The 539250-nt window shown below is 46.3% G+C and overlaps 1 protein-coding gene across 4 annotated transcripts; it reads right to left on the bottom strand.

Annotated features, from left to right (window-relative positions):
- Window positions 1-71078: 71078 nt before the first annotated feature.
- On the bottom strand, window positions 71079-485048 carry LOC137366082 (cullin-9). Of its 4 annotated transcripts, none has more exons than XM_068028163.1 (40): window positions 484853-485048; window positions 467458-468099; window positions 405455-405609; window positions 400917-401435; window positions 351562-351703; window positions 330103-330293; window positions 322905-323295; window positions 301233-301633; window positions 299441-299631; window positions 283198-283421; window positions 266075-266312; window positions 253420-253525; window positions 249334-249561; window positions 248046-248175; window positions 238495-238666; window positions 235017-235122; window positions 224392-224487; window positions 216494-216669; window positions 214100-214233; window positions 213256-213447; window positions 201805-201926; window positions 200446-200628; window positions 179585-179742; window positions 178508-178709; window positions 175393-175564; window positions 162580-162725; window positions 158426-158555; window positions 131569-131771; window positions 129255-129523; window positions 124223-124601; window positions 118786-118926; window positions 102853-103017; window positions 101617-101780; window positions 98966-99059; window positions 97794-97868; window positions 96991-97101; window positions 91346-91463; window positions 78564-78697; window positions 77409-77506; window positions 71079-71717 (listed from the first exon to the last, which is right to left on the bottom strand). In XM_068028163.1, the coding sequence occupies exons 2-40, from the start codon at window positions 468086-468088 to the stop codon at window positions 71534-71536; spliced, it is 7671 nt and encodes a 2556-aa protein (XP_067884264.1). In that variant the 5' UTR covers window positions 468089-468099; window positions 484853-485048; the 3' UTR covers window positions 71079-71533. The 4 variants fall into 4 exon arrangements, with proteins under 4 accessions (XP_067884264.1, XP_067884263.1, XP_067884265.1 ...); XM_068028162.1 differs by having other exon boundaries at window positions 484888-485048; XM_068028164.1 differs by lacking the exon at window positions 484853-485048 and adding an exon at window positions 473243-473374 and having other exon boundaries at window positions 248085-248175.
- Window positions 485049-539250: the final 54202 nt, after the last annotated feature.

Raw genomic sequence — 539250 nt, 5'->3', positions numbered from 1 at the left:
GGGAGTAAATGTTGAAGGTGGTGGATGGGGTGCCAATCAAGTGGGCTTCTTTGTCCTGGATGGTGTCGAGCTTCTTGAGTGCTGTTGGAGCTGCACTCATCCAGGCAAGTGGAGAGTATTCCATCACACTCCCGACTTGTGCCTTGTAGATGGTGGACAGGCTTTGGGGAGACAGGAGGTGAGTTACTCGCTGCAGAATTCCCAGCCTCTGACCTGCTCTTGTAACCACAATATTTATGTGGCTGGTCCAGTTCAGTTTCTGAGCAATGGTAACCGCCAGGATGTTGATAATGGGGGATTCAGTGATGGTAATGCCATTGAATGTCAAGGGGAGTAGGTTAGATTCTCTCTGGTTTGAGATGGTCATTGCCTGGCACTTGGGTGGCGTGAATGTTATTTGCCACTTATCAGCCCAAGCCTGAATGCTTGACTAATCTGTGGGACAGCTCTCCCAATTTAGGCACAAATGTTAGTAAGGGGGACTTGGCAGGAGCAACAAGGCTGAGTTTGCCGTTGATGTGCTGGGCTCCCCCATGGTGGATGGGGATGTTTGTGGAGCCTCCTCTTCTAGATGTGGTGGGACTGCAGAGCTTTGATCTGATGCGTTGATTGTGAGATAGAATCATAGAATGGTAACTGCACAGAAGGAGACCATTTGGCCCACTGAGCCTAAACCAGCTCTCTGCAAGAGCAACTTAGCTAGTCCCATTCCTGTGCCCTTTCCTTGTAGCCCTGTATTTCTTTCCCTTAGGTGCTCATCCAATTCCTTTTTGAAAGCCACGATTGTATATACCATCACCACACTCTCAGGCAGTGTATTCCAGTTTGTAAGCACTTTCAGCATTAAAAAAAAGTTTCTCCTCATGTCGCCTTTGGTTCTTTTGACAACCAGTTTCAACCCGTGTCCTCTTGACCCATCCATCAATAGGAACAGTGGCTCTTTCTATTCCATTTAGACCTCTCATGATTTTGTATAATTCTGTCTACCTTCTCTCAACCTTCTCTTCGCTAAGGAAAACAACCCTGTCTTCTCCAATCTATCCACGTATCTGAAGTCCTGCATCCCTGGCACCACTCTCGTGAATTTTGTTTATACCCACTTGAAAGTCTTCACATCCTTCCTAAAGTGTGGTGCTCAAAATTGGACACAATAGTCTAGTTCAGGCCGAACCAGTGTGATAAAAAGATTCATCATAACTCCCTTGCTTTTGTACTCAATCCCTCTATTTATAAACCTAGGGTCCCTTATGCCATTTTAACCACCTACAATGATTTGTACACATGTACCCCTGGGTCTCTCTATTCCTGCACCCCCTTTAGAATTGTACACTTTATTATATCTTCCTACCAATGTGTATCACTTTGCACTTCTCTGCATTAAATTCTATTTGCCACCTATGCAGTTGCACCAGCCTATGTCCTCTTAAAGTATCTCGCTATCCTTCTCACTGTTCACAATACTTCCAAGTTTTATGTCATCTGTACATTTTGAAATTGTGCCCTTTACACCCTTGTCTAGGTCATAAATACATATGAAAAAAGCAGTGGTCCTGATACAACCTTTGGGGAACACCACTGTATACTTTCCTCCAGTGTGAAAGGCTGAGGCATTTGCATCCTTCTTCAGCCAGAAGTGCCGATTGGATGATCCATCTCAACCACCTCCTGAGGTCCCCAGCATCACAGATGCCAGTCTTCAAGAAGCTCGACACCATCCAGGATAAAACAGCCTGCTTGATTGGCACCCCATTCACCACCTTCAACATTCACTCCCTTCACCACTGACACACAATGGCAGCAGTTGTATCATCAGAACAGATGTGTCGGTGACGGAGAAACTGGGTGAATGGAATGGAGTCCTTACAGGAGGCAGGGTGTGAAGAAGTGTAGTCGAGGTAGCTGTGGCAGTCGGTGGGCTTATAATGGATATTAGTAGACAGCCTATCCCCAGAGATGGAGACAGAAAAGTCAGGAAGGGAAGGGAAGTGTCAGAGATGGACCATGTAAAGGCGAGAGAAGGGTGGAAATTAGAAGCAAAATTGATAAAGTTTTCCAGTTCCGGGCGGAAGCAGGAAACGGCACCGATACAGTCATCAGTATACTGGAAAAAGTTGGGGGAAGGGCCTGAGTAGGACTGGAACAAGGAATGTTTGATATACCCCACAAAAAGACAGGCATAACTAAAGTCATCGAGTTTTCCAGCACAGAAACAGGCCCTTCAGCCCAACGCGCCTGCGCTGACCATCAAGCACCCGTCCAAAACTAATCCCACTTCCTCGTACATGGCCCATAGCCTTGTATGTTATGGCGTTTCAAGTGCTCATCTAAATACTTCTTAAATGTTGTGAGTGTTCCTGCCTCTACCACTCCTTCAGGCAGTGTGTTCCAGATTCCAACCACCCTCTGGGTGAAAAATTGTTTCCTCAACTCCCCTCTAAACTTCCTGTCCCTTACCTTAAATCTATGCCCCCTGGTTATTGACACCTCCGCTAAGGGAAAAGTTTCTTCCTATCTATCCTATCAATGCCCCTCATAATTTTATATACCTCAATCAGGCCACCCCCCCCCCCCCCCCCCCGCCCCCTCAGCCTTCTCTGCTCCAAGGAAAACAACCCCAGCCTATCCAGTCTCTCTTCATAACTGAAATGCTCCAGCCCAGGCAACATCCTGGTGAATCTCCTCTGCACCCTCTCCAGTGCAATCACATCCTTCCTATAGTGTGGTGCCCAGAACTGTACACAGTACTCCAGCTGTGGCCTAACTAGCATTTTATACAGCTCCATCATAACCTCCCTACTCTTATATTCTATTCCACGGCTAATAAAGGCAAGTATCCCATATGCCTTCCTAACCACCTTATCTACCTGTGCTGCTGCCTTCAGTGATCTATGGACAAGCACTCCAAGGTCCCTCCGACCCCCTGTCCTCCCCAAGGTCCTACCATCCATTGTATATTCCCTTGCCTTGTTAGTCCTCCCAAATTGCATCACCTCACACTTCTCAGGATTAAATTCTATTTGCCACTGCTCTACCCATTTTACCAGCCCATCTATATCGTCCTGAAATCTAAGGCTTTCCTCCTCACTATTTACAACACCACCAATTTTCGTGTCGTCTGCGAACTTACTGATCATACCTCCAAGATACACGTCTAAATTATTAATGTACACTACAAACAGTAAGGGTCTCGGCACCGATCCCTCCAGTACTCCACTGGTCACAGTCCTCCATTTGCAAAAACAGCCCTCGACCATCACCCTCTGCCTCCTGCCACTAAGCCAATTTTGAATCCAATTTGCCAAATTGCCCTGGATCCCATGGGCTCTTACCTTCTTAACCAATCTCCCATGCGGGATCTTATCAAAAGCCTTACTGAAGTCCATGTAGATTACATCAACTGCTTTACCCTCATCTACTCCTCCAGTCACCTCCTCGAAAAATTCAATCAAATTTGTTGGACACTATCTCCCTGACAAAGCCATGTTGACTATCCCTGATTAATTCCTACCTCTCCAAGTGGAGATTAATCCTGTCCCTCAGAATTTTTTCCAATAGTTTCCCTACCATCACAGGCCTATAATTACCTGGTTTATTCCTGCTACCCTTCTTGAATAATGGTACCACATTCGGGTACCCATAGCAACACGTTTTACTTGAAGGAAGTGAGTGGATTTGAAGGAGAAGTTGTTCAATGTGAGAACCAGTTCAGCCAGGCGGAGGAGGGTGGTGGTGGATGGGGACTGGCTGGGTCTCTGTTCAAGGAAGAGGAGAAGAACCCTTAAACCGTCCTGGTGGGGGATGGAGTTGTAGAGAGATTGGACGTCCATCGTGAAGAAGTGTCCGTTGGGGCCAGGAAACTGGAAATTGTCAAAATGACGTAGGGCGTCAGAAGAGTCGCGGATGTAGGTGGGAAGAGACTGGACCAGCGAAGAAAAGACAAGAGTCAAGATAGGAAGAAATAAGTGCAGTGGGACAGGAACAGGCTGAAATGATGGGTCTGCCAGTACAGTCCTGTTTGTGGATTTTAGAAAGGAGGTAGAAAGTCACAGATATGTACAAGAACTATAGAGTGCTGATATTGGGGGACTTTAATGAACCAAATATTGATTGGGATAATTTTAGAGAAAGGGGTAAGGAGTGGGAGGAATTTCTGAAATCTGTTCAGGAGACCTTCCTTGATCAGTATGTTCTCAGCCTAACGAAGAAGGAGGCATTGCTGGATCTGATGCTGGGAAATGCAGTGGACCAAGTGTCTGTGGGGGAGATAGTGGCATAGCGGTAATGTCACTGAACTAATAATGCAGAGGCCCAGACTAATGCCCTGGCGACATGGGTTCAAATCCCATCATGGCAGTGGGTGGAATTTAAATTCAGTTAATTAATAAAATTCAATTAGTGAACTAAAAAAATCTGAAATTGAAAGCTAGTCTCAGTAAAGGTGCCTTGAAACTATCAATTGTTGTAAAAAAAAAACATCTGGATCACTAATGCCCTTTAGGGAATGAAATCTGCCGTCCTAACCTGATCTGGCCTACATGTGACTCCAGATCCACAGCAATGTGGTTGACTCTTCACTGCCTTCTGAAGTGGCCTAGCAAGCCACTCAGTTGTCAAGTGCAATTAGGGATGAACAATAAATGCTGGCCTTGCCAATGATGAAAGAATGAGTAAGAGTGATCATTGTATCATTACTAATGGAGAAGAACAAGGAACAATCTAAAGTAGAACTGCTAAATTGGAAGAGGGCTAACTTCAGTGGGATGAAAAGGGATTTTGCCAGGGTAAAATGGAACCAAAGACTGACAGGAAAAGTATTAACGGAACAGTAGATGATCTTTAAGGAGGAGATATTTCATGTACAGGCTAGGTGCATTCCAACAAGGGTGAAAGGTAGAGGAACCAAAGCCAGGGCCTCCTTGTGTTTCGAGAGATATAGAAAATATGATGAAACAAAAAAAAGAGGGTATATGATGTACGTCAGGTGAAGCGAGAAACAGACCAAATACATGAAGTTGAGAGGGAGTGAAGAGGAAAACAAGACTGAAAAAGAGAGAATATGAGAATAGAATAGCAGTTAAAGTAAAAGGGAATCCAAAAATCTACCGCATGTAAATAGTAAGCGGGTAGTAACAGGCAGGATGGGTCTTATTAAGGGCAAAGAGGGTGATATTAAATAAATAAAAATAAATAGATGTGCAGGGGAAGGGTAGAATACTGAATGAGTACTTTGTGTTGGTGTTTACTGAGAAAGAGGATGATGACAAATATCAGCAGAAGTGGAGGTAGTAGGGGTAATGGGTAAGGTGAAAATTGATAGGCAGGATGTACTGGATAAGTCGCCTAGTCCAGATTAAAGGCCTACTCAGGTTAGGGAAAAGAACCCAACCGAACCACAGTGGACCTGAGCCCAACCCGGCCCAAGTCCCTCCGATTTTGCCAAAGCCGACCCGAACCTCCAGGAAGCTGCAGCACATGCATGATGATGTCATGGTGACGTCACTCGCTCACTGCGCAGACTCAGTTTCGTCCCAGACTCCCAGCTCAGGTAAGTTTTTTAATTTCAGTACTTACCAGCAGAGCACTTCCCGTGTGTGTCTGGCCCGACCCCAGCCCAGCCCAGCCCGACCCAACCCAAGCCCGATAGCCGGACCCAGAAGAGGGGCCCGGCCCGACCCAAGCCTAACACATGTCGTCGGGTTCGGGTCGGTTAGCAGGCCTTTAGTCCAGATATCTTGTATCCCATGTTCCTAAAAGAATTGGGGTGGAGATATTGGAAGGGCTTGCCATAATCTTCCAATCTCCCCTAGCTACAGGGAAGGTGCAGAGAGTATTGGCAAGTGACAAATGTGACACTCCTATTCAAGAAAGGTTGGAAGGAAATTCCCAGTAACTACAGGTTGATCAGTTTATCATTGGTGGTTAAGGTTTTAGAAACAATAATCAGGGGAAAAAAATCAACAGTCACTTGGAGTGGTTTGAGTTAGTTAAGGAGAGCCAGTATGGATTTGTAAAAGGCAGATCGTGCTTGACTAATGTATTTGAATTTTATGATGAAGTAACAGAGAAGGTTGATTTAGGGAATGCAGTGTCTTTGTAAATTTTAAAAAAGTGTTTGACAAAGTACCACAAAAAAGGCAGTTAATAAAATTGAGGCTCATGGAATGGGACGGTCAATGTCAGCTTGGATAAAACATTGGTTTGTGGACAGAAAACAGCGAGTTGTGCGAAATGAAAACAAAGTGCTGGAAACACTCAGCAGGTTTGGCAGCATCTGTGGAGAGAGAAACAGAGTTAACATTTTAGGTCTGTGACCTTTCATCAAAACTAATTGTGGTAAATGGTTCTTTTTCAGACTGGAGGATGGTACATATGAATGTACGAATTAGGAACAGGAGTAGGCTACTCGTCCCCTCAAGCTTGCGCCGCCATTCAATAAGTTAATTGCTGAACTGATTACTCCACATTCCCACCTATCCCCAATAACCTTACATCCCCCTGCGAGGCAAGAATCTATCGACCTCTGTCCTAAAAATATTCAAAGACTCTGCTTCCACCGCCTTTTGAGGAAGAGAGTTCCAAAGGCAAATGTAGAGGTTAAAGCAGGCAAGTCCAGTAGGCAGGCCGGACAGGGGCAGGACAGGGAGCGTGGAAGGTCTGATAAGCTAAACTGCATTTACTTTAATGCAAGAAACCTTACAGGTAAGGCAAATGAACTCAGAGCATGGATCGGTACATGGGATTGTGATATTATAGCTATTACGGAAACATGGTTGAGGGATGGGCAGGACTGGCAGCTCAATGTTCTGGGGTACCAATCCTTCCGGCGTGACAGAGGTGGAGGGAAGAGAGGAGGTGGAGTTGCACTATTGATTAGGGAGGATATCCCGGGGGGAATGTCCAGCGAGGCCATACGGGTAGAACTTAGAAATAAGAAAGGGGTGATCACTTTGGGATTATACTATAGGCCCCCCAATAGTCAGAGGGAATTGGAGGAGCATATATGTCGGGAAATCACAGACAGGTGGAGGAATTATAGGGTTGTCACAGTAGGTGATTGTAACTTCCCTAATATTGACTGGTGCTAAGGGATCAGATGGGGAAGAATTTGTTAAGTGTGTCCAGGATAGTTTTCTGAAGCAGTATGTGGATGGCCCTACTAGAGAAGGGGCTACACTCGACCTCCTCTTAGGAAATGAGGATGGGCAGGTGTTTGATGTGTCAGTGGGGGAGCAGTTTGGATCCAGTGACCATAACTCTATTAGCTTCAAGATAGTTATCGAAAAGGATAGGTCTGGTCCTCAGGTTGAAGTCCTAAATTGGGGGAAGGCTAATTTCGATGGCATCAGACAGGAACTCTCAAAAGTTGAATGGGAGAGGCTGTTTACAGGTAAAGGGACGTCTGGCAAGTGGGAGGCTTTTAAAAGTGAGATAAGAAGAGTTCAGGGCCGGCATGTTCCTGGAAGATGGAAGGGCAAGGCTGGCAAGTTTAGTGAACCCTGGTTGACGAGGGATATTGAGGGTCTGGTCAGGACAAAGAAGAAGGCATATGTCAGGTATAGACAGCAAGTCCCTTGAGGAGTATAGGGGATGTAGGAGTACACTTAAGAAGGAAATTAGGAGGGCGAAAAGGGGCCATGAGATTTCCCTGGCAGATAAGATAAAGGAGAATCCTAAAAGATTCTATAAGTAGATTAAGAGTAAAAAGGTAGCTAGGGAGAGAGTAGATCCCCTTAAGGATCAGTGGTAATCTATGTGTGGAGTCACGGTAAATGGGCAAGGTCTTAAATGAATACTTCTCATCTGTATTTACCGTGGAGAAGGTCATGGAAGCTAATGAGTTCAAGGGAGGGAACAGCAATATCCTAGAGCATATCAACATTACAAAGGAGGAGATGTTGGAGGTTTTGAAGCACATTAAGGTGGATAAATCCCCAGGGCCTGACCAGGTGTATCCGAGGATGCTATGAGAAGAAAGGGAGGGATTTCCAGGGCCCCAGCAGAGCCTCTCGTACCACTGTTAGCCATGGGTGAGGTACCGGAAGACTGGAATATAGCTAATGTTGCGCCTTTATTTAAGAAGGGCAGCAGGGATAAGCCGGGGAACTACAGGCCGATGAGCCTTACATCAGTGGTGGGAAAGTTATTGGAAGGGATTCTGAGAGACAGTTGATAGTAAGGAGATAGTTGATGCTTAGTTTAGTTTAGAGATACAGCACTGAAACAGGCCCTTCGGCCCACCGAGTCTGTGCCGACCATCAACCACCCATTTATACTAATCCTACACTAATCCCATATTCCTACCACATCCCCACCTGTCCCTATATATTTCCCTACCACCTACCTATACTAGGGGCAATTTATAATGGCCAATTAACCTATCAACCTGCAAGTCTTTGGCATGTGGGAGGAAACAGGAGCACCCGGAGGAAACACACGCAGATACACGGAGAACCTGCAAACTCCACACAGGCAGTACCCAGAATCGAACCCGGGTCCCTGGAGCTGTGAGGCTGTGGTGCTAACCACTGCGCCACTGTGCCGCAGTTTTTTATTTTAATTTTTGAAAATTCCCTAGATTTGGGGAAGGTTCCGTTAGATTGGAAAATAGTGAATGTAACTCCTTTATTCAAAAAGGGAGGGAGACAGAAAGCAAGAAACTACAGGCCAGTTAGCTTAACATCTGTCTTAGGGAAAATGTTAGAAGCTATTAAAAATGTTGCAACAGGGCATTTAGTAAAAAATTAAAGTAATCAGGCAAATTCAACATGGCTTTGTGAAAGGAAATTCATGTTTAACCAATTTATTGGAGTTCTTTGAGGGAGTTACATGTGCTGTGAATGAAGGGGAACCAGTGGATGTATTGTACTTAGATTTCCAGAAGGCATTTGATAATGTAAACCGTGGCGCGGAGTCAACTCCCCCTTGTCCCCTTTATTCCCTATACCCAGTTGATCCTGGCCGTCACGCGGGATTGAAGTCCTCTTAATTCAGGCTCAGGCTGAGTGTTTGAGATATCAGGTTTCAAGAGAGCCACCCTCCAGCTTAATCCACAGCCACAGTTAATGACTTAGTACAAAGAGGAGGAAACTCAGTCCTTTCTTTAACTATCAATTTACTTTATTCACATTGTTGTACAATGTAAGAATAAGGCTTATGCACTTAGTTCGACAAAAGCATACAACTCCCACTGAGTTATAGAGTTAATAACAAAACTAGCTAGAATTCGTAAGCACACCCACTATGTTCCTCTGACCTTTCCCTGACCTAGTCACAGAATACAAAGGATATTACCCGAAAAAGGGAGAGTTAACGCTGGCCAGGCGTTCCGTTCTCTCTCTCTCTTCTACGTCGTCGCCGCGTCGCTCACGCAGGGTCTTCTGCTTCTACGATGGTTGATCTCCGGAGTTTTCACTGGCTCTGTGCCCAAAAAGCTCTATTCTTATCCTCACTCTTATCTCTCCAAATCTGAGCTGTCTCTTTCCGGTTGGCTTAAGCTTGCTCACCTCGTTCACATCTTCTCTTAATTGGCTCAGGCCCAAAGACCCCGGTATCAAACCGTGTCCAAATAAGGCCCTTTTCCTGTGATCGATCCTTTGTCTTGTCTCAAAGTAATTAGTTCAAACTGGTTTTTACCAGCACAGGCCAGTGTCCGAGCTCCAGGTTACTACAGGTCAAACAATCCCAGCAGTTTGTAACTGATTCTGTGTTTCTTACAGTCCCTGGCCAACAATAAGGTGCAACATCAAAGGTTATTGCAGAAAATAAAAGCTCATGGTGTAGGCGGGAACACATTGGCATGGATAGAAGATTGGCTAGCTAATAGGAAATAGTGTCATTTTCTGGTTGGCAAGATGTAATGAGTGGTGTGCCACAGGGATCAGTGCTGGGGCCTCAACTTTTTACAATTTATATAAATGACTTGGATGAAGGGAACGAAGGTATGGTTGTTAAATTTGCTGATGATACAAAGATAGGTAGGAAAGTAACTTGTGAAGAGGACATAAGGGGACTACTAAGGAATACATAGATAGGTTAAGTGAGTGGGCAAAGACCTGGCAAATGGAGCATAATGTGGGAAAATGGGAAATTGTCCACTTTGGCAGAAAGAATAAAAAAACAGCATATTATCTAAATGATGAGAAATTGCAGAGCTCTGAGATGCAGAGGGATCTGGTTGTTCTTGTGCATGAATTGCAAAAGGTTAGTCTGCAGGTACAGCACGTAATTAGGAAAGCTAATAGAATGTTCTTGTTTATCGCTAGGGGAATTGATTACAAAAGTAGTGAGGTTTTGCTTCAGCTAAACAGGGCATTGGTGAGACCACATCTGGAGTACTGTGTTCAGTACTGGTCTCCTTATTTTGAGGAAGGATGTAAATGCGTTGGAGGCAGGACAAAGAAGGTTAACTAGACTAATAACTGGAATTGGGTGGGTTGTCCTACGAGGAAAGATTGGAGAAGCTAGGTTTGTATCCGCTGGAATTTCGAAGAGTAAGAGGTGACTTGATTGAAACATACAAGATCCTGAGTGGTCTTGACAGGGTGGATGTGGAAAGGATGTTTCCCCTTGTGAAAGAATCTAGAACTAGGGGTCACTGTTTAAAAATAAGGGGTCGCTCATTTAAGACAGAGATGAGGAGAAATTTATTTTCTCAGAGGGTCGTGAGTCTTTGGAATTCAAAGAACAAAGAAAAGAACAAAGAAAATTACAGCACAGGAACAGGCCCTTCGGCCCTCCAAGCCTGCGCCGATCCAGATCCTCTATCTAAACATGTCGCCTATTTTCTAAGGGTCTGTATCTCTTTGCTTCCTGCCCATTCATGTATCTGTCTAGATACATCTTAAAAGACGCTATCGTGCTCGCGTCTACCACCTCCGCTGGCAACGCGTTCCAGGCACCCACCACCCTCTGCGTAAAGAAATTTCCACGCATATCCCCCCTAAACTTTTCCCCTCTCACTTTGAACTCGTGACCCCTAGTATTTGAATCCCCCACTCTGGGAAAAAGCTTCTTGCTATCCACCCTGTCGATACCTCTTATGATTTTGTACACCTCAATCAGGTCCCCCCTCAACCTACGCCTTTCTAATGAAAATAATCCTAATCTACTCAACCTCTCTTCATAGCTAGCGCCCTCCATACCAGGCAACATCCTGGTGAACCTCCTCTGCACCCTCTCCAAAGCATCCACATCCTTTTGGTAATGTGGCGACCAGAACTGCACGCAGTATTCCAAATGTGGCCGAACCAAAGTCCTATACAACTGTAACATGACCTGCCAACTCTTGTACTCAATACCCCGTCCGATGAAGGAAAGCATGCCGTATGCCTTCTTGAGCACTCTATTGACCTGCGTTGCCACCTTCAGGGAACAATGGACCTGAACACCCAAATCTCTCTGTACATCAATTTTCCCCAGGACTTTTCCATTTACTGTATACTTCACTCTTGAATTGGATCTTCCAAAATGCATCACCTCGCATTTGCCCTGATTGAACTCCATCTGCCATTTCTCTGCCCAACTCTCCAATCTATCTATATTCTGCTGTATTCTCTGACAGTCCCCTTCACTATCTGCTACTCCACCAATCTTAGTGCCGTCTGCAAACTTGCTAATCAGACCACCTATACTTTCCTCCAAATCATTAATGTATATCACAAACAACAGTGGTCCCAGCACGGATCCCTGTGGAACACCACTGGTCACACGTCTCCATTTTGAGAAACTCCCTTCCACTGCTACTCTCTGTCTCCTGTTGCCCAGCCAGTTCTTTATCCATCTAGCTAGTACACCCTGGACCCCATGCGACTTCACTTTCTCCATCAGCCTACCATGGGGAACCTTATCAAATGCCTTACTGAAGTCCATGTATATGACATCTACAACCCTTCCCTCATCAATCAACTTTGTCACTTCCTCAAAAAATTCTATTAAGTTGGTAAGACATGACCTTCCCTGCACAAAACCATATTGCCTATCACTGATAAGCCCATTTTCTTCCAAATGGGAATAGATCCTATCCCTCAGTATCTTCTCCAGCAACTTCCCTACCACTGACGTCAGGCTCACCGGTCTATAATTACCTGGATTATCCCTGCTACCCTTCTTAAACAAGGGGACAACATTAGCAATTCTCCAGTCCTCCGGGACCTCACTCGTGTTTAAGGATGCTGCAAAGATATCTGTTAAGGCCCCAGCTATTTCCTCTCTCGCTTCCCTCAGTAACCTGGGATAGATCCCATCCGGACCTGGGGACTTGTCCACCTTAATGCCTTTTAGAATACCCAACACTTCCTCCCTCCTTATGCCGACTTGACCTAGAGTAATCAAACATCTGTCCCTAACCTCAACATCCGTCATGTCCCTCTCCTCGTTTAGAATCTCACCCATTTTCTCTGACTCCACGCATAACTTTCCTCCTTTGTCCTTGAGTGGGCCAATCCTTTCTGTAGTTACCCTCTTGCTCCTTATATATGAATAAAAGGCTTTGGGATTTTCCTTAACCCTGTTTGCTAAAGATATTTCATGACCCCTTTTAGCCCTCTTAATTCCTCGTTTCAGATTGCGCCTACAATCCCGATATTCTTTCAAAGCTTCGTCTTTCTTCAGCCGCCGAGACCTTATGTGTGCTTCCTTTTTCCTCTTAGCTAGTCTCACAATTTCACCTGTCATCCATGGTTCCCTAATCTTGCCATTTCTACCCCTCATTTTCACAGGAACATGTCTCTCCTGCACGCTAATCAACCTCTCTTTAAAAGCCTCCCACATATCAAATGTGGATTTACCTTCAAACAGCTGCTCCCAATCTACATTCCCCAGCTCCTGCCGAATTTTGGTATAGTTGGCCTTCCCCCAATTTAGCACTCTTCCTTTAGGACCACTCTCGTCTTTGTCCATGAGTATTCTAAAACTTACGGAATTGTGATCACTATTCCCAAAGTAGTCCCCAACTGAAACTTCAACCACCTGGCCGGGCTCATTCCCCAACACCAGGTCCAGTATGGCCCCTTCCCGAGTTGGACTATTTACATACTGCTCTAGAAAACCCTCCTCGATGCTCCTTACAAATTCTGCTCCATCTAGACCTCTAACACTAAGTGAATCCCAGTCAATGTTGGGAAAATTAAAATCTCCTATCACCACCACCCTGTTGCTCCTACATCTTTCCATAATCTGTTTACATATTTGTACCTCTATCTCACGCTCGCTGTTGGGAGGCCTGTAGTTCAGCCCCAACATTGTTACCGCATCCTTCCTATTTCTGAGTTCTGCCCATATTGCCTCACAGCTCGAGTCCTCCATAGTGCCTTCCTTCAGCACAGCTGTGATATCCTCTTTGACCAGTAATGCAACTCCTCCACCCCTTTTACCTCCCTCTCTATCCCGCCTGAAGCATCGGTATCCTGGGATATTTAGTTGCCAATCATGCCCTTCCCTTAACCAAGTCTCAGTTATAGCAATAACATCATACTCCCAGGTACTAATCCAAGCCCTAAGTTCATCTGCCTTACCTACTACACTTCTCTTCATAATTCTCTTCATAAGGCAGTAGAAGCAGTCTTTGAATATTTTTAAGGCAGAGGTAGATAGATTCTTGATAAGCATGAGGGTGGAAGGTTATCAGGGGTAGGTGGAAATGTGGAGTAATCAGTTCAGCCATGAACTTATTGAATGGCGGAGCAGGCTCGAAGGGCCGAATGGCCTACTCCTGCTCCTAATTCATATGTTTGTATATCTGAGACTTTCTTTGGAAAGTTAGGAGACCCAGGGAATGAATTAAATGGATTTTCCCTAGCTGAGGTTCAGCGAGCTGACCCAGTATTGTGAGAGTTAGCACAGGCTGCCCAGTCTGAAAGTGAAGCAGAGGGAGTCCCTGATTGCTAATATTTAAAGAATGAGGCACTGATGAGGAAATGGAGTTCTCCTCACAGACCTGAGGGCAAGGAGTGGACAGTGGTTCACCAGTTAGTGGTGCCACAGAGGTATCGGGGAGAAATATTAAGGGCCCACGAGACTACAGTAGTTGTACATGCCAGTATACAAAAGACCAAAGCCTGCAGAAGCCAGCAGTTTGAGTGGCCAAAACTCCACAAAGACGTGGTGGAGAACTGCAGGAGTTGCCACATGTGCCAGGTTGAGGGAAAACTCCAACCTGCAGTGAAACCTGCACTCCTGTGTCCTGTACCAGTGTTAGGAGGACCCTCCAGCAGAGGGCTGGGGAACCATAGAAAAGTTACAGCACGGAAGGAGGCCATTCAGCCTGTCGTGTCTGCACCGGCCAGAGAAACTAGACGCCCAATCTAATCTCACTTTCCAGCACCTGGTCCGTAGCCTTGCAGGTTACAGCACTCCAGGTACCTTTTAAAAGAATTGAGGGTTTCTGTCTCCACCACCCATTCCTGGCAGTGAATTCCAGACACCCACCACCCTCTGGGTGAAAAAGTTTTCTTCATGTCCCCTCTAATCCTTCTACCAATCACCTTAAATCTGTGCCCCCTGGTAATTGACCTCTCTGCTAGGGGAAACAGGTTCCTGTCTACTCTATCTAGGCCCCTCATAATTTTGTACACCTCTATTAAGTCACCCCTCAGCCTCCTCTGTTCTAAGGAAAACAACCCTAGCCTATCCAATCTTTCTTCATAACTGCAAATTGAGCCCTGGCAACATTCTTGTAAATCTCCTCTGTATTCTCTCCAGAGCAATTATGTCCTTTCTGACCAGAACTGTATGCAAATACTCCAACTGTGGCTGAACCAGTGTTTTATACAGTTCCAGCATTACATCCCTGCTTCTGAATTCTATACCTCGGCCAATAAAGGAAAACATTCCTTCTTCACCACTCTATCTCCCTGTCCTGCCACCTTCAGGGACCTGTGGACATGCACTCCAAGGTGTCTCACTTCTTCTACCCCTCTCAATATCCTCCTGTTTATTGTGTATTCCCTCGCTTTATTTGCCCTCCCCAAATGCAACACCTCACACTTCTCCAGGTTGAATTCCATTTGCCACTTTTCCTCCCACTCAACCAAAACATTGATATCATTCTGCAGTCTACAGCCATCTTCTTCACTATCAACTACACTGCCAATTTTTGTGTCATCAGCAAATTTCTCAATCATGCCTCCCACATTTATGTCCAAATCATTAATATATACCAGAAACAGCAAGGGACCCAACACTGAGCCCTGTGGAATGCCACTGGAAACAGCTTTCCATTCACAAAAACCTCCGTCGACTACTACCCTTTGTTTTCTGGCCCTGAGCCAATTCTGGATCCAACCTGCCACATTCTCTTGTATCCCATGGGCTTTCATTTTACTGACCAGTCTGCCATGCGGGACCTTGTCAAATGCCTTACTGAAGTCCATGTAGACCACATCAACTGCTTTACCCTCATCTACACATCTCGTCACCTCCTCAAAAAATTCAATCAAGTTTATGAGACACAATCTCCCCCTGACAAAGCTGTGCTTACTATCCTTGATTAATCCCTGCCTCTCCAAATGGAGATTAATCCTCTCCCTCAGAATTTTTTCCAATAGTTACCCTATCACTGATGTTATACTCACTGGCCTGTAATTACCTGGTTTATCACTGCTACCCTTCTTGAATAATGGTATCACATTCGCTGTCCTCCAGTCCTCTGGTACCTCTCCTGTGGCCAGAGAGGATTTGAAAATTTGTGTCAGAGCCCCTGAAATCTCCTCCCTTGCCTCACTTAACAGCCTGGGATCCATCTCATCTGGGCCTGTGGATTCATCCACTTTTAAGCCCACTAAAACCTTCTCCCTTTCAATGCTAATATGTTCAAGGATATCACAATCCCCCTCCCTGATCTCTACACCTACATCGTCCTTTCTCCATAGTGAACACCGATGAAAAGTAATCATTTAAAACCTCACCTACGTCCTCTGGCTCCACACACAGTTGGCACTTTGGTCCCTAATGGACCCTGCTTTTTCCCTGGTTATCCTTGGGATTTTCCTTTATCTTGTCTGCCAGTGTTTTTTCATGTCCCCTCTTAGCTCTCCTAATTTTTTTTTTAAGTACCCCCCCTACACTTTTTATACTCCACAAGGGCTTCTGCTGTTTTCAGCTCTCTGAATCTGCCATAACCCTCCTTTTTTTTTTCTTATCTAATCCTCTATATCCCTTGATATCCAGGGTTCCCTGGACTTGTTGGTCCTACCCTTCATCTTTACGGGAACATGTTGGCCCTGAACTCTCACTATTTCCTTTTTGAATGACTCAAAGAACAAAGAGAACAAAGAACAAAGATAATTACAGCACAGGAACAGGCCCTTCGGCCCTCCAAGCCTGCGCCGATCCAGATCCTCTCTCTAAACATGTCGCCTATTTTCTAAGGTTCTGTATCTCTTTTCTTCCTGCCCATTCATGTATCTGTCTAGATACATCTTAAAAGACTCCATCGTGCCCGCATCTACCACCTCCGCTGGCAATGCGTTCCAGGTGCCCACCACCCTCTGCGTAAAGAACTTTCCACGCATATCCCCCCTAAACTTTTCCCCTTTCACTTTGAACTCGTGTCCTCTAGTAATTGAAACCCCCACTCTGGGAAAAAGCCTCTTGCTATCCACCCTGTCTATACCTCTCATGATTTTGTACACCTCAATCAGGTCCCCCCTCAACCTCCGTCTTTCTAATGAAAATAATCCTAATCTGCTCAACCTCTCTTCATAGCTAGCGCCCTCCATACCAGGCAACAGCCTGGTGAACCTCCTCTGCACCCTCTCCAAAGCATCCACATCCTTTTGATAATGTGGCGACCAGAACTGTACGCAGTATTCCAAATGTGGCCGAACCAAAGTCCTATACAACTGTAACATGACCTGCCAACTCTTGTACTCAATGCCCCGTCCGATGAAGGAAAGCATGCCGTATGCCTTCTTGACCACTCTATTTACCTGCGTTGCCACCTTCAGGGAACAGTGGACCTGAACACCCAAATCTCTCTGGACATCAATTTTCCCCAGGACTTTTCCATTTACTGTATAGTTCACCCTTGAATTGGATCTTCCAAAATGCATCACCTCGCATTTGCCCTGATTGAACTCCATCTGCCATTTCTCTGCCCAACTCTCCAATCTATCTATATTCTGCTGTATTCTCTGACAGTCCCCTTCACTATCTGCTACTCCACCAATCTTAGTGTCGTCTGCAAACTTGCTAATCAGTCCACCTATACTTTCCTCCAAATCATTAATGTATATCACAAACAACAGTGGTCCCAGCACGGATCCCTGTGGAACACCACTGGTCACACGTCTCCATTTTGAGAAACTCCCTTCTACTGCTACTCTCTGTCTCCTGTTGCCCAGCCAGTTCTTTATCCATCTAGCTGGACTCCCGCTGGTCTGATGTAGACTTTCTTACAAGTAGCTGCTCCCAGTCCACTTTGGCCAGATTGTGTTTTATCATATTGAAATCAGCCTTCCCTCAATTCAGTACTTTTATTTCTGGTCCATCTTTGTCTGTTTCCTATACTACCTTAAATCTTACAGAGTTATGGTCACCATGCCCGAAATACTCCCCCACTGACACTTCTCCCACTTGTCTGGCTTCATTCCCTAAGATTAGGTCCAGTACCACCCCTTCTCTTGTCGGACATTTTACGTGCTGGCTCAAAAAGCTCTCCTTTATGCACTTTAAGAATTCCACCCCTTTTAAGCCTTTTGCACTAAGACTATCCCAGTTGATATTGGGGAAGTTGAAATCCCCTACTATTATTAACCTATTATTTTTACACCCCTCTGAGATTTGCCTTCATATCTGCTCCTTTGTCTCTCCTTGACTGTTTGGAAGCCTGTAGTACACTCCCAGCAAAGTTATTGCCCCCTTTTTGTTTTTAAGTTCTACCCATTTGGCCTCATTAGAGGAACCTTCTAAGATATCATCCCTCCTTACTGCAGTAATTGACTCCTTGATCAACAGTGCAATGCCATCTCCTCTTTTACACCCCCATGTCAAAGGATTCTTTTCAATCTTCTTATTCTTCCTGATCCTCATGCACACATGCATACATTAAGAAAAAAAAACGGTTAACCGGTTTTGAAGAGAATGTTTTGGATTACAACTGTTTCTTAGGAATAATAAAATCGTTAGGTTGTCACGTTCTGGTACAATCTTTCGGGTCGGTGAGGTGTTCCAGAGTCGAATGGTCAGATGCCACTCGCAGTCTCTTCAGGCGAGGTTGATAAACAGTCTGTGATGGGTAGGCATTCACAGCACTTCATCTGCAGCAGGAATCACACAGATCTTTCTGCAAATGGCATAGCAATGGGTCTCCCTGGGTTTTGAAACAGCAGTCTAACAATAGAAGTTTTCTTATGTTTAGGGAGATCCTGAAAGCTCAAGAGGCAACAGGGATCACTCCTGAGGCAGAGGTTTTTTCAGAGACTGGAGGCAATAGGAATTTGCTACCTTTTTCTCAGTTTTCAAAATACAAAGCACTCAAAGCTTTCAAATAAAAAAAAACTCTTGACAGCTATCAGTTCATCTATTGTGTGCTACGTGCATTTAGATAGAGCCTTAGTTTTGTCCTTTTCTTATTTTTGTAATCTCTAGCCTTATCTGTTCATTTACTCTTAGATTTGTACCCTCTGTCCCTTCCTGTCATGGTCTGTTATCATTTCCCATATTAATACCTTTCTCTCTTGCCTTTTCTCCACTCTTTGATTTACTATATCTATCCAAATTCGATCCCTTGCTCCCACTATTTAGTTTAAAACCCTCTCCACTTCCCTAGTTATGCAGCTCGCTAGAACACCGGCCGCAGCACGGTTCAGGTGTCGACCATCCCAAAGGTACAGTCGCCAATTTCCCCAGTACTGGTACCAGTGCCCCACGAACCAGAACCCACTTATACCACACCAGTCTTTGAGCCACGCATTACTTCTCTAATCTTATTTGCCCTATGCCAATTTGCACATGGCTCAGGTTATAATCCATTGATTATTGACTTTGAGCTAATGGTAGACAGTGGTGTTTCCCAAGGGTCAGTGCTAGGATTAGTGTCTCTTTGATATTTATAAATGTATTCCAAAACCCAAGTCAAAGTAAACTTTCACAATTTGCTGATGATACCAAACTTGGGTGTGGCAAACAGTGAGGATGATACAAATCGATTGCAAAAGGACATAGATAGGCTTAGAGAATGGGCAGACAGGCTAGCAGAATGGGCAGATAAGTGGCAAATGGAATTTATTACAGAAAACTGTGAGGTGATGCATTTTGGCAGCAGAGATCGGGTATGGTAATATAGACTAAATGGCGCAGCTCTAAAGAGCGTGTAGGGACAGAGGGACGTGGGATTCATGCACATTGATCTTTGAAGGTGGTAGGGCATATTGAGCGAGTAATTAGCACAGCATATGGGATCTTGGGCTTCATAAATAGAGGCATTGAGTACAAAAACAGGGAGGTTATGCTGAACCTTTATAAAGCTCTGGTTTGGCCCCAACTAGAGTATTGCGTCCAGTTCTGGTCACCACACTTTAGAATGGATGTGACGGTGCAAACGAGATATGGCAGAGTCATATATAGAATTATAGAATGGTTGTAACACAGAAGGAGGCCATTCGGCTCATCGTGATCATGCCAGCTCTCTGAGCGCAACACAGCTACTCTCACTCTCCAACCTTTACCCTGTTGCCCTGCAAATCTATCCTCTTCTGGTGCTTATCCAATTCCCTTTTGAAAGCCACTATTGAATCTGCTCCACCACACCCTCAGGCAGTGCATTCCAGATCCTGTGTGGAGTTTGCAAGTTCTCCCTGTGTCTGCGTGGGTTTTCTCCGGGTGCTCTGGTTTCCTCCCACAAGCCAAAAGACTTGCAGGTTGGTAGGTAATTGGCCATTATAAATTGCCCCTAGTATAGGTAGGTGGTAGGGAAATATAGGGACAGGTGGGGATGTGGTAGGAATATGGGATTAGTGTAGGATTAGTATAAATGGGTGGTTGATGGTCGGTGCAGACTTGGTGGGCTGAAGGGCCTGTTTCAGTGCTGTATCTCTAAACTAAACTAAAACACTCGTTTTTCCTCATGTCGCCTCTGGTTCTTTTGCCAATCACTTTAAATCAGCGTCCTCTGGTTCTTAACCCTGCCACCAATGAGAACAGTTTCTCCCTATCTACCCTGTTCAGTCCCCTCGAGTTTCAACAAGTCCATCAAATCTCCTCTCAACCTTCTCTCCTCGAAGGAAAGTAACTTCAGCTTCTCCAATCTATCCTCATAACTAAAGTTCCTCATTCCTGGAACCATTCTCATAAATCTTTTCTGCACCCTCTCCAAAGCCTTCACATCCTTCTTAAAGTGAGGTGCCCAGAAATGGACACAATTCACCAAATGAGGCCAAACCAGTGTTTGAAAGCTTGACCAGAACTTTCTTGCTTTTTACTCTATACCCCTATTTATAAAGCCCAGGATCCTGCTTTCTCAACCTGCACTGCCACCTTCAACACTTTGTGCACATATACTCTCAGGTCCCTCTGCTCCTGCACCCACTTCAGAATTGTATCCTTTATTTTATCATTTTTTCTACCAAAATGTATCACTTCACACTTCTCTGTATTAAATTTCATCTGCCACATGTCTGCCCATTCCAGCAACCTGTGTCCTTGTGAAGTGCATCATTATTATCCTCACAGTTCACAATAATTCCATGTTTTGTGTCATCTGCAAATTTGAAATCGTGCCCTGTACACCTATCAAGAAAAGCAGTGGTCCCAATAATGACCCCTGGAGAACCCCACTATATACTGTCCTCCAGTCTGGAAAACAACCAAACATCACTACACTCTGTTTCCTGTCACTAAGCCAAGATTGTATCCACGCTGTTACTGTCCCTTTTATTCTATGGGCTTCAACTTTGCAGCCAAGCCTGTTAGCTGGCACTTTATCAAACACCTTTTGGAAGTCTATGTACACCATGTCAACCACATTACCCTCATCAACTCTTTCTTACCTCATGAAACGGTTCCATCCAATTAGTTAAACATGATTTTCCCTGAACAAATCCGTGCTGCCTTTCCTTAATTAATGCACATTTGAACAAGTGACAATTTTGTCCTGAATTACGATTTCGAAAAGCTTTCCAACCACTGAGGTTAAACTGACTGGCCAGTAGTTGCTGGGCTTGTCCTTACACACTTTTTGTACACGAGTGTGTGTAACATTTGCAATTCTCCAGTCCTCTGGCATCACCCCTGTATACAAGGAAGATTGGAAGATCATGGCCAGTGCCTCAGTAATTTCCTCCCTTACTTCCCTCAGTATTCTCGAATGCAGCCAGTCTGGGTCTGCTGACTTATCAAGTTCAAGTACCCCCCGCCTTTCTAATAACCTCCTCTATCAATTTTTAGCCCATCCAGCATCTCAATTACCTCCTCTTTCACTATGACTTTGGCAGCATCTTCTTCCTTGGTAAAGACAGATGCAAAGTATTTATATGGTATCTCAACTATGCTCTCTGTCTCCATGTGTAAATCTCCCTTTTGGTCCTACTCCTGCTTTTACCACCCTTTTACGAGTTATTGCCTACAGAAGAATTCAGGATCCCCTTTAATGTAAGCTGCCAGTCTCTTACACTCTATCTTTGCTGCTCTTAATTCTTTTTCATTTCCCCTCTGAACTTTCTATATTTAGTCTATTTTGCTTTAAGGAGAACAAGTGCAGTTTTTCCAACCTAACCTTGTAACTAAAATCCTTCATCCCTGGAACCATCCTGATAAATCTCCTCTGCACTTTCTCAAGGACCCTCACATCCTTCCTGAAGTGTGGTGACCAGAACTAGATGCAATACTCCAGCTGGGGGCTGAACCAGAGCTTTATAAAGGTTCAGCATAACTTCCTTGCTTTTGTACTCAATACTGCTTTTTATGAAGCCCAAGATCCCATAAGCTTTGCTCACTACTGTGTCCTGCCACCTTCAAAGATCAATGCACATCAACTGCTAGGTCCTTCTGTTCCTGCACACTCTTTACAACTGTGCCATTAACTCCCTCTCCCTGTTCCTTCTGCCAAAATGAATCACCTCACATTTGTCAGTATTAAATTCCATCTATCACCTGTCTGCCCATTCTCTTAGCCTATTTATGTTCTTTTGCAGGCGGTTCATATCATTCTCACTGTTGGCCGTACCTCCAAGTTTGGTGTAATTGGCAAATTTTGAGACAATACTCTGTATTCCAAGATCCAAGTCATTTATATATATATCACAAAAAGCAGGGGTCCCAGCACTGACACTTGAGGAACATCACTGTTTACCATCCTCCAGTCTGAAAAGCAAACATTTATTGCGACTTGCTGTTTTCTGACCTTGAGCCAATTTTTTATACAATTGGACACTGATCCTCCTATTCCATGAGCCTCAATTTTGCTAACCAGCCTTTTATATGGTACTTTATCAAACAATTGTTTAAAATGCATATAAACAACATCCACCGCATTCCCTCCATCAACCTTATCTGTTACTTCATCAAAAATACAGTTAGATTAGTCAAGCATGATATACCTTTTACAAATCTGTGCTGCCTATCTTTAATCAACTCAAACCTTTCCAAGTGCCTGTTGATTTTTTTCCTTGATTATTGTTTCTAAAACCTTACCCACCATTTGCCACTCTCCAATCCATTGGCACCTCCCCCATATCTAGGAAAGATTGGAAGATTATAGCAAGCCCTTCCACTATCTGCATCCACTTCCTTTAGCAACCTGGAATGCAAACCATCCAGACCAGGTGACTCATCGACCCGAAGCAAAACCAGCCTTTTCAGTACCTACCCCCTCTCAATTTGTACCCTATCCATTGCCTCTACACTCTCCTCTTCCACCGCTATTTTTTTTATTCATTCCTGGGATGTGGGCGACGCTGGCCAAGACAGCATTTATTGCCCATCCCTAATTGCCCTTGAGAAGGTGGTGGTGAGCTGCCTTCTTGAACCGCTGCAGTCCATGTGGGGTAGGTACACCCACAGTGCTGTTAGGAAGGGAGTTCCAGGACTTTGACCCAGCGACAGTGAAGGAACGGAGATATAGTTCCAAGTTAGGATGGTGTGTGACTTGGAGGGGAACTTGCAGGTGGTGGTGTTCCCAAATACCTGCTGCCCTTGTCCTTCCAGTTAGTAGAGGTCACAGGTTTGGAAGGTGCTGTCTAAGGAGCCTTGGTGCATTGCTGCAGTGCATCTTGTAGATGGTACACACTGCTGCCACTGTGCGTCGGTGGTGAAGGGAGTGAATGTTTGTAGATGGGGTGCCAATCGAGCGGGCTGCTTTGTCCTGGATGGTGTCGAGCTTCTTGAGTGTTGTTGGAGCTGCACCCATCCAGGCAACTGGAGAGTATTCCATCACACTCCTGACTTGTGCCTTGTAGATGGTGGACAGGCTTTGGGGAGTCAGGAGGTGAGTTACTCGCCTCAGGATTCCTAGCCTCTGACCTGCTCTTGTAGCCACGGTATTTATATGGCTACTCCAGTTCAGTTTCTGGTCAATGGTAACCCCCAGGATGTTGATAGTGGGGGATTCAGCGATGGTAATGCCGTTGAATGTCAAGGGGAGATGGTTAGATTCTCTCTTGTTGGAGATGGCCATTGAATAGGATTTGTGTGGCACAAATGTTACTTGCCACTTATCAGCCCAAGCCTGGGTGTTATCCAGGTCTTGCTGCATTTCTACACGGACTGCTTCAGTATCTGAGGAGTCCCGAATGGTGCTGAACATTGTGCAATCATCAGCGAACATCCCCACTTCTGACCTTATGATTGAAGGTAGGTCATTGATGAAGCAGCTGAAGATGGTTGGGCCTAGGACACTATCCTGAGGAACTCCTGCAGTGATGTCCTGGAGCTCAGATGATTGATCTCCAACAACCACAGCCATCTTCCTTTGCGCTAGGTATGACTCCAGCCAGCGGAGGATTTTCCCCCTGATTCCCATTGGCCTCAGTTTCGCTAGGGCTCCTTGATGCCATACTCGGTCAAATGCTGCCTTGATGTCAAGGGCAGTCACTCTCACCTCACCTCTTGAATTCAGCTCTTTTGTCCATGTTTGAACTAAAGCTGTAATGAGGTCAGGAGCTGAGTGGCCCTGGCAGAACCCAAACTGAGCGTCACTGAGCAGGTTATTGCTAAGTGCCGCTTGATGGCACTGTTGATGACACCTTCCATCAATTTACTGATGATTGAGAGTAGGCTGATGGGGCTGTAATTGGCCGGGTTGGACCTGTCCTGCTTTTTGTGTACAGGACATACCTGGGCAATTTTCCACATTGCAGGGTAGATGCCAGTGTTGTAGCAGTACTGGAACAGCTTGGCTAGGGGCGCAGCAAGTTCTGGAGCACAGGTCGTCAGTACTATTGCCGGAATATTGTCAGGGCCCATAGCTTTTGCAGTATCCAGTGCCTTCAGTTGTTTCTTGATATCACGCGGAGTGAATCAAATTGGCTGAAGTCTGGCATCTGCGATGCTGGGGACTTCAGGAGGAGGCCGAGATGGATCATCAACTCGGCACTTCTGGCTGAAGATTGTTGCAAATGCTTCAGCCTTATCTTTCGCACTGATGCGCCGGGCTCCCCCATCATTGAGGATGGGGATATTTGTGGAGCCACCTCCTCCAGTTAGTTGTTTACTTGTCCACCACCATTCACGGATGGATGTGGCAGGACTGCAGAGCTTAGATCTGATCCGTTGGTTATGTGATTGCTTAGCTCTGTCTATCGCATGCTGCTTACGCAGCTTGGCACGCAGATAGTCCTATGTTGTATCTTCACCAGGTTGACACCTCATTTTGAGGTATGCCTGGTGCTGCTCCTGGCATGCCCTCCTGCACTCTTCATTGAACCAGGCTTGGTCTCCTGGCTTGATGGTAATGGGAGAGTGGGAGATATGCCGGGCCATGAGTTTACAGATTGTGGTTGAGTACAATTCTGCTGCTGCTGATGGCCCACAGCGCCTCATGGATGCCCAGTTTTGCATTGCTAGATCTGTTCGAAATCTATCCCATTCAGCACGGTGATAGCACCACACAACACGAAGGACGGTATCCTCAATGTGAAGGTGGGACTTCGTCTCCACAAGGACTGTGCGGTGGTCACTCCTAACAATACTGTCATGGACAGAAGCATCTGCGGCAGGTGGGGGGGGGGGAACCAACACGAGGGAAAAACATACTTGACCTCGTCCTCACCAATCTGCCTGCCGCAGACCCAGTTTAGCAGCTATGTCCTTTAGGACTCGGCCGCTCGGTCAGTACTGGTGCTACCGAGCCACTCTTGGTGATGGACATTGAAGTCCCCCACCCAGAGTACATTTTGTGCCCTTGCCATCCTCAGTGCTTCCTCCAAGTGGTGCTTAACGTGGTGGAGTACTGAATCATCAGCTGAGGGAGGGTGGTAGGTGGTAATCAGTAGGAGGTAACCTTGCCCATGTTTGACCTGATGCCATGAGACTTCATGGGGTCCAGAGTCGATGTTGAGGACTCCCAGGGCAACTCCCTCCCTACTGTATACCACTGTGCCACCACCTCTGCTGGGTCTGTCCTGCCGGTGGGACAGGACATACCCAGGGATAGTGATTGCAGTGTCTGGGACATAGTCTGTTAGGTATGATTCCGTGAGTATGACTATGTTAGGCTGTTGCTTGACTAGTCTGTGGGACAGCTCTCCCAACTTTGGCACAAACCCCCAGAGGTTAGTAAGGAGGACTTTGCAAGGTCGACAGGGCTGGGTTTGCTGTTGTCGTTTCCGGTGCCTGGGTCGATGCCGGGTGGTCCGTCCGGTTTCATTCCTTTTTATTGACTTTGTAGCAGTTAGGTACAACTGAGTGGCTTGCTCGGCCATTTCAGAGGGCATGTAAGAGTTAACCACATTGCTGTGGGTCTGTAGTCACATGTAGGCCAGACCAGGTAAGGACAGCAGATTTCCTTCCCTAAAGGACATTAGTGAACCAGATGGGTTTTTACAACAATCGACAATGGTTTCATGGCCATCATTAGACTAGCTTTTAATTCCAGATTTATTAATTAAATTCAAATTCCACCTTCTGCTGTGAAATACCCTGGGTCTCTGGGTTACTAGTCCAGTGATAATACCACTGTGCCACCACCTACCCGTGGTGTCAGATTCCTCTTCCGAAGTAAACACTGACATAAAGTAGGAGGAGGAAGGGAGGAGCAGCCGACAGATACACATTCCAGATGAGCTGTCCATGAGTGCCTAATACAACTCCAGTTCACCTGAGTGTAACCCCAGATGCCATTGGACAACAGTTGCATACCTATCACTCAATTACAGAGTATCACAGCATCCTCTCAGCAAATAAAAGCCACCATAGAACAACCATTCCAGACCAACTTTATCCAACAAAACATCCAATATTCCATGCAAAACTCAACGAATCAACCTTGTGCATTCCCTTAGCATTTATCTTGTGGCTGCCTTTGCCTGGCCTAGTGCTGCAGTATGACTGGTGGAAGGCTGCTGCTCTCCAGTGGGGAGACTGCAGTTGGCTTTGCAGAGCACCCTTGAGCAGCTCTGGCCGAGAAGACTTCAGACTGGACCTCCTTGGAACAGGTTGCAGCAGTCTGGCTAGCTGGCTGGCAGGCAACTGCAAGCGCACTGGCAGAGTGCAGTGACGCAGCAGTCTGGCTAGCTGGCTGGCAGGCAACTGCAAGCGCACTGGCAGAATGCAGTGACGCAGCAGTCTGGCTAGCTGGCTGGCAGGCAACTGCAAGCGCACTGGCAGAGTGCAGTGACGCAGCAGTCTGGCTAGCTGGCTGGCAGGCAACTGCAAGCGCACTGGCAGAGTGCAGTGACGCAGCAGTCTGGCTAGCTGGCTGGCAGGCAACTGCAAGCACACTGGCAGAGTGCAGTGACAGGCAGATGAATGTTATTAACCTGAAAGAGGACAGCAGTATCATGCTCCATGGTGCCACTGCAACCTCCATTGTGTTGAGAACAGACTGGTGTGGGTCTGAGATGCCCTACAATGCCTCTATTTACTAGCAAGCTGCAAAACATTTGCAGTGAAATAAAGAATCAGCTGCTTTCCTTGTGCTGATGTCACTATATTTCACAGGGAGTGAACGTAAATGTTTTTACTTAACTATTATCTGCATATCTCAGATTTCAACATACAGGACAATTCAGAACACTTGAGTGTGACTATTCAGTTATATAATTTAACTTAATTCCCAAGATCTGATCAATTAATTGGACACATATTATAATGATAAATTAACAAAATGGCATTTTAATACTAATTAATCTAGACCTACTTTATAGTTGATTAATTTAAATTAAATTAAAAACTTATCAGTATACACACCCACATGACATCTTGTCCTGTGATGTCACTTTGCAATCTTTTCTTCCTGCCCAGTTCAAAAAGTCAGTCTGATCACAGTGCTGTTCCTCTCCCGGGTCTCCCTCCGTGTGCTGTTCCTCTCCCGGGTCTCTCTCGGTGTGCTGTTTCTCTCCCGGGTCTCCCTCCGTGTGCTGTTCCTCGCCCGGGTCTCTCTCCGTGTGCTGTTCCTCGCCCGGGTCTCCCACCGTGTGCTGTTCCTCTCCCGGGTCTCCCTCCGTGTGCTGTTACTCTCCCGGGTCTCCCTCCGTGTGCTGTTTCTCTCCCGGGTCTCCCTCCGTGTGCTGTTTCTCTCCCGGGTCTCCCTCCGTGTGCTGTTTCTCTCCCGGGTCTCCCTCCGTGTGCTGTTTCTCTCCCGGGTCTCCCTCCGTGTGCTGTTTCTCTCCCGGGTCTCCCTCCGTGTGCTGTTTCTCTCCCGGGTCTCCCTCCGTGTGCTGTTTCTCTCCCGGGTCTCCCTCCGTGTGCTGTTTCTCTCCCGGGTCTCCCTCCGTGTGCTGTTTCTCTCCCGGGTCTCCCTCCGTGTGCTGTTTCTCTCCCGGGTCTCCCTCCGTGTGCTGTTTCTCTCCCGGGTCTCCCTCCGTGTGCTGTTTCTCTCCCGGGTCTCCCTCCGTGTGCTGTTTCTCTCCCGGGTCTCCCTCCGTGTGCTGTTTCTCTCCCGGGTCTCCCTCCGTGTGCTGTTTCTCTCCCGGGTCTCCCTCCGTGTGCTGTTTCTCTCCCGGGTCTCCCTCCGTGTGCTGTTTCTCTCCCGGGTCTCCCTCCGTGGGCTGTTTCTCTCCCGGGTCTCCCTCCGTGGGCTGTTTCTCTCCCGGGTCTCCCTCCGTGGGCTGTTTCTCTCCCGGGTCTCCCTCCGTGGGCTGTTTCTCTCCCGGGTCTCCCTCCGTGTGCTGTTTCTCTCCCGGGTCTCCCTCCGTGGGCTGTTTCTCTCCCGGGTCTCCCTCCGTGGGCTGTTTCTCTCCCGGGTCTCTCTCCGTGTGCTGTTCCTCGCCCGGGTCTCCCTCCGTGTGCTGCTTCTCTCCCGGGTCTCTCTCCGTGTGCTGCTTCTCTCCCGGGTCTCTCTCCGTGTGCTGCTTCTCTCCCGGGTCTCTCTCCGTGTGCTGTTTCTCTCCCGGGTCTCTCTCCGTGTGCTGTTTCTCTCCCGGGTCTCTCTCCGTGTGCTGTTTCTCTCCCGGGTCTCCTTCCGTGTGCTGTTTCGCTCCCGGGTCTCCTTCCGTGTGCTGTTCCTCTCCCGGGTCTCCTTCCGTGTGCTGTTCCTCTCCCGGGTCTCTCAATGTGCAAATCCTCTCCCGGGTCTCTCAATGTGCAAATCCTCTCCCGGGTCTCTCAATGTGCAAATCCTCTCCCGGGTCTCTCAATGTGCAAATCCTCTCCCGGGTCTCTCCATGTGCAGTTTCTCTCCCGGGTCTCTCTCCGTGTGCTGTTCCTCGCCCGGGTCTCCCTCCGTGTGCTGTTCCTCGCCCGGGTCTCTCTCCGTGTGCTGTTCCTCGCCCGGGTCTCTCTCCGTGTGCTGTTCCTCGCCCGGGTCTCCCTCCGTGTGCTGTTTCTCTCCCGGGTCTCCCTCCGTGTGCTGTTTCGCTCCCGGGTCTCCTTCCGTGTGCTGTTTCTCTCCCGGGTCTCTCTCCGTGTGCTGTTTCTCTCCCGGGTCTCTCTCCGTGTGCTGTTTCTCTCCCGGGTCTCTCTCCGTGTGCTGTTTCTCTCCCGGGTCTCTCTCCGTGTGCTGTTTCTCTCCCGGGTCTCTCTCCGTGTGCTGTTTCTCTCCCGGGTCTCTCTCCGTGTGCTGTTCCTCTCCCGGGTCTCCTTCCGTGTGCTGTTCCTCTCCCGGGTCTCCTTCCGTGTGCTGTTCCTCTCCCGGGTCTCCTTCCGTGTGCTGTTCCTCTCCCGGGTCTCCTTCCGTGTGCTGTTCCTCTCCCGGGTCTCCTTCCGTGTGCTGTTCCTCTCCCGGGTCTCTCTCCGTGTGCTGTTTCTCTCCCGGGTCTCTCTCCGTGTGCTGTTTCTCTCCCGGGTCTCTCTCCGTGTGCTGTTTCTCTCCCGGGTCTCTCTCCGTGTGCTGTTTCTCTCCCGGGTCTCTCTCCGTGTGCTGTTTCTCTCCCGGGTCTCTCTCCGTGTGCTGTTTCTCTCCCGGGTCTCTCTCCGTGTGCTGTTCCTCGCCCGGGTCTCTCTCCGTGTGCTGTTCCTCGCCCGGGTCTCCCTCCGTGTGCTGTTCCTCGCCCGGGTCTCTCTCCGTGTGCTGTTCCTCGCCCGGGTCTCTCTCCGTGTGCTGTTCCTCGCCCGGGTCTCCCTCCGTGTGCTGTTTCTCTCCCGGGTCTCCCTCCGTGTGCTGTTTCGCTCCCGGGTCTCCTTCCGTGTGCTGTTTCTCTCCCGGGTCTCCCTCCGTGTGCTGTTTCGCTCCCGGGTCTCCCTCCGTGTGCTGTTTCTCTCCCGGGTCTCCCTCCGTGTGCTGTTTCTCTCCCGGGTCTCCCTCCGTGTGCTGTTTCGCTCCCGGGTCTCCTTCCGTGTGCTGTTTCGCTCCCGGGTCTCCTTCCGTGTGCTGTTTCGCTCCCGGGTCTCCTTCCGTGTGCTGTTTCGCTCCCGGGTCTCCTTCCGTGTGCTGTTTCGCTCCCGGGTCTCCCTCCGTGTGCTGTTTCGCTCCCGGGTCTCCCTCCGTGTGCTGTTTCTCTCCCGGGTCTCCCTCCGTGTGCTGTTTCGCTCCCGGGTCTCCTTCCGTGTGCTGTTTCTCTCCCGGGTCTCCCTCCGTGTGCTGTTTCTCTCCCGGGTCTCCCTCCGTGTGCTGTTTCGCTCCCGGGTCTCCTTCCGTGTGCTGTTTCTCTCCCGGGTCTCCCTCCGTGTGCTGTTTCGCTCCCGGGTCTCCCTCCGTGTGCTGTTTCTCTCCCGGGTCTCCCTCCGTGTGCTGTTCCTCTCCCGGGTCTCTCTCCGTGTGCTGTTTCGCTCCCGGGTCTCCTTCCGTGTGCTGTTTCGCTCCCGGGTCTCCTTCCGTGTGCTGTTTCGCTCCCGGGTCTCCTTCCGTGTGCTGTTTCGCTCCCGGGTCTCCTTCCGTGTGCTGTTTCGCTCCCGGGTCTCCTTCCGTGTGCTGTTTCGCTCCCGGGTCTCCTTCCGTGTGCTGTTTCGCTCCCGGGTCTCCTTCCGTGTGCTGTTTCGCTCCCGGGTCTCCTTCCGTGTGCTGTTTCGCTCCCGGGTCTCCTTCCGTGTGCTGTTTCGCTCCCGGGTCTCCTTCCGTGTGCTGTTTCGCTCCCGGGTCTCCTTCCGTGTGCTGTTTCGCTCCCGGGTCTCCTTCCGTGTGCTGTTTCGCTCCCGGGTCTCCTTCCGTGTGCTGTTTCGCTCCCGGGTCTCCTTCCGTGTGCTGTTTCGCTCCCGGGTCTCCTTCCGTGTGCTGTTTCGCTCCCGGGTCTCCTTCCGTGTGCTGTTTCGCTCCCGGGTCTCCTTCCGTGTGCTGTTTCGCTCCCGGGTCTCCTTCCGTGTGCTGTTTCGCTCCCGGTTCTCCTTCCGTGTGCTGTTTCGCTCCCGGGTCTCCTTCCGTGTGCTGTTTCGCTCCCGGGTCTCCTTCCGTGTGCTGTTTCGCTCCCGGGTCTCCTTCCGTGTGCTGTTTCGCTCCCGGATCTCCTTCCGTGTGCTGTTTCGCTCCCGGGTCTCCTTCCGTGTGCTGTTTCGCTCCCGGTTCTCCTTCCGTGTGCTGTTCCTCTCCCGGGTCTCTCTCCGTGTGCTGTTTCTCTCCCGGGTCTCTCTCCGTGTGCTGTTTCTCTCCCGGGTCTCTCTCCGTGTGCTGTTTCTCTCCCGGGTCTCTCTCCGTGTGTTGTTCCTCTCCCGGGTCTCCTTCCGTGTGCTGTTCCTCTCCCGGGTCTCCTTCCGTGTGCTGTTCCTCTCCCGGGTCTCCTTCCGTGTGCTGTTCCTCTCCCGGGTCTCCTTCCGTGTGCTGTTCCTCTCCCGGGTCTCTCTCCGTGTGCTGTTTCTCTCCCGGGTCTCTCTCCGTGTGCTGTTTCTCTCCCGGGTCTCTCTCCGTGTGCTGTTTCTCTCCCGGGTCTCTCTCCGTGTGCTGTTTCTCTCCCGGGTCTCTCTCCGTGTGCTGTTTCTCTCCCGGGTCTCTCTCCGTGTGCTGTTTCTCTCCCGGGTCTCTCTCCGTGTGCTGTTTCTCTCCCGGGTCTCTCTCCGTGTGCTGTTTCTCTCCCGGGTCTCTCTCCGTGTGCTGTTTCTCTCCCGGGTCTCTCTCCGTGTGCTGTTTCTCTCCCGGGTCTCTCTCCGTGTGCTGTTTCTCTCCCGGGTCTCCCTCCGTGTGCTGCTTCTCTCCCGGGTCTCTCTCCATGTGCAGTTTCTCTCCCGGGTCTCTCTCCATGTGCAGTTTCTCTCTCCATGTGCTGTTTCTCTTCCGGGTCTCTCTCCATCTGCTGTTTCTCTCTCTATGTGCTGTTTCTCTCCCGGGTCTCTCTCCGTGTGCTGTTTCTCTCCCGGGTCTCCCTCCGTGTGCTGCTTCTCTCCCGGGTCTCTCTCCATGTGCAGTTTCTCTCCCGGGTCTCTCTCCATGTGCAGTTTCTCTCTCCATGTGCTGTTTCTCTTCCGGGTCTCTCTCCATCTGCTGTTTCTCTCTCTATGTGCTGTTTCGCTCCCGGGTCTCCCTCCGTGTGCTGTTCCTCTCCCGGGTCTCTCTCCGTGTGCTGTTTCTCTCCCGGGTCTCCCTCCGTGTGCTGTTTCTCTCCCGGGTCTCTCTCTATGTGCTGTTTCTCTCCCGGGTCTCTCTCCGTGTGCTGTTTCTCTCCCGGGTCTCTCTCCGTGTGCTGTTTCTCTCCCGGGTCTCCCTCCGTGTGCTGCTTCTCTCCCGGGTCTCTCTCCATGTGCAGTTTCTCTCCCGGGTCTCTCTCCATGTGCAGTTTCTCTCTCCATGTGCTGTTTCTCTTCCGGGTCTCTCTCCATCTGCTGTTTCTCTCTCTATGTGCTGTTTCTCTCCCGGGTCTCTCTCCGTGTGCTGTTTCTCTCCCGGGTCTCCCTCCGTGTGCTGCTTCTCTCCCGGGTCTCTCTCCATGTGCAGTTTCTCTCCCGGGTCTCTCTCCATGTGCAGTTTCTCTCTCCATGTGCTGTTTCTCTTCCGGGTCTCTCTCCATCTGCTGTTTCTCTCTCTATGTGCTGTTTCGCTCCCGGGTCTCCCTCCGTGTGCTGTTCCTCTCCCGGGTCTCTCTCCGTGTGCTGTTTCTCTCCCGGGTCTCCCTCCGTGTGCTGCTTCTCTCCCGGGTCTCTCTCCGTGTGCAGTTTCTCTCCCGGGTCTCTCTCCGTGTGCTGTTCCTCGCCCGGGTCTCCCTCCGTGTGCTGTTCCTCGCCCGGGTCTCTCTCCGTGTGCTGTTCCTCACCCGGGTCTCCCTCCGTGTGCTGTTTCTCTCCCGGGTCTCCCTCCGTGTGCTGTTTAGCTCCCGGGTCTCCTTCCGTGTGCTGTTCCTCTCCCGGGTCTCTCTCCGTGTGCTGTTTCTCTCCCGGGTCTCTCTCCGTGTGCTGTTTCTCTCCCGGGTCTCTCTCCGTGTGCTGTTTCTCTCCCGGGTCTCCCTCCGTGTGCTGTTTCTCTCCCGGGTCTCCCTCCGTGTGCAGTTTCTCTCCCGGGTCTCTCTCCGTGTGCAGTTTCTCTCCCGGGTCTCTCTCCGTGTGCTGTTCCTCGCCCGGGTCTCCCTCCGTGTGCTGTTCCTCGCCCGGGTCTCTCTCCGTGTGCTGTTCCTCGCCCGGGTCTCCCTCCGTGTGCTGTTTCTCTCCCGGGTCTCCCTCCGTGTGCTGTTTCTCTCCCGGGTCTCCCTCCGTGTGCTGTTCCTCTCCCGGGTCTCCCTCCGTGTGCTGTTTCTCTCCCGGGTCTCCCTCCGTGTGCTGTTCCTCTCCCGGGTCTCTCTCCGTGTGCTGTTTCTCTCCCGGGTCTCCCTCCGTGTGCTGTTTCGCTCCCGGGTCTCCCTCCGTGTGCTGTTCCTCTCCCGGGTCTCCCTCCGTGTGCTGTTTCTCTCCCGGGTCTCTCTCCGTGTGCTGTTTCTCTCCCGGGTCTCCCTCCGTGTGCTGTTTCGCTCCCGGGTCTCCCTCCGTGTGCTGTTCCTCTCCCGGGTCTCTCTCCGTGTGCTGTTTCTCTCCCGGGTCTCTCTCCGTGTGCTGTTTCTCTCCCGGGTCTCCCTCCGTGTGCTGTTTCTCTCCCGGGTCTCCCTCCGTGTGCTGTTCCTCGCCCGGGTCTCCCTCCGTGTGCTGTTCCTCTCCCGGGTCTCCCTCCGTGTGCTGTTCCGCTCCCGGGTCTCCTTCCGTGTGCTGTTTCGCTCCCGGGTCTCCTTCCGTGTGCTGTTTCGCTCCCGGGTCTCCTTCCGTGTGCTGTTTCGCTCCCGGGTCTCCTTCCGTGTGCTGTTTCTCTCCCGGGTCTCCTTCCGTGTGCTGTTCCTCTCCCGGGTCTCTCTCCGTGTGCTGTTTCTCTCCCGGGTCTCTCTCCGTGTGCTGTTTCTCTCCCGGGTCTCTCTCCGTGTGCTGTTTCTCTCCCGGGTCTCTCTCCGTGTGCTGTTTCTCTCCCGGGTCTCTCTCCGTGTGCTGTTTCTCTCCCGGGTCTCTCTCCGTGTGCTGTTTCTCTCCCGGGTCTCTCTCCGTGTGCTGTTTCTCTCCCGGGTCTCCCTCCGTGTGCTGCTTCTCTCCCGGGTCTCTCTCCGTGTGCTGTTCCTCTCCCGGGTCTCCTTCCGTGTGCTGTTCCTCTCCCGGGTCTCCCTCCGTGTGCTGTTTCTCTCCCGGGTCTCTCTCCGTGTGCTGTTTCTCTCCCGGGTCTCTCTCCGTGTGCTGTTTCTCTCCCGGGTCTCTCTCCGTGTGCTGTTTCTCTCCCGGGTCTCCCTCCGTGTGCTGCTTCTCTCCCGGGTCTCTCTCCATGTGCAGTTTCTCTCCCGGGTCTCTCTCCATGTGCAGTTTCTCTCTCCATGTGCTGTTTCTCTCCCGGGTCTCTCTCCGTGTGCTGTTTCTCTCCCGGGTCTCCCTCCGTGTGCTGCTTCTCTCCCGGGTCTCTCTCCGTGTGCTGTTTCTCTCCCGGGTCTCTCTCCATCTGCTGTTTCTCTCTCTATGTGCTGCTTCTCTCCCGGGTCTTTCTCCATGTGCTGTTTCTCTTCCGGGTCTCTCTCCATCTGCTGTTTCTCTCTCTATGTGCTGCTTCTCTCCCTGGTCTCTCTCCATGTGCTGTTTCTCTCCCGGGTCTCTCCCCATGTGCTGTTTCTCTCTCAATGTGCTGCTTCTCTCCCGGGTCTCTCTCCATGTGCTGCTTCTCTCCCGGGTCTCTCTCCATGTGCTGCTTCTCTCCCGGGTCTCTCTCCATGTGCTGTTTCTCTCCCGGGTCTCTCAATGTGCTGTTTCTCTCCCGGGTCTCTCAATGTGCTGTTTCTCTCCCGGGTCTCTCAATGTGCTGTTTCTCTCCCGGGTCTCTCAATGTGCTGTTTCTCTCCCGGGTCTCTCAATGTGCTGTTTCTCTCCCGGGTCTCTCAATGTGCTGTTTCTCTCCCGGGTCTCTCAATGTGCTGTTCCTCTCCCGGGTCTCTCAATGTGCTGTTCCTCTCCCGGGTCTCTCAATGTGCTGTTCCTCTCCCGGGTCTCTCAATGTGCTGTTCCTCTCCCGGGTCTCTCAATGTGCTGTTCCTCTCCCGGGTCTCTCAATGTGCTGTTCCTCTCCCGGGTCTCTCAATGTGCTGTTCCTCTCCCGGGTCTCTCAATGTGCTGTTCCTCTCCCGGGTCTCTCAATGTGCTGTTCCTCTCCCGGGTCTCTCTCAATGTGCTGTTCCTCTCCCGGATCTCTCTCCATGTGCTGTTCCTCTCCCGGATCTCTCTCCATGTGCTGTTCCTCTCCCGGGTCTCTCTCCATGTGCTGTTTCTCACCCGGGTCTCTCTCCATGTGCTGTTTCTCACCCGGGTCTCTCTCCATGTGCTGTTTCTCACCCGGGTCTCTCTCCGTGTGCTGTTTCTCACCCGGGTCTCTCTCCGTGTGCTGTTTCTCACCCGGGTCTCTCTCCGTGTGCTGTTTCTCACCCGGGTCTCTCTCCGTGTGCTGTTTCTCACCCGGGTCTCCCTCCGTGTGCTGTTTCTCTCCCGGGTCTCCCTCCGTGTGCTGTTTCGCTCCCGGGTCTCTCTCCGTGTGCTGTTTCTCTCCCGGGTCTCTCTCCGTGTGCTGTTTCTCTCCCGGGTCTCTCTCCGTGTGCTGTTTCTCTCCCGGGTCTCTCTCCGTGTGCTGTTTCGCTCCCGGGTCTCCCTCCGTGTGCTGTTCCTCTCCCGGGTCTCTCTCCGTGTGCTGTTCCTCTCCCGGGTCTCTCAATGTGCTGTTTCTCACCCGGGTCTCTCTCCATGTGCTGTTTCTCACCCGGGTCTCTCTCCGTGTGCTGTTTCTCACCCGGGTCTCCCTCCGTGTGCTGTTTCTCTCCCGGGTCTCCCTCCGTGTGCTGTTTCGCTCCCGGGTCTCCTTCCGTGTGCTGTTTCTCTCCCGGGTCTCCCTCCGTGTGCTGTTTCGCTCCCGGGTCTCCCTCCGTGTGCTGTTCCTCTCCCGGGTCTCTCTCCGTGTGCTGTTCCTCTCCCGGGTCTCTCTCAATGTGCTGTTCCTCTCCCGGATCTCTCTCCAGGTGCTGTTTCTCTCCCGGGTCTCTCTCCGTGTGCTGTTTCGCTCCCGGGTCTCCTTCCGTGTGCTGTTTCGCTCCCGGGTCTCCTTCCGTGTGCTGTTTCGCTCCCGGGTCTCCTTCCGTGTGCTGTTTCGCTCCCGGGTCTCCTTCCGTGTGCTGTTTCGCTCCCGGGTCTCCTTCCGTGTGCTGTTTCGCTCCCGGGTCTCCTTCCGTGTGCTGTTTCGCTCCCGGGTCTCCTTCCGTGTGCTGTTTCGCTCCCGGGTCTCCTTCCGTGTGCTGTTTCGCTCCCGGGTCTCCTTCCGTGTGCTGTTTCGCTCCCGGGTCTCCTTCCGTGTGCTGTTTCGCTCCCGGGTCTCCTTCCGTGTGCTGTTTCGCTCCCGGGTCTCCTTCCGTGTGCTGTTTCGCTCCCGGTTCTCCTTCCGTGTGCTGTTTCGCTCCCGGGTCTCCTTCCGTGTGCTGTTTCGCTCCCGGGTCTCCTTCCGTGTGCTGTTTCGCTCCCGGGTCTCCTTCCGTGTGCTGTTTCGCTCCCGGATCTCCTTCCGTGTGCTGTTTCTCTCCCGGGTCTCCTTCCGTGTGCTGTTTCGCTCCCGGTTCTCCTTCCGTGTGCTGTTCCTCTCCCGGGTCTCTCTCCGTGTGCTGTTTCTCTCCCGGGTCTCTCTCCGTGTGCTGTTTCTCTCCCGGGTCTCTCTCCGTGTGCTGTTTCTCTCCCGGGTCTCTCTCCGTGTGTTGTTCCTCTCCCGGGTCTCCTTCCGTGTGCTGTTCCTCTCCCGGGTCTCCTTCCGTGTGCTGTTCCTCTCCCGGGTCTCCTTCCGTGTGCTGTTCCTCTCCCGGGTCTCCTTCCGTGTGCTGTTCCTCTCCCGGGTCTCTCTCCGTGTGCTGTTTCTCTCCCGGGTCTCTCTCCGTGTGCTGTTTCTCTCCCGGGTCTCTCTCCGTGTGCTGTTTCTCTCCCGGGTCTCTCTCCGTGTGCTGTTTCTCTCCCGGGTCTCTCTCCGTGTGCTGTTTCTCTCCCGGGTCTCTCTCCGTGTGCTGTTTCTCTCCCGGGTCTCTCTCCGTGTGCTGTTTCTCTCCCGGGTCTCTCTCCGTGTGCTGTTTCTCTCCCGGGTCTCTCTCCGTGTGCTGTTTCTCTCCCGGGTCTCTCTCCGTGTGCTGTTTCTCTCCCGGGTCTCTCTCCGTGTGCTGTTTCTCTCCCGGGTCTCCCTCCGTGTGCTGCTTCTCTCCCGGGTCTCTCTCCATGTGCAGTTTCTCTCCCGGGTCTCTCTCCATGTGCAGTTTCTCTCTCCATGTGCTGTTTCTCTTCCGGGTCTCTCTCCATCTGCTGTTTCTCTCTCTATGTGCTGTTTCTCTCCCGGGTCTCTCTCCGTGTGCTGTTTCTCTCCCGGGTCTCCCTCCGTGTGCTGCTTCTCTCCCGGGTCTCTCTCCATGTGCAGTTTCTCTCCCGGGTCTCTCTCCATGTGCAGTTTCTCTCTCCATGTGCTGTTTCTCTTCCGGGTCTCTCTCCATCTGCTGTTTCTCTCTCTATGTGCTGTTTCGCTCCCGGGTCTCCCTCCGTGTGCTGTTCCTCTCCCGGGTCTCTCTCCGTGTGCTGTTTCTCTCCCGGGTCTCCCTCCGTGTGCTGCTTCTCTCCCGGGTCTCTCTCCGTGTGCAGTTTCTCTCCCGGGTCTCTCTCCGTGTGCTGTTCCTCGCCCGGGTCTCCCTCCGTGTGCTGTTCCTCGCCCGGGTCTCTCTCCGTGTGCTGTTCCTCACCCGGGTCTCCCTCCGTGTGCTGTTTCTCTCCCGGGTCTCCCTCCGTGTGCTGTTTAGCTCCCGGGTCTCCTTCCGTGTGCTGTTCCTCTCCCGGGTCTCTCTCCGTGTGCTGTTTCTCTCCCGGGTCTCTCTCCGTGTGCTGTTTCTCTCCCGGGTCTCTCTCCGTGTGCTGTTTCTCTCCCGGGTCTCCCTCCGTGTGCTGTTTCTCTCCCGGGTCTCCCTCCGTGTGCAGTTTCTCTCCCGGGTCTCTCTCCGTGTGCAGTTTCTCTCCCGGGTCTCTCTCCGTGTGCTGTTCCTCGCCCGGGTCTCCCTCCGTGTGCTGTTCCTCGCCCGGGTCTCTCTCCGTGTGCTGTTCCTCGCCCGGGTCTCCCTCCGTGTGCTGTTTCTCTCCCGGGTCTCCCTCCGTGTGCTGTTTCTCTCCCGGGTCTCCCTCCGTGTGCTGTTCCTCTCCCGGGTCTCCCTCCGTGTGCTGTTTCTCTCCCGGGTCTCCCTCCGTGTGCTGTTCCTCTCCCGGGTCTCTCTCCGTGTGCTGTTTCTCTCCCGGGTCTCCCTCCGTGTGCTGTTTCGCTCCCGGGTCTCCCTCCGTGTGCTGTTCCTCTCCCGGGTCTCCCTCCGTGTGCTGTTTCTCTCCCGGGTCTCCCTCCGTGTGCTGTTCCTCTCCCGGGTCTCTCTCCGTGTGCTGTTTCTCTCCCGGGTCTCCCTCCGTGTGCTGTTTCGCTCCCGGGTCTCCCTCCGTGTGCTGTTCCTCTCCCGGGTCTCTCTCCGTGTGCTGTTTCTCTCCCGGGTCTCTCTCCGTGTGCTGTTTCTCTCCCGGGTCTCCCTCCGTGTGCTGTTTCTCTCCCGGGTCTCCCTCCGTGTGCTGTTCCTCGCCCGGGTCTCCCTCCGTGTGCTGTTCCTCTCCCGGGTCTCCCTCCGTGTGCTGTTCCGCTCCCGGGTCTCCTTCCGTGTGCTGTTTCGCTCCCGGGTCTCCTTCCGTGTGCTGTTTCGCTCCCGGGTCTCCTTCCGTGTGCTGTTTCGCTCCCGGGTCTCCTTCCGTGTGCTGTTTCTCTCCCGGGTCTCCTTCCGTGTGCTGTTCCTCTCCCGGGTCTCTCTCCGTGTGCTGTTTCTCTCCCGGGTCTCTCTCCGTGTGCTGTTTCTCTCCCGGGTCTCTCTCCGTGTGCTGTTTCTCTCCCGGGTCTCTCTCCGTGTGCTGTTTCTCTCCCGGGTCTCTCTCCGTGTGCTGTTTCTCTCCCGGGTCTCTCTCCGTGTGCTGTTTCTCTCCCGGGTCTCTCTCCGTGTGCTGTTTCTCTCCCGGGTCTCCCTCCGTGTGCTGCTTCTCTCCCGGGTCTCTCTCCGTGTGCTGTTCCTCTCCCGGGTCTCCTTCCGTGTGCTGTTCCTCTCCCGGGTCTCCCTCCGTGTGCTGTTTCTCTCCCGGGTCTCTCTCCGTGTGCTGTTTCTCTCCCGGGTCTCTCTCCGTGTGCTGTTTCTCTCCCGGGTCTCTCTCCGTGTGCTGTTTCTCTCCCGGGTCTCCCTCCGTGTGCTGCTTCTCTCCCGGGTCTCTCTCCATGTGCAGTTTCTCTCCCGGGTCTCTCTCCATGTGCAGTTTCTCTCTCCATGTGCTGTTTCTCTCCCGGGTCTCTCTCCGTGTGCTGTTTCTCTCCCGGGTCTCCCTCCGTGTGCTGCTTCTCTCCCGGGTCTCTCTCCGTGTGCTGTTTCTCTCCCGGGTCTCTCTCCATCTGCTGTTTCTCTCTCTATGTGCTGCTTCTCTCCCGGGTCTTTCTCCATGTGCTGTTTCTCTTCCGGGTCTCTCTCCATCTGCTGTTTCTCTCTCTATGTGCTGCTTCTCTCCCTGGTCTCTCTCCATGTGCTGTTTCTCTCCCGGGTCTCTCCCCATGTGCTGTTTCTCTCTCAATGTGCTGCTTCTCTCCCGGGTCTCTCTCCATGTGCTGCTTCTCTCCCGGGTCTCTCTCCATGTGCTGTTTCTCTCCCGGGTCTCTCAATGTGCTGTTTCTCTCCCGGGTCTCTCAATGTGCTGTTTCTCTCCCGGGTCTCTCAATGTGCTGTTTCTCTCCCGGGTCTCTCAATGTGCTGTTCCTCTCCCGGGTCTCTCAATGTGCTGTTCCTCTCCCGGGTCTCTCAATGTGCTGTTCCTCTCCCGGGTCTCTCAATGTGCTGTTTCTCACCCGGGTCTCTCTCCGTGTGCTGTTTCTCACCCGGGTCTCTCTCCGTGTGCTGTTTCTCACCCGGGTCTCCCTCCGTGTGCTGTTTCTCTCCCGGGTCTCCCTCCGTGTGCTGTTTCGCTCCCGGGTCTCTCTCCGTGTGCTGTTTCTCTCCCGGGTCTCTCTCCGTGTGCTGTTTCGCTCCCGGGTCTCCCTCCGTGTGCTGTTTCGCTCCCGGGTCTCCCTCCGTGTGCTGTTCCTCTCCCGGGTCTCTCTCCGTGTGCTGTTCCTCTCCCGGGTCTCTCAATGTGCTGTTTCTCACCCGGGTCTCTCTCCATGTGCTGTTTCTCACCCGGGTCTCTCTCCATGTGCTGTTTCTCACCCGGGTCTCTCTCCGTGTGCTGTTTCTCACCCGGGTCTCCCTCCGTGTGCTGTTTCTCTCCCGGGTCTCCCTCCGTGTGCTGTTTCGCTCCCGGGTCTCCTTCCGTGTGCTGTTTCTCTCCCGGGTCTCCCTCCGTGTGCTGTTTCGCTCCCGGGTCTCCCTCCGTGTGCTGTTCCTCTCCCGGGTCTCTCTCCGTGTGCTGTTCCTCTCCCGGGTCTCTCTCAATGTGCTGTTCCTCTCCCGGATCTCTCTCCAGGTGCTGTTTCTCTCCCGGGTCTCTCAATGTGCTGTTTCTCTCCCGGGTCTCTCAATGTGCTGTTCCTCTCCCGGGTCTCTCAATGTGCTGTTCCTCTCCCGGGTCTCTCAATGTGCTGTTCCTCTCCCGGGTCTCTCAATGTGCTGTTCCTCTCCCGGGTCTCTCAATGTGCTGTTCCTCTCCCGGGTCTCTCAATGTGCTGTTCCTCTCCCGGGTCTCTCAATGTGCTGTTCCTCTCCCGGGTCTCTCAATGTGCTGTTCCTCTCCCGGGTCTCTCAATGTGCTGTTCCTCTCCCGGGTCTCTCAATGTGCTGTTCCTCTCCCGGGTCTCTCAATGTGCTGTTCCTCTCCCGGATCTCTCTCCATGTGCTGTTTCTCTCCCGGATCTCTCTCCATGTGCTGTTCCTCTCCCGGGTCTCTCTCCATGTGCTGTTTCTCACCCGGGTCTCTCTCCATGTGCTGTTTCTCTCCCGGGTCTCTCTCCATGTGCTGTTTCTCTCCCAGGTCTCTCTCCATGTGCTGTTTCTCTCCCGGGTCTCTCTCCGTGTGCTGTTTCTCTCCCGGGTCTCCCTCCGTGTGCTGCTTCTCTCCCGGGTCTCCCTCCGTGTGCTGCTTCTCTCCCGGGTCTCTCTCCGTGTGCAGTTTTTCTCCCGGGTCTCTCTCCGTGTGCTGTTCCTCGCCCGGGTCTCCCTCCGTGTGCTGTTCCTCGCCCGGGTCTCTCTCCGTGTGCTGTTCCTCGCCCGGGTCTCCCTCCGTGTGCTGTTTCTCTCCCGGGTCTCCCTCCGTGTGCTGTTTCGCTCCCGGGTCTCCTTCCGTGTGCTGTTTCTCTCCCGGGTCTCCCTCCGTGTGCTGTTTCGCTCCCGGGTCTCCCTCCGTGTGCTGTTCCTCTCCCGGGTCTCTCTCCGTGTGCTGTTTCTCTCCCGGGTCTCTCTCCGTGTGCTGCTTCTCTCCCGGGTCTCCCTCCGTGTGCTGCTTCTCTCCCGGGTCTCCCTCCGTGTGCTGCTTCTCTCCCGGGTCTCCCTCCGTGTGCTGTTTCGCTCCCGGGTCTCCCTCCGTGTGCTGTTTCGCTCCCGGGTCTCCCTCCGTGTGCTGTTCCTCTCCCTGGTCTCTCTCCATGTGCTGTTTCTCTTCCGGGTCTCTCTCCATCTGCTGTTTCTCTCTCTATGTGCTGCTTCTCTCCCGGGTCTCTCCCCATGTGCTGTTTCTCTCCCGGGTCTCTCCCCATGTGCTGTTTCTCTCCCGGGTCTCTCCCCATGTGCTGTTTCTCTCCCGGGTCTCTCTCCATGTGCAGTTTCTCTCCCGGGTCTCTCTCCATGTGCTGTTCCTCGCCCGGGTCTCTCTCCGTGTGCTGTTCCTCGCCCGGGTCTCCCTCCGTGTGCTGTTCCTCACCCGGGTCTCCCTCCGTGTGCTGTTCCTCACCCGGGTCTCCCTCCGTGTGCTGTTTCTCTCCCGGGTCTCCCTCCGTGTGCTGTTTCTCTCCCAGGTCTCTCTCCATGTGCTGTTTCTCTCCCGGGTCTCTCTCCGTGTGCTGTTTCTCTCCCGGGTCTCCCTCCGTGTGCTGCTTCTCTCCCGGGTCTCCCTCCGTGTGCTGCTTCTCTCCCGGGTCTCTCTCCGTGTGCAGTTTTTCTCCCGGGTCTCTCTCCGTGTGCTGTTCCTCGCCCGGGTCTCCCTCCGTGTGCTGTTCCTCGCCCGGGTCTCTCTCCGTGTGCTGTTCCTCGCCCGGGTCTCCCTCCGTGTGCTGTTTCTCTCCCGGGTCTCCCTCCGTGTGCTGTTTCGCTCCCGGGTCTCCTTCCGTGTGCTGTTTCTCTCCCGGGTCTCCCTCCGTGTGCTGTTTCGCTCCCGGGTCTCCCTCCGTGTGCTGTTCCTCTCCCGGGTCTCTCTCCGTGTGCTGTTTCTCTCCCGGGTCTCTCTCCGTGTGCTGCTTCTCTCCCGGGTCTCCCTCCGTGTGCTGCTTCTCTCCCGGGTCTCCCTCCGTGTGCTGCTTCTCTCCCGGGTCTCCCTCCGTGTGCTGTTTCGCTCCCGGGTCTCCCTCCGTGTGCTGTTTCGCTCCCGGGTCTCCCTCCGTGTGCTGTTCCTCTCCCTGGTCTCTCTCCATGTGCTGTTTCTCTTCCGGGTCTCTCTCCATCTGCTGTTTCTCTCTCTATGTGCTGCTTCTCTCCCGGGTCTCTCCCCATGTGCTGTTTCTCTCCCGGGTCTCTCCCCATGTGCTGTTTCTCTCCCGGGTCTCTCCCCATGTGCTGTTTCTCTCCCGGGTCTCTCTCCATGTGCAGTTTCTCTCCCGGGTCTCTCTCCATGTGCTGTTCCTCGCCCGGGTCTCTCTCCGTGTGCTGTTCCTCGCCCGGGTCTCCCTCCGTGTGCTGTTCCTCACCCGGGTCTCCCTCCGTGTGCTGTTTCTCTCCCGGGTCTCCCTCCGTGTGCTGTTTCGCTCCCGGGTCTCTCTCCGTGTGCTGTTTCTCTCCCGGGTCTCTCTCCGTGTGCTGTTTCTCTCCCGGGTCTCTCTCCGTGTGCTGTTTCTCTCCCGGGTCTCTCTCCGTGTGCTGTTTCTCTCCCGGGTCTCTCTCCGTGTGCTGTTTCTCTCCCGGGTCTCTCTCCGTGTGCTGTTTCTCTCCCGGGTCTCTCTCCGTGTGCTGTTTCTCTCCCGGGTCTCTCTCCGTGTGCTGTTTCTCTCCCGGGTCTCTCTCCGTGTGCTGTTTCTCTCCCGGGTCTCTCTCCGTGTGCTGCTTCTCTCCCGGGTCTCCCTCCGTGTGCTGCTTCTCTCCCGGGTCTCTCTCCATGTGCAGTTTCTCTCCCGGGTCTCTCTCCATGTGCAGTTTCTCTCTCCATGTGCTGTTTCTCTTCCGGGTCTCTCTCCATCTGCTGTTTCTCTCTCTATGTGCTGCTTCTCTCCCGGGTCTTTCTCCATGTGCTGTTTCCCTCCCGGGTCTCTCCCCATGTGCTGTTTCTCTCTCAATGTGCTGCTTCTCTCCCGGGTCTCTCTCCGTGTGCTGTTTTTCTCCCGGGTCTCTCTCCGTGTGCTGTTCCTCGCCCGGGTCTCCCTCCGTGTGCTGTTCCTCGCCCGGGTCTCCCTCCGTGTGCTGTTTCTCTCCCGGGTCTCCCTCCGTGTGCTGTTTCTCTCCCGGGTCTCTCTCCGTGTGCCGTTCCTCTCCCGGGTCTCTCTCCATGTGCCGTTCCTCTCCCGGGTCTCTCTCCATGTGCCGTTCCTCTCCCGGGTCTCTCTCCATGTGCCGTTCCTCTCCCGGGTCTCTCTCCATGTGCCGTTCCTCTCCCGGGTCTCTCTCCATGTGCCGTTCCTCTCCCGGGTCTCTCTCCATGTGCCGTTCCTCTCCCGGGTCTCTCTCCATGTGCCGTTACTCTCCCGGGTCTCTCTCCATGTGCCGTTACTCTCCCGGGTCTCTCTCCATGTGCCGTTACTCTCCCGGGTCTCTCTCCATGTGCCGTTTCTCTCCCGGGTCTCTCTCCATGTGCCGTTTCTCTCCCGGGTCTCTCTCCATGTGCCGTTTCTCTCCCGGGTCTCTCTCCATGTGCCGTTTCTCTCCCGGGTCTCTCTCCATGTGCCGTTTCTCTCCCGGGTCTCTCTCCATGTGCCGTTTCTCTCCCGGGTCTCTCTCCATGTGCCGTTTCTCTCCCGGGTCTCTCTCCATGTGCCGTTTCTCTCCCGGGTCTCTCTCCATGTGCCGTTTCTCTCCCGGGTCTCTCTCCATGTGCCGTTTCTCTCCCGGGTCTCTCTCCATGTGCCGTTTCTCTCCCGGGTCTCTCTCCATGTGCCGTTTCTCTCCCGGGTCTCTCTCCATGTGCCGTTTCTCTCCCGGGTCTCTCTCCATGTGCCGTTTCTCTCCCGGGTCTCTCTCCATGTGCCGTTTCTCTCCCGGGTCTCTCTCCATGTGCCGTTTCTCTCCCGGGTCTCTCTCCATGTGCCGTTTCTCTCCCGGGTCTCTCTCCATGTGCCGTTTCTCTCCCGGGTCTCTCTCCATGTGCCGTTTCTCTCCCGGGTCTCTCTCCATGTGCCGTTTCTCTCCCGGGTCTCTCTCCATGTGCCGTTTCTCTCCCGGGTCTCTCTCCATGTGCCGTTTCTCTCCCGGGTCTCTCTCCATGTGCCGTTTCTCTCCCGGGTCTCTCTCCATGTGCCGTTTCTCTCCCGGGTCTCTCTCCATGTGCCGTTTCTCTCCCGGGTCTCTCTCCATGTGCCGTTTCTCTCCCGGGTCTCTCTCCATGTGCCGTTTCTCTCCCGGGTCTCTCTCCATGTGCCGTTTCTCTCCCGGGTCTCTCGCCATGTGCCGTTTCTCTCCCGGGTCTCTCTCCATGTGCCGTTTCTCTCCCGGGTCTCTCTCCATGTGCCGTTTCTCTCCCGGGTCTCTCTCCATGTGCCGTTTCTCTCCCGGGTCTCTCTCCATGTGCCGTTTCTCTCCCGGGTCTCTCTCCATGTGCCGTTTCTCTCCCGGGTCTCTCTCCATGTGCCGTTTCTCTCCCGGGTCTCTCTCCATGTGCCGTTTCTCTCCCGGGTCTCTCTCCATGTGCCGTTTCTCTCCCGGGTCTCTCTCCATGTGCCGTTTCTCTCCCGGGTCTCTCTCCATGTGCCGTTTCTCTCCCGGGTCTCTCTCCATGTGCCGTTTCTCTCCCGGGTCTCTCTCCATGTGCCGTTTCTCTCCCGGGTCTCTCTCCATGTGCCGTTTCTCTCCCGGGTCTCTCTCCATGTGCCGTTTCTCTCCCGGGTCTCTCTCCATGTGCCGTTTCTCTCCCGGGTCTCTCTCCATGTGCCGTTTCTCTCCCGGGTCTCTCTCCATGTGCCGTTTCTCTCCCGGGTCTCTCTCCATGTGCCGTTTCTCTCCCGGGTCTCTCTCCATGTGCCGTTTCTCTCCCGGGTCTCTCTCCATGTGCCGTTTCTCTCCCGGGTCTCTCTCCATGTGCCGTTTCTCTCCCGGGTCTCTCTCCATGTGCCGTTTCTCTCCCGGGTCTCTCTCCATGTGCCGTTTCTCTCCCGGGTCTCTCTCCATGTGCCGTTTCTCTCCCGGGTCTCTCTCCATGTGCCGTTTCTCTCCCGGGTCTCTCTCCATGTGCCGTTTCTCTCCCGGGTCTCTCTCCATGTGCCGTTTCTCTCCCGGGTCTCTCTCCATGTGCCGTTTCTCTCCCGGGTCTCTCTCCATGTGCCGTTTCTCTCCCGGGTCTCTCTCCATGTGCCGTTTCTCTCCCGGGTCTCTCTCCATGTGCCGTTTCTCTCCCGGGTCTCTCTCCATGTGCCGTTTCTCTCCCGGGTCTCTCTCCATGTGCCGTTTCTCTCCCGGGTCTCTCTCCATGTGCCGTTTCTCTCCCGGGTCTCTCTCCATGTGCCGTTTCTCTCCCGGGTCTCTCTCCATGTGCCGTTTCTCTCCCGGGTCTCTCTCCATGTGCCGTTTCTCTCCCGGGTCTCTCTCCATGTGCCGTTTCTCTCCGGGTCTCTCTCCATGTGCCGTTTCTCTCCCGGGTCTCTCTCCATGTGCCGTTTATCTCCCGGGTCTCTCTCCATGTGCCGTTTATCTCCCGGGTCTCTCTCCATGTGCCGTTTCTCCCCCGGGTCTCTCTCCATGTGCCGTTTCTCTCCCGGGTCACTCTCCATGTGCCGTTTCTCTCCCGGGTCTCTCTCCATGTGCCGTTTCTCTCCCGGGTCTCTCTCCATGTGCCGTTTCTCTCCCGGGTCTCTCTCCATGTGCCGTTTCTCTCACGGGTCTGTCTCCATGTGCTGTTTCTCTCCCGGGTCTCTCTCCATGTGCTGCTCCGCTCCCGGGTCTCTCTCCATGTGCTGCTCCGCTCCCGGGTCTCTCTCCATGTGCTGCTCCGCTCCCGGGTCTCTCTCCATGTGCTGCTCCGCTCCCGGGTCTCTCTCCATGTGATTTCCTCTCCCGGGTCTCTCTCAATGTGCAAATCCTCTCCCGGGTCTCTCTCCATGTGCTGTTCCTCTCCCAGGTCTCTCTCCATGTGCTGCTCCGCTCCCGGGTCTCTCTCCATGTGCTGCTCCGCTCCCGGGTCTCTCTCCATGTGCTGCTCCGCTCCCGGGTCTCTCTCCATGTGCTGCTCCGCTCCCGGGTCTCTCGCCATGTGCTGCTCCGCTCCCGGGTCTCTCTCCATGTGCTGCTCCGCTCCCGGGTCTCTCTCCATGTGCTGCTCCGCTCCCGGGTCTCTCTCCATGTGCTGCTCCGCTCCCGGGTCTCTCTCCATGTGCTGCTCCGCTCCCGGGTCTCTCTCCATGTGCTGCTCCGCTCCCGGGTCTCTCTCCATGTGATTTCCCTCCCGGGTCTCTCTCCATGTGCAAATCCTCTCCCGGGTCTCTCTCAATGTGCAAATCCTCTCCCGGGTCTCTCTCCATGTGCAGTTCCTCTCCCGGGTCTCTCTCCATGTGCAGTTCCTCTCCCGGGTCTCTCTCCATGTGCAGTTCCTCTCCCGGGTCTCTCTCCATGTGCTGCTCCGCTCCCGGGTCTCTCTCCATGTGCTGCTCCGCTCCCGGGTCTCTCTCCATGTGCTGCTCCGCTCCCGGGTCTCTCTCCATGTGCTGCTCCGCTCCCGGGTCTCTCTCCATGTGCTGCTCCGCTCCCGGGTCTCTCTCCATGTGCTGCTCCGCTCCCGGGTCTCTCTCCATGTGCTGCTCCGCTCCCGGGTCTCTCTCCATGTGATTTCCTCTCCCGGGGCTCTCTCCATGTGCTGTTCCTCTCCTGGGTTTCTCTCTATGTGCTGTTCCTCTCCTGGGTCTCTCTCTACGTGCTTTTTCTCCCCTGGTTCTCTCTCTATGTGCTGTTCCTCTCGCGATGTGCTGTCCCTCTCCTCACAGAGATGAGATATTTTAGTTACAAGGGTTAGATTTGGGAAGCTGTGGTTGGTGTTCTTGGAGGAATGGAGATTTAGGGGAGATTTTACAGGATAAAAGAAAAGGTTTTCCCATTAGCTGATTGTACAAGCACTAGAGGACCTAGATTGAAGGTTTTGAGCAAGAGATACAGCAGGGGTTTGAGAGGAAGAACCTTTTTTCAACACAGTGAGTGGTCATGGATTTTGTTGCCTAAGAGGGAGGTGGAAGTGGAGCCGCCAAATGATTTCAACAGGAAATTGGGTGGATATGTGAGGGAAATAAAGCTGCAGCATTATGAGGACAGAGCGAATGGGACAAATTGGATTTCTCTCGAAAGCCAGCATGGAATCGATGGGCCAAATAGCCTCCTTCTGTGCCGTAATAACACTATGGCTTCAGTATTTCTGGTAAGTCTATTATATGGCACTTTATCTAATGCCTTTTTCAAGTCCATATACACCAGAATAACCAAATGACCCTTATCAACCCTCTCTGTGACCTTATCAAAACACTCAAGCAAGTTAGTTAAACATGAAACAAAAACAAGAAATGCTGGATTCACTCAGCAGGTCTGGCAGCATCTGTGGAAAGAGAAGCAGAGTTAACGTTTCGGGTCAGTGACCCTTCTTCGGTTCCGAAGAAGGGTCACTGACCCGAAACGTTAACTCTGCTTCTCTTTCCACAGATGCTGCCAGACCTGCTGAGTGAATCCAGCATTTCTTGTTTTTGTTTCAGATTTCCAGCATCCGCAGTATTTTGCTTTTATTTTAGTAGTTAAACATGATTTGCCTTTGACAAATCTCAGGTGGCTTTCCTTAATTCATCTGCACTTGTCCATGCAACTTATTTTTGTCTTGTTTCTAAAAGCTATATCACCACTGAAGGTAAACTGACTGGCCTGTAGATGCTGAGTTTATCCCTAGCACCTTTTTCTGAACAAGGGTGTAATATTTGCAATTCCCCAGTCCTCTGGCACCACACCTGTATCTAGGGAGGATTGGAAGATTATGACCAGTGCCTCTGCAATTTCCACCCTTACTTCCCAGTATCCTTGGATGCATCCCATTCAGTCCTGGTGTCAACCTTCGTGTCAACAGTATCTCAACTACCTCCTCTTTTATTATGATTTTGGCAGAATTTTGGTCACCATCTTTCACATGAACAAATGCAAGTTAATTAAGGAAAGCCAGCATGGATTTCTTAAGGGAAAATCATGTTTAACTAACTTGCTGGAGCTTTTGAGGAGGTGACAGAGGGTTGATGAGGGCAATACTGTTGATGTGGTGTACATGGACTTTCAAAAGGCGTTTGATACAGTGCCAAACAGACTTGTGAGTCAAGTTATAGCTCATGGAATAAAAGGGACGGTAGCAACATGGATACGAAATTGGCTGAGTGACAGGAAACAAAGAGTAGTGATTAATGGATGTTTTTCAAGCTGGAGGAGGGTTTGTAACAGAGTTCCCCTGGGGGACCCTTGCTTTTCCTGATATATATTAATGACCTAGACCTTGGTGTACAGGACACAAATTCAAAGTTTGCAGATGATACGAAACTTGGAAGCATTGTGAACTGTGAGGAGGATGGTGTAGAACTTCAAAAGGACATAGACAGGTTGGTGGAATGGGCAGACAGGTGGCAGATATAGTTCAATGCAGAGAAATGTGAAGTGATTCATTTTGATAGGAAGAATATGGAGAGACAATATAGAATAAAGGGCACAATTCTAAAGGGGAGCAGGAGCAGAGGGACCTGGGTGTACATGTCCATAAGTCATTAAAGGTGGCAGGACAGGTTGAGAGAGCAGTTAATACCCTGGGCTTTATTAATCGGGGCGTAACGTACAAGAGCAAGGAAGTTATGTTAAACTTGTATAAGACACTAGTTCAGCCTCAGCTGGAGTATTGTGTCCAGTTCTGGGCACTGCACTTGAGGAAAGACGTGAAGGCCATTGGAGAAAGTACAGAAAAGATTCACAAACACGGTTCCAGGGATGAGGAAATTCAGTTATGAAGATAGATTGGAGAAGTTAGGACTGTTTTCCTTGGAGAAGAGCAGGCTGAGAAGTGATTTGATGGAGGGATTCAAACTTATGAGGGGTCTGGACAGAGGAGATAGAGAGAAACTGTTCTCACTAGTAAAAGGATCGAGAATGAGAAGGCACAGATTTAAAGTATTTGGTAAGAGAAGCAAAAGTGACATGAGGATAAACTTTTTCACGCAGCGAGTGGTTAAGGTCTGGAATGCGCTGCCTGAGAGTGTGGTGGAGGCAGGTTCAATTGAAGCATTAGACAGTGATATGAAAAGGAAGAATGTGCAGGAATACGGGAAGAAGACAGGGGAATGGAACTAAATGAATTGCTCTTTCGGAGAGCCGGTGTAACATGATGGGCTGAATGGCCTCCTTCTGCACTGTAACAATTCTGTGATCTTCTTCCTTGGTTAAAGACAAATGCAAAGTACTCATTTAGCAGCTCAGCCACACCCTCTGACTCCACCTGTAGATCCTTTTTTTGGTCCCTAATCGGCATCACCCCTCCTCTTACCTTTTTACTATTTATATGCCAATAGAAGACGTTTGGATTCCCTATTAAGTTAGCTCTCAGTCTTTTTTCATACTCTCTCTTTGCCTCTCTCATTTTCTTTTCTACTCTGAACTTTCTATATTCAGCCTGGTTTGCACTTATATTATCATCCTGACATCTGTCATATGCACCCCTTTTCTGCTTCATCTTACTCTCCATCTCCTTCATCATCCAGAAAGTTCTAGCTTTGCTTACCCGACCATGGGGAGGTGGCAGCATTTTGGTAATGTCACTAGGCTAGTAACCCAGAGCCCCAGGCTAATGCTCTGGGGACCTGAGATTGAATTCCAATTCAATTAATAAATCTGGAATTAAAAGGTTAGTCTAGTGGTGATCATGAAACCATTAGCGATTGTTCTCCATGTTGAACACCAACTAAAAGAAGCACTGAGGGTAGCAAGGACACAGAATGTACTCTGGGTGGGAGACTTGAATGCCCATCACCAAGAGTGGCTCGGTAGCACCACTACTGACCGAGCTGAACTGGATCTGTGGCAGGTAGTGAGGGAACAAACAAGAGGGAAAACCGACTTGACACTGTCCTCACCAATCTACCTGTCGCAGATGCATCTGTCCATGACAGTATTGGTAGGAGTGACCACCGCACAGTCCTTGTTGAGACAAAGTCCCGCCTTCACATTGAGGATACCCTCCATCGTGTTGCATGGCACCACCACCGTGCTAAATGGGATAGATTTTGAACAGATCTAGAAATGCAAAACTGGGCATTCATGAGGCGCTGTGGGTCATCATTAGCAGCAGAAATGTATTCAAACACAATCTGTACCCGCATGGCCCGGCATATCCCCCACTTTACCATTACCATCAAGCTGGGGGACAAACCCTGGTTCAATGAAGAGTGCAGGAGGGCATGCCAGGAGCAGCACCAGGCATACCTCAAAATGAGGTGTCAACTTGGTAAGCTACAACACAGGACTACTTGCATGCCAAACCGCAGAAGCAGCATGCGACAGACAGGGCTAAGCAATCCCACGACCAACAGATCATAGAAACATAGAAAATAGGAGCAGGAGTAGGCCATTCGGCCCTTCGAGCCTGCTCCGCCATTCATTATGATCATGGCTGATCATCCAACTCAGTAACCTGTTCCCGCTTTCCCCCCATATCCTTTGATCCCTTTCGCCCCAAGAGCTATATCTAACTCCTTCTTGAAAACATGTTTTGGCCTCAACTGCTTTCTGTGGTAACGAATTCCACAGGCTCATCACTCTCTGGGTGAAGAAATCTCTCCTCATCTCAGTCCTGAAAGGTTTACCTTGTATCCTTAGACTATGACCCTTGGTTCTGGACTCCCCACACCATCGGGAACATCTTTCCTGCATCTACCCTGTCAAGTCCTGTTGGGATCAGATCTAAGTTTTGCAGTCCTGCCACATCCAGTCGTGAATGGTGGTGGACAATTAAACAATCGACAGACGGAGGAGGCTCCACAAATATCCACATCCTCAATGATGGGGGAGTCCAGCACATCAGTTTTTTTTTTATTCATTCATGGGATTTGGGCGTTGCTGGCCAGGCCAACATTTATTTCCCATCCCTAATTGCCCTTGAGAAGGTGGTGGTGAGCTGCCTTCTTGAACCGCTGCAGCCCATTTCGGGTAGGGAGATCCACAGTGCTGTTAGGAAGGGAGTTCCAGGATTTTGACCCAGCGACAGTGAAGCAACGGCGATATAGTTCCAAGTCAGGATGGTGTGTGACTTGGACGGGAACTTGCAGGTGGTGGTGTTCCCATGTATTTGCTGCCCTTGTCCTTCTAGTTGGCAGAGGTCGCGGGTTTGGAAGGTGCTGTCTAAGGAGCCTTAGTGCGTTGCTGCAGTGCATCTTGTAGATGGTACACACTGCTGCCACTGTGCGTCGGTGGTGGAGGGAGTGAATGTTTGTAGATGGGGTGCCAATCAAGCGGGCTGCTTTGTCCTGGATGTTGTCGAGCTTCTTGAGTGTTGTTGGAGCTGCACCCATCCAGACAAGTGGAGAGTATTCCATCACACTCCTGACTTGTGCCTTGTAGATGGTGGACAGGCTTTAGGGAGTCAGGAGGTGAGTTACTCGCCTCAGGATTCCTAGCATCTGACCTGCTCTTGTAGCCACGGTATTTATATGGCCACTCCAGTTCAGTTTCTGGTCAATGGTAGCCCCGAGGATGTTGATAGTGGGGGATTCAGCGATGGTAATGCTGTTGAATGTCAAGGGGAGATGATTAGATTCTCTCTTGTTGGAGGTGGTCATTGCCTGGCACTTGTGTGGCTCGAATGTTACTTGCCACTTATCAGCCCAAGCCTGGATATTGTCCAGGTCTTGCTGCATCTGGACAATGGCTGCTTCAGTATCTGAGGAGTCGTGAATTGTGCAATCATCAGCGAATAGTGCCAAAGACAAAGCTGAAGCATTTTCATCCATCTTCAGCCAGAAGTGCCAAGTGGATGATCCATCTTGGCTTCCTCCTGAGGTCCTCAGCATCACAGATGCCAGTCTTCAGCCAATCCGATTCACTCAACGGGATATCAAGAAATGACTGAAGGGATTGGATACTGAAAAAGCTATGGGCCCTGACAACATTCTGGCAATCGTACTGAGGAACTAGCTGCACCCCTAGCCAAGCTGTTCCAGTAGAGCTACAACACTGGCAACTACCCAGCAATGTGGAAAATTGCCCAGGTATGTCCAGTGCACATAAAGCAGGACAAATGCAACTCGATCAATTACCGCCCTATCAGTCCACTCCCGATCATCAGCAAAGTGATGGAAGGGGTCATCGACAGTGCTAGCAAGTGCCACTTGCTCACAGACTCTCACTTTAGGTTCTGCCAGGGCCACTCAGCTCCTGACCCTGGTTCAAACATGGACAAAAGAGCTGAACGCAAAAGAGGTAATGTGAGAATGACTGCCCTTGACATCATTTGACTTCCTGAGCATCAAGGAGCCCTAGTAAAACTGGAGTCAATGGGAATCGGGGGGAAACTCTCCATTGGTTGGAGTCATTCCGAGCACAAAGGAAGATGTTTGTGTTTGTTGGAGGTCAATTATCTCAGCTCCAGGACATCATTGAGGAGTTCTTCAGGGTAGTGTCCTAGGTCGTACCATCATCAGTTGCTGCATCAATGACCGTCCCTCCATCATAAGGTCAGAAGTGGGGATGTTTGCTGATGATTGCACAATGTTCAGCACCATTCACGACTCCTCAGATACTGAAGCAGCCCGTGTCCAGATGCAGCAAGACCTGGACAATATCCAGGCTTGGGCTGATAAGTGGCAAGTAACATTCGCACCACACAAGTGCCAGGCAATGACTACCTCAATCAAGATAGAATCTAACCATCTCCCCTTGACATTCAATGGCATTACCATCGCTGAATCCCCCACTATCAACATCCTCGGGGCTACCATTGAGCAGAAACTGAACTGGACCATCCACAGAAATACCGTGGCTACAAGAACAGGTAACAGGCTAGGAATTCTGTTGTGAGTAATTCACCTCCTGACTCCCCAAAGCCTGTCCACCATCTACAAGGCACAAGTCAGGAGTGTGATGGAATACTCTCCACTTGCCTGGATGGGTGCAGCTCCAACAACACTCAAGAAGCTCGACAACATCCAGGACAAAGCAGCCCGCTTGATTGGCACCCCATCTCCAAACATTCACTCCCTCCACCTCCGACGCACAATGGCAGCAGTGTGTACCCTCTACAAGATGCACTGCAGCAATGCACCAAGGCCCCTTCGACAGCACCTTCCAAACCCGCGACCTCTACCAACTAGAAGGACAAGGGTAGCAAATACATGGGAACACCATCACCTGCAAGTTCCCCTCCAAGTCACACACCACCCTGACTTGGAACTATATCGCCGTTCCTTCACTGTCGCTGGGTCAAAATCCTGGAACTCCCTTCCTAACAGCACTGTGGGTGTACCTAACTCACATGGGCTGCAGCGGTTCAAAAAGGCAGCTCACCACCACCTTCTCAAGGACAATTAGGGATGGGCAATAAATGCTGACCTTGCCAGCAACACCCACAACCTCCAAACGAATAAAAAAAAACCCTTCCTCTTGTGGGAACGTACCTCAACTGTACATGAAACATTTCCTGTTTAAAGGTAGCCCACTGATCCTTTACAGTTTTACCTCCCAATCTTAGATTCCAATTTACTGGGACAGATCCGTTCCCACCCCACTGAAATGGACCTCCTTCAATGAAGTATTTTTACTCCGGATTGCTCTTTGTCCTCTTCCATTGCTCACCTATACTATATGATACTTTGATCATCATTCCTTAAATTTTCCCCAACTGACACTTGATCCACCTCATTTCCCAAAACCAGATTCCAGCAATGCCTCCATCCTCATTGGGTCAAAAACATACTGCTCAAGAAAGTTCAACTGTAGCAGCCTGTAGCCCATGCAGCAAGACCCCTGGACAACATTCAGACTTGCGCTTAAAAGTGGTAAGAAACATTCGTGCCGCAAAAGTGCCCGGCAATGACCATCTCCAACAAGAGAGAAGCTAACCATTTCTGCTTGACATTCAGCTGCATTACCATTGCTGGATTCTCCCACCATCACCATCCTGGGGGCTACTATTGACCAGAAACTGAAATGGACCAGCCACATAAATACTATCGCTACAGGAACAGGTACAAGGTTGGTCATTCTGTGGTGAGTAACTCACCTCCTGACTCCCCAATGCTTGTCCACCATCTACAAGGCACAAGTCGGGGGTGTGATGGAATACTCTCCACTTGCCTGGATGGGTGCAGCTCCAACATCACTCAAGAAGCTCGACAACATCCAGGACAAAGCAGCCCATTTGATTGGCACCCCATCCACCACCTTCAACATTCACTCCCTTCACCACCACAGTGGCAGCAGTTTGCTAAGGCTTCTTTGACAGCACCTTCCAAACCCATGACCTCTACCACCTAGAAGGACAAGGGCAGCAGGCGAATGGGAACACCAGCACCTACAAGCTCCCTTCCAAGCCACACAGCATTCTGACTTGGAACTATATCACTATTCCTTCACTGTCACTGGATCAAACTCCTGGAACTCCCTTCCTGACACTATTGTGGGTGTACCTTCACCACATGAACTGTAGCTGTTCAGGAAGACAGCTCACTACCACCTTCTCAAGGGCAATTAGGAATGGGCAACAAATGCTGGCCTTGCCAGTGCTACCCACATCCCAGGAAAAAGGGAGAATAGAATATGAATGTAAACTTGCAAAAACATAAAAATGGACTGTAAAAGCTTCTATAGCTACGTAAAAAGGAAACGTTTGGCTAAGACAAATGTGGGACCATTACAGGCAGAGTCAGGAGATTTTATAATGGAGAATAGAGAAATGACAAATGGCAGAGAAGCTCAATGATGACTTTGTGTCTGTCTTCACTCAGGAAGATCCAAGAAATCTCCCAGAATTAGAGATCCAAGGGATTAGGGAGAATGAGGAATTGAAGGAAATTAGTATTAGTAAGAAGGTTGTATTGGAGAAATTAATGGGACTGAAGGTTGATAAGTCCCCAGGACCTGATATTCTACATCCCAGAGTGTTGAAAGAGGTAGCTATGGAGATATTGGTTGCGTTGGTGATCATCGTCCAAAATTCTATCGATTCTGGAACGGTTCCTGCAGATTGGAAGGTGTAAATGTCACCCCACTATTTAAGAAGGGAGGGAGAGGGAAAACAGGGAACTACAGACCTGTTAGCCTTACATCAGTAGTAGGGAAAATGCTAGAATCTATTCTAAAGAATGTGATAAATGGACACATGCATGGTAATAATCTGATTGGGCACAGTCAACATGGATTTATGAATGGGAAATCATGTTTAACGAACCTGTTGGAGTTTTTTTGAGGATATTACGAACAGAATTGATAAAGGGGAGTCAGTGGACATGGTATACTTGGATTTTCAGAAGGAACAAAGAAATTTACAGCACAGGAACAGGCCCTTCGGCCCTCCAAGCCTGCGCCGATCCAGATCCTCTATCTAAACATGACGCCTATTTTCTAAGGGTCTGTATCTCTTTACTTCCTGCCCATTCATGTATCTGTCTAGATACGTCTTAAAAGACGCTATCGTGCCCGCATCTACCACCTCCGCTGGCAACGCGTTCCAGGCACCCACCACCCTCTGCGTAAAGAACTTTCCACACATATCCCCCCTAAACTTTTCCCCTCTCACTTTGAACTCGTGACCCCTAGTAATTGAATCCCCCACTCTGGGAAAAAGCTTCTTGCTATCCACCCTGTCTATACCTCTCATGATTTTGTACACCTCAATCAGGTCCCCCCTCAACCTCCGTCTTTCTAATGAAAATAATCCTAATCTACTCAACCTCTCTTCATAGCTAGCGCCCTCCATACCAGGCAACATCCTGGTGAACCTCCTCTGCATCCTCTCCAAAGCATCCACATCCTTTTGGTAATGTGGCGACCAGAACTGCACGCAGTATTCCAAATGTGGCCGAACCAAAGTCCTATACAACTGTTAACATGACCTGCCAACTCTTGTACTCAATACCCCGTCCGATGAAGGAAAGCATGCCGTATGCCTTCTTGACCACTCTATTGACCTGCGTTGCCACCTTCAGGGAACAATGGACCTGAACACCCAAATCTCTCTGTACATCAATTTTCCCCAGGACTTTTCCACTTACTGTATAGTTCATTCTTGAATTGGATCTTCCAAAATGTATCACCTCGCATTTGCCCTGATTGAACTCCATCTGCCATTTCTCTGCCCAACTCTCCAGTCTATCTATATTCTGCTGTATTCTCTGACAGTCCCCTTCACTATCTGCTACTCCACCAATCTTAGTGTCGTCTGCAAACTTGCTAATCAGTCCACCTATACTTTCCTCCAAATCATTAATGTATATCACAAACAGCAGTGGTCCCAGCACGGATCCCTGTGGAACACCACTGGTCACACGTCTCCATTTTGAGAAACTCCCTTCCACTGCTACTCTCTGTCTCCTGTTGCCCAGCCAGTTCTTTATCCATCTAGCTAGTACACCCTGGACCCCATGCGCCTTCACTTTCTCCATCAGCCTACCATGGGGAACCTTATCAAACGCCTTACTGAAGTCCATGTATATGACATCTACAGCCCTTCCCTCATCAATCAACTTTGTCACTTCTTATATTTCTATATGGCTTATATAAGGCTTTTGATAAAGTCCCCCACAGGAGGTTAGAGCACATGGGATAGGAGGTAATATACTGGCATGGATTAAGGATTGGCTAACAGGCAGAAAACAGAGAGTAGGAATAAATGGGTCATTCTCGCATTGGCAGGCTGTGACAAGTGGGGTATTGCAAGGATCAGTTCTTGGGCCCCGGCTGTTCGCAATATATATCATTGATTTGCAGATGACACTAAACTAGGTGTATGTGCGTTGTGAGGAAGATGCAAAGCAGCTTCAAGGGGATTTTGATAGACTTAGTGAGTGGGCAAGAACATGGCAGATGGAATATAATGTGGAAAAATGTGAAGTTCTCCACTTTGGTAGGAGGAATAGATGTGCAGAGTATTTCTTAAATGGTAAGAGGTTAGAAAGTGTAGGTGTACAAAGAGACCTGGGTGTCCTCGTCAATAAGCCACTGAAAGCTAACATGCAGGTTCAGCAAGCAATTAAGGCGGCAAATGGTATGTTAGCCTTTATCGCAAGAAGATTTGAGTACCAGAGTATCAAAGTCTTGGTTCAATTGTATAGAACCTTGGTTAGACTGCACCTGGAGTATTGTGCGCAGTTTTGGTCCCCAATCAAGGTTCACCAGACTTGTTCCCAGGATGGTGGGATCGTCCTGTGAAGAGAGATTGGGGAAACTGGGCTTGTATTCTCTAGAGTTTCAAAGAATGAGGGGTGATCTCATTGAAATATAAGAACATAAGAAATAGGAGCAGGAGTAGGCCATTCAGCCCCTCAAGCCTGCCCCACCATTCAATAAGATCATGGCTGATCTGTCCCAGGCCTCAACTTCCCTTTCGGGCCTGCTCCACATGACCCTCGATTCCCCGAGATTTCAAAAATCTATCTACCTCCTCCCTAAAGACATTTAGTGGCCTAGCCTCCACAACTCTCTGAGGCAGAGAATTCCAGAGATTCACCACCATCTGAGAGAAGAAATTCCTTCGCATCTCAGTTTTAAATGTGTGTCCCTTTATTCTGTAACTATGTCCCCTAGTTTGAGATTCCCCCACTAGTGGAAACATCTTCTCAACATCTACCCTGTCGAACCCCCTTAGAATCTTATATGTTTCGATAAGATCACCCCTCATTTTTCTAAACTCTAATGAATAAAGGCCTAACCTGTTCAGCCGTTACTGATAAGACAACCCCTTCATCCCAGGAATCAGCCTAGTAAACCTTTTCTGAACAGCCTCCAATGCGAGTATATCCTTTCTTAAATACGGGGACCAAAACTGTACACAGTACTCCAGGTGTGGCCTCACCAACACCCTGTACAGTTGAAACAAGACTTCCCTATTTGTAAACTTTAACCCCCCAGCAATAAAGGCCAAAATTCCATTTGCCTTCCTAATTACTTGCTGCACCTAGAATCACAGAGTCATACAGCACAGAAACAGCCCCTGCGGCCCATCGTGTCTGTGCCGGCCATCAAGCACCTAACTACTCTAATCCCATTTTCCAGCACTTGGCCTGTAGCCTTTGTATGCTGTGGCATTTCAAGTGCTCATCTAAATACTTGTTAAATTTTGTGAGGGTTCCTGCCTCTACCACCTCTTCAGGCAGTGCATTCCAGATTCCAACCACCCTCTGGGTGAAAACATTTCCCCTCAAATCCCCTCTAAACCTCCTGCACCTTTCCTTAAATCTATGTCCCCTGGAGATGGACCCTTCTGCTAAGAACAAAGAACAGTACAGCACAGGAACAGGTCATTCGGCCCTCCAAGCCTGCGCCGATCTTGATGCCTGCCGAAACTAACACCTTCTGCACTTCCGGGGCCCATATCCCTCTATTCCCTTCCTATTCATATATTTGTCAAGATGTCTCTTAAACGTCGCTATCGTATCTGCTTCCACCACCTCCCCTGGCAGCAAGTTCCAGGCACTCACCACCCTCTGTGTAAAAAAACTTGCCTCGCACATCCCCTCTAAACTTTGCACCTCGCACCTTAAACCTATGTCCCCTAGTAACTGACTCTTCCACCCTGGGAAAAGCTTCTGACTATCCACTCTGTCCACGCCGCTCATAACTTTGTAAACCTCTATCATGTCGCCCCTCCACCTCCGTCGTTCCAGTGAAAAAAAGCCGAGTTTTCCCAACCTCTCCTCATAGCTAATGCCCTCCAGACCAGGCAACATCCTGGTAAACCTCCTCTGTACCCTCCTCTCCAAAGCCTCCACGTCCTTCTGGTAGTGTGGCGACCAGAATTGCACGCAATATTCTAAGTGTGGCCTAACTAAGGTTCTGTACAGCTGCAACATGACAATTTTTATACTCTATACCCCGACCGATGAAGGCAAGCATGCCGAATGTCTTCTTGACTACCTTATCCACCTGCGTTGCCACTTTCAGTGACCTGTGGACCTGGACGCCCAGATCTCTCTGCCTGTCAATACTCCTAAGGGTTCTGCCATTTACTGTATACCTCCCACCTGCATTAGACCTTCCAAAATGCATTACCTCACATTTGTCCGGATTAAACTCCATCTGCCATTTCTCCACCCAAGTCTCCAACCGATCTATATCCTGCTGTATTCTCTGACAATCCTCATCATTATCCGCAACTCCACCAACCTTTGTGTCGTCCGCAAACTTACTAATCAGACCAGCTACATTTTCCTCCAAATCATTTATATATACTACAAACAGCAAAGATCCCAGCACTGATCCCTGCGGAACACCACTAGTCACATCCCTCCATTCAGAAAAACACCCATCCACTGTTACCCTCTGTCTTCTGTGACCGAGCCAGTTCTGTATCCATCTTGCCAGCTCACCTCTGATCCCATGTGACTTCACCTTTTGCACCAGTCTGCCATGCGGGACCTTGTCAAAGGCTTTACTAAAGTCCATATAGACAACATCCACCGCCCTTCCCTCATCAATCATCTTCGTCACTTCCTCAAAAAACTCAATCAAATTAGTAAGACATGACCTCCCCTTCACAAAACCATGCTGTCTCTTGCTAATAAGTTCGTTTGTTTCCAAATGGGAGTAAATCCTGTCCCGAAGAATCCTCTCTAATTGCTTACCTACCACTGACGTAAGGCTCACCGGCCTATAATTTCCTGGATTATCCTTGCCACCCTTCTTAAACAAAGGAACAACATTGGCTATTCTCCAGTCCTCTGGGACCTCACCTGTAGCCAATGAGGATGCAAAGATTTCTGTCAAGGCCCCAGCAATTTCTTCCCTTGCCTCCCTCAGTATTCTAGGGTAGATCCCATCAGGCCCTGGGGACTTATCTCCCTTAATGCTTTGCAAGACACTCAACACCTCCTCCATTTTGATAATGAGATGACTGAGACTATCTACACTCCCTTCCCTAGGCTCATCATCCATTAAGTCCTTCTCCTTGGTGAATACGGATGCTCAGTACTCACTTAGCACCTCACCCATTTCCTCTGGCTCCACACATAGATTCCCATTTCTGTCCTTGAGTGGGCCAACCCTTTCCCTGGTTACCCTCTTGCTCTTTATATATGTATAAAAAGCCTTGGGATTTTCCTTAATCCTGTTTGCCAATGACTTTTCATGACCCCTTTTAGCCCTCCTAACTCCTTGCTTAAGTTCCTTCCTACTGTCTTTATATTTCTCAAGTGCTTCATCTGTTCCTAGCCTTCCAGCCCTTACAAATGCTTCCTTTTTCTTTTTGACTAGGCTCACAATATCCTGTGTTATCCAAGCTTCCCGAAAATTGCCAAACTTGTCTTTCTTCCTCACAGGAACATGCTGGTCCTGGATTCTAATCAGCTGACGTTTGAAAGACTCCCACATGTCAGATGTTGATTTACCCTCAAACAGCCGCCCCCAATCTAAATTCTTCAGTTCCTGCCTAATATTGTTATAATTAGCCTTCCCCCAATTTAGCACCTTCACCCGAGGACTACTCTTATCCTTATCCACAAGTACCTTAAAACTTACGGAATTATGGTCACTGCTCCCGAAATGCCCCCCCACTGAAACTTCAACCACCTGGCCGGGCTCATTCCCCAATACCAGGTCCAGAATGGCCCCATCCCTGGTTGGACTATCTACATACTGTTTCAGGAAGCCCTCCTGGATGCTCCTTACAAATTCTGCCCCATCTAAGCCCCTAGCACTAAGTGAGTCCCAGTCAATATCGGGGAAGTTAAAATCACCCACCACTACAACCCTGTTACCTTTACATCTTTCCAAAATCTGTCTACATATCTGCTCCTCTACCCCCTGCTGGCTGTTGGGAGGCCTGTAGTAAACCCCCAACATCGTGACTGCACCCTTCCTATTCCTGGGCTCCACCCATATTGCCTCGCTGCATGACCCCTCTGAGGTGTCCTCCCGCAGTACAGCTGTGATATTCTCCTTAACCAGTAATGCAACTCCCCCACCCCTTTTACATCCCCCTCTATCCCGCCAGAAGCTTCTGAAGCCTGGAACATTTAGCTGCCAATCCTGCCCTTCCCTCAACCAAGTCTCTGTAATAGCAACATCATATTTCTAAGGGAAAAAGTTTCTTCCTATCTAACCTATCAATGCCCCTCATAATTTTGTATCCCTCAATCATGTCCCCCCTCAGCCTTCTCTGCTCTAAGGAAAACAACCCTAGCCTTTTCAGTCTCTCTTCATAGCTGAAATGCTCCAGCTCAGGCAACATCCTGGTGAATCTCCTCTGCATCCTCTCCAGTGCAATCACATCCTTCCGATCGGGTGGTGTCCAGAACTCCAGCTGTGGCCTAACTAGCGTTTTATACAGCTCCAACACAACATCCCTGCTCTTTTATCCTATGCCTCGGCTAATAAAGCAAGTGTCCCATATGCTTTCCTAACCACCTTATCTGCCTGTGCTGCTGGCTTCAGTGATCTATGGACAAATACACCAAGGTCCCTCTGACACTCTGTACTTCCTAGGGTCCTACCATTCACTGTATGTTCCCTTGCCTTGTTAGTCCTCCCAAAATGCATCACTTCACACTTCTCAGGATTAAATTCCATTTGCCACTGTTCCGCCCATCTTACCAGTCCATCTATATCATCCTGTAATCTAAGGCTTTCCTCCTCACTATTTACAATACCACCTTATTTTCCTGTCATCTGCGAACTTACTGATCATACTTCCTATATTCACGTCTAAATCATTAATGTAACCGATCCTGTGGTACACCACTGGTCACAGGCTTCCACTCGCAAAAACAATTCTCAACCATCACCCTCTACCTCCTGCCACTTGGCCAATTTTGGATCCAACTTGCCCTGGATCCCATAGGCTCTTACCTTCTTAACCAATCTCCCATGCGGGACCTTATCAAAAGCCTTACTGAAGTCCATGTAGACACCATCAACTGCTTTACCCTCATCTACACATTTCGCCACAACTTCAAAATTCAATCAAGTTAGTCAGACACAATCGCCCCCTGACAAAGCCGTGCTGACTATCCCTGCCTCTCCAAGTGGAGATTAATCCTGTCCCTCAGAATTTTTTCCAATATTTTTCCTACCACTGACGTTAGACTCACTGGCCTGTAATTACCTGGTTTATCCCTGCTACCCTTCTTGAATAATGATACCACATTCGCTGTCCTCCAATCCTCTGGCACCTCTCCTGTGGCCAGAGAGGATTTGAAAATTTCTGTCAGAGCCCTTGCAATCTCCTCCCTTGACTCACATATCAGCCTGGGATACATCTCATCTGGACCTGGGGATTTATCCACTTTTAAGCCTGCTAAAACAGCTAATACTTCCTCCCTTTCAATGCTAATTTGATCAAGTATATCACAATCCCCTTCCCTGATCACTAAACCTACATCGTCCTTCTCCATAGTGAACACTGATGAAAAGTAATCATTTCAAAACCTCACCTATGTCCTCCGGCTCCACACACACATTGCCACTTTGATCCCTAATGGGCCCCACTTTTTCCCCGGTTCTCCTCTTGCCCCTAACATCTTATAAAATGCCTTGGGATTTTCCTTTATCTTGTCTGCCAGTGATTTTTCATGCCCCCTCTTCGCTCTCCTAATTACTTTCTATACTCCTCTCGGGCCTCCGCTGTTTTCAGCACTCTGAATCTGCCCTACGCCTCCTTTTTTTTCATTATCTAATCCTCAACATTCCATGACATCCAGGGTTCCCTTGACCTGTTGGTCCTACTCTTCACCTTTATGGGAACATGCTGCACCTGAACCCTCACTATTTCCTTTCTGAATGACTCCCACCGGTCTGATGTAGACTTTCCTGCAAGTAGCTGCTCCCAGTTCACTTTGGCCAGATCCTGTTTAATCATATTGAAATCTGCCTTCCCCCTATTCAGTACTTTTATTTCCAGTCCCTCTATGTCCTTTTCCATAACTACCTTAAATCTTACAGAGTTATGGTCACTATCCCCGAAATGCTCCTCCGCTGACACTTCTACCACTTGTCCGGCTTCATTCCCTTGGATTAAGTCCAGTACTGCTCCTCCTCTTGGAGGACTCTCTACATGCTGGCTCAAAAAACTCTCCTGAATGCACTTGAAGAATTCCGTCCCCTTTAAGCCCTTTGCACTAATACTATCCCTTCTAATATAGGGGAAGTTGAAATCCCGACTATTATTACCCTATTATTTTTGCACCTCTCTGAGATTTTCCTACATACCTGCTCCTCTATCACTGCCTGTCTGTTTGGAGGCCTGTAGTACACTCCCAGCCAAGTAATAGCCCCCTTTTTGTTTTTAAGTTCTCCCCATATGGCCTCATTTGAGGAACCTTCTCGGATATCATCCCTCCTTACTGCAGTAATTAACTCCTTGATCAACAATGCAATGCTACCTCCTCTTTTACCCCCTCCCTTATCACATCTGAAGATTCTATACCCTGGAATATTGAGCTGCCAGTCCTGTCCTTTCCTCAACCATGTCTCCATGTGAGAGCAACAATATCATATTCCCATGTGTTAATCAATGCCCTCAATTCATCTGCCTTACTATTAAGACTCATTGCATTAAAATAGATACAATCCAGTCTTGCCTAAGCCTTAACAGGTCTACATTTACTCTGTCCTCCGGACTGACTTAGCTTCTCTTCTATATTTGATTGTACATCACCCCCTACTGTACCTCCACACTGTATCCCATCCCACTGCCAAATTAGTTTAAACCACCCCAAACAGCACTAGCAAACCTCCCAGCAAGGATGCTGGTCCCGTTCTGCTTCAGGTGCAACCCGTCCATCTTGTACAGTTCCCACCTTCGCCAGAAACAGGCCCAGTGATTCAAGAATCTGAAGCTCTCCCTCTTGCACCATCTCCCCAACCATGCATTCATCTGCTTTAACCTCCTATTCCTATACTCACCAGCCCATGGCACTGGAAGAAACCTAGAGATTACAACCTTTGAGGTCCTACTTTTTAATCTGCTGCCTGGTTCCCTAAATTCTTTTGCAGGACCTCATCCTTTTTTCTCCTATGTCATTGGCACCAACGTGGACCATAACCTCCGGCTGTGCACCCTCACCCTCCAGAATACAATGATGTCACATCTTTTTTTACTAAATCCAAACAGAGCGCGCGCAGAAACAGTCAGAGAGCCTGCCACCGCCCCGGACGTCAGGTAGGTGAAGGGCCTCGAGCCCCGCTCTTTATAGGTTTTCAGCCCTGTTCTTTTCAGGTCCGCCGCTAACTTTGCGTGTTTCATGTACAAGAACACCCAGATCCCTCTGTACTGCAGTATTTAGTCTTTCTCCATCTAAATAATAATCTGCCTTTTTATTCTTCCTACCAAAGTAGATGACCTCGTTGAACTCCAATTGCCAAGTTTTTTTTCCCACTCACTTATCTATATCCCTTTGCAGATTCTTTTTGTCCTCATCACAACATACCTTCCCACCTATTTTCGTATCAGCAGCAAATTTGGATACACTACACTTTGTCCCTTCCTCCAAGTTTATTAATATCGATTGTAAATAGTTGAGGCCCTAGGACCGATCCTTGTGGCACCCCACTAGTTACGACTTTCCAACCTGAAAAAGACCCATTGATCCCGACTCTGTCTTCTGTGTGTTAGCCAATCCTCAATCCATGCCAACACATTAGCCCCAATACCCTGAGCTCTTATTTTGTGCAATAACCTTTTATGTGGCACCTTATCAAATGCCATCTGAAAATCCAAATACGCATCATCTACCGGTTCCCCTTTATCCACGCTGCTTGTTATATCCTCAAAGAACTTTAACAAATTTGTCAAACATGATTTCCCTTTCATAAAACCATGTTGACCCTGTTTGATTGCTTTATGTTTTTCTAAATGTCCTGCTATTTCTTCCTTAATAATGAACTCTAGCATTTTCCCAATGACAGATGTTAACTGGTCTATAGTTTCCTGCTTTCTGTCTCCCTCCTTTCTTGAATAGGGGTGTCACATTAGCGGTTCTCCAATCCGCTGATACCCTACCGGAATCCAGTGAGTTTTGGTGTATTATGACCAATCCGTCCACTATCTCTGCAGCCACCTCTTTTAAAACCCTTGGATGCAGGCCATCAGGTCCTGGAGACTTGTCTGCCTTTAGTCCCATCAGTTTGTCTAGCACCTTTTCCCTCATGATGGAGATTGTTACAAGTTCCTCCCTCCCATTTACACCTTGCTCATCTATTATTGTTGGGATGTTTATAGTGTCCTCCACCGTGAAGACTGATGCAAAATATTGGTTTAAGTTATCTGCCATTTCCCTGTTATTAATTCCCCAGTCTCATCCTCTAAGGGTCCCACATTTACTTTAGCTACTCTCTTCCTTTTTATATACCCGTAGAAGCTCTTACTGTTTGTTTTTATATTTCTTGCCAATTTATTCTCAATCTATTTTCTCCCTCTATTAGTTTTTTAGTCATCCGCTGCTGGTTTCTAAAAAATTCCCAATCCTCTGGCCCACCACTCGTTTTCGCTGCATTGTATGCCTTTGTTTTTGATTTGATACACTCCCTAACTTCTTTTGTTCTCCATGGGTGGTTCACAGTTCTCATCGAGTCCTTCCTTCTGACTGGAATAAATGTTTGCTGAGTGTTATGAAATATCTGCTTAAAAATCTGTCACTGCTCATCTACTAACTTCCCCTGTAGTCTATCTTCCCAGCTGCTTTAGACAACTCTTTCTTCATACTTCTGTAATTGCCCTTGTTTAAGTTGAAGACACTGGTTTGAGACCAGAGTTGCTCCCCATCAAACTGAATTTGAAATTCTACTATGTTATGATCGCTTCTCCCTAAAGGATCCTTAACTACGAGATCTCTTATTAATCCTACCTCATTACACAATACCAAATCTGAAATAGCCTGTTCCCAGGTAGGTTCTGCAACGTATTGTTCTAAGAAACAATCCCTGATGTACTGTACAAATTTATCTTCCAAGTTACCCTTGCCAATTTGGTTTGTCCAGTCTGTATGATAATTGCAGTGCCCTTCTTACACACCTCTGTTATTTCCTGATTAATACTTTGTCCGACAGAGAGGCAACTCCTCGGGGGCCTATGGACCACTCACACCCATGATTTCTTCCCCTTGCTATTCCTTATTTCCACCCAAACTGATTCTACTTCACCATCTATTACACCTATATCATTACTCACAACTGCACTGATCCCTTCCTTTAATAACAAAGCTAACCCCACCTCCTTTTCCTTTCTGCCTATTCTTCTGGAACGTCGAATATCCTTGTACATCGAGATTCCAGTCCTGGTCATCCTGCAACCACGTCTCTGTGATAGCTATCAAATCATATTCATTTATTTCTATTTGTGCCGTCAGCTCATCTATCTTGTTACAAATGCTAAGTGCATTCAGATAAAGAGCCTTAAGCTTTGACTTTTTACCATTTTTACTTACTCTGGTTCTGGTTTCTGCTGTACTCTTATACTTGTATTCTCTATCCCTCCTTGTCACACTCTGATTAACGTATGCCCCTTCACTATCCTGCACCTCTGCTCCCTCATTACTTTTTGACTTTTTAAACTTCCCGTTAATTGAACCCCCGTCCCCCCACTATTTAGTTTAAAGCCTTATCTACAACCTACCAAATACTTAAAAGGGATAAACAGGGTAGATGCAGATAAGATGTTTCCCCTGGTTAGGGAGTCTAGAACCAGGGGATACAATTTCAAAATAATGGGGAAGCCACTTAGACCGAAATAAGGAGCAATCTCTTTACTCAGAGGCTTGTGAATCTTTCGAATTCTCTGCCACAGAGGGCTGTAGAAGTCATCTTTTAAGCAAATATTGACAGATTTCTAAATGCCAATTTCATAAAGGGATATGGGGATTGTGAGAGAAAAAGGGATTGAAGTGAATGATCAGCCGCAATCGTACTGAATATCGGAGCAGGCTGGATGGGCTGAATGTCCTACTCCTGCTCCTACCTTCCTAAAAATAGTAAAAAAAAAAACTTCAGAAATTCTCCTCCCTCTGCCCTTTACACTTTTATCACAGTCTGTAATATCACAAGAGTTTTATTTTAAAAAACTGAGATCTGTCTGCCTTTAAGACTGAAAAAAAGGACTTCCTCAGTCCTTTCAGCCCAGGACCCAGTGAAAAGCTGCCTAAAATTTATACAAGCTCTCCCTAAGTTTGAGGAAAGGGACGTAGAGACATTTTTCATTTCTTTTGGAAAAAAAAAGCCAAACAAATCAAATGGCCAAAGGAAAGCTGGACACTGCTTATGCAAAGCAGGTTGATGGGCAGAGCTTATGAAATTTATGCCATGATTTCTGAGGAGGCTTCTGCAGATTATGAGATGGCAAAAATAGCTATTCTCGCTGCATATGATTTAGTCCCTGAAGCTTACTGACAGAAGTTTCAGAGTGTACAAAGATTAGCTGGGCTGACTTATGTAGAATTTGAGAGGGTATAGCAAATTAATTTTGATTGTTGGATACGGGCATTAAAGATGGAAGCTATGTATGAGAACCTTAGAGAACTGATTCTTTCGGAAGAGTTTAAAAATTCAATCCCTCCAGTAGTGAGAACGCATGTAGATAACCTGTAAATTTTAAAAGCCAGGCAAGCAGTGGAAATCGCTGATGATTTTGAGCTTGTGAATAAGACAAACCCTTTTGTCTGTCATCACCGTAAGCCCAAGAAGGATAGAAGGTGGGAGTGTGAAAGGAAGACAAGTAGCCGGGGACAAGAACAAACAGCTGGGAATACCCCAGGATCCTCTCCTCAGGCCAGAAAGGAAGGTGCTGAGGGAAAATTCTTTTCTATAACCTTTGCCAGTTCTGATGAAAGGTCACAGACCTGAAAAGTTAACTTTGCTTCTCTCTCTACAGATGCTGCCAGACCTGCTGAGTTTTTCCAGCAGTTTCTGTTTTCGATTTCCAGCATCGAAGAGCACAAAAATGAGGATAAAATGATTGGGGTACAGCAGCATGGTGATGAAGATATTGGTTCACCAGTCCAGAGATCATGATTAACTCCAACATGTTAAGTCAGGAAATTAAATTCAATGTAAGTCATAGAGAGTCGTACAGCATAGAAACAGGCCCTTCGGCCCACCGTGTCCATGTCGACCATAATGCCTATCTATACTAATCCCACCTGCCTGCATTAATTCCATATCCCTCTATGCCTTGCTCATTCAAGTACCTGTCCAGATGCCTCTTAAATGTCGCTACTGTCCCTGCCTCCACCTCCTCAGGCAGCTCATTCCAGATACCCACTATTCTTGGTGGGAAAAAATTACCCCTTTGATCCCCTTTAAACCTCCTCCCTCTCACCTTAAATCTATGCCCTCTAGTTTTAGTCACCCCTACCATGGGAAACAGACTCTGGCTATCTACCCTATCTATGCCTCTCATAATTTTATATACCTCTATCATGTCCCCTCTCAGCCTCCTTCACTCCAGGGAAAACAGACCCAGCCTGTCCAATCTCTCTTTATAACTCAAGCCCTCCATACCAGGCAACATCCTTGTGAATCTTTTCTGCACCCTCTCTAGCTTAATCACATCTTTCCTGTAGTGCAGCGACCAGAACTGCACACAGTACTCCAAATGCGGCCTAACCAATGTTATGTACAACTGTAACATGACGTCCCAACTCTTGTATTCAATGCCTCGGCCGATGAAGGCAAGCATGCCATATGCCTTCTTCACCACCCTGTCTACCTGTGTTGCCACTTTCAGGGAACTATGTACTTGCACCCCAAGGTCTCTCTGCTCAACAACACTCCCCAGGACCCTGCCATTCACTGTATATGTCCTGCCCTGGTTTAACTTCCTAAAATGCATCACTTCACATTTGTCTGCGTTAAATTCCATTTGCCAATCCCTTGCCCACTTTCCCAGTTTATCTATATCCTGTTGTAACCTTAGACAACCTTCTTCACTGTCCACTATACCACCAATTTTGGTGTCATCTGCAAACTTATGTAAGGGTCTCAAAAATAAAAGGACTTGCATTTATATAGTGCTATTCAGACCAACTGTCATCTCAAAATGCTTTACAGCAAATGAAGCACCTTTGAAGTATTGTAACTGTTGTAATGCAAGAAACATGGTAGTATGTGCACAGCAAGATCCCACAAACAGCAATGTGATAATGACTAGACAATCTGCTCTTTTGTGATGATGACTGAGGGATAAATATTGGGCAGGATGCAGGGGATAAATCCGCTGCTCTTCAAAATAGCACCACGGGACTTTCTACATCCACCCGAGCAGGCAGATGGAGCCTCTGTTTAACAACTCAGTGGAGAGACGGCACCTTCAACAATGCAGCACTCCCTCAGTACTGGAATAAAAAACAGGAAGTGCTGGAATTACTCAGCAAGTCTGGCAGCATCTGTGGAGAGAGAAGCAGAGTTAATGTTTCAGGTCTGTGGTTTCCCATCAGAACTGAACTCTCCCTCAGTACTGTACTGGAGTGTCAGCCTTGATTTGCTCTGGTGCTGTAGTCGAACCCAGACCCTGGTGACTCAGAGGTGAGAGTGCTACCCACTGAGAGCCACAGCTGACAGTAACAACTACCAAAGCTGCTAGATTGTGGTGAATAGCAATAGGCCAAACAGTCAAGATAAAGAGATGATACCTTTCGTTGCTGGCTACATGTTTTCTACTAGTTCACTATACTCACATCTTGCTAACAATGTCCTGTTGGTCTAGAATCACTCAACAAATTAATACTTCACCATTGCGAAACCTCACTGAAACCTTCGAGATAAGAGGAGAAAACCAATACTGAAAAGTTAAAGTTGTAAAAAAGAGATTCAGTGAATCCATCAGCATCTGAAAGTTAACATTTCAGATGGGATCCTTCATCAGTAACGTCATCTTTCTCCTTCAGATATATTCTTCCAGTAACACAATTTGTACTTTACAGAGCAGCCATAATAGAGTTAAATAGCCAAACTGCTTCACAAGGGAATGGATCAGACAGTGCGCAGGATGTGGTATGGCGAGGTGATTGAAGGCCTGACAAAGAAGTTGAGGAGAGAGATTGCAAGGCAAAGGGACTTAGGAAGAGAATTCCAATATGTGGAGACAGTAGGAACGCACTGATACCAAGGATGGAGTAAAGAGATGGTGGTGGTACAGTAATCTGGATTCAGAAGAGTGAGTTGGCATCTAAGGCTAGAGGTGGTTGCAGAGGTAAGTGGAGTCAGGGCTTGGAGGAATTTTAAACAAATTACAAGGATTTTGAAATGAATATACTGTGGGTGGGGAGAACATGGAGGTTTGAGGATAGAGAAGTGGGATTTAATTTGGGGTAGGATGCGGGCAGAAATTCCTAGATGAGTTGGAGCTTGCGTAGGTTAGAACTTGGGAAAGAGTGTTGAAAATGCTAAAATGGAGAAGATAAAGATAGAGTGGCAATGGAGGTGAGGTAGGGACAGTGGTATTTCAAGAGGAGACAGACTGACTGTCAGACTTTGAATGGCGAAAGTTGGGTTAGGATTAAACAGGTTTCTAAACACAGTCTCTTAGATTTTTTGTAAAATTCTGATTTCCCCTGATTTTTCTTTGTTTAAAAACCCCACTGGAAGGGGGAGGAAAAACAAGCCCAATTCTATACATTAGAAGAAAGTGTTTTATTTTCATAACTTGCATAACTGGAATTTGTCAGAAAGATAGAACATTATATATGAACTATATCAGCTTTCAGCTAAGTAGAGGCTTCACTGCTTTTGTTCTTTTTGCTGAATACAGCGACCATTTCCCAGAAGCAGCTCAGTAGCAGTTCATCAACGACTCTCTCCAAGGGGTGAGATGTTAACAAAATAAAAGAAAAAGATGATGTCCTCAGAATTTCTCCTTCGTTGTTTTTTTAAAAACCTGAACACCAAAAAAAAACTTCTTTAAATCAAAAAGAGAAGCCAGTTAACCAGAAGTGGCACAACAAAAAAAAAGTGTTCTGCGATCCGCGCGCACTAAGATATTTTCATCTGACTATTGAGAGTTACATTTCATTTTTTTAAATCGTCCACTTATTCAGAATATATATATATATCTATAAAAAACTCAACTCTCTTTAGTCATAAACATCGTCTTCTAGGTAAAAGAAATCTCTCTCCAGGTTCTCTGATTCATCATCTGAAAAATCATCTTCATCAATATCTTCATCCTCATCATATGTGTCATGCCACTCTGGGACATATTCATCATCATCATCATATTCTCCATCCTCTTCCTCAGTTTGACTGCCTGACTTCACTCTGTACAATAAACAGAAAGAGTTACTATTTTATATATAGCAATAGCATGCCCTGCACTGTAATGATAAGATTACTAATGAGGATCAAGGACACATTCCTCAGTTCCCATTAGATACTTTTTTCTTATTTCAAGGATATAATCTCAGTCCAATTAACTGCACAATATTTCGTTGAAGTGAATGTTTAATGCACAATAATTCAAAAGCCATCACAGTCAAAACTTGTTCTGCCTGCAGCTGTACTGGGACCAATTAATACAATCACAGAAAGTTTATAGCACAGAAAGAGGAAAAATATTCTTTGAGCATAGAAAATACAACACAAGATGAATATCAAACATTGGGCAAAGACGTTGGAAGAAACGTTTTTAAGGAATGAATACAAAGACCAATGGAACATGATTCGTATTCCACCAGTTAAGCTGATATATATTAATTTTTTTTTTATTATTCGTCTCCTGGGATGTGGGTGTCACTGGCTAGGCCAGCATTTATTTTCCATCCCTAATTGCCCTTGAGAAGGTGGTGGTGAGCTGCCTTCTTGAACCACTGCAGTCCCTGTGGGGTTGGTACACCAACAGCGCTATTAGGAAGGAAGTTCCAGGATTTTGACCCAGCGACAGTGAAGGAATGGCGATATAGTTCCAAGTCAGGATGGTGTGTGACTTGGAGGGGAACTTGCAGGTGGTGATGTTCCCATGTATTTGCTGTCATTGTCCTTTTAGTTGGTAGAGGTCGCGGGTTTGGAAGGTGCTGTCTAAGGAGCCTTGGTGCATTGCTGCAGTGCATCTTGTAGATGGTACACACTGCTGCCACTGTGCATCGGTGGTGGAGGGAGTGAATGTTTGTAGATGGGGTGCCAATCAAGCGGGCTGCTTTGTTCTGGATGTTGTCGAGCTTCTTGGATGTTGGAGCTGCACCCATCCAGGCAAGTGGAGAGTATTCCATCACACTCCTGACTTGTGCCTTGTCGATGGTGGACAGGCACTGGGGAGTCAGGAGTTGAGTTACTTGCCTCAGGATTCCTAGCCTCTGACCTGCTCTTGTAGCCACGGTATTTATATCAATGATATAATGATAACCCCCAGGATGTTGATAGTGGGGGATTCAGGAATGGTAATGCTGTTGAATGTCATGGGGAGATGGTTAGATTCTCTCTTGTTGGAGATGGTCATTGCCTGGCACTTGTGTGGTGCGAATGTTACTTGCCACTTATCAGCCTAAGCCTGGATATTGTCCAGGTCTTGCTGCATTTCTACACGGACAGCTTCCTGGACTGGGTATACAGGGCATAGTTTCAAAGTTTGCAGAAGATATTGAAAATCAAATGTAGTAAACAACAAGCAGAATGCCGACAGACTTCAGGAAGAACATAAGAACGGGAGTAGACCATTTAGCCTCTCGAAGTTGTTCTACCATTCAATGAGGTCATGGCTGATCTGCAACCTAACTCCATGTACCCGCCTGTGCACCATATCCCTTCATACCTTTGGTTAACAAAAATCCATCAATCTCAGTTTGAAAATTAACAATTGATCTGGCATCAATAGCCATTTGTGGAAGAGAGTTCCAAACTTCTACCACATTTTGTGTTTAGAAATGTTTCTTAATTTCACTCCTGAAATGTCTAGCTCTAATTTTTAGAATATGCACCCTGGTTCTAGACTCCCCGACCAGAGGAAATGGTTTCTCCCAATCTACCTTATCTGCTTCCCTTAATATCTTGAAAACTTTGATCAAAACATCCCTTAACATTCTAAATTCCAATGAATATACAACCCTAGTTTGTTTACTCCCTCCTAATTTAACCTTTGGAGTCCAGGGATCATTCTGGTAAATCTACACTGCAGTCCCAAGGCCAATATACCCTTCCTAAGGCGTGGTGTCCACAATGCAGATAAGGACATGGATTGGTGAAATGGGCAGACACACGGTCGGCACAATTTAACAGAGAAGTATGAAGAGATTCATTTCAATAGGAACAACGAGGAGAGAGAATACATATTAAATAATACAATTTCAAAGGGGTTGCAGAAACAGAGAGAACTGGGGTGTGTATAAGTCTTTGACGGTGGCAACAACTTATAGTTATGTCGCGCCTTTAACGTAATAAAACATCCCAGGGGCATTATAAAACAAAGTCTGCCACCGAGCCACATAAGGAGATATTAGGTCAGATAACCAAAAGCTTGGTCAAAGAGATAGTTTTTAAAGGAGGGTCTTAAAAAGAGAAAAGAGAGGTGGAAAGACAGAAAGGAGTAGGGAGGGTAGTGCAGGCAACTGAAGGTACAGTCACCAATGGTGGAGCGAATAAAATCAAGGATGCACAAGAGGTCAGAAATAGAGGAGTGCAGATATCTTGCAGATTTATGGGATTGAAGGAGATTAGAGAGATAGGGAGGGGCCAGACCATGGAGGGATTTGATAACAAGGATGAGAATTTTAAAATCAAGATGTTGCTTGACTGGGAGCCAATGCAGGTCAGTGAGCACAGGGGTGATAGGGGTATGGGACTTGGTGTGAGTTAAGACACAGGGAGCAGAGTGATGCCCTCAGGATAACCGACAGTAAAATGTAGGAGACAAGCCAGTGCAAGAATAGTCAAGTTGAGAGGTAATTTTTAAAAAATTCTTTCATGTGATGGGGGCGTCACAGGCCAGGCCAGCATTTATTGCCCGTCCCTAATTGCCCTTGAACTGAGTGGCTTGCTATGCCATTTCGAGGGCATGGAAGAGTTAACCACATTGCTGTGGATCTGGAGTCACATGTAGGCCAGACCAGGTAAAGACAGCAGATTTCCTTCCCTAAAGGACATTAGTGAACCAGATGGGTTTTTACAACAATCGACAATGGTTTCATGGCCATCATTAGACTAGCTTTTAATTCCAGATTTATTAATTGAATTCAAATTCCACCTTCTGCTGTGGTGGGATTCGAACTAATGTCCCCAGAGCAATACCTGGGTTTCTGGGTTACTAGTCCAGTGACAATACCCAGTACGCCACCGCCTCCCCCATTGAGGCCTGAAGAAGGGTTTCAGCAGATGAGCTGAGACAGGGACGAAGTTGGGTGATATTAGAGAGGTGGAAATAGGTGGTCTTAGTAATTGCATGAATACGAGGTCAGAAGCTCATCTCGGGGTCAAATATGACACCAAGGATATGAACAGACTGGTTCAATCTCAGACTGTTGCCAGGGAGAGGGATGGAATTAGTAGCTAGGGAATGGAGTTTGGAGTGGAGACCAAATACAATGGCTTCGGTCTTTCCAATACTTAATTGAAGAAAATGTCTGCTCATCAGTACTGGATGTCGGATAAACCTGATAATTTAGCAACAGTGGAGGAGTCGAGAGAGATGGTGGTGAAGTAGAGCTGAGCATCGTCAGCATATGTGTGAAAATGCTGTGCTTTCACATGATATCGCCGAGGGGCAATATGTAGGCGAGAAATAGGAGGGGGCCAAGGATAGACCCTTGGGGAACACCAGAGCTAACGGTGCAGGAGCAGGAAGAGAAATTATTTCAAGTGATTCTCTGGTTACGACTAGTAGATAAGACTAGAGTCAGGTGAGAGCAGTCCCACCCAGCTGGATGAAAGTGGAAAGGCGTTGGAGGAGGATGGCGTGGTCAACTGTGTCAAAGACTGCAGACAGGTCAAGAAGGACAAGCAGGGAAAGTTTACTTTTGTCACAGTTACACAGGATGTCATTTGTGATTTTGATAAGAGCTACTTCGGTATTGTGGCAGAGATGGAAACCCGATTGGAGGGATTCAAACATGGAGTTCTGCGAAAGATGGGAATGGATTTGGAAGGTGTCAACACATTCAAGGCTGGGCAAGTGGAGAAGGCTGTTAAAAAAGCATTCAAGATCTTTGGCTTTATAAAAAGAGGGAGAGAGGACAAAAGCAAGGAAGATAAGCTCAACCTTTATAAAACACTGGCGAGTCCCCATGTTGGAGGGCTGTGTTCAATTCTGGGCACCACACTTTAGAAAGGGTGCAGAAGATATTTACTAATGGTATCAGTGATGAGGAACTTCAATGAGGTGGGGAAGCTGAGGATATTCTCCTTGAAGCAGAAATTGTGAAGGGAGATTTGAGAGAGATGTTCAAAATCATGAATGGTGTCAGAGTAATTAAGAAAAAACGCATTCCAGTGGCAGAAGAGTCAGCAACCAGAGGGCATAGATTTAAAGTGAATGGCAAAGACAAGGGGTGACACATGGGGAAAAAAATAAGTTGCACAGCAAGTTGTTGTGACCTTGAATGTATTGCCTGAAAGGATGGTGGAAACAGATTCATTTTAAATCATGTCTATTTATTCAGTTACATGCCTTTCACATCTCCCATTTAAAAGCAAAAGAAAAGCCCCAGATGTGGTCACTCAAAAAGCAACTACTCTGAGAAGCAACTGACATTCCCACTAAGCCGCATGGCCGTGCATAATAGTTGAAAGGGGTCGTGCAATTAAACAGATTGCCCATGCACTCCCAAAAAATTAGAGTTTTTTTTTTAAAACTCGCTCATGGGATGTGGGCGTCACTGGCCAGGCCAGCATTTATTGCCCATCCCCAATTGCCCTTGAACTGAGTGGCTTGCTAGGCCATTTAAAAGTCAACCACATTGCTGTAGGTCTGGAGTCACATGGAGTCCAGACCAGGTAAGGACAGCAGATTTCCTTGCCTAAAGGACATTAGTGAACCAGATGAGTTTTTGCAACAATTGACAATGTTTCGTGGTCACCATCAGACTAGCTTTTTACTTATTCCAGATTTATAAACTGAATTCAAATTTCACCATCTGCCGTGGTGGGATTCGAACTCATGTCCTCAGAGCATTAGCCTGGGCTCTGGATTACTAGTCCAGTGACATGACAACGAGGCCATCACTTCTAGCAATAGCACGCAGGCAAGGGAGAAAGAAGTAAAGGTAGGTTATACTATTGCTAGTGGCTTTTATTTTGTTTAGTGTATATAGGTTTGCTTTTTAATCTTGTAGTGGGTAACATGAAAATATTATTTTTATATTTTAGAACAAATGTCTCTATCCGAGATGAAGAACAGCTGAAGTTGCAAAGGTAAGTTAATTATACTGTTATTTCTTAACCTTTCTCCCTTCAGGCATAAAGGTCTCTATATTGGTAAAATACAAAACATTTCGTACAAACCCAGCCACTCTATCAAAGATTACTTCATTCTCCATGGATTCCGCAACGAACCACAATTCAAATGTCTGCCCCTAAACACCAGAGTCTATTTCTCACTGTCTGCCTCATAACACCAGTGTCTCTTTCTCACTCAATAACACCAGGGACTATTTCTCACTCACTGTCTGCCCCTAAACACCAGAGTCTATTTCTCACTCAATCTCTGCTCCATAACACCAGGGTCTATTTCTCACTCACTCTCTGCTCTAAAACACCAGGGTCTATTTCTCACTCAATCTCTGCTACATAACACCAGTGTCTATTTCTCACTCACTGTCTGCCCCTTAACACCAGTGTCTATTTCTCACTGTCTGCCTCATAACATCAGTGTCTATTTCTCACTCAATCTCTGCTCCATAACACCAGGGTCTATTTCTCACTGTCTGCCTCATAACACCAGTGTCTATTTCTCACTCAGTGTCTGCTCCATAACACCAGGGTCTATTTCTCACTCTGTGCATTACTCCACATTACTCCTGGACTTACTCTTTGGTGGAATCAGATGGCCCCGTGTTTGAATGGTCTGTGGACTGAACTTCATTTTGGTCGACTCCCTGCTTTGGCTGAAATCCCACTCTGAAATCCTGAAATAGCAGATTTAACATCAATTATTTTGTGCATATATCTTGTGAAACTAGCAGCACATTATCTGTCAAAACGGTATTACAACCTGAGCTCTTTAGATTTTCAGACTGCAAACATCTCAGCCTTTACTGATCACTCCCTCATCTAAGTGAATCAAGTTCCATTCTAATGGCATGCTGATTTGGAACTGCTCTCCTCTGCTTCCATTCTGGTCACTGGTGTAGATCATGTCATCTGGGAGAAGTCCCTGTTTCTCAGCCTTTACCTTTTATTTTCCATGATGATTATGATGTAACTCTTTTGAGGAAAATGGGGAAATAAACCATTTTATCGGTTTCCTCATCTACCTTTCTATCATTTGAATTATCCTCATTAAAAGTTATCCATTCCTCCTCCTTTGAACATGTTGATTTGTGCCAGGGAAGAGCCCCTTCGACACATTGGATCTCAAGTGCCACACCTTCATTTGTTGCGAGTGATCTTCGGCAGGTGCCTACTGGCAGAATATTCTTCATCCATCGGAAACATCACCTCACCATATGCACAGTTTCCAGAAGATCATTGGACAGTGATAGGAGTGGAAACACTGGGGGTGGTTTATTCCCCTGCATAGCTGGGGGTTGCACAGGCCTTGGGACATGACCCTGACTGACTGCATCTGCTTGGAAGCAGCCTATTTAGTGCATACAGAACTTGGAGCACAGTGGTTTGTGGGACTACAGCAGGCAATGGCACTGGATACAACAACTCACTGAGCTAAGTACAGAACTCAACCGCAGCATCACGGGAAGGATCCCAGGAGAGGCCATGCACTTTCCCCAGGAAGCATTGGTTAAATCCAAGGGCGAGTTAGCGCTTCCATATTGAAATGCTAGCTGAATACAGAGTGGCATTGGTAGTTGCTTTAAGACATCTCCTTTCTTTTCCTGTGTAGCTTGGGAAAACCAACAAGAGCAGGGAAAAAAGTTCCTCTCCAAAAGAGAATCTTCACATTTGTAATTTCACTTGCTGCTGCAAACCGATTTTGCTCTGGTGTTTTATTGCAGTATGAATTACCTGTGTTGAGTGCTGGAGGATGGCGAGCAGCCTCTCTTGTATCCTGCGGATCAGTTCCAGTCCCGTGTTCAAGTGTTCTGGTTTCAAAAGGCGAATACAGGAAGCCAGGTCCGTGCACTGCAGCAGTGTCTCCTCTGAGAAAGGTCAGATAATGTTTCAGATACAGACACCCTCTCACTATAATAATAGCACCTTTAACACAGTACAACATTCCAAGGTGCTTCACAGGAGTGCTATCAGACAAAACTGGATAACAGTCACATTTGGTGATATTAGGACAAAAGCCTGGTAAAAGAGGTACGTTATAAGCGTCTTAAAGCACGAGAGGGATAGAGAAATGGAGATATATTCCAGAGCTTAGAGCGTAGGCAATGAAGACTCAGCCACCAATGGTGGAATATTCAAAATCGAGATCAAGCAGAGGCTAGAATTAGAAAAAGGCAGAGATAAGAAGCTATGAACTAGGAGCAGGAGTATGCTGCTATATGGCCCATTGAGCCTGCTCTACCATTCAATAAGATCATGGCTGAACCTCTACATTAACTCCACTTTCTCACCCTATCCTCTATCTCAGATGGTTCTCGGGCTGGAGGAGGTAGAAAGGGTCGAGGCCAAGGATTTGAACACAGGGACAAGAATTATCTGCTGAATGTAGGGGACCCCAATGTGGAAGAAAACCCATGTGCTTGGTCTGAGTGAGTTTTGAAGTTTCTGAATGGTTTATTTAAATTCTCTAAACAAGTTCCCAACATGTGCAGAGAAAACCCATAATTTTCCATTTTAAAAAGAATATATTTTTGAGAAAACGATGGCAACCCAACCCTTGCTGGTCTCTCAGACCTGAAGCCGCAACTCTTACTGCAGCTGAACTGATAGGAAATTCCATCATGTATGACTATTTATCCTACAGTTCAAGAACCTCAGAGCCTTTTGAAAACAAGTTAAAAACACTATTTTTCAGATGGTAAATGAAAACGTAAGCCACAGGCCTGGAAAAGCCTTGCAGATAATTGAGAGGTGCAGATAGAAAACATGTAAAGGATCAAGATTCCATGAAAAGAATAATGTTCAAGATCAGATACACATTGCCTTTAACCAGCCTAGTTGCAACACACCAAGCATGGAAAGATTTGGAATTTTAGGGAATTTGCCAATATACAGGAAGTATATTGTGAATTGTGAATCAATGAGAAACCTTGCATTAATTTAGTGCCTCATCACATCTCAAACATCCCAAAGCACTTCTTGTACAATTATTTCACAGTCTATGTTTTTATGTAGGTGAGCTTTTCTGTGCACAGCAAGATTCCACATACAGCAGCAGTGAGATCAATGCTCACTCAATCTTTGGTGCTGGTAGCTGAGGAATAAATATTAGCCAGGATACCAAGAGAACTTGTTGCTTTTCCAAATCTTGCCATAGAATCATTTCCATCCACCTCAACAGGCACTCAGGGCCCTTGGTTTGACAGCTCATCCAAAATATGGTGCATTTGACAATGTTGCAACTCCCTCAGCATTGCACGGTCACCAACCTAGACCGTGCACTCGAATCCTGTAGCTCAGCAAAAGCAACCTGAAGTGGGAGGTTAATGTGGAAATTGTACCAAAGGTCGAAAGAGTGAGCTGACTTCAATATGCTGGGCTACAAAAGGAATTCAAGTTAGCCATTAATCCTGTTGGAAAATGCCCCTGTGAGTACATAATCAGGCTCAGATGTAAAGCTATCTAGATCTAAATAGCTTCACATATCATTTAGTCCCACAGATGTGTATGCAACTTCTCAGGATGTGGGCCACACTGGCAATGCTGAATTTAATGCCCATCACTAGTCCTCCTGAGAGGTGGTAAGAGGCCTACTTGTGGAAAATATTAACTTTTAATACAGAGTGGGCACTTGACAATACTGGTCAGTTAGGAATCAAGCAGGGGAGGTGGTGGCATAGTGGTATTGTCACTGGACTAGTAACCCAGAGTATTCCCCAGGGGACACGGGTTCGAAGGTGGAATTTGAATTCAATTATGAAAAAAAATCTGGAATTAAAAGCCATGAAACCATTGTTGATTGTTGTAAAAACCCATCTGGTTCACTAATGTCCTTTAGGGAAGGAAATCTGCTGTTCTTACCTGGTCTGGCCTACATGTGACTCCAGATCCACAGTAATGTGGTTTAAAGGTCTGCTTGGGTCTGCAAATGAAACCTGACCCGAGCCTGACAGAATTACATCCGATCCGAGCCCGACCCGGCCCGAGTGCTTTCATTTTTTCCCGCGCCCGACCCGACCATCTGTTAACCTAGCTTCCGTTCTTCACTTTGTTGCTTATCTGCACAAGCTTAATAAAACTGTAACTAAACAACCTTTCAAGTCCAAAAAGTACATTAACATTGGAGCCAAGTACTGGAGGTGGTGAAAGAGTGTGTCCAACCTGGCCCGAGCCAGAGTGCCGGACCCGGAAGAGCAACCCGACCCGAACCCGACACATGTCGTTGGGTGCCATCGGGTTTGGGTTGGACAGTCATGCTCTAATGCCTGATATAGTCATACTCACGGAATCATACTTCACAGACAATGTCCCAGACACTGCCATCACCATCCCTGGGTATGCCCTGTCCCACCGGCAGGACAGACCCAGTAGAGGTGGTGGCACAGTGGTATACAGTCGTGAAGGAGTTGCTCTGGGAGTCCTCAACATTGGCTCCAGACCCCATGAAGTCTCATGGCATCAGGTCAAACATGGGCAAGGTAACCTCCTGTTGATTACCACCTACCGCCCTCCCTCAGCTGATGAGTCAGTACTCCACCATATTGAACACCACTTGGAGGAAGCACTGAGGGTGGCAAGGGCACAGAATGTACTCTGGGTCGGGACTTCAACGTCCATCACCAAGAGTGGCTCGGTCGCACCACTACTGACCGAGCTGGCGAGTCCTAACGGACATAGCTGCTAGACTGGGTCTGCAGCAGGTGGTGGGGGAACAACATACTTGATCTCATCCTCACCTATCTGCCTGCCGCAGATGCATCTGTCCATGACAGTATTTTTGGGAGTGACCAACGCACAGTCCTTGTGGAGACAAAGTCCCGTCTTCACACTGAGGGTATCCACGATCGTGTTGTGTGGCATTACCACCGTGCTAAATGGGATAGATTTCGAACAGATTTAGAAATGCAAAACTGGGCAGCCATGAGGCGCTGTGGAGTATCAGCAGCAGCAGAATTGTATTCAACCACAATCTGTAACCTCATGGCCCGGCATATCCCCCACTCTACCATTACCATCAAGCCAGGAGACCAACCCTGGTTCAATGAATAGTGCAGGAGGGCATGCCAGGAGCAGCAGCAGGCATACCTCAAAATGAGGTGTCAACCTGGTGAAGCTACATCACAGGACTACTTGCTTTCCAAACTGCGTAAGCAGCATGCGATAGACAGAGCTAAGCGATGCCACAATCAACGAATCAGATCTAAGCTCTGCAGTCCTGCCACATCCAGCTGTGAATGGTGGTGGACAATTAAACAATTAACAGGAGGTGACTCCACAAACATCCCCATCCTCTACAATGGTGGTGCCCAGCACATCAGTGCGAAAGATAAGGCTGAAGCATTTGCAACAATCTTCAGCCAGAAGTGCCGAGTTGATGATCCATCTCAGCCTCCTCCTGAAGTCACCAGCATCACAGATACCAGATTTCATCCAATTCGATTCACTCCGCGTGATATCAAGAAACGACTGAAGGCACTTGCTACTGCAAAGGCTATGGGTCCTGACAACATTCCGGCAATAGTACTGAAGACCTGTGCTCCAGAACTTGCCGCGCTCCTAGCCAAGCTGTTCCAGTACCGCTACAACACTGGCATCTACCCTGCAATGTGGAAATTTTCCCAGGTATGTCCTGTACACAAAAAGCAGGACATGTTCAACCGGGCCAATTACCGCCCCATCAGCCTACTCTCAATCATCAGTAAAGTGATGGAAGGTGTCATCCACAGTGCTATCAAGCTGCACTTGCTTAGCAATAACCTGCTCAGTGACGCCCAGTTTGGGTTCCGCCAGGGCCACTCAGCTCCTGACCTCATTACAGCCTTGGTTCAAACATGGACAAAAGAGCTGAACTCAAGAGGTGAGGTGAGAGTGACTGCCCATGACACCAAGGCAGCATTTAACCAAGTATGGCATCAAGGAGCCCTAGCAAAACTGGAGTCAATGGGAATCAGAAGAAAAATTCTCCGCTGGCTGGAATTGTAACAAACGTAAAGGAAGATGGTTGTGGTTGTTGGAGGTCAATCATCTCAGTCCCAGGACATCACTGCAGGAGTTCATCAGGGTAGTGTCCTAGGCCCAACCATCTTCAGCTGCTTCATCAATCACCTTCCTTCAATCATAAGGTCAGAAGTGGGGATGTTCGCTGATGATTGCACAATGTTCAGCACCATTTGTGACTCCTCAGATACTGAAGCAGTCCGTGTAGAAATGCAGCAAGACCTGGACAATATCCTGGCTTAAGCCGATAAGTGGCAAATAACATTTGTGCCACACAAGTGCCAGGCAATGACCATCTCCAACGAGAGAATCTAACCATCTCCCCTTGACATTCAATGGCATTACCATCGCTGAATCTCCCACTATCAACATCTTGGGGGGTTACCATTGACCAGAAACTGAACTGGAGTAGCCATATCAATACTGTGGCTACAAGAGGTCAGAGGCTAGGAATCCTGAGGCGAGTAACTCACCTCCTGACTCCCCAAAGCCTGTCCACCATCTACAAGGCCCAAGTCAGGGGTGTGATGGAATACTCTCCACTTGCCTGGATGGGTGCAGCTCCAACAACACTCAAGAAGCTCGACACCATCCTGCACAAAGCAGCCTGCTTGATTGGCACCCCATCCACAAACACTCACTCCCTCCACCACCGATGCACAGTGGCAGCAGTGTGTACCATCTGCAAGATGCACTGCAGCAACGCACCAGGGCTCCTAGACAGCACCTTCCAATCCCGCGACCTCTACCAGCTAGAAGGGCAAGGGCAGCAAATGCATGGAAACACCACCACCTGCAAGTTCCCCTCCAAGTCACACACCATCCTGACTTGGAACTATATCACCGTTCCTTCACAGTTGCTGGGTCAAAATCCTAGAACTCCCTTCCTAACAGCACTGTGGGTATACCAACACCCACATGGACTGCAGCGGTTCACGAAGGCAGCTCACCACCACCTTCTCAAGAGAAAATTAGGGATGGGAAATAAATGCTGATCTGGCCAGCGACACCCACATCCCATCAAACGAATAATAAAAAAAATGTCAGACTGGAGTCACCTGTGGATCAGAATGAATATGGGTGATAGGTTCCCTTCCCTAAGGACGACCAAGGATCAAATTGGATTTTTGTAACATTCAGTTTTCATTGTTTTTTTCAAATTACTCGAGTAATTCTAATAAATGCACTCCTGGCCGGCCTCGCATTATCCACTCTTCATAAACTTGAGCTCATCCAAAACTCTGCTTCTCGTATTCTAGCTCGCGTCAAGTACCTCTCACCCTGTGCTCTCTCACCTTCATTGGTTCCTGACATTTTTTTTTTTTATTTGTTTGTGGGATGTGGGTGTTGCTGGCAAGGTCAGCATTTGTTGCCCATCCCTAATTGCTCCTGACAACTGAATGGCTTGCTAGGCTATTTCAGAGGGCATTTTAAGAGTCAACCACATTGCTGTGGGTCTGGAGTCACATGTAGGCCAGACCAGGTAAGGACAGCAGATTTCCTTCTCTAAAGGACATTAGTGAAGCAGATGGGTTTTTATAACAATTGACAATGGTTTCATGGTCACCATTAGACTAGCTTTTAATTCCAGATTTATTAATTGAATTCAAATTTCACCATCTGCCATGGCGGGATTCAAACCCATGTCCCCAGAGCATTAGCCTGGGCTCTGGATTAAGTCCATGACATTACCACTAAGCCACCAGGTAAAATCTCACTCTCAGGTTCAAATCCCTCCATAGCCTCGCCCCTTCCTATTTGGGAACAGCCTCCAACCCAACAACTCTGTGCTCCTCCGCCTTTGGCCTACTGTGTATCTCCGACTTCCTTCATTGGTCACAGGCTTCCGGTCGCAAAAACAACCCTCGACCATCACCCTCTGCCTCCTGCCACTAAGCCAATTTTGGATCCAATTTGCCAAATTGCCCTGGATCCCATGGGCTCTTAACTTCTTGACCCATCTCCCATGCGGGACCTTATCAAAAGCCTTACTGAAGTCCATGTGGACTACATCAACTGCTTTACCCTCATCTACACCCCTTGTCACCTTCTCGAAAAATTCAAACAAATTTGTTAGACACGATCTCCCCCTGACAAAGCCATGCTGACTATCCTTGATCAATCCCTGCCTCTCCAAGTGGAGATTAATCCTGTCACTCAGAATTTTTTCCAATAGTTTTCCTACCACTGATGTTGTACTCACTGGCCTGTAATTACCTGGTTTATCCCGACTACCACAGTCGGTCCAGTTCAGTTTCTGGTCAATGGTAACCCCCAGGATGTTGATGGTGGGGGAATTCAGTAATGGTAATGCCACTGAATGTCGAGGAGAGATGGTTAGATTCTCTCTTGTTGGAGATGGTCATTGCCTGACACTTGTGTGGTGCAAATGTTACTTGCCACTTATCAGCCCAAGCCTGGATATTGTCCAGGTCTTGCTGCATTTCTGCACAGACTGCTTCAGTATCGGAGGAGTCACGAATGGTGAACATTGTGCAATCATCAGTGAACATCCCCACTTCTGACCTTATGATTAAAGGAAGGTCATTGATGAAGCAGCGGAAGATGGTTGGGCCTTGGACACTACCCTGAGGAACTCCTGCAGTGATGTCCTGGAGCTCAGATGATTGACCTCCAACAACCACAACCATCTTCCTTTGTGCTAGGTATGACTCCAGCCAGTGGAGAGCTTTCCCCCTAATTCCCATTGACTTCAATTTTGCTAGGGCTCCTTGATGCCATACTCGGTCAAATGCTGCCTTGATGTCAAGGACAGTCACTCTCACCTCATCTCTGGAATTCAGTTCTGGAATCTTTTGTCTATGTTTGGACCAAGGCTGTCAAGGTCTAGAGCCAAGTGGCCCTGGCAGAACCCAAAATGAGCGTCAGAGAGCAGGTTCTTGCTGAGTGACAGTGCTATCAAACGTCACTGAATGACACCTTCCATCACTTGGCTGCTGATGGAGTGGACTGACAGGGCAATAATTGGCCAAATTGTATTTGTCCTGCTTTTTGTGTACAGGACATATCTGGGGAAATTTCCACATTGTCGAGTAGATGCCAGAGTTGCAGCTGTACTGGAACAGCTTGGCTAGGGGCGCGGCTAGTTCTGGAGCATAAGTCTTCAGTACTACTACCGGGCTGCTGCCAGGGCCCATAGTCTTTACTGTATCCTTCACAAAAGAGGGGGATGATGCAGTCATTGTAGTTAAGGAGGAGGAGTGTGAAGTATTGGACATGATAAAAATAGGGAGAGAGGAAGTATTAAGGGGATTACCATCCTTGAAAGTAGATAAATAACCAGGGCCGGATGAAATATACCCTAGGCTGTTAAAGAAGCCAGGGAGGAAATAGCGGGTGATCTGGCCATCATTTTCCAATCCTCACTGGATACAGGTGTAATGCCAGAGGATTGGAGGACTGCTAACATTGTACCTTTGTTTAAAAGGGGAGTGAGGGATAGACTGAATAACTACAGACCAATCAGTCTAACCTTGGTAGTGGGCAAATTATTGGAATCAATTCTGACAGACAGGATAAACGGTCTCTTAGAACGGCATTGATTAATCAAGGATAGTTGTCAGCATGGTGTTGTCAAAGGAAGGTAGTGTGTGACGAACTTGATTGAATTTTTTGAAGAAGTAACAAGGAAGATAGATGAGGGTAGTGCGGTTGATGCGGTCTACGTGGATTTTAGCAAGGCTTTTGACATGGTCCCACATGGCAGACTGGTTAAATAAAAGCCCATGGGAACAAGGGGAATACAAAATTGGCTCAGTGGCAGGAAACAAAGGGTAATTGTCAACAGGTGTTTTAGCGACTGGAGGGCTGTTTCCAGTGGCGTTCCGCAGGGCTCAGTACTGGGTCCCCTGCTTTTTGTGGTATATATTAACGATGTGGACATAAATGTAGGGGGCATGATCAAGAAGTTTGCAAACAACGCAAAAATTGTGGTTGATTGTGAAGAAGATAACTGTAGACTGCAGGAAGATATCAATGACTGGTCAGCTGGGCAGAAAAGTGGCAAATGCAATTCAACCCAGAGAAGTGTGAGGTGACGCATTTGGGGAGGTCAAACAAGGCAAAGGAATACACGATTAATGGGAGGACACTGGGAGGTGTAGAGGCAGTGAGGGACCTTGGAGTATATGCCCACAGATCCCTGAAAGTAGCAGGGCAGATCGATAAGGTAGTTAAGAAGGCATATGGAATCCTTTCCTTTACTAGCCAAGGCATAGAATATGAGTCGGGAGATTATGCTGGAACTGTATAAAACACTGGTTAGGCCACAACTTGAGTATTGTGTGCAGTTCTGGTCGCCTGCTTACAGAAAGGATTGCACTAGAAAGGATAGAGAGCAGATTTACGAGGATGTTGCCAGGACTGGAAAATTGCAGCTATGAGGAAAGATTGGATAGGCTGGGGTTGTCCTCCTTGGAACAAAGAAGGCTGAGGGGAGATTTGATTGAGATGTACAAAATGGCCTGGATAGAGTGGATGGGGAGGGCCTATTTATCTTAGCAAAGGGACCAGTGACTAGGGGGCATAGATTTGAAGTGATTGGTAGAAGGATTAGAGGGGAGAGGAGGAAAAACGTTTTCACCCAGAGGATGGTGCGGATCTGGAACTCACTGCCTGCAAGGGTGGTACAGACAGAAACCCTCAACTCCTTTAAAAGGTGCCTGGAAGTGCACCTGAAGTGCCGTAACCTGCAGGACCAGAGACCAATTGCTGGAAAGTGGGATTACAAATCAGGAGCAGGAGTAGGCTACTCGGCCCTTCGAGCCTGCTCTGCCATTCAACAAGATCATGGCTGATCTGATTGTAACCTCAACTCCACATTCCCGCCTACCCCCGATAACCTTCCACCCCCTTGTTTATCAAGAATCTCTCTACCTCTGCCTTAAAAATATTCAAAGACTCTGCTTCCACTGCCTTTTGAGGAAGAGAATTCCAAAGATTCATGACCCTCAGAGAAAAAATTCTCATCTGTCTGAAATGGGTGATCCATTATTTTAAAACAGTGATCCCTAGTTCCAGATTCAGATTTTGGGCCGGCATTGACATGTGGCTTCTTTGTATACTGTAGCGTTCTATGATTCTATCCAGTGCTTTCTACTATTTCTTGATATCATGTGGAGAAAATCGAATTGGCTGAAGACTGACATGTGTGATGCTGGCGACCTCAGGAGGAAGTCTGAAAATGTTTGCAAATGCATCAACCTTGATTTGCACTGATGTGCTAGGCTCCCCACATCATTGAGGGTTAGTTGTTTTAATTGTTCACCACCATTCATGACTGGATGTGGCAGGACTGCAGGGCTTTGATTTGATCCATTCCTGTTAAATGCCTTAGGATGTTTTATGACATTAAATGTGCTGTATAAATGCAAGTTATTGTTGTAAGTGGTAGCACTTTCTTTTTAACTAGTCAACTTTTTTCTCCCTTCCTCTCGAACCAGCTATCTTATGCTGCAAACTGGTTCCTTAGATGTCAGCCATCTTCCAAGTCACGCTCTACTGGTTATTCTTTACAGGCAATCATACACAGTTTATGTCGACAAGCTATTTGACTTTGGTGGGGGTGTGAGGGGGTGGGGGGGGGGTCAGGGGAGGGGGAGCGTTGGAAGGGGGCAGAAGGAGTTAATTTCAATTTCATACTGCAGCTCTTGGCTAAATGCTAAATTTCTAATTGACACTGAGTCACAAAACAGGGAACAAAGAGCAGAGATTAATGATGTACATCAGCTCACAATTGTTGCCATTTGAAGACTAAAGGAGTTGGGGTTTCAGCTGCTTTCCTTGAGGGAGGAAAGAAAGTAACTGCAAGGAAATGAGGCTTCAAATAGTTTATTAAGAACTATGTCTTCCTCAAATTACAGTGTGCTTTTCACCATGTGGGCACACAGAATAGGACTAAAGGACAGAAGTACAAAAAGCAGTCACAGGAAAGGCCAGAACAAAAACCGATCTTCCCACAGACACCCGGTGAAGGTAGTTAATCCAGTCAATTGATAAAATTGAAAGAGTACTCTATCCTACCGTCATTTCAGAGATGTGCTTCCTGTAAGTGCCAGATCCTGCTGTCACTAACTTCCAGAGGGATTGAGTTAGACTTTTTTATATTTATATTTATTTTTATATTGAGATACAGCACTGACACAGGCCCTTCGGCCCACCGAGTCTGTGCCGACCAAGAGCCACCCATTTATACTAATCCTACACTAATTCCATATTCCTACCACATCTCCACCTGTCCCTATATTTCCCTACCACCTACCTATACTAGGGGCAATTTTATAATGGCCAATTTACCGATCAACCTGCAAGTCTTTGGCATGTGGGAGGAAACCGGAGCACCCGGAGGAAACCCACACAGACAAAGGGAGAACTTGCAAACTCCACACAGGCAGTACCCAGAATCGAACCCGGGTCCCTGGAGCTGTGAGGCTGCAGTGCTAACCACTGCACCGCCCTATTGAATGCATTATTTTAGTATAATTTTCAGAGGTAGGAGAAAGAACTGGGTATTCCTTAAAGTAGGAATCAATACATGATGGGAAATAAGAAAGAGACTAGATCCCTACACCTCCCTCAGTTTTCCCTTCTTTCTATAATTACCATATTAGTAAAGCCTAAGTTTGCTGTTACCCAATCATTATTTTTTGACCAGATAGTCAACCTTCACTCTTAACTTAGGTTGTGTCAGGCACAAGGGGCTTTGCCCCTCCATGTGGATATCAATTAACAATCTGGATTTAAGAAGTTAGACTTGGAGACATTACATTAGCACTTAGATCAGGAAAGGTTTACAAGAAATAATGATGAATTTGTACAAAACATTGTTTAGGTCACTGTTAGAGTACAGTGTGCAATTTTGGGCACCTCATTATAGAAAGGGCATTAAAGTCAGACAGTCTTGAGTGTAGATTCACTAGGATGATGCTAGGAGAGACCTGAGGTACAGGAACTATTCCCACAATAGCAGAGAAGGCTCAGAGGAGATTTGAGAAAGGTTTTTGAAAATCATCCTGTAAAAGTGTGAAAAGGGAAAGACTATTTCCTTGACAGAGTCAGTGACAAGCGATTATCAAATTAAAATTATCACAGAGAATAAGGATAGTTGGGAGACATTTCAATTTACAGGTTTCTGAAGGATGGGATGCTTTGCCAAAGGGAATGGTTGTTTTAAGGGGAAATCAGATAAATATTTAATGTAGACGAAGATACAAAGCTCTGAGCAGAAAACAGAACAGTCGGATCAATTTTGGGTTACTTTTACAAGGAGCCAGCAGAGACATGATGGAGCCCATGTCCGTATGCAGCAAGACCTGGACAACATAAGTGGCAAATAACATTCATGCCACACAAATGGCGAGTAATGACCATCTCAAACAAGAGAGAATCTAACCAGATGTTCAATGGCTGAAACCCCATGATCAACATCCTGGGGGGTTACCATTGATCAGAAACTGATCTGGACCAGCCACATAAATGCCATGGCTAAAAGAGCAGGTCAGAGGCTGGGAATTCTGTAATGAGTAACTCACCACCTGTCTCCCCAAAACCTGTCCACCATCTACAAGGCACAAGTCAGGAGTGTGATGGAATACTCTCCACTTGCATGGATGAGTGCAGTTCCAACAACACTCAAGAAGCTCAACACCATCCAGGCCAAAGCAGCCTGCTTGATTCGCACCCCATCTACCACCTTCAATATTCACTCCCCCCCAATCACTGACGCACAATGGCAGCAGTGTGCATCATCTACAAGATGCACTGCAGCGACTCACCAAGGCTCCGATAACAGCACATTCCAAACCTGCAACCTCTACCACCCAGAAGGACAAGGGCAACAGATGCATGGAAACACCACCACCTGCAAGTTCCCCCCCCGCCCCACCCAAGCCACACACCTGATTTGGAATTATATCGCCGTTCCTTTGTTGGTGGGTCATCGGAATAGTCTGGCATGCTAAATTTAGAATTTTTGGCAACATTTATTACCAAACCAGCCAACTGTAATTTTCTAAACAAAGCTTCTAATTGTTCCAAGTGGTCCTTCCAAGTGTCTCTGTATACCAACACATCGTCAAGGTAAAAAACACAGTCTCTGAAAAGTGGCTGGGGCATTTATTAGCACGAATGGTATCACTCGGCATTGGAAAAGACTCTAGTGTGACAAAGGTCGATATTTCTTTCGCTCGGGGTGTTAAAGGAACCTGCCAGTATCCCTTTAACAAAACTCCCTTCCTAACAGCACTGTTGGTATACCTACACCCCATAGACTGCAGCTGTTCAAGAAGGCAGCTCACCACCACCTTCTGGAGGGCAATTAGAGATGGGAAGTAAATGCTGGCCTAGCCAGCGATGCCCACATCCCCTAAAAGAATAAAATAACCTGCTCTGTTCTGAAAACATCTATAGTTCCCAAAGAAACGAGAAGCCCAAATGCAAATTATTTTTACCTTTTTAAATTTAAACAAATTTTACACCTTAATTCATGTATTGGGACTCACCCAGAAGGATCTGGAGGGCATTGGTGTGCAGCTCCAGGTTCTCTGTCTGTTGTTCCATTATATCCATCTTTTCAGTGTCCTGATTATAGTAACTGTACACACAAGAATAGGCCAATACCTGTTAAAAAACAGACACAAGCAGTGTTGAAGAAAGACAGCTACAGGGAGGCAACAGAAGTGCAAAGAGCCTGACAAACAATTCACAGACCCATTATTGCACTCACTATATGGTCTCATGCAACCCTTTTCCTGCAGCTCGTAACTGGGTAAAAATCCATCCACTCCTGAACTAAGCCAGATTGATGAAAGTCAAAGCATTATGAAAAGATAACGTCTCAAACCTCTTGTGGCCAGGCAGCCCCAACCGCCAGAGAGTAGGGGCGGGGGGCACAGGTTGGTCCAAAAGCCCCCAACAGAGCTCCAATCTTCATTGGATCACAGGCCAGAACACAGGGATCTCCTCTTAACAAAGGTAGCAGTACTCATAAGGAATCATTCTGAAGACTGTCCCAGGAGTGTTCAAGTATCTCTTTCTCTCAGATGCTGATTTACTAGCATATTTTGAGCACCTTTCCAGTTTTATGACTGAGTTTTGAATCTTAGTGGTGCTGCTGTGCTGACTGGAGGCAGAATGAGAGAATCTTCACAGACTGCTCTCATCAGCAAGCAGCTTGTTTCAGGTCATGGACAGACACTGTTTTGACCGAGGTGGGAAGAGTGCACTGTCTTTTCTAGTTCCACTTCTCCACAGGTCACAACATCTATTTAAATGTTTACCCAGTTACCGATACAACCAATCATATACTTTTTTTAAATCCCAAAATAAAATACACCAACCAGGTTTCTTAAATAAAAACAAAATTATCAGTTTATTATAAAACAAGACTCAACCAGTAACGGGGCAAAGCATTAACACACCAATTAAGTTCCCTTTTTAAAAATTCCCCAATTACGCTCACACACACTGGAAAAAACACAAATTCACTCTGCAGAGATCTGTTATGAAAAAAAAAAACAACTTTGTCAAATACTTGTTAATTCTTGATGAAAAAAACAAAAGATATGGAAGGAAGGCAGTAGTCCCGTTTTTGGTCTGGCATCCTGGTATAAGGAGATGGGTCACTAGGATCGTTTCAGAAGCAGTCCGTTCTGGAGATGTTGAGAATTATTTTAGTAGGTTTCTAGGAGAAAGGTTTTTCCGCCAGCACACACTTGAATCGCAGGATATTTTTTTCAGCTCCTCAGGAGCTATACGGCACCAGGGATTTTTTTTTCCACACTGGATTGTGACAGGATTTCTTCAAAAAGGTAGAGGTGGTGGTGAGCTGGGTGCTTTCTTTTCTCCTTGGCAGGAAAACACCAACGGTCTTCAAACAGTTCACAGCACAACTAAAACTGAAAACAATGTTCAAAACCCCCAGTGACTCGGCCTCCTGACCTCCATAAACCTTGACGTGTGGCTTCTCTGTAACCATTTCCCCAGGTCACCAAGGCTTCTGCTGTTTTCTGAGCCCAAATCACAGGTGAGCTCCAGCACAGGTGGCTTCCAAACAACATCTTGTCCTGTCAGTGAACTTGGATTAAAAAACACATCCATGGAATCTTTTCAGCTTTAACACAAGTTCTAAAAAAAAAATTAATAATGAAAGCACTTTCGTAACAATATCCTCAATCAGGGACATGTGGAATGGCACAGAATACACTGAACCGAAACATAAACATTGAAATCTAGAAAATAGGAACAGGAGGCCATTCGGCCCTTCCAGCCTGCTCCGCCATTCATCATCATGGCTGATCATCCAACTCAGTAACTTGTTCCCGCTTTCCCCATATCCTTAAATCCAAGAGCTATATCTAACTCCTTCTTGAAAACATACAATGTTTTGGCCTCAACTGCTTTCTGTGGTAGTGAATTCCACAGGCTCACCACTCTCTGGGTGAAGTAATTTCTCCTCATCTCAGTCCTGAAAGGTTTACCCAGTACCCTTAGACTATGACCCCTGGTTGTGGACTCCCCCACCATCGGGAACATCCTTCCTGCATCTATCCTGTCAAGTCCTGTTAGAATTTTATAGGTTTCTATGAGATTCCCCTCACTCTTCTGAACTCCAGCGAATATAATCATAACTGACTCAATCTCTCCTCATACGTCAGTCCCGCCATCCCAGGAATCAGTCTGGTAAACCTTCGCTGCACTCCCTCTATAGCAAGAACATCCTTACTCAGATAAAGAAACCAAAACTGCACACAATATTCCAGGTGTGGCCTCACCAAGGCCCTGTATAATTGCAGCAAGACATCCCTGCTCCTGTACTCGAATCCTCTCACTATGAAGGCCAACATACCACTTGCCTTGTTTACCGCCTGTTGCACATGCATGCTTACCTTCAGCGACTGGTGTACGAGAACACCCAGGTCTCGCTGCATATTCCCCTCTCTCAGTTTATAGCCAGCCATTCAGATAATAATCTGCCTTCCTGTTTTTACTACCAAAGTGGATAACCTCACATTTATCCACATTTTACTGCATCTGCCATGCATTTGCCCACTCTCTCAACTGATCCAAATCACCCTGAAGCCTCTCTGCATCCTCCTCACAACTCACCCTCCCACCCAGTTTTGTCTCATCTGCAAATCTGGAGATATTACATTTAGTTCCCTCATCTAAATCATTAATGTATATTGTGAATAGCTGGGGTCCTAGCACCGATCCCTGCGGTACCCCACTAGTTACTGCCTGCCATTTGGAAAAAGACCTATTTATTCCTACTCTTTGTTTCCTGTCTGCTAACCAATTTTCTATCCATTGCAATACACTACCCTCAATCCCATGCGCTTTAATTTTACACGCTAATCTCTTATGTGGGACTTTGTCGAAAGCCTTCTGAAAGTCCAAATAAACCACATCCAGCCGCTCCCCCTCATCAACTCTACTAGTTACATCCTGGAAGAATTCTAGTAGATTTGTCAAGCATGATTTCCCCTTTTGTAAATCCAAGCTGACTCTGCCCGATTCTACCACTGTTCTCTAAGTGCTCTGCTATAAAATCTTTAATAATGGTTTCCAGAATTTTCCCCACTACTGACGTCAGGCTGACTGGTCTATAATTTCCTGCTTTCTCTCTACCTCCCTTTTTAAATAGTGAGGTTACATTAGCTACCCTCCAATCTGTAGGAACTGTTCCAGAGTCTATAGAATCTTGGAAGATGACCACCAATGCATCCACTATTTCTAGGGCCACTTCCTTAAGTACTCTGGGATGCATACCATCAGGCCCTGGGGATTTATCGGCCTTCAATCCCATCAATTTCCCCAACACCATTTCTCTACTAATACTGATTTCCTTCAGTTCCTCCCTCTCACTAAACCCTGTGTTCCCCAATATTTCTGGTATGATATTTGTGTCCTCCTTAGTGAAGACAGAACCAAAGTATGCATTTAGTTGGTCAGCCATTTCTTTGTTCCCCATAATAAATTCCCCTGTTTCTGACAGTAAGGGACCTACATCTGTCTTCACATACCTATAGAAACTTTTACAGCCAGTTTTTATGTTCTCCGCAAGCTTGCTCTTGTTCTCTATTTTTCTCCTTCTTAATCAATCCCTTGGTCCTCTTTTGCTGAATTCTAAACTGCTCCCAATCCTCAGGTCTGTTGTTCTTTCTGGTGAATTTGTATGCCTCTTCCTTGGATCTAATGCTATCTCTAATTTCCCTTGTAAGCCATGGTTTGCCTACCTTTCCCGTTTTACTTTTGCGCCAGACAGGAATAAACAATTGTTGCAGTTCATCCATGCGCTCTTTGAATGTTTGCCATTGCCTTTCCATCGTCGTCCCTTGAAGTAATATTTCCCAATCTATCATAACCAACTCGCGCCTCATACCTTCGTAGTTTCTTTTACTAAGATTCAGGACCCTAGTCTCAGAATCAACTACGTCACTCTCCATCTTGATGAAGAATTCTATCGCATTACGGTTGCTCATCCCCAAAAGGTCCTGCCTGCAACAAAACCTTCATTGACTTCTCAATTGTAACTTTTCTCCCTACCCCTGGGGGGGTGGACAGCTCCAGGCGTCGGCCCTGGGGGGGGGGGGGTGGACGGCTCCAGGCGTCGGCCCTGGGGGGGGGGGGGGGGGTGGACGGCTCCAGGCGTCGGCCCTGGGGGGGGTGGACGGCTCCAGGCGTCGGCCCTGGGGGGGGTGGACGGCTCCAGGCGTCGGCCCTGGGGGGGGTGGACGGCTCCAGGCGTCGGCCCTGGGGGGGGTGGACGGCTCCAGGCGTCGGCCCTGGGGGGGGTGGACGGCTCCAGGCGTCGGCCCTGGGGGGGGTGGACGGCTCCAGGCGTCGGCCCTGGGGGGGGTGGACGGCTCCAGGCGTCGGCCCTGGGGGGGGTGGACGGCTCCAGGCGTCGGCCCTGGGGGGGGTGGACGGCTCCAGGCGTCGGCCCTGGGGGGGGTGGACGGCTCCAGGCGTCGGTCCTGGGGGGGGTGGACGGCTCCAGGCGTCGGTCCTGGGGGGGGTGGACGGCTCCAGGCGTCGGTCCTGGGGGGGGTGGACGGCTCCAGGCGTCGGTCCTGGGGGGGGTGGACGGCTCCAGGCGTCGGTCCTGGGGGGGGTGGACGGCTCCAGGCGTCGGTCCTGGGGGGGGTGGACGGCTCCAGGCGTCGGTCCTGGGGGGGGTGGACGGCTCCAGGCGTCGGTCCTGGGGGGGGTGGACGGCTCCAGGCGTCGGTCCTGGGGGGGGTGGACGGCTCCAGGCGTCGGTCCTGGGGGGGGTGGACGGCTCCAGGCGTCGGTCCTGGGGGGGGTGGACGGCTCCAGGCGTCGGTCCTGGGGGGGGTGGACGGCTCCAGGCGTCGGTCCTGGGGGGGGTGGACGGCTCCAGGCGTCGGTCCTGGGGGGGGTGGACGGCTCCAGGCGTCGGTCCTGGGGGGGGTGGACGGCTCCAGGCGTCGGTCCTGGGGGGGGTGGACGGCTCCAGGCGTCGGTCCTGGGGGGGGTGGACGGCTCCAGGCGTCGGTCCTGGGGGGGGTGGACGGCTCCAGGCGTCGGTCCTGGGGGGGGTGGACGGCTCCAGGCGTCGGTCCTGGGGGGGGGTGGACGGCTCCAGGCGTCGGTCCTGGGGGGGGGTGGACGGCTCCAGGCGTCGGTCCTGGGGGGGGTGGACGGCTCCAGGCGTCGGTCCTGGGGGGGGTGGACGGCTCCAGGCGTCGGCCCTGGGGGGAGAAACGGTCCACAGCTGACCACAGTCCCCTCATCAGCTTTCCTTCCACTTCTGACTTCCAGAAGGGCTCAGTGGATAGCAATAAGAAACAAGAACCCTGGCTGCTTTTAGCACCCTTAGCTCGGGAATACAGGGCTAAATGTCAGGTTCCCAGCACTGCCCTGTGAGAGATTAGCAAAGTCAGCTAAAATCATCAATCTCAAAAATAATCACCAATTGATCACATATTGGGTAATACCTGGTTGTTACAGGTAGTCACAGTGAAAGGCATGCTTAATGAGAAAGGCTGAGATCAATATTCACCACTCTATTGTTTCAAGTTACGAAGGTCACTGACCGTGCACTGACTGTAGAACAACAATTCACCAAGTTGTGGGACAAGAGGAGGCAGTTAGTTTAAAGAGCTGTCCACTGGACTCTCACCTTCCTCGCTTGAGCAAGCATCTTACAGGCATCGATAACAAATGTTAGTGACTTCATTTGCAAGGCTTCATTAATCGCAGAGACTTTTGCTTCTAAATTAATGGCAAAGTCCTGTAACAAATAAAAATACAATTTTAAAATTGTTGACTGGACAGAGTCTCCTACTAACCAGCTGTAGATTTCTCAATAATCAGTGATCACACTGTCAGAATAATTCACTGCCTCTCCCAAGCTCCCCCCACAGCTTGGCCCCCTCCTCCCCAAAACCCAACATCGAGCGAGCCCTGACCCCCCAACCCTGCACTGACCCCCACCCTCCACTACTTTATCAAAATATTTGAAGTACCTTGTTTGTATCATTTCTAAACTTTCCAAGCCCCTAGAAATGGAACATAAGTTTTAGGTAAACCAGCCTCAGATCTTAACTCTTTCAGATCTGCTATCACACTATACCATCTCCAGGGCCAATGTACATTTCTTGTGCAGCAGTGCCCAGTACTGAACACAGCTACTTTAGATGGAGTCTGACCAAGGTTCTATAGTGAACCATCACTTCCTCACTTTTGTATATCAACCCCCAGTGATAAAAGACCAATTGCATTCGCCAACCAGACCAGATTCATTAAATGAGTGCAATCAAGACAAAGTTTCATCAGAATCATATCAGAAATCAATCTTCCACTGTACAGGTCACTTAACCTCCTCTATTGCAGTTTCCCATTTCAACTGAGAACTTTAATGTAAAGTTAGTGACATCAGAAGTTTCTTCAATCAGGACATGTGCAGGAACTCTGTGCACTCACCCTTGCCTGATGGTGAAAAGTGCATCTCTCGTTATAATCGTGAAAGCGCTTCTCTTGCCTTGCTGCTTTACTGACCTGTGCAAAGACACAATAACTTAATACTTCATTTAAAAATACTTCAAATTGAAAAGTAGCCGACAAGCTGGAGGATACAGCAGGGAACTGTAACTCCTCTGTTAGCTAACCAATCTTTTACCCATGCTAATATGTTACCCCCTACACCAGGAGCCGAGCCTTGTGTCACCTGGTCACCTCTTCATTTACCTCATCTTCCCTTTTACTTGTACCATGGGACCTTGGTCTTGGTTCCTCAATGATCAAAGGAAAAAAAGGGAGATGCCTACACAAGTTAAACATACACAGCCTGGGAAATCACTGAGTAGAATTCACACTTTGGTTCCCATGAAGTGAGGGGAGGAAAAGCAGAAATAAATTTGGCTGTTGGGGGAGCCCTCAGAAACTCCAATATAAATAAGAATTTACCAGCTGAAGAATTAAATGCAAACATTATCACTAAACAGCGATAAAGCACATTGGTGGAACACAATGCCACTAAAGGATAACCTGTTTTCTCCTATAAACAATTGGCAGCTTCCCAATAGCTCAGTTGGTAAGTGTACCATGTAGCATGGATCCATATTAAGTAATGTATACGAGGAGGGCACCAGATTCAATCACTGACTTCTGGGAAGTTAGTTGATCTAAGGCAAATGTTGTTGGGGAGCTATGGTGGGCTTAGTTATCCTGGGCTTTGGACTATGGAAGCAGAGACACCAGCCAGCATCCCAATCCCGAGTATTAGCCAGATGAGGAGAGTCAGACTCTGCTGTGATGCCTTCTACAGTTAAACATTCACTGAAGAATAGCCACTTGGGCCAGGTAGCAGAATGACAGCATTACTGGAGCTGTTCTGTAGTATGAAAGAGCATCTTCCAAAGGGGGAAGGGGGTAACAGGGAGAAGTACAGGTAAGGGAATAAATAAAAAGTAAATAAATTAAATATGTACATTACATTAGGAACAGAATCATTTTGACAGCATTCAGTCATTACAAAGCCCAAAATTCAGTGCCACGCACAACATTTAAAAATGCGCAGTACAGTCACAGCACACACATATGTCTAAAAACAATTTGTGTTATTGCGACTTTCTGGTGACGCAGTTTGATCTCACCATAGCTGAGCAGTTGTAGTAATCTTTGTGTGTTGGCTTCCATGGCTTTAAGCACCGCCAGCAAAATCCATGATTACACTTGGCACATGTCATGCTGTAAAAGATACAAAACAGAGTCCTTAATCAGAGGTACAAGAGCTCAACTTACTGAACAACTCATCCCTTTTATTATTGCACCACTCTTTACTGAACTCCTCACAAACGTGCACAAAATCCTGAACATTGTGGCCTTCTTCTTGAAGTAGCACAAATTTGCCAGCTGATGTACTCTGGTCTGAATGAATGTTAATATGATAGAGTCCCCAGTAACCGTGAAGTTATAATTCCACCTCACACAGCCAAACAGCAGATTGTTTCAAAGGATAGTCATTTGATCGCCCAACCATGTAGAGGTGGGTCAGATCAGTTCCACTAGTTTTCCCAAAGCTGTTAAACACCTCACAATAAGGAAGTGCTGCAGTGCACCTGCTGAAAAGAGCAGTCTGGAATGCACTTCCTGAAGTGGTGGTAGAGGCAGGAACCCTCAACATTTCAGAAGTATTTAGATGAGCACTTGAAATGCCATAGCATACAAGGCTACAGACCAAGTGCTGGAAAATGGGATTAGACTAGTTAGGTGCTTGATGGCCGGCACATACACAATGGGCCTGTTTCTGTGCTGTATAACTATGACTCTAGTCTGTTCCACTATAATGGCACAAGGTCTGTGGGCCAGATTGCACATCACTACAGAAGCAGGCTGCTATAAGGCAAGGGGACTTCAGAATAGACTATAGGGTAAGGCCTGAATACAGAAAAAATTATTCAATTTTAAAAGAACTTGGCACTGCACACCAGATCTATTAATGTCCAGGTAGTCCGATTCAGATTAAAGGATTAGCATTATTGGCTGGCATTATCCCATTGTCTATGCTCCTTTGACACTGCTGCCTTAGTGCTGCTGGCAATGGACAGTAAAGGTGCTGCTTTCACTTAGGCTGCTGACTGGCAAGTCTCTGGGAGTAACTGGGAATAATGGCCATTTGGCCAAGGTACCAGAGGGCAGTTGTCTATTATAAACCCAACATCTTCATCAGGGCAAGCGAAGGAGGCAACAGGCCACAAATACTACGAAAGAAAAAAACTAAACGTTGACAAAACAAAGCAGGACAGTCAGTGTAAGACAGGCTAACACTCCAGGGGTAACCCTTCATCAGAAATGTCTGACTTTTTCTTTTCACATGATGGATCTGCCAGTTACTTCTAACATTTCCTGTCTATTTTTATTACATTAAAAGCATGGCAGGTTGTTCAACCTTGCCCGTCTAAAAGCAAAGACCAAAGTACGGAAAGTCCTCATCAGGGAACGCCTCTTTGCAGACGATGCTGCATTAACATCTCACACTGAAGAGTGTCTGCAGAGTCTCATCGACAGGTTTGCGGCTGCCTGCAACGAATTTGGCCTAACCATCAGCCTCAAGGAAACGAACATCATGGGACAGGACGTCAGAAATGCTCCATCCATCAATATCGGCGACCACACTCTGGAAGTGGTTCAAGAGTTCACCTACTTAGGCTCAACTATCACCAGTAACTTGTCTCTCGATGCAGAAATCAACAAGCACATGGGAAAGGCTTCCGCTGCTATGTCCAGACTGGCCAAGAGAGTGTGGGAAAATGGCGCACTGACACAGAACACAAAAGTCCGAGTGTATCAAGCCTGTGTCCTCAGTACCTTGCTCTATGGCAGTGAGCCCCGGACAACGTACGTCAGCCAAGAGCGATGTCTCAATTCATTCCATCTTCGCTGTCTCTGGAGAATCCTTGGCATCAGGTGGCAGGACCGTACCTCCAACACAGAAGTCCTCGAGGCAGCCAACATCCCCAGTATATACACACTACTGAGTCAGCGGCGCTTGAGATGGCTTGGCCATGTGAGCCGCATGAAAGATGGCAGGATCCCCAAAGACACATTGTACAGCGAGCTCGCCACTGGTATCAGACCCACCGGCCGTCCATGTCTCCGCTTTAAAGACGTCTGCAAACGCGACATGAAGTCCTGTGACATTGATCACAAGTCGTGGGAGTCAGTTGCCAGTGATCGCCAGAGCTGGCGGGCAGCCATAAAGGCGGGGCTAAAGTGTGGCGAGTCGAAGAGACTTAGCAGTTGGCAGGAAAAAAGACAGAAGCGCAAAGGGAGAGCCAACTGTGTAACAGCCCCAACAACCAATTTTATCTGCAGCGCCTGTGGAAGAGTCTGTCACTCTAGAATTGGCCTTCATAACCACTCCAGGTGCTGCTCCACAAACCACTGACCACCTCCAGGCGCTTATCCATTGTCTCTCGATACAAGGAGGCCAAAGAAAGAAGAAAAGCAAGGCAAATCAGGAAGCACTTTTACACACAAAGGTAGAAATATAGAACTCTCTCCCACAACAGGATGTGGTGCTGGGGTCAGTTGGAGCTTTCAAGGCAGAGATGGATAGATTTTTGTTGGGAAAGGGCATCACAGGATTTGGAGCAAATGGAGTTGATGTGTCGATCAGCCGTAAACCACCTGAACGGCATAGCAGGCCCGAGGCTTTGTCTGGCCTCCTCCTGTTCCTAATGTTCTTTGTGAAGATCAAAGAGCTTATATTTAAAAAGAGATATTTATGTATAAATTGACTCACTGAAGACAGCCCTCGTTCTTCTCAATCTGGGCATGGCAGCTTGGGCAGCGTTTGGAGATAAGTTTTGCCAGGTGTTTACTTTGTGCTTCCATTGTCATTCCCTCGTAGTAACCACCGTCATCTATCCACTGGGACATGTGGCTGCAGCTGGCAGGGTAGTGTGCCTAGAATAAACACCAGAGAAGGCAGGCAGGTCAGAGAATGCTGCAGGATTTAAATATGAAAAGCACACACTTGCGAGCTTGGTGTGGCCTCTGATTGTGACACATCAGCTGAGAATTGACCAATGCAATTTCAGAAGATAAAATTCCAGGAAAATGCTCTAAACTTCACCAAAAAAGCTGCTCTCAACACTACACCACCTCCTTCCCTCCATTACTTACACAAACCTTCCACTCAACCTCCATGATACCCCTCCCCATTACAAACTCCCTAACCTTGCCCTCCCCACTACCATCTCAGTAGATTGTGCCAGTGGCCTCAGGACTAAGGGAGGATCAGCCAGGCTTTGCAGTCTTCATCACCATCCAGTGACCTGCTGGAACTAGGCCAAGGAGTGATGCCCACTGCGTTGAGGTACTGGATGATGATCAGTCTGCTGTACAACCACAATCTGATACAAGTTAGTGACTTCAGGGAGCTGAGAAAATGCGAGATTTAAGGAGGAAAAACATTTTAAAGCCACAGGTTAACTACATTCAAAATGATCAGAGCACAAGGAAAGAAAGCTCGATTTTGATTGACTCTTGGGGGAAGACACTGCAGTCTTGAGACTACAGTGTGCTAGGTGGTGGGACTCACCAACACCCTTCATGGCTTGATCAAAACTGCAGCCTTACTCTCAGAGTCACCAGGCCAACAGCAGGCATCTCCCCAGAGAGGGGAGAAAAGAAGCACTCACAACTCACACTCATACAGCTGTTTGTGTCCAGATCAAAGGCAGAATTGCAAGAATGTACTTCTCAGCACCTTTGACATGGAAGACCCAATAAAGGGAGAATTTACCAGGGGGGAAAAAAGCACAACTTTATTTTGCTCCTTTCACAACAGCAGGAGATCCCAAAGCACTTCACAAAGCACCTGAGGAGGCAGATGGGGCCTCAGTTTAATGTCTCATCCGATAGATGGAATCTCCAACAATGCAACACTCCTTCATTGTTGCACTGGAGAGTAAGCCTAGATTTCAGAGAAGGAGAGCGCTTTTGGATTACATACTCTTTTGGATTACATATTTACCTCTGGGAAATTACAGGAGAAGCAGGAGGACCAACAGCACTTGGAACAAGTGCCGACACTGCCAATCCCCTCCTTACAGAGAATCTGATCACATCCCTGGGGATTGGTGCACCAAGTCAGATTTGAACAGCATTCCACATACCCTCGCAGCAGTGTTTTAGAATACTGTAGGAAAAGAAGAAGCATCATCAAGTCACTACCTCAGGTCCAGCACCTCCAAAGAACAAAACAAAGAACAGTACAGCACAGGAACAGGCCATTCGGCCCTCCAAGCCTGCACCGATCTTGATGCCTGCCGAAACTAACACCTTCTGCACTTCCGGGGACCGTATCCCTCTATTCCCATCCTATTCATGTATTTGTCAAGATGCCTCTTAAACGTCGCTATCGTACCTGCTTCCACCACCTCCCCCGACAGCAAGTTCCAGGCACTCACTACCCTCTGTGTAAAGAACTTGCCTCGCACATCCCCTCTAAACTTTGCCCCTCGCACCTTAAACCTATGCCCCCTAGTAACTGACTCTTACACCCTGGGAAAAAGCTTCTGACTGACTATCCACCCTGTCCATGCCGCTCATAACTTTGTAAACCTCTATCATGTCGCCCCTCCACCTCCGTCATTCCAGTGAAAACAATCCGAATTTTTCCAGCCTCTCCTCATAGCTAATGCCCTCCAGACCAGGCAACATCCTAGTAAACCTCTTCTGTACCCTCTCCAAGGCCTCCACGTCTTTCTGGTAGTGTGGCGACCAGAATTGCATGCAATATTCTAAGTGTGACCTAACTAAGGTTCTGTACAGCTGCAGCATGACTTGCCCCGACTGATGAAGGAAAGCATGCCGTATGCCTTCTTGACTACCTTATCCACCTGCGTTGCCACTTTCAGTGACCTGTGGACCTGTACGCCCAGATCTCTCTGCCTGTCAATACTCCTACGGGTTCTGCCATTTACTGTATACTTCCCACCTGCATTAGACCTTCCAAAATGCATTACCTCACATTTGTCCGGATTAAACTCCAACTGCCATTTCTCCGCCCAAGTCTCCAACCGATCTATATCCTGCTGTATCCTCTGACAATCCTCGTCATTATCCGCAATTCCACCAACCTTTGTGTCGTCTGCAAACTTACGAATCAGACCAGCTACATTTTCCTCCAAATCATTTATATATACTACAACGAGCAAAGGTCCCAGCACTGATCCCTGCGGAACACCACTAGTCACATCCCTCCATTCAGAAAAACACCCTTCCACTGCTACCCTCTGTCTTCTATGACCGAGCCAGTTCTGTATCCATCTTGCCAGCTCACCTCTGATCCCATGTGACTTCACCTTTTGAACCAGTCTGCCATGAGGGACCTTGTCAAAGGCTTTACTGAAGTCCGTATAGATAACATCCACTGCCCTTCCTTCATCAATCATCTCTGTCACTTCCTCAAAAAACTCCATCAAATTAGTGAGACATGACCTCCCCTTCACAAAACCATGCTGTCTCTCGCTAATAAATCCATTTGTTACCAAATGGGAGTAAATCCTGTCCCGAAGAATCCTCTCTAATAATTTCCCTACCACTGACGTAAGGCTCACCGGCCTATAATTTCCTGGATTATCCTTGCTACCCTTCTTAAACAAAGGAACAATATTGGCTATTCTCCAGTCCTCTGGGACCTCACCTGTAGCCAATGAGGATACAAAGATTTCTGTCAAGGCCCCAGCAATTTCTTCCCTTGCCTCCCTCAGTATTTGGGGGTCGATCCCATCAGGCCCTGGGGAGTTATCTACCTTAATGCTTTGCAAGACGCCCAACACCACCTCCTTTTTGATAATGAGATGACTGAGACTATCTACACTCCCTTCCCTTGGCTCATCATCCACCAAGTCCTTCTCCTTGGTGAATACTGATGCAAAGTACTCATTTAGTACCTCGCCCATTTCCTCTGGCTCCACACATAGATTCCCTTCTCTGTCCTTGAGCGGGCCAGCCCTTTCCCCAGTTACCCTCTTGCTCTTTATATACGTATAAAAAGCCTTGGGAGTTTCCTTAATCCTGTTTGCCAATGACTTTTCATGACCCCTTTTAGCCCTCCTGACTCCTTGCTTAAGTTCCTTCCCACTGTCTTTATATTCCTCAAGGGATTCGTCTGTTCCTAGCGTTCCAGCCCTGACAATTGCTTCCGTTTTCTTTTTGACGAGGCTCACAATATCCTGTGTTATCCAAGCTTCCCAAAACTTGCCAAACTTATCCTTCTTCCTCACAGGAACATGCTGGTCCTGGATTCTAATCAACTGACGTTTGAAAGACTCCCACATGTCAGATGTTGATTTACCCTCAAACAGCCGCCCCCAATCTAAATTCTTCAGTTCCTGCCTAATATTGTTATAATTAGCCTTCCACCAATTTAGCACCTTCACCCGAGGACTACTCTTATCCTTATCCACAAGTACCTTAAAACTTATGGATTTATGGTCACTGTTCCCAAAATGCTCCCCGACTGAAACTTCGACCACCTGGCCGGGCTCATTCCCCAACACCAGGTTCAGTACGGCCCCATCCCTAGTTGGACTATCTACGTATTGTTTCAAGAAGCCCTCCTGGATGCTCCTTACAAATTCTGCCCCATCCAAGCCCCTAGCACTAAGTGAGTCCCAGTCAATATCGGGGAAGTTAAAATCACCCACCACTACAACCCTGTTACCTTTCCATCTTTCCAAAATCTGTCTACATATCTGCTCCTCTACCACCCGCTGGCTGTTGGGTGGCCTATAGTAAACCCCCAAGATCGTGACTGTACCCTTCCTATTCCTGAGCTCCACCCATATTGCCTCGCTGCATGACCCCTCTGAGGTGTCCTCCCGCAGTACAGTTGTGATATTCTCCTTAACCAGTAATGCAACTCCCCCACCCCTTCTACATCCCCCTCTATCCCGCCTGAAACTTCTAAATCCTGGAATATTTAGCTGCCAATCCTGTTCATCCCTCAACCAAGTCTCTGTAATAGCAACAACATCATAGCTCCAAGTACTAATCCAAGCTCTAAGTTCATCTGCTTTACCTGATATACTTCTCGCATTGAAACAAATGCACTTCAGACCACCTGTCCCGCTGTGCTCCGCAACATCTCCCTGCCTGCTCTTCCTCTTCGTCTTACTGGCCTTATTTACTAGTTCCCCCTCATTTATTTCACCTGCTGTCCTACTGCTCTGGTTCCCACTCCCCTGCCACACTAGTTTAAACCCTCCCGAGTGACGCTAGCAAACCTCACAGCCAGGATATTTGTGCCCCTCCAGTTTAGATGCAACCCGTCCTTCTTGCACAGGCCCCATCTGTCCCTGAAGAGATCCCAATGGTCCGGATATCTGAAACCTCCCTTCTACACCAGCTGTTCAGCCACGTGTGTGGCTGCACTACCTTCCTATTTCTAGCCTCACTGGCACGTGGCACAGGGAGTAATCCTGAGATTACAACCCAAGAGGTCCTGTCTTTTAACTTACTACCTAACTCCCTAAATTCCCCCTGCAGGACCTCGTCACTCTTCCTGCCTATGTCGTTGGTACCGATGTGTACCACAACCTCTGGCTGTTCACACTCCCCCTTCAGAATGCCCCCTTGTCCGTTCAGAGACATCCTTGACCCTGGCACCAGGGAGGCAACATACCATCCTGGAGTCTCTTTCACGTCCACAGAAGCGCCTATCTGTGCCCCTGACTATAGAGTCCCCGATAACTATTGCTCTTCTGCGCTTTGTCCTTCTCTGCTGAACAACAGTGCCAGCCGTGGTGCCACTGCTCTGGCTGCTGCTGTTTTCCCCTGATAGGCCAGCCCCCCAATCGTATCCAAAACGGTATACTTGTTAGAGAGGGGGATAGCCACAGGGGATTCCTGCACTGACTGCCGGCCCCTTCTAGCGGTCACCCATCTATCTGCCTGCACCTTGGGTGTAACCACTTCTCTAAAACTCCTGTCTGTGACGCTTTCCACCACCTGCATGCTCCTAAGTGCATCCAGTTGCTGCTCCAACCGATCCATGCAGTCTGTGAGGAGCTGCAACTGGGTACACTTCCTGCAGATGTAGTCGCCCGGAACGCTGGAAGCATCACGGACTTCCCACATCTCACAGGTGAAGCACTTCACCCCTCTAACTGACATTTCTATCACTAATTAATCAATTAATTTAAAATACTTATTAAATACTTACTAAATTGTTATAATTAACTATATGGTCCCCAGTGCTAGATTCCTAATATAAATACCATACCAGTTCACCAAAACATAAACAAATCACCTTCCTTTTCACTACCTCAGGGTCAGCACCTCCATACCACAGTATACCAAAACAAAAACAAATCACCTTCCTTTTCACTACCTCAGGGTCAGTACCTCCATACCACAGTATACCAAAACAAAAACAAATCACCTTCCTTTTCACTACCTCAGGGTCAGCACCTCCATACCACAGTATACCAAAACAAAAACAAATCACCTTCCTTTTCACTACCTCAGGGTCAGTACCTCCACACCACAGTATACCAAAACATGAACAAATCACCTTCCTTTTCACTACCTCAGGGTCAGTACCTCCACACCACAGTATACCAAAACAAAAACAAATCACCTTCCTTTTCACTACCTCAGGGTCAGTACCTCCACACCACAGTATACCAAAACATGAACAAATCACCTTCCTTTTCACTACCTCAGGGTCAGTACCTCCATACCACAGTACACCAAAACAAAAACAAATCACCTTCCTTTTCACTACCTCAGGGTCAGTACCTCCACACCACAGTATACCAAAACAAAAACAAATCACCTTCCTTTTCACTACCTCAGGGTCAGTACCTCCATACCACAGTATACCAAAACATGAACAAATCACCTTCCTTTTCACTACCTCAGGGTCAGTACCTCCATACCACAGTACACCAAAACAAAAACAAATCACCTTCCTTTTCACTACCTCAGGGTCAGTACCTCCACACCACAGTATACCAAAACATGAACAAATCACCTTCCTTTTCACTACCTCAGGGTCAGTACCTCCATACCACAGTACACCAAAACAAAAACAAATCACCTTCCTTTTCACTACCTCAGGGTCAGTACCTCCACACCACAGTATACCAAAACATGAACAAATCACCTTCCTTTTCACTACCTCAGGGTCAGCACCTCCATACCACAGTATACCAAAACAAAAACAAATCACCTTCCTTTTCACTACCTCAGGGTCAGTACCTCCATACCACAGTATACCAAAACAAAAACAAATCACCTTCCTTTTCACTACCTCAAGGTCAGTACCTCCATACCACAGTATACCAAAACAAAAACAAATCACCTTCCTTTTCACTACCTCAAGGTCAGCACCTCCATACCACAGTATACCAAAACAAAAACAAATCACCTTCCTTTTCACTACTTCAGGGTCAGCACCTCCACACCACAGTCTCCCAAAACAAAAACAAATCACCTTCCTTTTCACTACCTCAGGGTCAGCACCTCCATACCACAGTATACCAAAACAAAAACAAATCACCTTCCTTTTCACTACCTCAGGGTCAGTACCTCCACACCACAGTATACCAAAACAAAAACAAATCACCTTCCTTTTCACTACTTCAGGGTCAGCACCTCCATACCACAGTATACCAAAACATAAACAAATCAGCTTCCTTTTCACTACTTCAGGGTCAGCACCTCCATACCACAGTATACCAAAACATAAACAAATCACCTTCCTTTTCACTACTTCAGGGTCAGCACCTCCATACCACAGTATACCAAAACAAAAACAAATCACCTTCCTTTTCACTACCTCAGGGTCAGCACCTCCACACCACACGATACCAAAACATAAACAAATCACCTTCCTTTTCACTACCTCAGGGTCAGTACCTCCACACCACAGTATACCAAAACAAAAACAAATCACCTTCCTTTTCACTACCTCAAGGTCAGTACCTCCATACCACAGTATACCAAAACATAAACAAATCACCTTCCTTTTCACTACCTCAGGGTCAGCACCTCCAGACCACAGTATACCAAAACATAAACAAATCACCTTCCTTTTCACTACCTCAGGGTCAGCACCTCCATACCACAGTATACCAAAACAAAAACAAATCACCTACCTTTTCACTACCTCAGGGTCAGTACCTCCACACCACAGTATACCAAAACAAAAACAAATCACCTTCCTTTTCACTACTTCAGGGTCAGCACCTCCATACCACAGTATACCAAAACAAAAACAAATCACCTTCCTTTTCACTACTTCAGGGTCAGCACCTCCATACCACAGTATACCAAAACATAAACAAATCACCTTCCTTTTCACTACTTCAGGGTCAGCACCTCCATACCACAGTATACCAAAACAAAAACAAATCACCTTCCTTTTCACTACCTCAGGGTCAGCACCTCCAGACCACAGTATACCAAAACATAAACAAATCACCTTCCTTTTCACTACTTCAGGGTCAGCACCTCCATACCACAGTATACCAAAACATAAACAAATCACCTTCCTTTTCACTACTTCAGGGTCAGCACCTCCATACCACAGTATACCAAAACAAAAACAAATCACCTTCCTTTTCACTACCTCAGGGTCAGCACCTCCAGACCACAGTATACCAAAACATAAACAAATCACCTTTCTTTTCACTACTTCAGGGTCAGCACCTCCATACCACAGTATACCAAAACAAAAACAAATCACCTTCCTTTTCACTACCTCAGGGTCAGTACCTCCATACCACAGTATACCAAAACAAAAACAAATCACCTTCCTTTTCACTACCTCAGGGTCAGCACCTCCATACCACAGTATACCAAAACAAAAACAAATCACCTTCCTTTTCACTACCTCAGGGTCAGTACCTCCACACCACAGTATACCAAAACATGAACAAATCACCTTCCTTTTCACTACCTCAGGGTCAGTACCTCCACACCACAGTATACCAAAACAAAAACAAATCACCTTCCTTTTCACTACCTCAGGGTCAGTACCTCCACACCACAGTATACCAAAACATGAACAAATCACCTTCCTTTTCACTACCTCAGGGTCAGTACCTCCATACCACAGTACACCAAAACAAAAACAAATCACCTTCCTTTTCACTACCTCAGGGTCAGTACCTCCACACCACAGTATACCAAAACAAAAACAAATCACCTTCCTTTTCACTACCTCAGGGTCAGTACCTCCACACCACAGTATACCAAAACATGAACAAATCACCTTCCTTTTCACTACCTCAGGGTCAGTACCTCCATACCACAGTACACCAAAACAAAAACAAATCACCTTCCTTTTCACTACCTCAGGGTCAGTACCTCCATACCACAGTATACCAAAACATGAACAAATCACCTTCCTTTTCACTACCTCAGGGTCAGTACCTCCATACCACAGTACACCAAAACAAAAACAAATCACCTTCCTTTTCACTACCTCAGGGTCAGTACCTCCACACCACAGTATACCAAAACATGAACAAATCACCTTCCTTTTCACTACCTCAGGGTCAGTACCTCCATACCACAGTAAACCAAAACAAAAACAAATCACCTTCCTTTTCACTACCTCAGGGTCAGTACCTCCACACCACAGTATACCAAAACATGAACAAATCACCTTCCTTTTCACTACCTCAGGGTCAGCACCTCCATACCACAGTATACCAAAACAAAAACAAATCACCTTCCTTTTCACTACCTCAGGGTCAGTACCTCCATACCACAGTATACCAAAACAAAAACAAATCACCTTCCTTTTCACTACCTCAAGGTCAGTACCTCCATACCACAGTATACCAAAACAAAAACAAATCACCTTCCTTTTCACTACCTCAAGGTCAGCACCTCCATACCACAGTATACCAAAACAAAAACAAATCACCTTCCTTTTCACTACTTCAGGGTCAGCACCTCCACACCACAGTCTCCCAAAACAAAAACAAATCACCTTCCTTTTCACTACCTCAGGGTCAGCACCTCCATACCACAGTATACCAAAACAAAAACAAATCACCTTCCTTTTCACTACCTCAGGGTCAGTACCTCCACACCACAGTATACCAAAACAAAAACGAATCACCTTCCTTTTCACTACTTCAGGGTCAGCACCTCCATACCACAGTATACCAAAACATAAACAAATCACCTTCCTTTTCACTACTTCAGGGTCAGCACCTCCATACCACAGTATACCAAAACATAAACAAATCACCTTCCTTTTCACTACTTCAGGGTCAGCACCTCCATACCACAGTATACCAAAACAAAAACAAATCACCTTCCTTTTCACTACCTCAGGGTCAGCACCTCCACACCACACGATACCAAAACATAAACAAATCACCTTCCTTTTCACTACCTCAGGGTCAGTACCTCCACACCACAGTATACCAAAACAAAAACAAATCACCTTCCTTTTCACTACCTCAAGGTCAGTACCTCCATACCACAGTATACCAAAACATAAACAAATCACCTTCCTTTTCACTACCTCAGGGTCAGCACCTCCATACCACAGTATACCAAAACATAAACAAATCACCTTCCTTTTCACTACCTCAGGGTCAGCACCTCCATACCACAGTATACCAAAACATAAACAAATCACCTTCCTTTTCACTACCTCAAGGTCAGTACCTCCATACCACAGTATACCAAAACAAAAACAAATCACCTTCCTTTTCACTACCTCAAGGTCAGTACCTCCATACCACAGTATACCAAAACATAAACAAATCACCTTCCTTTTCACTACCTCAGGGTCAGCACCTCCATACCACAGTATACCAAAACAAAAACAAATCACCTACCTTTTCACTACCTCAGGGTCAGTACCTCCACACCACAGTATACCAAAACAAAAACAAATCACCTTCCTTTTCACTACTTCAGGGTCAGCACCTCCATACCACAGTATACCAAAACAAAAACAAATCACCTTCCTTTTCACTACTTCAGGGTCAGCACCTCCATACCACAGTATACCAAAACATAAACAAATCACCTTCCTTTTCACTACTTCAGGGTCAGCACCTCCATACCACAGTATACCAAAACAAAAACAAATCACCTTCCTTTTCACTACCTCAGGGTCAGCACCTCCAGACCACAGTATACCAAAACATAAACAAATCACCTTCCTTTTCACTACTTCAGGGTCAGCACCTCCATACCACAGTATACCAAAACATAAACAAATCACCTTCCTTTTCACTACTTCAGGGTCAGCACCTCCATACCACAGTATACCAAAACAAAAACAAATCACCTTCCTTTTCACTACCTCAGGGTCAGCACCTCCAGACCACAGTATACCAAAACATAAACAAATCACCTTCCTTTTCACTACTTCAGGGTCAGCACCTCCATACCACAGTATACCAAAACAAAAACAAATCACCTTCCTTTTCACTACCTCAGGGTCAGCACCTCCATACCACAGTTTACCAAAACATAAACAAATCACCTTCCTTTTCACTACCTCAGATACCACAGTATACCAAAACATAAACAAATCACCTTCCTTTTCACTACTTCAGGGTCAGCACCTCCATACCACAGTATACCAAAACAAATCACCTTCCTTTTCACTACCAAAGGGTCAGCACCTCCACACCACACGATACCAAAACAAAAACAAATCACCTTCCTTTTCACTAGCTGAGGGTCAGTACCTCCATACCACAGTATACCAAAACAAAAACAAATCACCTTCCTTTTCACTACCTCAAGGTCAGTACCTCCATACCACAGTATACCAAAACTAAAACAAATCACCTTCCTTTTCACTACTTCAGGGTCAGCACCTCCACACCACACGATACCAAAACAAAAACAAATCACCTTCCTTTTCACTAGCTGAGGGTCAGTACCTCCACACCACACGATACCAAAACAAAAACAAATCACCTTCCTTTTCACTAGCTGAGGGTCAGTACCTCCATACCACAGTATACCAAAACAAAAACAAATCACCTTCCTTTTCACTACCTCAAGGTCAGTACCTCCATACCACAGTATACCAAAACAAAAACAAATCACCTTCCTTTTCACTACTTCAGGGTCAGCACCTCCATACCACAGTATACCAAAACAAAAACAAATCACCTTCCTTTTCACTACCTCAAGGTCAGTACCTCCATACCACAGTATACCAAAACAAAAACAAATCACCTTCCTTTTCACTACCTCAGGGTCAGCACCTCCACACCACAGTATACCAAAACAAAAACAAATCACCTTCCTTTTCACTAGCTGAGCGTCAGTACCTCCATACCACAGTATACCAAAACAAAAACAAATCACCTTCCTTTTCACTACCTCAAGGTCAGTACCTCCATACCACAGTATACCAAAACAAAAACAAATCACCTTCCTTTTCACTACCTCAAGGTCAGTACCTCCATACCACAGTATACCAAAACAAAAACAAATCACCTTCCTTTTCACTACCTCAGGGTCAGCACCTCCACACCACAGTATACCAAAACAAAAACAAATCACCTTCCTTTTCACTAGCTGAGGGTCAGTACCTCCATACCACACGATACCAAAACAAAAACAAATCACCTTCCTTTTCACTACCTCAAGGTCAGTACCTCCATACCACAGTATACCAAAACAAAAACAAATCACCTTCCTTTTCACTACCTCAAGGTCAGTACCTCCATACCACAGTATACCAAAACAAAAACAAATCACCTTCCTTTTCACTACTTCAGGGTCAGCACCTCCATACCACAGTATACCAAAACAAAAACAAATCACCTTCCTTTTCACTACCTCAAGGTCAGTACCTCCATACCACAGTATACCAAAACAAAAACAAATCACCTTCCTTTTCACTACCTCAGGGTCAGCACCTCCATACCACAGTATACCAAAACAAAAACAAATCACCTTCCTTTTCACTACCTCAGGGTCAGCACCTCCACACCACAGTATACCAAAACAAAAACAAATCACCTTCCTTTTCACTACCTCAAGGTCAGTACCTCCATACCACAGTATACCAAAACAAAAACAAATCACCTTCCTTTTCACTACCTCAGGGTCAGCACCTCCACACCACAGTATACCAAAACAAAAACAAATCACCTTCCTTTTCACTACCTCAGGGTCAGCACCTCCATACCACAGTGTACCAAAACATGAACAAATCACCTTCCTTTTCACTACCTCAAGGTCAGTACCTCCATACCACAGTATACCAAAACAAAAACAAATCACCTTCCTTTTCACTACCTCAGGGTCAGTACCTCCACACCACAGTATACCAAAACAAAAACAAATCACCTTCCTTTTCACTACTTCAGGGTCAGCACCTCCATACCACAGTATACCAAAACAAAAACAAATCACCTTCCTTTTCACTACCTCAAGGTCAGTACCTCCATACCACAGTATACCAAAACAAAAACAAATCACCTTCCTTTTCACTACCTCAGGGTCAGCACCTCCACACCACAGTATACCAAAACAAAAACAAATCACCTTCCTTTTCACTACCTCAGGGTCAGCACCTCCATACCACAGTATACCAAAACAAAAACAAATCACCTTCCTTTTCATTTACCCTTCTTCGAGCACGCACCTCCTCCATCTTTTCGATGATGCTTCACCTTTCTGATATCTGCAGATATTGGTGCATCGGTTCATACTTTCAAACTAAGATCTCTATTTGTTACAAATCTGCAAGAATGGCAGAACCCAAATATTGTCCATCAGGATGTTTCTGAAACTACTTTAAACTTGCTTGTATGATCAGGGTGTGCAAAAACATGCTGCTAAGTCTCAATAATTTCATGTATAAATAAATATTAAATAAACTAAAACTATATTCCATTATTTCTATTTATCAAACACCAAGGGATGCAAGTTCAAATTTGGGGTGTTCGTCTCCAAGAAGTTGTTAAGTGCCACTTCATCAAGAAGTACAAGTCAGGAAAGACAACTCAAGTGGATGTTATACTTTGAAAAAAAGATCACTCTCAGGATGTGGATGTCATTGAGAAGGCCAGCATTTATTGCCCATCAGAAGGTGGTGGTGAGCTGCATTCTTGAACCCCTGCAGTCCATGTAGGTACACCCACAGTGCTGTTAGCGACACAATTCCAGGTGTTTGACCCAGCAACAGTGAAGGAACGGTGATATATTTCCAAGTCAGGATGGTGTGTAGCTTGGAGGGGAACTTGCAGCTGGTGGTGTTCCCATGCGTATGCTGTCCTGTTCTTCCAGGTAGTAAAATGACAGTGAAGGTGGATGGGCTGCAGGTCAAATGAGCTCGTTTGTCCTGGATGCTGCCAAGCTTCGCGAGTCTTGTTGGAATACTCTCTGATTGTCTGGATGCGTGCAGCTCCATCACACTCCTAACTTGTGTCTCGCAGATGGTGGACAGGCTTTGGGGAGTCAGGTGGTGAGCCACTCCCTGCAAAATTACCAGCCTCTGACCTGCTCATGGAACCACAGTACTGTTGTGGCTGGCTCAGTTCAGCTTCTGGTCAATGGTAAACATAGACTTGAGTGAGAATTGGGCACATGAACAGAGAGTAAAGTATTGGATGAAATTGAGACAAGTTCCTCGGTCCGGTTGATGCATTCTGGACGCAACCCTTTCCTGCTAAAATTTCTCCAGGGATGGTGAATGCAAAGCACCGGTATGTCAGAGTATTCACAGTGTTTACGTATAACTGGAGTGAATGGCAGGTGATTCTACACCATCAACACTGACAAGGATTCACTACAGACAGCGTTGCTGCTCCCAGGATTCACGACAAATAAAGAGTCTCCACTCCCGGCATTACACTCCACTACAGTGTCACTGCTCCCGGGATTCACTCCAGACAGCGTCTCCTTTCCCGGGATTCACTACAAACAGTGTCTCCATTCCCGATATTCACTATAGACAGCGTCTCCATTCCTGGATTCACTACAAACAGTCTCCGCTTCCGGGATTCACTACAAACAGTGTCACTGCTCCCGGGATTCACTACAGACAGCGAGTCCATTCATGGATTCACTGCAAACAGTCTCCGCTTCCGGGATTCACTACAAACAGTGTCACTGCTCCCGGGATTCACTACAGACGGTGTCTCCATTCCCGATATTCACTACAGACAGCGTCTCCATTCATGGATTCACTACAAACAGTCTCCGCTTCCGGGATTCACTACAAACAGTGTCACTGCTCCCGGGATTCACTACAGACAGTGTCTCCATTCCCGGGATTCACTACAGTGTCACTGCTCCCGATATTCACTACAGACAGTGTCTCCATTCCCGGGATTCACTACAGTGTCTCTGCTCCCGGGATTCACTACAGACAGTGTCCCCATTCCCGATATTCACTACAGACAGCGTCTCCATTCCCGATATTCACTACAGACAGCGTCTCCATTCCCGATATTCACTACAGACAGCGTCTCCATTCCCGATATTCACTACAGACAGCGTCTCCATTCCCGATATTCACTACAGACAGCGTCTCCATTCCCGATATTCACTACAGACAGCGTCTCCATTCCTGGATTCACTACAAACAGTGTCACTGCTCCTGGGATTCACGACACACATCAACGCTGCTCCTGGGATTCACTACAGACATCAACGCTGTTCCCGGGATTAACTACAGACATCAACATTGCTCCCGGAATTCACTACACACATCAACATTGCTCCCGGGATTCACTACACACATCAACATTGCTCCCGGGATTCACTACACACATCAACATTGCTCCCGGGATTCACTACACACATCAACATTGCTCCCGGGATTCACTACACACATCAACATTGCTCCCGGAATTCACTACACACATCAACATTGCTCCCGGAATTCACTACACACATCAACATTGCTCCCGGGATTCACTACACACATCAACATTGCTCCCGGGATTCACCACAGACATCAACGCTGTTCCCAGGATTCACTACAGACATCAACATTGCTCCCGGAATTCACTACACACATCAACGCTGTTCCCGGGATTCACTACACACATCAACGCTGTTCCCGGAATTCACTACACACATCAACATTGCTCCCGGAATTCACTACACACATCAACATTGCTCCCGGAATTCACTACACACATCAACGCTGTTCCCGGGATTCACTACACACATCAACGCTGTTCCCGGGATTCACTACACACATCAACGCTGTTCCCGGGATTCACTACACACATCAACGCTGCTCCCGGGATTCACTACAGACATCAACGCTGCTCCTGGGATTCACTACAGACATCAACGCTGCTCCTGGGATTCACTACAGACATCAACGCTGCTCCTGGGATTCACTACAGACATCAACGCTGTTCCCGGGATTCACTACAGACATCAACGCTGTTCCCGGGATTCACTACAGACATCAACGCTGCTCTCGGGATTCACTACAGACGTCAACGCTGCTCCCGGGATTCACTACAGACGTCAACGCTGCTCCTGGGATTCACTACAGACATCAACGCTGTTCCCGGGATTCACTACAGACATCAACGCTGCTCCCGGGATTCACTACAGACATTAACACTACTCCCGGGATTCACTACAGACAGCGTCTCCATTCCTGGGATTCACTACCAAGAGTCTCCGCTTTTGGGATTCACTACAAACAGTGTGACTGTTCCCGGGATTTACTGCAAACAATGTCACTGCTCCCGGGATTCACTATCCACAGCAACGCTGCTCCCGGGATTCACTACACACATCAACGCTGCTCCCGGGATTCACTACAGACATCAACATTGCTCCCGGGATTCACTACAGACATCAACATTGCTCCCAGGATTCACTACACACATCAACGCTGCTCCCGGGATTCACTACAGACATCAACATTGCTCCCAGGATTCACTACACACATCAACATTGCTCCCGGGATTCACTACACACATCAACGCTGCTCCCGGGATTCACTACAGACATCAACATTGCTCCCAGGATTCACTACACACATCAACATTGCTCCCGGGATTCACTACAGACATCAACGCTGCTCCCGGGATTCACTACAGACATCAACATTGCTCCCGGGATTCACTACACACATCAACGCTGCTCCCGGGATTCACTACAGACATCAACATTGCTCCCAGGATTCACTACACACATCAACATTGCTCCCGGGATTCACTACACACATCAACGCTGCTCCCGGGATTCACTACACACATCAACGCTGCTCCCGGGATTCACTACAGATAAAGAGTCTACGCTCCCGGGATTCACTACAGATAAAGAGTCTACGCTCCCGGGATTCACTATAAACAGGGTCGCTGTTTCCGGGATTCACTACAGACAGCGTCTCCATTCCTGGGATTCACTACAAACAAAGAGTCTCCGCTCCCGGGATTCACTACAAACAGCGTCGCTGCTCCTGGGATTCACTGCAAACTGTGTCACTGCTCCAGGGATTCACTACAAACAGCGTCTCCATTCCTGGGATTCACTACAAACAGTGTCACTGCTCCCGGGATTCATTAATAGTGTCGTCACTACTGGGATTCACTACTAATAGCTTCACCACTTTCATGGCCCAGTCATATATAACTTTCAAATGATAATGTTAACCAAAGGAAAAAACTGCTATTTATTGCAGAAAGTTTACAGTTTTAATACTTCTCATAAGGCAGTTAATCAGTACAGAACAAAATAGCCTGCAAGCTGTGGAACCCCAAACCCTAGACAGACAGGAATCTGATGACCTGTCAGACTCCTGAAATCCCCTTACACACCTTCATTGCTGAATACCCATTAAAAACACCTTGCCTTCATTCAAAAAAAAAGCTAGGTCCTTCACCTTGCCTAGAAGAAAGCATGGATTCTAAGTCAACCATGGGAAAGTCCTATTTATTACATTTATACTTCAATTACCAATGAACTAACATCTTACCTTGGCTGCAATCTCACCATCACTTATAATAGAGGAGATAAACTCATCGGTTGGCTGAGCGGGGCAGTCAGAGATTGGGCACGTACAATTCTGCACCAGGTTCTGTTCAATTCTCGTCATTAAATACTCTTTCCAGCAGGACTAAGGACAAAAAGATCAAGACCACATCAAAATACAACCAGTAACCCAGATTAGAATCATTGCTCTGCTCCATTCAAGTCCTACAGCCAGTACTGAGGAGAGCAACACTGATCTCTTCAAGTCAGAAGGGCTGTGAAAAACAACTGGATAAAGTAAGGTTCTTCAGACCAAGAGACAACTCAGAAGGAACCTTTATAGAGGCGAACGAAGTATTTAACAGGACAGGATGCCAACTTGAAACAATACTTTTAGATCCACCACAGGACCAGGGCAGTTTCAAGCTTGAAGGTCAAACTCAGAACAGGCACCAGGAAGCATAATTTTATATGGCTGTAATATGCTGCCAACTAATTGAGGCCAGGACACTGGATTTATTTAACAGCTGGATGCTACAATGGAAGGGTTGGCATTCTGAAATCAAGTGGGCCAAATGGAATCTTCATCTAAACTGATCTTGTGACCTCAGTATTACATAGAAAATAGGAGCAAGAGTAGGCCATTCAGCCCTTTGGGCTTGTTCTGCTATTCAAAAAAGATCACGGCTGATCGTCTAATTCAGTACCCTGTTTCTGCTTTCTTCCCATATCCCTTGATCCCTTTGGCATTAATATATCTATCTCATTCTTGAATATATTTAATGACTTGGCCTCCACTGTCTTCTGTGTTAGAGAATTCCACAGATCCACCAATCTCTGAGTGAAGAAATTTCTCCTCATCTCAGTTCTAAATGGCACACCCCTGAGACTGTGACCCCTGGTTCTGGACTCCCCAGCCATCGGGAACATCCTCCCTGCATCTAGCCTGTCTAGGCCTGTTAGAATTTTATAGGTTTCTATGAGATCCCCTCTCATTCTTCTAAACTCTAGTGAATATAGGCCTAGTCGACCCAATCTCTCCTCATACATCAATCCTGCCATTCCAGGAATCAGCCTAGCAAATCTTCTTTGCACTCCCTCCATGGCAAGAACGTCCTTCCTCAGATAAGGAGACCAAAACTGCACACAATACTCCAGATGTGGTCTCACCAAGGCCCTGTATAACTACAGTAAGACATCCTTGCTCCTGTACTCAAATCCTCTTGCAACGAAGCCAACATACCATTCACCTTCCTAACTGTTTGCTGCACCTGAATGCTTGCTTTCAGCAACTGGTGTACAAGGACACCCAGGTCTCGTTGCACCTCCCCCTTTCCCAATCTAACACCATTCAGATAATAATCTGCCTATCTGTTTTTACAACCAAAGTGGATAACCTCACATTTATCCACGTTATACTGCATCTGCCATGCATTTGCCCACTCACCCAACTTGTCCAAATCACATTTGAACCTCTTGGCATCCTCCTCACAGCTCACATTCCCCACCCCCCCAGCTTTGTGTCATCTGCAAACTTGGAAATGTTACATTTAGTTCCCTCACCCAAGTCATTAATATATATTGTGAATAGCTGGGGCCCAAGCACTGATCCCTGCGGTACCTCACTAGTCACTGCCTGCCATTCGGAAAAAGACCAGTTTATTCCTACTCTCTGCTTCCTGTTTGTCAACCAATTCTCAATCCATGTCAGTATATTACCCCCAATCCCATGTGCTTTAATTTTGCACACTAACCTTTTATGTGGGACCTTATCAAAAGCCTTCTGAAAATCCAAATACACCAAATCCGCTGGTTCTCCCTTATCTACTCTACTAGTTACATCCTCAAAAACTCCAGTAGTTTGTGAAGCATTATTCCCTTTTGTAAACCCATGCTGACTTTGTCCAATCCCGTTTATGCTTTCCAGGTGTTCTGCTATCACATCCTTTATAATAGACTCCAGCATTTTCCCCAGTACTGATGTAAGGCTCACTGGTCTGTAATTCCCTGTTTTTTTCTCTCCCTCCTTTTTTAAATAGTGGGGTTACATTTGCCGCCCTCCAATCTGTAGGAACTGCTCCAGAGTCTATAGAATTTTGGAAATGACCACCAATCCATCCACTATTTCCAGGGCCACTTCCTTTAGTACTCTGGGATGTAGATTATCAGGCCCTGGGGATTTGTCAGCTTTTAACCCCATTAATTTCCGAACACTTTTTTTTTTACTAATACTGAATTCCTTCAGTTCTTCCCTCTCATTAGACCCTTGTTTCCCTAACATTTCCTGGGAGGTTATTTGTGTCCTCCTTTGTGAAGACAGAATCAAAGTATGTGATTAATTGTTCTGCTATTTCTTTGTTCCCCATTATAATTTCCCCCGTTTCTGACTGTAAGGGACCCACATTTGTCTTCACTAATCTTTTCCTCTTCACATATTTATAGAAGCTTTTACAGTCAGTTTTTATGTTCCCTCCAAGTTTGCTCTCAATCTATTTTCTCCTGCTTAATCAACCTCTTTGTCCTCCTTTGCTGAATTCTAAACTGCTCCCAATCCTCAGACTTGCTACTTTTTCTGGCAATTTTATATGCCTCCTCTTTGGATCTAATATTATCCCTAATTTCTTTTGTAAGCCACGGTTGAGCCACCTTTCCGGTTTTATTTTTGCACCAGACAGGAATGAATAATTGTTCTAACTCATGAACACATTCTTTAAATATTATCCGTTGCCTATCCACCGTCAACCCTTTTAATAAAGTTCCCCAATCTAACATCGTCAACTCGTGCCTCATACCTTCGTAGTTTCCCTTATTTAGATTCAGGACTCTAGTTTTGGATTCAACTACTTCACTCTCCGTCTTCATGAAGAATTCTATCATGTTATGGTCGCTCCTCCCCAAGGCACCCCGCACAAGAGGACTGTTAATTAATCCTTTCTCATTGCACAATACCCAGCCTAGGATAGCCTGTTCTCTAGTTGGTTCCTCAACGTATTGGTCTCAAAAACTGTCACGTACACACTCCAGGAAATCCTCCTCCACAGTATTATTGCTCATTTGGGATTAGGTAGACAGGTCAGGTGTCTTCAATGCATTGGTGCAGACTCGATGGGCCGAAAGGCCTCTTCTGCACTGTATTATTCTGTGATTCGGTTTGACCAATCTATATGTAGATTAAAGTCACTCATGATTACAGTTGTACCCTTATTGCATACATCTCTAATTTCCTGTTTAATGCAATCCCTTACATCTCTACTACTATTTGGGAGCCTTTAGACAACCCCCACCAGAGTTTCTGCCCCTTGGTGTTTCTTAGCTCCACACATACAGATTCCACATCATAATTTTCCAAGAATATCCTTCCTCACTATTGCATTGATTTCCTCCTTTACTAACAACGCTACCCCACATCCTTTCATTTTTGCCTGTCCTTCCTAAGTATTGAATACCCCTGGATGTTCAGTTCCCGTCCTTGGTCACCCTGCAGCCATGTCTCCGTAATCACTACTATATCATAACCGTTTATATCTATTTGCGCTGTTAATTCATCCACCTTATTGCGAATGCTCCGCACATTAAGACACAATGCCTTTAGACTTGTCTTTTTAACACTGTTAGTCATCTTAGCTTTATTTTGCACTATGGCCCCATTTGTTTCTCACCCTTTTTTTCTCTGCCTTCCACTTTTGCTTCTTGCTTTTCTGTCTTTCATTTCTGTCCTTGTTTCCCTCTCCTCTGTCTCCCTGCTCAGATTCCCATCCCCCTTCCATTCTAGTTTAAACCCTTCCCGACAGCACTAGCAAACGCCCCCCCCCCCCCACTCCCCCGCCGAGGAAATTGGTCCCGGTCCTGCCCAGATGCAACCCGTCCAGTTTATACTGGTCCCACCTTCCCCAGAACTGGTCCCAATGTCCCAGGAATCTGAATCTCTCCCCCCTACACCATTTCTCCAGCCACGTATTCATCTGATATATCCTGCTATTTCTGCTCTCAGTAGCATGTGGCACTGGTAGCAATTCTGAGATTACTACCTTTGGGTTCCTACTTTTTAATTTACGTCCTAACTCCCTATATTCAGCTTGTAGGACCTCATCCTTTTTTTTTTTTACCTATGTCGTTGGTACCGATATGTACAGCGACAACTGGCTGCTCACCGCCTCACCCCCCACCCTCAGAACGCCCTGCAGCCGCTTAAAGACATCTTTGAACCTAGCACCAGGGAGGCAACATACCATCCTGGAGTCTCTTTTGCAGCTGCAGTATTATTGCAGATCTTCTGGTTGAGTGATATCAGGCTTTAAAGTTTCCTTTCTTGTTAAACAGAGTTTATCTATCACATATGCAGCTCCTGCCATAATTAGTGTACAGACAGGATAAACAGCAACAGTCTTCACTGTAGTGTGTTCTCACACTACTTGTGAAACAATTTCCTGGTTCAGGTGAGCTGAAGGACAAGCCTATGTTACGGACTAGGAATACAAACATCTTCAATCTTAGCACACTGGGGCTTTATCGAGGCACCCTATTTACACTGAACAGGTATACATCAAGATCCCAGTTTCAAGCCAAATTAGTTAATTTCAACCAGCACTCAAATACAACGGGCCTCAACACTTCTGGGCTTGGGAAGGTGGTGAGAGGGGGAAACCAGGTTTTGTGCTCTTGGTCACTTATCCAACAACTCCTACATGTCAAGTGAGGATAAGATACGTTTACTATGACCCCATTCCCCTTGAATTGCTCACTGCCATGCACCATTTTGACTCTCAGATGAAGAATGACCACTTGAATATGGTACCTTTACGTAGTTGTGGAAGTGTAACCAAGCATGAATCAATATCATTTGCGAAAGATGAACACAAAATTAGGGGTCAAATAAAAAACCTAATTCTCATTTATTAATTGATCTACATTGCTGATGGATAAAACAGTTCTAATTGTCTAAGAAACATTCTGTATATTAACTGATTGCAGCACTGCAGTTTCACCCACCCCTTTTCTCCTTGTCCTCACAATGCACTCTGAAATCAGTAAGAAAGTCTCCTCAATCTTTTCAATCTATGATCAGCTGTTGAATGTCTGCTGGTGGGCAGGGCCATTCTCAGCTTCTCTCAGCCACCACAGACAATCTTGTTTCTGAATAGCATTCCATACAGCTGACAGAGCAGCAAGTGTGAATTTTGGTTAAGGCTAGGATTCAAACTCTCAACCTTCCAATTAGGATTCTAATAATAGCAACAAGAGCTGAAATGTCCTGGCTAAGCTGAAAACACACTGCCCCTATAATTTTCTCTCTCCTCTCCTATTCTCACGGTCATCTGAGCACTACCATATCTTCCCATCTAACCCTTCAATCTTGATGGTGCACTGTGTAGGTCTTGGGTTTTCACCCAGCTTTCTGACAGAGCAATAAAAACCTTGCAACCGAGTGTAACTGGACTCACCTTACAGCAGTAGTGCATGCAGCAAAGAGTAGGAGCAGCTTCACTTTCATTTGTAAGCAGGTTTAGACAAACGGGGCACTGGGTGACAGGGCTGCTGGGAGTTTGTGGGTTCCGGACCTGAAGCCCCGCCACCAAAAAGAGGACCTCACGATCTTCAGCATATCGCTGTAGCAGCAAGTCAACGTTCCACTTGCTATGCATAAGTAAGTGCTGTGCCACATCGGTGGTGATGCTGAGCGTGTCTGCAACCTGCAGGACAGTCTGGCTCATCAGTTGCTGCACCTCCTCTTGGCTCATGGTCCGTCCCATCGACATGAGCACTGTCTCCAGCACTCCTTCTTCCGAACTCTGTGACCCAGCCTCAAAACCGCCGTCAAAGCTTAGGACAAACCAGAAAGAAAACAATTTAACCCTATAAGCACTGAAGGATCAGTGCAGATTCCAAACCAGCCACCACACATTCCAAGACCTTAAACAGAATGGATTTTTAACGCTGGATTTAAATGCTTGAGGTGTTGTAGGATGAAGTTTAGCTGGGGCCCTGTCTACCTAATCAAATGGATGTAAAACAGGAGAGTTCTTCCATTGGTCTGGCCATCATCCATCCCTTAACCACCACTAAAACTGAATAACTGGTCATATATCTCAATGCTGCTCGCAGGTTCTTGCTATGCACAATATAGTCGTCGTGCTGGCCCATAATACAGTGACTAGATCTTTTAAACTGATTGGCTGTGAATTACACTGGAGAATGAAGACACGAAAGGCACTCTATAAATGCAAGTTCAAATGTTGGTTCTTTGCGGTCTTTGTGGAAAACAGCCAATTTTACCACCTTTCATCAACCTCAAATGTTAACTTTGTTTCTCTCTCCAATGATGCTGCCTAACATGAATATTTCCAAAATATTTTGTTTTTATTAAGGATTTTATTAAAAATAAGTCAAAGGAAGCAACTTAATGAATTTGATACAAGCATTTTTAAAATGGTAATGGAGAAAATAATGGGACTTGAGAGACAAATCTTGAAGACTTGAGAGACAAATCTTGAAGACTTGAGAGACAAATCTTGAAGACTTGATGGTTTCCATCCCATGTTATTAAAAAGAAATAGTCATAACTTTCTAATGTTCTCTAGATTTAGGAGTTGTGCCTTTGGACTGGAAAATTGAAAATGTCACTCCCTTATTTAAGGGAGAGAGAAGCAAGGTAACTGTCAGAGTCAGTGGAGATGCTACTGGAATCTTTTAACAAAGTGTGGCTGAACACTTAGACAAGTATCAGCTGATCAGTGGGTCATGTGGATTTGTGAAGGTTAAGTCATGTCTGACTAATCTAGTTAAATGCTTAGGTCACTAGTTTAGTGGATAAGGGAGCGTCTATGGATGTTGTCTATAAAGACCTCCAAAAAGCATTTGATATCGTTCCGCACATGATACTAGCAACAAAAAAGAAAGCACACAGAATCTGAGGTGGCCTTGTGACATGTGTTGGTAACTGGTTGAAATGTAGGAGACAGTGAATAGGAAAAAGGGTCCGTTCTTTCATTGGCAAGATGTGACAAGTGGTGTTCCTCACTGATCTGTACTGGTTTTCAGCTTTTTAACCATATATATCTTAATGACTGCATGGAGCAAGAGGCAGATGAAGTTCAATTCGGAGAAATGCAAAGTGATTCATTTTGATAGGAAGAACATGCAGAGTCAATATAAAATAAAGGGTACAACTCTAAAGGAGATGCAGGAGCAGAGAGACCTGGGGGTATATGTACATTAGGCATTGAAGGTGGTAGGACAGGTTGAGAGAACAGTTAATAAAGCATACAGTATCCTACACTTTATTCATAGGGGTGTAGAGTACAAGAGCGAGGAGGTTATGTTAAACTTGTATAAAATACAGAGTCGGCCTCAACTGGAAAGATGTGAAGGCATTAGAAAGGGTGCAGAAAAGATTCACGAGAATGGTTTCAGGAATGTGGAACTTCAGTTAAGAAGAAAAATTAGAGAAGTTGGGACTTTTTTTCCTGAAGAGAAAGCCAAGAAGGGATTTGATAGAGGTATTCAAAACCATGAGGGGTCTGGACAGAGAAAATGGGTTCCCACTCGTGAAAGGATCAAGAACGAGAGGGCACAGATTTAAGGTAATTGACAAAAGCAATGGTGACATGAGGAAAAACGTTTTCACGCAGTGAGTGGTTAAGGTCTGGAATACACTGCCTGAGAACGTGGTGGAGGCAGGTTCAATCGAGGCATTCAAAAGGGAATTAGACAGTTATCTGAAAAGGAAGAATGTGCAGGGTTATGGGGAGAAGGCTGGGAAATGGCTCAATCGGAGAGCCAGTGTGGACACGATGGGCCGAATGGCCTCCTTCTGTGCTATAACAATTCTGTGATTCTGAGAGATGACACTAAGCTAGGAAGTACAGTAAATTGTACAGATGCGAGTAGGAGGTTACAATGAGGGGGCTAAGAGTGGGCAAAACCATGACAGATGGAGTGCAATGTGAGGAAGTGAGAAGTCATCAACTTTGAATGAGAAATGAGAATAAAGCAAATTCTCTGAATGGTGATAGACTAGGAACTGATTCTAAGTAAAGCGATTTGGGTGCCTAGGTATTACCTTTATCTCAAAATGTTGGAACACAAAAGTGATTCAATTATACAGAACCTTAATCAGATCCGATCTGGAGGACTGCATCCAGTTTTGGGCATCACACCCCTGAAAAGATACATTAGCCCTGGAAGAGGTACAATGCAGATTCAGCAGTTTGATACCAGACTACAACTGGTTAAATTCTGAATACAGGTTGCATGAATGTGCATTGCGTTCCCTCGAGTTTAGAAGATTGAAGGGGTGATCTAATTAAGATCTTTAGAATGATCATTAAGTTTAATAGGATTTATTCAGAAAAAAAGATTTCCTCTGGTGGGCGGCACAGTGGCACAGTGGTTAGCACCGCAGCCTCACAGCTCTAGCGACCCGGGTTCAATTCCAGGTACTGCCTGCGTGGAGTTTGCAAGTTCTCCCTGTGTCTGCGTGGGTTTCCTCCGGGTGCTCCGGTTTCCTCCCACATGCCAAAAGACTTGCAGGTTGATAGGTAAATTGGCCATTATAAATTGCCCCTAGTATAGGTAGGTGGTAGGGAAATATAGGGACAGGTGAGGATGTGGTAGGAATAGGGAATTAGTGTAGGATTAGTATAAATGGGTGGTTGATGGTCGGCACAGACTCGGTGGGCCAAAGGGCCTGTTTCAGTGCTGTATCTCTAAATCTAAATCTAAAAAAATCTAAATCTAAAAGTTCAGAATGAGAGGATATAATTTAAAATTAGAACTTGGGTATTTATGAGTGAAATCAGCAAACACATTCTCACACAAAGGGTAGTGTAAATCTGGAACACTATCTCTCTCTCTGGATGTGTGGGCAATTGAAATTTAAGATTGATAAGATTTTTGTTCGCTTAAGGGCATCTAGGGCATAGCCATGGTGAACAGGCTCAAGGGGGAGAATGGTCTGCTTACATTCCTCTGATGCCCCTAGACATTTGAATAGCCTAATGACCCTCACTGTTATATCTCACATGAAGAATGGCCACTTAGATGAGATACTGGGAGAATCTGCAGAATTATACTCAACCAGAAGGGGAGGAAATTGATGAAGAAACAACTTGCCTGAGCTCATTTCACATAGCTCCAGGGAAGAGGGTCAGTCTGGGCTTGGTTTGAAAGCAGATCCAGAGGTGAAAGGCCAATGTCTGGCCTACAATACCAGCGATCTCTCTCCCAAACCCCACACGAGCATGTATATAACCACTTCACTTTTGGTTACATGGGAGAGGATCTTTGAGGTTGAGGAATGTTGGAAAGGGACTTAATATACTATCTGCCATAGACACCATCAAAATAAAATCAAAACAAAAGAGAGGGCAATTAGATGATCAAAAATTTGTAAAGAACATTTTATTATAACATTAGTTGAAATGAAACAATCTAATCCCAGACATTAGTACAAACATCTGTTTCTGCATCAGTGCAGGAAACGTAAGCTGACACACGATGCTGTTTTTGTGATTCGATCCAATAAAGCAGTTACAGTGTTCCTGTACTATTTGGTTGGTTCCCCAATAGCATGAATCCAGACCTGACAAATGCAAATTTTCCAAGATCCAATTTTTTCCCTAACACTTCTGCGTGACTCTCTGCCAGGTCCAACTTATTGCATGCAGAATTCCAACTGTGTGCGCTACATAGAGGCTGCAGTTAATTGTTATATCTGCAAACTGGTGATCTGAGAGCCGTAGAAGCAACAGAGATTATTGTACATAATATTACCAAATGTTTTTCTCATATATAAACTGAGCCCTGGAAACCAGACTGCCCCAATGGCTCTGTTGAGTTTACTTAGCGAGTAGCTTGAGTCATCAGGTCCGTGCTGAGTTACTCGATTTCAGCTAGAATACAGTGAAGGGCACATTTGCTCTCAGCAACCCTGGGTTACAGAGGGGACCAGGAGGAAAAACCAAACACCTTGTTTTCTCACTCATGCATGACGAATGACTTGCTCAAGGTACCACAGGGCTGCTTGTGCTTCTCAATTTATGTGCAAGGATACCACCTTCTGAAGAGGAGAAATGGAAAACCTTTCACCTCCATGTTGCACAGGTGGCATTTGTGCTTTGGGCTGTTAAGTTGGAGATAGACTATTCTATTCTGCCTCTTACTGCAGGCTGTCTACCTTAACTGTCTGGTTAAAAACACTGAAAACTATTTTCTTATGGTTGACAGCAACTGGCCAATTGGTCCAAAAGTAGAGGATTCGCATCTCAATTGACAAACTATAAGCTGGACAGTATTCGCCCCAAACAGCTTCAAACCCACAAAAATGCAGAAGTTAAAGCAGTCTCTCCCTTACTGAAGATTTGTTATAGCTTCATGCTTAAGGCACAATCTGATTGAAAAAGCAAGCAGTCAAAGCAAGTCACACAGATGAAGTTAATCGATATATGGACGTAGACCGCTGTTTTTTGGCGTTACCTAAATACTGACAGATTCTCTTTGCCGTTGCTGTTTGACCCTGTGGCTTTTCCTCCAAGTTTTCGGAATAGCGTGTGTGCTTGTCCCTTCCGTGGAGTTGTTGGGTCCTCAAGCACGTATTCCAGAATGTGAGGGTTGTCTTCATTGCGCCTGATATAACCCTTGTTGATAAGGTGCATGATGCAGGACAGAACATCCATATTGCTGCAGTTAAAGTGAAGGAACTTAGGTGCTAAATTCGACTCCTGGTTCTGACACCTGTCAATCACCTGCAAATGGTTCAATGACACAAGATGAGAAGTTCTTTAAAACTATAGTGCAATCTGCAGGTCCACTCACTTATCCAAAGCAACCTATTTGTTATGATAAAACAGCTTTGTCAATTAATCTGGACATGCTCTTACTGGCCTAATAACCACAATCTCAATTGTTAAACAAGATCTAACTTGTCTGTTGAGCTCCCCTGATAGTTCAGTTGGTAAGTGAAGCCATACAGTCAGAAAGGTTCCAGATTAAATCTCTGTTTTCCACTGAGTGAACTGCTTTCAAACAGGGCAGCAGTTGGAGACCCAAAAGTGCCCTCCATGCCCTTGGTTTGGAATTTGGGGAGAATTTGCCAGAATTCCCACTCTGTTCGGGAAGTGTATAGTTGTAGATAGACTGTGCTACTCTGCTGACACTCACTAGGGAAAGCACAATGAGTGGTTAGCTGAGTGAGATGTTTAAAAGCATTTGGTACCTGTGGAGCTGTACTTCAGTGTCTCAAACACCAAGTCATTCATTGAAATGGTCATTACAGTTCATGAAAAATTCTCAGCCTTCTTACACCAGCCAGTACCTGGAGACAAGGTGGACAACCTGTGTTCAAACCTTTACCACTACCACTCAAACTGCAGAATGCCAAGTAGCACTCAAGTCTTCCTCCAATGGGGCATGTACTGCTCTCCATTTGTTCCACGTGGTACAGCAACTGATACTGGAACACAGCATGTTATGGGGCCATATGCTGAAACCTGTGCCTCTCAACTCCATTGCAAAACCCAACAAGTGCTGTGCAATCCACTTTCAAGTTGTATAGACTATCGATAGCAGTAATATACAGCATTTCCTATTAATTATTACAGTGCATTTGTCAGACAAAATGTAAAACTTTCCTCGTGAACCCGAGTATTGCTGCTGTTTCCCACTAATTCACTTCTCAAGGGCAATTAGGGATGGGAAATAAATGCTGGCCTTGCCAGTGACACTCACATCCCATGAACACATAATAAAAACTAGGTAAATATACTTTTCCTTGTCACATTAAGCAGCTGCAGGGACTGGAGTGCATTGTCGACGCCGAGAATGGAATTTTAATTTGAGTTTTTTTGCTTATTTATCTGTTTTTAATAAAGTTATTTTAAAAATACGTATATAAAGGGGGCCTGAGGAATAAAGGCCCCCTCGACATAAGATATATAAAAGGGGCCTGGGTATAAAGTCCACCTTAAATTTTAAAAAAAAAGAGAAGAGAAAGGCCCAGGTTCGAGTCAGCTGATTTTAGCTGGAATAGTACTGGGGTCTTCTGCAACTCCCTCAGCTCTCTGAACTAGTAAACTATTGATGAGACTGGGGACTGTTGCTTGCTATTTTCTGACCTCTTCTGGAAAAGAAGAAAACCAGTAATGTTTTTATTCATTCCCAGGATGTGGGTGTTACTGGCATAGTCAGCATTTATTGGCCATCCCAAGTTTCCCTGAGAAACTGGTGGTGGGCTTTCCCCTTTGGAATGGCTTGCTAGGTCACTGCAGATGGCAGTCATGAAGCATCAACCACGTTGGTGAATAACTGGTTACAACTAGGCAGGACAGACTGGGTAAGGACTACAATTTTCCATCTCTGAAGAACATTGGTGAACCAGTTGGGTGTTTACAACAATCAGACAGCTTCATGGTTACTTTTACTGATGCAAGTTTATTTCCAGGTTTCTAAACTGAATTCAATTTCTCGAACAGCCACAGTGAAATTTGAACTAACTTTCTCTAAATTATTAGTTCAGGCCTTTGGATTACTAATTCAGTAACATAACCACTGCACTAAAGTATCCTCAAGTTTACACCCTAGGTGGTCATCACTTTCAGGAGAGGGGGAGGGGAAAAAAAGGGGAAAAAACATTGGCGGGGGAGTTTTGGGGGAGAAGAGAAGGGGAAAATATTGGCTACTGGGACTGATCTTGAGGGTTAAGGTGATGGTTATAAACCACCTTTTACACTTCATGGCATCATCATAGCCCTTAGTACGATTACAAACTGACTGTCACTCCCAGGTTAATTACCTTGAAAACAAGATTATCGATGTGAAGCTCCTTTTCTGATTTCATGATCTGTACGATCATACAATAGATAATGTTCCTCTTGCGTTCCAATGTGCTGGCAGCATCTTCATCCACATTTAAATAGGTTTGTTTTGGCAGCAATGAGCAGTACTGGTTATTTGTCGATCCTCTGGACAACACCATTTCATTCAGCCTCAGGATTCCTACATGAATAGAGGTTGAGAACGAGAAGCACAACTGGGGCAACATGTGTTCAGCTGCTCAGGTGCACAATGCAAGGAATATAATGCAAAACGCTTGCTAACACAATGAGTCTGAAAGCTAATACTTCCAGGTCAAGTCTAGTACATTACCTGTGCAGAATAATGCTTTACTTCAATATACCTCAGACTCAACTGTGACATTTTTCCATTTCCTCCACTAACTCTCCTATGCAGTAGCCAACTTAGTATAAAACTAGGAGTGGTTGTGCACTGTGTACACATGACTATGATTGAGACTGCCCAAACTCAGATCAGATCACCCATATTGGCAGTTTCATGTGATGATTTGGCACCACCAGATACTTGTTCAGAGCTGAATTAAAGGATTGGGTGTGTAAACACACATCAGGATAATATCTTAACAGTCAACTTTAGTCACTTCACATCAGTGTACACATGGCACAAGATAAAGTGCATGATCATATTTCATTTTGTACAAAGGACCAAGTATAAATTGTCAAGATAGTCAAAAGTAGTATCTAAAAACACCTTGCGCTGCACAACAGCGTGCAAATGATAGAAGTACTAAAATAACTACACTAACCACAGACTATAGCCAAGGGGACACACTATGAGCTCCTTGGCACAGCAGTGATTTGTCCCACAGTGATCCTGTGTAAATTCCACTACTTAAGAGTTCAGGAGAAATTAATCGGTTTTGAAGTAGAAATGTAGTAGTGTGGTGAGACACTCTGGGCAATTTGACTTGATGCCTATATTTCATAATGCCCTCAGCTGGCACATATGCCTTGCATAAATAGACTGTTACAAATAAATTATAGGAAATCCTTTTATCAGCAGAAATCAGACTATACAAAACACTAGAAGAGACAAAAGGAGAAAATAGCTTTAAAATAGCTCTGTTTTTCAGTTCCTTTTCATTCAGTGACACCATTTGGTTGGTACAGGAAACAGGCATCTGAAAGTCAGCAAAGCCCAGAAAAGCTGTGCTGCTTGACAAAGTCCAATGCTCACATCCCAACAGGAAATGTACAAGCGGGAACAGGTTACTGAGTTGGATGATCAGCCTTGATCATAATGAATGGCGGAGCAGGCTCAAAGGCTTGAATGGCCTACTCCTGCTCCTATTTTCTATGTTTCTAACCTGTAAGTAGCTGATAATCCTTTTAAATAGCACTGGTGTAGGATCCTTCCTGCTGGTAAATGGTACTTTTAGGGAGGGAATTCCAGGATTTTGGCCCAACTGTGAAGAAATGATGATATAGTTCCAAATCAGTATGGTGAGTCGCTTGTAGGAGAACTTGGGCGGCACAGTGGCGCAGTGGTTAGCACCGCAGCCTCACAGCTCCAGCGACCCGGGTTCAACTCTGGGTACTGCCTGTGTGGAGTTTGCAAGTTCTCCGTGTCTACGTGGGTTTCCTCCGGGTGCTCCGGTTTCCTCCCACATGCCAAAAGACTTGCGGGTTGATAGGTAAATTGGCCATTATAAATTTCCCCTAGTATAGGTAGGTGGTCGGGAAATATAGGGACAGGTGGGGATGTGGTAGGAATATGGAATTAGTGTAGGATTAGTATAAATGGGTGGTTGATGGTCGGCACAGACTCGGTGGGCCGAAGGGCCTGTTTTAGTGCTGTCTCTCTAACTAACTAACTAACTCCTTGGGATATCTGAAATCTGGATCTACACAGAAGGCAGCAGATTGGATGCAGTGGGCTGTGCTCCTCAGCTGAAAGAACTGAAGTGGATGGCAATGTTTCTACATTACAATAGTGGCTACACCGCAAAGTACTTCACTGGCATATATAGTTGCAAGTCGTTTTTCCAAAGTCTCTTCTCCGTCATCTAGCTGGGTGCAACTGCATTCGCATGGTTCCATTATCATCTACGCAGTCATAGCCAGAGAATCACCTGCAATGGCTTCTCTAGCTACTCCCACACTGTTACCTCTAGTGTCCTCCAAGGATCTATCCTTGGCCGCCTCAGAGTTCACATCTACGTGCTGCCCCTCAGCATTAGCCGAAAATACATCAGTTTCCACATGTACGCTCATGATCCCCAATTCGTCATCACCACCTTTCTCAACTCCTTCATGTCACTAAACTATCAGACTGGATGAGCAGAAATTCCCTTCAACTAAATATGAGGAAGATTGAAACCTTTGTCTTTGGTTCTGGCCATAAACTCCATTCCACAGCCACTGACTCCATCCCTCTCCATGGCAACTGGCAGAACTAGGCTGTGACTTTGGTATCATATCTGACCCCAAGATCAGCTTCCAACCACATATCCAAGCCACCACTAAGACCATCTACTTCCACCTCCTCGTCACCCAACTCTGCTCCTACTTCAACTCATCTGCAGCTAAAACCCTCATCCAAGCCTCTCTTACCTCTAACACTTGACTAGTCTAATACACTCCAGACCAGACTCCCAACTTCCACCCTCCATAAACTTAAGCCCATCCAGTACTCTGCTGTCTGTATTGTCATGCAGACTCCCCCTACCTGCCAAGAATGAGGCATATTAATTTTGTCTATGAGCATTGATTTTAAACTGTTGCTGGAGTGAAGGAATGACTTGTTTTGACGATCACCAGACACTGGGCTGGAAGGGTATTCGCATATCAAGAGATGCTGCTTGTGAAGACAAAAGGCTATTCCCTGCTCCAATTAACCCAAATGGATTTTGATCAACAGATATTGAAGGTGTAAGGAAGCGCATTCCAGGGAATTATAAGATAATACAATCCACAAAGCCAGGACTGGTTAAACCAGCTGGTCACATGACTAACTGGCTGGTCCAGGTTTTTTGAACTCGCCACAGGACAGTTTGAATTCAGAAGACAGTTGGCAACTGAAGCCGGAACAAGGAAGCTGCTCTCGCTCTCTTGCCTTCTCCCAAGCCACCAGACCCATAGAAGACACGCACACCTCAAGAGAGAAAAGACTCTGACGTCGAAACAAGTTGAAGCGTGAACTGGGCCCCAATGAATAGCAGGATTTACCGGCAACCAAAGACTCCGCATTGAACTCAAAGGACAGTAACTAACTAACAGATATTGCCTCAAACTTCTCGCCTTTATTCTTTCCACTTCTTTTGTCTCTAACTACATGTGTGTTTAGCGCGTATGCATGCTAGCATGGTCATGTCGCATATTCGTAGTCGTTGACCGGATTAGAGTTTAAGATTAATAAACTTCTACCTTTCTTGTTTAAATCTAAGGAAACCTGTCTGATTTCTTTGCCTTACAATCGGAAAGCGGTGAACAAGGATACACTAAAGGGGGAGCTAAAACATGGTGTTTCTAAAATTAAACCCTATTATGGTTAAACTAGGCAAAGGCTGAGGGAACCCTGAGACGATCATACCAGAAATTCGGGGGCTAGCGTCCTGGATTTGACCAACAGACAAACGAGAAATTGGAATTGATCCTGAACAAAAGGGAAAAGATTTCATAAGAACTTTAGAAATAGGAGCAGGAGTAGGCCATTCAGCTCCTCAAGCCTGCCCCACCATTCAATAAGATCATGGCTGATCTGTCCCAGGCTTCAACTCCTCTTTCGAGCCTGCTCCGCCTAACCCTCGACGCCCCGAGATTTCAAAAATCTATCTACCTCCTCCTTAAATACATTTAGTGACCTAGCCTCCACAACGCTCTAAGGTAGAGAATTCCAGAGATTCACCACCCTCTGAAAGAAATTCCTTCGCATCTCAGTTTTAAATGAGTGTCCCCTTATTCTATAACTATGTCCCCTAGTTCGAGATTCCCCCACTAGTAGAAACATCTTCTCAACATCTACCCTGTCAAGCCCACTTAAGATCTTATATGTTTCTATAAGATCACCTCTCATTCTTCTAAACTCCAATGAATAAAGGCCTAACCTGTTTAGCCGTTCTTGATAAGACAACCCCTTCATCCAAGGAATCAGCCGTGAACCTTTTCTTAACTGCCTCCAATGCTAGTACATCCTTCTTTAAATATGGGGACCAAAACTGTCAGCAGTACTCCAGGTGTGGCCTCACCAACACCCTGTACAGTTGTAATAAGACTTCCCTATTTTTAAACTCTAACCCCCTAGCAATAAAGGCCAAAATTCCATTTGCTTTCCTAATTACTTGCTGCACCTGCATGCTAACTTTTTGTGTTTCATGCACAAGAACACCCAGATCCCTCTGTACTGCAGCATTTTGTAGTCTTTCTCCATCTAAATAATAATCTGCATTTTTATTCTTCCGACAAAAGTGGATTACCTCACGCTTTCCCACATTGAACACCATCTGCCAAGTTTTTACCCACTCACTCAACCTATCTATATCCCTTTGCAGATTCTTTGCGTCCTCATCACAACATACCTTCCCACCTATTTTTGTATCGTCAGCAAATTTGGATACACTGCACTCTGTCCCTTCCTCCGAGTCATTAATATAGATAGTAAATAGTTGAGACCCTAGGACCGATCCTTGTGGCACCCCACTAGTTATGGCTCCCCACTAGTTATGGCTTTCCAACCTGAAAAAGACCCATTGATCCCGACTCTTTGCCTTCTGTGTGTTAGCCAGTCCTCAATCCATGCCAACACATTAGCCCCAATATCCTGAGATCCTAGAACAAACAAAGAACAAAGATAATTACAGCACAGGAACAGGCCCTTCGGCCCTCCAAGCCTGCACCGATCCAGATCCTCTCTCTAAACATGTCGCCTATTTTCTAAGGTTCTGTATCTCTTTTCTTCCTGCCCATTCATGCATCTGTCTAGATACATCTTAAAAGACTCCATCGTGCCCGCATCTACCACCTCCGCTGGCAATGCGTTCCAGGTGCCCACCACCCTCTGCGTAAAGAACTTTCCACGCATATCCCCCCTAAACTTTTCCCCTTTCACTTTGAACTCGTGTCCTCTAGTAATTGAAACCCCCACTCTGGGAAAAAGCCTCTTGCTATCCACCCTGTCTATACCTCTCATGATTTTGTACACCTCAATCAGGTCCCCCCTCAACCTCCGTCTTTCTAATGAAAATAATCCTAATCTGCTCAACCTCTCTTCATAGCTAGCGCCCTCCATACCAGGCAACAGCCTGGTGAACCTCCTCTGCACCCTCTCCAAAGCATCCACATCCTTTTGATAATGTGGCGACCAGAACTGTACGCAGTATTCCAAATGTGGCCGAACCAAAGTCCTATACAACTGTAACATGACCTGCCAACTCTTGTACTCAATGCCCCGTCCGATGAAGGAAAGCATGCCGTATGCCTTCTTGACCACTCTATTTACCTGCGTTGCCACCTTCAGGGAACAGTGGACCTGAACACCCAAATCTCTCTGGACATCAATTTTCCCCAGGACTTTTCCATTTACTGTATAGTTCACTCTTGAATTGGATCTTCCAAAATGCATCACCTCGCATTTGCCCTGATTGAACTCCATCTGCCATTTCTCTGCCCAACTCTCCAATCTATCTATATTCTGCTGTATTCTCTGACAGTCCCCTTCACTATCTGCTACTCCACCAATCTTAGTGTCGTCTGCAAACTTGCTAATCAGTCCACCTATACTTTCCTCCAAATCATTAATGTATATCACAAACAACAGTGGTCCCAGCACGGATCCCTGTGGAACACCACTGGTCACACGTCTCCATTTTGAGAAACTCCCTTCTACTGCTACTCTCTGTCTCCTGTTGCCCAGCCAGTTCTTTATCCATCTAGCTAGTACACCTTGGACCCCAAGCGCCTTCACTTTCTCCATCAGCCTGCCATGGGGAACCTTATCAAACGCCTTACTGAAGTCCATGTATATGACATCGACAGCCCTTCCCTCATCAATCAACTTTGTCACTTCCTCAAAGAATTCTATTAAGTTGGTAAGACATGACCTTCCCTGCACAAAACCATGTTGCCTATCACTGATGAGCCCATTTTCTTCCAAATGGGAATAGATCCTATCCCTCAGTATCTTCTCCAGCAGCTTCCCTACCATTTTGTGCATCCTATTTTGTGCAATAACTTTTTATGTGGCACCTTATCAAATGCCTTCTGAAAATCCAAATAGACTATATCTACTGGTTCCCCTTTATCCACTCTTTGTTATATCCTCAAAGAACTCTAACAAATTTGTCAAACATGATTTCCCTTTCATAAAACCATGTTGACTCTGTTTGGTTGCTTTATGTTTTTCTAAATGTCCTGCTATTTCTTCCTTAATAATGAACTCTAGCATTTTCCCAATGACAGATGTTAACTGGTCTATAGTTTCCTGCTTTCTGTCTCCCTCCTTTCTTGAATAGGGGTGTCACATTAGCGGTTCTCCAATCCGCTGATACCCTACCGGAATCCAGTGAGTTTTGGTGTATTATGACCAATGCCTCCGCTATCCCTGCAGCCACTTCTTTTAAAACCCTTGGATGCAGGCCTTCAGGTCCTGGAGACTTGTCTGCCTTTAGTCCCATCAGTTTGTCCAGCACCCTTTCCTTCATGATAGAAATTGTTACAAGTTCCTCCCTCCCATTTACACCTTGCTCATCTATTATTGTTGGGATGTTTATAGTGTCCTCCACCGTGAAGACCGATGCAAAATATTGGTTTAAGTTATCTGCCATTTCCCTGTTATTAATTCCCCAGTCTCATCCTCTAAGGGTCCCACATTTACTTTAGCTACTCTCTTCCTTTTTATATACCCGTAGAAGCTCTTACTGTTTGTTTTTATATTTCTTGCCAATTTATTCTCAATCTATTTTCTCCCTCTATTAGTTTTTTAGTCATCCGCTGCTGGTTTCTAAAAAATTCCCAATCCTCTGGCCCACCACTCGTTTTCGCTGCATTGTATGCCTTTGTTTTTGATTTGATACACTCCCTAACTTCTTTTGTTCTCCATGGGTGGTTCATAATTCTCATCGAGTCCTTCCTTCTGACTGGAATAAATGTTTGCTGAGTGTTATGAAATATCTGCTTAAAAATCTGTCACTGCTCATCTACTAACTTCCCCTGTAGTCTATCTTCCCAGCTGCTTTAGACAACTCTTTCTTCATACTTCTGTAATTGCCCTTGTTTAAGTTGAAGACACTGGTTTGAGACCAGAGTTGCTCCCCATCAAACTGAATTTGAAATTCTACTATGTTATGATCGCTTCTCCCTAAAGGATCCTTAACTACGAGATCTCTTATTAATCCTACCTCATTACACAATACCAAATCTGAAATAGCCTGTTCCCAGGTAGGTTCTGCAACGTATTGTTCTAAGTAACAATCCCTGAGGCAGTCTACAAATTTGTCTTCCATGCTACCCATGCCAGTTTGATTTATCCAGTCTATATGCAGATTAAAATCAGCCATGATAATTGCAGTGCCCTTCTTACACGCCTCCGTTATTTCCAGATTAATATCTTGTCCTACAGACAGGCTACTCTTCGGGGGCCTATAGGCGACTCCCACTCGTGATTTCTTTCCCTTGCTATTCCTTATTTCCATCCAAACTGATTCTACATTACGATCTGTTACACCTATATCATTACTCACAACTGCACTGATCCCTTATTTTAATAACAACGTTACCCCACCTCTTTTTCCTTTCTGCCTATTCTTCCGGAACGTCGAATATCCTTGAACATTAAGATTCCAGTCCTGGTCATCCTGCAACCACGTCTCAGTGACAGCTATCAAATCATATTCATTTATTTCTATCTGTGCTGTCAGCTCATCTATCTTGTTACAAATACTACGTGCATTTAGATAAAGAGCTTTAAGCTTTGACTTTTTACCATTTTTTTACCATCTGGTTCTAATTTCTGCTATACTCTTATGCTTGCATTCTCTGTCCCTTCCTGTCACTCTCTGTTTAATGTATGCTCCTTCACTACCCAGCACCTCTGCTCTCTCGTTACTTTTCGACTTTTTAAACTTCCTTTCAATTGAAACCTCCCCCCACTATTTAGTTTAAAGCCTCATCTACAACCCTAGTTATACGATTCGCCAGGACACTGGTCCCAGCATGATTCAAGTGAAGCCCATCCCAATGGAACAGCTCTCTTTTTCTCCAGTACTGGTGCCAGTTCCCCATGAATCGGAATCCATTTCTCCCACACCAATCTTTGAGCCACACATTTACTTCTATAATCTTATTTACCCTACGTCAATTTGCACGTGGCTCAGGTAGTAATCCGGAGATTAATACCTTTGTGGTTCTGCTTTTTAATTTGACCCCGAGCTACTCATAGTCCCTCAGCAGAACCTCTTTCCTAGTCCTACCTATGTTGTTGGTACCTACGTGGACCACGACAACTGGATCTTTTCCATCCCACTCCAAGTTCCTCTCCAGCCCAGAAGAGATGTCCTTAACCTTAGCACCAGGTAGGCAACACAGCCTTTGGGACCCTCTATCTTTGCTGCAGAGAACAGTATCTATTCCCCTAGCTATGCTATCCCCTATTACTACTACATTTCTCTTTTCTCCCCCCACTGAATGGCACTCTGAACCACGGTGCTATGGTCAGTTCACTCATCCTCCCTGCAGTCTGTGCCCTCGTCCACACTGGGAGCAAGAACCTCGTATCTATTGGATAAAAGCACTGGCTGAGGCTCCTCCAAAGCTAAATTCTGGATCCCCAAACCTGCCTGACTCTCAGTCACACCCTCCTGTCCCTGACCACGGTCCAAATTTGATGTAATTAATCTAAGAGGTGTGACTGTCTCCTGAAACAGTGTCCAGGTAACTCTCCCCCTCCCTGATGTGTCGTAGTTTCCGCAGCTCGGACTCCAGCCCATCAACTCTGAGCCGAAGTTCCTCGAGCAGCCAACGCTTGCTGCAGATGTGGTCACTGTGGATCGCACCGGCGTCCACCAGCTCCCACATACTACAGCTGCAACACATCGCCTGCCCAGCCATCTCTATTCTATTGAATTAATTAATTTGGATCTCAGTATTTCAAAAAAAACTATTTAAGTGTACTCTTAACCTGTAATGACGTCGCCTGATTTAAATCACTTGGCCAAAGCGACAAAAAAAAACACAAGAGAAGAAATACCCACCAATCACTTACCAGCCCTCCTGTGATGTCACACATCTATTTTTGCTGGTCAAGCAGGTCCACAGAACAGAACAGAGCAGAGCGTCTCTCACCGCCGCTGCTTCTGGTCTAGGCTCCTTTTATCTCCCGGCTCCTCTCACCTGTTCCCACTCTCGCCGCTGCCAATACAGGTTTTCTTGTGGTTGTGTGTGCTGGAATATTAGCATGTCTGCGTCTGAAGCTAGTAGCTCTCCAAGCCAGGGTTAAGTAACTTGGGATAAGTTAAAAGCACTGTATATGGAGGAGTTGAGGAAAATGGCTGAGCAGTGTGGGATCACTGTCCGGGCCAAGGCGAGGAAGTCTGAACTCCTAAGGCTAGTGGCCAACCATTTTTCCCTTGATTCTGAAGCAGCAGCAGAAGCAGGGTTAGAAGTAGACCCTGACAGGGTTTGCTAGCAAAGCTACAATTGGAACAGAAGAAACTTGAATGAGAGAGACAGAGAGAGAGAGAGAGAGAGAGAGAGAGAGAGAGACAGAGACAGAGACAGAGACAGAGAGAGAGAGAGAGAGAGGGAGACAAAGTGAAAGAAACTTCCAGAAAGAATGCAAAGAGAGCTGAGACGACTTGAGTTAACTAGGGGGCGACAGAGTAACCCCAGTGAAAGCATGGCCAATATGGAGGACTGTCAGGCTGGCTACAGAATGGTTAAAACTTTCCCAACTGATCCCAAAATTCAGTGAGGGAGATGTAGAAGCATTTTTCGTGTCTTTTGAAAAACTGGCAAGGCAGTTAAAGTGACCAGCTGAGGCTTGGACTCTGCTGTTCCACAGTAAACTAATAGGAAAAGCCCGAGGTTTATTCCATGTTGCCAGATGAGAGTTCATCAAATTATGAACTGACAAAAAATGCTAACTTCGGGACAAATGAGTCAATACCGGAAGCCTATCGTCAAAAGTTTAGAAGCCTCAAGAAGCAAGCTGATCAAACCTACCTGGAGTTTGAGAGAAATAAGCAGCTAGCTTTTGACCAGTGACTGATGGCTCTTAAAGTACAGCTCTGCTATGAAAATCTCAGAGAAGTAATTTTGCTACAGGAATTTAAAAACTCTCTCCCACTCTCCATAAAGACACATGTAGAGGAGCAGAAAGCTCAGAGTCCGGCAGGCAGCAGTCCTGGCCGATGAGTTTGCTCTCATTTATAAGTCGGTTTCCCAGGGGAAAAGCTTTCCTAATCACCCCCACAATTTCAAAAAGGACAAAGGGTGGGAAGGTGACAGAAGCCCAAGCAGTCCTGGGAGAGAAAGGAGAGCAGGAGACACAGGAGGCCCTCCTCCAGCCAAAAAGGAAGGTGCTATAAATAGGAGTGAGACCCAGAGCCCTGTGTGCTTCCGTTGTAATAAAGCAGGGCATTTAAGAGCTGACTGCTGGAAACTAAAAGGAAGACCTGTAGGGTTAAGTGAAGAAGTGACCCTGATGGAAAGCACAGCACAACAAGCTGTGGCTTTAACTGCAGTCAGAGAGACACCCAGGAAGCTTACCCAGCAAGTGCAGGAAAATTTTATAGGATTCCTGAGGGTCATCAGGGTTTTGTGTTTGAAGGGAGAGTAACCCCATACCCCTCGAGTGAGGCAAGCAAGCCCACAGCAATCCTCAGGGACTGAGGGGCCACAGATCACTTTTACTGGGAAAAGGTCTGACCTTGCCCCCAAGAGAGTGCAGTAAACTCCAGAATGACGATGAATGGTATTGGAGGGCAGTGTATGCCTGCATCTTTACACCGGGTGCATTTGGAGGGCGACCTAGTTTTGGGACCAGTGATCATAGGGATTGTCCCGAGTTTGCCTGTGGACAGGGTTGACCTGTTTCTAAGCAATGACCTGGCGGAGATGAAGCTGGTAGTTTCTCCAGTAGTGAAAGAGAGACTGCAGGAGGTCAGAGAGACAGGGCAGTGACAGCAGATGGTCCCCTGCAGTTTCCCTGAACTTGTAATGAATCAGGCCATAATCAAACCAGTTCCCCCAGAGAAGACTGAATTGGCACTGCAGGCAGATGACCACGAGGTCTGTCGATCAGAGACTTTCTTTGGAAAGTTAGAAAACACAGGGAATGAATTAAATGGATTTTCCCTAGCTGAGGCTCAGCGAGCTGACCCAGTATTGCGAGAGTTAGCAAAGGCTGCTCAGTCTGAAATTGAAGCAGAGGGAAGAGTCCCCGATTGCTACGACTTAAACAATGAGATACTGATGAGGAAATGGAGTTCTCCTCACAGACCTGAGAGCGAGGAGAGGACAGTGGTCCACCAGTTAGTGGTGCCGCAGAGGTACTGGAGAGTAGTAAGAATGGCCCATGAGATTGCAGTGGCTGTACATGTCGACATATGAAAAACCAAAGCCTGCATAAGACAGCAGTTTGACTGGCCAAAACTCCACAAAGATGTAGAGGAATACTGCAGGCGTTGTGCCAGGTTGAGGGGAAACCCCAACCTACAGTGAAACCTGCACCCCTAAGTCCTGTATCAGTGTTAGGAGGACCCGCCAGCAGAGGACTGGTGAACTGTAAGGGACCCCTACTGAGAACAAAGGGGGACAGGCAGGCACAAGGTAGGCAACAGGTTAGAAAGGAACAGGGAAAAAGGGACCGAGATGGCAGGTTAAAGGAAGTCTGGGATAAATTCCAAATGGAAACCCCTACTGTCTGGTCAGCCAACCCCAAAATATTTGAAAGGTTAGACCCCACATCCTCCTATGTAAATGCAGATACTAGAAGCACCCCACCAGAGTTGCAAGAAGCATTTACAGGAACCTGCAGAGACAAAGACAATCCTCAAGTGGGCAGATAAGGGTGATACCTTACCTAGTCAAAGTGCCGCAAGGGAGTGCAGCAGAGTCCGGACAAATACCTGCCAGCAGGAGTGTCCCAGAGGACACAGGGAGGATTAGCAAAGAATCCTCCCCCAGAGTCAGGAAAAAAGGGAACTAGCCATCCCCTGAGGTGAAAAACCCTTGCATGACTCATCAAAGCAGTGAAAGAGAGTTCAGAGTGGAACCGCCCACTGCCGCCGCCCCTGAGCAGAACTCCCATCTAGAGCTAATTAAACCTAAACGTCCCCCTGCAGACCTCAACATGAACAAAGACAAGTCATGGAAATGTGCAAACTGGGAAAATTTCACCAAAAACATGTTTATGGGGTTGCCAAAAAGGGCCGCTTAAAGCAGCACTGCTGCCAAGAAAAGACAGGCTGTAACAATGTTGGATTTCTGAATGAATGAGAGAGATACATGTGTGTCTTCCTGTCCTTATCTTCTCACATCTCTTTTAATGAAATGCTCTTTTTAAAAAAATCGTATTTCATTGTGCTGGGTGTGGAGGTGTCATGCAGACCACCCACCTGCCAAGAAAGAGGCATATTCACCCGATGACTCAATATTAATTTTGTCACATGAGCATTGATTTTAAACTGTTGCTGGAGTGAAGGAATGACTTGTTTGAAGATCACCAGACACTGGGCTGGGAGGACATTTGCATAGCAAGAGACGCTGCTTGTGGAGACAATTAACCCAAATTTCCTGCTCCAATTAACCCAAATGGATTTTGATCATCAGACTTTGAAGGTATAAGGAAGCGCATTACAGGAACTTCTAAGATGATGCAATCCACAAAGCCAGGACTGGTTAAACCAGCTGGTCACATGATTAACTGGCTGGTCCAGGTTTTTTGAACTCGTCACAGGACAGTTTGAATTCAGAAGGCAGTTGGCAATTGAAGCTGGAACAAGGAAGCCGCGCTCTCTCTCGCCTTCTCCCAAGCCACCGGACCCACGGAAGACACGTACACCTCAAAAGAGAAGACTCTGAAGTGTAAACTGGGCCCCAACGAATAGCAGGATTTACTGGCAACCAAAGACTCTGCATTCAAATCAAAGGGCAGTAACTAACTAACAGATATTGCCTCAATTGTTTCCTTTATTCTTTCTACTTCTCCTGTCTCTATCTGCCTGTGTGTTTATCGCGTATGCATGCTAGAGTGGTTGTGTCGCATATTCGTAGTCGTTGACCGGATTAGAGTTTAAGATTAATAAACTTCTAACTGTGGTCTCCTCTACATTGGGGAGACCAAACGCAGACTAGGTGACCGCTTTGCAGAACACCTCCGCTCAGTCCGAAAGCATGACCCGTGCTTCCGGTTGCTGGCCATTTCAACACTCAGAATCACAGAATAATACAGTGCAGAGGAGGCCCTTCGGCCCATCAAATCTGCACCAATGCATTAAAACACCTGACCTGTCCACCTAATCCCATTTTCCAGCACTTGACCCCAAAGCCTTGAATGTTATGACGTACCAAGTGCTCATCCAGGTACTTTTTAAAGGATGTGAGGCAACCTGCATCTACCATCCTCCCAGGGAGGGCATTCCAGACCGTCACCACCCTCTGGGTAAAAAATAGTTTTTTCAAGTCCCCCTTAAATCTCCCACCCCTCACCTTAAACTTGTGTCCCCTCGTAACTGACCCTTCAACTAAGGGGAACAGCTGCTCCCTATCCACCCTGTCCATGTCCCTCATAATCTTGCACAGCTCGATCAGGTCACCCCTCAGTCTTCTCTGCTCCAGTGAAAACTACCCAAGCCTATCCAACCTCTCTTCATAGCTTAAATGTACCATCCCAGGCACCATCCTGGTGAATCGCTTCTGCACCCCCTCCAATGCAATCACATCCTTCCTATAATGTGGCGACCAGAATTGCACACAGTACTCCAGCTGTGGCCTTACCAAAGTTCTGTACAACTCCAACATGACCTCCCTGCTTTTGTAATCTATGCCTCGATTGATAAAGGCAAGTGTCCCATATGCCTTTTTCACCACCCTATTAACCTGCCATTCTGCCTTCAGAGATCTATGGACAAACACGCCAAGGTCCCTTTGTTCCTCGGAACTTCCCAGTGTCAGGCCATTCATTGAATATTTCCATGTCACATTACTCCTTCCAAAGTGTATCACCTCACACTTTTCAGCGTTTAATTCCATCTGCCACTTTTCTGCCCATTTGACCATCCCGTCTATATCTTCCTGTAACCCAAGACACTCAACCTCACTGTTAACCACTCGGCCAATCTTTGTGTCATCCGCGAACTTACTGATCCTACCCCCCACATAGTCATCTATGTCGTTTATATAAATGACAAACAATAGGGGACCCAGCACAGATCCCTGTGGTACGCCACTGGACACTGGCTTCCAGTCACTAAAACAGCCGTCTGTCATCACTCTCTGTCTCCGACAGCTAAGCCAATTTTGAATCCACCTTATCAAGTTACCTTGTATCCCATGTGCATTTGCTTTCTTGATAAGTCTCCCATGTGGGACCTTGTCAAAGGCTTTGCTGAAATCCATGTAAACTACATCAACTGCACTACCCTCATCTACACACCTGGTCACATGCTCAAAAAATTCAATCAAATTTGTTCGGCATGACCTCCCTCTGACAAAGCCATGCTGACTATTCCTAATCAAATTTTGCCTCTCCAAGTGGTGACAGATTCTCTCCTTCAGAATTTTCTCCAATAGTTTCCCTACCACTGACGTGAGACTCACTGGTCTGTAGTTCCCTGGCTTATCTCTACAACCTTTCTTAAATAGTGGGACCACATTAGCTGTTCTCCAGTCATCTGGCACCTCCCCCGTGGCCAGAGAGGAATTAAAAATTAGGGTCAGAGCCCCTGCAATCTCCACCCTCACCTCCCACAGCATCCTGGGACACAAATCCAGACCTGGAGATTTGTCCACTTTTTGTTTTTTAGTTTAGAGATACAGCACTGAAATAGGCCCTTCAGCCCACCGAGTCTGTGCCGACCATCAACAACCCATCCATACTAATCCTACACTAATCCCATATTCCTACCACATCCCCACCTGTCCCTATATTTTCCTACCACCTACCTATACTAGGGGCAATTTATAATGGCCAATTTACATACCAACCTGCACGTCTTTTGGCTGTGGGAGGAAACCGGAGCACCCGGAGAAAACCCATGCAGACACAGGGAGAACTTGCAAACTCCACACAGGCAGTACCCAGAATTGAACCCAGGTCGCTGGAGCTGTGAGGCTGCGGTGCCGCCCTACCTTGTCACTCCCTATGACAATTTGCTCAAGAAGCTCACAGTCTCTCTCTCGAAGTTCCATATCTACATCCTCATTCTCTTGGGTGAAGACAGATGTGAAGTATTCGTTCAACACCCTACCAATGTCCTCTGGCGCCACCCACAAATTTCCCTCTTGGTCCCTAATGGGTCCTACTCTTTCCCTGGTTATCCTCTTCCCATTGATATACTTATAGAATATCTTGGGATTTTCCCTACTTTTACCAGCCAGAGCTTTCTCATATCCCCTCTATGCTCTCCTAATTGCCTTCTTAAGCTCCATCCTACACTTTCTTTGATTCCATTGATTTGCTCTCCTTGTATTTGCTAAAAGCCTCTCTTTTCCTTCTCCTCGCACCCTGAATGTTTCTGGTCATCCATGGTTCTCTGGGCTTGTTGCTCCTACCTATTACCCCAGAGGGAACATGTTGGGCCGGGACCCTCCCCATTTCCTTTTTGAATGCCCCCCACTGCTCTTCTGTAGATTTCCCGACAAGTAACTCTTTCCAGTCTACCTTGGCCAGATCCTGCCTTATTTTACTAAAATTCACTCTCCCCCAATCCAAAACCTTTTTTTGCAACTTGTCTATTTCTTTCTCCATAACAAGCTTAAATTGTACCATGTTGTGGTCGCTATCACCAAAATGCACCCCCACCAACACATCAACCACCTGTCCGGCTTCATTCCCCAGAATTAGGTCCAGCACTGCACCCTCCCTTGTTGGATCCTCTACATATTGAGCTAAAAAGTTCTCCTATATACATTTTAAGAACTCCACTCCATCTAAGCCCTTAACATGATGACTATCCCAATTAATGTCAGCAAAGTTGAAATCACCTAATATAATTACCCTATTATTTTTACACACCTCTGCAAATTGCGCACATATTTGCTCCTCAATTTCCCGCCGAGTATCTGGGGGTCTATAATAAACACCTAGCAATGTGGCTGTCCCTTTTTTATTCCTAAACTCTACCCATAAAGCTTCATTTGATGCCCCCTCCAAGAAATCATCTCTCCTTACTGCAGTAACTGACTCCTTAACTAATATTGCAATGCCCCCATCTCTTTTACTCCCTCCTCTGTCACGCTTGAAAATTCTATATCCCGGGATATTGAGCTGCCAATCCTGCCCCTCCCTCAACAATGTCTCCGTGATGGCTACTATATCACAATTCCACGTGTCAATCGTTGCCCTTAACTCATCCGTTTTACCTGCAATACTCCTGCCATTGAAGTAGAGGCCTTCCATCCTGGTCTTACTCTCTGGAAACTTACTTCCACTGTATTCCCTCTGACTTGTTCACTTTCTTGTGTTTAGCTGTGTTCCTATTCTGCTAGGAGTCTGCGTCCCCTCCCCCTGCCAAATTAGTTTAAACTCCTCCCAACAGCACCAGCAAACCCGCAAGCAAGGATGTTAGTCCCCCTCTGGTTCAGATGTAGACCGTCCCGCTTGTACAGGTCCCACCTTCCCCAGAAACGGTCCCAGTGGTCCAGGAATCTAAAACCCTCCCTCCTGCACCAACTCTTAAGCCACGGATTCATCTGTGCTATTCTCCTATTTCTATACTCGCTAGCACGTGGCACTGGGAGTAATCCAGAGATTACAACCCGAAAGGTCCTGCTTTTTAGCCTCCTGCCCAACTCCCTGAATTCTTTATGCAAGACCTCATCCCTCTTTCCACCTATGTCATTGGTCCCAACATGTACCATGACCTCGGCCTTATGGCCCTTCCCCTTCAGGATGCCCTGCAGCTGTTCAGTGGCATCCCAGACCCTGGCACCAGGGAGGCAACACACCATCCTGGAGTCACGTTGACGGCCACAGTAGCGCCTATCTGTTCCCCTAACTATAGAATCCCCGATTACTATTACTCTTCCTCTCTTTCCCCCTTCCTGTCCAGACAGGCTGCTTGTGGTGCCAGAAGCTTGGTTCTGTCCGCACTCTCTGGAGGAACCAGCCTCATCAGCCTCCAAAATGGAATACCGATTTGCAAGCGGGGCCCCAGGGGACTCCTGAACTACCTGCCTGATTCTCTTGGACTGCCTGGTGGTCACCCATTCCCTTCCTTCCTCAAGTCCCTTCAGCTGCGGTGTTACCACCTCTCTGTACGTGTTATCCACAATGCTCTCAGACTCACGGATACTCCACAGTGTTTCCAGCCGCCATTCCAGCTCTGAAACCCAAGCTTCCAGGAGCTGCAGCTGGACACACTTCCTGCACACATGCTGGTCCCAGGGACTGGAAATGTTCCCGGACTCCCACATGCAGCAAGAGGAGCAAACCACGGCTTCAAGCTCTCCTGCCATGACTAAACCCTTTAAATTTAAAACTTTAGAAGATCATTTTTAAAAAACTAAGTCTTGCTAAAACAATGACTTACAAATCAATCCATTTTGAAAAATACCCACCAGGACTTACTCACCAGTCAGCTGTGCTCTTTGGAAACTCTCAGCTCCCCTCACTCTGAGGACAGGGAGGAAAAGAAAGGAGCTCCTCGCTCCCTCCTCACCGCACTGCCTCAGTCGCCAAACTTCCACTTTAACACTCTAATGCAACCCAAGTCAGCACTCCAGTGCAAACAAGGTCAACACTGTAAGATGGCCCACGTTTATACTGACTGACTCTATCCCCTGAAAACTGGTTTAAGCCAATTCTCTAATTCACAAGGTGCAGCTGCAAGCAGAGCCTGAGTGAACCCTGTTTAAAGCTGGTCTAAAACTCACCTTCTCCAACCCTAACAGCAACTGTTAAGTTAACCCTTAATTATCCTCAGTCACCAAACTTCCACTTTAACACTCTAATGCAACCCAAGTCAGCACTCAAGGTCAAACAACTCCCCCCTCTGCTCATGCCCACATCCCTGTCCTGGGATTGCTGCACTGTTCCAGTGAACATCAACGCAAGCTCGAGAAACAGCACCTCATTTACCGATTAGGCACACTGCAGACTGCCGGACTGAACACGGAGTTCAATAATTTCAGAGCATGACGGTCCTCCCTTTTTATTTTTAGATATTTTTTCTTTTTCTTTTTTGTGTGTTCATTTTATTTTAGTTTGTTTAGTTTGTTTTTACTGTGCGTGCCCACTTTTTTCATGTTTGTGTTTAGGGCCAGGCTGTTCAGTTTTCTGTCAATTAACACCCTCTCTGTACAAACACTTTGTCTTTCACCACACCATTAACATACCATTTGTCTTTGCTCCATGACCTTCTGGTCCGTTATTCTCCGTGAACTTGTCCGATCAACACTTTCTCTTTTGTTATCGCTTACTCCACCCCCACTTTACTTGCTTAAAACCTATTACATTTCTAGCCTCTGCCAGTTCTGATGAAGGGTCACTGACCTGAAACATTAACTCTGCTTCACTCCCCACAGATGCTGCCGGACTTGCTGAGTATTTCCAGTATTTCTTGTTTTTATTTCAAACTACTATCTTTCTTGTTAAATCTAAGAAAACCTGTCTGATTTCTTTGCCTTACAATTAGAGCAGTGAACAAAGATTTACTTAAGGGCAAGCTAAAACACAGTGTTTCTAAAATTAAACCCTGTTACGGTTAAACCAGGCAAAGGCTGAGAGGGAACCTCTAGACCCCTTCTCACCTGGTCCTAACAGTATTCTAACTCGCATCAAGTTCCGTTCACCCATCACTGCTGTGCTAGCTGACCTACATTGGTTCCTAGCTGAGCAACACATCAAATTTAAAATTCCCATTCTTGTTTTCAAATCTCTCCAACACTGTAGGATTGTGGACCTACGATCTTCAGTTATCTGAGCTCCTTCAATTCTGGCCTCTTGCACATTCCCAATTTGAATCACCCCACTATTGATGGCCATACCTTCAGCTGCCTACGGCCTAAGCTCTGGAATTCCTGCCTAAACCTCTCTGCCCTCTCCCTCTTTCCTTCTTTAAGATTCTTATTAAACCTACCTCTTTGATCTAACTTTTGGTCATCTGCCCAAATATCTCTTAACTTGGCTTGGTGTCAAATTTTGTTTGATAACTCTCCTATGAAGCACCAAGTTGTTGGTGGTGAGATGCAAATATATTTAGAGACTGCCTCTCTTTCTCTCACCAATTTTTACCCAATCCTTCCTTTCCCAAAGATGCCACCCTTCACTGGGTGCAGTACAATGGAAGCTATCTAATACCTTGCCTAACTGGCCACGACTAAGTCAGATAAAGCCTTCACCCCATGTGTTGCCATACAAGGATCAGTGACTAGCGACTGAGTGTGGAACATTTGGCAAATTCTGCACTCCATCCCTCCACCTCAAGGGCACTGATGCCAACTTTCAAACACCTACCCCCAACACAACGAAAGCTGGCTTAACTCAACTGACCAATTGAAATCAGACCCTCTCTCCTGATCTAGTTGGCTTCACTGTTCATTGATTGGAAGCTATCTTATTCACTATCGCTGGTGGTGAGAAGAATTGGCTGGGCTGAATGATCAGATTAAGCGGTCGGGGGCGGTGGTGGCAATGTCACTGGACTAGTAATCCAGAGACCCAAGCTAATGCGCTGGGGCCATGGGTTCAAATCCCAACACAAAGGATGGTGAAATTTGAATTCAATTAATAAATCTGGAATTACAAGCTAGTTTAATGGTGACCATGAAACCATTGTCGATTGTTGTAAAAACCCATCTGGCTCACTAACATCCTTTAGGGAAGGAAATCCTTACCTGGTCAGGCCTACATGTAACTCCAGACCCACAGCAATGTGGTTGACTCTTAAATGCCCTCTAAAATGGCCTAGCAAGCCACTCAGTTGTGTCAAACTGTGATGAATTCGAAGAAAAATGAATAAAACCGGAAGGACCATCCGGCATCGACCTCGGAACTGGAAACTCCCTTCCTAACAGCACTGTTGGTATACTTACACCCCAAGGACTGCAGTGGTTCAAGAAGACAGCTCATTAGCACCTTTTCAAGGGCAATTAGGGATGGGCAATAAATGCTGGCCGAGACAGCAATGCCCACATCCCACAAACGAATAAAGGAAACAAAGTGACTCCTGACAATGTAGCCAAGCACCGAGGTCATCCGTGCATTCCCAGCTGTGCACATGTGCAGAACAGTTTCATTCTGCCAGTATGGTGCTGGACATGCGCAGCCAACATCAGCACCAGCTTGCCAGGACTAATTCATGCATGCACTCTAAAATGTCATCGCGTGTTGGAACGGGGCCTTCCCTCAGCCACTCGCTCCCGGCCTCGCCTCCGCCTTCCCTTAGCCACTCGATCCCGGCCTGGCCTCCGCCTTCCCTCAGCCACTCGCACCCAGCCTGGCCTCCGCCTTCCCTCAGCCACTCGCTCCCAGCCTCGCCTCAGCCACTAGCTCCTGGCCTGGCCTCCGCCTTCCCTCAGCCACTTGCTCCAGGCATGGCCTCCGCCTTCCCTCAGCCACTTGCTCCTGGCCTGGCCTCCGCCTTCCCTCAGCCACTCGCTCCTGGCCTGGCCTCCGCCTTCCCTCAGCCACTCGCTCCCGGCCTGGCCTCCGCCTTCCCTCAGCCACTCGCTCCCGGCCTCGCCTCCACCTTCCCTCAGCCACTCGCCTCCACCTTCCCTCAGCCACTCGCCTCCACCTTCCCTCAGCCACTTGCTCCTGGCATGGCCTCCGCCTTCCCTCAGCCACTTGCCCCTGGCCTGGCCTCCGCCTTCCCTCAGCCACTCGCTCCCGGCCTCGCCTCCACCTTCCCTCAGCCACTCGCCACCACCTTCCCTCAGCCACTTGCTCCTGGCCTGGCCTCCAGCTTCCCTCAGCCACTCGCCACCACCTTCCCTCAGCCACTTGCTCCTGGTCTGGCCTCCACCTTCCCTCAGCCACTTGCTCCTGGCCTGGCCTCCACCGTCCCTCAGCCATTTGCTCCTGGCCTGGCCTTCCCCTTCCCTCAGCCACTTGCTCCTGGCCTGGCCTCCGCCGTCCCTCAGCCACTTGCTCCTGGCCTGGCCTCCGCCTTCCCTCAGCCACTTGCTCCTGGCCTGGCCTCCGCCTTCCCTCAGCCACTTGCTCCTGGCCTGGCCTCCGCCTTCCCTCAGCCACTTGCTCCTGGCCTGGCCTCCGCCTTCCCTCAGCCACTTGCTCCTGGCCTGGCCTCCGCCTCCCCTCAGCCACTTGCTCCTGGCCTGGCCTCCGCCTCCCCTCAGCCACTTGCTCCTGGCCTGGCCTCCGCCTCCCCTCAGCCACTTGCTCCTGGCATGGCCTCCGCCTCCCCTCAGCCACTTGCTCCTGGCATGGCCTCCGCCTCCCCTCAGCCACTTGCTCCTGGCATGGCCTCCGCCTCCCCTCAGCCACTTGCTCCTGGCATGGCCTCCGCCTCCCCTCAGCCACTTGCTCCTGGCATGGCCTCCGCCTTCCCTCAGCCACTTGCTCCTGGCCTGGCCTCCGCCTTCCCTCAGCCACTTGCTCCCGGCCTGGCCTCCACCTTCCCTCAGCCACTCGCCTCCACCTTCCCTCAGCCACTTGCTCCTGGCCTGGCCTCCGCCTTCCCTCAGCCACTTGCTCCTGGCCTGGCCTCCGCCTTCCCTCAGCCACTTGCTCCCGGCCTGGCCTCCACCTTCCCTCAGCCACTCGCCTCCACCTTCCCTCAGCCACTCGCCTCCACCTTCCCTCAGCCACTTGCTCCTGGCCTGGCCTTCCGCTTCCCTCAGCCACTTGCTCCTGGCCTGGCCTCCGCCTTCCCTCAGCCACTTGCTCCTGGCCTGGCCTCCGCCTTCCCTCAGCCACCTGCTCCTGGCCTGGCCTCCGCCTTCCCTCAGCCACTTGCTCCTGGCCTGGCCTCCGCCTTCCCTCAGCCACTTGCTCCTGGCATGGCCTCCGCCTTCCCTCAGCCACTTGCTCCTGGCATGGCCTCCGCCTTCCCTCAGCCACTTGCTCCTGGCATGGCCTCCGCCTTCCCTCAGCCACTTGCTCCTGGCATGGCCTCCGCCTTCCCTCAGCCACTTGCTCCTGGCATGGCCTCCGCCTTCCCTCAGCCACTTGCTCCTGGCATGGCCTCCGCCTTCCCTCAGCCACTTGCTCCTGGCATGGCCTCCGCCTTCCCTCAGCCACTTGCTCCTGGCATGGCCTCCGCCTTCCCTCAGCCACTTGCTCCTGGCATGGCCTCCGCCTTCCCTCAGCCACTTGCTCCTGGCATGGCCTCCGCCTTCCCTCAGCCACTTGCTCCTGGCATGGCCTCCGCCTTCCCTCAGCCACTTGCTCCTGGCATGGCCTCCGCCTTCCCTCAGCCACTTGCTCCTGGCATGGCCTCCGCCTTCCCTCAGCCACTTGCTCCTGGCATGGCCTCCGCCTTCCCTCAGCCACTTGCTCCTGGCATGGCCTCCGCCTTCCCTCAGCCACTTGCTCCTGGCATGGCCTCCGCCTTCCCTCAGCCACTTGCTCCTGGCATGGCCTCCGCCTTCCCTCAGCCACTTGCTCCTGGCATGGCCTCCGCCTTCCCTCAGCCACTTGCTCCTGGCATGGCCTCCGCCTTCCCTCAGCCACTTGCTCCTGGCATGGCCTCCGCCTTCCCTCAGCCACTCGCTCCCGGCCTCGCCTCCACCTTCCCTCAGCCACTCGCCTCCACCTTCCCTCAGCCACTTGCTCCTGGCATGGCCTCCGCCTTCCCTCAGCCACTCGCTCCCGGCCTCGCCTCCACCTTCCCTCAGCCACTTGCGCCTGGCCTGGCATCCACCTTCCCTCAGTCACTCGCTTCCACCTTCCCTCAGCCACTTGCTCCTGGTCTGGCCTCCGCCTTCCCTCAGCCACTTGCTCCTGGCCTGGCCTCCACCTTCCCTCAGCCACTCGCCACCACCTTCCCTCAGCCACTTGCTCCTGGCCTGGCCTCCACCTTCCCTCAGCCACTCACCACCACCTTCCCTCAGCCACTTGCTCCTGGCCTGGCCTCCGCCTTCCCTCAGCCACTTGCTCCTGGCCTGGCCTCCGCCTTCCCTCAGCCACTTGCTCCTGGCCTCGCCTCCACCTTCCCTCAGCCACTTGCTCCTGGCCTCGCCTCCACCTTCCCTCAGCCACTTGCGCCTGGCTTGGCCTCCACTTTCCCTCAGCCACTTGCACCTGGCCTGGCCTCCACCTTCCCTCAGCCACTCGCCTCCGCCTTCCCTCAGCCACTTGCTCCTGGCCTGGCCTCCACCTTCCCTCAGCCACTTGCTCCTGGCCTGGCCTTCCCCTTCCCTCAGCCACTTGCTCCTGGCCTGGCCTTCCCCTTCCCTCAGCCACTTGCGCCTGGCCTGGCCTCCACCTTCCCTCAGCCACTTGCTCCTGGCCTGGCCTTCCCCTTCCCTCAGCCACTTGCTCCTGGCCTGGCCTCCGCCTTCCCTCAGCCACCTGCTCCTGGCCTGGCCTCCGTCTTCCCTCAGCCACCTGCTCCTGGCCTGGCCTCCGTCTTCCCTCAGCCACCTGCTCCTGGCCTGGCCTCCGCCTTCCCTCAGCCACTTGCGCCTGGCTTGGCCTCCACCTTCCCTCAGCCACTCGCCTCCACCTTCCCTCAGCCACTTGCGCCTGGCCTCGCCTCCAATTTTCCTCAGCCACGCGCCTGGCCTCCACCTTCCCTCAGCCACTCGCCTCCGCCTTCCCTCAGCCACTTGCGCCTGGCCTGGCCTCCACCTTCGCTCAGCCACTTGCTCCTGGCCTGGCCTCCACCTTCCCTCAGCCACTCGCCTCCGCCTTCCCTCAGCCACTTGCGCCTGGCCTCGCCTCCACCTTCCCTCAGCCACTTGCTCCTGGCCTGGCCTCCACCTTCCCTCAGCCACTTGCTCCTGGCCTGGCCTCCACCTTCCCTCAGCCACTTGCGCCTGGCCTGGCCTCCACCTTCCCTCAGCCACTTGCTCCTGGCCTGCCTCCACCTTCCCTCAGCCACTTGCTCCTGGCCTGCCTCCACCTTCCCTCAGCCACTTGCTCCTGGCCTGCCTCCACCTTCCCTCAGCCACTTGCTCCTGGCCTGGCCTCCACCTTCCCTCAGCCACTTGCTCCTGGCCTGGCCTCCACCTTCCCTCAGCCACTTGCTCCTGGCCTGGCCTCCACCTTCCCTCAGCCACTTGCTCCTGGCCTGGCCTCCACCTTCCCTCAGCCACTTGCTCCCGACCACACCCCCTCCCCATACTGGGCCACTCACTTCCACCCTCACCCTTCTTTCCCTCTGTCACTCGCTCCTTCCCCCCTTGACCACTGGCACCCGCCCTTCTCCTCCTCGGCTGCTCACTCCCAGTCTCATTGCTTCCCCCTTCGGCCGATCGCTCCCCACTGTTCCGCCAGAAGAAGCGGAGGAGGGCGGAGAACAAACCACCGAAGTGGTAAGGTGGGGAGCCGAGGGTTGACAGGGGAGCCAGTGGTCTTGGGGAGGGGAGAACCTGTGAGCAGATTCGTGCGGAAGGGAGCAGCGAAGAGAAGCGCGATGGTTTTTATCTGAATTATAGCCCAGAATCCATTTGCACTGCCATAGTTGTGCAAAAGAATAAGCCACATGAATCTATTTCCAAAACCAATGTGTTAGAATATTAAGCATCATACAAAGAACGAATTGAAAGATGCCTTACAATGAGACTTTTGGTTCTGTACTAGCACAGGTACTGTTGTGGGTGGGATGGAGGTGACGATCGCAGCCACTGTGGGGATTTAGGTTTAAGGCTGCATTTGCTTCTTGTGACAAATTGAGCAGCGCCATCTTTATTACTGGCAGCTGCCTGAGCCGTCGCAGACAGTGACGTTTCAGTGGATAAGGCTGCATTTGCATATGTCAGTACTGTGCCACCTAGTGGTTGTGTTGTCGGCAAATGCAGCCTATAAAAATAGATAACACTCTTTTTAAAACCCTCAGCTAGTGTGCCTAATTGCAACATTCCTTACAAATTATCCAAATATGTGAAAACAATTTAACTGCAAAGATCTGGCTCAAACACAAAAGTGGACCCTCTATTATTTACTAATTTATGTTGTCTTCTGGGTGGTGGATTATCAGATAACCAGAAGCATGCAAATAACTAAGGTTTTCTCTGCCTCTCCCCCCCCCACCTCGATCACGATCATGCCTCCTGATACAAGATCAACAATCAGTTGCAACAGACCAGAGAAAGAACATAACAAAAGTGCTACCCAACACCACAAATGGCCTCTTGCATACAGACAGGAGTGTTATAGTTATGGGTGCTGACATCCTATGATTCCATTGTACAGAGCTGAGAGATTATAGGTAGGATATGCTGGCCTCCTATGATCCTGTCATAGAAGTGGGTGACTTAGGCCGTATGTGCTGACCTGCTATAATCACATCAGCAGGAACCACAGTGTTGATCTCTGTATAGTTGCTGACTACAGAATCAATACAGATGCTTCCTTCTTCAATTTACAGCTTACCAGTCCATACCTGTTTAAACAGGTAGGGTCTATACTGATTAAAGTCAGTAGTTCCACTGAGATAAGTGCTGTGGAGACTCCATGTGCTGGAGATCAGCATGTACTACTTGCAGGATTCACCTGTTACCTAGGTCTGGGGAGCCAAGTCCCTGGAAATCTTGCAGCTGAAGTTATGAGCAGGTATGAGGGGAAAGCTGTCAGATTAGTTGATTAATTAGATGCTGTAGCACCAACTGATCGTGCTGACAGGATCTGGTCTGAAAGAAAAACCTGCTGGCAGCGCCAATTGCTGCTACTCCCCTACTAAAAAGATATTTTGGATAGATGAGAACATGAACAGGAGCACAGATAATCACTGCTTTACTGTATATCCAGCGGCTGATCAGAAACATTAATGGGAGTAGAAAATCTGGACATCCTTGTCACATCACACATCTCCCTGATGTTGTATAGATGCAAATTTCCACCCTGCTCACTAGATTATTCAGCATCAAAAGTCATTAGCAGCTTTCAAATAAACTTTTTTTTTTAATGACAGTATATTGTATATTTTATAGTATATTTTATAAATAAAATATAAAAAAATAAAATTGTAACTAAAAATACAATCCTCTATTAGCTTCCTGTAGAAATCAACTATGGGTAATGGAACTGAGCATTGAACCAGAGGATTCCAAGCACGATTGCTGCTCTGTCTAGAGTAAGACGATTTAAGCTGCAGCAGCGCTTGAGGTTCGACTGTTCAGTTGAGTAAGCCTGGGCTCAGGACAATAAAATCATTTTTTTTTTAAATTCAGCCGTTCCTGTTTACCGTCCTGGAATTCCTGATGGGAAACATCACAGGTGTGGTGAGAATCAGGTCTATCTGTGATTCTCCTCACAGTTGACCCTCTGAATCTAGATTACTACATGCACAAAGGTTAGCTGCACAAGGAGCTGGAGGGGCTGCTAGCACCAGTACCAAAAACAGAAATCAACACCTTCAGGCACAGAAGGGAGGAAACTGGAAGAATAAAACACTTCTCTTATACAATAACTACATATCTTGCAATAGTCTGCTGCAGGAACATTGGAATTCTTTGATGGGTTAATGCCTATACAGTGAAAAGGAATGATGGAATTAGGGGGAGTGTACGTACCTTTGAGTCGATTTTTGTCTGTGCCTGTTTGTATGAGGATGTCATTTTCTCCTATCAGAGGTTCCAGTGCATGGCTAACCAGAACCGGGGACAGACCAGTCGATTTTATGATGGCCTCCATAGGAACTTCCTTGCAGGTAAAAAATCAAAAGAAAAGTGTAAAACATTTGAATCCTAAAATCTTGCAGCACAGATCATTCAGCCCACCATGCCTGGGTCAGTCTTTGAAAAAAATATCATATTAGTCTCATTCCCTTGCTCTTTCTCAGCAGCCCTGGAAATTTATCCAATTCCCTTTGAAAGTCAATATTGAATTGCTTCCACCACCCTTTCACAGATGGTGCAGCACAGATCATAAGCAGTTGCTGTGTAAATACATTTCACATCTCCCGCTGATTCTTTTGCCAATGATCCTAAGTCTGTGTCCTCTGTTACCGATCCTTCTGCCAGTAGAAACAGCTTCTCCTTATTTACTATCTAAATAAACCCTTTATAATTTTGAACACCTCTATTAAATCTCTCCTTAGACTTTTCTGCTTGAAGGAGCACAATCCTAGCTTCTCGAGACTCTCCACATAATTGAAGTCCCTCATCCCATGCACCATTCTGGTAAATCTCCATAGCACCTGCTCCAAGGCCTTACCATCCTGCCTAAAGTGGGTGCATAAAATTGGACAAAGTACTCAAGCTGAAGCCTAAATCAGTGATTTACAAAGGCTTAGCATAACTTTCTTGCTTTTGAACTCTATGTCTCTATTTATATAGCCAAGCAACCCTCTTTTAAAAAATAAAATAGCCTATGAACTTGCCCTGTTGCCTTCCAAGTTGTGTACACATAAACCCGGAGGTCTCTGTTCTTGCACCCCTTTAAAATTGCACCATCTAGTTTATATAACTAAACAGGTCAGCAGTGTTAAACTTTGCTTTTCAATACAAAACTTTATGAGAAGATTACACATTGTTGAAAGCTCTAAATATACATGAAAACCCACTTCATAATGCTACCTACAAGTATAGTACGTATTTCCAGGTTAATGTCAACACTTTTAGAATGGACTTTGCCGTAGTCAGAACCCGACACTGAAGTTTTCAAAAAGAAATTGTAAACCTCTCAGGGGTTAATCTAAATTGGCAGGGGGATTGGCACCAGCATGTCGAAGTAGAAAAAAGGAATAAGGTGCATAATGTCAGTGTTAGACAGTACTATAGAGAGAGTAGGTCCCTATTAGATGGAATCGGACAGAGGAGGACACACAGGATTACAATGCATGTGTGTAATCGCACAAAGTGTGGTGAATAAGGTTGGTGAGCTACAAGCACAAATAGTAGTGTGGGAATATGATGTAGTGGCAATAATGGAAATGTGGCTTAAAACAGTGAGGAGGGTGGCAGTATTAATTAGGGAAGACAGTGTAGTGTTGGAAAGAGGGGGATGTCCTTGGACGGTCAAGGACAGAATCCATTTGGTTAGAGTTGAAAAGCAAAAAGGGTATGATCACGCTACTGGGGGTATTCTATTGCCTCCAAATAGTGAGAGAGATAGAGGAGTAAATCTGCAGGGAAATCACAGAAGCGTGCATATTGGGGGACTTTAATTACCCAAATATCAACGGCGATAATTTTAGAATAAAGGGTAAGGGGGAGGAATGTCTAAAATGTGTTCAGGAGAACTTCCTTGATCAGTATGCTCGCAGCCCAACAAGAAAACAGGAATAATAAAAGCAAAATACTGCGGATGCTGGAAATCTGAAATAAAAACAGGAAGTGCTAAAATACTCAGCAGGTCTGGCAGCATCTGTGGAGAGAGAAGCAGAGTTAACGTTTCAGATCAGGAAGAGGCATTGCTGGATCGGGTTTGGGAAATGAGGTGGACCAAGTGTCCGTCGGGGAGCACTTGACTAAGAGTGACCATCGCATCATAAGGTTTAGACTAGTAATGGAGAAAAGCAAGGAACAAACTAAGGTTGTCTAGATTGGAAGAGGGGTAAATTTCAAAGTGATGAAAAGGGATCTAGCCAGGATAAGATGGAACCAAAGACTGTCAGGAAGAGCTGCATCGGAACAATGGGTTAACTTGCAGGAAGAAGTGCTTCAGGTACAGGTTAGGTACATTCCAACGAGGGCAAAAGGTAAGGGAACCAAAAACAAGGCTCCTTGGATGACGAGGAAGATAGAGATTATGACGAAACAAAAAAAAACAGGGTGTAAGATGTATTTCAGGTGAACTAATCAGGTGAGAACCAGGCCATGTAAAATAAGTTGAGAGGGGAGGTAAAGAGGAAAATAAGACTGACAAAGAGAGAACATGAGAACAGAATTGCACTCAACATAAAAGGGAGCCCAAAAATCATCCAGCGGCATGTAAATAGTAGGCAGGTATTAAGAGGTGGAGTGGGGCCTATTATGGACAGAGAGGGTAATATATGCTTAGAGGTACAAGGCAAGGCTAATATACTTAATGAATACTTTGTATCAGTGTTCACTAAGGAAATGGAGGCTGACAAAATATCAGTGGATTCAGAGTGATTAGAGGCAATGGATAGGATAAATGTTGAGAGGGGGGGATGGCACTAAAAGACTGACCATGCTTAGGTAGATAAGTCACCTAGTCGGGATGGCTTGCATCCCAGGCTACTAAAGGAAGTGGGGATGGAGATAGTGGAAGGGCTTCCCATAATCTTCCAATCTTCCCTGGATACAGGGAAGGTACCAGACAGAGGCAAATCTGACACCCTTATTCAAGAAAGGGTGCAAGGATAGTCCTCGCAAATACAGGTTGGTCAGTTTAACTTCAGTGGTGGGTAAGGTTCTAGAAACAATAATCAGGGAAAAGTAATCAACAGGCACTTGGAGGGCTTCAGTTAATTAGCACGGATTTGTAAAAGGCATATCATGTTAGAATAATCTAACTGAATTTTTTGAAGTAACTGAGAAGGTTGATGAAGGGAATGCGGTGGATGTTGTCTATATGGATTTTAAGAAAGCATTTGATAAAATAACACATAAAAGGCTGGATAACAAAATTGAGGCTCATGGAATAGGAGGGTGTGTCCAATTGGATAAAAAAATTGGCTTAAGGACAGAAAACAACGAGTCATGGTGAACTGTTGTTTTTCAGACTGGAGGATGGTAGACAGTGGAGTCTCCCAAGGGTCAGTGCTATAGATAAATAACTGATTTTGGAATACAGTAGAATTTCAAAATGTGCTGATGACACCAAACTTGGAAGTACGGCAAACAGTGAGGATGATATGAACCGCCTGCAAAAGAACATAAATAGGCTGAGAATGGGCAGAAAAGTGGCAGATGGAATTTAGTACTGACAAGAGGTGATGCATTTCGGCAGAAGGAATAGGGAGAGGCACTATATACTTAATGGCACAGTTCTAAAGAGTGTGCAGGAACAGAGACCTGGGGGTGCATGTGCATTGATCTTTGAAGGTGGCAAGACATATTGAGAGGGTTAGTAAAGCACATGGGATCTTCAGCTTCATAAATAGAGGCATTGAGTACAAAAGCAGGGAAGTTATGCTAATCTTTTATAAAGCTCTGGTTGGGCCCCAACTGGAGTAATGAATCCAGTTCTGGTCACCACACTTTAGGAAGGATGTGAGTGAGTGGAACTGACTGGATAAGCTCTGTGGAGAGCCTGCATGGACTCGATGTGCCAAATGGCCTCCTTCTGTGCCATTAAAGACTCTATGACTCTATTTTCAACATAATAGATGTGTCAATTATGTTTATAATCGGAGGGCTATGATGCAATCGTATTTTATCAATATTTTAAGGGTTATTTGTACAAATAACAGGTATTTAAAAAATGGTCAATACCAAATCGTTAAAACATTTCTATTCACAGTGCACATCACAGTAAACAGGCCCATCAGTTAATAAAATCACAGAGAAAGTTACACAGTAAACATCTCTTTAAATGCCAACATAACTGCTTATGTATCAAGGTAAATTTTATTCAAAATATGTCATTTGTCACATCACCATGACCAATACAGAAGTGGTCAGTTATGAGCAAGGTTTAGATGTAGGACACATATGTGGATGCAGTGCACAGGAGATGTATGCAGTACTGAGAATCAGCAATGATGCAGCAATAACTTCTAAAATAGTTTCCTCCAGTATGAACAGTGCTGGCTTACCTCCTGTTCATTAAACTGCAGCAGGATGTACATTTGCAGAGTGGACACATGCAATGTCAGCGATCCGTAGGAGATGACAGCATGTCCCAGCCATGTCCACTGTAACCGCCGAGGCTTTGTGCTATTGAATCCGTATACATTCTGACCTGGGAGAGCAAGGACAGAAGTCAGAGACTGGACTTTTCACTAATGGATTCGAGAGCACCTCTACTACGTACAACTTTCATTTCTACAACACTTCCCACTGCAGGGTACAGGAAGGCTTCTTAAAGCTGAGAGTAAATACTGATCAGAACAGGGAAAGGAAAAATAGAGCAACAGAGAATGCTGGAAATACTCAGCAGGTCTGGCAGCATCTGTCGAGAGGGAAAAAGTTAATGTTTCAAATTCATGACCTTTTATCAGAACTGGGAATGCTTACAGCCACATCTCTTTCCTCAGCAACTGTCTCCAGCTCTGACTTATTCCACATGAATTCTAACTGAAATTCCATCCTTCATGTTTCGGATCCTCCCAAGATTATAGATATTCAGTGTCCCTTGAAGCCGTATCCAGAGATCCGCACTCAATGCCATGCACTGCCACATACACGCTCCTTTAGCAGCACCGCCTCACTATCTCAAAGCTGTCCTGGTCCGCAGTTCCATTTCATCCTACACTTTAACAAAACCTATTTCCTTCCTTTCAGGTGTTAAAGGCTGAGCTTCAACAACTCCGTTACCAATGGTCCTCCAGATCCTGCTTCCCCATCACTTTCCTCTAACCTCATCCCTTCTAATAATCTCACCCTTGCCGTGTTTTCATGATCCCCTCCGACCTTCCTCTTTCCGATCCTGAATGATCAGTCATCAAAGATCTTAGCTTCATCCCGTAATGCCCCCACCTCAATGAATTGAGCTCACATTACACTGAGCTCTTATTCTATCACCTTCATCTCCACACCCACTTCTTTGGCCAGGAGTCTTCCCCCACCCCAACAAAGTACAGCCTTACTCTAGTCTTCAGAATTCCCTTTCCATCGACCTCTAATACATGACATCATTGAGAACTGCCAACGTGACACTAACCATCTTAATTTCTCTGCTCCCCTCACTCATTTTAACCTATCTCCCTCAGATTTCCATTCTCTCATGTCCAACTCTTAACATTATTAAACTTGGTGACAAGGGTATTGTTGCTGTTGTCTGGTGTACAGACCTCTACCTAGCAAAGGTTGAAAGCCAACTCTCTGACACTTCCTCCTACCTCCCATGAACCATGACTTCACCACCGAACATCAAGCCACTGTTTGCAGGACTGTAACTGACCTGGTCTCCTCTGGATACGTTCCCTCCATGGCCGGCAACCTCAATCCCGAACAGCCCGCTTCTGCCTCCTTCCCAAAATTCACAAACAAGACTGCCCTGGTAGATTCAGCCTTTAAGCCTGTTTGCGCCCCACCAAACTGATTTCTTCCTATTTTGACTTTTACTTCCCTTGTGCAGTCTTTTCCCACCTACATCCGTGACTCTCTGTTACTTCAACAGTTTCCAATTTCCTGGCCCTAATGGTCACCTCTATTCACCATGGATGTCTAATCTCTCACACCTCCATCCCCCACCAGGACAATCTAAAAGCTCTCCTCTTCTTCCTTGAACAAACCCGCAACCAACCTCCATCAACCACCACCCTCCTTCGCCTGGCTGAACTTGTTCTCACTTTGAACAACTTCTCCTTTAACTCCATTCACTTACTCCAATTAAAAGGTGCTGCTATGGGTACATGCATGCGTCCTAGCTAAACCTGCCTTTTCATGGGATATGTGGAACATTCTTTGTTCCAACTTTACTCAGGCCCCCTCCCTCACCTCTTTTTCCAGTACATTGATGACTGTATTGGTGTTGTTTCCTGCTCTCACCTTGAACTGTAAAATTTCATCAACTTTGCTTCCAGTTTCCCCGGGTCTCACCTTCACGTAGTCCATCTCAGATTCTTTCTTTCTCTTCCTCGACTTCCATGTCACCATTTCCAGGCATAGATTATTAACCAATATCCACCACAAGCCCACTGACTCCCACGGCTACCTTAACTAGACTTCCTCACGCCCTGCTTCCTGTAAGGACTTTATTCCACTCTCCCAGTTTCTATGTCCATTGCATCTGTTCTGACAATGCAACCTTCTAAAACAGCGCTTCCAATCTATCTTCCTTTTTACTCAACCGAGGATGCAACCACCACCCTGGTTAACAGGGCACTCGACCATGTGTGTTCTATTTCCCACACTTCTGCTCTCACCTCCCTCCCAGAACCATGATAGTGTTCCCCTCGTCCTCACTTTCCAGTCTCTGCGTTCAAATGATCATCCTCCGCCATTTTCCCCACCATAAAACACATCTTACCCCTCCCTCAACTCTCAACCTTCTGAAGGAACTGCTCCCTGTGCAACAGTCTGGTCCACTCCTCAATCACCCTCAACATCTCCTCCCCTTTCCATGGCACCTCCCCATGCAAGGGCATTAGATACAACACCTACCTTTTACCTCCTCCCTTCTCAATATTCAAGGCCCCAAACATGCTTCCAGGTTAAATGGCAATTTACTTGTACTTCGTTCAATTTCAATATTCCGTATTCGCTCCTCACGATGTGGTCTCCTCTCCGCTCAGTCAATTCTCCACTCAACTCCCACTCTGACCTTTTTGTTCTCTATTTCCAATGAGCTCAGCCAAGGAACAGCAAGGACTAAGCACTTTGCAGCCTTCTGGAATCAACGTTGATTGAGTTCAACAATTTCATAGCCTCTGTCCCCCTTTTTTTGGATAGCAGCTGTTGGTAATGATTCTGCTTTCCCATTCACACCTCCTTTAGGCACATCTTTTGTTCTTTTACTTGTTCCATTATCATTTTTTTGCCTTTCACTATAATTACTTTTGTCATTTAATTTCTCCTGCCTTCCACCTTATCACAGACCTTCCTGAACACAAGGTCATCGATGCTCCATGCTGAAACCACCCTACCAAGGTCATTGCTGTCCCACCAGGGGACTTCCAGCTTTAACTCTGGATTCCTTCCAACCATGTCTGCTTCCCATCTCCCATTTAATATTAGGCTTTTATGTACCCTAATTTTTCATGTAATTAGACCTATGTAACTTGAGCTTTCCAAGTCCATTTGCATGTACATTTTGGCTGCTGCTCCAGATCTGTGCCCATCACTACTTCCACCTTTTTCTTTCTTGCCATCCAGCTGGTTCTATTTTTATCCAATTGTAACCAGAGAATTATTCCTGCACTATTACCTCTGGTAGCCCCCTATTTCTCATCATTCAAAAGCACAGCATTAGTTTTCACATGTACGCTGACAACACTCAGCTCTACCTCACCACCCCTCTAATGTTGCTAAATTATCAGACTGCTTATCCGACATCTAGTACTAAATGAGCAGAAATTTCCCCCAATAAATATAGGGAAGACTAAAGCAACAGAGACTAAACCAGACTGTCCACAACCTTGGTGTCAAATTTGACCCCGAGATCAGCTTCTGACTACATATCTAGGACATCACTAAGACCGCCTTTTCCACCTCAGTAACATCACCCGACTCCGCCCTTGACTCAGCTCAATTGCTGCTGAAACCTCATTTATACCTTTGTTACCTCTAGACTTGACTATTGCAATGTACACTTCGCTGGTTTCTCACATTCTACCCTCTATAAAGTTGAGGTCATCCAGAATTCAGCTCACACCAAGTCCTATTTACCCATCACCCCTGTGCTTACTGACCTACATTGACTCCTGTAATATTACTTGTTCCTTTGATATGTGACCTACTGTAAGACTCCCAGGACTACAAGTAATATTCAAAGAAAACATGAGTTTTTATTATACTTTAAAATAGAACATATATACAGGTACTGCACAAGACACATCTAAACTGATCTAAAGAAACATAATTTTCTGTTGGGTCACACCCACAACTCCCTAGTCATATGTAATAGAGTTATAGAGTCATTTACAGCACAGGAGGCGGCCATTCGGCCCATCGAGTCCACGCCAGCTCTCCACGTTGTCCAGTCAGTCCCGCTCCTCCGCTCGATCCCCATAGCCCTGCAAGTCTATTTCCCTCAATTTCCTTTTGAAGTCATTGATTGTCTCTGCTTCCACCACCCTTGTGGGCAGCAAGTTCCAGGTCATTACCACCCACTGTGTAAAAAAAACTTTTTCTCACATCCCCCCTGCATTTCTTGCCCAAAACCTTCAATCTGTATCCTCTAGTCCTTGTACCATTAGTTAATGGAAACAGTTTTTTTCTGTTTAACTTGTCTAGGCCTGTCATAATCCTGTACACTTATATTAAATCTCCCCTCAATCTCCTTTGTTCTAAGAACAAACGCAGTTTTTCCAACCTAACCTTGTAATTAAAGTCCTCCAACCCTGGAACCATTCTGGTAAATCTCCTCTGCACCCTCTCAAGGACCCTCACATCCTTCCTAAAATGTGACGACCAAAACTGGACACAATACTCCAGTTGGGGCCTAACCAGATCTTTAAAAAGACTCAGCATAACCTCCCTGCTTTTGTACTCAATGCCTCTATTTATGAATCCACCTAACCACTCTCTCAATATGTCCTGCCACCTTCAAAGATTGATGCACATACATCCCCAGATCCCTCTGTTCCTGCACACTCTAGAACTGCACCATTAAGTCTATATTGCCTCTCCCTACTCCTTCTGCCAAAATGTGACATCACTTCCTCTGGTGATCTTCACTTGCAACTTCTTAAGATGGTCCCTGCTTAAGGTCATCCCACATTCCTTTTTTCCCCAAAGATAAAAACATATGTACAATATACAATGATGTTGCAGTTTGGACTAACTATAAATTATTAAAACCAAATGCTATTTACAGTTAAGCAAGTTTAACACTCTCGAAAACATACAGAAGGTTTGCTTATTCATTCCAATTTAGTTATCGTAAACGTCTTCCCAGAGCCGATTCCTTTGAGACTCTGTTGATTCAGGACTCTGGATAGCATGTTCTTCCTCCGTGCTCGTAGCCTCTGTACATTCATCTTCAGACTTGGTCTTCGAACATGTCCATGATACCACAGCTCTGTCTGAGAATCACACCATTGAGTGTCTGGACCTCAAATGATCTGGGCTGGTTGCATATCCTCACAACCTCTGCAGGGTACAAAATTCCTGATGCATGGTTGAGGACTCTGACCTTCTGTCCTACTCGCAATCAAGGTAATTCTGGTCCTGCTTGCCTTCATCCTCCCTTGTTCAGAAAGTTTAGAAAAATGATGACTAGCAACATCACCAATCACCAGCAATCCCTCTCGCCTTCGGGTACTTGTTGCAATGAACTGAAGCCAGAGGAGATATTCCTGGTCATAGCGCCTCTTCGCATCAAGACTCCCAAACATTTGTGTCACCCTTTACATGGACCGACCCGATACACTTTACCTGGATATTTCCTACCATCTTGGGTGCGTTACTGACTTCATGGATTGTGACATTCGTTCCAAGTCTCGGCATACTGGACATCCTGCAACAGCTGGTCCAGTTGCGTCTACAATATAAAACATTTGAGATAGTCATTCAGAGTTCTCATAGCTGCACTGTAAAGTTATCGTTCGGAGAACCATTGCAGGCAGTCAGCCTAGCCGTGGTGGGTTGTACCATAGATTCTATTTCTTTAAATACACGTCCTTCAGTATACATATGAGCAAAACATCTGCACTTGTTCCATGTCGACTTTCACTCTGAGCTTATGCTTGCCACTCTTCTGTGGGCATACAATCCCAATCATGGCGAATGCTCCACATTGCATAATCACATTAACATGTTGATCCAAATTAACAATGTGAAATGCTTGCTCGCTGGTCGTATGAGTGCTTTCTTCACCCATGTGCTTCTGACAATCTGGCTCTCTGCTGACCTGATGTTCCCGCTTGGGCTTTTGTTGCGCGTTAGCATACCTCTTGTTTGATCAGCCATCATTCCTGCATGCAGCATCTGAGCTCAGCCTTCTGCACTGCCTTGTCAAATGTCCTCACAAGCCACAAGCTTTGCACTGGTCCTGGTATGCTAGACAACAGCAAATTGGGTGAGTCAGGCCACATTTGGCTCAAGGCTTAGCAGACTTCTCAGCCTTGGTTATCATGCCAATTGTTACAGCCACCTCCAATGCTTGTAACTGTTGGAGCCCAGCCATGATGGCTTCAAATTTCCTTCCATCATTGAGTAGTGCATCCATGGTATTTCCTTTCTTCTTTTCTAGCAAGCTTTTTTAAAAGGCCTCTAGTGGGGTAGACATGATTACTAGCTCTATAACCCGTTCCAATAATTCAATATCTGTAAAGTCACATCCCTGAGCTTTGGCTCAGCACCTTGCAACAAACTGGTCAATGGACTCGTCTTACTTTTGCCGCTAGGTCATAAGCTCAAGCAAGCGTATTGTACTCGGAAATTTACCTTCACTTTCAGTTGCTGCTCCAGGAATATCGATAGCTTGCTAGGGTCCTTCTGATCCTCAGCTGACAATCCTCTGGTGTTGATCCGTTTCAGGCTTCCGTTGCCCAGTGTGAACTTGATTTTGATGGCTCGTTTCTCTGGTTCACTCATTTCTTGATCCAGGAAACACAGCTCCATTCGCTGCAATTACAGCTTAAATTCAGACCCTATGTTGGATGCCTTCCAACCTATAACTGGATATCTGAAAGCCATTGTCTGAATGATCCTGCTTTCTAAAAATATAGGACTTTTTACAGGTTCTTGTTATCACAGGCACACTTTTTGTTTCCTTTTCAAGACATTCATTTTTTGCAGGCCTGCCCCTTTAAGAGCAAAAGGCCACAGCTTTTGCTTACACAGCTGCTTTTTTTTTAAGTTGAGAGATCAGACTGTTAGTGTTGTGGAGTCTCCTGCTCACTGCACTCCTGCAGGATCTTCAGTCATTCCAAGTAGGCAGCCTGCTGTTCTTTGCTCGCTCTTGATGTGTACTTCAGAAAAAAATCAAACGTTGCCACCATGTAATGTTTGGTGGTCTTCAGAAAAAATAAATTCCAAACATTGCCACCATGTATTATTACTTGTCCCTTTGATATGTGATCCATTGCATCACGGCACACCAGAAGTGCCATGATACAATGATCATGGACTAACTCTGAAGAGTTATGAAAAAATGGGCTTTGTCTTTAAAACATTTTTTTTTTTAAAGTGAACAATGGTCCAAAATAGCTGCCGAAGAGAAAAGGGGATTGCCCTTTTGCATATTCAGATTGTCTGACAAAGACAAAGGACAAATCTTCAAAGTTAAAAGGTGTCAACGGAACCCATCCTACACCATTCCTAAAAACATTCCAGAAATTAATGTCTTCTTCTGAAACAAAGGAGGTGTGAAGTAGCCACGTCCTGGGCCATTGTGCTATCACCGTGGGGAAGAGATGAGAATGTCTCCTACTTGGTGAGAGCTAACAGTTTTACTTTAAAAAAGACAGCCAGAGACAGAGGCACTGACCCAGAAGGTGAAGCTACTTGCAACAGCTTGATTCCAGCCAAGTCAGGAAGCGCAGTGCCCTGCTGAAAAAAATCTGACATCTACAGTAAACAGCAGAGCGCTAAAAGTAACCCACCATCTTCAACAGAACCTTCAATCAAGACAGAATTCTATCATCTCAGACTTACATCCATCTAGAACTTGATTCTCAAGAGAATTAAACAAGTTTAGTGTAACCTCCCCCCACCTCCCCCCCCCACACTAATAAACACCTTCCTCCTTCCCTTCTCGATCTGTTTCTTTTAGTCTGCGCGCGAGTCAATGACTGAGTGGATGCGGTTGCAACAATTTCAGGATAAGGTGCATTGATTAACAAGTGACTTTGTTTTTAAAACCTAGAAGTAGTCTTGTCACTGTCTGTTTATTTGAAAACTAAAACACCAAGAGGCTAAATTCTTATACAAATATATCTGCGGTGGTCAGGCGGGGAGTTGAACAGTGGGAACCACCCACAGCACACCACGTGGCCGTAACAATTGTAAGACTCACAGGACTGCAAGTAATACCCAAAGAAAACATGGGTTTTTATTATACTTTAAACTAGAACATAAAAACCCGTTACTGCACGAGCCACATAGAACATAGAACAGTACAGTACAGTACAGGCCCTGCGGCCCACGATGTTGTGCCGAACCTTTAACCTACTCTAAGATCAAACTAACTACCTACCCATCATTCTACGATCGTCCATGCACTTATCCAAGAGTCCCTTAAATGTCCCTAATGTATCTGCTTCTACTACCACCGCTGGCAGCGCATTCCACGCACCCACCACTCTCTGTGTAAAGAACCTACCTCTGACATCTCCCCGAAACCTTCCTCCAACCACCTTAAAATTATGCCCCCTGGTGATAGCCCTTTCAGCCCTGGGAAAATGTCTCTGGCTATCCACTCTTTCTATGCCTCTCATCATCTTGTACCCCTCTATCAAGTCACCTCTCATCCTTCTTCGCTCCAATGAGAAAAGCCCTAGCTCCCTCAATCTTTCTTCGTAGGACATGCCCTCCAGTCCAGGCAGCATCCTGGTAAATCTCCTCTGCACCCTCTCTAAAGCTTCCACATCCTTCCTATAATGAGGCGACCAGAACTGAACACAATATTCCAAGTGTGGTCGAACCAGGGCCTTATAGAGCTGCAGCATAACCTCGCGGCTCTTAAACTCAATCCCCCTGTTAATGAAAGCCAACACACCATACGCCTTCTTAACAACCCTATCAACTTGGGTGGCAACTTTGAACGATCTATTAACATGGACCCCAAGATCCCTCTGTTCCTCCACACTACCAAGAATCCTGTCTTTAAGCCTGTATTCTGCATTCAAATTCGACCTTCCAAAATGAATCACTTCACACTTTTCCAGGTTGAACTCCATCTGCCACTTCTCAGCCCAGCTCTGCATCCTGTCAATGTCCCGTTGCAACATACAACAGCCTTCCACACTATCCACAACTCCAGCAACCTTCGTGTCATTGGCAAACTTGCTAACCCAGCCTTCCACTTCCTCATCCAAGTCATTTATAAAAATCACAAAGAGCAGAGGTCCCAGAACAGATCCCTGCGGAACACCACTGGTCACCGAGCTCCATGCTGAGTACTTTCCATCGACGACCACCCTCTGTCTTCTATGGGCCAGCCAATTTTGTATCCAGACAGCCAACTTTCCCTGTATCCCATGCCTCCTCACTTTCTGAATGAGCCTACCATGGGGAACCTTATCAAACGCCTTGCTAAAATCTATATACACCACATCCACTACTCTTCCTTCATCAATGTGTTTTGTCACATCTTCAAAGAATTCAATAAGGCTTGTGAGGCAGGACCTGCCCCTCACAAAGCCATGCTGACTGTCTCTAATCAAACCATGCTTTTCCAAATAATCATAAATCCTGTCTCTCAGAATCCTCTCCAATAATTTGCTCACTGCCGACGTAAGACTGACTGGTCTATAATTCCCAGGGTTATCCCTATTCCCTTTCTTGAACAAGGGAACAACATTTGCCACCCTCCAATCATCCGGTACTGCTCCAGTGGACAGTGAGGACACAAAGATCATCGCCAGAGGCGCAGCAATCTCTTCCCTCGCTTCCTGTAATATCCTTGGGTATATCCCGTCTGGCCCCGGGGACTTATCTGTCCTCATATCATTCAAAATTTCCAGCACATGCTCCTTCTTAACATCAACCTGTTCAAGCATATCAGCCTGTTCCACGCTGTCCTCACAAACGACCATGTCCCTCTCACCAGTGAATACTGAAGCAAAGTATTCATTTAGGACCTCCCCTACCTCCTCAGACTCCAGGTACAAGTTCCCTCCACTATCCCTGATTGGCCCTACCCTCACTCTGGCCATCCTCTTGTTCCTCACATAAGTGTAGAACGCCTTGGGATTTTCCTTAATCCTACCCGCCAAGACTTTTTCATGTCCCCTTCTAGCTCTCCAAAGTCCATTCTTCAGTTCCTTCCTGGCTACCTTGTAACCCTCTAGAGCCCTGTCTGATCCTTGCTTCCTCAACCTTAAGTAAGCTTCCTTCTTCCTCTTGACTAGCTGTTCCACATCTCGTCATCCAAGGTTCCTTCACCCTACCATCCCTTCCTTGCCTCATCGGGCCAAACCTATCCAGCAGTCGCAGCAAGTGCTCCCTAAACAACCTCCACATTTCTGTCGTGCATTTCCCTGAGAACATCTGTTCCCAATTTATGCTCCCCAGTTCCTGCCTAATAGCATTGTAATTCCCCCTCCCCCAATTAAATATTTTCCCATCCCGTCTGCTCCTGTCCCTCTCCATGACTCTAGTAAAGGTCAGGGAGTTGTGATCACTATCACCGAAATGCTCTCCCACCGTGAGATCTGCCACCTGGCCTGGTTCGTTGCCAAGCACCAAGTCCAACATAGCCTCCCCTCCAGTCGGCCTATCTACATATTGAGTCAGGAAACCTTCCTGGACACACCTGACAAAAACTGCTCCATCCAAACTATTTGCACTAAGGAGGTTCCAATCAATATTAGGGAAGTTGAAGTCACCCATGACAACAACCCTGTTACTTCTGCACCTTTCCAAAATCTGCCTCCCAATCTGTTCCTCCGTGTCTCTGTTGCTATTGGGGGGGGTCTATAGAAAACTCCCAATAAAGTGACTGCTCCTTTCCTGTTTCTGACTTCCACCCATACTGACTCAGTAGACAAACCCTCCTCGACGACCTCCCTTTCTGCAGCTGTGATACTATCCCTGATTAGCAATGCCACTCCCCCACCTCTTTTACCTCCCTCCCTATTCCTTTTGAAACATCTAAACCCCGGAACATCCAACATCCATTCCTGCCCCTGTGATATCCACGTCTCCGTAATGGCCACAACATCGTAGCTCCAAGTACTGATCCATGCTCTAAGTTCATCACCCTTATTCCTGACACTTCTTGCATTAAAATAGACACACTTCAACCCATCATACTGGCTGCAACTTTGTCGTGTCAATTGTCTAACATCTAAACACATCTCTGTCAGGACACGCCCACAACTCCCTGGTCATGTGATGCAACATCACTTCCTCTGGTGATCTTCATTTATAGCTTAAGATGGTCAGCTCTTAAAGTGGTGCCTTAGGTTTGTCCCACAACAACTCCCAGTGAAGCTACTTTGATTTTAAAATTCTCATCCTTGTTTTCAAAACCCTCCAAGGCATCGCCCCTCCCTATCAGCTCCAGTCCCACAACCATCCAAGATAATTTGCTCATCTAATTCTGGCCTCTTGAGCATCCTCTATTTTAATTGCTCTACCACTGGCGGCTATCCCTTCAGCTGCCTGCCCTAGGCTCTGGAATTTCTGCCCTAAACCTCTTCTTCTAAGACACTCCTTAAAACCTACCTCTGACTGAGCTTTTAAGCATCTGCCCTAATATTGCCTTTTGTGCTTCGGTGTCTAATTTTTCTTTGTAACGCTCCTGTGAAGTGTCTTGGGACATTTTATTACATTAAAGGTGCTACATAAATAAGTTGTTTGCTCCCTCCCCGCTTTCCCTGCCTGGCTTACCTGTTATACCTCCAAGCACTCCCAGCTCTGATGAATGGCAACTGACCTGAAATGTTGACTGTTTCTCTCTCTCGACAGATGCTGCCAGACTTGCTGAGTATTTCCAGTATTTTCTGTTTTTATTTTAGATTTATAGCATCTTGAATACTTTGCCCTTGCAAAGGAAAAAAATGGAGATGGTTTGGGGAACCAAAGGTTATAGGTATGAAAGACAGTCTTGAAAGCAGCAGAGGAGGTATCAAGGCAGGAACTTCAACAGGATACTCTAAGAGGGCAGGAGCATGTTGGCTGAATGAGTTGCTACCAGTAGTAAAGCAGAGGAAGTGGAGAACAAGGGGAAGCCTAGTGTTAGGGAGCAGGGCTTTATGGAAGGAAGTTACTAGGTAGGGTGCAACAAAGCCTGAGGATTTTAAAACTTAGAACATGAATTCTGAAGTCAAATCACAGGGCCACAGGGAGGTTATCAAAGTTTCAAGAGGACAGAGATGATGTGAATGTGTGACTTTATGAACATGAGGAACACAAGTCCAACAAAGCTTGCAAAATCACTGCTTCACCCCACTAGCTCATTCTTTATTGCATCAGCCTAATTTGCTTTTATTCCCATGCAGGATTTAATTATTGCCTTGATAGAAATATCTAGACACCATGGGAGCAACTCACCTCCACTCGATAGCCCGAATTCACGTGTAGGAACTCACTGTGCATCATCGATTAGAACCTGTACCCCTTCCATTTTGTGGTACTGCTTTACCCACAAATTATATCGCTGTGTCATCACTAAAGAGGGTAACAGAAACTATACAAACTAGCAAGGGCCTTGGCAGTCACTCAGTGGGAAAAGTCAGTCTAGCATGGGGAGCCAAGGAGTTTCCTTCAAAGATTTGGCACACTGCTTGAAATTGTACAAATTGGGGATTTGTTCACACATGCAGACTGAATTTGAGAAAAGTCCTGACAAAGTGCCCTAAGCAGCAACAGCCAATTTAGAATCATACAGCACAGGAGGCAGCCATTCAGCTCATCGAGGCTGTCAGTTGCTTCACAGAGTAATCCCTTGCCCCTGCAAATATTATTTCTCAAGCATCTTCACCTTATCTCTTGTATTAGACAGCAATGTAACTACTGACAATGGGCAGCAGGCTTTCAATTCATTTGGATTTAATTGCTGTACTTGAGCTTTTATTTCTTTTTTGGTTCTATGAACAAAAGACAACATTTGTGGATTTGACACATATACTAACTATTAGTGTAGAAGTCGGAAAACTCCTCCAGGAAATTGCTGAGGGCAGATGGGAAGAATGCTCTGGGATCATCTTGATAACAGAGAGACGATATGGACCAACAACGTGGAGAAAGCACCAGGACTTTTAAATCTATTTCTTCTTCTGTTATGGATGGTTGGTCTTCCATCATCTGCACAAGACAAGAAAGTTCACTGCAAAATTTACACTTGAACAACAACTTCTCGCATTTATGCAACACCTTTAACATAGTAAAATGCCTGCAAGACGCTTCCTCGGAGCATTATCAAATAAAGTTTGACAATGAGCCACATAACAAGATATTCCATAGTACAACATAAAATATACAGCCCAACTCATCTCAGCCTTCCAGCAACACACTTTATTCCTTTTTCTCTCATGTATTCATCTAGTTCAGTGATTCTCAAACTGGCGTCTGCAAAATAATGTGAACTGTGAGTGAAGTGCAGCTGCCACATGTACAGCATTGAATGGGCTGGCAGTCTCACCTAGGAGGGGAGCAAGCAAGGACAAACTATGCAGTGAAAAACAGGCACACCCTTCTTACAGATATCTGTAAATAAATTCCTGTTTTCTTAAAATCATTATTAAAACATTCTTTACATGCAGCATTTTTATGAGCATTATAATTTAGATGAGAGTCTGTGATTACCAATCCATTTGAAAAGGCTTCCTTCAACCAATAAAGTTAGAGAATTATTGGCGCAGTGGTTAGCACCGCAGCCTCACGGCTCCAGCGACCTGGGTTCAATTCTGGGTACTGCCTGTGTGGAGTTTGCAAGTTCTCCCTGTGTCTGCGTGGGTTTCCTCCGGGTGCTCCGGTTTCCTCCCACATGCCAAAGACTTGCGGGTTGATAGGTTAATTGGCAAGTATAAATTGCCCCTAGTATAGGTAGGTGGTAGGTAAATATATAGGGACAGGTGGGGATGTGGTAGGAATATAGGATTAGTATAAATGGGTGGTTGATGGTTGGCACAGACTCGGTGGGCTGAAGGGCCTGTTTCAGTGCTGTATCTCTAAAAAAAAAGAAAGCATCTAAGCTATTTGCCTCAACCATTTCCTGCGGTAGAGAATTTCACGTTCTAACTACTCTCAGTGAAGAAATGTCTTGGTTTATTAATAACTCTTGAATTTATGGACGCTAGCTTTGGCTTCTCCCACAAGTGGGAACATTCTCTGCACATCTACGGCACAGGAGGCGGCTATTCGACCCATCGAGTCCATGCTGGCTCTCCACGTAGCTATTCAATCAGTCACACTTCCCCACTCAATCCCTGCAGCCCTGAAAGTTTACTTCCTTTCAAGTGGCCATCGAATTTCATCTTCAAGTCATTGATTGTCTCCGCTTCCACCGCCCGAGTGGGGAGCGAGTTGCAGGTCATTACCACTTGCTGGGGAAAAAAGTTTCTCATTATCTCCCTGCATTTCTTGCCCAAAATCTTCAATCTGTGTCCCCCTAGTCCTTGTACCATTAGTTAATGGGAACAGTTTTTCCTTGTCTAACTTATCTAAGCTTGTCATAATCATGTACATTTCTATTAAATCACCCCTCAATCTCCTTTGTTCGAAAGAGAACCCCAGCTTTTCAACCTAATCCCCTGGAACCATTCTGGTAAATCTCCTCTACACCTTTTCAAGGATCCTCACATCCTTCCTAAAGTGTGGTGACCAGAACTGGATGCAATACTCTCGTTGAGCTGTAACCAGAGCTTTATAAAGGTTCAATATAACTTCCCTCCTTTTGTACTCAATGCCTCCGTTTATGAAGCCCAAGATCCCATCTACTTCAGTAACCACTCTCGCAACATGTCCTGCCACCTTCAAAGATCTCCTCTGATACTGAAGTAGCTCGTGCCGAGGTGCAGCAAGATCCGGGCCACATCCAGGCTTGGACTGATAAGTGTTAAGTAATATTCGCGCCACTCAAGTGCCAGGCAATGGCCATCTCAAACAAGAGAGAATCTAACCATTTCCCCTTGATGTTCAATGGTATTACCGTTGCTGAATCTCCCACTAACAACATCCTGGGGTTACCATTGACCAGAAACTGAACTGGAGTCGCCATATAAATACTGTGGCAACAAGAGCAGGTCAGAGATTGGGAATTCTGCTGTGAGTAACTCACCTCCTAACTTCCCAATGTCTGTTCATCTACAAGGCACAAGTCAGGAGTGTGATGGAATACGCTCCACTTGCCTGGATGGATGTCGCTCCAACACTCAAGAAGCTCGACACCATCCAGGAGACAGCAGCCCGCTTGATTAGCACGCCATCCACCACCTTCAACATTCACTTCCTTCACCACCGACGCACAGTGGTAGCAGTGTGTACCATCTACAAGATGCACTGCAGCAACTCACCAAGGCTCCTTCGACAGCACCTTCCAAACCCTCGACTTCTTGGACGAAGGCAGCAGATACATGGGAACACCACCAACTGCAAGTTCCCCTTCAAGCCACACACCATCCTGACTCGGAACTACATCACCGTTCCTTCACTGTCACTGATGTTAAAATAACTGGCTTATAGTTGCTCGGACTGTCCTTACACCCTTTGGGTTTTCAGAGCAATGAGTGAACAAGTCTCCTTGCTCAGTCAAATTACTGCTGTTTTAAACTTCAGTTAGACCCACTGACAACTAACCAATGCTTCAGCATTCATGGTCATTCCTGCGCCAGTCAGAAGCAAATTCCTTTACTACATTTGCACACAGCCAACTTTTAAGCAGAATACAGCAAGTTTAGGTAACCTGGAAGTCACTTCTGCTGGAAATGGAAAGAAAAAAAAAAAAATCAATAAGATCTGGCATCAACTCACCAAATTGCAACAGGTAGAGTACTGAGCCAAGGCTGCCACCCAAAGAGGCTGAGGGAACTGATTTAACCTCAAATCATATAATTAACCCAGGGCACATCAACTCAGATACCACATACAACTTCCATCAGCAGCTCCAAGTCATTTCCTGAGACAAAAATTCTTGAAAAAAAAAACAGGAAATATATTGAACTGTTGTAGATTTGTATGAAAGGACTGCTAGTGATGGGATTTCCTCCTGCCCGTCTGCTAAGTATAAGTTGAATATCCCATACTCACTTCATCATCCAGGTCCTCCAGTTTTTTGTCAAGCTGTTGCAGCCTGTAAAGGTGGAACTCTTGCTGCAGCTCATCAGACGCAGTCAAATTCTTCAGCATCTGCTGAGGATATCTGCTGGGGAAACAGGTTCCAATGTGATCGATTACAGCTCGCTCCAGCCACACTTTCCCCTGGCCCAGGAGCCGATCTGCAAGATAGTATCTGTCAACGAGAAACAGTTCAGAGAAAAACACGGCACCAAAAGGTTTAAGATTTTTTTTCCATTCACAGCTGGCCATTGCCCATCCCTAGTTGCCCTCAAAGCGATGATGAGCCACTTTCTTGAATTGCTGCGGTCTCTGAAGTTACACAGTACGGTTCAGTAGAGCTTCCCAGGAGTTTGACCCAGCGATGTTGACGGAATGGCAATATATGCTTAAGAAAGGATAGTGTGTAACTTGGAGGTGACTGTGTTGCCAAGCACCTGTTGTCCTTGACCTCCAAGGTGGTGGAAACACAGAAGCAGCCTTGGCAAGTTACTACAGTGCATCCTGTAGGTGCCACACACTGCAGTCACGTTGTGTCAGTGGTAAAGGGAGTGAATGAATGTGGTGGTGGATGGGATGCCAATCAAGTGGATGGTGTCGAGCTTCGAGTGTTGTTGGAGCTGCACTCATCCAGGCAAATTGAGAATATTCCATCACACTCCTGACGTGCCCTGGGACAGAATATCCAAGCTATAACCTGCTCTCATAACCACAGCATTTGTATAACTAGCCCAATTGAATTTCTGGTCAATAGTGACCCCCAGCATCTTGAAGATGGGGGATTTGGCGATGGCAATCCTAATGAATGGGAATGGGAAAGCAAATATGCTCTTTCTTTTTGGGGATGGTCATTACTCAGCATTGCTCCTCATTGGCCCAAGCCTGGTTGTCACCCAGCACTTGCTGCATGTGTGCATAGGCTGCTTCATTATCTCAAGGAATGTAAATAGAACACTGTGCAATAGTCAATGGCAGCCAAACGCTGGAAACTTGAACCAATAACCAAGGCATCATTTACTCATCCTCATTTCTATAATCCATTCTTATTACCTGTAGAAATGTTCAAACATGCTGGCCAGCTCGAGTCCAGACAGAAACAGCATCGGTTCCAAGAACTGCTGCAGCTGGTTTAGTGTTTCCACGTTACTCGTATTCATCTCACTTTCTTGGATGCGTTCATCAATGTATTGTGCAAACCGCTCACTGACCTAAAGAGGAGAGTTACATTTACCTTAACTATTACAAGGACATCAATTAGGAAACTCTAAGCGCTCTCCCTACCTTAATCTCTATCTCTCCTGTTGCCCCCTCCAAGCTCATCTTGTCGGTGACACATATTGCCAGCTCTCCTGATCCCATTCTTACTGAATTGTTAACCACCCAACTTCTTGGCCCCCATTACGAACTGACATTTTAAATGATACCCTTTCCTTAAGTACTCTCCTCTTCCCTTTCAAAACTTCCATCACCCACTTCCTCAAAAACCCCACCCTCAACTCCTCTGTCCTTGCAAACTACCACTCCATCTCCAAATCATTTTCCTATATAAATGCCTTGAACAGGTCGCCTTTCAAAGCTGTGCCCATCTTTCATACAACTCTACGTTTGAATCTCTCCAATCAAGTCCCCATCACTGCCATAGCACTGAAACAGTCCTGCTGGTTAGTTATCTAGCCTAGGATGAGTTGGAATTTCCTACAGTTAAACACAAGGCAGACCAAAGCCATTACTTTCTACCCCCACCACAAACTCCATACTGTTGCCACCAATTCCAGTTCCCTCTTCAGCCACTTTCTCAGGTTAAACGAGACTGATTGAAACCTTGGTGTTCTATTTGAGCACAAGCTGGCTGTCAGACCTCACATTCTCTCCATCACAATTCCACCTCTGTAACATTGCCTGCCTCTGCTCCTGCAACAGCCCATTTGTTAATGTAACTCTCATTCGTGACTTTGCTCACCATTCCAAGCAACATCCTGGAATGCAAAGGCAATCCCCGGCTTCTTTTATCTACTGCAAACCACCTTCTTAAGCCCCTTTTAGTAACAACGACATAGGCAGGAAGAGTGACGAGGTCCTGCAGGGGGAGTTTAGAGAGTTAGGTAGAAAGTTAAAAGACAGGACCTCTAGGGTTGTAATCTCGGGATTACTCCCTGTGCCATGTGCCAGTGAGGCTCGAAATAGGAAGATAGTGCAGCTAAACATGTGGTGTAGAAGGGAGGGTTTCAGATATCTGGATCATTGGGATCTCTTCAGGGACAGATGGGACCTGTACAAGAAGGACGGGTTGCATCTAAACTAGAGGGGCACAAATATCCTGGCTGCGAGGTTTGCTAGCGTCACTCGGGAGGGTTTAAACTAGTGTGGCAGGGGGGTGGGAACCAGAGCAGTAGGACAGCAAGTGAAATAAATGAGGGAGAACGAGTAAATAAGGCCAGTAAGACTAAGAGGAAGAGCAGGCAGGGAGATACTGCGGAGCACAGCGGGACTGGTGGTCTGAAGTGCATTTGTTTCGAGGCGAGAAGTATAACAGGTAAGGCAGATGAATTTAGAGCTTGGATTAGTACTTGGAGCTATGATGTTGTTGCTATTACAGAGACTTAGTTGAGGGAAGGACAGGATTGGCAGCTAAATGCTCCAGGATTTAGAAGCTTCAGGCGGGATAGAGGGGGATGTAAAAGGGGTGGGGGAGTTGCATTACTGGTTAAGGAGAATATCACAGCTGTACTGCGGGAGGACACCTCGGAGGGGTCATGCAGCGAGGCAATATGGGTGGAGCTCAGGAGTAGAAAGGGTGCAGTCACAATGTTGGGGGTTTTCTACAGGCCTCCCAACAGCCAGCGGGAGGTAGAGGAGCAGATATGTGGACAGATTTTGGAAAGATGTAAAGGTAACAGGGTTGTAGTGGTGGGTGATTTTAACTTCCCCTATATTGACTGGGACTCACTTAGTGCTAGGGGCTTGGATGGGGCAGAATTTGTAAGGAGCATCCAGGAGGGCTTCTTGAAACAATATGTAGATAGTCCAGATGAAGGGTCACTGACCCGAAACGTTAACTCTGCTTCTCTTTCCACAGATGCTGCCAGACCTGCTGAGTGGTTCCAGCATTTCTTGTTTTTATTTCAGATTTTCAGCATCCGCAGTATTTTCCTTTTATTTTATGTAGATAGTCCAACTAGGGATGGGGCCATACTGGACCTGGTATTGAGGAATGAGCCCAGCCAGGCGGTCGAAGTTTCAGTAGGTAGCATTTCGGGAACAGTGACCATAATTCCATAAGTTTTAAGGTACTTGTGGATAAGGATAAGAGTAGTCCTCGGGTGAAGGTGCTAAATTGGGGGAAGGCTAATTATAACAATATTAGGCAGGAACTGAAGAATTTAGATTGGGGCCAGCTGTTTGAGGGTAAATCAACATCTGACATATGGGAGTCTTTCAAATGTCAGTTGATTAGAATCCAGGACCAGCATGTTCCTGTGAGGAAGAAGGATAAGTTTGGCAAGTTTCGGTAACCTTGGATAACGCGAGATATTGAGCCTCGTCAAAAAGAAAAAGGAAGCATTTGTAAGGGCTAGAAGGCTAGGAACAGACGAATCCCTTGAGGAATATAAAGACAGTAGGAAGGAACCTAAGCAAGGAGTTAGGAGGGCTAAAAGGGGTCATGAAAAGTCATTGGCAAATAGGATTAAGGAAAATCCCAAGGCTTTTTATACATATATAAAGAGCAAGAGGGTAACCAGGGAAAGGGTTGGCCCACTCAAGGACAGAGATGGGAATCTATGCGTGGAGCCAGAGGAAATTGGCGAGGTACGAAATGGGTACTTTGCATCAGTATTCACCAAAGAGAAGGACTTGGTGGATGATGAGCCTAGGGAAGGGAGTGTGGATAGTCTCAGTCCATCTCATTATCAAAAAGGAGGTGGTGTTGGGTGTCTTGCAAAGCATTAAGGTAGATAAGTCCCCAGGGTCTGATGGGATCTACCCTAGAATACTGAGGGAGGCAAGGGAAGAAATTGCTGGGGCCTCGACAGAAATCTTTGCATCCTCATTGGCTACAGGTGAGGTCCCAGAGGACTGGAGAATAGCCAATATTGTTCCTCTGTTTAAGAAGGGTAGCAAGGATAATCCAGGAAATTACAGGCCGGTGAGCCTTATGTCAGTGGTCGGGAAATTATTAGAGAGGATTCTTCGGGACAGGATTTACTCCCATTTGGAAACAAACAAACTTATTAGCGAGAGGCAGCATGATTTTATGAAGGGGAGGTCGTGTCTCACAAATTCAATTGTGTTTTTTGAGGAAGTGACAAAGATGATTGATGAAGGAAGTGCAGTGGATGTTATCTATATGGACTTCAGTAAAGCCTTTGACAAGGTCCCTCATGGCAGACTGGTACCAAGATGAAGTCACACGGGATCAGAGGTGAGCTGGCAAGATGGATACGGAACTGGCTGTCACAGAAGACAGAGGGTAACAGTGGAAGGGTGTTTTTCTCAATGGAGGGATGTGACTAGTGGTGTTCCGCAGGGATCAGTGCTGGGACCTTTGCTCTTTGTAGTATATATAAATGATTTGGAGGAAAATGTAGCTGGTCTGATTAGTAAGTTTGCGGATGACACAAAGGTTGGTGGAGTTGCGGACAGTGATGAGGATTGTCAGAGGATACAGCAAGATATAGATCGGTTGGAGACTTGGGCGGAGAAATGGCAGATGGAGTTTAATCCGGACAAATGTGAGGTAATGCATTTTGGAAGGTCTAATGCAGGTGGGAAGTATACAGTAAATGGCAGAACCCGTAGGAGTATTGACAGGCAGAGAGATCTGGGCGTACAGGTCCGCAGGTCACTGAAAGTGGCAACGCAGGTGGATAAGGTAGTCAAGAAGGCATACGGCACGCTTGCCTTCATCGGTCGGGGCATAGAGTATAAAAATTGGCAAGTCATGTTGCAGCTGTACAGAACCTTAGTTAGGCCACACTTAGAATATTGCGTGCAATTCTGGTCACCACACTACCAGAAGGACGTGGAGGCTTCGGAGAGGGTACATTAGAAGTTTACCAGGATGTTGCCTGGTCTGGAGGGCATTAGCTATGAGGAGAGGTTGGAGAAACTCGGATTGTTTTCACTGGAACGACGGAGGTGGAGGAGCGAGATGATAGAGGTTTACAAAGTTATGAGTGGCATGGACAGAGTGGATAGTCAGAAGCTTTTTCCCAGGGTGGAAGAGTCAGTTACTGGGGCACATAGGTTTAAGGTGAGAGGGGCAAAGTTTAGAGGGGATGTGCGAGGCAAGTTCTTTACACAGAGGGTGGTGAGTGCCTGGAACTTGCTGCCAGGGGAGGTGGTGGAAGCAGATACGATAGCGACGTTTAAGAGGCATCTTGACAAATACCTGAATAGGATGGGAGTAGAGGGATACGGACCCCGGAAGTGCAGAAGGTTTTAGTTTAGGCAGGCATCAAGATCGGCGCAGGCTTGGAGACCTGTTGCTGTGCTGTACTGTTCTTTGTCCTCTGTCTCCTCCACCCTCACCTCCAATAAGCTCCAGCAGCTCATGGATGACTTTGTCACTAATATCGAGACCATCTGATAAGCTGCCTCTGCTGCATCCCTCCCTTCCACTAGCTCACCGGGCCAAACTGCCTCTAAAGGTCACTGCTGCCCTTTCTCTAATTTCTCCCCTCATGCCCTCTCTGAGCTCATCTTGGCTATGAATCCCACCTCCTGCTCCCTCAACGGTATCCCCATTAAACTGCTGACCAGCCAATTTCCCCTCCTGGTCCCCAAGCTAGCTGATATTAACGGTTCTCACTTCAGGTGCTGTCCCTCTCTTTTTCAAATCTGCTGTCATCACTCTTCTCAAAAAATTAACCCTTGACCCCGGCGTCCTTACAAACTACTCCCATCTCAAGTCCTTGAATGTGTTGTCACCTCCCAAATCCATACCCATTTTTCCTGGAACTCCATGTTTGAATGCCTTCAAGAAACCAATCAGGTTTCCACATCTGCGACAGTACCAAACCAGCTCTCAGGGAAGTTATAAATGACAACAACACAAGAAATAGGAGTTGACCATATGGCCCATCGAGCCTGCTCCGCCATTCAATACGATCACGGCTGATCTTAGGCTTCAACTCCACTTTCCCACCTGCTTGCCATATCCCTTGATTTCAAGAAACCAAAAATCTGTCTATTCCAGCCTTTATTCAACGATGGAGCAACCACAACCCTCTGGTAGAGAATTCCAAAGATTCACAACTCTGAATGAAATAATTTCTCATCTCAGTCCTAATGATCGGCCCCTTATCCTGTCTGTGACCCGTGTTTTAGATTCCCCAACCAGCGGAAACGATCTCTCAGCGTCTACCCTATCCAGCCGCTTCAGAATCTGCTATGTTTCAATGAGATCACCTCTCATTCTTCTAAACTCCAAAGAATATAGGCCCAATTTACTCAGCCTATCAAAAGACAACCCCCTCATCCCAGAGAGCAATTTAGTGAACCTTCGCTGCACTGCCTCCAATGCATGTTTATCCTTTCTTAAATGTGGAGATCAAAACTGCACACAGTACTCCAGATGCAGTCGTGAACATACGAATTAGGAGCAGGAGTAGGCCACTCGACCCCTCGAGCCTGTTCCACCATTCAATAAGCTCATGGCTGAACTGATTACTCCACATTTCCACCTAACCCCAATAACCTTTCACCCTCTTGCTCATCAAGAATCTATCTACCTCTGCCTTAAAAATATTCAAAAACTCGGCTTCTATTGCCTTTTGAATGAGAGAATTCCAAAGCTCACGATCCTCAGAGAAAAAATTTCTCATCTCTGTCTTAAATGAGCGCCCCCTTATTTTTAAATAATGACCCCCTAGTTCGAGATTCTCCCACAAGGGGAAACATCCACCCTGTCAAGACCCTCAGAATCTTATATGTTTCCATCAAGTCACCTCTGCCTCTTCTAAATTCCAGCAGATACAAGCCTAGCCTGTCCAATCTTTCCTCGCAAGACAACCCATCCATTCCAGGCTTTAGTCTAGTAAACCTTCTTTGTACTGCCTTCAATGCATTTACATCCTTCCTTAAATAAGGAGACCAGTACTGTACACAGTACTCCAGATGTGGTCTCACCAACGCCCTGTATGGCTGAAGCATAACCTCCCTACTTTTGTATTCAATTCCCCTAACGATAAACAATAACATTCTATTAGCTTTCCTAATTACTTGCTGTACCTGCATACTAACCTTTTGCAATTCATGCACTAGGACACCCAGATCCCTCTGCATCTCAGAGCTCTGCAATCTCTCACCATTTAGATAATATGCTTCTTTTTTATTCTTCCTGCCAAAAAGTGGACAATTTCACACACTTTCCTACATTATACTCCATTTGCCAGGTCTTTGACCACTCACTTAACCTATCTATATCCCTTTGTAGCCTCCTCATGTCCTCTTCACAACTTACTTTCCTATCTATCTTTGTGTTATCAGCAAATTTAGCAACCATACCTTCGGTCCCTTCATCTAAGTCATTTATATAAATTGTAAAAAGTTGAGGCCCCAGCACTAATCCCTGTGGCACACCACTTGTTACATCTTGTCAACCAGAAAATGACCCATTTATGCCTACTCTTTGTCTCCTGTTAGCTAATCAATCTTCTATCCATGCCAATATGTTACCCCCTACACCATAAGCTTTTATTTTCTGCAATAACCTTTGATGTGACATCTTATCAAATGCCTTCTGGAAATCTAAGTACAATACATCCACTAGTTCCCCTTTATCCACAGCATATGTAACTCCCTCAAAGAACTCCAGTAAATTGGTTAAACATGATTTCCCTTTCACAAAACCATGCTGACTCTACCTGATTACCTTGAATTTTTCTAAATGCCCTGCTATAACATCTTTAATAACAGCTTCTAACATTTTCCCCAAGACAGATGTTAAGCTAAGTGGCCTGTAGTTTCTGCTTTCTGTCTCCCTCCCTTTTTGAATAAAGGAGTTATGTTCGCTATTTTCCAATCTAAAGGAACCTTTCCCGAATCTAGGGAATTTTGGAAAATTAAAACGAACACATCAACGATCTCACTCGCTACTTCTTTTAGGACCCGGGGACTTGTCAGCCCGCAGCTCCAACAATTTGTTCAGTACCACTTCTCTGGTGATTGTCATTTTCTTGAGTTCCTCCCTCCCTTCCATTTCCTGAATTACAGCTAACACTGGGATGTTACTTGTATTCTCAATAGTGAAGACCGATGCAAAATACATGCTCAATTTATCTGCCATCTCCTTATTATTCATTATTAATTCTCCAGACTCACTTTTTATAGGACCAACGCTCACTTCGTTAACTCTTTTTCAAATATCTATAGAAACTCTTAACAGCTGTCTTTATATTTCTAGCTAGTTTTCTCTCATACTCTAATTTTACCTTCCTTATCAATCTTTTAGTTCTTTTTTGCTGTTTTTTTATATTCTGTCCAATCTTCTTACCTGCCTCCCATCTTTGTGCAATTATAGGCTTTTTCTTTAAGTTTGATACTATCTTTAACTGTTTTAGTTAACCACGGATGACGGATCCCACCCTTGGATTTTTTCTTTCTCGTTGAAATGTATCTATTCTCTGTATTCAGAAATATCCCCTCAAATGTCTGCCACTGCATCTCTATTGAACTATCCCTTAACCTGATTTGCCATTTCACTTTAGCTAGCTCTGCTTTCATGACCTCATAATTGCCCTATTTAAGTTTAAAATACTAGTTTTGGACCCACTCTTCTCTCCCTCAAACTGAATGTAAAATTCAATCATATTATGATCGCTTCTACCTAGCCTAGGGGTGCCTTAACTATGAGGTCATTAATTAATCCTATCTTGTTGCACAATACCAGGTCTCATTTAGGCTACCTCTGCCCATCTGATATTTCCAGTCTATATGTAGTTTAAAATTCCCCATAATTATCGCTGTACCTTTCTGACAAGCTGCCATTATTTCTTCTTTTATACCCCATCCTACAGTGTGGTTAATGTTAGGTGTCCTGTACACCACTCCCACAAGTGACTTCTTGCCTTTATGATTTCCCATCTCTACCCAAACTGCTTCTATATCCTGGTCTCCTGAACTTAGGTCATCCCTCTCTATTGCGCCAATACCATCATTAATTAACAGAGTTACCCCTCCACCTTCTCCTAGCTTCCTGGCCTTCCTAAATGCCATGTATCCTTCAATATTCAGGTCCCAATCTATGTCATCCTGCAGCCATGTCTCTGTAATGGCTATCAGATCGTACTTATTTATTTCTATTTGCGCTCTCAATTCATCAGTTTTGTTTTGAATGCTATGTGCATTCAGATAGTGACTTTAGTTGTGTCCTTTTATCATTTTTGTAACCTCTAGCCTTATCTGTTGATTTACTCTTAGATTTGTACGCTCTGTCCCTTCCTGTCAGTCAGTTTATCAATGTCTCACCAAAACCCTGCACAATTGTAGCAAGATTTCTTTATTCCTGCACTCCAATCCCCTTGCAATAAAGGCCAACATGCGATTTGCCTTCCTAATTGTTTGCTGTACCCGCATACTAACTTTATGGATTCCTTGTATGAGCACACGCAAGTCACTTTGAACAGCAACACCTACAAGTTATAAGCTACCTTACGAAAAACATTTTGCTTCTCTATTCTTACAACCAAAGTGAATAACTTCACACTTCCCTACATTATACTCCATCTTGTTGCCCACTCACTTATACCACTTTGCAGCCTTTTTGTGTCCTCCTCCTCAGCTTACCTTTCCACCTAGCATTGCATCATCAGCAAGACTACATACATTACTTTCTGTCTCTTCATTTAAGTCATTGATATAAATTGTAAATAGCTGAGGCCCCAGCACTGACCCCTGCAGCACTCCACTATTCACTGCCTGCCAACTTGAAAATGCCCCGTTTAAGCCAATCCTCTATCCATGTTACGATATTACCCCCAACTCCATAAGCCCTTATTTTGCCCATTAACCTTTTGTGTGACACCTTATCGAATGCCTTTTGGAAATCCAGGTATACTGCATCTACTGGTTCCTCTTTACTGGTCAAAAAACTAAAATTCGTCAAACAGAATTTCGCTTTAATAAAACCATGTTGACTTGTTCTAATCATACTATACTTTTCTAAGTGTATTATTAAGACTTCCTTAATAATTTCCAGCATTTTCCCAACGACTGATGTTAGGCTAACTGGCCTATAGTTCACCATTTTCTTTCTCCCCACTTTCTTGAAAAGCAGTGTAACATTTGCCAACTTCAAACTGCTGGGACCATTCCCGAATCTAAGGAATTTTGGAAAATCATAGCTGGCGCATCAACTATTTCTGCAACTCCTTCTTTTACAATCCTAGGCTGTAGGCCATCAGGTCCCAGGGATTTGTTGGATTTTAGTCCCTTAAGTTTCTCCAATACTTTTTCTGCTGATATTAATTTTCTTAATTTCCTCATTCTTTTTAGCCCCTAGATTACTGTCTATTTCTGGTATGGAACTTATGTCTTCTACTGTGAAGACAGACACAAAATATTAGTTCAATGCCTCTGTCATTTCCTTATTCCCCATGATAATTTCTCCTGTCTCCGCTTCTAAGAGACCAATGTTTACTTTAGCTACTCTCTTCCTTTTTATATACTTATAAAAGCTCTTAAAATCTGTTTTGATACTTTTGGCTAGTTTACTCATTCTATTTTTTCCCCTTTTTAATCAACGTTTTGGTGGCCCTTCGCTGGTTTCTACAACACTCCCAATCCTCAGACTTGCTACTCTTTTTTGCAACATCGTAAGCCTCCTCTTTTAATCTAATACTATCCTGAACTTCACGGTGAGCCACGGATGGGTCTTTATAGCTGAGTTTTTGTTTTTCAAAGGCATGTATTTTTGTTAAACATTTTAAATAGTTTCTACAAATGTTTCCCACTATTCATTTACTGACATACTTTTTAGTCTATTTAACTTTAGCCAGTTCTCCCCTCATAACTATGTAATTGACTTTAAGATTCATGTGTGTGATTGAAGCACGTCACTTTCAAACTTAACATGGAATTCGATGGAATTATGATCACTATTTCCCAGTGGATTTATTTTATTACTATGACTACTAATTAACCCTGCTTCATTGCACAATACAAGATCTAACATAGCTTTATCCTTAGTCGGTTCCACAAGGTATTGCTCCAAGAAACTGTCACAAAGACATTCTCATCTTCTAGACCGCTCTTGCCAATTTCACTGTCCCAGTCGATATGAAGATTAAAAGTACCCCATAACTATTACATTGCCTTTGTTACAAGCTCCAATAATTTCTTGTTTAATGCTCTGTCCAATGGTATAACTACTGTTAGGTGGCCGAAAAACTACTCCCACTAGTGTTTTCTGATTCTTGCTATTTCTAATTTCCACTCACACAGACTCAACATCATGATCTTCTGAGGCCAGATCCTTTATCACTAATGTCCTTGTCATCCTTTACCATCAGGGCTACCCCTCTTTGTCATTCTGTCTGTCTTTCCAAAATAGTGTACACCCTGGAATATTTATTTCCCAACCTTGTAATCGTGTCTCTGTAATGACGATTATATCTAAATAATTTGCCTCTATTTGTGCCACTAGTTCATCTAACTTACTGCAGATGCTTTGTGCATTCAGATAAAGAAACTTTCATTTTTTTTTGTTGCTGAAAATAGAGACATGTTGCCGAAGCTTCTCGTCTTGCACTCATCAGGACAATCTGAAAGAATAACCAATGTAAGGAAAAACAACAACTTTATACTGTATGAGGAGAGTGCTGATTGGTTGGCAAGCTCTGACTGATAGAGGTGTTGTCATGGAGAATGCATCAGTTTACGGTGACTGACAAGAAAGGACATGTTGATTGGTGGATCGTATCAAACATGTCCTTTCCACTGTTCACAAAGGGCAAGGTACAGGCCGTACCCAACCAGCCCGTGTTTGCAAAACTCAAAACACAATGTCCAACATTAGATGTGATTCCGCGATTGGACAAATTTGCTAAATAATCCTCAGTGTGCTAAGAGTTACACTGACAACCAATTTGCGCATACTGGAAGTTACATATATTAATACACAGGGGCCTGTTCTTTGCAGACAGAAAGAATATGTACACCACATCTTGCGCCTGTTTCAGCTAAACAAAATAAGTGACAGCCATTTGCTGGTTCATTCCTCAGGGCAATGCCTTGACCAATCCCGAGTCAAGCGGCCTGGTTTAAATTTCAAACAAAGCTTGGCAGTCATCGTAAACTGGCACATTCTCCATGGCAACGCCTCTAAAAATCAGAGTTCACTTGCCAATCAATCAGCACTCTCTTCTCATACAGTATGAAGTTGTTGTTTTCCCTTACATTGGTATTCTTGTAGATTGTCCTGATGAATGCAATATGAAAAGCTTCGACAACATGTCTCTATTTTCAGCAATACTCAAGTCCTGTACTACCAAGCGACTTTTTTTTCAACTTTTATTCCCTGCAATGACCTTATTCTTGATGAATAATTTTTGTAAAACTCTCTGTCCCTTCCTATCCCATTCTGCTTGTCTTTACCTACAACCCTATACTGTTCCGATGCCTCAACCTTTCTCTTTGGATTTCTAAATCTCCCTTCACCCGAAACACCCCCCCCCGGCAACCCCGTTAATTAAAAGCCCTGTTCACAGCCCGAATTCTATGACTGGCCAGGGCACTGGTCCCAGCCCCATTTAAGTGGAGCACATTTCAGTGGAATAGCTCACTCTTCCCGGAGTACTGATACCAGTGCCCCATGAATCAAAACCCCTTCTTCCCACACCATTCTTTGAGCCACGTGTTTAATTCTCTAACCTGTTTGACCCTATGCAAATTGTCGGACGGCTCAGGTAACAACCCAGTTCCGCGTTTTAATTTGGATACTAAATCCTCAAATGGTCTTAGCGGATCATTTCTGGTTCTACCTATGTCGTTGGTTCCCACGTGGACAAACAACTGCATCCTCCCCCTCCCATCCCAAGTTCCTCTCCAGCCGTGAGGAGATGTCCTTAACCCTGGCACTGGGCAGGCAATACAACCTGTCACGGCTGCAGAGAACAGTAACTATCCCCGTCTATACTGTCTCCCATCAATACCACATTCCTCTTGGCTCCCCCCACTTGAACAGCATCCTTCACCATGGTTCCATGGTCAGTCGGCTCATCCACCTTGAAGTCCTTCTCCTCATCCACACAGGTAGCAAGCATCTCATACCTGTTGGATAAAGTCAGGGCTAAGGCTCCTTCATCACTACATGCTGATTCCCCATAGCTGCCTGACTTGCAGTCATACGCTCCTGTCCCTGACCATTGGCCACCTCAGTTCTGCCTAACCTAAGTGGTGTGACCATTTCCTGGAACAAAGTGTTCAGGTAGCTTTTCCCCTCCCTGATGCATCGCAGTATCTGCATTTCGGCCTCCAGCTCAATGACTCTGAGCCAAGGTTCCTCAGGCCGCAGACATGTTTGTTCTGGATCACACCCGATGTGACTGTGACAAAGATAAACTAAACCTCCTTCTCCTTTTTGACCTACTTGGTGTCTTGGACACGGCTGACCACACTCTCCTCCTCCAATGCCTCTCCACTATGGTGGAACTGCTCTCACCTGATTCTATTTTTATCTCTATGACCACAGCCAGAGCATCACTTGCAGTGGCTTCTCTTTCCACTCCCATACCGTTACCTCTGGTGTCCCTAAGGAACTTGGCTCCTTAGCTCCCTCCAAATTTCTCATCCTCATGCTGCTCCTCAACATAATCACTCAAAAGCAGAGTGTTAATTTTCAAATGTATGCTGGCAACACCCAGCTCTACCTCACCACCACCTCTCTCGATCCCTCCACTGTTGCTAAATTATCAGACTGCTTATTCGACATCCAGAACTGGATGACCAGAAATTTCCTCCAACTAAATATTGGGAAGACCGAAGCCACTTTCTTCGAACCTCGCTCCAAACTACATTTCCTAGCTACCGACTTCATCTCTCTTTCCCTGCCCAAGACTAAACTAAACTTTTTGCAACCTTGGTGTCACGTCTGATCCTGAGATCACATATCCTCGCCATCACTAACACTGCCTATTTCCACCTCTGTAGATTGTCTGACTTCACTCCTGCCTCAGTCCAACTGCTACTAAGACTCTCGCTCATGCTTCTGTTACCTCTAGACATGACTATTCCAATGCACTCCAGGCCTGTCTCGCAAATTCTACCGTCTATAAACTTGAGGTCATACAAAACTCTGCTGCCCATGTCCTTACTTGAACCAAGCCCTGTTCACCTATCACCCTTGTGCTTGCTGACCTACAAGCAAATCTTTGACTTTAAAATTCTCATCCTTGTTTTCAGATCCCTCCATGGCCTCCCCCCTTCTTATCTCTGTAATCTCTTCAGCTCCACAACCCTCAGAGATATCTGCGCTTATCTAATTTTGGCCACTTGAGCATCCCCAATTTTAATTGCTCCAACATTGGTGGCCATGCCTTCAGCTGCCTAGACCCTAAGCTCTGGAATTCCCTCCATAAACTTCTCCCTCTCTTTCTTCCTTTAAGATGTTCCTTAAAACATACCTTTCACCAAGCTTTTAGCCATCTGCCCCAGTATCACCTTATGTGGCTCAGTATCTAATTTTGCCTACTAACGCCCCTGTGAAGCACCTTGGGACATTTTATGACAAAGATGCTATATAAATACAAATTGTTGTTTGTTACCTACTGATTTGACGATTCAATATTCTCCTGGCTGGCCTCCTTCCTTCCATAAACCTGGGCTGATCAAAAAAATCTGCTGCATGTCTCCTACACTATACAACTATTATCTGCACTTGCTCCCCTACCTTGGTGCTCAGTCCAACAATGCCTCCAATGCTCACGTCTAGATCTCTTCAAGGCCTCACCTTCCCATATTTCTATAATCTTCCTGAGCCCTATAATTCCACCCCAGAACTCTGTGTTCTTCTGACTCTGGCTTCTTGTGCATGACCCACACGCTTCGCACCACCATTGGCAGCCACATCTTCTGCTATCCAGGCCCCATGCTCAGGAATTCCCTCCCGAAAGCGCTCATTCTCTTCAATTCTCTAAGAACCTCCTTAAAACTCATCTCTTCAACCAAACTTTTAGCCATCCCTCCTAATATTTCTCTCTTTAATTCAACCTCTAAAGCACCTTTGGGTGTTTTTCTGTGAAAGGTGTTTTATAAATGTACATTATGAAATAAGATGTAAAACCTTTTATTTAGCCATTCTAAATCTATTTCTAAGTGAAAACAAGCTCACAGTGGTTTTAAAAAAACTACCCGCCCATTTAGCAGTCCAGCAATTCTGCTCAGAAATGTGGAAAATAATGGAGACATAAATCAGTACTAACAGGAATAGAATAAGAGAGCAAATATTACAAAAATATACCGATTGAACTATTAACATGTAATTCCATTGCCTGTTTCATGAGGACTCAATTCTAAAGTTATCACCAGGAGGTGCAGTACCTTTGCACTGGTACAGCACAAAGTAGATAACAGAGGGGCAGCTCCTTCCACTCACACACATCAGGCTAATGGCAGCTTGGCAAGGCAGATTGAGAGAACATTTAACACCTCTTCAGGATACTTAAGCTGCCGTTTCAAATTTTGCAAAGGCAGCCTTGAGGGTGAGCTCAGAGTTTAATTGGGACAGTTTCTTCGAACAATGCATTGTAGAACCAACCAGGGAACAGGCTATTTTCGAACTGGTAATGTGGAATCCGACAGGATTAATGCTCTTAAAGTAAAGGATCCTCTAGAGAAATGTGATCAGAACATGATAAAATTACACATTCAGCTTGAGGGAGAGAAATTTGAGTCTGAAACCAGTAAGTTAAATAAAGGCAAGACAGAGTTGGCTAAAGTGGATTGGGAAAATAGATTAAAATGTAAGACAGTGTATAAACAGTGGCAGACATTTAAGGAGATATTTCATAACTCTCAACAAAGATATATTCCATTGAGAAAGACTCTACGAGAAGGATGCACTATCCGTGGCTCACAAATGAAGTTAAGGGTAGTATCAAAATGAAAGAAAAGGTTTATAACACTGCAAAGATTAGTGGTAGGCCAGAAGATAGGAAAATTTTAGAAACCAGCAAAGGATGACTAAAACAAAGGGAGAAAATAGATTATGAGAGTAAACTAGCAAGAAATACTAAAAACAGACTGTAATAGCTTCTTTTTTTTTTATTCATTCATGGGATGTGGGCGTCACTGGCCAGGCCAGCATTTATTGCCAATCTCTAATTGCCCTTGAGAAGGTGGTGGTGAGCTGCCTTCTTGAACCGCTGCAGTCCATTTGGGGAAGGTATACCCACAGTGCTGTTAGGAAGGGAGTTCCAGGATTTTGACCCAGTGACAGTGAAGGAACGGCGATATAGTTCCAAGTCAGGATGATGTGGGACTTGGAGGGGAACTTGCAGGTGGTGGTGTTCCCATGTATTTGCTGCCCTTGTCCTTCTAGTTGGTAGAAGTCGCGGGTTTGGAAGCTGCTGTCTAAGGAGCCTTGGTGCATTGCTGCAGTGCATCCTGTAGATGGTACACACTGCTGCCACTGTGTGTCAGTGGTGGAGGGAGTGAATGTTTGTAGATGGGGTGCCAATCAAGTGCGCTGCTTTGTCCTGGATGTTGTCGAGCTTCTTGAGTGTTGTTGGAGCTGCACCCATCCAGGCAAGTGGAGAGTATTCCATCACACTCCTGACTTGTGCTTTGTAGGTGGTGGACAGGCTTTGGGGAGTCAGGAGGTGAGTTACTCACCGCAGGATTCCTAGCCTCTGACCTGCTCTTGTAGCCACGGTATCTAGATGGCTACTCCAGTTCAGTTTCTGGTCAATGGTAGCCCCTAGAATGTTGATGGTGGGGGATTCAGCGATGGTAATGCCATTGAATGTCAAGGGCGATGGTTAGATTCTCTCTTGTTGGAGATGGTCATTGCCGGGCACTTGTGTGGCGCGAATGTTACTTGCCACTTATCAGCCCAAGCCTGGATATTGTCCAGGTCTTGTTGCATTTCTACAGGGACTGCTTCAGTATCTGAGGAGTCACGAATGGTGCTGAACATTGTGCAATCATCAGTGAACATCCCCACTTCTGACCTTATGATTGAAGGAAGGTCATTGATGAAGCAGCTGAAGATGGTTGGGCCTAGGACACTACTCTGAGGAACTCCTGCAGTGATGTCCTGGAGCTCAGATGATTGACCTCCAACAACCACAACCATCTTCCTTTGCGGTAGGTATGACTCCAGCCAGCGGAGGGCTTTCCCCCCCCGATTCCCATTGACCTCAGTTTTGCTAGGGCTCCTTGATGCCATACTCTGTCAAATGCTGCCTTGATGTCAAGGGCAGTCACTCTCACCTCACCTCGAGTTCAGCTCTTTTGTCCATGTTTGAACCAAGGCTGTAATGAGGTCAGGAGCTGAGTGGCCCTGGCGGAACCAAAACTGAGCGTCACTGAGCAGGTTATTGCGAAGCAAGTGCCGCTTGATGGCACTGTTGATGACACCTTCCATCACTTCACTGATGATTGAGAGTAGGCTGATGGGGTGGTAATTGACCGGATTGGACTGGTCCTGCTTTTTGTGTACAGGACATACCTGGGCAATTTTCCACATTGCAGGGTAGATGCCAGTGTTGTAGCTGTACTGGAACAGCTTGGCTAGGGGCGCAGCAAGTTCTGGAGCACAGATCTTCAGTACTATTGCCAGAATATTGTCAGGGCCCGTGGCTTTTGCAGTATCCAGTGCCTTCAGTCGTTTCTTGATATCACGCGGAGTGAATCGAATTGGCTGAAGTCTGGCATCTGTGATGCTGGGGACTTCAGGAGGAGGCCGAGATGGATCATCAACTCGGCACTTCTGGCTGAAGATTGTTGCAAATGCTTCAGCCTTATCTTTCGCACTGATGTGCTGGGCTTCCCCCATCATTGAGGATGGGGATAATAAAAACAAGAAACAAGAAATCAGTTCCGATGAAGGGTCACTGTCCCGAAACGTTAACTCAGCTTCTCTTTCCACAGATGCTGCCCGACCTGCTGAGTGGTTCCAGCATTTCTTGCTTTTATTTCAGATTTCTAGCATCTGCAGTATTTTGCTTTTATTGAGGATTGGGATATTTGTGGAACCACCTCCTCCAGTTAGTTGCTTACTTGTCCACCACCATTCACGACTGGATGTGGCAGGACTGCAGAGCTTCGATCTGATCCGTTGCTTATGGGATTGCTTAGCTCTGTCTATCGCATGCTGCTTACGCAGTTTGGCTTGCAGACTGTCCTGTGTTGTAGCTCCACCAGGTTGACACCTCATTTTGAGGTATGCCTGGTGCTGCTCCTGGCATGCCCTCCTGCACTCTTCACTGAACCAGGCTTGGTCTCCCAGCTTGATAGTAATGGTAGAGTGGGGGATATGCCGGGCCATGAGGTTACAGATTGTGGTTGAGTACAATTCTGCTGCTGCTGATGGCCCACAGCGCCTCACGGATGATCAGCTTTGCATAGCTAGATCTGTTCGAAACCTATCCCATTTAGCACAGTGATAGTGCCACACAACACAACGGACGGTATCCTCAATGTGAAGGCGGGACTTCGTCTCCACAAGGACTGTGCGGTGGTCACTCCTACCAATACAGTCATGGACAGAAGCATCTGCAGCAGGCAGATTGGTGAGGACAAGGTCAAGTATGTTTTTCCCTCTTATTGGTTCCCCCACCACCTGCCGCAGACCCAGTCTAGCAGCTATGTCCTTTAGGACTCGGCCAGTTCAGTCAGTAGTGGTGCTGCCGAGCCACTCTTGGTGATGGACGTTGAAGTCCCCCACCCAGAGTACATTTTGTGCCCTTGCCACCCCTCAGTGATTCCTCCAAGTGGTGTTCAACATGGTGGAGTACTGAGTCATCAGCTGAGGAAGGGCGGTAGGTGGTAATCAGTAGGAGGTTACCTTGCCCATATTTGACCTGATGCCATGAGACTTCATGGGGTCCGGAGTCGATCTTGAGGACTGCCAGGGCAACTCCCTCCCTACTATATACCACTGTCTCGCCACCTCTGGTGGGTCTGTCCTGCCGGTGGGACAGGACATACCCGGGGATGGTGTTGGCAGTGTCTGGGACATTGTCTGTAAGGTATGATTCCGTGAGTATGACTATGTCAGGCTGTTGCTTGGCTAGTCTGTGGGACAGCTCTCCCAATTTGGCACAAGCCCCCAGATGTTAGTAAGGAGGACTTTGCAGGGTCGATAGGGCTGGGTTTGCCGTTATCGTTTCCGGTGCCTAGGTCGATGTCTGGTGGTCCGTCCGGTTTCATTCCTTTTTATTGACTTTCTAGCAGTTAGATACAACTGAGTGGCTTGCTAGGCCATTTCAGAGGGCATGTAAGAGTCAATCACATTGCTGTGGGTCTGGAGTCACATGTAGGCCAGACCAGGTAAGGACAGCAGATATCCTTCCCTAAAGGACATTAGTGAACCAGATGGGTTTTGACAACAATTGACAATGGTTTCCTGGCCATCATTAGACTAGCTTTTTAATTCCAGATTTATTAAATTCAAATTCCACCTTCTGCTGTGGTGGGATTCGAACCCATGTCCCCAGAGAGATACCCTGGGTCTCTGGGTTACTAGTCCAGTGATAATACCACTACGCCACTGCCTACCCTACAAGTATACAAACAGGCGTACAGTAGCAAAAATAAATGTTGCCCCTTCGAGGTTGAGACTAGGGAATTAATCATGGGAAAAAAGGAAACTGAGACTTTGAACAAATATTGCGCATCTGTCTTCATGGTGGAAGACACAAAAAGCATCCCAATATTAGAAGGAAATCAAGGGGCAAAAGGGAGGGAGGAACTTAACACAATTACCACTCGAGAAAAATTACTCAGAAAACTATTGGAAGTAAAGGCTGACAAGTCTCCTGGGCCTGATGGCCTACATCCTAGGGTCTTAAAAAAAGTGGCTGCAGAGATCGTGGACACGTTGGTTGTAAGCTTCCAAAATACTCTAGATTCTGGAAAGGTCCCAGAGGATTGGAAAACTGCAAATGTAACGCTCCTATATTCAAGAAAGGACAGACACAGAAAGCAGGAAACTACAGGCCAATTAGCTTAACATCTGTCCTTGGAAAAATGCTGGAATCCATTATAAGGAAGTAGTAGCAGGACATTTAGAAAATCATAATACAATCAAGCAGAGTTAACATGGGTTTATGAATGGGAAATTGTGTTTGACACATTTCAAGTTCGTTCAGGATGTAACAAGCACGGTGGACAAATGGGAACCAGTAGATGTAGTGTTTTTGGATTTCTAAAAGGCATTCAATAAGGTGCCACATTAAAAGTTACTGCACAAAATAAGAGCTCATGGCAGTGGGGGCAATATATTAGCATTGATAGAGGATTGGCTAACTAACAGGAAACAGAGAGTCAGAATAAATGAGTCATTTTCAGGTTGGAAAACTGTAACTACTGGGATGCAACAGGGATCAGTGCTGAGGCCTAACTACTTACAATCTATATTAATGACTTGGATGAAGGAACCGAATGTCTGGTAGCGAAATTTGTGAATGATAGAAGATAGGTGGGAAAGCAAGTTGTAAGGACACACAAAGAGTTTGCAAAGGGATAATATAGGTTAAATGAGTGGACAAAAATTTAGCAGGAGTATAATGTAGGAAAATGTGAGGTTGTCCACTTTAGTAGGAAGAATAGAAAAGCTAAACATTTAAATGGAGAGAGACTACAGAATGTGGAGTACAGAGGGATCTGGGTGTTCTCATACATGAAGCACAAAGTTCACACGCACGTACAGCAAGAAATTAGGTTAGGCAAATGGAATGTTGGCCTTTATTGCAAGGGAGTGGGAACATAAAAGTAGAGACGTCTTGCTACAACTGTACAGGGTATTGGTGAGACCACACCTAGAGTATTACGTACAGTTTTGGTCTCCTTAGGAGGGATATCCTTGCACTGGAGGCAGTTCAAAGAAGGTTCACTGGGCTAATTCCTGGCATGAAGGGGTTGTCTTATGAGGCAAGGTTGAGCACATTGGGCCTTTACTCAATAGAGCTTGAAGAATGAGAGGTGATCTCAGATTCTGAGTGGGCTTGACAGGGTAGATGCTGAAAGGTTGCTTCTTGTGGTGAATCTAGAACTAGGGGTGCATAGTTTCAGAATAAGGGATCGCCCATTTAAGATGGAGACAAGGAGAGATTTCTTGAGGGTCATGAATTTTTGGAATTCTCTACCCCAGCGAGCAGTGGAAGTTGAGTGGTTGAATATCTTCCAGGCTGAGTTAGACAGATTTTTGATCTACAAGGGAGTCAAGGGTTATGGCAGGCAGGCAGAAAAGTAGAGTTGAGGCCAAGATCAGATCAGCCATGATCTTAATGAATGGCAGAGCAGGCTCGAGGGGCTGAATGGCCTACTCCTGCTCTTAAGTTACAAACATACGAGCATATGAATTAGGAATGTACAAATTAGGAGCAGGAGTAGGCCACTCGGCCCCTCAAACCTGCTCCGTCATTCAACAAGATCATGGCTGATCTGACTGAACCTCAACACCACATTCCCGCCTCCCCCGATAACCTTTCACCCCTTTGCTGATCAAGAATCTATCTACCTCTGCCTTAAAAATATTCAAAGACTCAGCTTCCACTGTCTTTTGAGCAAGAGAGTTCCAAAGACTCATGACCGACCCTTTGAGAAAAAGATTTCTCCTCATCTCTGTAGTTGTATTTCTGCTTATACCCAGAACCTGGATATCATGCAGCTTGTGGCAATGTGAGAAGAGCAAGCTGTAGCTGTAATTGCTCAATGGTGAACTATGAAAGTGTGAGAAGGTCGCTTACGTGCATGGCAGTGAGGTGGGATAGCTGGAGGAGTGCGGCTGAGAAGCCCTTGCGCAGTGCTAATACAAAGGCCGTCTGCTGCCCAAACAGCTCCTCCATGGCATTCTTCAACTTCAGGTACATGTCTCTGTAGCGTTCAACAAAATCAGGAGAATTCCACGCTCCATCCAGGAATCGTTTTACCTAACGGGATGAAACACAGTCAGAAACAAACAATGAAAATAATATGACCCATTTTATGTTACTTTATAGTGAATTTTAATACTGCAGTGCCATAACTCTGCCTTGAGAGGCTGATAGTGTTTAAGGCACACATTCGAGGTGTGGGTTCAATTAAAATACAACTACATAACCTTTCAGCAACTGAGAACTCAAATATTAACAGTTTCACCAATCTCCCAATATTACAAAATGAATTAAAGCACTGCTCCATTCCACAGGTTATTGATTATGAGGTGGTGAATTTCACCAGCATTTCATGTTTTACTTTTCAATTCACCAATGATTAACTGATGGGTATTCTTCCCCTCATCTGGTGGGGTGGGATGGTACTCGAGTGACAAAACTGTTTGCATACACATCTCCCATGTTCTATGTTAAGGTGGAGTAAAAGCTTCATTGTCCTTCCTGTGAGCATATCACATCAGCCCAGTTCAGTGTGTAGCAAAGTCACCTGAGTCAGGTGGTCATGGGTTTAAGCCCCATGATAGGCTAACAATGCAGTGCGGGATTGCCAGAATTACCCCTCTTCAAATTAGACATGAAACCAAGTATCTGCTCCAGGGCTTCAGGTGATGATAACAATTGTAGGGCATTTGTTCAAAGAGCATTGCATTCTTGACAACAATCCTTCTTCAACTAACTCTGCCAAAAAGTAACTGTGGACATTGCCTCATTACTTTTTGAGAGATCTGCTGCATGCAAATGGCACTTCAGAGTAATTCAAAGGATATGAAGGGCAATGAGAAGTACCTGCAAGATATGGAAAGTGTTCTATCAATGAAAGTCTTTCTCCCATGATGTTACAACATCAGTCCCAGCATACTCATACTTTCACTGTCACAGCAACAGACTGAAATCAAGCCCAGGTTTAGTGGTCCACAAGTACCTTTACTACAGATAAGCAAACTTCTGGCAGTTAGAACCCAATTGTGACAGAGTTTGTATTCCATGAATTGCTGGGAGAATGCTGGTGAAATCGGACTGCAGCTCACGTCACTAAGTCCCTCCCTTCCTTATTCTGCCCTCTTTATTCAATACCAGTTTTCCAATGCCCACGTTTACAGTTCCTTGATTAGAGAGCCACTTTTCTGCCCTGACATGAGCACTATTTGAGCTCATGGAGTACATCAGCCTTACCTGTTGTTGTACTACTCCATGCCAGCACTGTGCTATCCCAGAGATGCTGCTGGGCTTGCTCACCATCTGCCCTTTCACAGTCCCAGAGCTGCTGCTGCTGTCTTTTGATTTGTTTTTGCCATCTGCAAAACACACACACATACATTTACACGACTCTGTCTACTCCAGCTGATTTTCTACTCATTTTCAAATCCCTTTGCAACTGTAATCCTTTTTCTAAGAGACTCACTCTACAGAAGTTCAAGGAAACAAGACCTTTCCCATCCCACACTAATCCATTCGAACCCCTTACTACACAGAACGTTTGATCTCAGCCAGGCTTTCCCCACCAGGTCACTCGAGTATACTTAGTAAACTGTAAGAAGCAATATTTGTGGAACTCTAAAAGCTAGAAGACCATCCACCACATAGAATCATAGAAATTTACAGCATGGAAAGAGGCCATTCAGCTTATTGTGCCTACGCCGGCCAACAGGTAGCCATCCAGCCTAATTCCACCTTCCAACTCGTGGCCCGTAGCCTTATAGGTTACCCCATCCTGAAATCAGAATGTCTGTAGCTTAACAACACAATCAACATCAGGGAAAGCAAAGAAAGTTTGTGCCCTGCTCAAAGTTCAATCAACGGTACTTTGGAGTGGAAAAGGGTTTATCAGAACTAATTAACCCAAGAAGTAGCAGCATGCTGCGTAATGAACTTACAAGCTAGTTAAACAATTGTTGTAATAATTACTAATAACTAAAGAGAAATCACAGGAATTATAGACACTCAGACTCAGCACAGCATCATTATAGTGCATTATAAAGGCCCAAGTCATTCTCCAATTCAAGATTCAAACCAGAGAGCATATCCTTCCTCATTCTATCTTCTCTTCATTGCGCTGCTCCTGTTTAAGGAGAGCTGCATGCTCTGCCAAAAGACAGCTAAGACGCCATATTTTGCATTCCTTCTCCCTGCCTCCAGAAGCTTGTTTGAAATAGAAAACTCAGTGCAGGCGACTTAATCAACACTGAGTACTCAAACTGCACATCTGACTGCTTGTTAAAATTGTTTCCACCCCTCGCCCCACAGGAGAATTCCATAGAGCCTACAACACAGGAACAGGCCACTCGGCTAACTGTGATCAAGATGCAGGACATTAGTGCTGAGGAATGGAACGCCTCCAAATTTAGACACCTTGGACTGAATCTTTTAGGCCCTGATGAGGGTGAACACAGAGTTAGACAGGTGCAGAAATTCACCCCGATGGGCAGCATGCCAGTTCCCCAGCTCCATCCCGCCCCAGGGCCATTTTCCTGGAGGCGGGATGTACCAGGGAAAGGGGAAGCAGCAATTGAGCCACTTAAAGGTCTATAAAGGTCTACTGTGGAAGGCCAACTGGAATTTTCCAGTCGGCCTCCTGATCCCCGGAGGCATTGGGGAACAGTGTAGCCTGGAGGCTGCATCCTGGTGGCAGACCAGAGGGGACCAGCACTTCAGACAGCCTTAGAGGCTCTCCCTGCCTGGCTTCAGCTGTAGCTGCAGGCCACACTGTAGAGGGCTCCTCCTCCACATTGGTGGCCAAGCTGCTGAGGCCATTTTTTGATTTTAAAGTTTTAAAAAAGGGGGTCTTCATCTCATGGCACCCTCTCTCACTTACCTGGAAAGGCCAGCTCCTGCTTCTTCAGGGCAGCAGGGCCTTCTCGTGGCTCTCTAGCTTCAAGAGCCTGCGCACCATCCTTAAATGGATGGCAAGCTTACCTTCTGGCCACTAACTGGCCAATTCAGGGAAAATCACAGCCCAGTAACTGTTCCCCATACAATACAGGCTTCTGACCTTGAAGGGGTGCAGAGGCCCATGGGAATATACTGCCCTGAATGTCAGCATCCCAGTGCAGCCTTAGCACAGCTCCCTATACTTTTCCCCAACAAGTGTCTCAGTCCTACTTCACAGGGCCTACACTTTGATATGGGGAGGCGGTGGCGTAGTGGTATTATCACTGGACTAGTAACCCAGAGACCCAGGGTATTGATCTGGAGACATGGGTTCGAATCCCACATCAGCAGAAGGTGGAATTTGAATTTAATTAATAAATCTGGAATTAAAAGCTAGTCTAATGATGGCCATGAAACCATTGTCGACTGTTCTAAAAACCCATCTGGTTCACTAATGTCCTTTAGGGAAGGATATCTGCTGTCCTTGCCTGTTCTGGCCTACACGTGACTCCAGACCCACAGCAATGTGGTTAACTCTTACATGCCCTCTGAAATGGCCAAGCAAGCCAATCAGTTGTACCTAACCGCTATGAAGTCAATAAAAAGGAATGAAACCGGACGGACCACCCGACATCGACCTAGGCACCGGAAACGACAACGGCAAACCCAGCCCTATCGATGCGGCAAAGTCCTCCTTACTAACATCTGGGGGCTTGTGCCAAAGTTGGGAGAGCTGTCCCACAGACTAGTCAAGCAATAGCCTGACATAGTCATACTCACGGAATCATACCTGACAGAGAATGTCCCAGACACTGCCAACACCATCCCCGGGTATGTCCTGTCCCACCGGCAGGACAGACCCAGCAGAGATGGCGGGACAGTGGTCTACAGTAGGGAGGGAGTTGCCCTGGCAGTCCTCAACATCGACTCCAGACCCCATGAAGTCTCATGGCATCAGGTCAAACATGGACAAGATAACCTCCTACTGATTACCACCAACCACCCTCCCTCAGCTGATGAGTCAGTACTCCTCCATGTTGAACACCACTTGGAGGAAGCACTGAGGGTGGCAAGGGTGCAAGATGTACTCTGGGTGGGGGACTTCAATGTCAATCACCAAGAGTGGCTCGGTAGCACCACTACTGACCGAGCTGGCTGAGTACTAAAGGACATAGCTGCTAGACTGGGTCTGCAGCAGGTGGTGGGTGAACCAATAAGAGGGAAAAACATACTGGACCTTGTCCTCACCAATCTGCCTGCTGCAGATGCTTCTGTCCATGACAGTATTGGTCGGAGTGACCACCGCACAGTCCTTGTGGAGACGAAGTCCCGCCTTCACATTGAGGACACCCTCCATTGTGTTGTATGGCACTACCACCGTGCTAAATGGGATGAATTTCGAACAGATCTAGCAATGCAAAACTGGGCATCCATGAGGCGCTGTGGGCCATCAGCAGCAGCAGAATTGTACTCAACCACAATCTGTAACCTCATGGCCCGGCATATCCCCCACTTTACCATTACCCTCAAGCCAGGAGACCAACCCTGGTTCAATGAAGAGTGTCGGAGGGCATGCCAGGGGCAGCACCAGGCATACCTCAAAATAAGGTGTCAACCTGGTGAAGCTACAACCCAGGACTACTTGCATGTCAAACTGCATAAGCAGCATGTAATAGACAAAGCTAAGCGATCCCATAACCAACGGATCAGATCTAAGCTCTGCAGTCCTGCCACATCCAGTCGTGAATGGTGGTGGACAATTAAACAACTAACTGGAGGAAACAAAAACAAGAAATGCTGGAATCACTCAGCAGGTCTGGCAGCATCTGTGGAAATAGAAGCAGAGTTAACGTTTCGGGTCAGTGACCCTTCTTCGGAACTGACAAATATTAGAAAAGTCACAGATTATAAGCAAGTGAGGTGGGGGTGGGGCAAGAGATAACAAAGGAGAAGGTGCAGATTGGACTAGGCCACATAGCTGACCAAAAGGTCACGGAGCAAAGGCAAACAATATGTTAATGGTGTGTTGAAAGACAAAGCATTAGTACAGATTAGGTGTGAATACACTGAATATTGAAGTGCAAACCTGAAGAAAAACATCCTGAAAAAAACAGTGGGGAAGCAAACTGAACAAACTAAGATGAAATGAAATAAATGCAAAAAGATAGTAAAAAATGTAAAAAAGAATGTAAAAAAAAGGAAGAAAAAATAACTAAAAATGAAAGTAAAATCAGGGGCTGTCATGCTCTGAAATTATTGAACTCAATGTTCAGTCCGGCAGGCTGTAGTGTGCCTAATCGGTAAATGAGATGCTGTTCCTCGAGCTTGCGTTGATGTTCACTGGAACACTGCAGCAATCCCAGGACAGAGATGTGAGCATGAGAGCAGGGGGGAGTGTTGAAATGGCAAGCAACCGGAAGCTCAGGGTCCTGCTTGCGGACTGAGCGGAGATGTTCCGCAAAGCGGTCACCCAGTCTGCGCTTGGTCTCCCCAATGTAGAGGAGACCACACTGTGAGCAGCGAATACAGTATACTACATTGAAAGAAGTACAAGTAAATCGCTGCTTCACCTGAAAAGACAGTTTGGGGCCTGGGATAGTGAGGAGAGAGGAGGTAAATGGGCAGGTATTACACCTCCTGCGATTGCAGGGGAAGGTGCCCTGGGACGGGGACGAGGTGGTGGGGGTAATGGAGGAGTGGACCAGGGTGTCACGGAGGGAACGATCCCTTCGGAATGCTGACAGGGGAAGGGAGGGAAAGATGCGACTGGTAGTGACATCACGCTGGAGGTGGTGAAAATGGCGGAGGATGATCCTTTGGATATGGAGGCTGGTGGGATGAAAAGTGAGGACAAGGGGAACCCTGTCACGGTTCTGGGAGGGAGGGGAAGGGGTGAGGGTAGAGGTGCGGGGAATGGGTCGGACACGGTTGAGGGCCCTGTCAACCACAGTGGGGGGAAATCCTCGGTTGAGGAAAAAGGAGGTCTTATCAGAAGCACCATCATGGAAGGTAGCATCATCAGAGCAGATGCGTCGGAGACGGAGAAACTGGGAGAATGGAATGGAGTCCTTACAGGAGGTAGGGTGTCAAGAAGTGTAGTCGAAGTAGCTGTGGGAGTCGGTGGGCTTATAATGGATATTGGTAGACAACCTATCCCCAGAGATGGAGACAGAGAAGTCGAGGAAGGGAAGGGAAGTGTCAGAGATGGACCATGTAAAGGTGAGAGAAGGGTGGAAATTGGAAGCAAAGTTGATAAAGTTTTCCAGTTCGGGGCGGGAGCAGGAAACGGCACCAATACAGTCATCAATGTACCGGAAAAAGAGTTGGGGGAGGGGGCCTGAGTAGGACTGGAACAAAGAATGCTCGACATATCCCACAAAAAGACAAGCATAACTAGGACCCATGCGGGTACCCATAGCGACACCTTTTACTTGAAGGAAGTGCGTGGGGTTGAAGGAGAAGTTGTTCAATGTGAGAACAAGTTCAGCCAGGCGGAGGAGGGTGGTGGTGGATGGGGACTGGTTGGGCCTCTGTTCCAGGAAGAAGCGGAGAGCCCTCAAACCATCCTGGTGGGGGATGGAGGTGTAGAGCGATTGGACGTCCATAGTGAAGAGGAGGCGGTTGGGACCAGGAAACTGGAAATTGTCAAAATGACGTAGGGCGTCAGAAGAGTCACGGATGTAGGTGGGAAGAGACTGGACCAGCGGAGAAAAGATAGAGTCTAGATAGGAAGAAATAAGTTCAGTGGGGCAGGAGCAGGCTGACACAATGGGTCTGCCGGGACAGTCCCGTTTGTGGATTTTGGCAAGGAGGTAGAAGCGGGCTGTCCGGGGTTGTGGGACTATGAGGTTGGAAGCCGTAGAGGGAAGATCTCCAGAGGAGATGGGGTCAGTGACAGTCCTTTGGACGGTGGCTTGATGTTCAGTGGTGGGGTCATGGTCCAGAGGGAGGTAGGAAGAGGTGTCTGTGAGTTGGCGTTGAGCTTCTGCAAGGTAGAGGTCGGTACGCCATACAACAACAGCACCACCCTTGTCTGCAGGTTTGATGACCATGTCGGGGTTAGACCTGAGAGAACGGAGTGCCTCAAGTTCAGAGGGGGACAGGTTAGAGTGAGTGAGGGGGGCAGAAGGGTCACTGACCCGAAACGTTAACTCTGCTTCTCTTTCCACAGATGCTGCCAGACCTGCTGAGTGATTCCAGCATTTCCTGTTTTTGTTTCAGATTTCCAGCATCCGCAGTATTTTGCTTTTATTAACTAACTGGAGGAGGTGGCTCCACAAATATCCCCATCCTTAATGATGGGGGAGCCCAGCACATCAGTGCGAAAGATAAGTCAGATGCATTTGCAACAATCTTCAGCCAGAAGTGCCGAGTTGATGATCCATCTCAGCCCCCTCCTGAAGTCCCTAGCATTACAGATGCCAGACTTCAGCCAATTCGATTCACTCCACGTGATATCAAGAAACGACTGAAGGCACTGGATACTGCAAAGGCTATGGGTCCTGACAATATTCCGGCAATAGTACTGAAGACCTGTGCTCCAGAACTTGCTGCGCCCCTAGCCAAGCTGTTCCAGTACAGCTACAACACTGGCATCTACCCGGCAATGTGGAAAATTGCCCAAGTATGTCCTGTGCACAAAAAGCAGGACAAGTCCAACCCGACCAATTATCGCCCCATCAGTCTACTCTCTATCATCAGTAAAGTGATGGAAGGTGTCAACAATGCGATCAAGCAGCACTTGCTTAGCAATAACCTGCTCAGTGATGCTCAGTTTGGGTTCCGCCAGGGCCACTCAGCTCCTGACCTCATTACAGCCTTGGTTCAAACATGGACAAAAGAGCTGAACTCAAGAGGTGAGGTGAGAGTGACTGCCCTTGACATCAAGGCAGCATTTGACCGAGTACGGCATCAAGGAGCCCTAGCAAAACTGAGGTCAATGGGAATCGGGGGGAAAACCCTCCGCTGGCTGGACTCATACCTAGCGCAAAGGATGATGGTTGTGGTTGTTGGAGGTCAATCATCTGAGCTCCAGGACATCACTGCAGGAGTTCCTCAGAGTAGTGTCCTGGGCCCAACTATAATCAGCTGCTTCATCAATGACCTTCCTTCAATGATAAGGTCAGAAGTGGGGATGTTGGCTGATGATTGCACAATGTTCAGCACCATTCGTGACTCCTCAGATACTGAAGCAGTCCGTGTAGAAATGCAGCAAGACCTGGACAATATCCAGGCTTGGGCTGATAAGTGGCAAGTAACATTCACGCCACACAAGTGCCAGGCAATGACCATCTCCAACAAGAGAGAATCTAACCATCTCTCCTCGACATTCAATGGCATTACCATCGCTGAATCCCCCACTATCAACATCCTAAGGGCCCACGCCTTCTCCCCGTAATCCTGTACATTCTTCCTTTCCAGGTAACAATCCAAATCCCTGTTGAAGTAGGCCAAAGTAGTGTCTTACATTAGTTCAACATTAGCTCCTTTTGCTCTTGTACTCTATGCCTCTAATAAAGCCTCGGATACTGTGTGCTTTATGAACCGCACTCTCAACCTGTCCTGCCACCTTCAATGACTTAAATACATATACACCCAGGTCCCTCTGTTCCTGCATCCCCTGCACAATAATGAAACTAAAAAATGCATTAAAAGCACAGTGCGTCCATCAGCATCTATAAATAGAAAGGGTGAGTTATCATTTTGTGCAAACTGGAAACTATAAATATATACTTAATGGGTGAACAAAGAAAAATAGGAAAAAATTAAAACAAATTATAGACTGAGTGCATTGTGCTTTTGGCTTATTTGCCTGAAAATCCTGCTATTATGGGAGGGGGATCATTTTCCTGGGGCTTGGATTTGGTTTGGACTCTCGGTCTGTCAGGAATCTGCCCAACAGCATCATGTTAAAAGTTTTGACAGAAGTGACTGCTGGTTGAAGAAGTGCCCAACCTCTAACTTGTGTAGCCATGCGTATGTTGGATTAAGAATGGGAAGATATCCCCATCCTAGAGGATCTGGATCGGCGCAGGCTTGGAGGGCCGAAGGGCCTGTTCCTGTGCTGTAATTTTCTTTGTTCTAGACTTTTTCATTCCCACCCTGCAGCTTTTGTAATGAATGCCTGTATATAGAAGGCATTCTTCCAGGACCTTAAAGGAAAACTGCAGAGTTTGGCAACATACAACTTTGACAACTTTTTTTTTAAACAAGAACTTGAATGAACAATGAGGTGAGACAATAAAAACTTAACAGTGCAATTTTAAAACCAGGGTTCAGGAACTGAGACTGCTGGGGATTCATGCACACAAACTTTTGAAGGTGACTGGACAAGTTGTTAAGGCAGCTAAAATGCATACTAAGCTTTATCAGTTGAGGCATACAGTACAAAATAAAGGCAGGGAGAAGTTCATGGAGTCACGGATCTGTGGGGTATTGAGGGAGGCCATTTGGCCCATTGTGCCGATGCCAGTTCTTTGGGGTGGTAATCAAATTAGTCTCACTTATGCTAAAGTTGTGCTAAACCTTATACATCACTGGTTTTGCCTCATCTGGAGTATTGTGTCCAATTCTAGACACCATACTTGAGAAAGAACGTCAAGGCATTGGAGAGGCTGCTCAGGAGATTTACTTGAATAACACCAGGGATGACTGAGTCCACTTATGTGGAAAGACTAGATCAATTCGAATTGTTCTCCTTAACACATAGAAAGTTAAAGGGAGACGTGTTCAATAGACGTGTTTAAAATTATAAAGTGTTTTGATAGAGTAGATTAGGAGAAACTTTTTCCACAAGCAGGACGGTTGATAACCACAGGACACAAATTTAAGATAATTGCAAGTCACATTCCCCAGGCAATGACCATCTCCAACCACAGAGAATCCAACCATCTCCCCTTGACATTCAATGGCATTACCATTGCTGAATCCCCCCACTATCAAAATCCTTGGTGTTACCATTGACCAGAAACTGAACTGGACCAGTCATATAAATACTGTGGCTACAAGAGCCGGTCAGAAGCTGGGAATTCTGCGGTGAGTAACTCACCTCCTGACTCCCCAAAGCCTGTCCACCATCTACAAGACACAAGTCAGGAGTGTGATGGAATAATCTCCACTTGCCTGGATGGGTGCAGCTCCAACAACACTCAAGAAGCTCGACACCATCCAGAACAAAGCAGCTCACTTGCTTGGTACCCCATGCACCACCTTCAACATTTACTCCCTTCACCACCAATGCACAGTGTCAGCAGTGTGTACCATCTACAAGATGCACTGCAGCAACTCACCAAGACTCCTTTGACAGCACCTTCCAAACCTGCGAGCTCCACCTCCTAGAAGGACAAGGGCAGCAGATGCATGGGAACACCACCACCTGAAAGTTCCCCTCCAAGCCACACACCATCCTGACTTGGAACTACATCGCTGTTCCTTCACTGTCACTGGGTCAAAATCCTGAAACTCCCTTCCCAATAGCACTGTGGGTACACCCTGTCAAGAAAACCCTATATGCCAAACGAGAAATATTAATTTCATTGGTTGGGAACTTACATTAGACTTTTAATGGAGAAAAATCTTGCAATTAACTTTAAAAAAAAACTAGCAGCCAAGATTTGCAATTTGCATCTCAAATACCAGGAGACTGAACTGGAGACAAAAGTCTCACAAGAAGCCCAGCCTGGACAATGGGTTGCTCGAAGTGATTGGATTACCTAAAAGGTCTTCATTAGCATGACAGTCAAGGCAATCCTCACATATTGACTTAGAAAGAGCAAACTCCCTCCAAGTGTAAATTGACATTCTGGGGCATGGTACCATGAATTTTATTAGAAGGTTCCAGAAAACCTTAAGCAACCACGTGACTGTCTATCCATCCGGAGGGGTTGTTACACAAAGAGACAAGCAGTAACAGAATGGGCAACAGCAGGGAAGGCTTCCCCTTCTCTCTCCTGACAGCATCAAGTTTGAAAACCATCTGCAATTGGGGACCCTCCAAGCCTACTGACTGTTACAGCCAGCGACCAGGGGAAGAGAGCCAACTACAATTCTGCCTTCAAGAAAATCCTGAGCAATGCAGGCTAAGCAAAGTGCACTTTGACCAGCGAGCACTTCAAGGGGACAACTCCAGCCAGACTATCAAGTCATCCACTTCACAGACTGTGTATTTAAGTTCCATTTATTCTGGACTTGAATCCAACCACCATGTCTATTTTTCTCTCTGTAATCTATTTGTATGCGTGTGATTCTTATGTGAATGCGTGCGTGAGCAGTAAAGGAAAAAGGTAAAACACTCACTGAGGTGGTAAGCTCAATCCCTGTTTGAAAGGAATAAACCCTGTTGCGGTCGGACAAGAGGGGAGCCCGAGACCCGCTCCTCATTTGGCAGTAACAATCTCACTAGATAGACTGCAGCAGTTCAAGAAGACAGCTCACCATCACCTTCTCAAAGGCAATTAGGGATGGGTAATAAATGTTGGTCTAACCAGCGACGCCACATCCCGTGAAAGAATTTAAAAAATTCCCTTTTAGGTCCCTAATCAACCCTAATCCTCCTTTTACCACACTTTTACTATTTAGTATGACTTTAGAAGACTTTTAGATTCCCTATTATGTCAGTTGCCAGTCTCTTCTCATACTCTGGCCAGAATTTAATGTTGAGGCCCCACCAACTGGCTGAAAAGTCATAGGCAAGCTCGCCTCTGCCGAGCCTGGAAGCCAAGCTATTTTGTATGGCCCACGCCCTTACCTGGCCTCGGATGGGGCTTCTGCTTCTGAGGCAGGATGTCCCGCCTCCATGAGCTGCCGGCCAATCAGAGGGCTGGCAGCTCTTCAGTCCCAGCTGCGCCGCCAGGTGTGGTGTCCACTGCTGGGACTGAAGAGAAGCAACAAGAGGAGCCACAATGGACACTGGCCTCAGAGCAGGTAAGTGGGGATCGGGCCTCACCGGGGACAATCGGCTAGTCCCTGGCAAGGTGGGTGTTGGTCAGAGAGCAAAGCAGAGGAAGTAGTTTTAGTGGGGGCAGCCCATACCTGCGGGAATATTTTCCTGAACACACTTTAGAAACTCTTCCCCCTCTCTGCCCTTTACTATCCCAGTCTATATTAGAATACTTAAAGTCCCCCAACTACTCCATAGTTTTTGTACCTCTCTAATTTCCTTGCAAATTTGTTCCTCTATATCTTTCTCACTAGGTGGTGGCCTATAGAATACCCCCAGTAGTGTAATGGTACCTCTACTGTTTCTTAACTCTAACCAAATAGACTCTGTCCTTGGTCCTTCTAGGACATCCTCTCTCTCCAGCACTGTATTATCCTTAATTAACATATAAAATTATTTCTTGCAGATTACTACCAGCTGCTTTATTACAGTAGAAAGGAAAATCAAACTTTATTTGTGGTATATCCGACAGTGAATCTGTTTAGAGTCCGAAGCATAAATATTCAAATTCAGCTCCACAAGGCATTCATAATAGCATTATTTTTGGCACAAAAACCCTGGTCAGTTTCACATTGAATCTCCACTGAAAGAGTGGAAAGGCAATGCTGGAACTATGATGGGTAATATACTAAGGAACGTTGACACTGACCACACTTCAAAACAATTCATTTTACATCAAGTGCTTTGGGACATGAGGAAGGTGATAAATATCAATGCAAGTTTCCTCTTTCTTTCTAAAACCACCCTCCAGTTTTCTAAAAAGCCCACTGAAGCTCAAGAAAAAATAATACACAATGGATTCTATTCACAGCCAGTACCTTTGCCAGGTTTAGTGGTTGGTTTCAGCTCTTCCATTTCCATCCGGTTAGTATCTACGTGAACCAGAAGGTGACAGAGGCGCCGAACCCTGGAATTAAATATGGCAGCTTGGCCTTTTCCCCGCTTTGACATCTCTGAATTCTCCAGGTATTCACTCAGTAGCCAGGATAACGGGCTAGGGTTAGTGTTGTCTGAATCAGGACAAAGAGTGTTACAACTATGCCATCAAAACAAACATGCAAGACAGCAATCAAGAGGCAAGTGATCAGCTAAATCTTTGCCATTCAGAACACAAGGTGCATTTCATGCATTGACATGAATACGCAATAGGCAGAGGAAAATAAAACACTAAACCCAATGCTCTTCAATGGCATGTGATACTTCAAGGGTGTGTGACATACTGAGTTCATCACAAATTGTTCTCACCATTAGTGATAAACACTGCAGAATTATAGGATGCAACAGCACAGGAACAGGCCATTTGGCCCATTGAATCTGTGCCAGTTTCCCCCCACACAAGCTGCCTAAATGAATCCCACTGCTCAGCTCATTCCTCGCACTCTAATATTCCACTTAAGCAACTGAATAATTCCCTTTTAAACAAATGGATGGGTTCTGCTTGATCAACAATTTGTGGCAGATAATTTCACTTGCTAATCACCCTATACATAAAGAGATTTTTTCTAACTTCACAATTACTTTTGCTGCTAATCTTCAGTTGGCACCTTCTCAGTACTGGGAAACTCTGTGGCATGAAGGTAGCAAAGGAAAATAAAAAACACATTGTTGAAGTCCGTGTGTTATGAAGTTCTTGGTCAATAACCTTAGCTTGATGATACATACCCAAGGCTGTGATACTGAATACAATGGGATTGATCAAGGCCTCCCAACAAGTCCGCCCCAATGCTTCAGCTGCCTCTGCATCTGGAAGGAAACGATCGGCAAACATCTGTTCATGTCGCAAAGCACTGTTTAACCTGTGAAGAAATGAAGCCACTCATTTTTCATTTATTTATTACAAAAACAAATCTCTGATTTATTTAAGGTATTTTCACAAATTACACTTCTTAGGATTACACTTCAGTACTAAAAGGGACATGCTTATATTCATTACTGGCAGATATCGTATGGCATTACTCAAGGCGAGTCAGGGGTTACACTTTATAAAGGAAGGCAGAGGTAAAAATCTCCAATGAATTTGGGAAGTTGTTCTAGGACATCTCCCCATACACAAGTATTTTTTTATTGGTTCTTAGAACCTTGCCCAGGGCAGATAAATAAATACTGCAAGTACACAAATATATCTCTCCGTACGATATAGGGGAGTTGCCATTAGTTTAAGGTGAACCAGAGTTCAGTTTAGCATTTTCATCCTTCCTTCACCTACTACCTCTGCAATTAGAATTAGTGTATGATACCAGAACTTTTTTGTATGTAAAGATTAAATTCAGTTTAATTCAGAACATTCCTCCAAGCTTCAATAATGCTACAATTTTTTTCAAAAGTTGCTACTGGTTTGCATGAGAAGTCACTGAGTTCCCAATACAAACAAATAAAAGAATGGCAGCTGCCTTAGAATATAGTACAAATTATTAAAAATCCATCTTGAAAATGTTACAGTTTCATTGTCACGTATGTAATGCTGTGAAAATAATCCCTTCAATATATTACCATAGATTACTTTGTGGAGGAAAATTACCTCAGTAAAGTTTATGATTTTTGATGTGTTAGAGAAAAACAAATCAGATTACTTTATTTAATAAATGGGGGTCTTCATATAATTTTTCCATTGGAGTGGCAAAAGGTCAACTGAAGACTGCAACATAACAGCATCTACAGTTCCAAAATACACCAAAAGAATAAAAGTACAGCTGCTGGGAAAAAACAAAAATTGAAGAAGTTGGAAACACTCAGCAGGTTAGACAGCATCTGTGCAGAGAACAGAGAAATTAACATTTCAGGGAAAGAGCCTTCATCAAAGCCCATTTTGAAAACAGTCCACACCCGAAATGCTCATTTGTCATTCTCTCATAAGAACATAAGAAATAGGAGACCATTCAGCCCCTCGAACCAGCTCCACCATTCAATATATCTGACTCAAGTCCACTCTTCTGTCTGCTTTCCATATCCTCAATCCCCCAAGAGAACAAAAATCTATTTCGACCTTGAACATACTTAACTTTGAAGCCTCCAAAATTCACAACCCTTTGAGCGAAGTAAATTCTCCTCATCTCAGTCTTAAATGATCGACCCCTTATCCTGAGACTGTGCTCCTGTGTTTTAGATTCCCCAGACAGGGAAAACAAATCTCAGTGTCTACCCTGTCAAGCCTCTTAAAAATCTTGTATGTTTCAAAGAGATCACCTCTCATTCTTCTGAACTCCGGAGAAAATAGGCCCAATTTCCGAAAGCACCTCATCATAGGACAACCCTCTCATCCCAGGAACCAACCTAGTGAAATTTCACTATACCGCCTCCAAGGCAAGTATATCCTTTCTTAGATAGGGAGACCAAAACTATGCACAGTACTCCATGTGTGGTCTCAAAGTCCTACACAACTGTCATGAAGATTCTTCATTCTTGTACTCCAATCCTCTTGCAACAAAGGTCAACATGCCATTTGCCTGCCTAATTTCTCGCTGTACCTGCATTCTAACTTTCTGTGCTCCTTGTACAAGTGCACCCAAGACTCTGAACATCAACATTTAAAAGTTTCATGCCTTTTAAAAAAATTCTATTTTTCTATTCTACTACCAAAGTGAATAACCTCACACTTCCCTACATGATACTTCATCTGCCATCTTGTTGCCTACTCACTTAACCTGTCTATATCTCTTTGCAACCTCTGTGTCCTCCTCACAGTTTACATTCCCACCTAGCTTTGTATCAGCAAACAGATAGATTTTTCTCGGTCACTTCATCCAAGTCATTCATATAGATCGTAAATAGCTGAGACTTCAACACTGATCCTTGTGGTACTCCACTAGTTACAGCCTGCCAACTTGAAAATGCCCCATTTATCCCTACTTTCAGCTTCTTGTTTGTTAACCAAACCTCCATCTATGCTAATATATTACCTGCAACTCCTTAACTGCATTAATTAAGATTTTGTGTGGCACCTCAGCACAGATGCTGTCTGTCTAGCTCAGATTCCACATCCACATGGATCCCAACACTCATGTTTGGTGTGAATTCAGTGGTGGAATGTAATGGTAACACACTTGCTGGGTCACTTACTTGTTAAAAAGCTGCAGCAACTGCAGCCTGTTCTCCTGTATCTCTTGACACCAGGTGTGTGCCTTTGTTGTGTGGAAGAGGTAAGTCCGACAGCAAAGCTGCTCCTTGAACACTGGCCAAAAGGTTGGCTTTGGCCCCAAAACTTCAAAGCCATGAACACGAGTATCAATGCCACCCTGATTTAGGAAATTAAACAATTAACTAGACATAGCAGCTCTGCTCTAGATACTCTAGTTAAACAACATTCCTGCATAGCAAGCGTGAATCTCAGTAAATGAGTTTGAAGAATAAATGAAATTTTTTTGAAACAAATTATGTTAATAAATGCTTCATCACTACTTCAATAAAGGCACAAATGATGTATTAATCAGAGTGCCTGCCGACAACACAGAGCACGCGCAGAGCAATTGCCGACGTCATCAGTGCATCTGAACATTTGTCAGCTTGCCAGTATGAATCCGCTTGTGCGTGCGACGAGGTCAGCACGTAGCGACGTCCAAGTGGTGCCTCACCCCTCAATGGCCGCGATCGCCGCCTCCATTCCACCCCCTACAGTACCCCACTCCCTCACGTGATTGCCATCTCATTCACTGGTTCTCTTCCTGCTCACCACTCCATCCTGCCACTCCCAACTGCTTGCCACTCCATCACGCTATTCTCTCCCGCTACTGACTGCTTGCCAATTCTCCGGGCAGCAAGGCGTGGAGCGAGCAGCAGGAGGGAACGGCGAACAAACGGGTGCGGCAGAGAACGGTGGGATGGAGCGGCGAGCAGTTAGGAGCGGCAAGACGGAAGCAGCAATTGCAGAGTGAGCGCGAAATTGAATTGGCGATTGAGGTAGCAAACGCGGGAGGGATCAGGGAAGAGATATGGTGATTGAGGCAGTGATCGCAGGGAGGGCGCGGGGCACTGTTTGGGGGGGGTGGGGGCGGCAAACGTGGCCATTGAGGGGTGAGGGGGTTTGGGTTCAATTTGTTTTGTGTCAAATTGAGTAGCGGCATCTTTATTACTGGCAGCTGCCTGAGATCGCAGACAGTAATGCAGACACTGCATTTGTGCATGTGCCAGTATTGTGCCACCTAGTGGTTGTGTTGTCAGCAAATACAGCCTATATTAATAGTGACTTGGTAGTACAGAACCAGACTATTGCTGAAAAACATACTGTCGAAACTTTTCATCTTGCACCCATCAGGACAGACGCAAGAACACTAAATTTCAAAGGAAGCAACAATTTATTCTTTTTTTCTTTCTTTTGGGCCTCCTTATCTCGAGAGACAATGGATACGCGCCTGGAGGTGGTCAGTGGTTTGTGAAGCAGCGCCTGGAGTGGCTATAAAGGCCAATTCTGGAGTAACAGGCTCTTCCACAGGTGCTGCAGAGAAATTTGTTTGTTGGGGCTGTTGCACAGTTGGCTCTCCCCTTGCGCCTCTGTCTTTTTTCCTGCCAACTACTAAGTCTCTTCGACTCGCCACAATTTAGCCCTGTCTTTATGGCTGCCCGCCAGCTCTGGCGAATGCTGGCAACTGACTCCCACGACTTGTGATCAATGTCACACGATTTCATGTCGCGTTTGCAGACGTCTTTATAACGGAGACATGGACGGCCGGTGGGTCTGATACCAGTGGCGAGCTCGCTGTACAATGTGTCTTTGGGGATCCTGCCATCTTCCATGCGGCTCACATGGCCAAGCCATCTCAAGCGCCGCTGACTCAGTAGTGTGTATAAGCTGGGGATGTTGGCCGCTTCAAGGACTTCTGTGTTGGAGATATAGTCCTGCCACCTGATGCCAAGTATTCTCCGAAGGCAGCGAAGATGGAATGAATTGAGACGTCGCTCTTGGCTGGCATACGTTGTCCAGGCCTCGCTGCCGTAGAGCAAGGTACTGAGGACACAGGCCTGATACACTCGGACTTTTGTGTTCCGTGTCAGTGCGCCATTTTCCCACACTCTCTTGGCCAGTCTGGACATAGCAGTGGAAGCCTTACCCATGCGCTTGTTGATTTCTGCATCTAGAGACAGGTTACTGGTGATAGTTGAGCCTAGGTAGGTGAACTCTTGAACCACTTCCAGAGCGTGGTCGCCAATATTGATGGATGGAGCATTTCTGACATCCTGCCCCATGATGTTCGTTTTCTTGAGGCTGATGGTTAGGCCAAATTCATTGCAGGCAGACGCAAACCTGTCGATGAGACTCTGCAGGCATTCTTCAGTGTGAGATGTTAAAGCAGCATCGTCAGCAAAGAGGAGTTCTCTGATGAGGACTTTCCGTACTTTGGACTTCGCTCTTAGACGGGCAAGGTTGAACAACCTGCCCCCTGATCTTGTGTGGAGGAAAATTCCTTCTTCAGAGGATTTGAACGCATGTGAAAGCAGCAGGGAGAAGAAAATCCCAAAAAATCCCGAAGGACGTGGATGAGCCTTCCGGACGTCGATGGTGGGCACTGAGGAAATGGCTTATTACCTGCACCAGATTCCACCCCCCCTCCCCCCCCCTTTACCCCCCTTCCACCCCCCTCCCCTTCCCTGCTCCACCCTCTCAGCTCACCCCCTCACAACCCCGTCCCAGCCCGCCCCCCCCTCGCACCATCTTCACCCCGCACCCCCTTCCCCTGCACCCCCCCCCTCCTCCCTCTACCCCTCCCCCTTGCATCCCCTCCTCCCACCGGCACCATCCTACACCTGTGTAGGGGCCCCAACAACCCCACTGCCTTGTGGGCGTCTCGGGAGAGACCAAGGCTAAGGGAGTAAACCCTAACAGAAAATCCGGAGCGGAACCCCGTAGGCGGTCATGTGTCACCTTTGGCATGTTTCCGGCAGTTCCTGCAGCCATACTAGTGCCAAACGTCGTGTCCTGCACTCCTTTGGACCCCACCAGAAAGGCCGAGAGGGGGGTTTTGACGACTGGGCAACTCTCAACCTCCATAAATTTGCCCAGGCATGCGCCATGGAGAGGTCACTCCATAGTTGCCTCACAGCGACTGAAACAACACGGAAGGCAGCAGTTACGGGTAACAATTTATAGCGATGAGAAAAAGATGCTGATTGGTTTTCAAGTCGACACTGTGGAGAATGCACCAGTGAACTATTGTCCCTCACATTGTTGTTTAATTCAAAAAAGGCTTAATGCCTGGACTTGTTCCATTTGCCTGCAGAGGACAGGCCCCAATGTATGAGGGGGAGGCGGTGGCGTAGTGGTAATGTAGACTAGTAACCCAGATGCCTCAGTGAATGTTCTAGGGACAAGGGTTCAAATCCACGGCAGATAGTGAAATTTGAATTAAATTAATAAACCTGGAATTTAAAAAAAGCTAGCCTAATGGCGAGCATGAAACCATTGTCGACGGTTGTAAAACCTCAGGTTCACTAACACCCTTTAGGGAAGGAAATCTGATGTCCTTACCTGTTCTGGCCTACATGTGACTCCAGACCTACAGCAATGTGGTAGACTCTCAAATGCCCTCTGAAATGGCCCAGCAAGCCACTCAGTTGTATTCCACCACTACAAAGCGCAAGAAAAGGAATGAAATTGGACAGACTACCCAGCATCGATCTAGGTACTGGAAATGACAACGGCAAGTCCTCCTGACTAACATCTGGGGGCTTGTGCCAAAATTGCGAGCACTGTCCCATAGAATAGTCAAGCAACAGCCTGATATAGTCATACTCACAGAATCATACCTTGCATACAATGTCCCAGACACCATCACCACCCCTGAGGTGGTGGCACAGTGGTATACAGTCGGGAGGGAGTTGCCCTTGGAGTCCTCAACATTGACTCTGGACCCCACGAAGTCTCATGGTATCAGGTCCAACATGGACACATAAACCTCCTGCTGATTACCACCTACCATGCCCCCTCAGCTGGTCAATCAGTGCTTCTCCATGTTGAACACCACTTCGAGGAAGCACTGAGGGTAGCAAGTGCACAAAATGTACTCTGGGTCGGAGACTTTATGTTCATCATGAAGAGTGGCTCGGTAGCATCACTATGAATCGAGCTGGCTAAGTCTGAAAGAACACAGCTGCTAGACTGGGTCTGCGCCAGGTGGTGAGGGATCCAACAAGAGGGAAAAATATACTTAACCTCATCCTCACCGATCTGCCTGTCGCAGATGTATCTGTCCATGACAGCATTGGTAGGAGTGACCACCGCACAGTCCTTGTGGAGATGAAGTCCCGTCTTCACATTGAGGATACCGTCCATCGTGTTGTGTGGCACTATCACCGTGCTAAATAGGATAGATTTCGAACAGATCTAGCAATGCAAAACTGGGCATCCATGAGGCACTGTGGGCCATCAGCAGCAGCAGAATTGTACTCAACCACAATCTGTAACCTCATGGCCCGGCATATCCCCCACTCTACCATTACCATCAAGCCAGGAGACCAACCCTGGTTCAATGAAAACTGCAGGAGGGCATGCCAGGAGCAGCACCAAGCATACCTAAAAATGAGGTATCAGTCTGGTAAACTACAACACAGGACTAGTTGCTTGCCAAACACCGGAAGCAGCCTGTAATAGACAGGGCTAAGCGAACCCACAACCAACGGATCAGATCTAAGCTCTGCAGTCCTGCCACATCCCGTCGTGAATGATGGTGGACAATTAAACAACTGACAGGATGAGCAGGCTCCAAACATATCCCCATCCTCAATAATGAGGGAGCCCAGCACATCAGTGCAAAAGACAAGGCTGAAGCATTTGCATCCATCTTCAGCCAAAAGTGCCAAGTGGATGATCCATCTCTGCCTCATCCTGAGGTGCCCAGAATCACAGATTACAGTCTTCAGCTAATCTAATTCATTCCAAGTGATATCACAAAATGGCTGAAGGCACTGGTACTGCAAAGGCCCTGACAACATTCGGGCAATAGTACTGAAGACCTGTGCTCCAGAACTAGCCGCGCCCCGAGCCAAGCTGTTACAGTACAGCTACAACACTGGCATCTACCCAGTAATGTGGAAAATTGCCCAAGTATGTCCTGTACACAAAAAGCAGGACAAGTCCAACCCAGCCAATCACCGATCTATCAGTCTACTCTCGATCAGTAAAGCGATGGAAGGTGTCATCAACAGTGCCATCAAGCAACACTTGCTCAACAATCAGCTGCTCACTGACGCTCAATTTGGGTTTCGCCAGTCCAAACATTCATTAAAGAGCTGAATTCCAGGGATGAGGTGAGAGTGACTGCCCTTGACATCAAGGCAGCTTTTGATCGAGTATGGCATCAAGGAGCCCTAGCAAAACTGGAGTCAATGGGAATCAGGGGGAAAACTATCCGCTGGTTGGAGTCACACTTAGCACAAAGGAAGATGGCTGTGGTTGTTGGAGGTCAATCATCTCAGTCCCAGGACTTCACTGCAGGGGTTCCTCAGGGTAGTGTTCTAGGTCCAACCATCTTCAGCTGCTTCATCAATGACCTTCCCTCCATCATTAGGTCAGAAGTGAGGACGTTCGCTGATGATTGCACAGTGTTGAGCACCAACTGCAACACCTCAGATACTGAAGCAGTCCGTGTCCATATGCAGCAAGACCTGGACAACATCCAGGCTTGGGCTGATGTGTGGCATGAATGTTACTTGCCACCTAAGTGCCAGACAATGACCATCTCCAACAAGAGAGAATCTAACCATCTTCCCTTGACATTCAATGGCATTACCATCTCTGAATCTCCCACTATCAACATCCTGGGGGTCACCATTGACCAGAAACTGAACTAGAGGGAGTGCAGCGAAGGTTTACCAGACTGATTCCTGGGATGGCGGGACTGACATATGAGGAGAGAGTGAGTCGGTTAGGATTATATTCGCTGGAGTTCAGAAGAGTGAGGGGGGATCTCATAGAAACCTATAAAGTTCTAACAGGACTTGACAGGGTAGATGCAGGAAGGATGTTTCCGATGGTGGGGGAGTCCAGAACCAGGGGTCATAGTCTAGGAATATGGGGTAAACCTTTCAGGACTGCGATGAGGAGAAATTTCTTCACCCAGAGAGTGGTGAGTCTGTGGAATTCGCTACCACAGAAAGCAGTTGAGGCCAAAATATTGAATGTTTTCAAGAAGATACAGCTCTTGGGTCTAAAGGGATTAAAGGGTATGGGGCGAAAGCGGGAACAGGCTACTGAGTTGGATGATCAGCCATGATCATAATGAATGGCGGAGCAGGCTCGTAGGGCCAAGTGGCCTATTCCTGCTCCTATTTTCTATGAGCAGCCACATAAATACTGTGTTTACAAGAGCAAGTCGGAGGCTGGGAATTCGGCAAGTAATTCACCTCCTGACTCCCTAATGCCTGTCCACCATCTACAAGGCACAAGTCAGGAATGTGATGTAATACTCTCCACTTGCCTGGATGGGTGCAGCTCCAACAACACTCGAAGCTCAACACCATCCAGGACAAAGCAGCTCGCTTGATTGGCACCCCATCCACCACCTTCACTCCCTCCATCACCGACACACAGTGGCAGCAGTGCGTACCATCTACAAGATGCATTGCAGCAACTCACCATTCTTCCTTCGACAGCACCTTCCAAACCGGCGACCTCTACCACCTAGAAGGACAAGGGCAGCAAATGCACAGGAACACCATCACTTGCAAGTTCCCATCCAAGTCACACATCATCCTGACTTGGAACTATATCACCGTTCCTTCACTGTCACTGGGTCAAAATCCTGGAACTCCCTTCCTAACAGTACTGTTGGTGTACCTGCACCCCATGAACTGTAGTAGTTCAAGAAGGCAGCTCACCACCACTTTCTCTAAGGCAATTAGGGATGGGCAATAAATGCTGGCCTAGCCAGCGACACCCACATCCCATGAACAAGAAAAAAAAATATATATAGCTTCTAGCACATTGCAAGCCCGACTGATAATGTGTGGTAGGCAGAACGTCTTTTTGGCTTGACAGCAGCATCCTGCATGTGGAAAATACCACCTGTGTTGCTACTGCATAGCAGCATTGCCAAACAGTTCACTTCGCATGTTGCTCAAACCTTTGAGCAACCTTACCCTTCCAGAGCAATTTGAGGTAGACTGAACACTTTTCAGGTCCGAAAGTGGCGGCTTTCAGCCCATCAATGAGCGTGCAAAATACACAGTGAGCAATAAAAACAAGAAATGCTGGAAATACTCAACAGGTCTAGCAGCATCCGTGGAGTGAGAAGCAAAGTTAATGTTTCAGGTCAGTGACCCCTCAGAGCAACGATCTGATCAGGCTAACCACTGTGCTGCAGGATAGCTTTGATGTGCCCGATTTCAGCATCAAGCTTGCATAGTGAAGAAATGTCTCGGTCCCTATTTACAAGATAAGGCCAATCTTACAGCCCACACAAGTGACTAATGTGGTTTATGAATTTCAGTGCCAGTGCGATGCCAGGTATGTAGGTCGTATGTCCCAATGACTGGTGGATCGTATCAAACAGCAAGTCCCTTCGTCTGTTCGCAACAGGCAGAGTACTGACAGTATGCAACCAGCCCGTAATTGCAAAAACTCAGCACACAATTTCTAACATTAGATTTGATTCTGCGATTGGACAGCACTTAATGAACAATCCGGAGTATGCCAAGAATTACACTAACAACCAATTTAAGACCATCAGTTGGGCTCACAACGTGGCTCACTTACACTTGCCAGAAGCTACACATATTCATTCGCAGGGACCTGTCCTCTGCAGACAACAGGAGCATGTCCAGATGTTGCACCTTTTTTGAATTAAACAAAATCATGGAGGACAATAGTTCCCTGGTGCATTCTCCATGGCAACGCCTCAACTTGCCAACCAATCAGCACCCTTTGCTCATGCAGTATAAACTGTTGCCCCCTTAGAAATTTGGGATTCTTGCGCCTGATGAATGCAAGAAAAAAAGCTTCAACAGCATATCTTATTCTAAGGATCTACCTGCTGGCATCGTTTGATTCGGATCTGGATAATTGTCCAGTAACGAGTCATATTCTCCAGCAGTAAAACACGGCTGGCAGTGGGCGCCACATTCACCTGAAAAAAAAGGCAGGGTCAATAAGTGGGAGATCACCAAACAAGGATGTGTTGCATCACATTAATGTACAACTGCACTGTCGCAAACAAATGCTTATGGTTAAAAAGATTCATCATCTCTCTGAGGGGTCTTGTGGCTCAGTTGGCAGCACTCCAACTTAAGGCAAAAGGCACCCAGTTTGAGGTACACTCCAAGACTTGATAGCCACGGAAGAAGCGTTCATGGCGCAATTCATCAGGTTGTCAATCAGTTTGCAAATCCTTCCAATACTCCATACTATTCTCCAAGCGAAAGTGTGAAGATATGAAAACAAACAATCTCTGTAAAGAACAGCTGAGTGCTTCACACAAAATGAAATATTTTCAAATAGGAGTGCCAGGCAAACTGAGGGATGGGTTGTTTGTTATAGATCACTGATGGGGAGTTTATACACCGGCAAACTGAGGGATGGGTTGTTTATGGTTATAGATCACTGATAGGGACTTTATACACCGGCAAACTGAGGGATGGGTTGTTTATGGTTATAGATCACTGATAGGGAGTTTATACACTGGCAAACTGAGGGATGGGTTGTTTATGTTACAGATCACTGATAGGGAGTTTACACACCAGCAAACTGAGGGATGGGTTGTTTATGGTTATAGATCACTGATAGGGAGTTTATACACTGGCAAACTGAGGGATGGGTTGTTTATGTTACAGATCACTGATAGGGAGTTTACACACCAGCAAACTGAGGGATGGGTTGTTTATGGTTATAGATCACTGATAGGGAGTTTATACACTGGCAAACTGAGGGATGGGTTGTTTATGTTACAGATCACTGATAGGGAGTTTATACACCGGCAAACTGAGGGATGGGTTGTTTATGGTTATAGATCACTGATAGGGAGTTTATACACTGGCAAACTGAGGGATGGGTTGTTTATGTTACAGATCACTGATAGGGAGTTTACACACCAGCAAACTGAGGGATTCCATCGAGAGAGGCGGTGGCATAGTGGTATTTTCACTGGAAAGTAATGCAGAGACCCAGGGTATTTCTCTGGGCACAAGGGTTCAAATCCCACAGCAGAAGGTGGAATTTGAATTCAATTAATAAATCTGGAATTTTTAAAAAAGCTAGTCTAATGATGGCCATGAAACCATTGTCGATTTTTGTAAAAACCCATCTGGTTCACTAATGTCCTTTCGGGAAGGAAATCTGCTGTCCTTACCTGGTCTGGCCTACATGTGACTCCAGACCCACAGCAATGTGGTTAACTCTTACATGCCCTCTGAAATGGCCTAGCAAGCCACTCAGTTGTACCTAACCACTACAAAGTCTCCTTACTAACATATGGGGGCTTGTGCCAAATTTGGGAGAGCTGTCCCACAGACTAGTCAAGCAACAGTCTGACATAGTCATACTCACAGAATCATACTTTACAGACAATGTCCCAGACACTGCCATCACCATCCCTGGGTACGCCCTGTCCCACCGGCAGGACAAACACAGCAGAGGTGGCAGCACAGTGGTATATGTAAGGGAGGGAGTTGCCCTGGGAGTCCTCAACATCGACTCCGGTACCCATGAAGTCTCATGGCATCAGGTCAAACATGGATAAGGAAACTTCCTGCTGATTACCACCGACCACCCTCCCTCAGCTGATGACTCAGTACTCCTCCATGTTGAACACCACTTGGAGGAAGCAATGAGGGTGGCAAGGGCGCAAAATGTACTCTGGGTGGGAGACATCAATGTCCATCACAAAGAGTGGCTCGGTAGCACAACTACTGACCGAGCTGGCCGAGTCTTAAAGGACATATCTGCTAGACTGGATATGCGGCAGGTGGTGAGGGAACTGGTAGGAGTGACCACCGCACAGTCCTTGTGCAGACGAAGTCCCGCCTTCACATTGAGGATATCCTCTATCATGTTGTGCGGCACTACCACCGTGCTAAATGGGATAGATTTCTAACAGATCTAGCAATGCAAAACTGGGCATCTATGAGGCGCTGTGGGCCATCAGCAGCATCAGAATTGTACTCAACCACAATCTGTAACCTCATAGCCCAGCATATCCCCCACTCTACCATTACCATCAAAGCAGGAGACCAACCCTGGGACAAAGAAGAGTGCAGGAGGGCATGCCAGGAGTAGCACCAGGCACACCTAAAAATGAGGTGTCAACCTGGTGAAGCTACAACACAGGACTATCTGCGTGCCAAACTGCGTAAGCAGCATGCGATAGACAGAGCTTAGCAATCCCGTTACCAACAGATCAGATCTAAGCTCTGTAGTCCTGCCACATCCAGCCGTGAATGGTGGTGGACAATTAAACAACTCACTGGAGGAGGTGGCTCCACAAATAGCCCCATCCTCAATGATGGGGGAGCCCAGCACATCAGTGCGAAAGACAAGGCTGAAGCATTTGCAACAATCTTCAGTCAGAAGTGCCGAGTTGATGATCCATCTCGGCCTCCTCCTGAAGTCCCCAGCATCACAGATGCCAGACTTCAGCCAATTCGATTCACTCCGCGCGATATCAAGAAATGACTGAAGGCACTGGATACTGCAAAGGCTATGGGCCCTGACAATATTCCGGCAATAGTATTGAAGGCCTGTGCTCCAGACATTGCTGCGCTCCTAGCCAAGCTGTTCCAGTACAGCTACAACACTGGCATCTACCCTGCAATGTGGAAAACTGCCCAGGTATGTCCTGTACACAAAGAGCAGAACCAGTCCAACCCGGTCAATTACCGCCCCATCAGCCTACTCTCAATCATCAGTAAAGTGATGGAAGGTGTCATCAACAGTGCCATAAAGCGGCACTTGCTTAGCAATAATCTGCTCAGTGACGCTCAGTTTGGGTTCCGCCAGGGCCACTCAGCTCCTGACCTCATTACAGCCTTGGTTCAAACATGGACAAAAGAGCTGAACTCAAGAGGTGAAGTGAGAGTGACTGCCCTTGACATCAAGGCAGCATTTGACAGAGTATGGCATCAAGGAGCCCTAGCAAAACTGGAGTCAATGGGAATCAGGGGGAAAACCCTCCGCTGGTTGGACTCATACCTAGCGCAAAGCAAGTTGGTTGTGGTTGTTGGAGGTCAATCATATGAGCTCCAGGACATCACTGCAGGAGTTCCTCAGGGTAGTGTCCTAGGCCCAACCATCTTCAGCTGCTTCATCAATGACCTTCCTTCAATCATAAGGTTAGAAGTGGGGATGTTCGCTGATGATTGCACAATATTCAGCACCATTTGTGACTCCTCAAATACTGAAGCAGTCCGTGTAGAAATGCAGCAAGACCTGGACAATATCCAGGCTTGGGCTGATAAGTGGCAAGTAACATTCACACCACAGAAGTGCCAGGCAATGACCATCTCCAACTAGACAGAATCGAACCATCTCCCCTTGACATTCAATGGCATGCCCAACACTGAATCCGCCACTACCAACATCCTGGGGGCTACCACTGACCAGAAATTGAACTGGAGTAGCCATATAAATACCGTGGCTTCAAGAGCAGGTCAGAGGCTAGGAATCCTGAGGCGAGTAACTCACCTCCTGACTCCCCAAAGCCTTGCCCCCATCGACAAGGCACAAGTCAGGAGTGTGATGGAATACACTCCACTTGCCTGGATGGGTGCAGCTCCAACAACACTCAAGAAGCTCGACACAATCCAGGTCAAAGCAGCCTGCTTGATTGGCACCCCATCCACAAACATTCACTCCCTTCACCACCGACGCACAGTGGCAGCAGTGTGTACCATCTACAAGATGCAGTGCAGCAATGCACCAAGTTTCCTTTGACAGCACCTTCCAAACCCGCGACCTCTAACAACTGGAAGGACAAGGCAGCAAATGCATGGGAACACCACCACCTGCAAGTTCCTCTCCAAGTCACACACCATCCTGACTTGGAACTATATCACCGTTCCTTCACTGTTGCTGGGTCAAAATCCTGGAACTGCCTTCCTAACAGCACCGTGGGTGTACCTACCCCACATGGACTGCAGTGGTTCAAGAAGGCAGCTCACCACCACATTCCCAAGGGCAATTCGGGATGGGCAATAAATGCTGGCCTGGCCAGCAACGCCCACATCCCATGAATGAATAACAAAATTCCACCTGAATCCCAACAATGGACAGGGGGATTCCATCCACCTTAAATCCCAATACTGGGCAGGGGGATTCCATTCAGCTGAATCCCAATAATGGACAGGGGGATTCCATTCACCTGAATCCCAACAATGGACAGAGGGACTTTAACCACCTATTAAGGGACCATATCCTTTGCCAGTGTCCCTGATCTTGAACTATGCAATGTATTCTACCCATGACTTTCAGCAAATCACAGGCCAGGTGTACCACTTCATGCTAGCATCAAAATGGATGGTGATCTCGGAGAAAGTGATTGAAGGCAAGGCTCCTTGGATTTATTCATCATGTTGAGCCAAGCATTCCAGATTTGAATTTCCAGTGTGATCGTCATGGCACCACATTAGAATCAACACAGCACATTAGTTGAGTGAGGGAGGGGAAAATGAGCCATCGTTCCGTTGTTACTCAGTGACCTTTCCTAGGTCATGCGTTTGTGACGATTGGGAGAAGACAGCTTTGGGCTTGGCTGTGATGTTGTTCATGACCAAACAGCGTGCTATTACGAATTCTCTAATCTCACACATATAAAATGACAAGCTAATTAGCATTTTAAAAACTCGTTCTGCGGTATTCCACAGGAGATGAACATAAGAAATGGGAGCAGTAGGCCATTCAGTCCCTCGCACCTGCTCCACCATTGCATATGATCATCTGCCTCATCTCCGCTTTCCCATCTACTCCCCATATCCTTGGATTCCCAAGAAATCAAAAATCTATCACTTTTGAATATATTTAATGGTGGAGAATCCACGACCCTCTGGGGTCGAGAATTCCAAAGATTCACAACTCCCCTGAGCAAACAAATGTGTCCTCATCTCATGCCTAAGTGTTCAACCCCTTATCCTGAGGCTGTGTCTCCATGTTCTAGATTCCCCAGCTATCTCTCAGTGTCTACCCTGTCAAGCCCCTTCAGAATCTGTTATGTTTCAATGAGATCACCTCTCATTCTTCTAAACTCCAGAGTATAGGCCCAATTTACTCAGCCTCTCATCAAAGGACAATCCTCCCATTCCAGGAACCAATCTAGTGAACCTTTGCTGTACCGTTATATATGGAGACTAAAATTGTGCACAGTACTCCAGGTGTGTCTGAAAAAGCCCTGGACAATTGTACCAAGACTTCCTTATTCTTGTGCTCCAGTCCCCTTGCAACGAAAGCCAACATGCCATTTGCCTTCCCAATTGCTTGCAGTGCCTGCATGTTAATTTTGTGTTCCTTGCATGAGTATCCCCCAATTGTCTCTGTACATGAACATTTAGAAGTTTGAAGCCTTTTAAAAAATATTCAGCTCATCTTTTCTTACTGGCAAAGTGAATAACCTCACACTTCCCCACATTCTACTCTACCTGCCATCTTGTTGCCCACTCACTTAATCTGACTATATCTCTTTGCATCCTTTGTGTGCTCACAGCTTACCTTCCCCACTTGGCTTTGTATCAGTGAACTTAAATACATCATTCTCAGCCTCTTCATCTAGATTAATATAGATGGTAAATAGCTGAGGCTTCAGCACTGATCCCTGCAGCACCCACTAGTTACAACCTGCTAACTTGAAAGTGCCCCATTTATCTCTATTCTCTGCTTCCTGTTTCCTCCATCCATCCCTATATATTACCCCCAACTCTGCGAGCCCTTATCCTGCATATTAACCTTTTGTGTGGCACTTTATTGAATGCCTTTTGGAAATCCAAGTACACTACAACTACTGGCTGCCTTTATCTACCCTACTAGTTACATCCTCAAAAAACTAAGAAATTTGTCAAACATGATTTCCCTTTTGTAAAACCATGTTGACTTTTGTCTGATTATACAATGATTTTCTAAGTGCATTGTTAGGACTTCCTTCTTGATAGATTTCAGCATTTTCCTGACGACTGGTGTCAAGCTAACTAGTCTGTAATTCCGTTTTCTCTCTCCCTGCTTTTTTGAACAGTGGCGTTATATTTGTTAATTTCCAATTCGCGGGAACCATTCTAGAATCTTGACAATTTTGGAAAATAGTGACCAGTGAATCCATGCTCTCCGCAGCTAGCTCTTTAAGAACCCTAGTATCTAGGCTAACAGGTCCTAGGGATATGTCAACTTTTAGTCCCTTAAGTTTCTCTGATAGTTTTTCTCTGCTGAAATTAATAACCAAATTTCTCACTCATTTGGCCCTTAGATATCCCCTATTTCTGGTATGTGTATTTTGTTCAACGTCTCTGCCATTTCCTCATTCCCCATGATAATCTCCTATCTCTAAGGGGCCAAGGTTACTTTAACTACTCTTCTTTCTATATAATTGTAAAAGATCTTATAATCCATTTTTATATTCATTGCTAGTTTACTCATTTTATTTTTCCTTTATCAACCACCTTTTGACCATCCTTTGTGGGTTTCTGAAACTCTCCCAGTTCTCAGGCTTCCTACCATTTTTAAAATTCTAATACTATCCTTAATTTCCCTAGCAAGCCATGGATGAATCTTTCTTGCTGTGTTTTTTCTTTTTTTTTAATGAGATTCCCACTTTTCAGTCTATTTACCAATCAACTTTAACCAACTCTCCCCTCATACCTATGGCTTTGTTTAAGTTGAAGTCTCTTGTTTTGGACTTGAGTATGTTGCTCCCAAATGCAATATGGAATTCAATTGTATTTTTTTTTTTTATAGAGATACAGCACTGAAACAGGCCCTTCGGCCCACCGAGTCTGTGCCGACCATCATCCACCCATTTATACTAATCCTACACTAATCCCATATTCCTACCACATCCCCACCTGTCCCTATATTTCCCTACCACCTACCTATACTCGGGGCAATTTATAATGGCCAATTTACCTACCAACCTGCAAGTCTTTTGGCTTGTGGGAGGAAACCGGAGCACCCGGAGGAAACCCACGCAGACACAGGGAAAACTTGCAAACTCCACACAGGCAGCACCCAGAATTGAACCCGGGTCGCTGGAGCTGTGAGGCTGCGGTGCTAACCACTGCGCCACTATTATGACCACTTTTTCCCCCCAGAGGATCATTTACTATGAGATTACTAATTAAACCTGCCTCATTACACAAAATAGATCTGAAATTATTTTGCCCCTAGTTGGCTCCACAAGGTCTTGTTCTAGGAAGCTGTCATGAAATCATGCTACAAACTCATCTTCCAAATCACCTTTGTCCATTTGATTTGTCATATGATATTACAAATATTAAAATTCCCCACGATGATACTGACTTTGTTACAAACTTCAATTATTTCTTGCTTAATGCTTTGTCCAATGGTATAACTACTGTTAGGGGGCCTATAAACTCTTCCGATCAACGTTTTCTGACCCTTGTTATTCATGATCTGCACCCATGCTGATTCTACTTCCTGATCTTCTGAGCAAAGATCATTTCTTACTACTGTCCTTATGTCATCCTTTATCACGGCTAACTTCGCCTTTTCCATTCTACCTGTCTTTTTGAAGTGATGTTCACACTGGAACATTTATTTCCCAAACTTCATCACCTTGTAACCATGTCTTTGATCTTGGGATGGCACAATCTAAAAGAGAGTCTGATCCAGTCTAGAAAATCAACAGGTTGTGTGACACTGTAATGAACAATAATCAGCCCAGAGCCACAGGCATCACATGACTCCTACACCCAGAACTAGATTTGTGGGGATCTTCACCAATAATAGTCTGGTAGCAGAAAGACCCCTGACATCCATTGTTATGGAATTTCCATTTTTTTTTTTGTTAAAACTTGGAATCTGTATTTTTCAAACTGAAGAGGCTGACTTATGGGGTTTTGCTTAAAAAGGTTGACCTGTAAATAAGTTTTGATTAGATTAGATTAGAGATACAGCACTGAAACAGGCCCTTCGGCCCACCGAGTCTGTGCCGAACATCAACCACCCATTTATACTAATCCTACACTAATCCCATATTCCTACCAAACATCCCCCCTGTCCCTATATTTCCCTACCACCTACCTATACTAGTGACAATTTATAATGGCCAATTTACCTATCAACCTGCAAGTCTTTTGGCTTGTGGGAGGAAACCGGAGCACCCGGAGAAAACCCACGCAGACACAGGGAGAACATGCAAACTCCACACAGGCAGTACCCGGAATCGAACCCGGGTCCCTGGAGCTGTGAGGCTGCGGTGCTAACCACTGCGCCACTGTGCCGCCCTGTGCTGGAAAGCATGTGATTTCCAGTAAACACAGCAGGGGGTTTTGACCTAAGAGCTTCCTTTTGTTGTGACGAGAGAATTCATAACTTCGCATGAGACTTGCTCGGAAAAGTTAGTTTCACTTTGAACTGTTAAAAGATGCTGATTTTTGGAGTAAAAGCAAGCAGTTGGAATCTGCAATATGGACCTGCCAGGAGGTAAGAAAAACAGAGAACTGTTACCTCTCTTTGAAGAATCCCTGCTAGTGAAAAGCAAGAGCCTCTATGAAGTGGTACTCTTGCCTCCTGCATTTTTAAGAAACCCTGAATGCTTGCAGAAACCTTGCATCTTCAAAAAGGACTTTTGTATCAAATGTGTGAGAAAACAGACACCTGTTGCTGCACACTTGATGGAAGATCTATGTGAAACTTCTGCAGTTGAATTTCTTTGAATATCTATCCAAAACAGACTGATCATCAACCTCGTCTGGAAAGACTCCGAGTGGCATCCAACTATTCGACTTTGGGACAGTGGCGCAGTGGTTAGCACCGCAGCCTCACAGCTCCAGCGATCTGGGTTCAATTCTGGGTACTGCCTGTGTGGAGTTTGCAAGTTCTCCCTGTGTCTGCATGGGTTTCCTCCGGGTGCTCCGGTTTCCTCCCACATACCAAAGACTTGCAGGTTGATAGGTAAAATTGCCCCTTATAAATTGCCCCTAGTATAGGTAGGTGGTAGGGAAATATAGGGACAGGTGGGGATGTGGTAGGAATATGGAATTAGTGTAGGATTAGTATAAATGGGTGGTTGATGGTTGGCACAAACTCGGTGGGCCGAAGGGCCTGTTTCAGTGCTGTATCTCTAAAACTAAAACTCTTGCCAAACCAAAGGATGCCCATCTCTTCGCTTCAGTATAGGTTCTTATTTGTTATTCCTTTGAAACAGTTGGAAACAAAAATCCCTTTTTTCCGAGTTAACCAGTTTTTGGATGTGTGAGGGCGAGGATAATAATTTAGTATTTCGATTTGCATATATATTTACTTCATTATTGGTTAAGACTAGGTTTTATAGTTTAGTTTAGTTATACAGCACTGAAACAGGCCCTTCGGCCCACCGAGTCTGCGCCGACCATCAACCACCCATTTATACTCATCCTACACTAATTCCATAGTCCTACCACATCCCCACCTGTCCCTATATTTCCCTACCACCTACCTATACTAGGGGCAATTTATAATGACCAATTAACCTATCAACCAGCAAGTCTTTGGCATGTGGGAGGAAACCGGAGCACCCGGAGGAAACCCACGCAGACACAGGGAGAACTTGCAAACTCCACACAGGCAGTACCCAGAATTGAACCCGGGTCGCTGGAGCTGTGAGGCTGCGGTGCTAACCACTGCGCCACTGTGCCGCCCTAAATTATAATAAATGGATAATTTTGTTGTTTATTAAATAAACCTGGTTGGTGTGCTTTATTCTGGGGACAAATAGAGTACCTAATTGGCTGTTTCAGTAAGTGGGAAAATTTGATATGTTGTGACCTGTGGAGACGTGGGACTGAATTAACAGTGCATTCCTCCCGCCTCAGTTGTAACACCAAATACCAGTGATGCACAGCACCTGAAGTGGGCATTAGTGAAGAATAGACTTCCTCCTACCGGTCCCAAGATGAGACACTGAGTTCAGTGCAGCAGTCTGGTTAAGAGCTGCAAGGACCTCATAGCCATAATTTTGTTGCTTTCTTTTGGAAAATTTGATTGAAGAGAATTTAGGGATTTGTGCCAATGCACCACTGGTATATGCAAACCAGAAACTGAAAAATAATAAACCACATCCCCAAATTGAAAGTAATGACAAATAGGCTTCAAAAAGGAAAATAAAACTACTGAAACAAAGTGACAATCAAAATAAGCAATATTGAACTCGTTCCATGGATCTCTCAAGTGCATGACTGCCTGTTTGTGCGTATGTGAAAGCTAAAGAGCAGGATGCATCAGAAATGAACCCTTTGAATATTTTCCGGCTTCTCAAATCGGCATTTTTGTTAATCAACATCTGTAAAAATAATTACACCTTTTCCTGTAAATTGCAAAAAAAAAAACAAGAAACCACAGGAGGTAAAAATTTAAGTGGTCACTGAACAAACTGTAAAAGTGTTTTGTATTGAAAGCTGTAACTATATTCTTGCAGGATTTATCTGGTTTTGCCTCACTGGCTGTGCAGCGCTCGTCTTAGTAACTCACTGTGTTTAGTTCTGTGTTGACATTACTGGGATCATCCCCTCCCATCACCACCACACGTGCTGGCATGTAACTGGAGTCTTCACTCGCAACCACCAAGGTCAGTTGTCTGTAATGCAAGGTAAGAGACATATCAGCAGACTGCCACTGCAGTCAAAAAATATTCTGTACCAAAAATGGATCTATGGGGGTTACTTATGCATGGGTTTATACTGCACAAGTAAAACCTTTTTCTTTACTCCCATGGAGCAATTTGGATGATTTGAGAAATCTCATCACAGAAATGAAAATTCAGGGGCTCTATTCTTAGGTCTTATACTAAAAAGGGTACGTAGCTCACACCAATCTATTACAAAGTGCATTGAAAGCTTATGTTAACCAAGTGCTATGGAAAATCCCATTATAAAAGTCTCCACATTTATCTACAATATGGCATACTCTTGAAAGTGGAACTGTGAAGAAGGTTTTTCCACTGTTAAGCTTTTCTAACATTATCATTTCTCAGGAACATCCCTGGAGAAAATCGTTGCCTGTTCCAGTAATACAGGGCTGGTGGCTCTCTAAAAGACATCAGGGCTTTTCAAACCTGAAATAATAGACCAACTTCACCATTTCCAAAGGCCTGATTTTTTCCCCAAGTAACAAAATGACAGAAGAGAAAGATGAATGAGAATACGAATGCGTATGATAGATGTCAGCTGGCTAATACAATTGAGAACCAGGCCGAATCAAAAAGTACAGAGAAGAGGTCAAAAAAAAAAATAAGAGCAGCAAAGAGAGAGTACGGGAAGAGACTGGCAGCTAACATAAAAGGGAATCCAAAAGTCTTCTACAGGCATATAAATAAAAAGTGGCAAAAAGGAGGAGTGGGCCCATTCGGGGCCAAAAAGGAGATTTACACATGGGAGCCCAGCACGCCAGCGCAAAGGATACAGCTGAAGCACTTTCAACGATCTTCAGTCAGAAGTGCCGAGTGGATGATCCTCCTTCTGAGGTCCCCAGCATCATAGACACCAGTCTTCAGCCAATTCAATTCACTCCACGTGAAATCAACAAACAGCTGAAGGCAATGGATGCAACAAAGGCTATGGGTTTTGACAACATCTCGGCTGTAGTACTGGAGGCTTGTGCTCCAGAGATGGCTGCACCCTTCACCAAGCTGCTCCAGTACAGATACAACAGGGCACGTATCCGACAATTTGGAAAACTGCCCAGGCATGTCCTGTCCATCAAAAACAGGACAAATCCAATCCAGCCAATTACTCCATCAGCCTGCTCTCAATCAGCAAAGTGATGGAAGGTGCCCTCGACAGTGCTATTAAGGGGCACTTACTTAGCAACAACCCGCTCACCGATGCTCAGTTTGGATTCCACCAGGGTCACTCAGCTCCTGACCTCATTACAGCCTTGGTCCAAACAGGGACAAAAAAGCTGAATTCTAGAGGTGAAGCAAGTGTGACTGCCCTTGACATCAAGGCAGCATTTGACAGAGAACGGAATCAAGGAGCCTTAGCCAATTTGAAGTCAATGGGATTCAAGGGAAAACTCCCTACTAGTTGGAGTCATACATAGTACAAAGGAAGATGGTTGTGGCTGTTGGAGGTCAATCATCTCAGCCCAAGGACATGACTGAAGGAGTTCCTCAGGGTCGTGTCCTCGGCCCAACCATCTTCAGCTGCTTCATCAATGACCTTCTCCCCCATCTTAAGATCAGAAGTGGGGATGCTCGCTGATGATTGTACAATGTTCACCACCATTTGAGACTCCTCAGATACTGAAGCAGTCCATGCCAGCAGGCAGCAAAACCTGAACAACATTCAGGCTTGGGCAAGTAACATTTGCGCCACACAACCATCTCCAACAAGAGAGAATCTAACCATCTCCCCTTGGCGTTCAATAGCATTACCATCGCTGAGCCAGCCCCCCACCATCCTAGGGGGTTATCATTAGCCAGAAACTTATCTGGAACTGCCATATAAATACTATGGCTACAAGAGCAGATCAGAAGCTGGGAATTCTGCGGCAAGTAACTCACCCCCTGATTACCTAAGGCACAAGTCAGGAGTATGCCTGGATGAGCACAGCCTAACAAAACTCCAGAAGCTCGACATCATCCAGGACAAAACAGCCCGCTCGATTAGCACTCCCTCTACCACCTTAAACATTCACTCCCTCCACCATTGCCTCACAGTGGCAGCAATGTGTACCATCTGCAACTGCATAACGGCAACTCAGCAAGGCCCCTTCAACAGAACCTTCCAAAGTCACACATCATCCTGACTTGCAACTATATCGCCATTCTTTCACTGTCGTTGGGTCAAAATCTTGGAACTCTCTTCTTAACAGCACTGCGGGTGTATCTACACCAGATGGATTGCAGCTTTTCTGCCCATCTGACTAGTCCATCGATATCTTCCTGCAGCCTACAGCTATCCTCCTCGCTATCAACCACATGGCCAATCTGTGTCGTCTGCAAATTTCTTGATCATGCCCCCTACATTTATGTCCAAATCATTAATATACACCACAAAAAGCAGGGGACCCAGTACTGAGCCCTGCGGAACGCCACTGGAAACAGACCTCCAGTCATAAAAAAACCTGTCAACAATTAACTTTTGTTTCCTGCCACTGAGCCAATTTTATATCCACTTTTCCCTGGATCCCATGAGTTTTTATTTTTTTTTTAAAAACCAGTCTATGTGGGATCTTGACGAAAGCAATAGCCCTTCTTCCCACAGAGGAACTTTCACCCTTCCTGCCCCTCTTCCCCACCCCACTTTTGCTTCAGTCCAATCATACCCCCACCCTTACACCTTGCTAAACCTGAAAACACTAGGTCACAATTACCCATATGCAACTCCACAGGAGATACATCATTTGTATCCACCCAGATTAGCATTTAGTCAAACAGCAAACGTTGAAAGCATTTGCCAAAAAATATGAAATGTTTATTCAGATTAAGAGGATTGTGGGTTTGTATCTTGCTACATAGCAAGTTAGATCAGCTCAGCTGAGTTAGGGTGTTCCCAGCAGCCCTTTTCTAGGGAGGGAAGGAAAAGCAGAAGCCAAGCTTCCTGCTCGCTATCAAGCGATCCTTTCAGGAAAGTGAGGAGATAGCAGTTAGGACAAGACTAAGGATGAGAAAAGATCAATGATCCCTCTGAAGTTAGTGTTTTGACACCTAGCCTAGCACTTAGCACTATTTTGAAACCTTGAACATCCTGGAATCTATTATTTTACCTACAAGATTATCCCAACTGTGTTCGACTTTTTAAATAAAAGTGCAGTCAAAGCTTTGGTGGGGAGATTATGGACAAAAATTAAGTTATACAGAGCCATTTATGGACAGATTGCGGGCAAGGGAGAAGAGACTACAGAGAGAAATATACTTTAAGAACTCTACTGCAACAGGGTCATTGGGCTTGTGTACCGCATAGCTAATAAAGTCTGAATGGCTCTAGTTTGAATCCCTGACCCTTACCTGATGACAACACCTTTGTGCATGTAGATGTTAATGTAATGGGACCCTGTGCTGCCATTTGATTCCCAGTACGTTTTGGTGTTCTTGTCAGTTAGCTTGCTTGCTCTGTGATGATTGGAGGACACCTCCACCTTCTCCCAACACTTGTCCTCTTTTAATTCCACACTGGAACCTACATAAAGAAGAACAGCAAGGAATATAAACCACCAGCCAGGGAAACAACCTACAGATCATTTTAGCAGCATTAAAATACATTTAGGTTTGAACAAAATTACTCAAAAATAGTATAAGTACAGGTAAGAGACTGCTGGCTTGATCAAGTCAAGTAGTCTTGACTTTCTAAATCAGATTAGTGCTACTCAAGTGATTAATAAATGTCACCACCAAAATCCTAACATTGAGCCATCACCTCCAACTCTCTACTCGTCACTGGATGTTCTAAAAATATAAATCGAAATCTATAAATCTATAAACCTCCAATTATAATCAGGAGTTGTCATCTGGATTAAGTGTGCTGGTACCGATACTCGACAACAATAATCACACTTAAGCCAATATGCACTACATGTGACAAAACATTGGATTGTTCCACTTAATTTACAGATTGCTGCTGTGCATTTTCACAGTTCAGATGAACATAGCTCGAATGTTTACTACACATTCATTACCCTTCACTGAAATCCAAACGAGAATATTGCAAAACATACTAATCATCCAATTAGTATTTTGTTACTTTGTAATACTTTATTCAAATGGAACCAATTGGGGGTGGACAATGTGAGTTTTATTAAGATAGAAATCCGAGGGTTTCCCTTGATGACTTTCAGGTATGGAGGTCAGAGATGGGAACATGAGGAAAAACTTTTTCACGCAGCAAGTGGTTAGGATCTGGAATGCACTGCCTGAGAGTGTGATGGAGGTAGATTCAAATCAAGGCTTTCAAAAGGGAATTAGACTCATCTGAAAAGGAAGAATGTGCAGTGTCATAGGGAGAAGGCAGGGGAATGGCACTAGGTAAATTGCTCTCTCAGTGAGCCCATGCAGACACGATTGCCAGAATGGCCTCCTTCTGCACTGAAACAATTCTGTGATTGTGATTTCCCATCATGGAATTATAATCGCTAACATACATGACACACAGGTGCCAGGCAATGACCATTTCCTTTTGACATTCAATGGCATTACCATCACTGAATCCCCCATCAACTCCCTGGGGATTTCCACTGACCAGAAACTTAATTGGATCAGCCCGATAAACACTGTGGCTACAAGAGCAGGTCAGAGGCTGGGAATCCTGCAGCGAGTAACTCACCTCCTGACTCCCCAAAGCCTGTCCACCATCACAAGGCACAAGTCAGGAGTGTGATGAAATACTCTCCACTTGCCTGGATGGGTACAGCTCCAACAACACTCAAGAGGCCCGACACCATCCAGGACAAAGCAGCTCGCTTGATTGGCACACCATCCACCACCTTCAACATTCAGTTCTTACACCACTGACGTACAGTGGCAGCAGTGTGTACCAACTACAACATGCACTGCAGAAACTCATCAAGGCTCCTTCAATAGCACCTTCCAAACCCGCGGCCTTTATCACAGAGAAGAACAAGAGAGGCAGGTGCATGGGAACACCACCACCTGCAAGTTCCCCTCCAAGCCACACACCATCTTTACTTAGAACTATATCACCGTTCCTTCACTGTCACTGGGTTAAAATCCTGGAACTCCCTTCCTAACAGCATTGTGGGTGTACCCGCACTAGATGAACTGCAGCTGATCAAGACGGCATCTCACCACCACCTTCTCAAGGGCAATTAGGGATGGGCAATAAATGCTGGCCTTGCTAGTGATGATCACATCCCAAGAACAAAGACAAAAATTCATTTAATCTCTCAGGAGCCCAACTTCACTGGGCAAATCCCACAATGGTACAAAATGTAACTCAATATGATGTCAGTAAATTCACTGAACTCAGGTTCTCTCATCTTGGTGATATGGCAGCCAAATTATGGGCAATTCTGCAATGTAGACTTCGCTAGATTCAGAAGAACATAAGATTTAGAAGGAGGCCGTTTGACTCTGAGCCAGCTCTGCCATCTTCTACCTCAACTGCATCTTCCCGCAGCATCCCCATTTCCCTGAATTCCCTTAGTATCCAAAAATCTATCAACCTCAGCCTTGAATAGACTCCACGCCGGAGTATCCACAGCTCTCTGGGGCAGAGAATTCTAAAGATTCACAACCCTTTAAGTGAAATTTCTTTTCATCTCAGTTGCAAGTGATTTGGAACTATGATGTTGTTGCTATTACAGAGACTTGGTTGAGGGAAGTTTAGTTTAGTTTTAGTTTAGAGATACAACACTGAAACAGGCCCTTTGGCCCACCGAGTCTGTGCCGACCATCAACCACCCATTTATACCAATCCTACACTAATTCCATATTCCTACCACATCCCCACCTGTCCCTATATTTCCCTACCACCTACCTATACTAGGGGCAATTTATAATGGCCAATTTACCTATCAACCTGCAAGTCTTTGGCATGTGGGAGGAAACCCACACAGACACAGGGAGAACTTGCAAACTCCACACAGGCAGTACACAGAATTGAACCCGGGTCTCTGGAGCTGTGAGGCTGCAGTGCTAACCACTGCGCCACATTGCCGCAGCTAAATGCTCCAGGATCTAGAAGCTTCAGGCGGGATAGAGGGGGATGTAAAAGGGGTGGGGGAAGTTGCATTACTGGTTAAGGAGAATATCACAGCTGTACTGTGGGAGGACACCTCAGAGGGGTCGTGCAGCGAGGCAATATGGGTGGAGCTCAGGAATAGGAAGGGTGCAGTCACGATTTTGGGGGTTTACTACAGGCCTCCCAACAGCCAGCGGGAGGTAGAGGAGCAGATATGTAGACAGATTTTGGAAAGATGTAAAGGTAACAGGGTTGTAGTGGTGGATGATTTTAACTTCCCCAATATTGACTGGGACTCACTTAGCGCTAGGGGCTTGGATGGAGCAGAATTTGTAAGGAGCATCCAGGAGGGCTTCTTGAAACAATATGTAGATAGTCCAACTAGGGATGGGGCCGTACTGGACCTGGTACTGGGGAATGAGCCCGGCCAGGTGGTCGAAGTTTCAGTCGGGGAGCATTTCGGGAACAGTGACCATAATTCCATAAGTTTTAAGGTACTTGTGGATAAGGATAAGAGTAGTCCTCGGGTGAAGGTGCTAAATTGGGGGAAGGCTAATTATAACAATATTAGGCAGGAACTGAAGAATTTAGATTGGGGGCGGCTGTTTGAGGGTAAATCAACATCTGACATGTGGGAGTCTTTCAAAAGTCAGCTGATTAGAATCCAGGACCAGCATGTTCCTGTGAGGAAGAAAGACAAGGTTGGCAAGTTTCGGGAAGCTTGGATAACACGGGATATTGTGAGCCTAGTCAAAAAGAAAAAGGAAGCATTCGGAAGGGCTGGAAGGCTGAGAACAGACGAAGCCCTTGAGGAATATAAAGACAGTAGGAAGGAACCTAAGCAAGGAGTCAGGAGGGCTAAAAGGGGTCATGAAAAGTCATTGGCAAACAGGATTAAGGAGAATCCCAAGGCTTTTTACACATATATAAAGAGCAAGAGGGTAACCAGGGAAAGGATTGGCCCACTCAAGGACAGAGGAGGGAATCTATGTGTGTAGCCGGAGGAAATGGGCGAGGTACTAAATGAGTACTTTGCATCAGTATTCACCAAAGAAAAGGACTTGGTGGATGATGAGTCTGGGGAAGGGAGTGTAGACAGTCTGGGTCATGTCATTATCAAAAAGGAGGTGGTGTTGGGCGTCTTGCAAAGCATTAAGGTAGATAGGTCCCCAGGGCCCGATGGGATCTACCCTAGAATACAGAGGGAGGCAAGGGAAGAAATTGCTGGGGCCTCGAAAGAAATCTTTGTATCCTCATTGGCTACAGGTGAGGTCCCAGAGGACTGGAGAATAGCCAATATTGTTCCTTTGTTCAAGAAGGGTTGCGAGGATAATCCAGGAAATTATAGGCCAGTGAGCCTTACGTCAGTGGTAGAGAAATTATTAGAGAGGATTCTTCGGGACAGGATTTGGAACTTATTAGCGAGAGGCAGCATGGTTTTGTGAAGGGGAGGTCGTATATCACCAACATGATTGAGTTTTTTGAGGAAGTGATGAAGATGATTGATGAAGGAAGGGCAGTGGATGTTATCTATATGGACTTCAGTAAAGCCTTTGACAAGGTCCCTCATGGCAGACTGGTACAAAAGGTGAAGTCACATGGGATCAGAGGGGAGCTGGCAAGATGGATACAGAACTGGCTCGGTCATAGAAGAGAGGGTAGCAGTGGAAGGGTGCTTTTCTGAATGGAGGGATGTGACTAGTGGTGTCCCGCAGGGATCAGTGCTGGGACCTTTGCTGTTTGTAGTATATATAAACGATTTGGAGGAAAATGTAGCTGGTCTGATTAATAAGTTTGCGAACGACACAAAGGTTGGTGGAGTTGCGAATAGTGATTGTCAGAGGATACAGCAAGATTTAGATCGGTTGGAGACTTGGGCGGAGAAATGGCAGATGGAGTCTAATCCGGACAAATGTGAGGTAATGCATTTTGGAAGGTCTAATGCAGTTGGGAAGTATACAGTAAATGGCAGAACCCTTAGGAGTATTGACAGGCAGAGAGATCTGGGTGTACAGGTCCACAGGTCACTGAAAGTGGCAACGCAGGTGGATAGGGTAGTCAAGAAGGCATACGGCATGCTTGCCTTCATCGGTCAGGGCATAGAGTATAAAAATTGGCAAGTCATGCTGCAGCTGTACAGAACCTTAGTTGGGCCACACTTGGAATGTTGCGTGCAATTTTGGTCGCCACACTACCAGAAGGACGTGGATGCTTTGCAGAGGGTACAGAAGAGGTTTACCAGGACGTTGCCTGGTCTGGAGGGCATTAGCTATGAGGAGAGGTTGGATAAACTCGGATTGTTTTCACTGGAACGACGGAGGTGGAGGGGCGACATGATAGAGGTTTACAAAGTTATGATTGGCATGGAGAGTGGATAGTCAGAAGCGTTTTCCCAGGGTGGAAGAGTCAGTTACTAGGGGACATAGGTTTAAGGTGCGAGGGGCCAATTTAGAGGGGATGTGCGAGGCAAGTTCTTTACACAGAGGGTGGTGAGTGCCTGGAACTTGCTGCCGGGGGAGGTGGTGGAAGCAGGTACGATAGCGACGTTTAAGAGGCATCTTGACAAATACATGAATAGGATGGGAATAGAGGGATACGGTCCCCGGACGTGCAGAAGGTTTTAGTTGAGACATGCATCAAGATCGGCGCAGGCTTGGAGGGCCGAATGGCCTGTTCCTGTGCTGTACTGTTCTCTGTTCTTTTGTTCTTTGACCCCTTATTCTGAGACTGTGACCCCATTTTTGAGATTTTCCAGCTTGGGGAAACATTTTCTCAGCATCTACCCTGTAAAGCCCCTTAATACTTTTGTGTTTCAAATACATCACCTCTCATTCTTTTAAAGTGCATGAAATATAGACCCAGTCTATTCAATCTCCCCTCATAGGACAATCCCCTCATCCCTGGAACCAGTCTAGCAAACCTTAGTTACACTTCCTCTCGGGCATGTCCTTCCTTCGAAGGAGACCAAAACTGCACACAGTACTCCAGGTGTGGTCTTACCAATGCCCTGAATAATTGTATTGAGACTTCCTTGCTCATACTCCAATCCCTTTGTATCAAAAGCTAACGTAACTATTTGCCTTCCTAATTGCTTGCTGCACCTGCCTGTTAACTTTGTGATTCATATACAAGGACACCTCAGCCCTCTGAATGCAAATATTTTCCTATCATTCAAAAATATTCTCTTTATTGATTTTTCCTACCAAAGTGGATAACTTCACACTTCATCCCTTTGTATTCCATCTGTTATGTTCTTGTCCACTCCCCCAACCTGTCTATATACCTCTGCAGCCTCTTTGCGTCAACGTTTACTTTCCCACCAAACTTTATGATGTCAGCAAATTTGGATACGTTACGGTCAGTCCCCTCATCTATCTCATTAATATAGATTGTAACTAGCTGAGGTCCCAGCTCTGATCCTATCAGTACCAAGCTAGTTGCAGCCTGCCAACCCAGAAATGTCCACTTTACACCTACTGTTTTCTGTCCATTAACCAATTATCAATCCATGCTAATATATTACCCCCAATCCCATTAGTGCTAATTTTATATAATTGCCTCGTGTGGCACCTTCTCAATTTTTTTTTGAAAATCCAAGTACACTACATCCACTGATTCTCACTTAACCATTTTACTAGTTACATTCTTAAAAAAACTAAAATTTGTCAAACAGGATTTCCCTTCCATAAATCCATGTTGATTCTGCTTAATGACTTCTAAATGCCATGTTACCGCATTCCTTATAGATTTAGTATTTTGCCTTCTACTGATATTAGGCTAACTGGCCTCTAGTTCACAGTTTCTCTATTCCTCCTTTCTTAAACTGTGGGATTCTGTTTACTACCTTCCAATCCTTAGGAACTGTTGCAGAATCTAAGAAATTCTAGAAGCTCAAAATCAATGCATCCACTACTTCCGCAGCTACCTCTTTTAAAACCCGCGGTCATCAGGTCCACAGGATTTGTCACCACTTAGTCCCATTCATTTCTGCAGTCTTATTTCTTTACATATACTGATTTCTTTAAGTTCCTCAATCTCACTAGAACCTTGGTCCCCCATTATCTCTGGAATGTTTTTTTGTGTCTTCTACCGTGAAGACATGTAAAGTATTTGTTTAATGTCTGCTATTTCCTTATTCCCCATTCTAGTTTCACCCGTCTCTGACTCTAATCGGCCCACGTTTACTCACTAATTTCTTCCAATCTACATATCTATAGAAACGTTTATAATCTGTTTCTGTATCTCTTGTTAGTCTACTCTCACATTATCTTTCCTTATCAATTTCTTGTTTCTCCTTTCCTGAATTCTAAAATCCTCCCAATCCTCAAGCTTACAACTCTTTCTGGCAACACTATAAACCTCTTGCTTTGATTTAATACCATCTTTATCTCCTTGTTAGCCACAGTTGGATCATTTTTTCTGAGGTTTGTATGTCTTAAAGGAATGTATATTTGCTGCAAATTACATATTAATTCCTAATGCTCGCTATTGCTTGACTGCCATCATATTTCTAACGTACAGAATGCCCAAAATCATCTCCGATAGGTTCATAATTCCATCACAGGAGGAACTTTTATCCCATTACCCAACTGGATTATACTCTGAGCCCAGCTACATTCTCATCCACACTGCTACCCAGTTCCCCAATCTTTCCAGCTTGGTTCAAAAATTTAAAAAATCAAATATTGAGCATTATTTCACAACAACCACCACCCTGTCCAACTGAACACACATCCTCAATGAACAACTCTCAGGTGTACACAGACCAAGAAAACCTTCCTGTACTTAGCATACTACAGCAAAGTGAGCTGGATAGTGAAGTACTTAATAGAGCACAAATTAATCTATGAAACATTAACATGCTGTCTATTATATGCCTTCCATACAACAAAGTAAAAATCTCATATCTGGTATCAGTAACCAACAATGTGTTGTATTGCTGTGTGCCCTAAACAATCTGCTCACTACCATAATCGTAACTCAAATGCCCACAAAGTAATCTGCATAAACTGTAAATGTTAAAGAATTTCAGTATCTTTTAATAGGAATCTTGCAAGAGACAAGTCTGGAAAAGTCTCTGCAATCCATCTGACCAGTCTCAATAACCAGTCACCCATTCAAACATCTATCAATTCTCCCTTGAATAATGTTCATATTTCCCTGATATGCTGGATAGTCCATTCCACATATTCACCATCCTCTACAAAAAGGAGTTCAATCTAAACAGTCCATTAGCATATTTTCCATTTTCTAAGTTTGACCACATGTCTGCTGGTACTTGCATTTGGGGAAATCTCAACTATTGGAGTTCAATTTATCTATTCCCTTAAGATTCTGGAATACTTCCCTCAGCATCCTCTTTCCCAGAGTAAACAATCCAGGTACTTCAACCTCTCCTCTCAGCTCAGATGACTTAAGCTAGGTATCATTTTGTTGCCCTTTTCTATTCTTCTTATTCGGTCATATGTCAACCACATTGCTGTGGGTCATATGTAGGCCAGACCAGGTAGGACAGCAGATTTCCTTTCCTAAAGGACATTAGTGAACCAGATGGGGTTTTTTTTTTTACAACAATCAACAATGATTTCATGGTCGCCATTAGACCAGCTTTTAATTCCAGATTCATTAATTGAATTGAAATTTCACCATCTGCTATGGTGGGATTCAAACCCATGATCATTAGCCTGGGCTCTGGAGTACTAACCCAGTGACATTACCACTACGCCACCGCCTTCCCTTCTGCTTCCATTGTTTGGATATTCTTGCTGTAATATGGAAATTGGAATTGTACATAGCACTGAAGACTGGGTCATACCCCATACAGATTCATCACCTCCTGTGATTTATGCTTTGTCACTGACTGTATATCTCATGCTCCAATTCACTTTCCTTGCTCCTGCAACACATTACACTGTTAATTTGCTGAATGATTCATTAATACCCCTAGAACTATTTCAATTATTTCCCAATGCTTAGTTCCCTTTTTTAGATTTGTTACCTTGCACCTGACCCCAATAAATGCTCTTTGGCATTCATGAGTCCACCTTCCTGCCCATCAACAACATTGTTCTAGACCTTTCCCTGTAGTTCAAACCCATCCCACTTTTTCATCATCTGCAAATTTAAGACAGCTTTGCTTCTGTACCCACTGTATACACTGGCCAGCATCACAATTGATTGTATTTCTATGGAGCTGCTGATGAAAGTGTGAAGGGGCTCTGCACAAACAGCTTTATGTTTCTGAAACACAAGAATGTTCGAATGTACTTATGCCATCCACAAGGCATATTGCTCAAACCTAAATAGTTCAACCTGATTATAAATGCATGAGGAAAGTCAAGTGTTATTTACAAGAGTTGGGTTAAAGGAATCAAGTCAGTCGGTGGGAGGGAGATCCCAACTCCTGTTTCTTCAATTTGGACTAATGAAGTTGTTCACCCAGTGTTTATTCCTGCAAACATCCCAGAACTATAAGTGAACAATCCTTGCTGTTGCTTTTTCACCCTTTCAAGGCAATAATATCCTTCCCAACGATTAGATGGCCAGAACTCCAGTGCTCCAGATGGGCTCCGACCAATGACAGCAATACAAATGTGGGTTCAGTTAGTTACAAATACAGACATCAAAAAATGCCTGCAAATCTGTTATGAGACAGTATTCACGACAACCACCATCCAATCAGGAATTGAGCTGCATGGAATTTAAAGCTGGAATTACATGAATCGTGAAAGTAGATTGACACAATGAAGTTCAACTACACACATACCTCTATCAGAGAAGGAAAACAAAACTGGGATATTATAATAACTTAAAAGTAGAAAAGAGATGCTCTCTTTTAGCCCCACACATAATTTAAACTTGCCGTGATTCAGTCTGTTATCATTGAGCCGTTCGGACAGACCTTGACAGAGGTTCCTCAGGAATACATCAAAGAAAGGGATATTGATTGGCTGATGGCTGCGTCTATGCTCCTCAATTTGTCCCAAAACCATCTGCAAGTCGGAGTTGAGAAAAAATCAAATACATGTACTTAAAAGTGCAGAATGAGAAAAGCCCATTCATCCCATCAATTCACAGACAACCAGGAACACAACTTATATATCCCCATGGAACTCTCAACAATTCCATTTTGTTGGAAGGGAAGGAAGAACATGAAAAAGGTCTTCAGGAATGACATTCATCTTAATTTACACAGACAGTAGTAAAACACCAAAATTGCAGACTCAGTCTCAATTTCCTTTCTATACAAATCAGCTGACCTTTGCCAGGGCAGCATCAAGTTACAATTGGCCCAAGCCAGTCTGGGCCAAGGTAGGAAAGAGAATTATTCCAAGAGTCACCACTCTGTCAGACCAGGAGAAAAAAAATTCAACAGCAGTGGGAGAGGGATTTTCTTGCTTCTCTCAGACACAGCATAATAGAAGTTCAACTGCCTAAACTTTTACTCCTAACTCAGAAGATAGTAACACTTTGTGATAAAAAAAAGGGGGGGGGGTCACAATTATTTATTTTTTCCCACTGCTGCAGCAACCCAGAGAAAGATATTAAAAAGACAAGAATGAGCTTCCGTGGTAAACACAAATCCACTTTGAGAGCTTTGTATAGAATATTGTTGATAGCTGGGCCAGAAAGCATCAGTACAGAGTAAGAGGGAGATTAAATTCCTTGAAGTGTGGTATACTAGGATGCATATACTCCATTTAACTGATGTACTTTTTCCTTGGGAAGCCGAGTGAGTAATTACACAACCTGGTGTAATATTGAGCCACATACAGAAATGTCCCAGGTTCAAATTGCTGGTGTGTGCTTAGTTAGTTCATCTCAGCCAGAATAGATGGCAGGGTGTGGGGGCAGGGTCTCAGACAGAGTTGGGAAAAGAATACAATGTAGCACTTGTTCCCCAGTGCTGATTTACTCTTCACTAATCCATTCTGGAGACCCCTGGACAGATATAAGGCTAGGGTAGGATCGGCTTTGATTGTATGTGCAAACTAACTTAACACACCGCCTAGACTCAACTGGGCAAGGTCCTGGAGGGGCAGCCAGCGGAAGTACACTGTGGAAGTGTACTTCAAAGCAAGAATCAACTCTTGTATGTGAGGATGAGAAAAGCATTTGAAAGGAGAGCAGCAGCGAACCACCCCAATTACCTGTATACATCCAGCCAGGATACTGGTGGTCATTTTCTTGTAAAGGCTTGCGTATTTCTCACAGTCACTGACCAGATCTCGGAGCTCTGCAGCCAGCAATAAAGCTGAACTGTGTTTGTCCAGTGCCTTTGACAGCGTTTCCTTTGACCCAAGTCGACACATGACTACTGCATAATCCTTGTTCACTGTTGCAAGCCTATGCAGAAACCTAATGAAATCCTGGAGTACCTGAAGGCCAAGAGAATTAAAAACATTTCAATTAGCTGTAATTGGGAGGGTTTTAATCCAAATTAGCAGCTTTCCCCTGTTCCTCAACGCACTGCCTGGTGAGATACCAAAATCAGAAAGATCTACAGTTTAACTTCCAGACAGTGAATTAACCAATCTCAGTTAGGGCACTGCAATTGACTACTATACCTAGAGACCATAGAAAGGCAGAAAAAAAGATATTAGTCAGAATTCCCACCCCAAACATCAGGAAATGATCTATGTTGGAAAGGGCGCGTACGTAGAAACATTCAAATGAGGATAGCACAGGATTTGAATACCCTGTCACGGTCAAAGCCAGCACATGGCAAGCTGACCACTAGGATAATGTGGCATCCCCAAAAACCTGTCAATCAACTGTCAATGTCTTCAGGAGATGAGGGAATAAAAAGACTGGGACTCAACACTTCTGTCCTTTGATTAGAGAAAAGCTACTGATGCTGATTGCCCAATTCAAACGTGAACAATAGGTGCGATAGTGAAACTGTACCATGGCACTTTCAGGAAAGGGGTGGGTGGACTGCTCACAACTCGGGCTGCAAAGCAATTCGACTGCAAAAGTATTTTTTTTTATTCGTTCCTGGGATATGAGCATTGCAGACAAGGCCAGCATTTATTGCCCATCCTTAATTGCCCTGGAGAAGGTCATGGTGAACCACTGCAGTCCATGTTGGGGACAGACACCCACACTGCTGTTAGGAAGGGAGTTCCAGGATTTTGACCCAGTGACTGTGAAGGAACGGCGATATAGTTCCAAGTCAGGATGGTGTGTGGCTTGGAGGGGAATCTGCAGGTGATGGTGTTCCTTCTCGGTGGTCGAGGTCACAGGTTTGGAAGGTGCTGTCTTAGGAGCCTTGGTGCATTGCTGCAGTGCATCTTGTAGATGGTACACACTGCTGCCACTGTGTGGTGGTGGTGAAGGGAGTGAATATTGAAGGTTGTGGATGAGGTGCCAATCAAGCGGGCTGCTTTGTCCTGGATGGTGTCGAGCTTCTTGAGTGTTGTTGGAGCTGCACCCATCCAGGCAAGTGGAGAGTATTCCATCACACTCCTGACTTGTGCCTTGTAGATGGTGGACAGACTTTGGGGAGTCAGATGAGTTACTCGCCGCAGGATTCCTAGCCGCTGACCTGCTCTTGCAGCCACAGTATTTACATGACTACTCCAGTTCAGTTTCTGGTCAACGGTAGCCCCTAGGATGTTGATAGTGGGGGATTCAGCAATGGTAATGCCATTGAATGTCGAGGGGAGATGGTTCGATTCTCTCTTGTTGGAGATGGACATTGCCTGGCTTGCGTGTAGCGTGAATGTTACTTGCCACTTATCAGCCCAAGCCTGGATATTGTCCAGATCTTGCTGCATTTCTACACAGACTGCTTCAGTATCTGAGGAGTCATGAATGGTGCTGAACACAGTGCAATCATCAGCGAACATCCCCACTTCTGACCTTATGATTGAAGGAAGTTCATTGACGAAGCAGCTGAAGATGGTTGGGCCTAGGACACTACCCTGAGGAACTCCTGCAGTAATGTCCTGGAGTTCAGATGATTGACCTCCAACAACCACAACCATCTTCCTTTGCACTCGGTATGACTCCAACCAGTGGAGAGGTTTCCCCCTGATTCCCATTGACCTCAGTTTTGCTCGGGCTCCTTGATGCCATACTCGGTCAAATGCTGCCTTGATGCCAAGGGCAGTCACTCTCACCTCACCTCGAGTTCAGCTCTTTTGTCCATGTTTGAACCAAGGCTGTAATGAGGTCAGGAGCTGAGTGGCCCTGGCGGAACACAAACTGAGCGTCACTGAGTAGGTTATTGCTAAGCAAGTGCTGCTTGATGGCACTGTTGATGACACCTTCCATCACTTTACTGATGATTGAGAGTAGGCTGATGGGGCGGTAATTGGCCGGGTTGGACTTGTCCTGCTTGGACTTGTCCTACAAGACATACTTGGGCAATTTTCCACATTGCAGTGTAGATGACAGGGCTGTAGCTGTACTGGAACAGCTTGGCTAGGGGCGCAGAAAGTTCTGGAGCACGGGTCTTCAGTATTTTTGCTGGAATATTGTCAGGGCCCATAGCTTTTGCAGTATCCAGCGCCTTCAGTCGTTTCTTGATGTCACGCGGAGTGAATCGAATTGGCTGACGTCTGGCAGCTGTGATGCTGGGGGACTTCAGGAGGAGGCAGAGATGGATCATCAACTCGGCACTTCTGGCTGAAGATTGTTACAAATGCTTCAGCCTTATCTTTCACACTGATGTGCTGGGCTGCCCCATCATTGAGGATGGGGATATTTGTGGAGCCACCTCCTCCAGTTAGTTGTTTAATTACCCACCACCATTCACAGCTGCATGTGGCAGGACTGCAGAGCTTCGATCTGATCTGTTGGTTATGGGATCGCTTCGCTCTGTCTATCGCATGCTGCTTATGCAGTTTGGCATGCAAGTAGTCCTGGGTTGTAGCTTCACCAGGTTGACACCTTATTTTGAGGTATTCCTGGTGCTGCTCCTGGCATGCCCTCCTGCACTCTTCATTGAACCAGGGTTGGTCTCCTGGCTTGATAGTAATGGTAGAGTGGGGGATATGCCAGGCCATCAGATTACAGATTGCGGTCGAGTACAACTCTGCTGCTGCTGATGGCCCACAGCACCTCATGTATTGCTAGATCTGTTCGAAATCTATCCCATTTAGCACGGTGGTAGTGCCACACAACACGATGGAGGGTATCATCAATGTGAATACAGGACTTCTGTCTCCACAAGGACTGTGCAGTGGTCACTCCTACCAATAGTCATGGATAGATGTATCTGCAGCAGGTAGATTGGTGAGGACGAGTTCAAGTATGTTTTTCCTTCGTGTTGGTTCTGTCACCACCTGCCACTTTGTTCATAAGAATAGAAAAGCAGAATTTGAAAAAAAATATGCAACTTGTAAGTGTCGATCTTCAAAGGGACTTGGGTGTGTTTGTACAAGGAACACAAAGTTAACATGCAGGTACAACAACAATAAGGAAGGCAATTAATTGGCATGTTGGCCTTTATTGCAAGCAGATTGGAGTACAGGAATAAGAAAGTATTTCTACAGTTATACAGGGTTTTGTTGAGACCACATCTGGATTACTGTGTGCAGTTTTGGTCTCCACATTTAAGAAAGGATATACTTGCATTGCAGGCAGTGTGCAGTGAAGGTTCACTAGATTGGTCCATGGGATGAGGGAGTTGTCCTGTGATGACAGACTAAGTAAATTGGGCCTATTTTCTCTGGAGTTTAGAAGAATGAGAGGTAATTTCATTGAAGCACATAAGATTCTAAAGGGGCTGGATAGAGTAGACACAGATTATTTACACTGGTCAGGGAATCTAAAACACGGGGGCACAATCTCAGGATAAGAGGTCGATCATTCAGGACTGAGATGAGGAGAAATTTCTTCACTCAAAGGGTTGGGAATCTTTGGAATTCCCTACCCCAGAGGTTGCAGATGCTCCTTCATTGAATATATTTAAGGCTGGGATAGACAGGTTTTTGGTCTCTCAGAGAATCAAGGGGTACGGCGAGCGGGTGGGAAAGTGGAATTGAAACCCAAGATCAGCCATAATTGTTTTGAATGATGGAGCAGGCTCAATGGGCCATATGGTCAACTCCTGCTCCTATTTCTTATGTTCTTGTGAAGTGGAGTTAGAGACAGTGTGACCAGTCCCGATTTCAGTACAGTGCAGATACAGACAGAAGGGATGCACAGCATACAGTCAATATGGCTTAGCAGGAACAAGAGAAGTGACCACAGCAGGATAAGAAAAACTACAAACATTTCCATCATACCTCTCGGTCATTACTGTAGGCTGTCATGGATGACAAACACGGTTCAATACTTTCATGCCAGGGCAGCAAGTCTTCCAGATAATTATCCAAAAACTTGCTTAGAATTCTAAAAAAAAAGACCCCAAACAAGAGACATTATTCATGACTGACCCTCTGACTTCACCAATCCCAAATAAAAGATGCCAACAAATAGGCAAAGGAGCTGCTCAGTGATCAGTGGTATATGCAAGGAGTGTATTGAACAAGGCAGATGAGCTGAGGGCACAGATAGACACTTGGAAATGCAACATCATAGCTACTACTGAGGCATGGCTGAAAGGAGGGTAAAAATGTCTGCTCAACATTCCTGGTTACAGGGTTTGCAGACAGAATAGAGAGAGGGATAAAAAAGGAGGGCAAGGTTACAATGTTGGTTTAGGAAACAATCACAGTTGTGAGGAGGGATGATATGCTAGAACGATCAAATGAGGCCATATGGGTTGAACTGAAAAACAGAAAAAAGGGGCAACACAGTGCTGGAAGTATGCAAGACCCCACAAACAGTCAGAAGGTGGTGGAAGGGCAAAGATGTCAACAAATTGCTGAGAAGTGCAGAAACCATCGGGCAGCTGTAGTGGGGGGGGGGGGGGGGGGGGGTTGTTCAACTATCCTAATATAAACTGGGATATCAAATGATATAGTGTGTACAGAATTCTTAAAATGCATTCAGGAGAACTGTTTTAGCATGCCTAAGAGGAGGAGCTGAGGTTTAGGGAAATGAAGGAAAAAGATCGAAAAGTGACAGTGACATCACAATCAAGAGAGAGAGCAGGGAAACAGAAAGTGGCTGGGGTGAATATATTGGTAAGCTTTTAATTTAATCTAAATAAATCAAATATGAAGCAAGATTTGATCGATTCATTAGTATATAAACTAAAAACTAAGGCCGATTTCATAATTTATTATAGAGAGTGAGACAGACAGACCAGCAGGGAGTGTATTGGTTCAAATGATGACCCAGGACATTAGAAATATTCAATTGCGTAGTGTAACAGTAGGTATTGTAATAAGAGTATAACCAGAGCAGGAGTGGAGGTATTAATTAAAATTGATTGTTAAAAAACAGACTGAGTGGGACTTGAACAGAGTGCTGGGAGTTCGGTGAGTTGAGGGAGTTGGGCGAGGAGGAAAAGGAGGTGCTCCTTTGTTCTTACCATCTTTTCGCCCTGTAGGATTTAGTTCTTACTCTACTGCAGGGGAAGAAGCTAGCTGTTTGGTGAGTATCTGCTAAGTGGTTCAGGTCTATTCTATTCCCAAAGTTTAAAATAGTACAGCAAATGGTAGTAAGGTTAATAAAATACATAGAAAAGGAAAATAAGTAATTGAATGAAATAATTAAGTAGTTAATTAAAACACATTAAGGGGGGCAGGACAGGTGATGAGTCACAGCTGCAGAGTGTGGGAGCTCCTGGAGACTAGTGTGATCCAGGGCAAACACATCTGCAGTAAGTGTTAGTGCTCAAGCAGCTTCAGTTCAGAGTCACTGAACTGGAGTCCAAGCTGCAGACTCTGCAAAGCATCAAGGAGGGGAAAAGTTACCTGGACACTTTGTACCAGGAGGCGGTCACGACCCTTAGAATAGGGTCTTCTGATTTGGTCAGTGGTCAGGGACAGGAGATTGTGGCTGCAGCTAAGGCAGATAAGGGGACCCAGAGGACAGGATTGCAGGAGCCTCAGCCTTTGCGATCATCCAACAGGTTTGAGGTCCTTTCAGAATGTTTGGCTAAGAGTGGGGGCTGCAGGGTGGATGAGCAGATTGACCATGGCGCCATGGTACAGGAAGCAAAAAAGAATGTAGCTGTAGTAGGGGACAGTATCGTGAGGGGAATTGACACTGTTCTCTGCAGCAAAGAGCGAGAGCCCAGAAGGCTGTGTTGCCGACCCGGTGCCAGGTTTCGAGACATCTGCTCAGGGCTGGAGAGGAGCTTACAGTGGGAGGGGCAAGATACAGTCATCATGGCCCATGGAGCTATCAATGACATAGGCAGGACAAGGAAGGAGGTATGTGGATCAGGGCACCAAATTAAGAAGCACCTCAAAGGTAATAATCTCTGGATTATCTCAAATTAAGCAGGACCTTAAATAATCTTTGGATTATTACCTGAGCCACGTGCAAATTGGCATAGGGCAAATAAGATTAGAGAAATGAATGCGTGGCTCAAAGACTGGTGTGGTAGAAGTAGGTTCTGGTTCATGGGACACTGGCACCAGTACTGGGGAAAGTGGAGGCTGTACCATTAGGACGGTCTACACCTGAACCGTGCTGGGGATGGTGTTCTAGTGAGTCGCATAACTAGGGATGTAGAGATGGTTTTAAACTAAATAGTGGGGGCAAGGGATCAAATTTGGGAAGATGTGGTAAATCAAAGAGTAGAGACAAGGCAAGAGAGACAGGTATTAATATGGGAAATGATAAACAGACCGTGAAAGGAAAGAATAGAGAGTACAACTCTAAGCGTAAATCAGCAGTCAGGTTAGACATTACAAAAATAATAAAAGGACAAAACTAAGGCTCGATATCTGAATGCGTTTGAAACAAAATAGAATAACTGATAGCGCAAATAGAAATATATAAGTACTATCTGATAGCCATTACAAAGACATGGCTGCAGGGTGATATGTTGGGACCTGAATATTGAAGCATACATGACATTTAGGAAGGACAGGAAGCTAGGAAAAGGTGGAGGGGTAGCTCTGTTAATTAATGATGGTGTTAGAGCAATAGAGAGTCTTGACCTAAGTTCAGGAGACCAGGATGTAGAAGCGGTTTGGGGAGAAATGATAAAGGCAAGAAGTCAAATGTGGGAGTGGTGTAAAGGCCCCCTTACAGCAACCACACTGTAGGATGGAGTATAAAGGAAGAAATAACGGAAGCTTCTCAGAAAGGCACAGCGATAATCAGATGGGCAAAGGTAGCCTAGATGAGGAGATCATAGAATGTTTTCAGGATAGTTTCTTAGAACAGCACGTTCTGGAGCCAGAGAGCAGGCTATACTAGACCTGGTATTGTGCAACGAGGTAGGATTAATTAATGACCTCATAGTTAAGGCGCCCTAGGTAGTAGCGATCATAATATGATTGCATTTTACGTTCAGTTTGAGGGAGAGAAGAGTGGGTCCAAGACTAGTATTTTAAACTTAAACAAGGGCAATTATGAGGGCATGAAAGCAGAGCTAGCAAAAGTGAACAGGCAAAGTAGGTTAAGGGATAGGTCAATAGAGATGCAGTGGCAGACATTTAAAGGGATATTTCAGAATACACAGAATAGATACATTCCAACGAGAAAGAAAAATTCCAAGGGGAGGACCCACCATCCATGATTAACTAAAAACAGTTAAAGACAGTATTAAACTTAAAGAAAAATCATATAATTGCACAAAGATGGGTGGCAGGTCAGAAGATTGGACAGAATATAAAAAACAGCAAAGTAGGACTAAAAGATTAATAAGGAGGGAAGAATTAGAGTACAAGAGAAAGCTAGCTGGAAATATAAAAACAGATAGCAAGAGTTTCTATAGGTATTTTAAAAAGAGTTAACTAAGTGAGCCTTGGTCCTATAGAAAGGGAGTCTGGGAAATAACAAGGGAAAATAAGGAGATGGCAGATGAATTGAACAGGTATTTTGCATCAGTCTTCACTATAGACAATACAAGTAACATTCCAGTATTAGCTGTACATCAGGAAATGGAAGGGAGGGAGGAACTCAAGAAAATTATCACCAGGGAAGTGGTACTGAACAAATTGTTGGAGCTGTGGGCTGACAAGTCCCCAGATCCTGATGGACTTCATCCTAGAGTGTTACAAGAAGTGGCTGATGAGATAGTTGATGGTTTTAATTTTTCAAAATTCCTTAAATTCGGGTAAGGTTCCTTTAGATCGGAAAACAGTGAATGTAACTCCTTTATTCAGAAAGGGTGGGAGATAGAAAGCAGGAAACTACAGGCCAATTAGCTTAACATTTGTCTTGGGGAAAATGCTAGAAGCTATTAATAAGACATTATAGCAGGGCATTTAGAAAAATTCAAGGTAATCAGGCAGAGTCAACATGGTTTTGTGAAAGAGAAATCATGTTTAACCAATTTATTGGAGTTCTTTGAAGAAGTAACATGTGCTGTGGATAAAGGGGAACTAGTGGATGTACTGTACTTAGATTTCCAGAAGGCATTTGATAAGGTGCCACATCAAAGGCTATTACAGAAAATAAAAGCTCATGGGATAGGGGGTAACATATTGACATGGTAAAAGATTGGCTAGCTAACAGGAAACAGAGAGTAGGTATAAATGGGTCATTTTCTGACTTGCAAGATGGAACAAGTGTGCCATAGGGATCACTGCTGGAGCCTCAACTTTTTACAATTTCTATTAATGACTCAGATGAAGGGACTGAAGGTATGGTTACTAAATTTGCTGATAACAAAGATAGGTGAGAAAGTAATTTGTGAAGAGGACATAAGGAGGCTACAAAGGGATATAGATAGGTTAAGTGAGTGGGCAAAGACCTGGCAAATGCAGTATAATGTGGGAAAATGTGAAATTGCCCATTTTGACTGGAATTTTAAAAAAAGCATATTATCTAAATGGTGAGAGATTGCAGAGCTCTGAGATGCCGAGGGATCTCAGTGTCCTGGTGCATGAATCACAGGTACAGCAAGTTGTTAGGAAAGCTAATAGAATTGCGAGGGGAATTGAATACAAAAGTAGGGAGGTTATATTTCAGTTGTACAGGGCATTGGTGAGACCACATCTAGAGAGTACTGTGTACAGTATTGGTCTTCTTATTTAAGGAAGGATGTAAATACGTTGGAAGCAGTTCAGAGAAGGTTTGCTAGACTAATACCTGGAAGGGGCAGACTGTCTTATGAGGACAGGCTAGGCTTATATCCGCTGGAATTTCGAAAAGTAAGAGGCGACATGATTGAAACATAAAAGATCCTGAGGGGTCTTGACAGGGTGGATGTAGAAATGATGTTTCCCCTTGTGGGAGAATTTAGAACTAGGAGTCATTCTTGAAAAAATAAGCGGTCACACATTTAAGATAGAGATGAGGAGAAATTTTTTCTCTCAATCTGTCGTGAGTCTATGGAATTCTCTTCCTCAAAAAGCAGTAGCAGAGTCTTTGAATATTTTTAAGGCAGAGGTAGATAGATTCTTGATAAACAAGGGGGTGAAAGGTTATCGGCAGTAGGTGGGAAAGTGCAGTGAAGGTTACAATTAGATCAGACATGATAGGTAAATTGGCCATTGTAAATTGCCCCTAGTGTAGGTAGGTGGTAGGAGAATGGTGGGGATGTGGTAGGGAATATGGGGTTAATGTAGGATTAGTATAAATGGGTGGTTGTTGGTCAGCACAGACTCGGTGGGCCGAAGGGCCTGTTTCAGTGCTGTATCTCTAAATTAAACTAAAACTAAAATCTTATTGAATGTCAGAGCAGGTTCGAGAGGTGAGTGGCCTACGCATGCTCCTAATTCATATGACCATTTATAGCAACTGCAGAGAGCTCACAGAAAAGTTGCACTGTAGCTGATGCACAGCACTTGTGGTGCAGGATAGCCTTTTGCAGATAATTTAAGCAATGCCAAACCACACCTTGAAGAAATCTGCCCAGAGTTATAGTCCTTGCCTTCCATCACTATGGTGCAAAAGATGGCTTCACACTGACTCAAGGTTTAAAGTGTGACCGGGGCAGTAGACAGTGGAAGTGCAGATGAACAATGAATGGAATTCAGGCTTACACCTGAGCGAACCAGTAAGTGGGAATTCCAGATCACTTCAGCTGCTGCAAAGTCCTCCTTACTAACATCTGGGGGCTTCTGTCAAAGTTGGGAGAGCTGTCCCACAGACTAGTCAAGCAACAGCCTGACATGGTCATACTCACGGAATCATACCTCACAGACAATGTCCCAGACACCAACCATCCCCTGGTATGTCCTGTCCCACCGGCAGGACAGACCCACCAGAGGTGGTGGCACAGTGGTATACAGTAAGGAGGGAGTTGCCCTGGGAGTCATCAACATTGACTCTGGACCCCATGAAGTCTCATGGCATAACGTCAAACATGGGCAAGGAAACCTCCTGCTGATTACCACCTACTGCCCTCCCTCAGCTGATGAGTCAATACTCCTCCATGTTGAACACCACTTGGAGAAAGCACTGAGGGTGGCGAGGGCACAAAATGTACTCTGGGTGTGGGACTTCAATGTCCATCACCAAGAGTGGCTCGGCAGCACCACTACTGACCGAGCTGGCTGAGTCCTAAAGGACATAGCTGCTAAACTGGGTCTGCAGCAGGTGGTGGGGGAACCAACACGAGGGAAAAACATACTTGACCTCGTCCTCACCAATCTGCCTGCCGCAGATGCTTCTGTCCATGACTGTATTGGTAGGAGTGACCACCGCACAGTCCTTGTGGAGACGATGTCCCGCCTTCACATTGAGGATACCCTCCATCGTGTTGTGTGGCACTATCACCGTGCTAAATGGGATAGATTTCGAACAGATCTAGCAATGCAAAATTGGGCATCCATGAGGTGCTGTGGGCCATCAGCAGCAGCAGAATTGTACTCAAACACAATCTGTAACCTCATGGTCTGGCATACCCCCCACTCTATCATTACCATCAAGCCAGGAGACCAACCCTGGTTCAATGAATAGTGCAGGAGGGCATGCCAGGAGCAGCACCAGGCATACCTCAAAATGAGGTGTCAACCTGGTGAAGCGACAACACAGGACTATCTGCGGGCCAAACTGCGTAAGCAGCATGCGATACAGAGCTAAGCGATCCCATAACCAATGGATCAGATCTAAGCTCTGCAGTCCTGTCACATCCAGTCGTGAATGGTGGTAGACAATTAAACAACTAACTGGAGGAGGTGGCTCCACAAATATCCCCATCCTCAATGATGGGGCAGCCCAGCACATCAGTGCGAAAAATAAGGCTGAAGCATTTGCAACAATCTTCAGCCAGAAGTGCCGAGTTGATGATCCATCTCGGCCTCCTCCTGAAATCCCCAGCATCACAGATGCTACACTTCAGCCAATTCGATTCACTCCGCGTGATATCAAGAAACGAATGAAGGCACTGGATACTGCAAAAGCTATGGGCCCTAACAATATGCCAGCAATAGTACTGAAGACCTGTGCTCCAGAACTTGCCGTACCCCTAGCCAAGCTGTTCCAGTACAGCTACAACACTGGCATCTACCCTGCAATGTGGAAAATTGCCCAGGTATGTCCTGTACACAAAAAGCAGGACAAGTCCAAACGGCCAATTACCGCCCCATCAGTCTACTCTCAATCATCAGTGAAGTGATGGAAGGTGTCATCAACAGTGCCATCAAGCGGCACTTGCTTAGCAATAACCTGCTCAGTGACGCTCAGTTTGGGTTCCGCCAGGGCCACTCAGCTCCTGACCTCATTACAGCCTTGGTTCAAATATGGACAAAAGAGCTGAACTCGAGGTGAGGTGAGAGTGACTGCCCTTGACATCAAGGCATCATTTGACCGAATATGGCATCAAGGAGCCCTAGCAAATCTGAGGTCAATGGGAATCAGGGGGAAAACCCTCTGCTGGCTGGACTCATACCTAGTGCAAAGGAAGATGGTCGTGGTTGTTGGAGGTCAATCATCTGAGCTCCAGGATATCACTGCAGGAGTTCCTCAGGGTAGTGTCCTAGGCCCAACAATCTTGAGCTGCTTCATCAATGACCTTCCCTCCATCATAAGGTCAGAAGTGGTGATGTTCGCTGATGATTGCACAATGTTCAGCACCATTCGTGACTCCTCAGATACTGAAGCAGTCCGTGTAGAAATGCAGCAAGACCTGGACAATATCCAGGCTTGGGCTGGTAAGTGGCAAGTAACATTCGCGCCACACAAGTGCCAGGCAATGACCATCTCCAACAAGAGAGAATCTAACCATCTCCCCTTGACATTCAACGGCATTACCATCCCCCACTATCAACATCCTAGGGGCTACCATTGACCAGAAACTGAACTGGAGTAGCCATATAAATACTGTGGCTACAAGAGCAGGTCAGAGGCTAGGAACCCTGCAACGAGTAGTTCACCTCCTAACTCCCCAAAGCCTGTCCACCATCTGCAAGGCACAAGTCAGGAGTGTGATGGAATACTGTCCACTTGCCTGGATGGGTGCAGCTCCAACAACACTCAAGAAGCTCGACACCATCCAGGACAAAGCAGCCCACTTGATTGGCACCCCATCCACAAACATTCACTCCCTCCACCACTGACGCGCAGTGGCAGCAGTGTGTACCATCTACAAGATGCACTGCAGCAATGCACCAAGGCTCCTTAGACAGCACCTTCCAAACCCGCGGCCTTTAGCAACTAGAAGGACAAGGGCAGCAAATACACGGGAACACCACCACCTGCAAGTTCCCCTCCAAGTCACACACCATCCTGACTTGGAACTATATCGCCGTCCCTTCACTATCGCTGGGTCAAAATCCTGGAACTCCCTTCCTAACAGCACTGTGGGTGTACCTACCTCAAATGGACTGCAGCGGTTCAAGAAGGCAGCTCACCACCACCTTCTCAAGGACAATTAGGGATGGGAAATAAATGCTGGCCTGGCCAGTGACGCCCACATCCCATGAATGAATAAAAAAAATAGCACAGGAGATATTATGTTTATACAGCTCATACTCACTGTAGAATATTCACATGCAATAACCAGTTTGTCAGAGTTTTTAGAAATTACTTCAGACAGACTGTGTGTAAATGGAAGCAAATTTCAAATTCCTATTGACAGACCAATGTTTTTGCTGCAGATCACTGACTTGCCAGCTACTGATCATGCACCATTTATTTTAAGCCATGTCAAATGAGCTGTGTCAGCTCTCAGGTGGTCTCTGCCATGAAGGCAAACACATTGGAAATTGGTCTGTGTACACACACATACCTCCTTTCTGGCCATTTACAGAAGACTGGCACACTGAAGTTGTAAAGCAGTATGCAACTCCACCAACTTGCTCTCCTGGCTAAAGTTCATTTCCACAAAGGTTAAAGACGACTTAAAAACAGGTTAAAAAAACGGTCGGGCAGCTTCATGGTTGGCCAGCTTTAAAAACTGACAATTCCTTTTTTTTTTAAAAAGCCAGTCTTTTGGTCAAGGTCAGAAAGGGAGAAGCCAACTACGGATTTCCGAAATCCCAATGTCGGAAATCCACCATTTGCTGGAAATTTCGCATGCCTGTAGTGTAGTTATGGAAAAAGGTGAAAATAGACCACGAGTTAAAAATAATTGATTTGGGGAAAAGCCAATTTTACTAAGCTGAGATGTGATTTAGCAAAAGTGGACTGGAAACAGATACTTGAAGGTAAATCAGTGGGAGACATTCAAGGAGGAGATAGTGAGGGTTCAGATCAAATATGTTCCCAGAAAGATAGGGCGAGACTCCCAAATCTAGAGACCCTTCAAAGTCAAAGAGCACAGAGAACAATAAGGGAAAAAAAGAAAGCTTACGTCAGATACCAAAAGCTCAATACTGTAGAAAGCCGAGAGGAGTATAGCAAGTGCAGATGTGAAATTAAAAGGGAAATTAGGAAAGCAGAGAGGACATGGAAAAATATTGGCAAGTAAAATCAAGGAAAACCCAAAGATGTTTTATAAATACATAAAGAGCATGAGGATAACTGAGGACAAGAAGGGCCGATTAGAAACCAGAAAGGTGACTTGTATGTGGAGACGGAAGACGTGGGCATGGTTCGTAACGAATACTTTGTATCCGTCTTCACACAAGAGGAGGACAATGCAGACATTGTAGTTAAGGAAGAAGAGTGTGAAATATTGGATGGGATAAATATAATGAGGGAGGAAATAATAATGTGATTAGCATCTTTCAAAATGGATATATCACCAGGCCCAAATAAAATTTACTGCAGGCAGCTAAGGGAAGCAAGGGAGAAAATAGCGGAAACTCCGACCATCAACTTCCAATCATCGCTGACTACAGGCATGGTGCCGGAGGACTGTTAACATTGGACCATTGTTTAAAAAGGCAGGAAAAGGATAGACCAAGTAATTACAGGCCCGTCAGCCCAACCTCAGTGGTGGGAAAATTATGGGGAAAAATTCTGATGGGCAGTATGAAATTGCCATTTCAAAAGCCACGGATTAATCAAGGACAATCAGCATCTATTTTGTTAAGAACGGTAGTATCTGACTAACTTGATTGAGGAGGTAACAAGGAGGGTTGATGAGGGTAGCATGTTTGATGTAATCTACACAATTTTAGCAGACTAGTCAGAAAACCAAGAAGCCTTGGGATCCAAAGTTGGGTCCAAAATTGGCTCAGTGGCAGGAAGTGAAGTGTAATGGTTGATGGCTGTTTTTGTGACTGGTAGGATGTTTCCAATCGGGTTCTGCAGAACGAGGTCTCTTGTTTTTCAAGGTATATATCAAAGATTTAGATTTGCAAATGATACAAAAATTGGTTGTGTGGTTCATAGTGAGGGAGAAAGCTATAGACTGCAGAAAGGTATCGCTGGACTGGTCAAGTAGGCAAAAAAGTAGCAAATGGAATTCAATCTGGAGAAGAGAGATAAATGTATTTGGGGAGGGTAAATAAGCTAAGGAAATATACAATAAATGGTAGGGTACAAAGAAGTGCATGCCCACAGATCCCTAAAGGTAGGACAGGTAGATAAGGTGGTTAAGTCATAAGAGATACTTTCCTTTATTTGTCAAGGTTATGCTGGAACTGTATAAAACTAGTTAGGCTACAGCTAGAGTACTGTCTACAGTTCTGGTCACCACATTACAGGAATGATGTGATCACATTAGATAGGGTATAGAGAAGATTTGCGAGGATGTTGCCAAGAATGGAGAACTGTAGCTATGAAGAAAGATTGGATAGGCTGGGGTTTTCTTCTTCGGAACAGAGGAGGCAGAGAGGAGATTTAATTGAGGTGTATAGAATTATGAGGGGCCGAGATAGAATGGATTGGAAGGACTTATTCCCCTTAATCAGGGGGCATGGATTTCAAGTAAATGGCGGGAATTGAGAAATGTTTTTCACCCAGAGGGTGGTGGGGGTCTGAAACGCTCAGCCTGAAAGGGTGGTAGAGCCAGAAACCCTCAATGCATTTAAAAAATACTTCAATATGCACTTGAAGTGCCATAACCTACAGAGCTAGAGACCAATTGCAGGAAAGTGAGATTCGGCTGGATTTTGGATTTATATATTCTTCCGTGGGATGTGGACATTTACTGCCCATCCCTAATTGCCCTTGAACTGAGTGGTTTGCTAGTCCTTTTCAGACGGCAGTTAAAAGTCAACCACGTTGCTGTGGGTCTGGAGTTACATGGAGGCCAGACCAGGTAAGGATGGCAGATTTCCTTCCCTAAAGGACATCAGTAAACCAGATGGGTTTTTATGAAAACCGATGATAGTTTCATGGCACCATTACTGAGACTAGCTTTCAATTACAGATTTTTATTAATTGAATTTAAATTCCACCAGTTGCCATGGTGGGTTTTGAACCAGTCTCCCCACAGCATTAACCTGGGCCTTGAGATTACTAGTCCAGTGACATTACCGCACCACAACTTTCTCCCCTTTTTCGGTTTGCACAGATAAAATGGGGCAAATTACTTCCTTCCATATTGCAAATTTTCTATCTTTCTAGCCTCCATATTTACTGGCTTTTGCTGAATTGGTGAGAACCTCAATTTTGAATTAATGCGTTTTAGCTTCCTCTGTACATTAGCTGGCAAATCCATTATGTGGCACAGACCAGAAATTTCAAACTCAATTTCCAGCCGAGTTTGCTGATCTCACAGATAGCAGAATTTGAACTGCTGCAATTGATACCAACACTGAGGGGACATAAGCTAGAGGGCTATAAGGGTCCTCCCTCCTGATCACTCTCCAGTGGCTACTGTAAGGTGCATTTGTGAAAGCTCATACATGTGGAGGGCTGCTGTCATTTATTGGAATGCTCCCCAGAATTCAGTCAGCAGCTACAGATGTGAAGAAAATAAACAAAAAATGAAAATGAAAAAAGTCAGCTCCCCCTAGCCAGGGCTCCAAAAATTCCAATTTATTTGTGAATTTTATAGCATTGGTTTCCAGGTTCACTTGCAGATCATCCACTAGAATGTCCTAGGCATTGGTCATTTACTACATTTCACAGCAAAGTGACACCAAGTGTTAAGGTATTTACATGTTCCATCATCTCTGATTTAACAGAGCAACCTCTAGGCACAGTTTGACTATCAGGAGTAAGCAATTCATAAATACATTTTGGCAGAGTGAAGGGAAGTGAGCTAGCACACCCTGTTTTCTCCATGTGTGAAAGACTGCCCAGACACAGAGGATGAATGTCTTGCTCTCTTGACTACAAAGGTTCCGAAATGAAATGAGAGAAACTTCAACCTGCTTCTTGCTGGCTATAAACCCACATTTAGAATAGGAAAGTGGCTGAACAAATTTTTGCGTGGTACATGGGCAGGGAGTGGGGTGGGTAACTGATGGAAACAGGAAGCATCCTGCTGGAATCATAGCAGAGACACCTTGTCCTGCCAGAGGGAGCTTTACTCTCTATTGGGCCAGGTCACATCTAATCGAGCTACTACAGCAATCCATCACATACCGAATGATAGCCTGTTGCACAGCCTTTTCAGAGCGGAAATGGTCCAATCCCTGCACCAGTGACTGAAAGGCTTCTTTATCCTTCATAATGTCTGCGATCTGAGATTCCAGCCCAGTTGTCTCATCACAAAGCCAGCGCTCCAGTGAAAGAATGATCTCTTTGGTGCCACTCCGTTCCTTTAAGCTCACAAGCAGCATCTTCAGCTCAGCATCCTTCAGATTTAACGCCTCATTTGATTCTGAAACATTTAATAATTTCACTATTGTCCAATCAGTCCACTGCAGGCATTTAACAGTTATTTAGAAATGATATGACAATTAAAATATGAGTCATCCATCAGAGATTCACTCACCTGGTGGGACATTAAACCAGAATCTCAATGTACAAAGCTACTTTTCATTCATGGAAATTTCAGATAAATCTCAGAACATTTAGAAATTATATTTTCCCATCAACTTTAGGGAAAATAAAACACACCTCCTAGTTGATCAACAGTGCTCAGGCATTTTCATGGTGAGAAATCACACTTTGAGGACCAGTTAAAATTAATATTCATCATCAATGTACAACAAAAAAAGTGTCCAGCGCCTTAAGAAAGGAATAAACTGGCAAGTAGCTCATCTCAGAAACCAATCTTAAGACCAATTAAATACAAAACTGGATTAGTTGCAGTAAATTGCACTTACATAGCCTTAAAATAGAAAAACCTCCCAAGCAGCTTCACAGAGGTATGGACAACAAGGAAAAAAGGACAATCAAATGCTTGGTCTAAAATACAAGTTTTAATGAGGATCATAATGAAATCGAGGGGAGGGATCTAGGTAGGGAATTCCAGAGCATGGGACCTAGGTGGTTGAAGGTACCATGGACAATGCTGGGGTGAGTGTGGGGGGAATACACAAGAGGACAGAGTTAGTTTAATTTTGGAAAAGGTTGTAGGGCTTGAGGAAGTCAGAGAGTGGGAGATGCAAAGCCATGTAGAGATTTAAACACAAGGAGGAGTATAGTAAATTGGCAGATCCAGGAGTTAATGTAGGTCAGCGAGGACGGGATGGCTGAGCAGGATTTGATGTGGGATAGTCCAACATATGGCCCGCCAAAGGTTCCATCCAGCCTGCGGTGGTAAACTATAACCAGGGCCGTTCCATATCCTCGTCATAGGTCCGTGACTCGAGATGGGAAATTTCCCTTCGTCTTCTTGTTGCAGAACAGCCTTTATAAAGACATCGCGCTGTCAGTTTCACAGCTGACAGCTGCTGAAGCAGGCACGCGCTTCCCAACTTTGGACAGAATCCAGGTTTCCCGGCGGGATTTTAAAAAAGTCAGCAAACCGTGAATCTGTGCCAAGTTGGGAAGTGCCCTCCCGCTTCAGCACCTGTCATGTAAACAACCACAAATCTGCTGTGCAGAGTGCTCCCGCTCCCTGCAACTGCCAGAGGGGGGGGTGGGCAGAGAGGGGGGAAAGAGAGGATGACCGGGGGGGGGAAAAGAGAGGATGACGGGGGGGGGAAAGAGAGGATGACGGGGGGGGGAAAGAGAGGATGACGGGGGGGGGAAAGAGAGGATGACGGGGGGGGGAAAGAGAGGATGACGGGGGGGGGGGAAAGAGAGGATGACGGGGGGGGGGGAAAGAGAGGATGACGGGGGGGGGGGAAAGAGAGGATGACGGGGGGGGGGAAAGAGAGGATGACAGGGGGGGGGGAAAGAGAGGATGACGGGGGGGGGGAAAGAGAGGATGACGGGGGGGGGAAAGAGAGGATGACGGGGGGGGAAAGAGAGGATGACGGGGGGGGGGAAAGAGAGGATGACGGGGGGGGGGAAAGAGAGGATGACGGGGGGGGGAAAGAGAGGATGACGGGGGGGGGGGAAAGAGAGGATGACGGGGGGGGGGGAAAGAGAGGATGACGGGGGGGGAAAGAGAGGATGACGGGGGGGGAAAAGAGAGGATGACGGGGGGGGAAAGAGAGGATGACGGGGGGGGAAAGAGAGGATGACGGGGGGGGAAAGAGAGGATGACGGGGGGTGGGGGAAGAGAGGATGACGGGGGGTGGGGGAAGAGAGGATGACGGGGGGTGGGGGAAGAGAGGATGACGGGGGGTGGGGGAAGAGAGGATGACGGGGGGTGGGGGAAGAGAGGATGACGGGGGGTGGGGGAAGAGAGGATGACGGGGGGTGGGGGAAGAGAGGATGACGGGGGGTGGGGGAAGAGAGGATGACGGGGGGTGGGGGAAGAGAGGATGACGGGGGGTGGGGGAAGAGAGGATGACGGGGGGTGGGGGAAGAGAGGATGACGGGGGGTGGGGGAAGAGAGGATGACGGGGGGTGGGGGAAGAGAGGATGACGGGGGGTGGGGGAAGAGAGGATGACGGGGGGTGGGGGAAGAGAGGATGACGGGGGGTGGGGGAAGAGAGGATGACGGGGGGTGGGGGAAGAGAGGATGACGGGGGGTGGGGGAAGAGAGGATGACGGGGGGGGAGAGAGAGAGAGGTGGAGAGGGAGACAGTGAGAGGGACAGTGAGAGGGACAGTGAGAGGGACAGTGAGAGGGACAGTGAGAGGGACAGTGAGAGGGACAGTGAGAGGGACAGTGAGAGGGACAGTGAGAGGGACAGTGAGAGGGACAGTGAGAGGGACAGTGAGAGAGAGAGGGGGTCGGGCGGACCGGGTGCGAGAGAGAGAGAGAGGGGGTCGGGCGGACCGGGTGCGAGAGAGAGAGAGGGGGTCGGGCGGACCGGGTGCGAGAGAGAGAGAGAGGGGGGGTCGGGCGGACCGGTTGCGAGAGAGAGATAGAGAGAGAGAGAGAGGGGGGGTCGGGCGGACCGGTTGCGAGAGAGAGATAGAGAGAGAGAGAGGAGGGGGGTCGGGCGGACCGGGTGCGAGAGAGAGATAGAGAGAGAGAGAGGAGGGGGGGTCGGGCGGACCGGTTGCGAGACAGAGATAGAGAGAGAGAGAGAGAGAGAGAGGAGGGGGGGTCGGGCGGACCGGTTGCGAGAGAGAGAGAGAGAGAGAGAGAGAGAGAGAGAGAGGAGGGGGGTCGGGCGGACCGGGTGCGAGAGAGAGAGAGAGAGAGAGAGAGAGAGAGAGGAGGGGGGTCGGGCGGACCGGGTGCGAGAGAGGAGGGGGGTCGGGCGGACCGGGTGCGAGAGAGGAGGGGGGTCGGGCGGACCGGGTGCGAGAGAGGAGGGGGGTCGGGCGGACCGGGTGCGAGAGAGGAGGGGGGTCGGGCGGACCGGGTGCGAGAGAGGAGGGGGGTCGGGCGGACCGGGTGCGAGAGAGGAGGGGGGTCGGGCGGACCGGGTGCGAGAGAGGAGGGGGGTCGGGCGGACCGGGTGCGAGAGAGGAGGGGGGTCGGGCGGACCGGGTGCGAGAGAGGAGGGGGGTCGGGCGGACCGGGTGCGAGAGAGGAGGGGGGTCGGGCGGACCGGGTGCGAGAGAGGAGGGGGGTCGGGCGGACCGGGTGCGAGAGAGGAGGGGGGTCGGGCGGACCGGGTGCGAGAGAGGAGGGGGGTCGGGCGGACCGGGTGCGAGAGAGGAGGGGGGTCGGGCGGACCGGGTGCGAGAGAGGAGGGGGGTCGGGCGGACCGGGTGCGAGAGAGGAGGGGGGTCGGGCGGACCGGGTGCGAGAGAGGAGGGGGGTCGGGCGGACCGGGTGCGAGAGAGGAGGGGGGTCGGGCGGACCGGGTGCGAGAGAGGAGGGGGGTCGGGCGGACCGGGTGCGAGAGAGGAGGGGGGTCGGGCGGACCGGGTGCGAGAGAGGAGGGGGGTCGGGCGGACCGGGTGCGAGAGAGGAGGGGGGTCGGGCGGACCGGGTGCGAGAGAGGAGGGGGGTCGGGCGGACCGGGTGCGAGAGAGGAGGGGGGTCGGGCGGACCGGGTGCGAGAGAGGAGGGGGGTCGGGCGGACCGGGTGCGAGAGAGGAGGGGGGTCGGGCGGACCGGGTGCGAGAGAGGAGGGGGGTCGGGCGGACCGGGTGCGAGAGAGGAGGGGGGTCGGGCGGACCGGGTGCGAGAGAGGAGGGGGGTCGGGCGGACCGGGTGCGAGAGAGGAGGGGGGTCGGGCGGACCGGGTGCGAGAGAGGAGGGGGGTCGGGCGGACCGGGTGCGAGAGAGGAGGGGGGTCGGGCGGACCGGGTGCGAGAGAGGAGGGGGGTCGGGCGGACCGGGTGCGAGAGAGGAGGGGGGTCGGGCGGACCGGGTGCGAGAGAGGAGGGGGGTCGGGCGGACCGGGTGCGAGAGAGGAGGGGGGTCGGGCGGACCGGGTGCGAGAGAGGAGGGGGGTCGGGCGGACCGGGTGCGAGAGAGGAGGGGGGTCGGGCGGACCGGGTGCGAGAGAGGAGGGGGGTCGGGCGGACCGGGTGCGAGAGAGGAGGGGGGTCGGGCGGACCGGGTGCGAGAGAGGAGGGGGGTCGGGCGGACCGGGTGCGAGAGAGGAGGGGGGTCGGGCGGACCGGGTGCGAGAGAGGAGGGGGGTCGGGCGGACCGGGTGCGAGAGAGGAGGGGGGTCGGGCGGACCGGGTGCGAGAGAGGAGGGGGGTCGGGCGGACCGGGTGCGAGAGAGGAGGGGGGTCGGGCGGACCGGGTGCGAGAGAGGAGGGGGGTCGGGCGGACCGGGTGCGAGAGAGGAGGGGGGTCGGGCGGACCGGGTGCGAGAGAGGAGGGGGGTCGGGCGGACCGGGTGCGAGAGAGGAGGGGGGTCGGGCGGACCGGGTGCGAGAGAGGAGGGGGGTCGGGCGGACCGGGTGCGAGAGAGGAGGGGGGTCGGGCGGACCGGGTGCGAGAGAGGAGGGGGGTCGGGCGGACCGGGTGCGAGAGAGGAGGGGGGTCGGGCGGACCGGGTGCGAGAGAGGAGGGGGGTCGGGCGGACCGGGTGCGAGAGAGGAGGGGGGTCGGGCGGACCGGGTGCGAGAGAGGAGGGGGGTCGGGCGGACCGGGTGCGAGAGAGGAGGGGGGTCGGGCGGACCGGGTGCGAGAGAGGAGGGGGGTCGGGCGGACCGGGTGCGAGAGAGGAGGGGGGTCGGGCGGACCGGGTGCGAGAGAGGAGGGGGGTCGGGCGGACCGGGTGCGAGAGAGGAGGGGGGTCGGGCGGACCGGGTGCGAGAGAGGAGGGGGGTCGGGCGGACCGGGTGCGAGAGAGGAGGGGGGTCGGGCGGACCGGGTGCGAGAGAGGAGGGGGGTCGGGCGGACCGGGTGCGAGAGAGGAGGGGGGTCGGGCGGACCGGGTGCGAGAGAGGAGGGGGGTCGGGCGGACCGGGTGCGAGAGAGGAGGGGGGTCGGGCGGACCGGGTGCGAGAGAGGAGGGGGGTCGGGCGGACCGGGTGCGAGAGAGGAGGGGGGTCGGGCACACCGGGGGAGAGAGAGAGAGGGGCGGGCACACCGGGGGAGAGAGAGAGAGGGGCGGGCACACCGGGGGAGAGAGAGAGAGGGGCGGGCACACCGGGGGAGAGAGAGAGAGGGGCGGGCACACCGGGGGAGAGAGAGAGAGGGGCGGGCACACCGGGGGAGAGAGAGAGAGGGGCGGGCACACCGGGGGAGAGAGAGAGGGGCGGGCACACCGGGGGGGAGAGAGAGGGGCGGGCACACCGGGGGGGAGAGAGAGGGGCGAGCACACCGGGGGGGGGGAGAGAGAGGGGCGGGCACACCGGGGGGGGGGAGAGAGAGGGGCGGGCACACCGGGGGGGGGGAGAGAGAGGGGCGGGCACACCGGGGGGTAGAGAGAGGGGCGGGCACACCGGGGGGGAGAGAGAGGGGCGGGCACAGGGGGGGGGGAGAGAGAGGGGCGGGCACAGGGGGGGGGAGAGAGAGGGGCGGGCACACCGGGGGGGAGAGAGAGGGGCGGGCACACCGGGGGAGAGAGAGGGGCGGGCACACCGGGGGAGAGAGAGGGGCGGGCACACCGGGGGAGAGAGAGGGGCGGGCACACCGGGGGAGAGAGAGGGGTCCCTAATTGCCCTTGAAAAGGTGGTGGTGAGCTGCTTTCTTGAACCACTGCAGTGCATTTGGGGTAGGTACACCCACAGTGCTGTTAGGAAGGGAGTTCCAGGATTTTGACCCAGCGACAGTGAAGGTACGGTGATTTCGTTCCAAGTCATGCCAGTGTGCATTGGAGGGGAACTTGCAGGTGTTGGTGTTCCCATGCATTTGCTGCCCTTGTCCACCCACCCACCCTCACAAAAGCTCCGGGGGCCCACTTACCCCAGCACACGACACCCCAAGGGCGCCGTCACACCATCACCCTGCCCCCAGGACCCACCCTACGCCTGCGATAGCTCCTCCTCTGTGACTGTGGTGGAGACAAAGAGCTCAGGGTCCAAGGCCCAGGATAGGTCCATGCACAGGCAGAACCAGTGCTGGGCTTGAGGCCCAAGCTGAAGGCAGGGAAGGCTACATTGGGAAATGAGATTGGGCAGGAAGCACCTGCAGACATGCAGTTACATAACAGCCAGATCATCAGGTACGGAAGAGCGTCTGCCATCTTGGTAAAGGAGGACATACACATTGGGGTGTTGACGCCATGTCAGTAAAGGAGCAGCAGCCATTGTCAATCAAAGTATTGGTGGGCTGGAAGAAACCAATGGCAGATTTCCAGCAACAATTTCGCATCCTTGACGGGCCGGATGGAAATTTTTGGCGGGCCGGATTCTGGCCCACGGGCCGTATGTTAGACAACCCTGATCTAACCTCTCAAACTGAATCACCCACTATCATAGAATCATAGATCGTTTAAGGCACAGCAAGTGGCCACTTGGCGCATCGTCTTTGTGCCAGCCGAAAAACGATCCACTTATTCTAATCCCACCTTCCAGAATTTGGTCCGTAGCCCTGCAGATTACAGCACATGATGCGCATATCCAGACTCCTTTTGAATAAGTTGAGGGTCTCTGCCTCAACTACCCTTTCAGGGAGTGTGTTCCATATCACCAGCCCCCACTGGGTGAAAACGTTCTTCCTCATCTCCCCTCCAATTTTTCTACCAATCACATTAAATCTATGCCCCCTCGTCATTGACCTCTCTGCTAAGGTAAATAGACCCTTCACCTCCACTCTATCCAAGCCCCTCAAAATCAGATCTCACATCAGCCTTCTCTGTTCCAAGTAGAACACCCCCAGCCTAACCAATCTTTCCTCACGGCTGCATTTTTCCAGTCCTGGCAACATCCTCGTAAATCTCTCTGTACCGTCTCTCTAGTGCAATTACATCCTTTCTGTGATGAGGTGACCAGAACTGCACACAGTACTCCAGTTGTGGCCTCACCAATGAGTTATACAGTTCCAGCATAACCTCCCAGCTCTTGTACTCTATACCTCGGCTAATAAAGGAAAGGATTCCATATGCCTTCTTAAACACCTTATCGACCTGTCCTGCTACCTTCAGGGATCTGTGGACATTCACTCCAAGGTCCTTCACTTCCTCTACACTTCTCAGTATTTTCCAATTAATCGTGTATTCCTTTGCCTTGTTTGACTTCCTCAAATGCATCACCTCACACTTCTCCAGGTTGAATTCCATTTGTCACTTTTCTGCCCATCTGACCAGACCATCAATATCTTCCTGCAGCTTACAGCTATCCTCCTCGCTATCTACCACACGGCCAATCTTTGTGTCGTCTGCAAACCTTTTGATCATGCCCCCTACATTTACGTCCAAACCATTAATATATACCACAAAAAGCAGGGAGCCAGGATTGAGCCCTGCGGAATGCCACTGGAAACAGCCCTCCAGTCGCAAAAACGCCTATCAACAATTGCCCTTTGTTTCTGCCACTGAGCCAATTTTGTATCCACCTTGCTGCATTTCCCTGGATCCCATGGGATTTTATTTTTTTTAAACCAGTCAGCCTTGTGGGACCTTGTCAAAAGCCTTGCTAAAATCCATGTAGATCACATCAACTGCACCACCCTCATCCATCTTCCTTGTTACTTCAAAACATTCGATCAAGTTGGTCAAACAAGATCTTCCCTTAACAAATCCATGCTGACTATCCTTGATTAACCTGTGCTTTTCTAGGTGACAGTTTATCCTGTGTCTCAGAACAGATTCCAATAATTTGTCCACTATTGAGGTTAGACTGACTGGCCTGTAATTATTCAGTCTGTCCATCACTCCCTTTTTAAATGGAGGTACAATGTTAGCACTTCTCCAATCCTCCAACACCATACTTGCATCCAGTGAGGACTGGAAAATGATGGTCAGACCTTCTGCTATTTCCCCTCTTGCTTCTTTTAACAGCCTGGGGTAAGTTTCATCTGGCCCTGGTGATTTATCAACTTTCATGACTATCAACTATCAACCTTTGACAAGGTCCCTCATGGCAGACTGATACAAAAGGTACAAATTCACATGGGATCTGAGGTGAGCTGGCAAGATGGATACAGAACTGGCTCGGTCATAGAAGACAGAGGGTAGCAGTGGAAGGGTGTTTTTCTGAATGGAGGGATGTGACTAGTGGTGTTCCGCAGGGATCAGTGCTGGGACCTTTGCTGTTTGTTGTATATATAAATGATTTGGAGGAAAATGTAGATAGTCTGATTAGTAAGTTTGCGGACAACACAAAGGTTGGTGGAGTTGCGGATAGTGATGAGGATTGTCAGAGGATACAACAGGATATAGATCAGTTGGAGACTTGGGCGGAGAAATGGCAGATGGAGTTTAATCCGGACAAATGTGAGGTAATGCACTTTGGAAGGTCTAAAGGTGGGAAGTATACAGTAAATGGCAGAACCCTTAGGAGTATTGACAGGCAGAGAGATCTGGGCGTACAGGTCCGCAGGTCACTGAAAGTGGCAACGCAGGCAGATAAGGTAGTCAAGAAGGCATACGGCACGCTTGCCTTCATTGGTCGGGGCACAGAGTATAAAAATTGCCAAGTCATGCTGCAGCTGTACAGAACCTTAGTTAGGCCACACTTAGAATATTGCGTGCAATTCTGGTCGCCACACTACCAGAAAGACGTGGAGGCCTTGGAGAGATTTACCAGAATGTTGCCTGGTCTGGAGGGCATTAGCTATGAGGAGAGGCTGGAAAAATTCGGATTGTTTTCACTGGAATGACGGAGGTGGAGGGGCGACATGATAGAGGTTTACAAAGTTATGAGTGGCATGGACAGAGTGGATAGTCAGAAGCTTTCTCCGAGGGTGGAAGAGTAAGTTACTAGGGGACATAGGTTCAAGGTGCGAGGGGCAAAGTTTAGAGGGGATGTGCGAGGCAAGTTTTTTTATTTTACACAGAGGCTGGTGAGTGCCTGGAACTTTCTGCCGGGGGAGGCAGTGGAAGCAGGTACGATAGTGACGTTTAAGAGACATCTTGACAAATACATGAATAGGATGGAAATAGAGGGATACGGACCCCGGAAGTGCAGAAGGTTTTAGTTTAGACAGGCATCAAGATCGGCGCAGGCTTGGAGAGCCGAATGGCCTGTTCCTGTGCTGTACTGTTCTTTGTTCTTTCAAGATGCTAATTCCATTAATACTTTCTCTCTCCCTATGTTTATCACATCCAATACTTCACACCCATCTTCTTTAACTACAATACCTGCATCGTTCCCCTCTTTTGTGAAGACAGGTGCAAAGTATTCATTCAGAACAATATCAACATCTTCCGCCCCTACACATAGTTTACCTTTTTGGTTTTTTATGGGCCCAACTCTCTCCTTAGTTATCCTCTTACTCTTAATGTATTGATAAGACATCTTTGGGTTCACCTTGATTTTGCTTGCCAATATTTTATCATGCCCTCTCTTTGCTTTCCTAATTTCCTTTTTGATTTCACCCCTCCACTTTCTATACTCTGCTCGGCTTTCTGTAGTATTGAGTTCTCGGTGTTGGACATGAGCTTTCCTTTTCTGTCTTATCTTACCCTGTAGGCTCCTTGATATCCTTAGGGCTCTAGATTTGGCTGTCTCACCCTTTTTCTTTGTGGGAACATGTTTACTCTGAACCCCTTGAATCTCCCCTTTGAATGCCTCCCATTGATCTGAAACTGATTTACCTTCAAGTAACTGTCTCCAGTCCATTTGCACTAAATCATCCCTCAGTTTAGTAAAATTGACCTTGCCTCAACTGAGAACTCTAACTCATGGTTCTATCTCTGTCCTCTTCCAAAATTATGTTAAAACTGACTGAATTATGATCACTACTACCAAAATGCTCTCCCACTGCCACTCCTTCCACCTGCCCATCTTAATTTCCTAAAACTACGTCTAAAATTGCGCCCCTCTTGTTGGACATGCTACATACCGGCCAAAAAAGTTTTCCTGAATGCACTTCAAGAATTCTGCTCCCTTAATTCCTTTCACACTAAAACAATCCCAGTTAATATTGGGGTTGTTAAAATCCCCAATTACTGCCCTATTGGTCTTGCACTTCTCAGAGATTTGCCTCCATATCTGCTCCTCTATCTCCCTCTGACTGTTTGGAGGTCTTACGTGCACTCCCAGCAGTGTAATTGCCATTTTTTGTTCCCTAGCTTAATCCTTATGGCCTCATTTGATGAACCTTCCAACAGATCATCCCTTCTCACAGCTGTAATAGTTTCTCTGACCAAAATTGCCACTCCCGCTCTTTTTTTAATCCCCCTCCCTATCGCGTCTGAAAACCCTGTAACCAGGAATGTTGAGCTGCCATTCCTGTCCCACTTTAAGCCATGTTTCTGTAATAGCTATGATATCATACTGCCACGTGTCTATCTGTGCCCTCAGTTCATCTGCTTTATTTGCTATACTCTTTGCATTGAAATAGATACCCTTGAGCACTGACAAACTATTTTTTTTTAATTTTCTAACCTTTGTTTCCTCTGTCTTCCAGACCCATCCATTAATTTTCTGCCTTACATTTTCATTTCTGATTTTGTCCCAACTGAGTCTACCCTCAGGTCCCCATCCCCCTGCCAAACTAGTTTAAACCCTCCCCAACAGCACTGGCAAAACGTTCCGCAGGAACTCAGTCCCGGCTCTGTTCAGGTGCAACCCGTCCCGCCTGTACAGGTCCCATCTCAATGTCCCAGAAATCTAAAGCCCTCCCTCCTGCACCATTTTTCAGCCACGCATTCATCTGTCATCCTTCTATTTCTATACTCACTTGCACGTGGCACTGGGAGTAATCCAGGAATTACTACTTTTGAGGTCATGCTTGCTACTTTCTTACCTAACTCCCTCAATTCTGACTGCAGGACCACATCCCTCTTTCTACCTATATCAACATCCTGGGGGTTACCATTGACCAGAAACTGAACTACAGCAGCCATATAAATACTGTGGCTACAAGAGCAGGTCAGAGGCTGGGAATTCTGTGGTGAGTAAATAGTCTCCTGACTCCTCAATGCCTGTCCACCATCTACAATGCACAAGTCAGGAGTGTGATGGAATACCCTCCACTTGTCTGGATGAATGCAGCTCCAACACTCAAGAAGCTTGACACCATCCAGGACAAAGCAGCTCGCTTGACTGGCACCATCGTCGACATTCAATCCCTCCACCACCGACGCACAGTGGCAGCAACGTATACCATCTACAAGATGCACTGCAACAACTCACCAAGGCTCCTTAGACAGCACCTTCCAAATCCATGACCTCTACCAACTAGAAGGGCAGCAGATGCATGGGAACACCACCACTTGCCAGTTCCCTCCAAGCCATACACCATCCTGACTTGGAACCATATCGCCGTTCCTTCACTGTTGCTGTGTCAAAATCCTGGAACTCCCTTCCTAACAGCACTGGTTCCCCCTTATCTACCCTGCTCATTACGCCTTCAAAAAACTAATGATTTGACAAACCCAATTTCTTTCTCATAAAACCATGCTGACTCTGCCTAATCATAGTGATTTTCCAAGTGCCTTGTCACTATGTCCCTAATAATAAATTCTAGCATAATCTCCACTAGTGATGTCAGGCTAACTGGCCTACAGTTACTTGTTTTCTATCTCCCTCCTTTCTCGAACAGTGGAGTTACATTTGCAACCTACCATACCCACAGGGACCGTGCTAGAAACCCATTAATTTTTCCGTTACTTTGTTTTCTCATGTTCCTTAAGTTCCTCACTCTCTTTAGACCCTTGGCTCCCCATAATTTCTAGTTATGTCCTTTGTGTACTCCACCAAGACGACAGAAAAAATATTTGTTTAACTTCTCTGCCATTTCCTTGTTCCACATCGTATTTTCTGAGACCCACGATTATTTCCTCTAATCTTGGTTTTTGCAATTATTGCCCATACCTAGTCACCTTTCAGAAACGGTGGTGAGCAGCCTTAGAACCTTAGAAAGGTTACGGCACAGAAAGAGGCCATTCAGCGCATCGTGTCTGCGCCAGCGGAAAAAACTGCTGCCCAATCTAATCCCACCTTCCAGCACCTGGCCCATAGCCTTACAGGTTACAGCACTTCAAGTGCATGTCCAGGTACCTTTTAAAAGAATTGAGGGTTTCTGTCTCCACCACCGCTCCTAGCAGTGAATTCCAGACACCCACCACCCTCTGGGTCAAAAAGCTTTTCCTCATATCCCCTCTAATCCTTCTACCAATCACCTTAAATCTGTGCCCCCTGGTAATTGACCTCTCCGCTAGGGGAAACAGGTCCTTCCTGTCTAATTTATCTAGGCCCCTCATAATTTTGTACACAGCCTCCTCTGTTCTAAGGAAAACAACCCTAGCCTATTCAATCTTTCCTCATAGCTGCAACTTTCAAGTCCTGACAACATTCTTGTAAATTTCCTCTGTACTTTCTCCAGAGCAATTATTCGCTTCCTATAATGTGACCAGAACTGTACGCAATACTCCAACTGCAGCCTAACCAGCATTTTATACAGTTCCAGCATTCCATCCCTGCTTCTGAAATCTATACCTCGGCCAATAAAGGAAAGCATTTCACATGCCTTCACCACTTTATCTACCTGTCCTGCCACCTGTGGACATGCACTCCAAGGTGTCTCACTTCTTCTACCCCTCTCAATACCCTTCCGTTTATTGTGTATTCCTTCACTTTGTTTGCCCTCCCCAAATGCATTACCTCACACTTCTACAGATTGAATTCCATTTGCCACTTTTCCACCCACTCAACCAAACCACTGATATCATTTGAGTCTTCTTCACTATCAACTACACGGCCAATTTTTGTGTCATCTGCAAATTTCCCAATCATTCCTCCCACATTTAAGTCCAAATCATTAATATATACCACAAACAGTAAGGGACCCAACAGTCAGCCCTGTGGAACACCATTGGAAACCGCTTTCCATTCACAAAATCATCCGTTGACCATTACCCTTTGTTTTCAGTCACTGAACCAATTCTGGATCCAACCTGCCACATTCTCCTGTATCCCATGGGCTTTCATTTTACTGACCAGTCTGCCACGTGGGACCTTGTCAAATGCCTGACTAAAATCCATGTAGACCACATCCACTGCACTACCCTCATCAATCCTCCTTGTTACTTCCTCAAAAAAATTCAATTAAGTTAGTAAGACACGACCTTCCCTTAACAAATCCATGCTAACTATCCCTGATTAATCCATGCCTTTCTAAGCGGCAGTTTATCCTATCTCTCAGAATTGATTCAAATAATTTGCCCATCACCGAGGTCAGACTGACTGGCCTATAATTATTTGGCCTATTCATTGCACCCTTTTTAAACAATGGTACAACATTTACAGACCTCCATTCGTCTGGTACCTCTCCTGTATCTAGTGAGGATTTGAAGATGATCCTCAGCGCATCCGCTATTTCCTCCCTAGCTTCCTTTTAACAACCTGGGATGCAATCCACCCGACCCTGGTGATTTATCCACTTTCAAGGATGTCAGACCCTCTAATAATTCCTCACTCATTATGCTTATCGTATCTAATATTTCACACTCCTCCTCTTTAACTACAATGTCTACTTCAACCCTTTCCTTTGTGAAGACAGAGACAAAAATCTCATTAAGAACCATGCCCACATCTTCTGCATCCACGCATAAGTTCCCTTGTACATCTCTGATAGGCCCTATCCTTTTCTTAGTTATTCTCTTGCTCTTAATGTACTGATAAAACTTGTTTGGGTTTTCCTTGATTTTACCTGCCAATAATTTTTCATGTCCTCTTGTTGCTTTTCTAATTTCCGTTTTTCCTTCAACCCTGTACTTTCTATACTCCTCTGGACTTTCTAAAGTATGTTTTTGTGACCGTCATAAGCTTTCTTTTTCTGCTTTATCTTACCCTGTAAGCTTCTAGTAACCAGGGGACTCTAGATTTGGCAGTACCACCCTTTATCTTTGTGGGGATATGCCTACACTGTGCCTGTAGTATCTCGCTTTTGAATGTGTCCCACTGGTTTGCCACTGATTTTCCTTCAAGTAGCTCTATCCAGTCCACTTTCACTAGATCACCTCTCAGCTTCGTAAAATTTGCCTTCCCCCAATTTAGAACTTTTACTCCTGTTCTGTCCTTTTCCATGATTATGCCAAATCTAACTGTATTATGGTCACTATCTCCAAAATGGTCACCCACTGCTACTTCATCCACTTGCCCAGCTTCATTACCCAAGACTAAATCTAGAATTACGCCCCCTCTCGTTGGGCTTGTTATGTGCTGGCTAAAAAAGTTCTCTTGAATGCAGTTCAAGAATTTTGTGCCCTCTGTGCTCTTCACACTGTTTGTATCCCAGTTGATATTGGGGTAGTTGAAATCCGCAACAATTATTGCCTTATTGTTTTTGCACTCAGAAATTTGCCTACATATCTGTTCTTCTATCTCCCTCTCACTATTTGGGGCTCTATAGTACACTCTCAGTAGTGTGGCTGCCCCTTTTTTATTTCTGAGCTCAACCCACATGGCCTCGTTTGATGATTAATTTAGCATATTATCCCTCCTCACAGCTGTTATTGATTCCTTAACCAATAATGCTTCACTCCCTCCTTTTTTATCCCCCTCTCTATCTCGCCTGAAAACGTTATATCCAGGGATGTTCAGCTGCCATTCTTGCCCCTCCTTAAGCCAAGTTTCCGTTATAGCAATGATATCATGTTGCCATGTGTCTGTCTGTGCCCTCAGCTCATCAGCTTTATTTGCTATACTCCTTACATTTAAATATCTTTTAACACAGCCAAATTCCTGTGCTAAACACTTTTTATCTTTTCCTTCTTCTGTCTTTGAGTCACTTGCTAGATTTCTGCCTTCCGTTCCCTGCCCTGAATTTGTCATGTCTAAAACTGCCCTCAGGTTCCCATCCCCCTGCTAATCTAGTTTAAACCATCCCCAACAGCACCAGCAAACCTTCCTGCAAGGATATTTGTCCCAGTCCTGTTCATGTGTACACTGTCCTGCTTGTACAGGTCCCACCTTCCCCAGAACCGCTCCCAATGTTCCAGAAATCTGAAGCCCTCCCTCCTGCACCATTCTGTCCATCCACACATTCATCTGGTGTATTCTCCTATTGGTATACTTGCTAGCATGTGGCCTTGCAAGTAATCCGGAGATTACTACCTTTGAAGTCCTGCTTGCTAATCTCTTTTCAAACTCCCTAAACTCAGCCCGCAGGACATCATCGCTTTTTCTACCTATATCATTAGTACCAATGTGGACCATGCCCTCTGGCTGTGTACCCTCGCCCTCCAGAATGCTCTGTCGCCACTCTGTGATATACATGACCCTTGCACCAGAGGAGCAACATACCATCTTGGAATCACGTCTGCGACCACAGAAACGCCGGGCTGTTCCCCTAACTATAGAATCCCCTACCACTATTGCTCTTCTGTCTTTTCTCCTCCCTCCACAACTGAGCCACTCATGGTGGCTTGAATCACTGCAGTCCATATGGTGAAAGGATTTCCACAATACTTATAAGTGTGTGAGTTCCTGAACTTTGATACAGCTACAATGAAGGAATGGTATAAAATTTCCATGTCAGGATAGTCTATGACATGGAGGGGAACTTGCAGGTGGTGGTGTTCCCATGTGCCTGCTGTCCTTGCCCTTCTAGGTAGCAGAGATTACGGGTTCAGGAGGTGCTGTTGAAGAAGTCTTGACGAGTTGCTGCAATGCCTCTCATTGATGGCACACACTGCAGACAGAGATGGAGGTGGAGTCAGCGAATGTTTAGCTTTGTATGGGGTGCAATCAAACAGGCTACCTTGTCCTGGATGGTATCGAGCTTCTTCAGTGTTGTTGGAGCTGCACCCATCCAGCCAAGTGTCGAATATGCCATCAGACTCTTGACTTGACTTGTGCCTTACAGATGATAGAAAGGCTTTGGGGAGTTAGATGAGTCACTCACTGCAGAATACCTAGCCTCTGACCTGCTCCTGAAGCTACAGTATGTATGTGTCTGGTCCAGTTAAGTTTCTGGTCAATCTAACCGCAAGAAGTTGTTGGAGGGTTCAGCGATTGTAATGTTGTTGAATGTCAAGGGTAGGTTGTTAGATCCTTGTGGAAAGGGCCACTGCCAAAGATACTTGCCACATCAGCCCAAGCCTTAATGCTGTCCAGGTCTTGCTACATGTGAGCACAAACTGCTTCATTATCTGAGGAGTTGTGAATGAAACTAAGCACCATGCAATCAGTGAACATCCACACTTCTGACCTTATAATTGACAGAAGGCCAATGATGAAGTAACTGAAGATGGTTGGGCCTAGGGCACTGATCTGAAGAACTCCAGCAGCAATATCATTAGGTTAAAATGATCGGCCTCCAACAGCCACACAACATTGTAAGCTGCTTGTGTCAATGTAATGCTATATTCATTGAAAATTATGAATTGTTTTTTTAAATGCTTGTCATTGCTTATCTACCAATATATCTTTTATTCTAATTTCCCAAACTATCTCAGCCACTCACCCTTCATACCTCAATAATTGGCTTTGTTCAAATTTCAGACCCTAACTTCAAACTTAACCATAATACACACAATCTTAACATGAAATTCTATTATGATCACTCTTCCACAAAGAATCCATTACTATATTACTAGTTAACACTGTCTCATTACACAATATTCCATCTATAATAATACAATGTGGCACACTGGACAGAGGAATAGAAATGGCTTGTTGAAATAATATACCAGGATTAAGTTGTTTAGGTAGCGAGGCTGAGCAAACACTACACTGAAGTAGTTATTCAGGATTTTAACGGTATTTTAAAGCACCATCATGCTTTACCTTTGTTCTCAATTCCAGTGGAGAGTTTGTGATTCAGAGAGATGTTACTGAGGGCCATGATAGCTAGCATCTGCTGATGGCTGCCTGTAGAGTTGCTCCCATTTCCAATACAGCTATACAGGATTGGGCAAATGTCACAAGATACCAACAACTCCGCAAGGCTTTTGTGATTGGACACCAACATAATGACAATTAACAAGCCATCCTGAACTGCACAGGAGCACCTAGAGGGGAAGAAGGAGGAGACAATTAAAAGGTAAAATACCATCTGGTTAAGGGACAGATATCCACATCATTCTATATTACTGCAATATTGTGTTAGCATCTACTAATGATTTACTTCAACACAATTCAGTATTCAATCCAACAATGGACAATTTTTTTTTTAAGGAACAATGGCTTAGCAGCCAAAGTTGTGAGAGCTAAGCAGACAAATAGGGCAAAACATTTTCTGTTCAAAAGACAGTTTCATGACTTCTTAAAAGATGCAATTGCAAATCTAGTCGCTTCATTCAATAAATGTTTCAAATATTCATGGTTCACCCAATCCACCAGTTGTTAATTTCACTGCCTAGGTTGGAGCCAAGGCACACAGACCAAAGGTCCTGATTCAATTGCTGGTCTGTGCTGAATAGATGATCTCAATTAGGTTACTAGAATTGGACATAGCATTACTGACATAGGGCAAAGTAAAAGATGAAAAAAAAACTGTTAGCATTCCTGCTCTTCATTATTATCCAGTAACTCCCACCAGAAAGCACAGGTGCAGATACTGGGCAAGGATAGGAACGGGTTCACTTGTTGGTCCTTCCTTGTTGGCCTGCAGATATTTACCCGAGTCTCTTACACTAGAAGAAGCAATGTGAGCAAGATGCCAGATAACCAGCATCCAGAGAGGAGCAGCCTGTTATGAGAGGACAAGATTCAATGTTGCCGTTTTGATTTTGAGAATTAGCTGGCAAAAAACTGGTTTTAAGCAGACAGCACTCGGAGACAATTTAAACTAAAGGGAAAAGAGCTGTGTTATTTCTCTCTCAAAATTCTACAAAGTTTCAAGCCAAATTAATTCCATAAAAATAAGAAAAAGCTTTTTCTACCGCAACAAATTATCGATATCTGCTGTGTTCATCGCTCGGAAAAAAGAGTTTAATACTACAACAGCTGAACTGTTGAACCCCTCTCTTTGGGAGGATCTTCTGTTTTCATCGGACCTTGGAAGACTGCAAGTGAGCTTTGACTGTGTTGTATTGAAAGACCATTCGTCAGGAACGTAATTTTCAAAGACTTCTTTTTATTTTTTCAGTCAGCTAATTTAAAACCAAGTACATGTATGCGAATGCGGGAGATAGATTTTTAAATAAGAAGTGATAAGGTCTTTAGATAATAAAAACAAGAAATGCTGGAAATACTCAGCAAGTCTGGCAGCATCTGTGGAGATAGAAGCAGAGTTAACCTTTCAAGTCAGTGACCCTTCTTCAGAACTTTCTTCAGAAGGTTTTTAGATATTGGTTCATCTTAGTAGCGTTTAAGATTTTAGTTTTTTTTAAATAGTTAATTTGTTGATACCTAAAGATACCTGGTTTGGTTCGCTTCATTGAGGGGTTACTAGATTGTTTAATTTGGCTGCTTTTTTCCGATTTGGAAAGCTTAAAGAAATATGCTGCGACCTGTGGAGCGAAGGGACTGAATTGATAGTGTATTGCTCCCACCACAATCAGAATCATATATTTTGATTGGGGGCTCGTCCGGGATTGAATCATATTTAATTAGTCGGCTCACGTCTGGGATCAGAATCAGACTAATTTGCAGAGCTCGCATTTGGAATCATATTAATTGCTCGTCTCTGGGATAGCATACAAATTGGGGTCTTGCGTCTGGCATCATATTAATTGCTCTCGCTTCTGGGATCATATCAATTGGAAACTCGGTGGGATCTAAATCTAACGCCAATTACGAAGAAATAAAAGGAACCAGGTCTCTTGTATAATAAGGTACAGTCTATACCATAGTAATGGCATTAGCGGTTGCAGCAGAGTTTTTGGGAAGGCAGAATGTTTCCCTCAGTGACTTGATAACTTTAACTAAGAATAAATTAAAAGAATTGGTGGCGAAATTGGGGTTAGAATTGAAATTAAGTGTCAAAAAAGCAGAGATAATTGACATAATAGCCCAACATATGGAATTAGAAGGAGGGGAATACAAGGAACAAGGAGGTTTTAAGTCACAGAGTAATGTAGTAGAATTGGCTAGAATTCAGTTAGAAATAAGAAAACTTGAACTTCAGAGAGAAAGTGAAAAACAAGAGAGGGAATTTAGGCTAAAACAGATGGAACTAAGACAAAGGGGTCGTCTTGAATCCAGGGAAAATTCAGGTCAGGAAGAATCTGAATTTAACTCAGGGCCCTGCGAAAAGCTTTTTAAATTTATTCAAGCTCTTCCTAAGTTCGAGGAAAGGGATGTAGAGGCATTTTTCACGTCTTTTTAAAAAATAGCCAAACAGATGAAATGGCCGAAGACACTGCTTATACAAAGCAGGTTAGTCGGCAAAGCTCTTGAAGTTTATGCCATGCTTCCTGAAGAGGCTTCTGCAGATTATGAGATGGCAAAAAAGGCTATTCTCGCTGCGTATGAGTTAGTCCCTGAAGCTTACAGACAGAAGTTTCGGAACTTACGGAGATTGGCTGGGCAGACATTTGTAGAATTTGAGAGGGTGAAGCAAATGAATTTTGACCGTTGGATATGGGCATTAAAGATGGAAACCACATATGAGAACCTTCGAGAGTTGATTCTCTTAGAAGAGTTTAAAAACTCCATTCCTTCAGTAGTGAGAACTCATATAGATAACCTGGAAGTTTTGAAAGCTAGGCAAGCAGCGGAGATTGATGATTTTCAGCTTGTGAATAAGCCAAAACCTTTTGTCTGCCACCCCCATAAACCCAAGAAGGATAGAAAGTGGGCGAGTGAAAGGAACGCAAGTAGCCAGGGACAAGGAGGAACAGCTGGGAATGCCCCAGGATCACCTCCTCAGATCAGAAAGGAAGGTGCTGAGGGTAGAAGTGAAGTTCGCAAGCCAAAGTGTTATCATCGCAACAAAACAGGTCATGTTCTTTCAGAAAGCTGGAAATTGCGAGGTAAACCCATAGGACTTGTTGGGGTATGCAAAGCTAGTGCAGAGGAAAAGACTCTGACTGAGAGTATAGCAGACCAGGCTATAGCTTTAACGACAGTTGTAAAACCAGATACTAAAAATAAAAGGAGTGTAGAGGTAAGAATAAAATAACCCAAAGTTATAATGACTTTTTGTCAAAGGGGAGAGTAACTCCATACCTGGTAAGTGAGGAGGAAAACCTATTATACTCAGGGATACAGGAGCAACCCAAACACTCTTGCTGGGAAAGATATAACTTTCCACCAGAGAGCGCCTTGAACGCTAAAACTTTAGTTAATGGAACTGGCGGGGAGTATATACCCATACCTTTCTATAAAGTACGCCTAGAGTGTGATTTAATATCTGGGATAGTAACTAGGAGCTGTCCACAGTTAGCCATTAAAGGGAATTGATCTACTCCTAGGAAATGATTTGCCCGGATCAAAAGTATCAGTTTCTCCTATAGTTACAGAGTAACCAAGTGAAATTAAGGAAATGGAGCAATAACAGGAACAAGTTCTGGGAATATTTCCTGCACATGTAGACACCCGAGCAATGACTAAACAGGATCCATTGCCGGAGGTAAAGTTGGCACCACAAACAGATAGCCAAGTATCTGAAACCTTATTTGGGGATTTAGATAATCCAACTGAGATGTCTAACAGATCGTCTATCATTGCAGCAAGCTGATCCAGAGATATACCGAATGGCACAGATGGCTCAGACAGAAGCGGAGGCGAAAGGAGTTCCAGAAGTCTATTTTATGGCAAATGGGGTTTTGAGGAGGAAATGGAGGCCGCCTCATAGACTTGCAGACAAAGACTGGACAGTTGCTGAACAGATAGTGGTACCACCTAAATATCGCCACGGATTAAGGTTAGCACATGACATTCCTTTTGCAGGACGTAGGGGAATTGGGAAGACCAAATCATGCATAAGCCAACATTATTAACTGGCCAGGTCTTATAAAGGATGTGAGACAATTTTGTAGGACATGCCATACCTGTCAAATGGTGGGAAAACCACAACCTACCATAAAACCAGCACTACTAGTTCCCATACCAGTGATTGAGGAACCATTTAGCAGAGTATTAGTAGACTGTGTAGGACCCCTGCCGAAAACAAAAGCGGGGCATCAATACATACTTACTATCATGGATATGGCTACTTGATTTCCAGAGGCCAATCCTTTGAGGACAATTACTGCTAGAATAGTAGAAAAATTAACCCAATTCTTTACGAGATATGGGTTACCACTTGAAGTTCAATCAGATCAAGTTTCTGAAGTGGAACCTGGAGGGTAACATTGGTAAATTATTTAGTATTAGGATACGTTAACAGTCTTGGAAGGAAGATGGAAGCACTCTAGTTGTGGGGAACTAGGGCATGATGGGATGCATGGCAATGGTTATGGGAAGCTGTTCATCTGTGTAAACATATTGTCCTTGCAGTAAGACTGCGACTGGGGGGGGGTGGGGGGGGAAGAGACAACAGGGGGGATGATTAGTGAGACAATACACTTCAGTTTATTGATCAAGCTGCAGCTTTGCAACGTGTCAGAGAATAGTGTGGACAAATGAATAATGGTTATTGTATTCTATTCTATTCTAGCTTCCACTGCTATGTTCAGACTGGCCAAGAGAGTGTGGGAAAATGGCGCACTGACACGGAACACAAAAGTCCGAGTGTATCAGGCCTGTGTCCTCAGTACCTTGCTCTACGGCAGCGAGGCCTGGACAACGTATGCCAGCCAAGAGCGACGTCTCAATTCATTCCATCTTCGCTGCCTTCGGAGAATACTTGGCATCAGGTGGCAGGACTATATCTCCAACACAGAAGTCCTTGAAGCGGCCAACATCCCCAGCTTATACACACTACTGAGTCAGCGGCGCTTGAGATGGCTTGGCCATGTGAGCCGCATGGAAGATGGCAGGATCCCCAAAGACACATTGTACAGCGAGCTCGCCACTGGTATCAGACCCACCGGCCGTCCATGTCTCCGTTATAAAGACGTCTGCAAACGCGACATGAAATCGTGTGACATTGATCACAAGTCGTGGGAGTCAGTTGCCAGCATTCGCCAGAGCTGGCGGGCAGCCATAAAGACAGGGCTAAATTGTGGCGAGTCGAAGAGACTTAGTAGTTGGCAGGAAAAAAGACAGAGGCGCAAGGGGAGAGCCAACTGTGCAACAGCCCCGACAAACAAATTTCTCTGCAGCACCTGTGGAAGAGCCTGTCACTCCAGAATTGGCCTTTATAGCCACTCCAGGCGCTGCTTCACAAACCACTGACCACCTCCAGGCGCGTATCCATTGTCTCTCGAGATAAGGAGGCCCAAAAGAAATTCTATAAATTTGTACGACAGAATCTGTTTCATTGAGAAGCCTCTGGATGTTTCACCAGACACTTCTCCTTTGCACCAGTGTTTGAATAAAGTTTGTTTACTTTAATCCCTTGGACTCGAGACCAGTTATTTTTCCCACAACAATTTGGCGTAGCGAGCAGGATTCTCAGGGCTCAGTCGCGGTGCCCAGTCGAATATTGGCCTCAGAGTGGGTGAGTGCATTTACTTTACCACCCATTAGATAGGGAGGTCGGCGTTCAGGATGGGAAGCTGGCGGGCCAATTTGAGGATCTGAACCAAAGAATGGGCCCACAGGTGAAGTAACTAAAGACATCGCAGTGCTAGGATCGCAGTTCCTTGGATAAACGAGGAGGTAATATCATTCTCGGGGTTAACCAGGTGAACTAAGAACGATCGGAGAGGAAACGAGAGGTCAGTTTCCCATGTAGGAATGATCTTAGGGTAGCGAGAGGTCTCTACCCACACAAATAGTAATAACAGTCAGACTAAAACATCAGCCATGGAAAATAAGGATCCAAAGTGGGGACTCGAAGGGTCACTCACCAAATCTTTGGCAGTCAAAAACAAGAACAGCTTTAGATAAATGATCAGGAAGGTTGGGATCCCTCAAGGACCCTGGATAAGTATAAAGAATGGTGGAAAGAACAGACAAAAGGGAATAATTATATAATGCAAGTGCTATCTTTCCATGTGTCAGTCTGGAAAGTCTGAATTAGCTGGGCTAACTCAGGAAAAGAAACAGCTTACACGTGTTAGAAGGACGAGAGCCGGGTGGGAAAGTGATAGGTATTGGGTTGAGGTAAGAGGGACAATTTAAACATGCTTTAGTGAAATTTAAAAGTGAATAAAAATAAGTTACGGTGTCTTTGTTTGAGTCTGCATGAATGTTGGAAGCTTCCACTTCTCTGTGTTGTTGTGTGATGTGGAGCTGACAGTCATCAACTCTTTGTGGTCTGGGTTTAACGTTGAAAGTATGAGTCTGTTTCTTGTTCTATTCTTGCAATGTATATTTCTGTGGAAACATTGAGTCGTGTTTTGGGTATGAACTAGTTGAACCTGTATGTTCCTTGGACTGGGAATTTAATGCAGATTTTTGGTACTTTGAATTCATAACCCATTACAGGAATCAATATTTCTAAGTTATATGGAATTAAGGAAGTGTGAATGTGATTGCTGAGTGTGCTCATTTTAATTTCAGATTGTGCACCCAGAAATGGGATTCAAAACTGAATTAAATTTTAAATTAAGACTTGCGGTGTAGTCGGTTTTGAAACTGTGAAAAGGCAATGCACAATTTTGTAAGAGATAAGCTTCAGCCTTGAAGGCTTGGAAATGCCTGGCAGAAATCCAAGTTGAAGTTTTTAAACACTTTGCTTTAATTGGATCAAAGTTAAAATTACTATTAATTTTTTTGCAATTTCAAGAAATATGACTGATAAGGATGAATAAAGGAGCTATTGAAAAGATTTTAAAATTAATTTAGAAACAATTAGAGTTTAATCTAAAATGCTGTCTTCCTGATAGAGATGTTTTGAAGTTTAAGGGGAAAATCAAATTTAGACAAAGTTTTTAAAAAAGCATTCTAGGTGGTTTCTATGAATATAGAGAAATGTTGCTTTTGGGAAGAAATCAATGGAACATTAACAAAACCTGTCACCCCAGCAACACTGTTGTTTGAATTTGGGATAACAGATGCAAAAAGTCCAGTGTAGTTTAGCAAGTTACTTTTAAGGAACTAAAATGTCATCTAAGATAAAGGACAAACTAATAGACAAAGGATAAAAGGAAAAGGGAATTGTAGCTCTGTGTCATGGGCACATAAGGCCAGGAGACATGGCGTGTGGTGTGCAGCAGTCATGAGAAAAGGTAAATGATCTAAGGTGGTCAGCAGTAAATAGTTTGGGATTGTTTTATCACTTTAGAGAACTGTCTTCAACATAGATACGAGTCAGAGAAGGGTTAGGAGGAATTAAGTTGGAAGCACCACAGTAAATTAAAATGCTGTCAGAAAAGATTTTTAAAAAGGAAGAAAACTTGCGTGTGCATAAGTTTCTGTTTGTATCATATTAGTGTAGTGTTATTTCCTCGTCTGTCTGTGTCACTGAACTAATGGCTTATTAACTGTCAGTGACCTGGTCCTGCATGATGTTTTAAAGTTTTGATAGCTGTATAAAATGGATGAGAAGCTGTTAAAGTACACACTTTGTTTTGGTAAGGGGAAAGAGAGAGAAAGATTCCTTTAAGGGGGAACGATAGGTAAGGATACTCAGCACTGTCAATTCGCTTGTTCCTGCGGGTGAAAAACTCAAAGACCACCTTTTCCTTCCCCACACCTGTGGGAGGCTGCTGTTTGAAGTTTGGCAGATTTAAATGAAGGACCAAGATCACTTTATTTCCTTTGTTTTCTTTCTTTCATCTTAAGTTGTTAAGTTGAATGAGTGTTGTAGAACTTGTGTGGATAATGTACGTGTGTAAGTTTTAATATGCTTTCTTCTCTAAAGGGTTGTTGCGCAAAAGGGGCACCAGCACATTTAAAAAAAAAGAATTTCACAATGAGGAATACAAGTTGGATCAAAAGGAAGGTGGAAACAAACTAAATATTTAAGTTATAAGATTCAAATTTACACTTCTGGCCAAGAATCACAACCCAACTGTATGGGAATGTTAATCAGATATGAATTTATGCATGCGAGAACAAGGTAATTTTTCATGTCGGAGACTGCTAATTGGGAAATTTCATATTTGTCTGAAAAGTGGTTTGTTTTGTCTTCGTAGGTAAAGGGGTGGTGACATCATCACTAGTTCATCTGAGAACGTTCACCCCATCCCCTTCCTTCTTTGGCCTCCTTGTCTCGAGAGACAATGGGTAAGCGCCTGGAGGTGGTCAGTGGTTTGTGGAACAGTGTCTGGAGTGGCTATAAAGGCCAATTCTAGAGTGACAGACTCTTCCACAGGTGCTGCAGAAAAATTTGTTTGTCGGGGCTGTTACACAGTTGGCTCTCCCCTTGCGCTTCTGTCTTTTTCCCTGCCAACTGCCAAGTCTCTTCGACTCACCACACTTTAGCCCCGCCTTTATGGCTGCCCGCCAGCTCTGGCAATCGCTGGCAACTGACTCCCACGACTTGTGATCAATGTCACAGGACTTCATGTCGCATTTGCAGACGTCTTTAAAGCGGAGACATGGACGGCCAGTGGGTCTGATACCAGTGGCGAGCTCGCTGTACAATGTGTCTTTGGGGATCCTGCCATCTTCCATACGGCTCACATGGCCAAGCCATCTCAAGCACCGCTGACTCAGTAGTGTGTATAAGCTGGGGATGTTGGCCGCCTCGAGGACTTCTGTGTTGGAGATACGGTCCTGCCACCTGATGCCAAGTATTCTCCGGAGGCAGCGAAGATGGAATGAATTGAGACGTCGCTCTTGGCTGACATACGTTGTCCAGACCTCGCTGCCATAGAGCAAGGTACTGAGGACACAGGCCTGATACACTGGGACTTTTGTGTTCCGTGTCAGTGCACCATTTTCCCACACTCTCTTGGCCAGTCTGGACATAGCAGCGGAAGCCTTTCCCATGCGCTTGTTGATTTCTGCATCGAGAGACAGGTTACTGGTGATAGTTGAGCCTAGGTAGGTGAACTCTTGAACCACTTCCAGAGCATGGTCGCCGATATTGATGGATGGAGCATTTATGACGTCCTGTCCCATGATGTTCGTTTTCTTGAGGCTGATGGTTAGGCCAAATTCGTTGCAGGCAGCCGCAAACCTGTCGATGAGTCTCTGCAGACACTCTTCAGTGTGAGATGTTAAAGTAGCATAGTCAGCAAAGAGGAGTTGCCTGATGAGGACTTTCCGTATTTTGGTCTTCGCTCTTAGACGGGCAAGGTTGAACAACCTGCCCCCTGATCTTGTGTGGAGGAAAATTCCTTCTTCTGAGGACTTGAACGCATGTGAGAGCAGCAGGGAGAAGAAAATCCCAAACAGTGTAGGTGCGAGAACACAGCCCTGTTTCACACCACTCAGTATAGGAAAGGGGTCTGATGAGGAGCCACCATGTTGAATTGTGCCCTTCATATGGTCATGGAATGAGGTGATGATACTTAGTAGCTTTGGTGGACATCCGATCTTTTCTAGTAATCTGAAGAGACCACGTCTGCTGACTAGGTCAAAGGCTTTGGTGAGATCAATGAAAGCAATGTAGAGGGGCATCTGTTGTTCGCAGCATTTCTCCTGTGTCTGACGAAGGGAGAACAGCATGTCAATGGTCGATCTCTCTGCACGAAAGCCACACTGTGCCTCAGGGTAGACACGCTCGGCCAGCTTCTGGAGCCTGTTTAAAGCGACTTGAGCAAAGACTTTCCCCACTATGCTGAGCAGGGAGATTCCACGGTAGTTGTTGCAGTCACCGCGGTCACCTTTGTTTTTATAGAGGGTGATGATATTGGCATCGCGCATGTCCTGGGGTACTGCTCCCATGTCCCAGCACAGGCAAAGCAGTTCATGTAGTGCTGAGAGTATAGCAGGCTTGGCACTCTTGATTATTTCAGGGGTAATGCTGTCCTTCCCAGGGGCTTTTCCGCTGGCTAGAGAATCAATGGCATCACTGAGTTCCGATTTTGTTGGCTGGTAGAGGCTGGGCTGCATTGAAGGCAGTCTCAGTGACAACATTCTCCCTGGAGTACAGTTCTAGGTAGTGCTCAACCCAGCGGTCCATTTGCTTGCGTTGGTCAGTGACTGTGTCCCCTGATTTAGATTTGAGGGGGGCGATCTTCTTGACCAGCAGAAAGTTAACCCTTTCCGCTAGCAGTTTAAGCTAACCATACAACTTTCAAAATTTATTGCAACAGGATTGCTAACAGCTTCAGGAATTTAGAAACATAGAAAAATAGGAACAGGAGTAGGCTATTCAGCCCTTCGAGCCTGCTCTGCCATTCAATACGATCATGGCTGATCATCCAAACTCAGTACCCTGTTCCCGCTTTCTCCCCTTGATCGCTTTAGCCCCAAGAACTATATCTAACTCTTTCTTGAATATATTTAATGATTTTGCCTCAACTGCTTTCTGTGGTAGAGAATTCCACAGGTTCACCACTATCTGGGTGAAGAAATCCCTCCTCATCTCAGTCCTAAATGGGTTACCCCTTATCCTTAGTCTGTGACCCCTGGGCCTGGACTCCCCCGCCATCGGGAACATCCTTCCTGCATCTAGTCTGTCCAGTCCTGTTAGAATTTTGTACGTTGAATTTGAGTTGGCATTCTAACCTGAAACTTAAAGAGATTCTAGGAAAACAATAAAACCACACACACTGTCTCGGTGGTTTCTGCTGAGCCAACAGTAAATATTGGACTAAATATAAAAACAACATCACTGTGTGTCAGCTCAGAGGTCTGGTGCAGGTATATCCTGAACAGATTGAAAAGGAAAAATCTTAAAAGTGATGGGATTGGTATTTTGTTTTCCAGGAATGTCATACAGGATGACACCACTCCCAATGGTCTCAAGTCAAACTACATGACTCACATTCTGTTTCTGCCAACAGGAGGGCCAGCAGCAGATCTCTTAATTATTTTGTTTCAGGTAAACCACAGAGCAATGGCAGTCTGCTGAGTAGCAGCAACAGTGATCACCCTCCTGGTAACCGTGGCAACAAGGGAATCGCCCACTGTAATTATCAACAGAAGCACTAGCCTGCATCCAGGACTGTATGCGAAACTACCCAAAGAAGGGAGTACCACGAGGGTATCTAACACCAGACTGAACATCATGGCAGGGTTGGTCTATTCTGCCTCCATTTGTTTGAAAACTCAAAGGGAAGAGCCTGTGACATGTGGTTCGGGACTTGGTCGATAATGTTTCAGATATTGAAGATATAAGATTTGGTACAGCCCCCCGACATATACATCAGGCTGTTAAACGATATTTGCACAAGGAAAGACAGGAGCTGGTAGTCATCCAGCCTATAAGGGGAGGTGTGGGGAGTACAATCAAATTTCTGATGATTATACCTCAAGAACATGCCAATAGAGCTTATTCAGGGGAATACAAATTCATATCCCTGGGAGTGGTGAGGGATGAGTTTATCAACTAGGATCCCGGGGGCATATAGCTCCAGGTTTAAATGGTTTTGATGACATGAGAATGTCATACTGTGTCGCAGCCTTACATCATCTGCTCTTGTAATAAAACCCATCAGTAATGATTCTGTCACAGTAGTATTGATCAGCCCTCTCAAGAAAGCCTTTCAGGCAGTGCAAACCTCCCCTACACAATGGTGCTTTGACAGACAGGACAAGATTCTTATACAGAGGATTGGAGTGTGATAATAACCACACCTTCTGCCTACAGATCACTGACTCCTTTATCACCGACTCCTTTACAGTGGGGGATTTTCACCTGGCGGGCAGGGCCCTCACACAAATGTATTCAGCCTATGGTGGGATGGTTTGCTAAATATTGACAATGTCCCGGAAAAAACAGCCCAGGAAGTGGTGCAAAGGGCCCTAGCCACCACAAGGTTTATGGAGCAAAGCCGTTAAGCAATCACGAAGGGTAGGATACAGGTGAACCTAGCTAAAGGAGAGGCTGGGAGATTGGAGGACTTGGCCAGCAATCGAGCCAAGGTGGCAAGACTACAGTGTAACTGGTGGGAAGTGGGAAGGATCGCTGCAGCTGTTGTGTCCATTATGGTCCTGGTCGTCAATCTCTGTATTTGTTGCTACCAAAAGCTGATGATATCCCAAGCAGTGCAGATGGTAATGCTGGCCAGCAAAGGGTACACTCTGGTATCCCCTGCGGTTGGAGCCCCTCTCCCAGGGAATATGAAACATGTGAATACGTGCGGCACAGTGGCGCAGTGGTTAGCACCGCAGCCTCATAGCTCCAGGGACCCGGATTCAATTCTGGGTACTGCCTGTGTGGAGTTTGCAAGTTTTCCCTGTGTCTGCGTGGGTTTTCGCCGGGTGCTCCAGTTTCCTCCCACAGCCAAAAGACTTGCAGGTGATAGGTTAATTGACCATTATAAATTGCCCCTAGTGTAGGTAGGGAATATGGGATTATTGTAGGGTTAGTATAAATAGGTGGTTGTTGGTCGGCACAGACTCGGTGGGCCGAAGGGCCTGTTTCAGTGCTGTATCTCTAAACAGATAAAAAAAAAATTTTTAAATATTATAACGGATAGAGATTCCAGGACCAGCCCAGGTTAATAGGTAGATTACTTAATTGACACCCCCAATCGCCAGAACCACCGGTTGTGTCACATTAATATGCTAAAGCAATATTACCTCAGGGAGGAGGATAAGCCAGTACAGGTATGTCAGGTAATCGGGATTGTTGAGAAGGAAAAGGATAGTGAGGATGAGGCAGAGGACATTCTCAGACTGAACCTCCAACCATCAGATTAACGAATACAGAATGGCAAGGAAAATTCGACAACCTGCTTTTGCACTTAGAGGCAAAACAACGTGAAAACCGAACCAGGCTTTTCACAACGTTTAAAAGAGTCTGTAGGGATAAGCTGGGATGTACAACCTTAGCCACGCATGATGTGGATATAGGGGGAACCATTCCTTTAAAACAACATCCTTGCCACTTAGGTCCAAACAGACAGGCCCAAGTGGAAGCAGAGGTACAATGCATGCTGAAGGGCAGCTCAGTTGAACGTAGTCAGGACAGCTGGAATTCACAGGTGGTCTTGATACCTAAACCTGGTGGGTCAGCTCAAACTTGCATAAACTCTATAAATGTCACTGGGGTAAAGAAGGCAGGCTCCTACCCAAATTCTCATTTGTACGGCCAGAGTGGGCAACACCATGTGCCTTAAAGAGACAAATGCGTTGGAGGGATACTGTCAAATTCCTTTGACGCCCCAAGATAAGGAAAAATCAGCTTCTGTTACACCGGACGGGATTTTCCAGTATCAAGTGATACCACACAGAATAAAGGGCACTCGAGAAATTTTTCAGAGAATAGTGAACCCAGTAGTGGCTAGTGTTCCTAGCTGTGCAGTTCACCTGGCTGACATGATGGACAATAGGGACACTTGGAAGGAAAACACAAAACAACTGGGAGACTAGGTCCACTCCTCCAATACCCCCACCACCTCGTCCCCTTCCCACGGCACCTTCCCCTGCAATCACAGGAGGTGTAATACCTGCCCATTTACCTCCTCTCTCCTCACTATCCAAGGCCCCAAACACTCCTTTAAGGTGAAGCAGCGATTTACTTGTACTTCTTTCAATTTAGTATACTATATTCACTGCTCACAATGTGGTCTCCTCTACATTGGGGAGACCAAATGCAGATTGGGTGACCACTTTGCGGAACACCTCCGCTCAGTCCATAAGCACGACCCCGAGCTTCCGGTTGCTGGCCATTTCAACAACCCCCCTGCTCTCATCTCTGTCCTGGGATTGCTGCAGTGTTCCAGTGAACATCAACACAAGCTCGAGGAACAGCATCTCATTTACCAATTAGGCATGGTACAGCCTGCCGAACTGAACTTGAATTCAATAATTTCAGAGTATGATGGGGCCACCCCCCTTTCTATGTTTAGTTTTTTTTTGTTTTTTTCTTCTTTATTTGGTTATTTTATTTTAGGTTTTTTAGCATGTTTAGTTTTTTTCAACTGTGCCTACCCACTGTTTCTGTTTTTTAAATGTTTTTAATGTTTGTGCTTGGTGTGCTTTACAGTCTATTCACACCCTCTCTGTTCTAAAGCTTTGTCTTTCATCACACCATTAACATACTGTTTTTGCCTTTGTTCCATGACTTTCTGGTCAGTTATTCTGTGACTTTGTCCTATCAACACCTTCTCTTTTGTTATCTCTTGCCCCACCCCCTGCTTTACTTGCTTAAAACCTTTTACATTTCTAATATTTGTCAGTTCTGAAGGGTCACTGACCTGAAACGTTAACTCTGCTTCTCTCTCCATAGATGCTGCCAGACCTGCTGACTATTTAAAGCATTTCTTGTTTTTGTAACTGGGAGACTACATTTGGAAGGTTGAAATGGGCTAATTGGGACAACCTTTGTAAAGTTTAAAGCCAAAAATGTTTTAATGGAACTTGTTACTGTAGTCTTGTCATTTTAGAGAATTGTATACATATTTCAGGGAAAAATAATGTTATTGCTGATGCTTTATCACGGATTTAACCATGTTAACTCATAGATGGCGATGGTATAAAGAGAATGCTGTTCATTATTAGCAGAGTGAATGGTGTGTAAATGCGGGAATAAAATTGTTAGTGTTTTATCAATTTCTATTTCTTGCATTGTAATAAAACGCATTTCAGGAATAGTGTTTCATTTCGCCAGGTGGGAGGTGTCACGGTCCTGTGTTTTGTTTTCCTCCTCGGAAATATTGCGGTGCCCCTTTAAGACTGTAAAAGATCAGTACATCTTTAAGGCAGAAAGTTCCGGAGGCTCAGTGAGCCAGAGTGCATTCTGGTTGCTAAGCAACAGCCAGAAAGAGAGAAAGGATGAGATTCAATGTTGCAGTTTTGATTTTGAAAACTAGCTGGTAAAAAACTGCTTTTAAGCAGAGCTCTGAGACAATTTAAACTGAAGGGAAAAGAGCTGTGTTATTTCTCTCTGAAAATTCTACAAAGCTTCAAGCTGAATTAATTTCATAAAAAAATAAGAGAAAGCTTTTTCTTTCACAACAAATTATTGATATCTGCTGTGTTCATTGCTCAGAAAAAAGAAGAGTTTCATACTACAATAGCCGAACTGTTGAACCCCTATCTTTGGGAGGACCTTCTGTTTTCATCGGACCTTGGAAGACTGCAAGTGCACTTTGACTGTGTTGTATTGGAAGACCATTCATCAGGAATGTAAATGCAAAGACTATTTTTTTAAGTCAGCTAATTTAAAACCAAGTATATGTATGCGAATGCAGGAGATAGATTTTAAGTTATAAGGTCTTTAGATATTGGTTTATCTTAGTAGTGTTTAAGATTTTAGTTTTTTTAAATAAATAGCTTAATTTGTTGATATCTAGAGATACCTAGTTTGGTTCGCTTCATTCGGGGGGTTATTAGATTGTTTAATTTGGCTGCTTTTTTTCGATTTGGAAAGCTTAAAGAAATATGCTGCGACCTGTGGAGTGACGGAACTAAATTGACAGTGCGTTACTCCCAACGCAATCAGAATCATATTTTGATTGGGGGCTTTGTCCTGAGCGGTCGCAACAATCCGAACAGGAGTTCCTGCTTTCAGGAGAGAAAGACGGAGAAATGGAGAAACCAAGTGCAGTACCCATCAACTGTAAAGTAATAACATTTCTTCTTCTTTGGCCTCCTGATCTCGAGAGACAATGGGTAAGCGCCTGGAGGTGGTCAGTGGTTTGTGGAGCAGCGCCTGGAGTGGCTATAAAGGCCAATTCTAGAGTGACAGACTCTTCCACAGGTGCTGCAGAAAAATGTGTTGGTTGGGGCTGTGACACAGTTGGCTCTCCCCTTGCGCATCTGTCTTTTTTCCTGCCAACTGCTAAGTCTCTTCGACTCGCCACGCTTTAGCCCCGACTTTATGGCTGCCCGCCAACTCTGGCAATCGCTGGCAACTGACTCCCACAACTTGTGATCAATGTCACAGGACTGATCACAAGTTAAATTAATACATCTCAATGAGTAGGGTAAGTGTTAAAGACCTCATCTTGGGAAAAAATTTGAAACAGCGCACGATGAACCAAGATAAACACCAATGAAAGAGCATGTTCTGAGAAACTCTCCTTACCCCGAGGTGTGCATCATTTTCGCTACAGCAGCAGGAATAACACTGAGCAGCCCTTTGGAATCCTGGGTAGAGGCTGAGCCAATGCTGGCAAAGATTTCAAGGATGATCTGAGCATCAGCATCAGCAAGGTGAGGCCGAACACATTTTGTGCGCATGTCATACTTGCTGGCTCCAGTCAGGATCTTCAGAGTCTGTGGAGACAAACATCAGCTTTGTGTCCTATTTTATTAAGAACTTTATGAACCAAATAAAACCAGTGAAACATATTGGGGAGAGGGCAACATTTACCGTCAATAGTTTTAAAAGAAAAAAAACTTGCATTTCTAGAGCCACTGTCCCGACCTCAGGTCATACCAAAACACTGCACAGCCAATTAAATATTCTTCAAGTGTAATATAGGAAACGCAGCAGCTGATTTACACACAGCAAAGCCCCATTAGCAGTAACGAAACAATAACCAGGTAATATGGATTTAGTTTACAGTGGATATAGTGTCATAATGGCAGAGAATGCGGCCATTCAGCCCATCAAATCCATGCTGGCTCTCTGCAGAGCAATACAATCAGTCCCATTCCCCAGCTTTATCCCTGTAGCCCTTTAAGTATATTTCCCTCAAGAGCCATCCAATTTCTTTTTCAAATCATTCATTTCCGCTTCCACCACCCGTGTAGGCAGCAAGTACCAGGTCATTGCCATTCGTCACATAAAAAAGTTCATCCTCAAATTTCTGCTGCATAGCTTGCCCGAAATCTTAAATATGTTTTTAGTGATGTTGGTTGAGATATAAGCGTGGAAACCAGGGAGAACCCTCTGCTGCTTTTTTACACCCACCCGAGTGTGTATACAAGGTCATAGTTTAACGTTTCATCCCAAAAACTCAAGACACTCTAGGGTTCCCTCAGTAGTGCACTGGAGGGCCAGCCTACATTTTGCGCTGAAGTTTGTGGAATGGTACTTGAACCCACAACCTTCTGACTCCATGCTACCTCCAAGCCATGGCTGTTATAATAATACCTAGTGATCAGTTGCCTCTCCTTCATGTTAACTGCATGGCAAACAAAATCAATTCTAATGTTTAAAATATCACAGAAAACAACAGAGACCAGAAGATTACAAATGATATTCTCAAGGTTTTCCTCCCAACAAATTGATTTTGCTATAAATGGTTGTCCAAGTAGCACCACCAGTATACTACTTCCAGGTGGTGCTCCTCACAACTCCTCCAGTGCCGAATCTCCCTCCAGTCTCTCAACTTGAATGCAAGCTCCGAATGCTGGTTTGAAATTAGCAACAACCCACCATGATCAAAAGAGAGAGATTTAAAATCAGCAGAAGTTAAAACTGACACCAGAAGGGAGAGCTGCCATTTAAATATCTCAGTGCTGGAAGTAGCTGTGGATAGGGATACTCTAATTGAGCTGAGAAAGAACAGAGACCACATATTTATAAATTCCAGCTGACATGAGCTTTATACGAGGGTTACAGATTTTCAGTTTTTTGGCTAAAATTGTAGGGGGTCTTGTACTAGAGTATAAATGGTGATTTTGCTTGGTTAAATAGTGAGATTAAACATAAATGACAAAGGACAGGCCATCAACCTGCAACCTTAACACTGACAAAATTATCTGGACTGGAGAGAAAACACTACATCCATTTCTAAATGTTCTTCTGGTATATTTTAACCTTAATAAATGTGCCCCTGGGGGAAGAACCATAAGGTGCTTGGCTCCGTCAGGAAAGGAAAGGGAAAACAAAAGAGCAAAACAATTCTTCAATTAGATGCTTAACTTACTGCCAGAGCAGCCTGCTGAACAAGAGCAGAATTCTTGTGCTCTTGCATACAGGACAGAACACTCTTGATTCCTCCCTCTGTGGCAAACAGTGCTCTCCAGTCATATCGCTGCATCAGAATGTAAATCAACCGCAAGCAGGTGACAACCAGGGGCTTCTCCTTGGACAGGTTAGTCAATTCTTCCACCAGCACTTTGATCAGTTTGTCCCTTTGGTTAAGGCCGGAATCCACTTTAAGAGGCAGCTTCTCCCGTGTGCTGTCCTCCTCCAACATTTTAGTAATGAACTTGAAACCTGCCACCTGCAAACTTATATCAGAGCTTGACTTCTTCATGATCTCCACCACCTCCCCCATCTTCTCCAAATTACTCTTGCGTCCAGTCACTTTTGGGCAGTTGAGCACTAATGAAAAAAATATTTCTTTTAGTTCCTGTTAGTTCTGGAATAGCTGACATCAAAGCATAAACAAGGAGTCAGTCATAATGGCACAGAATTCAGCCCATTAATTCTATGCCCACTCTCTGTACAACAATCCAGTCAATCTCATTCCTCTGCTCTAATCCTGTAGCAATGCAAGTTTATTTCCCACCCAATTTCCTTTCGCAATCATTCATTGTCTCTGTTTTGTAGGGAGCGAGTTGCAGGTCATTACCACTCACTGCGTAAAAAGTTCTTTGCACATCCCTCTTGCATCTCTTTCCCAAAAACGTAAATCTGAGTCCCCTAGTCCTTGTCCATCAGCTAATGGGAACAGTTTTTCTTGGTCTACCTTATCTAAACCTGTCATAATCTTGTACACCTCTATCAAATCTCCCCTCAGTCACATTTGTTCTACGAAGAACAAACCTAGCTTCTCCAACCTAACCTTGTAACTAAAATTCCTCATCCCTGGAATAATTCTGGTAAATCTCCTCTGCACACTCTCAAGGACCCTCTCATCCTTCCTAAAGTGTGGTGACCAGAACTGGACACAATACTCTAGTTGTGGTCTAACCAGAGTTTTATAAAAGGTTCAGCATAACTTCCCTGCATTTATTCTCAATGCCTCTATTTATAACACCCAAGATCCCATATGCTTTGCTAACCACTCTCTCAATATGTCCTGCCACAATTAAAGATCAATGCACATGAACCCCCCAGGCCCCTCTGTCCCTGCACACTCTTTAGAATTGCACCATTAAGTATATATTATCTCTCCCTATCCCTTCTGCCAAAATGCATCATCTCACACTTTTCTGTATTAACTTCCATCTGGCTGCCCATTTTGCTAGCCTATGTCCTGTTGCAGTCAATTGGTATCATCCTCACGGTTTGCCACTTCTTAAGTTGGTATCATTGGCAAACTTTGAAATTTTACTCTGTGTTCCAACATCCAGGTCATGGTAGCCAAGCAACCCAGAAGTAGTGAGGTCCCAGTGTGCCAAGTCATGGACTACCATCAGAATTTTTAAAAAGACTGCGTTTGCTGACAACGCAACCACTAGATGGCGCTGTACTAGCACATGCACAAATGCCGGCTCATCCACTTAAACATTACCGTCTGCAACATTCTGCCAGGATTAAAGATGGCGCTGCTCAATTTATCACAGAAAAACAACTTCAACTCATGGCAGCACACAATGGACATGTTTGATACACAGTGATACACTGTCTAAAGTCTCATAAGAACAGCACCTCTGACAGTGCTGCACATCCTCCATAATTCTGAGAGGTTTCAGTGCCATCCCACTCTCCACTTCCCCCACTCACCCTTCCAACCCCCTGGGAATTTTGGGGGGGGGTTGGAGGTGCGAGCGGCCAGACAGCAGGATGGGGGGGCACAGGGTGCGAGCGGCCGGACAGCGGGATGGAGGGGGGGGGGGGGGGGGGAGAGCAAGCGGCCGGACAGCAGGATAGGGGTGGGGGGGAGATGAGAGCGGGGATTAAATGGGATTGGGGGGGGTGTGGGGGAAAGAGAGCAAACAGCAAGCAGCCTGGAGTGAGTGGCCAGGGGGCGGGTGGTTGGGGGGGGGGGAGTGGTGATCGTTTTTCTGCGCATGCGACATTTAATGTCAGTGGGCCGCTGCACTGTCAGGATTCACTTTGTTAAAAAAAAACATGAAATCTGCCAAAGAGTCATAAAAACCCATTATTCTTCACCTTTCTCCGGCCTACACGCGAGTCCAGCCCCACACTATGCAGTTAAAATTTTCTTCCCTGAGACTAACTTTAGGGATGGACAATAAATGCAGTCTTCCAGAGTCATCTACATCCCAAAACAAACAAAAAAGTCACTATTTACCCCATGAAAAGACAGTAGCATCCTTTCCATCTCCATATGTTTCATCTAACCTTGATTGCAATTCATTTATTAGTATGTAAAATTAAAGCGCATGGGATTAGGGGTAGTGTATTGTGATGGATAGAAAATTGGTTGGCAGACAGGAAAGAGTAGGGATCAATGGGTCTTTTTCTGAATGGCAGGCAGTGAGTAGTGGGGTATCGCAGGGATCGGTGCTAGGACCCCCAGCTATTCACAATATACATTACTGATTTGCACATGACACAAAACTGGGTGGGAGGGCGAGTTGTGAGGAGGATGCAGAGAGGCTTCAGGGTGATTTGGACAAGTTGAGTGAGTGGGCTAATGCATGGCAGATGCAGTATAATGTGGACAAATGTGAGGTTATCTACTTTGGTAGCAAAAACAGGAAGGCAGATTATCTGAATGGCTAGAAACTGAGAGAGGGGAATATGCAGCGAGACCAGGGTGTTCTTGTACACCAGTCGCTGAAGGTAAGCATGCAGGTCCAACAGGCGGTAAAAAAGACAAATGGTATGTTGGCCTTCATAGCGAGAGGATTCGAGTACAGGAGCAGGGATGTCTTGCTGCAATTATACAGGGCCTTGCAGAGGCCACACCTAGAATATTGTGAACAGTTTTGGTCTCCTTATCTGAGGAAGGATGTTCTTGCTATAGAGGGAGTGCAACAAAGCTTTACCAGACTGATTCCTGGGATGGTGGGATTGAAGTAGGAGGAGAGATCGAGTCGGTTAGGAATATATTCGCTGGAGTTCAGAAGAGTGAGGGGGGATCTCATAGAAACCTATAAAATTCTAACAGGACTTGACAGGGTAGATGCAGGAAGGATGTTCCCGATGGTGGGGGAGTCCAGAACCAGGGGTCATAGTCTAAGGATACGGGGTAAACCTTTCAGGACTGAGATGAGGAGAAATTTCTTCACCCAGAGAGTGGAGAAGCTGTGGAATTTGCTACCACAGAAAGCAGCTGAGGCAAAAACATTGTATGTTTTCAAGGAGGAGTTAGATATAGCTCTTGGGTCTAAAGGGATCAAAGGGTATGGGGGAAAAGCAGGAACAGGTTACTGAGTTGGATGATCAGCCACGATCATAATGAATGGCGTTCAGGCTCGAAGGGCCGAATGGCGTACTCCTGCTCCTATTTTCTATGTTTCTATTCTCACAATGGGAAGGTGCACGTGTTCTTACAGAAGATTTAGAAATGATTCAAGCTGTTGCTCACCTCCCTACATAAAATATTGTCCACATATACCCAAAAATCCCTGACTGACAGGCAGACCTGTTGATCCTTTTCTCAACTAGTCAGCAGACAACCTATCGACATGACTAGCTGCAAACATGAGAATAAAAGGAGAAGTGAGATCAGATCTGTGATTTCACAGAGTCTGAACTGAATAGGAGGAAAAACAAAATATCATGAAGTCATATGACAAGGAGTCACGTAGGGTGACTATCCTGGTAAACTTTTAATTTCATTTAAATTAATTGACTATAAAGAAAGACCAAATCAATTAATTGGTATAAAAACTAAAATCAATTTGATAGTTTATCATATTAATTACAAGTGTTCAGTTAACTAATCAGATCTCAGGGGTAAAATTAAAACTAAATCGCAAGGGACAGTAACACCAAAGGGATCTGAATTTTTCAGTAAAGTAAAATCTGAGATATATAAATAACAGTTCACTTAACTCTCAACCTGCACAAGAGACGCAGCTGATTGGTGAGTAGCTGGTGAGAGTTTAAGTCTCAAGTTAATTTCTGTTTCATCAATTAATCATCTAATAAATAGAGGCATGGCAGGACATCTTGGTCCTGTGGAGTACGCATCATGTTCCATGTGGGAACTCCAGGACACTTCTCATGTCCTGGACAACTGCACATGCAGAAAGTGTCATCAGATGGAGCAGTTGAGTTCTGGGTTTCGGAACATGAGCAGCAGCTGGCATCACTGTGGTGCATCTGCGAGGTGACAGTTTTGTGGATAGCACATTTCTAAATGTAGTCACCCCGCAGCTCAAGTATGTGCAGGCAGAGGGGGAACAGGTGACTGCCAGGAAGTCATGGAGGACCAGGCAGGTAGTGCAGGAGACACCCGAGTGCCTCTCACTCGCCCACCAGCATTCAGTTCTGTTTCAATACTGGTGAATGTGATGATTCCTCTGGGGAGTGCAGCCAGAGCCAAGTCCACAGCACCACAGCTGGCTCAGCTGTGCAGGGAGACAGGAGATCGAGAAAGCGAAAGTGATAGGGGATCCTAGGTTAAGGGAACAGACAGGCATTTCTGCGGCTGCGAACGTGAATCCAGGATGGCATGATGCCTCCCTGATGCCAGGGTCAAGGATGTCACTGAGCAGCTGCAGAGCACACTGAGGGGAGGTGGTGAAAAGCCAGTGGTCATGATCCATATCAGTACCAACAACATAGGCAGAAAGAGGGATGAGGGTCTGCAGGCAGATTTTAGGGTGCTATGAAAGAAACTGGCAACCAGGGCCTCAAAGATTTACGGTAAGGGGCAGGAGGTTTAGAGGGGATTTGAGGAAATATCTTTTCACCCAGAGGGTGGTTGGAATCTGGAACACACTGCCTGAAGGGGTGGTAGAGGCAGGAACCCTCACAACATTTAAGTATTTAGATGAGCATTTCAAACACCATAGGACACAAGGCTACGGGCCAAGTGCTGGAAAATGGGATTATAGAACAGATAGCTGCTTGATGGCCAGCACAGACACGAAGGGCCTGTTTCTGTGCTGTATAACTCTATGACTCAAAGGTAGCAATCTCCGGATTAGTCATGGTGTCACCTGCTTGTGAGTATAGAAATAGGAGGATAGAGCAGATGAATGCGTGGCTGAAGAAATGGTATAGGAGGGAGGGTTTTAGATTACTGGGACATTGGGACCAGTTCTGGAAGAGATGGGATCTGTACAGCCGAATGGGTTGCATCTGAACAGAATTGGGACAAATGTCCTTGTGGGGCAGTTGGTTGGTATTATTGGGGAGGGTTTGAACTAACTTGGTAAAGGTGTGGGAACCAGGAGGTATCAGAAAGGAAAAGCAAGGTGCACAGAGAATTGGGAGAGACAGATAGCACTAGAGTAAAAAATAGCAAGATATAAGGTTGGGGTCAGAGTAAGATGGAATGTAATAAGGTCCAAATTAGGTTTAATGTGCATGAATGCGAACGCATGGAGTGAGGTAAACAAGGTTGGTGAGCTGCAGGCACAGGGAGCCACGTGGAAATATGATGTGGCGATAACGGAGATCCAGTTCAAGAAAGAGCAAGACTGGGTACTAAACATTCCCAGATACAAGCTGTTCAGAGCAGACTGAGAAACAGGAGGGGACACAGTATTGATAAAGGAGAATATTACAGTGCTGGAGAGAAAAGACATCCCAGAGAGGTGAAGGACAGAATCTATCTGGTTAGAACTAAGAAACAATCGAGGTGCCATTACATTACTGGGTATTCTATAAGGCACCAACTAGTGGGAAAGATATAGAGGAACAAATTTGAAAGGAAATACAAAGGGATGTAAAAACTATTGAGTAGTTATACTGGGGGACTTTAACTATCCCAGAATAGACTGGGATAATAAAGGCAAAGAGGGGAAAGAGTTTTTGAGGTGTGTTCAGGAGAATTTTCTTCATCAGTATGTTTTCAACAGGAGGCATTCCTCGATCTGGTTCTGGGGAATGAGGTGGGTCAAGTGGATGAAGTGTCAGCACGGGAACATTTAGGTGACAGTGGTCAGAATATAAGTTTTAGGCTAGCTCTGGGAAAGGATAAGGAACAATCCAGAATAAAAATAATTTATTGTAGGAAGGTCAATTTCAATGGGGTAAGAACGGATCTGGCCCAGGTAAAGTGGAATCAATGATTGTTCCACTACAGTTTTGCCTGCCAATGAGCTGCATTTAGAGAGGAGATAGTTGGGTACAGTCGAGGTACATTCCTACGAGGGGGAAGGGTAGGACAAGCAAAACCAGCGTTCCCTGGATGACACAAGCAATAGAGATGATGATGAAGCAGATAAAGAGTACGTGACAAATGTTGGGTTGTTAATGCAAGTGAGAACCAAGCTGAATATAGGAGGTTGAAGGTAAATGGAAAAGGAATTAAGAGCAGCAAACACACAGAAGAGGAGACTGGCAGCTAACATAAAAATCCAAAAGTCTTCTATCAGTATTTAAATAGTAAAAAGATGGTAAAAGGAGTGTGGCCGATTAGGGATCAAGAGGGGGATTAAAGCATGGAGGCAGAAGGCATAGCTGAGGTATTAAATCAGTACTTGCACCTGTCTTTACCAAGGAAGGTGCTGCCAAAGTTGTAGTGAAAGAGGAGGTCGTTGAGACTCTGGACGCGCTATAAATTGATAAAGAGGAAGCATCAGAATGGCTGGCTGTAATTCAAGTTGATAAGTCACCAGTGCTGAATGAAATGCATCCAAGGATACTTAGGGAAGTGGAAATTGCAGAGGCACTGGCGATAATCTTTCAATCCCCCCTAGATACAGGGGTGGTGCCAGAAGACTGGTGAAAGGAAATGTTACACCCTTGTTTAAAATAGGGTGTAAGGATAAACACTGCAAATACAAGCCAGTCAGTTTAACCTGGGTGGAGGGAAAACTTTTACCAACTATATTCTGGGATAAAATCCCAGAGAAAAAAAAGGGGAAGTGGCAACACGGATACAATGTTTGCTGAGTAACAGGAAACAGACAGTGGTGGTGAACGGTTGTTTCTCAGACTGAAGGAAGGTTAGAGTCGGGCTCCCCAGGGGTCGATATTAGGATTAAAAACAGAAAGCACTGGAAATACTCAGCAGGTCTGGCAGCATCTGTGGAGAGAGAAACAGAGCTAACGTTTCAGGTCTGTGACCTTTCATCAGAACTGGCAAAAGGTTAGAAATGTACTAGGTTTTAAGCAAATAAAGCAGGGGCGGGGGGGAAAGAAAACAAAAGGGACGGTATGTGACAGGGCAGAGGGCAGGAGGGATTAACTGACAAGGAGGTCATGGGATAAAGGGAATGCGAATGGTTTGGTGAAAGACAAAGCATTAGTGCAGAGAGAGTGTTAACAGAATAAATCAATAGCTCTGTCCAAAAGCACAAACATGAAAAACCACGTTTAAGGCAGGCACATGGTACAAAAAATGATCAAACTAAATAAAATAAAATAATAAAAAAGGGCCAGTCATGCTCTGAAATGATTGAACTCAATGTTGAGTCCGGAAGGCCGTAGCATGCATAATCGAAGATCAAGTGCTGTTCCTCGAGCTTGCGTTGTTGTTTACTCGAACACTGCAGCAAGCCCAGGACAGAAATATCCACCAAGTGGTCACCCAATCTGCGTTTGGTCTCCCCAATGTAGAGGAAACTACATTGTGAGCAGTGAATACAGTATATTACATTGAAGGAAGTACAAGTAAATCGTTGCTACACCTGAAAGGAGTGTTTGGGGCCTGGGATAGTGAGGAGAGAGGAGGTAAAAGGGGCAGGTATTACACCTCCTGCGATTGCAGGGGAAGGTGCCGTGGGAAGGGGACGAGGTGGTGGGGGTAATGGAGGAGTGGAACAGGGTGTCACGGAGGGAACGATCCCTTCGGAATGCTGACGGGGAGGGGAAGATGCCTTTGGTAGTGGCATCACGCTGGATGTGACGGAAATGGCGGAGGATGATCCTTTGGATATGGAGGCTGGTGGGGTGGAAAGTGAGGACAAGGGGAACCCTGTCACGATTCTGGGAGGGAGGGGAAGGGGTGAAGGCAGAAGTGCAGGAAATGGGCCGGACACGGTTGAGGCCCTATCACACAATAGGGGGGAATCCTAGGTTGAGGAAAAAGGAAGACAGATCAGAAGCACTGCAGTGGAAGGTTACATCATCATAGCAGATGCGTCGGAGATGGAGAAACTGGGAAAATGGAATGGAGACCTTACAGGAGGCAGGGTGTGAAGAAGTGTAGTCGAGGTAGCTGTGGGAGTCGGTGGGCTTATAATGAATATTAGTAGACAGTCTATCCCCAGAAATGGAGGCCGAGAATTCAAGGAAGCGAACGGAAGTGCCAGATGGACCATGTAAAGGTGAGAGAAAGGTGGAAATTGGAAGCAAAGTTGTTTTTTTTTAACGAGGTACAGCACTGAAACAGGCCCTTCGGCCCACCGAGTCTGTGCCGACCAAGAACCACCCATTTATACTAACCCTACAGTCATCCCATATTCCCTACACCTACCTACACTAGGGTTAATTTACAATGGCCAATTTACCCATCACCTGCAAGTCTTTGGCAGTGGGAGGAAACCGGAGCACCCGGCGAAAACCCACGCGGTCACAGGGAGAACTTGCAAACTCCACACAGGCAGTACCCAGAATTGAACCCGGGATCCCTGGAGCTGTGAGGCTGCGGTGCTAACCACTGCGCCGCCCTGATAAAGTTTTCCAGTTCGGGGCCGGTAGTCATCAATGTATTGGAAAAAAATTTGGGGAGGGCGCTAAGTAGTACTGGAACAAGGAATGTTCGACATACCCCACAAAAGACAGGCATAACTAAGACCCAAGCAGGTACCCATTGCAACACCTTTTATTTGAAGGAAGTGAGTGGAGTTGAAGGAGAAGTTGTTCAATGTGAGAACAAGTTCAGCCAGGCAGAGGAGGGTGGTGGTGGATGGGAACTGGTTGGGCCTCTGTTCAAGGAAGAAACGGAGAGTCCTCAAACCGTCCTGGTGGGACGGTAAATTCCTCAACAAACAGATTTAACAAAATCAGAAGCAATTTCCTAACAGCTTCAAAAGATCCTTTGGAGGTGTAGGCTGGTGAGGCCCATCTCTCCTGAACATCCAAGGCCCCAAACACTCCTTTCAGGTGAAGCAGCGATTTACTTGTACTTCTTTCAATTTAGTATACTGTATTCGCTGCTCACAATGCGGTCGCCTCTACACTGGGGAGACCAAACGCAGACTGGGTGACCACTTTGTGGAATACCTCCGCTCAGTCCCCGAGCTTCCAGTTGCTTGCCATTTCAACACATCCCCCTGCTCTCATGCCCACATTTGTGGCCTGGGCTTGCTGTGGCGTTCCACTGAATATCAATGTAAGCTCAAGGAACAGCACCTCATTTTTCAATTAGGCACTCCGGACTGAACACTGAGTTCAATAATTTCAGAGCATGACTGGCCCTATTTTTTATTTTATTTAGTTTTATCATTTTTTGTACCATATGCCTGCCTTAAACTTGGCTTTTTATGTTTGTGTTTTTGGACAGAGCTGTTTATTATTCTGTTAACACTCTCTCTGCACTAATGCTTTGTCTTTCACCACACCATTAGCACACACCCTTTGTCTTTGCTCTATGACCTCCTTGTCAGTTATTCTCTCCTGCCCTCTGTCCTATCACATACCTTCCCTATTGTTCTCTTTCACCACCTCCCACCCCCAATCCACCCACCACCCTGGCTTTATTTGCTTAAAATATTACATTTCTAACCTTTGCTAATTCTGATGAAAGGTCACTGACCTGAAACGTTAACTCTGCTTCTCTCTCCACAGATGCTGCCAGACCTAGAGTATTTCCAGTGCTTTCTGTTTTTATTTCAAATTCACAGCATCCGCCATATTTCGCTTTTATTTTAGTCGATATTGGGACCACTGCTTTTCTTGATTTATATTAATAACCGAGACTTGAGTGTGCAGGGTGCAATTTCAACACTTGCAGATGAAACAAAAATTGGATGAATTGTGAACTGTGAGGAGGATAGTGATAGACTTCAAGAGGACATCGACAAGGTGCTAGAATGGGCAGACATGGACAGATGAAATTTAACGCAGAGAAGTGTAAAGTGACTCATTTTGGGAGAAAGACGAGGAGAAGGAATATAAACTAAAGGATACAATTGTAAAGGCGGTGCAGGAAGAGAGGGCCAAATCATTGAAGGTGGCAAGGCAGATTGAAGCAGTTAAGTGTCATGAAAGTGTTTCTATTTTTGTTAAGTATATTTTTTGAGGAATTCCTATTCAAAAAGGAGAAATGTTGGACCACATTTTTTCCCAAGGGGGCCATCAAGAGGACATGAAAAGGACTTGTTTGACATCATTTATTGGGTGTCACATGACTCAAGTTAAAAATAGAACAGAAACCTTGGTAGCCAGGGGAGGTGTGTGCAGAGAAGTGACAGGTCAAAAATGGACTCTCTGTTTCCGGTTAGACTTTTGAATTGTTTCCAGTTGGGATGAACTGTTTAAAAAGGGGTTGGAGTTTTTAAAAATCAGCCTGAAGTGCAGAACCCCTGCTCAGCTCAGCCTGCAGAACAGAAGAAAAAATGGGAGAGAACTTTCAAGGAGAAGACATTCCAAAGGAAGGAGACTACAACCCAGCTCAGCTTTCCAGCGCCTCCCTAAAAGACCCTGAGAAGTCCATTGTGTCAACTCATCTTGTCTTTGAAGAAAAGCCTGCTAAATTAATTCTCAATGCTGCCTGAAAAGCACCGTTCTAAAAGATCCCAGTGACCCATCTATGTCTACTCGGAGGCCAGACTCTATGCCAGTTTTAGAACACAACAGATCTCATCTGCTGTTTCTTCAAGAATGAGCAAGTATTCAGCCCAACTGTGTTTTTTGGTTTGTAATAAAGCTCTAAAAACAAAACTCCCTTTATTTTTCAGGTTAGAGTGAGAGTGTCACTAAAGTAAAGAGGGAACTTTAATATTTCAATCTGTGTGTTTATGTTTTACTTCATTACTGATTAAGACTTGTTTTATACTAAACTGATAATTTTGTTATTTAAGAAACCTGGTTGGTGTGTTTTATTCTGGGATCAAAATAGAGTCTATGATTGACCGTATCGGTAAGTGGGAGAAAAAAAATAAACATTATGTTGTGACCCGTGGAGAAATGGAACTAGAATAAACCATGCACAGCAACTGCCTCGGTCGTACCATATCACTGGGGACTCTTTGTGGGATAAACCCAACGCTGACATACAATTGTAAGTGGGGTCATAATAATTGAAAAAGGAAAAAAATAAAAAGAACCAGGTTTCTTGTGCAATAGAATGAAGTCTACACCACCAGAATGTCTTTAACAGTTGCTGTGACTTTTCTGGGAATGGAGGGTGTATCCCTGAGTGATTGGAGGAACTTAATAGCAATGGCAGCAAAACTGGGATTAGAGTTAAAACCAGGAGCTAAGAAGGAGAGATAATTGAAGAAATAGATTATTTGCAATTGGAAGAAGAAAGCAAACCAGAGGGTAGTGCAGTTGAATTAGCTAAAATTCAGTTACAGATGAATTAGCTCGAGTGTTAATAGAAAAAAAAGAGGAAAAAGAATTGAAAAAACTTGAACTTAAAAGAGAATTGACAATGAAGAAACTTGAATTTGAGGAAAAGGAAAGGAAAAGATAAAGAGAAAGAAAAGGAATTCTAATTTTAAAAAGATGGAACGAAGGCAGAAGAGTGGCCTTGGCTCCAAGGAAAGTTCTGGTGAGAAAAGATCTGACTCCAGCCCAGGACCCAGCGCAGAGATGTTTAAATTTGTACAAGTCCTCCCTAAGTTTGAGGAGAAGGGGTGTAGAGGCATTTTTCATTTCTTTTGAAAAGATAGCAAAACAGATTAAGTGGCCAAAGGAAAGTTGGTCACTGCTTATGCAAAGCAGATTGATGGGCAGAACTCAAAAAGTTTACGCCATGCTTTCCGGGGAGGCTTCTGCAGGTTATGAGATGGCAAAAAAGGCTATTCTCGCTGCGTATGAGTTTGTCCCTGAAGCGTACAGGCAGAAATGCCGGAACCTCTGGAGATTGTCTGGGCAGACTTGTATAGCATTTGAGAGGGTAAAGCAAATTAATGTTGATCGTTGGATATTTTCTTCTTTCTTTTGGGCCTCCTTATCTCGAGAGACAATGGATACGCGCCTGGAGGTGGTCAGTGGTTTGTGAAGCAGCGCCTGGAGTGGCTATAAAGGCCAATTCTGGAGTGACAGGCTCTTCCACAGGTGCTGCAGAGAAATTTGTTTGTCGGGGCTGTTGCACAGTTGGCTCTCCCCTTGCGCCTCTGTCTTTTTTCCTGCCAACTACTAAGTCTCTTCGACTCGCCACAATTTAGCCCTGTCTTTATGGCTGCCCGCCAGCTCTGGCGAATGCTGGCAACTGACTCCCACGACTTGTGATCAATGTCACACGATTTCATGTCGCGTTTGCAGACGTCTTTATAACGGAGACATGGACTGATACCAGTGGCGAGCTCGCTGTACAATGTGTCTTTGGGGATCCTGCCATCTTCCATGCGGCTCACATGGCCAACCCATCTCAAGCGCCGCTGACTCAGTAGTGTGTATATGCTGGGGGTGTTGGCCGCTTCAAGGACTTCTGTGTTGGAGATATAGTCCTGCCACCTGATGCCAAGTATTCTCCGAAGGCAGCGAAGATGGAATGAATTGAGACGTCGCTCTTGGCTGGCTTACGTTGTCCAGGCCTCGCTGCCGTAGAGCAAGGTACTGAGGACACAGGCCTGATACACTGGGACTTTTGTGTTCCGTGTCAGTGCGCCATTTTCCCACACTCTCTTGGCCAGTCTGGACATAGCAGTGGAAGCCTTACCCATGCGCTTGTTGATTTCTGCATCTAGAGACAGGTTACTGGTGATAGTTGAGCCTAGGTAGGTGAACTCTTGAACCACTTCCAGAGCGTGGTCGCCAATATTGATGGATGGAGCATTTCTGACGTCCTGCCCCATGATGTTCGTTTTCTTGAGGCTGATGGTTAGGCCAAATTCATTGCAGGCAGCCACAAACCTGTCGATGAGACTCTGCAGGCACTCTTCAGTGTGAGATGTTAAAGCAGCATCGTCAGCAAAGAGGAGTTCTCTGATGAGGACTTTCCGTACTTTGGACTTCGCTCTTAGACGGGCAAGGTTGAACAACCTGCCCCCTGATCTTGTGTGGAGGAAAATTCCTTCTTCAGAGGATTTGAACGCATGTGAAAGCAGCAGGGAGAAGAAAATCCCAAAAAGTGTGGGTGCGAGAACACAGCCCTGTTTCACACCACTCAGGATAGGAAAGGGCTCTGATGAGGAGCCACCATGTTGAATTGTGCCTTTCATATTGTCATGGAATGAGGTGATGATACTTAGTAGCTTTGGTGGACATCCGATCTTTTCTAGTAGTCTGAAGAGACCACGTCTGCTGACGAGGTCAAAGGCTTTGGTGAGATCAATGAAAGCAATGTAGAGGGGCATCTGTTGTTCACGGCATTTCTCCTGTATCTGACGAAGGGAGAACAGCATGTCAATGGTCGATCTCTCTGCACGAAAGCCACACTGCGCCTCAGGGTAGACGCGCTCGGCCAGCTTCTGGAGCCCGTTCAGAGCGACTCGAGCAAAGACTTACCCCACTATGCTGAGCAGGGAGATTCCACGGTAGTTGTTGCAGTCACCGCGGTCACCTTTGTTTTTATAGAGGGTGATGATTTTGGCATCGCGCATGTCCTGGGGTACTGCTCCCTCGTCCCAGCACAGGCATAGCAGTTCATGTAGTGCTGAGAGTATAGCAGGCTTGGCACTCTTGATTATTTCAGGGGTAATGCTGTCCTTCCCAGGGGCTTTTCCGCTGGCTGGAGAATCAATGGCATCACTGAGTTCCGATTTGGTTGGCTGTATGTCCAGCTCATCCATGACTGGTAGAGGCTGGGCTGCATTGAGGGCAGTCTCAGTGACAGCATTCGCCCTGGAGTACAGTTCTAGGTAGTGCTCAACCCAGCGGTCCATCTGTTTGCGTTGGTCAGTGATTATGTCCCCCGATTTAGATTTGAGGGGGGGCGATCTTCTTGATGGTTGGCCCAAGAGCTCTCTTCATGCCATCATACATTCCTCTGATGTTTCCGGTGTCTGAGGCCAGCTGAATATGACTGCATAGGCGTTGCCAGTAGTCGTTTGCGCAACGCCTAGCTGTTCTTTGTGCAGTACTTCTGGCTGCTTTAAGTGCTGCGGATGTTAAATCGCTGGGGGCTTTCTTGTAGTTCAACAGTGCAATGCGCTTAGTGGCTATGACAGGTTCCAGCTCTTCATTATGAGATTGAAACCAGTCTGCATTTCTCTTCGCACTTTTGCCGTAGGTGGTCAAAGCTGACTCATAGATGGCGTCTCTGATGTGGGCCCACTTGGTCTCAGCATCCCCTGTGGGAGTGTTTTGAAGGGCTGTTACAAGTGAATTTAGAAATTTTTGTAACAGCTGTGGGTGAGAAATTCTGCTCGTGTTGATGCGCGGGTGGCCCTTCTGCTTGGAATGATGCAACTTCTTTGGTCTGAGTCTAACCTTGCTGCACACCAGGGAGTGGTCGGTGTCGCAGTCCGCACTGTGGAAGCTGCGTGTGATTTGAACACTGTTTAAGGCGGCTCGCCTTGTGACAATGAGGTCTAGCTGGTGCCAACGACGTGATCTTGGGTGCCTCCATGAAACCTGGTGACAGGGTTTAGTGTGAAAGAACGAGTTGGTGATGCAGAGGTTATGATAGGTACACAACTCAAGCAGTCTCTGCCCGTTCTCATTCATCCTGCCATAGCGCCCAAGGCAGGAGGGCCATGAGTCATGGTCGGCCCCAACCCTGAGAGGGTAAAGCAAATTAATGTTGATCGTTGGATATGGGCACTAAAAATGTAGGTCACTTATGAGAACCTTAGGGAACTAATTCTCCTGGAAGAATTTAAAAATACACTCCCTCCATTAGTAAGAACCCATGTAGAGAACCAGAAGGTTTCAATGGCCAGACAGGCAGTGGAAATTGATGATTACGAGCTTGTGTATAAGCCTAAACCCTTTGTCCGTCACTCCCACAAAACTAAGAAGGATAGAAGGTGGAAGGGTGAAAGGAAAGCAAGTAGCTGGGGACAAGAAGGGACAGCTGGGAACGCCCCGGGATCTCCTCCTCAGGTCAGAAAGGAAGATGCTAAAGGTGGAAGTGAGATCCGCAGGGCTAAGTATTATCACTGTCACACCTTACTGCAGAATGCTGGAAGTTGCAGGGTAAACCCATGGGACTTATTGGGGTACACAAAACCAATGCAGAGAAAGGGGCCCTGACTGAGAGTATGACAGATCAGGCTGCAGCTCCGACTGCAGCTGTAAGGCCAAATGCAAAAAACAATGAAATGTGAATAAGATACTAGAAAGTTATAGGGAATTCTTGTCATGCAGACCCCCCACTGATATTTGCATACTAAGAGACGGTGCTTGTGGAGACAAAGAACTACTCGCTGGGCCAATGAACCCAGATGAATTTTGATCACCAGACATTGAAGGTGTAAGGAAGCGCATTCCAGGAACTGTTAAGATGATATAATACACAAAATACAGGACTGGTTAAACCAGCTGGTCACATGACTAACCAGCTTGTCTGGGCTTTGAATGAGACAAAGGAACAGAAGGCAGTTTTGCAACTGAAGCTGGAACAAGGAAGCCTCTCTCCTGGCTGTCTGTCTTTCGTTTTCTCCCAAGCCACAGGTCGACATTTCTACTGACCAGGTCTTTCCAAGGAGAGGGTGCAGTTTTGTAAAACATACCATACGTGCCAGATTGTGGGAAAACTGCAACCTGCCATAAAACTGGCACCTCCAATTCCCATACCAGTTATTGGGGAACCATTTAGTAGGGTGCTGGTACTGTGTATGACCTTTACTGGAAAAAAAAAGCGGGACAGCAATATATACTCATTATCATGGATATGGCTACTCGGTTCCCAGAGGCCATTCCCTTGAGAACAACTTCTGCTATGGTAGTGGGAGAGAAGTTAATCCTATTCTTCACTAGATTTCATGTCAAAACATTTTCAGTGAGTTATGGGTAATTTGCGTGTAACAGTTCATGTCTTCAGCTTACCAGTCTCAGACACTAGGAAAAAAAAAAGCAAAATACTGCGGATGCTGGAAATCTGAAACAAAAACAAGAAATGCTGGAATCACTCAGCAGGTCTGGCAGCATCTGTGGAAAGAGAAGCAGAGTTAACGTTTCGGGTCAGCGACCCTTCTTCGGAACCCTGAAGAGTTCCGAAGAAGGGTCGCTGACCCGAAACGTTAACTCTGCTTCTCTTTCCACAGATGCTGCCAGACCTGCTGAGTGATTCCAGCATTTCTTGTTTTTGTTTCAGACACTAGGAGCTTCAGAAAGGTACCATCAGACCCTCAAAACGATGATCAGGGCATACAGTCATGAATATCCCCATGATTGGATAAAGGGCTAGAATTTTCTTTTATTTGTCACTCAGGATTCACCTAATGAGTCTATAGGTTTTAGTCCTTTTGAATTAGTTTACCGACATGATAAATGGTCCTCTAAAACTCATTAAAGAAAGGTTTTTGGAACAGAAGGATGAATCTTCTGTGATAGATTATGCTTCCGTGTTCCGGGAACGCCTCATGAGAGCTTGCAAAGTGGCTCAGGAACACCTTAAAGCTTCCCAAACAATCACAAACAAATGGGTAGACAAGCATGCCAAGACCCGAACATTTCAACCAGGTGATGAGGTGTTAGTATTACTACCTTTACAGGTGAACCGTTGAAAGCACGGTTCAGTGGTTATATCAAGTGGTCAAGAGAATTGGTAAAGTAAATTATCTGATTGACAACCTAGATCGCTGGAAAAAGAATCGGCTATGTCATATCAATATGTTGAAACAATATCATCGCCAAGAGGAGAACAAACAAGAGGTATGTCAGGAAGGAGGAACAGTGAAAGATGAAAGGGATATTGAGGGTGGGGCAGAAGGAGCCCTAGACAATTCTCAAATTGAACCGCCTACTATCCAGTTAGTTAATATTGAATTGTTAGGGAGATTGGACACTATGCTTTCATATTTAGATGCAGAACAACGGGAAGACCTAACAAGGCTACTCACAGCATTTAAAGGAGTCTGTAGGGACAAGCCAGGATGTACAACCATAGTCATACATGATGTGGATGTAGGGGAATCCTTTCCTATAAAACAGTATCCTTATCGCTTAAGTCCAGAGAAACAGGCCCAGTAAAAGCAGAAATCCAATGCATGCTGGAAAACCACCAGTCAAAGCAGCTGGAGTTTGCCAGTAGTATTAGTGCCTGAACCTGACAGTTCAACCAGACTCTGTACAGACCACAGAAATGTTAATGCACTAGCAAAGGCAGACTCCTCCCCAACTCCTCACTTTGAAGACTGTATTGACAGAGTGGGTAGTGCCATGTTGCTTACAAAAATAGATTTGTTAAAGGGATACTGGCAAGTTCCTTTAACACCCCAAGCTAAAGGAATATCAGCCTTTGTCACCCTAGCCGGTCTTTTCCAAAGCCGAGTGATGCCATTCGGGCTAAAAAATGCCCAACCACTTTTCAGAGACTAATGAACCAAGTGGTAGCCAGTGTTCCTCAATGTGCAGTTTACCTTGATGTGCTGGTATACAGTAACACTTGAAAGGACCACTTGGAACAACTTGAAACTCTGTTTATAAAATTATAATTGGTTGATTTAGTAATAAACCTTGCCAAAAGTGAATCTGTAAAAGCGAGAGTGACCTACCTCTGGCAAATCTTAGGGCAAGGTCAAGTGTTGCCAAGAACAGCAAAAGTACAAGCATTGGTGGAGTTCCCTATCCCTAAGACTAAGTGAGAAATCATGAGGTTTTTGGGGATGTGTGGTTTCTACCTAAAGTTTGTACCGAATTTTAGTACTGTAGCTGCTCCACTGACAGATTTACTACAGAAAAAGAAAACCAAGGTTGTCTGGTCAGTGAAGTCCAAACATCTTTTGAGAGGTTGAAAGCCATTTTGACTAGAACCAGTGTTGGCTGCTCCAAATTTCACTAAGCGAGGTAGTGATTGATGCTAGTAACCTGGGGGTCGGTACAGTCCTATTACAAGGCGATGAATCAAGTATAGGAAGGCCAGTGGGATACCTTCCCAAAAAACTAAATTGACACCAAAAAAGATACTCAACAGTGGAAAAAGAAACCCTAGGTCTATTATTGGCTCTTAAGCATTTTGAGGTCTGTAGCCGCCACTACTAGAATTATAGAAAAGTTACGGCACAGAAGGAGGTCATTCAGCCATCATGTCTGCACTGGCTGAAAGAACTAGCCGCCCAATCTAATCCCACCTTCCAGCACCTCGTCCGTAGCCTTGGAGGTTACAGCACTTCAAGAGCATTTACAGGCACGTTTTAAATGAGTTTGGGGTTTCTGCCTCCACCTGGCAGTAGAGAGACACTCGTGTGTACTAATCATAACCCCCTAGCCTTTGTGGAAAAATTCAAAAACCAGAATGCCAGATTATTCCGATGGAGTTTACTATTACAGCCCTATCACTTAAAGATTATCCACATTGCGGGCAAAAAACAACTTTATTGTAGATGCCTTACTGAGAATTTAACTTTGTTTTAAGTTAACTGAATGAAAAGAGGGTAAAGAGCAGAATTGTATTAACTACAGGTAAAGAGTGAATGGGGATGAGTGTGAAAATGTGTTTTAAAATTTTCATCTTTTCTTTCCACACTTTGTAATGAAGCACATTTAAAAATGGCATTTCATTCCTCCAAGAGTGAAGGTGTTATGAAAGTGCTTCTGTTTTTGCTAAATATATCTTTTGAGGAATTCATAGTCAAACTGAAGAAATGTTGCACCAGTTTTTTTGCCCCCAAGAGGGCCATCAAGAGGACACTGAAAGGACCAGTTTGACAACAACATTTACTCGTCGTCACATGACAACTTAAAAATAGAACAGAAACCCTGGTAACTGGGAAAGATATGTGCAGAGAAGTGACAGGTCAGAAGGTGGACTTTGTTTCCAGTTGCACTTTTGAGTTGGGAATGAACTATTTAAAAAGGGGTTGGACTTTTTAAAAATCAGCCTGAAGGGCAGAACCCCAGTTCAACTTAGCCTGTCGGAGAAGAGAAGAAAATAAAGGAGAGAACTTTCAAGGGGAGAGGAGAATTCCCAAGGAAAGAGAGAAGACCACAACCCAGCTGAGCTTTCCAGGACCTCTCAAAGACTGAGATGTCCACTATGTCAACTCATATCATCTACTGTCTTTGAGGAAAAGCCTGCTAAATTAATTCTCAATGCTGCCTGAAAAGTGTGCTCAAAGATCCCACTGACCCACCTACATGTACTCAGAGGCCAGGCCGTATGCCAGTTTTGGAACACAACATATCTCATCTGCTATTTCTTCAAGAATAAACAAGTATTCAGCCCAAATGTTTCTTTTGTCTGTAATAGAGCCCTAAAAACAAAAATTCCTTTATTTTTGCAGTTAACCGTTGTGTGTGTGAGTTTGTGTGCGCGCGCACGTGAGAGTGTGAGGGGCTAAGGTAAAAAGGGAACTTTAATATTTCAATCTGTGTGCTGATGCTTTTCTTTACTGGTTAAGATTTGTTTTATAGTAAACTGATAATTTTGTTGTTTATTAAAGAAACCTGGTTAGTGTGTTGTATTCTGGGATAAAAATAAAGTCTATGATTGATCGTATCGGTATGTGAGAAAAAAATTAAATATACGTTGTGACCCGTGGAGAAGTGGAACTAGAATAAACAGTGCGCCCTTCCCACCTCAGTCGTAATATAACGCATAAGGGATCCTGGGCTTCACAAATAGAGGCATACAGTAAAAAAGCAAGGAATTTATACTGAACCTTTATAAAACCCTGGTTCGGCCTCAACTGGAGCATTGTTTCCAGTTCTGGGTATCACACTTTAGAAAGGATGTGAAGATATTAGAGGTTGCAGAAATGATGTATGAGAATGGTTCTAGGGATGATAGCCTCCAGTTATGTCGCTTGATTAGAGAACACAAGAAATAGGAGCAGAAGTCTCCAAAGTCTTTGAACGTGTTGTCACCTCCCAAATGCATACCCATCTTTCCTGGAATTCCATGTTTGAATCCCTCCAATCAGGTTTCCACATCTGCCACAGTACCAAAGCAGCTCTTTTCAAAGCCACAAATGACAAGAACACAAGAAACAGGAGCAGACCATATAGCCCATCGAGCCTGATCCATTATTCAATAGGCTTCAATTCCACTTTCCTGCCCACTTGCCATATCCCTCGATTCCGCGAGACCAAAAATCTGTCTATCCCAGCCTTAAATGTATTCAATGATAGAGCATCCACAACCCTCTGGAGTAGAGAATTCCAAAGATTCACAACCTTTTGAGTGAAGTCATTTCTCATCTCAGTCCTAAACGATCGGCCCCTTACCCTGATATTGTGGTTTAGATTCCCTGATCTGCAGAAACAATCTCTCAGTGTCTACCGTATCCAGACCCTTCAGAATCCTTTATATTTCAATGAGATCATCTCTCATTTCCCTAAACTCCAGAGAATATAGGCCCAATTTATTCAACCAATCATAGGACAACCCCCTCATCCCAGGGACCAATCTAGTAAATCTTCGCTGTACTGCCTCCAATGCAAGTATATCCTTTCTTAAATGTGGAGACCAAAACTGCACACAGTATTCCAGATGTGGTCTCACCAAAACCCTGTACAATTGTAGTAAAACTTCTTTATTGCCGTACTCCAATCCCCTTGCAATGAAGGCCAAGATGCCATTTGCCTTCCTAATTATTTTCTGCACCTGCATGCTAACTTTCTGCATTCCTTGTACAAGCATACCCAAGTCTCTTCAAACATCAACTCTTACAATATTCACACCTTTTTAAAAAAGGAGAGAAGGTTAGAAGACTGGATAGAGGTGTTCAAAATCATGAGGGGTATGGACAGAGTAGATAGGGAGAAACTGTTCCCACTGGTGGAAGAGTCAAGAACAAGAGGACAAAATGCAGTGGAGGCAGATTTAACCAAGGCCGCGAAAAGAGAATTGGATGATTATCTGAAGAGAAAAAATTTTGCAGGGCAAGGGGAAAAGGCGGGGGAGTTGGACGAGGTGCACAGTTCTAGCAGACACAGTAACCATTCTATGATTCAATGATACAGCATCCATGGGAAAAGGTGCAAGGAAATTCCAGAATGTCTCTTCCTACTTATTGGGTAGCAGCTGATTTCCAACCAGTACTTCTTAACTCTCAAAATACGCTCCACAGCACTAAACCTTCCTAGGAGAACTTTAATCCAGCAAGTAATGACAGAGTCCTTTTTGAACTTAAAGTAAAAATTGTACTACATCAGTAACTACAGTGGTCCACTGCACCTTCGTTTTCATTAAAAAGCACCAGACCCCTGCACAACTGTCTTCCATAATGGAGCTAAAATCAGTTAACTCAAGTTTGAACCAACACCCAGCCAGACTCTGCAGTTCCAGCTGTTGGTGTTCAGTAGACTGCGTTGGCTACTGAAACACTGCTTTAGTTGCTGTGGTTCTGTAAGTAGAAAATTAGTTCCCGACTCCACCTGAACCAGATACTCTCACCTTTCAGTTTCTCTTCAAGATCTTCGGGTAACTCCAACTCCTCCATCCTGCCCATCTCCATCGGCTGCATGGCATCGTTTTTGCTTGAAGTAGCTGCAGTGCTTGCGAGGTCTGGAGAAACTTCTTTCTTGGCTTTCTTTGACTGAGAAGCAGATGGTCCAGAAGAGATTGTGCCAGGTAGGGAGGTGGACTCGATGTTGGTTAAAGCACTGGAGAGGTTGTCCTGATCCAGCCCTTTCCTCTTCAAGTAGTGTTTGGCATAAACATGGGAGCACTCCAGGTCATTCAGGTAGGCTGATGGACAAAAGGGGCTCAAGAACTGAAGCAGCTTCTGTGCAAGTTCTGCTCGTACAGTTAACTGAATCAACACACTCTCATCCGTCAATGAAATCTGCAGAGGGGAATCAAAATGGGCTCAAAGAATTCTAGTTAATTGTCCGCTATTAAAAGTTTAAAAGACATGTTGATCTTTCATTCATTGTATGTCATCTTATGACCATTTTGACTTTTGCTAAATATGACATGAACTTCCTTATAACAACATTTTATTGGAGCTTCTTCCAATGGTATACACACTGTAAAGCAAGGTCCTGAGCCATACAGGCCAAGATCCCTAATTTATGCTGAGCTTGCTGATTTCAACCAGGGAGGCTGGAGGATTGCTACATTGGGTATGGTAACAGAGTGGTTACGTTACTGGACTAGTAATCCAGACTCCTGGACTCATGAACCAGACACATGAATGAGTTCATTTCCCATCATGGCAGCTGGGGATTTAAAATTTAGTCAATTAAATTGACTAAATCTGAACTAAAACGCTAGTATAAGTAATGGTGACCATGAAAATACACAATTGTCTCAAAAAACTCACAAAGGTCCTTTCTTTCATTGGTTCATGGGATGACGGCATCGCTGGCCAGGCCAGTACTTATTGCCCATCCCTAATTACCCTCGAGAAGGTGGTAGTGAGCTGCCATCTTGAACCGCTGCAGTGCATGTGGTGTAGATACACCCAGAGTGCTGTAGATACATCCACAATGCTGTTAGGAAGGGAGTTCCAGGATTTTGACCCAGTGACAGTGAAGGAACAGTGATATAGTTCCAAGTCAGGATGGTGTGTGACTTGGAGGGGAACTTGCAGGTGGTGATGTTCCCATGCATTTGCTGCCCTTGTCCTTCTAGTTGGTAGTGGTCGCAGGTTTGGAAGGTGCCGTCAAAGGAGCCTTGGTGCATTGCTGCAGTGCATCTTGTAGATGGTACACGCTGCTGCCACTGCGCGTCAGTGGTGGAGGGAGTGAATGTTTGTGAATGGGGTGCCAATCAAGCGGGCTGCTTTGTCCTGAATGATGTTGAGCTTCTTGAGTGTCGTTGGAGCTGCACCCATCCAGGCAAGTGGAGTGTATTCCATCACATTACTGACTTGTGCCTTGTAGATGGTGGACAGGCATTCGGGAGTCTAAGTGAGTTACCTGCCTCAGGATTCCGAGCCTCTGTCCTGCTCTTGTAGCCACGGTATTTATATGGCTACTCCAGTTCAGCTTCTGGTCAATGGTAACCCATAGGATGTTGACAGTGGGGTATTCAGCAATGGTAATGATGTTGAATGTCAAGGGGAGATGGTTAGATTGTCTCTTATTGGAGATGGTCATTGCCTGGCACTTGTGTGGCGCTAATGTTACTTGCCACTTATCAGCCCAAGCCTGGATATTGTCCAGGTCTTGCTGCATTTCTACACAGACTGCTTCAGTATCTGAAGAGTTGCGAATGGTGCTGAGAATTGTGCAATCGTCAGCGAACATCCCCACTTCTGACCTTATGATTGAAGGAAGGTCATTGATGAAGCAGCTGAAGATGGTTGGGCCTAGGACACTACCCTGAGGAACTCCTGCAGTGATGTCCTGGAGCTCAGATGATTGACCTCCAACAACCACAATCATCTTCCTTTGCACTCGGTATGACTCCAACCAGGGGAGAGTTTTCCCCCTCATTCCCATTGACTTCAGTTTTGCTAGGGCTCCTTGATACCATACTCGGTCAAATGCTGCCTTGATGTCAAGGGCAGTCACTCTTACCTCACCTCTTGAGTTCAGCTCTTTTGTCCATGTTTGAACCAAGGCTGTAATGAGGTCAGGAGCTGAGTAGCCCTGGTGAAACCCAAACTGAGCATCAGCGAACAGGTTATTGCTAAGCAAATGCCACTTGATAGCACTGTCGATGACACCTTCCATCACTTTACTGATGATTGAGAGTAGACTGACAGCATGGTGATTGACCGTATTAGATTTGTCCTGCTTTTTGTGCACAGGACATATCTGGGCAATTTTCCACATTGCCAAGTTGATGCCAGTGTTGTAGCTGCACTCGAACAGCTTGGCTAGGGGCACGGCTAGTTCTGGAGCACAGGTCTTCAGTACTATTGCCAAAATGTTGTCAGGGCCCATTGCCTTTGCAGTATCCAGTGCCTTCAGCCATTTCTTGATATCACGTGGAGTGAATCAGATTGATTGAAGACTGACATCTGTGATACTGGGGACCTCAGGAGGAGGCAGAGATGGATCATCCACTCGGCACTTCAGGCTGAAGATGATTTCAAATGCTTCAGCCTTGTCTTTTGCACTGATGTGTTGGGCTCCCCCATCATTGAGGATGGGGATATTTGTGGAGTGTCCTCCTCCTGTTGTTTAATTGTCCACCACCATTCCCGACTGGATGTGGCAGGACTGCAGAGCTTAGATCTAATCCGTTGGTTGTGTGACTGCTTAGCCCTATCTATTGCATGCTGCTAATGCTATTTGGTTTGCAAGTTGTCCTGTGTTGTAGCTTCATGAGGCTGACACCTCATTTTGAGGTATGCCCTCCTGCACTTTTCTGAACCAGGGTTGGTCCCGCAGCTTGATGGTAATGGTAGAGTGGGGGATATGCCAGGCCATGAGGTTACAGATTGTGGTTGAGTACAATTCTGTTGCTGCTGATGGCCCACAGTACCTCGTGGTTGCCCAGTTTTGAGTTGCTAGATCTGTTCGAAATCTATCCCATTTAGCACAGTGGTAATGCCACACAACATGATGGTGGGTATCCTCAGTGTGAAGACGGGACTTCATCTCCACAAGGACTGTGCAGTGGTCACTCCTACCAATACTGTCATGGACAGATACATCTGCGACAGGTAGATTGGTGAGGACAATATCAAGTAGTTTTATCCTTCTTGTTGATTCCCTCACCACCTACCGCATACCCAGTCTAGCAGCTCTGTCCTATAAGACATAGGAACGTAGGAGCAGGAGTTGGAGTAGGCTGTTCAGCCTGTTGAGCCTGCTCCGCCATTCAATACGATCATGGCTGATCATGCACTTCAATGCCTTTTTCCCACACTCTCCCCATATCCCTTTATGTTATAAAGGCTCAGCCAGCTCGGTCAGTGGTGGTGCTACAGAGCCACTCTTGGTGATGGACATTGAAGTCTCCCACCCAGGGTACATTCTGTGCACTTATTACCCTCAGTGCTTCTTCTAATTGGTGTTCAACATGGAGAAGCAGTGGTTCATCAGCTGATAAGGGGCAGTAGGTGGTGATCAGTAGGAGGTTTCCTTGCCCATATTGTCAGGGCCCATAGCCTTTGCACTATACAGTGCCTTCAGCCATTTCTTGATATCACGTGGAGTGAATCAGATTGATTGAAGACTGGCATCTGTGATACTGGGGACCTCAGGAGGAGGCCGAGATGGATCATCCACTCGACACTTCAGGCTGAAGATGGTTTCAGTTCCAAAGGGTCACTGACCCGAAACGTTAACTCTGCTTCTCTTTCCACAGATGCTGCCAGACCTGCTGAGTGGTTCCAGCATTTCTTGTTTTTGTTTCCTTGCCCATGTTCGACCTGATGCCGTGAGACTTCATGGGGTCCAGAGTCAATGTTGAGGACTCCCAGGGCAACTCCCTCCTGACTGTATATCACTGTGACACCACCTCTGCTGGGTCTGTCCTGCCGGTGGGACAGGACATACCCAGGGATGGTGATGGCAGTGTCTGGGACATTGTCTGTCAGGTATGATTCCGTGAGTATGACGAGGGAAGAAAATCTGCTGTTCTTAACCTGGTCTGGCCTACATGTGATGAGATCAACAGCAGTGTGGCTGGTTCCCAACTGCCCCCCGAAATGGCCTAACAAGCCACTCAGTTGTATCAAATCTGTGATGTAAAACTATAATACAACACAGTGGGAGTACCTTGACCACATAGATTGCAGCAGTTCAAAAAGGCAGCTCAACAACTTCTCAAGGGCAATTAAGGATGAGTGATAAATGCCGGCCCTGCCAATGACACACATATCTTGTGAATGAAAAATAAAATGGCCTCAGAATTCCTGAATTTATTTTTGGGATGTGGAGGGAGGTGGAGTGGAAGACAAGCAACCCGATCCCCACTTCTGATCATTATTCTACAAACCTGCTGCAAAGTCTAAGATCATGTTACAGGACTAGGCTTGCCTGCATATGTCCCACAGCTGAACCTTCCGCCAACATCACTGAATAGGCTCACTTTGTAAAGAATAAAAGAATCGATGAGCACCATTGGATTCACAATCTAACACAAGTTAGCATCTCCAGAAAAGGTAGGCAGAAGTTGAGGGTGGGGATGGTGATAAGACGACAACAGACATGGTGGCGCAAAATTAATGTGATCACCATAGCCACCATCACTAAAATCTACTCAAAATGTGAAATCAGCCACCTCTGTCACTCATGGAAGATATAAAAAGTCTGGAGTCAAGCTCAATCATCTAGAAAGAATGCGGGTACCTCATTATATAAATTATTAAATAGTAAAGGAAAATCCAGCTTACTATTTCAAATTAATTCAAGAAAACAGGACCACACAAAACATGCTTAAGTTAATGGAAAGCAAACAAAATTAGGACGCTCTTAACTGAAACTGAAACATTTAGACTAAGTATGGGTGTATTAAAAGTACAATGTAACAGAAGAGTTGGGGTACGAGGGATCACAAAGGTGACAAACAGTAAGTGCAAATAAGTGAGATCATCAGTCCATCTAGCTCATCCTCTCACTGGAACTTTCACCTATCTAACGTTTGCTGGAATGGTTCCATTATCTGGCCCAAGTGTTGGGGAAGGAGCTTTGATTGTCAAAATGATCTGTGCTGATCACCATGTCTTATGAATATCAGAATGTCACATTATACCAGACGAGAGGGTGAACTGCAGCAGAAAGGATGTTCTACATGCATGCACTGATAGAGCCAAACATGCATCTCAAACCATGCACCATGACCGCCCCGCACAATCACTCACTCAGCCGACCCACCCCTCCCCGCACAATCAATCACTCACTCAGCCGACCCACCCCTCCCCGCACAATCAATCACTCACTCAGCCGACCCACCCCTCCCCGCACAATCAATCACTCACTCAGCCGACCCACCCCTCCCCGCACAATCAATCACTCACTCAGCCGACCCACCCCTCCCCGCACAATCACTCACTCAGCCGACCCACCCCTCTCCGCACAATCACTCACTCAGCCGACCCACCCCTCCCCGCACAATCAATCACTCACTCAGCCGACCCACCCCTCCCCGCACAATCAATCACTCACTCAGCCGACCCACCCCTCCCCGCACAATCAATCACTCACTCAGCCGACCCACCCCTCCCCGCACAATCAATCACTCACTCAGCCGACCCACCCCTCCCCGCACAATCACTCACTCAGCCGACCCACCCCTCCCCGCACAATCACTCACTCAGCCGACCCACCCCTCCCCGCACTATCACTGCCAAACCCCCTCCCCACACAATCACTCTGCCAACCCGCCACTCCCCACACAACCACTCTGCCAACCCACCCCTCCCCGCACAATCAATCACTCACTCAGCCGACCCACCCCTCCCCGCACAATCAATCACTCACTCAGCCGACCCACCCCTCCCCGCACAATCACTCACTCAGCCGACCCACCCCTCCCCGCACTATCACTGCCAAACCCCCTCCCCACACAATCACTCTGCCAACCCGCCACTCCCCACACAACCACTCTGCCAACCCACCCCTCCCCACACAATCACTGCCAACCCCCCTCCCCACACAATCACTCTGCCAACCCCCCTCCCCACACAATCACTGCCAACCCCCCTCCCCACACAATCACTCTGCCAACCCACCCCTCCCCACACAATCACTCTGCCAAACACCCCTCCCCACACAATCACTCTGCCAAACCCCCCTCCCCACACAAACACTGTCAACCCCCCTCCCCACACAATCACTGCCAACCCCCTTCCCCACACAATCACTGCCAACCCCCCTCCCCACACAATCACTCTACCAACCCCCCTCCCCACACAATCACTCTGCCAACCCCCCCCTCCCCACACAATCACTCTGCCAACCCCCCCTCCCCACACAATCACTCTGCCAACCCGCCACTCCCCACACAACCACTCTGCCAACCCACCCCTCCCCACACAATCACTGCCAACCCCCCTCCCCACACAATCACTCTGCCAACCCCCCTCCCCACACAATCACTGCCAACCCCCCTCCCCACACAATCACTCTGCCAACCCACCCCTCCCCACACAATCACTCTGCCAAACACCCCTCCCCACACAATCACTCTGCCAAACCCCCCTCCCCACACAAACACTGTCAACCCCCCTCCCCACACAATCACTGCCAACCCCCTTCCCCACACAATCACTGCCAACCCCCCTCCCCACACAATCACTCTACCAACCCCCCTCCCCACACAATCACTCTGCCAACCCCCCCCTCCCCACACAATCACTCTGCCAACCCCCCCTCCCCACACAATCACTCTGCCAACCCCCCCCCTCCCCACACAATCACTCTGCCAACCCCCCCTCCCCACACAATCACTCTGCCAACCCCCCCCCTCCCCACACAATCATTCTGCCAACCCCCTTCCCCACACAATCACTCTGCCAACCCCCCCTCCCCACACAATCACTCTGCCAACCCCCTTCCCCACACAATCACTCTGCCAACTCCCTTCCCCACACAATCACTCTGCCAACCCCCTTCCCCACACAATCACTGCCAACCCCCCTCCCCACACAATCACTGCCAACCCCCCTCCCCACACAATCACTGCCAACCCCCCTCCCCACACAATCACTGCCAACCCCCCTCCCCACACAATCACTCTGTTGTCTGACCTGATCCTCCAGGTTCTGTCTGATGATGTCTACAGCCTCCTGCTGCTGTTTTGGTTCCAACTTCTTGATGAAAAAAAGCACCTCCCACCATTCTGAGCGGCTGAGAATAAAGGAATCTTCAGAAATGCTCTTCGATAGATAAGGCAGGGAGTACAACCCACCGGGCGGCTTATGGAAAAACGTCTGGGCAACTGAAAAACAAGTTTTAAAAAATAATGCAACATGCCCACCACCTCTGAAAAGTGAATGGATTCTCGAAAGATTCCTTTTTCACTAGCCAGTGAAAACCAGCGTTTGAGATAGGCCAATTTATTTCAAGACATTTGAGAAAACTTAACATTGAGTCAGGAAAGTTATTCACTGTGCAAAAAGATTCAAATATGGATGAACACAAAGAAAGAAATCTGAAGATTGATGGCCCGACAGAACTGTCACCCCCAAAGGGTGACATTACTAAGACCACCTAATGAAACAGACGGTGTAAGTTAGGTTCCAACAGCAAATATATTTGTTTCAGGGTTGAGAGGGCAAGGAGAATAAACTTTCATTAACATAATGCTTTATCAGTCCTTTCAAAATCTTAAGCAGTTTCACATCCCATAAATTACTCTTTGCAGTTACTGCTATGCAGACAAATGTGGCAACTAAAACCCAAAGTGCTGGAAATACTCAGCAGGTCAGGCAGCATCTATGGAGAGAGAAACAGAGTTAACGTTTTCGGTCTGTGTGACCTTTCATCAGAAGTGGCAACTAATTTGAAAAATTATCAGTTGTAAGAAGTATGTGAAGGCATTATTGAGGATGCAGAAACATTGACAAGAATTGTTCCAGGGATGAGGAACTCTGTTCCATGGATTGGAGAAGCTGGGTATGTTCTCCTTAGAGAAGGTTGAGAGGTGATTTGATGGAGGTATTCCAAGTCAAGAGGGGTCTGGGCAGAGTAGATAGGAAGAAACTGTTCCCACTGGGAGAAGGGTGTAGAACCAGAAGATACTGATTTAAGATAATTGGAAAAAGCAACAGCGACATGAGGAATATCCTTTTTACACAGCGAGTGGTTAGGATCTGGAATGCACTGCCTGGGAGTGTGGTGGAAAATGATTCTATCGAGGCTTTCAAAAGGGAACTGGACAATTATCAGAAGAGAAAAAATGTGCAGGGCTACAGAGAAAAGGCAGGGGAATGGGACGAGGTGAGTTGTTTTTAGAGAGTCAGCACAGACATGACAGGCCAAATGGGCTCCTACTGTGCTGCAACCATACCATGATTTTATGTTTTTACAGGTGGTTGAAAAAATGGGGGTCTGAACGTGTCCTTCTAATATAAATATAAATATATATAAATAGATTGGAGAGTTGGGCAGAGAAATGGCAGATGGAGTTCAATCAGGGCAAATGCGAGGTGATGCATTTTGGAAGATCCAATTCAAGAGTGAACTATACAGTAAATGGAAAAGTCCTGGGGAAAATTGATGTACAGAGAGATTTGGGTGTTCAGGTCCATTGTTCCCTGAAGGTGGCAACGCAGGTCAATAGAGTGGTCAAGGCGGCATACGGCATGCTTTCCTTCATCGGACGGGGTATTGAGTACAAGGGTTGGCAGGTCATGTTACAGTTGTATAAGACTTTGGTTCAGCCACATTTGGAATACTGCGTGCAGTTCTGGTCGCCACATTACCAAAAGGATGTGGATGCTTTGGAGAGGGTGCAGAGGAGGTTCACCAGGATGTTGCCTGGTATGGAGGGCGCTAGCTATGAAGAGAGGTTGAGTAGATTAGGATTATTTTCATTAGAAAGACGGAGGTTGAGGGGGGACCTGATTGAGGTGTACAAAATCATGAGAGGTATAGACAGAGTGGATAGCAAGAAGCTTTTTCCCCAGAGTGGGGGATTCAATTACTAGGGGTCACGAGTTCAAAGTGAGAGGGGAAAAGTTTAGGGGGATATGCGTGGAAAGTTCTTTACGCAGAGGGTGGTGGGTGCCTGGAACGCGTTGCCAGCGGAGGTGGTAGACGCGGGCACGATAGCGTCTTTTAAGATGTATCTAGACAGATACATGAATGGGCAGGAAGCAAAGAGATACAGACCCTTAGAAAATAGGCGACATGTTTACATAGAGGATCTGGATCGGCGCAGGCTTGGAGGGCCGAAGGGCCTGTTCCTGTGCTGTAATTTTCTTTGTTCTTTGTATGGCACCATGAGATCGATCTGAATGTGTCATCCAAAAGACAGCAACTCCAACAATGCAGCACTCCTGCAGTACTGTTTAAAAATAAAGGGTCGCCCATTTAAGACAGAGATGAGGAGAATTCTTTTCTCTCAGAGGGTCGTGAGTCTTTGGAATTCTCTTCCTCAAAAGGCAGTGGAAGCAGAGTCTTAAAATATTTTTAAGGCAGAAGTAGATAGATTCTTGATATGCAAGCGGGTGAAAGGTTATGGTAGGTGGGAATGTGAAGTTGAGGTTATAATCACATCAGCCATGATCTTATTGAATGGCAGAGCAAGCTCGAGGGGCCAAGTGGCCTACTCCTGCTCCTAATTCGTATGACCCTATGTTCGTATGCTTGTTTATCAGCCTATGCTATGTGCTCAAATCTGCACTGCTGTTTGACCCATAACCATCTGACTAATGAGCCAAGCTGAGAATTTGAAGACAGTTCAGTGAAAGTGAAATCAATCACACAGACAGATTTGTTGGATTTTCCCTGTTCCTGAAACTTATGAGCACAGGAGGTGCCCAATTTATAATGGCTACAGTCATCACAAACTTAATGGTTGATAACTCAGACAGCTGCAGTTTCACCTGTGGTGGTGCAACTGTGCCCCAGATTCCTTTCACAATCATTTCACCAATAAATTAAACAGTAGCCTTGACTTTAGACTGGCATACTGTCAATAAACTTTATAAAAATACTTTGCTACTTTTGTTTTACTATTGCCCTTGCTGGATATCAAGCACACTCCAGTGCTACTTCCAAACGGCTTCTCTTCAGATGAAAACCTAGTCTGCGGCAAGTCTTACCATCATGGTAAGAAACATCCTGAAGTCCAAGTGGGACCTCGCCTAATATTTCTACAAATACTTCAAGAAGAGCTCAATGAATAGGCAGGAGAGAATCTCAAACTGATTTTTCTTATCTAATACAGGGCACAAAGACCTGCCACACCCCTGACTGAGATTAGCTGAACACAGACTACAGACGAAACCAGAGAATTTACTGCATCAACCACTCACTGAAGGAAGCACAGAGCCAGTAGATTTCAGCATTTTCTCTTTCCATCTCCAGTACAGTACATTATTTTGGGACCAAAAGAGTACCGTTTGCTCCTAACCCAATGTTCATGAAACTTTAATTGGCTCCTGGGTGATGTTCAGGAGTCGTACATCCTAAAGACAGAATAACACTCAGGACTCAAATCAAATTTACTTATTCATGAGCATGGGCGCAATCACCAAAATAGATGTAGGTGTTGAATAAAACAATCACATGTCGAACTGTAACAGGAAGGAATTTGGAATTAACAGAGGAAAAATCATTAAAGCTGGGCCTAGAACAGAGATGCAACAAAAGTAAAGTAGTGTGCAGTATTGCTCATTATACCCGAGGTTTTAGGTTTCCCTTGAAGATCCAAAAAAGAGCTCAGGAATCAAAGTTAAGAGGAAATGTTAAGGAAACTGGGTTTGATCCTGTAGGGAGAGAAGACTGAGGTAACTTAATCTAAGTTATGAAGAGGATTGCTAAAATTGATTCAAAGTACTCAAATTGACCATTTTAAAATTTAAGAAAAATAATTTCCATTAGTAGCATACATGGGTTCGACCCGTTTAGGAATGTTCCCAGAGAAAGTACATAAGAAATAGGAACAGGAGTAGGCCATTTGACCCTTCAAATCTGCTCTGCCATTCAATAAGATCATTGCTGAGCTCCTACCTCAACTCCACCTTCCCACACTATCCCCAAATCCCTCAATTCCTGATCATCCAAACATCTACTGACCTCAGTCTTGAATATACTTGACAATTGAGCATTCACACCGCTGAGGTGGAGAATTTCAAAGATTCACAACCCTCCGAGTGAAGAAATTTCTCATCTCAGTCCTAAATGGTTGATCCCTTATTGAGATTGTGACCCAGTATTCTAGATTCCGCAGCCAGAGGATGCATTTTCTCAGCATCTACCTTGTCAAGCCCCATAAGAATTTTGTGTTTCAATGAGATTACCTCTCATTCTTCTAAAGTCCAGAGAATATGGGCCGAGTCTACTCAATCCCTCCTCATAGGATATTGTCTCATCCCAGGAACCAGTCCACTGAACCTTGATTCCCTCTAGGGCAAGAGTGTCCTCCCTTCGGTATGGAGACCAAAACTGCACACAATACACAGGTGTGGCTTGGCCAATGCACTGTACGATTGTAACAAAACTTCTTCATTCTTACACTATTCGCTTTGTAACAAAAGATAACATACCATTTGCCTTCCTAATTGCTTTCTGTACCTGCATGTTAACTTTGTGATTCATGTACAAAGAAACCCAGGTCCCTCTGAAAGCAAACATTTCCCTGTCTCTCACCACGCAAAAGATATTTTGCTTTATTTATTTTTCCTACCAAAGTGGATAATTCATACGTCATCACATATTCCATCTGCCATGTTCTTGCCCACACACCCAACCTGTCTATATCCCTCTGCAGCCAAGGAAGACACTAGTGTATTGGTAATGTTCCTAGACTAGTAATCCAGAAGCCTCAACTAATGCTCTGTAGACGAGTTCAAATCCCACCTAGTGGAATTTAAATTCAGTTATTTAAAAATCTGTGATAAAAAGCTAGTCTCAGTAATGGTGACAATGAAACAACCAGATCGTCATAAAAACCCATCTGGTTCACTAATGTCCTTTAGGGAAAGAAATCTGCCGTCCTTACCCGGTCTAGCCTACACGGGACTCCAGACCCACAGCAATTTCCATTCACCCTTTAATGCCCTCTGAAATGGCAAAGCAAGTTACTCAGATGGATCAAACTGCTACAGAAAAGTCAAAATAAAATTAGAGAAAAGCCTTAGATTACAGGACAAAGTAGATGGGCTGGTAAAATGGGCGGGGCTGTGGCAAATGGAATCTAATCCTGAGAAGTGTGAGGTGATGTCTTTTGGGAGGACTAACAAGGCATGGGAATATACAATGGATGGTAGGATCCTAGGAAGTACAGAAGGTCAGAGGGACCTTGGTGTACTTGTCCATAGATCACTGAAGGCAGCAGCACAGGTAGATAAGGTGGTTAGGAAGGCATATGGGATACTTGCCTTTATCAGCCGAAGCATAGAATATAAGAGCAGGGAGGTTATGATGGAGCTGTATAAAACACTAGTTAGGCCACAGCTGGAGTACTGTGTACAGTTCTGGGCACCACACTATAGGAAGGATGTGATTGCACTGGAGAGGGTGCAGAGGAGATTTACCAGGATGTTGCCTGGGCTGGAGCATTTCAGCTTTGAGGGGAGACTGAAAAGGCTAGGGTTGTTTTCCTCAGAGCAGAGAAGGCTGAGGGGAGACATGATTGAGGTATACAAAATTATATGGGGCATTGATAGGTTAGATAGGAAGAAACTTTTTCCCTTAGCGGAGGGGTCAATAACCAGGGGGCATAGATTTACGGTAAGGGGCATGAGGTTTAGAGGGATTTGAGGAAAATAATTTTCATCGAGAGGGTGGTTGGAATCTGGAACGCAATGCCTGAAGAGGTGGTAGAGGCAGTAACCCTCACAATATTTTAGTATTTAGATGAGCACTTGAAACGCCATAGCATACAAGGCTACGGGTCAAGTGCTGGAAAATGGGATTAGAATAGTTAAGTGCTTGATGGCCGGCACAGACACGATGAGCCGAAGGGCCTGTTTCTGTGCTGTATGACTATGACCCGGCAACAGAAATGACAACAGCACAACTTGCCCAGTCGACCAGGCAAAGTTCTCCCTGGGGACCTGGGCCAAAATTAGGATCGCTGTCGCACAGACTAGTCAAGCTAACTCAATCATACTCAGCGAATTGTACCTTACAGGCAATGCCCCAGACTCCTCCATTACCAGAAGTAGCAGCACAGTGGTATACAGTGACGAGGAAGTGGCCCTGGGAGTCATCAACATTTGCTCCAAACCCCATGAAGTCTCATGGCATCAGGCCAAACATGGGCAAGGAACCTCCTGATCACCACCTACTGTCACACCCACCTCCCCTCACCTCAGCTGATGAATCAGTACTCCTCCACATTGAAGACGTTATAGCAGGGCACTTCGAAAAATTCAAGGTAATCAGGGAAAGTCAACATGGTTTTGTGAAAGGGAAGTCATGTTTAACCAATTCTATTGGAATTCTTTGAAGCAACCTGTGCTGTGGATAAAGGGGAACCAGTGGATGTATTGCACTTAGATTTCCAGAAGGCATTTAATAAGGTGCCACATCAAAGGTTTTTGCGCAAAAATAAAAGCTCACAGTGTAGAGGGTAACATATTGGCATAGAAGATTGGCTAGCTAACAAGAAACAGAGTACGCATAAATGGGTCATTTTATGGTTGGGAAGATGTAACGAGTGGTATGCCACAGGGATCTGTGCTGGGGCCTCAACTTGTTACAATTTTAAAAAGGACTTGGATAAAGCTACCGAAGGTATGGTTGCGAACTTTGTTGATGACACAAAGACAGGTAAGAAAACAAGTTGTGAAGAGGACATAAGAAGGCTTCAAAGAGATATAGATAGGTTAAGTGAGAGGGCAAAGATCTGGAAAATGAAGTATATTGTGAGAAAATGTGAAATTGTCCATTTTGGCAGGAAAAATAAAAAAAGCATATTATCTAAATGGTGAGAGATTGCAGAGCTCTGAGATGCCGAGGGATCTGGGTGTCCTAGTACATGAATTATAAAAGGTTAGTATGCAGGTACAGCAAGTAATTAGGAAAGTTAATAGAATGTTATTGTTTATCGCTAGGGGAATTGAATACAAAAGTAGGGAGGTTATGTTTCAGCTATACAGTAGCGGTCTCCTTATTTAAGGAAGGATGTAAATGCGTTGAAATATAGAAACATAGAAAACAGGAGGAGGCGGCCATTTGACCCTTCAGGCCTGAACGCCATTCATTCTGATCATGACTGATCATCCAACTCAGTAACCTGTTCCCACTTACGCCCCATACCCTTTGATCCCTTTAGACCCAAGAGCTGCATCTAACTCCTTTTTGAAAACATTCAGTGTTTTGGCCTCAACTGCTTTCTGTGGTAGCGAATTCCACAGGCTCACCACTCTCTACGTGAAGAAATTTCTCCTCATCTCAGTCCTGAAAGGTTTACCCCATATCCTTAGACTATGATCCCTGGTTCTGGACTCCCCCACCATCGGGAACATCCTTCCTGAATCTACCCTGTCAAGTCCTGTTAGAATTTTATAGGTTTCTATGAGATCCCCCCTCACTCTTCTGAACTCCAGCGAATATAATCCTAACCGACTCATTCTCTCCTCATACGTCAGTCCCGCCATCCCAGGAATCAGTCTGGTAAACCTTCGCTGCACTCCCTCTACAGCAAGAACATCCTTCCTCAGATAAGGAGACCAAAACTGCACACAATATTCCAGGTGTGGCCTCACCAAGGCCCTGTATAATTGCAGCAAGACATCCCTGCTCCTGTACTCGAATCCTCTCGCTATGAAGGCCAACATACCATTTGCCTTTTTTACCGCCTGTTGCACCTGCATGCTTACCTTCAGCGACTGGTGTACGAGAACACCCAGGTCTCGCTGCATATTCCCCTCTCTCAGTTTATAGCCGTTCAGATAATAATCTGCCTTCCTGTTTTTGCCACCAAAGTGGATAACCTCACATTTATCCACATTATACTGCATCTGCCATGCATTAGCCCACTCACTCAACTTGTCCAAATCACCCTGAAGCCTCTCTGCATCCTCTTCACAACTCACACTCCCACACAGTTTTGTGTCATGTGCAAATTTGGAGATATTACATTTAGTTCCCTCATCTAAATCATTAAAGTATATTGTTGGAAGCAGTTCAGAGAAGGTTTACTAGACTAATACCTGAGTGGGCTGTCTTATGAGGAAAGACTGGACAGGCTAGGCTTGTACCTGCTGGAGTTTAGAAGAGTAAGAGGCGACTTGATTGAAACATACAAGATTCTGAGGGGTCTTGACAGGGTGGATGTGGAAAGGATGTTTCCCCTTGTGGGAAAATCTCGAACTAGGGGGTCACTGTTTAAAAATAAGGGGTCGCCCATTTAAGACAAATTGAGGATTTTTTTTTTCTCAGAAGCAGAGTCTTAAAATATTTTAAAGGCAGAAGTAGATAGATTCTTGATAAGCAAGTGGGTGAAAGGTTATTGGGGGCAGGCAAGAATGTGGAGTTGAGGTTACAATCAGATCAGCCATGATCTTATTGAATGGCAGAGCAGGCTCGAGGGACCAAGTGGCTATGCCTGTTCCTAACTCATATGGTCATATGTATGAACACCACTTGGAAGTAACTCTAAGGGTGGCAATGGCACAGAATGTACTCTGGATGGGGACTCCAATGTCCATCACCGAGCTAGCAGAGTCCTGAAGCACATATCTGCCAGACTGAGCCTGCAGCAAATGGTGAGAGGAAAAAAAAAAAGGAAAACTCTACTTGATCTCGTTCTCCCCAATCTACCTGTCGCAGATGCATTAGTCCATGGCAGTGTTGGTAAGAGTGTTGACCACTCAGTCCTTCTGGAGACAAAGACCTGTCTTGACACTTCATCATGTTGTGTGGCACTATCACTGCACTTCTTAATTCTTTCATTCTTGCGATGTGAGCGTTGCTGGTAAGGCCAGCATTTGTTACCCATCCCGAATCGCCCTCGAGAAAGTGAGTCTCCTCCTTGAACCGCTGCAGTCCATCTGGTGCGGGAACACCCAAAATGCGGTTAGGGAGGAAGTTCCAGGATTTGACCCAGCAAGCATGAAGGAACAGTGATATAGTTCTAAGTCAGGATGCTATGTGGCTTGGAGGGGGACTTGATGATGCTGCCCTTGTTCTTCTAGGTAGTAGAGTTTGTGGATTTGGAAAGTGCTGTAGATGGAGCTTTGGTGAGTTACTGCAGTGCACCTTGTAGATGGTCCACATTGCTGCCACCGTGTGCCAGTGGTGGAGGGAGTGAATGTTTAAGGTGGTGGCTGGGGTGCTTTAGTAACTGAGGAGTTGCAAATGGTGCTGAGCATTATGCAATCGACAGCAAACATCCCCACTTCTGACCTTATGATTGAAGGAAGGTCATTGATGAAGCAGCTGAAGATGGTTGGGCCTAGGACACTACCCTGAGGAACTCCTGCAGTGATGTCCTGAAGCTGAATTGATTGACCTCCAACAACCACAACCATCTTCCTTTGTGCTAGGTACGACTCCAAACAGTGCAGATTTTTCCCCGATTCCCATCGTCTCCAGTTTTGCCACATCGATCAAATGCTACCTTGATGTCAAGGGCAGTCACTTTACCTCACCTCTGGAGTTCAGCTCTTTCGTCCATGTCTGGACCAAGGCTACAATAAAGTCAGGAGCTGAGTGGCCCTGTCGGAACCCAAACTGAGCATCAGTGAGCAGGTTATTGCTGAGTAAGGGCCACTTGACAGCACCGTCTATGACACCTTCCGTCACTTTGCTGATGATTGAGAATGGGAGCGGTAATTGGCTGGATTGGATTTTTCCTGCTTTTTGTGGACAAGACATACCTGGACAATTTTCCACACTGTCGGGTGTTACGACGGAGACGGGAGGAGTGCAGTGTTTATTCTTGTTCCACCTCTCCACAGGTCACAACATATATTTAAATTTTTTCCCACTTACTGATACAATCATAGACTCTATTTTTATCTCAGAATAAAACACACCAACCAGGTTTCTTTAATAAACAACAAAATTATCAGTTTACTATAAAACAAGTCTTAACCAGTAATGAAGTTAAACATAAACACACAGGTTGAAATATTAAAGTTCCCTTTTAACCTTAGAGACACACACACACACCAGTTAATGGGAAAAATAAAGGTATTTTTGTTTATAGAGTTCTATTACAAAGAGAGAGAAAAACACGAGCTGAATACTGGCTCATTCTTGAAGAAACAAATGAGATACGTTGTGTTCCAAAACTGGCATACAGTCTGGCTTCCGAGTACACTTAAATGGGTCACTGGGATTTTTTAGCACAGTTATTTTCATGCGGTATTGAGAATTAATTTAGCAGGCTTTTCTTCAAAGACAGGAGACGAGATGAGTTGACAGTGGACTTCTCAGGGTCTTTTAGAGAGGTGCTGGAAAAGTAAGCTGAGTTGTGGTCTTCTCTCCTTCCTTGGGAATCCTCTTCTGTCCTTGGAGGTTCTCTTTTTATACCGTTCAACCCCAAATCAAAACAATTCAAAAACTTAACCTGTCACTTCTTTGCAAATAACTTCTCTCGGTGTCCAAAGTTTTCTGTTTATTGAGCTGGAAGTCAGGTGGTTTTCCAGAAAGGTCTGTATTCCTCACAAGACCTCTCAGCACCCCTTTTAAAAATTATTTCCAGGGACTGTTTTTCAAAGTCGATTGGCCTTTACATGACCCCCTTTAATAACCCCAAAGTTTAACATTTCTTCAATCTTTCAAAAATAAGTCCTCAATAAATATATTTAACAAAACACAAAGGCACATTCGTAACACGGGTAGATGCCAGTGTTGTGGTTGTACTGGAACAGCTTGGCGAGTGGCGTGGCTAATTCTGGAGCACATGTTTTCAGTACTATTGCCGGAATGTTGTCAGGGCCCACAGCCTTTCCAGTATACAGTGCCTTTAGCCATTTCGTGATATCATGTGGTGAATCGAATTAGCTGAAGACTGGCATCTGTGATACTGGGTACCTCAGGAGGTGGCCGAGATGGATCATCCGCTCAACACTTCTGACTGAAGATGGGCATAAAAGCTTCAGTCTTGTCTTTTGCACTGAGAGGGGAGGCAGTGACGTAGTGGTAACGTTACTAGATTAGTAATCCAGAGGCCCAGCCTAAAGCCCTAGGGACATGGGTTCGAATCCCACCACGGCAGATGGTGGAATTTGAATTCAATTAATAAATCTGGAATTTTAAAAAAAAAAGGTAGTCTCATGCTGCCCATGAAACCATTGGCAATGGTTGTAAACCCATCTGGTTCACTAATGTCCTTTAGGGAAGGAAATCTGCTGTCCTTACCTGGTCTGGCCTACATGTGACTCCAGACCCACAGAAATGTGGTTGACTCTTAAATGCCCTCTGAAATGGCCTAGCAAGCCATTCAAGTTTCTCAAGGGCAATTAAGGATGGGCAATAAATGCTGGCCTTGCCAGCGACGTCCACATCCCTTAAACGAATAAAAAAATACTGACGTGCTGAGCTGGCCTCCTGTTAGTTATTTAATTACCCACCACCATTCACAACTGGATGTGGCAGAACTGCAGAGCCTAGAACTGATCCGTTGATTAGCTCTGTAGCACGCTGATTCCGCTGTTAGGCGTGCATGTAGATCTGTGTTGTACCTTCACCAGCTTGACCCCTCATTTTTAGGTATGCCTGGTGCTGCTGCTGGCATGCTCTCCTGCACTCCTCATTGAACCACGATTAATCCCCTGGCTTGACGATGACGGTAGAGTGAGGGATACACCAGGTGATGAGGTTACAGATTGTGGTTGAATACAATTCTGATGTTGACCCACAGTTTGAGCTGTTGGATCTGTCTGAATCTATCCCATTTAGCACAGTTATAGTGCTGTACAACATGATGGACAGAATGCTCAGTGTGAAGACGGGACTGCGTCTTCACAAGGGTTACGCAGCGGTCGCTCCCACCAATACGGTCATGGAGAGATGCATTTGTGACAGGTAGATTGGCGAGGACGAGGTCAAGTAGGTTTTTCCCTCATCGCTTGCCTCAGGCCCAGCATGGCAGTTATGTCCTTCGAGACTTGGCCAGCTTTGTCAGTAGTGGTGCTTTCAAGCCACTCCCAATGATGGGCATTGAAGTCCCCCACCCAGAATACATTGTGTCCTCAGTACTTCTTCCAAATGGTGTTCAACATGGAGGAGGTCTTTTCATCAGATGGGGGTGGTTCCTCCCCATGTTTGACCTGATGCCATCAAACTTCATGGGGTCTGGGCTCAATGATGAGGGCTCCCGGGGCAACTCCCTCTCGACTCTATACCACTGTGCCATCACCTCTGGTGGTAAGACAGAACATATTCAGGGATGGTGATGGAGGAGTTGCAGACAATGGCTGTAAGGCGAGCTTCGATGAGTACGACCATGTCAGGCTGTTGTTTTACTCATCTATGGGACAGCTCTCCCACTTTTGGCACAAGCCCCCAGATGTTACTAAGGATCAACTGGACAGGGTGTGCTGTTGTCATTTCCAGTGCAGAGGTCAATGCCAGGTGCTCCATCCGATTTATTCCTTTTCAACTTTTCTGTAGTGGTTTGGTACAACTGAGTGGCTTCCTTGGCCATTTCAGAGGCCAGTTAAGAGTCAACCACATTGCGTGGGTCTGGAGTTAAATGTAGGCCAGACCGGGTAAGGACAGCAGATTGCCTTCCCAAAGGGACATTAGTGCTCAATGGGATAGATTCAGAACAGATCCAGCAACTCAAACTTGGGAATTCATGAGGCATTGGGGCTAACACTAGCAGCAGAATTGGCTATACACCACAAACTGTAACCTCACAGCCCGGCATATCCCTCACTCTACCACTACCAACAAGCCAGGGGATCAACCCTAGTTCAATGAGGAGTGTCAGAGAGCATCTCAGGAGCTGCACTAGGCATAATTAAAAATGAGGTGTCAACCTGGTGGAGGTGTCAACCTGGTGAAGCAGTAACACAGGACTACATGCAGGGCACACAGCATCAGCAGCATGCGATAAGACAGAGCAAAGCGATCTCACAGCCAAAGGATCGAAGGCAAGGGGGAGGAACAGAGAGAGAGAAAGGGGGGGGTGTGAGAGAGAGAGAGAGAAAGGGGGGGGTGTGAGAGAGAGAGAGAGAAAGGGGGGGGTGTGAGAGAGAGAGAGAGAAAGGGGGGGGTGTGAGAGAGAGAGAGAGAAAGGGGGGGGTGTGAGAGAGAGAGAGAGAAAGGGGGGGTGTGAGAGAGAGAGAGAGAAAGGGGGGGGTGTGAGAGAGAGAGAGAGAAAGGGGGGGGTGTGAGAGAGAGAGAGAGAAAGGGGGGGGGTGTGAGAGAGAGAGAGAGAAAGGGGGGGGGTGACAGAGAGAGAAAGGGGGGGGTGACAGAGAGAGAAAGGGGGGGGTGACAGAGAGAGAAAGGGGGGGGGTGACAGAGAGAGAAAGGGGGGGGTGACAGAGAGAGAAAGGGGGGGGTGACAGAGAGAGAAAGGGGGGGGTGACAGAGAGAGAAAGGGGGGGGTGACAGAGAGAGAAAGGGGGGGGTGACAGAGAGAGAAAGGGGGGGGTGACAGAGAGAGAAAGGGGGGGGTGACAGAGAGAGAAAGGGGGGGGTGACAGAGAGAGAAAGGGGGGGGTGACAGAGAGAGAAAGGGGGGGGTGACAGAGAGAGAAAGGGGGGGGTGACAGAGAGAGAAAGGGGGGGGGGTGACAGAGAGAGAAAGGGGGGGGGTGACAGAGAGAGAAAGGGGGGGTGACAGAGAGAGAAAGGGGGGGGTGACAGAGAGAGAAAGGGGGGGGTGACAGAGAGAGAAAGGGGGGGGTGACAGAGAGAGAAGGGGGGGGTGACAGAGAGAGAAAGGGGGGGGTGACAGAGAGAGAAAGGGGGGGGTGACAGAGAGAGAAAGGGGGGGGGTGACAGAGAGAGAAAGGGGGGGGGTGACAGAGAGAGAAAGGGGGGGGGTGACAGAGAGAGAAAGGGGGGGGGTGACAGAGAGAGAAAGGGGGGGGGTGACAGAGAGAGAAAGGGGGGGGGTGACAGAGAGAGAAAGGGGGGGGGTGACAGAGAGAGAAAGGGGGGGGTGACAGAGAGAGAAAGGGGGGGGGGTGACAGAGAGAGAAAGGGGGGGGGTGACAGAGAGAGAAAGGGGGGGGGTGACAGAGAGAGAAAGGGGGGGGGTGACAGAGAGAGAAAGGGGGGGGGGGGTGACAGAGAGAGAAAGGGGGGGGGGGTGACAGAGAGAGAAAGGGGGGGGGGTGACAGAGAGAGAAAGGGGGGGGGTGACAGAGAGAGAAAGGGGGGGGTGACAGAGAGAGAAAGGGGGGGGTGACAGAGAGAGAAAGGGGGGGGTGACAGAGAGAGAAAGGGGGGGGTGACAGAGAGAGAAAGGGGGGGGTGACAGAGAGAGAAAGGGGGGGGTGACAGAGAGAGAAAGGGGGGGGTGACAGAGAGAGAAAGGGGGGGGTGACAGAGAGAGAAAGGGGGGGGTGACAGAGAGAGAAAGGGGGGGGGTGACAGAGAGAGAAAGGGGGGGGTGACAGAGAGAGAAAGGGGGGGGTGACAGAGAGAGAAAGGGGGGGGTGACAGAGAGAGAAAGGGGGGGGTGACAGAGAGAGAAAGGGGGGGGTGACAGAGAGAGAAAGGGGGGGGTGACAGAGAGAGAAAGGGGGGGGTGACAGAGAGAGAAAGGGGGGGGTGACAGAGAGAGAAAGGGGGGGGTGACAGAGAGAGAAAGGGGGGGGTGACAGAGAGAGAAAGGGGGGGGTGACAGAGAGAGAAAGGGGGGGGTGACAGAGAGAGAAAGGGGGGGGTGACAGAGAGAGAAAGGGGGGGTGACAGAGAGAGAAAGGGGGGGTGACAGAGAGAGAAAGGGGGGGGTGACAGAGAGAGAAAGGGGGGGGTGACAGAGAGAGAAAGGGGGGGGTGACAGAGAGAGAAAGGGGGGGGTGACAGAGAGAGAAAGGGGGGGTGACAGAGAGAGAAAGGGGGGGTGACAGAGAGAGAAAGGGGGGGTGACAGAGAGAGAAAGGGGGGGTGACAGAGAGAGAAAGGGGGGGTGACAGAGAGAGAAAGGGGGGGTGACAGAGAGAGAAAGGGGGGGTGACAGAGAGAGAAAGGGGGGGTGACAGAGAGAGAAAGGGGGGGTGACAGAGAGAGAAAGGGGGGGTGACAGAGAGAGAAAGGGGGGGTGACAGAGAGAGAAAGGGGGGGTGACAGAGAGAGAAAGGGGGGGTGACAGAGAGAGAAAGGGGGGGTGACAGAGAGAGAAAGGGGGGGTGACAGAGAGAGAAAGGGGGGGTGACAGAGAGAGAAAGGGGGGGTGACAGAGAGAGAAAGGGGGGGTGACAGAGAGAGAAGGGGGGGTGACAGAGAGAGAAAGGGGGGGTGACAGAGAGAGAAAGGGGGGGTGACAGAGAGAGAAAGGGGGGACGGTGGGGGTGGGGGTGGGTGGGGGGGGGGGGGGGGGAGAGATAACGGAGTGAAAGGGTGACAGAGAGAGGAGGGGAACACAGGCCGAGACAGCAAGATCATGATCACTCCTGACAGACGGACATCTATCCGGAATACTCTGCATCTCTATAACAAGTGTGCGGGGGAGACATTGACTACTAGTGCCAGTAAAAAAAATGCCAGGTATCTCACGAAATCAGTGTCCAACATAGTGATGAGAAGGTAAGTCAATAAGTTAATCTTCTCATTTAAAGCTTCTTTACAAAAATGCACATTGGTTGTTTTGATTAATAGTAAGATACATTTTTAATGCCTTTATCTTTCCGAATTGTCTCACCGGCCCCCTTTGTAAGACAAATATTATAATGTGGCTTCCACCCCACGCGAAAACGTTGGACAACCCTGTGCAAAAACCTCCTTTATAATGGATTCTTCTAATTTTGCTATGACAGATGTTAAGCTGGCTGGCCTATAGGTTCCTGCTTTCTTGAATAAAGGTGTTACATTTGGTATTTTCTAATCTATTGGGACCCTTCCAGGATCTAAGGAATTTTGGAACATTACAACCAAAGCCTGTACTCTCTCTGCAGCCACTTCTTTTAAGACCCTAGGATGCAGGCCATCTGGTCCTAGGGACTTGTCAGCCTTTAGGTCTAAGTTTTCCCAGCACCTTTTGTCTGGTACAGTGATTGTTTTAAGTTTCTCCCTTCCCTGCTGGGGGAGGTGGGCCCAGTACAAACTGGACGGGTTACACCTGGGCAGGACCGGGACTGATGTCCTTGGGAGGGTATTTGCTAGAGTGGTTGGGGAGGGTTTAAACTAAAATGGCAGGGGGGTGGGAAACTTTGCAAGGAGTCAGAAGATGGGGGGCGGGGGGGGAATCAAAGAACAAAAGATAGTAAGGGGAATAAGAAAAATGATAGGCAGAGAAATCAAGGGCCAGAATAAAACAGGGCCACAGTGAAAAATTGCAGGAAGGGGACAGGTAATGTTAACAAGATAAGCCTCAAGGCTTTGTGCATTAACGCATGTAGCATTCGCAATAAAGTGGATGAATTAATCGCACAAATAGATGTAAACGGATATGATATAGTCGGGATTACGGAGACATGGCTGCAGGGTGAGCAGGGATGGGAAATGAACATCCAAGGGTATTCAGTAATTAGGAAAGAGAGGCAAAAAGTAAAAGGTAGTGGAGTTGCATTGCTGGTTGAAGAGGAAATTAACGTAATAGTAAGGAAGGATATTAGCTCTGACGATGTGGAATCTGTATGGGTAGAGCTGAGAAGCACTAAGGGGCAAAAAAATTAGTGGGGGTTGTATATAGACCCCCAAACTGTAGTGGTGATGTTGGGAATGGCATTAAACAGGAAATTAGAGACTCATGCGATAAAGGAACATCTGTAATTGTGGGTGTCTTTAATCTGCATATAGATTGGGCAAATCAAATTAGTCACAATACCGTAGAGGAGGAATTCATGGAGTGTATACGGGATGGTTTTCTGGACCAATATGTTGAGGAACCAACTAGAGATCAAGCCATCCTAGACTGGGTATTGTGTAATGAGACACGAATAATTGACAGTCTAGTTGTGCGAGACCTCTTGGGGCTGAGCGACCATAATATGATAGAATTCTTCATCAAAATGGAGAGTGACATAGTTGATTCTGAGACTAGGGTCCTGAATCATAATAAAGGAAACTACGAAGGTATGAGGCACGAGTTGGTTATGATGGATTGGGAAACGTTACTTAAAGGGATGAAGGTGGATAGGCAATGGCAAACATTTAAAGAGCGCATGGATGAACTGCAACAATTGTTTATTCCTGTCTGGCGCAAAAGTAAAACGGGAAAGGTAGCCAAACCATGGCTTACAAGGGAAATTAGAGATAGCATTAGATCCAAGGAAGAGGCATATAAATTCACCAGAAAAAACAACAGACTTGAGGATTGGGAGCAGTTTAGAATTCAGCAAAAGAGGACCAGGGGTTTATTAAGAAGAGAAAAATAGATTACGAGAGTAAGCTTGCAGGGAACATAAAAACTGACTGTAAAAGTTTCTATAGGTATGTGAAAAGAAAAAGATTGAAGACAAATGTCAGAAACAGGGGAATTTATAATGGGGAACAAAGAAATGGCTGACCAACTAAATGCATACTTCGGTTCTGTCTTCACAAAGGAGGACACAAATATCATACCAGAAATGTTGGGGAACACAGGGTTTAGTGAGAGAGGAACTGAAGGAAATCAGAATTAGTAGAGAAATGGTGTTGGGGAAATTGATGGGATTGAAAGCCGATAAATCCCCAGGGCCTGATAATCGACATCCAAGAGTACTTAAGGAAGTGGCCCTAGAAATAACGGATGCATTGGTGGTCATTTTCCAAGATTCTATAGACTCTGGAACAGTTCCTACAGATTGGAGGGTAGCTAATGTAACCCCACTATTTAAAAAAGGGAGGTACAGAGAAATCAGGGAATTATAGACCAGTCAGCCTGACGTCGGTAGTGGGGAAAATTCTAGAGTCCATTGTCAAAGATTTTATAGCAGAGCACTTGGAGAACAATGGTAGAATCGGACAGAGTCAGCATGGATTTACAAAAGGGAAATCATGCTTGACAAATCTACTAGAATTCTTCGAGGATGTAACTAGTAGAGTTGATGAGGGGGAGCCAGTGGATGCTGTTTATTAAGACTTTCAGAAGGCTTTCAACAAAGTCCCACAGAAGAGGTTAGTGTGTAAAATTAAAGCGCATAGGATTGGGGTAGTGTATTGCGATGGATAGAATATTGGTTGGCAGACAGGAAACAAAGAGTAGGAATAAATGGGTCTTTTCCCGAATGGCAGGCGGTGACTAGTCTCCACTTGGAATGGCAGGGATTAATCAGGGATAGTCAACAATTGGCAACTGTATCTGATAAAGGAAATCCAAAATTAAGACAACAGCTGGAGGCATCACCAAAAGGGCAGATAAGAGATCACACACTCAAATTCTGGGCTTTAACTTACAATGGCTGGGCTGCAAAAACACAAGCAAAAGTTAAACTTCATTCCAACTTGCTGGAACTTGCCGGCAGGGGGGGGCCCGCAGCCCCCAGCCAGGGGCCAGCAAGAGAGAGCCACATGTATGTCAGGCCGGGTAGGGGTGCCAAAATCCTCCCTGAAGGACATTAGTGACCCAGTTGAAGCTTTCTGACACCTGGCAGCTCTCACTGTCATTTTCAAGGTGCCAACCTACATATTGCCTGTTTAATGAGATCAATTTTACAATTTGTCCTGGCAGGGGTTTGCACTCTCAATGCTTGGGCTACCTGCCATACTACAACACAGAGTTAGATAGAGTTTTGCAGCACAGATCAGTGTTGGGACCCTTGCTCTTCCTGATAATTATTAAGGACCTAGACCTTGCTGTAGAGAGCACAATTTCAAAGTTTGTAGAAACTTGGACGCATTGTGAACTGAGGAGGCGAACAGTGTAAAACTTCAAAAGGACATACGACAAGTTGGTGGAATGGGCAGAAAGGTGGCAGATGAACATCAACGTGGAGAAATGTGAAGTGATTCATTTTGGCAGGAACATGGAGAGACAATATAGAATAAAGGGTACAATTCTAAAGGGGGTGTAGGAGCAGAGGGACCTGGGTGTTTATGTGCATAAATCATTGAAGGTGGCAGGACAGGTTGAGAGAGGGGTTAATAAAGCATACAGTAACCTGGGCTTTATTAATAGGGGCCTAGAGTACAAGAGCAAGGAGATTATGTTGAACTTGTATAAGACACTAGTTCGTCTTCAGCTGGAGTACTGCAGCCAGTTCTGTGCACCACACTTTAGGAAGGATGTGAAGGCACTGGTGAGGGTGCAGAAAAGATTCACAAGAATGAAGTTCCTCATCCCTGAAACCAGTTATGAAAACAGATTGGAGAAGTTGGGACTGTTTTCCTTGGAGAAGAGAAGGCTGACAGGAGATCTGACAGAGGTATTCAAAATCATAAGGGGTCTGGACAGGATAGAGAGAAACTTCCCACTCGTGAAAGGATCAAGAACGAGGGGGCACAGATTTAAAGTAATTGGTAAAAGAAGCAAAAGCAACATGAGGAAAAACTTTTTCACGCAGTGAATGGTTAAGGTCTGGAATGCACTGCCTGAGAATGTGATGGAGGCAGGTTCAATTGAAGCATTCAAAAGGGAATTAGACAGTTATATGAAAAGGAAGAATGTACAGGGTAACTAAGGTAGTGGATAGGGGAATGTCTATGGATGTTATTTCTATGGACTTCCAGAAGGCATTTGATAAAGTCCCACAAAAGAGACTGTTAACTAAGGTAAAAGCCCATGGAGTTGAGGGAAAATTATTGACATGGTTAGAAAGTTGGTTGAGTGGTAAGCGACAGAGAGTGGGGATAATAGATAAGTACTCCGATTAGCAGGATGTGACTAGTGGTGTCCCGCAGGGATATGTGTTGGGGCCTCAATTATTCACATTATTCATTAATGGCTTGGATGATGGCATAGTAAGTCATATATCCAAATTTGCTGATGATACAAAGTTAGGCGGCAGTCTAGATGATAACATAAAATTGCAAAGAGATATTGACAGACTAGGTGAGTGGGCAAAACTGTGGCCGATGGATTTCAATGCGGGCAAGTGAGAGATTATCCATTTTGGACCAAAAGGGATAGTAGAGCAGGGTACTTTCTAAATGGGAAGAGGTTAAGTACAGTGGATGTCCACAGAGACTTGGGGTTTCAGGTGCATAGATCTTTAAAATGCCACGAGCAAGTGCAGAAAATAATTAAAATGGCTAATGGAATGCTAGCCTTTATATCCAGAGGATTGGAGTATAAAGACACAGAAGTTATGCTGCAGCTGTACAAAACCCTGGTTAGACCCCACTTGGAGTACTGTGAGCAGTTCTGGGCACCACACCTTAGGAAGGATATATTGGCCTTGGAGGGAGTGCAATGTCGGTTTACAAGAATGATACATGGACTACAGGGGTTAACTTACAAAGGAGTGATTACACAAATTAGGCCTGTTTTCACTAGAATTTAGGAGGTTAAGGGGTGATCTGACAGGAAAAGACAGGCTGGATAAATATAAACTATTTCCACTGGTTGGAGATTCTAAAACTAGGGGGCATAGTCTAAAAATTAGGACCAGACCATTCAGGAGAGATGTTAGGAAGCACTTCTTCACGCAAAGGGTGGTAGAGGTTTGGAGAAAACTCCCACAAACAGCAGTTGAAGCTAGAACAGTTGTTAATTTTAAATCTGAGATAGATAGATTTTTGTGAAGCAAAGATATTAAGGGATATGGGCCAAAGGCAGGTATATGGAGTTAGGCTGCGGATCAACCATGATCTCATTGAATAGCGGGACAGGCTCGAGGGGCTGAATGGCCTACTCCTGTTCCTATGTAACGGGGAGAAGGCAGGGGTGTGGCACTAGATGTATTGCTCATTAGGAGAGCCGGTGCAGACACGATGGACCAAATGGCCTCCTTCTGCACTGTAACATTTCTGAAAAACAGGGCATTCAGCCCATCCGATCAATGTTATTTGCGCTCCACAAGATCATCTTCCCATTTTACTTCATCTCACCTTATCAACATATTCTGACTCCTTTAAATGCATCTATGCTAATCACCTCAACCACTCCATGCAATTGCGAGTTCCACATTCTCACCACTCTCAGCAAAGAACTGCCAGCAGTCTGGTGGATGAAGACACTGTCAAAATGTCCCAAGTGATTCACCACTTGCCTCACATTAGCTGACCTCAGCTGGGGTAGCAGTAGAGATTTTACAATTATCCGCAATGAAACTGGGTGTGAAGGGGTAAAAACAGTTGTAGGTCATGTGCCTTTTCGTTATCCATTGTCTCCTGCTGTGAGCTACATTCACAGGTAATGCCCAGTAATAACAGGAGCGCCTGCAGCTGCTATTCTCTTCAAAATCCATTCATCTCGCAAAACAACCTCTCTGGGATCTTATTAAAAAACTGGACACTTATTTGACTGTTGCCATTGCCCTTGGGACACTATCTCAGCGTAAGTCAGGCAGAATGTGGTTTTATTTGCTCACAGTTACCTGTTGTTAATTTAAGGTTTTCAGCCAGTGAAGAAGCTTTCTCCTGCGATTCCTTCTCCACCTGCCCACTTGATCCATCCCCAATGATCTCAATCATGTGCCAGTACACCCAATATGTTTTGTTCAACTGGTGCCAGAAAACCTGAAAATAAAGAGGAATATGGTTTAATAAATTGAGAGGAAGGTCGAGTCATATCTCCAGCCCCAAAAAAGTGCTTGGACTAACAGCATGAAAAACACAGTCCTCAGAACTCGATTTCTTACCACCTGTCATCCTTTCATACAGGAGGCCAGAGACAGACAGACCGAGAGATGAGCACAACAGCAGCAGAGAATTAAAAAGACTGCCAAAAGCACCGAGACGGGAGACCGAGGAGCACAGCGAGCGGAGGTTTAAAAATCATACCAAAAGCACAGAGTCGGAGACCGGAGACAGACAGAGAGACGAGCACGGAGGGAGCGGAGGTTTATAAAGCAGACCAAAAGCACAGAGGCGGAGAACGGAGACAGACTGACAGAGGAGCACAGAGGGAGCGGAAGTTTATAAATCATACCAAAAGCACAGAGTCGGAGACCAGAGACAGACAGAGTGAGAGGGGAGCACGGAGGGAGCGGAGGTTTATAAAGCATACCAAAAGCACAGACTCGGAGACCGGAGAGAGACTGAGAGAGAAGCACAGCGAGCGGAGGTTTATAAAGCATACCAAAAGCACAGAGTCGCAGAATGGAGACAGACAGAGTGAGAGGGGAGCACGGAGGGAGCGGAGGTTTATAAAGTATACCAAAAGCACAGAGTCGGAGAATGGAGACAGACTGACAGAGGAGCACGGAGGGAGCGGAGGTTTATAAAGCATACCAAAAGCACAGAGTCGGAGAATGGAGACAGACTGACAGAGGAGCACGGAGGGAGCGGAGGTTTATAAAGCATGCCAAAAGCACAGAGTCGGAGAATGGAGACAGACAGACTGAGAGGGGAGCACGGAGGCAGCAGAGGTTTATAAAGTATACCAAAAGCACAGAGTCGGAGACAGACAGAGAGGAGCACGGAGGGAGCGGAGGTTTATAAAGCATACCAAAAGCACGGACTCGGAGACCGGAGAGAGACAGAGAGAAGCACGGAGGGAGCGGAGGTTTATAAAGCATGCCAAAAGCACAGAATCGGAGAATGGAGAAAGACAGAGAGAGGAGCACAGAGGGAGCAGAGGTATATAAAGCATGCCAAAAGCACAGAGTCGGAGACAGACTGAGAGGGGAGCATGGAGGGAGCGGAGGTTTATAAAGCATACCAAATGCACAGAGTCGGAGAATGGAGACAGACAGACTGAGAGGGGAGCACGGAGGGAGCGGAGGTTTATAAAGCATACCAAATGCACAGAGTCGGAGAATGGAGACAGACAGACTGAGAGGGGAGCACGGAGGCAGCAGAGGTTTATAAAGTATACCAAAAGCACAGAATCGGAGAATGGAGACAGACAGACTGAGAGGGGAGCACGGAGGCAGCAGAGGTTTATAAAGTATACCAAAAGCACAGAATCGGAGAATGGAGACAGACTGAGAGGGGAGCACGGAGGCAGCAGAGGTTTATAAAGCATACCAAAAGCACAGAGTCGGAGAATGGAGACAGACTGAGAGAGGAGCACGGAGGGAGCGGAGGTTTATAAAGCAGACCAAAAGCACAGAGTTGGAGAATGGAGACAGACAGACTGACAGAGGAGCACGGAGGGAGCGGAGGTTTATAAAGCATGCCAAAAGCACAGAGTCGGAGAATGGAGACAGACAGACTGAGAGGGAAGCACGGAGGGAGCAGAGGTTTATAAAGCATACCAAAAGCACAGAGTCGGAGAATGGAGACAGACTGAGAGAGGAGCACGGAGGGAGCAGTGGTTTATAAAGCATACCAAAAGCACAGAATCGGAGAATGGAGACAGACTGAGAGGGGAGCACAGAGGCAGCAGAGGTTTATAAAGCATACCAAAACCATAGAGTCGGAGAATGGAGACAGACTGAGAGGGGAGCACGGAGGGAGCAGAGGTTTATAAAGCATGCCAAAAGCACAGAGTCGGAGACAGACAGAGAGGAGCACGGAGGGAGCGGAGGTTTATAAAGCATACCAAAAGCACGGACTCGGAGACCGGAGAGAGACAGAGAGAAGCACGGAGGGAGCGGAGGTTTATAAAGCATACCAAAAGCACAGACTCGGAGACCGGAGAGAGACAGAGAGAAGCACGGAGGGAGCGGAGGTTTATAAAGCATGCCAAAAGCACAGAATCGGAGAATGGAGACAGACAGAGAGAGGAGCACAGAGGGAGCAGAGGTATATAAAGCATGCCAAAAGCACAGAGTCGGAGACAGACTGAGAGTGGAGCATGGAGGGAGCGGAGGTTTATAAAGCATACCAAATGCACAGAGTCGGAGAATGGAGACAGACAGACTGAGAGGGGAGCACGGAGGGAGCGGAGGTTTATAAAGCATACCAAATGCACAGAGTCGGAGAATGGAGACAGACAGACTGAGAGAGGAGCACGGAGGGAGCGGAGGTTTAGAAAGCATACCAAATGCATAGAGTCGGAGAATGGAGACAGACTGAGAGGGAAGCACGGAGGGAGCAGAGGTTTAGAAAGCATACCAAATGCATAGAGTCGGAGAATGGAGACAGACTGAGAGGGAAGCACGGAGCAGCAGAGGTTTATAAAGCATGCCAAAAGCACAGAGTCGGAGACAGACAGAGAGGAGCACAGAGGGTGCGGAGGTTTATAAAGAATACCAAAAGCACAGAATCGGAGAATGGAGACAGACTGAGAAGGGAGCACGGAGGGAGCAGAGGTTTATAAAGCATACCAAAAGCACAGAATCGGAGAATGGAGAAAGACAGACTGAGAGGGGAGCACGGAGGGAGCAGAGGTTTATAAAGCATACCAGAAGCACAGAATCGGAGAATGGAGACAGACAGACTGAGAGGGGAGCACGGAGGGAGCAGAGGTTTATAAAGCATACCAAAAGCACAGAATCGGAGAATGGAGACAGACTGACTGAGAGGGGAGCACGGAGGGAGCGGAGGTTTATAAAGCATACCAAAAGCACAGAATCGGAGAATGGAGACAGACTGACTGAGAGGGGAGCACGGAGGGAGCGGAGGTTTATAAAGCATGCCAAATGCACAGAATCGGAGAATGGAGACAGACTGACTGAGAGGGGAGCACGGAGGGAGCGGAGGTTTATAAAGCATGCCAAATGCACAGAATCAGAGAATGGAGACAGACTGAGAGGGGAGCACGGAGGGAGCGGAGGTTTATAAAGCATGCCAAATGCACAGAATCGGAGAATGGAGACAGACAGACTGAGAGGGGAGCACGGAGGGAGCGGAGGTTTATAAAGCATGCCAAATGCACAGAATCGGAGAATGGAGACAGACTGAGAGGGGAGCACGGAGGGAGCGGAGGTTTATAAAGCATGCCAAATGCACAGAATCGGAGAATGGAGACAGACAGACTGAGAGGGGAGCACGGAGGGAGCGGAGGTTTATAAAGCATGCCAAATGCACAGAATCGGAGAATGGAGACAGACAGACTGAGAGGGGAGCACGGAGGGAGCGGACCAGTGAAGAAAGAAAGAAAAAAAAAAAAAAAAAAAAAAAAAAAAAAAAAAAATCGAAAAGTGACATCAGAGTGAGGTCACAATCGACAGTGAGAGCAGGGAAAGAGATCGCCACCGGGGTGAGTAGACAGGTTAGCTTTTTTTTGGTTTTAGTTTAGAGATACAGCACTGAAACAGGCCCTTCGGCCCACCGAGTCTGTGCCGACCATCAACCACCCATTTATACTAATCCTACACTAATCCCCTATTCCTACCACATCCCCACCTGTCCCTATATTTCCCTACCACCTACCTATACTAGGGGCAATTTTATAATGGCCAATTTACCTATCAACCTGCAAGTCTTTTGGCTGTGGGAGGAAACCGGAGCACCCGGAGAAAACCCACGCAAACACAGGGAGAACTTGCAAACTCCACACAGGCAGTACCCAGAACTGAACCCGGGTCTCTGGAGCTGTGAGGCTGCGGTGCTAACCACTGCGCCACTGTGCCGCCCTAGTTTAATTTAAATCAAACGAAGAATAAGGCTTGATCAATTTATTAAAACTAACGTGGATTTTATAATTTATAATAATGTGAGAGAGACAGAGACCAGTGAGTATATTAGTTCAAATTAGGGCAACTTAGTATATGAGCTATATTAAGTATGATTAGGGTTTATCAGTATTTGTCTGGTTTACTAATAGTAAGGTTTATTAGTATTGGTAAAGCTTTATTATCATTGCTAAGGTCTATTAGCTTTTAATCTGCATTCCGTGGGTCTGAGTGTGGAGATTCGAGTTTGGTGAAGGGGACAGAAGTGCTCCATTTTTACTTTTCCATTTTTTCTACTTTTTTAACCCTCCAGTATTTGGTTCCTGCTTCGGCGTAGTGGAAGGAGCTGTTTGGTGAGTACCTGGTAAGCTATTCTACTTATAATAAATAGTCTGCAAAGTTAAGGTAAGGCAGGGCAGCTCGGCCGAGTGGAATGTACAGCCTGTGACACGTGGGAAGTCATGGACGCAGCATGTGTCCTAGACCAACATTTGCAGGAAGTGTCACTGGCTGTAGTAAACATGACTCCAGGATGGTGTGTTGCCTCCCTCGTGCCAGGGTCAAGGACGTCACGGAGAGGCTGCAGGACATTCTTCTGGGGGAGGGTGAACAGCCAGAGGCCATGGTTCACATTGGTACCAATGACATAGTTAAGAAGTGGGGGCGGGGGGGGGGGTGAGGTCCTGAAAGCAGACTTTAGGGAGCTGGGAAGGAGATTAATAAACAGGACCTCAAAAGCAGTAATCTCAGGATTACTCCCAGTCCCACGTGCAAGTGGGCATACGAATAGGAGAATTCAGCAATTTAACACGTGGCTGGAGAACTGGTGTAGGAGGGAGAGCAACAGATTTCTGAGACATTGGGGCCAGTTCTGGGGCAGGTGGGACCTGTACAAGATGGATGGGATGCATCATAGCAGAACTGGGGCGAATATGCTTGCAGGGAGATTTGCTAGTGCTGTTGGGGAGTGTTTTAACTGAATTGTCAGGGGGATGGGAACCTGAGAGGGAGCTCAGATTGGAGGGAAACAAAACTGGTAACTAGACAGGAGTGTCAAAACCAGGAGCAAGTATTAGAGAGGAATACCAAGGTGCACAGAATACTGGGGGAGATAGATAGCACAAGAGTAGGGAATAGTACGTTATTAGGTGAGGTCAGAGTAAGGGAGAAAGTAATAAAGTCTGAATCAGGTGTGCGTGTATGTGAATGCACAGAATGTGGTTAATAAGACTGGTGAGGTACAGGGGCAGATTGCCATGTGGAAATATGATGTTACACTATAATGGAGACCTGGCTCAAAGAAGGGCAGGACTGGGTGTTAAGTATTCCTGCATACAAGGTGTTCAGGAAAGATAGGAAAGGGAAAAAAGGGGGAGGGGTGGCGGTATTGATTATGGAGAGCATTGCAGTGCTGGAGAAAAAGGATGTCCCAGAGGGGTTGAGGTCAGAATCAATTTGGCTCAAGCTAAGGAACAATAAAGGTGCAGTTACATTGCTCGGTGTTGTCTATAGGCCACCAGCTAGTGGGAGGGACGTGGAGGAACAAATCTGCAAGGTAATTACAGAAAGGTGCAAAAATTATAGGGCAGTATTAATGGAGGACTTTAATTAACCAAATATAGACGGCGATAATAGTAGTGTAAAGGCAGTGAGGGGCAAGAGTTCCCCGCGTGTTCAGGAATATTTTCTACAACAGTATGTTGCTAGTCCAACGAGAAAGGACGCACTGCTAGACTTGGTTCTTGGGCCAAGTGGATCAACTGTCAATAGGAGAGCATTTAGGGGATGGTGATCATTGTATCATAAGGTTCAGTCTGACTATGGAAAAGAGCAATCCAGGGTAAGAATAATTAACTGGGGGAAGGCAAACTTCAATGAGGTAAGAATGGAGCGAATAAACTGGAGTCAAAAGCTAGCAGGAAAACCAATAGATGAACAATGGGCTACCTTCAAAGAAGAGATAGTTTGGGCACAGTTAAGGTATGTTCCCTCAAAGGTGAAAAGTAAAGCAAACAAATCCAGAGCTCCCTGGATGACAAAAGAGGTAGAGATTAAGATAAAGAAGAAAAAGTGTGCTTATGACAGATGCCAGGTAGGAAATAATATTGAGAACCAGGCTGAATATAGAAAGTCCAGAGGGGAAGTGAAAAGCAAATAAGAGAAGCAATGAGAGAGCATGAAAAGAGACTGGCAGCTGGCATCAAAGGAAATCCCAAAGTTTTCTATAGACATACAAATAGTAAAAGGGTGGTAAAAGGAGGAGTGGGGCCAACTGGGGACCAGAAAGGGGATTTACACATGGAGGAAGAGGGCATAGCTGTGGTATTAAATGAATACTTTGCATCTGTCTTTACCAAGGAAGATGATGCAACCCAGGCAACATTGAAAGAGGAGGTAATTCAGACACTAGAGGGCTTAAAATTGGTGAAGAGGAAATATTAGATAGGCTGTCTGTACTTAAAGTGGAAAAATTGCCAGGACCGGATGAAATGCATCCAAGGATACTGAGGGAAGGGAGGGTGGAAGTTGCACAAATGCTGACCATAATTTTTAGACTCAGGGATGGTGCCAGAGGACTGGAGAATCGCAAACATTACACCCTTGTTCAAAAAAGGGTGTAAAGATAAGCCCAGCAACTGCAGGCCAGTCAGTTTAACTTCAGTGATGGGAAAACGTCTAGAACAAATAGTGCCACACAACAAACTTGTAGCTCATGGAATAAAAGGGATGGTAGCAACATGGATACGAAATTGGCTGAGTGACAGGAAACAAAGAGTAGTGGTTAATGGATGTTTTTCAAGCTGGAGGAAGGTTTGTCGTGGAGTTCCCCTGGGGTCAATGTTGGGACCCTTGCTTTTCCTGATATATATATATTAATGACCTAGATCTCTGTGTACAGGGCACAATTTCAAAGTTTGCAGATGATATGAAACTTGGAAATATTGTGAACTGTGAGGAGGATAGTGCAGAAGTTCAAAAGGACATAGATGAGTTGGTGGAATGGGCAGAGAGGTGACAGATGATGTTCAATGCAGAAAAATGTGAGGTGATTCATTTTGGTAGGAAGAACATGGAGAGACAATATAGAATAAAGGGCACAATTCTAAAGGGGGTGCAGGAGCAAAGGGACCTGGCCGCATATGTGCATAAGTCATTGAAGGTGGCAGGACAGGTTGAGAGAGTAGTTAATATAGTATACAGTATCCTGCGCTTTATTAATAGGGTGCAAGAGCAAGGAAGTTATGTTGAACTTGTATAAGGCACTAGTTCAGCCTCAGCTGGAGTATTGCGTCCAATTCTGGGCGCTGCACTTGAGGAAAGACATGAAGGCATTGGAGAGAGTACAGAAGAGATTCACAAGCACGGTTCCAGGGACGAGGAATTTCAGTTATGAAGATAGATTGGAGAAGTTAGGACTGTTTTCCTTGGAAAAGAGAAGGCTGAGACGTGATTTGATACAGGTATTCAAAATCACGAGGGGTCTGGACAGAGTAGATAGAGAGAAACTGTTCCCACTTTTGAAAGGATCGAGAACGTGAGGGCACAGATTTAAAGTATTTGATAAGAGAAGCAAAAATGACATGAGGAAAAACGTTTTCAGGCAGCGAGTGGTTAAGGTCTGGAATGCACTGCTTGAGAACATGGTGGAGGCAGGTTCAATTGAAGCATTCAAAAGAGAATTGGACAGTTATATGAAAAGGAAGAATGTGCAGGGTTACGGGGAGAAGACAGGGGAATGGAACTGAGGGAATTGCTCTTTCGGAGAGCCGGTGTGGACACGATGGGCTGAATGGCCTTCTTCTGCACTATAACAAGTCTGTGATTCTGTCTCAAATCTAGTGTCTACCTCCATTAAGTCATGCAGCACCTTGCAATCGCATCTCAATTTACAGCTTGAATCTCTCAGTTGATACAAGCCCAAATGTCCAAGATATGTTTTATCACTGTAACTAAGAACAAAGAACAAAGAACAAAGAACAAAGAAAATTACAGCACAGGAACAGGCCTTTCGGCCCTCAAAGCCTACGCCGATCCAAATCCTCTATCTAAACCTGTCGCCTATTTTCTAAGGGTCTGTATCTCTTTACTTCCTGCCCATTCATGTATCTGTCTAGATACATCTTAAAAGACGCTATCGTGCCCGCGTCTACCACCTCCGCTGGCAATGCGTTCCATGCACCCACCACCCTCTGCGTAAAGAACTTTCCACGCATATCCCCCCTAAACTTTTCCCCTTTCACTTTGAACTCGTGTCCCCTTGTAATTGAATCCCCCACTCTGGGAAAAAGCTTCTTGCTATCCACCCTGTCTATACCTCTCATGATTTTGTACACCTCAATCAGGTCCCCCCTCAACCTCCGTCTTTCTAATGAAAAGAATCCTAATCTACTCAACCTCTCTTCATAGCTAGCGCCCTCCATACCAGGCAACATCCTGGTGAACCTCCTCTGCACCCTCTCCAAAGCATCCACATCCTTTTGATAATGTGGCGACCAGAACTGCACGCAGTATTCCAAATGTGGCCGAACCAAAGTCCTATACAACTGTAACATGACCTGCCAACTCTTGTACTCAATACCCCGTCCGATGAAGGAAAGCATGCCGTATGCCTTCTTGACCACTCTATTGACCTGCGTTGCCACCTTCAGGGAACAATGGACCTGAACACCCAAATCTCTCTGTACATCAATTTTCCCCAGGACTCTTCCATTTACTGTATAGTTCACTCTTGAATTGGATCTTCCAAAATGCATCACCTCGCATTTGCCCTGATTGAACTCCATCTGCCATTTCTCTGCCCAACTCTCCAATCTATCTATATTCTGCTGTATTCTCTGACAGTCCCCTTCAGTATCTGCTACTCCACCAATCTTAGTGTCGGCTGCAAACTTGCTAATCAGACCACCTATACTTTCCTCCAAATCATTTATGTATATCACAAACAACAGTGGTCCCAGCACGGATCCCTGTGGAACACCACTGGTCACACGTCTCCATTTTGAGAAACTCCCTTCCACTGCTACTCTCTGTCTCCTGTTGCCCAGCCAGTTCTTTATCCATCTAGCTAGTACACCTTGGACCCCAAGCGCCTTCACTTTCTCCATCAGCCTGCCATGGGGAACCTTATCAAACGCCTTACTGAAGTCCATGTATATGACATCTACAGCCCTTCCCTCATCAATCAACTTTGTCACTTCCTCAAAGAATTCTATTAAGTTGGTAAGACATGACCTTCCCTGCACAAAACCATGTTGCCTATCACTGATAAGCCCATTTTCTTCCAGATGGGAATAGGTCCTATCCCTCAGTATCTTCTCCAGCAGCTTCCCTACCACTGACGTCAGGCTCACCGGTCTATAATTACCTGGATTATCCCTGCTACCCTTCTTAAACAAGGGGACAACATTAGCAATTCTCCAGTCCTCCGGGACCTCACCCGTGTTTAAGGATGTTGCAAAGATATTTGTTAAGGCCCCAGCTATTTCCTCTCTCGCTTCCCACAGTAACCTGGGATCGATCCCATCCGGACCTGGGGACTTGTCCACCTTAATGCCTTTTAGAATACCCAACACTTCCTCCCTCCTTATGCCGACTTGACCTTGAGTAATCAAACATCTGTCCCTAACCTCAACATCCATCATGTCCCTCTCCTCGGTGAATACCGATGCAAAGTACTCGTTTAGAATCTCACCCATTTTCTCTGACTCCACGCATAAATTTCCTCCTTTGTCCCTGAGTGGGCCAATCCTTTCTCTAGTTACCCTCTTGCTCCTTATATATGAATAAAAGGCTTTGGGATTTTCCTTAACCCTGTTTGCTAAAGATATTTCATGACCCCTTTTAGCCCTCTTAATTCCTCGTTTCAGATTGGTCCTACATTCCCGATATTCTTTCAAAGCTTCGTCTTTCTTCAGCCACCTAGACCTTATGTATGCTTCCTTTTTCCTCTTAGCTAGTCTCACAACTACTGTAGACTCTATCCATATGTGGACCCACGCTAGTCAGGAAAAGCTGAATCTCCAAAATAAGGCACCTCATCAATTATCCAGTACAATACATCCAATCAATACAACCAGAGAAGAGAAATTCCTGCAACTTAACCTCTCCGTTTTTCAATTAACTATCCCTTTGGCAAGTCTGCTTCACAATACATACTCTAATAAATTAAACAAATGCCAATTAAATAAATTAAACCAATTCATCACAAGGCAATAAATGCAGCCTGGTCAGTGTCACCCACATCACAAAAACAAATAAACACAACTAGATCTACTTCAACTCCACAGCGACCTGCACTGAGTACTTGATCAGGTTATTTACTGCATGGCATATCTAGAGTGAGATCAAACAGTCATCCCAGACAGCAGTCAACAAATTCAAGGTTCAAAATGTAATGCTCGGCAAGCAGCCAAAAGCAACATGGATTACTTTTGCTCATCTGTGTTCTAGCCAACAGCAGCTTGCTTGAGATTCACATACCAACACTGACATTTCAGTATTACACTCCCATTTTATTACCTCAAAAACAGTCATTGAGCATTGACTTTGATACTTCATTGTAACAGAAAGGACAGTGAGATTGCTTTTATGGAGGGAAAGAAAATCTAGCATGACTGCAAGCACCAGAGTGCTGTATGAGACACTCTGGGGCTGCAGTTTAAAGTCAGAGTACACTAAGGAACTGCAATGACCAAGATTGGAAACTGACCAGTCCATCACCAATATTTTACAAGTGTCATGATTTTTCTGATTAATTTATTGATGCCTTTAACGTAGTAACACGTCCCAAAGCACTTCAAGAAAGAAAAGACTTGCATTTTATATCGCGCCTTTCACAACCACCAGACATTTCAAAATGCTTTACAGCCAATGAAGTATTTGTGAAGCGTAGTTACTGTTAGAATATAGGAAGCACAACAGCTAATTTGCACAAAGCAAGCGCCCACAAACAGCAATGTGATAATGGCCAGATAATCTGTTTTTGTGATGTTGATTGAGGAATAACTCCTGTTCTTCAAAATGGTGCAAAATAAGGATTTTTCACATCTGCCGGAGAGGGCAGCCAGGGCCTCGGTTTAACGTCTCATTCAAAAGATAGCACCTCTGACAGTGCAGCAATCTCTCAGTACTACACTGGAGTGTCAGCCTTGATCTTTGTGCTCAAGTCTTGGGAGTGTGACTTGAACCCACAACCTTCTGACTCTGAAGTGAGAGTGCGACCCACTGAGCCATTTATATAGTGCTGAGACCTGAAATAAGTGTGACTGACATGATATGAACATGCTGCCTTCAGATCTGCAGTCAGACATGCTACCGTTGCATGACAAGGTCATGCAAAATTTGACAGTTACATAAGCTACGTAAACCAAAAACTTGGTCAAAGATGTTGGTTTTAAACAGTGTCTTAAAAGAAGGAAAGGTGGAAGGGTGGAGGGGTTCAAAGGGGAAATTCCTGAGCTTAGTGACTAGGAAGCTGAAGGCACAGGCACCAATAATGAATCAATGAAAATTAAGGATGCACAAGAGGCCAGAATTGGAGAAGACCAGATATCAGAGAATTGTAGGGCTGGAGGATGTTAGAGATAGCGAGGGTGAAGCCATGGAGGGATTTGAAATTAAGGATGAACATTTTTAAAGTTGAGGCTTTGCTGGACCAGATGCCAATGTAGGTTAGCAAACACAGGAGTGACGGATGAACGAAACTTGGTGTGAATTAGGACAAAGACAGCAGAGTTTTCATTTGGTCAAGTTTAGGAATGGGCAGTAAATGCTGGCCTAGCCAGCAACTCATGAACATACGAATTGGGAGCAGAAGTAGGCCATTCGGCCCCTCGAGCCTGCTCCACCATTCAATAGGATCATGGCTGATCTGTTTGTGTTTCGTATTCCACACTCCCATCTATCCCCAATACCCCTTGATTTCAAAAAATATTCAATGTTCCTTCTGAGGCAGAGAGTTCCAAAGTCGCACAACCCTCAGAGAAAAAATTCTCCTCATTTCTGTCCTAAAAGGGCGTCCCCTAATTTTAAAACAGTGCCTCCTAGTTCTGGACTCACCCACAAGAGGAAACATCCTCTCCACATCCACCTTGTCAAGATTGTTCAGGATCTTATCAATTTCAATCAAGTCTCCCTTCACTCTTAAAACTCCAGTGAAAACAAGCCCAATATGTCCAACCTTTCTTCATAAGACAACCCACTCATTTAAGGTATCAATCTAGTAAACCTCCTCTGAACCGCCTCCAACGCATTTATAACACATTTGATCAGGGAATACTCCGTGGAGCCCTAAAACACAGAGGAAGGGCAGAAACATAACCATACACACCTTTTACCCTACACCAGTTGGGAGCAATGCAAAGTCATGCCATTTAAAAGAACTAAACGTAATCTTCCAGTATACTGGTTGTTCAGAAAACCATTACTGCCCTGCTTTCGTTAACACCTTACTGTATATTCACGGTGCGGCTTTTGGTGAGAAATGTGCGGAATGATTTCCCCCAACACCACTCAGCCAGGGACAAACCTATGCTTGCTGTGAAGTCAGCAGTGCCAATTACATAATATTTCAGAAAGAATGTATTGTATCCGAGGAAATTAAAGCACCCTTGGCTTTTTGTGCAAATTCATACTTTTCTTCACAACAGTGATCTCCGTTACGATGTAGGAAATCAGGTTTCTGCTGGTTTTATACAGACAGAGAAGTGTGGCATTGTACAGTATGAATGGCTACAAATGCTGTTGCCACCCAGGGTCTCCACATGAACAAATAAAAAGTTTACCTAATGCGCAATGTTAGTAGGGAGACCAAGCGTTAGAATAGTCACATGACTATTATAGGGCTTTGATAAGATCACACCTAGAGTATTGTGCACAGTTTTGGTCTCCATATTTAGGGAAGGATATACTTGCAGTGGAGGTGGTACAGTGAAGGTTCACTAGATTATTCCCTGGAATGAGAGGTTAGTTCTCTGATGAAGGGCGAAGTAAATTGGGCTTATACTGTCTAAAATTTAGAAGAGATTTGAAACATACAAGATTCTGAAAGGGGTGGATAGGGGTGACACAGAGGGGAATTTAGAACACGGGGAAAGGGGGCACAGCCTCAGAATAAGGGGATGATCATTTAGGACTGAGATGAGAAGAAATTTCTTCAGAGGGCTGTGAATCTTTGGAATTCTCTACTCCAGAGGTTTGCGGATGCTCCATCGCTGAGTATATTTAAGGCTGGGATAGACAGATTTTTGGTCTTTTTAAGGCTGAGAAAGATTTTTGGTCCCTCAAGAAACCAAGGGATCTGAAGAACAGGCAGGAAAGTGGATTTGAGGCAGATCAGCCATGATCGTACTGAATGGTGGAACAGGCTTGAGGGGCCATATGGTCTACTCCTGCTCCTATTTTTTATGCCCCATGTTCTCATGACCACCATCATTAAAGCCTTCAGTTGGCTGGCATGTCTTGTGACCAGTTTTCACTTTAGCAGTTGTATTTGTTCCAAAACTCCTGGTGTAAAAGAGTTCTTAACATCCACTCTGGGATGAAAGCAGACAGCTCAGTCCCCGTCTCCTACGACCCTAAAGCTAAATCAGCTTTCAGCATTAGCAGGCAGCAAACAAAGCAGCTATATTGCTCAACTGTTTCCCAGCTTTCTGAGGCTTAGCTCAAGCCAAGATCCTGAACCTTACAGAACGGCTTCATGGCTCGCTATCAAATCATAAGATTTTAAGAATTAGGAGGAGTAGGCCATTCAGCCCCTCAAGCTTACTCCACCATTCAAGAAAATCATGGCTGATCTGATTGTGGCCTTAATACCACTTTCCTGCCTGTCCCCCATAGCCCTTTACTTCCTTGCTGACCAAAAATCTATTTAGCTCAGCCTTGAACATATTCAATGGCCCAGCCTCCACTGCTCGCTGAGGAAGAGAATTCCAAAGATTAACAACCCTCAGAAGAAATTCTTCATCTCCATCTTAAAAAGGGAGTCCCCTTATTTTAAGACTGTGTCCCCTAGTTCTAGATTCCCCACTAGGTGAGATGGCATATTTAGCCACTAAGGCACGAGTGTGCTCAGCATGCAAATTTCCATACAAATTCTAGCTGTAAACCATCTTTGGATGGAAACCTCCTTGTAACACTGTACCCATCACTCAGTTTTTACTCCAGAGATTTATTTCTCAAAACAACTTGCAACAACTTGCTACCCAGGTTAATAGGGCTGTTAAGAAGGCATATGGTGTGTTAGCTTTTATTAGTAGGGGGATCGAGTTTCGGAACCACGAGGTCATGATGCAGCTGTACAAAACTCTGGTGAGGCCGCACCTTGAGTATTGCATGCAGTTCTGGTCACCGCATTATAGGAAGGATGTGGAAGCTTTGGAAAGGGTGCAGAGGAGATTTACTAGGAGGTTGCCTGGTATGGAGGGAAGGTCTTACGAGGAAAGGCTGAGGGACTTGGGGTTGTTTTCGTTAGAGAGAAGGAGGAGGAGAGGTGACTTAATAGAGACATACAAGATAATCAGAGGGTTAGATAGGGTGGATAGTGAGAGTCTTTTTCCTCGGATGATGATGGCAAACACGAGGGGACATAGCTTTAAGTTGAGGGGTGAAAGATATAGAACAGATGTCAGAGGTAGTTTCTTTACGCAGAGAGTAGTAGGGGCGTGGAACGCCCTGCCTGCAACAGTAGTAGGCTCGCCAACTTTAAGGGCATTTAAGTGGTCATTGGATAGACATATGGATGAAAATGGAATAGTGTAGGTCAGATGGTCGGCGCAACATCGAGGGCCGAAGGGCCTGTACTGCGCTGTAATGTTCTAATTCTAATTTTCTAGTGCCTTTAACATGTAGAATGTCCCAAACCCAGTTTGTAGTAGTCACAAAGATGAAAAACAGAACATTCCTGGGGTGAGGGAAAAGTAGAAACAGAATTTTACGGCAACTGCTAAAATTACTAAAGTGAGAAAATTCATGTATACATAGAATATGACTGTACAGAGGTAGTATATATGGCCCATCATGACTGTGCTGTTTCTCAATGATCTACCCAGTCCCAAAACCCTGCACTTCCCCCTTAAGCCTTCCCTGTTTTAATATTCATCCACTTCCTTTCAAAAAAAACTATAAAGAATTCAGCTTACACCATTGTTTTTGGTACCCTCTAGACTCAATAATTCTAATATTCTCCAGCTCAATCTCTCATTTTCCACCCTCTAAAACTGAGCTCATCCAAAACTCTGCTGCCCCGAACATAACTCGCACCAAATCTAGTTTGCTGATCACCCATAGTCACTAACCTAGGCAACACCCCAATTTTCAAACTCTCATCTTAGTTTTCAGATTACTCCATGGCCTTACCATCTCTAACCTCCCCCAGCCTTGCAACTCTCCAAAGTCTCTGTACTTGTCCAATTGCAGTCTCTTACTCATCGGTCCACCACAGTCATGCCTTCACAGCTACCTGGGCGCTAAGCTCTAGAATTCCTTCCCTAAAGCTCACTACTTCTCTCTCCTCCTTTAAAAACCTTAAAACATACCTCGTTTACCAAGCTTTTGGTCAACTATCCTAACATCACATGTGGCTGCTTTTTGTATTCATTTCTGGGATGTGGGCATCGCTGGCTAGGCCAGCATTTATTGCCCATCCCTAATTGTTCTTGAACTGAGTGGCTTGCGAGGCCATTTCAGGCAGCATTTTAAGAGTCAATCACACTGCTGTGGATCACATGCAGAACAGATCAGGTAAGGACTAAAGGCGTGCGAAGGAAACCCAACCTGAGCCCGAATACCGGACCCAGAAGTCCGACCCAACCCACACCCGACACGTCGTCGGGACCTGCCGGGGTCGGGTAGTGTGGTAGCTGCTACCCAACCCCGACGGGATCCGACAACATGTGTCAGGTTCGGGTCGGGTCAGGTCGGGCGTCCAGGTCCAACATTGGACTCGAATCGTGTTTCCTTTGCACACCTTTAGTAAGGACAGCAGATTTCCTTCCCTAAAGGGCATTAGTGAGGTTTTGGGTTTTTACAACAATCAACACTAGTTTCATGGTCACCATTAGATTTTAATTCCGGATTTATTAATTGAATTCAAATTTCACCATCTGCTGCAGTGGGATTCGAAACCATGACCCCAGAGCAATAGCCTGGGCTCTGGAATACCAGTCTAGTGACACTACCACAAGACCACTGCCTTCCCTCAGCTGCATGCAAAATCTTGTTTTGATTGCACTCCTGTGCAGTGCCTTGAGATGTATTACTATGTTCAAAGGTGCTGTGTATGAAAACAAGTTGGGCATTCCATCTTCTAATATTTGCCTAACTTCTCCCTTTCTGTTTATATGACAAGGAAGAATGTGCAGGGTGATGGGGAGAAGGCGGGGAAGTGGCAGTAGGTGAAATCCTCATTAGGAGAGCTGGTGCAGACACAATGGGCCAAATAGCCTCCTTCTGTGCTGTAACAATTATATGATGCTGTGACTCTTTGTTCTTTTGATGATCTTAAATTTACAACCTCTGGTTACATACAGATTAAATTTCCTGATTTACTTGAACAAAACTCCTCTGTTTGAAGGACCTCAATTCGATCTTCTCTCAGCCTTGCATCCGAATGAAAAAAGCCCAGTTTCTCTAATCTTTCACACAGTTGGTGTCTTATCCTTTGTAGCTTTAGTGAACCTCTTCTGCACAGCACCCCACCTACCACCTTAAACATTCACTCCCTCCACCACTGATACACAGTGGCAGAAATGTGTACCATCTACAAGATGCACTGCTCAACTCAACACACCTCATTAAATAACACCTTCCAAACTTGTGACCTCTTCCACCTACAAGAACAAGGTCAGCAAATGCATGGGAACACCACCACCTGCAAGCTCCCCTCCAAGCCACACACCGTCCTGACTTAGATCGATACCGCCGTTCCTTCACTGTCGCTGGGTCAAAATCCTGGAACTCCCTTCCTAACAGCACTGTAGGTATACCCGCACCAGATGCACTGCAGCGGTTCAAGGCAGCAGCTCACCACCACCTTCTCAAAGAGCAATTGCGGATGGGCAATAAGTTTGGCCTTGCCAGAGACACTCACGTCCCATGAACAAAAAAGAAATGGTCTCCATGGCCTCAATATCCTTTCAAAAGCAAGACACCAAAAATTCAATGTCCTTATTTATACAACCTAGGATCCCAAATGCTTTTATTTTTACAACTTTATGAATTTCAATGTAGAGACTATGTTTCCACTTACAAGGAGCAGAACGAAGGGCCATAATTAATTATATATAAAAATGAATGATATGATATAGAGGCGATTTGCTAATGCTATTGGGGAGGGTTTAAACTAACTTGACAGGGGTGTGGGAACCAAGAGGAAATATAAGAGAAATACCAATGTGCACAGAATACTGAGCGATAGATAGCGCTAGAATAGGGAATAGAAAGTTATTAGGTGGGGTCGGAATAAGGGCAGAAGTCATAAAGTCTAAATCAGGGTTAATGTCCATGTGTGTGAATACATGGAGCGTGGTTAATAAGATTACAGGCACAGATTGACATATGGGAATATGATGTTGTGGCTATAACAGAGATCTGGCTCAAATGAAGGCAGGACTGGGTGTTAAATATTCCTGGATACAAGGTGTTCAGGAAAGATAGAAAAGAAAGAGGGGGAGGAGTGGCAATATTGATTAAGGAGAGTATTCCAGTGCTCGAGAGAGAGGATATCCCAGAGGGGTCACGGTCAGAATCTATTTGCCTAGAACTAAGGAACAAAACGGTGCGATTACATTTTTCGGCGTAGTTTATAGGCCATCAACTAGTGGAAAGGATGAAGAGGAACAAATTTGCAAGGAAATTACAGAGAGATGCATGAATTATAGTAAAAGGAAAATACTGCGGACGCTGGAAATCCGAAATAAAAACAAAGTGCTAGAAATACTCAGCAGGTCTGACAGCATTTGTGGAGAGAGGAGCAGTGGGAACTTGGCTTCTCTTTCACAAATGCTTCCAGACCTGTTGAGTATTTTTTGCACCTGCTGTTTTTATTATGCAAGAACTATAAAGTAGTTATAAAGGAGGATGTTATTTATCCAAATAGACTGGGATACTGGTAGCGTAAAGGGCAGAGAGGGACAAGAATTCCTTGAGTGTGTTCAGGAAAATTTTCTTCAGCAGTACATTTCCAGTCCAACAAGAGGAAAGGCACTGCTAGACCTGATTCTTGGCACTCAGGTGGGCTAAGTGGATCAAATATCAGTAGGAGAACATTTAGGGGACAGTGATCATTGTATCATAAAGTTTAGGCTGGCTATGGGAAAGGACAAAGAACAATCCAGAGTAAGAATAATTAACTGGGAGAAAGCCAATTTCAATGGGTTAAAAATGGATCTGACTCAGATAAATTAGAATCAAAGGTGGGCAGGAAATCCAGTAGCTGAACAATGGGCTACTGTCAAAGATATAGTTCACGCACAAAGTATATTTCCATAAAGGGGAAAGGTAGGGCAAATAAATCCAGAGCTCCCTGGATGACAAGAGAGAGAGAGATGAAGAAGAAAAAGTGCGCTTGTGACAGATGTCAGGCAGATAATACAATGGAGAAGGTTCAGAGGGGAAGTGAAAAAGCAAATAAGAGAAGCAAACAGAGGGTATGAAGAGAGACTGGCAGCTAATATAAAAGGGAATCCCAAAGTCTTCTATACGGAAACAAATAGTAAAAGGGTGGTAAAAGGAGAAGGACCGACGAGGGACCAAAAGGGGGATTTACACATGGAGGCAGGGGGAATAACTGAGGTATTAAATTCATACTTTGCATCTGTCTTCACCAAGGAAGATGATGCTACCCAGGTCATGGTGAACGAGGAGGTAATTAACATACTAGAAAGACTTAAAATTGATCAGGAGGAGGTATTAGATAGGCTGTCTACACTTAAAAGTTGATAAAGCACAGGGCTGGATGAGATGCATCCGAGGATACTGAGGGAAGTGAGTGGAAATTGTGGAGGAATCGGCCATAATTTTAGTCTTTCTTCGACTCAATGGTGGTACCACAGCATTCGAGAATTGCAAATGTTGCACACTTGTTCTAAAAAAGGTGCAAAAGATAAGCCCAACAACTACAGGCCAGTCAGTTTAACTTCAGTGGTGGGGAAACTTCTGGAAACAATAATTCGGGACAAAATTAATAGTTACATGGACAAATGCAGGTTAATTAAGGAAAGCCTCGTTTCTGAAAAATCATGTTTAACTAACTTGCTGGAGTTTTTTTGATTAGTCAACAGAGAGGGTTGATCAGGGCAATACTGTTGATGTGGTGTACGTAGACTTTGAGAGTGCTGCACAACAGACTTGTGAGCAAAATTATAGCTCAGGAATAAAAGGGGCAGCAGCAACATGAATACAAAAATTGGCTGAGTGACAGGGAAGAGAGAGTATTGATTAATGGATCCTTTTCAGGCCAGTGGAAGGTTTGCAGTATTAATTTTTTTTTTATTCATTCATGGGATGTGGGCGTCACTGGCCAGACCAGCATTTATTGCCCATCCCTAATTGCTCTCGAGAAGGTGGTGGTGAGCTGCCTTCTTGAACCGCTGCAGTCCATGTGGGGTAGGTATACCCACAGTGCTGTTAGGAAGGGAGTTCCAGGATTTTGACCCAGCAACAGTGAAGGAACGGCGATATAGTTCCAAGTCAGGATGGTGTGTGACTTGGGAGGGGAACTTGCAGGTGGTGGTGTTCCCATGCATTTGTTGCCCTTGTCCTTCTAGTTGGTAGAGGTCGCGGGTTTGGAAGGTGCTGTCGAAGCAGCTTTGGTGCATTGCTGCAGTGCATCTTGTAGATGGTACACACTGCTGCCACTGTGCATCGGTGGTGGAGGGAGTCAATGCTTTAGTTTAGTTTAGAGATACAGCACTGAAACAGGCCCTGCGGCCCACCGAGTCTGTGCCGACCATCAACCACCCATTTGTGCCAATCAAGCGGGCTGCTTTGTCCTGGATGTTGTCGAGCTTGAGTGTTGTTGGAGCTGCACCCATCCAGGCAAGTGGAGAGTATTCCATCACACTCCTGACTTGTGCCTTGTAGATGGTGGACAGGCTTTGGGGAGTCAGGAGGTGAGTTACTCGCCTCAGGATTCCGAGCCTCTGGCCTGCTCTTGTAGCCACGGTATTTATATGGTTTCTCCAGTTCAGTTTCTGATCAATGGTAGCCCCTAGGATGTTGATAGTGGGGGATTCAGCAATGGTAATGCCATTGAATGTCAAGGGGAGCTGGTTAGATTCTCTCTTGTTGGAGATGGTCATTGCCTGGCACTTCTGTGGTGTGAATGTTACTTGCCACTTATCAGCCCAAGCCTGGATATTGTCCAGGTCTTGCTGCATTTCTACACGGACTGCTTCAGTATCTGAGGAGTCACGAATGGTGCTGAACATTGTGCAATCATCAGCGAACATCCCCACTTCTGACCTTATGATTGAAGGAAGGTCATTGATGAAGCAGCTGAAGATGGTTGGGCCATATTAATGACCTAGACCTTGACGTACAGGGAACAATTTCAAAGTTTGTAGATGATACAAAACTTGGAAGCATTGTGAACTGTGAGGAGGATAGTGTCAAACTTCAAAAGGACATAGACAAGCTTGTGGAATGGGCAGATAAGTGACAGATGTAGTTCAATTGCGAGAAATGTGAAGTGACTCATTTTGGTAGAAAGAAGATGGAGACAATATAACAAAAAGGGTACAACTCTAAATTAGGTGCCTGGGGGTATACATGCATAAGTCATTGAATGTAGCAAGACAGATTGAGAGAGCGGTTAATAAAGCATGCGGTATCCTGGGCTTTATTAATAGGGGTATAGAGTACAAGAGCAAGGAGGTTTTATTGAACTTGTAAAGGACACGAGTTTGGCCTCAGCTGGAGTACTGCGGCCAGTTCTGGGCGCAGCACTTTAGTGAAGATGTGAAGGCATTGGAGAGAGTACAGAAAAGATTCACAAGAATGGTTCCAGAGATGAGGAACTTCAGTTATGACGACAGATGATTGGAGAAGTTGGGACTGTTTTCCATGGAAACGAGAAGGCTGACAGGAGATTTGATAGAGGTATTCAAAGTCATCAGGGGTCTGGACAAAGTGGAAGAGAAAAACTGCTCCCACTTGTGAAGGGATTGAGAACAAGAGGGCACAGATTTAAAGTGATTGGCAAAAGAAGCAAAAGTGACATGAGGAAATAGTTTTTCTGGCAGCAATTGATCAAGATCTGGATCTCATCACCCTGAGAGTGTGATGGTGGCAGGTTCAATTGAAGCATTCATAAGGGAATTAGACTGTTATATAAAAAAAGGAAGAATGTGCAGGGTTACAGGGAGAAGGTGGGAGAATGGCATAAGGTGAATTGCTCGTTCGGAGAGCTGGTGCCGAATGGCCTCCTTCTGCACTGCAACAATTCAGTGATTCCATGATTCACTAATAAATCCAATAGAAAATTCGGAGAAACTTCAGTGGTAAGATATGAAACGCATTACTACAAAGAATGGTTGAGGTGATTATTATAGCATTCAAGGGAAAGTTATGTAAGCATGAGGGAGTAAGGAATAGAAGGATATGTCTGTGGGATTAAGATGCACGGGTGGAGGCTTGTGTGGAGCATGGGTCTGTTGGGCTGAATAGTTTGTTTCTGTACTGTACTTTGTAACTTGTCTTCCCACCTGTAAAGATTTATCTGAACCCCTCAGCCTCTCCACTCCTCTACTCCTTTTAAAGTTTTACCACTTACTGCACACATCCTAGGAACACAGGAGCAAGCCATTGAGCCTGCTCTGCCATTCAGTTAGATCATGACTGATCATCTACCTCTGTGCCACTTTCCCACAGTATCCCTATATTCCTTGGTGTCACTAGTATCCAGATATCTATTGATTTCAGTCTTGAACGCAATCAATGACTGAGTCTCTACAGCTCTCTGGGGTAGAGAATTCCACAGATTCACCACCACCCTGAGTGAAGAAATTCTTCATCTCAGTCTGAAATGGCCTACCACTTATTCTGAGACTATGTCCTCTGGTTCTAGACCCACCAGCAAGGGGAAACATCCAATCTACATCCACCCTGCCACACTCTAAGAGTTTGTTAGTTTCAATGAGATCACCTCTCATTCTTCGAAACTCGAGAGAATACAAACCCAGATTCTGCAATCTCTCTTCATAAGACAGTCTTGCCATCCCGGGGATTAGTCTGGTGACCCTCCTTTGCACCCCTTCCTATGGCAAGTATATACTTCCTTAGATAAGGAGACCAAAACTACACACAATACTCCTGGTTTGGTCTCACCAAGGCTCTATACAATTGCAAGACTGCCTTACTCCTGCACTCAAAATCCCTCGTGATGAAGGCCAACATACCATTTGCCTTCCGAATTGCTTACTGCACCTGCATACTAGCTCTTAGTGACTCAAACAAGGACACCCAGGTCGCGCTGGACATAAACACTTCCTAACTTCTCTCCATTTAAGAAATACTCTGCCTTTGTTTTTTTCTACCAAAGTGGATCGCTTCACACATTCACATTATATTCCATCTGCCATGTTCTTGCCCATTCACTTAGCCTTTCCAGTTCCCCTTGAAGCCTCTTTGTATCCTCCTCACAACTTACATTCCCTTCCAGTTTTGTCTCATCAGCAAATTTGGAAATATTACATTTGATCCCCGCATCCAAATAATTTTATATAGATTGTGAACAGCTGTACCTCAGCACTGATCCTTGTGGGACCCCAATAGTAACAGCCTGCCAACCTGAAAATGACCCATTTATTCCTGCTCTCTGTTTTCTGTCTGTTAACCAATTCTCAAACCATACCAGTATATTCCCCCCAATCCCATGTGTTCTAATTTTGTTTACTAACCTCCTGTATGGGACCTTATCAAAAGTCTTCTGAAAATCCAAATACACCACATCCACTGGTTCTCCTTTATCTATGCTACAATAACATCCTCAAAAAACTCCAACAAATTTGTCAAACATGATTTCCCTTTCATAAATCCATGTTGACTCTGGCCCATCATATTTTCTAAGCGTCTAGTTATCACATCCTTTATAATAGATTCTAACATTTTCCCTATTACTGATGTCAAACTAACAGGTCTGTTGTTCCCTGTTTTCTCTTTCCCTCTTTAAATAGTGGGGTTATATTTGTTACTTTCTAGAAGCTATAGAATTTTGAAAGATAACCACCAATGCATCCACCATCTCTACAGCCACCTCCTTCAACACTCTGGGATGTAGCTCATCTGGTCCAGGGGATTTATCAATCTTCAATCCAGTAAATCTCTCAAGTACTACCTCTTTATTAATACTGATTTCTTTCAGTTCCTCACTTTCATCAGTCCCTTGCTGCCCTAGTATTTCTGGGAGATTTTTTGTTTCTTCCTCTGTGAAGACAGACACAAAGTAATAGTTTAGTTTCTCCACCATTTCTCCTGTCTCCGCCTGTAATGGACCCACATTTGTTCTTGCTAATCTTTTCCTTTTCACATATCTAAAGCAGCTTTTACAGTCCATCTTTCTGTTTCTCGCTAACTTAGATTCATATTCTCTCTTCCCTGTATCAGTTTCTTGGTCATCCTTTGCTGCATTCTAAACTGCTCCCAATCCTCAAACTTACCACTTTCTCTGGCAACCTTTTAAGCCACTTACTTTGATTTAATGCAATATGACCATACGAATTAGGAGCAGGAGTAGGCCACTCGGCCCCTCGAGCCTGCTCCTCCATTCAATAAGATCATGGCTGATCTGATTCCAACAACTTCACATTCCAGCCTACCCCCTATAACTTTTCATCCCCTTGCTTATCAAGAATCTATCTACCTCTGCCTTTAAAATATTTAGACTCTGCTTCCACCGCCTTTTGAGGAAGAGAGTTCCAAAGATTCACGACGCTCAGAGAAAAAAAAATTCTCATCTCTGTCTTAAATGGGCGACCCCTTACTTTTAAATAATAACCCCAGTTTGAGATTCTCCCACAAGGGGAAACATCCTTTCCACATCCACCCTGTCAAGACCCCTCAGAATCTTATATGTTTCAATCAAGTCGCCTCTTATTCTTCTAAACTCCAGCAGATATAAGCCGAGCCTGTCCAACCTTTCCTTGTAAGACAACCCGCCCATTCCAGGTTTGAGTCTAGTAAACCTTCTCTGAACTGCTTCCAACGCATTTACATCCTTCCTTAAATAAGGAGACCAGTACTGTACACAGTACTCCAGATGTGGTCTCACCAATGTCCTGTATAGCTGAAGCATAACCTCCCTACTTTTGTATTTAATTCCCCTCACAATAAAAGATAATATTCTATTAACTTTCCTAATTACTTGCTGTACCAGCATACTATCCTTCTGCGATTCATGCCCCAATCCCTCTACTTCGCACAGCCCTGTAATCTCTCAGCATTTAGTGTCACGGTCCTGCGTTTTTTTTCCTCTCCTTGGAAATATTGTGGTGAATTGACAGCATGTTGCTCCCACCGCAATCAGAATCGTATGTTTTGATTGAGGGCTTTGTCCTGAGCGGTCCTAACATATTTTACTTGGGTTAGATAATATGCTTTTTTATTCTTCCTGCCAAAACGGACAATTTCACATTTTCTCACATTATACTCCATTTGCCAGATCTTTGCCCACTCATTTAACCTATCTACATCCCTTTGTAGCCTCCTTATGTCCTCTTCACAACTTACTTTCCTACCTATCTTTGTGTCATCAGCAAATTTAGCAACCATACCTTCGGTCCCTTCATTTATATAAACTGTAAAATGTTGTGGCCCCAGCACTGACCCCTGTGGCACACCACTCGTTACATCTTGCCAACCTGAAAACAACCCGTTTATTCCTGCTCTGTTTCTTGCTAGCTAGCCAATCTTCTATCCATGCCAATATGTTACCCCCAACATCATGAGCTTTTGTTTTTTGCAATCATCTTTGATGTTGCACCTGATCAAATGCTTTCTGGAAATCTAAGTACAATACATCCACCGGTTCCCCTTTATTCACAGCCCATGTAACTCCCTCAAAGAACTCCAATAAATTAGTTAAACATAATTTCCCTTTCACAAAACCATTTTGACTCTGCCTGATTACCTTGAATTTTTCTAAATGCCTTGCTATAATGTCTTTAATAAAACTTCTAACATTTTCCCCAAGACAGATGTTAAGCTAACTGGCCTGTAGTTACCCGCTTTCTGTCTTCCTCCCTTTTGAATAAAGGAGTTACATTCGCTATTTTCCAATCTAATGGAACCTTCCTCGAATCCATAGAATTTTGGAAAATTAAAACCAATGCATCAACTATCTCACTAGCCACTTCTTTTAACACCTTAGGATGAAGTCCATCAGGATCCGAGGACTTGTCAGCCCGCAGCTCCAACAATTTGTTCACTACCACTTCCCTGGTGACTAATTTTCTTGAGTTCCTTCCTCTCTTCCAGTTCCTGATTTGTAGCTATTTCTGGGATGTTACTTGTATCCTTTATAGTGAAGGCTGATGCAAAATACCTGTTCAATTCATCTGCCATCTCCTTATTTTCCATTAATTCCCCAGGCTCACTTTGTAAACTCTTTTCATTTTTAAATATCTATTGAAACTTACTATCTGTTTTTATACTTCTAGATACCTTTCTCTCATACTCTAATTTTTCCCTTATCAATCTTTCAGTCATTCTTGCTGTTCTTTATACTTTGTCCAATCGTCTGACCTGCCACACAGTTGTGCAATTACATGCTTTTCATTAAATTTGATAATCTCTAACTTTTTTAGTTAACCACGTATAGCGGGCACTCCCCTTGGAATTTTTCTTTATTGTTGGAATGTATCTATTGTGTATTCTGAAAGATCCCCTTAAATATCTGCCACAGCATCCCTATTGACCTACTCCTTAATCTAATTTGCCTGTTCACTCTGCTTTCATGCACTCATTTAAAATTAAAATACTAGTCTTGGACCCATTCTTCGCTCTTTCAAACTGAATGTAAAATTCAATCACGGTAAGATCACTGCTACCTCGGGGCACCTTCCCTATGAGGTCATCAATTAATCCTGTCTCGGTGTACAATACCAGGTCTAGTATAGCCTGCTCTCTGGTTGGCTCCAGAATGTGCTGTTCTAAGAAACTATCCCGAAAACATTCTATGAACTCCTCATCTAGGCTACCTTTGCCCATCTGATTTTTTTCCGTCTATATGTAGATTAAAATCCATGATTATCACCATACCTTCTGACAAGCTCCCATTATTTTTTCCTTTATACTCTGTCCTGTGTGGTTACTACTAGGGGGCCTGCACACCACTCCCACAAGTAACTTCTTACCTTTATTATTTCTCATCTCTACCCAAACCACTTCTCCATCTTTGTTTTCTGAACTTAGGTCATCCCCCTCTATCGTGCTAATACAACCATTAATTAACAGAGCCACTCCTCCACCTTTCCTGAGATTCCTGTCCTTCCTAAATGTCATGTACCCTTCAATATTCAGATCCCAATCTATGTCACCCTGTAACCATGTCTTTGTAATGGCTATCAGATCGTACTTATTTATTTCTAATTACGCCATCAATTCATCTGCTTTGTTTCGAATGGGTTGCAACCAGGTGAGAAAGGTGTCCAGGGGTCTGTTACTGTCTTCACCTGGTCTTATTGTAACAGGGTTTAATTTTAAACACACTGTGTTTTGAGCTCCCCCTTTGTGCACGGCTTTCCAATTATAAGACAAAGAAACCAATTCACACAGGTTTTCTGAGGTTTAAAGACAAAAGATGAAATTTTATCAAAACTTAAACTCTAATACGGTTAACGCCTACGGATATACGATGTGCCCAAGCTAGCATGCATATGCAATATACACATGCAAATAGGGACAGAAAAGAGAGGAAAATATAGTAAAGAGGGGTTTGATGCAATATCAGAAGAGTTTCTTGTTCACTGTGCTTCGAGCTCACTTGATGGTAGGTAGTCTTGCTGGTCGTCAAGGCCCAGTGTTGTTCTTAAATCTTGTTCACGTAGGAGACAATTCTCTCTGAGATTCATATGTTTTCACAAGATTCAGTTCCATGGGAAAGTGATGGGCAGGACTGGAAAGGAGGTTCTGTTCCAACCAGGAACACACGGCTTTCTGAGTTCAAATACTGTTTTCTCCAATTTAAAACTTTCAGTTCAAACCTCTGCAACAGCCAGTTAGTCATGTAACTAAAACTGATCAGACCACTTCTTCTGGGTATTGGGGAAGCAATGACTGGGTCCCCATTGTTCCAACACTGTCTGTTACTATGCAAATATCTTTCCAGTCAGGGGCTTGCAATTTTAAGTTTTAATGTTCATGTGGCGAAATAATGTGTGCCTCAGTCTTGGCAGGTGAGGGGTTTGCCTGACAAATGCTACATGTATTCAGATACAGAACCTTTAGTTTTCTCCTATTATTTTTGTAATGTACAGCCTTTGACTGCTGATTTACACATAGATTTGTACTCTCTATCTCTTCCTGTCACGATCTATCATTTCCCATATTAATACCTTTCCCTCTTGCCTTGTCTCTACTCTTTGATTTACCACATCTTCTCAAATTTGATTCCTTGCCCCTACTATTTAGTTTAAAACCATCTCTACTTCCCTAGGAAGTCCTGTGACATTGATCACAAGTCGTGGGAGTCAGTTGCCAGCGATCGCCAGAGCTGGCGGGCAGCCATAAAGGCGGGGCTAAAGTGTGACGAGTCGAAGAGACTTAGCAGTTGGCAGGAAAAAAGACAGAAGCGCAAGGGGAGAGCCAACTGCAAAACAGCCCCGACAACCAATTTTATCTGCAGCACCTGTGGAAGAGTCTGTCACTCTAGTATTGGCCTTTATAGCCACTCCAGGCGCTGCTTCACAAACCATTGACCACCTCCAGGCGCTTGCCCATTGTCTCTCGAGACAAGGAGGCCAAAGAGAAAGAGAAACTTCCCTAGTTATGCGACTGACGATAACACCAGCCCCAGCACGGTTCAGGTGTAGACCGTCCCAACAGTACAGTCACCACTTTCCCCAGTACTACTGCCAGTGTCACATGAACTAGAACCCACTTCTACCACACCAGTCTTTGAACCACGCATTCATTTCTCTAATCTTATTTGCCCTATGCCAATTTGCATGTGGCTCAGGTAATAATCCAGAGATTATTACCTTTGAGGTTCTGCTTCTTAATTTGGTGCCGAGTTCCTCATACTGACTATGCAGAACCTCTTTCAGTGTCCTGCCTATGTCATTGATAGCTCCATGGAACATAACTAATTGATCCTCCCCCTCCCACTGTAAGTTTGTCTCCAGCCCTGAGCAGATGTCCCGAACCCTGGCACCGGGCAGACAACACAGCCTTTTGGACTCTCGCTCTTTGCTGCAGAGAAGGGCGTCAATCCCCCTCACTGTACTGTCCCCTATTACCACTACTTTCCTTTTAGCTCCCTCCACTTGAATGGCTTCCTGTACGATTGCGCCATGGTCAGTTAGCTCATCCACTGCAGCCCTCACTCATCCAAACAAGCTGAAAAAACTTCAAAACTGTTGGGACAATCGCAACAGCTAATGCTCTTGCACTCCTGCCCTTTGGGTCCCCAAACCTGCCTCAGCTGCAGCCACACTCTCCTGTCCTTGCCCACTGACCAAATCTGAAGACCCTATCCTAAGGGGTGTGACCGCCTCCTGGTACAAAGTGTCCAAGCAACATTCCCCCTCCTTGATGCATCGCAGAGTCTGCAGCTTGGACTCCAGCTCAATGACTCTGAGCCGAAGCTCCTCAAGCCACAAACACTGTAGACATGTTTGCCCTGGATCACACTGGCATCCAGGAGCTCCCATATGCTGTAGCTGTGACACATCACCTGTCCTGCCATCCTTAATGTGTTTTAATTAACTACTTAATTATTTTATTCAATTATTTATTTTCCTTTTTTTTTAGATATTTTATTAACCTTACCAGTTCCTGTACTATTTTAAACTTTAGGAATAGAATAGACCTTAACCATTTAACAGATACTCAAACAGCTAGCTTCTTCCCCAAACTCCCAGCACTCTGTTCAAGTCGCACTCTAAATCCTCTCCTCTCCCGCTGCTTCACTGGTCAATTGCTCATCCACCCTGCAGCTATTGCTCTCATCCATACAAGCTGAAAGAACCTCAAACCTGTTGGACAAGTGCAAGGGCTGAGGCTCCTCTGCTTCGTCCTTCTGGATCTCCTTACCTGCCTGACTCAGTCACACCCTCCTGTACATGACCACTGACCAAATCAGAAGATGCTATCCTATGGGGTGTGACTGTCTTCTGGAACAAAGTGTTTAGGTAACTTTCCCCCCTTCTGATGCATCACCATGTCTGTAGCTCGGCCTCCAGCTCATCTACTCTGATCCAAAGCTTGAGCGGCAGACACTTACTGCGGATGTGGTTGCCGTGGATCACACTGGTATCCGCCAGCTCCCACATGTTACAACTGCAACACATCACCTGCCCTACCATCTTTCTGTGTTTTAATTAACTATTTGATTAATTACATTATTTAATTAGTTTAGTATAATTTTTTAAAATTTTTAAATTAATGTCTCTAGTCACCACACACGTTACTAATTTAATACTAATAAATCTTACCACTTATAAGGTAGCTACTTGAGGGTTATTTTTAAAAAGAAAATTTTACGCTTTTCTAATTTTCCAGTTATTTATACACAAACCCTAACAGCAGTTATTCACCAACCAATCAACTTATGGATTTCCTGTGATGTCACTGTTACAATTAATTTCCACTCCAAATTCAAACCCAGCGCACACTGACTTCCAGCCAGTCAGTCTGCCTCTCCGCTCCCCCAGGTAAGTGTAGGCCCCGAGCATCGGTCTCAGTTTATACTCTCCCTCGCCAGTGTGTTTCCTTGCAGGTCCGCTGCCTCTCCCGTCTCCCAGTATTCTTCCTCCAAAAACCGAACAGTTCACATTTCACTTATTTTTGTGTCATCTGAGTTTTGATACTGTACATCCAAATTTTTATATCTGTTTCTGGAATCTTTAGTTTAATCAATACAACGATATCAAGTCTGTCCCAATTTCCATTTTGGTGAGAAAGTATTAAATGCCTGGGGTGGCTGATCTCATTCAGAGCTGAGCTGGTTCTTAGTGAGAAAGAGAAAAATTCAACCACTCAGCTCTTCAACACTATCGAGCAAGCTCTAACAAAAGCGTGTGCACTCACACAGCACCAGTCAGATCAGCATTTTGGTAAGAAAATCAGCAAACTTCCCTCAGCAGTTACCTATAACTTCAAATCTCATGTGCAAGCAGGTTCTCCGGTCAAAAAGGAAAATAAAAAAAACTGCAAATGTTTTTGAAAACAACCAAATGGATTGCCATCTTGTCTGGTCCTCTACTTCTCCCATGCTCTCTCAGTAGAGCACGACAATTGGCAGTAGCGTCACTGGGACTGAGGTCAGTTTAAGGATAATCTGTCAACATCCATTATCGTCGCACATATGAACAGAGACCTATGGAACTATCTCAGCAAGGATTTAACGCCTACTGGAGAACAGGAGAAAGTTAGTAAGGGAAAAAAGTTGCAGCTCTGATGGGATATTTACTGTACTTAAATACTTGGCTGGTTTCGATCATTGTGGTCTAGTTATCCAGACTCATCTTCCCTGGGTATATTAATTTGTTCTGCTGGATGTCACCAAAGGAATTCTGGAAACAAATGGTTTAGTTAGGCTTACAACATTTTTGAGCTAGTATGCAGATAGTTCTACAAGAGAAGGGGCAGTACTGGACCTAATCCTAGGGAATGAAGCTGGACAAGTGGTAGAAGTGTCAGTGGGGGAGCATTTCAGGGATAGTGACCATAACTCTAAGATTTAAGGTAATTATGGAAAAGGACAAAGATGGACCAGAAATAAAGATACTGAATTAGGGGAAGGCCGATTTTAAGATAAAACAGGATCTGGCCAAAGTGGACTGGGAGCAGCTACTTGTATGAAAGTCTACATCACATCAGTGGGAGTCATTCAAAAAGTAAATAGTGAGAATTCAGAGCCAACATGTACCCGTTAAGGTGAAGGGTAGGACCAACAAGTCCAGAGAACCCTGGATGTCAAGGGATATAGAGGATTGGATCAGGAAAAAAAAGGAGGCTTACGGCAAATTCAGAGCACTGAAAACAGCGGAGGCACTAGGGGAGTATAGAAAGTGTAGGGGGGTACATAAAAAAGTAATTAGGAGAGCGAAGAGGGGGCATGAAAAACACTGGCAGGCAAGATAAAGGAAAATCCTAACAAAAACAAGAAATGCTGGAATCACTCAGCAGGTCTGGCAGCATCTGCGGAAAGAGAAGCAGAGTTAACGTTTCGGGTCAGTGACCCTTCTTTGGAACTGACAAATATTAGAAAAGTCACAGATTATAAGCAAGTGAGGTGGGGGTGGGGCAAGAGATAACAAAGGAGAAGGTGCAGATTGGACCAGGCCACATAGCTGACCAAAAGGTCACGGAGCAAAGGCAAACAATATGTTAATGGTGTGTTGAAAGACAAAGCATTAGTACAGATTAGGTGTGAATACATTGAATATTGAACAGCAGCAAGTGCAAACCTGAAGAAAAACAACCTGAAAAAAACAGTGGGGAAGCAAACTGAACAAACTAAGATGAAATGAAATAAATGCAAAAAAAGATTGTAAAAAATGTAAAAAGGAATGTAAAAAAAAAGAAAAAATAACTAAAAATGAAAGTAAAATGGGGGGCTGTCATGCTCTGAAATTATTGAACTCAATGTTCAGTCCGGCAGGCTGTAGTGTGCCTAATCGGTAGATGAGATGCTGTTCCTCAAGCTTGCGTTGATGTTCACTGGAACACTGCAGCAATCCCAGGACAGAGATGTGAGCATGAGAGCAGGGGGGAGTGTTGAAATGGCAAGCAACCGGAAGCTCAGGGTCCTGCTTGCGGACTGAGCGGAGATGTTCCGCAAAGCGGTCACCCAGTCTGTGCTTGGTCTCCCCAATGTAGAGGAGACCACACTGTGAGCAGCGAATACAGTATACTACATTGAAAGAAGTACAAGTAAATCGCTGCTTCACCTGAAAGGAGTGTTTGGGGCCTGGGATAGTGAGGAGAGAGGAGGTAAATGGGCAGGTATTACACCTCCTGCAATTGCAGGGGAAGGTGCCATGGGACGGGGACGAGGTGGTGGGGGTAATGGAGGAGTGGACCAGGGTGTTGCGGAGGGAACGATCCCTTCGGGATGCTGACAGGGGAAGGGAGGGGAAGATGCGACTGGTAGTGGCATCTCGCTGGAGGTGGCGAAAATGGCGGAGGATGATCCTTTGGATACGGAGGCTGGTGGGATGAAAAGTGAGGACAAGGAGAACCCTGTCACGGTTCTGGGAGGGAGGGGAAGGGGTGAGGGTAGAGGTGTGGGGAATGGGTCGGACACGGTTGAGGGCCCTGTCAACCACAGTGGGGGGAAATCCTCGGTTGAGGAAAAAGGAGGTCATATCAGAAGCACCGTCATGGAAGGTAGCATCATCCTAGCATCACCTTAGGAAAATCCTAAGGTGTTTTATAAGTATATTAAGGGCAAGAGGATAACCAGGGAAAAAGAGTGGGGCCCATTAGGGACCAAAGTGGCAATCTGTGTGTGGAGCCGGAGGACATAGGTGAGGTTTTAAATGATTACTTTGCATCTGTGTTCACTATGGAGAAGGACGATGTAGGTGTAGAGATCACGGAAGGGGATTGTGATATACTTGAACATATTAGCATTGAAAGGAAGGAAGTATTAGCTGTTTTAGCGGGCTAAAAAGTGGATAAATCCACAGGCCCAGATGAGATGTATCCCAGGCTGTTATGTGAGGCAAGGGAGGAGATTGCAGGTGCTCTGACGCAAATTTTCAAATCCTCTCTGGCCACAGGAGAGGTACCAGAGGATTGGAGGACAGCGAATGTGGTACCATTATTTAAGAAGGGTAGCAGTGATAAACCAGGTAATTACAGGCCAGTGAGTCTAAAATCAGTGGTCGGGAAACTATTGGAAAAAATTCTGAGGGACAGGATTAATATCCACTTGGAGAGACAGGGATTAATCAGGGCTAGTCAGCATGGCTTTGTCAGGGGGAGATTGCGTCTGACTAACTTGAATTGTTTGAGGCAGTGACGAAATGTGTAGATGAGGGTAAAGCAGTTGATGTAGTCTATACGGACTTCAGTAAGACTTTTGACAAGGTCCCGCATGGGAGATTGGTTAAGAAGTTAAGAGCCCACGGGATCCAGGGCAATTTGGCAAATTGGATCCAAAATTGGTTTAGTGGCAGGAGGCAGAGGGTGATGGTCAAGGGTTGTTTTTGTGAGTGGAAGCCTGTGACCAGTGGTGTACCAGAGGGATCGATGTTGGGACCCTTGCTGTTTGTCGTGTACATTAATGATTTAGACGTGAATATAGGAGGTATGATCAGTAAGTTCACAGATAACACGAAAATTGGTGATATCGTAAATGGTGAGGAGATATAGATGGGCTGGTAGGATGGACGGAGCAGTGGCAAATAGAATTTAATCCTGAGAAGTGTGAGGTGATGCAATTTGGGAGGACTAACAAGGCAAGGGAATATACAATGGATGGTAGGACCTTGGGGAGTACAGAGGGTCAGAGGGACCTTGGTGTACTTATCCATAGATCACTGAAGGCAGCAGCACAGGTAGATAAGGTGGTTAGGAAAGCATATGGGATACTTGCCTTTATTTTCTGAGGCATAGAATACAAGAGTAAGAGGTTATGATGGAACTATATAAAATGTTAGTTGGACCACAGCTGGAGTACAGTGTACTGTTCTGGACACCACACTATAGGAAGGATGTGATTGCACTGGAGAGGGTGCAGAGGAGATTCACCTGGATGTTGCCTGGGCTGGAGCATTTCAGCTATGAAGAGAGACTGAAAAGGCTAGAGTTGTTTTCCTTAGAGCAGAGAAGGCTGAGGGGGGACCAGATTGAGGTATACAAAATTATGAGGGGCACTGATAGGAAGAAACGTTTTCCCTTAACAGAGGGGTCAATAACCAGGGGGCATAGATTTAAGGCAAGTTACAGGAGGTTTAGATTTGAGGGAAAAAAATTTCACCCAGTGGGTGGTTGGAATCTGGAACACACTGCCTGAAGAGGTGGTAGAGACAGGAACCCTCAACATTTGAGAAGTATTTAGATGAGCACTTGAAACGCCATAGTGTACAAGGCTACGGGCCAAGTGCTGGAAAATGGCATGAGAATAGATAGGTGCTTGATGGCCAGCACAGACACGATGGATCGAAGGGCCTGTTTCTGTGCTGTATAACTCTATGACTCTGAAGCTGAAAGGTCACATCACTTCCTGATTCTAGCAGTGCTAACATTGCTGCTTGTTCGGAGAATGGTGCCTAAGTGAACTCCTTTTATCCAACCATGCCAAAGGTGCATTAAAAAAAAGCTCTTTATAAAATAGGAAGACATTCGAACCCAGATTCAAGAGTCAACAGGCCCAGCTGTTGCAATTAGAACAGGCATAGTTCTGCAAAACAGACAAGATTGATGGACAATGTAGACATCATTCACAGTAACAGTGATCATGAAATGCATGGAGAAATCTTTAATCTTGCTCTGTGTTGTTATTGACTAACGCTAAGGTCAAGTTCAGGTCGAATAGACTCAAGCCAAGGACCCAGAAAATGAAACAAATCCAGCCACAACTCTGAACTGAAAACTTGCCACTACAATACAGAAAACTCTTTGCAAGAGGCAAACACATAGTAAAATGTGGTAAAAGGAACAAAATTTAACCAACAGAAGAAAATCAGTGTGGTTCTGAACAGATCTGGGAAGATCCCTGATCAAAATGCCCTTCTATGGGGTACCAAACTCAAAGGATCATCAGGTGGCTTTCCCTCCATTTGATGGCAATGTACCTGAAGTACCTGTATACTGGAGAATCGAAATGCAGACTGGGTGACCACATGGCAGAAGGGCACCGTTAAGTTTGCGTGACGTCTAGTTTCCAGTCGCCCGTCATTTCAATTCTCTGCTCCACTTCCCCTCTAAACTCTCTGCCCTTGGCCTCCTATACTATTCCAATATCAGCTGGAGGAACAGTACCTCATCTTTCAATTTACAGTCTTCTCATAGAATCACGGAATGGTTGCAGCACAGGAGGAGGCCATTCGTGTCCTTACCAGCTCTCTGCAAAAGCAACTCAGCTATCCCCACTCCCCTGCCTTTTCCCTGGAGCCCTCCAAATGTTCTCTCATCAGGTGCTTATCAAATTCCCTTAGGAAAGCCACAACTGAACCTGCCTCCACCACACACAGGCAGTGCACTCCAGATCCTAACCACTCACTGCGTAAAAAAGTTATTCCTCATGGTACCTTTGGTTCTTTTGTCATTCATCTTAAATTGGTGTTCTCTAGCCCCTGGCCCTTCTGCCAATGGGAACAGTCTCTCCCTGTCTGTCAAGACCCCTCATGATTTTGAGAACTTCTATCAAAGCTCCCATCAACCTTCTCTTGTCTAAGAAGAGCAGCCCCAGCTTCTCCAAGCTATCCACATAACTGAAGTCCCTCCTCCTGGAAACATTTTCGTAAATCTTTTCCTCTCTAATGCCTTTGCATCATTCCTATAGTTCCAGAATTGAACACAATGTTCCAGTTGAGGCCAAGCTAGTGTTTTATGAAGATTCACCATAACATCCTTGCTTTTGCACTCTATGCCTCTATTTGCAAAGCCTGTATGCCTCATTAACTGCTTTCTCAACCTGTCCTGCCACCTTCAATGATTTGTGCACATATATCCCCAGGTCCCTCTGCTTCTGCACCCCCTTTACAATTGTACCCTTTATTTTATATTGCCTTTCCTCATTCTTCCTACCAAATGTATCACTGCATTAAATTTTATCTGGCACCAGTCCGACCTTTCCTCCAGCCCGTGATCTCTTGAAGTTTATCACTATCTGCCTCACAGTTCACAATATTCCCAAGTTTTGTCAACTGAAAATGTTCAAATTGTGCCCCGTACACCCAAGTCTAGGTCATTAATATGTCTAGAAAAGCAATGGTCCTAATACCAACCCCTGGAGGAACCTCAAGATACCTTCCTCCAGACAAAAAACAACCATTCACCACTACTCTGTTTCCTGTCACTCAGCAACTTCATATCCATGTTGTCACTGTCCCTTTTATTCCATGGGTTTCAACTTTGATGACAAGCCTATTATGTGGCACTTTATCAAAAGTCTTTTGAAAGTCCATGTACACAACCATATTACCCTATTCAACGCTCTGTTACCTCATCATAAAACTCAACCAAGTTAAACACAATTTTCCTTTAACAAATGTGTGCTGCCTTGCCTTAATAAAGGAGCAATTCTCCAATTGAGAGTTAATTTTTGTCCCAAATTACTGTTTCTAAAAGCTTTCCCATCACTGAGGTTAAACTGACTGGCCTGATCATGGGTGTAACATCAGCAATTCTCCATCCTCTGGCACCACCCCTGTATCTAAGCAGGATTGGAAGATTATGGTCTGTGCCTCTATAATTTCCTCCCTTACCTTCCCTCAGTATCCTTGGATGCGTCTGGTCCTGTCCTCCTGACTTATCAACTTGAAGTAGAGCCAGCCTTTCTCATACTTCCTATTAATTTTAGCCCATCTCAACTCTTTCACTATGATTACGAAAGAATCTTCTTCCTTGGTAAAGACAGATGCAAAGTACTCATTGAGTTCAACAATTTCAGGTCAGAATCACCACCCCCATTTGCTTTTGTGTTTTTTGGTTTTGTTTATGGACAGCAGCTGTTGGAGATTAAATAAAAAGAGCAAGTGCTGGAAATCCTCAGCATGTCAGGCAGCATCTCTGGAGAGAGAAGCAGAGTCAACATTTCAGCTCTGTCCTGAAACATAACTCTGCTTCTCTCTCCACAGATGCTGCCTGACCTGCCGAGTATTTCCAGCACTTGGTTTTTATTTCAGATTTCCAGCATCTGCAATATTTTGCTTTTATTTTAGCTTATGGTGATAATTCAGCCTTCCCATATACACCTACTCGAGACACATCTTTTGTTACTTTACTTGTCTAATACCACCCCATTTTGTCTTGCACCATCATCCCTTTTGTCAGTTAATCTCTATCATAGTTTACCAGAGTCAGAACAACACAGGAGGCGGCGAATCGGCCCATCGAGTCCATGCTAGCTCTCTGTACAGCAATCCAATCAGTCCCATTTCCCCACAGCTCTGCAAGATTATTTTCCTCAAGTGCCCACCCACTGTCCTTTCTAAATCATTTATTGTCCCTGCTTCCACCATCCTCATAGGCAGTGAGTCCCTGCATCTCTTGCCCAGAACCTTCAATTTGTGCCTTCTCATCCTTGTACCATCAGCTAATGGGAACAGCTTTTCCAGGTCTAACTTACCTAAAGCTGTCATAATCTTTGACACCTCGATTAAATCACCACTCAATCTCCTTTACTCCAAAGAGTACAGCCCCATGTTCTCCAACTGAATTGTGCAGCAAAATCAGTTTTTACATTTCTGGCTGATTTACTCTCGACGCTATTTTCCCCCTTTTAATCAATATTTTGGAACGGCGGAGGGGCGAGGGTTGGGCGGGGGGGCGGAGAGCGGGGCGGAGGGCCAAGAGCACGGTGAGACTACCAACTTTCCCTGCCTCGAAACTTGCTTTAAACCTGTTATATCTCGAATGCTTTCCAGTTCTGAAAGATCATCTATCTGAAATGTTAACCGTTTCTCTCTACTGAAGCCACATGACCTGCTGAGTCAATCAAGCACGTTGTTTGTATTTCAGATTTACAGCATCCACAGTATTTTGCTTTTGAGCCTGAAGTATACTTGGTTTTCCTCTAGATTTTCTTCTTGTTTTAACAGGCACCAGTCAGCTTCCCATACCTCACAAGAGGCCACTCAACTTACCCAGGAGAGGCATCCAGAAGAGCAAACTACTCTCAAGAGACCCTGAGACATGTACTTTCCCAAACAGGTCACTGAAAATTATCAAAAAGTTGGCAAGTATTTGACTTTTTTCGCCCTCACTTGCCCAAAAGTGCTGAGGCCAATAAGATCAGTTAATACAACATAGATCAAGGATTAAACCTGAGACTTCTATGGTGTGCACAGCACAATTTCAAACCAATAAACCAGTGGTTAAATCAAAGTATACTCAATTTGCTTTTACATTGGTCTTCAACTGACTGTTCCTGCAGCAAGGGTCTTGAACAACCAACAGCACAGTCAAAACAAATCTAATGGATTACTTTGCTTTCAAAAACGACGACCAGAAAAACCCACTATTTATATTGTGCTGGCAGCATTGTTCTTTTGTACTGAAAATCACCTCACACATTAATTCTCTCCAGAGAGACCAAGAGATGCAATGGCTGACAACAATGCATTTCACATATCCACACAGGGTAAAAAAGCCAAACGTCAGCAGATGCATGGAGAGAGAGACTGAACCAGAGAGAGAACAGTGCTTAAGACGTACAGTTAAAAGCATCAGTGAGAGACAGAGAGTGCGAACCTGAGAGGGAACAGTGTCAGACACAGTTAAAAGCGGCAGAGAGAGTGAACCTGAGCGTGAACAGTGTCAGAGACACATAGTTAAAAGCAGCAGAGGGAGTGGACATGAGTGGGAACAGTGTCAGAGACACACAGCTAAAAGCAGCAGTCAGAGAGTGGACCTGAGAGAGAACAGTGTCAGACACAGTTAAAAGCAGCAGTCAGAGAGAGTGAACCTGAAAGGGAACAGTGTCAGAGACACACAGTTAAAAACAGCAGAGGGAGTGGACCTGAGTGGGAACAGTGTCAGAGAGACACAGTTAAAAGCAGCAGTCAGAGTGGACCTGAGAGAGAACAGTGTCAGACACACAGTTAAAAGCAGCAGTCAGAGAGAGTGAACCTGAAAGGGAACAGTGTCAGAGACACACAGTTAAAAACAGCAGAGGGAGTGGACCTGAGTGGGAACAGTGTCAGAGAGACACAGTTAAAAGCAGCAGTCAGAGTGGACCTGAGAGAGAACAGTGTCAGAGAGACACAGTTAAAAGCAGCAGTCAGAGTGGACCTGAGAGAGAACAGTGTCAGAGACACAGTTAAAAGCAGCAGAGGGAGTGGACATGAGTGGGAACAGTGTCAGAGACACACAGTTAAAAACAGCAGAGAGAGTGAACCTGAAAGGGAACAGTGTCAGAGAGACACAGTTAAAAGCAGCAGTCAGAGTGGACCTGAGAGAGAACAGTGTCAGAGAGACACAGTTAAAAGCAGCAGTCAGAGTGGACCTGAGAGAGAACAGTGTCAGAGACACACAGTTAAAAGCAGCAGAGGGAGTGAACCTGAAAGGGAACAGTGTCAGAGACACACAGTTAAAAGCAGCAGAGAGAGTGAACCTGAAAGGGAACAGTGTCAGAGACACACAGTTAAAAGCAGCAGAGAGTGAACCTGAGAGGAAAGTGTCAGAAACACACAGTTAAAAGCAGCAGAGAGTGAACCTGAGAGGGAACAGTGTCAGAGACACACAGTTAAAAGCAGCAGAGTGAACCTGAGAGGGAACAGTGTCAGAGATACACAGTTAAAAGCAGCAGAGAGTAAACCTGAGAGGAAACAGTGTCAGAGATACACAGTTAAAAGCAGCAGAGAGTAAACCTGAGAGGAAACAGTGTCAGAGATACACAGTTAAAAGCAGCAGAGAGTAAACCTGAGAGGAAACAGTGTCAGAGACACACAGTTAAAAGCAGCAGAGAGTGAACCTGCGAGGAAACAGTGTCAGAGATACACAGTTACAAGCAGCAGAGAGTGAACCTGAGAGTGAACAGTGTCAGAGACACACAGTTAAAAGCAGCAGAGAGAGTGAACCTGAGAGGGAACAGTGTCAGAGACACACAGTTAAAAGCAGCAGAGGGAGTGAACCTGAGAGGAAACAGTGTCAGAGACACACAGTTAAAAGCAGCAGTCAGAGAGTGAACCTGAAAGGGAAGAGTGTCAGAGACACACAGTTAAAAGCAGCAGTCAGAGAGAGTGAACCTGAGAGGGAACAGTGTCAGAGACACACAGTTAAAAGCAGCAGAGGGAGTGAACCTGAGAGGAAACAGTGTCAGAGACACACAGTTAAAAGCAGCAGTCAGAGAGTGAACCTGAAAGGGAAGAGTGTCAGAGACACACAGTTAAAAGCAGCAGTCAGAGAGAGTGAACCTGAGAGGGAACAGTGTCAGAGACACACAGTTAAAAGCAGCAGAGAGTGAACCTGAGAGGGAACAGTGTCAGAGATACACAGTTACAAGCAGCAGAGAGAGTGAACCTGAGTGGGAACAGTGTCAGAGAGACACAGTTAAAAGCACCAGTCAGACAGAGTGACCCTGAGAGGAAACAGTGTCAGAGAGACACAGTTAAAAGCACCAGTCAGACAGACTGAACCTGAAAGGGAACAGTGTCAGAGACACACAGTTAAAAGCAGCAGAGAAAGTGAACCTCGGAGAGAACAGTGTCAGAGACACAGTTAAAAGCAGCAGTCAGAGAGTGAACCTGAAAGGGAACAGTGTCAGAGACACACAGTTAAAAGCAGCAGTCAGAGAGAGTGAACCTGAGAGGAAACAGTGTCAGAGACACACAGTTAAAAGCTGCAGTCAGAGAGTGAACCTGAGAGGGAACAGTGTCAGAGATACACAGTTACAAGCAGCAGAGAGTGAACCTGAGAGTGAACAGTGTCAGAGAGACACAGTTAAAAGCAGCAGAGAGAGTGTACCTGAAAGAGAACAGTGTCAGAGACACAGTTAAAAACAGCAGAGAGAGAGTGAACCTGAGAGGAAACAGTGTCAGAGACACACAGTTAAAAGCAGCAGAGTGAACCTGAAAGGGAACAGTGTCAGAGACACAGTTAAAAGCAGCAGAGAGTGAACCTGAGAGGAAACAGTGTCAGAGAGACACAGTTAAAAGCAGAGAGTAAACCTGAGAGGAAACAGTGTCAGAGATACACAGTTAACAGCAGCAGAGAGTGAACCTGAGAGGGAACAGTGTCAGAGATACACAGTTAAAAGCAGCAGAAAGTAAACCTGAGAGGAAACAGTGTCAGAGACACACAGTTAACAGCAGCAGTGAACCTGAGAGGAAACAGTGTCAGAGATACACAGTTAAAAGCAGCAGAGAGTGAACCTGAGAGGGAACAGTGTCAGAGAGACACAGTTAAAAGCACCAGTCAGACAGAGTGAACCTGAGAGGAAGCAGTGTCAGAGAGACACAGTTAAAAGCACCAGTCAGACAGACTGAACCTGAAAGGGAACAGTGTCAGAGACACACAGTTAAAAGCAGCAGAGAGAGTGAACCTGAGAGGAAACAGTATCAGAGACACACAGTTAAAAGCAGCAGTCAGAGAGAGTGAACCAGAAAGGGAACAGTTTCAGAGACACACAGTTAAAAGCAGCAGTCAGAGGGAGTGGACCTGAGAGGAAACAGTGTCAGAGACACACAGTTAAAAGCAGCATGGAGAGACAGTGAACCTGAGAGGAAACAGTGTCAGAGACACACAGTTAAAAACAGCAGAGAGAGTGAACCTGAGAGGGAACAGTGTCAGAAACACACAGTTAAAAGCGGCAGAGAGAGTGAACCTGAGAGGGAACAGTGTCAGAGACACACAGTTAAAAGCAGCAGAGAGAGTGAACCTGAGAGGGAACAGTGTCAGAGACACACAGTTAAAACAGCAGAGAGAGTGAACCTGAGAGGGAACAGTGTCAGAAACACACAGTTAAAAGCAGCAGAGAGTGAACCTGAAAGGGAACAGTGTCAGAGACACACAGTTAAAAGCAGCAGTCAGAGAGTGAACCTGAGAGGGAACAGTGTCAGAGACACACAGTTAAAAACAGCAGAGAGAGTGAACCTGAGAGGGAACAGTGTCAGAGACACACAGTTAAAAGCAGCAGAGAGTGAACCTGAAAGGGAACAGTGTCAGAGATACACAGTTAAAAACAGCAGTCAGAGAGTGAACCTGAGAGGCAACAGTGTCAGAGACACACAGTTAAAAACAGCAGAGAGAGTGAACCTGACTGGGAACAGTGTCAGAGACACACAGTTAAAAACAGCAGAAAGTGAACCCGAGAGGAAACAGTGTCAGAGACACACAGTTAAAAACAGCAGAGAGAGTGAACCTGAGAGGAAACAGTATCAGAGACACACAGTTAAAAGCAGCAGTCAGAGAGAGTGAACCTGAGAGGGAACAGTGTCAGAGACACAGTTAAAAGCAGCAGTCAGAGAGAGTGAACCAGAAAGGGAACAGTTTCAGAGACACACAGTTAAAAGCAGCAGTCAGAGGGAGTGGACCTGAGAGGAAACAGTGTCAGAGACACACAGTTAAAAGCAGCATGGAGAGAGAGTGAACCTGAGAGGAAACAGTGTCAGAGACACACAGTTAAAAGCAGCAGAGAGAGTGAACCTGAGAGGGAACAGTGTCAGAGACACACAGTTAAAAACAGCAGAGAGAGTGAACCTGAGAGGGAACAGTGTCAGAAACACACAGTTAAAAGCAGCAGTGAACCTGAAAGGCAACAGTGTCAGAGACACACAGTTAAAAACAGCAGAGAGAGTGAACCTGAAAGGGAACAGTGTCAGAGACACACAGTTAAAAACAGCAGAGAGAGTGAACCTGAGAGGCAACAGTGTCAGAGACACACAGTTAAAAACAGCAGAGAGAGTGAACCTGACTGGGAACAGTGTCAGAGACACACAGTTAAAAGCAGAGAGAGTGAACAGTGTCAGAGACACACAGTTAAAAGCAGCAGTGAGAGAGAGTGAACCAGAGAGGGAACAGTGTCAGAGACACACAGTTAAAAGCAGCAGAGAGAGTGAACCTGAGAGGGAACAGTGTCAGAAACACACAGTTAAAAGCAGCAGTCAGAGAGAGTGAACCTGAAAGGGAACAGTGTCAGAGACACAGTTAAAAGCAGCAGAGAGTGAACCTGAGAGTAAACAGTGTCAGAGACACACAGTTAAAAGCAGCAGAGAGAGAGTGAACCTGAAAGGGAACAGTGTCAGAGACACACAGTTAAAAGCAGCAGAGAGAGTGAACCTGAGAGGGAACAGTGTCAGAGACACACAGTTAAAAGCAGCAGTCAGAGAGAGTGAACCTGAAAGGGAACAGTGTCAGAGACACACAGTTAAAAGCAGCAGAGAGAGTGAACCTGAGAGGGAACAGTGTCAGAGACACACAGTTAAAAGCAGCAGTCAGAGAGAGTGAACCTGAAAGGGAACAGTGTCAGAGACACACAGTTAAAAACAGCAGAGAGTGAACCTGAGAGGAAACAGTGTCAGAGACACACAGTTAAAAGCAGCAGAGAGAGAGTGAACCTGAAAGTGAACAGTGTCAGAGACACACAGTTAAAAGCAGCAGTCAGAGACAGTGAACCTGAAAGGGAACAGTGTCAGAGACACACAGTTAAAAGCAGCAGTCATTAGTATCACACAAGTGCCAACCAATGACCGTCTCCAACCAGAGAGAATCTAACCATCTCCCCTGAACGTTCAACAGCATTACCATCGCTGAATCCCCCACTAACAGCATCCTGGGGGTTACCATTGACCTGAAACAGAATGGGATCAGTCATTTTGATACTGCGGTACAGAAGCAGGTCAGAGGTTGGGAATGTAGCAGCGACCAACTCCCTCCTGACTCCCCAAAGCCTGTCCACATCCACAAGGCACAAGTCAGGAGTGTAATGGTATTTTGTCCACTTGCCTGGATGGGTGCAGCTCCAACACTCAAGACATTCGACACCAACCAGGACAAAGCAGCCGCTTGATTGGCTCCCCATCCACCATCTTCAACATTCACTCCCTTCATCACCGGCGCACTGTGGCAGCAGTGTGTATCATATACAAGATGCACTGCAGCAACTCACCAAGCCTCATTTGACAGCACCTTCCAAACCCATGACCTCCACTGCCGAGAAGGACAAGAGCAGCAGATGCATGGGAACATCACCACCTGAAAGTTCCCCTCCAAGTCACACAGCATCATCTCTTGGAACAATATCGCCGTTCCTTCACTGTTGCTGGGTCAAAATCCTGAAACTCCCTTCCTAACAGCACTGTGGGTTTACCTACAACACATGGACTGCAGCAGTTCAAGAAGGCAGCTCACCACCACCTCTCAAGGGAAATTAGGGATGGGCAACAAATGCTGACCTTGCCAGCCATTCTCACATCCCAGAAATAAGTACGAAAAAAATCACAATCTCAGAATTGTTACAGCACAGAAGGAGACTATTCGGCCCATCATGTCTGTGTCGGCTCTCCGAATAAGTAAATCACCGAGTGCCATTTCCCCGCCTTCTCCCCATAACCCTGTATATTCTTCCTTTTCAGTTAACTATCTAATTCCCTTTTGAATGCCTTGATTGAACCTGCCTCCACCACACTCAGGCAGTGCATTCCACTCGCTGCGTGAAAAAGTTTTTCCTCATGTTGCCATAGCTTCTTTTGCTAAATACGTTAAATCTGTGCCCTCTCGCTCCTGATCCTTTCACAAGTGGGAACAGTTTCTCCCTATCTCCTCTTGTCCAGACCCCTCATGATTTTGAATACCTCTAACAAATCACCTCATAGCCTTCACTTCTCCAGTTCCAACTTCATAACTGAAGTTCTTCATCCCTCGAACCATTCTCGTGAATCTCTTCTGTACTCTCTGCAATGCCTTCACATCTTTTCTAAAATGCGGTGCCCAGAACTTGACAATACTCCAGCTGAGGCCAAACTAGTGTCTTGTACAAGTTCAACATAGTCTCCTTGTTCTTGCACTCTAGGCCCCTATTAATAAAGCCCAGGATACTGTATGCTTTATTAACTGCTCTCTCAACCTGTCCTGCCACCTTCAATGATTTATGTACATGTACAACCAGGTCCCTCTGCTCCTGCACCCACTTTAGAATTGTGCCCTTTATTCTACATGGTCTCTCCATGTTCTTCCTACCAAAATGAATCACTTCTCATTTCTCTGCATTGAACTACATCTGCCACTCATCTGCCCATTCCACAAGTTTGTCTATGTCCTTTTGAAGTTCTACACTATCCTCCTCACAATTCACAATGCTTCCAAATTTCATATCTGCAAATTTTGAAATTATGCCCGGTACACCAATGTCTAGGTTTTATTTATTTATTTATTTATTTAGAGATACAGCACTGAAACAGGCCCTTCGGCCCACCGAGTCTGTGCCGACCAACAACCACCCATTTATACTAACCCTACAGTAATCCAATATTCCCTACCACCTACCTACACTAGGGGTAATTTATAATGGCCAATTTACCCATCACCTGCAAGTCTTTGGCTGTGGGAGGAAACCGGAGCACCCAGCGAAAACCCACACGGTCACAGGGAGAACTTGCAAACTCCACACAGGCAGTACCCAGAATTGAACCCGGGTCCCTGGAGCTGTGAGGTTGCGGTGCTAACCACTGCGCCGCAGTAATCAAAGAGCAAGGGTCCCTACACTGTCCCCTGGGCAACTCCACTACAAACCTTTCTCCAGCCCAAAAAACATCCATTAACCACGACTCTTTGTTTCCCATTACTCAGCCAATTTCATATCCATGTTGCTACTGTCCCTTTTATTCCTTGAGCTCGAAGTTTGCTGACAAGTCTGCTGTGTGGCATTGTATCAAATGCCTTCTGGAAATCCATGTACACCACATCAACAGCATTGCCCTCTGTTACCCCTTCAAAAAACTCCAGCAAGTTAGTCAAACATGAATTTCCCTTAACAATTCATTGCTGGCTTTCCTTAATTAACCTGCATTTGTCCGTGTGGCAAATAATTTTGTCCCGAGTTATTGTTTCCAGAAGTCTCCCCACTACTGAAGTTAAACTGACTGGCCTATAGTTGCTGGGCTTATCTTTACATCCTTTTTTGAACAAGGGTATAGCATTTGCAATTCTCCAGTACTCTGGCACCACCCTTGACTCTAAGGAAGACTTGGAAAATTATGGCCAGTGCCTCTGCAATTTCCACGCTCACTTCCTTCAGTATTCTTGGATGCATCTCATCCGGCCCTGGTGCTTTATCAACTTTTAAGTATAGACAGCTTATTTCATACCTCATCAATTTTAAATCCTTCTCATGTATTTATTACCTCCTCTTTCACTGTGGCCAGGATTGCATCTTCTTCCTTGGTAAAGACAGATGCAAAGTATTCATTTAATACAGCTTCCAACCTCATAGTCCCGCAACCTCGGACAGCCCGCTTCTACCTCCTTCCCAAAATCCACAAACGGAACTGTCCCGGCAGACCCATTGTGTCAGCCTGCTCCTGCCCCACTGAACTCATTTCTTCCTATCTTGACTATCTTTTCTCTGGTGGTCCAATCTCTTCCCACCTACATCCGTGACTCTTCTGATACCCTACGTCATTTTGACAATTTCCAGTTTCCTGGTCCCAACCGCCTCCTCTTCACTCTGGACATCCAATCTCTCTACACCTCCATCCCCCACCAGGATGGTTTGAGGGCTCTCCGCTTCTTCCTTGAACAGAGGCCCAACCAGTCCCCATCCATCACCACCCTCCTCCGTCTTGCTAAACTTGTTCTCACATTGAACAACTTCTCCTTCGACTCCACTCACTTCCTTCAAGTAAAAGGTGTTGCTATGGGTACCCGCTTGGGTCCTAGTTATGCCTGTCTTTTTGTGGGATACGTCGAGCATTCTTTGTTTCAGTCCTACTCAGGCCCCCTCCCCCAACTCTTTTTCCGGTACATTGATGACTGTATCGATGCCGTTTCCTGCTCCCACCCCGAACTGGAAAACTTTATCAACTTTGCTTCCAATTTACACCCTTCTCTCACCTTTACATGGTCCATCTCTGACACTTCCCTTCCCTTCCTCGACTTCTCTGGCTCCATCTCTGGGGATAGGTTGTCGTCTAATATCCATTAAAAGCCCACCGACTCCCACAGCTACCTCGACTACATTTCTTGACACCCTACCTCCTGTAAGGACTCCATTCCATTCTCCCATTTTCTCTGTCTCCGATGCATCTGCTCTGATGATGCTACCTTCCATGACGGTGCTTCTGATATGACCTCCTTTTTCCTCAACCAAGGATTCCCCCCCACTGTTGTTGACAGGGCCCCGAATCATGTCCGGCCCATTTCCTGCACCTCTACCCTCACCCCTTCCCCTCCCTCCCAGAACCGTGACAGGGTTCCCCTTGTCCTCACTTTCCACCCCATCAGCCTCCATATCCAAAGGATCATCCTCCGCCATTTCTGCCACCTCCAGCGTGATGCCACTACCAAACGCATCTTCCCCTCCCTTCCCCTGTCAGCATTCCGAAGGGATCGTTCCCTCCGCGACACCCTGGCCCACTCCTCCATTACCCCCACCACCTTGTCCCCGACCCATGGCACCTTCCCCTGCAATCGCAGGTGGTGTAATACCTGCCAATTTACCTCCTTTCTCCTCTATCCCAGGACCCAAACACTCCTTTCAGGTGAAGCAGCGATTTACTTGTACTTCTTTCAATGTAGTATACTGTATTCGCTGCTCACAGTGTGGTCTCCTCTACATTGGGTAGACCAAGCGCAGACTGGGTGACCGCTTTGCGGAACATCTCCGCTCAGTCCGCAAGCAGGACCCTGAGATTCCGGTTGCTTGCCATTTCAACACTCCCCCCTGCTCTCATGCTCCCATCTCTGTCCTGGGATTGCTGCAATGTTCCAGTGAACATCAACGCAAGCTCGAGGAACAGCATCTCATTTTCCGATTAGGCACACTGCAGCCTGCTGGACTGAACATTGAGTTCAATCATTTCAGAGCATGACAGGCCCCCCATTTTACTTTTATTTTTAGTTATTTTTTTTTTCAACTTTCTTTTTCATGTTTATTTCATTTCATCTTAGTTTGTTCAGTTTGCTTACCCACTGTTTTATTCATGTCTGTACTTGTTGCTGTTCAACCTTCAGTCCATTAACACCCTATCTGTACTAATGCTTTGTCTTTCAACACACCATTAACATATTGTTTGCCTTTGCTCCATGACCTTTTGCTCAGCTGTGTGGCCTTGTCCAATCTACACCTTCTCCTTGGTTATCTCTTTCCCCACCCCCGCCTCACTTGCTTATAACCTTTGACATTTCTAATATTTGCTAGTTCCGAAGAAGTGTCACTGACACTAAACGTTAACTCTGCTTCTCTTTCCACAGATGCTGCCAGACTTGCTGAGTGGTTCCAGCATTTCTTGTTTTTATTTCAGATTTCCAGCATCCGCAGTATTTTGCTTTTATTATTCATTTAATACCTCAGCTATGCCCTCTGCCTCCATGTGTAAATCCCTTTTATGGTCCCTAATCGGCCCCACTCCTCCTTTAACCACCCTTTTACTTTTTATATGCCTATAGAAGACTTTGGGATTCCCTTTTATGTTAGCTGCCAGGCTCTTTTCATACTCGCTTTGCTTTTACACTTCGCCTCTGAACCTTCTATATGCAGCCTGACTCTCCATTGTATTATCCACCAGATAGCTATCTTAAGCACACTTTTTCTTGACCTTAATCTCTATCTCTTTTGTCATCCAGGGCGTTCTGGATTTGCTTGCCCTACTTTTCCCCTTTGTGGGAGCATAACTCGAAAAATTGCTGTTAGTTGGATTTTGCTACACAGCTACACATGACATCAGTGACTGCATTTTTAAACAAAAACAATTGATGTGAAACTCTTTGAGACATTACTCAAGCATAATGAGCATTGAAACACAGTATGTTTGCCTTTCCTTTGATCTGATCATGTCGCAAAATTTTAAAATACATGCAAGCTGGAGCTTGAAGTGCAGACAGTACAGTAACAGAAGACCTGAGTTTCTTCAACTTCCTAAAAGACTTAAAACATTAACAGACAGAGTGATAACATGATCAAGAATGAGCTGCAAATTCTGGTAACCGAAAACGGAAACCCAACAAAAAACAGTTCTGATGGGGAACATATTAACAGGAAGTGGCCAAGTAGTCCTTTTTGGCTGTTCCAACATTTCACGAGATCATGGCTGATCCTACAGATGCTGCTGTATTTCTTCAGAATTTTCTAGTCACTTCATTCCAAATTTTAACGAATTTCATTAATGGCTGGCAAGCATCTTGACCAAGTTGTACTTTCTCTGAACAACACCTCACTGGTACATTATGTACTTCCTTACCTGCACAGGAGGAGTGCCATCATTGCTGTACCTAAACTCTCCTTCATCTCCACAACTGACTTGTTCATAATCCTCCAGCATTTTCACAGTCATGCCTGCTTTTAAATTCTCCTGTATATATTCCACATAACTGCACCGGCTGGCAAAGTTTGAGCGGGTTTTATAAGTGGTGGCTGTTTTTTTCCGTGGCTGTGGTATCAGTAAGCTACTGGTGGCCATGCTCCGTGGCTGGAATATCGATTTCATATTCCTGGGCAGCTCTTCACCTACCAAACCCATTGTATGATCAGGTTCTTTGTTCCGGTCCCAGCCCATGACACGGACTAATTCAGAAATCAGGTTTGCCATCGCCATGGTGAATTCAAACTCACGCAGTAGCCGAGTCTGTTCTGGCATATGCAAGGCAGTGCAGTCCTGGCGCTCTCCACTTACATCTTGCCCACTATTATTCAACTTGTCCATCAGTGAGGTGACACACAGATAGCGTTTTACCAAAGAAAATAAGAGTTTCCCTGGAATCTAAAATGGGAAAAACAAAGAGAATGAATTACAGTACATATGCAGTTAATGTTCCATTTACTGTTGATCCCTCCTTGTCAATATTGTGGAATTTAGCTCATTAACATGGTGTGCTTGGTGTCAGAGACCCAATGGCCGAAGATAAACACTGCCTGCTTAAAATGAAATGCACTTTCCATTCCTAGCCTCAAATGCGATGCATTTGTTGATTCTCGAGACACTGTTGACATGATACAGCGTGCTGAACAAAGAAAAACACAAGGTCCTTCACAAAGATTAATACAACAAACAGGTACCAAGCTCGAGGTGATCAAAAACCTGGTCAAAGAGAAGAGTTGCAAAGGGAGAAAGGGAGGTGGAAATATAGGAGGTTTAGGAGAGAATTTCAGAGTGTGGGGCAGGGCACTGAAGGCACAGCCACCAATGGTAGTGCCAAAGGTTAAGGAATGGAGAGTTCTTAAGGTTGTAAGAGCTTAGGGCTGGAGGAGGTTACAGAGACAGGGAGGAACAAAGCCATGAACAGATTTAAATTTGAGGTTGGGGGAGAACAGAAGGAACGTGATCTTGCAGCCAGTTGTACTCTATGTAACCTGAGGGTGCTTGATGAAATGCCCGGAATGGGGAAAAGCTCCAATTCTTGAGCCCTAACAATTTGAACCTTACACAACTCAAAACTTATTCACTATAACTTAATCTGTGCATGAAAATAGAGCAGTACCAGAAAGAGTTTGGTGGTGAGGTAGGACATATTGTCAAGACGACTACCCAGTTTCAAATAAAATTGGTACCATATTGAACAGCTTCTGCGACTTGACATTACAACAGTGACTACATAGAAAATAAAGAGCTTTGAGATGTCTTAGAGTGGACTATATGGCAGATATATTCGATATATAACACATTTATAAAATCATACAGAACAGAAGGAAGCCATTCAGCCTATTGAATTTGCACCAGATCGGATCTTTCAAAGAGCTATCCAGTTAGTCCCATTCCCCCACCATTTCCCCAAATGCCTGTAATTTTTTCTCCATGTGTTTTATCCAATTCACTTTTGAAGGGTACTGGTGAATCTGTATCCACCCATCCTATTAGGCAATGCATTCCAAATTCTAACCATCTGCTGCGTAAAAAAGTTTCCCTCATGTTGCCTCTAGTTCTTTATCTAATCACCTTAAATGGGTGCCCTCTAGTTATCAAGCCTTAAGCCACTGGTAACAGTTTCTTTTTTTCCACTCTATCTAAACCCTTCACCTCTTGAGCTTCTCTATCAAACCTCTTAACTTTCTCTGCTGTCTGGACAGCAAACCCAGCTTCTCTAGTCACTCCACAAACTGAATTCCCTCATCCCTGGTACCATTCCAGTAAATCAGTTCTGCACCCTTCAAAGCCTCCATGTCGTTCCTAAGGTGTGGTGCCCAAAACTGGACATAATACTCCAACTGGAGTGAAACCAGTATTTTGTAAAGGCTTAGTATACCTTCCTGACTTTTCTACTCTATGCCTCCATTTATAAAGCCAAGATCCCATATGCTTTATTAACCCGTCCCACCACCTTCAAAGGATTGTACACAAACACCCCTAGATCTCTTTTTCTGCACCCACTTTAAAATTATACAATTTTGCTGGCATTCTCCCTTCTCAATATTTGGACCAAAATATATTACCTTACACTTATCTGCACTGAATTTTATTTATTTAGAGAGACAGCACTGAAATAGGCCCTTCGGCCCACCGAGTCTGTGCCGACCAGCAACCACCCATTTATACTAATCCTACAATAACCCCATATTCCTACCACATCCCCACCTGTCCCTATATTTCCCTACCACCTACCTATACTAGGGGCAATTTATAATGGCCAATTTACCTATCAACCTGCAAGTCTTTGGCATGTGGGAGGAAACCGGAGCACCCGGCGAAAACCCACGCAGACACAGGGAGAACTTGCAAACTCCACACAGGTAGTACCCAGAATTGAACCTGGATCGCTGGAGCTGTGAGGCTGCGGTGCTAACCACTGTGCCACCCATTCCACTTGCCTGTGTATGCTCTCTGAAGTCTATTACTATATTTTGCACTGTTTATTATACTTCTAAGTTTTGTGGCATTTGCAAATTTTGAAATTGTGCCCTGTACCCCCAAGTTTAAGTCATTAATGGCTATCAGAAACAGCAGTGGTCCTAGCAAACCCTGGGGAACACTACTTTATAACTCCCTCCAGTCCGAAAAACAGCCATTCGCCACAACTGTTCCCCATCTCTTAACCAATTTTGTATTCTTACTATTACTGTCCCTTTTACCCCATGGGCATCAATTTTGCTAACAAGCCTAATTTGTGGTTCTTTATCAACTGTCTTTGAAAGTCCACATACACATCAACTGCGCTGCCATCATCCACCCTCTGCATCTCTGATCAAAAAACTCAATCAAGTTAGTCAAACACAATTTTCCCTTATATAAAAGCAAAATACTGCGGATGCTGGAAATCTGAAATAAAAACAAGAAATGCTGGGACCACTCAGCAGGTCTGGCAGCATCTGTGGAAAGAGAAGCAGAGTTAACGTTTCGGGTCAGTGACCCCTCTTCGGAACTAGCAAATATTAGAAATGTCAACGGTTATAAGCAAGTGAGGTGGGGGTGGGGCAGGAGATAACAAAGGTGTAGATTGGACAAGGTCACATAGCTGAGCAAAAGGTCATGGAGCAAAGGCAAACAATATGTTAATGGTGTGTTGAAAGACAAAGCATTAGTACAAATAGGGTGTTAACTGACTGAATGTTGAACAGCAACAAGTACAGACATGAAAAAAAACAGTGGGTAAGCAAACTGAACAAACTATGAAATGAAATGAAAAAAAAGTTGTAAAAAATGTAAAGAAAGAAAAAATAACTAAAAATAAAAGTAAAATGGGGGGCCTGTCATGCTCTGAAATGATTGAACTCAATGTTCAGTCCGGCAGGCTGCAGTGTGCCTAATCGGAAAATGAGATGCTGTTCCTCGAGCTTGCGTTGATGTTCACTGGAACACTGCAGCAATCCCAGGACAGAGATGTGAGCATGAGAGCAGGGGGGAGTGTTGAAATGGCAAGCAACCGGAATCTCAGGGTCCTGCTTGCGGACTGAGCGGAGGTGTTCCGCAAAGCGGTCACCCAGTCTGCGCTTGGTCTCCCCAGTGTAGAGGAGACCACACTGCGAGCAGCAAATACAGTATACTACATTGAAAGAAGTACAAGTAAATCGCTGCTTCACCTGAAAGGAGTGTTTGGGGCCTGGGATAGTGAGGAGAGAGGAGGTAAATGGGCAGGTATTACACCTCCTGCGATTGCAGGGGAAGGTGCCATGGGTCGGGGACAAGGTGGTGGGGGTAATGGAGGAGTGGACCAGGGTGTTGCGGAGGGAACGATCCCTTCGGAATGCTGACAGGGGAAGGGAGGGGAAGATGCATTTGGTAGTGGCATCACACTGGAGGTGGCAGAAATGGCGGAGGATGATCCTTCGGATATGGAGGCTGATGGGGTGGAAAGTGAGGACAAGGGGAACCCTGTCACGGTTCTGGGAGGGAGGGGAAGGGGTGAGGGTAGAGGTGCGGGAAATGGGCCGGACACGGTTGAGGGCCCTGTCAACAACAGTGGGGGGGGAATCCTCGGTTGAGGAAAAAGGAGATCATATCAGAAGCACCGTCATGTAAGGTAGCATCATCAGAGCAGATGCGTCAGAGACGGAGAAACTGGGAGAATGGAATGGAGTCCTTACAGGAGGCAGGGTGTGAAGAAGTGGTCGATTTTCCCTTAACTGCACCATGCTCATTCTCCTTCATTAGGCTATATTTGTCCGAGTGGCTCTTAATTTGCCCCTGGATTGTTGTTTCCAACAGCTTCCCCATCGCCAATGTTAAACTGACTGGCCTCTAATTGTCACATTTATCCTCTTTTTTTGAAAAAGGGTTTAAATGCAAGTCTCTTTCTTTCAGGAATGCTTTAATTGCAATAATCAGGAATGATGGGGAGATGATATTACCTGTGGAAGGTGAATTCCTTCAAATGATATTCCATGTTCTTCAGAGGAAGTGGTTTCTGCAAACAATTCCAACAGGGTGTAACGATTGTCAAAATCCATGTGCTGCTCAATCCCATCCTGCTGGCTGAGTGAGAGGAGAACATATGCCCGGCTACCTACAACAGAACACAGCACATCTAAACAAAGAGGCTAAGCCATTCTGATTTTATAAACCAGTAAATACTTAATTTGTTTGTATAACAGTGAACTTCAACATTTAATGTCAAAGATCGACAGTCCTGAAAGATGTAGACATAAATACAAGTCTTTCCTTAAGGTACGAGGCTGATGTTAGAAACAGAACTCAACAAAAAATGATTGAAATAAACAGCAGTCATTATGTCATAGCATCGCATATAGAAAAACAAGAAAAAAGGGGAGGGAGTAAGAAAGCATTAATAGATACTCCAATCATTAACAGGGCTGAATAACCTGAAAACTCAATGACAATGTATTAGATTAACCATCAACGTTGTATCTTTAAAAGTCATTTACAGATCTGCTGATACGCACAACATTGTACTGAACTCAGTACATTGACCCAGGGAGTGATCGAGCATACCAGATCTCTGACATGTGAGTTCTGTTCACCCTACACCCCACCCCTTTCATTTTCTTCTCTGTTTACCCATGCAAGATGAAGAGTTCAATTTAGCTACAAGGACACGCCCAAGATTGAGGAAGGGGAAAGGAAAATGAGTAAATCAGCCTCCCAGCAGCTAGTTCAAGAGATTCATTTGCCAACCTCTGGCAAAAGGCCAACTTTCTGTTGCTGAAAACAAATACAATTGCAGATATTGAAATCTGAAATAAAAATGCAAAATAATTAAACTACACACAGGTGTCAGCATCTAAACAGAGAAGACTCTTTTGAACTGATGGACTTGTAACAACAGAACAGGAGGCCATTTGGCCCATTGTGTCTGTTCCAGCCATAAAATAGTCATCCAGCCTAATCCCACTTTCCAGCTCTTGATCCATAGTCTTGTGGGTTATGGCATTCCCAAGGACACATCCAAGTATTCTTTAAATGTGAATGCGAGAAGCTTTTCTGCCTCTACCACCCTTTCAGGCAGTGAGTTCCAAACTCCACCTCCCTCTGGGTAAAAGGATTTCTCGTCAACTCCCCCTAATCCTACCAATTACTTTTAATCCTGGTTATTGATCGAACTGAAATAGGTCCCTCCTATCCACTCTAGCGAGGCCCCTCAATTTTCTACACCTCAATTAAATCTCCTCAAAGACTCCTCTGTTCCAAAGAAAACCCCAGCCTATCCAATCTTTCCTCATAGTTACAATTCTGCACTCTAGCAACATCCTTGTAAATCTCCTCTGTATTCTCTCCTTCCTATACATCTTTCCGATAATGCAGTGACCAGAACTGTACACTGTACTCGAGCTGTAATCTAACTAGTCTTCTATACAGTTCCAGCATAACTTCTCTGCTCTTATACTCTATGCCTCAGCCAAATAAAGGAAAGTAATTAGTATGCCTTCTTAACCACCTCATCTACCTATCTTACTACTTTCAGGGATCCGTGAACATGTACTCCAAGGCCCCACTATTCTTCTACACTTCAGTATCTTAACATTTGTGCATTCCCTTGTTTTTTTCCTCCTGCCCCAAATGCATTACTTGCTGTAGATTTCCAGTATTCCATTTCACTTTGTTGTGCCTGCTCTGCGCCACCTTACAAGGTAACTACCACTCGATCAAACTGTACTAACCAACACCTTTCCTGATGTTTGTTAAAAATGCATCTTTCTGCTTTATACAGCAACTGCAGTGCTGCAATAATCTACAACTCAAAGGTACAAATTTTAAACCAAGCTATCGCACCAATAGTTAACTGCATGTCACATCAAGTAGGAAGGGCAAGTCTGGGGTGCAGACTCCGAGCACAGAATGGAGATCAGTCAAGAGGTCTGGACATAACTGGTGATTCACAGCACAAAGAGAGACATCTGCCCAGCTCAAAACCCTTGTCAATGGTGAAAGTATCTTATTACTGTCTACCTGTCTGGAATAACTATAATGGCTGAAGGAACCAGCTGGGCAGGGTGAATCAAACAGCCAACTACTTGCCTCTGAAAAGCTCTGATAGATCCTACAACTACCCAATCATGCACTTATTTCCTTATAATTACATTAGCTTATCTGAATAGCCAACAGCCAGTTAACAATCAGCATTAGTTTATTAGATTATCTTTGTACCGCTGATTCAGCACCTGACATTTTTCATTTGGGTCAGTCATGGTTCAGTTGGGAGCACTCACCTCCGAGTCAGAAGGTTTAGTTTAGTTATACAGCACTGAAACAGGCCCTTCGGCCCACCAAGTCTGTGCCGACCATCAACTACCCATTTATACTAATCCTACACTAATTCCATATTCCTACCACATCCCCACCTGTCCCTATATTTCCCTACCACCTACCTATACTAGGGGCAATTGCTACTGGCCAATTTACCTATCAACCTGCAAGTCTTTGGCTGTGGGAGGAAACCGGAGCACCCGGAGGAAACCCACGCAGACACAGGGAGAACTTGCAAACTCCACACAGGCAGTACCCAGAATTGAACCAGAGTCACTGGAGCTGTGAGGCTGCGGTGCTAACCACTGCGCCACTGTTGTGGCTCAACTCCCAATCCAGAGACCTAAGCACAAAAATCAAGGTTGACAATCCAGTGTAATATTGAGGGAGTGCTGCACAGTCAGAGATGCCGTCTTTCAGATATACTGAAGGCTCACCTGCGCGCAAAAGATCTCATGGCATCATTTTGAAGAGCAGGGATGTTATTCCTGCTCTCCTGGTGACCTGGTTAATATTTATCCCTGAATCAACATCACAAACACAGATTATCCAGTCATCACATTGCTGTATTTGGGATCTTGCTGTGTGCAAATTAGCTGCTGTTTCTTGCATAACAACAGTGACTACACTTTAAAAGGACTTCATTGGCTGCAAAGTGCTTTAAAGATGTTCAGTGGTGATGAAAGGCGCTATATAAATGCTTGCTTTCTTTCTGACTGGAAGCTTGGTCGTCAGAAGGCCATTCAGAAAGGAACAAAACTATTTTTTTTTAGACAAACAGAAAATGCTGTAAATACTCAGCAGGTCTGCCAGCATCTGTGGACAGAAAAGCAGAATTAATGTTTCAGGTCAAAGAACTTTCATCAGAACTGGCAAATGTAAGAAATGTAATAGGTTTTGAGCAAGTGAAGGGTGGGTGGGTGGGGAGAACAACAAAAGGGAAGGTCTGAGATAGGGTGGAGGGCAGGGGAGATTAAATGACAAAAGGGTTCATGGTACAAAGCCAGGTATAGAAACAAAGATGTGTTTGGAGGAGGTGTAGATGGCTGCATAGGAGCCATCTGAAAACCAAATAATTAAGAAATGGGAGGGGAACCAGCAAAAAAAAAAGAGAAAAGGAAAACAAATTGACTCCAGAGGTTTTGATCTAAAATTGTTGAACTCAACAAAAAATGTTGTGTCCAGAAGGCTGTAAAGTGCCCAGTCGAAAGATGAAATGCTGTTCCTCAAGCTTGCATCATTGGAACACTGGAGCAGGTCAGAGCAGTTCATTATTCTGCCTTGAACACTCTCTCTAGACAAATGCTTTGTCTTTGACTACAACTACTACCACTCCCTTTTGTCTTTTATTCCCTGACATCTTGGTCATTTGACCATTCCCGCACACGATACAATCACAGACGTTCCCTTATGTTCTTCCTCCCTCATAGCTAATAGCCTCCAGACCAGGCAACACACTGGTAAACCTCTTCTGTACCCTCCCCAAAGCCTCCACGTCCTTCTGGTAATGTGGCGACCAGAATTGCACGCAATATTCTAAGTGCGGCCTAACTAAAGTTCTGTACAGCTGCAGCATGACTTGCCAATTTTTATACTCTATGCCCCGACCGATGAAGGCAAGCATGCCGTATGCCTTCTTGACTAACTTATCCACCTGCGTTGCCACTTTGTGACCTGTGGACCTGTACGCCCAGATCTCTCTGCCTGTCAATACTCCTAAGGGTTCTGCCATTTACTCTATACTTCCCACCTGTATGAGACCTTCCAAAATACCAGCTCACCTCTGATCCCGTGACTTAATCTTTTGTACCAGTCTGCCATGAGGGACCTTATCAAAGGCTTTACTGAAGTCCATATAGATTACATCCACTGCCCTTCCTTCATCAATCATCTTCGTCATTTCCTCAAAAAATTCGATCAAGTTAGTGAGACACGACCTCCCCTTCACAAAACCATGCTGCCTCTCGCTAATAAGCCCATTTGTTTCCAATTGGGAGTAAATCCTGTCCCGAAGAATCCTCTCCAATAATTTCCCTACCACTGACGTAAGGCTCATCGGCCTGTAATTTCCTGGATTATCCTTGCTACCCTTCTTAAACAAAGGAACAACATTGGCTATTCTCCATTCCTCTGGGACCTCACCTGTAGTCAATGAGGATACAACGATTTCTGTCAAGGCCCCAGCAATTTCTTCCCTTGCCTCCCTCGGTATTCTGGGGTAAATCCCATCAGGCCCTGGGGACTTATCTACCTTAATGTTTTTCAAGACGCCCAACACCTCCTCCTTTTTGATATCCACATGACCCAGACCATCTACACTCCCTTCCCGAGACTCATCATCCACCAAGTCCTTCTCTTTGGTGAATACTGATGCAAAGTATTCATTTAGCACCTCGCCCATTTCCTCTGGCTCCACGCATAAGATTCCCTCCTTTGTCCTTGAGTGGGCCAACCCTTTCCCTGGTTACCCTCTTGCTCTTTACATATGTATAAAAAGCCTTGGGATTCTCCTTAATCCTGTTTGTCAATGACTTTTCATGATCCCTTTTAGCCCTCCTGACTCCTTGCTTAAGTTCTTTCCTACTGTCTTTATATTCCTCAAGGGCTTTGTCTGTTGCCAGCCTTCCAGCCCTTACAAATGCTTCCTTTTTCTTTTTGACTCGGCTCACAATATCCCTCGTTATCCAAGGATCCCGAAACTTGCCAAACTTGTCTTTCTTCCTCACAGGAACATGCTGGTCCTGGATTCTAATCAGCTGACGTTTGAAAGACACCCACATGTCAGATGTTGATTTACCCTCAAACAGCCGCCCCCAATCTAAATTCTTCAGTTCCTGCCTAATATTGCTATAATTAGCCTTCCCCCAATTTAGCACCTTCACCCCAGGACTACTCTTATCCTTATCCACAAGTACTTTAAAACTTACGGAATTATGGTCACTGCTCCCAAAATGCTCCCCTACTGATACTTCGACCACCTGGCTGGGCTCACTCCCCAATACCAGGTCCAGAATGGCCCCATCCCTAGTTGGACTATCTACATACTGTTTCAAGAAGCCCTCTTGGATGCTCCTCTCAAATTCTGCCCCATCCAAGCCCCTAGCACTAAGTGAGTCCCAGTCAATATAGGGTAAGTTAAAATCACCCACCACCACAACCCTGTTACCTTTACATCTTTCCAAAATCTGTCTACATATCTGCTCCTCTACCTCCCGCTGCCTGTTGGGAGGCCTTAGTAAACCCTCAACATCATGACTGCACCCTTCCTATTCCTGAGCTCCACCCATATTGCCTCGCTGCATGACCCCTCTGAGGTGTCCTCCCGCAGTACAGCTGTGATATTCTCCTTAACCAGTAATGCAACTCCCCCACCCCTTTTACATCCCCCTCTATCCTGCCTGAAGCTTCTAAATCCCGGAACGTTTAGTTGCCAATCCTGCCCTTCCCTCAACCAAGTCTCTGTAATAGCAACAACATCATAGTTCCAAGTACTAATCCAAGCTCTAAGTTCTGTTATACTTCTCGCATTGAAACAAATGCACTTCAGACCACCAGTCCCGCTGTGCTCCGCAACATCTCCCTGCCTGTTCTTCCTCTCAGTCTTACTGGCCTTATTCACTAGTTCCCCCTCAGTTATTTCACCTGCTGACCTACTGCTCTCGTTCCCACCCTCCTGCCACACTGGTTTAAACCCTTCCGAGTGACGCTAGCAAACCTCACAGCCAGGATATTTGTGCCCCTCCAGTTTAGACGCAACCCGGTCCTTCTTGCACAGGCCCCATCTGTCCCTGAAGAGATCCCAATGGTCCAGATATCTGAAACCCTCCCTTCTACATCAGCTGTTCAGCCACGTGTTTAGCTGCACTATCTTCCTATTTCTAGCCTCACTGGCACGTGGCACAGGGAGTAATCCCGAAATTACAACCCTTGAGGTCCTGTCTTTTTAAACCTACTACCAAACTCCCTGAACTCCCTCTGCAGGACCTCGTCACTCTTCCTGCCTATGTCGTTGGTACCGATGTGTACCACAACCTCTGGCTGTTCACCCTCCCCCTTCAGAATGCCCCCTGTCCATTCAGAGACACCCTTGACCCTGGCACCAGGGAGGCAACATACCATCCTGGAGTCTCTTTCACGTCCACAGAAGCGCCTATCTGTGCCCCTGACTATAGAATCCCCTATAACTATTGCTCTTCTGTGCTTTGTCCCTCCCTGAACAAAGAGCCAGCCGTGGTGCCACTGCTCTGGCTGCTGCTGTTTTCCCCTGATAGGCCATTCCCCCCCCAACAGTATCCAAAACGGTATACTTGTTAGAGAGGGGGATAGCCACAGGGGATTCCTGCACTGACTGCCTGCCCCTTCTAGCGGTCACCCATCTATCTGCCTGCACCTTGGGTGTAACCACTTCTCTCAAACTCCTGTCTATGACGCTTTCTGCCACCTGCATGCTCCTAAGTGCATCCAGTTGCTGCTCCAACCGATCCATGCGGTCTGTGAGGAGCTGCAACTGGGTACACTTCCTGCAGATGTAGTTGTCCGGAATGCTGGAAGCGTCACGGACCTCCCACATCTCACAGGTGAAGCACTTCACCCCTCTGACATTTCTAGCACTAATTAATTAATTTAAAATACTTATTAAATCCTTACTAAATTAAGTTACAATTAACTATATGGTCCCTAGCGCTAGATTTCTACTATAAATATTAAATGCTAAATACAGTAATCTCCTCCCTCCTTAAACTTACAAGGGAATTCTGAAAACAGTAAAATTTCCAAATAAACGATCAGATTAAATATGATCAGACCTGGCATAAAGGTCATCAACCTGAAACTTAAACCATTTTTCTCTCCACGGATGCTGTCTGATCTGCTGCACATTTGCCACATTATCTGTTTTCATTTCAGATTCCTGCATCTGCACTGTTTTGCTTTTGTTTGACAGTATAATTTCCGTTACTGCTGACTCCGATTCCCATGCTCGTTTACAGAGTGTCAACAATGGTTCATTAATCAAATACATGGTAGCAGTAGCTCTGGTCTTGCTATTCTCTCCATACTGAACTCGTGGGAGTGTACAATCTCCTAACAAACCAGTAATTCAGGGGGCGCGGAGGGAGGGGAGGGCCGCGACAAACGGGGGCGGTCGGAGAGGGCCGCGACAAACGGGGGCGGTCGGAGAGGGCCGCGACAAACGGGGGAAGATGGTGGCGTAGTGGTAACATTGGACTAGTAAACCAGAGGCCAAGGCTAATGGCAGTCGCAGATTCAAATCCCACCTTAGCGGCTGGTGAAATTTAAACTGAATTAATTGAAAATCTGGAATTGAAAGCTGGTCTCAGTAATACTGTCATGAAGCTATCAATTGTAAAAACCCATCTGGTTCACGAATGTCCTTTCGGCAAGAAAATCTGTTGTCCTTACCTGGTATGTCCTACATGTGACTCCAGAGCCACGGCAATGTGCTGGACTCTGAACTGCCCTCTGAAGTGACTTAACAAGGCACTCAGTTCAAGGGCACTGTCATGATCCTGTTCTTTTTTTTTTAAGAGTCAGAGAGATACAGCACCGAAACAGGCCCTTCACCCCAACGAGTCCATGCCAACCATCAACCACCCATTTATACTAATCCTACATTAATCCCATTTCCACCCTCACATCCCCACCTCCCCTCAATTCTCCTACCACCTACCTACACTAGGGGCAATTCTTACAATGGCCAAGTTATCCATCAATCCGCAGGTCTTTGGCATGTGGGAGGAAACCGGATCATCCGGAGGAAACCCACGCGGTCACAAGGAGAACTTGCAAACTCCGCACAGTCAGTAGCCAGAACCGAACCCGGGTCGCTGGAGCTGTGAGGCTGCGGTGCTAACCACTACGCCAGGACATATGCGGTGTGTCCTTAAGACAGCAAATGATCAGTACTGCTTTAAGGCAGCAAGTTTCAGGAGCTACCAAGTAAAGGTGCATCTTCGTTGCCCTGGATACAACCATTCAGAGACCAACGACAGGACATACAATGTTGTGACTGTCTTGAAAACTGGCTTTTGCAGAGACAGTTGAGACACACAGACACAGCTGGACCGGCATGAACCGAAGAGGAGATCTCTGTCAATTTAAACTGAAGGAAGTGAATTTAGACTGATTATTTTTACCCCTCAAAATTCTAAAAGTTAAGCCAGATTGTTTCATTAAAAGTGGTTGCGAATTGTTGATCTGCTGTGGTCATCACTGGAAACAAGAAGTTTGTTGCTTCAACTACTAAACTGTTATTCCTGAATAGCCTTTCCTCATCGGACCCTGGAAGATTGCAAGTGGACTTTGAATCAGAGGGCTGTTCATCAGGAAGCGTAAATCTACAAGGAGTTTACTGTTATTTCTATTTTTAAATATTGTTTAATCTTAGTAGTGTTTAAGATTTTAGTTTTTCCAGCAAACAGTTAATTTGTTGATCTAAAGATACCTGGCTTGGTTTGCCTCATTCAGGGGTTACCAGATTGTTGGATTCGGCTGTGGCTTTCTTTGATTTGGGAAAGCTTATGTTCTGCGATCTGTGGAGTGACGGAACGGAATTGACAGTGCATTGCTCCCACCACAATCAGAATCAGATATTTTGAATGGGGGCTTTGTCCTGAGCAGTCATGCCCTAACAGCACTTAAGGATTGGGCAACAAAAGCTGGCCTTGCCAGTGATGCCAACACCCATGAAAGAATTTTTAAAATGGGGGAATAAAGGGCGGGCATTGACAAATAGGTGGATTATGGGAGGGCCATGATAAACGGGGGGGATTGGGTAGGGCCACAATGAATGGGGGAGGGGGGCGGAGGGGAGGGCACCGAAAAATGGTGGGGACTATATTGAGGAACGGGTGGAGGGTGAGGGGAGGGCACTGATAAATGTGGGAGGGGGATTAGAGGGCAGCGATAAATTTGGGCATTAGGGGAGTGCAGCGATAAATGGGAAGGGGGATTTAGGGGAGGGCAGCAATAAACCAGGGGTGGGGGGGGCAGAGGGTAGATTAGAGGTGGGCAGCGCTAAATTGGGGGGGGGGATTAGTGGGGAGGGCAGCGCTCAATGGGGGGGATTAAGGGAGGGCAGCGCTCAATGGGGGGGATTAAGGGAGGGCAGCGCTAAATGGGGGGGGGATTAAGGGAGGGCAGCGCTAAATGGGGGGGGATTAAGGGAGGGCAGCGCTAAATGGGGGGGATTAAGGGAGGGCAGCGCTAAATGGGGGGATTAACGGGGAGGGCAGCGATAAATGGGGGGGATTAAGGGAGGGCAGCGCTAAATGGGGGGATTAACGGGGAGGGCAGCGATAAATGGGGGGGATTAAGGGAGGGCAGCGATAAATGGGGGGGATTAAGGGAGGGCAGCGATAAATGGGAGGGGATTAAGGGAGGGCAGCGATAAATGGGGGGGATTAAGGGAGGGCAGCGATAAATGGGGGGGGATTAAGGGAGGGCAGCGATAAATGGGGGGGATTAAGGGAGGGCAGCGATAAATGGGGGGGATTAAGGTAGGGCAACGATAAATGAGGGGGATCGGGGAGGGCAGCGATAAATGGCGGGGGGGGGGGGGGGGGGGGAAGAGATTAGGGGAAGGCAACGATAAACCGCCGGGGGGGTGGGAGAGAGAAGAGATTAGGGAAGGGCACCGGCGTGGGGTGGGCATCAATAAATGAGGCGGTGGAATGGGGTGGGCACCAGTAATTGGGAGAACTGGGGTCCAGTAAAAGGACAAAATGAGTAAGGGAAGTACGTGGCTAAATGAATGCACAATACAATAAAAAGGGAACTGAGAAACTGCTCATAGAATTTTTATATAATACTATTTACTTGGCAAAACCTTCCAAAGCAGTTCTCCGAAGCATAGATATAAAAATTTCACCAAACCAAAGAAGGAAATATTCATAGAGGTGACTAAAGGTTTTTCGTTTTGGCCAGTTTTGAGGAGGTTTGTCGGAGAAGAGAGAGATGGAATTTCAGGTTGTGAATTGCAAAGTTTAGGGCTAAAGACATGGTCGCCAATGTTTGGGCAGAGGATTAGGGACAGGATCAGAGAAACCCAGTTACCAGGAAGTTTTAGGGCTGAAAGGAGTTACAGACATGGTTCTGAGAGGTTATGGGAAGAATGGACGATCTGGTGAATGGAGAAAAGCCGCAAGCTGACCAATGAAGAAGAAATAAGCGACAGCATCTACGAAAAGAGGACAAGTTTGAGGGCATTAGGAAAAGGGAAATGGGTAAGGTCAGTGCGTAAATGCATGTACTCGTAACAGTGGGAATTAGGACAGAACACCAGAAACACAGGAATTTGGGGATGGCACCAATAAATGGTGGTGAGGGGTCAGGGCAGAAAATCAGGTGTTAGGGGATCAGGGGTCGTGGCTGGGACTGGGAGGACATTAGGGGTCGTGGCTGGGACTGGGAGGACATTAGGGGTCGTGGCTGGGACTGGAGGTGATCAGGAGTTATGACTGGAACTTGGAGAGGGGAACACAAGAACAGGAGGACATTATTTAGCCCCTCAAGCCTGTTGCCATTCAATAAGATCATTGATGAAAGGTCACAAACCTGACTGGGTCATGAGTCTGTGGAGCTTTCTTCCCCGGAGTGTGGCGGAGGCAGGGTCATTGAATGTTTTTAAGGCAGAGGTAGCCAGATTCTTGACATACAAGGGTGCAAAAGGATATCGGGAGTAGGCAGGAAAGTGGAGTTGAGTCCACAAACAGATCAGCCATGATCTTATAGAATGGCAGAGTAGGCTTGAGGGGCCAAATAGCCTACTACTGCTCCTAGTACATATATATGTTCATTATATATATATATATATATATATATATATATATATGTTTTAAAACGTTATCTCTGTTTCTCTGTCCACAGATGCTGTCAGACCCGAGTATTTCCAGAATTTTTTGTCTTGATTACATTGTCACCTATTCAATATAAACACCTTTGCTCCATATCCCATAATACCCCTTTGGTTAACAAAAAAAAAATCCACCAATCTCATTCACAATTCGCAATTAATCTAGCATTGATTGCCATTTGCAGAAGAGTGTTCCAAACCTTGTGTTTAGAAATGTTTCCTAATTTCACTCCTGAAAGGACTGGCTCTAATTTTTAGACTATAGCACTAGATTCATATCTTTGTAAGCACTGTATGTGGAAGCATAAAATTACAATGTCCAACCAGTGGAAATAGTGTCTCTATCTACCCGAACTGGTGCCCTTAATATCTTGAAAACTTTGATCAAATGACTCATTAAACTTCTAAATTCCAGGAAATACAACCAGAGGGTGTATAATCTCTCATATTTTAAGTTTAGGCATCATTCTGGCAAATCTACACTGCACTCTCTCCAAAGCCAATATATCCTCCTGAAAGTGTTGTGTCCAGTCATACTCTCAGTACCCCAGGTGTGATCTGGCAAGGGCTTTGTATAGCTGAAGCATGACTTCTACCCTCTTGCTTTCTCTATAAAGGACAGCATTCCTTTAGCCTTTTAGATTATTTTCTGTTACAGTTCATGAAATTTAAACGATCCGTGAACATGGAGTCCACGTTGCTTTGAACCTCCACTGTTTTAGCTTTTCACCTTTTGGTCCAAAGTTTTACTTTATTTTATTTTTATTTAGAGATACAGCACTGAAACAGGTCCTTCGGCCCACCAAGTCTGTGCCGACCAAGAACCACCCATTTAGACTAACCCTACAGTAATTCCATATTCCCTACCACCTACCTACATTAGGGGCAATTTACAACAGCCAATTTACCTATCACCTGCAAGTCTTTGGCTGTGGGAGGAAACCGGAGCACCAAGCGAAAACCCACGCGGTCACAGGGAGAACTTGCAAACTCCGCACAGGCAGTACCCAGAATTGAACCCGAGTCCTTGGAGCTGTGAGGCTGCGGTGCTAACCACTGCGCCGCCCTGTTAATGGTCTCCCACTTGTCAACATTTAAACCCATTTGCCACAGGTTTGCCCATTCGCCTAATCAATATCTCCGTAATTTTACGCTTCCATCTGCAGTTTACAATACTGCACATCTTTGTGTCATGGGAAAACTTGGATACATGGTTTTCTATCCCATCACCTAAGTCATTAATAAATAGTGAATACCGGATGATTGGAGGGTGGCAAATGTTATTCCCTTGTTCAAGAAAGGGAATAGGGATAACCCTGGGAATTATAGACCAGTCAGTCTTACGTCGGTGGTGGGCAAATTATTGGAGAGGATTCTGAGAGACAGGATTTATGATTATTTGGAAAAGCATGGTTTGTTTAGAGATAGTCAGCATGGCTTTGTGAGGGGCAGGTCATGCCTCACAAGCCTTATTGAATTCTTTGAAGATGTGACAAAACACATTGATGAAGGAAGAGCAGTGGATGTGGTGTATATGGATTTTAGCAAGGCGTTTGATAAGGTTCCACATGGTAGGCTCATTCAGAAAGTAAGGAGGCATGGGATTCAGGGAAAGTTGGCTGTCTGGATACAAAATTGGCTGGCCCATAGAAGTCAGAGGGTGGTAGTAGTTGGTAAGTATTCAGCATGGAGCTCGGTGACCAGTGGTGTTCCACAAGGAACTGTTCTGGGACCTCTGCTCTTTGTGATTTTTATAAATGACTTGTATGAGGAAGTGGAAGGCTGGGTCAGCAAGTTTGCCGATGACACGAAGGTTGCTGGAGTTGTGGATAGTGTGGAAGGCTGTTGTAGGTTGCAACGGGACATTGACAGGATGCAGAGCTGGGCTGAGAAGTGGCAGATGGAGTTCAACCTGGAAAAGTGTGAAGTGATTCATTTTGGAAGGTCGAATTTGAATGCGGAATACAGGCGTAAAGACAGGATTCTTGGTAGTGTGGAGGAACAGAGGGATCTTGGGGTCCATGTCCATAGATCGCTCAAAGTTGCCACCCAAGTTGATAGGGTTGTTAAGAAGGCGTATGGTGTGTTGGCTTTCATTAACAGGGGGATTGAGTTTAAGAGCCGCGAGGTTATGCTGCAGCTCTATAAAGCCCTGGTTCGACCACACTTGGAATATTGTGTTCACTTCTGGTCGCCTCATTATAGGAAGGATGTGGAATCTTTAGAGAGGGTGCAGAGGAGATTTACCAGGATGCTGCCTGGACTGGAGGGCATGTCCTAGGAAGAAAGATTGAGGGAGCGAGGGCTTTTCTCATTGGAGCGAAGAAGGATGAGAGGTGACTTGATAGAGGGGTACAAGATGATGAGAGGCATAGATAGAGTGGATAGTCAGAGACTTTTTCCCAGGGTGGAAAGGGCTATCACCAGGGGGCATAATTTTAGGGTGATTGGAGGAAGGTTTCGGGGAGATGTCAGAGGTAGGTTCTTTACACAGAGAGTGGTGGGTGCGTGGAATGCACTGCCAGCGGTGGTAGTAGAAGCCGATACATTTGGGGCATTTAAGCGACTCTTGGATAGGTACATGGATGACAGTAGAATGAAGGGTAGGTAGTTAGTTTGATCTTAGAGTAGGTTAAAGGTTCGGCACAACATCGTGGGCCGAAGGGCCTGTACTGTGCTGTACTGTTCTATGTTCTATGTTCTAATTGAGGTCCCAAAACAGATCCTTGCAGGACACCATTAGTCACATGCTGCCAATTAGAGTGGCTGTCCATTATCCCTGTCTCCTGACACACAGCTTATTTCCTAACCAGGTTAATAATTTACCTTTAATTCCATGGGCTTCAACTTTAGCTAACAGGCTCTTATGAGGGGTTTTATTAAATGCCTTCTGAAAGTCCATATAAATATTCAGACATTTTTCTGTTCTCTACTTTAGTCAACTCTTCAAAAAAATTTCAATCAGATTCATCAGGCATGACCTACCCTTTACAAATCTATGCTGGCTCTCTGATCAGCTGAAAACTTTCAATGTTTTCAGTCAATTTGCTTTTGCTAGTTTTGGTGAGTCCCTGGCCCTGCTTCAGTAATAGTTTCCTTGGGATGTCTGGCATGCTGACCTCTAATGTAAGTACTGACTCAAAGTAGTTATTCAGCATGTCTGCCATTTCCTTATTATCAGGGGGTCCACATTGCTCCTGATCACCCTACTTTTCCTATACAATTGTTAAAAAATTGTTGATTTTGATATCCCTTAGAAGTTTTTTTTCACACTTCCTTTTCCCTCTTACTCTTTGTTGTGTCATTCTTTGCTCCCTTTTGTATTTTTCCCATTCGGCGGGATCTGGTTTTTTTTGCATTTTTGTATGTTTATCTTTTCATTTTGATTTCACAACTCTTCAGTCATTCATGAATTTCTTTTGGGCAAGTAAACCTCTTGCCCCAAAGGGCTATTAACTAGTTCTCTATTACATTAAATTCCTTTTTGAGCACTGTCCCCTCACCCAATTATGATGTCATTTTACCCAACAGATTTGCCCAGTTTATTGTGGATAGTCTCTGCCTCATCCCATTGACGTCAGCCTTATCTAAATGTCGTGTTATGGACAGGTGGGAATTGGTGTGGCTGTTTTCCACTGGTCACCTCGCAACCAACCACCCAGAGTACATTCTATGCCCTCACTACACTCAATGCTTCTCCAAATATTTACTGAACAATAACCACCTGAAATCTTTACAACACCACACATACACACATTCATTCTCTCATGCACACTCAAGAAAAGATAAATAGAATGTAAAGGGTAAGAGGCACTAAGAGTTCAAGTTGTAGAAGTCTGCTGTTTTCAGGAAAAACCTGTGGGATCCTCTTTGAAGCTAAATTTTTTAATTTGCAGCCTGTTTGCTGGCTATTTTTTTTATACATTCGTAGGATGTGGGCATCGCTGGCTAGGCCAACCTTTATTGCCCATCCCTAATTGCCCTAGAGGTGGTGGTGGTAAACTGCCTCTTGAACCGCTGCAGTCCATGTGAGGTGGGTACACCCACAATGCTGTTAGGAAGGGAGTTCCAGGATTTTGACCCAGCGACAGTGAAGGAACAGCGACATAGTTCCAAGTCAGGATGCTGTGTGGCTTGGAGGGGAACTTGCAGGTGGTGGTGTTCCCACACATCTGCTGCCCTTGTCCTTCTAGGTGGTAGAGGTCACAGGTTTGGAAGGTGCTGTCAAACGAGCCTTGGTGAGTTGCTGCAGTGCATCTTGTAGATGGTACACACTGCTGCCACTGTGCGTCAGTGGTGGAATAATGAATGTTTGTGCCAATCAAGCAGGATGCTTTGTCCTGGATAGTGTCGAGCTTCTTGAGTGTTGTTGGAGCTGCACACATCCAGGAAAGTGTAGTCCATCACACTCCTGACTTGTGTCTTGTAGATGGTGGACAGGCTTTGGGGAGTCAGGAGGTGAGTTACTCGCCTCAGGATTCCCAGCCTCTGATCTGCGCTTGTATTTATATGGCTACTCCAGTTCAGTTTCTGGTCAATGGTAACCCCCAGGATGTTGATAGTGGGTGATTCAGCAATGGGAATGCCATTGAATGTCAAGGGGAGATGGTTATATTCTCTCTTGTTGGAGATGGTCATTGCCTGGCACTTGTATGGCACAAATGGTACTAGCCACTTATCAGCCCAAGCCTGGATATTGTCCAGGTCTTGCTGCGTCTGGACATGGGCTGCTTCAGTATCTGAGGAGTTGCAAATGCTGCTAAACATTGTGCAATCAGCGAACATCCCCACTTCTGACCTTATGATGGAGGGAAGGTCATTGATGAAGCAGCTGAAGATGGTTGGGCAGAGGACACTACCCTGAGGAACTCCTGATGTCCCGGAGCTGAGATGATTGGCCTCTAACAACCACAAGCATCTTCCTTTGCGCTAGGTATGACTCCAAGCAGCAGAGAGTTTTCCCCGATTCCCATTGACTCCAGTTTTGCTCGGGCTCCTTGATGCCATAGCCAGTTAAATGCTGCCTTGATGTCAAGGGCAGTCACTCTCACCTCACCTCTGGAGTTCAGCTGTGCTCTTATCTTGCTCTTACTGGGTTACTGAAACCTGCTGGCGGTCAACACTTCAATTCGAAGACAGCCCTGGTATTTCTTCGCCCAATTTTCACAGGTAGAGGAGTTGTTCAAAATGCACTCTTATTTCTATGCTGCAGTTGGTTGCTAACTCATCTCTGCAGGGTTCAACTGTCTTAGCTGGAATTGATCTCTCTCTCGCACAGCCTTGTGCTGGAATTCAAGATGGCTTTCAATGTTCTCTCTGTGGCTGGCAGTCTCAGACTGATGTTCTGATGATTCCTTTTGTTCTCCAAAAAGATTATCTTTCAAGGTAAATTCATAAAGTGCTGGTTGCTCCCATGTGACCTTAGGCTTTCCGTTCCTGAAACAATAGCTTCCATTTCCAGCCCTTTTTGATAATATGGGGGATGTTCACACTTTATTGTGGTGATTGTAGCTGGACACGTTAAAGGCCTGCTACCCGACCCGAACCCATGTGTGGGGTTCAGGTTGGGTCACACGTCCGGGTCCGGCATTCAGGCTCAGGTCAGGCCGGGTCGGACACGCTCTATCACAAGTAATTGGTTCCAATGTTAATTTAATTTTTGGACTAGAAAGGTGGTTTTGTTATGTTAAGTTTGTGCAGATCTGCAATAAAGTGAAAAACAGAAGGTAAGTTAACTGATGGTCGGGTCGGGCGCGAGAAAAAATGGAAGGACTCGGGCCGGGTCAGACTCTGGTTGGGTTTTTTTTTTGCAGACCCGAGCAGGCCTTTAGGACACAAGGCATCTATGAGTGCCTTTGTTTTAGCTCATTTTGTGGATAGCTCACAACCATGCAGACGGGGTTAATGAGTTTCAGTTCTAGCAGACATGAATGCATATTTCAGTGCAGAAGGTACGTGTCATGTGACTTTGCCCTCCATTTTGTTAAAGGCAAGTGTACCAGTCTCTTCAATCAATCATTCTCTTTTTAATCACTCCAGTTTATTTTTGTATTTCCATCGCTGCACCTCCTGTGAGCATGACAGTACAATCTTCCTAATTGTTTTGCATTTCTTCCTTTCAAACACTGTATTGAACTTGATCATCCACATTACCAAAAGGATGTAGATGCTTTGGAGAGGGTGCAGAGGAGGTTCACCAGGATGTTGCCTGGTATGGAGGGCGCTAGCTATGAAGAGAGGTTGAGTAGATTAGGATTCTTTTCATTAGAAAGACGGAGGTTGAGGGGGGACCTGATTGAGGTGTACAAAATCATGAGAGGTATAGACAGGGTGGATAGCAAGAAGCTTTTTCCCAGAGTGGGGGATTCAATTACTAGGAGTCACGAGTTCAAAGTGAGGGGGGAAAAGTTTAGGGGGGACATGCGTGGAAAGTTCTTTACGCAGAGGGTGGTGGGTGCATGGAACGCATTACCAGCGGAGGTGGTAGACGGGGGCACGATAGCGTCTTTTAAGATGTATCTAGACAGATACATGAATGGGCAGGAAGTAAAGAGATACAGACCCTTAGAAAATAGGCGACAGGTTTAGATAGAGGATTTGGATCGGCATAGGCTTGGAGGGCTGAAGGGCCTGTTCCTGTGCTGTAATTTTCTTTGTTCTTTGTTCATATTATGAGCACTATCAGATGAATGTTTACACGCCATAAGGCTGTGAGCTAAATCTGCCACAATGCTCATTATTAAATCTAATACGGCCTGCCCCTTGTTGGTTCTGGGGCATACTGTTGCAGAAAACTATTGTTACGATCGAGGTGGGAGGAGCGCACTGTTAATTCAGTTCCACTTCTCCACAGGTCACAGCATATCAGTATCTTTTTCCGCCTACCGAAAAACAGCCAATTACATACTGCATTTTCCCCCAGAATAAAGCACACCAACCAGGTATCTTTAAACAACATTTACTATTATAAAACAAGTTTAACCAATAATGAAATAACTCTATATACAAAAAGCTCCTTATTTCCCTAGCCCTCATGCATACACACATACATTCAAAAAATAACTGGTTAACCGGGAATAAGGATTTTTGGTTTGCAGCTGTTTCATAGGAATAGAAGGAATAATAAAATAACTTAGTTTTCCATGTTCTTGTAGGAAGTTTTTCAGTTTGGTGAGGTATCCCAGAGCCAAGTAGTTGGATGCCACTCGAAGTCTCTCAATGCGAGGTTGATGAACAGTCTGTGATGGGTAGGCATTCAAGGCAATTCAACTGCAGCAAGCTTCACATAGGTCTTTCCTCAGGGGTGTAGCAACAGGTCTTCTTAGGTTTTGTAGCAACACCCTAGCAGTAGAAGATTGCTTCAGAGTGCAGGATTTCTTAAAACACAGGAGGCAACAGGAACCACACTTGATGCAGAGATTCTTCAGAGACAGGAGACAATAGCATTCTGCCACCTTTGAAATACAGGGTTTCTTCAAGAGATGCAGTATTTCTTTACAGAGAGGGGCAAAACTTTTTCTGGGTCTTCCTCTCTGATCTACAGGCCGGTCAAAAACCAAATTTCAAATGCCTGCTCTTTGTCCAACTCACTGGCTTTTTAAAAGGTCCAAAGTGAAAGCAAGCCTTCCTGAACAGATCACATGTCCAGACATCCAGTCTTCCTCGTCATTCAAAGAGTTGCTCTGAGGAGGTCAAACCCCTTGCTAGTTTCCTTGAAATTGCCTGCTTTATTCAAAGTCAGCTTCCTCTCAAAACATCCAAAAATTGCAGCTATTTGCAGATGTCAATGTAAACACTATGCTGAACTTTGACGTATTAATCTGCTTCCCCCAATCTATATGAAAGTTAAAATCGATTAAAACCATTGTGCCTTTGCTACATGCTTGTCTAATCTCTAGATTTATACAATCTACCACTTCACAACCACTAGGTGCCCTATTCACAACTCCCACTAGTCTTAAATCCTTTTCTATTTCTTAATCCTACCCATAAAGTCTCTACTGCCTGCTTACCTCTAGTTATACCCTCTCATCACTGATTTCATCCTTAAACATTCAGCCTATTCCTCCCTCCCACCATTTTCCCTATCTTTGCTGTAAGACCTTATAACCTGGCATATTCTGTCCCCGATCCTGACTGTCTTGCAGCAATATCTCAGTCATGGCTACCTTGTATTACCCACAAAGTTAAATTTGCACCTGCAATTCATTCAATGTGTTCCTTATACTCCCAGCATTTGTCTAAAGAATGTTTCTTTGAGCTGTACATTCGAACTTGTCCTTCTGCTTTAATGTTTTACTCTTTTTATTTCTCTCTCCTAGTTCAATAACTTTACAACATTTAGTTTTCCCTTTACCTGTAGTGCCTAAAGCACAATTTCTGACTGTAGGTCTACTCTTCCCTTTTGTTTGTTTTCAACTAGTATTTAAACTACCTTTTCCACCTGAGCCCTACCTCTCGACTCTCCATTTACTAGTATAAAATTCTAATTATCCTCCAGGACCCCGGTTCCTTACAGTCAGTCATCACAGCATAGAAGGAGGCCATTTCGCCCATCCAGTTCATACTGGCTTTCTGGAGAACAATCCAATCAGTCCCATTCCCCCGCTCTATTGCTGTTGCGCTGCAAGTTTATTTCCCTCAAGTGCCCATCCAATTCCCTTTTGAAATCATTGCTCATCTCCGCTACCACCACCCTTGTAGGCAGTGAGGTCCATATTTCTTATCCTATGAAGTGGAATCCATCCTTCTCACACCACTCTTTCAGCCATGTGTTATACAAACATATGAATTAAGAGCAGGAGTAGGCCACTCGGCCCTGCTCTGCGATTCAATAAGTTCATGGCTGAACTGATTACTCCACATCTCTGCCTCAAAAATATTCAAAGACTCTGCTTCCATCGCCTTTTGAGGAAGAGAATTCCAAAGACTCACGATCCTGAGAAAAAATTTCTCCTCATCTCTGTCTTAAATGGGCGACCCCTTATTTTTAAATAGTGACCCCTAATTCTAGATTCTCCCACAAGAGGAAACATCCTTTCCACATCCACCCTGTCAAGACCCCTCAGGATCTTATATGCTTCAATCAAGTCGCCTCTTACTCTAAGCTCCAGCAGATACAGGCCTAGCCTGTCCAACCTTTCCTCATTAGTCACCCCACCCATTCCAGCTATTAGTCTAGTAAACCTGTGAACTGCTTCCAACGCACTTACATCTTTCTTTAAATGAGACCAGTACTGTACACAGTACTCCAGATGTGGTCTCACCAATGCCCTGCATAACTGAAACATAACCTGACACCACTGACCACCTCTAGGCGCTTACCCATTGTCTCTCGAGACAAGGAGGCCAAAGAAGAACCTCCCTACTTTTGTAATCAATTCCCTTCGCAATAAACAAGAACATTCTATTCGCTTTCCTAATTACGTGCTGCACCTTTTGCAATTCATGCACTAGATCCCAGATCCCTCTGCAGCTCAGAGCTCTGCAATCTCTCAGCATTTAGATAATATGCTCTTTGATATTCTTCCTGCCAAAATGGACAATGACATTTTCCCACATTTTTCTCCATTTGCCAGTATTTGAAAGTGTTCACTTCCCTAATCTGCTTATCCCTACACCAACTTGCAAGTGGCTTGGGTAATCTACAGATTATAACTCGAGGTCCTGTTATTTAACTCCTACTTCCCGGTACTCTCCAAATAGAACCTCCTTCCCACTCCAACATGTAGTTGGTACCAACCTGGAACGCAATGACCAAATCCTCCCCCTCGCTTGGCAATATCCTTTCAAGTCAGTTCGAGATGTCCCTCAACCTTGCATCAAGTAGGCAAATATGCTATGTAAGACTATGTAGGTACCTGTCCCCCTACTTATTGTAGGTGGTGAATTAGTGATAGTCACAGGACTGGTAATTCAGAGGCCCAGACTAATGCTCTGGGGACATGGGTTTGAATCCCACCACCATGGCAGATGGCGACATTTGAATTCAATTAACAAACCTGGAATTTAAAAAAAAAAGCTAGTCTAATGGTCGTCTTTTGGTCTGGCCTACTTGTGATTCCAGACCCACAGCAATGTGGTTGACTCTCAAATGCCCTCTGAAATGACCCAGCAAGCCATTCAGTTGTATCAAACCAAGGTCCATTAGGGATGGGCAATAAATGCTGGCCTAGCCAGCAATGCCCACATCCCATGAATGAATATAAACAAAACAACTACCTTCCCCTCCTCCTCGATCACAAGTTAACCTCCAGATACAGCAAGTAATTAGGAAAGCAAACAGAATTTAGGCATTAATGCAAGGGGAATGGAATATAAAAGTAGGCAACAAAAACAAGAAATGCTGGAATCACTCAGCAGGTCTGGCAGCATCTGTGGAAAGAGAAGCAGAGTTAACGTTTCAGGTCAGTGACCCTTCTTTGGAACTGACAAATATTAGAAAAGTCACAGATTATAAACAAGTGAGGCTTGCTTTTATAAACGTAGGCAAGCCTTGCTACAACTCGACAGGGCATTTGTGAGACCGCAACTAAAGCGATGCATACAGCTCTTGTCTTTTAAAGAGGATACACTTGCACTGGAAGCAGTTCAGAGAAGGTTCACTAGGCTGATTCCTGGGATGAAGGGGTTGTCTTATGAGGAAAGGTTGAGCAGGTTGGGCCTTTACTCAATAGAGCTTGAAGAATGAGAGATGATCTTATATAAGATTCTAACGTAACTTGAAAAAGTAAATTGTTGAGAGGATGTTTCTCCTTATGGAGGAATCCAGAAATTATGAGGTACAATTTCAAAATAAGGAGTCTCCCTCTTAAGATGGCAAAGAGGAGGAATTTCTTCTGAGGGTAGTTAATCTTTGGAATTCTCTATCCCAGAGAGCAGTGGAAGCTGGGAATTGAATATATTCAAAGGCTGAGTTAGACAAATTTTTGATCTAAAGGGAGTCAACGGTTATGGGGCTGGCAAGAAAGTGAAGGTCGCAATCGGACTGAATGGCAGAGCAGGCTCAATGGACCGAATGGCCTGCTCCTATTTCTTATGCTCTTCCCTCTGTGGACAGCCTCCTGATCCGAGGTGCCACAGTCAGCATTCTGGCTGTCCTTCCAACAGTCTTTATCCATATCCTCACAGATAATAAGTGCATTATACCTCTTCAAAAAATACTGGGTTACATTGGATAGACCACTCAGAAACAGGCCATTTGGCCCAACCAGTCCAAGCTGACACCTGTGCTCCACTCAGCATAACCTATTTCCTTCTCCCTCATATACTTGTCTAGCCTCCTCTCAAATGTATCTACACTAATCACTTCAACCACTCCTTGTGGTAGTGAGTTCCACATTCTCACCACACTCTGGGTAAAGAAGTTCCTTCTGAATTTATTTGATTTCTTGGTAACTGTTTCTGTGGACCCTCGTTGCGCGCCTCACCTGGGTTCCCCTTACTCTGTACATTACCAGTCACACCAATCTCCATTCTGATCTTGCACCTCCCTATGAGGTGCCTGGGGCCTGGAGCAAACTGTCCTTATACTTCTCCCCTTCCCTTCTATACTGGAATGTCGCCAACTCGTACTCCAGCTCAATGACACTGAGCCGGAGATTCGGGGAACACAATAGGTCCAAGCAGGAAATGGGAGAGTTCTGTGGGAGGATGCAGAATTGAACATTACAGATTGGAGGTGAGGATGGGGCAATGTATTGAAAAGATTCTCATCCTCATGATTAAATCCTAACTTTGAAGCGTTGAGGGACCAGGAACTAATGTAAATCAGCAAGAAGAGGGACAAGTGAAACAGGAACATAGGAAATAGGAGTAGCCCATTCGGCCCGTCAAGCCTGCTCCATCATTCAACTAGATCACGGCTGATCATCTACCTCTATGCCATTTTCCTGCGCTATCCCCATATCCCTTAATATCTTTGTTGGCTAGAAATCTATTGGTCTCAGTCTTGAACATACTCAATGAGCTCCACAGCCCTTTGGGTAGAGAATTCCAAAGATTCATCACCCTGTGTGTGAAGAAATTCCTCTTCATCTCAGTCCAAAATGGCCTCTTATTCTGAGACTCTGTCCCTTGGTTCTAGACCCCCCCACCCCCCGCTTCCCCCCCCTCCCCCCTGTGCCGACCATCAACCACCCATTTATACCAATCCTACACTAATTCCATATTCCTACCACATCCCCACCTGTCCCTACATTTTCCTACCACCTACCTATACTAGGGGCAATTTATAATGTCCAATTTACCTATCAACCTGCAAGTCTTTGGCATGTGGGAGGAAACCGGAGCACCTGGAGGAAACCCACGCAGACACAGGGAGAACTTGCAAACTCCACATAGGCAGTACCCAGAATTGAACCCGGGTCGCTGGAGCTGTGAGGCTGCGGTGCTAACCACTGCGCCACTGTCGTCCTTCAATTTAATTTAAATTAAATTTAAATTCCACCACCCATGTACCCAGGGCATTAACCTGGGCCTCCGGATTACTAGCCCAGCAACATGACCACAACACCACCCGCCTTGCCTGTACAAGCAACAATGCAAAATCATCAGGAGGTCAGCAGCCAGAAGCTGTGATCGTAACTTTTGGACAATTTTACATTTCTTGTGTGCATGCAATTTTAGTGTTGCTGAATTGTTCCCTGAATTCTGTCCCTGTCCTCTCTGCCCAACTCACTGGAACCAATTTCAAAATATAAACACACCGATATCCAGCTGAAAGTAACTCCCATCCAACACACCAATTGTAACAAAAACAAAGTCACTCTTGCATTTATATGGCCCTTTCAGGACCTCAAGGTCCTGAAGTACTTTTGAAGTGTAGTCACTGCTGAAATGTGGGAAATGCACACAGCCAAGTTCCACAAACAGCAACGTGATAATGACCAGAGGGCTGGATAATGGCCAGGACACTGGGGAGAAACAGAAATAGTGCCATGGGATCTTTTACATCCACCTGAGGGCAGACAGGGCCTCGGGTTACCTGAAAGACTGCAACCCTGACAGTGCAGCACTCCCTCAGTAATGCACTGGAGTGCCAGCCTGGCATTTGTGCCATGGCTGAGGCTTTTGAATTTCATTGTACTTGAGGATATTAATTTTTATTACCTAAAATGTCATTAAACTGCTGAGCTTGCTATACAATACAAAATCCCACATTTCATGGGAAAGTGGAGGCGCAGCGGACTAGTGAGGAATCGCACTGGAGAGGGAGAACTATAAATCAAGACCGGGGCTTGGGGCCCACACTTACCTGGGAGAGAGGAGAGGCAGGCTCTGGGTGGATGTCAGCATGCACTGGGTTTGAAGAAAGAGTTTTTTAAAAAATCTAATAGTGACATCACGGGAGAGCCATGTGCTAATTAGTTGGTGAGTAACTGCTGTTAGACAAAGTTAAGGGTACTCTATCCGAATGCACACAGCATTCTTAACAAGGTAGATGATTTGAAGGCACAAATAGAGGTATGGGTATGATTTAATTGTAGAGACGTGGTTACAGGGTGACCAAGACTGGGAAATGAATATTCAGGGATATTAGTCATTTCGAAAGGTTGGGCGGGGGGGAAAAGGTGGTGAGGTAGCGCTATTAATAAGGGACGAGATCAGTACATTGGAGAGAGGATCTTAGATCGAAGGAGCAAGGTGCAGAATCAGTTTGGGTGCAGCTAAGAAACAGTAAGGGACAGCAAACATTAGTGGCAATGTTGGGCACAGTATAAATCAGGAAATTAGAGGTGCAGGTAGCATGGGCAATACAGGAATAATGGGCCACTTCAATATATAGATTGGGTAAACCTAATTAGCACGAATGCCACAGAAGATGAATTCCTAGAGTGTGTACGAGGTGGGTTTCAGGAGCAGTATATTGAAGAACCAACTAGGGATCAGGCTATTTTAAATTTAGTATTGTGCCATAAGAAAAGGCTAATTAATAACATAGAAACATAGAAAAATAGGAGCAGGAGTAGGACATTCAGCCATTCAAGCCTGCTCCGCCATTCTTTATGATCATGGCTGATCATCCAAAACAGTAACCAGTTCCCGCTTTCTCCCCATATCCTTTGATCCCTTTCGCCTCAAGAGCAATATCTAACTCCTTCTTAAAAACATACAATGTTTTGGCCTCAACTGTTTTCTGTGGTAGTGAATTCCACAGGCTCACCACTCTCTGGGTGAAGACATTTCTCCTCATCTCAGTCCTGAAAGGTTTATCCAGTATCCTTAGACTATGACCCCTGGTTCTGGACTCCCCCACCATCAGGAACATCCTTCCTGCATCTACCCTGTCAAGTCCTGTTAGAATTTTATAGGTTTCTATGAGATTCACCCTCGCTCTTCTGAACTCCAGCGAAGAGAATCCTAACCAACTCAATCTCTCCTCATACGTCAGTCCCGTCATCCCAGGAATCAGTCTGCTAAACCTTCGCTGCACTCCCTCTATAGCAAGAGCATCCTTCCTCAGATAAGGAGACAAAAACAGCACACAATATTCCAGGTGTGCCCTCACCAAGGCCCTGTATAATTGCAGCATGACATCCCTGCTCATGTACTCGAATCCTCTCGCTATGAAGGCCAACATACCATTTGCATTTTTTACCGCCTGTACCACTAAAGTGGCAACGCAGGTGAATAAGGTAGTCAAGGCGGCATACGGCATGCTTGCCTTCATCAGTCGGGGCATAGAGTATAAAAATTGGCAAGTCATGCCGCAGCTGTACAGAACTTTACTTAGGCGACAGTTAGAATATTGTGTGCAATTCTGGTCGCCACACTACCAGAAGGACGTGGAGGGCTTTGGAGAGGGTACAGAAGAGGTTTACCAGGAGGTTGCCTGGTCTGGAGGGCATTAGCTATGAGAGGTTGGATAAACACGTTGTTTTCACTGGAATGACAGAGGTGGAGGGGTGATATGATAGACGTTTACAAAGTTATGAGCGGCATGGACAGAGTGGATAGTCAGAAGCTTTTTCCCAGGGTGGAAGAGTCAGTTACTAGGGGACATAGGTTTAAGGTGAGAGGGGCAAAGTTTAGAGGGGATGTGCGAGGCAAGTTCTTTACACAGAGGGTGGTGAGTGCCTGGAACTTGCTGCCGGGGGAGGTGGTGGAAGCAGGTACGATAATGACGTTTAAGAGGCATCTTGACAAATACATGAATAGGAAGGGAATAGAGGGATACGGTCCCCGGAAGTGCAGAAGGTTTTAGTTTAGGCAGGCTTGGAGGGCCGAATGGCCTGTTCCTGTGCTGTACTGTTCTTTGTTTGCTGCACCTGCACACTTACCTTCAGTGAGAACACCCAGGTCTCGTTGCATACTCCCCTCTCTCAGTTTATAGACATTCATATAATAATCTGCCTTCCTGTTTTTGCTACCAAAGTTGATAACCTCACATTTATCCACATTATACTGCATCTGCCATGCATTTGCCCACTCACTTAACTTGTCCATAGCACCCTGAAGCCTCTCTGCATCCTCCTCACCCTCCCACCCAGTTTTGTCTCATCTGTAAACTTGGATATATTACATTTAGTTCCCTCATCTAAATCATTAATATATATTGTGAATAGCTGGGGTCCTAGCACCGATCCCTGCGGTATCCCACTAGTCACTGCCTGCCATTCGGAAAAAGACCCATTTACCCCTACTCTTTGTTTTCTGTCTGCCAACCAATTTTCTATCCATCGCAATACACTACCCCCAATCTCATGCGCTTCAATTTTACACGCTAATCTCTTATGTGGGACTTTGTCAAAAGTCTTCTGAAAGTCCAAATAAACCACATCCACTGGCTCCCCCTCATCAACTCCACTTTCTGTAAAAAAAAAAGTCATTAGGAAATAGTGACCACAATATGAAGAAGTTTACATTAATTTTGAAAGAAATATAGTTCATCCTGAAGGGGGAGGGTGAACAGCCAGCAGTTGTGGTCCACATCGGAACCATCGACATAGGGAGAAAGAGGGATGTAGTCCTGCAGTCAGAATGTAGAAGCCTAGATAAGAAATTAGCAAGCAGGACACCAAAAGTAATCATCTCCGGATTACTCCCAGTGCCACACACAAGTGTGTATAGAAATAGAAGGATAAGACAGATGAATACGTGGCTGGAAAGATGGTGCAGGAGGGAGGGCTTTAGATTCCTGGGGCATTGGGACTGGCTCTGGAGGAGATGGGACCTGTACAGGCCGAACGGATTGCACCTGAACAGAGCCGGGACTGAGTTCCTTGCGGGACAATTTGCCAGTGCTGTTGGGGAGTGTTTAAACTAGTTTGGCAGGGAGATGGAGACTTGAGGGTAGACTCAGTTGGGACAAAATCAGAAATGAAAATGGAAGACAAAAAACTAATGGATGAGTCTGGGAGACAAAGGAAACAAAGGTTAGAAAAAAAAGTTTGGCAGTGCTCAAGGGTATCTATTTCAAAGCAAGGAGTATAGCAAATAAAGCAGATGAGCTGAGGGCACAGATAGACACGTGGCAGTACAGCTACTACAGAAACATGGCTTAAGGAGGGACAGGAATGGCAGCTCAACGTTCCTGGTTACAGGGTTTTCAGACGTGATAAGGAGGGGGATAAGAAAGGAGGGGGAGTGGCATTTTTGGTCAAAGAAACTATTACAGCTGTGAGGAGGGATAATATGTTGGAAGGTTCATCAAATGAGGCCATATGGATTGAGCTAAGGAACAAAAAGGGGTGATCACACTGCTGGGAGTGTACTATAGACCCCAAACAGTCAGAGGGAGATAGAAGAGCAGATATGTCGGCAAATCTCTGAGTAGTGCAAAGAACAATAGAGCAGTAACATGTGGGGATTTTAACTACCCCAATATTAACTGGGATAGTTTTAGTGTGAAAGGAATTGAGGAAGCAGATTTCTTGAGGTGCATTCAGGAGAACGTTTTTGGCCGGTATGTAGCAAGTCCAACAAGAGGCAGTGGGGAGAGCACTCTGGTGGTAGTTTTTTTTTCATTTGTTCGTGGGATGTGGGCGTCATTGGCTTGGCCAGCATTTATTGCCCATCCCTATTTGCCCTTTAACCGAGTGGCTTCATAGGCCATTTTAAGGGTCAATCACATTGCTGTGGAACTGGAGTCAGATGTCGGCCAGACCAGGTGAGGACAGCAGCTATCCTTCCCTAAAGGACATTAGTGAACTAGATTGGTTTTTATGACAATGGTTTCATGGCCACCCGTTAAACTAGCTTTTTAATTCCAGATTAATTGGATTCAAATTTCATCATCTGCCATGCTAGGATACGACCCCATGTGCCCAGAGCCTCTGGATTACTAGTCAAGTGGCATTACCACTACACGACTGCCTCCCCATGATCATAATTCAGTCAGTTTTAACATAATTATGGACAAGGATAGAACAGCAGTTAGAATTCTTGATTGGGGCAAGGCCAATTTTACTAAGCTGAGGAGTGACTTAGTGAAAGTAGACTGGAAACAGCTACTTGAAGGTAAATCAGTGTCAGAGCAATGGGAGGCATTCAAAGGGGAGATTCAAGGGGTTCAGAGTAAAGATGTTCCCACAAACAGGGGCAGCACAGCGGTGCAGTGGTTAGCACCGCAGCTCACAGCTCCAGCGACCCGGGTTCAGTTCTGGGTACTGCCTGTGCGGAGTTTGCAAGTTCTCCCTGTGACTGCGTGGGTTTCCGCCGGGTGCTCCAGTTTCCTCCCACAGCCAAAGACTTGCAGGTTGACAGGTAAATTGGCCATTGTAAATTGCCCCTAGTATAGGTAGTGGTAGGAGAATTGAGGGAAGGTGGGGATGTGACGAAGATGATTGATGAGGGAAGGGCGGTGGATGTTGTCTATATGGACTTTAGTAAAGCCTTTGACAAGGTCCCGCATGGCAGACTGGTGCAAAAGGTGAAGTCACACGGGATCAGAGGTGAGCTGGCAAGATGGATACAGAACTGGCTCGGTCACAGAAGACAGAGGGTAACAGTGGATGGGTGTTTTTCTGAATGGAGGGATGTGACTAGTGGTGTTCCGCAGGGATCAGTGCTGGGACCTTTACTGTTTGTAGTATATATAAATGATTTGGAGGAAAATGTAGCTGGTCTGATTAGTAAGTTTGCGGACGACACAAAGGTTGGTGGAGTTGCGGATAATGACGAGGATTGTCAGAGGATACAGCAGAATATAGATCTGTTGGAGACTTGGGCGGAGAAATGACAGGTGGAGTTTAATCCGGACAAATGGGAGGTAATGCATTTTGGAAGGTCTAATGCAGGTGGGAAGTATACAGTAAATGGCAGAACCCGTAGGAGTATTGACAGGCAGAGAGATCTGGGCGTACAGGTCCACAGGTCACTGAAAGTGGCAACGCAGGTGGATAAGGTAGTCAAGAAGGCATACGGCATGCTTGCCTTCATCGGTCAGGGCATAGAGTATAAAAATTGGCAAGTTATGTTGCAGCTGTACAGAACCGTAGTTAGGCCACACTTAGAATACTGCGTGCAATTCTGGTCACCACACTACCAGAAGGACGTGGAGGCTTTGGAGAGGGTACAGAAGAGGTTTACCAGGATGTTGCCTGGTCTGGAGGGCATTAGCTATGAGGAGATGTTGGAAAAACTCGGATTGTTTTCACTGGAACGACAGAGGTGGAGGGGCGACATGATAGAGGTTTACAAAGTTATGAGCAGCATGGACAGAGTGGATAGTCAGAAGCTTTTTCCCAGGGTGGAAGAGTCAGTTACTAGGGGACATAGGTTTAAGGTGAGAGGGGCAAAGTTTAGAGGGGATGTGCGAGGCAAGTTTTTTTTTTTACACAGAGGGTGGTGAGTGCCTGGAACTTGCTGCCAGGGGAGGTGGTGGAAGCAGATACGATAGCGACATTTAAGAGGCATCTTGACAAATACATGAATAGGAAGTGAATAGAGGGATATGGGCCCCGGAAGTGCAGAAGGTGTTAGTTTAGGCAGGCATCAAGATCGGCGCAGGCTTGGAGGGCCGAATGGCCTGTTCCTGTGCTGTTCTTTGGAAGGGAATATGGGATCAATGTAGGATTAGTATAAATGGGTGGTTGATGGTCGGCACAGACTCGGTGGGCCGAAGGGCCTGTTTCAGTGCTGTATCTCTCTATGACTCTATAAACAAAAAGAGTGGGACGGCCAAATATAGAGCCCCATGGACGTCAAGGAGTTTACAGGATAAGGCAGAAAAGGAAAGGTTAAGCCCGACACAGAGAAGTCAATGCTACAGAAAGCTGAGAGGAGTATAGAAAGTGGAGGGGCGAAATCAAAAAGGAAATTTGGAAAGCAAAGAGACAATATGAAAGAATATTGGCAAGCAAAATCAAGGTGAGCCTAAAGATGTCTCATCAATACATTAAGAGTAAGAGGATAACTAAGGAGAGAGTCGGGCCCATAGAAGACCAAAAAGGTAACCTGTGTGTCGGGGCGGAAGATGTTGGTATGGTTCTTAATGAATACTTTGCAACTGTCTTCAGAAAAGAGGGGACGATGCAGATATTGTAGTTAAGAAAGTAGTGTGAAGTATTGGATGTGATCAACGTAGGGAGAGAGGACGTATTAATGGGATTAGCATCCTTGAAAATTGATAAATCATCTGAAGTGAGGGGGGAAATAGCAGAACGTCTGACCATCATTTTCCAGTCCTCACTGGATACAGGTGTAGTGCCGGAGGATTGCAGGACTGCTAATGTTGTACCTCTGTTTAAAAAGAGAGCGAAGGATAGACCGAATAATTACACGCCAGTCAGTCGAACCTCAGTAGTGGGCAAATTATTGAAATCTATTCTGAGAGACAGGATAAACTGTCACTTAGAAAGGCACAGGGTAATCAAGGATGGTCAGCATGGATTTGTTAAGGGAAGATCTTGTTTGACCAAGATTGAATTTTTTGAAGTAACAAAGATAGCTGAAGGTAGTGCAGTTGATGTGGATGTTAGCAAGGAATTTAACAAGGTCCCACATAGCAGACTGGTTTAAAAAAATGAAATCCCATGAGATCCAGGGAAATGTAGAAAGATGAATACAAAATTGGCTCAGTGGCAGGAAACAAAGGGTAATTGTTGACGGGTATTTTTGTGACTGGAGAGCTGTTTCCAGTGGCGATACACAGGGCTCAGTACTGGGTCCCCTGCTTTTTGAGATATATAATAATGATTTGGACGTAAAAGTTGGGGGGGGTGGGGAGCATGATCAAGAAGTCTGCAGACGACACAAAGATTGGCCATGTGGTAGACAGCAAGGAGGATAGCTGTCGGCTGCAGGAAGATATTGGTCAGATGGTCTGGTCAAATGGACAGAAAAGTGGCAAATGGAATTCAACCCAGAGAAGTGTGAGGTGATGCATTTGGGGAGGTCAAACAAGACAAAGGAATACACGATTAATGGGAGACTACGGAGAGGTGTGGAGGAAATGAGGGACCTTGGAATAAATGTCCGCAGATCCCTGAAGGTAGGACAGGTCGATAAGATGGTTAAGGCGGCAAATGGAATCCTTTCTTTTATTAGCCGAGGTATAGAATACAAGAGCAGGGAGGTTATGCTGGAACTGTATAACTCATTGGTTAGGCCACAACTTGAATACGGTGTGTAATTCTGGTCACCTCATTACAGAAAGGATGTAATTGCACTAGAGAGGGTACAGAGGAGATTTACAAGGATGTTGCCAGGACTGGAAAAATGCAGCTATGAGGAAAGATTGGATAGGCTGGGGTTGTTCTCCTTGGAACAAAGAAGGCTAAGGGGAGATTTGATTGACGTACAAAATTTTGAGAGGCCTGGGTAGAGTGGAGGTGAAGGGCCTATTTACCTTAGGAGAGAGGTCTGTGACAAGGCATAGATTTAAAGTGATTGGTAGAAACATTAGAGGGGAGATGAGGAAAAGTTTTTTCACCCAGAGGGTGATGGGGGTCTGGAAATCTCTGCTTGAAAGGGTAGTTGAAGCAGAAACCCTCAACTCATTCAAAAGAAGTCTGGATCTGCACCTCAAATGCCGTAATCTGCAGCGCAACGGACCAAATGCTGGAAAATGGGATTAGAATTGGTGGAGCTCTTTTCAGCTGGCACAGACACAATGGGCCAAGTGGTCTCTTTCTGTGACTTAACCTATGATTCTGAAACTAGGGTCTTAAATCTGAACAAAGGGAACTATGAAGGTATGAGGTGCAAGTTGGCTCTGGCAGATTGGGAAAATACTTTAAAAGATTTGATGGTAGACAGGCAATGGCTAGTATTTAAAGTATTACACAGTTTACAACAAACATGCATTCCTCTGAGACACAAAAACCCAACAGGAAAGATGAATCAACCATGACTAACAAAAGAAGTTAAAGATTGCATTAGGTCAAAAGAAGTGGCTTATAAGGTGGCCAGAAAAAGTGGTAAGCCTGAGGACTCGGAGCAATTTAGAATCCAACAAAGGAGGACCAAGAAACTAATAAAAAATAAGGGAAAAGGGATGATGACTGCAAGCTAGCTAGAAACATAAAGGCACACTGTAAAAGCTTCTTTAGGTATGTGAAAACGAAATGATTAGCAAAGACGAACGTGGGTCGGTTGCAGGCAGAGACAGCAGAATTTATGGTGGAGAATGAGGAAATGGGTGGAAAGACTAAACAATTATTTTGGGTCTGTGTTCATGGAGGTAGACACAGAAAATCTCCCAGAAATACTCAGGATCAAGGACTTGTAAAAAATGAGGAACTGAAAGAAATTAGTATCAATAAAGCAGTAGTACTCAAAAAATTAATTGGATTGGAAGTTGAGTAAGAGGCGACTTGATTGAAACATAAAAGATTCTGAGTGGTCTTGACAAGGTGGATGTGGAAAGATGTTTCCTCTTGAGAGAATTGAGAACTAGGGGTCACTAGTTAAAAAATAAAGGGTCGCCCTTTTAAGACAGATGAAGTGTTATTATTTCTCTGAGGGTCGTGACTCTTTGGAATTCTCTTCCTCAATTGAATTCCAATCTACACCTTCTCCTTTGTTATCTCTTTCCCCACCCCCGCCTCACTTGCTTATAACCTGTGACATTTCTAATATTTGTCAGTTCCGAAGAAGGGTCACTGACCCGAAACGTTAACTCTGCTTCTCTTTCCACAGATGCTGCCAGACCTGCTGAGTGGTTCCAGCATTTCTTGTTTTTATTTCAGATTTCCAGCATCCGCAGTATTTTGCTTTTATTGCCCTCAAAGTGGTTCTGGTGAGCTGCCTTCTTGAACCGCTGCAGTCCATGTGAGGTAGGTACTCCCACAATGCTGTTAGGAAGGGAGGTCCAGCATTTTGACTCAGCGACAGTGAAGGAACAGCGATACAGTTCCAAGTCAGCATGTGTGGCTTGGAGGGAAACTTGCTGGTGGTGGTGTTCCCATGCATCAGCTGCCCTTGTCCTTCTCGGTGGTAGAGGTCGTGGGTTTGGAAGGTGCTGTCGAAGGAACCTTGGCGAGTTGCAGCAGTGCTTGGGCCACAGCTGTTCACAATCTATATAAATGATTGTGATGTGGGGACCAAATGTAATATTTCCAAATTTGCGAAGGACACAAAACTAGGAGGGAATGTAAGTTGTGAGGAGGATACAAAGAGGCTTCAAGGGGATTTGGACAGGCTAAGTGAATGGGCAAGAACATGGCAGATGGAATATAATGTGAATGTGAAGTGATTCACTTTGGTAGAATAAACAGAAAGGCAGAGTATTACTTAAATGGTGATAGATTGGGAAGTGTTGATGTCCAAAGAGACCTGGGTGTCCTTGGTCATGAGTCACTAAAGCTAGCATGTGGTGCAGCCAGCAATTAGGAAGGCAAATTGTACGTCAGCCTTCTTTGCAAGGGGATTTGAGTACAGGAGTAAAAAGAAGTCTTGGTGCAATTGTATCGAGCCTTGGTGAGACTGCACCTGGAGTATTGTGTACAGCTTTTGCCTCCTCATCTAAGGAAGATGCACTTCACACAGAGGGAGTGCAATGGAGGTTCACCAGACTAATCGCTGGGATGGCGGGATTGTCTTATGAGGAGAGATTGCAGAAACTGGGCCTGTATTCTCTAGAGTTTTGAAGAATGAGAGGTGATCTCATTGAAACTTACAAAATTCTGACAGGTGTGACAGGGTAGATGTGGACAGGATGTTCCCTCTGGCTAGTGAGTCTAGAACCAGGGGACAGAGTCTCAGAATAGAGGGCAGGCCATTTAAGACCGAGATGAGGAGGAATTTGTTCACTCAGAGGGTGGTGAATCTTTGAAATTCTCTACTCCAGTGAGCTGTGGAAGCTCAATCATTGAGCACGTTCCAGACTGAAATCGATAGATTTCGGGATACTGACATCAAGGGATGTGGGGGGGAAAATGGCCATGATCTGTGTGAATGGTGGAGCAGGCTGGATAGGCCAAATAGCCTACTCCTGCTCCTATTTCCTACAATTATCCATTCTTGCAGCTGCACTATAAATTGAGGCAGGGCTAACTTTATGTTGAATGCCAAAGAATTGTGAACTGATCTAATCTAGTTTTCTCTAACAGTTTACTCAGTGAATGCTTTAGCTGCACAGCCACTAAGATCCCCAGTTATATTTTCTGTTTGAGTTAATGATGTTAACTGGGGCAGTGATACTAATGCTACAATTGACCTCACTATCCCTTTACTGAGGAGATAATAGTCCAGGCTGATCTCTCCTTTCCGCCATCTGAACACTCTCATGTGTGTGTGAGAGCGCACGAGTGTGAGTGTGTGTGTGTTTGTGTGCGCGACAGTGCACATGAGTGTGTTTGTGTGTGCGTGCACGAGTATGCGAGAGATGAGGACTGATCAAATCACCCATGCTGCCCCTTTGAAGTTGAACAATTTGCATGACTAGTTTCTGTGTAACTATAAGCAAAGAGCCACTACTTGCAAGAGGTGGTGAGGAGAAAGCTGATGAGAGAAATGATCAACAGTGCCTTGAATTTATAACCCTTAGAACAAAGTTTGTTTGATAATTTGCATTGTCTGTTAAAGGAGGTTTTGCATTATAAAAATGTTCTTTGGCATATAGAGTAATGCCTATTGTTTTTTATCTGCATGAAATTAACTGATAACTTTGTACCTCACAGCACTATCAGATTTTCCAGGAATAAGGTCTGGTTCCCTGTAGCACCTGCTTTCCTTTGCAGTAGAGATTTATACACTCTTGAATTTATTTTTAATTCATTCATGGGATGTGGGTGACGCTGGCCAGGCCAGCATTTATTGCCCATCCCTAATTGCCCTTCAGAAGGTGGTGGTGAGCTGCCTTCTTGAACCGCTGCAGTCCATTTGGGGTAGGTACACCCACAGTGCTGTTAGGAAGGGAATGCCAGGATTTTGACCCAGTGACAGTGAAGGAACAGCGATATAGTTCCAAGTCAGGATGGTGTGTGGCTTGGAGGGGAACTTGCTGTTGTTTCCATGCATTTGCTGCCCTTGTCCTTCTAGTTGGTAGAGGTCGCAGGTTTGGAAGGTGCTGTCTAAAGAGCCTTGGTGCGTTGCTGCAGTGCATCTTGTAGATGGTACACACTGCTGCCACTGTGCATCGGTGGTAGAGGGAGTGAATGTTTGGAGATGGGGTGCCAATCAAGTGGGCTGCTTTGTCCTGGATGATATCGAGCTTCTTGAGTATTGTTGGAGCTGCACCCATCCAGGCAAGTGGAGTGTATTCCATCACACTCCTGACTTGTGCCTTGTAGATGGTGGACAGGCTTTGGGGAGTCAGGAGGTGAGTTACTCGTTGCAGGATTCCCAGCCTCTGACCTGCTCTTGTAGCCATGGTATTTATATGGCTACTCCAGTTCAGTTTCTGATCAATGGTCACCCCTAGGATGCTGATAGTGGGGAATTCAGCAATTGTAATGCCATTGAATGTCAAGGGGAGATGGTTAGATTCTCTCTGTTACTTGCCACTTATCAGCCCAAGCCTCAATATAATCCAGGTCTTGCTGCATTTCTACACGGACTGCTTCAGTATCTGACTAGTTGCGAATGGTGCTGAACATTGTGCAATCGTCAGCGAACATCCCCACTTCTGAGCTTATGATTGAAGGGAGGTCATTGATGAAGCAGCTGAAGATGGTTGGGCCCAGGACACTACCTTGAGGAACTCCTGCAGTGACGTCCTGGAGCTGAGATGATAGACATCCAACTACCACAACCATCTTCCTTTGCATTCGGTATGACTCCAACCAGCAGAGAGTTTTCCCCGACTCTCATTGACTCTACTTCTGCTACGGGTCCTTAATGCCATACTCGGTCAAATGCTACCTTGATGTCAAGGGCAGTCACTCTCACCTCGAGTTCAGCCCTTTAGTCCATGTTTGAACCAAGGCTGTAATGAGTTCAGGAGCTGAGTGGCCCTGGTGGAACCCAAACTGAGCATCATTGAGCAGGTTATTGCTAAGCAACTGCTGCTTGTTGGTACTGTTGATGACGCCTTCCATCACTTTACTGATGATTGAGAGCAGACGAATGGGGAGGTTATTGGCCGGGTTGGACCTGTCCTGCTTTCTGTGTACAGGACATACCTGGGCAATTTTCCACATTACCAGGTAGATGCCAGTGTTGTAGTTGTACTGGCAGCTTGGCTAGGGGTGCAGTTCTGGAGCACAGGTCTTCAGTACTATTGCCGGAATATTGTCAGGGCCCATAGCCTTTGCAGTACCAGTGCCTTCAGTCGTTTCTGGATATCACTCAGGGTGAACTGAATTGGCTGAAGTCTGGCATCTGTGATGCTGGGGACTTCAGGAGGAGGCTGAGATGGATCATTAACTTGGCGGTTCTGGCTGAAGATTGTTGCAAATGCTTTAGCCTCATCTTTCGCAGTAATATGCTGGGCTCCCCCATCATTCAGGATGGGGATATTTGTGGAGCCACCTCCTCCAGTTAGTTGTTTAATTGTCCACCACCATTCACAGCTGGATGTGGCAGGACTGCAGAGTTGGTTATGGGATCGCATAGCTCTGTCTATCGCATGCTGCTTTTGCAGTCTGGCATGCAGGTAGTCCTAAGTTGTAGCTTCACCAGGCTGACACCTCATTTTGAGGTATGCCTGGTGCTGCTTCTGGCATGCCTTCCTGCACTCTTCATTGAACCAGGGTTGGTCTCCTGGCTTGATGGTAATGGTAGAGTGGGGGATATGCCGGGCCATGAAGTTACAGATTGTGTTCGAGTACAATTCTGCTGCTGCTGATGGCGCACAGCACCTCATGGATGCCCAGTTTTGCATTGCTGTTCGAAATCTCATTTAGCACGGTGATCGTGCCACACAACATGATGGATAGTATCCTCAATGTGAAGGTGGGACCTCGTCTCCACAAGGACTGTGCGGTGGTCACTCTTACCAATACTCTCATGGACAGATGCATCTGCGGCAGGCAGATTGGTGAGGTCGAGGTCAAGTATGTTTTTCCCTCCTGTTGATTCCCTCACCACCTGCTGCAGGCCCAGTCTGGCAGCTATGTCCTTTTGGACTCAGCCTGCTCCATCAGTAGTGGTGCTACCGAGCCACTCTTGGTGATGGACATTGAAGTCCCCCACCCAGAGTACATTCTGTGCCGTTGCCACCCACAGTGCTTCCTCCAATGATGTCCAACATGGAGGAGTACTGACTCATCAGCTGAGGGAGGGCGGTAGGTGGTAATCCGGAGGTTTCCTTGCCCATGTTTGACCTGATGCCATGAGACTTCATGAGTTCCACAGTCAACATTGAGGACTCCTCGGGCAACTCCCTCCTTACTGTATACCACTGTGCCGCCACCTCTGCTGGGTCGGCCCTGCCGGTGGGACAGGACATACCCAGGGATGGTGATGGCAGTGTCTGGGACATTGTCTGTGAAGTATGATTATGAGAGTGTGACTATGTCAGGCTGTTACTTGACTAGTCTGTGGGACAGCTCTCCCAACTTTGGCACAAGGCCCCAGACATTAGTAAGGAGGACTTTGCAAGGTCAACAGGGCTGGGTTTGCCGTTGTCGTTTCCAGTGCCTAGGGCGATGCCGGGTGGTCCGTCCGGTTTCATTCCTTTTTATTGACTTCGTAGCGGTTAGATACAACTGATTGGCTTGCTAGGCCATTTCAGAGGGCATGTAAGAGTCAACCACATTGCTGTGGGTCTGGAGTCACATGTAGGCCAGAACAGGTAAGGTTAGCAGATTTCCTTCCCTAAAAGACATCAGTGAACCAGTTGGGTTTTTACAACAATCGACAATGGTTTCATGACTATCATTAGACTAGCTTTTTAATTCCAGATTTATTAATTAAATTCAAATTCCACCTTCTGCTGTGGTGGGATTCCAACCCATGTCCCCAGAGAAATACCCTGGGTGTCTGGGTTTCTAGTCCAGTGACAATACCACTGCGCCACCGCCTACCCTACTGTTTGCTGCCTTTGGAGCCTGTGCCGTCAGAAGCAAAGCAAAAGTGGGCACCACCTGAAGAGTACCTGGTATCGGACTGCTCCTCTGATGGCAGCGAAAGCTGCATGGCATCATTGCTGTTCGATTGGTCAGAGTGTTTTCATGCCCACCTGATGCAGCCTAACGAAGCAATTTTGATTGCACTGACCTGTCCAGGACCTTCTGCTGATACAGAATAAAATAGTCTTCAGCAAAAAAAAGTCAGATTTGAAACAAAGGTCCTTGCATCGATAGAGTTGTTTACATTGAGAACCAGTGCTGCAGCAACTGTCCAAGTAGAAATGGAACAGTTCCTACAGCATGTGGAGGTGCAATATAAGTATGTCTTGGGTCATTAGTAATGGAAATAGTACATATTTGTACTTGTGACTTTTGCCGTGCTTCTGAAATTGGTGGGATATCCAGTGAATGAAGAGACATGCAAACATTATCCCTACTCACAATACTGCAGTTCATCTGTTAACCAAAACTTTGAGTGTCTTTTGAAGCCAGTGACTTGCACCTGGGTATAGGCCCATAGCTCTTGACAATCCTCTTTGCATGTCAGGATGGGAAGTGCCTCTGGGTCATTGCAGTTCAGCATAATCCCACCATTATCTTGTACCCACCCATCGACATTGACCATAAGGTCAGTGGATAGCTTTCTGAAACAGAAATATCAACCCTGTCCCCTAAATCTAGCAATGGTGAACAACTGTAGTACCTCCACTGCAAATGAGATTGGCTAACAAGTTGCAGACCAAGTATTGAACTGTGGACCTATAATCAACAGTGCATTTAGATACTTAACCACTCAAGGATCTGTTAGAACGTGGGTAGGATGAGGGTCAATACTTACTTTCTTTTATGCTCGGTTTCCTTTACTTAATAGAAAAGGAATGGATATGGAATGAACACTTTCTCACTAATATTCTATTTGTCCTGCTGCTTCTAAACTATATACAGTTATCTTTCAAAACAGAATTGTTGCATTTTGGGCATTGAACAAATTGCAGAGCAGGGATATGGATTTGGGCCCTAATTTTCATCTCCACAATCTCCACTTCTAAGCCTACACCATGCAATTGGGCGCTTCTGGACTAATGCCTCCAAATATTTAGGTCCTGTACAGTAAGCAGTTCAATGGCAAGACTCTTGGGTGAGGAAAAATTGTCTACAACAGGTCCTGTCATTTAATTTGCTGACACCATGGTTACTATTGCAGGGAAAATTACACTGACAATCAACTGTTGAAACACAAGAAAGCAGCAGTCAGCTGCTTGTCAACATGACCAGAGGAGGCTGCAAGAAAGCTTCACACACACTTTTATGTAATACATATCACAATCTCAAAATAAAGAGTAGTATCACGGTATGTAATACATATCACACTGTCAAAATAAAGACTGGTATCACGGTATGTAATACATATCACACTGTCAAAATAAAGAGTAGTATCACGGTATGTAATACATATCACACTGTCAAAATAAAGACTGGTATCACGGTATGTAATACATATCACACTGTCAAAATAAAGAGTAGTATCACGGTATGTAATACATATCACACTGTCAAAATAAAGACTGGTATCACGGTATGTAATACATATCACACTGTCAAAATAAAGAGTAGTATCACGGTATGTAATACATATCACACTGTCAAAATAAAGAGTAGTATCACGGTATGTAATACATATCACACTGTCAAAATAAAGGGTAGCATCACGGTATGTAATACATATCAGACTGTCAAAATAAAGGGTAGCATCACGGTATGTAATACATATCACAATGTCAGAATAAAGAGTAGTATCACGGTATGTAATACATATCACACTGTCAAAATAAAGAGTAGCATCACGGTATGTAATACATATCACAATGTCAGAATAAATAGCAGTATCACGGTATGTAATACATATCAATGTCAGAATAAAGAGTAGTATCACGGTATGTAATACATGTCACTGTCAGAATAAAGAGTAGTATCACGGTATGTAATACATATCACAATGTCAGAATAAAATAGTATCACGGTATGTAATACATATCACAATGTCAAAATAAAGAGTAGTATCACGGTATGTAATACATATCACAATGTCAGAATAAATAGCAGTATCACGGTATGTAATACATATCAATGTCAGAATAAAGAGTAGTATCACGGTATGTAATACATGTCACACTGTCAGAATAAAGAGTAGTATCACGGTATGTAATACATATCACAATGTCAGAATAAAGAGTAGTATCACGGTATGTAATACATATCAATGTCAGAATAAAGAGTAGTATCACGGTATGTAATACATATCACAATGTCAGAATAAAAGAGTAGTATCACGGTATGTAATACATATCACAATGTCAAAATAAATAGTATCACGGTATGTAATACATATCACAATGTCAAAATAAAGAGTAGTATCACGGTATGTAATACATATCACAATGTCAGAATAAAGAGTAGTATCACGGTATGTAATACATATCACAATGTCAGAATAAAAGAGTAGTATCACGGTATGTAATACATATCACAATGTCAGAATAAAGAGTAGTATCACGGTATGTAATACATATCACAATGTCAGAATAAAGAGCAGTATCACGGTATGTAATACATATCACAATGTCAGAATAAAGAGCAGTATCACGGGATGTAATACATATCACAATGTCAAAATAAAGAGTAGTATCACGGTATGTAATACATATCACAATGTCAAAATAAAGAGTAGTATCACGGTATGTAATACATATCACAATGTCAAAATAAAGAGTAGTATCACAGTATGTAATACATATCACACTGTCAAAATAAAGAGTAGTATCACGGTATGTAATACATATCACAATGTCAGAATAAAGAGTAGTATCACTGTATGTAATACATATAACAATGTCAGAATAAAGAGTAGTATCACGGTATGTAATACATATCACACTGTCAAAATAAAGAGTAGTATCACGGTATGTAATACATATCACAATGTCAGAATAAAGAGTAGTATCACGGTATGTAATACATATCACAATGTCAGAATAAAGAGTAGTATCACGGTATGTAATACATATCACAATGTCAGAATAAAGAGTAGTATCACGGTATGTAATACATATCACAATGTCAAAATAAAGAGTAGTATCACGGTATGTAATACATATCACAATGTCAGAATAAATAGCAGTATCACGGTATGTAATACATATCAATGTCAGAATAAAGAGTAGTATCACGGTATGTAATACATGTCACACTGTCAGAATAAAGAGTAGTATCACGGTATGTAATACATGTCACAATGTCAGAATAAAGAGTAGTATCACGGTATGTAATACATATCAATGTCAGAATAAAGAGTAGTATCACGGTATGTAATACATGTCACACTGTCAGAATAAAGAGTAGTATCACGGTATGTAATACATATCACAATGTCAGAATAAATAGCAGTATCACGGTATGTAATACATATCAATGTCAGAATAAAGAGTAGTATCACGGTATGTAATACATGTCACACTGTCAGAATAAAGAGTAGCATCACGGTATGTAATACATATCACAATGTCAGAATAAAAGAGTAGTATCACTGTATGTAATACATATCACACTGTCAGAATAAAGAGTAGTATCACGGTATGTAATACATATCACAATGTCAAAATAAAGAGTAGTATCACGATATGTAATACATATCACAATGTCAAAATAAAGAGTAGTATCACGGTATGTAATACATATCACAATGTCAAAATAAAGAGTAGTATCACGGTATGTAATACATATCACACTGTCAAAATAAAGAGTAGTATCACGGTATGTAATACATATCACAATGTCAGAATAAAGAGTAGTATCACGGTATGTAATACATATCACAATGTCAGAATAAAGAGTAGTATCACGGTATGTAATACATATCACAATGTCAGAATAAAGAGTAGTATCACGGTATGTAATACATATCACAATGTCAGAATAAAAGAGTAGTATCACGGTATGTAATACATATCACAATGTCAGAATAAAGAGTAGTATCACTGTATGTAATACATATCACAATGTCAGAATAAAGAGTAGTATCACGGTATGTAATACATATCACAATGTCAGAATAAAGAGTAGTATCACGGTATGTAATACATATCACAATGTCAGAATAAAAGAGTAGTATCACGGTATGTAATACATATCACAATGTCAGAATAAAGAGTAGTATCACGGTATGTAATACATATCACAATGTCAGAATAAAAGAGTAGTATCAAGGTATGTAATACATATCACAATGTCAAAATAAAGAGTAGTATCACGGTATGTAATACATATCACACTGTCAGAATAAAGAGTAGTATCACGGTATGTAATACATATCACAATGTCAAAATAAAGAGCAGTATCACGGTATGTAATACATATCACACTGTCAGAATAAAGAGCAGTATCACGGTATGTAATACATATCACAATGTCAGAATAAAGAGTAGTATCACGGTATGTAATACATATCACAATGTCAGAATAAAGAGTAGTATCACGGTATGTAATACATATCACAATGTCAAAATAAAGAGCAGTATCACGGTATGTAATACATATCACACTGTCAGAATAAAGAGCAGTATCACGGTATGTAATACATATCACAATGTCAGAATAAAGAGTAGTATCACGGTATGTAATACATATCACAATGTCAAAATAAAGAGCAGTATCACGGTATGTAATACATATCACACTGTCAGAATAAAGAGCAGTATCACGGTATGTAATACATATCACAATGTCAGAATAAAGAGTAGTATCACGGTATGTAATACATATCACAATGTCAGAATAAAGAGCAGTATCACGGTATGTAATACATATCACAATGTCAGAATAAAGAGTAGTATCACGGTATGTAATACATATCACAATGTCAGAATAAAGAGTAGTATCACGGTATGTAATACATATCACAATGTCAGAATAAAAGAGTGACTGAATGCAATTATTCCAGAATGGAATCTGACCAAGGCTCTGCCCAGATGACGCACCGCGTCCTCACTTTCAGAATCTAGAAATGAAGACTAATATTCCATTAGCCTTTTGAATACTTTCTGTACCTGTACTTTTAGTGATCGAGGTAGCTAGGCAAACAAATCCCTTTGCTCTAGTTTCTAGTCCATTGCTATTAAGAAAATATTCTAAGTTGTCTGTCTGATCCAAAGTGGATGGCCTTGCACTTCCCCATATTGACCTCCATCTGCCACAGTTTTGCCCGATGCTGAATCTCTGTCCTCCTGTAATTTTCACACAACTTATTGTTCCTGTGCTGAAGTAGCAGTGGGGATGGAGGGCGCAATATGTTTGCACATTGGGAAATGGTGTCATTATACTCTTATATTCTTTCACAGGAGTTGGGCGTCGCTGGATAGGCCAGCACTTATTGCCCATCCCTGATTGCCCTTGAGAACGGGAATTAATTCCCCAGTTTGGAAAGGAAACAAAAGGCCGCCAAATATTGGACAGGCAAAAGTTGAAATGGTTACTAGGAAACAATTACACTGTACCTGAACAGGCAATGCACACTTAGTTCTACCCATCATAATTTTATTTTGGCCCATGCTTCTGCACAATGCTGAGAAGTGCAAGATGGGGCTTGAGGTGATGGCAACCGTACTGGGCCTCCCTCCTTGCAAAGCAGGACCAAGCTTCTGCTGTGGGTTTCATGCTGATGTCAACAACGTAAACTAACATTTGAGGGTGGAGCAAATAAACCCCATCACAGCCTGGATCATGTTGAAGAACGCATGCCCAGAAATGAGAAATTCTTTGCTAGATTATAAAGATTTGATTGAAGGAGTTTACAGGATAGCAGGTTGTTGTTTGGCCAACTATGTCTATACCAGCTCTTTACTAGAGCAATGTAAAACTAATCTCAGTGTTCTTTCCTGCATCATCTGCTTCAAATATTTATCCCTTTTTCCCTTACATGACATAGTAGTCTTTACTACTCTGTATAACAAACCATTCCATGCTTTAAATAATCCAGTTCTTCTTGTTCTCTTCTCACTCTCTTGTTAATTTTAAATTGATATATGTTTATCAGTTCCTCCTCAATCAATGGAAATAGTTCAGCTTTTTTTTTTAAATACTTCATCATTTCAAAAGTCTCCACTGGATCACCTCTCAGTATTTTCTGCTAACTGGTCCCAGTACTTCAAGTCTTTCCTCATGGACATTAGTTTCCCATCCCAAGTGAATCTTCTGTATGGTCTCTATGCCCTTTCTCGAATGGTACCCTAAACTGCACACAATACTTTGTGTTACATTTATCAAATATCCTTGAGCAGACTAACTAAAGCCTTGTAAAAGCTGGTTAATGCACAGTCTTTAAAAGAAGTGAATGCTTTCTGCATTGCCTGTATATATTGAGCAAAAGAAACTCCTTGCTCAGCATGATAGAGCCTCCCTCAAATGGCTCGGAACGCATACTGTCCATCCGACTGCTCACCACCTCTGGTCCAGTACACCTACTCAGCATCTATGCTCCAACACTCTGCTCCGCACCTGAAGCTAAAGACCAGTTCTATGAACAACTCCATAACATCATTAGCAGCATCCCCAACACCGAACACCTATTCCTGCTGGGGGACTTTAATGCCAGGGTTGGGGCCGACCATGACTCATGGCCCTCCTGCCTTGGGCGCTATGGCGTTGGAAGGATGAATGAGAACGGGCAGAGACTGCTTGAGTTGTGTACCTATCATAACCTCTGCATCACCAACTCGTTCTTTCACACTAAACCCTGTCACCAGGTTTCATGGAGGCACCCAAGATCACGTCGTTGGCACCAGCTAGACCTCATTGTCACAAGGCGAGCCGCCTTAAACAGTGTTCAAATCACACGCAGCTTCCACAGTGCGGACTGCGACACCGACCACTCCCTGGTGTGCAGCAAGGTTAGACTCAGACCAAAGAAGTTGCATCATTCCAAGCAGAAGGGCCACCCGCGCATCAACACGAGCAGAATTTCTCACCCACAGCTGTTACAAAAATTTCTAAATTCACTTGTAACAGCCCTTCAAAACACTCCCACAGGGGATGCTGAGACCAAGTGGGCCCACATCAGAGACGCCATCTATGAGTCAGCTTTGACCACCTACGGCAAAAGTGCGAAGAGAAATGCAGACTGGTTTCAATCTCATAATGAAGAGCTGGAACCTGTCATAGCCGCTAAGCGCATTGCACTTTTGAACTACAAGAAAGCCCCCAGCGATTTAACATCCGCAGCACTTAAAGCAGCCAGAAGTACTGCACAAAGAACAGCTAGGCGTTGCGCAAACGACTACTGGCAACACCTATGCAGTCATATTCAGCTGGCCTCAGACACCGGAAACATCAGAGGAATGTATGATGGCATGAAGAGAGCTCTTGGGCCAACCATCAAGAAGATCACCCCCCTCAAATCTAAATCGGGGGACATAATCACTGACCAACGCAAACAGATGGACCGCTGGGTTGAGCACTACCTAGAACTGTACTCCAGGGAGAATGCTGTCACTGAGACTGCCCTCAATGCAGCCCAGCCTCTACCAGTCATGGATGAGCTGGACGAACAGCCAACCAAATCGGAACTCAGTGATGCCATTGATTCTCTAGCCAGTGGAAAAGCCCCTGGGAAGGACAGCATTACCCCTGAAATAATCAAGAGTGCCAAGCCTGCTATACTCTCAGCACTACATGAACTGCTATGCCTGTGCTGGGACGAGGGAGCAGTACCCCAGGACATGCGCGATGCCAACATCATCACCCTCTATAAAAACAAAGGTGACCGCGGTGACTGCAACAACTACCGTGGAATCTCCCTGCTCAGCATAGTGGGGAAAGTCTTTGCTCGAGTCGCTCTGAACAGGCTCCAGAAGCTGGCCGAGCGCGTCTACCCTGAGGCACAGTGTGGCTTTCGTGCAGAGAGATCGACTATTGACATGCTGTTCTCCCTTCGTCAGATACAGGAGAAATGCCGTGAACAACAGATGCCCCTCTACATTGCTTTCATTGATCTCACCAAAGCCTTTGACCTCGTCAGCAGACGTGGTCTCTTCAGACTACTAGAAAAGATCGGATGTCCACCAAAGCTACTAAGTATCATCACCTCATTCCATGACAATATGAAAGGCACAATTCAACATGGTGGCTCCTCATCAGAGCCCTTTCCTATCCTGAGTGGTGTGAAACAGGGCTGTGTTCTCGCACCCACACTTTTTGGGATTTTCTTCTCCCTGCTGCTTTCACATGCGTTCAAATCCTCTGAAGGAGGAATTTTCCTCCACACAAGATCAGGGGGCAGGTTGTTCAACCTTGCCCGTCTAAGAGCGAAGTCCAAAGTACGGAAAGTCCTCATCAGAGAACTCCTCTTTGCTGACGATGCTGCTTTAACATCTCACACTGAAGAATGCCTGCAGAGTCTCATCGACAGGTTTGCGTCTGCCTGCAATGAATTTGGCCTAACCATCAGCCTCAAGAAAACGAACATCATGGGGCAGGATGTCAGAAATGCTCCATCCATCAATATTGGCGACCACGCTCTGGAAGTGGTTCAAGAGTTCACCTACCTAGGCTCAACTATCACCAGTAACCTGTCTCTAGATGCAGAAATCAACAAGCGCATGGGTAAGGCTTCCACTGCTATGTCCAGACTGGCCAAGAGAGTGTGGGAAAATGGCGCACTGACACGGAACACAAAAGTCCGAGTGTATCAGGCCTGTGTCCTCAGTACCTTGCTCTACGGCAGCGAGGCCTGGACAACGTATGCCAGCCAAGAGCGACGTCTCAATTCATTCCATCTTCGCTGCCTTCGGAGAATACTTGGCATCAGGTGGCAGGACTATATCTCCAACACAGAAGTCCTTGAAGCGGCCAACACCCCCAGCTTATACACACTACTGAGTCAGCGGCGCTTGAGATGGCTTGGCCATGTGAGCCGCATGGAAGATGGCAGGATCCCCAAAGACACATTGTACAGCGAGCTCGCCACTGGTATCAGACCCACCGGCCGTCCATGTCTCCGTTATAAAGACGTCTGCTAACGCGACATGAAATCGTGAGACATTGATCACAAGTCGTGGGAGTCAGTTGCCAGCATTCGCCAGAGCTGGCGGGCAGCCATAAAGACAGGGCTAAATTGTGGCGAGTCGAAGAGACTTAGTAGTTGGCAGGAAAAAAGACAGAGGCGCAAGGGGAGAGCCAACTGTGCAACAGCCCCAACAAACAAATTTCTCTGCAGCACCTGTGAAAGAGCCTGTCACTCCAGAATTGGCCTTTATAGCCACTCCAGGCGCTGCTTCACAAACCACTGACCACCTCCAGGCGCGTATCCATTGTCTCTCGAGATAAGGAGGCCCAAAAGAATTGAGCAAAAGTGCTGTGATGTCAAATTCTTCTTTTTAAAAAAAAACCAAAAAAAATTCCTGTCTCCCACAATAGCTGTTATGAAATGCAGTTAAACAATTACATTCTTTTTCTCCTTGAGAAAGGGGAAGGGATCAGTTTTGGCTTATGGACTTTTACTGCGCTCCTGGAGAGTAAATTCTCTTCCCATGCCCTTCTGTCTTATGTCGTTCCATCTTTAAAAGCCTCCACAAACTCTACTTCTTCCCCTCTTCTAACTTTCTCCTTGCCGCCACGTTCACCAACCAACCTAATAGTTAGGACTGATGAAGCCGTGCTCTGCAGGGCTCTAGTGTCTGCAGTACAACTATGTGCGCTATTGTTCTATGCAGTTAAGTCCTGCCTGGTCGTACTTAATGTATTTCTGAAGCTTTGTTGTACACTTTTATCCAATTTCTACTTTACATATCTGCTGCGTGGTGTGTTACTTTCTTTCAGAATAAAATCTTCATTCGTGATCAGGTAGTGGAGGTAAATCAAGGACAAAGTGTTCCGGTCGTCGACAGTGCGGTCCAATTGCACACAATTAGCAGTCAGGGCATTAGCTACTATGTGAGGATTATGATGAAATTCACAGTGAAATTCTTCAGATTGACTTCATGAACGCACCTTCCAACATGGATGTAACTAGCAGCACGGATAAGGAGAACCAATGGATGTACTTATACAAAAATAGAATATAGGATGGCGGAAATTTTGAGGATTGGTTAATAGGCAGAAAGCAGAGCGTAGGAATAAAAAGGACATTTTCAGGTTGGCAGGCTTGCAGTAGCGGGTAAGCACAAGGATCAGTACATGCACCACAGCAATTTACAATCAATATTAAAGATATAAATGAGGGAGATTCCATCCTTAACCAGAACCATCTAACAGTGCTGGTTCCATCCTTAACCGTTACCGCCTAACAGTGCTGGTTCCATCCTTAACCGTTACCACCCGTCATTGCTGGTTCCATCCTTAACCGTTACCGCCTAACAGTGCTGGTTCCATCCTTAACCGTTACCGCCTAACAGTGCTGGTTCCATCCTTAACCGTTACCGCCTAACAGTGCTGGTTCCATCCTTAACCGTTACCGCCTAACAGTGCTGGTTCCATCCTCAACCGTTACCGCCTAACAGTGCTGGTTCCATCCTCAACCGTTACCACCCGTCATTGCTGGTTCCATCCTCAACCGTTACCACCCGTCATTGCTGGTTCCATCCTCAACCGTTACCGCCTAACAGTGCTGGTTCCATCCTTAACCGTTACCACCCGTCATTGCTGGTTCCATCCTCAACCGTTACCGCCTAACAGTGCTGGTTCCATCCTCAACCGTTACCGCCTAACAGTGCTGGTTCCATCCTCAACCGTTACCGCCTAACAGTGCTGGTTCCATCCTCAACCGTTACCGCCTAACAGTGCTGGTTCCATCCTCAACCGTTACCGCCTAACAGTGCTGGTTCCATCCTCAACCGTTACCGCCTAACAGTGCTGGTTCCATCCTCAACCGTTACCGCCTAACAGTGCTGGTTCCATCCTCAACCGTTACCGCCTAACAGTGCTGGTTCCATCCTCAACCGTTACCGCCTAACAGTGCTGGTTCCATCCTCAACCGTTACCGCCTAACAGTGCTGGTTCCATCCTCAACCGTTACCGCCTAACAGTGCTGGTTCCATCCTCAACCGTTACCGCCTAACAGTGCTGGTTCCATCCTCAACCGTTACCGCCTAACAGTGCTGGTTCCATCCTCAACCGTTACCGCCTAACAGTGCTGGTTCCATCCTCAACCGTTACCGCCTAACAGTGCTGGTTCCATCCTCAACCGTTACCGCCTAACAGTGCTGGTTCCATCCTCAACCGTTACCGCCTAACAGTGCTGGTTCCATCCTCAACCGTTACCGCCTAACAGTGCTGGTTCCATCCTCAACCGTTACCGCCTAACAGTGCTGGTTCCATCCTCAACCGTTACCGCCTAACAGTGCTGGTTCCATCCTCAACCGTTACCGCCTAACAGTGCTGGTTCCATCCTCAACCGTTACCGCCTAACAGTGCTGGTTCCATCCTCAACCGTTACCGCCTAACAGTGCTGGTTCCATCCTCAACCGTTACCGCCTAACAGTGCTGGTTCCATCCTCAACCGTTACCGCCTAACAGTGCTGGTTCCATCCTCAACCGTTACCGCCTAACAGTGCTGGTTCCATCCTCAACCGTTACCGCCTAACAGTGCTGGTTCCATCCTCAACCGTTACCGCCTAACAGTGCTGGTTCCATCCTCAACCGTTACCGCCTAACAGTGCTGGTTCCATCCTCAACCGTTACCGCCTAACAGTGCTGGTTCCATCCTCAACCGTTACCGCCTAACAGTGCTGGTTCCATCCTCAACCGTTACCGCCTAACAGTGCTGGTTCCATCCTCAACTGTTACCGCCTAACAGTGCTGGTTCCATCCTTAACTGTTACCGCCTAACAGTGCTGGTTCCATCCTTAACTGTTACCGCCTAACAGTGCTGGTTCCATCCTTAACCGTTACCACCCGACATTTCTGGTTCCAACCTTACCCGTTAACACCCGTCATTGCTGGTTCCATCCTTAACCGTTACCACCCGTCATTGCTGGTTCCATCCTTAACCATTACTACCTGATATTGCTGGTTCCATCCTTAACCATTACTACCTGATATTGCTGGTTCCATCCTTAACCATTACTACCTGATATTGCTGGGTCCATCCTTAACCATTACTACCTGACATTGCTGGTTCCATCCTTAACCATTACTACCTTGCATTGCTGGTTCCATCCTTAACCATTACTACCTGATATTGCTGGTTCCATCCTTAACCATTACTACCTGACATTGCTGGTTCCATCCTTAACCATTACTACCTGACATTGCTGGTTCCATCCTTAACCATTACTACCTGACATTGCTGGTTCCATCCTTAACCATTACTACCTGACATTGCTGGTTCCATCCTTAACCATTACTACCTGACATTGCTGGTTCCATCCTTAACCATTACTACCTGATATTGCTGGTTCCATCCTTAACCATTACTACCTGATATTGCTGGTTCCATCCTTAACCATTACTACCTGATATTGCTGGTTCCATCCTTAACCATTACTACCTGATATTGCTGGTTCCATCCTTAACCATTACTACCTGACATTGCTGGTTCCATCCTTAACCATTACTACCTGATATTGCTGGTTCCATCCTTAACCATTACTACCTGATATTGCTGGTTCCATCCTTAACCATTACTACCTGACATTGCTGGTTCCATCCTTAACCATTACTACCTGATATTGCTGGTTCCATCCTTAACCATTACTACCTGACATTGCTGGTTCCATCCTTAACCATTACTACCCGACATTGCTGGTTCCATCCTTAACCATTACTACCTGACATTGCTGGTTCCATCCTTAACCATTACTACCTGATATTGCTGGTTCCATCCTTAACCATTACTACCTGATATTGCTGGTTCCATCCTTAACCATTACTACCTGATATTGCTGGTTCCATCCTTAACCATTACTACCTGATATTGCTGGTTCCATCCGTAACCATTACTACCTGATATTGCTGGTTCCATGACCCCTGGAGTCCAGCTATCATTCTGGAAATTCTACGCTGTATTTCCTCTCAATATATCCTTCCCACGTGTGGTGCCTGATCTGCTCACAGTACCCCAAGTGTGGTCTAACCAGGCCTATCTGTGTCATGGGCAAACGTGGATATAGTTTGAGGGGAGACAGTGGCGCTGCCACTGGACTAGCAATCCAGAGGCCCAGGCTAATGTTCTGGGGACACTGGTTCAAATCCCACCATGGCAGCCGCTGGAATTTATATCCTATTAATAAAACTGGAATTTTTAAAAAAAGCTAGTCTCAGTAATGGTGGCCATGAAACCATTGCCAATCGTCATAAAAACTCATCTGATGCATGAACGTACTTTAAGGAAGGATATCTGTCCATACCTGGTCTAGCTCACACATGACTCGAGACCCTCAGGAGTGTGGTTCACTCTTAAATGCCCTCTGAAATGGCCGAGCAAGCCACTCAGTTGTATCTAACGGCTAGAAAAAATTCTAAAAGGAATAACCAAATGGACCACCCGGCATCAACCGAGGCACTGGAAACAACGGCAAACCCAGCCCTGCCGACCCTGCAAAGTCCTCCTTACTAACATCTGTGAGCTTGTGCCAAAATTGGGTGAGCTGTCCCACAGACTAGTCAAGCAACAGCCTGGCGTTTCCTGTAAAGTATGATTCTGTGAGTATGACTATGTCCCAGACACGACCATCACCATCCCTGGGTACATCCTGTCCCACTGACAGGACAGACCCACCAGAGCTGGTGGCACAGAGGTATACAGTCGGGAGGGAGCTGCTCTGGGAGTCCTCAACATCGACTCCTGATCCCATGAAGTCTCATGGCATCAGGTCAAACATGAGCACGGAAACCTCCTGATTACCAGCTACTGCCCTCCCTCAGCTGATGACTCACTGCTTCTCCATATTGAACACCAAATGGAAGAAACACTGAGGGTGGCAAGGATGCAGAATGTACTCTGGGTGGGGAATTTCAATGTCCATCACCAAGAGTGGCTCGGCGGCACCACTACTGTCCAAGCTGGCTCAGTCCTGAAGGACATAGCTGCGAGGCTGGGTATGCGGCAGGTGGTGAGGAAACCAAGAGGGAAAAACCTACTTGACCACAGCCTCACCAATTTACCTGTCGCAGATGCATCTGTCCAGGACAGTATTGGTGGGAGTGGCCTCTGCACAGTCCCTGTGATGAAGTCCTGTCCACATTGAGGATACCCACCATAGTGTTGTGTGACACTACCAGCATGCTAAATGGGATAGATTTCAAAAGGATCTAGCAACTCAAAACTGGGCATCCATGAGGCGCTGTGGGCCATCAGCAGCAGAATTTTTTTTTTATTCATTCATGGGATGTGGGCGACGCTGGCCAGGCCAGAATTTATTGCCCATCCCTAATTGCCCTTCAGAAGGTGGTGGTGAGCTGCCTTCTTGAACCGCTGCAGTCCATTTGGGGTAGGCATACCCACAGTGCTGTTAGGAAGGGAGTTGCAGGATTTTAGCCCAGCGACAGTGAATACGACGATATAGTTCCAAGTCAGGATGGTGTGTGACTTAGAGAGCAACTTGCAGGTGGTGATGTTCCCATGTATTTGCTGCCCTTGTCCTTCTAGTTGGTAGAGGTCGCAGGTTTGGAAGGTGCTGTCGAAGAAGCCTTGGTGCATTGCTGCAGTGCATCTTGTAGATGGTACACACTGCTGCCACTGTGCATCGGTGGTGGAGGGAGTGAATGTTTTTTTAGATGGGGTGCCAATCAAGCAGGATGCTTTGTCCTGGATGGTGTCGAGCTTCTTAAGTGTTGTTGGAGCTGCACCCATCCAGGCAAGTGGAGAGTGTTCCATCACACTCCTGACTTATGCCTTGTAGATGGTCGACAGGCTTTAGGGAGTCAGGAGATGAGTTACTCGCCTCAGGATTCCTAGCCTCTGACCTGCTCTTGTAGCCATGGTATTTATATGGCTACTCCAGTTCAGTTTCTGGTCAATGGTAGCCCCCAGGATGTTGATAGTGGGGGATTCAGTGATGGTAATGCTGTTGAATGTCAAGGGGAGATGGTTAGATTCTCTCTTGTTGGAGATAGTCATTGCCTGGCACTTGTGTGGCGCGAATGTTACTTGCCACTTATCAGCCCAAGCCTGGATATTGTCCAGGACTTGCTGCATTTCTACACGGACTGCTTCAGTATCTGAGGAGTCACGAATGGTGCTGAACATTGTGCAATCATCAGCGAACATCCCCACTTCTGACCTTATGATTGAAGGAAGGTCATTGATGAAGCAGCTGAAGATGGTTGGGCCGAGGACACTACCCTGAGGAACTCCTGCAGTGATGTCCTGGAGCTCAGATGATTGACCTCCAACAACCACAACCATCTTCCTTTGTGCTAGGTATGACTCCAGCCAGCGGAGGGTTTTCCCCCTGACTCCAGTTTTGCTAGGGCTCCTTGATACCATACTCGGTCAAATGCTGCCTTGATGTCAAGGGCAGTCACTCGCACCTCACCTCTTGAGTTCAGCTCTTTTGTCCATGTTTGAACCAAGGCTGCAATGAGGTCAGGAGCTGAGTGGCCCTGGCGGAACACAAACTGAGCGTCACTGCACAGGTTATTGCGAAGCAAGTGCCTCTTGATGGCACTGTTGATGACACCTTCCATCACTTTAATGATGATTGAGAGTAGGCTGATGGGGCGTTAATTGGCCGGGTTGGACTTGTCCTGCTTTTTGTGTACAGGACATACCTGGGCAATTTTCCACATTGCAGGGTAGATGCCAGTATTGTAGCTGTACTGGAACAGCTTGGCTAGGGGCGCGGCAAGTTCTGCAGCACAGGTCTTCAGTACTATTGCCGGAATATTGTCAGGGCCCATAGCTTTTGCAGTATCCAGTGCCTTCGGTCGTTACTTGATATCACGCAGAGTGAATCGAATTGGTTGAAGTCTGGCATCTGTGATGCTGGGGACTCCAGGAGGAGGCCGAGATGGATCAACTCAGCACCTCTGGCTGAAAATTGTTGCAAATGCTTCAGCCTTAGCTTTCGCACTGATGCGCTGGGCTCCCCCATCATTGAGGATGGGGATATTTGTGGAGCCACCTCCTCCACTTAGTTGTTTAATTGTCCACCACCATTCACGACTGGATGTGGCAGGACTGCAGAGCTTAGATCTGATCCGTTGGTTATGGGATCGCTTAGCTCTGTCCATCACATGCTGCTTACGCAGCTTGGCACGCAAGTAGTCCTGGGTTGTAGCTTCACCAGGTTGACACATCATTGAGGTATGCCTGGTGCTGCTCCTGCACTCTTCATCGAACCAGGGTTGGTCCCCCAGCTTGATGGTAATGGTAGAGTGGGGGATATGCCGGGCTATGAGGTTACAGATTGTGTTTGAGTACAATTCTGCTGCTGCTGATGGCCCACAGCGCCTCATGGATGCCCAGTTTTGCATTGCTAGATCTGTTCGAAACCTATCCCATTTAGCACGGTGATAGAGCCCTTTCCTATCCTGAGTGGTGTGAAACAGGGCTGTGTTCTCGCACCCACACTTTTTGGGATTTTCTTCTCCCTGCTGCTTTCACATGCGTTCAAATTCTCTGAAGGAGGAATTTTCCTCCACACAAGATCAGGGGGCAGGTTGTTCAACCTTGCCCGTCTAAGAGCGAAGTCCAAAGTACGGAAAGTCCTCATCAGAGAACTCCTCTTTGCTGACGATGCTGCTTTAACATCTCACACTGAAGAATGCCTGCAGAGTCTCATCGACAGGTTTGCGTCTGCCTGCAATGAATTTGGCCTAACCATCAGCCTCAAGAAAACGATCATGGGGCAGGATGTCAGAAATGCTCCATCCATCAATATTGGCGACCACGCTCTGGAAGTGGTTCAAGAGTTCACCTACCTAGGCTCAACTATCACCAGTAACCTGTCTCTAGATGCAGAAATCAACAAGCGCATGGGTAAGGTTTCCACTGCTATGTCCAGACTGGCCAAGAGAGTGTGGGAAAATGGCGCACTGACACGGAACACAAAAGTCCGAGTGTATCAGGCCTGTGTCCTCAGTACCTTGCTCTACGGCAGCGAGGCCTGGACAACGTATGCCAGCCAAGAGCGACGTCTCAATTCATTCCATCTTCGCTGCCTTCGGAGAATACTTGGCATCAGGTGGCAGGACTATATCTCCAACACAGAAGTCCTTGAAGCGGCCAACACCCCCAGCTTACACACACTACTGAGTCAGCGGCGCTTGAGATGGCTTGGCCATGTGAGCCGTATGGAAGATGGCAGGATCCCCAAAGACACATTGTACAGCGAGCTCGCCACTGGTATCAGACCCACCGGCCGTCCATGTCTCCGTTATAAAGACGTCTGCAAACGCGACATGAAATCGTGTGACATTGATCACAAGTCGTGGGAGTCAGTTGCCAGCATTCGCCAGAGCTGGCGGGCAGCCATAAAGACAGGGCTAAATTGTGGCGAGTCGAAGAGACTTAGTAGTTGGCAGGAAAAAAGACAGAGGCGCAAGGGGAGAGCCAACTGTGCAACAGCCCCAACAAACAAATTTCTCTGCAGCACCTGTGGAAGAGCCTGTCACTCCAGAATTGGCCTTTATAGCCACTCCAGGCGCTGCTTCACAAACCACTGACCACCTCCAGGCGCGTATCCATTGTCTCTCGAGATAAGGAGGCCCAAAAGAAGTGCCACACAACAAGATGGATGGTATCCTCAATGTGAAGGCAGGACCTCATCTCCACAAGTACTGTACGGTGGTCACTCCTACCAATAGAGTCATGGACAGAAGCATCTGCAGCAGGCAGATTGGTGAGGACGAGGTCAAGTATGTTTTTCCCTCGTGTTGGTTCCCCCACCACCTGCCGCAGACCCAGTCTCGTAGCTATGTCCTTTAGGACTCGGCCAGATCGGTCAGTAGTGGTGCTACCGAGCCACTCTTGGTGATGGACATTGAAGTCCCCCACCCAGAGTACATTTGTGCCCTTGCCACCCTCAGTGCTTCTTCCAAGTGGTGTTCAACATGGAGGAGTACTGAGTCATCAGCTGAGGGAGGGTGGTAGGTGGTAACCAGTCGGAGGTTACCTTGCCCATGTTTGGCCTGATGCCATGAGACTTCATGGGGTTCGGAGTCGATGTTGAAGACTCCCAGGGCAACTCCCTCCCTACTGTATACCACTGTCTCACCACCTCTGGTGGGTCTGTCCTGCCGGTGGGACAGGACATACCCGGGGATGGTGATGGCAGTGTCTGGGACATTGTCTGTAAAGTATGATTCTGTGAGTATGACTGTCAGGCTGTTGCTTGACTAGTCTGTGGGACAGCTCTCCCAACTTTGGCACAAGCCCCCAGATGTTACTAAGGAGGACTTTGCAGGGTCGACAGGGCTGGGTTTGCTGTTGTTTCCGGTGTCTCGGTCGATGCCGGGTGGTCCGTCCGGTTTCATTCCTTTTTATTGACTGTGTAGCTGTTAGGTACAACTGAGTGGCTTGCTAGGCCATTTCAGAGGGCATGTAAGAGTCAACCACATTGCTGTGGGTCTGGAGTCACATGTCGGCCAGACCAGGTAAGGACAGCAGATTTCCTTCCCTCAAGGACATTAGTGAACCAGATGGGTTTTTACAACAATCGACAATGGTTTCATGGCCATCATTAGACTAGCTTTTAATTCCAGATTTATTAATTAAATTCAAATTTCACCTTCTGCTGTGGTGGGATTCAAACCCATGTACCCAGAGAAATACCCTGGGTCTCTGGGTTACTAGTTACTAATTGTATTCAAACACAATCTGTAACCTCATGGCCCAGTATATTCCCCACTCTACCATTAGCATCAAGCCAAGGGACCAACCCTGGTTCAATCAAGAATGCAGGAGGGCATGCCAGGAACAGCACCAGGCATACCTCAAAATGAGGTGTCAACCTAGTGAAGCTGCAACATAGGATTACATGCATGCCCAACAGCAAAAGCAGCATGCGATAGAGAGCTATGTGATCCCACAATCAGATCAGATCTAAGCTCTGCAGTCCTGCCACATCCAGTCGTGAATGGTGGTGGACAATTAAACAAATAGGACGAGGGTCCACAAATATCCCCATCTACAATGATGGGGGAGCCCAGCACATTAGTGCAAATGACAAGGCTGAAACAGTTTCATCCATATTCAGCCAGAAATGCCGAGTGGATGATCCATCTCAGCCTCCTCCTGAGCTCCCCAGCATCACAGATGCCAGTCTTCAACCAATTCGATTCACTCCACATGATATCAAGAAACAGCTGATGACACTGGATACTGCAAAGGCTATGGGCCCTGACAACAGTCCGGCAATAGTACTGAAAACTTGTGCTTCAGAACTTGCTGCGCCCCTAGCCAAACTGTCCCAGTACAGCTACAACACTAGGATCTACCCAGCAATGTGGAAAATTGCCCAGGTATGTCCTGTCCACAAAAAACAGGAAAAATCCAACCCGAAAATCCAATCCAATCCAATCCAAAAATACCACCCTCGCAGTCCACTCTCAATCAGAAAAGTGGTGGAAGGTGCCCTCGACAGTGCTATCAAGCGTCACTTACTCAGCAATAACCTGCTCACTGACGCTTAGTTTGGGTTCGGACAGGATCACTCAGCTCCTGACCTCATTCCAGCCTTGGTCCAGACATGGGCAAAAAGAGCTGAACTCACAAGGTGATGCGAGAGTTATTGCTCTTGACATCAAGGCAGCATTTCACTGAGTATCGCATCAAGAAGCCTTAGCAAAACTGGAGTCAATGGGAATCAAGGGGAAAACTCTCTGCTGGTTGGAGTCATACCTAATGCAAAGGATGATGACTGTGGTTGTTGGAGGTCAATCATCTCAGTCCTGGGACATCACTGCAAGAGTTCCTCAGGGTAGTGTCCTCGGCCCAACCATCTTCAGCTGCTTCATCAATGACCTTCCCTCCATCATAAGGTCAGAAGTGGGGATGTTAGCTGATGATTACACAACGTTCGGCAGCATTCGCGACTCCTCAGATACTAAAGCAGTCCGTGTCCATATGCAGCAAGATCTGGACAATATCCAGGCTTGGGCTGATAAGTGGAAAGTTACATTCGCGCCACATAAGTTCCGGGCAATGACCGTCTCCAACCATCTCCCCTGGACATTCAATTGCATCACCATTGCTGAATCCCCCACTATCAACATCCTGGGAGTTACCATTGACCAGAAACTGAACTGGACCATCCACATAAACATTGTGGCCACAAGAGCCGGTCAGAGGCTGGGAATTCTGCAGTAAGTAACTCGGCTCCTGACTCCACAAAGCCTGTCCATCTACAAGGCAAAAGTCAGGAGTGTGATGGAATATTCGCTACTTGCCTGGATGGATGCAGCTCCAATACTCAAGAAGCTCGACACCATCCAGGACAAAGCAGCCCACTTGACTGGCACCTCATTCAACACCTTCAACATTCACCCCCTTCACCACCAACCCACATGTGTGCACCATCTACAAGATGCACTGCAGCAACGCAGCAAGGCTACTTCAACAGCACCTTCCAAACCTGTGACCTCTACCAACTAGAAGGACAAGGGCAGCAGATGCATGGAAACACCACCACCTGCAAGTTCCCGTCCAAGCCACATACCATCCTGACTTGGAACTACATTGCCGTTCCTTCACTCACAGCATCAAAATCCTGGAACTACCTCAACAGGACTGCAGTGGTTCAAGAAGGTGGCTCAACACCACCTTCTCAAGGGCAATAAATGCAAGCTTAGCCAGTTATTAATAAATACATTGAATAGCTGAGGCTTCAGCACAGATCCTTGTGGGACACCAGTAGTCATATCCTGCCAATTAGAGTACCTGCTCCACTCGAGTCCCTACTCTGTCCTCCTACCACTCAGTCAATTAATTTTCTAACCAGATCAATAATTTGCCTTTACTTCCATGAGCTTCAATTTAAGCTGACAGTCTCTTATGAGGGACTTTATCAAATACCTTCTCGAAGTCCATATAAGTAACATCCATAGACATTCCTCTGTCCAGTCCAGTACTTTAGTCACCTCTTTAATAAATTCAATCAGGTTATTCAGGCATGACCTTGCCTTTACAAATCCACGCCGATTCCCTCTAATCAACTGAAAATTTTCCAACGTGTTCAGTCACTCTACCCCAATTATAGATTCTGGTCATTTCCTGACAACAGATGTTAAGCCAACTGGTCCATAATTTCCTGGTTTCCCTCTGTCACCGTTCTTAAAAAGTAGAGTGACTTGCACAACTATCCAATCTAAACGAGTGGTTCCCAACTCACCAAGCCACCTTCAACAGCACCTTCCAAACCCGTGACCTCTACCAACTAGAAGGACAAGAGCAGCAAATGGTTGGGAACACTACCACCTGCAGGTTCCCCTCCAAGCCACACACCATCCTGACTTGGAATTATATCGCCATTCCTTCACTGTCGCTCGATCAAAATTCTGGAACTCCCTTCCTAACAGCACTAAGGGCGTACCTACACCACATGGACTACAGCGGTTCAAGGCCACAGCTCACCACCACTTCAATTAGAAATAAGCACAAATGTTGGCCTTGCTAGAGACACTCACATCCCATGAACAAATAAAAAGGAATCAAGAACATTGGAAAATTATAGTTAGAGCAATCTGTGAAATCCAGACTTGTGCACATTTTATACAAGATAGCAGAGAGATTACACAAAATCAGGTTGTATTCCCCGGAGTTTCGAAGGTTAAGGGCAATTTGATGGAAGCTTTCAAGATATTAAGAGGAACATATCAGGTCAAAATCCTGGAACTCCTTCCCTAAAAGCACTATGGGCGTACCAACACTACAAGAGGAGAAAAACTATTTCCACTGGTTGGGGAGTCTAGGACTAGAGGGCATAGACTAAAAATTAGAACCAGACCATTCAAGAGTCAAATTAGGAAACACTTCTTTATGCAAAGGATGGTAGAAGTTTGGAACTCTCTTCTGCAAACTGCAATTGATACTAGAACATTTGTTAATTTTAAAACTGAGATTGATAGATTTTTGTCAAAGATATTAAGCGATACAAGCAAAGGATATATGGAGTTAGGGCATAGGTCAGCCGTGATCTGAACGAATGGCCAAACAAGTTTGAGGGGCCAAATAGCTTTCTCCTGCTCCTATGCTCATCAACAATACGTGCAATATGTCTGTGAAATACAAAGATTTCAAATGCAGAGAATATAGGCAGAATTTGCATTTGTAGGGAGAAAGATGACAAACCAGTTGGTCACCTGATGGCTGAATTGTGAAGGAGCAATTCTACAAGAGCTGCGTTCAGTATGGTTGCTGCCAGAACAGGTTGGTTATGACAGACAAGAAATGGATCAGCAGGGAGGAAAGAAGTAACAGAAATAATGACTGCTGAAGGGTGGATGGAGAGGGAGAAGGAAACTTCTGTATATATCAGTGACAGTAAAATTAGAATGCAAATAGTTAATACAAAGAGATGGTCAGTAAATTACAGAAATGAAGAAAATTAGATTGATACGGGAAAGACTAGAGAAGCTGGGAGTGTTATCTTTGGAGCAGAGACATTTAGAGGGAAATTTAATAGGGGTGCCCAAAATTGAGGGCTTTTGATGGAGTAGATAGGAAGAAACTGTTTCCACTGAAAGGTGGTAATCAGAGTATATAGATTTCAGTTATTTAGAAAAAGAACGAGAGGGGATAAAAGGAATTAGATAAATTTTTAAAAAGAAAAAGATTTGCAGGACTATGAGGAAAGAGGAGAGGAGCAGAACTAATTGCACAGCTCTGTGAAAGAGCCAGCACAGGAACAATGGGGATGAATGGCCTCCTTCTGTGCTACAAAATTTTATGAAGTGATAAAATAACCGAGGAACAAACTATTCATTATAATAGTGAATCATGTATGTTGTAGGATAAATGGGGAAATAGTTACCTATCGAACTCAGTAGACTATCTATTCTTCTATGTTAATACTAACCAATGTCATAAAATATTTACATACAGAAAAAACAATTTCCATAGCAAGGGCATTCAGGATGAAAAGAACACAATGCGCGTACTTCTCAAAGCTGTAAAATGCCACCACATTGTGATATGGGAATTCCCTTAATTCTTCTAATCTGAGACCCGTAATGGTCCAAGTGCTGGTACATCTATCGTTAAGTTCTGTTTCGGTGTACACCTTGAGTTAAGATATTTTTTAAAAATCCCAAAAAATTGTTTCTCTAAGTACAATACACAGCCTTAGTTTTAAGGTCAAATAGTGATCCTATAATCAAAGAGTCAAACCATTCCCAAAGGAGTTACTATTCACAGTACTAAAAACTCCTTGTAAAACTAAAAACATCCTACCTGCATCATGTGAAGCGAGAGCCCGAAGCATCTTCCCAGCACTCCTGCGCGTCTGAGTTTCCTTGTTACAGAGTAATTCCATAAGCACATCCAAAGCTCCCGTCTCTTTGAACACTCCCACCAGTGAGCCAATACTAGCATAAGCACTCAGAACATGGATTGTGTGCGAAATATTCAAGGATGAATCTGGTCCAGATTTGTGAGACATCTGTCGCCTTGCTCTTTGTACCAAATGCTTTACATCTTCCTTCATGTCAAGTAACTCTACATCGTCAAAGGTGACATCAGAGTCTGCACTCGCTGGGCAAGATCTGGCACTTGGCTCCTGTTCCTCTTTCACTCTCTGGCCCTCTGGCTTCCGTTTCCCAAGAAGTGTAGGACAATTGGCATATACATCTTCAGCTGACATCCACATCAAAATATTGTCCACTTTGTTGTCGCTAGATGAACTGTTTCCTCCATTACTGCTGCTGCCTCCACCTCCACTGTCATCTACAGTCAGTACATTCCAGCGAATGAGATACTCCGTAAGGCCATCGTGTGAGCGACGCTGTCGAATCAGCTCTTCTGGATATGCCTGCATTTTGGGTCCCAGCTGGACCAGAAGGTTTTTGCTGCGCCGTTCACCCATTCTGTTAGTACCTAAACAGAAAGTGACAATTACATTTACAGCAAAGCATTTAAGACTTAACTCTAGTTAATTACACAGGCACTGCTTATAACAAGTAAATATGCCAGCTGTCTTCAGATTTTGTATTCCTCCAGCACATTTCATAGTTCTGCACATGCTGGGAAGAAAGGAGGACATAATCACCAGCCTTTTACCACATTCCCTTTTACACTATACATTTCAGTTGATTGGAATTTGTGCAGCTTGGAAAAAATTACAAATATCTGCTATTTCCTGCTTCAGTACTGTAGGTTCAAACAGTGAAGAAAGGCCAAGTTCCCATTCTTGGAAGATAACAAAAGTATTTTTAATTAAACGGAACTTTTAATAGTTAACATTTCTGTGACTTGTTCTCTCAAGATTTACCATTCACTTCTTATTGCAGACAAGGCCCACCAACACCAGCGCTCCTGCTATGTGGTGGGGACTGTACATGTTGCCAAGTTTCCTTCAAATGACTCAGTGTAATGTTGTAAGACAAAGTATTGCATGTTTGACCTATGTTCCTTACTGTCAGCCAATTTCAAGCTATGTGATAGTTGGGTACTACAACTGGCTTCAGCATTTAACTGCCGGGGGAAGGAGGGTGAGAAAGAAGGAAAAATATAAACCAGCCAGCATTCCCACTTCTTACTGCTATCCAATCACCTATCCAAGTGCATACCAGGTTTGTAGACACTGAATGAGAACATTATTGTGCTCAGCTGTGTCACTTTCCTTTCCCAGCTGTCAAATAGGCTGCAAAAACTTAAAGCAAAATATTGTGGAAGCTGGAAATCAAATAAAAACAGAAAGTGCTGTAAATACTCAGCAGGTTGAACAGCATCTGTGGAGAGAGAAGCAAAGTTAACATTTCATTATGAAAAGTCACAGACCTGAAACGTCAACTCTGCTTCTCTCTCCACAGATGCAGCCAAACTTGCTGAGTATTTACAACACTTTGTTTTTATGTTAAAACTGTCCAGACCCAAAGAACAGTCAGAGAACTTCTGCAATGTAACCTCAGAATGAGTCACTTTTCAAGACAGGAAAGACGAACAGAACAAAAGCACAGCCAACAATTAAAAAGCATCTGCCTGCTAATTGAGTCTGTTGGGGGCCCAACAGATTGCCACATTCCAATCATAGTCAGTTATTAAACTGCAAAGATACCAGCAACTACTCAAATGCCAAATATCGTCCTCACCTGCCAAATAAATGCACACTTTACATTGATAATTACTGAATGTCAGGAACATGAGTCTTACTCGGAATATCAATATTATACTTCCAAAGCAGAGTTGCATACACACCTCTCAGACACCTTGAAAATAATATTCTTTAATGTAAGAGAGATCGGTGGTGCTTTTTCTCACAATCTCATGAATTAACAGTTTACATAAAATGACAAACTAGTTTGTTAGCAAACCTTTGACACTTATGGCAAAATGTATTGAAATATTAAAGCAGAATGCATTAAAAAATCTCAGGTTTTTTTTTTACATAAAGGTAAATGGAAATCAAGAGCTATTAAAATTAGCAGTGAAGTAGTTTGTACAGAAAAATAAACAAAGCTCAAGCAGTTTGCTTGTTCATTAGTTGCTCAACTGGATTATAGTCTTCCAATATAAAGGCAGCCTCATCACTTCAAACATAGGTTTTTGATTGTGGAGGTATTTTTAAAACTCCACAACAATCCTTTATGCAATTTGAAGTGTCCAATTCTATTCTCAAATTGAATTTTTTCCAACATAAGAATTTAATAAAGGAATTTTTAAAATTAAGTACCCCCCCTCCACATCAATGTAGTTATGACAAATATGAGGAATAAAGATTCTGCCTGCCTCAAGGTTGATAAAGTACATCTTTGCACCACAGGTTTTTCATTGCATGTACTTTACTGTTAGTAAATTCTCATACCAATTGCAATTTTCTAAAAAGAGCCCAAAATTTCTGCTATATGGTGGTCTCATCTGATTCACTTGGCATCTTAGCCTGACCAGTTAACTCTTCACTTACTGCTGAATTGATATTCGTGTATTACAGCCTGTAAGTTTTGGTTGCAGTTCACAGTCTGATAGCTCTGCTCAAGGAGCTGTTGCCTAAGAGTACAAGTTTAATTCTGGACTAATTATACATATATTAGGAAATCTAAGTAAGGTCATTAGAAACAGTAGATAATACAGCCCAAGAAAGATTTTTATTTTGAACAGTACAACCCTCCCACAAAAAGAAATAAGGGGCAGTAACGAAAGAACTGGCACTAAACAATCCCAAATAATTCTTAGTTTTTTAGTTTAGTTTAGAGATACAGCACTGAAACAGTCCCTTCGGCCCACCGAGTCTGTGCCAACAACCACCCATTTATACTAATCCTACATTAATCCTATATTCCCTACCACATCCCCACCATTCTCCTACCACCTACCTACACAAGGGGCAATTTACAATGGCCAATTTACCTATCAACCCGCAAGTCTTTGGCTGTGGGAGGAAACCGGAGCACCCAGCGGAAGCCGACACGGTCACAGGGAGAACTTGCAAACTCCACACAGGCAGTACCCCAAACCGAACCCGGGTCGCTGGAGCTGTGAGGCTGCGATGCTAACCACTGTGCCACCCTGTGCAACATGGTCTTCAGATACAAGGACAGACTGGTTTTACAAAAAAAACGGCAGGCACAGACTGCAGCAATGATCACCTTGTTCAGATTCCTCATCATTAAACCTGCACCTCCAGACTTCACTATAGTTCAAATGCATCAAAACAGGTAAGGAAGTCTCAATATTTTTCACAAGGCAAAGTTATAGTGGTCATCAATGTTCAGCATGCGTTGTACTTCCCATTGTTCTCACTATTTTTTACTTGCTTCATTATTACCATCTGCACCATTTCCACTACAAGGCAGAATTGGTCCCCGACCTCCTGTAATAAAAGGAGAACACTGCAGATGCTGGAAATACTCAGCAGGTCTGGCAGCATCCTAATGGAAATTGCCCACAGTGCTTAACAAGAATGAAACAGTTTAGAATCGCTATAAGTTTCACCCTTACTGAGCAGAATGGCTAAGTTCAGCACAAGTTAGTATAAAAGGGACTCTCATTAAAGGCGGTAACTCCGTTAAAGTTTAGCAGGCCATGTGTGATGTTGACGACAGGATGTTGGGTTCAATACACTTGGCTGATCCATTCAAGGGTGACAACTTTATCATACACTGAAAACATATTCATGACAAATGTCCCCTTAAAATGCTGGGTTACATAGAATATGCAGCTCAGAAATAGGGCATTCTCGCCCAACCAGTCCATGCTGGCATTTAGGCTCCACTCATCACAACCCTCCATTTCCTCCTCCCTCATATACTTATCTAGCCTCCCCTTATTAAATGGATCTACACTAATCACTTCAACCACTCCTTGCTAGCGAGCTCCATATTCTCATCATTCTCTGGTTGAAGTTTCTTCTGAATTCCCCATTTGATTTCTTGATGAGTATCTATATTGATGGCCTCGAGTTATTCACAAGTGGAAACATTCTCTCTCTATCCATTCTATCAAAACCTTTCATAATTTGCAAGACCCTATTTGGTCACCCCTCAGGCTTTTTTCAAGAGACCCCCAGCCTGTTCATCCTTTCCTGATATGTAAACCCACACATTTCTGGTATCATCCTTGTAAATCATGTTTTACACCCTCTCAGTGCTTTTTTTTTTAAGCATGGCGACCAGAATTGTACACAGTACTCCACATGTGGTCTAACCAAGGTTCATTACAAGTTGGGCATTACCTTTTGTGCCACAGGTGGCAACAAGGCAATAGTTTTCCTGAAAGATACTTCCCCCTTCCTTCCCAATCAGGCAGTTATTGTAGGTAACGATTGTCTCTCTCTCAAACTTGCAGATATTATTCAAGAAATTAAACAAAGCAATTTTCTCCTGATTGGGGTAATTAATATAAACTTTGATATATTATGCTCCAGATAAAGTCTGTGCATTTGTCTTACCGAATCGCCTCTCTTTTCCCCCCTCCCGCACCTCACCTCCGTAACACAAACAGAAACTATATTAAAATCTGACATGAACAAGTACTAATTCTAGCCAGTTATCTAATTACACTGCTTTTAGTTTGAAAGCCTATAAAGGACAAAAGAACAGAAACAGTAGTCACAGCATCAATTCTAAAAATCTCAAGAGCACAGGCCTCATTACAATTTAAAAATACAATTAAAATCTTGAAACCAGTCCCACCATTCTTTCCTAATTACCCAAGACAGACTCTCCGAATGCCCCTTACCAATACATTACTAAAGATATCAAATAAGATGGATGACAGTGGACAACCTTTCAAGAGAAATAGGTTTGGTGCATCTTTTCTATCTTTATCTTAGAGCAGACTTCATTCGGTTCACACAGACCCTCTTGGTTCCAGGGATAGGGGATTTTAGTTACAAGGTTAGGTTGGAAAAGCTGGATTTGTTCTCCTTAGAGCAAAGCAGATTGAGGGGAGATTTAATAGAGTTGTACAAGATGACAGGCTTAGATAAGTTTAAATAAATATAAATTAGATAAGTTTAGATAAAGGATGAGATCAGTACTGTAGTGAGAAACGATCTTGGCTCAGAAGATCAAGATGTAGATTCAGTTTGGGTGGAGATAAGAAATAACAAAGAAGCCTCTGGTGGACCAAGTTTATTGGCCCCATAATTGTATAAATGAAATAATGGGGGCTTGTAGGAAAGGTACTGCAACAATCATGGGCAATTTTAATCATCATATAGATTCAATTAATCAAATTGGCAAAGGTAGCCTCGAGGACGAATTTATAGTGCGTTTTAGGGACAGTTTCTTAGAACTATATATTCTGGAACCAAGCCGGGAGAGACTATTTTAGACCTGTGTTACGATCATCTAGATCATGGTTTGCATTAATATTGTTATAAAGATTTTTGAGCTTTCTTCAGAGCAGCTTTAGAATGATGGGGGGAGACAATGCATCTAGACATGTGACCATGTTCAGGAAGGTTCTTTTTTTCCACCCTGGTCCCTTTAAAAAGCCTGTGAATTGGACAAAGGGCAGGCATTTGAAATCTTGCTTTGACCTGCCTGGAGCAAGGGAGAAAGACCCAAAAAAGTATTACCTCTCTCCATAAAGGGAGACTTGCATCTCTTGAAAAGGAATCCTGCATTTGAAAGGTGGCAAATTCCTATTGCCTGCAGTCTCTGAAGAATTCCTGCATCCAGAGTGGTTCTTGCTGCCTCCTGTGTTTTGGAAGATCCTGAAATCTCAAGAAAGCTTCTATTGCTATACTGCTGTTTTTAAAAAGCCAAGCAGACCGGTTGCTGCACCCCTGCTGAAAGACCTGTGCGACGCCTGCTGCAGACAAATTGCCTTGAAAGCCTACCAATCAGAATGTTCATCAACCTCGTCTGGAGAGACCGCGAGTGACATCCAACTATTCGACTCTGGGACACCTCGCCTTACCACAAACATCCTACCAGAACGTGATGAACTCAATTATTTTTATTATTCCTTCTATTCCTAAGAAACAGCTGTTAACCAAAAATCATTTTTCCCCAGTTACCAGTTTTTTTTTTTGATTGTATGTGTGTGCATGAGGGTTAAGGAAATAAGGGTTTTTTTCATATACAGATTTATCTCCTTAGTAGTTAAGACCTTTTTCTAATAAATAGTTAATGTTGTTGTTTAAAGAAATTTGGTTTGGTACACTTTATTCTGGGGGGAAAATTGTGTTTCATTTGGCTATTCTTCAGTAGGTGGGAAATTTTATTTGATATGCAATGATCTGTGGAGTAGTGGGACTGAATTAACAGTGCATTACTCCCACCTTGGTCATAACAATATCATAACATGATGAATTTCACATTCAGTTTGCGTGAGAGAAGTTTGGGTCTACAACTAGTGTCCTAAACTTAAATAAGGCAATTACAAGGATATGAAGACAGGGTTGGCTATAGTGGACTGGGGAAATAATTTGAGCTAAGACGGAAGAGGAGCAGAGCAGACATTCAAGGAGATATTTCATAATTCTCAACTGAGATATATTCCATTGAAACAGAAAAACTATGAGAAGGATGCACCATCTGTGGCTAACTAAGGAAGTTAAGGATGGTACAACACTGGTATTTACCTGACAGTGTGAATAATTGCCCAGGTATGTCCTGTACACAAAAAGTAGCACAAATCCAATCCGGCCAATTACTGCCCTACTCTCAAATCAGCAGCAAAGCAATGGAAGGTGTCGTCGACAGTGCTATCAAGCACCACTTCAACAGCAATAACCTGCTCACTGATGCTCAGTTTGGGTTCCACAGGGACCACTCAGCTCCTGACCTCATTACAGCCTTGGTTCAAACATGGACAAAAAGAGCTGAATCCAGAGGTGAGGGGAGAGTGACTGCCCTGGACATCAAGGCAACATTTGACAGAGTATGACATCAAAGAGCCCTAGCAAAACTGCAGTCAATGGGAATCAGGGGGATAACTATCTGCTGGTTGGAGTCATACAAAGAAGAACAGTACAGCACAGGAACAGGCCATTCAGCCCTCCAAGCCTGTGCCGATCTTGATGCCTGCCTAAACTAAAACCTTCTGCACTTCCGGGGACCGTATCCCTCTATTCCCAACCTATTCATGTATTTGTCAAGATGCCTCTTAAACGTCGCTATCGTACCTGCGTCCACCACCTCCCCCGGCAGCAAGTTCCAGGCACTCACCACCCTCTGTGTAAAAAAACTTGCCTCGCACATCCCCTCTGAACATTGCCCCTCTCACCTTAAACTTATGTCCCCTAGTAACTGACTCTTCCACCCTGGGAAAAAGCTTCTGACTATCCACTCTGTCCATGCCGCTCACAACTTTGTAAATCTCTATCATGTCGCCCCTCCACCTCCGTCGTTCCAGTGAAAACAATCCGAGTTTATCCAACCTCTCCTCATAGCTAATGCCCTCCAGACCAGGCAACACCCTGGTAAACCTCTTCTGTACCCCCTCCAAAGCCTCCACATCCTTCCAGTAGTGTGGCGACCAGAATTGCACACAATATTCTAAGTGTGGCCTAATTAAAGTTCTGTACCGCTGCAGCATGACTTGCCAATTTTTATACTCTATGCCCCGACCAATGAAGGCAAGCATGCCGTATGCCTTCTTGACTACCTTATCCACCTGCGTTGCCACTTTCAGTGACCTGTGGACCTGTACGCCCAGATCTCTCTGCCTGTCAATACTCCTACGGGTTCTGCCATTTACTGTATACTTCCCACCTGCATTAGACCTTCCAAAATGCATTACCTCACATTTGTCCGGATACCTAGCACAAAGGAAGATGGTTGTTGGAGACCAATCATCTCAGTCCCAGGACATCACTGCAGGAGTTGGTCAGGGTAGTGTCCTCGGCCCAACCATCTTCAGCTGCTTCATCAATGATCTTCCCTCCATCATAAGGTCAGAAGTGGGGATGTCCGCTGATGATTGCACAATGGTCAGTATCATTCAAGACTCCTCAAATACTGAAGCAGTCTGTGTCCATATACAGCAAGATCTGGACAATATCCAGGCTTGGGCTGATAAGTGGCAAGTAACATGCATGCCGCACAAGTGACACACAATGGCCATCTGCAACAAGAGAGAATATAACCATCTCCCTTTGACATTCAATGGCATTATCATTGCTGAATCCCCCACTATCAACATCCTGGGGGTCACCACTGACCAGAAACTAAACTGAAGCAGCCACATAAACACTAGAGCAGGTCAGAGGCTGGGAATTCTGTGGCAAGTAACTCAACTCCTGACTCCCCAAAGCCTGTCCACCATCTACAAGGTATAAGTCAAGAGTGTGATGGAATATTCTCCACTTGCCTGGATGAGTGCAGCTCCAACAACACTCAAGGAACTCAACATCATCCAGGACAAAGCAGCCCACTTGATTGGCACCTCATCCACCACCTTCAACATACACTCCCTCCACCACCAATGCACAGTGGCAGCAGTGTGAATCATCTACAAGATACACTGCAGCAACTCACCATGCCTCCTGGGACAGCACCTCCCAAACCTGCGACCTCTTCCACCTAGAAGGACAAGAGCAGCAGCCGCATGGGAACACCAACTGCAAGTTCCCCTCCAAGCCACACACCATTCTGACTTGGAACTATATCACCATTCCTTCACTGTTGCTGGATGTAAACCCTGGAACTCCCTTCCTAACAGTACTGTGGGTTGTACCCGCACTAGGTGGACTGTAATGGTTCAAGAAGGCAGCTCACCACCACCTTCTTAAGGGCAATTAGGGATGGGCAAGAAATGCTGGCCTAGCCAGTGATGCCCACATCCCATGAAAGAATAAAAAATATTGAAAGAAAAGGCATATAAATATGAAAATTAGTGATAGGCCAGAAGTTTGGGAAAACTTTAGAAACCAGTAGAGGATGACTAAAAAATAAAGAGAAATTAGAGTGTGAGAGTAAACTAGCAAGAAATATAAAAAGGCAGTGAAAACACCTACAAATATATAAAAAGGAAAAGAGTAGCTGAAGTAAGCGTTGATGCCTTAGAGGCATCCCCCCCCCCCCCCCCCACTCCATTCTGCTCTCTCCATTCTCTCCCCCCCCCACTCCATTCTGCTCTCTCCATTCTCTCCCCCCCCCCCCACTCCATTCTGCTCTCTCCATTCTCTCCCCCCTCCTCCCCCACTCCATTCTGCTCTCTCCATTCTCTCCCCCCTCCTCCCCCACTCCATTCTGCTCTCTCCATTCTCTCCCCCCTCCTCCCCCACTCCATTCTGCTCTCTCCATTCTCTCCCCCCTCCTCCCCCACTCCATTCTGCTCTCTCCATTCTCTCCCCCCTCCTCCCCCACTCCATTCTGCTCTCTCCATTCTCTCCCCCCTCCTCCCCCACTCCATTCTGCTCTCTCCATTCTCTCCCCCCTCCTCCCCCACTCCATTCTGCTCTCTCCATTCTCTCCCCCCTACTCCCCCACTCCATTCTGCTCTCCCCATTCTCTCCCCCCTCCTCCCCCACTCCATTCTGCTCTCTCCATTCTCTCCCCCCTCCTCCCCCACTCCATTCTGCTCTCTCCATTCTCTCCCCCCTCCTCCCCCACTCCATTCTGCTCTCTCCATTCTCTCCCCCCTCCTCCCCCACTCCATTCTGCTCTCTCCCCCTCCTCCCCCACTCCATTCTGCTCTCTCCATTCTCTCCCCCCTCCTCCCCCACTCCATTCTGCTCTCTATTAACTCCCCCCCCTCCATTCTGCTCTCTATTCTCTCCCCCCTCCTCCCCCCCTCCATTCTGCTCTCTCCATTCTCTCCCCCCTCCATTCTGCTCTCTCTATTCTCTCCCCCCTCCATTCTGCTCTCTCTATTCTCTCCCCCCTCCATTCTGCTCTCTCTATTCTCTCCCCCCTCCATTCTGCTCTCTCTATTCTCTCCCCCCTCCATTCTGCTCTCTCTATTCTCTCCCCCCTCCATTCTGCTCTCTCTATTCTCTCCCCCCTCCATTCTGCTCTCTCTATTCTCTCCCCCCTCCATTCTGCTCTCTCTATTCTCTCCCCCCTCCATTCTGCTCTCTCCATTCTCTCCCCCCTCCTCCCCCACTCCATTCTGCTCTCTCCATTCTCTCCCCCCCTCCATTCTGCTCTCTCCATTCTCTCCCCCCCTCCATTCTGCTCTCTCCATTCTCTCCCCCCCTCCATTCTGCTCTCTCCATTCTCTCCCCCCCCTCCATTCTGCTCTCTCCATTCTCTCCCCCCCTCCATTCTGCTCTCTCCATTCTCTCCCCCCTCCTCCCCCACTCCATTCTGCTCTCTCCATTCTCTCCCCCCCTCCATTCTGCTCTCTCCATTCTCTCCCCCCCTCCATTCTGCTCTCTCCATTCTCTCCCCCCCTCCATTCTGCTCACTCTTTCCCCCCCCCTCCATTCTGCTCACTCTCTTTTCCCCCCCTCCATTCTGCTCACTCTCTTTCCCCCCCCTCCATTCTGCTCACTCTCTTTCCCCCCCCCTCCATTCTGCTCACTCTCTTTCCCCCCCCTCCATTCTGCTCACTCTCTTCCCCCCCCTCCATTCTGCTCACTCTCTTTCCCCCCCTCCATTCTGCTCACTCTCTTTCCCCCCCTCCATTCTGCTCACTCTCTTTCCCCCCCCTTCATTCTGCTCACTCTCTTTCCCCCCCCTCCATTCTGCTCACTCTCTTTCCCCCCCCTCCATTCTGCTCACTCTCTTTCCCCCCCCCTCCATTCTGCTCACTCTTTCCCCCCCCTCCATTCTGCTCACTCTCTTTCCCCCCCCTCCATTCTGCTCACTCTCTTTCCCCCCCCCTCCATTCTGCTCACTCTCTTTCCCCCCCTCCATTCTGCTCACTCTCTTTCCCCCCCCTCCATTCTGCTCACTCTCTTTCCCCCCCCTCCATTCTGCTCACTCTCTTTCCCCCCCCTCCATTCTGCTCACTCTCTTTCCCCCCCCCCTCCATTCTGCTCACTCTCTTTCCCCCCCCCTCCATTCTGCTCACTCTCTTTCCCCCCCCTCCATTCTGCTCACTCTCTTTCCCCCCCTCCATTCTGCTCACTCTCTTTCCCCCCCCCTCCATTCTGCTCACTCTTTCCCCCCCCTCCATTCTGCTCACTCTCTTTCCCCCCCCCTCCATTCTGCTCACTCTCTTTCCCCCCCCCTCCATTCTGCTCACTCTCTTTCCCCCCCCCTCCATTCTGCTCACTCTCTTTCCCCCCCCCCTCCATTCTGCTCACTCTCTTTCCCCCCCCCCTCCATTCTGCTCACTCTCTTTCCCCCCCCTCCATTCTGCTCACTCTCTTTCCCCCCCCTCCATTCTGCTCACTCTCTTTCCCCCCCCTCCATTCTGCTCACTCTCTTTCCCCCCCTCCATTCTGCTCACTCTCTTTCCCCCCCCCTCCATTCTGCTCACTCTCTATCCCCCCCCCCCTCCATTCTGCTCACTCTTTCCCCCCCCCCTCCATTCTGCTCACTCTCTTTCCCCCCCCCTCCATTCTGCTCACTCTCTTTCCCCCCCCTCCATTCTGCTCACTCTCTTTCCCCCCCCTCCATTCTGCTCACTCTCTTTCCCCCCCTCCATTCTGCTCACTCTCTTTTCCCCCCCCTCCATTCTGCTCACTCTCTTTCCCCCCCCTCCATTCTGCTCACTCTCTTTCCCCCCCCCTCCATTCTGCTCACTCTCTTTCCCCCCCCCTCCATTCTGCTCACTCTCTTTCCCCCCCCCTCCATTCTGCTCACTCTCTTTCCCCCCCCCTCCATTCTGCTCACTCTCTTTGCCCCCCCTCCATTCTGCTCACTCTCTTTCCCCCCCCTCCATTCTGCTCACTCTCTTTCCCCCCCCTCCATTCTGCTCACTCTCTTTCTCCCCCCCCTCCATTCTGCTCACTCTCTTTCTCCCCCCCCCTCCATTCTGCTCACTCTCTTTCCCCCCCCTCCATTCCGCTCACTCTCCTCCCCCCCCCATTCCGCTCTCTCTTCCCCCCCCTCCATTCCGCTCTCTCTTCCCCCCCCCCCTCCATTCCGCTCTCTCTTCCCCCCCCCTCCATTCTGCTCACTCTCTTTCCCCCCCCTCCATTCTGCTCACTCTCTTCCCCCCCCTCCATTCTGCTCACTCTCTTCCCCCCCCCTCCATTCTGCTCACTCTCTTTCCCCCCCCCTCCATTCTGCTCTCTCCTTCCCCCCCCCCCCTCCATTCTGCTCTCTCTTCCCCCCCCTCCATTCTGCTCTCTCTTCCCCCCCCCTCCATTCTGCTCTCTCTTTCCCCCCCTCCATTCTGCTCACTCTCTTTCCCCCCCTCCATTCTGCTCACTCTCTTTCCCCCCCTCCATTCTGCTCACTCTCTTTCCCCCCCCCTCCATTCTGCTCACTCTCTTTCCCCCCCCCTCCATTCTGCTCACTCTCTTTCCCCCCCCCTCCATTCTGCTCACTCTCTTTCCCCCCCCCCTCCATTCTGCTCACTCTCTTTCCCCCCCCCTCCATTCTGCTCACTCTCTTCCCCCCCCCCTCCATTCTGCTCACTCTCTTTCCCCCCTCTCCATTCTGCTCACTCTCTTTCCCCCCCTCCATTCTGCTCACTCTCTTTCCCCCCCCCCTCCATTCTGCTCACTCTCTTTCCCCCCCCCCTCCATTCTGCTCACTCTCTTTCCCCCCACCCTCCATTCTGCTCACTCTCTTTCCCCTCCCCCCTCCATTCTGCTCACTCTCTTTCCCCCCCTTCCATTCTGCTCACTCTCTTTCCCCCCCTTCCATTCTGCTCACTCTCTTTCCCCCCCTTCCATTCTGCTCACTCTCTTTCCCCCCCTTCCATTCTGCTCACTCTCTTTCCCCCCCTTCCATTCTGCTCACTCTCTTTCCCCCCCTTCCATTCTGCTCACTCTCTTTCCCCCCCTTCCATTCTGCTCACTCTCTTTCCCCCCCTTCCATTCTGCTCACTCTCTTTCCCCCCCTTCCATTCTGCTCACTCTCTTCCCCCCCCCCACCCCCCCCCCCTCCATTCCGCTCTCTCGCTTCCCCCACCCATTCTGCTCTCTCGATTCTCCCCCCTCCATTCTGCTCTCTCTATTCTCCCCCCACCCTCCCCCCCTCCATTCTGCTCTCTCCATTCTCTCCCCCTCCTCCCCCCCTCCATTCTCTCCCCCCTCCTCCCCCCCTCCATTCTCTCCCCCCTCCTCCCCCCCTCCATTCTCTCCCCCCTCCTCCCCCCCTCCATTCTCTCCCCCCTCCACCCCCCCTCCATTCTCTCCCCCCTCCTCCCCCCCTCCATTCTGCTCTCTCCATTCTCTCCCCCCCCTCCATTCTGCTCTCTCCATTCTCTCCCCCCTCCTCCCCCCCTCCATTCTGCTCTCTCCATTCTCTCCCCCCTCCTCCCCCCCTCCATTCTGCTCTCTCCATTCTCTCCCCCCTCCTCCCCCCCTCCATTCTGCTCTCTCCATTCTCTCCCCCCTCCTCCCCCCCTCCATTCTGCTCTCTCCATTCTCTCCCCCCTCCTCCCCCCCTCCATTCTGCTCTCTCCATTCTCTCCCCCCTCCTCCCCCCCTCCATTCTGCTCTCTCCATTCTCTCCCCCCTCCTCCCCCCCTCCATTCTGCTCTCTCCATTCTCTCCCCCCTCCTCCCCCCCTCCATTCTGCTCTCTCCATTCTCTCCCCCCTCCTCCCCCCCTCCATTCTGCTCTCTCCATTCTCTCCCCCCTCCTCCCCCCCTCCATTCTGCTCTCTCCATTCTCTCCCCCCTCCTCCCCCCCTCCATTCTGCTCTCTCCATTCTCTCCCCCCTCCTCCCCCCCTCCATTCTGCTCTCTCCATTCTCTCCCCCCTCCTCCCCCCCTCCATTCTGCTCTCTCCATTCTCTCCCCCCTCCCCCCCCCCATTCTGCTCTCTCCATTCTCTCCCCCCTCAACCCCCCCTCCATTCTGCTCTCTCCATTCTCTCCCCCCTCAACCCCCCCTCCATTCTGCTCTCTCCATTCTCCCCCCTCCATTCTGCTCTCTCCATTCTCTCCCCCCCCACTCCATTCTGCTCTCTCCATTCTCTCCCCCCTCCTCCCCCACTCCATTCTGCTCTCTCCATTCTCTCCCCCCCCACTCCATTCTGCTCTCTCCATTCTCTCCCCCCCCCCCACTCCATTCTGCTCTCTCCATTCTCTCCCCCCCCCCACTCCATTCTGCTCTCCATTCTCTCCCCCCCCCCCCACTCCATTCTGCTCTCTCCATTCTCTCCCCCCACCCCCACTCCATTCTGCCCTCTCCATTCTCTCCCCCCCCACTCCATTCTGCTCTCTCCATTCTCTCCCCCCACCCCCACTCCATTCTGCCCTCTCCATTCTCTCCCCCCCCACTCCATTCTGCTCTCTCCATTCTCTCCCCCCCCACTCCATTCTGCTCTCTCCATTCTCTCCCCCCCCCCCCACTCCATTCTGCTCTCCCCATTCTCTCCCCCCCCCCCCACTCCATTCTGCTCTCTCCATTCTCTCCCCCCCCACTCCATTCTGCTCTCTCCATTCTATCCCCCCCCCACTCCATTCTGCTCTCTCCATTCTATCCCCCCCCCACTCCATTCTGCTCTCTCCATTCTCTCCCCCCCCCCACTCCATTCTGCTCTCTCCATTCTCTCCCCCCCCCACTCCAATCTGCTCTCTCCATTCTCTCCCCCCTCCTCCCCCACTCCATTCTGCTCTCTCCATTCTCTCCCCCCTCCTCCCCCACTCCATTCTGCTCTCTCCATTCTCTCCCCCCTCCTCCCCCACTCCATTCTGCTCTCTCCATTCTCTCCCCCCTCCTCCCCCACTCCATTCTGCTCTCTCCATTCTCTCCCCCCTCCTCCCCCACTCCATTCTGCTCTCTCCATTCTCTCCCCCCTCCTCCCCCACTCCATTCTGCTCTCTCCATTCTCTCCCCCCTCCTCCCCCACTCCATTCTGCTCTCTCCATTCTCTCCCCCCTCCTCCCCCACTCCATTCTGCTCTCTCCATTCTCTCCCCCCTCCTCCCCCACTCCATTCTGCTCTCCATTCTCTCCCCCCTCCTCCCCCACTCCATTCTGCTCTCTCCATTCTCTCCCCCCTCCTCCCCCACTCCATTCTGCTCTCTCCATTCTCTCCCCCCTCCTCCCCCACTCCATTCTGCTCTCTCCATTCTCTCCCCCCTCCTCCCCCACTCCATTCTGCTCTCTCCATTCTCTCCCCCCTCCTCCCCCACTCCATTCTGCTCTCTCCATTCTCTCCCCCCTCCTCCCCCACTCCATTCTGCTCTCTCCATTCTCTCCCCCCTCCTCCCCCACTCCATTCTGCTCTCTCCATTCTCTCCCCCCTCCTCCCCCACTCCATTCTGCTCTCTCCATTCTCTCCCCCCTCCTCCCCCACTCCATTCTGCTCTCTCCATTCTCTCCCCCCTCCTCCCCCACTCCATTCTGCTCTCTCCATTCTCTCCCCCCTCCTCCCCCACTCCATTCTGCTCTCTCCATTCTCTCCCCCTCCTCCATTCTGCTCTCTCCATTCTCTCCCCCCTCCTCCCCCACTCCATTCTGCTCTCTATTATCTCCCCCCCTCCATTCTGCTCTCTATTCTCTCCCCCCTCCTCCCCCCCTCCATTCTGCTCTCTCCATTCTCTCCCCCCCTCCATTCTGCTCTCTCTATTCTCTCCCCCCCTCCATTCTGCTCTCTCTATTCTCTCCCCCCTCCATTCTGCTCTCTCTATTCTCTCCCCCCTCCATTCTGCTCTCTCTATTCTCTCCCCCCTCCATTCTGCTCTCTCTATTCTCTCCCCCCTCCATTCTGCTCTCTCTATTCTCTCCCCCCTCCATTCTGCTCTCTCTATTCTCTCCCCCCTCCATTCTGCTCTCTCTATTCTCTCCCCCCTCCATTCTGCTCTCTCTATTCTCTCCCCCCTCCATTCTGCTCTCTCTATTCTCTCCCCCCTCCATTCTGCTCTCTCCATTCTCTCCCCCCTCCATTCTGCTCTCTCCATTCTCTCCCCCCTCCATTCTGCTCTCTCCATTCTCTCCCCCCTCCTCCCCCACTCCATTCTGCTCGCTCCATTCTCTCCCCCCTCCTCCCCCACTCCATTCTGCTCTCTCTATTCTCTCTCCCCCCCTCCATTCTGCTCTCTCTATTCTCTCCCCCCTCCTCCCCCCTCCATTCTGCTCTCTCTATTCTCTCCCCCCTCCTCCCCCCTCCATTCTGCTCTCTCTATTCTCTCCCCCCTCCTCCCCCACTCCATTCTGCTCTCTCTCTTACCTCCCCCCCTCCATTCTGCTCTCTCCATTCTCTCCCCCTCCCCCCACTCCATTCTGTTCTCTCCATTCTTTCCCCCCTCCTCCCCCACTCCATTCTGCACTCTCCATTCTCTCCCCCCTCCTCCCCCACTCCATTCTGCTCTCTCCATTCTCTCCCCCCTCCTCCCCCACTCCATTCTGCTCTCTCCATTCTCTCCCCCCTCCTCCCCCACTCCATTCTGCTCTCTCCATTCTCTCCCCCCTCCTCCCCCACTCCATTCTGCTCTCTCCATTCTCTCCCCCCTCCTCCCCCACTCCATTCTGCTCTCTCCATTCTCTCCCCCCTCCTCCCCCACTCCATTCTGCTCTCTCCATTCTCTCCCCCCTCCTCCCCCACTCCATTCTGCTCTCTCCATTCTCTCCCCCCTCCTCCCCCACTCCATTCTGCTCTCTCCATTCTCTCCCCCCTCCTCCCCCACTCCATTCTGCTCTCTCCATTCTCTCCCCCCTCCTCCCCCACTCCATTCTGCTCTCTCCATTCTCTCCCCCCTCCTCCCCCACTCCATTCTGCTCTCTATTTTCTCCCCCCTCCTCCCCCACTCCATTCTGCTCTCTCCATTCTCTCCCCCCTCCTCCCCCACTCCATTCTGCTCTCTCCATTCTCTCCCCCCTCCTCCCCCACTCCATTCTGCTCTCTATTTTCTCCCCCCTCCTCCCCCACTCCATTCTGCTCTCTCCATTCTCTCCCCCCTCCTCCCCCACTCCATTCTGCTCTCTCCATTCTCTCCCCCCTCCTCCCCCACTCCATTCTGCTCTCTCCATTCTCTCCCCCCTCCTCCCCCACTCCATTCTGCTCTCTCCATTCTCTCCCCCCTCCTCCCCCACTCCATTCTGCTCTCTCTATTCTCTCCCCCCTCCTCCCCCACTCCATTCTGCTCTCTATTTTCACCCACCCCACCCGGCAAGACAAGGCCGCGGGCTCCGGCATTGAGCCTTCCCCATCTCAAGGCCGGTACCTCCGCCTCTCTTCACCTCCCTCCCGGTGACTCACTGTGGTCAATTTCTCTGTCCCTCTCCTGGTGTCTCCGTCTCTCGCCCAGTTCGAGGTAATTTTCCAGCCGGTTCCGTGGCGCAGAAACGGTCGCCAACGCCACTTCCGGCGCCCGCGCTGCAGACCGCCTCTCAGGCCAGAGCGAAGCAAACCTCCGGCCCCGCCCCCCAGACTAGACCAGGCCCCGCCCCGCCCCCCGGACCAGACCAGGCCCCGCCCCGCCCCGCCCCCCGGACCAGACCAGGCCCCGCCCCGCCCCCCGGACCAGACCAGGCCCCGCCCCGCCCCCCGGACCAGACCAGGCCCCGCCCCGCCCCCCGGACCAGACCAGGCCCCGCCCCGCCCCGCCCCCCGGACCAGACCAGGCCCCGCCCCGCCCCCCGGACCAGACCAGGCCCCGCCCCGCCCCCGGACCTCACCAGACCAGGCCCCGCCCCCGGACCTCACCAGACCAGGCCCCGCCCCCGGTCCTCACCAGACCAGGCCCCGCCCCGCCCCCGGACCAGACCAGACCAGGCCTCGCCCCGCCCCCGGACCAGAACAGACCAGACACCGCCCCCCGGAACAGACCAGGCCCCGCCCCGCCCCCGGACCAGACCAGACCCCACCCCCCGGACCAGACCAGGCCCCGCCCCGCCCGCAGACGAGACAAGACCCCGCCCCCCGGACCAGACGAGACCCCGCCCCCCGTACCAGACCAGACCAGACGCCGCCCCGCCCCCGGACCAGACCAGACGCCGCCCCGCCCCCGGACCAGACCAGACGCCGTCCCGCCCCCCGGACCAGACCAGACGCCGCCCCGCCCCCGGACCAGACCAGACGCCGCCCCGCCCCCGGACCAGACCAGATGCCGCCCCCGGACCAGACCAGACGCCGTCCTGTGCCCCGGACCAGACCAGACGCCGCCCCGCACCCGGACCAGACCAGACCAGACGCCGCCCCGCCCCCGGACCAGACCAGACCAGATGCTGCCCCGCCCCGCCCCGCCTCTCGGACCAGACCAGACGCCACCCCGCCCCGCCCCCGGACCAGACCAGACGCCACCCCGCCCCGCCCCCAGACCAGACCAGACGCCGTCCCGCCCCCCCGGACCAGAACAGACGCCGCCCCGCCTTCCGGACCAGACCAGACGCCGCCCTGCCCCCGGACCAGACCAGACGCCTCCCTGCCCCCGGCCCAGACCAGACGCCGCCCCGCCTTCCGGACCAGACCAGGCCCCGCCCCGCCTCCCGGACCAGAACAGACGCCGTCCCGCCCCCCCGGACCAGACCAGATGCCGCCCCGCCCCCGGACCAGACCAGACGCCGCCCCGCCCCCGGACCAGACCAGACCAGACGCTGCCCCGCCCCGCCTCCCGGATCAGACCAGACGCCGCCCCGCCCCCGGACCAGACCAGACGCCGTCCCGCCCCCCCGGACCAGGCCAGACGCCGCCCCGCCCTGCTCCCGGACCAGACCAGACGCCGCCCCGCCCCCGGACCAGACCAGACCAGACGCTGCCCCGCCCCGCCTCCCGGACCAGACAAGACGCCGCCCCGCCCCCGAACCAGACCAGACGCCGTCTCGCCCCCCCGGACCAGACCAGACGCCGCCCCGCCTTCCGGACCAGACCAGACGCCGCCCTGCCCCCGGACCAGACCAGACGCCGCCCCGCCCCCGGCCCAGACCAGACGCCGCCCCGCCTTCCGGACCAGACCAGACACCGTCCTGCCCCCGGACCAGACCAGACGCCGCCCCGCCCCCATACAAGACCAGACGCCGCCCCGCCCCCGGACCAGACCAGACGCCGCACCGCCCCCGGACCAGACCAGACGCCGCCCCGCCCCGCCCCCGGACCAGACCAGACGCCGTCCTGCCCTCCCGGACCAGACCAGACGCCGCCCCTCCCCGCCCCCCGAACCAGACCAGACGCCGTCCCGCCCCCCGGACCAGACCAGGCCCCGCCCAATCCCCGGACCAGACCAGGCCCCGCCCCGCCCCGCCTCCCGGACCAGACCAGGCCCCGCCCCGCCTCCCGGACCAGACCAGACGCTGCCCCGCCCCGCCCCCGAACCAGACCAGACGCCGCCCCGCCCCCGGACCAGACCAGATGCCGCCCCGCCCCCCGAACCAGACCAGACGCCGTCCCGCCCCCCGGACCAGACCAGGCCCCGCCCAATCCCCGGACCAGACAAGGCCCCGCCCCGCCCCACCTCCCGGACCAGGCCAGGCCCCGCCCCGCCTCCCAGACCAGACCAGACGCTGCCCCGCCCCGCCCCCGGACCAGACCAGACACCGCCCCGCCCCCGAACCAGACCAGACGCCGCCCCGCCCCCGGACCAGACCAGACGCCGTCCTGCCCCCTGGACCAGACCAGGCCCCGCCCCGCCTCCCGGACCAGACCAGACGCCGCCCTGCCCCCGGACCAGACCAGACGCCGTCCTGCCCCCCGGACCAGACGAGGCACCGCCCCGCCCCACACCGGACCCCGGCCTCACCCCCACAGAGACCCTAGCCCCGCCCCCACACCGGACCCCGGCCCCACCCCCACAGACCCTAGCCCCCCCCCCCAACAGTGACCCTAGCCCTGCCCCTCACCACCCGACCCGGTAAATCCCCGCGACCACCCGACCCAGCCCTGCCTCCACACCACCCGACCCGGACCAGCCGCTCACCACCCGACCCGGCCCTGCCCCTCACCACCCCACCCGGTCCAGCCCCTCACCACCTGACCCGGCCCTGCCCCCCACCACCCGACCCGGACCAGCCGCTCACCACCCGACCCGGCCCTGCCCCTCACCACCCCACCCGGTCCAGCCCCTCACCACCCGACCCGGCCCTGCCCCCCACCACCTGACCCAGTCCAGCCCCACCCCCCCCTCAACCCCACCCTGCCCCCCCCACCACCAGGCCCGGCCCGGCCTTGTACCCACTATCAAACCTAGGTCGGGTTTTGTTTCTTGAGTGGTTCCTTCTGGATTTTCCAGCTACTCTGTTTGATGCTGGATAGTATGAAGGACTGATGCTATGTTTCATACCATTTTGTTTTGTGAAATTTTGGAATGGAGCAGAACAAAATTAAGGGTCGTTCTCTGAGACAAGCTCCTCCAGTAATCAATGACAAGCAAAGAAAGACTACAACTCATCCACATGCTTCCGTATCTGTGTTTTGACCCATGTACTTTTCTTCGATCCACTTTGAGTGGCTATTGATGAGCACCAAGAAATTATAGTTTTCCATTTCACAAAAGTCTGCGTGAGCACTTTGAAATGGTTGAGTCATCAAAAGGTTTTTGGCAGCTTGTTTCCACAGTTTTGGCAGATAGCACATTTGCTTACCCGTGATTCCAGGTCACTCTCTCAACTCGGCCAATAAACAAAATCTCTTGCTATGGATTTCATGCTGACTATTCCTGTGTGTTGTGTGGAGTTCTGCCAGAATCCAATCTCTCAAAGAACTAGTTACCACCACTCTGTGACCTCGCTTAATGCAGGCCTGTTCACATGACAACTCATTGCGATGGTTTCAGTTCCTCAACTGTACACTGGTCAAATTCTGTCCATCCATTCAATGTCTGTTCATAGTGTTACGACCAGGTGAGGAAGGGGTCTAGGGTTCCCTCTCAGCCTTCACCTGGTCTTACCGTAACAGAGTTTTATTTTAACACACGGTGTTTTTAGCTCCCCCTTGGTGAATCCTTGTTCACCGCTTTCCAATTATAAGGCAAAGAAACCAGCACAAACAGGTTTTCTTAGATTTAAAGAAGAAAGGTTGAGCTTTATTAAACTTAAACTCTAATTCGGCTAACACCTACGGATACATGACGTGCCCTTGCTAGCAAGCATACGCGATACACACATGCAGATAGAGACAGAACAGAGCAGAAAAAATTGAGGCAATCTCTGAAGAGGGTTTTTCGTTATAGATCTGATCAGGGTGGGAGCAACACACTGGCAATTCAGTCCTATTGCTCCACAATTCACATCATATATCTTTAAGCTTTCCAAATCGAAGAAAGCAGCAGCCAAATTGAAACAATCTAGTAACCCCCGAATAAAGCAAACCAAACCAGGTATCTTTAGATATCAACAAATTAACTATTTATTTTAAAAAAACTAAAATCTTAAACACTACTAAGATAAACCAATATATAAAGACTTTATAACTTCTTATTTTAAAATCTAACTCCTGCATCTGCATACATGTACTCAAACTAACAGTAGTTTGGTTTTTAATTAGCTACCTGAAAAAATAAAAAAAACAATAAAGTCTTTGCAGATTACGCTTCTGACAAACGGTCTTCTAATTCAACACAGTCCAAGTTCACTTGCAGTCTTCCAGGGTCCGATGAGAAAAGGGTCCTTCCAGAGATCGGGGTTCAGTTTGGCAATTGTAGTATTTCACTCTTTTTTCCCAGCAATGGACACAGCAGATCAATAATTTGCTGTGAAAGAATAAAAACCTTTTGTTTTCTTATTTCTTCAAGGAATTAATCTGGCTTGAAGCTTTTTAGAATTTTGAGAGAAAAACTACCCAGGGTCTAAATTGACTTAGAGAGAGAAAGCTCTCCTATTTCCTTCACGTGCTGGATCAAGTCTGACAACTGTGTGTCTCTGCTCGCCAACTTCAAAGTCAAAATGGATACATTGAAGCCCTGTTCTCCCTCTCTGTATGGTTGTTGCCTGGCAACCAGAATGCACTTTCGCTCATTGATTCCAGAGCTTGCAGCCTTAAAGAAGTACTGATCTTTTATAGCATTTAAAGGCACACTGCAATATTTCCCGAGGGGAGAAAAAAACAGGACCGTGACAATATGCAATGCAAATGGGCTTCCCTTGACCATCATGCATTACATGACTGATCACTGCTCCAACTCCAGAGTTTGAAGCATCACATCTAGCTTCAGGTCATGATTGTGTTGGAATTTTTACGACCAGGTGTGTCTAGGGGTCTCTTGCTGTCTTCACCTGGTCTTCACCAGGTTGCAGGGATGGTGCAGGAGGGAGGGTTTTGGTTTCCTGGATAATTGGGGCTCTTTCTGGGGTAGGTGGGACCTCTACAAACAGGATGGTCTTCACCTGAACCAGAGGGGTACCAATATCCTGGGGGGGAGGTTTGCTAGTGCTCTTCGGGGGGTTTAAACTAATTCAGCAGGGGAATGGGAACCTAAATTGTAGTGCCAGTGTACAGGATGTTGAGAGTAGTGAGGTCAGGGATATGGTTACAAGGACGCAAGAGGGCACTGGCAAGCAAGAACCTGGTTTAATGTGTGTCTACTTCAACGCCAGGAGCATCCGGAATAAGGTGGGTGAGCTTGCAGCATGGGTTGGTACCTGGGATCTCGATGTAGTGGCCATTTCGGAGACATGGGTAGAGCAGGGGCAGGAATGGATGTTGCAGATTACGGGATTTAGATGTTTCAGTAAGAACAGAGAAGATGGTAAAAGAGGGTGGGGTGTGGCATTGTTAATCAAGGAGAGTATTACAGCGACAGAAAGGACGTTTGAGGACTCGTCTACTGAGGTAGTATGGGCTGAGGTTAGAAACAGGAGAGGTGAGGTTACCCTGTTGGGAGTCTTTTATAGACCTCCGAATAGTTCCAGAGATGTAGAGGAAAGGATAGCGAAGATGATTCTCGACAGGGGTGAGAGTAACAGGGTAGTTGTTATGGGGGACTTTAACTTTCCAAATATCGACTGGAAATACTATAGTCCGAGTACTTTAGATGGGTCAGTTTTTGTCCAGTGTGTGCAGGAGGGTTTTCTGACACAGTATGTAGACAGGCCAACCAGGGGCGATGCCACATTGGATTTGGTACTGGGAAATGAACCCGGCCAGGTGTTAGATTTAGATGTAGGTGAGCACTTTGGTGATAGTGATCACAATTCGGTTAGGTTTACCTTAGCGATGGGCAGGGACAGATATATACCGCAGGGCAAGAATTATAACTGGGGGAAAGGAAATTATGATGCGATTAGGCAAGATTTAGGATGCGTAGGATGGGGAAGGAAACTGCAGGGGATGGGCACAATCGAAATGTGGAGCTTATTCAAGGAGCAGCTACTGTGTGTCCTTGATAAGTATGTACCTGTCAGGCAGGGAGGAAGTTGTCGTGCGAGGGAGCCGTGGTTTACTAAAGAAGTTGAAGCACTTGTCAAGAGGAAGAAGAAGGCTTATGTTAGGATGAGACATGAAGGCTCAGTTAGGGCGCTTGAGAGCTACAAGCTAGCCAGGAAGGATCTAAAGGGAGAGCTAAGAAGAGCAGGGAGAGGACACGAGAAGTCATTGGTGGATCGGATCAGGGAAAACCCTAAGGCTTTCTATAGGTATATCAGGAATAAAAGAATGACTAGAGTTAGATTAGGGCCAATCAAGGATAGTAGTGGGAAGTTGTGTGTGGAATCAGAGGAGATAGGGGAAGTGTTAAATGAATATTTTGCGTCAGTATTTACAGTAGAGAAAGAAAATGTTGTTGAGAATACTGAGATTCAGGCTACGAGGCTAGATGGGATTGAGGTTCACAAGGAGGAGGTGTTAGCAATTTTGGAAAGTGTGAAAATAGATAAGTCCCCTGGGCCAGATGGGATTTATCCTAGGATTCTCTGGGAAGCTAGGGAGGAGATTGCAGAGCCTTTGTCCTTGATCTTTATGTCGTCATTGTCGACAGGAATAGTGCCGGAAGACTGGAGGATTGCAAATGTTGTCCCCTTGTTCAAGAAGGGGAGTAGAGACAGCCCTGGTAATTATAGACCTGTGAGCCTTACTTCGGTTGTGGGTAAAATGTTGGAAAAGGTTATAAGAGACAGGATTTATAATCATCTTGAAAAGAATAAGTTCATTAGAGATAGTCAGCACGGTTTTGTGAAGGGTAGGTCGTGCCTCACAAACCTTATTGAGTTTTTCGAGAAGGTGACCAAACAGGTGGATGAGGGTAAAGCAGTGGATGTGGTGTATATGGATTTCAGTAAGGCGTTTGATAAGGTACCCCACGGTAGGCTATTGCAGAAAATACGGAAGTATGGGGTTGAAGGTGATTTAGAGCTTTGGATCAGAAATTGGCTAGCTGAAAGAAGACAGAGGGTGGTGGTTGATGGCAAATGTTCATCCTGGAGTTTAGTTACTAGTGGTGTACCGCAAGGATCTGTTTTGGGGCCACTGCTGTTTGTCATTTTTATAAATGACCTGGAAGAGGGTGTAGAAGGGTGGGTTAGTAAATTTGCAGATGACACTAAGGTCGGTGGAGTTGTGGATAGTGCCGAAGGATGTTGTAGGGTACAGAGAGACATAGATAGGCTGCAGAGCTGGGCTGAGAGATGGCAAATGGAGTTTAATGCGGAAAAGTGTGAGGTGATTCACTTTGGAAGGAGTAACAGGAATGCAGAGTACTGGGCTAATGGGAAGATTCTTGGTAGTGTAGATGAACAGAGAGATCTTGGTGTCCAAGTGCATAAATCCCTGAAGGTTGCTAACCAGGTTAATAGGGCTGTTAAGAAGGCATATGGTGTGTTAGCTTTTATTAGTAGGGGGGTCGAGTTTCGGAGCCACGAGGTCATGCTGCAGCTGTACAAAACTCTAGTGAGACCGCACCTGGAGTATTGCGTGCAGTTCTGGTCACCGCATTATAGGAAGGATGTGGAAGCTATGGAAAGGGTGCAGAGGAGATTTACTAGGATGTTGCCTGGTATGGAGGGAAGGTCTTACGAGGAAAGGCTGAGGGACTTGAGGTTGTTTTCGTTGGAGAGAAGGAGGAGGAGAGGTGACTTAATAGAGACATATAAGATAATCAGAGGGTTAGATAGGGTGGATAGTGAGAGTCTCTTTCCTCGGATGGTGATGGCAAACACGAGGGGACATAGCTTCAAGTTGAGGGGTGATAGATATAGGACAGATGTGAGAGGTAGTTTCTTTACTCAGAGAGTAGTAAGGGCGTGGAACGCCCTGCCTGCAACAGTAGTAGATTCGCCAACTTTAAGGGCATTTAAGTGGACATTGGATAGACACATGGATGAAAATGGAATAGTGTAGGTCAGATGGTTTCACAGGTCGGCGCAACATCGAGGGCCGAAGGGCCTGTACTGCGCTGTAATGTTCTAATTCTAATTCTAATTATTGTAGCAGGGTTTATTTTTAAACACACTGTTTTTTGACCCCCCTCTTTGTGAATCCTTGTTCACAGGTTCCAATTATAAGGCAAAGAACTGAGCACACACAGGTTTTATTTGGTTTAAAGCAGAAAGAGAAAATTTATTAAAACCTTAAAACTTAAACTCTAATACGGTTTACACCTACAGGTATAAGACACACTCACACTAGTGTACACATGCAATATAAACCTGCAGATGGGAATAGAAAAGAACAGAAGAAAAGATAAGTAGAACAGTTTGAGGCAATATCTTGTTACTGTTTCTCGAACTTGCTGTCGTCCTTGATTGAAGATATGGTCTTGCGATTCGTTGGGGCCCAGTGTTACTTTTAAACCCTGTTCACATAGGAAATCTTTCTCTTTTTTAGTTTCACGTGTTTTCACAAGATTCAGTTTGGTGGGAAGAGATGAAGCAGGCAGACAGGAGAGGCTATAATTCTTGCTTCAGTTCCAGGAGAGGTGTTTACTCCATGAGCACACGGCTTTGTCTGAGTTCAAATCCCTTTGATGGGAGTTCAAAAAATTCAAAAAAGACTCCCAGTTTGCCCCACAGGTTAGCCATGTGACTAGTTCCTTATATGGAACAGTCTCTTCACATCCTTGGTTGGAGGTTCAAATTTCTCTGTCACAGCCAGTTAGCCATGTGACTAAAACTGGTCTGACCACTTCTGTGTATTAGGGAAGCAACTGCTGGATCCCCATTGTTTCGACATTGTCTGTTACCATGGAAATGTCTTTCCAGTCAGGGCTTGCAATTCTTACAATTTTAAGTTTTAATGTTGATGTGGCGAAATAATGTGTGCCTCAGTCTTGGCAGGTGGGGGGTTTGCCTGACATAATGAATGACATCACCGGTCAAGCTTCTTTTACATGCATCATTAGCATCGTATTGTGCTTTATACCATTCCCAGTTCATATCTTTCTTCAACAACTCTAGTACTGGAGCCAACACCATTGTGAGCTCAGGCAGAAATCATGAGTACTATTGGACCATAGCTGGAAAAGATCCAAGCTCAGACTCATCTTTTGGCTTTGGGACACTGGTTATAGCTGCTGTCTTCTCTTTCTCTGACTGTAGTCCTTTTTCATTGTTTTCAGGTCAAGGTGCACTACCTCAGATTGCACAAAAGCACACTCTCTCTTTTTTAACTTCACATTGCGATCATTCAGCCCTTTTAACTATTCATCCAACACTTGAAGATTCTCTTCCTCTGTTGCGGTCGTGATCAACGTATCATCCTGATTGCACAGGCACTCCTTGCAAAATCTTACCCATTGTGGCTTGGAAGATCTTTGGAAAAGACTTCACACCACAGGGCAGCTTCATGTAGGAGTCTAACCCAAGTGTGTGTTTATCATGAGATACTACTGAGTCCCTTGATCCACATTGATCTGTGCATAAACATTGGACAAATCCAGCTTCGTGAATAGCTTGGATCCTGTTAACTCCACACACCAATGTTGGGAGGTTGGTAGTGGATGCTGCTTACCATCCACTGCCTGGTTAATTATGACTTTATAGCCTCCACATAGTCTTATGGTTTTGCCTGACTTGGGCTGTACTGCAATTGGGGTGACCCAATCACTGTGATCACCTTTCACTATCACACTATTTCTCGCTAGCTTCTTTCGCTCTGCTTCAACCTGAATTTTGAGAGCATAAGGAACTGGCCTAGCCTTGCAATATATTGGTTCTGCATCCGGCCGCTTCCTCACTGATTATGCCTTTATAGCTGACCTCAAAAATATTGCTGTGGCTGATCAAACTTCTTAGTCGTCTCAACTTGGAAAACATGCCTCCAGCCTAACTTTAGCCTTGAAAGCCAGTCTTTGCCCTGCCATGGTCCTGCAGTTTTTTTCGGAATGTGCGGTTTGCCTTTAAGGCTTGCAAGGGATCAGTATTGCTTAAGTACCAGCAAGCCTCAGGAGTTATAGGGAGGTGCATTTTCATTGCCTTAGAAATAGCCATTTGGAGACTATGATTCAAAGGGTATATTCTCGTTACCATAGAAAGAGCCACTGGGAGTGAGTCTCATGCGATATATTTGTTATAATTTAGTTTTGAATTGGCTTTTAGTTGAAGACAGTTTGTACTAACAGAACACAGACACAGAGACATACAGACACAGCTGGTGTTGGCACCTGAAGAAAGAGCTCTCAGCTTTTTATTTATTTTTATTTTATTATTTTATTTAGAGATACAGCACTGAAACAGGCCCTTCGACCCACTGAGTCTGTGCTGACCAACAACCACCCATTTATACTAATCCTAAATTAACCCCATATTCTCTACCACATCCCCACCATTCTACACTGGGGCAATTTACAATGGCCAATTTACCTATCAACCTGCAAATCTTTGGCTGTGGGAGGAAACCGGAGCACCCGGAGGAAACCCACACGCTCACAGGGAGAACTTGCAAACTCCGCACAGGCAGTACCCAGAACTGAACCTGGGTCGCTGGAGCTGTGAGGCTGCGGTGCTAACCACTGCGCCACTGTGCCGCCCGGTATTTAAACTACCTGACGTCCAGGGCAGCAGCGGACCTGAAAGGAACAGGGTAGAAAACCTATAAATAAAGAACGGGGCTCGAGGCCCTTCACCTACCTGACGTCCGGGGCAGTGGCGGAACTGAAAGGAACAGGGCAGAAAACCTATAAATAAAGAACGGGGCTCGAGGCCCTTCACCTACCTGACGTCCGGGGCAGTGGCGGACCTGAAAGGAACAGGGCAGAAAACCTTTAAATAAAGAGTGGAGCTCGAGGCCCTTCACCTACCTGAGATCCGGGGCAGCAGCGGACTCTGACTGTTTCTGCACGCGCTCGTCTTGGATTTAGTTAAAAAAAATAAGAATAGTGACATCACTGAAATCCTGGGCACTGATTGGTCAGTGGGTGGCACCTGTTATTCCCTAGGGATAACTGTGATTGATTGGAGTAAAAAAAAAGGTTCCTTTTAAGTTAAAGCTCTAGGATAGTTACCTGTAAATTTTTAGTATTTACTGGCTATACGAGTGCTGTTTGCACGGACTGAGGCTGTAAGTTAAGTGTGGGTAATTTCATTGGCTGGGGGCAGTGAAAGGTGCTCTTTGGTCTTTTTCTTTCTCAGCCTCAAAGGTACAGGGGATAAAAGTTGATTGTAAATAGCTGGTAAGTTATTACATGAGCAAGTTTTTTTTTCTCATTGTAAAGTTAAGTAATGGCAGGGCAGCTTGGCCAAGTGGAATGTACCTCCTTTGCAATGTGGGAAGTCATCGACGTGCCATGTGACCTTGGTGAACATGTCTGCAGACAGTGTCTCCGGTTGCAGAAGCTTGAGCTTCGGGTTTCGGAGCTTGAGCGGCTGCTGGAGTCACTGTGGCGCACCTGCAAGGCGGAGGACTACGTGGATGACACATTTCAGGAGGTGGTCAACCCGGTGCCTAGGAGAGCACAGTCGGAGGGGGACTGGGTGGCTGCCGGACGGACAAAGAAGTCAGGGCAGGTAGTGCAGGAGTCCCCAGAGGACATCCCACTTTCTAACCGGTATTCAGTTGAGTACCGATGGGAAAGAGGGTTCTTCTGAAGAGTGGACTGAGAGTCATGACCGGAATGTCATGGCTGACGCAGCTGTGCTGAGATGGAGAAAAAGAGACAAGAGAGCAATAGGGGATTCTATAGTTAGAGGAACAGATAGGCGTTTCTGTGGTCACAGACGTGATTCTAGGATGGTATGTTGCCTCCCTGATGCAAGGGTCTTGGATATCACCGAGCCGTTACAGAGTATTCTGGAGGGTGAGGGTGCACAGCCGGAGGTCGTGGTCCACGTTGGTACCAATGACATAGATAGAAAGAGGGATGAGGTCCTGCAAAAAGAATTTAGGGAGCTAGGTAGCAGATTAAAGAGTAGGACCTCAAAGGTTGTAATCTCTAGGTTTCTTCCAGTGCCACGGGCCAGTGAGTATAGGAATAGGAGGTTAGAGCAGATGAATGCATGGTTGGGGAGATGGTGCAGGAGGGAGGGCTTTAGATTCTTGAATCACTGGGCCTGTTTCTGGCGAAGGTGGGAACTGTATAAGATGGACGGGTTGCACCTGAACCAGAACGGGACCAGCATCCTTGCTGGGAGGTTTGCTAGTGCAGCTTTTCCAGGAGCACAGGCATTGCGAGCGAGGAGTGAACAGCTGGGAAGTCAATTTCATCGGGAGTTTTGGTGGAGCAGGGACTGCTGGGTAAGTAGAAACCTATATATTTGGGCTGTGTAAATTCTCTTACCTTTTCGTTGTGCAGCTTTTCCAGGAGCACAGGCATTGCGAGCGAGGAGTGAACAGCTGGGAAGTCAATTTCATTGGGAGTTTCGGTGGAGCAGGGACTGCTGGGTAAGTAGAAACCTATATATTTGGGCTGTTTCTGAACCCGACACTACTCTTGTAGTGTCTCCCACCCGCCCTCCTCCTCTTACCAAAAAAGGACTCGGTTGTGTGTAGGTAAGGTAAGGCTTTTTCTATTTCTCTTCTTGTTTTATCGTGTGATTGGTTAAAAACTTGGGAATTTAGAATAGTGGGAACGGAGGTTAAGGCAGTTGAATGTTCCTCCTGCAGAATGTGGGAGGTAAGGGTCGCCAAGGGTTTCCCTGCTGACTGCATCTGCGGGAAGTGCACCCAGCTCCAGCTCCTCGAGGACCGCGTTAGGGAACTGGAGCTGGAGCTGGAGGAACTTCGGATCATTCGGGAGGCGGAGGGGATTATTGAGAGGAGTTATCGGGAGGCAGTCACACCTCAGGTAAAAGAAGAAGGTAGATGGGTTACCGTCAGGGGAAGGAGAGGGAACCAGCAGGCAGTGCAGGGATCCCCTGTGGCCGTTTCCCTCAACAACAGGTATACCGTTTTGGATACTGTTGAGGGAGATGACTTACCAGGGGTAGGCAATGGGATACAGGTCTCTGGCGCAGAGTCAGTCCCTGTTGCTCAGAAGGGAAGGGGTAAGAGGAGCAGAGCATTAGTCATTGGGGACTCCATAGTTAGGGGAACAGATAGGAGGTTTTGTGGGAACGAGAGAGACTCACGGTTGGTGTGTTGCCTCCCAGGTGCCAGGGTACGTGATGTCTCGGATCGTGTTTTTGGGATCCTCAAAGGGGAGGGGGAGCAGCCCCAAGTCGTGGTACACATAGGCACCAACGACATAGGTAGGAAGACAGATGGGGATTTAAGGCAGAAATTCAGGGAGCTAGGGTGGAAGCTTAGAGCGAGAACAAACAGAGTTGTTATCTCTGGGTTGTTGCCCGTGCCACGTGCTAGTGAAGTGAGGAATAGGGAGAGACAGGAGTTGAACACGTGGCTGCAGGGATGGTGTAGGAGGGAGGGTTTTGGTTTCCTGGATAATTGGGGCTCTTTCTGGGGTAGGTGGGACCTCTACAAACAGGATGGTCTTCACCTGAACCAGAGGGGTACCAATATCCTGGGGGGGAGATTTGCTAGTGCTCTTCGGGGGGGTTTAAACTAATTCAGCAGGGGGATGGGAACCTAAATTGTAGTTCCAGTATGCAGGATGTTGAGAGTAGTGAGGTCAGGGATAAGGTTATAAGGACACAAGAGGGCACTGGCAAGCAAGAGCTTGGTTTAAAATGTGTCTACTTCAACGCCAGGAGCATCCGGAATAAGGTGGGTGAGCTTGCAGCATGGGTTGGTACCTGGGATCTCGATGTTGTGGCCATTTCAGAGACATGGGTAGAGCAGGGACAGGAATGGATGTTGCGGGTTCCGGGATTTAGATGTTTCAGTAAGAACAGAGAAGATGGTAAAAGAGGGGGGGTGTGGCATTGTTAATCAAGGAAAGTATTACAGCGGCAGAAAGGACGTTTGAGGACTCGTCTACTGAGGTAGTCTGGGCCGAGGTTAGAAACAGGAGAAGAGAGGTCACCCTGTTGGGAGTTTTCTATAGACCTCCAAATAGTTCCAGAGATGTAGAGGAAAGGATAGCAAAGATGATTCTTGACAGGAGCGAGAGTAACAGGGTAGTGGTTATGGGGGACTTTAACTTTCCAAATATTGACTGGAAATACTATAGTTCGAGTACTTTAGATGGGTCTGTTTTTGTCCAGTGTGTGCAGGAGGGTTTTCTGACACAGTATGTAGACAGGCCAACCAGGGGCGATGCCACATTGGATTTGGTACTGGGTAATGAACCCGGCCAGGTGTTAGATTTAGAAGTTGGTGAGCACTTTGGTGATAGTGATCACAATTCGGTTAGGTTTACCTTAGCGATGGGCAGGGACAGGCATATACAGCAGGGCAAGAATTATAGCTGGGGGAAAGGAAATTATGATGCGATTAGGCAAGATTTAGGAAGTTGAAGCGCTTGTCAAAAGGAAGAAGAAGGCTTATGTTAGGATGAGACGTGAAGGCTCAGTTAGGGCGCTTGAGAGTTACAAGCTAGCCAGGAAGGATCTAAAGGGAGAGATAAGAAGAGCAAGGAGAGGACATGAGAAGTCATTGGCGGATAGGATCAAAGAAAACCCTAAGGCTTTCTATAGGTATATCAGGAATAAAAGAATGACTAGAGATAGGTTAGGGCCAATCAAGGATAGTAGTGGGAAGTTGTGTGTGGAATCAGAGGAGATAGGGGAAGTGTTAAATGAATATTTTTCGTCAGTATTTACAGTGGAGAAAGAAAATGTTGTCGAGGAGAATACTGAGAAACAGACTACTAGGCAAGATGGGATTGAGGTTCACAAGGAGGAGGTGTTAGCAATTTTGGAAAGTGTGAAAATAGATAAGTCCCCTGGGCCAGATGGGATTTATCCTAGGATTCTCTGGGAAGCCAGGGAGGAGATTGCAGAGCCTTTGTCCTTGATTTTTATGTCGTCATTGACGACAGGAATAGTGCCGGAAGACTGGAGGAAAGCAAATGTTGTCCCCTTGTTCAAGAAGGGGAGTAGAGACAGCCCTGGTAATTATAGACCTGTGAGCCTTACTTCGGTTGTGGGTAAAATGTTGGAAAAGGTTATAAGAGATAGGATTTATAATCATCTTGAAAAGAATAAGTTCATTAGAGATAGTCAGCACGGTTTTGTGAAGGGTAGGTCGTGCCTCACAAACCTTATTGAGTTTTTTGACAAGGTGACCAAACAGGTGGATGAGGGTAAAGCCGTGGATGTGGTCTATATGGATTTCAGTAAGGCGTTTGATAAAGTTCCCCACGGTAGGCTATTGCAGAAAATACAGAAGTATGGGATTGAAGGTGAATTAGTGCTTTGGATCAGAAATTGGCTAGCTGAAAGAAGACAGAGGGTGGTGGTTGATGGTAAATGTTCATCCTGGAGTATAGTTTCTAGTGGTGTACCACAAGGATCTGTTTTGGGGCCACTGCTGTTTGTCATTTTTATAAATGACCTGGATGAGGGTGTAGAAGGGTGGGTTAGTAAATTTGCGGATGACACGAAGGTCGGTGGAGTTGTGGATAGTGCCGAAGGATGTTGTAGGTTACAGAGGGACATAGATAGGCTGCAGAGCTGGGCTGAGAGATGGCAAATGGAGTTTAATGCGGAAAAGTGTGAGGTGATTCACTTCGGCAGGAGTAACAAGATTGCAGAATACTGGGCTAATGGGAAGATTCTTGGTAGTGTAGATGAGCAGAGAGATCTTGGTGCCCAGGTACATAAATCCCTGAAAGTTGCCACCCAGGTTAATAGGGCTGTTAAGAAGGCATATGGTGTGTTAGCTTTTATTAGTAGGGGGATCGAGTTTCGGAGCCACGAGGTCATGCTGCAGCTGTACAAAACTCTGGTGCGGCTGCACCTGGAGTATTGCGTGCAGTTCTGGTCACCGCATTATAGGAAGGATGTGGAAGCTTTGGAAAAGGTGCAGAGGAGATTTACTAGGATGTTGCCTGGTATGGAGGGAAGGTCTTACGAGGAAAGGCTGAGGTACTTGAGGTTGTTTTCGTTAGAGAGAAGGAGGAGAAGAGGTGACTTAATAGAGGCATATAAGATAATCAGAGGGTTGGACAGGGTGGATAGTGAGAGCCTTTTTCCTCGGATGGTGATGGCAAACACAAGGGGACATAGCTTTAAGTTGAGGGGTGATAGATATAGGACAGATGTCAGAGGTAGTTTCTTTACTCAGAGAATAGTAGGGGCGTGGAACGCCCTGCCTGCAACAGTAGTAGACTCGCCAACTTTAAGGGCATTTAAGTGGTCATTGGATAGACATATGGATGAAAATGGAATAGTGTAGGTCAGATGGTTTCACAGGTCGGCGCAACATCGAGGGCTGAAGGGCCTGTACTGCGCTGTAATGTTCTATGTTCTATGCTGTTGGGGGGGTGGGTTTAAACTAATTTGGCAGTGGGATGGGATACAGAGTGGAGGTAAAGTCGGGGGTGATATACAATCAAATATAGAAGAGAAGCTAAGTCAGTCTGGAGGGCAGATTAAATGTAGATCAGTTAAGGCTCAGGCAAATAATGCAAGGCTGGATTGTATCTATTTTAATGCAAGGAGTCTTACTAGTAAGGCAGATGAATTGAGGGCGTTGATTAACGCTTGGGAATATGATATTATTGCCATCACTGAGACATGGTTGAGGGAAGGAGAAGACTGGCAGCTCAATATCCCAGGATATAGAATCTTCAGACGTGATAGGGGAGGGGGTAAAAGAGGAGGTGGCATTGCACTGTTGATCAAGGAGCCAATTACTGCAGTAAGGAGGGATGATATCTTAGAAGGTTCCTCTAATGAGGCCATATGGGTAGAACTTAAAAACAAAAAGGGGGCTATTACTTGGCTGGGAGTGTACTACAGGCCTCCAAACAGACAGGCAGTGGTAGAGGAGCAGATATGTAGGAAAATCTCGGAGAGGTGCAATAATAATAGGCTAATAATAGTCGGGATTTCAACTTCCCCTATATTAGAGGGGATAGTATAAGTTCAAAAAGCTTAAAGGGGGCGGAATTCTTCAAGTGCATTCAGGAGAGTTTTTGAGCCAACATGTAGAGAGTCCTACAATGGGAGCAGTACTGAGCTTAATCCTAGGGAATGAGGCCGGACTGGTGGCAGAAGTGTCAGCGGAGGAGCATTTCGGGGATAGTGACCATAACTCTGTAAGATTTAAGGTAGTTATGGAAAAGGACATAGAGGGTCTGGAAATAAAAGTACTGAATTGGGGGAAGGCAGATTTCAATATGATTAAACAGGATCTGGCCAAAGTGGACTGGGAGCAGCTTCTTCTAGGAGAGTCTACATCAGACCAGTGAGAGTCATTTAGAAGGGAAATTGTGAGGGTTCAGGTGCAGCATGTTCCTGTAAAGGTGAAGAGTAGGACCAACAGTTCAAGGGAACCCTGGATGTCATGGGATATAGAGGATTGGATAATGATAAAAAAGGAGGCGTATGGCAGATTCAGAGTGCTGAAAACAGCGGAGGCCCGAGAGGAGTATAGAAAGTGTTGGGGGATACTTAAAAAAGTAGTTAGGAGAGCGAAGAGGGGACATGAAAAATCACTGGCAGACAAGATAAAGGAAAATCCCAAGGTGTTTTATAAGTATGTTAGGGGCAAGAGGATAACCAGGGAAAAAGTGGGGCCCATTAGGGATCAAAGTGGCAATCTGTGTGTGGAGCCGGAGGATATAGGTGAGGTTTTGAAATGATTACTTTTCATCTGTGTTCACTATGGAGAAGGACGATGTAGGTGTAGTGATCAGGGAAGGGGATTGTGATATACTTGATCAAATTAGCATTGTAAAGGAGGACGTATTGGCTGTATTAGCGGGCTGAAAAGTGGATAAATCTCCAAGTCCAGATGAGATGTATCCCAGGCTGTTATGTGAGGCAAGGGAGGAGATAGCGGGGCCTCTGACACAAATTTTCAAATCCTCTCTGGCCACAGGAGAGGTACCAGAGGACTGGAGGACAGCGAATGTGGTACCATTATTGAAGAAGGGTAGTAGGGATAAACCAGGTAATTACAGGCCAGTGAGTCTAACATCAGTGGTAGGGAAACTATTGGAAAGAATTCTGAGGGACAGGATTAATGTCCACTTGGAGAGGCAGGGATTAATCAGGGATAGTCAGCACGGCTTTGTCGGGGGAAATCATGTCTAACAAATTTGATTGAATTTTTCGAGGATGTGACTCGAGGTGTAGATGAGGGTAAAGCAGTTGATGTAATCTACATGGACCTCAGTAAGGATTTTGATAAGGTCCCGCATGGGAGATTGGTTAAGAAAGTAAAGGCCCATGGGATCCAGGGCAATTTGGCACATTGGATCCAAAATTGGCTTAGTGGCAGGAGGCAGAGGGTGATGGTCGAGGGTTGATTTTGCGATTGGAAGCCTGTGACCAGTGGTGTACCACAGGGATCGGTGCTGGAACCCTTACTGTTTGTAATGTACATTAATTATTTAGATGTGGAAATAGGAGGTATGATCAGTAAGTTCGCAGATGACACGAAAATTGTGGTGTCATAAATAGTGAGGAAGAAAGCCTTCGACTACAGGACGCTATAGATGGGCTGGTAAGATGGGTGGAGCAGTGGCAAATGAAGTTTAATCCTGAGACGTGTGAGGTGATGCACTTTGGGAGGTCTAACAAGGCAATGGAATATACAATGGGTGGTAGGACCCTAGGAAGTACAGAGGGTCAGAGGGACCTTGGGGTAGTTGTCCATAGATCACTGAAGGCAACAGCACAGGTGGATAAGGTGGTTAGGAAGGCATATGGGATACTTGCCTAAAAAAAAAGCCGAGGTATAGAATTTAAGAGCAGGGAGGTTATGATGGAACTGCATAAAACGCTAGTTAGTTCATAGTTGGAGTACTGTGTACAGTTCTGATCGCCACACTATATGAAGGATGTGATTGCAATGGAGAGGGTGCAGAGGAGATTCACTAGGATGTTGCCTGGGCTGGAGCATTTCAGTTATGAAGACAGACTAGATAGGCTGGGGTTGTTTTCCTTGGAGCGGAGAAGGCTGAGGGGGGATCTGATTGAGGTATATAAAATTATGAGGGGCATTGATAGGATAGAGAGAAATAAACTTTTTCCCTTAGCGGAGAGGTCAATAACTAGGGGGCATAGGTTTAGGGTAAGGGGCAGGAGGTTTAGAGAGGAGTTGAGGAGGAATTGTTTCACCCAGAGGCTGGTTGGAATCTGGAACGCACTGCCTGAAGGGGTGGTAGAGGCAGGAACACTCACTGACATTCAAGAAACATTTAGATGAGCACTTGAAATGCCATAATATACAAGGCTATGGGCCAATCGCGGGGAAATGGGATTAGTTAGGATGGGTGCTTGATTGTCGGCGCAGGCGCGTTGGGCCGAAGGGCCTGTTTCTGTGCTGTAAAACTCTATGACTCTATGAAGGAATAGGATTTTAGTCTGTTCAATTATTATCTCTCAAAACTCTAAAAACATCAAGCCAAAACAGAGATCTCTGGTAATTTAAACCCAAAGGAAGGGAAGTTAGACTGTGACAATCTTTTATCCCTCAAAAACTCTAAAGTCATATTGATTCTGTTGAAAGTGTTTGCAAGTCGTTAATTGTTAAAATTCACTGGAGAAGGAAAGCAACATTCTGTGATGACTTCAAGCAACATTCTGTGAGGACTTCAAGCAAGTAAGTTTGTAAGGACTCTTATTTTTTCTATTTTAAATGTTGTTTATTCTTCATAGTGTTTAAGAATTTAGTTCTTCCAATTAAAGAGTTAATTTGTTGATTTAAAGACACCTGGTTTGGTTAGCCTAATTCGGGGGTTAATAGATGGTACAATTTGGCTGGGTCTTTCCTTAATTTGGAAAGCTTTAAGTGATATGTTAGGTGATCTGTGGGGTGACAGGATTGAATTATCAGTGCGTCTCTCCCACCACAATCAGAATCATATATTTTGATTGGGGGGGCTTTGACAGAAGCGGTCGGTCGTTACAGCCCATTAACGTTGGTTTGTTGACATATCTCACTACAACAATGGGTAACTTGAGAAACTTGCCCTTATGTTGGACATTGCACTCCATTTGTCCACATGTTTCTAACACCTCACCAGAGGAGGTTTTCAAATGAACTGTGCTCTCAGTTAGAGGTACTCTTGTACATGTCTCTACTTGCAATAGAGCAATCTGCAGCCATATTGATGGGTATGTTGCAGGGGAGGCGGTGGCATAGTGGTATTGTCACTGGACTAGTAACCCAGGGTATTCCCCTGGGGATATGGGTTTGAATCCCATCATGGCAGAAGGTGGAATTTGAATTCAATTAATTTTTAAAAATCTGGAATTTAAAAAATAGCTAGTCCAATGATGGCCATGAAACCATTGTCGATTGTTGTAAAAACCCATCTGGTTCACTAATGTCCTTTAAGGAAGGAAATCTGCTGTTCTTACCTGGTCTGGCCTACATGTGACTCTGGACCCACGCAATGTGGTTGACTCTTAAATGCCCTCTGAAATGGCCTAGCAAGCCACTCAGTTGAATCAATCCTCTATAAAGCCAATAAGGAATGAAACCGGACGGACCACCCGGCATCGACCTAGGCACTGGAAATGACAACGGCAAACCCAGCCCTGTCGACCCTGCAAAGTCCTCCTTACTAACATCTGGGGGCTTGTGCCAAAGTTGGGAGAGATGTCCCACAGACTAGTCAAGCAACTGCCTGACATAGTCATTCTCACAGAATCATTTATCCATCCAACACCTCCTGATGTGCCACCCACCTGCTGCCAGTCACCCCAATCTTTATCTAATGTAATGCATCTGTCTCATACTCACCCTCACTGAATACACCGCATCCACCAGGTGAATATGTGAACTCCAGTCACTCATAGATCTGTTCTTTTGCTCCTTGTAAGAAAGTGCAAAAAGCAAGGGAGAGTGAAAGGACTGGTGGTGGTCTGCCACATGTTGTGCAGCTGACAGGTGCAGAGGAGAAGGCCATGGAGCTAAGTGACATTTCTGCAACCCTGATAATTAGAGATGGAGAAACTGGGCACTTGCAGATGCCTGGTGACAGAATGAATAAGATCTCTGACGTACATGCTGACCTTATTTCACAAAAGACTGAACTATGCCTGAATATGTTTTTTGCCAGGACTAATCCATATCCATATCTTCTCTCTTCCAGGGTCTTCACACATGGAACAACAGTCTGTGGATATGCCTGATGCCAATTCCTCAGAGGAGTTATTCCTTCTAAGGTACACAAGAGCTATAGCCTTACACCAGCACAAGTACTCACAGTTTGCTGGGTCCATTTAGAGAATTAATTGGCTTTTCATCTGGTGATTCACAATTTACAAATGAGCATGGGTAGGCATTGGTATCAGGGACACTGTGGAGGGTCTGTGCAAGGGACACACTTCTCTCCAAGCTCTGCTCAACTGGACACATATGCTGAATCCCAGGAATCATTATTGAATAGGAGAATATCAGAGGCACAGCAGTAAATTTGAGAAGTACTGACAGATGGCCATGCACATTTTCTACAAGAGCGAAGAGAATGGAGGAGACCAACTCCAATATTAGTGGATTAGTGTTGCAGATAATCATGAGAATGTATGCCATAGGAATACAGGAATAAGAGGAGGCCATTTAGTTCCTCAAGCCAGTTCTACCATTCAATGAGATCATGGCTGATCTCTGGCCTAACTCCATATACCCACCTTTGCCCCATATCCCTTATACCTTTCATTAACTAAAATCTATCAATCTCAACTTTAAATTTAACAATTAATCTTGCATCAATTTGCCCTTTGCAGAAGACAGTTCCAATTTCTATCACCCTTTGTGTGTTGGAATGCTTCCTAATTTCACTCCTCAATGGTCTGGCTCTGTTTAGACTACATCCTAGTCCTATATTCCCGAACCTTAGGGAATAGTCTCTCCCAATCTACCTCATCAATTCCACATAATATCTTGAAAACTTTAATCACCTTTTAACTCTTCAAATTCCAGAGAATACAGCCCTAGTTTGTTTACTCTCTTGTAATTTAACCCTTGGAGTCCAGGTATCACTCTGGGAAATCTAACTGCACTCCCTCCAAGGCCAGTATATCCTTCCTAAGGTGTGGTGTCCAGTAATAGTCTCAGCAACCCAGGTGTGGTCTAACCAGGGCTTTGTATAGCTGGAGCATGGCTTCTACCCCCTTGTATTCTAGAACTGTAAATATACAGACCATGATTCCTCCAGCCTTTTTGATTATTTTCTGTACCTGTTCATGACATTCTAATGATCTAACTACCTGGACCCCCAAATCTCTCTGGACCTCCACTCTTTCTAGCTTTTCACCATTTAGAAAGTTCTGTCCTGTTTAGGTCCAAAGTAGGTGACCTCACATTTCCCAACATTGAAATCCATTTGCCACAATTTATCCATTTACAATATCACTTTGTAATTTTATGCTTCATCTACACTGCTTACAAAGCAGTGATCTTTGCCATCAGCAAATTTTCAAGTCATTAATAAATACAGTGAATAGCTGATGGCCCAATACAGATCCATGTGGGACAGCATTAGTTACATCCTGCCAATTCGAATTGCTGCCCATTATCCCTACTCTCCGTCTCCTGACACTCAGCCCATTTCCTAACCAGGTCAACAATTTACCTTCAATTCCATGAACTTCAACTTTAGTTGACATTCTCCAATGATTTACCAAATGCCTTCTCGAAGTCCATATAAATAACATTCATAGACATTCCCTTGTCCACTTCACTACTTCAGGCACCTCTTCAAAAAAATTCAATCAGGTTTGTTAGGCATGACCTACCCTTCACAAATCCATGCTGGTTCTCTCTGATCAGTTGAAAATTTTCAAAGTGTTCAGTCACTCGATCCCAATTATAGATATTGGTGATTTCCTGACAACAGATGTTAGGCTAACAGGTCTATAATTCCCAGAGTTCCCTGGGTGATGAAAGAGATAGAGGGTAAGATGAAATAGAAAAAGGGAGAGAGAATATGATGGATGTCAGGTTGATAATATAAGTGCAAACCAGATTGAAGACAAGAAGTTCAGAGGGGAGGTGAAAAAGGAAATAGAGGCAAAGAGAGAGTATGAGAAGAGACTGACAGCTAACATAAAAGGGAATCCAAAAGTCTTCATTAGGCATATAAATAGTAAATGGTAGTAAGAGGAGTGAGGCTGATTAGGGATCTAAAAGGAAACCTATGCACGGAGGCAGAGGGCATGGCTAAGGTACTAAATAAGTACTTTGTATCTGCCTAGGATACTATCCTGAGGAACTCCTGCAGTGATGTCCTGGGACTGAGATGATTGACCTCGAACAACAACAACCATCTTCCTTTGCTAGGTATGACTCCAACCAATGGAGAGGTTTCCGCCTGATTCCCATTGACTCCAGTTTTGCTAGGGCTCCTTGATGCCATACTCAGTCAAATGCTGCCTTGATGGGAAGGGCAGTCACTTACACCTCACTTCTGGAGTTCAGCTCTTTAGTCCATGCTTGGACCAAGGCTGTAATGAGATCAGGAGCTGAATGGCCCTGGCGGAACCCAAACTGATTGTCAGTGAGCAGGTTATTGCTGAGTAAGTATCGTTTGATAGCACTGTCGACGACACCTTCCATCACTTTGCTGCTGATCGGGAGTAGACTGATAGGGCGGTAATTGTCCGGGTTGGATTTGTCCTGCTTTTTGTGCACAGGACATACCTGGGCAATTTTCCACATTGAAACATAGAAACATAGAAAATATGAGCAGGAGTAGGCCATTCGGCCCTTCGAGCCTGCACTGTCATTCATTATGATCATGGCTGATCATCCAACTCAGTAACCTGTTCTCGCTTTCGCCCTATACCCTTTGATCCCTTTAGACCCAAGAGCTATATCTAACTCCTTCTTGAAAACATACAATGTTTTGGCCTCAACTGCTTTCTGTGGTAATGAATTCCACAGGCTCACCACTCTCTGGGTGAAGAAACTTCTCCTCATCTCAGTCCTGAATGGTTTATCCCATATCCCTAGACTATGACCCCTGGTTCTGGACTCCCCCACCATCGGGAACATCCTTCCTGCATCTACCCTGTCAAGTCCTGTTAGAATTTTATAGGTTTCTATGAGATCCCCCCTCACTCTTCTGAACTCCAGCGAATATAATCTTAACCGACTCAATCTCTCCTCAAATGTCAGTCCCACCATCCCAGGAATCAGTCTGGTAAACCTTCGCTGCACTCCCTCTACAGCAAGAACATCCTTCCTCAGCTAAGGAGATCAAAACTGCACATAATATTCCAGGTGTGGCCTCACCAAGGCCCTGTATAATTGCAGCAAGACATCCCTGCTCCTGTACTCGAATCCTCTCGCTACAAAGGCCAACATACCATTTGCCCTTTTTACCGCCTGTTGGACCTGCATGCTTACCTTCAGCGACTGGTGTACGAGAACACACAGGTCTCGTTGCATATTCCCCTCTCTCAGTTTATAGCCGTTCAGATAATCTGCCTTCCTGTTTTTCCTACTGAAGTGGATAACCTCACATTTATCCACATTATACTGCATCTGCTGGGTGGATGCAGTGTTGTCGCTGTACTGGAACAGCTTGGCTAGGGGCGTGGCTAGTTCTGGAGCACAAGTGTTCAGTACTATTGCTGGAATGTTGTCAGGGCCCTTAGCCTTTGCAGTACCCAGGGCCTTCAGCCGTTTCTAGATATCACACAGAGTGAATCAGATTGGTTGAACACTGGCATCTGTGATACTTGGGACCTCAGGAGGAGGCTGAGATGGATCATCCACTCGGCACTTCTGGCTGAAGATGGATGCAAATGCTTCAGCCTTATCTTTCGCACTGATGTGCTGGGCTCCCCCATCATTGAGGATGGGGATATTTGTGGAGCTTCTTCCTCTTGATGTTGCTTAATTGTCCACCACCATTCATGACTAGATGTGGCAGGACTGCAGAGCTTAGATCTGACCTGTTGGTTATGGGATCGCTTAGCTCTGTCAATCATGCCGCTTCCACTGTTTAGCATGCAAGTAGTCCTAAGTTGTAGCTTCACCAGACTGAGGTATGCCTGGTGCTGCTCCTGGCATGCCCTCCTGCACTCTTCATTGAACCAGGGTTGGATGGTAATGGTAGAGTGGGAGATATGCTGGGACATGAGGTTACAGATTGTGGTTGAGTACAATTCTGCTGCTGCTGATGGTCTACAGCGCCTCATGGATGCCCAGTTTTGCATTGCTAGATCTGTTCGAAATCTATCCATTTAGCACGTTGGTAGTGCCACACAACATGATGGTGGGTATCCTCAATGTGAAGGCGGGACTTCATCTTCATAAAGACTGTGCGGTAGTCACTCCTACCAATACTGTCATGGACAGATGCATCTGCGACAGGCAGATTGGTGAGGATGAGGTCAAGTATGCTTTTCCCTCTTGTTGGTTCCCTCACCACCTGCCGCAGACCCAGTCTAACAGTTATGTCCTTTAGGACTTGGCCAGCTCGGTCAGTAGTGGTGCTACCGAGCCACTCTTGGTGATGGACATTGAAGTCCCCAACCCAGAATACATTCTGTGCCCTTGCCACCACCAATTGATGTTCAACATGGAGGAGTACTGATTCATCTGCCGAGGTGGGGCAGTAAAGGTCAAAATCAGCAGGAGGTTTCCTTGCCCATGTTTGGCCTGATGCCATGAGACTTCATGGGGTCCGGAGTCAATGTTGAGGATTTCCAGGGCAACTCCCTCCCGACTGTATACCACTGTGCCACCAGCTCTGGTGGGTCTGTCCTGCCAGTGGGACAGGACATACCCGGGGATGGTGATGGCAGTGTCTGGGACATTGTCTGCAAGGTATGATTCCGTGAGTATGACTATGTCAGGCTTGACTAGTCTGTGGGACAGCTCTCCCAACTTTGGCACAAGCCCCCAGATGTTTGTAAGGAGGACTTTGCAGGGACGACAAAGCTGGGTTTGACATTGTCATTTCCGGTGCCAGATGGGTTTTTACAACAATCAACAATGGTCTCATGTTCACCATTACACCTGTATATCGCGCAAACTTATGAACAGGCCTAAGGTTGTCTTTATCGGCCCTGAAAAGTGCCCAGTCTACCTTAAATTACCCTGGAAGTGTAATATATCCCTAAAATCTGAGCAACAGGTAAAGCTAGCTGTTTCACGCTGCTACTGTTCAGTAGCAACACCTATGGTGTTCGCCACTAACAGGATGCTGCCATCAAGCCAAAACAACGTCCTGCCTATCACACAAATGAGTAATGTGATATATGAATTTCAATGCCAGTGTGAAAGCGTCATAGTCATAGAGTTATACAACACAGAAACAAGCCCTTTGGCCCATCATGTCTGTGCCGGCCATCCAGCACCCAACTATTCTAATCCTATATTCCTGCACTTGGCCCGTAGCCTTGTATGCTATGGCATTTCAAGTGCTCATCTAAATACTTCTTAAATGTTGAGGGTTCCTGCCTCTACCACCTCTTCAGGCAGTGTGTTCTAGATTCCAATCACCCTCTGGGTGAAAAAAGTTTTCCTCAAATCCACTCTAAACCTCCTGCCCCTTACCTTAAATCTATGCCCCCTGGTTATTGACCCCTCTGCTAAGGGAAAAAGTTTCTTCCTATCTAACCTATCAATGCCCCTCATAATTTTGTATATCTCAATCATATCTCCCCTCAGCCTTCTCTGCTCTAAGGAAAACAACCCTAGCCTTTTCAGTCTCTCTTCATAGCTGAAATGCTCCAGCCCAGGCAACATCCTGGTGAATCTCCTCTGCACCCTCTCCAGTGCAATCACATCCTTCCTATAGTGTGGTGCCCAGAACTGTACACAGTACTACAACTGTGGCCTAACTAGCATTTTATACAGCTCCATCATAACCTTCCTGCTCGTATTTTCTATGCCTTGGCTAATAAAGGGAAGTATCCCATATTCCTTCCTAACCACCTTATCTACCTGTGCTGCTGCCTTTAGTGATCTATGGACAAGTACACCAAGGTCCTTCTGACCCTCTGTACTTCCTAGGGTCCTACCATCCATTGTATATTCCCTTGACTTGTTAGTCCTCCCAAAATGCATCACCTCACACTACTCAGGATTAAATTCCATTTACCACCGCTCCACCCATCCTACCAGCCCATCTATATCATCCTGTAATCTAAGGCTTTCCTCCTCACTATTTACAACACCACCAATTTTCGTGTCACCTGCCCACTTATTTATCATATCTCCTAGATTCACATCTAAATCATTAACGTACACTACAAACAGCAAGGGTCCCAGCACCGATCCCTGTGGTACACCACTGGTCACAGGCTTCCAATCGCAAAAACAGCCCTTGACCATCACCCTCTGACTCCTGCCACTAAACCAATTTTGGATCCAATTTGCCAAATTGCCCTGGATCCCATGGGCTCTTACCTTCTTAATCAATCTCCCATGTGGAACCTTATCAAAAGCCTTATTGAAATCCATGTAGATTACATCTACTGCTTTACCCTCATCGACACAGCTAGTCACCTCCTCAAAAAATTCAATCAAGTTAGTTAGACATGATCTCCCCCTGACAAAGCCATGCTGACTATCCCCAATTAATCCCTGCCTCTCCAAGTGAAGATGAACCCTGTCCCTCAGAATATTTTCCAATATTTTCCCAATCACTGATGTTAGACTCACTGGCCTGTAATTACCTGGTTTATCCCTACTACCCTTCTTCAATAATGGTACCACATTCACTGTTCTCCAGTCCTCTGGTACCTCTCCTGTGGCCAGAGAGGATTTGAAAATTTGTATCAAAGCCCCTGCTATCTCCTCCCCTGCCTCACATAACAGCCTGGAATACATCTCATCTGGGCCTGGGGATTTATCCACTTTTAAGCCTGCTAAAACAGCTAATATTTCCTCCCTTTCAATGCTAATTTGTTCAAGTATATCATAATCCCCCTCCCTGATCTCTACACCTACATCGTCCTTCTCCATAGTGAACACAGATGCAAAGTAATCATTTAAAACCTCACCTATGTCCTCCAGCTCCGCACACAGATTGCCACCTTGGTCTAATGGGACCTACTCTTTCCCTAGTTATCCTCTTACCCTTAATATACTTAAAAAACGCCTTGGGATTTTCCTTTATCTTGCCCGCCAGTGTTTTTTCATGTCCCCTCTTCGCTCTTCTAATTACTTTTTTAAGTGCCACCCTACACTTTCTATACTCCTCTAGTACCTCCGCTGTTTTCAGCGCTTGGGATCTGCCGTAAACCTCCTTTTTTTGCCTGATCCAATCCTCTATATCCCTTGACATCCAGGATTCCCTGGACTTGTTGGTTCTACCCTTCATCTTAATGGGTACATGTTGTTTCTGAACTCTCACAATTTCCTCTTTGAATGACTCCCACTGATGTGACATAGACTTTCCTACAAGTAGCTGCTCCCAGTCCACTTTGGCCAGATCCTGTTTTAGCATATTGAAATCGGCCGTCCCCCAATTCAGTATCTTTATTTCTGGTCCATCTTTGTCCTTTTAAATCTTAGAGTTATGGTCACTATCCCCAAAATGCTCCCCCACTGACACTTCTACCACTTGACCGGCTTCATTCCCTAGGATTAGGTCCAATACTGCCCCTTCTCTTGTAGGACCTTCTACATACTGGCTCAAAAAGCTCTCCTATATGCATTTTAAGAATTCCGCCCCTTTTAAGCCTTTTGCACTAAGATTATCCCAGTTAATATTGGGGAAGTTGAAATCCCCTACTATTATTACCCTATTATTTTTACACCTCTTAGATTTGCCTACATATCTGCTCCTCTATCTCTCCCTGACTGTTTGGAGGCTTGTAGTACACTCCCAGCCAAGTTATTGCCCCCTTTTTGTTTTTAAGTTCTACCCAAATAGCCTCATTCGAGGAACCTTCTAAGATATCATCCCTCCTTACTGCAGTAATTGATTCCTTGATCAACAGTGCAATGCTACCTCCTTTTACACCCTCTCCTGTCATGCCTGAAGATTCTACACCCTGGAATATTGAGCTGCCAGTCCTGTCCCTCCCTCAACCATGTCTCTGTGATAGCAATAATATCATAACCCCATGTGCTAATCAACGCCCTCAATTCATCTGCCTTACTAGTAAGACTCCTTGCATTGAAATAGATGCAATCCAACCTTACATTTTTCCCTTGTGCCTTACCAGGTCTATATTTGCTCTGCCTTCCAGGCAGACTCACTTTCTGTTCTATATTACCCCCTACTGTACCTCCACTCTGTATCCCATTCCCCTGCTAAATTAGTTTAAACCCCCTCCCCCCCCCATAGTGCTAGCAAATCTCCCAGCAAGGATGTTGGTCCCGTTCCGGTTCAGGTGCAACCCGTCCAACTTGTACAGGTCCCACCTTTGCCAGAAACAGACCCAGTGATCCAGGAAACTAAAGCCCTCCCTCCTGCACCATCTCCTCAGCCACGCATCTGCTCTATTCTCCTATTTCTAAACTCACTAGCACCTGGCACTGGGAGTAATCCAGAGATTACAACCTTACAGGTCCTGCTTTTTAATCTGCTACCTAGCTCCCTAAATTCTTGTTGCAGGACCTCATCCCTTTTTCTACTTATGTCGTTGGTACCAATGTGTACCACGACCTCTGACTGTTCACCCTCCCTCTTCAGAATGTCCTGCAGCCGCTCCGTGATATCCTTGACCCTAGCACCAAGGTGGCAACATACCTTCCTGGAGTCATGTTTGTAGCCACAGAAACGCCTATCTGTACCCCTTACAGTAGAATCCCTTATCACTATAGCTCTTCCACTCCTTTTCGCCCCTGCTGTGCAGCAGAGCCATCCTTGGTGTCACGGACCTGGCTGTCGCTGCTTTCCCTTGGGAGGCCATCCCCCCAACAGTATCCAAAGCGGTATATCTGTTTGAGAGGGGGATGGCCACAGGGGACTCCTGTACTACCTGCCTGCACCTACTACTTCGCCTGGTGGTCACCCATCCCTTTTCTGCCTGTGCTGCCATTACCTGCGGTGTGACCACCTCTCTAAGCGTACTATGCACAATGTCCTCAGCATCGCGGATACTCCACAGTGAATCAACCCACAGCTCAAGCTCCATAATGCGGTTAGTCAGTAGCTGCAGATGGATACACTTCCTGCACACATGGTCACCAGGGACACTGGAAGTGTTCCTGATTTCCCACATTTGCAGGAGGAGCATATCACGGGTGCAAACTCTCCTGCCATGACTTACTTTAAATTAATTTAGTTACTCCCTTTAAAAAAATACTAATTACACTAGGGGTCTTGTTCTACTCCAAACATTACTCAGTACAATCGAAAGTCCTTAATAAATTTCACTAATTTAAGTAGTACTACTCACCTTATCACTTGAGTTTTTTTTTAAAGTTTGAAGGTGCTAGTTTCGGCAGGCATCAAGATTGGCGCAGGCTTGGAGGGCCGAATGGCCTGTTCCTGTGCTGTACTGTTCTTTGTTCTTTGTTCCCTTTTTTAAGCAATTTGAATGCACTAACAGCTGTTACTTACCCAACCGATCACCTTGCAGAATTCCCGTGATGTCACTGTACATTTTTTTTCCTCTTTTCGAGTCTCAGCGCGCGCTGAGAGACACAGGGAGTTCTGCCGCCACTCCGGATCAGATTCCACGCAGGTCTGCCAACCGCCACTCCGCTCCCAGGTAAGTGATGCTAAGTATATAGGCCGTACGTCCCAAAGACTGGCAGATCATATCAAACAAGATGTCCCTTTTGCTGTTCACAATGCACAAGGTACAGGCCGTACCCAACCAGCCCGTGCTTGCAAAATTCAAAACACAATGTCCAACATTAGATGTGATTCCGCGATTGGACAACATTTGCTAAATAATCCTCAGTGTGCTAAGAATTACGCTGACAACTAATTTAAGATTGTCAGTCAGGCTCGCAATGTGGCGCATTTGCGCGTACTGGAAACTACATATATATAGACAGGGTTCTGTTCTTTGCAGACAGAAAGACTATGTACAAACATTGCGCCTGTTTCAGCTGAACAAAATAATTGACAGCCATTCGCTACCTGTTTTAAATTTTAAACAAAGCTTGGTCGTTAACTGTCAGTCACCATAAACTGGTGCATTCTCCATGGCAATGCCTCTACCAATCAGAATTCACTTGCCAACCAATCAGCACTCTTCTCACGCAGTATAAATTGTTGTTTTCCTTTACATTGGTTATTCTTGCGACTGTCCTGATGAGTGCAAGATGAAAAGTTTTGACAAAATGACTTTATTTTCAGCAAGATTCAAGATTTTTTTATGTTGTCTGATGCAACGTAAATGAATGACTGGAGTCCAGTGGTTGAAGATCTCAAACAGGTAAATTATTATATGCACAACAGAGCTAAGTATTTACAGAACCTTACTATGGGTGTTACAGTTGTAGAATGACTCAGGCTTGTAGTCACATGACTGCATCCTGGTACTTGGCTCATTCGCATTCTAAGACCTTAAAGGGAAATCACTCTTAAAGGCAATCACACAACATCCCCTTTCTTTCCAAAGATAAGTCTCATTTGCTTAAAGTAAAAATACATAAAATTAGATTACATCAAAATTATTTACACATGGATAGAGATTGAGAAATTTACAAATGTAGATGCTTAAGAATTGATATATCATTTGACAAATCTTCCAGATCTGGTTATTGTCATGCAGACCCCCGCCTGCCAAGAATGAGGCATATTAATTTTGTCATATGAACATTGATTTTAAACTGTTGCTGGGAAGAAGAGAAAGCCTGTTACAAGGACTGCCAGACACTTAGCTGAAAAACATTTGCATACTAACAGACAATGCTTGTGGAGACAAAGGACCATTCCCTGACACATTCAACCCACAATGGATTTTAATCACCAGATATTGAAGTTTACAAGGAAGAGCATTCCAGAGACAGCTAGCTTGATACAATCCACAAAAGCCAGGACTGGTTAAACCAGCTGGTCACATGACTAACTGGCTGGTCCAGGGTTTTTTGAACTAGCCACAGAGTTTTTGAACTCAAAGACTGTTTGCTCTTGGAGTGAGAAGACCTCTCCTGTCTGCTCCCATCTCTTTCTCACAAGCCTCTGTACCCACTGAGAACACATGAGCTTCAAGAGAGAAAAGTCTCCTACATCGAACAAGGTTTAAGAAGAATACTGGGCCCCAACAAAAAGCAAGACCTACCTACAATCAAGGACTTTACACGAGCTCTAAGCACAGTAACCAAAACCATCTTCAGATATTGTCTCAAACTTTTCGACTTTATTTCTTCTGCTCTTTTCTGTCTCTATCTGCGTGTGTGTATCGCGTGTGCATGCTAGCGTGGGCACGTTGCATATCCGTAGGTGTTAACCAAATTAGAGTTTAAGTTTGATAAAGTTCAACCTTTTTTCTTTAAACCTAAGAAAACCTGTTTGGCTCGTTTCTTTGCCTTATAATTGAAAGTTAATGAACAAGAATTCACCAAGGAGGATCTAAAAAAAAAATGGTGTGTTAAAAATTAAACCCTGTTATGGTAAGACCAGGTGAAGGCTGAAAGGGAACACTAGACCCTGGTCGTAACATTATGGTATAACATTCTGGGGATGTGGATTTCACCCTTGGCTGTCCTGGATTTGCAGGCATATTGTCAATGCGTTGGCTGCCATCTTGTTGATCTGTCACACCCCCACCGTTGGAGACACTCCCTCAAGTCCACTGTGCACAATTGGAGTACTGCACACCTCTCTCAATTGGCTTTGGTTCCTTCTTAACACTGCTCTGCTAGATGTTGTAATCTCGTAGGACCTAGACTCACCGCACACCCTGGCCACCTCTGCAGGAAACCATGTTCTCATTGTGGGGTGTATGACCTTGACCTTTTGTCCTACATGTAGCTGAGGTAGTTCCGCCCCGTCTGTCAGTCATAAACCATCTTCACTCTCCCCTGTTTTTCGACCAGTGTCTCCTGCACTTTGGAGAATTTGGACTGATGATGTCTTGGCAGAATCATTGGCCAAACATGATCTCTGCTGGTGATGGTAAGTCCATATCCATAGGTGTAGTCTGAGATGGAGTATGGCAGCACGAAAATCTGTTTTGTTGTCCTACACTTCAGGATAAGCACTTTGACTGTGCAAACCATTCACTCGGCAAGACCATTAGATCTAGGGTAATGCAGTGAGGATGTCACATGGTTTATGCCCCATTTGATGCACATATCCCTGAAAGGTCTGCCCATACATTCTGGCCCATTGTCAGAAATGATTTCTTCAGGTGCATCGAACAGACTGAATATGACACTCAATATGTCAGCGATGGCTCCGGTTGAAGTGTCTTTTACCTGTCTGACAATTGGAAATTTGGAGAAATAATCAGTGACTAAGATAAAGTCGTCTCCAATAACAGAAATCAGGTCAGTGGCGATTTTGGACCAAGGGACTGACGGAATCTTGTGAGGGTGCAGAGGTTCTTTGTGTTGTGGCTGGTGGCTGGTGGCTCAGACATGCCTCACACATCCTCACTTACCTTCCGGGAGAGCAGCAGAGAGGAGCAGGCCTGCAGGAAGAATATGGAGCGAGGAGTGGATAAATACAGCCAGACAATCGCGGCCGAGAGCATTTACCTTCCAGGAGAGCAGCGGAGAGGAGCAGACCTGCGGGACGAATATGGAGCGAGGAGTGGATAAATACAGCCCGACAATCGCGGCCTAGAGAACTTGCCTTCCGGGAGAGCAGCGGAGAGGAGTCCAGGCGCACCGGAGTTTGAAAACAGTGAACAGTGTTGTCACAGGAAAGCTGTAAGGTGATTGGTTGGTGAGTAACTGCTGTTAGGGAATAACTCTAAATAGTGGGTTCGCACACCACTGTTAGGGTGAGTGTGTAAATAGCTTAATAATACGGAACAAGTGAGTAACTTTTTTTTTGAGTAAGGTTTATTTTAACTAGTGAACTGTATTGATTTTTTAGTAGGATTTATCACTGTCCACTGGAGTAGTACCGGATGATTGGAGGGTGGCAAATGTTGTTCCCTTGTTCAAGAAAGGGAATAGGGATAACCCTGGGAATTATAGACCAGTCAGTCTTACGTCGGTAGTGGGCAAATTATTGGAGAGGATTCTGAGAGACAGGATTTATGATTATTTGGAAAAGCATGGTTTGATTAGAGACAGTCAGCATGGCTTTGTGAGGGGCAGGTCATGCCTCACAAGCCTTATTGAATTCTTTGAAGATGTGACAAAACACATTGATGAAGGAAGAGCAGTGGATGTGGTGTATATGGATTTTAGCAAGGCGTTTGATTAGATTAGATTAGAGATACAGCACTGAAACAGGCCCTTCGGCCCACCGAGTCTGTGCCGAACATCAACCCCCCATTTATACTAATCCTACATTAATCCCATATTCCTACCAAACATCCCCACCTGTCCCTATATTTCCCTACCACCTACCTATACTAGTGACAATTTATAATGGCCAATTTACCTATCAACCTGCAAGTCTTTTGGCTTGTGGGAGGTTGATAAGGTTCCCCATGGTAGGCTCATTCAGAAAGTAAGGAGGCATGGGATTCAGGGAAAGTTGGCTGTCTGGATACAAAATTGGCTGGCCCATAGAAGTCAGAGGGTGGTAGTAGATGGAAAGTATTCAGCATGGAGCTCGGTGACCAGTGGTGTTCCACAAGGATCTGTTCTGGGACCTCTGTTCTTTGTGATTTTTATAAATGACTTGGATGAGGAAGTGGAAGGCTGGGTCAGCAAGTTTGCCGATGACACGAAGGTTGCTGGAGTTGTGGATAGTGTGGAAGGCTGTTGTAGGTTGCAACGGGACACTGACAGGATGCAGAGCTGGGCTGAGAAGTGGCAGATGGAGTTCAACCTGGTAAAGTGTGAAGTGATTCATTTTGGAAGGTCGAATTTGAATGTGGAATACAGGCTTAAAGACAGGATTCTTGGTAGTGTGGAGGAACAGAGGGATCTTGGGGTCCATGTCCATAGATCGCTCAAAGTTGCCACCAAAGTTGATAGGGTTGTTAAGAAGGCGTATGGTGTGTTGGCTTTCATTAACAGGGGGATTGAGTTTAAGAGCCGCGAGGTTATGCTGCAGCTCTATAAAGCCCTGGTTAGACCACACTTGGAATATTGTGTTCAGTTCTGGTCGCCTCATTATAGGAAGGATGTGGAAGCTTTAGAGAGGGTGCAGAGGAGATTTACCAGGATGCTGCCTGGACTGGAGGGCATGTCCTATGAAGAAAGATTGAGGGAGCGAGGGCTTTTCTCATTGGAGCAAAGAAGGATGAGAGGTGACTTGATAGAGGGGTACAAGATGATGAGAGGCATAGATAGAGTGGATAGTCAGAGACTTTTTCCCAGGGCTATCACCAGGGGGCATAATTTTAAGGTGATTGGAGGAAGGTTTCGGGGAGATGTCAGAGGTAGGTTCTTTACACAGAGAGTGGTGGGTGCGTGGAATGCGCTGCCAGCGGTGGTAGTAGAAGCAGGTACATTAGGGGCATTTAAGCGACTCTTAGATAGGTACATGGATGATAGTAGAATGAAGGGTAGGTAGTTAGTTTGATCTTAGAGTAGGTTAAAGGTTCGGCACAACATCGTGGGCCGAAGGGCCTGTACTGTGCTGTACTGTTCTATGTTCTATGTTCTAAAGGTAAGGACTTTAGATTGTAGTGGGTAGTGTTTGGAGTAGAACAAGGCCCCGAACATAATTAGTCTTTTTAAATTTTTTAAATCTGTTAAATATTTTCTAATGTGTGCAGGAAGTGTATCCATCTGCAGCTACTGGCTACCTGTATTACAGAGCTGGAGCTGCGGGTGGATTCACTGTGGAGCATCCGCGATGCTGAGATCGTTGTGGATAGCACGTTTAGCGAGGTGGTCACACCGCAGGCAAATGCTGCAAAGGCAGAAATGGAATGGGTGACCACCAGGCAGAGTAGAGGAAGGCAGGTAGTGCAGGAGTTCCCTGTGGCCATCCCCCTCTCTAACAGCTATACCGCTTTGGATATTGTTAGGGGAGATGGTTCAAAGGAAAGCAGCAAGAGCCAAGTTCAGCACCATGGGTGGCTCTGCTGCACAGGAGGGAAGGAAGAAGTGTGGCAGGGCTATAGTGATAGGGGATTCAATTGTAAGGGGAACAGACAGGCATTTCTGAGGCTGCAAAAGAGACTCCAGGATGGTATGTTGCCTCCCTGGTGCTAGGGTCAAATATGTCTCTGAGCTGCAAACACATTCTGAGGGAGGAGGGCGAGCAGCCAGTTGTCGTGGTACATATTGGTATCAACGACATAGGTAAAAAAAGGGATGAGGTCCTACAAGCTGAATATAGGGAGTTAGGATGTAAATTTAAAAAGTAGGACCTCAAAGGTAGTAATCTCAGGATTACTACCAGTGCCACGTGCTAGTGAGAGCAGAAATAGTAGGATATATCAGATGGAATACGTGGCTGGAGAAATGGTGTAGGGGGGAGGGATTCAGATTCCTGGGACATTGGGACCGGTTCTCGGGAAGGTGGGACCAGTACAAACTGGACGGGTTGCATCTGGGCAGGACCAGGAGCAATTTCTTCAGGGGGGGGCGGCGTTGTTTGCTAGTGCTGTCGGGGAGGGTTGAAACTAGAATGCCGGGGGATGGGAATCTGAGCAGGGAGACAGAGGAGAGGGAAACAAGGATAGAAATGAAAGACAGAAAGGTAAGAAGAAAAGGTGGAAGGCAGAGAAAAAAAGGGCGAGAAACAAATGGGGCCATAGTGCAAAATAAAGCCAAGATGACTAACAGTGTTAAAAAGACAAGTCCAAAGGCATTGTGTCTTAATGTGCGGAGCATTCGCAATAAGCTAGATGAATTAACAGCGCAAATAGATATAAACGGTTATGATATAGTAGTGATTACGGAGACATGGCTGCAGGGTGACCAGGGATGGGAACTGAACATCCAGGGGTAATCAATATTTAGGAAGGACAGGCAAAAAGTGAAAGGAGATGGGTGAGGAAGGATATTGGCTCGGAAAATCATGATGTGGAATCTGTATGGGTGCAGCTAAGAAACACCAAGGGGCAGAAATGTTGGTCGGGGTTGTCTATAGACCCCCAAACAGTAGTGGAGATGTAAGGGATGGCATTAAACAGGAAATTAGAGGCGCATGCAACAAGGGTACAACTGTAATAATGGGTGACTTTAATCTACATATAGATTGGTCAAACCAAATGAGCAATAATACTGTGGAGGAGAATTCCCTGGAGTGTGTACGTGACGGATTTTTAGACCAATACATTGAGAAACCAACTAGAAAACGGGCTATCCTAGACTGGGTATTGTGCAATGAGAAAGGATTAATTAACAATCTTGTTGTGGGGGAGTCCCTTGGGGAGGAGCGACCATAACATAATAGAATTCTTCATAAAGAAGGAGGGTGAAGTAGTTGAATCTGAAACTAGGGTCCAGAATCTAAATAAAGGAAACTATGAAGGTATGAGGCGCGAGTTGGCTATAGTAGATTGGGGAACTTTACGAAAAGGGTTGACGGTGGATAGGCAATGGATAATATTTAAAGAATGTGTGCATGAGTTACAACAATTATTCATTCATGTCTGGTGCAAAATTAAACTGGAAAGGTGGCTCAACCATGGCTTACAAAAGGAATTGGGGTAGTATTAGATCCAAAGAGGAGGCATATAAAATTGACAGAAAAAAAAAGTCTGAGGATTGGGAGCAGTTTAGAATTCAGCAAAGGAGGACAAAGAGGTTGATTAAGCGGGGGAAAATAGAGTATGAAAGTAAACTTGCACAGAACATAAAAACTGACTGTAAAAGCTTCTATAAATATGTGAAGAGAAAAAGATTAGTGAAGACAAATGTAGGTCCCTTACAGTCAGAAATGGGGGAAATTATAATGGGGAGCAAAGAAATAGCAGAACAATTCAACACATACTTTGATTCTGTCTTCACAAAGGAGGACACAAATAACCTCCCAGATAACCTCCCAGGGGCGGCACAGTGGCGCAGTGGTTAGCACTGCAGCCTCACAGCTCCAGCGACCCGGGTTCAATTCTGGGTACTGCCTGTGTGGAGTTTGCAAGTTCTCCCTGTGTCTGCGTGGGTTTCCTCCAGGTGCTCCATGTCCTCCCACATGCCAAAGACTTGCAGGTTGATAGGTAAATTGGCCATTATAAATTGCCCCTAGTATAGGTAGGTGGTAGGAAAATATAGGGACAGGTGGGGATGTGGTAGGGATATGGAATTAGTGCAGGATTAGTATAGATGGGTGGTTGATGGTCAGCACAGACTTGGTGGGCCGAAGGGCCTGTTTCAGTGTTGTATCTCTAAACTAAAACTAAACTAAATGTGAGGGAACCAAGGGTCTAATGAGAGGGAGGAACTGAAGGAATTCAGTATTAGTAATAAAATAGTGCGAGGGAAATTAATGGGGTTAAAGGCTGACAAATCCCCAGGGCATAATAATCTACATCCCACAGCACTAAAGGAAGTGGCCCTGTAAATAGTGGATGGATTGGTGGTCATCTTCCAAAATTCTATAGACTCTGGAGCAGTTCCTACAGATTGGAGGGTGGCAAATGTAACCCCACTATTTAAAAAAGGAGGGAGAGAAAAAACAGGGAATTACAGACCAGTGAGCCTGACATCAGTAAATGCTAGAGTCTATTATAAAGGATGTGATAGCAGAACACCTGGAAAGCATAAACGGGATTGGACAAAGTCAGCATGGGTTTACAAAAGGGAATAATGCTTAACAAATCTACTGGAGTTTTTTGAGGTTGTAACTAGTAGAATATATAAGGGAGAACCAGTGGATGTAGTGTATTTGGATTTTCAGAAGGCTTTTGATAAGGTCTCACATTAGAGGTTAGTGTGCAAAATTAAAGCACATGGGATTGGGGTTAATATACTGACATGGATTGAGAATTGGTTGACAGACAGGAAACAGAGAGTAGGAATAAATGGGTCTTTTCCTGCGTGGCAGGCAGTGACTAGTGGGGTACCGCAAGGATCAGTGCTTGGGCCCCAGCTATTTACAATATATATTAATGACTTGGGTGAAGCAACGAAATGTAACATTTCCAAGTTTGCAGACGACACAAAGCTGGGGGGGGAATGTGAGCTGTGAGGAGGATCCAAAGAGGCTCCAATGTGATTTGGACAAGTTGGGTGAGTGGGCAAATGCATGGCAGATGCAGAATAACGTGGATAAAAGTGAGGTTATGCACTTTGGTTGTAAAAACAGAAAGGCAGAATATTATCTGAACGGTGATAGATTGGGAACGGGGGAGGTGCAACGAGACCTGGGTGTCCTTGTGCACCTAGTTGCTGAAAGCAAGCATTCAGGTGCAGCAAGCAGTTAGGAAGGCGAATGGTATGTTGGCCTTCATTGCAAGAGGATTTGAGTACAGGAGCAAGGATGTCTTACTGCAGTTCTACAGGGCCTTGGTGAGACCACATCTGGAGTATTGTGTGCAGTTTTGGTCTCCTTATCTGAGGAAGGATGTTCTTGCCAGGGAGGGAGTGCAAAGAGGATTTACTAGGCTGATTCCTGCATTGGCAGGATTGATGTATGAGGAGAGATTGGGTCGACTAGGCCTATACTCACTAGAGTTTAGAAGAATGAGAGAGGATCTCATAGAAACCTATAAAATTCTAACAGGACTAGACAGGCTAGATGCAGGGAGGATGTTCCTGATGGCTGGGGAGTCCAGAACCAGGGGTCACAGTCTCAGGATACGGGATCTGCCATTTAGAACCGAGATGAGGAGAAATTTCTTCACTCAGAGGTTGGTGAACCTGTGGAATTCTCTCTCGCAGAAGGCAGTGGAGGCCAAGTCAATAAATATATTCAAGAAGGAGATGGATATATTTCTTAATGCCAAAGGGATCAAGGGATATGGGGAGAAAGCGGGAACAGGGTACTGAATTAGCAGATCAGCCATGGTCTTTTTTGAATGGCAGACCAGGCCCGAAGGGCCAAATGGCCTACTCCTGCTCCTATTTTCTATGTTTCGATGTCATTATTGATCCCTGGCCAATAAACAGTGTCTCATGCCAGTTGTCTTGTTCTGTCTATGCCCATATGGCCTTGGTGAAGTTGTGACAAGATGTCCTGTCGGAGAGCTTTGTGCACAAGCACTTGTTTTCCTTGGAAGGTTATGGTCTCAAGATACCGAGTTCATCTCTATAAGGCCAAAAGCATCTGAGAGTTTCTGGCACCTCTTTTATCATTTCAGGCCATCCTTCTATGATGACTCTCCACAGTGCCTTCAGTTGTGGGTCATTGGCTGTCTCTGATTGCAATTGGTCACATTTATGTAACCAAAATGCAATAAATTGATTTTGAGCACATCTTCCATTGCAATATCCATGCTGTCTACTTGTAGATCCAGTGGAACTTCTTCATTCTTGTTCAGATTTGGCAATCTACTCAGCATATCTGAGGTGACCATTTTGGTACCAGGTTTGTAGCAGACAAAGTCATACCTTTGTACTTTCACTTCAAGTTACTGTAGTCGAGGTGCTGTGCTTGTCAATGGTTTGTGATAGATCATCTCCAGTGGTTTGTGGTTGGTTTCCACAGTGAACTGCTAACTGAATAGGTAGGTGTGGAACCTTGTGATCTCAAACACCAGAGCAAGTGTCTCACACTCTGTGTTTGAGTAATTGGATTGTGCTGAGGATAAATGTTTGGATCCAAAAGCAATTGGTTTGCCATCCTGCAGGATGCACGCTCCTAGTCCTTTCTGTGAGGTATTGATTTCCAGGATTGTCTTCTTCCTTGGATCTTAGTATTGCAGGGTACAGGTTTCTGCTGACAATGCTTGTTTGACAGACTTAACCATATGCTGATGGCCCTCCTGCCATACGTATGGTACGTCTTTCTTTAAGATCTCTCTCAATGATGATGTTTTGTCAGAAAAGTTTGGAATGTATGCTGCCAAGAAGTTGGAAAATCCAAGACATCTCTGTAGATCTTCTTTGTCTTGTGGTGTGGGCATATGCCTTATATCTTCAATTTTGTCTGAGTCAGGATGGATTCCACAACTGGACTAGATGGAGCCAAAGAAATTGATCTGACTTACATTCACCTGGCACTTCTTGCTGTTCAAAACAAGCCCTTCACAACGAGCTACTGCCATCAGTGAATGGAGATTTCGATCATGCTCTACTTTGGTTTTGCCTATTACTGCAATATCATCGGCAATGCATGTACATCCAGGCACGTTTTCTTTCATTCTGTCCATATGCTGCTGAAACAGATCTTGACTGACAGATAAGCGGAAAGGTAGTCTCTGGAATTAATAACTTCTAAATGGTGTTCTGAAGATGGTGACTTGCTGAGATTCCTTTGCTAGGTGTAACGACCAATATCCATGTCCAGCATCCGACTTGGAGAAAAATTTAGTTCCTGTGAACTTGGGTTTCAATTCCTGCAGTGTTGGAATCATGTGGGGGCATCTCTTTAGGGAGAGGTTTAGACACCTCGGATCTAGACATACCCTGATTGCTCCATTCTTCTTTAGCACGCACATGATTGTTCTGCATCAGTCTGTGTGATGATGCACATGACGGATGATGCCATTACGTTCCATGTCATCTACCTCGCGCATGAGCTTGTCTTGTATGTGCACGCTGCGCTTTCTGGGAAGGTGATTGACGAAACTTCATCCTCTCTGAGGTGCACTAAGGCATTGCCTTTGAAATCTATGGCGTCGAACCTGTCCAGGTATATTTGTTGTAGGTCGTGGACTGACTCAATGCAGGTACCCTTGGGTTCTTCTGCCGTAATAGGTACCTTGGGACCTCGTGGATAGTTATGATGTTGAGGTCCGTACATGCTGATAGTCCTGCCACTGCTGGTCCGCTCATGTCTTCTAGGTCGAATATTTGTGATTTCCAAGCCGACTTTCCGTATTTGCATTGCATTGTTGTTGTGCCACTGCAAGGGTTGGGTGACCCATTGTATGCAGATAACTTGGCAGTTGTCGGTTGTATCATTGATCTCCAATGACTCCGGTACACATCTTTGAGGATTCGGACTAGTAGGATATTTGCACTAGCGCCAGTGTCTATCTTGACCCTGAGTATGTGTTTGCCAGCTTTCTTTGGGCACATGATGTTAATAGTGGCAAAAGCTTCCAGTTGTTTCTGGAACATGGTGTGTCAGGTTCACAATGTGGAACGCCTTCTCATCGTCTAGCTGAGAATTGCTTCTCTTCGTTTATCGGCTTGCATTTGCACCATTTCTGGAGCTCTCGTTGTTGCTGCTGCCCTGTTTCTGCATCTGTTATTTGTTTGTCTGCGTCCTATTGTGACTTTTGGCTGCATCTTTGGAGCCAGATTTCTTGCATAGGCGGGTCCAATGTCCTTTTGCACTGCAAGCCTTGTACAGGTCTTGAAATGCAGGGCAATTTCACCATGAGTGGGACCAACCACACTTACCACACAGCTTGCTTGCTCTTTTTGACCTGGTTTAGGTGCCGATACTGTCGGCTGCACCTGGTGCTTGCAGATGCTGTTGTCCAGCTACAATGGCTTTGTATTTCCTGCCATCTTCTAGCAGTGCGTCAATGCTGTGACATTTCTTTTTCCCCTACGAGGTCTTTCTGAAAGGCTTCAATGGGTGTTGATACGATCACCAGATGCATTATTCGGTCCGACAGCTCAGCTACTCAAATATCGCATTCCTTGCCCTTACCACAGCATCTACTAATGAACTGGTCTATTGATTCCTGTGACTGTTGCCTCTTTCCTGTGCAGCAATTCCAGGCGGTGAACTCTAAAATTCACTTGTAGTCGGAGCTGGTCTTCCAGCACTTTCCATATCTTTGCAGGATCTTTCTGTTCCTCTTCCAATAAGCCTGAGGTATTAATTCTGTGTAGTCCCTCATTTCCAACTGCTTTTAGTATTTTTGCAGGCTCATTTTCTGGTTCTACAATTACTTAGTCTGTGAAGCATAACTGCATTCTTTGTTTGAACAGTTGGAACTCTGATAGGATATCCAAAGCCTTCCAGTTCATGCTGGAAATTTAGTATCTATTTTCCTGCTGTTCCTTTGCGTAAAACTTTCCTTAAGAACTTGCTTGATGACTCTGCACTGTTTCCTTTTTAAAAATTCTCTTGGCTGCTTCAATTGACAGGAGCAGGTGTTTAGCGTGCTTGTTTGTTTCTCTAGCTTCCAACACTCTAGTCTGTCTGTTTATGCAGTTGTGCAATAGGCATTTCAAGTGATTTTCTTTTCTCTGCTAGAGTTTGTTTATACAGCCATTCAAGATGCAGTTTTTCACGCTTGAATGGTTTTATGAGTTTTTAAAACTTTGACTGAAGATAAGGCTGAAGCATTTGCAACAACCTTCAGCCAGAAGTGCCAAGTTGATGATCCATCACGGCCTCCTCCTCAGGTCCCCAGCATCACAGATGCCAGTCTTCAGCCAATTCGATTCACTCCGTGTGATATCAAGAAACAACTTTAAGGGCGTTTAAGTGGTCATTGGATAGACATATGGATGAAAATGGAATAGTGTAGGTCAGATGGTCGGCGCAACATCGAGGGCCGAAGGGCCTGTACTGCGCTGTAATGTTCTAATTCTAATTCTAATTCTAACTGAAGGCACTGGATACTGCAAAGGCTATGGGCCCTGACAACATTCTGGCAATAGTACTGACCACCTGTGCTCCAGAACTTGCTGCGCCCCTAGCCAAGCTGTTCCAGTACAGCTGCAACACAGAAGTCTACCTGACAATGTGGAAAATTGCCCAGGTATGTCCTGTACACAAAAAGCAGGACAAGTCCAACCCGGCCAATTACCGCCACATCAGTCTACTCTCAATCATCAGCAAAGTGATGGAAGGTGTCATCAACAGTGCCATCAAGCGGCACTTGCTTAGCAATAACCTGCTCAGTGGCGCTCAGTTTGGGTTCCACCAGGGCCACTCAGCTCCTGACCTCATTACAGCCTTGGTTCAAACATGGACTCAAGAGGTGAGGTGAGACTGACTGCCCTGACATTATAGCAGCATTTGACCAAGTATGGCATCAAGGAGCCCTAGCAAAACTGGAGTCAATGGGAATCAGAGGGAAATCTCTCCACTGGTTGGAGTCATACCTAGCACAAAGGAAGATGGTTGTGGTTGTTGGAGGTCAATCATCTGAGCTCCAGGACATCACTGCAGGAGTTCCTCAGGGTAGTGTCCTAGGCCCAACCATCTTCAGCTATTTCATCAATGACCTTCCTTCAATCATAAGGTCAGAAGTGGGGATGTTCACTGATGATTGCACAATGTTCAGCACCTTTCGTGACTCCTCTGATACTGAAGCAGTCCCTGTAGAAATGCAGCAAGACCTGGACAATATCCAGGCTTGGGCTGATAAGTGGCAAGTAACATTCACGCCACACAAGTGTCAGGCAATGATAGTCTCCAACAAGAGAGAATCTAACCATCTCCCCTTAACATTCAATGGCATTACCATCGCTGAATCCCCCCACTATCAACATCCTAGGGGTTACCATTGACCAGAAACTGAACTGGAGTAGCCATATAAATACCGTGGCTACAAGAGCAGGTCAGAGGCTCAGAATCCTGTGGCGAGTAACTCACCACCTGACTCCCCAAAGCCTGTCCACCATCTACAAGGCACAAGTCAGGAGTGTGATGGAATACTCTCCACTTGCCTGGATGGCTGCAGCTCCAACAACACTCAAAAAGCTCAACACTATCCAGGACAAAGCAGCCCGCTTGATTGGCACACTATCGACAAACATTCATTCCCTCCACCACCGATGCACAGTGGCAGCAGTGTGTACCATCTACAAGATGCACTGCAGCAACTCACCAAGGCTCCTTAGACAGCACCTTCCAAGCCCGTGACCTCCACCACCTAGAAGGACAAGGGCAGCAGATGCATGGGAACACCATCGCCTGCAAGTTCCCCTCCAAGCCACACATCATCCTGACTTGGAACGAGATTGTCGTTCTTTCACTGTCGCTGGGTCAAAACCCTTCCTAACAGCACTGTAGGTGTACCTAACCCACATAGACTGCAGCAGTTCAAGAAGGCAGTTCACCACACCTTCTCTAGGGCAATAAGGGATAGGCAATAAATGCTGGCCTAGCCAGCGACGCCCACATCCCAGGAATGAATGAAAAAAGAATGAATGAAAGCTCTTCATGCTTGAGTTATTTAATAGGTCTTTTAATAGCTTTAGCTGTGAGCTATGTGAATGGAAGATTCCTGTGCTTTTTTCTGTAGGGTGCCTCCCGTAATGGTGTGGACCTGATCAGCCTGGGGGAGCCTTTGAAAACAATCAACCATCCTGAGATGGGGATTGGCTTTTCCCTGTGTTTGTCTTTTACTGAGCCTTTGAAAAACAATCAACTTTGCAAGCACCTAAAAGCTCTTTTCTCAATGGGGATTCCTGGACCGTTGGGCCAATGACTCACTTCTTTCCCTATTTGGGCCAGTTTTTTCTTTAAACCTTCTCTCTTTGAACTGTTTTCCCTGTGGTCTTCAATTTTAGATTCTGTCTTCTCACCACAGCTGCCACCATGTAATGAGTTATTTTTATGTTGTCTGATGCACCATAAATGAGATTCATGGAGTCCAGTTGGTTGAAGGTCTCAAACAGGTTTACTACAGCTAAAGTATTATGTATAGTAATAGCTAACTATTTACAGAACCTTACTTTGGGTGTTACATTTGCAGAGTGACTCAGGCTTGTAGTCATGTAACTGCATCTGGTACTTGGCTCATTACTATACTAAGATCTTAAAGGGACATCAGTCTTAAAGACAAGCACACAACAATTCTCCTTACAGAAGAGAAGGTTGAGAGGAGATTTGACAGAGGTGTTCAAAATCATGAGGGGCCTGGACTGAGCATATAGGGAAAAACTGTTCCCATTGGCAGAAGGGTCAAGAACCAGAAAACAATGATTTAAGGTAACAGAGGCAACATGAGGAAAAATGAGTGTTTAGTATCTGAAATGCACTGCCTGAAAGTGTGGTGGAGGCAGATTCAATCATGGCTTTCAAAAGAATTGGATGAGAACCTGAAGAGAAAAGATTTGCAGGGCTACAGTGAAAGGGCAGGGCAGTGGGAGTAGGTGAGTTGCTCTTGCATGGACCTGACAGACTGAATGGACTCTTTCTGTGCTCAACCTTTCTGTGATTGTCTGATTTCCTTTTGCCTTATCCTACTCTGTATGCTCTTTGACATCCAGGTGTTCTAGATTAGGGACTCCCATTCTTTTCCTTTGTGGAAGCATATTTGTTCTGAATCCTCTATATCGTCTGCATTCCTCCCACTGCTTTGACATTGAGTTACCTTCGAGTAGCTGCATCAAGTTCACTTTTGCTGACTCACAACTCAGCTGAGTAAAATTGACCTTTCCCCAATTGAGATCTTTTACTCTGGATCTGTCTTTGACTTGAGAAAGTCTGTGAGCTCCTGGCAGTAGTACAGGTAGAGGGGGCAGGTGGATTTAAGGGAACAATTGTTAGTGGAGAATAACAACCTGTGATTGCCTTTGCTCTCCAGAATGATCTGAAGTCGTAGGCAAGATTGGCAGATGAGAATGAGGCTCTTGTAGTTCTTGGTGTAGTCTAGCCAGATCTCGTGATTGGTGGTGAAATGCAGATTAATGGCAACCTGGCTTTGAAACTTGAAATGTGTTTTTCAAGGGTCACCATGTAGCCATTGCAAAGAAAAGCCAGGCATCCTCTATTAGTTACAGAAGGAACTACAAATCTTACTGGGGATATTTAATGTCATGTTGCATAATGTCCAGCAGGTGTCAGTGGCAGACAAGTCTCTGTCATTTGAAGCTTAAGTGAAACAAATTCTGAGAACCACAGAAAAACATCTTTACATGGAAATATCAGAGCATAACTGTTAAAGAACAGAAAATTAAAGGGTTTCATCCCTTCAAAGAGAATGTCATTGAACTCCTGTAAGTGACATGTAACCAATAAACAGGGAGGCCGGATGGGGAGCCTGCATGGTTGGCAGTCAGCTATAGTAGCTATAATATTCGACCATGTGAGCTCATCCCAGGGACCCCATTCATACAGGAGACACAGAGAGAGTGGGTTCATTGTAGGGACCCCATTCATACAGGAGACACAGAGAGAGTGGTTTCATCATAGGCACCCCATTCATACAGGAGACACAGAGAGAGTGGGTTCATCGTAGGGACCCCATTCATACAGGAGACACAGAGAGAGTGGTTTCATCGTAGGGACCCCATTCATACAGGAGACACAGAGAGAGTGGTTTCATCCCAGGGACCCCATTCATACAGGAGACACAGAGAGAGTGGTTTCATCATAGGCACCCCATTCATACAGGAGACACAGAGAGAGTGGGTTCATCGTAGGGACCCTGTTCATACAGGAGACACAGAGAGAGTGGGTTCATCCCAGGGACCCCGTTCATACAGGAGATACAGAGAGAGTGGGTTCATCGTAGGGACCCCATTCATACAGGAGACACAGAGAGAGTGGGTTCATCCCAGGGACCCCATTCATACAGGAGACACAAAGAGAGTGGGTTCATCGTAGGGACCCCATTCATACAGGAGACACAGAGAGAGTGGGTTCATCGTAGGGACCCCATTCATACAGGAGACACAGAGAGAGTGGGTTCATCCCAGGGACCCCATTCATACAGGAGACACAGAGAGAGTGGGTTCATCGTATGGACCCCATTCATACAGGAGACACAGAGAGAGTCGGTTCATCGTAGGGACCCCATTCATACAGGAGACACAGAGAGAGTGGGTTCATCGTAGGGACCCCATTCATACAGGAGACACAGAGAGAGTGGGTTCATCCCAGGGACCCCATTCATACAGGAGACACAGAGAGAGTGGGTTCATCGTAGGGACCCCAGTCATACAGGAGACACAGAGAGAGTGGGTTCATCGTATGGACCCCATTCATACAGGAGACACAGAGAGAGTCGGTTCATCGTAGGGACCCCATTCATACAGGAGACACAGAGAGAGTGGGTTCATCGTAGGGACCCCATTCATACAGGAGACACAGAGAGAGTGGGTTCATCGTAGGGACCCCATTCATACAGGAGACACAGAGAGAGTGGGTTCATCGTAGGGACCCTGTTCATACAGGAGACACAGAGAGAGTGGGTTCATCGTAGGGACCCCATTCATACAGGAGACACAGAGAGAGTGGGTTCATCGTAGGGACCCCATTCATACAGGAGACACAGAGAGAGTGGGTTCATCGTAGGGACCCCATTCATACAGGAGACACAGAGAGAGTGGTTTCATCGTAGGGACCCCATTCATACAGGAGACACAGAGAGAGTGGGTTCATCGTAGGGACCCCTTTCATACGTATGCTCTTTGACATCCAGGTGTTCTAGATTAGGGACTCCAACCCTTTGTCTTTGTGGAAGCATATTTGTTCTGAATCTTCTATATCTTCAGAAACGCAGAGAGAGTGGGTTCATCGTAGGCTCTCCATACATACAGGAGACATAGAGGTTAAGAGAAGCACTCCATTCAAAATCCTGGAACTCCCTTCCTAACAGCACTGTGGGTGTGCCTACACCCCATGGACTGCAGCGGTTCAAGAAGGCAGCTCACCACCACCTTCTCAAGGGCAATTAGGAATAGCCAATAAATGTTGGCCTGGTCAGTGAAGCCCACATCCCCCAAACGAATAAAAGAAAATACTGGAGATACAGAGATAGCGTGGACTCATCATAGGGAGCCCATTGAGACTGCACAGAGAGAGAGAGTGGGTTCATTATAGGGACCCCATTCATGCAGGAGCAGATGTCGGCAACATGTCCGTATACAGACACCAGTGTATGTGGTAAAAGATTTTGAGGTCTGTGACTAGTAAATTCAGGAATGAGAAACTTTCCATTGGCTTCTTCTTTCTCCAGGTGCTGGGAGCAGAGGGAGCAGAGACAGCAGATCCGAACACAGGACAAGTTTGGGATTTTCCGGCGAGTTCGGATTTTTCTTTTAAAAAGCCCACTGAAAATCCCAAACATCTCCTGAGTTCAGAAGCCGCTGTTCCCACTCAAAGCACCTGCCAGCTTGGAAAGTGACAGCTGTAAATTTTTATAAAAAACTGTCAGAGAGAGAGAGAGAGAGAGAGGGGAAGACAGAGAGGAGGGGGAGACAGAGAGGAGGGGGAGAGAGAGAGAAGGGGGAGAAAGTGAAGGGGGAGAGAGTGAGTGGAGACAGAGAGAGGGGAGGGAGAGAGAGGAGGGGGAGAGAGAGAGGGGGAGAGAGAGAGAGAGAAGGGGGAGAAAGTGAAGGGGGAGAGAGAGAGTGGAGACAGAGAGGGGGGAGGGGAAGGAGAGAGGGGGCAGAGAGAGAGGGGGGGGGAGAGAGGGGAGTGAGAGACAGGGAGAGCGAGAGGGGAGGAGAGAGAGTGGGAGAGAGAGGGGGGGAGAGAGAGGGGGAAGAGAGTGGGGGAGAGTGAGATAGAAGGAGAGAGAAAGGGAGAGTGAAAGAGGGTGGAGAGGGGAGAGAGGGGGAGAGAGAGAGAAGGAGAGAGAAAGGGAGAGCGAGAGAGAGTGGAGAGGGAGAGAGAGAGGTGAGGGAGAGTGGGGTAGAGAGAGAGAGGTGGAGAGAGAGAGGTGGGATAGAGAGAGAGAGGGGGAGAGAGAGAGGAGGGAGAGAGAGAGGGAGAGAGAGGGGGGAGAGAGGGGGAGGGGGGAGAGGGGTAAGAGAGTGGGGGGAGAGAGACAAGGAGAGAGAAAGGGAGAGAGAAGGTGGAGAGAGAGGGAAAGAGAGAGGGGAGGGAGAGAGGGGGAGAGGGTGATAGAGGGTAGAGAGAGGGGGGAGAGAGAGAAAGGGGGGAGAGAGAGAGAGGAGGGAGAGAGAGTGGTAGAGAGTGGAGGAGAGAGGGGGATGAAAAAGAGGGGAGAGAGAGGGGGCAGAGAGAGAGGAGAGAGAGCGAGGGAGGGGGGCAAAAGAGAGGAGAGAGAGAGGGGGTAGAGGGGAGAGAGGGAGAGGGAGAAAAGAGAGTGGAGAGAGAGGGGGGGAAATAGAGGGGGAGAGAGTGGTGAGAGAGGGAGGGGAAAAGAGAGTGGGGAGAGAGAGAGATGGGGAGAAAGAGAATGAGGGGTAGAGGGAGGGGAGAGGGGGAGAGAGGGGAGAGAGGGGGGGAGAGAGAGAGGAGGATGAGAGAAAGGGGGAAGAAATTGGGGGAGATAGGGAGTGAGAAACAGAGGGGGGAGAGAGAGGGATGGGGGAGAAAGAGCAAGTGATGGGGAAAGAGAGGGGGAGAGAGAGAGCGGGAGAGGGAGGGGTAGAGAGAGAGGGGGAGAGAAAGAGGGGGAGAGAGAGAGGGAGAGAGGGGAGAGAGAGGGGGAGAGGAAGAGAGGGAGAGGGAGTGAGAAAGGGGGGAGTGGAGAGAGTGGGGAGAGAGTGGGGAGAGAGAGGGGGACAGTAAAAGTGGGAAGTGAGAGAGGGGAGAGAGAGTGGGGGGAGAGAGAGGGGGAGAGCGAGAGAGGGGGAAGAATGAGACGGGTGAGAGAGGGAGGGGGAGAGAGAGGGGGAGAGAGAAAGAGAGGGCAGAGAGAGAGAGAGGAGAGAGAGTGGGGACGAGAGAGGGGGAGAGCGAGAGAGGGGGTGAGAGAGGGAGGGAGAGAGAAAGAGATAGGGAGAGAGAGGGAGAGATAGATGGACATGGGTTGGAGTGAGAGAGGAGAGAGAGGAGGAGATGGATGGACACGGAGTGAGGGAGAGAGAGAGAGGAGAGAGATGGACACAGAGAGAGGATAGGATTTGACACAGAGAGGGAGAGAGTGAGTGAGAGGGGAGAAAAAGAGATCAGAATCAATCTGGACAGATGAACATCTATCTGGATTCTCCCCATCGCTGCATCGAGTGTGCAGCAAAACATTGACTACTGGTGCAAGCAAATACAATGCCAGGTATCTCACTAAATAGGGAGAAATGCATTTTAAATCGGTCTGTGTTTTGATAACATTAGGTTGGCTATACACTTTATATATAGATTAATTGCCATCATGTCAGTGGCTGAGTCAATAATTTTGTCAAATGTCTGTGGTGCAAGATATTGGTGCCTTTCCCTGTACAGGAGACACAGAGAGAGTGGGCTCATCATAGTGACTCCATTCATACAGGAGACAGAGAGAGAGTGGGCTCATCATAGTGACTCCATTCATACAGGAGACACAGAGAGAGTGGGCTCATCATAGTGACTCCATTCATACAGGAGACAGAGAGAGAGTGGGCTCATCATAGTGACTCCATTCATACAGGAGACACAGAGAGAGTGGGCTCATCATAGTGACTCCATTCATACAGGAGACACAGAGAGAGTGGGCTCATCATAGTGACTCCATTCATACAGGAGACAGAGAGAGAGTGGGCTCATCATAGTGACTCCATTCATACAGGAGACACAGAGAGAGTGGGCTCATCATAGTGACTCCATTCATACAGGAGACACAGAGAGAGTGGGCTCATCATAGTGACTCCATTCATACAGGAGACACAGAGAGAGTGGGCTCATCATAGTGACTCCATTCATACAGGAGACACAGAGAGAGTGGGCTCATCATAGTGACTCCATTCATACAGGAGACACAGAGAGAGTGGGCTCATCATAGTGACTCCATTCATACAGGAGACACAGAGAGAGTGGGCGCATCATAGTGACTCCATTCATACAGGAGACACAGAGAGAGTGGGCTCATCATAGTGACACCATTCATACAGGAGACACAGAGAGAGTGGGCTCATCATAGTGACTCCATTCATACAGGAGACACAGAGAGAGTGGGCTCATCATAGTGACTCCATTCATACAGGAGACAGAGAGTGGGCTCATCATAGTGACTCCATTCATACAGGAGACACAGAGAGAGTGGGCTCATCATAGTGACTCCATTCATACAGGAGACACAGAGAGAGTGGGCTCATCATAGTGACTCCATTCATACAGGAGACACAGAGAGAGTGGGCTCATCATAGTGACTCCATTCATACAGGAGACACAGAGAGTGGGCTCATCATAGTGACTCCATTCATACAGGAGACACAGAGAGAGTGGGCTCATCATAGTGACTCCATTCATACAGGAGACACAGAGAGAGTGGGCTCATCATAGTGACTCCATTCATACAGGAGACACAGAGAGAGTGGGCTTATCATAGTGACTCCATTCATACAGGAGACACAGAGAGAGTGGGCTCATCATAGTGACTCCATTCATACAGGAGACACACAGAGAGTGGGCTCATCATAGTGACTCAATTCATACAGGAGACACAGAGAGAGTGGGCTCATCATAGTGACTCCATTCATACAGGAGACACAGGGAGAGTGGGCTCATCATCGTGAATCCATTCATACAGGAGACACAGAGAGAGTGGGCTCATCATCGTGACTCCATTCATACAGGAGACACAGAGAGAGTGGGCTCATCATAGTGACTCCATTCATACAGGAGACACAGAGAGAGTGGGCTCATCATCGTGACTCCATTCATACAGGAGACACAGAGAGAGTGGGCTCATCATAGTGACTCCATTCATACAGGAGACACAGAGAGAGTGGGCTCATCATAGTGACTCCATTCATACAGGAGACACAGAGAGAGTGGGCTCATCATAGTGACTCCATTCATACAGGAGACACAGAGAGAGTGGGCTCATCTTAGTGACTCCATTCATACAGGAGACACAGAGAGAGTGGGCTCATCTTAGTGACTCCATTCATACAGGAGACACAGAGAGAGTGGGCTCATCATAGTGACTCCATTCATACAGGAGACACAGAGAGAGTGGGCTCACCATCGTGACTCCATTCATACAGGAGACAGAGAGAGAGTGGGCTCATCATCGTGACTCCATTCATACAGGAGACACAGAGAGAGTGGGCTCATCATAGTGACTCCATTCATACAGGAGACACAGAGAGAGTGGGCTCATCATAGTGACTCCATTCATACAGGAGACACAGAGAGAGTGGGCTCATCATAGTGACTCCATTCATACAGGAGACACAGAGAGAGTGGGCTCATCATCGTGACTCCATTCATACAGGAGACACAGAGAGAGTGGGCTCATCATAGTGACTCCATTCATACAGGAGACACAGAGAGAGTGGGCTCATCTTAGTGACTCCATTCATACAGGAGACACAGAGAGAGTGGGCTCATCATAGTGACTCCATTCATACAGGAGACACACAGAGAGTGGGCTCATCATAGTGACTCCATTCATACAGGAGACACAGAGAGAGTGAGCTCATCATAGTGACTCCATTCATACAGGAGACACAGAGAGAGTGGGCTCATCTTAGTGACTCCATTCATACAGGAGACACAGAGAGAGTGGGCTCATCTTAGTGACTCCATTCATACAGGAGACACAGAGAGAGTGGGCTCATCATAGTGACTCCATTCATACAGGAGACACAGAGAGAGTGGGCTCATCATCGTGACTCCATTCATACAGGAGACACAGAGAGAGTGGGCTCATCATCGTGACTCCATTCATACAGGAGACACAGAGAGAGTGGGCTCATCTTAGTGACTCCATTCATACAGGAGACACAGAGAGAGTGGGCTGATCATAGTGACTCCAATCATACAGGAGACACAGAGAGAGTGGGCTCATCATAGTGACTCCATTCATACAGGAGACACAGAGAGAGTGGGCTCATCATCGTGACTCCATTCATACAGGAGACACAGAGAGAGTGGGCTCATCATAGTGACTCCATTCATACAGGAGACACAGAGAGAGTGGGCTCATCTTAGTGACTCCATTCATACAGGAGACACAGAGAGAGTGGGCTCATCATAGTGACTCCATTCATACAGGAGATACAGAGAGAGTGGGCTCATCATAGTGACTCCATTCATACAGGAGACACAGAGAGAGTGGGCTCATCATAGTGACTCCATTCATGCAGGAGACACAGAGAGAGTGGGCTCATCTTAGTGACTCCATTCATACAGGAGACACAGAGAGAGTGGGCTCATCATAGTGACTCCATTCATACAGGAGACACAGAGAGAGTGGGCTCATCATCGTGACTCCATTCATACAGGAGACACAGAGAGTGGGCTCATCATAGTGACTCCATTCATACAGGAGACACAGAGAGAGTGGGCTCATCATAGTGACTCCATTCATACAGGAGACACAGAGAGAGTGGGCTCATCATAGTGACTCCATTCATACAGGAAACACAGAGAGAGTGGGCGCATCATAGTGACTCCATTCATACAGGAGACACAGAGAGAGTGGGCGCATCATAGTG

Source organism: Heterodontus francisci, chromosome 3 (genome assembly GCF_036365525.1).
Source record: "Heterodontus francisci isolate sHetFra1 chromosome 3, sHetFra1.hap1, whole genome shotgun sequence".
NCBI lineage: Eukaryota > Metazoa > Chordata > Chondrichthyes > Heterodontiformes > Heterodontidae > Heterodontus > Heterodontus francisci.
Note: the sequence above shows the minus strand (reverse complement) of the source record. Positions and strands in the feature narration are given on the sequence as shown.

Coding starts and splice junctions, on each gene's coding strand:
- LOC137366082 (XM_068028161.1), bottom strand. Junction 248,176..249,333: donor TCCTGGCTGGATGTATACAG/GTAATTGGGGTG, acceptor TCCGACTTGCAG/ATGGTTTTGGGACAAATTGA. Junction 91,464..96,990: donor TGCTTGCTCAAGCGAGGAAG/GTGAGAGTCCAG, acceptor GTTTTTTAACAG/GTATTGGCCTATTCTTGTGT.